This window comes from Sminthopsis crassicaudata, chromosome 2 (genome assembly GCF_048593235.1).
Source record: "Sminthopsis crassicaudata isolate SCR6 chromosome 2, ASM4859323v1, whole genome shotgun sequence".
NCBI lineage: Eukaryota > Metazoa > Chordata > Mammalia > Dasyuromorphia > Dasyuridae > Sminthopsis > Sminthopsis crassicaudata.
In genome coordinates, this window is record NC_133618.1 from 608,143,074 (window position 1) to 608,719,789 (window position 576,716).

At 36.7% G+C, this 576,716-nt stretch overlaps 4 protein-coding genes and 1 long non-coding RNA gene across 13 annotated transcripts; all 5 read right to left on the minus strand.

Moving 5' to 3' along the window:
• Positions 1-4,335: 4,335 nt before the first annotated feature.
• Positions 4,336-52,997, minus strand: PDLIM1 (PDZ and LIM domain 1). The gene is made up of 7 exons (XM_074295927.1): positions 52,720-52,997; positions 44,320-44,471; positions 40,657-40,741; positions 23,535-23,731; positions 11,488-11,639; positions 5,356-5,473; positions 4,336-4,845 (listed from the first exon to the last, which is right to left on the minus strand). Exons 1-7 carry the CDS (start codon positions 52,813-52,815, stop codon positions 4,659-4,661), a joined length of 987 nt encoding a protein of 328 aa, XP_074152028.1. The 5' UTR covers positions 52,816-52,997; the 3' UTR covers positions 4,336-4,658.
• Positions 52,998-66,466: 13,469 nt separating this feature from the next.
• Positions 66,467-357,956, minus strand: SORBS1 (sorbin and SH3 domain containing 1). 4 transcript variants are annotated; one of them, XM_074295928.1, is made up of 37 exons: positions 357,575-357,821; positions 282,321-282,400; positions 243,620-243,669; positions 214,249-214,301; positions 209,839-209,907; positions 205,705-205,800; positions 203,526-203,654; positions 188,775-188,801; positions 188,551-188,663; positions 181,425-182,153; positions 180,427-180,801; positions 174,382-174,526; positions 156,962-156,991; positions 153,128-153,303; positions 151,554-151,617; positions 149,001-149,075; positions 148,575-148,637; positions 137,287-137,334; positions 137,033-137,162; positions 131,188-131,244; positions 128,464-128,578; positions 123,021-123,104; positions 117,023-117,088; positions 111,175-111,224; positions 103,741-103,913; positions 101,794-103,263; positions 100,943-101,028; positions 97,153-97,320; positions 94,125-94,171; positions 90,594-90,708; positions 90,335-90,460; positions 88,010-88,201; positions 85,217-85,984; positions 74,027-74,086; positions 73,286-73,476; positions 71,914-72,026; positions 66,467-69,398 (listed from the first exon to the last, which is right to left on the minus strand). In XM_074295928.1, exons 1-37 carry the CDS (start codon positions 357,582-357,584, stop codon positions 69,331-69,333), a joined length of 6,411 nt encoding a protein of 2,136 aa, XP_074152029.1. In that variant the 5' UTR covers positions 357,585-357,821; the 3' UTR covers positions 66,467-69,330. The 4 variants fall into 4 exon arrangements, with proteins under 4 accessions (XP_074152029.1, XP_074152030.1, XP_074152031.1 ...); XM_074295929.1 differs by lacking the exons at positions 74,027-74,086; positions 85,217-85,984; positions 101,794-103,263; ... (8 more) ...; positions 243,620-243,669; positions 357,575-357,821 and adding exons at positions 258,684-258,744; positions 357,832-357,956 and having other exon boundaries at positions 73,286-73,344; XM_074295930.1 differs by lacking the exons at positions 74,027-74,086; positions 85,217-85,984; positions 101,794-103,263; ... (8 more) ...; positions 243,620-243,669; positions 357,575-357,821 and adding exons at positions 258,684-258,744; positions 357,832-357,956 and having other exon boundaries at positions 73,286-73,344.
• Positions 272,765-278,037, minus strand: LOC141558551 (uncharacterized). Its single transcript, XR_012487093.1, has 2 exons — positions 277,872-278,037; positions 272,765-274,321 (listed from the first exon to the last, which is right to left on the minus strand). It is a non-coding gene; the product is annotated as an uncharacterized LOC141558551 (long non-coding RNA).
• A 95,408-nt stretch (positions 357,957-453,364) lies between the features above and the next one.
• ALDH18A1 (aldehyde dehydrogenase 18 family member A1) lies at positions 453,365-500,369 on the minus strand. 5 transcript variants are annotated; one of them, XM_074295937.1, is made up of 20 exons: positions 500,228-500,299; positions 497,302-497,417; positions 495,594-495,753; positions 491,755-491,888; positions 487,086-487,309; positions 482,566-482,715; positions 482,379-482,483; positions 478,875-479,027; positions 478,223-478,313; positions 476,111-476,235; positions 473,962-474,106; positions 473,083-473,156; positions 471,045-471,138; positions 465,368-465,588; positions 462,008-462,145; positions 460,372-460,567; positions 460,158-460,279; positions 458,487-458,673; positions 457,183-457,278; positions 453,365-454,384 (listed from the first exon to the last, which is right to left on the minus strand). In XM_074295937.1, exons 4-20 carry the CDS (start codon positions 491,843-491,845, stop codon positions 454,203-454,205), a joined length of 2,394 nt encoding a protein of 797 aa, XP_074152038.1. In that variant the 5' UTR covers positions 491,846-491,888; positions 495,594-495,753; positions 497,302-497,417; positions 500,228-500,299; the 3' UTR covers positions 453,365-454,202. The 5 variants fall into 5 exon arrangements, with proteins under 5 accessions (XP_074152038.1, XP_074152034.1, XP_074152037.1 ...); XM_074295933.1 differs by having other exon boundaries at positions 478,869-479,027; XM_074295936.1 differs by lacking the exons at positions 495,594-495,753; positions 497,302-497,417 and having other exon boundaries at positions 500,228-500,369.
• Positions 500,370-506,079: 5,710 nt separating this feature from the next.
• Positions 506,080-537,274, minus strand: TCTN3 (tectonic family member 3). 2 transcript variants are annotated; one of them, XM_074295938.1, is made up of 13 exons: positions 536,775-537,274; positions 534,607-534,725; positions 532,537-532,667; positions 532,121-532,229; positions 531,919-532,034; positions 530,853-530,888; positions 530,481-530,555; positions 529,587-529,712; positions 527,214-527,318; positions 526,656-526,750; positions 526,158-526,311; positions 520,529-520,666; positions 506,080-506,930 (listed from the first exon to the last, which is right to left on the minus strand). In XM_074295938.1, exons 1-13 carry the CDS (start codon positions 537,257-537,259, stop codon positions 506,700-506,702), a joined length of 1,920 nt encoding a protein of 639 aa, XP_074152039.1. In that variant the 5' UTR covers positions 537,260-537,274; the 3' UTR covers positions 506,080-506,699. The 2 variants fall into 2 exon arrangements, with proteins under 2 accessions (XP_074152039.1, XP_074152040.1); XM_074295939.1 differs by lacking the exons at positions 506,080-506,930; positions 520,529-520,666 and adding an exon at positions 524,429-524,529.
• Positions 537,275-576,716: the final 39,442 nt, after the last annotated feature.

A 576,716-nucleotide genomic window follows, 5' to 3' on the forward strand; every position in this document is an offset into this window, starting at 1 on the left:
CTTTCAATCATTTATGATGAAAACATCACAATTGAATAGAATCTCTGAATATAAATGTAATGCTTTCATTTAATAATTCTATACCCCAGAAAAACAAAGAAAAGGACCCATAATTAACAAAAAACTTATTAATTTTGTGTGTTAGCAAACTACTGGAGGTATCTGTCAATTGGTAAATGGCTAAACAAATAATACTATATGAATGTAATAAAATACTATTATGCCATAAAAATGACAAAAGGCATGTGTTTATAGAAACATGGGAATATTAGTATTAACTGTTATAAGATGAAGAATCAGAACAATTTGTACAAGGATAAACCCAGGAGATACTGCTCTGGTATTTTAAGAAGCCTTGAAGGAGTAGGACTAGAAAGTCACCTTTTTAATTAGCCTCTGGTACAGATAGGATGATCATTTGACCATCCAACTACTATCTCAAGGCCTAGTTTTTAGATTGAGATTGGGTCACCTATTTTTGTGACTGACTTAGGTTGGATATACTTTGTCGAAGATCTCATCCCAGTCTTTCCTCTTCTTCCTGATATGATTGAATATGATCAATCTGGATGTGGAGATTCTCTGCTGAGCCAGTTGTTAGCAGTGCCCACCAAGGCTTGCATGGTACAGTTTGTCTGATATGGGGTATTATACCACTTAGTATGGATTTGTTTGTTTTTGGACTGAACCTATAATTTCACTGGTGTAGAGAATTGCCAGTAAGGAAACTCCCTCAATTACTACAGATGGAATGTATAATCCATCTACAAATTGTCCTACCACTAATAATCTTAAGTTACATGAAAACACTGAAAGGTTAAATGAATGCCCCAGTGTCATACAATATCAGAAGCCAGATCTGTACCCAGATATTCTTGGATTTAGGTCAGTTCCTTGTATACTACAATGCCTGGCAGTATGGACATTCTTGATTGCATTTACAGAAATTGTCCTCCTTAGTTTGGAAGAGAAACAAATAATTCTTGTCATGATCCTGGAACTCGATTAAGAGATGGAATTCCCCCTTCCACACCCCAACCAAGAGCTGTTTACTTCCAACCAGTCAAAGGGTATAATCTATAACTCATTTTCATAGGGACCAAATATAAAATTAGTGAGAAGATAAAGGTAAACAGAGGATTCAAAATAAGCTTGTTTACAGAATTAAACATTTAAGATTTGAAAGAAATTGTAGAGGTCTTTTAATCTGAGGTGTCAAACTTTATAGCCCTGGGCTACAACTTCTAAGCGGAAGCCCCTATTAAAATGTAATTGGGTAATATTTAACCAAACAAATAAAAATGCAATAAAATATAATGCTAATTTGTGGTTTCCTAAATCAAAAGGCAGCCGCAGGGAGTTTTATATTTGAGTCTGACACCATTGTTGGAGTCCAACTACCTCTATAGACAGAAAAACCAGATCCTGAGCATTAAGAGACTTTATAAGATAATAAGTAGAAGAGATGATTTTTAAAATTCAAGTCCTTTTGTCTCCAAAGCTTTCCTTTGTACTAGGCAGGTTCAAATGTAGTAATGAAAAACATTAGAGATATCATTGTCTGAGGAGTAAGTAAATTAAGTTGAACATGTTTAAGGGATGTTTGTTTGATCTAAGGTTAAGATTGGGGAGGGTAACTATATTCTCTTGCACATAATCCCTTGGTCAGCTAAAAATATCTAGATGGATGGAAAATACCAAGATCACTTATTCTATAGTTACATATCTATGTTGCTGATATGATCATAGGGTCATACATAGATGTAGGGGATGAGAGGGATCTTAAAGATCATCGAGTCTAATGTTCTCCTTTTACAGATGCTACAACTGAGTATCAGAGAGGTGGAGGTCACAGAGGTAGGGGCAGAGCCAGGTTTTCTGACTCCAAATCCAGTGTTTTGGCCATTGGGCTATGTTGTTTCCTAGTGTAACAAAGTCAAATGTATGTTGTATCAGCTTTGAGCTCAGTCACAGGATAGCAATCCTTGGTGTGAGAATATCTATCGTATAATTGTGTAAATGCACTCTGTATCTATGCTGGACTTGTACCCCTTATCTGGAATGCATTCCCTCCTAACCTCAGAATTCCTACTTTCCTTCAATGCTCAGCTCAAGAGTCATTTTCTGCATGAAAATGTCTTTACTCCTATATGCTACTATATCTAGTACCTTATTCCTATACCTAATCCTTCAAAGATTATTTTTATTTTGAACATTTTTGTATATATTTATATATACATACACATACTGTTGAGGGCGGTAACCCCTTGATATGCCTTGTTTGATCTCCAAATTCTTTTGGGACTTGGACCTTTGATATAAGATCTGGTCAAACTAGTTTGGGCTATCTGAGCTGCCCAGGGTTTTACAGCCCCCCATTCTAATCTACTCAGATAGACCAAATGCCATCAGGAAATTCCTTTTTGGGAAGAGACTTCTGTCTGTCCCCAAAAGATAATAAGAGAGTCCTTATCTTATTTCATCACTCTCAGGTTGAATGATTGTGCTCTGGTATAAAAGAGAGAACTCAAAAATCTACTCTTTGCAAAAATGGGCCTTGTACCTTGCAGCCATTTTGCCCACCCGCTCTCCAGTGTTTCCATTCTAATCAATAAAGACTATGTTTCCATACAGCATTAAGTAGCAAATTCCTTTGCTGCCGAACCCACCATTGGTTACTTTGGGGAAGGAAGGAGAGAGAAAAAGGAACTGACCCATCTCTGTTTAGACCACAGTTTACTCCTCATCATTTACTCCTCATCAATACTAGAAACTGAGCTCATTGTGGACAAATTGTAGATACGTAATAAATGCTTGCTAATTGATAGATGGTACCAGAATGGTGCCTAAAAAGGAATAGGATGCATTCAGATGGCAGGTGTAAGGACTCGTAGACCAATAAACTAGAATAGCCTAGCTCATTGTCTTTGAGCAAAGTCACACTATGTTGGGATAGACAGACCCATGAGAGCAAATGCTAACAGCAAAACCCACTCTAATGACATTAACATGGTTGTATCAGCTATTATCATGATGATCACCAGAAAAAGTAGGACTCAATTCTCTTCTAGGGTCTATGATGAGATCATTTTCAGTTCTTTTCTGGAGGTCCAGAACAAAGACATTCCTCCTTCAGCAACCCACATGAGCTCTGGTACTTTTCATATATCAAGTAGAGAAAGGCCGGCCAGCTGTGAGCAGGACAGGTGTCCCCAGTGAATGGTTTGGGAAGAGTAGGGCTCCCAAGGAGACCCCTGCCCTGGCAGGACTCATTCCCATATCCCCCAAAGTCCAGGGGTTAAATGGAAACACTTACCAGGAGCAGTAGAGATGGGGGAAGGGGAAAGGTCTCAGTCTCCTTTGGCAGGTCAATAAAATAAATTTATTACAAAATGTTGGAAAAGGAGCTATTTGAAGTAAGAAAAAGGCAAAACCTCTTATTTGAATAACATGGGATAAGGAATAAAGTTCTGTTGCACATATTTAACATATATCACATTGCTGCTTAGGGAGGGGGAAGATAAAGGAGAGAGGGAGAAAAATGTTGAAGACAAACTTTTACAAAAATAAATGTTGAAAACTTTACATGTATTTGGAAAAAAATAAAATATTGAAAATTTCTTAAAAAAGGAATAAGATTCTGTTTTCTGCTTGGATCAGGAAGTGAAACTGTTTAAATCAATTCTAATCCTTCTCTCATGCCCTAACATGGGTATCTAGGAGTGAAAAGACCAGGGAGGAATTTAAAATTAAAAGAAGCCTTGGGTCTTTTTAAGTAAAGCTCAAGAAAATTCACACCTCTTGAAAACCTGAAAAAGACCTCTCAAATAATCTATGTAGATGGTCCTCATTTCTACAGTGATGTAATGAAAATTAATTAGGTCATTGAAAAATCATATAGTCTGTGAAGTCTTTGGACTCTTTCCTTTAGATATGTCCAGGTATTCAATGTATTTTTAATTTGGGGGTGAGGGAAAGAAAGAAATCTCACCTCCTGGAGTCTCTAGTGAATACCTGCCTCGGGGCAGCTAGGTGGCACAGTGGATAGAACACCAGCCCTGAATTCAGGAGGACCGGAGTTCAAATGTGGTCTCAGACACTTAACACTTCCTAGCTGTGTGACCCTGGGCAAGTCACTTAACCCCAGCCTCAGAAAAAAAGGGAAAAAAAAAAAAAAGAGTGAATACCTGCCTCACTGGGGTCATTCTCCTTTCTGATTTTTCTCTGAGGTGCTGCTGAAACACCAAAGGGAACCCTAAAGTGAAGGTAGATGAGCCAAAAGAAGCAGTTATAGCCATAAGGAATATGATTTAGGTAATAATGACACAAAGCATACTCTCAATAAAATTCTTCACATTTATTGACTATAAAACAAATTCAAAGTCCAATAGATTTTGTTTTGTTTCTATTTTGAATTTCTATCTGATGCTGTTGGAGATAGTAGTAGAGTATCGCAAGGAGACATGATGAGAGGACTCGTGGCCAAAGCTGTCGCTATTTAAAAAGCGAGGGTCATGGGATGAGTGAGATCCCATTAGCTGAGGCAAAGAGAAAGGTGATATCACAGTGTTATAAAACTGTGTCAATTCCTTGAGACAGACAGAGAGGAGATAAAGGCAAAAGGAACTTGAGAGGAAAATATAGTGAAGACTGCTAGTCTACTTGGGAAATACAGTGACCACATCGTAGCCTTCTGGGGGGGTCACTCGCTCCCGGGCGTGCTTTTCACAATAGATGCAGTCCTCCACAAAGAAATGGCCTTTCTGCTTCAGGTTGATTCCACAGTCACTGCACACGTAGCACTCTGGGTGGCGATGCTTGTCTCGAAGTTTCACAAACATACCACTATGAAAAGAAGAACAGTGTTAGTCTAGACATCCATGTGGCTGCCATCCCAGCTGTGCCATCCCAGGAGGGTCATGGGAACATGAATTCAGAGCCACAAGGGACCATGGGGATCATTAAGTTCAACCCACTTGTTTTAAAGACATAGAGTCTCAGAGAAAGGAAGGAACTTGCCCATGATCCCTTAGCTTGGAGACAAGACTCCTATCTTCAAAAATAGTCTTTTACCATATTGGCTTATGGGCTTTGCCTGATTCTTGTTCCCTGGCAAGGTGATGGAAGCCACCTTTTCCCACAGCCAAAAATGATGGAAAATATAGGTGGAAAGAAAAAAGTAGGATCACAGATTATACCAGGAGAAGGGACCTTAAAGGTCATCCAAAGGCAGGGAAGAGGAAAGGGCATTCATCCATCCTTGATGTATTACTATGGCATTATCTCTGCGTAAGTGAGTAACCCATTCTGGATTTCATTACAGATGAAAGAGGAGAAGTGGGAATCAGTACTTACACGATGCCAGTGCCACATTTGTCACACATGGGCAGCTTTTGGGCATTTCCAATTGATGCAGCAACTTTGGTAACAGGTGCCTTTACACTTCTGAATCCAGAAGGTTTATTGGGGTCCCCTTAAATTTGAAGAACACAGGTAAGAAGGAAAGTGAAACAATATTCATATGGGAAATTATGTTTACAAAGTACTTTTACACATTTTCTCATCTGAGCCCCAACAACCCTGTGAGCTAGGTACTGCCACAAAACCTATCATCTCCCTTTTATAGGAAGGAAACTGAAGATTCAAGAAGTGCTATCTCAAGGTTATACAGCAGGTAAATAGCAGAGGTGGGTTCTGACCCCAGGTTTTCCAGACTTACAAGTCCAGCTCTCTTTTATCTAACTCATTATTTAGCACTTGGCAGTAGTTGGCCAGTAGAGAGAGGTAGAATTGGGATTTACAGATGGAGGTAAACCAAAGCAATGAAAGACAGTCTTTTTTAGGCTAAAAGTTCAATACCTGGTCGTTGGTTTGGCCCATAAAGGCCAACTGAAAGTCAATCTTGAGGCAATATGATATAGTCTTAGGGCCCTCGTGACAAACAAATGAAGAAAAAATTGGAACGATTCCTACTGTTTCTAGTTGGTGTTTATTGATGTACTAAAGAAGGTACTTATCTAGCATAGGCAATATTGATTGAAACTGGACTAGTTCATACATCACCAGAATAAATGCATGATGGGTTTATGCTAATTAAGGAAAGTAGAGAAGCAATACTTGTAGCTGGCCAAGGGAACCTCAAAGATCTTTTAATATTTACTTTTTATTATTAATGATTTGTAACATTTTTATAGTATTGAGATTTGTTTTCTGAAAGCTGTTCATATGCTTGAGGCACTTGTCAATTGGTACATGGTGGCCCCTAATGTATATGTCAATTCTCTATATAGTTCATGGATATCACTTTTATAAAAGATATCTGATGTAAAGACTTCTCTCCTCCTAATGTCCATTGACAAGATTTTGTTTTAAAATCATGTTCCCATTTTGTTCATGCAAAAGCTTTTTTCTATTTTACATAACAAAAATTGTCTATTTTGTCTTTTGTGGTACTCTCAGTCCCTTGATTCTAGAGTTATGGTTATGGAGTTTCCCCCCAATCACAAATCTAAAAGATAGCAAGTTTTAAAAAATGATATTTTGTGTTAAGATCAATTAAACATTTGGAGCATATTGTATGCAGTATCAGATCACTCCAGTTTTGTTTTTTGTTTTTTTTAAGCTTTGAATAGGTAGTCCTTCCCCTAGCAACTGTATTCTTGAGTTTATCAAATTTGGGGTTATTGTGTTCAATTATTTCTGAATTTTAGCTATCTGATCTGTTCCACTTATCTACTTTGATCAATCAGTCAATAAACATTTATTAAATACCTACTATATGTCACGCACTGTGCTAAGTGCTGTCTGGTCAAAACTTGGAAACACACACACGGAACATTGTTAGACATAATGCTTTTTCAAGTCCTGGGAGTTCATCCAGAAAACATTCCCCTTTTTCCCTGACGTTAGCACATCAGGATATCGCTGGCCAACCTTAGTATGAAAAGGAGGAAACTGTAACAATTTCCTCTACCTGGACAACTCTAAAGCACAAACCAGCTGTTGAAACAAAGTCTTATTGAGTACAAACACTAGAGTCAGGGAGTTTCTTGGGATTGAGAGAATGGTATTGATTCATCAGTGAGCAAAGAAACATTTACTTCTCATTGGTAGCCAATGCAGGATATTAGGCTCGTAAAAAGAACCAAAATTCTCAGCGATTTGTTGTCTGATGACACATGCTTGAGCTGATTATATTGCTTGTGGAATGCATAAACTAACATCTAAAATCACAGGAAAGGGGAGGGATAGGAATTACAATAACCAGATTCTACATTTAGTCATGTATCTCCTGTTCCCATCACAAATATGCTACTTACTGGAATGGGAAATATAATTCAGTATAGCTAGGAGAGTCCTTAAGATGATCTAGTCTATCAACTCCTACCTCCTTCACTGGCAAGAAATAAAGAAAGGGAGAGACAGAGACAGAGAGACAGAAACAGAGACAAAGAGAGAAAGAGAGAGAAGAAAGGATAAAGGTGCAGAGAGTTAAAATTATTTTTCCCTGGTCACATGGCTAGTTAAAAGCAGAACAAGGAATATAACCCAGCTTTCTTGACTTCTAATCTACTGTTCTTTGATTCAATATTTATTATTAAAGGCTTAATAAATGGGGTTATTGCTCAAAGGGGTTATATTTTATTGAGTAGTAGGGTTAAGATTTGGTGGGGTAGGGAATAGCATGTATACAGAGAAAGTAATACAAAATATCTACAAAATAACTTTAGGTTACTGGTTTAGGGGTATGTATTATAGATCAAGAAAGTCATCATGTGGGGGAGTTGGCCCTGGAACTAGAAGGTGACTAAGGCTTCTAAGAGGTAGAAATAAGGGGGGAATAAATGGCAGCATGGGGACAGCATGGAGGGGAAAGCAAATGGATTATAGACTACATAGAGTAGAGGCAGGGAAACTAATTGGGAAGTTTATTAACGACTGAGGTGAGAAGTGATGAGTGCCATGTGAGTGGAGAGAAGGGGGAGGATGTCTTAGAAATCAGTAGAACTTGGTACCAACTCTCTATTATGTTTCACATAACAGAGAGTTCAAGCTTCTCTGTGGTGTCAAACCATAACATTTAAATTCAATTGAAATCTAGTATCTCTGAAAAGCCCTTTGGCCTGGACAGCCTCAGGCCTTCAAATGAAGTCAACAGCTGGTTATTTTTTCCCCTCTAGGTGGCACTTTGGGTGGCTTAATTAAGCTTATTTTAAAAGACATTCCCTAATTGCATGGACTTTGTCTGCTAAGGTGGACAGAACAGAGTTATATAAGAAATTCAACAATCTTGGGAAATACAGAAACTCAAGAAACCAGGTTGTATGGAGATTTTGTATATGTGGATTACAGCAGCCTGGGAGTGATATAAGATCTATTTGCTTTAAAGTGAGATTTAGATTTTGCAAGGCTCAGTGTTGGAAAAATTACCCATGCATATGCTTTGTAAATAAAACAAACAAATAAATAAATAAACAGATAAATGATTTTTTTAAAAGAAAAGGGTGAGATTTACTTCACTGGGGTATCATTCCTAACCAAAACACAATTTTTCATAGACTCCATACAGTCCCAGGCCAATCAACTATGCTTTTGAAGTGGGTAGCTGGTTAAGCTAAATGATTTCTAAGAATTTTCCTAACTCTCCCATGCTAGGACCAACCATCTCTGCCTTCTCCTACCTGGATGGTAGGAGGAAAGAGGCTGTGGTCAATTATGTATCTCAGTCAGCCCTGCATGAGCTGCATGTCTGTATGACAGTCAGTTCCAATTGAAAGGTTGTTCAGTAACCCTCACTTTTTTTTTTCTACTTTTACTCCTTTCGTGAGTCTAGCTACATTACATGCAAGGTTTTCCCTTCCAGATGAGCCTTCCGTGGTCCTGAGTTTCTCAACATTTTGTAATCATGGATCCCTTTGGCAGTCTAATGAACTCTTTTCAGAATGTTTTTAAATTAATAAAATAAAATGCATAAGATTACAAAGGAAACCAATGATAGTGAAATACTATTGTTAAAAAAAATTTTTTTTTTTTTTTTTTTAAATTTTAGAGAGAAGACTGCTTGTCTTGGGAAGTGTTTTTTTTTTTTTTTTACATTGTTCTGGATTTAGGCTGACCTAATCAAAAGTCCTCAAAATAATTTCTAAAAAAACCCATCTAAAATGTATTTCCCTGAGTGCTATTCTCATCCCTTCCTAGAACAAAAGACAACAAGCCTGTTACTCAGAAAACAGTTTATCCTTAATAGCTGCCATATCATACATTTTTTCCACAAGGACTATCCAAAAGGGAAAAACAAGGGAACAAACTAGGAAATAGGTGACAGCTGAGGCAGAGCCAACATTACACTATTTTCTGGGTTTAGGAAAAAGAGAGAAAGCTTAAATACTGAGTGCCACAGTCAGGATCCAAAAAGACCCCAATAGGCTAGAATGTTCAATCAATCAAGTATTTATTAAACACTTACTATGTGCCAGGCACTGTGTTGATGTCAGGAACCACTGTGGTCAGGAATTTTACATGATTGTAAATAGAAATTTCTTGAGATCGTTTAAGGGAAGGGGGAACAGGTATATTTTAGATTTTTATCAGTAGGGCTTGAGGTTCCCTGAGTATGAACTAGAGAGTAGAGCCTGGGCATGACAATGAAGCTAGAAGGAGATAATTTCTTCCAAAGACAACACAAAAAAGGTGAAGAATCTCTATTTTGGTGTCTCTAATAAGTAATGATATCACAGAAAAGATCGATGAGATCCTCTCTTAGTGTACTTTCCCAAGATTTACTACCTCCCTTCTTCAGAGTGTACCCTTTGAAAAAGGTAGATATTCAAAAAAGATGATGGAGCTGAAGGAGGAGAAGAAAGAGACAGAAGGATCTACAATGCATAAGAGCACAGATTTGGAACTGGAAAGGTTCTTAGAATTCATTTTGTAGATAAGAAAAATAAGCACCATAAAAGTTAAGTGCTTTTGTCAAGACCACATGAGTAGTATCAGAACCAGTATATAAATTCAGCTCCTCTGACTCCAAATAAAGTGCTCTCTTCATTATAATTCCTCTGCCTTGTTAGAAGAAAAACAGCATCTCCAAGGAGGCCAGAGAGGTCCACTTCAGCCCTGAATATTGAAAAGATGCTAGGAAAATGATTTGAATCCATCCCAAAGGCCTTAGAGGACTGGTCCATCACTGTGGATCCGAGATTTTGGAGCAAGCAAGTCCTCAGCTCTAGCATTCTGATGATGTCTGAAACAGCTCCTGATGCTCTTTAGCTCTGACTGTCCAAGAATGACTATAGAACCATAGTCACCTCCTGGGGCAGGACTCATTGTCCCCTCTCCTTTTGTTGCTTTAAGAACTAAAGATGACACATCCCTTCTCTTTCTTAGGGGGGCAGCAAATAGTTTGTTCTTCCTCAACTCCAAAGGAAAGCGATGACTGGTTTTTGTTTCTGAGTCATTTTAACCATATCTGTCATCGTCCCTTGCCCTCAGACCTTCATATCCTTTCCAAGTCCAACAGGAAGGCTGCCTTTGGGCTTCCAGAAAACCAAAGGGGTGGAGAGAGGAACTTTATAATTGGAAACAACTCATGAGAGGAAAAGCTTCACAAAATTTAGGAGTGAGGGAGTGCTGGCTCCCTTATTTCCTAACAGCATGATGGTGGGCAAGTCCCTTTACCAATTTAAGCCACAGTGTCCTCCTCTATAAGATGGGATGCTATACTTAAGAATTTCTAAAGTCCTTTTAAGCATCAGCATTCTGGAACCCTACGACATATATAGAGCACAAAGGAAGTATCTAGCTTAAGATACAGTTTTTAAAAGTAGGAAATAATACTTTGGGGTGATTGTGTCCAAAAACTAAATCTTTTTCAAATCTTTAGAAAAACTCCTCTGTATTCAGTGACTCCTAATCTGAAAAGAAGGTAAGGAAATAATGCAAAACAAAAGAAGTAAAACTAGACAACTAAATTGCAACAAACCAAGAGGAAAATTGAATAGACAAAGACTTCTGATGGGGATCCAAGAGAATGAGTGCAAAATTAGGAGATTCTATGGGTTGAGATATTTGGGTTTTGTTTTTGTTTTGCACCGGGTCTGCAATTGCATGTACATGGAGACTTGCCAGTAGGAAACTTTCTCCTTACCAATGAAGATCAGTCAGTGTTCCACAATTTGGTCTTAGTGAACTCCCATTGGACATTGAGTGGGTAAGTGACTTATCTAGGATCACTCAACCTGCATGTGTCAGTGGAAGGACTGGAACCAAAGTTGACTCTGTGGCTGGCACTCTATCCCTTGCAATAGTTATAGATGAATGAATGGTTATAACTATTCAATTACATTGAAGAGTTTTAGAAAACACAAATGGCTTCCAAATATGTTTAATTCATAGTGAAACAAAATATTATATTCAGAATCATTAAAAAAAATGATAAATGACCCCCAAGCCCTTGGATATCCAGCTCAAATGACAAACATTACTTACCTTTCTCCTCAGATTCTAGAATTTCCTGCAAAACCAGGAATGAGGTGGATTGTTTTGGTGGCTCATTTAGCTCCTGCTTCTCCTGTAGCATCTTGTAAACTTCTGAATCTTTAGCTATGCCAATGTTACTTGAAGGCTGGCTGTGTTCTAAGCTATAAAAAAAATTTTTTTTGGAAATCCATAATGAGTAATCACGAGTTTAAAAAAGTTATCTTCTTCCCTCCCTTCAAAAGCAAGAAACAAAATGCCAAACAAAAACCATCTCCCGAGACGAAAGCTGAAACTCTCAATCCAACAGTGTGCAATTTCAGCTGGCTAGGTTATGAACCAAGAAAAATAACTTCTTCCAAATGACTAGAGTAATTCAGTTTTGAAAGAAAGTTTGGGACAGACCTTTTTTGATAAAAGAAAAAAAAATTCAGCAATATCCAGAGCAAGGGTTCTTAATTATTTTTGTGTCATGGATTTGTTTGCCAGTCTGGAGAGAACAATGGCCTTCATCTCAGAATAATGTTTTAAATGCAGAAGGATGCTAAAGGAAATAAATAGTTCTATTGATCTACAGTTTTTTTTTTTTAATTTTTTTTATTATATATATATATATATTTTATAATATTATCCCTTGTATTCATTTTTCCAAATTACCCCCCCTCCCTTATTCCCTCCCCCCGACGACAGGCAATACCATACATTTTACATGTGTTACAATATAGTCTAAGTACAATACTTGTGTGAATATCATTTTCTTGTTGCACAATAAACATTAGAATCCGAAGGTACATGCAACCTGGGCAGACAGATATTAGTGCTAACAATTTACATTCCCCTCCCAGTGTTTCTTCTCTGGGTGTATCTACCTCTGTCCATCATTGATCAACTGGAAGTGAGTTGGATCTTCTTTATGTTGAAGATTTCCACTTCCTTGATCTACAGTTTTAAAAATACTTTCGAAAAACAAGTTCATGGAACCCAGTTAAGAACCCCTGATTTAGAGACAGATTTTTATATATCATTTAAATCCAGTTGCATGAACTGTGGGATCCTTATGTAAGCAAATGTATGGATGTGTGTGTTGTTCATGGACTTGTAATTCATAGGCAGTACAGAACTCTCAGTGAAAAAATTTCCTTTGTCAATGAAGATCTACAGAGGTTCTGAATTGATAATGTTAGATAGTTGCATGGGGCACCCATAGAAAGTGATTTGTCTAGAGTCATCCTGACTTAGATATCAGTTCTTTATCCACTGCACCACCAATATATATGTATAATGATGTTAACCATGATGGGAAAAAATTAATCCTGTCTCAAGAACAGCCTAAGAAGAACTATGTGGGACTAATCTGTTCTTCATAGCAGCACAATACACAAGGAAAAAGCTGTTTACTACAAATGAGCTCAAAGTAATCAGAGATTACCAGGCACTCTGGCTTCTGAGGAAAGAGAACATGTCTATAATGCCTCATACACAGTAGGCACTTAATAATTGCTTGCTGACTTAAGCTAAATCTTATTATTCCCAGAGTTATAATTCTGGATATTTGGAAAGAAGGATTAAAACTAAGATTATCTTTATGCAGTTTATGAATGAAAGAGAGAAATCTCTTTAGTAAACTAATATAGTTGGATAATCTCTTCCTATTAGACCAAATAGCATTACAATGTTTCAGATAAGATGACTTCTGCTGGAGTAAATGTCACACCTCTAGTCTTCAACCTTCTTCTCTCCCCTATCAAAGCTCCAATATCTAATCTGATTATCTAACTCAAGCAATCCGCAAGAAGATGTGAATGACAGATTGTCTTTCATTGCATTTTAAAAGAGGACTTAATTTGTCATTCAAATATTTTAGTCATGTCCAACTCTTCAAGGGTTTTCTTGGCAGAGATACTAGAGTGGTCTGTTATTTCCTTCTCTACTCATTTTACACATAAGGAAACTGAGGCAAATAGGGTAAAGTGACTTGGCCAGGGTCACACAGCTAGGAAGTCTCTGAGGCCAGATCTGAACACATGAAGATGAGTATTCCTGACTATGTCCAGCACTCTATCCATTGCTCCAAGTTACTCCTCCCCTAATCAATCATTAGTGGAAAGTGTAGGGAAGGCTTGATATTGGAACACTGAGGGATGGCTGGCCCTACGCAAGTTCTCAAAGCTAGCAGCTCTCCCTAAGTACCCAGGAAATGCTACTGTTCTCTTTATGACTCATAAACCTTAAAATCCAATGTCTCCCACCTCATTCTTGCAGTTTGAAAGGCTAACTCTGGGTCTGTTCCTAGAAAACTGCCTGAAGAGACAGCTTCCAATAGCAAGTGACAGGAGAAGGAAGGGAGCTTCTCCATTGGGATGATGTGGGGTAGGAGACCGTCCAATAAAGGGTCTAAGAGGATTTTAGGGAATAAGTTCCTGTCCTAAACTCCTGCAAAATAGATTATACCCTCAGCCTGCTACTGTACTGTAGATTTGCAAAGGCAAAGTGGGATAGGATATAGGATTACTTTTCTTCCAACTTCCATTTTCCTGAGGGAGAATATGCTTCCTACTTGGTCTCTGGAAGGAAGAGAAAACTATAAAATCATCTGCTGTCCTCCCATTTCCCACCTCTCTGCTATCTCTTTTCCCATGCACATAAGATATATTTTTTGGCTAATAGAGACCTTATGGGTATCTTGATAGAAAAATGGGCTGACACAAGTCTCTATATCCCTATGCAAGTTTAGAGATTAATTGCATTCATGCCTCAGCTTGCTTTTTCAGCTGTGGTCAGCCTTTTTAGGAGTAGGATAACCAGTATATAAACTATCAAAACAAAATGACCACCTACCAGGTCTTCCTGATAACTTAAAAATATAAAATGTGCTCTGTGATTTAAAAATAGGAAAAGATATATTAACTTAATGTTTATCAAGTTGTAATCTATAAGCAAAGTTGCTCTTTTTTTAATATGAATATTAATCTTGACTGATGGAATCTGAATGTAGATCAAAACATACTATTGTGTATGTGTGTGTGTGTGTGTGTGTGTGTGTGTGTGTGTGTGTGTGTGTGTGTATGTGTGTATTCTCCTTGGTCTGTGTTGTCTTTCACAACATGACTAATATGGAAATGTTTTGCATGATAGCACATGCATAACTTATATCAAATTACTTATTGCCTCAGGAAGGAGGGAGAAAAGGATGGAGGGAGAAAATTGAAACTTAAGATTTAAAAAAATGAATATTAAAAATTTTTATATGCAATTGGAGAAAATATTATTGAAACCTTATAAGTGTTAAAGTCCTAAAAAAAAAACAACGAAAACCCTACAATATTAACTCTATTAATATTAAGAGTATTTTATATTTATCATTCTTTTTCTGGGAAAGGAGGTCATTCAATTTTTGCCACAGTTCTCTAGTCATAGAATCATCACAAAATCTCAGAACTGGAAGAGTTCTTGGTGACCATTCAAGCCTCTAATCAGCACACAGTAAAGAATTTATAACCTATTTGAGAAAATGATCCAGGTCTTTGCTTATTGAGGGGAGTATCTGTTTCCTCCTCAAACATCCCATTCCACTTTTGGATAGCTCTAGTAAGGAATTGTATGGAATTGTGTATGAGGAATTGGTTGTTTTTTTCTTAAATCAAAACTAAATTAGTCTCTTTGCACCTCCTAACTTCAATCTTGCTTATTCCCACTGGGACCATGCAAAATAAGTCTTCTTTTCTACATACAAGCCCTTTATGTCAAGATAGCTATAATGTGCTCCAAGTCTTGTCTTCTTCAGGATAAACATCCCTATATCCCTCAACTAGCATGTTCTTGAGGCTTTTTGCCACCCTGATCCCCATTCTGAATTCTCTTGAACTTTTCAGTCTTTTTTAAAATGTGGTACCCAGAACTGAATATAGTATTCATATGTGGTCTGTCCAGAACAGAAAACAGAACTAATTCTTGATATCACTCCACTCTCAGAGAAATTTAAAACTGTATACGTTCATTTTTCATTTTTAAAGTACTATGTCACATTATTCCTCAATTTGTCATAGATTGACTGTTGCCAGCTATATCATGTCAAGTTACATGGTGTCTGTTGGAAACAAAAACTATGATTTTTTTTTTACCATAATTACAGAGCTTTAAACAAAAATAGAAAATGACTGATGCCTTCTCTTTGCTTACTACTATTTACAAAACCTTAAATCATTTAGTCCAATCCTCTGCCTATTGCAACAATCTCATTTTTAACCTACAGGGGATATTTAGCTTCTCCTTAAACACTTCAGGTGACCAAGAACTCATTTTATCATATGATAGCTATTTAATTATTGGACAATTCTAATGTCTAGGTCATTCTTCTTAGAATTAACCCCAAATTTATTTCTCTGAAATTTTAGCTCCAGTGGTCCCAATTCTATCATTTAGAAACAAATACAATAAGATCTGTTCATCTTTCATGGCTCTTCAAATACTTGAGGTTGGTTGTGAGTCTTTTTGGCACATATAGCTATGGGTTCAAGAGCAGGGAAGAGGCTGCAGGAGGAGGGATATCCTGGACTCAGAATCAGTTACTGCCCAATATGCTGGAAGTTTAAACTGAAGCCTTGGAAAACTGTCTGTCATCAACCCATTTATTTATTTTTTTAACCAACTTCCCAAATGAACACAGAGTCCCTATTCCTATTCTTAGAATAGGATGTTTGCTTTCTTTCCCCAGCTGTTGAATCTTAATCATTCCCTATAACATTAATAAGAAGGTTATTTATAAACTCTTCTCTCCAACCCCTTCACTTTTAGTTATCTTCAACTACAGAACAGCATGTATGGCACTTCAAGGATCACAGACTTTGAACTGAAATAGACCTCAAAGGTCATTTAGCCCAAATTCTTCATTTTATAGATGGGTAAACTGAAGCCCAGGACATAAGTAATTGGCCCAAGACACACAGGTAAATAGTAAAGTTGGGATTTGAATACAGGTCTTCTGATACCAACCAAATCCTGCACTTTTTCCAGTGACCTGTGAGAACCCATCATTCCTTGTTACTAATGTCTTATTTTCAAGTTGTCTCAAGTAACCATCCAAGAGTTGCTAAAACTGGTATTTAGAAATGTAAACTATAGAGTTATGAAACATTGTTTCCTGAAACGATATCATAAGAAAAATGGCCAATTCCAGCCATTAGAGAATCACAAAACAACTATGCAATAGACGTATGAATACATGGACGAATCGGACCATAATCAACTGATGGTGATTCTAGAGAAAATGCAAATCACCAGAAACATGCATTAGTAAAATGTGGCCAAAAATAAAAGCACAAAAGTCTTAGGTGTTTACACAATTTTTGCATAGTGTAAATAGTGTGTGAGGGGAGAGAAAGCTACATTGAGATGGCCTCAGTAAACACATCATGCATTAATTAACTACATAGGAGTGGGCTGCATGAGTCAAAACAATTACAGTATTGGTCCAATTGCAAGCTACACTTCTTCCCCACTTTTCCTTCTTCCTTCCCACAAAAAAAAAAAAAAAAAGGCTTATAATAAAGATGAAGACAGCATATAATTATCATAATTTTTCAATTTGTAATTAGATATATGCATTTTTTTCCTTTCAAAGCGACTTCATTTTATGAGCCTAGCCCATATTAACTGGACCAGTAGAAGACATCACACTTAACAGTTTCTTATCAGCCCCCAAACTGTGAAGTTCTTAGAAAAGACAAGCTTTGGTAGGGGAAGGTTATAGCTTTCTTTGTTGCTCTTTAAGAACAGAAAGGGTTGGTATAACACTACATCACTGGGAAGAGGATAACCTGTATTGGTATTTTCTTCATCAATATTTTCTGTCTCTCTAAAAGACAAGCTTAGGATCCTATTATAACACAGATCACTTAAAAATTTAAATCATTTAAAGAACTTATGTCCTCCCAAAAGCTGCTCAGATGTGAAAGACTACCTTCAGTTCACTGAAGACCCTATCTTAGCTTAACTAATGTGAAAAGAAACAGGAGTGAAAAGATTAAATCTTAAAAAATAAAATAAAATGAAGATTATGCTCCCAGCTGTGAGAGAGATTATTTAGGAAGTTAGCCCATAGGATTTGTAAGAGTTAGCTATATTCCTACAAAGAGAGGAGGCAGGGCTGATGCTCAGTCTGCTAAGAGATATTACAAAAGTCAGCACTTAGATTTTAAGGAACCTTATTGCAATCCATCCATAAAGCCAAGAAGGGGAGAGAAGCTGGGTAAGATACAATGCCAATTGTTTATAATAGTAAGCACCATCATCCCCTTCTCCCAATCAGGGATTTTGGTGAAACTCTAGGCCAGACACAGGAGTAGAGATGGCTAGAAGAGGAAAAAGGAAAAAAAATTCAAGGAAAGGAACTAGAAAAGAATTTGCGGAACAAAACAAAGAGGGAAAACTAATAGACACCTTTATGACTTTAAATTTTGATAATCCTTTGATACTTTCAAAAAGACAGTAAAGGAGGCATGAAAAATAAAGGCAAGAGAAAGAATAGGAAAGAGAAAAGAAAAAAGGGAAGGGAAGGAGAAGTCACTTTATCTCTTGTGATCTCCAAGTAACTATAGTCTCTAAGACTATACATTCTGGAGGGGTGGACCATTTGTATTGATAGAGGGAGCCTTAATTAGAGGTTCTTAACACTGATGAAATCTGGATAATTAATCTAGATAAATAATTTGAGATATCTAAGGAAATCATTTTTAAAAAGTTAAAATGGATTATAATGGAATTATTATAAGGCAGTAGGATCTCATCCAGGCTGAATTGAGAAACAGAAATTGTTAGCTATAGAAAAGCAAAAGAGAACTATGGATTTGATGTAAGGTGGCTTCAGAATCACAGAAATGTTTGATGGACAGATGCCAAGTTAGAGGGAATTCTTTGGTGGTAAGCAACATAGTTTTGTGAACAGCCCTTTTGACACTGACATGAATAAAATCCTTGAATATTCTATTTAATTTGCAGATAATACAGAGAGGGAAACTAGTAGAGGTTTTATGATGCTGAAAATAATTTTGATAGGCTAGAATGACCAATAAGAATTAAAAAGATGGACTTTCCTAAAGATAACCTTTGTGAGTGATAGACCAGGATCAGTTTAGAACCATTCAGTTTTTAAAACTTAATGAGTCAACTCAACTAACTATGTGGTAGTTCATGTGAACCAGACCTGGTGTTTAATTTATTAAAATTTAGTATCAGTCAATAATGTGAATTAGCTGCCTTAAAAATCCAGTTCAATTTCAGGCTACACAAATAGTGTAACACTAATATGGCATCCAGAATAAATTATGTAATAGCCCTTTATAGTTGGACCTGGTCAAACCACATCTTCGAGTTTCTTCTGTCCTGACAAACTGGAGCAAGTCCAATAGAAGACAACCAAGGTCTACATCCTGGATTATTTGATAAGCTGAGGGGGTTTTAAAGCTAGAACTCAAGCTAGTTTTCTTTAAGGATCTTAAATCCTTAAGGATCTGGAATATTGGAATAGTTCTGAACAATTCCATCAAACAAGGTAAAACAATATCTTCTTATCAAGTCTAATTACTGCACCACAAAAAAAAAAAAAAAAAAAAAGACATGAAAATTCTTTCATAATATCAATTTTTCAGAGGTGACAGGATCTGCCTGGGCTAACCTGTCCAATTCCTTAAGGATCAGGAAGCTGAATATGGAACAGAGACCCAGTAGGGGGAGAGGGAAGAATAATTAAAGGAACTGGAAGGAAAAAAGGCAAAATGGCAATATTATTTTCTGCTTAAGTTAAAGGGGAGGAAATGAACATTAGAAACCAAAACTATGAAGTTCTCTTAAGGTCTCCCTGAGGTCAGATGAATACATGAAGATACACTCAGGCAAAAACTGCTTGAAGAAGAGAAATGTCTGTTTTCTAACTAGGAGTCAGAGGAACTGGATACTAGTCCTGACAATGGTCCTTATTGACTATGTGACTCCAAATGAATCATTTAATTTCTTTTACATGGAATTTTTATTATTAATCTCTTCCGTTTTTCATATCCCTTTCATTTCTCTCCTTCCTTCTTCCCAGTGTGATTTAACTTCTAATTAAGAGTTAGGCATATGTATTAGAGAATAAAAAAGAGAGCTTAAAGCACTGATGTTGTAATTCCTCAGGAATCTGCCTAATCACCATCTTTGCATTATGCACAGGAACAAGGCAGGGATGTGCTTTTGTGGACATTCTTATTACATGAGGAGATGAATTTATGCAGAAACTACCTTCCAGTTTGTTAGATCCTAAATCCAAAATTTTAAGGGACCTCTGAGTTTTGTTTTGTTTTGTTTTTTTTTACAGACAAGGCAACTGAGCCTCCAGAGAAATCAAATGTCTTGCCTGAGATCACACATCCAACAAATGTCAGTTAGAAAACTGCTGTTGCCTGGTGTTACCATCACATATTCACTAAAAATTTACTGGCTCTCTCTCAATGTATAGGATCTATAAGAACACAGAAGAGTTCCTAGTTTAGGATTCATATGGAGCTGGTCATTATTGGATACACCAAAACTGATTTATCTTTATTGTTGGAACTCAAACATCAAGCCAGGAGAAGAGAGTTGAACAAATTCTGCAAGAGAGCAGGCTTATCTACCCAAATTTATTAATATTTCTATCCTCTCAAGGAAGGACCCTGTTAGGAGATAGGGGAGTATAAGTTCCCAAAAGACAAGGAAGGCAAGATCTCTATATTTACTTAGCAAAGTATCCTCCAATATAATATTGTTGTTCAGTTGTGCCTGACTCTTTGGGACCTTATTTGACAAAGATACTAACTAGAGTGGTTTGCCATTTCCTTCTCAGCTCATTTTGCAAATGAGGAAGTTGAGACAAGCAGGGTTAAGTAATTTGTGCAGGGTCACACAGCTAATATCTGAGGCCAGATTTTTTTCCTGACTCCAGATTTGATACTATCCACCATTTTGCTAGGTGTCCACAAAATATAACACTTGATATTTACTGTGTAGTTTGGGATTTGGTGATTTCTCTCTCCTCAAATTATCTTGGATTATTTTCTTATCTGTGTATTTTTCTCCCCTCAGTAGAAAATAAGCTTCTTGGGAGCAGGGACTGTTCAATGTTCTTTGTAACCCCAGCACTAGCAAAGCACCTTGTGGACAACAGAGACTTGAATTCTTTACATCTATCACTTCATTTGATTCTCACAAGCCTAGGAACAGGTTAGGAATAAAAGTTGGTCCTATTTTCCAAATGAGGAAATGGGAGATTGAAAAAACTAAATGAGGGGCAGCTAGTTGACACAGTGGATAGAGCACCAGCCCTGAAGTCAGGACCAGAGTTCAAATCTAGTCTCAGACACTTAACACTTCCTGGCTGTGTGACCCTGGGCAAGTCACTTAACCCCCAATTGCCTCAGTCCTCCTTCCCCCTCCCAAAAAAAAAGAAAGAAAGAAAAAATTAAATGACTTGATGTAAGTCACACAGCTTGTGGGTAGAAGTACCTGGACTCCAATCAGACGCTATGACTCCTAGTCCAAAAAAGATATTTCCCTGTTTCACTAATCTAACTTGAGTTCATATCCCTTATTATATTCACTCACTACTGCATAACTGCCTTCACAGAGATTACTAGAATGGGGGAAGGGAGAATAGGGTATTGTTTGTGAACAAATGAGCTTTTTGGATGTTTCAAGTTCCACGACTGTTTTCAGAGTTGGAAGCAGAGGAAAATAACTAAGGTGTCTCAACTGGATCATCAGAGACCTCCACCAGTGGCTTCAGACCATGCAGAGCCCCAGTGAGAAAACAGGCTCTGAAACCCACACCTGGCTGCCGAGTCCAATGTTCGTTCCTGCCTGCCCTTCCTCATTCCATTGCACAATGCCTCCCATTTTCAAACTGTCTGGACGGGATTCACCATAGTGACCTCATACAGAATGGACAATGACATGCATTCACAGGCTTGGAACTACACGTGACGGAAGACAAACATCACCTGGGGAAGGACTCGTGCATTATCTTAGAAACAAAGGATTCTGGGCTAATAGTAAAAAAAAGAATGAACCAGGCTATGGATTATCTCACAGATCCCGAGGGAAGTGACTGAAGCATGCTGGTGGCAGTGCCAGAGTGACCGAAGCTCGGGCTGGATTACCTTGTCAGAGCAGGGGTACTGGGAGAAAATGTGTCTCTGAGAAATATCCAGGCTTTTCTTCATCAAGAGAACCAGGTGAGAGAGGAAAACGCATGGGAAGTGCCACATGTTCTGCTAACTCCGTTCCCATGGAGAGGGAGAGCAGATGAGCTCTCCGGGAATCATCCAAGATGGACAGGGAGGAGGAGCCTCCTTATCCAGGGTCATTTACCAGGAAGGCTATTATGGAAGGTTGCTGCAGGGAAGCGTAGGGGAAAAAGAAGGAGGGTTTGGAGACAGCATAAGACTTTGTCATTTCAAAGAAGAAAAGATATGGTGTGAGGGAGAAGAAGGAAGACATTAGTGAAGGGGAAAAAAATCCAAGGAATAATAAAACCATGGCAAGATCCCTTATTTGTTCTAATTCTTCAGATTTCTTTATTAGACCATTGATATAAAACTGGGAGGGACTTCATCTAATCAACCCCCTTCATTTTTCAGATGAGGAAGAGGGCCATGCGATTTGGTGATTTGCCTAAGATCACACAAGTAAAGTTGCCAGAGGCAGAACTTGGACCTAGGTTCCTCCAGAGCCAATACTGTTCACATCATACCACGTATGACTTATTAAGTAATAACTTAATGTTTTGATCATAAATATTTTGATATTTGACAGTGTAAAACAGGCTTATTTCCTTTTTTTCCTCCCCATATTAAAATAGAAAAGGCCTGAAGGCAAAGCCAACCAAGACTAATTTGGCTTCCAACATGAGCCACTTCAATTATTTTTGTGACAAGACTTTTCTTTCCGAACTTAGGGAAATAAGAGTCTAATACTTGGGCGATACTTGGTATATTAAATGTCTGAACTCCCAATAATATATTAAATCCCCAAAAGGTATCCCAATCCCAATCTACCATGTGGAGCTCCAGGATTTCTCACCTGCTCTTGTTTTCAGCAAGTGTTGACTTTCTATAAGAAATTCTTAACCTGAAGTTCACAAACTTGTTTTGTTAATATTTTTATAACTGTATTTAATACAGTTGGTCTCATTTGTATTTTATGCATTTAAAATGTTATTCCATAGGCCTCAACAGGCTGCCAAAACACCAGGATATTCCCTTCAGGCGTTATAAAAACCTCTACTCTATAATTTCCTACTAATGAAATTAAGAGTAAACATGTAAACTAGCTCTCCCCCAACTGCTCCAGTGTTCATAACTCATCTTGTAGTGGTATCTAATTCAGATAGAAATAGGAGCGACTAAACTATACATATTGGCTTAGAAATAATGAATTAACATCATCTATCTTTTGTTGCAATTTTATTTATCTTGTTAAATATTTTCCAAATAGATATTTATATGGTTCAGGCTATATTCTGGAGTGCTATGTGTTTGAGACCTCTGATGAGTAGCTAAGGCCCTATATTCTAATCCTAATCCGGATGGGGTTATGTGACTTCCACTGATCAACCTGGCTTCCTTTAGGTGCTAACTAAAATTTCACCTTCTACAGGAAGTCTTTCCCAACCTCTCTTAATTCTAGTGCCCTTCCTCTGTTAATTATTTTCTACTGTACTTAATAAATGCTTATTGATTGATCGGACCTCAATTATATCAAATATGCAGTTGGATTACAAGGTCTCTAAAGTCCATTCCAGCTCTGAATTAATGACCTTCTGATCTCTAGCATTATCTCAGACAATACGGTAACATTAAGACCATACCAGTTTGAAAAACACAAAGATTATTACAGACTCAGAGAGGGAAAAAACCAAAAGGTCATTGAGAATATAGAATCCTCCTATAGATCTAAACCCAGTATAAAGTATCAATTCACTCTGGTCCTGCCTCAGGGAGCTCAAAAGCCAACAGAAGGGATACAGGAGAAAGCATGAACATACTCACATTCCATTGTTTTGCTCTACAGTGGCTGCTGTCTTTGACTCCAAGGCATTATTGAAGTTAGAGATGTTTTCTGAAGAGTACAGGTTGGCTGGGTTGTTGTACTGGGCAGTGATGATGCGAGGGGAAGCACTGGATGCTGGGCTGGCTGAAAAAGGCATGGCACTTCGGTTGTGGGCGCTTCCTATGTGCAAGACTTCCTGGACACAGGGACAAAGGACAAGTCAGTTATGGAAACATAAAGGTATGTGATGGAAAATAACATCCACATCTAGAGAATTCGGATCAAAGCATACCACTGCCACTTTTTAAAAATTTTGTTGTTTGTTTTTTCTTTCCCTGGGTTTTTCCCTTTTGTTCTGATTCTTTTTTGCAACATGACTAATGTAGCAATATGTTTAACATGATTGTACATGCATAGTCTATATCAGATTACTCACTGTTCTTGGGGAGGAGGGAGGAGAAAGGGAAAAGAGAGAGGGAGAAAAATTTAGAATTCAAAATCTTACAAAAATGAATGTTGATGTATTGGACTACCTATCATCTGGGGGTAGGGGAAAGGAGGGGAAAATTTGGAACAGAAGGTTTTGCAAAGTTCAATATTGAAAAATTACCCATGCATATGTTTTGTAAATAAAAAACTTTAATAAAAAAATGAATGTTGAAAACTATCTTTACATGTAATTGAGGAAAAAATAAAATACTATCAAGAAGCTCCTAAAAAAAAGAAAGAAACATAAAGGAATGGGAAGAGAAAGACTGGAGGTGATTTTCCAGGGGTACTTAGAACTAAATAAAAATTTCTACATGAACAGTCAATCACTCTGTACTTTTCTAGGGATTTGGCTATACACAGAGAAAATTCTCTTGCTGTGAGTCCTCATGGTGGTCAGGTAACCTTGGGTTCTTGAAGAGTATGATAGCTGAAAGGCAGCTGGGGGCTACCATAGTAGATAGAGCATGTGCCTTGAAATTGGGAGGGCCATCATCAAATTTAGCTTCAGATAGCTGAGTAAAAGTTCTGGCAGCTTCTTCTAAGCTGAGGTCCAGAGACCTATGCAGACTGTGGCTATTGTCTGAGGATTAGTCTGCTGAGTACAAAAAGGTGGGTCACTTACTAGGTGACCTGTGAAACAGGGAGAAACACAATAAAGGAACATTGGGAAAAATAAATGAACATAAAGAAATAGAGTAGAGAGGTTAAGGAATGAAGGTGTGATTTCATTCGTACAGGAAAGTCCCCAATGCAGAGTCCTTCTTCAATGTGCAAATAGAACTTTCTCTATAGTGTAGAGTCTCTGTGAATTATTTAAGTCATTGAGTCAAAGTCACAGAATCAAAATATGTCAAAGATGGGGCTTGGACTTAGGTCTTCTGGCTCCAAATCCATCTCTATCTACCATAGCACACTACCTCCCAAAGTAGAAATAAAGGTCATCTGCTGCAATTTCTCCCCTACTTAATGCTACAATATCTCTCTTCACCATCCCCAATTCTATCCTGCTTTTCTGTTCTAAGAGGAACCAACGGCCCTTTTTTTTTTTTTTTTTTTTTTTTTTGACAAGGTCTACCCTTACTATCCACTTAAGACCAAGGTTAATCAATCAACATTTACTAAGTAACTATAATTCTGTACCGGTCATGGAGTAGTGGAAAGAAACCAGAATTTGGAATCGAGGAGCCTGGGTTTATATCCCCGAGTCTTCAATTTAGCACATGGGTAACCTTAGGCAGATTATTTTACCTGTTTGGGCCTCAATTCCCTCACCTATAAAATAAGCTGGAGAAGGAAATGACAAAGCACTCCAATATCTTTGCCAAGAAAACCCTCCAAAAGGTCACAGAATCAGAAAAATGACTAAATAACTCCCACCATCCTAATCCCCTGAAAGAGGCACTGGACAAAATATGAATATGTGACAGTTTTTAGATGTGACCAAAATGAGAATTTGTTTTGCTTAACTATGTATATTTGTTACAAAGGTTTCATTGATCTTTTTTTTTTTTTAAGTGAAGGAGAGAAAATAGATATTCATTGATAAAACATGATTTAATGTTAAAAAAAAAGAGTGGAAATATACAAAGGAGCAAGATGTAAAGAACTTTAAATGCCAAACAGAGGAGTCTGTATTTAATCTTAAGAGATGATAGGAAGCCAGTGGAATTTGAGAGTAGTGTTTTACAAGCTAGAGTGAAGGAAGGAAAAAATTCCCAGAGAACATTAGAGAAATAATGGCTTCAGATCTCATCCCAAGAAATTCTGGAGAGCCTGGAAGGGAAATCCACACTGCCTACAAAGAGAACTTATCTTTCTAAAGGAATGAGGAGAATGTTTCCAGAACTCAAAAGCCTGGAAAAAAAAAAATTCCATAGCTTCAAAGTATCACAGAGCCTAAAGAAAATGAAAGACACAGGAAACACAGAAGTATTTTTGAAGATTACAAAGCACCTCTCCTCACCCAGACAGAAAATTGTACGTACACACACACACACACACACACACACACTTTTATATATAAATATATATGTATATATTTATATATAGCCAAAGGCTTGGCTCTTTTCAACAATGAGGCAATTCAGGCCAATTCCAAAAGAATGGAGAGAGCTATCTGCATCCAGAGGGGACTAGAGATTGAATATGGATTACAATACAGTATTTTCACCTTTGTTGTTGTTTCCTTGCTTTTTTATTTAATTTTTTTCCTTTTTTTATCTGATTTTTCTTGTGCAACATGATAAATATGCAAATATGTGTAGAAAAACTACATATTTAACCTATATTGGATTACTTGCTGTCTAGGGGAGAAGGAATAGAGAAAAGGGAGGGAGAAATTTAGAACATAAAGTTTTGTAAGGATGGATGTTGAAAACTATCTTTGCATGCATTTTGAAAATAAACAGCTATTATTTTAAAAAAAAATTTAAAAGATAGCTGAGGAGAAGATATATTAATTCCCTAATATTTAAAACTTTAAATGTAAATGGGCTGAACTCTATTAAAAGAAGACATCATTGGCTGAATATAAAAACAAAAATCCAACAATCCACATCTCCAAGAGATGCACTTAAAATCAAAAGATATGTGACTAAAAAATTAGGGACTAGTCTAAAGTCTAACTTGTCTTTGAGATGGCCATTGTAGTAATCAGTCAAAGCAGATCTTACCAAAAAAAAAAAAAAAAGAAAGAAAAAGAAATGAAGCAAGAGTCCTTAATAATTGGAAAAAACACATCAAACAGTGAAACCTAACAATATTGAAAGAGCTATGAAAACCTAAAAGAAAAAGTGCCAGAAAAGCAAAAATAAGCAGAGAAATATCATTGAAATCAAAGATCTCACTTATCAGAATACCTCAAATGGAGTAGTCAAACTTGTTCATTTAAAAATTATAGTCCTCCCAACCCTGCAATCTTATTTTTCTATTAAAATAAAATATGACAAAAATTGTTTACCAATCTCAGCTACCATAATTCTACATCTTCATTCTACTTCAGCTAGACATAGAGAGATGGTCACATTTCAGATTTCACCATTGCCCATGACTGGGCTCCTTCTAGGATCCTAAAATCTGGAATCTCTCTAAGAGCCTTTTACTCTCCCTCTGTTTTTATTTACCAGATATATGCATGAGTAATTTTACAGCATTGACAATTGCCAAACCTTTTGTTCTAATTTTTCCCCTCCTTTCCCCCCCCCCAAGATGTCAGGTTGACCAATACATATTAAATATGTTAAAGAATAAATTAAATACAATATATGTATACATGTCCAAACAGTTGTTTTGCTGTACAAAAAGAATTAGACTTTGAAATAGTGTACAATTAGCCTGTGAAGGAAATCCAAAATGCAGGCAGACAAAAATAGTACCCTTAAACTTTTTGATCCTCACTGTGACCATCAGCCTCCCTCCTTTTTCTCTGTTCTTCCAATCTAGCAAAACTGCTTTTGGCCTTTTTTCCCCATGATCCTATGGTGGAAGAGATGAGTCTCCTGACTGCAGTCCAGGAACTATCCACTGTTTGCTATCCACTCTACTTGACTTCTCTACTATTGTTGATGTAAATTATCCTCCCCTCACAAATACCCTTTTCTCCCTCGGTTTCCATGATACTCTTAAGTTCTGGTTCTTTTCCTCTCTGCCTCACCAGTTTTAATGGTTTCTTTTTACAGGTTCATTGTCCATTTCTCTCCCTCTAAGCAAGAGTCCCAACTTGGTTCTCTCTTGGAGTTCCTTTTCTTCTTTCCTCTGATTTCATCAGCTCCTATGGATTCATTGATCTCTGGCTTTCAAATTTATATATTATACCCTAAAATCTTTCTCTTGAACTCTAGTCCTGCTCTGCCAGCTTTCTCCTGGATGTCTCTACCTAGATGGCAAATCAACACCTCAAATTCAACATATCCAAAATTAATCTTTTTGCCCTGTTTCTTTTGAGGTCAACACCATTTTTCCAGGCACCAACTTTCTGACTTGATACCTCCTCTTTTCTCTTAATGTCTACAGCATCTTTCTAATTCCTCCCCTTTTTTTCTGCTCATACTGTAGTTATTCTAATTCAGGTGTTATCACTCATCATATATACTATTACAGTAGTCTCCTCATTTGATCTTTCAGTTTCCAATCTCTTTCTAAGCCAACCTCCAATGCACTATTAAAGTGATACTCCTAAAATACAGATCTGATCATGTTGCTATCTTGCTCAAATACCCTCAGTGGCTCCCTATTGTCTCTGAGAAAGAATACAGACTGAGCAGGCTGGCATTTAAGGCCTTCCACAACCTATTAAAATTTAACAACAAATTGGCCATCTCCAAATTATTGAACAGGCTGTTTTCTATGCTTATAATGACTCCCTCCTCACTTCTGCTTCTTAGAATTTTAAGCTTCCTGGATATCTTCAACATAGAGAAGAGCTAATCCAATTCCAATTGATCAATGATGGACAGAATCAGCTACATCCAGAAAAAGAACACTGGGAAATGAGTGTAAACTGTGAGCATTGTTTTTTTTGTTTTTTTTTTGTTTTGTTTCTTTTCCCAGATTATTTTTACCTTCCGAATACAATCCTTCCTTTGCAACAGCAACAACAACAAAATTCGGTTCTGCACATATATATTGTACCTAGGATATACTATAAGATATTTAATATGTATGGGAATGCCTGCCATCTAGGGGAGGGGGTGGAGGGAAGGAGGAGAAAAACTCGGAACAGAAGGGAGTACAACGGATAATGTTGTAAAAAAAAAAAAATTTACCTATGCATATGTACTGTCAAAGAAAATGTTATAATTATAAAAATTAATAAAAAAGAAAAAAAAAGAATTTTAAGCTTCCTTCCAGGAGCTTCAAGAACCATGCCATTGTTTTTTCTTTCCTCAGATGATCTTATACTTGCCTATCTGTGTCCATGTTATATTCCTTAAGTAGAATGGAAGCACCTTGAGGGCAGGGGCTATTTGATTTTTGTCTTTGTATCCTCAGCTCCTAGCATACTATAGGTCACACAACAGGCAATTGTTAAATGTTTGCCAAATTGGACTGCAGTTAATTGGATAGAATATCAGCCCTAGTATCAGGAAGATCCAAACGCAAAACTGAAATCAAACACTTGACTAACTCAGATACTATCAAGACTGGACAAGTTACTTAACTCCCCCCAAAATTCTGTTAAGTTGAATTAAACCCATAGAATTTCTCCCAAAATGTACCTAGCCCTGATGGATTAACTATAAGACTTATACAAACTTAAAAAACAAAAAACAAAAAACAAACAAAAAAAACATTCATTTCAATTCCACATAAACTTCCTCCCCAAAAATATATAGGAAAATATGATAGGTTACCTAGCTTATTTCATGAGAAAAATTTTATTTTTATCTTTAAACCTGAAAATATCCTCACTACAGCAGTAAAGATCAATCCACTGTTGAACACCAATGGAAAAACAAACATACCCTAAATAAAATCTGAGTAAATACGATAAGGCACTGTTTTCTACTATGATCACATAGAGTTAATCTGCAGAATACAGAGTTAGTAAAAGAAAACTATAAACATAATTCATCCTATCAAAACATACTATTTTTTTTCATTTTATTTTTCTTAGTTTTTTTTACATGTCTAATATAGGAAAAAAGCATAATTCATCCTATTAATAGGAAATGAAAGTCCACATCTAAAATCTTAATGGAGATGGTGACTCAGGGTAGCCCCTAACAGAAAGCAGTTGTTCACTTTTGCTGTCAGGCTAATTTTCTATTCCTATCAATTAGTCAATAAACTTGGATTGGGGAAGGAGACTGGATTGTGATTTCATTTCTACCAAGAATTCCCAGGGAAAAAATTCCCTCTACCAAGATTAATACCTGCTACACAACTTAGTTTTGCCTGGGCCACTGAGAAATTCAGTACTTTCCTTAACCAAATCATAACCAAAGAATTTGAACTCAGAACTTCCTGGCTCAGAGATCAGCTCATTCCCCTCTCCAGGAAGATCTGTGGCCATCAAGTAAGCTTCTCTTATATGCTAAACACCAAAATAAGGAGGATGCAAAATCAAAATAAAAGTCTCTTCCTCCATTAGATTACATTCTATGAGGAAATACCTGAGGGAATTTAACAGAAGTACAAGGGAGAGGCAAAGATAAATTCTCCATTTAATTTGACACAAATTCACTGAGCATCAAGAAGGACAATTGGGGATCGAGTTATGGCAGTGGATGGAGCACTGAACACTCCCGAAGTCAGGAGGACCTGAGTTCAAATGTGACCTCAGACACTTAATACTTACTAGCTGTGTGTCTAAGGGCAAGTCACTTAACCCCAGCTACTTTACTAAAAATAAAATATACATGTGTATATATTTTAATATTGTATATATAATTATATTTATATATGCACATGAATTTTATATTTATATACACATATTTTATATTTATATATAAACACATATATTTATATATATATATACACACCTATTTTAAAACATTTAAATATTTAAAAATAAAATATATGTGCATATATGCATATATGTATATATACATATACATATAATACATAGACTTTTTTAAAGAAAAGGGGCAATCAGAGATTTTACATAGAGTTTGAAGCAGGTTGAAAGGATGGCAAGGTAAGGATTCTACAAGGGAAAAGGAAAGACCATTCTAGAGACAGAAAACAGCATGAACAAAGATTAGAAAACAAGGGAGTATTAAAAGGACAGAAGGTAGTCCCATTTGGCTACAACACAGGCCAAGGTAAAAATAGGTAAAGTTGGAAAGGTAGGTATTAACAGTTAATGGAGGGTCTTTGAGACCATGCAAAGAGTCTGAGCATTAGGTAGCCACTGAAAGGTTTTGAAAATTGATACAAGTCCCCACTCCGGGATTTATTAGCTGAGTAATCCATTTAACTTCACTAGACTGGAGTTTCTTCTTCTAAAAAGAAGGAGTTGGAGTAGGGGAACTTCCTTGCAGCTCTAAATTAATGATTCTATGACCAAATACCTAACTAATGTCTGGGAATTAGTAGGTCACTGTTGATTAACTGATTAGAATTAAGCAATAAGGAAGATAAGATGTGTGAAGGATAGACTGGAAATCCAAGAGTTTAGAGATGGGAAAACCAGTGAGGAGGCTTCATTAAAATGATGACAGTAAAAATAGAAAGAAAGAGACAAATTTGAGATATTGGTCATATCTTCTAAAACGGGTCTTGTATTTCTTTCTATAATTCTTTACAGTACCATCTAATTAACAATAAAAACTAGTTAATAAAAAAAAGTTGCTTTGATGGCAGGGATGACTATAATTTGAAGGAAAACTCATGACAAAATCTAAGTTCATTGAGAGCAGAGATTGTCTCTCTTTTGTATTTGTATATACCCAGTGCCTAACCTGCTTTCTGCCTTTAATCATTGCTTAAATAAATGATAGTTGATTGAGTGAAACTCAAAAAACACACCGCATGGCTGGGTACAAATCATCTTAAGTGTAGGAAACTATAAATACAGTTGTTCCCAAGAAGCTATTCATAGAATTGTGAACCGTTAGTGCTGGGAGATCATCCAGGACCACCTCTTCTTCCTCTAGGAACTTGACACAGTTTCACATAATAATTAGGCTTTTACACTCCTCTCTAATTTCATTTCTCTTTTATTTCTTCCCCCAGGGTCCTAGTAAAATCCTTCTACTGGGTAGTAAATATCAAGAAAGTACTTTGGGCTGTTAGAATTAAATATGTTGGTTTGAAATACAACAGCATTGTCTACTAGTGCATTCCATGGGGATTTAGGGTGCCAGGAGGAGTGTAAGACTTGAAATTCCAGCAGTCCATTCAGAACAAGGTATGATAAAAGGCTAAGATAAATTAGCTGGGAGGAGATAAGCTAAAAAAGTTGGGTTAGATAACAAAGAAAGAAGCAACTTCAGAATACCCAAGGAAGCCGGGTAGTACAAAGGGAAGAATGCTAGATCTGAAATCAGATGATCTGTAATCAAATCCTGGCGGCCTTCTCTCTTCTTATCTGTATAAACTGAGACACATTACTGGGTCTGTTTCTTTGGTTGTAAATTGAAGTGCTAGGTTTGATCTGATTTTTCTTGTGCAGCACGATAATTGTGGAAATATGTATAGAAGAATTGCACATGCTTAACATGTTTTGCATTACTTGCCATCCAAGGGAAGGGAGGGGGAGGAAGAGGGGGGAGAGGAGGGAGAAGGGAAAGAAAAAAAGATTTGGAACACAAGGTTCTCTGCACGGGTGAATGTTGAAAATTATCTATGCATATGTTTTGAAAATGAAAAGTTTTAATAAAGGATCCTTAAGGTTCTAAATTTAAGATTCATATTCTTCCAGCAAATATAGTGATTCTATAATCCTAAAACTTGGATACTTATTGAGAAAGCCAAGAGGATAATTAGATGGAAATTAAAGGGGTAAGTATTACAGAAGAGGAATATAGGATGATGAAATCATAGGGACCAAGAAATATAGTCACTTTGTGTCTGGCACTGTGCTACATTTAAGTTTATAAAGAACGTCTTTCACTTCTACTGGCAGGATATAAAATGTATACAGATAAATAAATGTAAGGCAGCTTTAAGGAGAGAGGAAATACTAACTGCTGAGGGTGGGGAGTGAAGGTGTGAAGAAAGGAAAAAAGCATTTATTACACTGTATCTAGCACTGAGGATTCAAATACAAAGGAAGTCCTTACCCTCAAGGGGCTTATATTCTAATAGAAGAAAAAATAAAAACTATACATAAAATATATACAAAATAAAAATAATTTTATATATAAAATATAATATAAACATATAAAGTGTATATATATACATATATACATATATATATATATACATATATATATATATATATATATATATATATATATATATATATATATATATATATATATATATGGAATGGGTGGCTAGGCAAGGGAGTTTTGGTCTAAGAAGTCACAGGTATGATGAAAGGAACCAGAGGACAATCAAATGCATGCTTTTTCCAGAAGCAATGGCAATGCTTACCCAATACCATTTCTAATGCAAGAGATGAGGGGAACCAACCAGCCAACACAGACAGTCTGGTTGTACAGCAGTGGCAGCAGGGCAAGAAGTAGGAAGTGGCACCTGAACTAAACCTTGAGGGAACCATGGATCCCAGGAGGCAGAAGTGGGAGGGGCTATGTTCAAGACATGTGGAAGCAGCTAAGTGGTACAGTGAAAAGAACACTGGACCTGGAATTAAGGAGTTCTAATCCTGCCTTGGACAATTACAAGCTGTATGATTCTAGGCAAGTCATTTAACGTGTCTCAGTTCCCTTATCTGTAAAATGGGAGGAATAATAGTACCTACCTTAAAGACATGTTGTGATCATTAGCCTGATATATAATTAATAAATGTTACTTATTGATTGGCAGTTTCTATCCAGCTGGACAGTCCCAGTGGTGGGCTGCTACCATGGCATAATTTTGGGTTTTCTTGCCAAAGATTCTGGATTAGTTTCCCTTTCCTTTTTCAGGTCATTTTACAGATGATGAGGAAACTAAGACAAACAGGGATAAGTGACTTGCCTAAGATCGCATAGCTAGTAAGTATCTTGAGGCCAGATTTGAACTCACAAAGATGAGTCTCCCTGACTTCATGTCTAGCACTCTGTCCACTGTGACACCTGGCCACTTGGGAATACAAAAAGCTAGGGTCAAACCCCAATTATATTATTTACTATCTAGATGAGCCCAAAGGAGAGTCACTTCAATTTGGGCTTCAGTTTCTTCTAAAAAAAATAAGGTTAAATCAACAAATCTCTCTAGCTGAAAATTCTATGATTCTGACTATTAACAATCTTTCATTTTGAAATATTTCATAGAGAGAATGAGAAAATTTATAAAGTATAAATAAAGTATGAATAAAATAAAATAATAAAATAAAAAGCACCTATAAAGTGTTTATGTATGTATTTGTATATCTTAAAGTGCTAAATAAATGTTGGCTATTATTATTTAGATTGTTTATATTTATGCAAATGTATATTTCTTATTGCAATGAAGACTACATTTTCCTAGAAAGAAACTAAGCAAGCACTTAGACTATATCCTATGTGTTCTAAGAAAGGGCCTCAAATTCAAGTCATGTGTTTGTTATAAAGGCATCACATCATAGCAAAAACTAGGCATGGACCCACATTTAACACCACATACTAAGATAAGATCAAAATGGGTCTAAGATTTAGGCATAAAGAACGAGATCATAAATAAATTAGAGGAACATAGGATAATTTACCTCTCAGACTTGTGGAGGAGGAAGGAATTTGTGTCCAAAGGAGAACTAGAGATCATTATTGATCACAAAATAGAAAATTTTGATTACATCAAATTAAAAAGCTTTTGTACCAGCAAAACTAATGCAAACAAGATTAGAAGAGAAGTAACAAATTGGGAAAACATTTTTACAGTTAAAGGTTCTGATAAAGGCCTCATCTCCATAATATACAGAGAATTGACTTTAATTTATAAGAAATCAAGCCATTCTCCAATTGATAAATGGTCAAAGGATATGAACAGACAATTTTCAGATGATAAAATTAAAACTATTTCCACTCATATGAAAGAGTGTTCCAAATCACTATTGATCAGAGAAATGCAAATTAAGACAACTCTGAGATATCATTACACACCTGTCAGATTGGCTAAGATGACAGGAACAAATAACGATGAATGTTGGAGGGGCTGTGGGAAAACTGGGACACTGATGCATTGTTGGTGGAGTTGTGAAAGAATCCAACCATTCTGGAGAGCAATCTGGAATTATGCCCAAAAAGTTATCAAAAATGTGCATATCCTTTGACCCAGCAGTGCTACTCCTGGGCTTTATATCCCAAGGAAATACTAAAGAAGGGAAAGGGACCTGTATGTGCCAAAATGTTTGTGGCAGCCCTTTTTGTAGTGGCTAGAAACTGGAAAATGAATGGATGCCCATCAATTGGAGAATGGTTGGGTAAATTATGGTATATGAATGTTATGGAATATTATTGTTCTGTAAGAAATGACCAACAGGAGGAATACAGAGAAGCTTGAAGAGACTTACATCAACTGATGCTGAGTGAAACGAGCAGAACCAGAAGATCACTGTACACTTCAACAATGATACTGTATGAGGATGTATTCTGATGGAAGTGGATATCTTCGACATAGAGAAGAGCTAATCTAATTCCAATTGATCAATAATGAACAGAATCAGCTACACCCAGAAAAGGAACACTGGGAAATGAGTGTAAACTGTGAGTATTTTGTTGTTGTTGTTGTTGTTTTTGTTTTTCTTCCCAGATTATTTTTACCTTCCGAATACAATTCTTCCTTTGCAACAACAACAACAACAAAATTCAGTTCTGCCCATATATACTATAAGATATTTAATATGTATGGGAATGTCTGCCATCTAGGGGAGGGGGTGGAGGGAAGGAGGGGAAAAATTCGGAACAGAAGGGAGTACAAGGGATAATGTTGTAAAAAAAAAAAAAATTACCTATGCATATGTACTGTCAAAAAAAAGTTATAATTATAAAATTAATAAAAAAAATTAAAATAAAATAAAATTAAAAAAAAGAATAAAGGTATCACATCAGTCTATTTTTACTATCTAAATTAGTTTCTTTTCTATAAAGACTTGCCTACCTACTTACTCATTTTCATAAAGTGTTTATAATATTCTTTGGGGAATTAAGGGGAGGAATTGTAGCTAGCCTAACACTCTGAGAGTTTGAGATTCCTGTTTTAAATCACCAATCCACTTACACCTGGATTATAATTATCTACTATATCTAAACTGCCTTAGAGGCACTACTATCCACCTAAAGGCAAGCATAGTGCCCAGAAAAAAATGACCAGGAGCTAATCCACATTCACCCATTCATTGAGCACCTAGATAAACAACAAACATTGCAACCACCACTATCTTTTCTGAGCCTACTGCCTTCTTCTCAGTAACTAAAAAAGCCTCATTATACATCAAACTAGGCAGAGATGATTCAAGAGTGTCATCAGATCAGTGCAGAAGCAACAGCTGCTAACTTTGCCCTACTCCCCCTAAAAAGCACTTTTGGAAATGGCCCACATCTGGATTAGACTTTGAAGAAATAGTATTGAGGTGAGGTTAGTGCTGTTGGAGAACTGTCTGAGCTAACCCTCTTTTAGGAGGTTCATAGGGAAAGGGAGGCAAGTTTCTGAAAAGTGGAAAGTATTTGGGCTCTGTTGGCTTCCCTACTTAGTATCTTTCCCCCTCACTGTTATCTCCCTTTCCTTCCCAGGTCTGTTTGGCTCATTGTAGCCAGGAGCTCCCTGAGCCTGTTTCTGAGAACCTGAAGACCACATCAAAGGAAGATCTGAATGATAATGACGAGTCCCACCGTGCTAGTCTAGAATTAGATTGTGTGGGATCTGGTGCTCTGAAACATGGATCAAATCCCCTAATCCTAAAGAAAAAGATTCCTTCTTAACATACCTAAAACCTAATTTCATTTTGATTACTATATTAATATATATATATATATATATATATATATATATATATATATATATACTCAGCCAGAAAAGTACTTCATCAGCCTACCTGTTTTAGGGGAATGGGACCTTCCCTATTTAAATAAATGCAAAAGACCTCTCTTTGGCAAAAAACAACAAAAAAGCATTTTGACCTAGTTTAGTTTTGTCGATGTTCCTATGAAAGTAACAAAACTCCTTTTCTTTAATATAAAATTTAAACCTTTCATTATTCAGATTTGTGTGAAAGCTCCTTGAGGACAAAAATTCATTACTTTTCTTTAAATTGCCCCATGCTTAGCAGTGTCTAGCACATAGTAAGCACTTATTAAATACTTGTGTATTGACTGAAATCCTACTGGGTTGTGGATCCGGTGATTGATAAGAGCATTTGTGCTCATTTCTAGCAGCACTAGGGGCCCTACAGCTCTGCCTTCCCCTCATTCTTTACACTAGCATTTATTTACAAAGCTGCAGCCAGGTGAGTGGAGAGTTTTGTTTATTTCTTACACAGAATGCAATTCCAATCCCTCCATGGCAAACCTCCTTTCCCCTTTAATTTTTCCTTCCTTCCCCTTTTCATCTTGACCCCCAACAGCACAGCAGGATGCATGGGGTTGAAGGACAGCTCTCATTTGTCCTAGAGCCAACATTTCCCCCCTAGGAACACACTCACAATCATAATGGAAGTCAGTGGGATATAGAGGCTGATGTCTCAAATTTCACATTGTGAAATTAGTCCAGTATGGCAGGAATGTGTCTGTTTCACATATAAAAGGAGTATCTGTCTACTGATGTGTGCATTGCCCTTCCCAGAATTCAGGAACATCCCAGGGCTAACTTTTACATCAGGGATGATGTAATTGTTTGGGCTTTCTATTTATAAGTCTCCAAGGAAACTCAACAATGACAAGGAAATAAAACGACTCTCATTTCAGATAAGCTGGGGTGTTGGTTAGAAATATATAAAATAACAGGTCCCTATCCAGACTACTTTATTATGTATAGACTCTGATCTCACTTAAACTTTTTTTTTAATAGTTGGAAGGGGATTTTGTAAAGTTAAGAACTAAGGGAAGTATAGCATGACAAGTAAGTACTTGAATTAAAAGAAATTCTTTAAGTTAGAAAATAGCATATAGAATATCTTTTGTCTGTTGTGGATACTCATTGGTTCATAGATTTAGAGATGGAAGAATCATGTATCCTACCTCCCTCATTTAACAAATGAAGAAGTATAATAATAATTTAAAGTACTGAAACTTACATCATTGAGTTGTTTAAGCAGAAGATTTTAGGGGTGCTAAATAAATAGCATAGAATACTTCCATGTTATATGATCTAGTAAGGCTTTCTATTTGATTAGAGAAAGGCAGTGTGGTCCTAAGGTGGAGAAAGCGAGCCATGAGGTCAGCACTGGGATTCCCAGTGCTGCTCCTGTTCCATACTAGCTGTGGGGCCATATATAAGCTCTTAGTCTCTCAGGCAACTCTGGAGTTGATCATCCTCAGAGGCCATGGAAATTCCCCACACTAATAAAATCAGAGATCTGGATTGTATGATATTAGCCAGAATCCCTAAACTCCAGTATGCTTTAAAGACTAGGCAGTCTTGGCTAGCTAGCATGCACATAATAACTACGTATAATATTTTAGAATTTGCAAAATATTTTACAAATACATTATAATTGGACACAGTTCCATGAAGTGATTATCCCCATTTTATAGATGAAGAAACTGAGGCTTGAGCATTTGTAGCAGCAGAGAGCTAAAGGAGATCTCAGACATCATCAAGTCCAATCATTGTATAGATTAGAGGTGAAGTGATTACCTGAAAGTTTTAAGTTTCAGAATCAGGTGTTTTGACTCCAGAAAGAGCGCTCTATCTACTGAGCCATAGTAATGAGCTGACTTGCTCAAAATCACACAATCTATGTGAGTTGGAGATACCAAATCCCTTATGCACTAGCCCAGAAAGCCCCTAATTTTTCTTATAGCATTTGTGTCAGAGAAGGAAATTAAAGAAGTAGAATGACCCTTAAATTGAATTTGGCAAATGCAATATTTATTACTTGCTGGAGCTAATTTTTGTTCTTGTAGGAAATCATTTCCTAAAGAATGCAAATCAAAGGGAAAATCTGATACTGAATAATATTCATTTTCCTCAAGGTGCCTTTCAGGAATGAATTTAGTGCTTAAAGCAAGGTTAACATGACTAATAAGGACCTGATTAAGAAAAGAGAATGGCATCTTGCTTCTCATTAATACTTTGACTCACTGCTAAGAACTAGATGAGATATTTACCACCATTAAACAAAATTTTATAATCTTTAAAATTAGACCTAACAAATTTGCAAATTAGCTTTCACAAATCCTCCCTGAAGAACAGAGCACTTTCTTCAAAAAGTCTGTAATAACCTTGTTGACATTTGCCAATATTAACTATGGCTCTTTCCAGATATTACCTAAGACTTTTAGTGGCTCACCAGAAAGACAAATATTTGCCCATAACAAATATATGGGTTCTTCATTCAAGATTCTCATGAACAAAAAAAAAAAAAAATTAGGAATAATAATTAGAAATGTGATTAAAGATAGATGGCATGATCATTATCCCAGACATCTCCACTGTCCTGAGCTGACATCTGCTCTAAAAGACAGGAGAACCAAGCCAAACAACAAATAATCTCCAAGAGAAAGGAATGGAGGCTGTAAAAATGTACAAGATATTATAAGGTCTTATAAGATGAAACACAAGTTTTGGTGTTTACCTATAGAATATGGACATAACAGGCTACTAGCTTTTAAATGGATTCATTTTAAGGTCTGTTTTCTTTTCTTTTTTTTTTTTATTTCATTTTTACTAAGGGATTAATTAAGCCATAATGAAACAGATGGCCCAGGAAAAAGAGGTAGGGTTCAGAGCCAAAGGAGGTAGTTCAAGGCCCTGAACCGTCACTTACCACCCATGTGACCTTACAAAGGGCTATTAAATGAAGGGGTGGGACCAGATGACTCACTCTAAGGTCCCTTCCAGTTCAAATATATAAAATAATGAGATATTTAGAAATCTACCCTTATGACTTTTGTAAAAGTCCTGAGCCTTTGGCCCATGGTATGGAACAAGCACTGAATCAGGACTTAGGAAATAAATGTTTGAGAAAATGTAATATTATATGAAAGTTACTTAATTTTTCTTAGCCTCAATTTCCCACTTGCCTCAGTTTGTTTCAGCTGAAATCTCTTTGAAAAACCTTTAAATGCTATATAAATGTAAGCCATTCCCCCCCCCCCCCCCCGAATCATTTACCTGAAATCTAGTTCATATTGAACTGTCCTTTAATGGGGCTATGTTCATTAACCTCCCTAGGAAACAATGAATAAAGTTTCTATGTAACCTATACTTAAACCTCTCCATGTTTTGCATGTGTCGGTCATTTCTGTCATACACATACACACACACACACACACACACACACACACACACATAGATATAGATATGTATCTCTCTAATTTTTTTCCATTCTTATTTCTACTTATTTCTAGTCAGTCCCACAGTCACTTTTGCTACTTTCCATGCATTACTAACACAGGGGTTACAAAGGCAAAAATTCTGAAGCTGAGGTCTATTCTCTGCTCTGATACTACCTTGCTGTGGGACTTCTGCCAACTTCCTTGCTTTTTCTGGGCTTCTGATTCTGTATCTATAAAATGAGCTGGTTGTAAAAATGAGATACTTTTTTCCTTGGTCTTTTACAGGTTTAACAAATCTATGAGTCCTCAGTTTCCAAAATGGAAGAACAAGACAAAACACCAGATTGCCCCTGGGTGATATTCTTATAAGAAAAAGTCTAGGAACATCACTTATCTCAGTATCCCTGCAGAACCAGAATGTAGTCAGATTGTAAACAATAGGATATAAATTCCTTAAAGATGGGGACAATTTTGATTTCACCTTTGTATTCTTCATTCATAAGTGAACTGTGTACTTGGTAGATACCTAATAAATATTTATTGCATTGAATTGCTTTGAAAATATGGAAAAGAGACTGGGGAGTGATGAAGAATTGCTACTTACTTGGGGTTCAGAAGCTAAATTCATTTTGTATGGATGGCGTTTCCCTTCCTCCGTCACGAGGGGAGACCAGATTTTATGTTCACTCCTGCAATAAACAATAATTTTAACCACAGGGTGAATAAAAAGCGGGGACTAAAAATAGTAAAGAGAAATAAATTTATAAGTGAGAGACAGAAACAGATAAGGGACAGGTAATAAGTATTTATCTAGCACCTACTACCAAGTACTGTGCTAAATGCTTTACAAACATCATCTCATTTGATCCTCACAACAATTCTGCAATGTGGCTACTGTTATTATCCCCATTTTACAGAAGTAAAGTGACTTGTCCAAGGTCACACAGAGAGGTTAAATTTTAATCATGGCAAAAACAAAGCATCAATTCCAAAGCTGGCCTTTAAAACACGTAACTAATTATTGTAAGGACAATTTATCAAGAAGTATTTGACCTAAGGCGCTTCATAATATATGCTTATTAGATGAATGCATGAGTAAATATTTTCTGTCTAGTGCTACATAGTTAATACTATTTATAAGAAGGAACACTATGGTTTATGGATCAGATTGACTCAGCCTAATCTCATTTAACTTTTGAAACAAGTAGCAGGAGGTAATAAACAGTTTATTAATGCCTGTAGTTGCAAAAATGTAACACTGTTGTAGAATTTTGAGTGGGCAGATGCTTATTTGTCTAAATGGTAGCCTTAGAAATCTTAAAAGTATCGATATCCTTAAAAAAAAAAAAAAAGGCCAAAATGATGATGGGCTATGAAAACAAACCATCTACATAAAGCATTAATCTCCCAGCAACAGAACTTTATTTTTATTCAATTTAAATTAAATTAAATTTATTTTATTATATTTATTATTTAATTTATTTTATTTTATTAGCATTTATTACCAAAGAGAATGTGAAGATTTCCTAAATACTTATGGTCTTGTACTTTATGTAGGAATTAAATTATTTGGCAGTGACTTAAAATTTTTAAAAATTAAATAAACTTTAAAAAATTTGTTTCCAAAGATCTCTTCATCTGTTTTGTTTGTATCTGCCTATCTAACCACAACTTCTTAGTGGTGTCCACCTTATCTTATGTTTTCCATTTCACTCTGCTTCTCTCTTAAGTTTAACACAAGAGATAGCTGTTGTATGGTAGAAAGAGTTATAGACTTGAAGTCAGAAAAAGCTTCCATTCAAACACCAATCTCTGACAATCACTAGTTGGTTGACTTGAACCTTTACTCTCTCTGTGGACTGATTTCCTAATCTGCAAAATGGAGATAATAATATTTCTAGTACTTATCTCATAGGACTATTGTGAAGACCAGTCATATAATAATGTATAAAATGCTTTGCAAACTCTAAAGCACTTTATAAAATCAACTTACATAGAATTGAATTATATTTTTATTATTTATATCATCAGCTGAATTGGCTTTATATTCCTTGGTCTTCATTTTTTAAATTAAAAAATTTTTTTTCAAATGAAGATCTATCTTTTCCTGTCTCACCTCCATTCCCCAAAACCCTATTGATAAAGAAAGAAAATAACAATAACCACAAAATCTATTACAAATATGCATAGTCAAGAGAAACAAAATTCTGAATTAGTCATATTCAAAAACAAAGTCTCAATGTGCACTTTGAGTCTTTCACCTCTCTAGCTGGAGGTGAGTATTATGTTCTATCTTGAAAATCTTAAATCAGGGTTGGTTATTGTGCGGACCTGAGTTGCTAGATCTTTCAAAGTTTTTTGTCTTTTTATTATCAAGTTGTTCTATTTCTGCTTACTTTACTCTATATCAGTTCATACAAGTCTGCTTAGATTTCTCTGAAAGTCCCCGTCATTTTTTATAGCCCAATAACATTCCTGAACATTCATAGCCTATAACTTGTTCAGCTATTCCCTAATTGATGGGCACTTCCTTGATTTCCATTGCTTCACCATTATAAAAATAGCACCTATGGGTTACTTTTTTCTTTCTTTATCACTTTAGAATATGCCTGATCTTAATTTTAGAAACTGGTAAAATCAGGGCAGCTAGGTAACACAATGGATAAAGCACAGACCCTAGAGTTAGGAGGACCTGAGTTCAAATCCAGCCTCACTTACTAGCTGTGTAACCCTGGGCACAAACCCAATGAAGGAAAGAAGGAAGGAAGGAAGGAACGAAGGAAGGAAGGAAGGAAGGAAAGAAGAAAGGAAGGAAGGAAGGAAGGAATTGGTGAAATCCATTTCCCTCTCTCTTCTTAGACAAATTTTCTTTCTCTCATCTCCACAATTAAATTAAGTTGTTCTTTACATTTGTGATTTTAAACTGATTTTTTTCTTTCTTTCTCCATCAGTGGTCTCCAATAAGAGAAAAGTTTTCCCATTTCTATTGTAGAAAATATAGGAAATCTTTTCTCAAAAACCTTCCAATCTAGCTGAAAGGGACAATACTAATATGAGACACATGAGACAACCAGAGGCAGTTTCAAGTTAATATTAATGATATAAGACTTCAGAGTATGGAAAAACATGTCATAATTGTATGAACTTGAGCAGGATACTTCTGTTGAGACTTGGAGAGGAGAATGGACCATTTAGTCTCTAAGGTCCTTTCCAGCTCTTACAGCTTGTGATTCTATCAGCAACTAAAATTCCACATGGAAAAAAATCTTTCCCAGAAAAAATGGAACAAACTACTCTCCCAAACGCAACTCCCATGAGTCTCTTCTCACTCTCTACCTTATAAGTATATTTACCACCATGCCTGAATTTAATGAAAATGCTAAAAGTAATGGGCAATATTTATTCCATGTTATAATTTATTGTCCCTATCCCAGGGTAAGCTTCTGGCCTTACTAGTAACCCTGATAAGCCAAGAACAATTAGTGGTTTTTAGGATCACAAGGGTCAAGGGCAGTAAGGTATAGTGAGAATATCCCTGAATTTGGTCTCAAGCTACCTGGCTTTGAGTCTTTGTTTTCTTTGGTCTCAAGCTACCTGGCTTTGAGTCTTTGTTTTCTCCTAAAAGGGGAATTTTTTGTTTTGCCCTAAAAAGGCAAGTTACTTAATCTTTCTAAAATTCTGATCTATTCTCTGTTCAAAGAGGACAAGTTATATTAACTACCTAACTACTCTTTAAAACTTATAAAATTATAAAGCAGAATTACAAGTTTACTATAATTATACAAAAAAAGTGACAAAGGACTCTGAATTCTGTCAATTTTACTTCCAAGGACAAGTTCTATAAACGTGCAAAATGCAAGTATCACAGATGGAAAGAATGAAGGAAGTTCAGTTAGAAGGGCATTTGAAGGCCATGTTGATCAAAGTGAGGTTTGATTCCTATGCCATAATGGCTTCTCATTCTCTTCTATTTCTTGTCTTCCCAGAGCACTTTGGCTCTCTGCTTTGTCCCCATCACACGGGACCTTGTATAATTCAGATGTATGCACTTGGATCATCCTCTATTCTCCAATAAGAGACACTTTTAGTTAGGACATAAGTTCTCTGAAAGCAAATGCCGAGTAACTAAAAATAATCTTTGTATTAGGTTTTATCACAATACCTGGCACATAGTAGGAGATAAAATTGTGTTGAAGGAATATTGGCATTAAAATTTACAAAACTGCTGTGAAATGCATGGAAAATTCTACTTGTTTCCAGGATTTACCTGCCAACTGTGAGGGTTATGTCATCTACGCAGCTCTTGATTTTATTCTGGGCTTCCAAGTGAGTCATGTTGCTGGCATTTTCTCCATCAATGGCCAAGATAACGTCTCCAATACATACATTAGCCAATGCCGCTTTGCTGCCTGGAGTAACCTGAAGAAGAGGGAAAAGGATGTCAGTCACTTAAGAGCTATTTATACTCAAATTATCTTCCCTTCTGATTGATTTGGAGCAGGTGGTCACTTGTCCTAAAATAGAAGACAATTAAAAAAAAAAAAAGATGCTTAATTCCTTAAAAATTATAAGTTTAAGTCATTGAAAAACTAAAATTAAAATTAATATGCTCATTTGGCCCTAATAAGGCAGGATTGCAAAAAGAACACTTGGTTTTCAAGCAAGACTGGGAGTTTAAATTTGAGATTTATCACCCATGGTTTTGTGACTCGAGGCAAGTTGGTGAATTTCTCTGAGCACTGATTTTCTTGTTTGTAAAATGGGGATAATACTTACATAAAACTGAGCTAGGATGGAATGGCAGTACTATCTCTACTAACTTTGCTCTGCCACTTTGGGCTGTGTAACATATCTAAACCTTGGCTTTTCACTCTGTAAAATGGGACAATGTCATTGCAACCTACCTTACAAAGTTGTATGGGACATGCTTTGTAAACTATGACTATAGTACAGGATCAAATAAGAAGTATATCAAAGCAGTTTGAAGCCATAATACTCGCTATTAATAGCTCTTTAATCATCTAGCCGTCTGTTGTTGAAACGGAATCAACCAGCTGATCTCACCTTTCCTTTTCTATAGCAAATGGCCCAAGTTGGGGATGGGCCATATGACAGGACAGATTAGCAGCTGGATCCACTATATTTTCTCTCAACTTATGCTCTCACAAGAGAATGTTATGGAAATATGCCCAAGTAAACAAGGCTTTAAAAAAAAAAAAAGGTATCATCTTCTTGCAGTCTTTGGTGTCTCCATTTTCACTCTTGGTCTTTTCATTTATTCTTTCTGGGTACAATAAAGCTCAATTAGTATTTACAAAAACTGGCTTTTGTTCTGACTCTGGTGGCAAATGTGGAACAGGGAAAAATCCATGGCGTATGTAAGAAAAGTTCACTATCCAATGTGAGGCAAGATGGTCTAGTGTCACCTAGCTTAGTCACCCTACTTCCCTTTGCCTTAGTTTCTTTATCTATAAAATAGGCATACAAGTGTCCTCCTCACAGGCATGAGCCTAACTTCATCAAAATAAAATAAATGCAAATTGTTTTGCAAACCCTAAGGGGCTACATATAATCAGCTGTCATTTTCATTTCAGATGACAACTCACTATTGTTCTACTTCCAAAAATCCAATAATCTAAGAGAGCTGATACTCATCTAATTCTTTAGGCTTTACAAAGTGCTTTCCTTAAAAATAGCTTCTAGAAATTGTTATAAACATTCTACAGGTGAGAAAACTGACCAGGAAGTGGACTTGCTAACCATCATCACAGGATCAGGTGAAACCTGAGGGAACCTTTTGTCTGACCAGAGGACCTAATTAAGTGTCACAGGGGGCAATGTTATTGATATTTATGTAAAATCAAAGACATAAATCTGTGCCTTGGGAATTCACAGTTTAGTTGAATTAACTCCATATACTCAAATACAATGGAAACACAGCAGAAAACACCTTGACTTGACTTGAGAGATGTCCTAGAAGAGTAATCAGCCATGTTCAAAGAAAAAGAAGGAATAGTAGTGCTGTTTCTACTAAATTCCATGACAAAGAAGTGGACATTGAGTATGAAGATCTAGGTCCAAATCCTGGCTCTGAAAATTATGGCTGGGTAACTCTTAGAACCTTTGTTTCCCAATCTGTAAAATGGAGTAACAACCTACCTCACAGGGTGGCTATATGGGAAACACTTTGTAAACTATTAATTGAAGAAATGTGAGCAATTATTACATTAGTCAAGAAAAGGGAAAATCTGTTCCTGGAATTATCCTGTCTACAAGCAGTGACCCAGGCTAAAGACTTGTAGCAGATGCAATCACCTCTACCAGCATCTTGGTGTAGTCATTCACATGAAGGGCAGGCAATCTAACAAGCTTATCAAGTACCTAATCTGTACAAATTGTTCCTCAAGTGCTGTGGGGAATAAGGCAATGGCTCCTTCCTGCCCTCAGCAGGTTTCTTTTATTGAAGGTCAGACTTATGAGGACTCCCATGATTTTTCAGACAAATCACAAGAAATTCCTGAAGATCATCTAGCTCAAACTCCTTGTTTTATAGAGAAGGTCTCTAGGGGTTAAGAGACTTGTTAGCTTATGGCATGGTGACCAATAGAGAGCTAAACTTGAGAAAGAAAAATCCAGGTTTGAATCCTCAACTACAAAACCTTAGACAAATTATGTGATGTCTCTGGACCTCACCTTTCTTATTTATAAAGTGAAAAATATTTGCAATACCTAACTTGTAGGGTTTTTATTAGAAGGCTTTAAAAGCTTTTAAAAGGCTATCTAAACATGCGGTTTTTATTAATGTTTGTCAATTTAGACACTCTAAGCTCTGCATTAACATCCTTCTCAAAGGCAAGTCAGCCCATATTGGGTATGCTAGTGACAGGTACCCAAGATTTTTTCTTGGGAAGTTAAAAGTTCCACCCATTTAAGAAAACAGTGGTTGGGTAATTATTCAAAAAGTAATCTCTGGACACAATCATCTGGGTTAACTTTATCTGGTATTTGTCATCCCTTTTCAAGGAAGTTGTCAAGAAGAGGTTGTCACTGAAAAATTTTGTAAATTCAAGTCAATTACTTAACCCAGGGTGGACTTTAGTTCCTCCATTTGTAAAGTACAGGAAATATCTGCTTTCACTCCTCCCTTTTTCAGCAAATGACATTAACTCCATGGCAAGGCATGGTCTTAAAGAATCTGAAGAGTGTAGAAAACAATACTTCTACAGCCTTGTATTAATTCCTTGGTGGTTTTCCCATCCATGATTAAGAAGGAGATCATGACCTCTTCAGTCAGATGCAAAGCTCATCTTCCCATCATCCTCTAGACCAAAATACTATAAAGTCATTCTTCTTGGTTCGAACTTTGAATGGAGACTCGCTAGACCCCCCTTTCTTTCAGAAGAAGGGCCAGGCTACTGGAAGAATCACCACAAAAATGTCCTGATGAATTTCATTCCAGTAAATGTTGGGATTCACTGAATAAATGCTATTCTGATGGGTTCTTTCTTCTCTTTCATTCTATTCCAGTCCTTTTTATTTTATCCCCTTGTGGCAGCTGAGATCAGCTATTGCTGTTAATATTTCCCAGATGACCAATTTCACTGGATGAGAGAACGAAGCATTTTCAAAATACAATCCATTTCCCTCCAAATACTTCTTTTTCATGTTCAGAGAAGGGCCCTGCTCTATTGACCTCTGAGGAAATGTTATACAAAGCTCACTTATTTCAAGATAGTGATGGTCTTTTTTAAAAGTCAGAAACTGCCTAATAATCTCTGAGTCCATTTTTAAGCATGTCCTCAGGGTTCCAGAGCAAAGAGCACATACCATAAACACAAATTACTATATTGCTGTATTTCCAAACTGTCAAGCAACATATTGCTCTTGCCAAAGTCATTCCTACATCTCTTGCCCCTCCTCTTCCTGTCTTTTTTTTTGTCAGTTGCTGGGAGAAGAAAAAAACAGTCAACATAAACTAAACAACCACTTGGGGTGGGGTGTGGACAGGATCAGGGCTTCTGGTAACAAGGATGGGAAAATGAAAGATTGAAATGGAAAAAGGAATTCACCAAGATAGACATCTTAGAGATTTGGAAAGCAAACAGTAATCAAAGAAAAATGATTACTAGATGCTCTGAAAAGGATCAATGGGAAAATATGTGCAAAAATTGCACAAGATGAGATGGTATGAAGGAGTTACAGGTCAGCCCAATAAAAGAATCACAAAGATATTATGTGGGTCTAACTCCAAAGGGTCCAAGGCAAGACATTTGAAGGAAGAACTGGAAATTGGCGAGAGACAGAAAAAAGAGCCTCCAAACTTGCCAATTTAAAACTAAGCATCTCTATTTAAACTTCAAATCCCTATGTCTACAGGCTAACTTGATCTGGATCCAAGCAGCCAAAAGCAAAAGGAGAAATTGAGGTCATTAACTCAACAATTCAAAAAAGGGTCCATTTAAATTACATGAAAAGAGCCAATCTCTCCATTGGCAATGACAGCCAATGCAAATGCCCAATTTTTTCTTCTTTGTTTTGGCTGTAGAGACTCAGCCACTGATGAAAAATGTATGAAAATTTAGACAATAGCCCAATGGTAAATTGCATTCATATATGTGTGTCACTGAGAAAATAAATATTCATAGATCAGAAAGTGCTAATGAAAAGAAAATCATGCATTTATAGGGTACTTTTACCTCTATTATTTCATTTGATTCTCACATCACTATTAAAAGGTGGGTGATTGCAAACATTATTTATTACACCCATTTTACAGATTTCAGAAGGGGAAAAGTGATGCACTAAATTATTTAGCAGAGAGATAAGCTCTGATCCAGAACTACCTGGCTTCTAGTCCTGGTTCCACTATTAATGAGTTGTATGAGTTTGGACAAGTTATTTCCTCTTATTTGTAACCTTGTAGTTCTATTATTTTGCAGATCTGTAAAATGAAGGGGATGGGCTAACTCTCTAAGATTTTGACTCTATAGCTGTAGTTGTAGTTTTAGTGGATGTCATTATATTAGTAGTAGTGGGAGGAGGAAGAAAAAGAGCAACTAGAATCTATAGTGAATATTATACACATATTATCTCATTTGATCCTCACAATAACCCCTAGTTTGTTGTTCAGTTGTTTTTCAGTCAAGTCCAATTCTTTGTGATCCTATTTCTGGTTTTCTTGGCAAGGAACTGGAGTGGCCCAACATGTCCTTTTCCAACTCCTTTTACATTTTACAGATGATGAAACTGAGGCAAATAGGATCACACAACTAGCAAGTATCTGAGATGAGATTTGAACTCAGGGAAGATGAGGCACTCTTATCTCCTGGGCCACCTCACTGCCCCATATATCCCTGGGAAATAAGTGTTATTATCTTTATTTTTCAGGAGACTAATGATTCAGGAGTTATGTGACTTGCCAGGGTCACCCAACCTGTATATATCTGAAGCAAGATTCAAACTTATGTTTTCCTGCTTTCAGGTCTATCATTCTATCTACTGTTTCACTGAACTGTCTGACGTTGTCTATTGGATGACTCTGAGATCCCTTCTGGCTTTAATACTCAAGAGAATACAAGATATTTACAGTTTCTTTCAGCTCTAACAGTTTGATCTTAAGACTTCAACTAGGCTCCTTCCCCTGCCCTGGCTTATTCCTGTATATGTAATGGGGGACCATCTATTCACATGCTTTGTGATGGGGCTATAATTAGAGGACACATGATCTTTCTAACTGAACTCTCTATTTAAAAGATGTTTTGTGTGTCACATATAAATCACAGGGCTAGGAAGGGGTGGCAGGTAATTCCATATATGAGTAACGGGAATAGACTATGATGCAAATGGTATTTCAATACATGGAAATAATTCATTCACTCAACAAGCATTTATTTATCCATTAACCAACTAGTATGTATTTACTGAATATGAACTATAGATTCTACTCTGTGGAAATCACAGATATGATATAGAATAATCTCTAAGGTGGAAGACTCTAGGTATGGAATGGTACATACATATATTGCCAGATGAAGCCGAAGTGTAGGTTGGTTTTGCTGAACTTTTTTTTTTCTTTCTCTTTTTATTCTTTGTTCTAAGAGATGGCTTTCTGGGAAGGAGAGGAGGAAAAGATATGTTTGTAAATGAAGATTATGGAAAAACAAAGAGAAAAAAATAAAACCACAGGGGATCTATCATTGGAGATCTAATAGTATAGCTGAGTCGATATCTTTTTTATACTGAATCAATATCTTCTTTCACCTAAAGCAGTTATTAAGTGCGTTAGATACTAATGGAGATATAGATTAGATTAGTTTTAGATACTAATGGAGATATAAAGATTAAATAGAGCAGCATTCCTATTGCCACACTCTAGCAAGAAGTACAACATATTAAAAAAATGGAAATGAAATATTAAGTGCATACCAGTGTAAAACTAGATAATCAACCATCAATCTTTAAGGTGGGAAACATCAGGCCTGAGGGTTCTATCATTTGTTAAGGCAAGGACCGGGGATAATGAGCTAAAAGCTATGTACCACAACCTCCCACTGCTTGGGTTCTTTAAGTTGATAATTTTGTATGGCCTCCTTGTTGCTACAAATATCCAAATGGCCCTTAGCAGAAAAAAAAGTTCCCTACTCCTCATACTCTCAGCACTTAAGTGCAAGATTCTTTTCGGGCTCTGGTGCTACAAACAAACAAACAAACAAAATAGATCCCATACAAAGAAGTTTACATTCTGCTGAAGAATATAGAAGATGATCTTTGAAATGTGAGATTTCATTGTATTGATCACCGAGTGTTCAAAATTAAAGGAGTATGAAAAAATCATAGGCCTTGGACCTGGAAGAGACATGAAAAATCATCTGGGCCAAGCCCCTGATTTTACAAATGAAGAAACTGAAGCCCAAAGAGTGGGAGTGATTTGCCATTGCTCATGCAAGGAAGTAATAGGGTCAAGATCTTCTAATCTTCTAAATTCAAATTCCCAGTTGATGTGATTTTGCAAAAAAAAAAAAAAAAAAAATTTGTAAAAAATAATGTATTATGGAAAAGTGAGTGGTTCTCCACTGGGGCTGGAAGGAAATGTAGGATTTATCCTGGTGGAAGAATTATTATTCTGTTTTATCCTTCACCCCCCCCCATTTAGTATTCACCCCTCCCCCTACATCAGACATCCAATTGCATGCCAGGAAAATCATTGGGCATTTATAACTGCCATCTGTGACAACTAATGCCAGCTGCTATATGCCTCCTCCCTCATAGAGCCCCAGTGTGAGGGGCATTCGAGCTTTTTTGGGCCAGAGATCTGTAATGTGTTACTGGGGGTTCAAAAATATTTGGAGTGAGAATGGTTCTTGGAGTTCCAGACTAAAGATGAAACTCCGGGATGAATCACTAAGAAGCATTTAAAAACCCAGAAACAACCACCCTCATCCCCCACCCTCAATTAGTATGGAGATGGGGGTGGGGTGGGAAGTATTGGCAAAAAGTCAACAGATGGCCTGGAAGATCATAGTAGGAATGACTAGAGTTAAAAGGGGTCAGGGAGGTCATCTAGTTCAACCCTCCATTTCACAGACAAGGAAACTGAGGACCCAGGGAAATTAAGTGACTACCTCAAGGATATAATAATAGGATTTAGAGCTAAAAGTATCCTCATGGTTCAGCTAGTCCACCCCCACTCTCTCATCTTTATTTTACAGATAAGGAAACTGAGACCAGAGGGAATAATAAGAAGTGACTTGCTCAGAGGTACCTACTAATCATCAGTGATGCCATTTAATTCAGGAGAGAGCCAGGGGTGGTCTTTCTCCTGGAGCCCGAAGTCTCCCTTTGGAAAGCAGAAGATAAGCTAGTTTTGCCATTTTGGGGAAGATGACTTTCCCACTTGGGGACAATGCCTGGGGTAGAAAGGATGGAAGACAGTAATAAATAAACGAACAAACCCAAACAAAAACCAGTTGGGGGAGGAGTGTGAAGAGAAAACACACATTCTATTATTCAGCCTTAAAACGCAGGTGTGCGAGCTTCGGCCACTTCAGTCAACTCGCTCCATCTAACAAAGTTGGGAAGGAAATTAACGTTCCGCTCCGAGGAGCTGGGAACAGCACCCCTACCCCACCCCAATCTCCCGCTCGGTAAATAGTGGTGATTGATGGACCGAGCAGATAAGACAGTCACTCACAGCCGCCCTCCCAAGCCACTCACTTGTCAGGAAGGACAACTAGTTTACTTAGTCTTTCCCCCGAGGGTATGAGCCCCGACTCTCCCCAACCCGGCCCAACCCCATTCGGGGGACATTATTCGAAGAGAAAGTCGGGACGAACAGCAGCGCACTTCCTCGCCCAGGGCGCGCTCGTCCCCTGCCCCAGGTCCGATTGCAACAGCCGCACCTGGAGCGCAGGAATCTGGCTCGGGGACAGGGGGAGGAGCCGGGAGCCCCGGGTCGCCGCGGCCAGGGGCTAAGGGGACAATGCTGTCGGCTCCCAGCCCCGGGGATCAGACCTTTTGATTGCTCCGGGAGCTCCCAAGTTTCCCGGGAGAGTGCCCGGGTCTTCCCCTATCTCCACACTATCCTCTCCGCTCAGCCCCAGCACTGTCCTCCACCCCGGTGCCTCTGCGCGGCCCCAGGGCAGGCACCGCAGCCCGGTCGGGACCTTACCCGGGAAATGGCGAGGGGCTGCTCGAAGTCCTTTCCTCCTACGAGGCGGAAACCCCAGGGTCCCGGTCCCTGGATGACAATCTTCTCCGTGTTCATGTTTCCCAGCCCAAGTGAGAAGTCCAACAAGGAAAGGACTAGGACTGCTCTGGGAGCTAGCTACCGGGGAGCGGACGGGAGCTAGCGAACTAGAGAGCAGCGCAGCTCAGTCCCGGGTCCGCTTAGCAGGGGCTGGGGCCACCGCAGCTGCGGCTCCGCCCAGCCCCAGCTTGTCTGCTCCCGCCCCCGTCCCCGCCCTCGCCTTTGCCCTCGCCCCAGCCCAGACCCAGTGCCCCCGCTCTTCCTGGCCCTAACCAGGTCTTCGTCGTCGGGGTCAAACCGGGGCACCTCGCCACGTGGGTTCATATTGGGGAAGAAAACGGAGCGCTTTCCAGGACCGGGGTAATTTAGGAACGCACAGGGTAAAGACCCAGGAGAATCCCGTGGGCTGCCCCCTCCCAGCCCCGCATCCCCCCTCCACCCCGGCCAGGGAGCCCCAGGCTCTAAGCGGGAGGTTCGGGCAGGCTGAGACCCGCCACCCTCCTGGTCCGCAAGGTGAGGAAGGGTGGGGAGAGGAAGGGTGGAGTTGCACCGGTATTTGCGTTTTAACCCTTGAAGAATCAGTTCTATTAAGCATAGTAATAGTTGATTTTTTCCCCGAAACCCAGACTATCTAACTAAACTTCAATACTTCTTCAGTTGAAGACAATTAAATTTAGCGATCCTGACTGGCATAAACAGTTCAGAAGTCGGGGAGAAGAGGCCTCTGCTGAGTGAGTTAAAACTCCACCAACCGAAAAATGAAATAAAAGGACCTTCAGTTTGGGGATTTAGAATTTTTAGTGACGGGAAGAACGCTGGACAGGGCCTTGATTCTTCTCTAATTCTCTACGTGTTTTTAAGCAAGCCACCATCTGTCCAGGCTTCGATTTCCTTATCTGTGAAGTAAAGGGGAAGATGGGCAGCGTGTTGTAAGGACTAACCACAGAGCTGGCCAGTCTAGACAGCCTGGATTCAAATCCTTCCTGATACTGCCTGGGAGACTTGGAGCTAGACACTTAACTTGTCAGTGCCTCAGGCTACTCTGTAAAGATTTTTTAAAAGAACGAGAACAGATCTACTTTGAGAAAGGGAGTTCCCTCCGCAGACCTTGACTAAATCAATCAAATTGAGGCTCACCTTTCACTAAATAAATAAAATGAAGGAGCTTGGGCTAGGAAGGCGGGTCCCTTCTAGATCTTTAAAAAAAAAGTCACTTTCGATTGTTTAGTTTTTCGAGATGAGGGCAGTGATCTTGTTTGAAGTGTGTGTATCACAGCCTTGGGCTGGTAGTGATACTCAGTGAATACACCCTTAGTGCCCCGACCGCAATCTTTGCACATGCATAGTTTAGAAAATTGCCACTGGCTCCCACCCACTTATGCCCTATTTCTTCCGCCTCAGATATGTAACTGACAATCTGAACCACTATCTAAGGTCTGGGACCATGGGGACAGGGTTCTGGGGAAGCTAAGAGGAAAGGGGCAAACCTGGTAAGAGGTGATCTAGAGAGCTGCAACTCAAACCTGGCGTCAGATATCTCCAGATTCATCTTCTGGCAATGTTTCACAAAATCAAAAACCGCTTTAGAACCAATTCACCCCCCAGCTGTTGCCTCTGTAAACCCCAGAGTTAATGTGGTTGCACTCATCTTGAAATTCTCAGTTCTGAGGGATGTGAGACTGCATCTTCTCCACACCTCCTCCTCTCCACCCCCAGAGGAAGCAACAGACCTCTTAGTTCCAAAGCAGAGTTGATAAATTGGGGGGCCTGGGATAACAGAAGAGGGGGACCTCTTAGGAGATTTCCACTCCAGGATAATAATAATTACTCTGTTCTCTAACTGCACCATTAGATCTGCTCTCTTTATGTAAAACGAACTAAATGAATATGAGAAAACCAGTATCAGTGGCACTCAAAGCATGACTTACACTTCCTGTCACTTTCTGTCCCTCTCTCTTTTCTAATCTGCCCATTCCTTCCTGATCTCCTTTTCCTTTACTATTTCTCCCCTTTTGCTGACCTCACTCTCCCCCCCCCCCACTTCCCCCTGCAGCCTAGCCACAGAGCCCAACCCAGCGCCCAAAGGTTCTTTGTAATCAGCCTCAGTTTCTCACAGCAGTGAGTAAAAGACAGACAAGAGAAGCTCATTAGGCACTGAGCCACAAACTCTATTCTCCCTAATCCCTCCCTTCTCCAACTTCCTGTTCTAGCTCCTGTTAAAACCCGAAGTGGCCTCTGGATTGGATCCCTCTGATTCTAGGCAACTCACTGAGCATGCTTAGCCACAAGTTTCTACTGGGAAAATTTTGCTCAGAGAGTTGCCTTTATTTCTAGAAATCATGAGTGCACAGTCAGGCATCATAAATAACAGAATATGTAAACAGAATACAAAAAAATAGCACTTAAGAGAGATAGCACGATGTGGTGGAAAAAGTGCTGAACTTGGTGGTGAGACCTGGCTTCAAATTCTCCTAGCACCTGGGAGACTATGGATGTGTCACTTCTGATCCCTGGAGCTCAGTTACACGTTACACGCTTTCCAAAATCTCTCGAAGATCTGACTTTATGATACTGGACAAGGTGCTGGGTGAAAAGGGGCATTATGATGATGACTGAATGTTGTCCACTTCTATCTCAGCTCCCCCTCACAGCCAATCCTGCCAGGCCTGGGTACCAAGATAACCTAGCCAATTATTCCAAGATAAAGGAGGGAGAGTGAAGAACCGAATAGGAGGAGTGGAAATCATTGAACCAGACTTAATGCTTGGGAGATTTCGAGCCATATACTGAGTAGAGGGCACTTTAACAGAAGGTTAGTGGAACATGGGGAAATACAAATCAGATGAAGGAATTGGACGTTTCCCCTAATACCTATTTCCTTCAGCCAATAATTCCCAATCCAGCATTCTTCATCCAACTCCTTCAACTATGTTTGTTTTCCCATCAGTCTGGGCTGCTTCTTCTGGGATGCTATTCTAATAAGGATTTATAGCCTGCACCTGAATTCTGGGCGAGGGACCTTTCTAGTTATTTACCTCCAAACAATTCAGTGACACTGATCATCTTGCTGCTTCTCAAAGAGGACACTCCATCTCCCAAGTGTGTTGTGGATACTAAGAGAGAGAGGGAATACTTTGGATTGTACATTAGAGTTGGCAGCTAGGAAACATAGTAGATAGAGTGCTAAATATGGAGTCAGGAAGATGATAATTCAAATCCTGCTTCAGTCATGGTAGCCATGTGATAGCAGGTAAGTCTCTATTCTTTGAGTCTCAGTTTCCTCATCTGTGAAAGTGGGACAATGTTAGCATGGAATCATGGGAATCAACTGAATTAACACAAGCAGCTAGATGATGGGCTGGATAGAGCATTGGATAGAGAGATCAGTTGAAATTCATCTACAGACACTATTAGCTGTGTGATTCTAGGTAAGTTATTCAATCTCTGTCTATCTCACTCTCCTGTTTAAAAAAAAAGATAATAAAAGCACCCCATCTCAAGATTGCTGTGAGAATCAAATGAGATATTTGCAAAATGCTTTGCAAACATTAAAGCACTATGTAAAGTCTAGCTAGTATTAAATGCACTTTGCAAACTTTAAAATTATTTACCAATGCCAGCTATTTATTAACATTATTATTATAGCATTACAGGAATGAGAGACAGCATGTATAAAAGAAAGAATACTAGGCTCAGTCAAGAGAGACCTGAGTGTGAATTCGGACTAACACTGTGGCCCCTGAATACCTTTTCAATGCCTCTATTTCCATCTCTATAATTAATACAATAAGACAGGCGGTACCTAAGTCATGGGACTGTCATGAAGATCAAATGAGAAAATATGTGTGAACCCTCAAGTGCTATAGAAATATCAGTTTTATTATTACTAATTGTCTAAACCTGTCATTTCATTAAGGTAGGGAGGAAACTCTTTTTACCAAAGCTGACTAGCAACTATATTATAATTTATAGACAGAGGCTCTGCTTGAGGCAACTGACTTGCCTAAGACCACACAGTCGGTAAATGTCAGAAGTGGCACTAGATCTCCAGGTCACTGCCAACTTGGAGTCTAATGTATTATCACTGCTCTTTTATGGTTCTAAGATCCAGAACTTTATTGGCCTAAATTAGGCGTTCTTAAATTTTTTTTAGTCTCAGGACCTTTTCACATGCTTAAAAATAAAGAGCTTTTGATTCTAGGGATTCTATATATTGATATTTACTCTATTTGGAATTAAAATGGCTGATTTAAAAAATATTGATTAAATAAATTCATAATTAGTAAAGAATTTGAAAATAATAATTAAAATTCTTACATGTCAACATAAAATTTTTTATGGAAAAAAATTGTTTTCCAAACAAAAAAAAAACCAGAGAGGAGTGGCATAGTTTTATATGTCTTGGCAAATCCCTTTAATGTCGGTTTAATAGAACACATCTGGATTCTCTTATATGCTTCTGCATTTAATATTCTTCAATATGTTGTTTTGATTGAAGTATATGAAGGAAATCTGGCCTCATGCAGATATGCAGTAGGAAATGGGAGGAGTATTTTAATAGGCAAATGACATCTTAGTATTATTATGGAAAAAAAAAGTTTTGATTTTAAAGACCTCCCAAAAGGGTCTCAGGGACCTCGAAGTCCACATAGAATCACTGGTGTACTAATCCACTGACAGAGATCACAAGCTTCTCACTCTGCTCCAGGACATGATAGATGTAGCTTAGGTCAAAGCATTCTTTACATTATGGCAACCTTGTGAAGATGGGCTTCTTGTAAATAATTTAACTTTTGAACCCTGAGTCACTTTACACAGAGGTAGATTATAGGGCTTCATGGGAAATTTATTCTTCAGAATTTTGTAGTCATTTATATCTTGGGTTACACCAGGACCCATTCACCTTTTCCTTCATCTCTCTTAAGTCTCCTTTCAATCTTGCCCCAGACAAGTAGGGATTGAGGTCCAGAGCTGGTCCTGATATTTGCACTCTCCTCCCACTATGGTTGCAGCAGAGTAGTAGGTTACACCTACTAACCACACCTTGCCAGACCTCCTTTATCCCAGCCACGGTCACAAAATTTGGGTTGTAGAACTTCAAACACTGTCTAGTCCAATATGTGTCTGAATAGAAATAACTTCTGGCAAATGGTTTAGTACAGTAGAACTGAATTGGACCTTGGAGATATCTGATCCCCTCCCACCTACCCATTTCACACACCAGAAAACTGACATTTAGAGAAGCTGTGGGACTTGTCATAGTGCTATAAAGCTGGGTGTTTACATGGAACAAGACTGAGATTTCTCCAACAGGAACCTTTCCAATGGAACTGGAAGAAGAGAAAGAAATCAATTTAGCCAGCTTCTTAAAATGTGGTTCGTAATCCCATAAGGGATCTCGTAACTGAATGTGGAAGTTGTGAAATTATGATTTATTATCAATAAATGTTTGATATGTATACCTATATATCATATCTATACCCAGGGTATTGTTAAAAATTTCTCGGGTGAAAAGGGATTGTGAGTGGGAAAAGTTTAAAAAGTCCAGGTATAGGTGATAGAGTACTTGGACTCAAAAAGATGACTTAAAATCCCTATCTCAAGCACTCATTGCCTGTGACTGTGGGGAAGGCCTGTAACCTGTTTCAGCCTTAATTTGCTGATCTGTAAAATGGGGATAATAACAGCAGCTACCCAATGGTAGAGTTGTGAGAATCAAATGTACTAACATCTGTAAAGCGCTTTGTAAAACATAAAGCACAAAAGAAATTCTAATTATTATTTTTGTTTATGTTTGTTCATGGAGTAAAGATTAAAAATCTTATCTTGGGTGCTATGAGTTATATGTCAAACAGACTCCTTATAAAGCCCCAAATTCCTGATTTTCATAACTGGGGTAGTACCTATGCCTATGGTCACCTTCGTAACTCATGTTTATCTGGTGCTTCAAAGTTTGCAAAAGGCTTCACATATATTATTTTATCCTGTGAGTTGTAGATGCTTTTATTGTTCCCATGTAATCCAGGCATATGTGGACATTCCCAATTCACCTAACCTGGAGGCTCCCTTGAGGGTGCTTTAGAGTCTAAGTTGCCAAAAAAAGATGTTTCTTTATCTCCAACCACATGTGTTAGTGTGGCCTCCTTTGATTGATTACTTATATCTTTAAAACTGAAAAGACTGAGCTATTCTTTCTCTCCATGATGCTCTCTTTTCAGCCATTCTTATCTGCTGCATTTAAAGGGTGATGATCACCCACAACAAAGATGTCATGAACTTTCCTTCCCCTGCTCCTCTCTGTAGCACCCCTTTCCCATTCCAAGAAATTGGCCTGAGGGTTTTTGTGTCTGCACAATGCTGTTTAATTCCCTGGATTTCACATGTTGGAGGAGATCTCCATTCCCCAGGATGACCATGGAGCCAGAATTAAAGACTGAATGGTACAACCAGCTATTATGGAAGCACTGAAAAGTCAGGACACCTTGAGCTCCAGAGAGGTTTTGACTTTAGAACTGAGACTTTGCTCTATAGCAAAGCTTCTTCATCTGTGGATCAACATCCCACTGGGGTTATGTAACTGAATGTGAGGGAAGGGGGTTGCAAAAAATTTGACTGCAGTAAAAGATATCAAATATTTCTGCCAAGATTTAATTATTTATGTAAAAATAAATAAGCACGTCCATCTCATTAGTATGCAAATTTGCTTTCATCTTTAATAAATGGTAAAATTATATGTATACCAAAGAATTGTTTTAAAATATTTTTTATGATTTATTATCGATAAATATTTGATTTGCATATCTATTTTATATACCTATATACTTGGATTGTGTAAAACTCCCTGGTGAAAAGGGGAAGCTAGTGAAAAAAGTTTTAAGAAGCTGTGTTTTATGGGAGCTAAGTTATGACTCTCTTTTCCTCCCTAAAGATTGGAGTGGTACAAAGAAGGAAACAGAAATTATATTTCCCCCCCTATTGGGAGAGTAAGTTTGTACATTTGTAAATATTCTAGGGTAAAAACTAATGAGTTAAATAGAACTGGGATACAAGATATCATCCCTTTACACTTGGGGGGAATATTATCAATGGGGGAATGGAGCCATTTGCAGAGACCTTAGACATTCTAAAATCTCTTTAAAGATACTAGAGAATTCTATGGGTGAAGTAAAATCTAGCACACCTGGCCTTCAGGTGGTGGGAGCCTGAGTAATCTGTAATACCCATTTTATAGATGAGGAAATTGAAGGCAGAGATTGAATGGTTTTTTTCCCAGGCCACACATCTAGTGTCTGAGATTCAAGTTCAGGTACTGCTAACTCCAAGTTCAGCATTCTCTCCACCAGACCATATTACCTTTTATCAGATAGGGACTATTAGTAGCTGTAGCCAACTTAGTGCATCACTTCAGGTACAAGAGATAAAACCATGTCACCTTAGAGAGATACTCAACAAATTGGCACAACTTTCAGAGATCAAAAAACGTTATGGGAGCTAAGAGTTGAGTTTTGCCCCTTTAAGCACCAGGAATATCAGACAAATCAATCAAATTTCACTCTACCCTCAAGGTTCTCAGGTGTGATTTTGAGGGTGTCTAAGCTAGGTGACAGTGGAGAGAGCTCTGAGCTTCCTCAGTCCAAATCCGGCATCCTATACTTCCTAGCTGTGTGATCTTGAGTAAGTCACTTAACCCTGTTTACCTCAGTTTCCTCATCTGTAAAATTAGCTGGAGAAGGAAATGGCTCCAATATCTTTGCCAAGAAAAAACCAAATAGAGTCACCAAGAGTTGGACACAATTGAAATGACTAAACAACAACAGTTATCCACCGATATTTATTAAGCACTTACTTACTACGTGCCAGGCACTGGGCCAAGTTCTGGGGACCTAAAAAGAGGCAAATCCAGTCCCTATGCGGGAGGAGCTTTCAATCTACTGGAGGAAAACTCTGTAAAGAGCCAGCTTTCCTTTTCTGTCTCCCTCATGGTCATAAGGTGGCTGCAGCGGACAAAGATCAGCTTTAATTGTGTTTGAACTTTTGCCCAAGCGGCCTCTCTTCTCAACTCTGAGCTCCTCCTGGTAGCTCAGGTTTCCCAATTGCAAAGAAAAGGTAGCTTGGTCCCTGACCTGTTCCTTCCTACAACTGATTAGAGCCTTCTTGTGGCCTTGGCAGAAGAAAGGCTTTTCCACTTATGTCTCTCTGCTGCCTTTTATGGGGGCCTGGGCTCCTACATGATATCTCAAACGTTTGGAGACCCTCTCCTACATCTGCTCCCACACCATTTAACCCATTAGACTCCCTTGTTGGTCAGCTGTTTTAATGTTCCGCTTTTTTGTGACCCTATTTGAGTTTTTTGGGCAGAGATATTGGAGCATTTTGACATTCCTTCTCCAGCTCACTTTACAGATGAGAAAACTAAGGTAAATAAGGCTAAGTGCCTTGCCCAGGGTCACACAATTAATAAGTGTCTGAGGTCAGTTTGAACTCTGTTCTTCCAGAATCCATCCATCCACTGCTCCACCTAGCTGTCCTAGACTCCCCTAGGATATGGACATGGAATGCCCAGGTGCTTGAGAAGGATAAAGGATTATTTTCCCATAGTCCTCCACTATTTCATTCCTTCCATTGTCTCCTTTCTATAAGCTCCCTTCCTCCCCCCCAGTTCTATTTCCTCACTTGTGGTTTGCCTTCCCTATGTGTCTGCCAAGTGTTGATACCATGGCTGGCCTATTTATAACTCTCATGGAGGGAGGGCAGTCCCACCCTTAAAGCAGAGCCAGACTCCCCTGGAGCTGCCAAAATGGGGGGGGGGTTCAGGACTTCCCACAGACAAGGCTGCTTCCATGCCCCTCACCCACTTGTCTCACCTTCTCTCTGCATTCATCTTCCTGTCCATGTACCCTACTTACCTTTCAGGTCCAGCCACTTCCCTTCCCACATAACCAGGATATCATGTGTGATGGACCTAGTGGGACCAAGCAGCAGGACTGGTGTTTTTTAGGCTCCAAACCCCTTTGGTGTCCCCAGTCTGGCAGCTCCCTTCCTTTGCAGTAATCTCACATTCTCCTCTTTTATATGTGCTCTAAGTTAGCCATCCTGCAGGCCAGGTGGGCCTAAGTGACCCTTATATTATTAGGTTCTGCTGCTTCCAGACCTTTAAATCAGCTTCTTAATCATCTCTTACTTGATCTCATGAATATGAATCTCAATAAAACTCATGGTGTTCCCAGTATTTTTTACATTGACACTAAAAGAAAGAACAGAACAGAAGACAGGATTTTGGATATGAGTCCCTAGTAAAATAGCATCTTGTACATAGTAGACTCAATAAGTATTGGATTAAATCAGTGAATCTTGGGAATAATGATCTAGTACTAGATTTATCAAGGGTGTGATACAGGGTGCAGGACCCCGAACTGAGATTCAGTAGACCTGAATTCGAATTACAGTCATACTATTTATTTTATCCCTGTATCCTTGTGTATATGCCTTAATTCTCCCCTCTTATCACTTCCTCCCATTATAAATTCCATATATATTCTTTTTTTTTGGGGGGGAGGAGTGTTCTTTTTATTATTGTTATGAAAGCTTTTTATTTTCAAAATATATGCATGGACAATTGTTCAACATTGATCCTTGCATAGCCTTGTGTTCTAAATTTTCCCCTCCTTCCCCCAGTCCCTTCTCTAGATGGCAAGTAATCCAATATATGTTATACATATTAAAATATCCATATGTCTTCTTAATCACTTCACCTCCCTAGAATGTAGTTTTTATATCTGTAAGGGAAAGATGTTCAGTTCAGTGACCTCCAAGGCCCTTTCTCCCTCCTTGTTCTTTCACTCCCCTTGTTCATCTCTAGAGGATGAAGGTCCTATCTATCCTGATGACATAGCTCTAAACTCATAAAACTAAATTTAACAATAAATTCCAGCCAGTGAATGTCCCTTAAGAGCAATGTTCTGTCTCTGACAATGGCCCAGAGAAACATTCCATGGAAGAAAAAACATGATTCACTAATTCCTCATTCATTCAACAACTACTTAACAAGATGCAATTGTGCAAAACACTGTTCTGGATTTTGGAAAAGATTCAGAGGGAATTAAGGCCCTGAACCTTCTGGAGTTCATAATGAGAGGGGAAAATTATGACATATACTAAATATTCAATAGAATCAAATAGTTATTATGCAGAATAGAATGTATTGTAATCGAAGCACAAAATTGAAATTTAATGTACAATCAACTGGCACTTTTAAAAGCATTGAGTAGAGGCAGTTCAATGGATAGAATGCTGGATCCTGACTCAAGTAATCCTGAGTTCTGATTTGGCCTAATATTCACTAGGGCAGGTCACCTAAATGTATGCCTCAGTTTCCTCAATTGTAAAATGGGATAATAATAGCACCCAGGGTTGTTGTGAAGATCAAATGAACTATCTCTAGAACACTTATCAGAATGCCTGACATAAAGCAATTAAATCCTTGTTCTCCCCCACCCTACCAAATGTAAGGCACAGTGCTAGACAATAGTGATAGAAAGAAAATGGGCATGAGCTTTTAGTCCATTGGGTGGAATTTACGTAAACCACTAAGTACAGACATGGTTGTTTAGGGAAGGAGAAAATATTACTCACTATGGGGAAAAAAAAAAGCTTCACCTAGGCAGTGGCACATAAATGAGCCTTCAACAAGAAAAGGATTTTAAAATTGCATGCATTCCAGGCATGGGGGCAAGGATGGGACATAGGGGTGGGGAGGGGGGAGTAGCAGGGACAGTCTGCAAGCTCAAGGAGACAAAAGATGGAATGCCAAGGTCAGGGAACCACCAGTAGGCTAGAGAAAGGAACGACTATTTCTAACTCAGGGAATCAATAAAGTACTTCATTGTCTGAGTTCCCACCCTACTTCTCCGATCATACCTTCTTTAATTCCATTTCCTGTCCTCTTAGGGTGGTTATTTCCCAAGATCCATTCTTGAGTTTAATTTTTTAAAAATATTTTCTTCTTAGTAATCTCATTCACTTCCCCAAATTCAATTATTACCTTGATGTCTTGAGTCAAAATCGCTAATCCTGAATTCTACTTTACTTCCACAGATTCAATTATTATTTTGATCTCTCAAGTTAAAACCGCTAATCCTGAATTTTAGAACTAGAACACTTTGAACTAACCACTATCTCCTGGATATGCCAGTAGAATCTCCAATTTAACATATCCAATAAAGAATTTAACCCCAAATCTGCTCCTTCTTCTTGTCAATGACCCTAACATATATCTAATTATCTCTGTTTGATGCTTCATTTTTTTTTTTTTAACTTCTATTCCCAACTCTCATATTATCAAGTCTTTTCAATTATATTTCCTAAATCTTTTGGATGGATTTCTTCCCTTTTTGTAACTTTCCCATTTGTAACTATATGGATTACAGATGCAGGTCTCCTTGCTTCCAGTCTTGCCCACCTTCAATCCTCTATTCATGATATCACTGCCCCAATTTTTTTCGCCCATATATGATAGGGTTACTGTTTTAATCAAAACCCTTGAATGGTTCTCTATTGACTACTGGACAAAGTTCAAATTTCTTAGCCTGGCACTTAAGAGATTCTACAGGGTAGACCACCATATGCTCCCAGCCTAATCTCATATTTCCCCCTTTTATAGGGACTTCAGCTACCATACTGCTTGATTTCCTTTATCTGGGTATCCTCCTTTCCTGTACAGGACCCAATCTTGGATTATGACATGTAGATTTCATCTTCTTTTTGAGAGAATATAGGCCCTTTGAGGGCAAGGACTATATTTTTTCTCTTCTTTATATCCCCAGTACCTACCACAGTGCTTTGTACATAATTAGTATTTAATAAATGTTTGTTGTTGAATTAAATTGTACCTATTCAGCTGCTTCCTCACTGTGGCCTTTGCTTATTTCATTGTCTTCTCCTCCCCACCCATTCTAGAATTTTCCCCATCCTACTTTTTTTGCCTTTGAAATGACATAGAACCTTGAACCTTCTTTTATTTTTGTTTTCTATAAGATCTATGATTTTACTCAATTTCATCCAACTCTGATATGGAAATTCTAGTCTCCAGTCTTTGGCAATTCAATTGTAGTCAGGCAGAAGCCAGCCCTCCATCCAGCTTACAAATCCACTTAACTTCTCTTAAATAACTCCTTAGGGATTTAATTTAATTTAATTTAATCTTTCTCAAATATTTATTTTCCACCAAGATCACCTTGTAGCTTAATGAGCTCAAGTTTACCACCATGATAAAAAGTACATTTAAAAATTTGTTTTTAAATGGCCTCATTAAAACTTTATGTGGTAGTCTCCATTACTGGTGCAGATTGGGAGCTTCTCGAGGCAAGGATTCTCTTACCTCTTTTTACCTAGCACTTTGCACAATATCTAGCACATAATTGGCAATTAATCTTGATTGACTGGTATTCTAGGAATTGGTGGTCAAATCCATACTTAATCCTTTTATAGTCTCTATTGACTTTGATAATATCTTGTTACTCCTTGACATTGTCATCTTATTAGTTTATCCATATAAAATAGTGTTCCTCAAGGTTTTGCAAGGGTCAATGTTAAAAAATTAATCTTGCATATGTTTTGAAAATAAAAAGCTTCAATAAAAATGATTTTTAAAAAATAGAACAGTGTCCATCCTTCCCTCAACTATTTTAGTTGTCTTTTTCTGGTCCTGAATGATTTTTATTTTTATTTTATTTTTTATTTTTATTTTATTTTTTATTTTTATTTTTTTCCTGAGGCTGGGGTTAAGTGACTTGTTCAGGGTCACACAGCTAAGAAGTGTTAAGTGTCTGAGTCACATTTGAACTCAGGTCCTCCTGAATTCAAGGCTGGTGCTCTATCCACTTCGCCACCTAGCTGCCCCTCCTGAATGATTTTTAAAGATCACCAATCTTGTTTAACCAATACAGATTTCAAATCTACTGTTTTTCTTGATAAGTCAGCCATGGCTTCCTAAAGGATGTGGGTCATTGGAAGGTGAAGATAATTACTATTGTTTCAGTACTCTTCATAAGAGTGCTTCAAATTTGCTTGATCTATTTGATCACAGAAGCATAGTCCACATAAAGAAAGAATAGAGAGAGAAAGGAATAGAGGTAGAGACAGAATCCTGGGGGAAATCCATAGGTAAGGGACTGAGAAAAGAGAGTAGGAACAAACCCAGAAATAGAAAAGATGGTTAGAGAAGCAGAAAGAAAACAACAACAACAACAAAATGCATCATTATAAAAAGCAAGGGAGAAGATGAACTTTTTTATAATATAATTCTGTTAGTCATAAATTACATATTGTGATTAACTAGTGTATTTAGCTAGAAATAGATGGTCTAGATGTCATAAACCCTAAAGAAGTTGAGATGGATAAGGCTTTAGAAAAGCCTCACTAGATTGCATTAAGAACTCATCAGTGGTAATCTTGGAGACAAAATAAGCCAACAAACCACATTCATTAAGCACTTACTACTTTCCAGGAATTGTGCTAAGTCATATGTCACTACAGTGACATAAGCAGAAACCCAGTTATAAGGAATTAAAATTAGAATAGGATTTAAGAAGCTAGAATAGCTAACATTTATCTCAGGAGATCAGCAATGAAGGGGAAGAGAAAAACCATAAGAAGTAAGAACAAACGTGTACCACGCAAATTGGAATAAGGTTTATTAAATAGTCTGTACAGGAAATGTAGCAGTAATTCAACACGTCTATTTATTATCAAATAAACCATAGTCCACTGCAATAAAGAAAAATAAATGAACACAAGATCTGTGTCTGTATAGTACATGCTCTCTGTGTTTGTTTCAGTGGCAATCCTTTAAATTAACTGGTTACATAGAAAGTCAGTTATTTTTTTCTTTCATGATATAATTTGCATATTAATCTAGTCTAGCAACAGGACTAAATATTACTGCGGGGAAACAAGACTGCAAAGGAAAAAAAAATTAAACCATAAATGAGGATCAGAGTTATTGCCCTTCCCCCCATAATGATGATTTTTTTAAAAGCTGTAACATTTTACAAGTGTCTTCTTGTGCTAAAAAAAAAAAAAAAAAATTCATAGGGGTTAACTTGGAATTCCTTCATTTAAATAAAAATGCAAAAAAACTTTAATGACTTCCTTACTGTCTTCCTTTCATTCAAATTGTTAAAATTATTTTTTCTATACAAGGTAAGTACATGGTCTATACAAATATACATATGTACAGTCCCACTTCTTGAGGATGTGATTTCTTTCTTTTTTTTTTTTTTTTTAAACTGATCCCAGAGAGACTGCAAAAGATAAGTGTTTTTTAGTTGATATTGGTTTTAGACCCCAAAGCATGGGGAAGATATCAAAATGTATTGCAAGTCATGCTATCAATTAGATGTACTTGCTGTTAATAAATCTGTATAAACATTGTAAGCATAAAAATAAGGATTTTATATTCCTAAATGTCTCAAGACAAAGTAGCCACTAGAAATTTTGGCCACTTGTTCTGTGATATGTAGGAAGCAGAAATTTGATGCAAATTTTTGGATTTTTTTCCTTATTATTAAACATATGGGAAAATATGGGAGTTAAACTGGAGATTTCAGAGATGTACAAATATATGTCACTGGCATTATGTGTAAAATGTAGCTTTATAAATTGGTTTGATTCTCTAGCTGTATTCCTAGAGGTGTTTGAAGTTAGCTATCTAATGGAGAAGCACCCACCCCCCATAAAAGCTATGGTCTAATATTTTATCAGCAACAGTCTGTATCCAAAACAGACCAGGAAATAGTTATTTAATGCAAGACTTCCACTTCAAAGTGAATTCTAATGCCATAGTGCTGAAATGAATGGACATGCGGGTACTTGTGCACATGTACACACATATGCTTTTACTAAATTCCCTGCAGAGAGCAAGATGCCAAAAAAAGTAGTCCTACTATCTGGTGGCAGTGGCTGCCTGTGTGATATGACTTCTGAGGCATCAAAAGGGCTCCCCTTGCCCAGTAATTTCTCCTCTACCAATTCTGGTTTCCCTATGAGAGCTTCATTCCTTTGCTTAAGGCTTTGTGCCTTCTTAAAGTGCAAATTTCCTTGGAAGGGGCAATAGATTGAACCTTAACTAGTCACTTATATGTCATTGGGAATAAGTCTGTCGGATTCATTTCTGAGAACAGGTTCTGTTAAGGTGAAAGATAGAGGAGGTGTACTAGGGTGGGTGAGACATCACTGAGATATGGAATAGGGTACAAAATGGGTAATATTTATCTCCTCCCAGTTTTACCCTAGACATTTTCTGTCTGAGGATATGGGGCAAAAACCAAAACTGTGGAGCAACAGAGTGCACACAGGGCTAGTGTAATGAAGAAGTGACTATGTACTCAGAGAGTTGAAGCTTACTCTAGATCAAAATAACTTGGAAAGTTTCCTTTGAATGCAATTCTTTGTTTTCTGTAAGACATTCTTGCACATTTCAGTGATTGATATATGGTGTGGTTGGAAACGTCGGTGATGGTCATGAAACAAATTAAAACTTGGTCTCTCTGAAGGTAATCTAGTAAAAATTCCAAGAATATATACACATGTGTATGTATATATAGATAGTGACTGGTTGCATGTTCTCCCAATAAGCTATAGATCAACTTTACAATAACCAGATGCAAAATCCAACTTGTTCCTCTGATCTACTTCTTCCAACTCTTACAAGCAAATGTAACATGCTTTATTGTCAGAACACTGGGATATATGGTGGTGATTGGGGTGAAAGAGTAGAGTCCCACATCAAATGGTATCTTATTTCCACTATCCCTCCCCTTACCACTAAAGTCCCAAAAGTGTGGATCCATGTTGGGGCAGTCTAAGAATGTTACTGTAGTCCAGAATAGCCCCGGAAAGTCCAGTCTGATGAGTTTGGACAGCCTTCTAAACCAACTCTTTGGCAGATTAGAGAGGCATAGGTTGGGGGAAGTTAGCAGTTTCTGATCAAACCAGTTTCCCAAACCCAATAAAGATTGGACCTTTCCCCTCCCCCCCCAAACTGGATCAGATCTGGCTTTCTTGGGGCTTCTCTGATCAGATCAAATGGGTTCCCACAATTTAGATCAACACTCCCAGGACTGGGCTAGAACTGAATTGTCCTCCAAACACAGAGGATGAGGGGCTACTTGCTTCTTTCCTTCAGTTCCATGTCAACTCACCACAGGAGAGTGAGAAGGAGGACTGGTAGGGCTTAACAAGGCAGTTATGTAAACTTGAAGTCTGGCTTGCTTCTAGTTACCCAGCAAACAACTGGGTCATAGCTCATTCGTACACACATACATTCATTCATTCAAAAAACATTTGCTGAAGCCTGTTAATGAGCCAAAGCCCTAGGAGGCTCACACTTTAAACCCAACACTTCCCCAAGTCGCTCTAAGACTTCTTACTTCATCCTTGCACTAACCGACTTATTGATTCAACATTGAGATAAAGAGATTGCTTTGTGTTCTGTTTCATCCACCAATAAAAAACAATCACAGGTTCTCAGGCTTCTTATAAATATAAAGGTTTTACATAGTTGCCTGGAAAAGTACCAAACTGTCTTGTTCTTCTGGAAGTACCTATAAACAAACAAACAAACAAACAAACAGAAAATAAGAATGTGAGTGAGGAGTTAGGACTTTCTTGCTTTGGGAAGGGCAGGTTTTTTGGTTTTAGAAATTCTGGGAAGAGTTCCAAGCTCAATTTAATTAACTCCAGGACAGCTGAGACAGGACTAGAATAATCTTTCAGCTAGTTAAGCAGCAGAGGTGATTTAATTTAATTTAGATACCTAGTCTTCTGGATTCCAAGGATGGTGCTTTATCCATATCATACACAAATGTCGATACTTCTTAATATTTGTTTAGTTTTATGTTTTAATTTTATGAAATAAAAAAGCATTTCCATAACACAGTACAATAAAAAAGATGATTATACATGAAACGGCAAATCTATGCACTTTCAAATACACAACAAAATCACAATGTAAATTTCTAGAGTTTGTAAGGTCTTTTCACATTCATGATCTCATTTGAGCTTTATACTAACCCTATAATGCAGGTAGTATATGCATAATCATTCCCACTTTGCAGGTGTGGAAGCTAAGTCACTTTTCTCCTAATAGTAACTTGACTTCAGATTTGACTCTTATTTCCATACCCTTCCTATTACATACCATAGGACCACTTCTGTTAGATTTTAAATAGCCAAGAGTATCATCCTAATAAAAGTACCATTTTAAAGCCCATTAGCTCAGTACCCTTCCTCAAGGAAGGGGAATAAATCACTCTGAGAAATATTAAGCCCAGAATTGCTTCCTCTATTCTATTGATTAGTCTTGATTCTTGTCATCATTTCCATAGGCCATAAAAGGTCTAGCTCATTGAGTTGCCTCCATTTGAATTTGAATTGCTTCCCTTTCCTCTGGGATTGGAATGGATATTTCTTATGCTTCTGAATAAAAGTGCTCCTCTGGCTAATTTCAGCTTCAGAGGTTGTCTTAGGTATATAAAATGGTGACTAAGAGGGGCTGGAAAAACCATTTCCTTGAAAATGTCTCAGATTCAAAAACTTTTGTCCCAATAATGTTTCAAATTTTTCTTGAATCTAGAGTTTTTGGAGAAAGGGAAAACCTCTAGCAATTGTGGGTGAAAACATGAGAAATGACATTGTCAAGCCATTGTTTATCTTAAAGGAATTAAAAAATAATACTTGAATTTTTCCTTAATGAAACTTTATGGAGAAAATATTGCTAAATCCTACTTTATATTCAAGCAAGCAGGAAAGGCCTCAACTACTTAGTGGCTGAATGATTGACTTCCAATTATATATTTTTGATTCTCTTAAGATATATAGTGTGATCCAAAGGACTTGGTACAGTTTTAAACTTTACCAGTTTATTTAAAAGCATATTTCATTTATTAAAGCTAAAAAAATGCAATAAACATTTTTGGACATTGCACTCATACATTTACAGCCAAAGTACGTGTGCATACACACACACACACACACACACACACACACACACACACACATATTGCACAAAAAAATAGTGCCAGGCAACACATTAATTAGCTTTAGGTTCTAGTCTGCATTTCTATTACAAAAACTAATCATTAGTTTGTTTAAACTAAGGTGTTTGCTTTAATTAAATCTATTAGTGATCAGGAATAAATGATCATGTGTTTGCCTGGTAAAAATCCATACATACCAGGCCAACACTTCTTGCGCTCTTATCTGTAACACTACTAATATGGTGAACAATGGAAGTTTTTTGAAAAGAAATGAAAATGGACACAAGGTCAATAAATCTTTTATTTGGAATTGGAGAAGTGATAGTTCCACTGACTTCTTCTTTGCTGAGATAATTCATGGGCCACTGTGTTCAGTTTTGTATGCTATGGTTTAAGGACAGAGTACTATGATAATTAGTTGGTGCAATGCACTAGCTCCGGAGTTAAGAGGACCTGAGTTCAAAGCTGATCTTAGACACTAAGCTGTGTGATCCTGAGCCAGTCACTTAACTTTGATTTCCTCAAAGAAAGAAAGGAAGGAAGGAAGGAAGGAAGAAAAAAAGAAAGAAAAAAGAAAAAAGAAAGAAAAGAAAGATAGAGGAAATAAAAAAGGACATGACTAAGCCAGAGCTTATCCACAGGAAGATGGACATATAAACCTATCTCATATAGCAAATGGTTGAAGCCATTGTTTTATTCTGTGGAAAAGGTGACTTCCCTGGGTCATGGCAGCCATTTTCAAATATTTGAAGAGAACCACATAGAAAAGAGATTAAATTTATTCCATGTGGCTATAGGAGGCAGAACTAAAATCAGTGAGCACAAGTTACAGGAAGCCTATTTAGGATCAACTTCAACAAAAGAAAGAACTTTCTAACAATCAGAGATGCCCCACTGGCTGCCTTGGGAAGTGATGAATTTTCCATCACTGGATGTGTTCAAGTAAGTTCTAGATGTTTAATAATATAGATTCTCCAAAGAAGATTTATGCATAGGGTAGAAGGTTGAATAAGATAACATCTAGGGTTCTTACCTCTAAGATTCTATGAAAAAGAGAATAAAAGATGATAAATTTACTTACCAACAAACCAACCATCATCACATTTTTCCAAGACATCCACAATATCTCCATCTCGGAGTTCCAACTCATCATCATTCTGTGGTTTATAGCTATATAATGCTTGGTAGCTATATCTAAAAGAGAAAGAGATTTAAAATATACCTTGTGACTTGAACCCCACTGAGATGACTCAAAGATGAAGGTCCTTTCAAAAACCATCCTAGAAAAAAAAAAAATGTTTTGGACTATCTATGTTCTTGGCTCCATGGCTTCTGGTAGTTGAGATAAACTGAATTAATGCATTGTTTTGTGAATTTGTTTTTTCTCTGTAGGAGAGAAGAAAGAAAAAATGCAAGAAAGAGGAGGGAGGAATGACATGTAATTTCATTAGTACAAGGAACACCCCATAAAGAAATTCTTTTGATCAATACAGAGCAACACCCACTCTACCACTTACAGTCTTAGGTAGTTATTTGGCTCTCTAAGAGGTTCAGAAATTCCCCTAGAGTCAATTGGTCACTGGAAGTTAGAAATGGGATTTGAACCCAAGAATTATTTGCTCCATGGTCAACTCTATCTACTATGCCATTTTACCTAATTTTACAATATAAATCCCTATATATAAAATATGTGATTAATTATAAGGTAAGTTACTATGCCAAGCAATCTGTTCATATCTTGCCATTCTAATTATGGGGGTGTGGGGAGCAATCTCTAGCTGAGATGCCAGGGAAAATTCTAAATTAAAGAGGTTTCCTTATCTGTGACTTTCATTATAACTCTTTCCCAAAAACACTGCCCTAGAGCCCAGCTTCTTAAACTGTTGTTTGAGATCCCATGTGGGGTCTTGTAATTGAATTTATGATTTATTATTGTTAAATATTTAATTTGTGTAATTATATACCCAGGATCATATAAAAATTTCTTGGGTGAAAAGGATCTCAAGTGGAAAAAGGTTTAAAAAGCCCTGACCAGCTTTGTCTTGGGACCAGAAGAAAGGTAAGAAATAAGAGTCATATCCTCTCTTCCTCTCTGCCTAGGGGTTGTGAAGTTAGGATACAGGATGACTTCTCATTTTTTTGGAAATGGAATTATTCAAAATTCTCAGGAATGTCCCTGTGGCTGCTGGTCCCACATACACTGGCTAATCTATCTTTTTTTTTTTTTTTTCATTCTTCCTCTTTATCTTCTCTCACTCTGTCTTTGTCTCTCTGTATTTCTCTCTGTCTCTCTGTGTGTGTCTGTCTCTATCTCTCTCACTTTCACTATTACTGTGTTTCTCTTCCTTCTCCCCTCTCTCTCTCAATACTAGGGTCTTGCAAGTATATAAGGAAGCCAGTTCTTGTACTATTAACCAGATAAAGTAATGATATAGAGGGCTTAAGTGACTTACAAATCCTGTAGGTTCTGACTTCTGTCAGAGGTGGTTCTGCGCTGCTGGGCTTGAGGTTGCTGAGAAATGATGAGAGATGATTTATTGTCAGTAGGAGACACCTTGTGACGAAAGTCAAGAGGATGAGAAACAGTACTGCAGTAATGAACAGACTTTTCGGCAATGTTTATGATCTCATTGCAAACTGCTTCCTGTGAGGTGGCCCCAGGAAATCCAGCAACCCCCATAAAATGGTCAACAAGGGGAAAAAAAGAGAGAGAGATAGGAAGAGATGTGACATTCCAGATGAAGTCCAGGAAAACAACAGAGTTGAAGATCCAGGCAACAACATATCCAGAAGTGAAGAGCAGGAGGGATCCAGGCGTAAGCATGAAAAAACAGGTGAGATACAGAAAAAGGGTGGATTTAGTACAAATATTCAAATAAGCAGCAGAAGCAGCAGCAGAGTCTGTAAGCAGGGAGTAGCTGTTATAAACAGGATAACTTCAGGAGGGGGAGGTGAGGAGAGATACCCAGTCATGCACTAGAAAATTTAATCCAATCCCACTCTTACTTATAGTGACCACGTTATTGCGGCTAAGTTCCTCTCTTTTGTTTGCAACCCTAAAACCTGCATTTTTTTTTTAAACCACAGTACTATCATTCCTGTAGCTAGTAGCTTTATAGGCTGACAAACCATCACTTGATAGAATAAATATTCTCTTTAAACAAGCTACAATCTTATTCAACAGGCAATCTTACCACGTAGCTCTTTTCAGACTCTGTGAGATCTGGTCCTGTGCTCAATGAATGATGTGAAAGCTGTGATCACCAAGCAAATTATAAGGGAGACATTTTTAGCAGATGTCATATTGGTCAGAATTCAAAATAAAGAGCACGGTGCAGAAACACACAGACCAAACCCCATCCCATTCAGAAGACCATGAGGGTCCATGGTCATGGACTGGACACTGCACACACCACCAGCTGTTGTTGCAGAAACACAAAGCAATGGTTGGAAGAATTAGGAAGCAAGCAACTAGGCGATGGAATGGAAAACGGGAGAAACAGCTGTGGATACCATGAATGAACAACACTGCCCTACAAGACTCAGAGAACAGAGATGGAAGGATTGGGTTTAACCTGTCTTGCTAATGGCCACATGGCCACTCACTAAGGGCAAGACTGGGATTGGTACATGGGGAGGAATAGAGAAACAAAGTAGGGGTCCTTGTCTTACTATTTGTCTTTCCTTTGGGGAAGAGGGTGCTATTTTATATCTTTTTTTCAAAAATAAGGAGAGGGTGACTTTTATAGAAACTTTGAGTAATATCTGGAACATTCAATAAGGGGATCTGTCTCCAGAAACATTTTTATATACATTTGAAAATGTTATAACAACACATCTTGTTATAGCATAACTTTAGATATACTTTGTGTCTTTTTGCACTCTGTGAAACATTCTTGCATTCAAGCCCCAGGAGAGCACAATGACATCATTAGTAGAAGTATTAGTCATAAATATTACACTGACTAAAAATGGAGCTTAGGTCATAACTTTTAGAGCTGGAAGGTTTCTCAGAAATGATTTATGACAATTTTTCTCCAATCTATAGTCTCTACTATTTTACAATGAAAGAAAATGAGGATCAAAAAGGCAAAATAACTTGGCCAAGATTATAAAAGTAGTTATTCAAGATTCAAATCCACATCTTCTTGACTGCAAATTCAGTATTTTATATATTAACCTGTGATACCTAAAAGGGCAGTAGTACTATATTCTAGGAAGATTATCCAAAACAGTTTTTTTTTCCTTTCTAAAAGGATTTCATCTGAGTCTCTAGGAAGTCTTACTCAATAAGAAAACTGTCTCTGTTTTCAGATTTTGATTGAATGACTCAGTGAGGGGATACTGGAGTAGTATGGCAAAGTCATTGAAAATGGATTTGGAATTATTTGCTAAAAGTCAATTAGACCAATAAAAATGCTAAATATTGCTATTTATAGAAGGCTTTAAAGTTTACAAAGCACTTTGCATACATTTCCCTCCAAACTGGGCTTCATGGCAACTGTGAGATAGTTATGATAGTTAAAAGCAAAGATTCTGATACACTTAAACTCCAGCAAACTTCTACTCTAAACCTGAAAATCTTGTGTTCTATGAGTTTGTTTTTAAAGAATTAATTCTCTTTGCCCCCTTCAGAGAGTGATTTCAGACTTTAATTCGAGGAACATATGGTCAGAATTTTTGAGTTGATGGGAAATTTACCGGTCCTCTCATCTATTGTTCCACCCTCCCCATCCACCAAATCCTTGTTTTACAGATGAGAAAAATTAGATCTAGGAAGATTAAATAATTTGTGGAAGGTCAGAGAGGTAAGTAACAGAAGAGTGTAGATTTGAACCCAAGTCTTCCAATGGGAAAACACTTATCTTTACTCCATGGAAACAATGTAGAATAACAAAACCCAAGCGATAACAAAACCACTATTGCTGACAACAAAGCACCCACAGATCCTCAAGACAAAGCAAACAAAAACAGGAAGCATGGCGTGTCTGTTAAAGGACTGATTCCAGGGTTATTCCTGATGTAGTACAAAGCTTCAAAGTGACTACAAAATTGTATATCAATCGAATAAGTTTTTTATACCTACCATGCCTGGTTCTTGGATATTTTTATTCAAACTCTGCCACAAGCACATTTACACAACCAAAGGTGCTATGTCTACATTTAGTCATATATGTGTATAGACTTTGCTATAAAACATTTCCATTCCACCCTATTCCCTTATATTCCCAGATACATGCAGTTAGAGACTTCCAGGCAAAACAGGGGATTCATTTTTATATCAGTAACACAAAATTATGAGAGAGCCCAAGAACTCATTTGGTCTAAGACCTTGCCTTCAAGCACATGGATGTTTAAACTGTTCTCAACTTGGTGGCTGTCAATGGCTTTAAGAACCTCAGGATGGAAAGCTTCCTACTCTCTGCCTCTGAAACTCTTTCCAATGATGGTCAATGATGTATTATTACCCTGGTGGTCAATTGTGGCTACCTAACAACCAATGGGAATCTCTCCTGCTTTTATCTCTGTCTGTCTGTCTTTCTGTCCATAACTGTGCATAAGAAGTAAAGACATTGAGAGGCTCTTGATCTGGAGTGATCATATGCTTAAATAATAAGATCAATGTCTTCATGAAGATATATGGGTAGACCATTCAAGTTGGCTTAAAAGTTGAATGTCCTTCTTTGGAGGCTGAACTGATCCTTTCTCCAAGTCTGGGGCTTAACTTTGAATGTCACTTCTATGCAAAATCAAAAAGAGCGAGGAAAGACAGACGCAGAGAAATAAGGTTCCATGAAAGGGCAACATGGAGTTATAACCTCACAAAATAGAAAACAGAAATGTTTAGTGATATATGGAACATCCAATAAGGGGATCTGTCCTGGGGAACATTTTTAACTTCATCAGAGAACATTGTACTAACACATATCACTGCCACAATTTTAGAATCGACCACAGGCAGCTACAAGTCCTCCATCATTTCTTGCCGCTACTATATCCAGTAAAAGCAATTTATCACATTTTATTTGACACTTTTATTCATTTCAACAAACATTCATTAAATATCCATATATGTAAAATACTAAGATCAGGAGAAACATAAATTTTAGAGTAGATACTGGTCACCACTCCAATTTATAAAGCAGTTAAGGTTATGACATACATACAAATAACAATGATACAGAGACATAGTGCATAGATTGCACAAGCCTAAAATTAAATATAACTGACAATTAAGGAAACCCCTAAGAAGTATAGGTGAGGCAGGCAAGCATTGATCTTCTATTAAAATTATTATTATATAGCTGAAATGTAAGTAGAAATTCTAATGCCTAGTTTAAGCAACACGAAACAAGTCAACTTTGTAATTTATGATTTTTTTTCAATGGGAGGGATGGGAGAGAAAAAAATGGATTTTTATTCATTGAAAAATTTTTAAATAGTTAAAAACAAATCCTAACTCTGCAATTAAGAAATAATATAAGAAATAATTAAGAGGTAGCTAGGTTGCCCAGTGAACAGAACACTAGCCCTGAAGTCAGGAGGAACTGAGTTCAAATGTGACCTCAGACACTTAACACTTACTTCCTAGCTGTGTGATCCTGGGCAAGTCACTTAATCCCAATTGCCTGAGCAAAAAAGAAAGGAAAAAAAAAAAGTAAGACTCATTCAGTTGGGCAGTCTCAGTCAACCTGTGCCCATAACTGATTAGTATCAGTATCAGCATAATTATCTTCATTAATGTGATGGAATGTAATGGACTTAGCAGGAGTCAAAAGATGGGAATTCTAGTATAAGCAGCAGATGACCTCAAACAAGAGCCATTCGGAGCTTCAAGTTTGTCATGTAATAAGGTAATATCCATCTTGCCTTTCTCATAGGCTCTTTATCAGGATCAAATAAAGTAATGTACATGAAAATGCTTTCTAAGTGTCCTGTGGGACCAAGGGTGGGACCTGAGATTTCACTGTCCGAGGAACTCCCAGAAGAGGAAATTCCCACTATCATTGCAGATTGGCACCTCCTTTGCAACATGTAGTCTTAGATAATTGCTTAGAGCATTTATTTGCTCACGGCCACAGGATCTGGTGTCATATACAAATGTAAGGTATTACTTATTTGGAAGGACCAGAGACATAAAACAGGTTTTATTAAAATGCATGTAAAAACAAAGACTGGGTTAGTTCCTCATCTGATTAGCATTGGTGCAATAATACCAACCTACCAGGGAAGACAATGCTCCACTCCTAGTCAGGGATTCAGACACACAGTCTCTGTAATGACCTTAGCACCCTCTCAAGAAATCCCTGCCTTGTGCTCGTTTTGCCTTCATAGATCTGTGAAGAGACCTGATGCTGCTTCTTTACTGGGGCAACTGCTTCTTTCACTCAGTTCTACTGCCATTAACCCAATGGCTGGAGACTCGTACGTACCACATGTTTTTACATATGGTTTCACTGCTCTATAAGATGGTGAATCACCATCTTATAGAAAATCATGATGATCTCCATGTCTAAGAATAAATCTGTGAGATGGTGAAATGGATAGAGTCCTGGATCAGGCATCAGGAAATTCAAATCCAGTCTCCAAAGCTTATTAGCTGTGTGATCCTGGGCAAGGGACTTAACCTCTGTACTGCTAGGTTTCCTCATCTGTAAAATGGGAATAATAATAGCACTTACCACTTAGAATTGTGGTGAGGTTCAAATGAGATATTTGCAAAATACTCTGCAAACCTTAAAGTGCTATATAAGTGTTCGTCGTTATTATTATTATTACCAGTTTTTTTTTTTTTGTAAGAAACCCCTGTGAGATATGAATATTTCCTTTCCCTCCCACCCATGTAAACTACCCTGCCCTAGTAAGTACTTTGTTCTCTCTGCTTCTTATGACTTCTTCAAGTTACCAAGGTCATTTTGAAATCTGATCATGTTCGTTAAAGGGTTGCTCATTCCTCCTCCCCTTGGTGCCCCAATAGGGTGTTCCAAGCCTGATGAGCATGCTTTCTATTCTACATATTTCTGGATGTGTTCCAGTGACTCAAAGCCAAAAAATACAATGCAAACAGCAGGGAGTCATGAGAAGGCATGAAGGAGAAACTTTGAAACTTGCCTTTTCCTTGGCTCTAGAATTACTCTAGAAACAGCATTCTTTTCTTGCTTGGGGATCACCCTGTCCTTCCTCTTTAGATTTCTTTTTCTCTCTCCCTGTTTCTTTTTCTCCTCTTCCCTCTAAATGTCCTTTGCCCTTAAGCCTTCTCAACACACATTCTTCCTGATAATTTCTCCTCTCTGGTTCTGTTTGTTCATCTGTTAAAAAAGAGTGAATTGGGGTATTTCAAAGTTTCTTAAATTGTGGGTCACAGCCCCATATAGGGTCTATAACTGAATGTGGGGGTTGTGAAATTATGATTTATTATCAGTAAAAATTTGGTTTATATACCTGTTTTATAGACTATATACCTTGAGTTGTATAAAAAATTTTTAGGTAAAAAAGGGTCTTGAGTGGAAAAAGTTTAAGGACCCCAGGCTTTAAGATCTCTAGACTGACTACAGTGAGGTGGTATTTGGTAATTAGTTATAATCTCAAGACTGATCTAGTTCTAGCTAGATCCCTTCGGATTTATGTCAATATGAATTGGAACAAAGACTCAGCCCTGTCCCTTCTGAGAATCTTCATGGACCATTGAAGTAGAGGATCATAAGCTCAAAGAGACACTACAGGTGAATTTATTCAAGCACCTCATTTTAAATGTGAGGAACCAGGCCCCAAAGTGAAATGACTTGCTTGCATCACATAAATAGTAAACTTCTATGCCATTCTCAGTCATAAGTCTTTTTAGAACTCCTGCCAACAAGTGAAAAACTCTATAGATTAGTTTGAGTTCTAAACAGAAGCTCAATGGTTACTGGATGATGATAAAGTGACTCTTTCCAAAACTTTGCTTTCCTTCAACTACTTAATTAATTTATTCTTCACTATTCTGAATGAAACTGCTCTAAAAAAGGATCTAAAGTCCTCGGCCAGAATCTATCTGTTCTTAGGATGGTGAAAGGTCAAATCACTGACCATCTTGCTGCATTTGGTTTATAACCTCAACCTATAGAATTTTCCATTTTAAACCCTGGAATCCTTCTTAAGCTAAAAGGGAAAAATAATGCTTACTTGTCTGTAATTCATCATATTTTAATCTATGATTCATTCAACCAGACTTATTTCTACTACCCTCCTTCAGTCACCTAGGTATGTAATATCTGCAATTCTGCCATCTTCCTCACTCACTCTATTCAATTGGTTGCCAATTATACTGCCATGACTGCTCTCATACTTGCCTCTTTATTATCTTTTGTCATTCAATTGCATTGGCCTCTCAATTGGATTTCTAATTTTTCCTCTGCAATTTATGCCTCAAACAGGTGCCAAACAAAGCACCTGAAACTTCCCAGCTCTCAAAGAAGCTCTTTATTGCCCTTAGGATAAAATATAAACTCCTCAGTTTAATACAGAAAGCCCTTCATGACTGGCTCTAGAATATCTTTCCCAATATTTCACAATCATTCCTTTCATGTACTCCACATTCCAGTCAAACTGGTTGACTTATTGTCCCCGGTCTCAACATCCCATGTCCCATTTTAATACATTTGACTAGGTTCTCCTGTACTCCAGGGATTCAGGCTCCTCTCAAAGAAGCAACTCCAACAGCGAGGCTTTCCTGATTGCTCTTATTTGTATAATCTCGTCCCTAAAATTATCTTATAGTTGTCCATCTCTATAAATGTTACATTGCTTGCAGAGGGCAAAGTTTCTGAGGGTAGGAGCTGTTTTTCATGTCTTTGTTTCTTTAGCATCCAGCACTGTGTCTAATATAATAGGTATTCTTCATAAATGCACGCCAAATTGAAATTTATTTAAATTCCATTTAAATTAATTAAATTAAATTAAAAATCTATGTGTAAATTCTTAGGCTAGATAAATATAGGGTTGGGACAGAGAGGATAAAATTCAGTCCCTGTCCTCATACAACACATGGTTTGGAGAGAACATTTTTAGTCTCCCATCCTCTTTGCTTTAAAATACTTAGACTTTTTCTTTTTAGTGTGAAAACTCCAACAAAAGTATTCTAAATACTTCATACTTTTGTGTGTCATCTATTCATCATTCCCACTGGGTGAGAAGAAAATGTTTTCTTCTGCTATTTGTGGTTTAATGATATTTTCCCATGTGCCTTTGCTCCCAATTTGCATCCTATTGTTCTCCTCTCTTTTCCCAATTTCACACTTCAGTGCATGCAGTGTTCATTGAAACTCATCTTTTTGTGGGATAACCTTGCTTCCAAAGGTGGGGGGATTCTTATTTACACTATCTCTGTTGAGTTTTTTGTTCAGTCAATTCACTTGCTGATTTCCTACCCTTCTTAAGCCCAGAAAGAGGTTTGTTTCTTTGAAGAATATCCAGTTTTTCTGGATTCTTTCACTGCTTAAACTTCCTTCCCTCAGGCCCCTGGCTAAAGATTCCCCAAAGCTTACAGAAGCTGGTTTTCTGGAGATTAATGCTCTTTGTTTGGCTGGCTTCCCTCCTTCCTTTAGAATCCTAAGTGCCTTCTATTTCTTTTCTCCTCTCATGCTCTTTCTGTGTTTATTTGTTTTGTCTTTCGTATAGAGACTCCTAAAGAGTGGAAGCTATGAGTCTCACTAACGTTCTGTAATTGCATAGTGCCTTACATTCAATGGAAGCTAGGTGGTCATTGGATGATAATGATGTAACTGTTTCCAAGGCTGCCCTTCCCTTTAACTTCCTAATTAATTTATTCCTTTCCCTTTTGCAGCCAGAATGGCTCCTTACTTCTTTCTAAGAACTCATTTGCTAGTTCTAACCTGCTATATTACTTTTTTTGAGCTGATGCAAAAGTTGGGTAATCAAAACTTCCCTTCAGAGAAGACATCTACCCCCTACCTTGGAAGTCTATAATATACTCCACCTCTTCTTCCCAACCATACAATCATATTTCTTGTTCCCTCTTAATCACATTGTTTTTAGTTAATAGAATGTTAGAGCTAGAAAGGGTTTTAGAAATTTTTCTTACAGGTGAGGAAAATAAGGCTCAAAAAGGGGAAAAATCTTGTATAAGTCATATTAATAGTGCCAGAACCAGAAGTGTAACCCACATCTTCTTGCCATTCTTTCCATCTATTACTATCTTGTTGAAGAACTAGATCTGTTGTTAAAGGAAAATATAGCTCTCAAAACAAAAAGAAATGTAATTTAAACATTATATAACTAATTTACCAAGCTAACTAGAGAGGGAGACTAGGTGATAGAGTAGATAGAGTACTAGCATCGGAGTGCAGATCCAGCTTCTGACACTTATAAGCCCTGTGCCACAGAACAAGTCACTTAAATGCTTTTGTTTTCATCCATTCACTCAGCCAGTCAGCAATGATCCTGTGAGGTGGGTGTTATTATTATTCCCATCTTCCAGATGAACGATTTGAGGCCTAAAGAGTTTGAGTGATTTGCCTAGAGTTACACATTTAAAAAGTATCTGAGGTAGGACTGAAGTCTAAGTCTCTTAGGCTCCAAGTTATCTCCCTGCTCTACCCACTGCAGCAAGCAACTTTTCTATGAATAAGTCAAAGACTCATGTTTCAATAAGTTTTGTCAAAGAAATGAATGAGTAAAGAAGTATAATTTTATGGACTTTTTTCTTTCCTTGCTTATGACTTGCCAAACCAAAAGGGTTCCATTTACGTCACAAATATTCAACTTAAAGCAAAATGGCTTGTTTCAGCTCTATTGAAAAAAGAGGTTGAGTTAGAGATTTGATTGTTATATAAACTGTGAGAGAACAAAAGGGGAGAGTGAACCATAACTAGCAATTTTGGTGCCTTGGGCAGACAACCAAAATCTGATTTGTAACCTGTGATGTGAGAATAACATAAGAAGACCCCAAGACTATGACATGGTAAAAGAGATTGAGATGCTAGAATATGTCAAGGCAGCTACCGAGAAGGATATTGTCAGGGGAAAACAGATGAGAATGGGTCTAGGCTGGATAGTAAAGAGTCCACTGTCTCCTAGTATAAATTATTCTCACTAGCTTAGTGTTAATCTTCACTCGTTATGTTATAAAAGGAGTGCATATGCTATCATATACATATATATATATATATAAATGTAACAAAATTTTAAATTGCATATTTAAAAAATCATTATTAAAATATTTTGGATCCTATAAATTTCAAGGCCCCAAGACAATCTCTAGTTGCCCTGCCCTAGTTTTGGCCCTGGGTCACTTATGTCCTAGAATCTGAACAGTAGAATTTATGGGTCATTTCCATTGAAGGTCTTTAGGATTTGAGTTTTGAGTGCTCTTAAGTGCACCAGAAAGGCAAGAAAAGTTATTTTGAAAGAACTTAATTGCCCTTGTTCTAGGTTCTAGCTGATCCCTAGTAGAGTTTATAGTTACATGTAGTGAGGAAATGTCTGGAACATTGAAAAGCCATCACAATCTGGCTCCCTTCTATCTTTCCAGGCTGATTACATGTTGCTGCGCTTGACAAATGTTATGCAGCCAAAATGGTCTGCATACAGTTCCCTGTACCTGGTATTCCATCTCCAGCTTCCATGCCTTTGCACATGCAGAACTCATGCCTAAAACATCCTACTTCTTGGCACCCCTTTGAGACTCATCTTGAACACTCTTTCTTTTCAAAGGCTCTTTCTGATTCCCCCTGTTATATTCTGAATTTCTTTGGCTGTGAAGACTATGAATTGATGACCTCCCCTACCCAGTAGAACATAAACTTGCTGGATATGTTTTCATATTCCATTGCCTAGGACAGTGCCTGGCACAGAACAGGTGCTTAATTAATGATTGATAGATGATTAATTGATATAAGAACTTAATGCACTTTTCCACCTGTCTGCTCTTATCATGGTCTAATGTTTGCCACAAGGATGGGTCCTAATCTTGGGCTGGAAATACTACTGCTTGTCCCAGGGATTTCTCAGGGCTCCAGTGGATTGGCTTGGAGGGGGCTTCCTCCAGAGAGCTTTCCATCAGCTCTGGACAATGCTCTAAATCCCCCAGTGGGAAATTAAAAGGAGGATTTGATAAGAGTCGTTCATTTCCTCGATACTCTTCCAACCTAGAAGAGACGTCCCATCAGCCCAAGGCTCTGGCGGGGCTGCCTCCGAGTGCGGTTGGGCTGGGATGATGAGATGGCAAGTGGTACCAGCTGCCCAAGTAGAAATCCTGAGGCCAGCCGCCACCTGGCGGGGGCTCCCCCGGCTCCCCATGGACATCAAGGGTTCTCCAGACCACTTCTCCCTCACCCATGCTAAAGCCAGCCAGGATCCGGGTTAATATTATCCCCAACCCTGAGATGAGTAAAAAGAGCATCTTAAGGGACTTGCCCAGATTCCACCGCTATTAGCTATCCAAGGCAGGACCTGATCTCAATTCCAATGCTTGGGGACAGGGAGCTGGGTGTCCTTGGGAGAGGAAGTGCCTCCTGTAGGAGCACCGAGTAAAGGAAATGTAACTGTCCGGAAGGGATAGTAGAAGCATTATAGTTGAGGATACTGAGACTCTAGTTCCTGAGTTCAAATCCAGCCTCAGACATTTCCTAGCTATGTGATCCTGGACAAGTCACTTAACCTGGATTGCCTCAGCTTCCTCATTTGTAAAATGGGTCGGCAGAAGGAAATGGTAAAACATCCCAGTATTTCTGCCCAAATGGTGTCACACAGTATCAGACAGACTGAAACAAGTAAACCACAACCATAATGAGTCATTAAGAAATCAAGTGACTTGTCCATAGTTGCACAAACATGAAAAAGCAGAGGGAGGATTTGAATCCAGTCCCCTTTTTTCCCCACTTACCCATCCATCAAATATTATGGAGTTATGTAAACAAAGTATCTATATATTTTCAAACTAAAAGAAATAACTGGTGTCTTCAGCACCATTAATTAGACACAGGAATGAGCTATATCTAGGGAGACCTCCTCTTGTGCTTTGCTTCTCAGAACAAATACACAGCCACACAAACAGAGAGAAAGCTTTCCTCCCGGCCTTTCCTATTATGTTTAAAAGGCACCCTGGAGGGGAGGGTTCCATCTCCTGAAAGACTCACCAGAGACAAAAACATAAAGCGCTCTCCAACTCACACCACTCTCATGCCCTACAATCTAACCATGCTGGGGCACACAGGGCTGCCCTTCCTGGCTAGGGGCTCTCGATGCCAAGAACTAGCTGGTTGCTCACTCTCCCCTTGCTGGATACCCCACCCTTCCAGATCTGGGAGTCAGGCAGGACGGCCACATGGGACAGATGGTAAGTTCAGGTTTCCACACCACACAAAACCATGCTGCTGGCCTACCTGTCTCACACCATTCTGATTCTCTCTCGTATCAGCGCGCTTGGCCCCTGCACTGGTATCTCTTTGCCCAGACTCACTTCTGTGAGGGGGGCTGAGAAGATGTTGGCAGGAGTGACTTTCCCCAAGGGTGTTATCACAGAGTCTCTGTTCTGGGCTCATACATTTGACCAGGTCGGATGGCTTCAAGCAGCTCTTCTTAGAAATCCTGGATCCATCAGGGCAGTGCTCACTTGCCTCTTGATGAGGCTTCCTGGAACACTGTCTGTTTTCTTCTTGCCACTGTTGGAACTTGGCTTGATTGCTAATGGCGTCGCTAAGCTCAGAGATAATACTATTGGAGTTCCCAAGCTGCGGCTGGGAGAAGGCATCCCATTTAACCCCAGGGGATGGCGAGGACATAATATTCTCTTCGTTGGACTGAAGACTAGTACTGACATTATGAATGGTGGAAGACGGTCTGTGAGGGTTAGGGGGGAATGGAGAAACCCAAGGGCTTGGACTAGAGCGATCGGAGATACTAGAATGGGGAAGGCTTACTGAAAGAGTGGGGCTAGCCCTGGCTGAGGAAGTAAAGTATTCAGTGTTATAAAGAGAGGTCTCTGGCAGAGGGGGCAATGGTGGGGTCACAGCTGGAGTACTTCTGCCTGGAACCCCTACAGTCAGGGAGATCCACTCAGAGGTGATGGCCTGCATCTCAGGAGACAACACCTGACGTGAGTAAGGCAGAGATTGGGGTGCTGGGGAGTGGCACTTGCCACGACTTGGAAACTTAAGAGGAAACAAAAAGAGAAAAAGAAAGAGAAAGGAAGAAATAAGCATAACAAAAGAAAAAAGGTATCAGATTTTAGAACATAAAAAAACCCTAAATAATTCCCAAGAGTTTTAAAAAAAAAGAGAGAGAAATGAAATGGAAAGACAATCAGAACTCACACCATTTTTCAAAAAGGAAATTCTATTTGGAGCAAGGATAGATACAATAAAGACAAAGGGACTATAATACTTGCCTTGGTGTATAATCGTAAAAGAAATGTCATGGCTAATGTCCACCAAGGGTTCTGTGTGTATGTGTCTGTGTTAGGGGTGGATTAGAGTTATTAGAGCATTAGAGTGGTTCGGGAGAAATACTATGGGGTATAGAAAAATGTTCTTAAGACCAGTGTAAAAACTCATAATTCTAGTCCCTTAGTTTGGAGAGTTTCAATAGCATAGTGAAAACCTCTTTCCCACTCAAAATTCACTTCTGTGAATGAGACTCTGAGATTAGGATAACAATGTTATTTTCTACCTTATTGTTATAGGCCAATGATCTAGAATTTTAAGCTCATAGAGCTGAATTCTAAGAAACTTGACCTTTATCAACCCATTATTTTTAAGCATATCTCAAAACTTCTCACCTGAGCCTCCATATCCATAAAGGAGTTCTTTCTTTGTTTTGGTACATCCTTGGGGAGAAAGGTATAATGGAAATGATACTGAATTTAAGAACACATGGGCTCGATTTTAGCTTTGCCACTTATTGGCCATGTTATTGTAGGTCCTCATTGAGATTCATTTTCCTCATCTGTACAATGGGGATAATAATACTTGCTTAGCCTACCTCACACATTGGTTATCAGCATTAAATGAATAAATGTATGCAAAGTGATTTGTAAACCTTGAAGCACCATGGACATGTATGATATTAATACTGTTAATATCATTTATTTATTTATTATTGGATTTTTATTTCCCTAATAGAAAGAGTCCTAAATGAATATTCCAGAGAGTTATTTGAATAGTCATCTTATCCTCTAAGAGTTTCTCACTGAGGTTTATGCAATAGTGGAATCTCACAGAATCACATGAATGATTACAAAGCTTCTTAAAAGACTTTCCAACTAACCAGGAGGTGGCAGGGGCCCCTCTGTGAAGACCGATCTGAATTATTCCCTTGAGCTTATTAGTAAGTCCATGGGTAAGGGAAGGCTTTTAAAGCATATCTGAGGAAATGAGAATAAAAGCAAGAATATCCTCAGATAATTCAGATAGCCTGAATCCTTTTAAAAGTCCCTTCTCTCATCTGTTTAATATGTACATTATAATCTAATTTATGACAGTAAATTTCACTAACTCTCAATCTTTTTTGGACTCAAGGTCATGGGTTATAGCTCTGATTTGGAATATCACAGTTTGTATTTCAAGTGAATTAGTGTGATCAGTAAGCAGAGATTTAAGATAATCCCAGACAATGAATTCCTCCTCCAAAGAGGCAAAGCTGGCCAAGTAGAGCTTCTCCAAATTCCTATAGATAAAAATTATCCCTATAATAGATCTCAGAGAATTCTTCATAGATGCATTCCTCCAACTAATCTCACTCAGGCCTATAAGAAAAGAAGCCACATTCGAGAATGATATCTGTGACAGTGATGATTAGAAAGGTGACCCAAGCTTTTATACAGAATACTTAAGTTTCAGAGATCTGGCTTAAGGAATGGGCTGCACTGATTCAGCTTACTGATCTGTCTCTTGCAGACCCCTTAAAAATTTCCAAGGTTTATCTCATCCCCTAGCTGTGCAGTCCTGGGTATTCATTCACAAGGAAACCATCCCATCTCTCCTGGCAATTCTAAAGCTTTTTGTAGAGGACTTGAAAAAGAATAATCATGCATAAAAGTAAACACCAAGGTTCACAATGAATTTCTTCAGACAAGCTTGCTGATAGCACTCAGGGACTGGCCCCAAGGTAACTGTGTGAACCATAATGGAAGTCTTGTCCTGCAAAATGCAGAAACTGATCAGGAGAAGCGTAGATACCTGGGGAGAAGCAGTTGTACTGCGGTTTGGAGAAGAGAATGGCAGATCGATGTAATCTACTGGGTTTTTCAACAGTGGTCGCTTGATCACCTCCACATACGTGATGGGAAAGATGCCTTGTCGAGTAGTCCCACAGATTCGCCCTTCATACCAGTTTTCATCAACCTGTCGAATTAGCGTGATCCTTTCTCCCTGGGAACAAACAGTAACATAAAAGCTCTAGTTTCAAAATTCCACTGACCTTTAGGACTGTAGTCTGTAGCAAGACCCTCTCCCACAGGCTCAGATAGCTGTCTCCCTTCTAGAGAAAAACAAAACAGTCCCCAATTAAGGGAGTGCTGATCTCAAACCCAAGGCTTCATGGAAGAAGACAGATGTCTAGACTATCTTTTTAAACATCATATAAGAGTGAAGAGATGATACTACCAACTAACTCTACTCCCCTTAATTACCTCCAAAAGGAATTTACTAGTTCCACCGTGCAAATTTACAGGCTTAAGGTTTCAAGGAATGTATCCTTAGGGACAATAGCTAACATTTAAGGATCTTAAGGTTTGCAAAGCACTTTGCCTATTTTTATTTCTTTGAACTTAATATAATGCATATACATATATATCTGGTATATATAATTCATATAACTTCTGGTATATAATTGATATTGTTGCCATTTTACAGATGAGGAAGCTGAGGCTGAATGTTTAAGTGACTTGCCCAGGGTCATACTGGCAGTATCTAAGGCAGAATTTGTACTCAAATGTTCTTTACTTCAAATCCCTTGGGCAACCTTACAAGGAGAGGAGAGAAGAGGAGAGGAAATGAGAAAAGAAGTAAGAAGAAGATAATAGAAAAGAGGAGAGGAAATGAGAAAAGAGATGAGAAGAGAGAAAAAGAGAGGAAAGGATAAGAGAAGAGAAGAGAGAAAAGAAGAAGAGAAAGGGGAAGAGAGGAAAAGGAGAAGAGAACAAAAGAAGAGAGAAGAGAGGGGAAGATATTACTATTGTTCATTTTTCTATTTCAGAGAAGACCAATGACATCACAGTGATGATGTCTTGACTTGCATATGAATTGGATTTAAGCGAGACAGTGTTGTACAAAATCATCAGTCTCACTCAGAGGAGAGAAGACAGGATAAGAGGAAGAGAAGAGAGAGAGAAAAAGAGAAGAAAAGGGAAGAGAAGAGAAAAAAGAAGGAAGAGTTGGGAAGAAAAGGGAAGAGAAAAGACCCTTCTTTGGTAGCCAAGACCTGTGGAAATGATCATTTATGAACTTAGATAAGGTAGTCCTTAGACTGTAGACATCCAATTTGTCAACAGGTCTACATTTATAACCTTTCCAAATTATAGGACCTATTGGAATTAAAGCAAGAAGGTTTGGCCCTAAGATAAGAAAATACAGCTCCCTCTCTTAGATAGGTAGGTGATATAGTGGATAGAGCTCTGGACTTGGGGGTCAGGGAACTCATAAATTCAGATCTTTCCTCAGATATTTGTTAGCTGTGGGACTTAACCTTTCAGCCTCAGTCTCTTCATTTGTAAAATGGAGATGACAATAATAGCAGCCATGTCACAGGATTATCATGCGGACCAAATGAGCTAACACATATAAAACACTTTGCAAACTTACAGAATTATATAAATGCTAGCTTTTGATGTCTTTTATTATTTGCAGAGGGGAGGGGACTAGGGATGTGAAACATTACATATACTGTCAGATGGTCGATGTGTTATATAATTTTGCTCAATTGCTTTCCTCCTTCTTTGTTACAAGGGATAGTTTGCTGTGTACAGGAAGTAGAAGAAACGAATTTGTAAAAATGAAAGGCGGCAATTTTTAGAAAGGAAATTGAGTTCCTTGAAAAAGAAGAGTTTACAAATGTATAAGTTCCACTGAGGGTTATTTAAGATTCCCAGGCCCCCAAAATATGACATTAATTTTCTTTTTTTTATTATAGCTTTTTCTTTACAAGATATATGCATGGGTAATTTTTCAGCATTGACAATTGGAAAACCTTTTGTTACAATTTTTCCCCTCCTTTCCCCCACTCCCTCCCCCAGATGGCAGATAGACCAATACATGTTAAATATGTTAAAACATATGTTAAATACAATATATGTATACATGTATGACAATTTTCAAATAATGACCCTGCCATAGAGTTTATCTCAAGGTTTGAGAAACACTCATAATTCAATCTATACAAGTATAATGTGTTTAGGAAGCTCCAAAGATCTCTGCTACCCTTGTCCAGAAGAGCAATGCTAGTTTCTTCACTAATATAGCACTATCCAAGAGAGCCTAAAGTCTCCTGGGGAAGGACTGCCTTACCTTTCTGAAGGACATCTCCACTTGGGTGTCTCCATTGAAGTTAAACTTAGCCACAGCATCTCCATATTCCAAAACTTGTATTGGTGCCATCTTTTTGGGTTGTGCCTTCTCTGCTGGTGGAAGAAGCTGAGAGAAAGGAAAGAAAAACCAGGAAAAACAAGGAAGGATGGAGGGAGGGGAGATCCATAATGCAGGCTGTCAAGAAAGATTGTTTTCAGAATGAGTATTTTATCTCAGAAAGAGGAAGTAGGGGAAATACCTCTATGTACGTCCGTGGAAAGATCCCCACGCGGCCATGATGTTCTCCTTCATACCAGTTCTGATCAATCTGCTTATAAATGTAAACAATATCTCCTTTCTGCAGAGGAAGCTCTCTGTCAATAGAGCATGATAAGGGAGTTACTATAAGAGTTTTGAGACATTCAAAAATGAAGAAGCATTATTACTTTAGACAGGGAGATATTGGAAAGAATGTAAAACAGCAGTCCAGCATCTATTTCATGTGAAGAACTCCATTGCAGAGAATGAGCACCATTCTTTGGATTTTTCAAAGGGTCACTCAGTATAAGATGATTATTAAAAGTTCACATTTATTTAGCTATTTTGAGCTGGAAAGATCTTTATATACATTATCCCATTTGAGTGTCTCAACAACCTTATAAAGGAAGTGCTATGATTATCCTTACTTTACAGAGAAGAATATGAAGCTCAAAGAGGTTACTTAAGCTCTTGTCCTGGATCATACAGCTACTTAGTATTTAGGATGGGATTTGAAACCAGGTTTTTTGTTTTTTTTTAGTTCCAAGGTCCATACTCTGTTCAAAAATCCAAGATTTTACTCTTGATGCACTCACAGATCAGAAGTGATTTGCATTTTTAGAGGCAATGAATTATCAATTATGACCAGTACTTTTGGGTGTACATTGTTTCCCTAACCTATTTCATTTGATTTCACAGGATACACAGAAGGGAAGAATGTTAGTGCTCGAAAGAATTTAGGGCTAATCATTAAGTCCAGCCATTTCAACTGACAGGAAATAAGGTTGAGGGTCAGAGATACAAAATGATTTGCTTAAATTCTTATAGTATTAATGGCAAAGCTGGAACTAGACTACATTTCCTGATTCCTGGTATTCTTTCCTCTGTGTATCCATTAAATCTTTCAGCAGTATCTGAACTTAATGATGAAAAACTCTCTTTTGGGAATTTTGAAGAGGAGGTTATGGGATTAAGAGGTGATTATCATTATTCCTGAGATCTGGATAGCTTGTTCCTTCACTCTTTTAAAGGCTGAAGGAGAAACCCAGTCCAGGCAGAGGGGAGTCAGTGACTGGGGCTTCCACCCACTTGGCTATGGTGGCATTTTACAAATGACTTGATATAAGGACCTAGAGGTAGAACCTGAGGACTAGGGGCTGTGGATCTTAAATTCCATTCCCAACTAATCAGTTGTATGGAACAAGTCTCCTTTGAACTTCTCTAGGTTTCCCTTTCTACTTTTCTCAAAGGGTGAGAGATATAAAGGCAGACGAGGAAGTCTCTGAATCCAAGATTTAAGTTGAATATATTGTATTTATGCTGTTAGAGGTGGTATGGTATGGTGAAAAGAGAATTTTCTTAGGAATTGGGAGACTGCTCTTTTCCCACCCTCTCCAATAATGTGTACTATGATCTTTGGGAAATCACTTAAGGATTTACAGATTGTTATATCTGGAGCTATAGAATATAGTCAATCAATCAACAAAGATTTATTAAGCATCTACTGCATAACACACACTGTGCTAGGTATATATACAAAGACAAAAATAAATCTCCTGCCCTCAAGGAGCAAGCTTACAGTTTAATGGGGGAGACAACATGCAAACAAGGTTCTTTTTTTGTCTTTTTTGTTTTTGTGTATGTGTGTGTGTGTGTGTGTGTGTGTGTGTGTGTGTGTATTTGGCATAGTGCTTGGCACATAATAAATGCTTGTTGATCATTTGATTGATTTGGACCAATTACATTATTTTGTAGATCAGAAAATCAGAGATTTAGAAGTGGGTGGAAACTTAGAACTTAGTGAATCAAACTTCTTCATTTTGGCCCAGTGAATTTAGGAAACCAGTCCAAGATCCCACAGTTGGTGGGTGAGAAAAACAGGCTTGAATTGAAGTCTCCTAACTCCTGGCTTTCTTTTTTTAATGCCCCATGCAGTCTTAACTGTCTCATGTCTCGGCTTCCTCTTCTAAAAAATGTGTATTACAAATATCACATAGGGATATTCTATGCAAGAAAGCATTTTAAAAGTGGGAAAAAAAACCTTATAGCTTTAAGCCCAAAGGAGACATCAGACGGTATTAGTGTGATATAAATGCAAGATTAATATTTTGTTAATCCTTCATGAATTTCATAATATATATGATGAAGCTTGAATATTTATGTCATCTTTGTCTTGGCCATCCTCATTAGCAATGAAATTCTATAACAAATTTCATAAACATTTTTGGCATAAACATATATGCCAAAACTCTCATTTTTAAAATGAGAAAACTGAGGCACAGGGAAGTTGAGTTATTCAAAATCACCTGACCATTAATGGCAAACTGTGCATTTCTCCCACTTCTTAAGTCCATACCCTTTCCATTACTTTATAATTCAGGCAGTGAGAAAAGGCAAGTTTCTATTCTTCATATTTTTTCTTTCCCATTTCTATGATTTTTCTCTGAGCAGGAAAGAGCAGATTGACAGTAGAATTCAATACACTTCCAGATCTATTGAGATTTAAAGTTACAAGTACATGGGGGTTTCTGTGAGGGGGCTGGGAACATAGCTCCCTTTATTTCATTTAACATTCTTTGGGACTAATAAGGGAGCCATACAGGAAAGCTCTTGATCTCAGAGAAGTAACTAGGGTAGGGAGACTAGAGCTTTGCTGCAGGATGCTGAAATTTGGAGGCTCCTGACAACGCCTTTATATAGTTACCAAGAATCATTAGTTAAATCACTAGTTAAATACAAAGATGGCACCTTTCCTCTCCTGTCATGGCTGGACTCCAAGATGAATTTTCCTATGGTCTTTTTGCTCTGTTCCGTCATTCCCAAGTGAATTGTTCTGAATGCCAAGATTGAAAGTTAATAGCACTAGGAGGATTTCCTGCAATTTGCCAAATCTGGACTAACATTAGTGTAGGTAGAGCAAAAAGTATGTATTTCATCTTTAGAGACCATCCCAAAACTTATGCTCTAAATCTGTCATCAGAAATAAAATGATTGAAGTCAGTCTTTCCAAAGTTCTCTTTATGGCAGAGATCTTAGGATCATATGTTCAAAGACTCTAGAAAAAAGTACTAAATTTAATTCAGAAGAACTGGATTCAAAACTCAAGACTCAGGTTGTACATTTACTAACTCTGTGACTGTGGGCATCATTTTCCAACTTTGAACTTGTTTTCTTCTTTGTAAAATGAGGATGATCTTTGCACTATATACCTTGCAGAGTTGTGAAAAAAGTGAGATTTTGTAAAGTGCTTTGTAACTAAAAATAATATATAGGACTGAGCTATAATGATAATTATTACAATTACTACTATTATCACTAATTGTAGTTGTAAGAGTGTAATATGAATACAATCCCTAGTAGATTAGATTGTAGATCTGTAGTTCTTATATTCTTGATTACATTGTCCAGTCAATCCATCAGGTCATCCAATATATCCTCATTTCTCCCAGGATGGGGAAGTACGCCTTACAGACAACGTGCTACCTGGAGCAGGGAGATGGAACAGTTGACAGCCATGTCCAGTTAAACTTACTTTAGCGTCTGAGCTTTAAAGTCAAATTTGGCTCTGGCAGGTCTCATCTAGACATAAGAGACAATAACAAATTAAAATGGTGGTTTTCTTAAAGAGAAGAAAAGCTGAAATGTTTGTGACTTTCCTGAAAGCAAAGCAGAAAAAAATTGCACCCTAGCTATTTCCTTAAAAAGCAGAAATCTGGGCAACATTCCAGCCATCTGACCCCCTGAGCAGATGTTTGCTTCTATGGTCAGTGATGTTGTACATGCATGAAACATTCCAAGTGGGAGCACCATATTTGGAGAAAACGGATTATGCAAGTTTAAAGATAAATATGGTAACCTGAAAACCGATTTATGACTTGAATATTTGTAGTTGATGCTCTTAGACCCAAGCTATTCAGGAGTCTTGGGTCTTCTTCATTCTTAACATTTCCTTTCTTGGGTCTCTCATCAAATTGTCTAACTTTTATCATGATATACAAATGGGTAAAATTCCCCCCACCATCTTTATCTCCAGCCCCTTTTGAACATTTCTATAGGATCAATCTACAGGATCCCCTATCTTCATTCAATAAACATTTATTAAGGCCCTAGTCACAGATCAGACACCATGGCTGTCTCCATGTCATACCCTATAATATTTCTGCATGCATCTCTCTCATTGTAATCAAAAACCATGTTCTGTCAAAAGCAGAACTCATCATCTCCCTCCCAACCCATCACTGGTAATAATGACATAATCTTGAGGTGATCCTCTATTTTCTCTCACCTGTACCTTGTTCATTTAATCCTGCCATCAAATCATACTAATATTTCCACCAAAATGGTTTTTGTCATAGTTTGGTAGAGTCAGAAAGAGTTGGAAAGAACTTTAGAAGCCATTTAATTAAACCCCCTTGTTTTACAGATGAGAAATGGGAGACCAAAGGGAGTTAAATCGCTTTCCTATAGTCACACAGTGAATCTGTAGCAGGATCAGGTCAAGAACTCAAGGTTTCTTAATTCCTGGTTGAATGTCATTTCTACTACATGGAAATATCAGAAGAGGCATTTTAAGCCAGGGCTCCTGATTCTGGAGCCAGCATTCTATCTACTTTCCCATACTGCATCTCAGAGCTGGCCCTCTTCATTTCCATAATTACAACCTTCTTTGCAACCTGATTCCTGCCTTTCTTCATTTCATTCTACCCTCAACATAAGAAGAGAACCATTTCAATCAAATTATTTTTCTTCTTAGAACTGGGCATGGACTCTATTCCAGCTCTCATTTTAAATCAACTCTTTGACTGTGGGTTTAAAGCTGTTCTGTAATACACCTTACATTTCCCATGAACTAACTTCATCTCTTACTATACCTGCCAACTTCTGGAACCTCAGAACACTAGAGCTGGAAGAGACCTCTTCATTTTATAAACCAAGAAATTGAGGTCCAGGCAAATGAAACAGCTCACCTAAGATTACACAATGAATTAATGGCAGAGTCAAGAACTAAAACCAGATCTTTTAACTCTTTACTGAGTATTATCTCTCAAGCAAGCAAATCTATTCACTTCCCAATATGACTGATGCTAATGTATCTTTAAAGGTGGCTTCATTAAAAAAGCTCACACATATTAATTTCTCTGTCCAAGCCCTCAGATTGTCTCCTGCAGGTAAGAACAACTTAAGAAACTTGCCAGGAGAGAATTAGTGCTTATATGAGGAACTGAGTATATCCCCCTCCAAAATATAGGGGCAGCTGATATTCGAGTCAGAAGACAAATGAGAGTTGAAAAGTTTGCTCAAAACAAGCCTACAGAAAACCTTTTTGGTTATGTGAATATATGGATACTGTCATTAGGATAGGCTTGTAGACTGAAATATCCTCATGACACAAAGATAGATTTTTAAAAATCTCTCACTAGGACATTCAGAAACCTGGAGGCCAAAACTGGTTCTTCTGCACCTGGGTAGGATGATAGCCATCCCCTCTTTTGCCTCCAGGTATGGAGCCATTAATGAGTCAGCCACATTTTCTACATTAGTCATCTTTCATTTCATTTTATACTCATGATTCTGACATCCTCTTCCTTGGTGTTCTTTTCAAATTTCCCTTCCCATCATTCTTACCTTCCTATCCCTTTATTTCCTTTATCCTTTATCCTTCATTCATATTATTTCATATCTTCATAATAATGTATCTGTTCCTAATAGATGCCATCAATACTTCCAAATACATGAATACATAACTCACCTTGAAGTGGAAAAATTCTTCCCCTCCCCCATCAAATCAAACTTTTAGAGTCACTTCTGCCATCAATATACACATATATTTTTAATGAAAACCAGTCATCTTTGGCAGGGCTATTGAGATATAGTACAACACAAATGAATCACTTAGTGCTTCAAAGGATATGAGATCTTCAAAAAAATCACCTTAAAGAGACTTTCCTCCTCTGTCTCTTCTGAAAGGATTAAATCTTGCTGCCTTTGAAATTTTAAGTATTTTAGGAACAAATCAACCATGTGCAAACACATTTCCAGAGTTCTTAACTACTCTCTGGACCTGTCCCAACTACAGTTGGGCAACTTAAATACAAGCAAATATTTGGGGCAATTCTTGAATTCTCCAGATAATTTTCTGTAGCATAGCCCTGCCCAAGTTTCACTGGCCTGTCTGATCAAAGGCAAAAGTTACGAATGGCTAAACTAGAAGATATTCACATATCGGGATCAACGAGACATACAAATTCTAAGCAGAATGCAGAGACAAAACAATACCGTAGCAATATGATGCAGGACTGGACTCATAAAATAGCTGATGCTTAAAAGCATGCATTGAAGGATGCACCAGCAGATCTCAGCAAGACATGCTTTAACATACACAGCCTCTGACGTCATAGATATTGCTTCCATTGACCAGCCATGAAAAGAGCCAAAGCAAGCCTAAATAAAGCCAGTATGAAAGATGCTGCTTGAAGAACTAATGTTGGCCTATAGGGCAACATGGTGGGAGGCAAATACGGCTTTGGGTCAAGCAGCAAACAGAGGTAACTCCAACAGACCTCTAACCCAGATTTCCTCTTTGCTGTATCGTCTACATTTAGGAGGTCCCCAAACCGCTCATTAGTGATAAACTGATGGTGGGTTGGAATAACACCCGTGTGCCGTCTAGCTGCAATATCAGCTTCTTCTTGTTCACGCTTAAGCCGTCTCTGGTCCGCTAAAAGTTTCTGCCATGAAATTGCATAAAATGGACAATGAATTATCTGGTCCTGGGAATTTGAAAACTGCCAACAAAAACAACTGAATAAAAAGAGGCTGTGGAAATCTATCTGGCTAATATAGCATATTAAACTTAGATGATCAATACTCGTCTTGAAGAAAACCCAATAAAGCTCATCGCTTAATGAGATCTAATTTATTTGTACTGGAGAAGAAAATGAAATCACACCAACAAAAGCAAAATTGCTTGGAGGTTTTGCTCTCCATCAAGACCAGAGGTGTCAAACACTCATAAGTGACACTGGAACACTCCTGACTGCAGTTGGAGCCATATTAAAATATAATTGGGAAATATTTAAGAAAACAAATGAAAAGTATAATAGAACACAGATAATGTTGATATGTAGTTTTCTAAGTCAAGGTGCAGCCCACAGGGATCCTTACGTATGGTTTGGTGGCCCCTGTTTCTCAATTTCAGTTTGACACCACTGATCTAGACACAAAAAAGGGGACTAAATGAGACCAAATATTCTACAAGTACAATTAATGGTAACAACAATATTGTTTTTGCTTATTCAGTAGCATTCCTGACCCACCATTAACATGAGGTTTGAGTCATTTTCTAGAAGTAGGAATGGATTTATATCATGAAATCCAAATTCTTCATATTCTTTATGACTAATTAATATGCATCTGCAAGATCATCAACCAGAGCTTATCAGAAGATCTGAGGTCATATAACAACTGAGTAGCTTACCAGCCCATAGTGGGATTAAAAAACTCTTGACCTTGGTCTTATAAGCTTTGTGTTTCCCCAGGCAACCAACTAGTCAAAGACTAAAACATGACACCATCATGATTTGGTTTGTACAGTGGCCATGCTAATACTGTGAATATCACTTTTAGTACTTTCTTTCCCTTTATCAAAGCCAGCCCTATAACATCAGTCAGAAATCAAACTTGAGCCTGATAAAAGGCAGGTAAGATGTTACCCACTGAACGTCTCATCTCCAAACTTCACTACTTCAAGACTCTTTGACTTCCTGGTTGTGGAGACTTTCTTCCCTGGTACAGAGTTCAACCTTTCAAGGTCTTAGTAGATGGTCTTTGAGAGTTTTTAAGGATGAAAAAATTTGTCACCTAGAAGTTGACCAGGTGATTAACAAGACTCTTTAGACCGAGTTAGGTTAGTATTCAGAGCCAGGTAGACAGTCTATTACTGGACTCGGGCCAATAGCCTTTCCCACTTGGACCAATCTTCCAGGGCTTTGAAAGTCCAGAGTTAACTTGTTGCTATGGGGCAGCACTGAGGGAGGACTGATCTCAGTATCACATAGCATCAGACTGGTGCCAATTAATGCTCTTCATATTTTTCATAATTATAAAAACAACCACTTCATGGTATTCACCATTTGCACTATTCAGGACCTAACTATCATTACTACTTAGATAGGAAGAGATTTAATTTATTATAGCAGTATGGGGCCTGTTGGTCTCATATTTCAATGCTCTGAAACTAAAATCTAATGATAAAGATGAAATCTTGGTTAGAGTAAGTAAAATTCAAGAGAAATAAAGCTATTGTTCTATAAAGGAAGGAATACTGGATCTGGACTCAGGAGATAATAGTATTAGTATTATTGTTTCTGTGTATCTCCATGGTTTAGCATAGTAGGTGCTTAAGAATTATTTATCAATCAACTGATTATTATTGTTCTTATTATTCTGTATTCTGATGGATTGTCCATTATAACATCAATTTACAAATCAGCTTACTACACATTCTCTAATGCAGGTAATATTATACAAAAAAATACAATTTCATGGTCTCTATTCATGTAGCTATTACACACTATAAGTCCCTCTTTATTATGAATCTTTTGTACTGTACCTGGAAAAAGGAAGAAGAGAACCAAGTTGTAATTGAATTCTTTACATTTCTTATTTTCTATCCTCAATTACTAATGACTTCTCCCCCAAAACATTCACTTATACTTAGCCTTTTAAAAATGTCATACTTAAATTTCCAAACCACCATCAAAATAAAATAATATTTTTTAAAGTTTCAGGTTTTTTTTTTTGAAAGAAGAAAGGTTTAGTAATTAATTATAAGCACATAGGAATCTATTTGTCTTACTGGATTAAAAGCAATTCTTTTACTTAAGGTACTATTGTGGTATACTTTCAGTTCTATTTGAACAAAATTCCTTGAAGATTCTACATAATTCATGATCATGGGATGAGACCAGTTTCACATGTATAGAAATACTTTCAGTTATACTTTCCCCAAAGTAAAAAACCCTACTCCTGTGAGACACCTAATTAACAAGAGTCTTAATTACTGATCAAACTGGTTTTTCCTCCACGTTCCTGAATATTATAGACTAGTTTTTTGTGTGTCAAATTTTCTGACACTCTTGCTAAGTGAAGGTGGCTCAATCAGTCTGCTTGTCTTCAATCCATTAATTTATAAAACTGTAAAATATCCAGTCTGTTATTGTGGCCCTATTCTAGCACCTCTTGAAGACTGGAAGGGACCTATGAAATCATCCACTTCTTTCAATTCAGGTCATGCCATCCTCTGTAAGCTGACCTTAAAATTGCTGCTTGAGGCTCTGAGAGTTTAAGTGAGTTGCTCAAAATCACAAGGCTGGGACGTGTCATAGACAGATTTTGAAACTAGGTCTTCTTGGCACCAAGACTATTCACTAAGCTACACCATCTCTTACCTCCTAATTTACAATTAGGAATACTGAGGCTCAGGGAGGTCAGGTGCTACTCTCAACACATTTTTAAATGTTTTGTACAAATCCTTTCATCATCTTTGTGGGTCAGGCACTGTTATGATGGCAATTAAGTCCAGAGCAACCACAGCAGCATACCATTTGACTGGTGGTGAGCACAGATGAGATCACCTATACCTCTCACCCAATAATTTTCCCTTTATTAGACAGCTGCAGTAATTTTACCTGGCAGTCATCTTATGCTGAATCACCACTATGAACCACTTAGCAATCATTTGCTTTCGAAAACCCTTTGCCTAATTCTCAGCAGTAATGTTATTTACAAACTCTTAGATGGGCCAAAGGCTTCTCTTTTCTACCTCCCTTATTTAAGTTTGCTGTAATCTATGTATAGATTTTTCTGCTGGGTTACAAGTTATTTTCCTGAGCTATTTTTTATATAGACCGTTATTGTTATTATTGCTTCCTCTACTTTTACATGCCAGTCCTTTAAATATAGAAGTGGGAAAGATAAAGACAACCCAGAGTGTTTCTCTCACTTTCCACCAGGATAGGGAAACCATGGAGAAGAAAGCTCTAAAAGGACTCTTCTTCATAATTTTCTATACACTAGATCTGTATTTAGGATCGAATGGCAAGATTTTCTATTCTATCACAGCTAGGAAGAGAACCATCTTTTAAGAGAGGGGAAATAATTTACCCCAAGTCATATAGGGTTTGGAGGTAGGGTTAACTGGGAACATCTAAATCCCATCTGCATTTTGAAATGAAACTCCTTTTGTAGACAAAGATAGGCTGGCACAGAATATGTCAAGGGCTTGGTATCTTCCTCTTCACTCCCCATTTTTACTTTGGAAAATCTACAAGACTTTAGGATGAGACTAACCTCTTTGTCATCATGACGCCTTCGAATAAAATCTTCAGTAGTTTCCAAGTATTCAGCTGGGGTGAAGTGCCGAGGTGACTCTGAATCTTCAAAACAACATAGCGGACAGAGTTAAAACACATAGAGATTATTTTCCAAAACCCAGGCAGGGGCAAACATTTCTGGCAATCCACATGGACTGTTTCCCAAAAACCCAAGCGGGGACAAACATTTCTGGCAATCCACACACTCTCCCACTATAGAAGTTTCAAGACATTTTCATGAATATCCAACTGATTGAATATCAAAATATGGAAAAGATCAAATATCAAACTGATTGAATATTAGTTCTTCCCTCCACTTCTCCCTCCCACCCCTTTTGGGATCCACTTGTGGAGTTATTTAATAATAGAGGAAACCAGTGAATTAAGAAAGGAGATAAAAACAGAGCATCTCCTTTCATGAGCATCCCCACTAAGACCTTTATGATCTTATTGGGACAAAGTATACATTCACACACATGGGCCAACATGAGAGGCTGCTCCTCATTCAAGTGGGTTTAGACAGAAGCAAATAACAGGAATCTCCAGAATTCCCCTGTTAATGGTGTTCATATAATCTAAGTGGCCAATTTTTCTTTCAATGGAAGGTTTGGTGATAATTCTATGGACAATAGATGCATTTTCTTCTTCTTATCTAATTTTTGGTTCAGAAGGGGCAGCCACTATTAGCCATGATTAAATGCCAAGCAACACACAGAGGTATTGACAAACTAGGAGACGAGCATCAAGGAACAAGGAAGGAGGGGGACATGGCAAGCAAGGTGGGAAAGACGGATGAGGTCACACCGGCAAAGGACACAAAAAAGCCACCTCGGGGGGGTGTTCCAAGGTCATTTTGCGGGTTGTTGTTTCTATCCAGGCCGGGACCTAAACACGGGCCCAAGCTGCTGGCTTTAAGCGTGCCCAGATAGTCTCTTTTTGGAGAGGGTTCTGAGACCTGGCCCAGTCTCTCCAGGACCCGGAGCGATGACTGGCGCTTGGGGACGAAGGGCTTTCCTTCCCCCTCGGGGCTCAGTTCGTTCCCAAGGGGCTGAGTTTGGGATGCTGCTCTCTGTCCCATTACTGGGCTTGAAGTGTCCCTGTTTGGAGGCTTTCGGGAATGGTACTGGAGGGGCTTTTTCAACCTGAAAGGCAGGGGGCCCATGAGGTAGATGTTCCTAAGGACAGCGTTCTTATCGGCTCCTGTGTCCACTCTCCAGCCGGGGCTCCGGGAAGCCTGTTGCTGCTCGTGCTTCCGGATGGTGGTGAAGCGGGTGTAGGAGGCCGGACAGCTGCCCTTGCACTTGCTGTGCCGATGCTTCTGGGAGTCACTGTGGACACTGCTGGCGCTCCCCTCTCGACTGTCACTGGACACGGTGGAAAGCCGGTCCAGCTCATCCAGGCAGGCTGAGGGGGGCTCAGCAGGGAGAAGGGCTCTCAGACTCAAAGCTGGCTCTGCCACGTTGCCACAGGAGGATGAGCCGAAGGCCACTGTGGGGCGGTCTGGGATCTCCTTCTCCCTGTGGTGGAGCTTGGGAGACTCCAGGAGGGATTCGGCGGAGCGAGCTGCACTCAGACCACCATGGGGCAGCAATGGCACAGGAGACTTGCTCAGGCGGCCCGATAAATCCAGGGATGGCATGGAACGGGACCGCTGGATCAGCTGCTCAAAGGCTGTGACCCGCGACGAGACCGTGTGTTTCGGGATGTGCTCAGAGCTCTCCTGGCTGAGGTTCAGCTCTCCTCTGGCCTCTGCCAGGTTGCTGGATTCAAAATGGGAAGCCAGGTCCCGGACGCTGGAGGAGGAGATGGAGCCCAGGTGGAGCCCGGTTCGGTTGATGTGGTGCATGTTTTTGTAAAGCATTGTGAATTCGCTGCCCCCCTTCCTGGAGAGGGGGCAATACTTCCTGGAACTGGCCCCATAGTCCTGCAGGCTCTGAGTGCTGCCAGACTTGGTGCCATACTCCCGCTTCACCCGCATGAGAAGGTTTTCAATGCTTCCTCCTCCATGCAAGGGGAGTGTTCTTTTGGGATCATCTAAAGCAGGAGAGCTAGAGAGGTTTTCGTAGCTTTGAGCCTTCTCTGGAGGCAACAGGATACTCTTCTTTTCCTGCAAGAGAGCACTTGGAGCTGACAGCCTGGGTTTGAATTTGGAAGGGAGGATCTCAGAAATGCAGGCTTTCGCTGCTGACAGGGGCTTCTTATGTTTACACATAGGCCCTAACACGTCACTAGCATGAAAGGTTCGGCTACTAACTGAAGAAGAGGAAATCATATGAGCATTCCCACCTTTACGATCCACTGGTAAGCATGCAGAATAAAATAAACACAACCCGTTAGGTTAAAAGCTGGAAGCAGGGAAGAAAGGAGAGGTCACATGCTCATTTTTTATCAATGCATCTCTTTCACTTGGTGTCAGAAAGCAACATAAAAATAACTGAGCTGCAAAGCAGGTGCAAATGGGATAACTAAAAAAAAAAAAATCCCCTACCCCTATCCCACACCCACTAGGTATTTCTGGAAAAAAAAGGGCACTCAGCTGGTTTCAAAGAGAGAGAGGTTTGATTTTTTTTTTTCTTTTAAAGAGAGAATGGTAAAGCTAGGGGACTGAGAAGGAAAAATTGCTACCATCAGAAAGTATATCGGGGGATGTGACACAAGAGGTCTCAAAAGGTTTGGATAAGCATCTGGACCAGTCAGAACTTATCCCAACTACTCAACCACAACTGTCATTTCCATTACAGAAGAAATAAAAACTGACCATCCTCACCCAATTACCTTTAGTGGAAGCAGTGCTAGAGGGTCGCTTGAGACCACTTAATCCCTGGAGAGGAATGTCTCCGCCTTCCAAAACGCTTTTATAAATCTGCCTTTCATTCTCCAAACCAGTGGAATCCCCTGGAGCCATCTCTGACTCTCTCTTCACTGCATGGATATTGGGTGAATATGAGCTACAAAGATTGTAATTTTTAAAAAGACAGATTTAGAGGATTTTAATTTGTAAAAATTCATATCTAGTATCAGTTTTTTTTTTTAAATTAAGAGAGGTACCAGTTGCAGAATAAATGCATCCTTTTGTTCTATAAAACTTCATACAAGAACATGAAATGTCTATCAGATAAAATAGTTATTTTCATTTGGAAATACTTATAGACTCATTTTATAGAGAAGGGAGCCTCATGAGCAGCTAAAGTTCATTTGAACTCAACTCCAGCATTTAAGTTCCTATTATATATAAGCCACTGTGCTAGATGCTGGGAATGAGGCAAGGAAAGAAACCTGCCAAAACCCATGCTCTATTTTCTCCATAAAACTAGGAGATTTTAAACTATCCCTGTCAGGGATAGGTTATTGGCGATTTTTGTGATATTATTCTTACTTTTGTTCTTGTGGAACTTTTTCCTTCAGGAAATACTTTAAAAATGAATCCCTAAAAATCTTTAAAATGATGCTGCCTCCAGCATTGATTTTTCTGTATTCATTTACCATGTCTAGCTGCTTTTCCCAATTATAGCTTCTTCTTCTTCTTCTTCTTCTTCTTCTTCTTCTTCTTCTTCTTCTTCTTCTTCTTCTTCTTCTTCTTCTTCTTCTTCTTCTTCTTCTTCTTCTTCTTCTTCTTCTTCTTCTTCTTCTTCTTCTTCTTCTTCTTCTTCTTCTTCTTCTTCTTCTTCTTCTTCTTCTTCTTCTTCTTCTTCTTCTTCGTCTTCGTCTTCTTCGTCTTCGTCTTCTTCGTCTTCTTCTTTTCCTTCGTCTTGTTCTTGTTCTTTCTTTTTCTTTTTCTTCTCCTTCTCCTTCTCCTTCTCCTTCTTCTTCTTCTTCTCCTTGTTCTTGTTCTTTCTTTTTCTTTTTCTTCTCCTTCTTTTTCTTCTCCTTCTCCTTCTTCTTCTTCTTCTCCTTCTTCTTCTCCTTCTTCTTGTTCTTTCTTTTTCTTTTTCTTCTCCTTCTTCTTTTTCTTCTCCTTCTCCTTCTCCTTCTTCTTCTTCTCCTTCTTCTTCTTCTTTCTTCTTTCTTCTTTTTTTCCCCCTGAGGCAATTAGGGTTAAATGACTTGCCCAGGGTCACACAGCCAAGAAGTGTTAAGTGTTTGAGGCCAGATTTGAACTCAGTTCCTCCTGACTTCAAAGCTAGTGTTCTATCTACTAACCCAATTATAGCTTTTTACATGCAACTTTATGTCCTTGCATAGTACAACAGAAACCAAGGAGGTGGAATTCAAATGTTATCTCTACATATATAATTGATGAGAAGAGCTCACTCTAGAAAAGTTGGCAGATCTGATCTATTTCAAGTCTGTGTCTTCTTCTGTTTAGTTAGGTCTCATGGCAAGTTCTCTAATGGCTCATGTTCTCAGTCACCTTTCTTTTGCTATCATATTGCTCGTAAGCATCTGCCATTTTTCTTGGTAATGAGTTTAGACTAAACTTATATGGCAGTTTTCTGTATTGTCTTTCCACTTAAGAAGGGAACCAGATATAAATCAATCCTCAACTTCTGCAGGGGTAACATTCCTAGAAAGTGATGTAAAAGTCAAAAATGTGAATACTGATACATTGAACCTATAGGAAATAGGTTCCCATAATCACCACAAATTATAATGTTTTGCCAGAGATTGTTGAAAGTGTACTTTTTCTGCATGCAATTCTTTATAATGACACATTAATTTTGATAACATGTACTTTTCCTAACATACATAATAACTGTGAAATAACCCATAAAATGCAGTACACAAAATAGAATTGGTTTTTTCTTGATAATAGCTCCCTAAAATTCTATGACCCCTTGTGCTAACATCTCAAAAAAAAACCCCCAAAACCCCAATCCCAAAGCCCAACCACAAAATAACCAACAATCCATTGAATTCTGACAATATTCACTTTTAATAACATGAAATCTATAATACTATAAAGACTTCATTCTTTTTGTCAGATACAACAATTATTGATTTGTTAATACCAAACTTGGGGCCAAAAGAGGCTGACAGCAGCTGCAGACATTCCAGCATGATGTTTATTTAACTTTTTTTTTTTTTTTTTTTTTTTTTAATTAAGCCACATCCCTGATTTTGTCCAAAGGACTCGTACTACACGTTGGGACCATAATTGCAAGACAAAACTTGATTTGTAAAAGCAAACAATGAAAATATGTAATGAATGCATGGGGTAATCTTTACAACAGTAAGGTGAACAAGACCAGTGAAGTATCTAGTGGATCTGTGTATCACATTTCTCATTTTTTTCCTCTACTGTATGTAGTTGAGAATGTGTAGAATTGTCAATGCAGAAGTGAAAATGGAATACTTGAAGTGGTGAAAGTTAAATCTACAAATGTTGAGGATTGACTATATATTGGCATTTTTTTGATTTTGTCTTCTAGTGGCCATTTATATTCAGATTTAGTCTAAGAAATGATGGTTATTTTGAGCCAATTTCTTCCCTTTTGTCTATCCATTTTAAAAATGTGTAGCTCTTCTAAATGAATCATCTTAAACCTGTTCTTCTTCCTGATTTTACTACTTCCATTAAAGATACAATTACTGACCATTCACCTAGCATTCATCTACAAAATCTTGATATTATCTTTTACTCTTCCCTCTCTTTCATCTCATTTCTGATTAAAAAATGCAGTCCTGTTGATTTTATCTCTATGATATCTCTTGTATTCATCCTTCCCCTTCTATTGCCACTACAGCTGTCCCAGATAAGGCCGTGTGATGATTCTATGCATCAAATCCTTCCAAGCTCCCTAACTCTTCCTTGTGTTCCTCCCTATCTAATATCACCTTTTCCAAAGAACTTTCTTTTATTTGTCTTTTATCATTTATTATTTGCCTTTTCCCCTAGGACCTCACAGAGAACTCTCTGAATTTCTTATAAGGTATGTATTATGCAGATTCATTAAACTAAATTGCATACATATCATATACTTCTTCTAGTACTGAGATTCTTAAACTTTTTTTTTGTTTCAAGAAATACTTTAGTTATTGATAAAATACATGGACCCCTTCTCAGAATGAAGTTTTTAATGTTTAAAATAAAATATATATAAACATAAGGAAAACCAATTATACTTTGATACTTATCAAAACATTTTAAAAAACAATTATGGATTCTTGCTTAAGTACCTCTATTATGGCAATTGTTCGGCTGTGTCCACCTCTTTGTGACTCCATTTTGGGGTTTTCTTAGCAGAGATATTGGAATGGTTTGCCATTTTCTTCTCTGGCACATTTTTCAGATGAGGAAACTAAAGCAAATGGGGTTAAGTGACTTGCCCCCAGCCATACAGCCAGTCTGAGGTCAAATTTGATCTCAGATCCTCCTGATTCCAGACCTGGTGTTCTATCTATCTACCACTCCTCTTGGCTGCCCCAAAAGAATCTTGTATTAGACTATAAGTTCTATGAAGGCAAGTTTTCTGTCTTAGATACTGAATTTCTCCCTCCCCTCATTCAATGCCTGAACTATGTATTGTTCATCAATCTTTGATATTAGAGTATTAAGTTTTAATAGAAACCAAATGTGAAGGAAAAAAGCAAAATCCATCTTAGCTTCATAAAATGAAAGTTGGTGGCTAGGAAGCAGTGATTTTGACTGAATACTGAAACTCTGAATTCTAGTTCAATTCAACAAAGAATTTAAATGTTGTAAGGCAAGCTTGTGCATTCAAAACAGCAATATTTCCAAGATCACATATAGTCTTAGGAAAAAAAAATGGCTTAATGCCTCAAAAAGTCTGTTAAAAGACATGGTCATGGGGGAAGAGGTAAAGAGACAAAATGTATCAAGTACCTATTAGGTGTCAGCACTAAATAAAATACTTTATAAATCTTATTTCATTTGTGATCACAGAGTCTGTATATTATCAGTGGAAAGACTCAGGAGCTCCTTGTTCTAAGGTTAGAATCCATGTTAGCCCCATTTAAGAATATTCCTCTTCAAGGAAGAGCCAGTCTTTTCCATTGTGACCAGTGGAAAAGAGGAAAAAATGGGTAGGGAATGCAAGAAAGAAGTGTAATAAAGTGTTCTTTCCTATTTATTCCTATTCAGTTAGTCAAATAACAATTGCCTATTTTTATCTGTTGTTGAGCCCTTTTTCAGTTGTGTCTGACTCTTTTTGACTCCACAAACTGAGTTAAATGACTTGCCCAGGAAGTATTGGAGGCCAGATTTGAATTCAGGAAGATAGGCATGTCTCCAGGCCTGGAACATTATCCACTTTACCACACAGCTGCCCTTATGCTTATCTAGCAGATGACAAAACAATTACATCAACTGATTTCGCCCTAGTCTACCATTTTGTGAAGTAAGTCTTAAGAGCTGAAAGAACTGCCCTGAGTTATTTAGTCCTGATCTATGCCCTGAGGAGTATAAGTTAGTTTCCTCATTTTATAGATGATATAACTGAGGCCCTGGGAAGCTCAGATAGCATCAGAAACAGAACTAGAATTCAGGTATCTCAGTTTCTAGGTCCATAATCTGAGTTTCTTTCTCTTTTGTAATCTTGCTAGAAAAGGGCTTATAAAATCATTGTTCCCATTAGCATCTGAGCTTTATAGGATACCTAGATTATAAAAAAAAAAAAGAACTAGGGAGTTCAATTAGGTTATTCAATGGATAGAATACTGGGCCAGGAGTCAGAAAGACACATCTCCTTAAGTTAAAATCTGATCTTGGACATTTACCGCCTTGAAACCCCAGGCAAATTACTTAACTCTGCCTCAGGTTCCTCATCTGTAAAATGAGCTGCAGAAGGAAATGAAAAGGATTCCAATATCTTCACCAACAAAACCCCAAGTAGAGTCAGAAAGTGGGGGATAAGCTTTAAAACAAACAAAAATTGATTTTTTAAACAAAAAACCAAAAAAGTGAAGAATAGATCAAAACAGGGTCCTGAGTGCCATCTAGTGATGAAGATGAATAAATCTACTCTTGAGCAAGATTTCTGCCTCCTAAGAACTCAAGATGGTGACAATTATATTAAATAAATATTATCAAAATATTTTTTAGAAAAAGTTCTTAGAACCCCATGTTAAAAGCCTCAAGGTAGAGGGATTAGTAGGAAAAACTCCTCTTCTGTGATCATTGAAGGAGGAAAGAGTGGGTGTGCAGACTGCAAAAAGGGGGAACGCCTATCAGATGGCCTCAATCTTCCCTGTGAAGTAGGAGGCCAAGCGAGATGTTGCCAACATCACAAATTCCCACATGTAGCATTGGAGGCAACATAGAAGTTATCTCATCCAAGTCTTTTATTTTATAGGTTAAGGAAGTGAGCACCAGGAAGTTGACTTGCTCTAGCTCACAAGTCATGATGGAACCGGGGGCCATGTGACTACAAATCCAGCACTCTTTGGTTTGGAATAATCACCATGAACAATAGATGGGATAGAACAGAGAATTGCCCAATGCCTCTGAGCTCAGCTCAAATGTTAACTTTGTGTAGAGAATATATCATGGTCTTCTCTTTTGAGATTATCTTCTAGCTATATCTTATCTGCACTCATTTAGGATGCAAATTCCTGCAGGATAAGGTCTGCTTTTGCTTTTTCTCTCAGGGCTAAGGCACACAAATGTTTATTGACTGACTGAAGGATGGTACCTTAGGAGTTGTATATCATGATTTAGTGGGGAAATCACTTTGCTGCCAGTTTGAACAATTTAGGACATACTGACCATGAAGAACAATACACAGGTTCTGAACAAAGAGACAATTTCTATTTGGGGAATTTGGGGTGAGATAGATTGAAGGAGTAGGAGACTGGAGACAAGGAAACCCTTGAGGAGACTATTAAAGAACTGCTAAAGGGCCATTCTAAATCCTGTGTCCTATCTATGAAAGTAGGATTATGCACTTCTTGGTTCCTACATTACTTATTTGGGATTTGGGGGTGGGGGATTCAATTTGAGAGAAATATACAAGGTGTCTCAAAAATATTAGATTTTTGGGACATTCTATATAAAAACATAATCCATCAATTTAAAGAAAAAACAAAAATATGAAGTCATAATAATTTTATAATCCTTCAATTCCATATTATGGATAATGAAGAAGTAAAGACATATAAGGTAAAGAGAGGGAGAAGGAGAGACAGCTAGGACAAGGTAAGGAAGTTAACATTAGGAAATTGATATTCAATTTCATTAGTCTTTCTCTCTGAGTCTCTCCTCACAACAACTCTCTGACAGTCTCACCAATTCCATGATACTTATCTCAGGCTGCTCTAGGACCTGCCAGTCCTCAGTTAGGGAAGTTCTGGCTTTATGATTCTAAATTTTAAAGGAGCAGACAAGAAACGCATGGAACCTTAGAATGTTACAATTAGGAAGAACTTTGGGGACCATGTTATTGCAAGCTCACAAGAGTTTCAGAGATATGAAAAGAGACTTCCTCAAGTTCATATGCATGAGGCAAAGCTTAAAGATGCTTTTGAGAATCACAGAGCTAGGTCCCTTAAAAATTATCCAGTCCAGCCCTTTCATTTTATCATTTTACAAGGTCTAGATATAGGGAATTACTTGTCTTGGAATTAGATATGATCCTGGACTCTTTTCACTAACCTATGCTATCAAGTAGCATTTAAAAGATTAAAGTAGATAAAAGGATATTAAAGTAACAACTTTTAAGTATCCTCATCATGTAGAAAATGTAGCTGTCATATTTGTGCATGTATACAATGTATTTTACATATATATGTGTGTGTTTGAGTATGTATATATGTATATATGTGTATATACACACATATAATTATTATTATCACTACTAGAGAGGCTAAAGGCAAGCTTGCCATAGGGTAATACCATAGTGTAATATATCATGGATCTTCAATTTTATCAGCATTAGAGTTCCCTTCACCAATCAGATAGCAACTAACTCAGATAGTAGATCAACTAGTAAATGCAGATAAATCTTAAGCATGTGTTTAAGACTTAGAAAGTTTAAATGACTTGTCCATGGTCACATAGTAAGAAACAGAGGCAGAACCTAGACCTTCTTCACTCCACTCCAAGTCCAATACTCCGTTCCAGGACCGAAAGGTTCTACCACCATAGAACATTAAACTATAATAGATGATAAAGCATATGATATTGGGATTGGTTTAGCCAATTATGAGCAAGAATCCTAGCCAATGAATGAATAAAGTTACTGGGATGAACTCATACTTTTCCCTACTTTTTACATTCATGAAACAAAAACATGCAGTGGATCTTTAACTTACTAGGCAGAACGCTCAGCAGTTGTTTCTGGAGTGGGGCTGACTCTTGTACTCTGTAAATGTACAAAAAGAAAGGTCAACACAAAGGAAAAAACAGCAGCCAAGTCATTTTTTTTCTGTTAACAATTTTAAAAAATGACCTTTAGGAGCCAAGATGAATGGAGAGTATGAAAGGGATTGTGTTTGCAAAGAGGGCAATATTTTCTTTCCTTCCTGTCAGGGAAGGGCAGATTTTTAGCCAAGTTGCTCTTTTTCCCTATTCTTGAATAACTGCATCAAGCCCAAAGCAATAACATGCTACTTGTTGAGTGAGGAGATATAATGGGAGCTCTCTCCCCTGCCCATTCCCCTTTTTCTCCATGGCAAAGACAGACTGATGTGCTGGGATATTTAACAAGGTCAATTAGAGAATGCTACAAAGTGGGACCCAGGGCCATCTTTATCAGGATACTTTTGTACAGATGGAAGAGCCCCAATTCCTTGGCCAGAGCTAGAATGATCTAATGCTTCTTTGAAGTTCAGCAGAGGTGAAACAATGAGTTACACTATCCTGTCCTTAAGCAGTCATTTGCTTCTACTAGATTTGTTAATGTAGAAATAGGGAGAAACATGGTTTTATAATTATAATTTTTATAATTACAAACACTTTTAATAGAGGTAGGAAACTCTTTGGCAGGGGGAGATATAGCATTACAATCTCATAAGCAAAAAACAAAAATAAAGAAGAGAAACCACTATGAGCCATAGCTAAATAAAAAGCAACTACATTACTTATTTGGGATTTGGGGGTGGAGGATTCAATTTGAGAGAAATATATAAGGTGTCTCAAAAATATTAGACTTTTGGGACATCCTATATAAAAGCATAATTCATCTATTTAAAGAAAAAAATAAAAGTATGAAGTCAGTAATTTTATAATCCTTCAATTCCATATTATGGATAATGAAAAAGTAAAGACATATAAGGTAAAGAGAGGGAGAAGGAGAGGCAGCTAGGACAAGAGAGAAAGAAGGACTAGTAAGGGAGAGGCTGAAAGTAAGACATTTGTAGGAAATGGAGGAGATTGGGGAAGGAGGAATAAAGGGAGATAGTGAAAGAGAAAAGATACAGGGAAAGAGGGAGAAGTAAAGATTCTCACTGAAATTTCTCTGCAAATAATCAGATTATTTCTCCTTCCCTTACTATGTGTCATAATTAGCTGCTGTCCTCTCCTATAGTGTCTTACAAGGACATAGTCACTACTTCTCTGTGGCCGACTCCCAAAATTTATCTTCAGTCTTTTCCTTTATCTTTATATGTCCCTCATTTTCATCTGCCTGCTAGATACATCCATGTGGATATCCTGCTTATGTCAACTTAACCTTACCAGGCTTAAACTGACATTTTCATTTTTCACCTGGTCCCAACAGATTTTTTTCTGTAGGTTTCCTATTTTGTATCAGTATTCTGACATATTTTAGTCCCCCATATTCAAATAATCATTAATCCAGATGATTCTTCCTATGGAACATCTATTATATCCATTCTTTCTTTTTCACTGCATTATGGCTATTAAAGTAGCTTCTAATTGTTTCCATGGCCTGTAGTCCATTTCCCCTTCAAATCACCCTACTCATCTTTGCCAGAAATGTCTAAAAGATTGCTTTGACAATAACATTCTCTTTCTCAGAAATCATCAATGGCTCCCTGTCACCGACAGGACAAAGTATTAACTTTAGTCTGACTTTTGTCAAATTTCTCTGCAATCTAGACTTACTTTTCCATCCTTAATTCCCATTACTCATTTATACAATCTCTAATACTGACCTTTAGTAGCCAAGACAAATGGGGAATATGAAAGGAATCATGTTTATAAAGAAGACAATATTTTTCTTCCTTCCTATTAGGAAAGTACAGATTTTTAGCCAAGTTTCTCTTCTCCCCTTTTCTTAAATAACTAAATTGAGCCTAAAGCAGGAGTGCTACTAATTACATCAAAAGGCATCTCTAGTTGAAATCCAAATAGACTGCCCAGAAACACAGCTTGTACCTTTCTATCACTGTATCTATCTGGACTTATACCATGATCCATCCTGGAATGTCCTCCTTCTACCTGCTAAAATCCTATTCCATCATTCAAGACACATCTCAAGTGTTACTTCCTTCATGAAGCCCACCCTGGCTATTCTACATCAGAGTGGTACTTTTCTTCCAGGAACTCTAAGCCCTAAATGCCTCATTAAACATGGACCAAAAACTGCCCCTGTTACCTTTCCATCTCTCTCTATCTACAGTCCTAATAGACTGTAGATTTCTTGCTTCAGGACCCACCTCATTATTTATAGAATTCCAAGATTTAGAGGGAGGCAGGACTTTAGAAATTAATTGTTTAGAAAACCAAGGTTCTGAAAGGTTAAAGCTTTTTATCTCAAATCCAGAGCCAGGAGATAGCAGAGCTGCTCATCAAATCCAGGTCATGTAATTCTAGAGGCGTCTGGGGCAGTGGAAAGAAAATATGATGAGTCTACAGAGGACCTGGGCTCCAGTTACTGTTCTCCCTAGGTGATTTGGGGCAAGCTACTTCCTAACTCTGAGTTCTTCAACCACATAATGAGGGAATTAAAGTGGTTACCTCTGAAGTTTCTTCCATCTCTAAATCTAGGCTTCAGTGAAGCTTTTATACCAAATCCAAGGCTTCTTCTACTTGCTATTTCCCAAAATACCTAATTTAAAGCCTTGGAGTTAGATAGTTAACAAGTATTTATTAAGAATTAACTGTGTGCCAGGAGCAGCTACATGACACGGTGGATAGAATGCTGGTCCTGGAGTCAGGAAAGTTTATGTTTCTGAGTTCAAATCTGCTCTCAAAAATTTCCCAGCTGCATGGTCCTGAACAAGTCACTTAACTCTTATTTCAGTTTTCTTATATGTAGAATGAGGTGAAGAAGAAAATGGCAAAACCAAGTATTTTTGCCAAGAAAACATCAAATGGAGCCATGAAGAGTTGGACATGATGGAAACAACTGAATAAAAACTATGTGGCCTGAGAGATGGGGACAGAAAAGTTAATTTAGTCTCTGCCCTTAAGAAGCTTTTAGAAAACACAAAATTTACTTGCTTATTGGCTGATAACAATCATCATATTGATTCTAGATCTGCCTTCTTCCCTTTTTAAGTATCTAAAAAACCTCTTACTAAAGGAGCTTCTCAAATTTTTACGGAGAAGGAAGAACACATCAATCAGGACTCTCTTACAGTGCCAGCTCATTAACCTTTTCCTCTAATTAGACTCACCTGTAGCCACAATAATTCTCTCTCAGCCAGTTTTATCATTTACCTGCTAAAATCTATGGGTTTTACGTTGTCCACATCTAGACCTCAGTTCCTTCCTGAGCAGAAGCATAGGAGCTCATAGAGCACATCTTCCTCCTCTTGTCTAGATGGTTAGCACCTTATCCACCTCTTCTGATTCTCTGAATATTGACTTAATTGTCAGTTCCTGACCTCATTACTTGATAATTTTTTGCCCTTGGCTAAAACGTGCCCAGACTTCTGATTCCTTGACCTTGGGATGGATTTTGACAAGTGATTACTCCCTTGAGGTCTAACCCAGAACATCAAGATGCTTGACCCCTTGAATAGTTGGTCACTAATGGCTAAATGTCCCTAAAGCCCCACCTCACCTAGAAACTGGTCAACATCTTGTTTCTCCTGCTTTTAGCAGAATCTAATTAGTGTGGCAAATCCTTATCCCTCCTTTGTACCTGACCTGCCATATTCCTAATCTCAGTTAGTATTCCTCCTTTGCAAAGACACCATTTTGTGTGTAATATCTGCTATGGTTTGCTAGTAAGCCATGGGGCAGTTTTTAAAAATCACCTTTTTTATATACCTTTGTTCTCAGCTTCTAATAAAAGGCTTAAAAGAAACCTCCATTGGGAATCCTATGAATTACTGAATTTTAAATTTCACCTTTCAATTAGCTAAGTTTCATATAGCACTTAGAGAATTCACGAGCTACTTCAAGCTTATCTTACTCTCTCCAAGCTTATCTTACTCCCTAAAGTAAAAAGTATTTTAAAATTCCAAAGTGATCTGGCTTCATTTTGCTCAAATTAAAAGTACCACTACCTCAGAACAGCTGATCTTAGCCTGGAAAACAATCTATAAACATAAAAGACAAATAGTCTCATCAACTTCCTCCTTCTTCCTCCTACTCAAGGTATATTTTTAAAGTGGATCTGGTTTTCCCTAATTCAGCTCTAACTGGTAGACTTGAGATTGTATGAAGGGAAAAGCTTTCATCATTATGAGATAAGAGGTTTTTTGTTTTTTTGTTTTCTTCCTTCTGGACAATGGTAGCTACTACAAAAGTAGGTTAATTTTACTTAGAGTCTGTAGTTTTGATCCAAACTTCTATGCTAATTTTATTCTCACAGTTTTCCCCTCCCTTTACTGCAGAAATTTTAGCTAAAATAAAAGGAACCAGGTTTTCACAAAAACTCCCATGACATTGGTACATAGGGTATTGAAAAGTTGGACTTGGCCTATATTTGCTGGGTGGCATCTTTTGTTTTTTCTTTCCCCATTACTCATTTTTAAAAATTATATATGTTATGAAAATGTTTATTTCATATCATAAATTAAAATTAAATAAAAAAATTTAAAAAGATGCTGAATATTCTGAGATGATTATACCACAGGCTGGCAGAAGATGGGCCAGCTCCTATGTAAAGACCTTTTTTTTAAAAAAGAGATAAATGCACTCATCACAATTCCCATATTGCTTTGCACATTGGCAGGCATTCCATAAAGATTTTTGATTTAATATAAAAGTAAGGACTGAGTAAGGGGACACCCAAAACTGTAAGAGGACCAGCTGCCCAATAATGGAATTTTGAAAGTTCATATATAGGTTATCCAAGAAAATCAGACATGAGAAAGGGGCTCATGGAAAGGTAGCAGCACATCTGGAAGCTTTAGGATGAGCAACTAAGAGGCAGAGAAGGACAAAAAATGAAAAAGTTTAAGCCTGCTTTCTTTTCCTTGTCTGATAATTTTTAAGAAAATCTAAAAGGATGCCAGAAAGCCATGCAATCTCTGCAAAGAGCAGAAAGATTCACTCAAACCACATTAAAAAGCCATTCCACAATGAAAAGAGCAGAGTTTGAAAAAGAACTGATAGAATGGAAAGGTCAGGAGATGCCTTCCACAATCTTTCGCTGGTGGCTTTAGTAAGCTTTTCCATTCTTTCCTAAATGAACCTCTAACTCTGTCTGATAGCAACTGTGATCTCTTTTTAGATAAGTCAGGTTGAAGAAGAAAAAAAGAATGGAAAAGTTAGCTTTAGTTTAACACAGGGGAAGAAAGAATGGAAAGCTAAGTCCGAAGAATGAAATTATTCTTTGGAGGATGGAGAAAGCAAGAGATGTAGGGATGACAACACGAAACTGCTCAAGGAATTGGCTATAGAGTATATGACAATAGAGGATGCTGCATTTGGAGGGAATGATTTAAATCCCAATACCCAGTTTTTCAAAATGTATCTGTTTTATTGGAAAATACAACTGCTCATGTCCATGAACCTACCTTTTAAGAAATAGCTATTTTATTTTGTTTCAGAGTAGTGTCAAAGGGAGTAATTACTATATATTAAAAGAAGAAGCAACTGCTAAAAATCTCTCTAAAGGTTAGTGCACCTCATAGACACATTATTGGATGGCAACTTGATTGATCACCAAGCAAATGAATTTTTTAAAAAAGACAGAAAAGAAAAATGAAAGCAAACACTAAACCACCACACACTCCCACTAACCAATGAATGCTAACACACACGTTAGTACAACAACATAGGTAGATAGCACAGAATTACCTTTCTATCCTCTCTAGGAAGGATAGAGCAGTCTCCAGGAGTATAATCCCATATCTTTTTTGGAGGCTGATGGGAAGCAGAGGAGGAAATGAAGAAATGAGAATAAAGACAACACAAAAAACGTGGAGACTGGTTTAAAACAGAAAAGTTCACAGGAAGGGAATCATATCAACACAGAAAAGGGGAAGATTTAAAAAAACAACAAAAAAAACAAAACAAAATGGGGCAGTCTGTTATTATACTGCTATCAAGGAGGAAAGACTAAGGAGAGGACTGTGTTACGTTAAAGTTTTGAATTAAGAACTTACAAGGAAGTCTGTTTTATTCTGTAATCCCCAGGAGTAAATACTACTGATTTTTAAATGTAAAATTTAAAATTAAAAAAAAAATCAAAGGAGACTTTTTGACTACTGGTTTTCCTTTAAAAAAAGAAGGCATTGACAAAGCCTCCAAATTTTTTTTTAATAATTTCTTTCCATAGTAATTATATACTTCATTAATGAATAAAGGCTAGAGATGTAAGGTAATTGGAACTTTCTTGGCAGTGAAATTTAATATACCTTAACGTGTATGATGGTAAATATGTTGCATATATTTCTTGCTAAGGTTTTTTTTTTTAAAAATCCTTTTACAATTTATGCTAAATAGCTTATTGCAGGATTATTAGGAGCATGGAACATTTCCTCAATACACTTACAGATTCATTTTTAACAAAAAGTGAAAGTTGTTTTTTATTTTCTTTTTTTGTTTTTCTGTGACTTAAAGTCCTGGTCCAATTTTCTATTTGATTTTCTGTTACAATGTTAGAGAAATATTACCTGAATTCCCCTGCTTCCCCCAAAGATTGCTTTAAACCTTGGCCATGAGGGGGGTTAAATTGGGGTATAGCTTTTGACTCTTAGATACCAATGACCACCAGCACTGCTCTCCTGGCTAGAAGCTCTCATTTCTAGTGGCTGCTTCTTTTTTTTTTTTTTTTTTTTTTTGCACTTCTTTCTCAACTCCATGATTTCTCCTGAATGTCTATTCACTCCCTTTCCAATCTTTTCCTTCCTTGATCCAACTAACTCTTCTTTAAGAAAGGGGTAAAAAAGGTTTTGGAATTATGATTTCAATTTTTTGAGTATTTTTTTCTCCTTCAATAAAAACATATATTAAAGAGCCATACTTCTAGGATTGGCCATTTGTTAGGATTCTGACTCTCCAACTAAAGAAATAATTTTGGGCAGAAAGTGATTAGCACTTATAGGCAAACTTTAAATCTATCACTTTCCTCTCACTGTATTAAAGTTTGCATCTCCTCTGGCTTCATTGACACTAGTGTTTGTCTTAAAATCAGGTCTCCTATTCATTTTTTTAATAGAAAAAAATCAGTATAGTTATATAAAACTTGATTATCTTAAGCTGACATGTCATCTTATTTATTGTTGCTTTCCCTCTTTACTTCCTAATAAATGTATGATTGGGTGAAAGATCTGGGCCAATCATGCAATAAGAACAAGAGATAATAGCTCAAGAGACAAAAGGTTGTACTCTTTACCATAGAATTTGTTTTTCTTTAAAAAAGAAAAAAAAGTTAAGAGGAAGGTCTCTAGTGTGTTGGCTCCCATTTTATTTCCTATGGCAACCCCCTACACGTTGAAATGGTGATGGGGAAAAGTCATTATGTGGAAGGGATAATTGTATAAGAAACCCCACCAAGAGCATTTGGGTGTTTCATTTTTCTGCCTCAAGATTTATCAAGTGGCAATATGATATAGTGGACTTGAAATCAGGAAGACCGACTTAAATCCTGGGTGAATCACTTGGTGCCTCAGTGTTTTTTTTATCTCTAAAATTGGGTTGGACTTGATGCCTCCTAAGGTTTCTTCTACCTCTAAATCTACATACAATCCTAAGTATGTATTTTTCTCCTTTGTTCAATAATATAGGAGATATATGCTGCCCCTTATCTTGCACAATTATTATCTGTTTTTCAGATTAATCTGTCCATAATTTGTGATAGAGAGTCAATAGTGGCAGGAAAATCTAGGTTCGAGTCGTGTTCTGACCTTTGCCAAGTTACAACCTCTCAATGGCCCAAGTAGATATCTATTATTGTAAATGACAAAATTGTTCATCTGCATCTATAGAGAGAATCTGTAAACTGGGAGTCTCTCTCAAGCCTCATCCCAAACAAAACCCCAGGCACAGCCCAAAACCACGAAATCAAATAAATGAAGCTCAAATGCTAACAATATGGACAATTAATTACAATAATTTTTCTTGAGGGTGATATTTCCTGATTATAGAAATATTAGGATTTCATGGAAAATTAGAAATAGAAGATGCTTAGAGATCATCTAGTTCAATTCCTCCATTTTACTTTTGCTAAAACAAAGGTTCAGTGACATGCCCATAGATGTGGCAGAAATTTAGTTGCAAAGCCAGGATTAAAGTGTGCAAGGAATGAATTTCACCGAAACAACAAGACTTCACTGTATCTCCTAAAATAATACCAAAGTAAAAATGAATCCTCTTAAAAATGTTTCCCTGATCCTTATTAGGGTACAGATCCACATGGATCCTAAAGGTTACTTTCCCTAAAGGTCACTTCCATTTTTAGGGGTATATATGGATGGGAAAAATGGGAAAAAATTAATGTTTTGTATCAGGACTGCTTACAGCATGGGGGAAAACTGGCATTTCTGGAGAGCATTTCTTAGACTTATAAAAAAGACTAGGGATAGAAAGACAGAAAATCTCCAATTTAAAAATATATTCTAAAATAACAATAAATGATAGCTACCTTTGATAAAATGATTCTAGAATAGTTATGAGAATAAAAATGAGATAATATTTGTAAAGTACTTTGCAAACTTTAAAGGCATGTGTGTACATGATACCATCCCAAAATATTTATAGAAGAATTTTTTGTGATAGCCAAGAATTAGAAACAAAGTAGATATTCTCTGATGGGAAACTGTTAAACAAAGTATGATACATGAAAATTTAATAGAATACAAAGAAGCATGGAATGATCTATATGAATTGATGCAGAATGAGATGAACAGAGCCAAGAAAACAATATTCAAAATTATTATAACAATGAAAATGGTAAGAACAACCACATAGTAAAAATAAAAAAAATGAGTTGTACGTATTTTCAGACTTTTTCAATATATTGATCTTTTTTGTTTTTAGAAAGTATTATTTGTTATGAATTGTTTTTCTGGAAGGGGAAAAGGGAATAAATAATATTGGATACTAAGGAAAATTATGATGATATAAAAACAAAAGATATCAAAAAAAACTTTTTGTTTCTGTCAATGTTCAGCTGTTTTCAGTTATATCTGACTCTTTGTGACTCTGTTTAGGGTTTTCTTGGCAAAGACACTGGAGAGGTTTACCATTTCTTTATCCAGGTCATTTTATAGATAAGGTCAAACAAGGTTAAGTGTCTTGTCCAAACTCATACAGCTAGTAAGTGCCTGAGGTTGGATTTGAACTCAAGAAGATGAATCTACCTGTTCCAGGCATAGTGCTATATTCTCTGCATCACCTAGCTGTCTTACCTAAATGTTAACTATTATTATAATTATTAAACTTTTTAAAAAAGGTTTACAAAGTACTTAAAAATATTATTTCCTAAATTCCCACTATAAACTTTAAGGTTGGTACTATTATTCCCATTTTACAAATGAGAAAAATGATGTTAAAAGAGATTATGTAACTTACTCAGGTTCAACACAAGTGTCTGAGGCAGGAATTGAAGTTGGATATTCTTGAATCCAAGTCCAGAGCTCTATTCACTGCACACCCTAGCCTCATGTAAGTTATATTCTAAAATTTATTTTTTATATCTTTTGGAATTTAGACCTAATTTTCAAAAAGAAATAATGGCAAAACTAAAATTTCAGTTTTCAGGCTAGCTTGCAAAATCGTGTTTAATTCTAAATATAGCTAAAATGCTGCTATATGTTTACTCTTAAAATAGTAGAAAAAAAACCTAATGCTAATAATCAAAATATGAAGGTAAAAAAATTGAATAAGAAATAGTTTATCTAGAATTGCATTAAGAAAGTAACTTTACATAATGAAAGAAGGGCTATGGAGAAATTTTTGTAAAGATTTTGATTTCTAACTTTCAAGTTTAATAGCCCTCATTCCTATATGATTATACATATTATCATATTGTTATCATATTACATATGATTATATGTAATTAATTAAAATACTAAGGCATTCTTTTTCCTTGTTAAAGATATATTATCAGCATTATTCCTATACTTATTAGCTTTATTAGAGAGTTTTGTTTTTGTTTTTTGTCTTGAAAATAGACTGAAAAAAAATATATAAGCTAAAGAGTTATTCTTATAGTGTGTAGACAAGATTCAAAAGGAAAAGGGAAGAATATAAAGAGAAAATATAAGTAAAAAAAGAAATTGTTCAAGTTACAATTAATTGAGTTGTTAGATTAAAAGACAAAGGCAGAGAGGAGAGTATATAATGTATGTACAAGCCTGTAGAGGATGAAGAAAGGAGATGGTAGGGGATTTGAGACATATAGTTCTCCAATTTGACCACCAGATGGAGATGTCACTCCAGTATAATTTGGTCTATTTGGAAGCGGAATTGGGAGTAGTGGATGTTTATAAGATTTTCACAAACTGGTGCTAGTAATTGTAGAAGTCTGAATAGTCAAACCATTTTGGGCGTTGGCAACTCAAATGAGTTTTTAAAATCTTAGTGAATGACAAAGATCATAGGATTTAATATTTTAAAAAACTATCAACTCTCAATTACAATAAAAATTCTACCCCCAATCACAATAACTGAAATGATAGACTATTAAATTCTCATATAGATGTTCATTAATGCAAGGGGTGTGTTGAATCTAGCTCCAAATTTTTAGGATTGACATCATATCTTGAAATGCAACAAATATTATAGATCAGGGCTTGCTTTATTGTTTTGTTGATTGTCTAGGCTTATGGGAAAAATATTAATAATGCAAATTAAATTTAAAAGTGTGCTCTGTGCACATTCCTTCTCCTCCACCCCCAAGGCTAGTTGTTAAACATTTACTAGTATGCCCCTAGATAAAGCCCTTGATTTTTTTTTCAGACTAAATTTCCTACTCTACAAATTCTCTTTTGTAGCTGAAATACTGACAAGTATTTTAAAGTTAATTTTTAGCCATCAAGAGTAAAAAGAAAGGGAACATATATTTTAAGGTTGATTCTCAGCTTCTGGTTTATGCAGACCAAAACTGAGAGAGGAAACTTCTTTTTAGTATTCCTTCTGTGCAACAAATAAAAAGCCTTTTTTTTTTTTTTTTTTTTTTTTTTTTAAACAGACTGAAAATAAATCTGTGGAAATTCCTAATTACCAATCTCATTCTCTGATTTATGGGCGCCATCTCATTAAATTTGCCTACAACTATGTTACATTCTTGGACAAAGCCTACATGAGTTCCATTAAACTTTCTGTACATAGAGTACTTCATTCAATCTGCTCTAATATTATTTCATGTAACTTTAAAACAACCAAAAAAAAAAAAAAAACCCAAACCCAAACAAACCCCACACAATCCAACCCCAAATAACCTTTAAAGAAAAATAAAGCAGCAACTTTATCATTATTTTCATCATATATAATGTGTTTTGCTGACTATCTTAAAAAATGTAAGGGATGCTGGGATGTGGTTAACCAATGGATGGGAGAAGAAATATCTAAAATTGTGCTTGTGGTTATATTGTGGACCATCTTGTGGCATTGACTTGGGAATTCCTTCCTAGGAGATCCTAGGTAGATAGGAGAAAGATATTAATGACAATAAACATCGGATGGACCTAACATATAACAGTAATGATTGATTGATTTCTCCCTGGATGTCAGATGCTGCTGCTCTACCCTTACTGTGTTCTTTGACAGTAAATCTGAGACTTCAGGGCAAATGAGCACCTACAGCATCATTTTAAAAGGAGGCTAGGTCCACGGAAGCTCTTAAACTTACCGGTCTCCCAAACTCCAATTCCGAAAAGAATTTATACCAAGGTTCATTCTTTAAATCTATCTCTTCTGGGCTTATATCCCGAGTCTACAGGAGTTGGTGATAGGCGAATGGAAGAAAGAGAAGGATACCATTATGCAAAGATTACATAGGAAAAAGGACCATTAGAGATGCAGTACTTTCCACGTTGATATATGTCTGTCATATCCAACTCTAGCATTGTTCTATTATTGTTGATATCTACTAGAAATGAAGAGTGGAGGAGAGAATGGGTTAGAAGATGTAAAGGAAGGTGTAAAGTTTACAAAAAAGTGGGGAGTTGAGGCTAGTCAAGGAAAATGATTCAATTCACAGTCACAAAGTAAATGCACAAGATAGATAGATAGCCCTGTATTAATGTACTGGACTAGGCTCTCTCTCATCCAGAGCTGATTTTTATTGTTATTTGTTATTTTGATAATTTTTTTTTTTTTGCTTTTTAAAATTTGAAAAAGCCCAAACTGTTTTTATAAAGTAAAGAACTAAGCTACAGCTACCAAATACTTTTTTTTTTTTTTAAACATTTGGTCAATTTCTGGGAGATGACTGCAAAACTTGTTCATTTGACAGGAAATAAGTATACAGGTAACACTGTATACAAGCCCACCTTTTCATACTGCATCTTTAATGGCACATGAATATGCAAGAAACCACGTTCTATAAACAGTAAAGTGAAAGATGACCTTCCAAGTAGGAACAGAGAACACGAGTAGAAAGAACCCACTTCAAAACAGGTATTTAGGGATGAAGCAGACTATATCTTTTGTATTCTAACAAGGACTAAAGAATTAATTTTTTAAAAAATTAAAGTTAAAGAAAAGCTGGATAGGACAGATAACAATGCAATAGAAAGAAGAGTCACTTCTGGGTAATATTAAAATAGTATGGGTTAGATTTTTTCATCCTCTAGAATTCTATAGGAGGACAATTTTCCTCAGTATGGTTTCATAATTTATCTCTCTGTGTAAAATTCAAATGTCTTATTCTGAGGAACAAAGATGCTCCTGAAAAATTATCTATGGAGTAAATTTCTGCAACTCTAGTCATCTTTTCCTGTTTTCTACCAACAAAATGAAGATGCATTACCATGGAAAAAGCTTTGGCCTCAAGATATAGTTAAATTCACATATAAAAAAAGTCACAGATATTTCAAAAACAGAAAAGAAATGAGAATTTTTGATAAAATATGAATAACAAGGAAAATAATCAATCTACTAAAATGTAAAACATTTCAATAGAAATTGTGTTCCTTTGGGGTTCTCTGCACATGAATTTCCTCACCCTTTGAAATGGCTCTGTTTCTATCCCAAGTTTTACATTATTCCTTTTGTTGTATTTTGTTATGAGGTGACATCTCTTAATTTTAGTTTTGTTAATAGCTTTTTTTACAATGGTTAGCAAACACTGATGGGTTTATTTAGCACTTTTAAAAAGCTCTTTATGTCTCTGGCTAGCTCCTTTTTACATATGACATATATCACCCTCATCTCTTACAATTATTCTTTCAGTCTATAGATTTAGATTTCTATATACTCTATTTCCTTGAGGCAGCTATCTGGAGTCGAGCTAATCTTTAACCAATGTAGGGATAGAATACATCCAGTAGAAAAGTCAGTGGTAATGGGTACTAATGACCAAGTTTTGTGCTCTTAATCAAATACCTCAAAATTTTGACCCCTTTTTAAAAAGCCAGAGGCAATTTTCTATCATTTCACTAAGGCCTGACTCTGAAGTCCTGAGGAAGAAAATATCTGAAATAACTTAATCTAAGTATTTCTTTCGAGTAAATAAAGGCAAAAAAACCATCAAAATTTAAATAATACTTGCCTAATACTTAGGAGAAATAGGTGTTCAGAAGGGAATTAGCTTAGATCCTGGGAAAATCTGGTTCGTTGTGGAATAGAGTCTTGTGAAGTACTATTATGTAGTTTATTCATATCAAAATGTTATTTATAAACTGTTCCCTGGGAGCAAACAAGGTATTTCTGGAAGCTATGTTAACTCTTTCAGGACAACGATTGCAAGTATTGGTCCCTACCATCTTAACAAAACTAACCCAAGAATTCCTTTTTGCTAAGGTTTCTCTTGCCAGGAATGATTAAGGCTATGCTCAGTTAGTCTGTCAATACAGGGCTATGATAGCTTGTCTTTTCTCTCACAATAGGAACAAAATTTCAGCAAATTCTGATGCTAAATGTTAACTGAAACTCTCCATATGGCAGTAACATCTGCATTTCATTTTGTGATTTGTAATTTAGTTTTTGATCAAATTACATATAAGATAAATACTTCAAAATGGCCCCAAACTCCTGCCTGCTTGCCCAGCCTACTTTGGAGTTAGGTCTCCCAGTCCAAAGCAGGGTTTTTTATGTTATTCACACTCATCCCTTTTACACCTTGACGCAGTCCCTAAAGTGATACTTCTCCTTTGTACAAACAGTCCAGATCTCCTCTAAGATGAAGTCCAAACCTGTCTGCTGGGCACAGGTGCTTATGCACGAGCCGGAGTTTATCATTTTAATAATGAAACTGGATGATGGAGTGGAGAACATGGTTCATTCAGTTTCAAGATGGTACTAAGCTAGGATAGGGGGGATGACAAATAAGGAGAAGAAAGGAAAAACATTCGAAATAATTTCCATATAGAAGGAAAAAAATAGCTCACAGGAATGAGTTTCAGTAAAGGATTTTTTTTTTTGGGGGGGGGGTTGAGAAGAAGGATTGCCACATACCAAATACATATAGGATTATGACAAAGAAGATGATAACTAACTATAGCCAATCTCTGAAGGTTGGAAGAGAAGGGTAAAGGCTTTAGGAATTGGGTCAGATATAGGGGAGAACTTCCTGACAGTGAAGATTATTATTCTTGAGAGAAGTTCATCATGGGAGGCTAGAAGACTTTCTATGAAGGCGTTCTAAGATGGACACAAATCTCATCAATCTAAGACTGTTTAGGTGTGTATCTACTTATGGGAAGATGAATCAGAACTTAGGAATATTCTTCAGTCCCATGACATTTTTCTGTCTCCCCTTCTGACAGATGGTTTACAGAAACCTACCCAGACATAATTTAAATGTCATTCTTAGTAGGAATAATGACTTAGAATATCAAGGAAAAACTGACCTTTAAACTTCTCTCTTATATCATTCATAGATGTATATATAAAACAATGTGTCAGTCCATTTTTTTTTTAAAGGTAGAAGGATCACCAATGAATGGCAAACTCTGATGATGAACACAAAAGTAGCATTTGGACAAATTACACCCTAACTTCTCTATTCATTTTGTATTTTGAACTGTCCCAAACAAAACAAAACAAAACAGAACAAAACAAAACCAAAAAAAAAAAAAAACACAAGCAGGATCAAATACTACAAAAATATAGGAATGGTTAAAATGTCACAAAAGGTGGCATAGCCATCCAAAGACCAAGACTTGGAATAAAATTTCTCCTTTCAAATCATGATATTCCATTCTTTCCAAGGATTTTCTCTTAAAAAGCAGTGTTCAACTTGGAATGTTGCTTTTTCTTTGAGTCTCGGTCAAGTAACCAACTTCTACAGGAGACCTTATCCAGTCCTCCTTAATCTTAGCATCTCTCCTCTGGGACTTATGATTGAATTATTGAAATGAATTGCTAGCTTTTAGGGAATAGTCACTTAGTTCTCATTTTTCTTGAAGATCTTTTTTTCTAGTCTATTCTCCTCATCATTGGTGCAGCTAGAGATTAAAGGAACTCCTGCTTTCCCAAAAAGATACGTATGGAGTATAATAGCAAACCTACAACAGTCATGTATAAGAGGTAAAGACAACATTGATTGATTCTTGGTGTTTCCTATAATACCACTAATAAATCCCTTAGAAAGCAAGGTAAAGGAATTTCTATATAGCTTATACAGAAGTATTGTCATTTGTGGAACACTGAGAAAATAACACCTAAGGAACCCTCCCCTGTTTCCTCCATTCTGAAAGAAATTCCATAAATTACTATCAACTGGAGGAGAAAATTAAAAAAAAAAATGAGCCACAATCATCAAGAAAAGAAATAGGACAAACTGGGAACAAATAATACCACTTTAAAATTATTTAACCCTGCTAATATATTTTGGTGAGGGCCAGGAATAGCATTAAAGTGTACCATCATTGGATTGTATTATTTATTTTTTAAGGAACATATGCCCCAAAGCATGCTGGTCCCACTGGAAGAGGCAATATGATTGATATAGAACTTCCAACTACAAAAAGGAATAGTGGTGATGTAAACTGTTCTTCTGGACTTTCTGCGTACAATAACCATTTTATATATAAAAGCTCAGTTTTAGCAGTTATGATCATTTTGGTGAAATTTTGGCTATTTTCTGAAATCAAAGCCATTCATTTTAATTTTTTTATCTCTCACATGATGATTCTAGTAAAAGATAAATAATATGTTACTTGAAAATATATGAACTGAAAAAATTTCAAGAAAACATGTATGATGAGAAGTCTATTTTTATTGTCTATTTGTGTTATATGTGGTCTGGTCAGTTTCCCTAAAAATATATTCCCAGCATGAATTTCATAATGGAATTCCAGCAGTAGAAATCAACTGCTGTGTTTGGTGGGGATAGAAATGTTTGGCTGGCTTTTGAATTCTTTTATCTACACAATTCAGTATACAAATCAATTGATTCTAAGGTTTAATTACCAAGGGGTGGGGCAGGGGAGGTTTGCCACTTGCAAAATTCTTCAGTATTTCACAAACCCAATGAATGGATTTTTTTTTTAATGGCATTATGTATGCCATTTTTACTTATAGATATGAAAATATATAAAGAAGTCACAGTGCCTGAAGAAAACTGGATTTATGCCCTTTCCTCTTCCCTCTAGGCCACTCATAGTATCAAAGCAAGATAGCTTCATAGAGAAGCATTTAAAGTTCATCCTCAGAGTATTTTCTTATCCACAACATCATTTTAAATACTGAATTTCTAACTCACTAGTAACTTTCTGTGAAATAGATACATGATTAAAAACAAGGAGCCATACTTTTAAACTATTTAGAGGCCAGAATGAAAACCTAACAAATTAACTAAGGATTAAAAAACAATGACACTGACAAAGACAAGTAGTAAATTAGCATTTTCTTAAAAATTAGAATTAGTAAACTCATGCATAGGAAGAACAATAAATCTATGCTGTTTCCTTCCCTCCCTCCAAATAAAATTCTTTAAAAATAATTTTCAAATTATTATTTCAATAATTATTCATGAATCGCTAAAAAGGTGAAATATGCAAAAATATTTAATGTAAGCATTGTTTTCCTGAATAACACAATTCTATCATAAGCAGAAAAATATAAATCTGCTTTATAATGCAGTCAAATCCAAGAAATTAGGGAAAAGGAGACAGTGGATTAGTTACCATCTTTTCATTTGTCAGAACTGAAGATTTGCCGGGCTGATACTCGTAAATACTTTTAGGTTCTGCACGGTATTTTCTAGTGTCCACTTTCTTATCTGGGGGCTCCCAGTCGTTTCTGTGGAAGAAAAACCAATTCTATTTGTTATCAAGAAAAATGGCATTTCCTTTGGATGTAACATATAGGCAACCTGCATCTCCAAAATAAGATCACTTTGAAAGAAATATATGTACATATAATACATATTTAAATAGGAACTGAAAAAATAACACATTATAGTCTACTTATTCAGGTCTCATACAAGCCAGATTGGAGAAAAAAGGATGGGTCATATTTGGACCATTATGTAGTCTGCCTGTGATTATTTTTTTGTTTAACTGGACAATTTTTGAATGAAAAAACTTAAGAAAGAATAATTTAGTTTTGTCTTTTTTCCTTCTATTAACACATTTACAACTTATTATATGCTTGTGTTGCTCTTAGAATGTGCAATTTTCTCTGGTTAACCAGCTATAAACATGGAGCTCCCATCATCTTATATCTCTTATAGTGCTGAAAATACTCTGTGTACTCTGGCTTTAGCTGTTGTGAAAAAGAATTAGGCTGCTCTGCTTGGCTCCACTGGCAGGGAACAAGAGCAATGAATGGAAGCTTTAGAGAGGAATATTTTGGCTTCTCAGGAACAATAAATTTTCTGACAATTAGTCTAATTAGAATGAGTTGCCTAGGATGATGAATCCTCTCATTAGACAGAAATCTTCAAGCAAAGGCAGGATGACCACTTGTCTGTCTTCCTTCCTGTCTTCCTTCCTTCCTTCCTTCCTTCCTTCCTTCCTTCCTTCCTTCCTTCCTTCCCTTCCTTCCTTTCTTCTTTCTTTTTTTCTGAGGCTGGGGTTAAGTGACTTACCCAGGGTCACACAGCTAGGAAGTGTTAAGTGTCTGAGACCAGATTTGAACTCAGGTCCTCCTGAATTCAAGGGTGGTGCTCTATTGCTCTATCCACTGTGCCACCTAGCTGCCCCAGGATGACCACTTGTCAGGGACAATAATAATAACTGGCAATAGCTAGTATTTCTTTCTATCTATCTATCTATCTAGCACTTTATGATTTGTAAAGTGCTTTACAAATCTCATTTGGTCCTTACCACCGCTCTGGAAGGTAGCTACTATTATTATCACTGTTTTACAGATGAGGAAACTGAGGCAAACAGGAGCGAAGTAATCTGCTCAAGGTCACACAATTAGTGTGTATTTGTAGCTGGTTAGAACTCCAGTCTTCCTGATTGCAGGCTGTATCATTGTTAAGGGGATTCTGGGTTTGTTTAGCTTCTAGGGCGAGATTCTATGATTTGGTGCCTATATCTCCCAGATAAGATTTTAAACTCTTTGAGAGAGAAGAAACACAGGAATCAGTGAATAACTAAAGACTGAGCATTTCCCAAAGTTCCTAGTATGGATTCTTGTGTACAGTAGGTGTCATGAAAATATTGAAGGAATAAATACCAAGAAATAATTTGTATTTCATAGATATGTGGGCAAAAGAAATGTATTACCCTGTGTTCTTAATGAGTGATCAATTAAATGTATATAATTTATATCTATGCATGTCATATGATTGTATACTTATACATGAAGATATACAATGTCTACATGTCAAATTTTCATATGTAGATTTATATCAATACGTAAAACATATCATTTGTTTGTAGATTTAAATGTGTGTGTGCTTATCTCCATCTGAATGTAAGTATTTTAAGACCAGATCAGAGAATTTATGGATATAAGGAATTCCCTTTACTAGTATAGACTGGTACCTGCTGTCCAATTCATAGAGAGTTGCATGTAGTATTGAGACCCAAACAAACAGCATGTATTAGAGTCTTCCAGACTTCTAGGCTCATTATCCACTACATCATATTGCCTCTCCTATGTAATATATGAACTGATAAACTCATAGGTCTACCTAGACACAAAACAATAAAATGTATGAAGCTATATATGAGATATGAGCCATTGCTCATATTTCTATAATGCTTTACATAGCTCTTTCTTCACAACAACCCTCTGAGGTCAGTAGTGTATTATTATGCCCACTTTACAGAAAAGAGGCTGATTTTGAGAAGGGAATAAAAAAATATCCTTTAGTCAATAAATACCAATGAAATATCTACTTTATTAAATATTAAGGGTTAAGTATAATGTGGTAAACAAAGCTATACATAACATGGCTTCTGCTCTACACCAATCTGTAGGTGAATAAATTTAAATAACTATATGTATAATAATACAAGGTAGGTTGTGATCATGTTCATATGAGGAGTCAAACTAGGGGCTGCTGATGGGAAGGAAAGAAGGATCTTTCAACTGGAATGATCAGGGAAGGCAGCTAAAGGAGATGACCCATTAAAAATGGGTAGAATTTTATTAGGGGAGGTGATGACTATAGACTGGAGAGGGAGAAAAGTTTGGAGGTGGGAAAACTAGTTAGCTGTAATGGATGTCAGAGATATTACAAAGACAAAACTGATAGGATTTGCTGATTGGTTATGAAGCACAAAGAGGGTAAAAGGAACCACAAATCATTCTTTAGTTTTGAGCTTGGGTGATTAGAAGAATAGTGGGCTCAAAATAGAAATGTCAGGAGAAACTATTTTTAGAGAAAGATTAGTTTTAGACATAATGAGTTTAAGGTAATGGTAGAATAACTACTTGGAAGTGTTTCTCACCTGGGAAGCATCCATTGTCTGTGATCACTCAAACCCTTCGAAGTGATCTCCCTTCTACTATAGAATTAGGAGAAATCACAGAAAAGTCTTTTATTGAGGGTATAGTATATGTAATGTACACAAGGTAACATCCTAGAAGACACTAAGAAGTATAAGACCATAAGATGATAGTTTGAGAGTTGGATGGGATCTTAAAGGTCATTGAGTCCAATCTTTTTATTTTACAAAAGAATTACAAAACACCAAGGAAGGTATTTCTCCAAGGTAATACAGTCAATAGCTGAGGCAGAATTCAAATCTAGGTCTTTCTGACTCCAAATCTAACATTCTATCCACTACAATATACTCTTAAAGAACTGATCTTTAAAGATTCATAAAGCTAAAAAGTAGGCATTTCAGGCTAAGGGAATAGCATAAACAAAAGCATGGAGGTGTATAAATGTGGAAAAGCTTGATCTACTTTTGGTTGGGTGGGATATAGCACTTCATTCATTTACACTCAAAAAAAAAGTGTGACCTGTATATCACTTTCCCTTCCTGAAAAGGGAAGTATGTTTGGGGTCATCAGCGGATAAAATATCCAGTTTGACAATGGATGAAGGAGTTATGTAGTTAGAAGAGATCATGTAAACTGAGAATTCACAAAGTCAGAGAAGTTCAGAGTTGGCAGTGGCCATCTAATTCAATCCTTACCTTAAAAAGAATTCTCCTGCCTTCCATTCTCTGTCTCAAGACCTCCAAGGTGGAGGGAAAAAAACTGTTTCTCGAAGCAGACAATTCTACTGTGGGACAGTTCTGATTTTTAGGAAATTCTTCCTTTTCTCAAACTGTAAATCTCATATCAAACATGTGGTGTGAGAGAGTGTGGGGATATTTCTTAATTTTCCCTTTATCCAAAGCAGTAGATTCAGGATTCACCTAACAGGGACCTAGATCAGTGGTCTGACTTTTAAGCTACTTCCCTTGCTGGGCCTCAGTTTTCCCATCTATAAAATGAGGAAGTTAGACTGGGTGATCTCTAAAAGCCATTCCACTTCTAACCTAATGGAAGGAAATATCAAAAGCCTATAGAGTCTATTTAATATAATTCCTTTAAATTCAATTTTCTGAGCAGGAATAGAATGTACCTTTTTTTTTTTTTTTTTTTTTGGATTGGAGTAAAACCAAGATACTAAGAAAGGATTGGATTTGTAGCAGGCCTATGATTTGCCCTTTCCAGTCAACTATTTCATTATGGCAAAACCTATGGACATTTGTCAATCATACTAATAGAGTAAAACATCCCAGGAAGACTCTGGGGCCAGAGGGAAAAAAAAGACCCAGTTTGTTCCTAGAAATTAAATTATAAAGAAAATTACATTTCTCAAAAGAACAATAAGTAAACGTCATCTTTTCATCAAAAAAAGACTTGAAATCAAACAAATCATAGACATGACCAAGTGATAGGTAATAAAAAGCAAATAAACAATAATTACACACATCTAGAATCATTTAAATAGGTGTGAGCCAAGTCCCATAAAATGGATTGTACATGTGGATCATACAGGGCCCCCAATGTACTATGAATACAGTAGCTAAAAAAAGTAGAACTTTGCTATATGATAAATTTGTCTCAAAACGAGTATGCTAGCTATTAAACATTGATTACACATTTAATTAACAATAATTTTGCTTGCCTTCTTAGGATTTAGAAGGGCTTTGGGGGGATGATTTAGATGGCCCAGGTCTCTTAAAAAAGCTGTCCAAGGAAGTCTGAACTGATGCCTTCTTTTCTCTTGATAAATTTCCCTGTAGCAAGCAAAGGCATTCAAAATCATTCCATTGACCTTAGAGCTAAGCTGAAAGTAGTAGGTACTCAATAAATGTTCACTGTTGACGATGAGAGTAATGATGATGGTGGTGATACTGTTTCTCCCACTGAAAAGTATTTTTTAAAGTATTGATAATTCCCTCCTGCATTCTCCTCTGCCTCCCCAGTTTCTTCAACATTAAAAGAATAGCTGCTTAGTATCAGGTGCAAATAATACCACTGGAAAGTAAGAAGGGCTGCTACGTGACCAGTTCTTTACTGCTACAGGACCTACTTGGAATTTAACTGGCATTGTATTAGAACACTTAACATTTTACTGGAAAACAATATTAATAATTTAATCACTAGACTGAAATTTTTTTTTCTACAAGAGAATGTCAAATTACTTCTCAGAGAATTATAAAGAGGAATAAGAGGGGATTTTGACTCCTTGTGTTCAAATATTAATAGAAATTGCCAGCAGCCTTAGAAAATAGATGTGAATTCATGTGGAGTTTTGAATGAATAGGGGATAGAGGCTAGGTGTGATTGTATTGCTTTATGGAAGTTAACAGGAGAGGAAACTCTCTCTACCAAAGCAGATTGGCACCTTCTCTCCAACTAAAAAGTTGCCCAGAGCCCTGGGAAGCTTGCTTATGGTCAGATTGTCACTATGTTTTAGAAGCAGGGTTTAAACTCAGTTCTTCCCAGCTTTCTAGAGTATCTCTCAATTCATTATATCCTACTGTCTTTTTCTTAAACAACTAGGAATAGAAAATATTGCACAAGGGAAAAGAGTCTACCTTCCAGATCTATGGAAGTGAATCAGGTTGTTTGATGGATGACCATCTTATTTTTTTTCCCAGATGGCTCTGTATTCTGTTCTCTTAGCTTCAGGATTTGCCCTCAGATCTGTTCTTTTTGGACACCACTTAACAAATGGAGTTAAATGTCTCATGGATTTGGGAAGTTGGCTTCCACATCCTTCCCAATGGTTTGAAGGCTTTTTTGTGAACGGTCTGTGTAAAGTCTAAGAAAGGTACCCAAACTGAATTATGTAATCTACTTGAAATGAAGACCCAAGACTCCAATGTAATTTTTTATCACTGTTCTAGAATGAGGCGTTCCTGTAGGGACGGTGTACTTGGCTGTGGAAGGTTATGGTACAGCGTCTTGCTAGATTAAGTCTTATGTGTAATGATAGTCAGGGATGCTTATCTCCTTCTGGAGTGGGAATGGCATGACTTGAAAAGCTCTTGGATCTGACATTCTTTCTAGATCAGGGATCATTAAGAGGGACACTTTGTCCAAGAGAATGGGTCTCAAGGGGATGTAATAATGTCTAGGAAACAGGCTATCTGTGGGCATCTTTTGAACTTTATAGTTAAACTATGGATGGCATAAAGAATGAATCACAGAATCATAGACTTAGACTGGAAGGGATCTCAGAGGATTGGATTCACCCTTTCATTTGACAGATAAGGAAGGTGAGGTCAAAAGAAATTAAATTCCCCATCCAGGGTCATAGAACTAGTAACGATCTGAAGCAGTATTGAAATCTAGATCTCTCTGACTCCAAGACCAGTGCCCCATCCACTCCATGTTGCCTCTCAGAATCATAAGCTGTTAAATTTGGAAAGGCTTAGAGATAAAATCCAGCTCTCTTACTTTACAGAATTTGCCCGACATCATACAAATGGTCTAATGTCTAATGTCTAGACATTAGACATTAGAAATGAACTTGGAGTTAAAATAAAAACCAAAGTTCAAATCTTATTTTATGAATGCAATATAAGCACATTTCAGTTTCCCTGTCTTTAAAATCAGTATTGGAATAATACAGAGGTGATGAGCCCAATGGTCCCTTCTAAGTCTATATCCATGATGTTATATCAGATCAATGTCCCCTCTATATGGTCCTTTCTATGACTCTTAGTTTGGTGGGGGTTTTTGTTTGTTTTTTACTAAATCATGGTGGTTTTAATTCTCTGTAGGTAAATGGGTTTGTTATGCAGAAAATAAAACAAAATTGTCCTCACCATAGAATCTTGAATTCTATGAGTGAAAACATGGTATAGGGGAATCTTAAGCTACCTCCATACAAAACATGCTAATAGAGAAAATGTAAAGAAGGAAGAGCAGGAAACTGAGCTCTCAAATGCTGGATAGAGAAGAGAAAAAATCCTCTAGGTCTAGCTAGAGTTGGAAACATTTCAGATGTGGTTAACCAAGTTTTCATTTACCTACGGCTTCACTACAAAGTAACACTGACTTCCCAGCTACTGTGGTTTGTGACATTGTGAATATAGAATAAGACCAAGGGAGAAAAGACATAAGACTAAAAGGTTATAATCTCTGGGCTCAAGGAAAGTCGCTCTAATACAATTTTTTTCTAGAAAAAAATGGGAATAGTTTTAACTAAAATAAGTTATGGGATTTTAATTTTACTTGTCAGTATAAATTAGCTCTTTTATTTCTTTGTATAAGTTTAGGGTTTGATGCATAAAACAAATTTTGGGAAAGGAGACTCGTGTCCATGGATGCCAGACTAAAGCATATGGCCCATACGCTATTCTGTGAGACAGTTAAAAACTTCAACTACTCAGCAGTAAAGCAAGCAAAGAGTATACTAATCGCTGACATTAAAGTCACTTTGCTCTTAAGGAATGAATGTCTGTGAGAGGGAGTATGTTACCAAAATCGTGAACAAAAAGCAACTGAACTGGGAAAGCAGGAAAGCAGCAGCTAATATCACTAGGCCTAATGAAGCACCATGCTTTCTAATATTCTAGAGTTGACTGTAAAAGCAACACATGGGCAAAAAGGCAGCCAGGGACATACCAAGTCTCCTGTTGTTCCTTAAACCAACTATTACAGCATGCCAAATGTCTAAATGTCTTGCTAGGAAGGAGAGAGCACAAGAGCCACATGAAATGGCAAAATAATGCAATTCTAGGGTATTCTTAGCTGCAAGATTTTTTCTGTGTATGTTTTTGGGGAACCTTTCTTTGTTCACGGGCTGGGATGAAAACTGCCTAGGATCTTGGTCAATGGGTACACCAAAAGTGATGACTCTATGTCACAAGGTCTGAAATAATTGTGTCTTTGACACTTCCTGAGAAGTTCCTTCTTATATGTAGCTATATGAAATCTGGGGGGAAAAGTGGGAGAGAGACAGAGAGACAGAGACAGAGACACAAACACTGACATAGAGACAAAGAGACAGAGAAAGACATAGAAGAGAAAGAGACAGACAGACAGAAACAGAGAGAGATAGAGGCAGAGAGAGACACAGAGAGAGATTTTATTTTTTTGTGGTTTGGAAGACTTTGGAATAGAGAATCTGTGATCTGTGAGATGGAAGAAACTGTACTGCAACCCTCATATGTTTTAACATCTTCACAGCTATGTTCAGAATTGAAAAGGTCCAAAAATATGGTACAGGACATGACACAGAAAAAGTAGTTTCCTCATTTCATAAATTAACAATCAGCTGACATCAGCATTGGAGCAAAAGTCAAGCCTTTAGCTAAAGGTGCCATTTCCTTTAAAATTTTAAATTCAATCTGGGCCCTCAGTCCTGCCAGTCCACAACTAAATGTTAAAATCCACAAGACTTCTCTTGGGGAAAAAGGGAGAGGAATCCTCATGGGTTTCAGCTCTCAAAGACTGAAGTTACTCCATGATCTGAAAATGAGCAAAAGGTTCATTTTGGCCTAAATGGAACAGAGGGTTGAGTAAGTCTATTATATCTTTCCCTGTCATAAATTTACAAAGTCTTTCATCGCTATACTACCAGAACTTGTCAGTATTCTAGAACTTGGAAAGAGAGGATGATTTCTTTGCTGTTACCTTCTACCCTCATGGCTCAGACTCAAGAAACTGGCATGGATCTGGTAAGAGGTTTGCAAAAGGATTAGAAGGCTCTTCTACCAGAAATGGCCAGGAAGTTTTCCTGGCTGACCAGTTCCTAACATGCAGCATATTCTCAATAAACATTTGATGATGATGATGGCAATGGCAATGAAACTGGTGAGTAAAACAATGAAGAAATACCTTTCGGGGCTCGATTTCAAAGACGTAGAGCGAGAGGGTAGGGGCAGCGTGGCAGACCTCTTGACCACCTTCTCCGCTTCGATGTATTCCATCTCACTTTTTGAGCGAGGCACCGAAAAGGGGATTCTTGCTATTGAGGGAGGGGGAAAGAGAAGGGTGAGAAGACTCAGTTTTTTCTCTTAAGTCTCCCAGCAAATCTGAGAAAGGATGACATCCTTCCTCCACCCTCCACTAAGTAATTCTAGGTCACTTACAGTCTTCAGAATATGAGTATCGAGGGGAGTAGAGCTCTGAATCATCATCTGGTAAACAAAACAAAGCATAATTAGGTTAAAAGCTAGTAAGGTAAAAGAATCCATTTGATTAAAAAAAATAAATAAAGTCAGCTTGTTATTCAATTGCATCCGGACATGCCAGAAAAATCAAAGCAAAGGGAAAGGGGGTTTAATATCGAAAGCTTCACTATGGGAACAAATGAGATATTTGTAGTGTGGACATACAAGACTGGACCCACTCCATTCCACCCCCAAAAAAAACAGTCACTCTGAAGCCTTGAGGGTCTGTGGCATAAGCTAAGAGACAATCTGCAACCAGTACCTGAAGGCTGTACTGTGAGAGCCCCTTCTACTAATTCAGTCAAGCTTCTTGGCCTAGCTATAATTCCAGGGTCAAGAAATGGGAAGCCACTGGGGCGGGGGAAGACTTAAAAGGTGCCCGCTTTTCCTTGGCTCTGCTCCCCTGTCTGGCACAAGCTTAGTGAGATCTTCCACCTGCCCCAATGTGCCCGTGGTATGCTGGTTCTACTCCAGGCTATTTTTATAGGAGCCCCAGTACCAGCTCGTGGTTCTTGCTAGACTTCTGACTAATATGCTTCTAAACCAACATTAGAGAAAAGCTGTTAAGAGGGAAAACTGAGCAACCAGGAGAAATGATTACAATTTCTATTAGCATTTTTCTGAGCTACAACTAGTCCATTGGGATGTTTGGTATTTGTGAGCTTCAAATCCTACTAAATGTACTAATACTTCACAGAAATGTTATTGTGAGGAAAATGCCAAACCTGAACATAGAGTTTTTATCTGAAATGCCTACAAACCTCCCTTCTTCCCTGACAAACTGTCTATCAAAATCCCACTCCTCAAAGACTCAAATAGAAATTCTCCATGATTTCTCCTCAGTACAAAAATATAAATGCATAAAAAATCCATGATCTCTCATGAGCATGAAAGAATTTCTTGTTCCATCAACATAAATAGAAGACTGTTCATAATAGAAGTTGCTGTTTAATTATATCTAACTCTCATTTGAGGTTTTCTTGACAAAGATACTTAAAGGGTTTGATATTTCCTTTTCTAGCTCATTTTACAGATGAGGAAACTGAGGCAAACAGGATTAAGTGATTTGCCCAGAGTCACCCAGCTAGGGACTAAAGTCGGATTTGAACCCAGAAAGATAAGTCTATCTGACTCTAAGCTATTCTACTGTGCCAATTAGCTGCTCTTGTAGTACAAGTACAAAAGTTCTATTGAGTTGCCTGAGGTTTAAACAGGCTGAATAATTTGACCAAGGTCAAAGAGCTCAGTAAATATCAAAAGCAGTATTTGAACCCAAGCCTTTTGTCACCCCAAGTCGAGCTTCCTATCCAGACTACTACACTTCCAGGTATCAAACTCAAATACCACTCTCAAATGGAATTTCTTATGCCAACAATTTACCAAAAAAATTAATATTGATCCTGGTTATATGTTAAGTATTTGATTGGTTCCGCTGTCCACCAAGTAACCTTCTATACTAACAATTCTTTAGTTTGTATGGGGTGACAGCTTCATATTCTAATCTCATTTGATGTGGGATGAACTACTCTTCTTGAAAAGGCTATAAGGATATATATTTATTTTTCTAATTAAAGTGCCATAAAAACATTACTTATTTATTGAGGATTTTATGAGTCTCTTTGGAATAACCAGAGCCGCTATGTGGCTATTACAAAAACCAGAATTAAGAATGAATGGCCTATAAAAAAGCATGAAGTTATCAGAAATGAGGAATGGGGTAAGTGTCAAGAGAATATATTTGCATAATCATTCCAAGCATTACTTAAAATGATTATGCACGTAATGATTACATTTGTCTTGAGCCTTTAAATTTATTAATTTTTTTTTTTTTTTTTTTTTTTTTTTACTGTTGCAACAATGGTGTTTTCCTGGTATTTTTTCTCAAGTTCTAATCTTACTACCACAACTACCGATAGTATAAACCAGGAGAAGTAAGGTTAGAGACAAAGAAATAAAGGCTTCGGGATGGACAGATGGATATACAGACAGACACACAAAAATTAGGAAAATAGAGACAGATACATGTAGGGAGAGAAACAGTGACACACAGAGGGAGAAGATAGGAAGGAGGCCTGTAGGAGGAAAGAGGCTTTAGAGGCAAAGAGGAGTCCTGAGAATTGTTTAATATTCACTTAGAGATGATGGGATTGGACTGAAAGTAGGGAGATTCCTAGAAATGGAAGACTTCAGAGGATAGCAAAAATAAAGGATTTTTTTATATAGAGATGGCTAGGGATTTTTTCCCCTAAAGGAGTAAAAGAAGATGAACATAAGTAAAAGAACATTGACTAAGACAAACAGATTCCCAGATCCCAACAGGGTAAGGAAGAGACTTACCATCCCCGTCCTCTCTCCTTTCCTCCTCCTGTTTCTCCACTCAAAAGTAGGGAAAAGATTCTAACTCTCACCTCTGCCCAGCAGAACAGACTAAGCCTCTTCCGCTTCCCTTGCAAAGAGCTCCTAAGGGAATTTTTGTGAGGAGGGCAAAGGTGGAAAAGTTCTAAGCAACTGAGCACCTCCTCTGGGCAGCATTTTCTGTAGTTTGGGGGCAGGAGACCCGGATCTTGCCCAGTATATTACAACAGTCCTTTGTCTGATCACCAGGCAGATAGAAATTCTATTATTAGAAATCCTGTAGAGCTGTCAGGGGCTTATTTTAATTTGAATCTGGATATTCCTGGGAAAAATCAATTACTGATAATCCATTAAAGTGCACTGTCCATCTAGGAACAGAAGAGAAACATTTTCTAACCCTCTTCATAATAAAACAACCTTGTAATTAGCAATAATCTCAGTTGGCCCCAGTTTACCTTCATTCCCTATAATTATACTCCTGGTTGTTAAGCTGGGAAAAAATGAGGTGGAGGGAGATGTTGGGGAGGAGAAACAACACAAAAGAATGTAAACAGACTTTCTAGGTCATAGCTCACTTGGCAAGGCTCCCATAAGAGCCAAGGGCTACATGAGGAAGGACAATGAATGAGAACTTGCCTTGACTAATAGACAACAGGATAAGAACAATGCTCTTAAAATGCCAAGTACACCCTCTATTTAGCAACCTGTCCTAAGCTCTCATATCATGGAAGTGACTATATTCTTAAAGGATGAGGAAATTTCAGTGAATGAATGAATGAATGAATGAGTGAGAGGATGATTCCATGGAAAAGACTCTAGATTTGGAATTAGAGGACCTGGGGTTGCAAACAGGTCAACCATGTGACTTTTGGAAAATCACTTGGTCTCATTAGGACTCAGTTTCCTCATCAGTGAAATGGGTTGGCAGACCTATATGATCTCAGAAGTCTTTTCCAGCTCCAGTTCCTAGTTTCTATGATCTTGATTATGGGTCTTGAGGCTATAAACTGACAACCAAGTTTAGAGGAGCTTATCTTCATGCTGACTTCCAGGGGATGAACTGCTTCTGGACTCGTGGAACTCTGAAAGGTTTGGAGGAGCCAGGCTTAATATTAGTGGGTGTGTCCAGGTGGAGGATATTCTAGTTCGAAAGAATGGAAAGAGTATTGACAGAAGATCTCTGCAAGTCACTTGATCCATTTATTCATAGAATTTCAATGTTCCCAAAGTCATTGATTTGGCTTTGTTGTTTTTTAATAACTTAGCTGTTTATGTGTGGGAAGATGGCATGGAAATCAGAAAGACAAGAGTCCAGATCCTCGCTCAGACTTAATAATCTCATTTTTTAAAAAAATCTATAAACTGGATATAGTAATAGCATCAATGCTGATAGATTGTTATAGAGATCAAATGGGATAATATATGTCAAACACTTTGTAATCTGTAATTTAGCTCACTAAATTAATGTATTAAAATAATGTCTCAAGAAAAGCCATTTATGAATGCAAATATAGGCCTCACATAATATAATCAATTGTAGTAAAATTATAATAGTAATTTGTTATAATATTACACTATTTTATAATGTTTAATAATAATAATAATAGCTCACATTCATGTAGCTCTTTAAAGGCTTTCCAAGTGCTTTAGGACAGGCATTGGAGTAGTAGATTAGAAGGCTGGCCAGACTCTAAGCAAATCATTTAACATCTCAGTGTTATGACTGAAGAGCAGATGCCCATCAGCATTGATCAAGGAAGTTGCTTTCCAAAATTCTCCATGCCAGAAAAAAAATCACAAGTTCCCTCAAACGTGCCATGTATACAAAATTCTCACAGAAACCCTTGTGAGGTACATATATTATTGTTCCTATATTATAGATGAGGAAACTGAGGCAACTGACCCTTAGGGAAGCTAAATTATAATTGGTCCACAATCACAAAGCTAGTAAATATCCAAGGTGGGATAATCCTAAATGTTTCCGATTTGGAGTCTTCATATTTTTATTAAGCATATGCTGCTTTTACACTGACTTTCTTAACAAAAGAAATGCATCCCATTGACAAAAATGCTATCTGCTAGAAGCAATAAATGCTCATTCAGCAAATAATTCAGCACCTAATTTAACGATGAGTTAATGCAACCACATTAATGCAACATTAGAGATGAATTAATACAACAAGAAAAACGAGGCTTGATGAAATTTAGTGCCTTGATCAAATTCACACTGATACTAAGAACCAGGATTTAAACCCAGTTCTCTATGAAATCTGTCTATTATACTACTTAGTGTTCAGTCATTTCAGTCATGTCCAGCTCTATGTCCTATTTGGGGTTTTCTTGGCCTAAATAATGGAGTGGTTTACCTTTATCTTCTCCAGCTTATTTTTACAGCTGGGGAAAGTGAGACAGAGTTAAGTGTCATGGTCCATTGCCCAAGGTCACAGTGTCTGAAGTCAGCTGTGGATTTACGAGGCTGAGTCTTCCTATGTCCAGGTTCAGTACTCTGCACGATGACGCCAACTAACTGCACTATGTCTTGATAATGAGCTACACTTAAGAACTAGTTAAGAATCCATTCCACTTTGGTTATAGAATGATTTTTTTCACTATTTCCATCTTCTCATAAACCAGATTATCTCTGAGATTGTGGGTTCTTGGACCTTTTCTCAATTTCCATCCTTCCTGACTGCTTTATAGCCCTTAATTCTATTGATTCTTGGATATTTACTCAGGTCATGCTATTAGCTGTAGGTAGTCCTACAGTTGTCTTGGGCCCTTTCCCCTTCTCCTTTTGTACTCTTTCATTTCATTTCATCTTCTATGGCTTCAAGTATCAACTCCATGCTAACGATTTTCAAATCTGCTTATGCAGCTTTAATCTTTCCACTGACCTCCACTATTGCACCTTTAAATGCCTTTGATACATCTCAAACAGCACAAAGCCATTGGAAAAAAAATAGACATTTTAAACTCAATCCATCCAAAACCGAACCCTTATCTTCCCCTACAGTCCTCCCCTTTTTCAAACTTCTTTTACTGGTGAAAGGATCAGCACATCCTCTCAGTCACTCAATCTTGCAAACTAGGGGTCATCCTTGACTCCCCACTCTCTCACTTTCTACTAGCCAGTCTCTTGTCAAGGATTTTACTTTTATAATATTTCTCATATACTTCCTCTTCTCTCTTCAATACTATCAGTACCTGGTGTAGGCCCTTATCACCTTGACCTGTTCTCCTGGTCCCAAGTTTTTCCACATTTCAATCCTCACTCCAGTCAGCTGCCAAAGTAATCTTCTAGTGTGCAATACTGATGATGTCACCTCCTTATCAATAAACTCTAGTGTCTCCCTATCAACTCCATAATTAAATTTAAAATTCAATTTGTACCCCTCTCTATCCTCCAGCCTTGTTACACTTTATACCTCCTCTAGGTACTTTGTGATCCAGTGACTGAATCCATGGCTATTCCTTGCACAAGACCCCCATCTCTAGTCAGGTATTTTCCTGAATGTCCTACAGACCTGCAAAGCTCTCCCTTCTCATCTCTTCCTCTGGCTTCCTTCAAATCCCCTTTCTCAATACCCTTTAATCCTAATGCCTTCCATCTGTTAATTATCTCCAATTTAATCCTGTACAGAGCTTGTCTGTATATAGTTTGCATGTTGTACCATTATTTGAGAGTAGGAACTGTAATATTCTTCTCTAAAATATAATATTCTCTGTTGAGGTTTTCTTGGGGTCTCTGGAGGCAGCCTTAGTTTCAGTTCAGTAATCATCCTAAATGCAGCCAGGTATTAAAGTCCAAATCCTTTATTGTCTCTTTCCAAGTCTTGTCTCCTTTCCCGCAGCTTGGTTAGCTTTCTTAGAGGCGTTCTGTAGTCTTGGTTCCAAGAGCTTGAGCCTGGCTTCTGAATGTCCCGGACTGAATCTTGGTTGAGGCTCCTACTATGCTCTCTTAAAGGTGTGAATCTTGTAGAACTCTAGTAAGTACTAAGTACATTGGTACTGAACTTGAGAACTGTTAAGCAAGATGCTAAATAATCATTGTCTCTATCAATTCCACTGACTTAGCACCTTGTTTCAAGCTCTGGCCCATAACAAGGAACAATTCTTTGCCTTTCTGCACAGTGATCTACACAATGTTGTTGTTTTGCCTCGGATACTTACTTCCTGTGTGGCTCTAGATAAATCTGTTTAAATCAAAAACCCTATTTGCCCATTTTCTCATATGTAAAATGAGCAGGAGATGGAAATGGCAAACCACTCCATTATCTTTGCCTCTTGCCCAATGGTCTGCATGTAGTAGGCACTTTAATGAATATTGAATGAGCAAGCTTCTCAGCCTCAGTTTATTCATCTGTAAAATGAATATGTTAGACTAGATGAGACTGAAAGTCAGTTCCAACTCTACTTCCTATAAACTGAGACTGTGGCTTGAGGGGGGATCACACAAGATACACTCTAACATTTTCTGAATCTCTGAATAAAATCTGTCAGCTACAGATAACCAGCAATGTGTAAGAACCACAAGAAGTAGTTGAGTAGATCTCAAGATGAAAGTAAAATGAATTGTAAAATGGTATTTAAGAGCTCTATAGTAAAAAAAAAAAAAAAGAAAAAAGAAAAAAAAGAAAAGAAAAAAAAAGAAAAAAAAAAGGATTTTTTCCTCTTTTATTAAGTACTATTTTTTCAAGTACTTCTCCTCCCATGCTTTTTACACTGCATCAGGGTTCTTAGGACCAATGGATCATTTTTGGGGAGGGATTGGAGGAGAGGACTGTTTTCATTCTACTAACAAGGAGGAGACTAGAACACCATCCCCGTCAAAATACTTCATCACCAAATAGATGCCAAGAATTGGCAGGTGACAGACTCAAAAGATTGTTCCAATCTATTCTTCCAGAAAGAAAAAGAGATTTAAATCTCATTAACTCAGGCTTCCCTAAACCTAATTAGACTCCACCTACGCTAGGCTGACGTCTACTTTTGTGCACAGGAAAAATAGAACCAAGATTATTCCCTCTTTAGAATAAACTTTTCAAGCTATTGTGGAGTAAAAAGGTTATTTACAAGCAGCACCATTATCATGTAAATTTAGGCCAGCCTTGGGCTGTTGGGGCTTTGACATGCTAATCAAAAATAATTCTGATCTACTCATTCAAGAGTGCCCTCCAGTTCTAGTTTCTGCTTATAAAATACCTTCTATATTCCAGGGAGATAGGTTCTAGAGTTTTCTCACAGGACTTTTGTTTCCAGGCCTAAATTTCTTTGACCCTAGATTAACAGTAACAGAAGTAGAAAAACATGTTCACCAGAGCTCGGGAAGCCATCTGTGCTTGGTGGATTTGCCACAACTCCTAGATAATGCCTGAAACTGCAGATCATTAATACAGAAACCCAGAGATGGGATCCTGAATATCTGGAAATAATAAGATAATATTTCTTAAAACCAGCCTGTAATATAAATAAGAAGGAAAATTAGGTGGCAACAGTGGCTAGAGCATCCAGCATGAAATCAGAAAGACTCATTTTCCCAAGAGACTTCTGAGTTGTGTGACTGGGCAAATCACCTGTTTTCCTCAGTTTCCTCAACTGTAAAATAAACTGGAGAAAGAAAGGGCAAATCACTCCTGTATCTCTGCCAAGAAAAACCCAAAGGGGTCATGGACATGACTCAATTGTCCAAACAACAAACAATTCAAACTAGCCTTTCTCCAGTTTATCCAAAATAAGGAGGTTTCATTGGACATTTTTTAGCAAGTCTAGACTCCTAGAGAAGTGGTTGTCTGTCTTGTGCAGAGAGAATTCTTCAGGGCGGTATATTTCCCAATAACTTATTTTAAAGGCCAATGATTATCATTGGTGAATATTTTAATATCTAAATCCTCATTTCTCACCTGGCTTCAGTACTTGACTTCTCTGCCATGCCCCAGAAAGACCATTATTGCGAAAACCTCACCCTCCTGCAAAATCCCATTAGTCTGGTGACACCATTTCATCATTACCCTTTTTCTGGAAGAGGGCCACAAATGCCCAAACCCACATATCAGGAGGGAATGCAGCTCAGAATATCTTCTCATTTCTTACTTGGCTGTCTTGCTCTGGGACCTCTCAGATTTCTCTGTTATGCCCTTGAGTTGTAAGTTCCTTAAGAAAAGGTACTATCTTTTTCATTATTTCTACCTCATGTGCTTTACCAAGGTGGCTAGCACACATTAGGCATTTAATGAATGTTTATTGATTATCATATGATTATGACTGAATGGGATAAATTGAGTGAAGATCTCTCATAAGGACATGGCCTTGACCTATGTCCTAATTGTGACTTTAAACTTTACAGTAATAAGTTGAGCTATAGCTAAAAACTACAGGTGTTTATCTTAGATAAATAAACATTTCCCTCCGGTTCCCCCTCCTCCTTTTCATTATCATTAAGTACCTACTACAGTAAAGAGTGTATTATTGATTAGTATTCTTTGTTTCTGAGGTACGTATTTAGTCTCTGAGTAACTTAGAACTCTCCAGCCAATGGGAGAAAAGGTCAGAAAGGGGGAAGGGGTTAGGGTCTCTATAATCTTGTGTTTGCACTTTGCACTTTGCACTCCTCTGCTGACACTTTGTTGGGAGTTGCCCTTTCTCATGAGATCATAATAAATCCTTTTTTGCTTTTTTACTTTGAGAGTCCGATTTTAATTTGAGTAAGGGTTGCTGTCCCATACAATGACTAAATCCTTTCTGCTGTGATATAACCTACTTTTTCCTGTTTAATTTTCAGGGAAAATGACATTTTATCTTTAGAAAATAACCTACATTTATATGTAAGAAGTTCTCCCCTTCCTTAAATTAAGTGCCTCCAGTTGCCTTCTAAAGCCTATTTCAGGCTTGTTCCCGAGGTTTTCTGGAGATGGTGTCTGATATCAGAAAACTTTTTGAATGAATACTTTAGACTCTGAAACACTGTTTTCAGGCAAACTGGGCTGACATTGGAGAGGATGAGTTGGATCAGCTACAGATTGCAATGTGACCTTCAAGGCCCCTAGCCAACATCCTTTCTTATTTAATCTTTTAATCTTTTTTTTGTTGTTATTCTCACTGTATTCTCCCAGATTCTCTATAACTTGCTCAAACTGTGGAGTCCCAAAGTGAGCATCCAGCTTTAACAAAAACTAACAACTTTTATCAAGATACCTAGCACAAAGCATGGATGGGCTAGAGTGGCGGGTGTGTGAATGAATGGATAAATTTGATCCTTTTAGTTAAGAGTATAGACAGAGGATTATCTGGGTTGGTCAGCTCAGCTGAATCAAGCATAATACTGAAGCTGAAATGATGGGATCCATGTCCATAAGGGGCAGTGAACATTAAAAACAAAACAAAACAAAAAGAACCCTGTTCTTTGATGATCTACATCTTAACCTAAGCCACCTGGACATGCCTCTGGATGTTTGACTCCTCATGCTAGAATGAACATTCCTCACCCTGACATTTTACTCCTATATACAAGGTACCTTCCCAATAGAAGAACATCTTTTCCTGGTATATGCCTTTTTGTAATCCTTCCTTTAAAAAACAGGGCTCTCTAGGATGCAATGGTCACCACAAAAGTGGTTAAATTCTTACATATATTTAAAAACTCTCAGAAGTGGATGTCACAAGTTCAAGAATTGGTTTTTTAGAAACAAACATGTTCTCCTCATCACTTTTTGTCTCATCCAACAAAATTACACACAAATCTGTCGAATAATAAGCAGTAAATATTCCTTTCTTCTTTTCCCTCCTTCTTTATCTATCCATCCACTTATCTGTCTATCTATCTTCCATGCTAGTGGAAATCATACTCAAGGAATACCATCTCTCAACATAATTGACTCTTTATCCCTTGACAGATTTCTTTACTACTCAATCAAGTATACATCTCTCTAGAACATCCCTTCTAGCATGTCTCCTACTTCCCAGCACTGGTTCTTTGGAATTCCACACTCAATTTTTTCCTTTTTTAATCTAAGTGAAATCAGGTTAAGATAAACACCAAAGAAAACCTAGGAATAGAAAGAATGCCTGAGGGATTATTTTCAAGGATGGGAAGAGACTTTGGTGCTGATAAACTACAATATCCTCAAGTCTTCTTCAAAGTCATGGCTGGCTACACTTTTCTATTTCCTTAGATGTTGATTCCATCTTATGGTGAAAAATGCTATCCAGCTCCAAAGAGAGAACTGATAAGAGTCAATGCAGATTGAAGCATGTTTTTCCGTTGTTTTTTTTTTTTTTTTTTTTAGTTTTAGTTTTTGATCTGCATTTCTGTTCAAATATTTTGCATGACTGCACACGTTTAATCTCTGTTAAATAGCTTGCCTTCTTGATGAGCGAAGAGGGAAAGGAGAGAAAAAGAGAATTTGAAACTCAAAGTTTTAAGAAATGAATGTTAAAAATTGTTTTGATGTGTAATTGGGGGAAAAATATCAAAAAAAAAAAAAAAAAAAAAAAGATGCTACCTCCATGACTCACTGCCCAGCCATTCCCAAAATACCTGGGTTGATGGCTCCAATTTATTATCCCCCAGTAATAACTCTATCATCCCAGATGTTTCAGGCATTCTTTGTTAGACTACACAGCCTACCACATTAAAAAAAAAAAAAAAAAAAAAAAAAAAAAGATTAAAAACACAATCTAACAAAGTGCTCGGTTACATAGTCAGAGAGCAAGGAGAAAATGCTACAAAAACAAAAGATTAAAAGAGAAGCAAATTATTAGGATAGAGTCCCTTAGCAACTAGGAAAAGCCCAGAGGAAAAAAAATAAAGGCACGCCACTGGCACAAAAAGAATCACAAGATTTTCCTTTAATTACCTTCCGATTTAGGACTAGGAGTAGATGCAGGAAACTGGTAGGTAGGAGAATAAGGATTGTCTTCTGTAGCAGAGAAAAGCAGTGGATTTTTGAGACTATCCACAAGGAGGGAGAGATACTGACAATTCTGCTGTTGGCTATGTCAAGTAATTTTGTTATCTCTTTTAGTGTTATTAGAACACATGGGTAACACACTTAAAAATAGATTAATGAATTAGAAAGGATTCAGTCATCTTAGAGATCACATCATGCAGATCAGTGAAATAAATTTTTTTGTCAACAGAAAAACACTAAAAAAAAAAATCAAATCTAAATGCCAAATCTTATTCCTAAAAATAAAAAAAAAATAAATAAACAAAGCCCAGAACTATAAGAATTAATATAATGAGCAGCAAACAGATAAGCTTATGTCTAAGCTTATGGTACCTTCAGATTTTTGCTGGATTTCTGGAAGTTCTGGGAATTTGTAGGTGGGGAAATAAGGGTTTTCTTCAGGAGTATCTACACAGAGGCGTGAATTTTAGAAAAAGAATAGAAGAAGATATAAATGGAGAAAATGAGTGGCTGAGAATCCATCCATATACAGTTCAGAAAGATTCCTGGAATTGAGGAACATACTATATTTCAGTTAGTAAGAGCCAAAGAATCCTAAGTGCTCTTGGGGGAAAAGTATTCAGTCCATTTGTCTGAATTATAGATATGCCCAAAGAGGTGGTGAGAGAAGTTCCAACTTCCATTAATAGCCAAGAATAGTTTCAAGCTTTTGCTACTTTCATAGATTCCAAAATACAACCCCAAATAAATGATAGGTAATAAAAGTATTTAACTACAAATATACTTACATCATAACATGTTTCATAAAGACATTCATTTTATAAATAAGGCAAATGACCAGATTCCCAATTTGCCAAATCCTAGAGAGATCCCTAGTGGCTGGGGCAGAAGGACCACATTGTTCAGAGCCTCTCATTTTGGATTGAGTTAATAGCACAGGGACTCAAAGAGTCCCATTGGGATGGGTGTGCCGCCATCCAACACTCCATGTAGTTTATGCACCTGCGATTCTGCATCTGAGAAGTGGCAGTGCCAAGCTATAAGCCAACAGGTCAGGACAGAAGTCAAGAGACCATGACCACACCCAATAGTCTGCCTAACAGCCACAGGACTGGAAGTCCAGGGAACAAAAAGTGTTCTAATTCTCAAGGGACCTCTGGTTGATCACAGAAGAACAAAGGGATAAAAACAGTTAGTTGCACCAAGGCTATCTTAAAATACAAGAATATAGTACCTATTTACTTACAGGAAGAATTCTCATACATGGACATCCTGGTAAGTGGAAATAGAAGGTATCCCAAAAATTTTTAATGCAGTTTAAAACTAATTTTATTGAAGCTTAAAACTGCAATAAGACTTTGGGAGCACCCTATATCGCAAAATCAACATTCTTAATTTTTTGTTTGCAGTTATTAATGACATTGGTTCTTATAAGCAGACTATTTCAGTGCTGTAGAGGCAATATGAATTGAGATCCAATTCTGATATACATTATTTATAAAACAGCTTTTATGATGTCTCATCAATATCTGGGATGTAGACTTGATTTTAGCTATGTGGAGGAAGGATAGAGAATGGCCAACATTTGGAAGACCCCACTGGGAAAGAAGGTGCATTCCTGCCTGTCATCTTTTTAACAACACATGAGAAAATATGGCAAAGATTTGGAAAGGTTCTGCATATGGCACCATGCTGGGGCTCTCTCAGCAGGCTGGCTATCAGACAGCATTTCAGGGTCTTATTGGACTTGGAAGCGAATCTTTTCCAAATGGAGTGTGTTCACTGGGTATTCTGGTTCACACACCAGTCTGGTTCCTGAGGCAATTTGCCAAGAACCATTTCTCAGCTTGAGATAATTATAATTAAGAATACAGGTGATAATTATACTAACTTCCATGCTTTCTGAAGCTCTTGGTCACAAATTCAAACATAGGTCCCCAAGAGGGATTCTGGATTGGAGTAAATAAGAATGGGGATTCAAAATCTCTAACTGTGGGAATCCAGACAACTCACTTAACTGAGTTTCAGTTTCGCCATCTGAAAAAAATAGGGGTATAATCCTGGGTATGGCAAAAATCTTACTGCAGTTTTAAGGTATTAAGACTTAAAATTACATTCAGGTTTTGGGGAGGTCCAGTGCTTGTAGTACTTACCTCCCAGTGCTAGTGTGAAGCTCAAACAAGATAAAGTAATCAAACCACTTTGCATGGAATAGGGATAGGGACAGGACCTATGATTTCATTAATATAAGGAATTTCCAGATATGGAAAATTTCTATATCAAAGCAGTTTGGTAGTTTTTCTGCCATCTACACTCATCACTGAATGGCCAAAGAACATCAATAAATGTCTAACAGTCACACAGCCAGTATTTGTTTGCATCAAGGCAAGACTAAATCTTTTATTATTATTATTATACTGCCTCATACTATAGAAAAATGGTTACTATTATTATTGTTGTTTTGACTAAGTAAGAGAGGAAAGCGAGAAGTTAAAAAACTCCTCTTCAGTGACTGAGGCAGGACAAAACCCAATGTATTTTGTCTACAAGACCAATGCTCTTTCGCCACTTCTATACCCCATGGCTATCTCTAGCTGACATACAGGAGGAACATACAAGAAAAGGACCCAGAGCTTAGCTTTCCACCAGTAGGTTTGTGTTGGGGGTTGCTGTGCAAGCTTAGCCTTGCAAACACAACCTGTACCCCACAAGTGACTGAGAAAGTGGACTTTATAGAAGAATTCCAACTCCAAATCTGAGGCAGTTACAAAAACAACCCTTCTCTCCAGCTCCAGAAATGTGTGGATGCATCAAGGCAAATAAATGCTTAATAGTTAAATGCTTAATTTATAGCCTCTAAACCAATGGAAAGGATCATTACAATCAAAATATCACTAGAGGGATTAACCAAATTAAAATCAATACCTCTATTAAGCTTGTGGATCTGTTTGAACATCGTCTTATACCAGTCTTTGGATCTCTCAGTGTTCTAGATGAAAAAGAAAGAAAGAAATGTAATCAAAATCTTATGGTTTAGAATTTTTATTGCATAAATAAAATCACATAAGATACTGTAAGTAAGCTGGAATATGTGATAAACAAAGTCAGATCCATCTAAATAGCTTTTCTTAGGTTGATGATTTACATTTAGACCTCTATCTTGATTTATTTCTTTATATTTTGGATTTTCAATATAAACAAAATATCTTTCACAAAAAGATATATCTAAAGTCTTTCTTTGTCAAAGCTTATACTTTTAATTTTTTCTTGTCTTATTGCTATAGAAAGCATTTCTAGATCTATAATTGTTAAGGAATGTCATGGGTCCCCTGAACTTGTCCTTTTGATGCCATATTTTCCAAAAGCCCTGGATCCAGAGTATACAGAAGGCCCTGATGTATCAAGGAAGAAGGTCCTTGTTAATAATAATAATGATGATGATGATAACCCATCTTTATACAGTGCTTTAAGGTTATTCAAAGGACTTCACAAATATGATCTCATTTTATCCTTCCAACAACCCTGGGAGGTAGATGTTATTATTACTCATATTTTACAATTAAGAAGACTAAGGCAGACAGAGGCTAAATGAATTTCCTAGAATTACACAGTAAATATCTAAAATCTAGAGTGGAACTTAAGCCTTCCTGACTCCAAATCTAATAGTCTATTTACTGAACCACAGTTAATATCAACACTACCTCCTCCAAACCAAACTATAGCAAGATATCGTGTTCCAAAAAGGAAGAAAAGAAGAACAGGGTCAGCATGATAGTTGTCTTCTTGAAAAGCTTAAAGTGGAAGAGCAGTGAATTTATTCTATTGGGCACAAGAGGGAGGAACTAGGAACAATCAGATTGAAGTTGCGCAAAGCTACATTTAAACCTAGTAGCAAGAAAAACTTCCTAATGACTTGGTACCACTGTAGATATACATCAATCTGAAAAATTCTTCCAATTCCAAGAATCTTTCCATGAATGCCCCAGTCAGAAATTATCTTTTTCTTCCTTAGAACTTTCAGAATACCTTTTATATATCTCCTTGTCTCAAAATATCCTGTTTTTGTCTTATGATTTACTATTTTTTATCTACTCCATGAGATTATTAATAACTTAAGATAGGAACTAATTCTTATTTATCTTTTTCTCTATATTATCACCTAGCAAAAAGATGCTATGTTGTACACAGAACGAATGCTGTTAAATAAAGAAATTCAGAAGATAAAAGGATTCTAGATGTATTCTGTGTTTATGATTGGATTATAATAATTTATAAGCAAGAAGACATGGAAATAATCATGCTGGACCACTTTGTAGTCAGCCATGAAACCATATTGTAGGTCTTCTTAATTATTTTTCCTATCATACATACATATAAACAGATAAATGCAAAATACACATGAAATATGTGTATATGTATGTAAAACTGGTGCTATACATGTTGTACTAAGTTTCTTTTAAGCCTTGGCTTAATGGTGGTTCTTAGAGTGGTACTCATACCCTTAGTGGAATGCCCACTTCATCCATGGAACCATCACTTAGGCACTGAGGGGTCTTAACCAGTTTTCTACTTTCATCCTTTACTGTTTTGTCTGTTCGTGTGTTAAGCTGAACACCTTTCTCCCACGTAGGTGCTGAGTCTACTTTCTCTTCATTCCTTCTCTCTGGTACAGGATCTAGAATTAAAGGAGAATTGTATTATTTTCTTCATTATGAATACTTCACAATACCTGATCTTAATCATAAATGAAATATAGGGAAGTTGAACCATTTGTTCCAGATCTTTTGAAATGAGACAGTACATGGTGTAACATTGATGTCTGAATATTTATATTCTTTAAGCAATTTACTTCCTCCTCTGTTAATCTGGAAAGCCTATATTTTTGGAGGTAGTCATCCATTTCACTTAGGTTATCAAATTTATTGGCATAAAGTTGGGCAAAGTAATTCATTATTTCTCTAATTTCCTCCTAATATTTATATTCTTGTATTTCTTAGTTTAACTTATTTTATATAAAGGTTGAAGAATTAGACACTTACAGTAACTAGGTTACTTACAGTAACAGTTACAGTAGCTAGAGACAGAAACATTTCCACTACTTATAGTCATATCTAATTTCCTTGTGATCTTCAATAAACTGATTAACTGATTGGTTCTCAACCATCCTCTTAGTCACTAACATTTTTACTAATAGTAAAAGCCTATTGCAAAGATGTCTAAGGTTTGGGACAATTATTTAATCTGACTCATGTCAACAAAGAGAGTTGTTTCTGGTCCATGGATTATGGTAAATGTCAAAACAGCTTAAAAATTAGGGTATCATACAAATGTGAAGTATTAATGTGAGATTTGAAATGAGAGGACTTGGGTTCTAATTCTGACTTGAACATTTATATAACTGATAACCAAGCTTTCTAGCCCTTATTTGGAATTGAAGGCAGAAATAGAAACAATAGAGATGGATGCTACAAGGTGACAAATTTAGGCTTTATCTAAGAAATATTACTAGCAGACTGAGCTGTCTAAAGTACAATCAGTTGCCATAGGAGAGAATGTGTTCTTTCTATTGGAGGTCATGGTGCAGAGCCTGAATTACTGCTTCTCAGTAAAAAATCTAGACATTTTTATTCAGATATATGTTGGACCATAAATCTTCTGAGGTTTTTTCCCAACACTGTGATACTTTGGGGAACTTGAAGTGCTGGCAAAATACTTATCTCTTCTCTGAATGTTGCAATAATGAGCGTTCTCTTCTTCCAAGGTAGGGCTCTTTAAAAATGCACACCTAGAAACATGTGGCTTTTTTTATAATTTTAAATTATGTCTCATCAAATAACCTGCTTGTAAAAGTCTTAGTCTAATAGGAAAACATTTTGAGAAATGAATAAAAAATATAGTCATGTATGGGCAGAGGTAATGCTGGTGATTCTAGAACCCAAGAAAAGCTTTACAAAACATGTCAGTGGCAAGCAGCATGAAACAAATAAAATGTCATGAACCATGTGCTCAAATCAGCTTTTTAAGATAGAAAATGACAATTGAGAGTATATGACTAGGAGAAGGAATCATTTTGGAGAGAGCTACTTTCTTATTTCTTATCTTCTTAATTATTCTTGCTAATGGTGATGAGGTCAGTCATTTCTACTATGGAAAAAAATGTCAGTTTTTTCTAAATTTTTGTGCCCTGGGACAAAGCCTTAGTTGCCCTACAGTAGTGATGACCATGCATACATGTAACTCAGTAATCCCTCATAAATCTCAGCTTGAAGAAATTTAGAACTCCTAAAAATGAATAGAAAGGCAGCCTTGGTCTGAAAGCCCTCTGGCAAATTTGTTATTATGTTTCAGAGGGTCTTTCTACCCTTTAAAATCAGTTTAGAATAATTTCTAGTAGATGCTCCATTAAAATTTTACATGTTTTAGAACAGAGTAAGATAAACTGAAGGTCAAATTTTACTCTCCACCAACACACAGTGAAAATCAAACACAACACCCTTTGTTTGCAATTCAGGAGTTTAATTATAATGTGTATTTTTTTGTATTTATGATAGAAATCCTTCAAAGTATCCAAAAGATTCATCCCTGGCTTTATCCAGCACTCTTTGTATTCATTAGAAAAAAAGTCAGTTTAAAAAAATTTTTTTTAAAGTGAGTTTGTTTCCATATTTACTTTCTTGATCCTGGGAAAGGACTACAAATGCAAATGCCATAGGGCAAAGGTTGGCAATGTTTTATTCCAGGAGGGCCTACTGTAACCATTTTCAGCTTGATCTTTCCCCTTAGAGATGGCCTTCTAAGGCAGCATAATTCATTCTCTTGGCCCATACAGACTGGAGAAGCCTCTTTTTCCCTTGATACCAGATTCTCTTACATATCTAGGAAGACAGTTGCCTTAGAGAATGAGAAAGTTATCCCCTAAATCCATATGGCCCCTGTACATTTCTGGCAATGGATGATAAATGACTCTCTGATTCTTTTCCTACATAAAAGATGATCACAGCAAGTACACACTAGGGAAGTACAAATATACTTTTCAGGCCTTCTCCTGATATGTTTCTCCATATCCACTCTCAAAATTTAGGAATATTAACCATGGTTTCTTTCAAAAGCTCTGCCACTACATGTGGGCTCAATGACCAAGCATGGAAGGCTGAGAAAGACACCAGAGACAAACCATTTTCTCACAACTTTCTGATACCTCTGAGCTGTATGCTAGTCTTTATTTCCTAGTTTGGAGCCAGGAAATAGGTTGGGCTTTGGATAGTAATATGAAGATGAGCAAAGCCAAAGTCAAATTAAGTATGATTATAGCTCAGAATGTGGAACAGATGTGGGGCAAGGTCTATAATATTAAGAGAACTGTTGTTTCTTTGTTCAACACATCATTTTATTGGTAGGGTAGTAGTAGAGTGGGGTTAAAAATAAGTGGAGATAACCCTTATGGAAATCAGCATAAAAAAATTCAGAGCTAGAAGCTTTGGGGACTATTTAGTCCAATTCTCTAATCTGCGAAGATGATTTAAAAGTTAATCCTTCCAAATGTAGCATAATCTGGTCCTACATTTTCATTGGTACCTCTATAACTCTACTGATCTTTTTTACTTTGACCTTGATTCTCTGTGATATGGGTTTCATTGCCAATAGTCAAAAGACCAACTGAACATTTTTGATACCTGAAGAAGGCACTTAATTCTTAAACCAATGGTCAGGGAGTACACTTTGTCATGATGGTTTACTGTAATTACAATGATTGTTGTGACTATTAGATTGTGTTAGAGTCTGGAGAATTACTTTACCAGCAGGTAGCTAGGCACTAAAAATGAAGGAAGCTTACAACTGCCCCTAAAAAGACTGATTATAAGAGAGCATCAGGTTCTTTAAGTGATGTCAATAATTGATAAATAGTAATAATTAGTAGTCAATGTTTGCAGCAGTTGATTTTTATAAATGGAGTTAAGTGTGGACCATACAGTAAGTTTGCAAAAGCAAAAATAAAGGATGGTAAGTTTCAGGCTGAGAGAGATATGGGTACTAGAAAACTCAGAGTGTGTAAAGTTAGAGAATGTGAAGAAGGACTCCAGTAAAGATCTCACTAGTCAACAGCAAGATGATCTGCTAGGAAAAAAATGGCCCATCTATACATATTAATACAATTTAATTTTTTATAAGTAGATGAAAAGATACAAAGGAATATTTTAAGAATAGTTCAGTGTAGTCTGGGCAGTGTACTGGGTTGCCAATGGCACTGTTTGAGAGCTGAAAGAGAATGGAATGCTTTGCCCTAGCAGAAGGAGCATTTGAAAGAAAAGAGGGCAAAGGGGATTACTACTTACCTGTTAGATTATTAAGGCGCTTTTGCTGCTCTGTAATAAAAGAAGAAAAAAGGAAAAAGTGAGTGAAACATATGATACATGAAAGGCAAAGATCTGGTGTCAAGCTATTCTGTTCCAAAATTCTGTTCCATCCTTTATTTTCAGATGCCAAAATGAAAAACAATCCAAAATGACAAAGTACATTTTAAAGGAGGTAATGTTAAAATTCTGACAACTATCTCTAATATGTTCTTATAAGTACTACTATGTGCTAGGCATTGTGCTAAATGTTTGAAGAACAAAGACAAAATGAAAAACAATTCCTGCTCTCAAGAAGCCTGCATTTTATTGGGTGGATACTTCTATAAATGGAATTGTTCAGGAGATTCACTCATGAATTTGTCGAGTCTTTCCTCAAATGAATGTGACAAGATTACAGAGCATGGATCTTGCTGTTGTCCCTTGAAGAGTATTTACTGTGAAGGTGAATTTGGACCATTGACACTTTACAGTTTAGACTTCAGAAACTGAGGCTGCCTCCTGATGACTAGATGATGGAGGTCCAGGACTATGGATTGTTACTGGAGGACAATGTCTGACACATAGTAGGTGCTTGGTAAATGTGTCTTGACACTACTTGAATGAGGAACTGTTCTCTTTATAGTCCATACAAAGCTGAGATTACTGTTTGCTGTACTTTTCCTTTGGATGGCCAGATCATACTGTCCTTCCTGTGAGCAGAAAAGGATGATTTTCAGGAGATGCACATAGTGGCAGTCACATTCTTGCCAAAGAAAGTCTGAGAGGGGAGTTCCTGGACATCCACTTCCTAATTAGCTTTTTCTATTCTTTCTGTTTCCTTTTATGAAGTCATAGATAAATAATTCCAAGACTGGATATCACCAGCCTTGGAGATTACTTTGTGGATAATCCCTAAGTTCATAAATTTCTGTTTGGAGAACTTGGCCTTTCAGAAGAAAAGGGTTTCCTTAACAGCATGTTTTTCTGAAAAAGAAGGTTCACCCAAGAATGTTCCTCTAGTGGATATTTCATGAAAGGTCAGAAGCTATGCATCATTCTAGCCCTCCATAGTATTGCTAAAAATTGCTTAGATGTGGCAAGTCAGAGAAGAAAGGGAATGGTTGCCCACTAGTCCCCCAAAGTCCCGTCACCTTCTAGAAGTACTTAAGTCTAGAGTACTTAAGAATTCTTGGAGTCTTATGCAATTTCTTTAGTAAGGGAAGTAAAAAGTAGACCCCCCTACTCAATTCCTGAAAGTGTTAAGTGAATATACAATACCTACATTTGGAAAATCTAGACATGAGTCTAGATGTATTTTACATCTAGATGTAAATGATTTTAATGGAGAAATCCAGATAGGAGCATAAGAAACTAAGGAAGCAAACCCTCTCAGTTCAGGTCTTCAGGAATGAAACTCATCTATAGGAACCCAGAATTCTTTGGAGGACCCTAGAACACAATTGATACTCCTGTGGAGTATTCTAGGTACACATACAAGTAAATGAACACAGAAATGGTGGATATCTTAAAAATTGTTAAATCATAAAATAAATATAAAGCACACATGAGACTGTAGATACTTTATGAACATTAAAAAAGCTTTCTACTCGTCTCTGCTTTTATCCTGATCATCAACTAACCTAAAAAGCAATAATTTTAGGAAGCACACAATTGAGGAGACTACTAATTGACAGCTATATTCAAAATTCAACAAACATTATGTTCTAGAGAGTCAACATCTTATAGTAGAAAAGATACTAGATTTAGATTTTTTTTTTCTGATGTAATTGGGATTAAGTGACTTGCCCAGGGTCACACTTAGATTTAGATTTCTTAAAAAATAAAACCTGAGTTTGAATGTCAAGTGTCACTAACCTGTGTAATAATGAAGCAAATCATTTGAGCTCCTTGAGACTTAGTTTACCAAACTTTTAAAATGGAAAAACATGTCTTTTCCCTACTCAGAGCTCTTCCCAGGACTATTGGGAAGAACTAATAAGAAAGTGTTGATAAAATGCCTTGTGGATAAAAACATTGTTGTTATTATTGAGATAGAGATAGAAAGTAGGTTAGCCAGCCAGCTAGGCAAATATCGTTCTGTTTTTTGTGAAATGCCTCCAGAATATCTGGATGGTGTACAGTATTTAAAACTGTAATTCAGAAGCCTTGGATTCCAATCCCAGATCTGTCACTGTTGTATAAACTTGGGAAAGTTCCCTCCTTTCTCTGAACCTCAGCTGAATAAAGGTTGAATTGGAATTAAGGTCCAGTCCAGATAAAATATTTTTTAATTCTATGATTATGAGAAAGAGCAAACATTCCATGTGGCTATTTCTGTTCACTGGAAGCTTAGAACTATTTTGTGAAATTCAAACAAAGGAAAGTTTAGTGAACATGGCCAAAATATTCATAGATTATACACCAACAGAATTGAATTAAAAGGAACTCTTTCTTTTTAAGGGTGGGAAGAGGAGACATCTCATTTAGAATAATTAAACTAGGTTTCAGAAAGTGGGATAAAGATATAATTGCTTCAAGGGACACTGAAGAAATTGTTAAGAATTTATGTCTATGAGTAGGGTATGTGTGGCAGAATACAGCTGCCAAGCTGGGCAGATTCCAAAGCAAAGCTAAGGACATCCTACTGACACAATCCCCATTTATAATTCTTTTCTTTTTTAAAAGGCCTAGAGATAGTGGTTCTCAAAATGGTTAATAATATAAATTTGGGTCCCAAATATTCTTTTATTTTATTAGATTGTGAGCTCCTTGAGGACAGAGACTGTCTTTTGCATTTTTTTGTAGCTCCAGGACAAAGCACAATGACTGGCTGATAGTAGGCACTTAAAAAATATTGATTGACTGATTAGCTAATATTCATCTCAACACTTTCTGTAAAGTGAGTGTATGACTTGAAGCAGCTAAATGGCCACATGGATAGAGTTTCAGACTTTGATAATGGACATGTGAATTAAAATCTTCCCTCAGCTACTAGCTGTGTGACTCTAGGCAAATCACTGAATCTCTGCCTGCCTCAGTTTCCTTATCTATAAAAATGGAGATAACAATAAGCTCCTACATCACAGAGTTATTGGAAGGATCAAATGAGATAACAAATATAAAATATTTTTTCAAATCTTAAAAATGCTATATAAATATTAGTTATTATTATTTTTCTAGTGTTTAAAACAGTGCCTGACACATGCTATTATTATGTGGCACAATGGATAGAGTGCCAGGTCTGGAACCAGGAAAACTCATGTTCAAATATGGCCTCCAACACTTACTAGCTGTGTGATCCTAGGCAAGTCACTTAACTGTTTACTCAGTTTCCTCATCTGTAAAAATGAGTTGGGGAAGGAAATGGTAAAACACTCTAGTCTCTTTGCCAAGAAAACCCCAAATGGAGTCAGAAAGAGTTGGACGTGACTGAAAATGGATAAACAACAGCAACAAACCACCAATAGATTTTGAAGAAACAGACTGGGCTATTTCCATTTTTCTTGAGTTTTACATCTAAGCTCCAGGAGTAGGTCTCAAGCTATAACAAAAATCTGCTTTCATAACCCTAAATGGTCTCTCCTCGAATCCTAGCTTTGAGATGGAGACTGGAATCAAAGAAAACCTATGTGAGGAAGTTGAAAGGTTTCATATATTCAAGGCAGAGACAGCAAATATCACAAGGAATTCTGCCATGATGGAATGGCTTCCTAACATAAGTGAGGGTGAGAAAGCTGGTATTTCTGACTCATGAGTCAGTCTGCTACATGAAAACATTCCTGAAGAAAGTGCTTCCCCCTTTGGGCATTAACTTACTTCTCCCACTTGAGTTAGTTTAGATAAAGAAGAAAGAATGACTCAGAAAAATTACAGGAAACTGCTTGTTTCCTTTTTTTCTTCAATAGTAACAATTTTTTTTTTTGAAAGGGAATGTGCTTTTACAAGTGCCTACTATGTGCCAAACACTGTGCTAAGTCCTTTACAAATATTATTTTATTTGGTTATCCTGACTTCTAGTCCTAACACTGTTCACTGTGCCATTTAGCTACCTAAAGCAACTTTGCAAATTTTTTTCACTTAATGTTATTTTATTTTTGCCTAATTATCTGTAAAGATAGTTTCCAACACTCATTTTTGTAAGATTTTGAATTCCACATTTTTTCTGCCTCCCTTCCTTCCTTCCCCCTTCCCCAAGACAGCAAGCATTCTGATATAGATTAGACATGTACGATGATTTTAAACATATATCCCTATTCGTCATGTTGAGAAAGAAGAATCAGAACCAAAGGGGAAAAAAAAAACATGAGGGGAAAAAAGTGAAAACAGTGTGCTTTGATTTGCATTCAGTCTCCATAGCTCTCTCTGGATGTGGATGACATTTTCCATCCCAAGTCTATTAGACTGTCTTGGATCATTGCATTGCTAAGAAGAGCTAAGTCTATCATAGTTGATCATCACACAATCTTGCTCTAACTGTGTACAACGATCTCCTGGTTCTTCTCACTTCACTCAGCATCAGTTCATGCAAGTCTCTCTAGGTTTTTTTTCCTGAAATCAGCCTGCTCATTATTTGTTACAGAACAATTACATTCATATGCTACAACTTATCCAACCATTCTCCAACTGAGGACATCCCCTTAATTTCCAATTCTTTGTTGCCACAAAAAAAGCAATAGCAACATACTCAACATAGAAGAAAGTTGTATTAGTGTCAGCAGAACTTCTGGGAAGAGACTGGTTTATTAGATACTTTACAGTAGGGGTAATGGTCCTGTTTTTTGTTTTGAAAGTACCTGATAAACGAGAGGGGGGAAATCAGCTTAGGGCCACCCTTAAGTAAAAAGCAGTCTAATTTAAGGCTTTGTTATTTCCTGTTTGATGATAGGTAGATAGATAGATAGAAATAGATATACATGTAGATATATACATAGATAGATAGACAGAGACAGAGACAGACATAGTGAGACAGAGAGATAAAGACAGAGACAGAGAACATTTCACTCAAGTTATTTTTAAAAATAACTTCTTTTAATTTTTAAGTTTAACTTTTCTTCTCTCATAAAATGCTAGCCAATAAGTATGTGATACTGATGGATTTCTGCCTCACCTGTTAATAGATTAAGAGCTAGAAAGGATCTTAGAGGCAACTGAATATGGCTCAGAGGATAGAATATTGGGTGTGGAATCAGGAAGACCTGAGATCCAATCCAGCCTCAGATGCTTCTTTCTAGCTGTCATTTAATCCTGTTTAGCTTAGTTTCTTCTTCTGTAAAATTAACTAGAGAAGGAAATGGCAAATCATCCCAGCTTCTTTGTCAAGAAGACCCCAAATGAGGTCACAAAAGGCCAGACAACTGAACAATAACTCCTCATTTTAAAGACATTGAGAGATTTGATGACTTGCTCAGAATCACCATCTCTGAGAGAGAGGCAAAGGAGAGGGAGAGCAAGGCCAGCCTCATACATAAAGGTCCTGAATATTTGACACCAGAGGAAATCATTATGGTCATCAAAATCCTGGTGAAACATACTTTTTTCACTGGCAAATAGCTACTTTACCTTTCTTTTCAAATTCCAAGTTATAATTTAGGAAGAATAGTTTATTTTCCAAGGGCATTCTGAAGGGATGTCTTAGAAATATACTTTGGAATCTTGGGGTTTCTTGGATCAACATGTCAAATTATTGCTTCAGAGTTCCTTGGACATGCAAGAATAGTCAAGGGCATGGAAGGCTCTAGTTTAAGTGAAAATATTATAAATTGCACCATTAAATATGTCCAGAAGGATTGCTTCATATTGTCTAGATGCTGATCAAATGGAAGAAAGGGCACTGAGAGCAAGCTTCTGACCTCTCCACAAAGATCTAAGATTTAAATTAGATTTTTTTCTTTCTTTGTTTTACCTATGAACAAGTTGTCAGTGTGTAAGTTCTCCTACACAGTGGTTGAAAAGGAAGTAGAGAGAAGAAATAAACAATTATTAAGGATCTATTATGTGTCAGACATTATGATAAGCCATTTATAAATATAATATTTGATTCTAACAACAAATCCTAGGAGGTGAGTGCTATTATCATTATCTGTATTTTAGAGTGGAGAGAAATTGAAGGAGACAGCAATTAAATGACTTACCCAAGGTTAAACAGCTAAGTCAGTATCTGAGGTAGGATTTGAACTCTTGTCTTCCTAACTAACTCCAGGTAAGCATTCTGTCAACTTTTCACTGAGTCACCTAGAAATTATTATTTTAATATCTTTTTCTTTAAATAAACATAATTACAGTTCTCAGTACCTCTTTTCCTCAAATATCTCCCTTAAAATTGAGTCTGCCCTGTATATCCTGTATCATATTACTTGCCTTTTCAATTTGAGGAGGAAAGGAGAGAATTTGACATTCAAAGTTTTAAAAATGAATGTTAAAAAATTTTACATATAACTGGGGAAAATAAAATACTAAATACATTTTTTAAAAACTTCCCCCAAAAAAAGTTTTAAAAAAATTGCATCTGAAGCTTTATGAAGTTTTTCAGGCCTCTTGCTTGGAATCTTTTTGATCTTCTTTTAGAAATAATTTGATCAAACTTAGTGATCTGGTTTCTCTGCCTACAGTAGATTAGAAGGAGGATTTTTTAAGGATTGGGGAAGCAGGAACAAACATATGCACAAGGACAATAACAATAAATAGCAACTAACAGCATGACCTCAAGAAAGGAGAAAGGAAAAACTATAGACACATTAATTCAAAAAGAAAATTAGCTTATGGCCCAATAGTACAAACAAAACCTTCTCTACCCAGAAGCACAAGCCAATCATCTCTGGGCATACTGATGAAACACAGCAAGAAGTTATTTATACTGACAGCTCCAAGTATCCAAAAAAAGAGTAAAATTTTCCCTATATGCTGTTTTCATGTTCTATTTGAGAAGCCTTGAAATTAAAATTATAAAAAGGTTTTTACCCCAAATGGTTAAAGTAAAAACAAAACTTTCAGTAGAATTTTTCAAATTGTCAAATTCACTCAGAACATTTTATTCTCCAACAATAGAGCATTCGTTTTCTTAGATAGTCAAAGCATAGCCCGACAATAAGCTTATTTAAGGATTAAAGGGTGGGAAGTGGATCCATTTGGGCAGTTCAGGATCTCAGGCAGTGCTCCATCTACTGTCCAACCTGTCTGCTCTATTACTGCTGCTCCTGCTGTTGCTGTTTCTGCTGCCACCATCACTACTGCTACTACTATTATTAGTATTACTACTACTACTACTACTACTACTACTACCATTACTACTACTACCACCACCTAATTAATACTACTTCTACTACTACAGTTATTATTATTACAACTACCACTGCTACTATTACTACTGCTATTACTACTACTAGTATTACTGCAACTATTACTACTGTAACTACTATTATTGCTAGTAATAATCATATTAATATTAATAAAATAGCTAGCATTTCTATACGGCTTTAAAGTTTACAAAACAAATACTATCTCATTTTACCCTCATAACAACTGTAGGAGATAGGTACTATTATTATGCCCATTTTATAGATTTACAGATAAGGAAATTCAGGTGAAAAAAGGTTTTTCACCATTTTTGTTCCATTCTTCTGTTTTATCTTCTGCTTATTAGTATCCCTTTTAAGATGTGGTGACCAGAACTGAACACAATCCTCCATATGTAGTCCAACTAAAACAAAGAGTGAGATTGTCACTTCCCCAATACTGCAGGATAAGTCTCTCTTAATGTAGCCTAAGGCTGCATTATTTATTTATTTATTTATTTATTTGGCTGTCACATCATACCCTTGACTCTTCGGTCAATCACTAAAATCTTCAGAACTTTGGATGAACTGCTGTCTACCATATCTTTCCTCACTGTATGCTTGCACAGTTGATTCTGAACCAGTGAAACAATGTATTTCTTCCTATCAAGCTTCATCTTTATGGATTTAACCTAAAGTTCTAATCTGTCAAGATCTCCTTGAATACTGACTCTGACATCTCAATGGCAACACATCCTGTCTATGATATGTTGGGCTCCAGTTTTTCACTTGGAACCCTTCTTGAATCCTGGAAACCGGTTGAAGAAAACTTCCTGAACTCTTGCATGTATCTCAAAGGATAAAAAAGGGGGATTGGAGGATATTAAAAATAAACATATAAATAAATGATAACAATAATAATAAATGACAGCTGATGATATGGCCTTGAGAAAGGAGAAAGGGGGAAAAAACTACAGACACAATAACTGCAAAAGAAAATTAGACTATGATCTATTGAGATATGAAACAATACACTGGGAAAAGACTTTCCAAGCAATTTCCCTTTGTCCCCCACAGAGAACTTCATCTGATAATGTTTTCATTCATCACTCTTCCCAATCTACCTGCTCTGATCATTCCTCTTCTGAGTCTGTGTCCAATCAGGATCTTTCCCCATTTGCCCCTAGTTATCTGTGGATTCTAACCTAACACAACAGAGAGAAGAGTTGGGGCTGATCATTGGCAGACCTGGGTGTACAGCCCACCCTTTCCTTCCTACCTTGGCCGCTTTGCCAGTGACTGAGCCTCTGTTTCTGCAAAAGGTCGAGATTGGAGTGGATATGCTCTGGTGTTTCTTTCAACTCTAAATCTATAATTGGAAGGAAACCTATAAATACTGATAATCTAATCTGGTGTAATGAAAGGAAATGAGCATTTATAGAGTACCTACTGTGTGCCAGGCACTATGCTAAGAACTTTGCAATTTCTTCAATTGATTATCATCTTACAGAATAATCATTTCAAATGTTACCTCAAATTATCACCTTTTGGGAGGTATGTGCTGTTATTATTCCCATTTTACAGCTTTGCTTTCCAAACCTTTTCTTTCAGTTGATGACTCAGCAACTCAAGTTGACTTTTACCCTCACTTAATGTTCTTTCTGGCTACAAACATTAGAAAGAGCCATGATAATTGCTGGCATTTATATAGTGCCTAAAGGTTTGAAAAGAGTGTTACAAATACACACACACACACACACACACACACACACACAAACTTTAGGAAATAGGGGGGCTTATTATTCCCCCTTTGACAGATTAGGAAACTGTGGTTATGTGGCTTGACCACAGTCACACATCTATAAGTGCTGAGTCTGGATTTGGATTAAGAACTTCTTGATTCTATACATATTATATACCACCTCACTGTTTCTAATTTGCTCCCTGGGAGCCATTTCTGTAAGAATAACTGACTGAATTAAAAAAAAAAAAAGGAAAAGTCTGGTCGAAATAATTTAGCATTGAAATTAAACAGTGCTAAAGAGCATCTTCTGGAATAAATCTAGGGGAAATGCCACTTCAATACTTAACCAAGAGACCAGTAATATCAACTATTTAAAAGTCAGTTCTTGAGATAAAATCTCTTAACTGGGTCAAAAGCTGCTATTCCTTCCTTAAACTTATTCTGCTATTCAATTTTGCTTTTACTAATTCTATCTATATATAGAACTGGAATGCAGAGATTATGACATTAAGAAAATTAAGAAATAGCAAGGGTTTCTTCAATGCAATGATTAATATTCTTAGGCCTAAAGAATTTTTAACACTCTATTCATGCTATCCTTGGGGAGAAGTTTTTCCTTAAACTAAATTAAGAGATTACAGAGAGGCTAAAAACAATCTTTGCTGCCTCCATGCTGGCATGGAGAATAGGCCATCCCCTTTCTTGATTTGACCAAAATTTCTGGGAATTAGAAATAAAAAATCCTGGTTTATGAAAATAGTACCATAAATAGAGCTCAGAAGAAGCCACTCATGAACCTATTAAGTTTGCATCTTTTCCCAAAAGATTTTTTAAAAACTATATTATAAGAGAGATGCCAATGGATACCTTTGAGCCTAACTATCCAAAATATAGATTACAATTATCTAAACAATTGCCCATGATTCAAAAATCACAGATTACAAAATGTTAGATCTGCAAAGGACTTCATAGCTCACCCAATCTTGTCTTTTCATTTTGTGGAAGATGAAACCATGGGTCAATGTTATGAAGACACTTTCCCAAAATTATAAAGTTAGTAAATGTCAGAATTGAGACTCAAATCCAGGTCTTCTGAGTCCCAAGTTTATTTTTCTTTCTATTGCTCTGAATAGGTATATATCTTTGGGCAGTGTGGATCAGTGGAAAGAATTATGGATATGGAATTGGGAAATTTGAATTTGAAGCCTCACTCTGGTGTTCACTACCAGAATGACTATGTGTAAGGGTCCTTTAAATGGGCGGGCACAGAGCAACAGGAGATTGAGTGGCCTAGGATATAGGACTTCCCTGTGGGTGGGATCCTGGCCATATTGAGATAGCTTTGTAATGGGTGACGGCTCTCTCGCTGGTTGGCTGTGCGTGTGACCTCACAGGCCCTTTATAAGCCCACTGCAGACAGCAGTCACTCTCTTTAACCTGGCTCCCTAGCCTGGGGTAGCCAAGCCAACCCGATAGATAGCTGAGAGAGGTAAGAAGTTTGGTAGTGAACATGTGGGTCTTCAGACCAGGTGTTCACTAGGGAACTAACAAGTCAGGGCATCAAGTCAGGGCATTACGTGAGTAGGTATAATAAAGGCTTTTAAGATTACACGTGGCTGTTCTTGAGCGCGCTACCGGTTATTAAACTACTATTCAAGAAATTGTAGCCAGAGACCTTTGAAGGCCTCAGAGGAGGCGAGCCAGATAGAGTTGACACTGCAAAGGTCAGCTGGGTCAAAGGTACTCTGTTGGGCCTAGGGCAGACTAGTAATTGTTACTGCCCTGTTACTGTTACTACTGTTTAGTAGTAACTACTGTTCTAGGAGGGCATGTTACAACCATGGGCCAGTCACAAATTCTCTGGGAACTAGTTTTTTCATCTGTTAAAATCAAGAGGTTAGACCAATGTCTTTTCCAGCTCTAAATTAAATTAAATAATATTTGTAAATTATAATAGTATAGTGCTTGACACAGTCATAATAAATATTTATGACTTTCCCATTCCACTAAATCTATGATTTTTTTATCCATTGATCCATATAGACATGGTATTTATTTTAACAATATAATTGAATGATCTTCCCAATTACTTGTATCCTGTAATTTATAGGGTTCTGTCTGCATAGCCCCAGTAATTCCATTCCCTCTAAAACATCTGTTTAAATCATTAGAGGCTAAAAAAGAGCCCAAATTGATGATCTCAACAGTAAAGAAACCCTTCCCCCAAGATGCTTATGCCACAGTTTCATGATTTCAAATTGGAACAGATCTGATGACTAGTTATTATCAGGAAAGGGCATTAATATTCTTCAATATATTAAAGATGAGTGATTTTGTCCATGTGAATCCCCTTCCCCTGAAACAATAGACCTATAACCCCTTGTGATATCATAGACACCCTTCAAGAATATCTGTGAATTCAAAAGATTTTGGAGGTGGGGGTGGGAAGCCATCACCTATAGCCAACCTGGTGGCTGATTCTCTCCAAAGTTAATTAAGCTGATTCTTAGGTCAGCTGACTTAGAATCTATCAAGGGACTCATCCTCAAAGCCTTCTCACTTGACAGGACCTGGCAGATCTTATGCTCTACTAAGCCTCTGAGATCCCAATAGCACATTCATACTACAATAAAGCACTCAAGTAGAACTTTGGAAGAACATCAGTTATACAAAAATGATTACGTTTGGTAGATATATCCTTTCATGCAGATGGACTGTACAAATAACCCCATCCAACAAGTCAATTCCTTCTATTACCAAGGGAAGCATTGTATAGTAAATTCATCCTGGAGGGATCATTTAGTATGCAGTTCTCAAAACAAGATGATTTATCAGAATCATTCAGACACTCTTTTACAGATGAGGTGACTGATGAATAATTTCTGCTTGAAATGTTAAGATCTGATATTGAAAACTTCCACCAGTCTAGCTGAAGATCTCAAGGTACAGAAACTGAACCCCACATTGGATGATGTAGATTGAGAGTAGTTACACTTATTCAGTGCACAAAAGATACATATGCCCTATTTTATTCCACTCAGGTGAGTTCTCAATCTAGCAGATTTTAATAGATGAAGCAATATATACCTTAGGCAATCAGTCCTGTTAAGAACTTGCAGTTTGGATTCTAGTGAGATGAGGATGCTAGGCCTTTTGTATTTAGGCAGACAAGACTAGTGGAGCCTATTGTTAATGTGCCAGAACAAATATTCATCTATGTTTTGGAGCCTATTCCAAGCTCCTTTTATGAGCCTCCTCCACAAGGAAGTGGGTTGGTCCTCCATCTGGACGGGAAACCAAGCCAGGCTCCTCAGCTTTTTTCAACAGAATGCTAACTCTGCTTCCCATTCATCTAGTATATAAAACATGTGGATTCTTATCACAGAATATCCACACTCAGAGTACTCCTCAGAGAGATTGACTATGATCCAACATCTACCAAAAGTTCATTTTAGACTTCTGAGATTTGAAACACCCTCATATACATGGTATTCCTTCATTGAGAGGAAGGTAAATGGCAATAGTATCTGATAATTGGTGTACTGGAAAGCCATGACTAAAAAAAAAAAAAAAGATTCTGAATGCAATAATACAAGAAATAATTAAAGAAAATTATCCTGAGGTATTAGAACAAGAGGAAAAAATAGAAATAGAAAAAAAATCTTCCAATCACCACCTGAAAGAAATCCTGTGGGGGAAACTTACAGGAATATCACAACCAAATTCTAAAACCCTCAGATCGAGAAGAAAATATTACATGAAAAAAAGAAAAAAGTTAAAACATGGCAGAGCCACAGTTAAAATCATACAAGACCTAGCAGGGACTACATTAAAAAACTGCCAGGTATTAGAATATTGAAGAACAAAAGAACTAGGATTGCAGGTGAAAATATACCAGCAAAGTCAAGCATAAGCCCGAATTTTAAAAAATGGACATTCAATGAATTGTCATACTTTCAGGATTTTGTTACAAAAAGATCTGAAATTAATAGAAAATTTGACAAATAAGATCCAAGAGAAATATGAGGTAAATATCAAAGACTAATTTCAAGGGACTCAATAAGGATGAACTCTTTATGTTTTATATGTGAAAATGTAAATCACAAGTCTAAGACTGTCATTAATAATTGGATACTTCAAAAGAAATATTGGGGTAGAGCTGAGTTTTTAAAAAGCAAAACCTTTCAGGAAAAGATAAAAAAGGGTAATTATGTTATATAAATGAGGTACAAGAAGAAGATCTGACACAGAGGAATTAGATGGAGAGGAGGGCTGGTACTTCTGGAATCTTACTCACATTGGGAATGGGTAAAGAGGGAACAATATATGTTTGTGTGTGTGTGTGTGTGTGTGTGTGTGTGTGTGTGTGTGTGTGTGTGTGTGTGTGTATCCATAAGGGTATAAAAGTCTTCTAAATTTATAAAGAAATAAGGGAATAGAATGGAGGTATAGAAAGGTGTTTAGATAGAAGGGTGTAAGATAAGTGTAAAGATTAATGAGAATGAAATAAAGAGGGAAGGAAAGGATAGAGGGAGAAGGTAAGTGAGGGATCCTTAGAGAAGAAGGATATGTTAAGAAACAATAAGGCAGGGTAGTGGGTAGAAATAAATCAGAAGAGCTATCAGGGAAAAGAAATGAGATATATACATAAGAATAATCAGGAATAGAATTATTAGAAAAAAACAAAGATAGTAATCCTTGATCTCAAAGTTAAAACTAAAATAGATTTAATCAAAAGAGAAAAAATAGGGAAACTATACTGTATGTTAGTCATATTAATTAATGTTCTTTTAGATAATTTAAAATAACTAGATAGTATAAGGTTGGAATATTGCTGTGATATAAAAACAATGAGTTGGTGGATTTAGAAAAATATGGAAAGACTTGGATTTATGAAAGATGATGCTATCCATTTTCAGGGAAACAGAATAAACAAGCATAGTATGGCCTTATATAGATGCATTTGAATGTATATATGTATCTGATTATAGATATCTATGTATATGTGTAGGTGTATATATATGTATGTGTGTGTATATGGATATAGATATAAATGTTGATATAGAGATCTGATTAATTGTAGCCCTTTTGGGGGAGGTAAGGGAGATGAAAGAGGAAAAGAATAAAGTAAAAAGTGCACAGCAGAGAATAAAAGAAAACCTACAAGAAAGCAAAGATGGAGAATGCTGAACACAATATGTAATATTTATTATATAGGCTTTCTTTGCTTAAAACCTTTTTAACTTAATATAATCAAAATTATCTATTTGGTGTTCAATAATGAGTTCCAGTTTTTTGTTTTTGTTTCTGTTTTAATTTTTGTTTTTACCATAAATTCCTTCCTTCTCCATAGATCTGAGAGGTAAATTATCCTATGTTCTTCTAATTGCTTCTAATATCACTCTTTATGTCTAAATCATTAACTTATTTTGACCTTATCTTGGTATGTGGTGTTAGGTATGGGCCAATGACTAGTTTCTGATATAGGTTGTCTTGAAATGGAAATATTTTTATCCTATATTTTGAATCCTCTCTTATGTTCTGCTGTGCACATGGCAATGTTTTTTTTTTTTTCTTTTTCTTTTTAACCTTGTATTACTTAGATCATCAGTAAACAACTTAGCAAAAATACTCAGAGACCCATAAAAGAGCCTTTACTGAATGTTAATATTAAGTTTTAAGCTATTGTAGAAAACCTATATGAAGTGTTCATTGAAAAAATGTGTATTTGATTTCCACATAGCCATACTTGAAGAATGGTCCCCCAGACATCCCCAGTGCCTTGTCATTGGGTCCAGAAATGTCCAGAATATTTAATCTTTTTACATATTGAATTCCATCTCTGATTACCCACTGCCCCAATCTTGTAGTTGCCTCAATCATCTATTACATTCTTCTTCTAATTATTATTATACATTAATACCCTTTTACATCCTGAATCCAGCTCTGCTCACTCATTGTCCCAATCAGTAGTTGCCTTAGTCACTTATTACATCCTCCCCTTCCTCCTTCTCCTGTTCCTTTTCCTCCTCTTCCTCCTCCTTCTATTATACATCAATACCCCTTTACATTCTGAATCCAGCTCTGATCATCCATTATCCCAATCAGTAGCTTCCTCAGTGACCTATCACATTATTCTTATTATAATACTATTATTACATTAATATTATTACTATTAATATTACATGAAATCTATTCCAGGCCTACCTCCAGCCATGTTTCATTTTATTCTCCTAGAATCTCTTCATCAACTTCATGATTATGCACATGTAACCTCCTTCCTCACCATTACCATTATCACACCCCCTTTCCCCGTCCAATCAATATTGACATTGCTTCTGTTGATTTCCTTGCCTCCCTAACTCTCCCCTCAGCCTTACTTGTAGACTATCGCTACTAGGATATAAGTCTTTGAGGACAAGGATGGTCCTTACTTTTGTATTTGCATCACCAGTGTTGTCTAATAAATGCTTTTTCACTCATTCATTGATTCACTCCTTATATAACTTTGTTATATAAGGTAACATGATTAATTCTTGCTTAAATTTAGTGCCAAGAAAAACTCCTACCCAATGAATTTGTACGTTTTATTTTTTCAGAAAACAAGAACTATATATAACCCAGGGTGTTCCCATTTCTTTTTTTTTTTTTTTTTTGTTTTAGCTGCCAACTAAATTCAAAGGCGTATAGAATTCAGAATTGGAAGCGATATTAATGCTTATCTAGTTCAACCTACTCATTTTTCAGTGGCCTGCTTTACCAATTAACTCTTCCTAGGAGTATGGCAACATCCCACCTTCCTACTTGTTCTAACTGATTTTCAACTTTTTTATGTCTAATTGTATAATTTTATATGGGATTGATGTTTATAGAACTACTTGTGATTCTTTTTTTTTTTTTTTTAATGCTTTATTGCTGCCTTTTGTCATTGTATCATAGCCATTTCTAAAGGAGAAAAAAAAAAAACAAAAAAAAACCCATTCCTTTTACCCAACTGAATCTTCCTTTATAACAAAGGAAGCAAACAAAAATCCCTAATTAAGTGACAATAACCTGAAATGAATTGGACTTTCTGTTTTACCATTGCCCCATTCCTTTGCCATGGAAGACAGTAGCAGGCTTTATTATCTATTCCTCCACAACAATCATTGGCTTCATAATCACTCAACATTCAGGTTCCTTTTGGGGATCTCTTCTTTTATATTAGACCTTGTTTATTATTTTCTCTTGGTTTTGCTTCTTTATTTTTTTAAATATGTACCTCACATAATACTTTTTTATGCTTCTCTGAATTTCTCATATCTGTTATTTCTTAAAAACAATGTTCTATTATAATCATATACCACAGTTTATTTGTTTTCAGTCATTCCCCAACTGATGGGCAACTTCTTGTTTCCTGTTCTTTGCTGCCACAAAATGTGGTTAAGATGCTCTCGGTATATGCTAGATCACTGCTTTTGTCTTTGATCTCCTTGAAGATATGTGGCCAGTAAATGAGGTCAAAAGGCATGAACAGTTTAATCGCTTTCTTACATAAATCTAAACTGGTATATAAGTAAGGGACATAGAAGCGAGGCTTTCAGGTGAGTTCTGAAGGAAACCCAGAAAACTCAAAAATAGAAGTAAGCAGGCAGAACATTCCAGGTGTAGGGGACAGGTGGTACAAAAAACATAGAGATAAGATATGGAGTTATGTGTGAGGAACAGGAAACAGCTCGGGGTTTGAATTGTAGGATGGTAGAATCCATGGAAAGCAGTACAGTGTAAGAGGTCTGGAAAAGTTAAAAGGGGCCAGGTTATGAAGAACTTCCAATGCCAAAGAAAGAAGCTTATAATTGATTATAAATAATATGTATTATATATAACGTTATTATATATAATATAGATATATTGCATTAGATATTAATATATACTACATAATGCATATAATATATAATACACATAATATAAATATGTAATATAATTAATAAAATAATAATGTAAATAAATAGAGTTTACTGGGGGTGAATGTATCATATCTACCCTTTTTAAAACTCCCTTTGACACCTGAGTGGAAGATGGCCCCGAATAGGGAATGATTTGAAGCAGGAAGACCAGTGAGAAAGCTTTTGCAACAGCCCTGATGATGGGGGACCGAACCAGGATGGCAGCTCTGTGAGCAGACAGAAGTCCACTTTGCCATCATTTCAAGAAGCTAGGTAGGAGCCTCTTTGTTGTAAATGCTCCATTCTTCCAAGAAGGACATGGGAGCAGATGGTGTCAGAGGAGAAGGCAAGAGGGAAATGGGACTCACGGACAATATCATGGCAAGCAAGGAAGCCTTCTGGAAATCATTGCAAGACCAAAAATACCCATTAAATCAGCTGTAATTTAAAATGAAGAGAGACAATGTCACGCTTTCTTACCTCGATTGTGTTGCAGAAGCACAATAGTGGGATTAACGATGGTAGTGGAAGGGTAAGCAGATGAAGGCTTGCTGACTGGTGGGAAAATCTGGGAATCAGTCCCAATGCGGGGTGAAGAAATTTCATTTACCAGAGAATCTGCACCCTGTAAAGAAGAATGCATTTTAACTGCTGATAAAAGCATAAAATTGGGGCTGATTCAAACAGAAATTTAAAGCCAGGAGTACCGTAATTATAAAAAGAAATGCAGTAGCTGAAATAAGGAAAGAGAGCCTCTTGATCACACATACTGTTCACAGTTAATTTCAATCAGAAATGGACTAACATGATATGATTGTTTTCCTTTTGTTTTATTAGTATGAAAAAGGTGATGACAGACCTATAAGTTTCAGGTTTAGCAGACACATTTTTTACCTGGAAACAAGCCATGAATCCATCTAATTATTGGAAAGGATATCCAAATTCAGAGCAATATAACATGCAAAACTCATGCACTTCTAAGTGGATAAACCGAGGGGCAAGAGCCGGCTTAGTGAGGAAAACCAGGAAAAGTTTAGTATTATCATGGAGAGAAACATGAGACACAATGACATCAAAACAACATCAACCCACGAACAGGTGGCATATAACCAATAGTACCCCTTAGAAGGATACCCCTCCTGCCACCTCATCCCTGAGAGACTTCACTAGGGCTGTGTTCCAAGTTTTGGAAATTATCCAAGCCTGCTGTCTCCTTTTATTGGCCCCAGAATTGCAAGGAATGGATCTTGTTGATAAGAATCACATGAAAAAAAATACATGAGCCATCCTGACCCAAATCTAGGCATGGACACTGACCTGCCCAGACTCTGGCAGAAATAACTATTAAGTTAGTTTCCATCCAAGAATTGATGTAGTGATAATAATGGCTGAATTTGGTCTTTTAGAAAAAGAAATAGAAAATAAACCCTTTCAAAATGACTTTAAAAGGATTTAGCTGCACTTCCCAGTAAATAAATGTATAAATCTAAATGGCTCTATAAAAAAAAATCTAGAATATACTTCTCTGAATATTGATCTTAAGGTAGTTTCAAAATAAAAATTTCAAAATAAATAAATTTAAAACAGGCCTCATTAAGCTTTTGAGTAGACTGTAAGCTTGAGGATGCAGGCTATATTTTATGTCTCTTTGTATTCCCCACAGTGTCTGGCACAGGGCTTATGTTTAATATTGGTACATAATAAATGTAAACTGACTGAAAAAATCCAGACCCATAGTGGGTTTTTCCCTACTAAAAAAGACGTTTCATCTTTATCCAGTGTTTTGGGCAGAGAACAATTGCCCATGATTTAAAAAATACCAGAACCTGGCTAAATCATATTAGTTTGGAAAATTTGGAAAGTCCAAGGGATAGACCCTAAACTGATCCCATGAGGCTGTCTCCTAATCACTAGTCCTGATTTGTAATCTCTTGGCGCCTCAGTTTTTCCATTTGTAAAATGGGGATCTTGATACCCATCTATCTCTATTTCCAAAAAAGGCAGAATGGAATGGATGATAGAGATATAGCCTTAGTGTTGGGAAGTCAAGTCTTGCCTACAATATATACTAGTTGTGTGACCGTGAGAAAATCCCAGAAAATTATTACAGAGGAGTTGTAGATTTGCTTCTGTGAAAAAAAGCTTTCACACAAGGAGAAATCTATACCCATGAAATCATCTTCTAAACCTGGCTCACTCCCAAATTATTTTTCTTCCAAAAAGATAGTGTGAATAGAAATAATATCTATAAAAACCCTTTAACTCCCTAGCAGGACCTTCACATTCTGAATTAATATAATAGAAAAAGTTCCCACAGCTAGAAGTCCTAAGTTCTTGGCCCACTTGCAGCCACCTATTAGCATTTTTCTCTCTCTGAATCTCTGTTTCCTTACCTACAAAATGAGGAGGTTGGGGAAAAGGTTTTAAGAGGCACCATGTATCTATTTATAAAAGTTAATGTATAAAAAATTAAAGGCATTTAGGTGACACAGTAAATGGAGTGCTGGCCCTAGAGTCAGGAGGACCTGATTCAAATCCAGCCACAGACACTCACTGTGTGATCCTGGGCAAATCATTTAACCCTGTTTACCTCAGTTTCCTCCCCTGTAAAATGAGCTGGAGAAGGAAATGGCAAATTACTCCAGTGTCTTTACCAAGAAAACCTCTAAGAGAGTCATGAAGAGTTGGATATGACTAAAACAACTGAACAATAGCAACAAAGCTATTGTCTATGGCATATGAATCCATTCAGCATTTTATCGTTTTTCAAACATTATTATGATTATTATTAGGTTCTTGTCCTTTAAAAGCTATACAAGTGACTACAAGATATCAGAGTAACAATATGTGAGTTTATTCCTTCCTTCCTACTAGAAAGTAATGAGAACCAAAACTTCACTGGATGTCCTGGAAACTACACATTTAGGGGAGTATCCACTTTAATCAGGTCTAAGACCCATAGAATTATTGAAGGAAAAGAAGACAAAAGTGGGTCTCTACTTACTTAGTGAAAAGAATTACATTGTTTTCCATTAAACTTTCTGCCTATAGCAGAACCCAAAAAAACCTCAGAAATGTGCTGCTGCCAATTCAAAGTACAATTGCATCCAGGTGGTATAGATAAATTTTTGAATCAAGACCTTCTCATTCTGGCAATACTCTACAACCACCATAATTCTCACTTTAAATAAACTGAATAGGAAAATTCAGACTTACACATAAATAAGTCATAGTATAGCTAGCAAAAGGATTTGTGGCGGGAATCTATTCTATATCAAGCTCCCCCGGTGCATTTAAAAGATGATACCATGGCCAAAAACTAAACTCAGACATAGCTAATGCTTCAAAAGTAAAAATTGTTGTGAAAAGTGAATTGTCTTTGTGGTTTTCAAGTTTCTCCAAAAATTATTCCCATGTAAGATTGGGGAGATAGATTGGCACAGACCCCTCCATACCACAATGACACCATACTATGTGTGGTCATATTGATCCTGCCCATATTTCTCAATGCAACTGACAAAGGACACTATGTGGGCAGGGTAGATTCAGTTCATGAGCATTCTTTGGCCTAATCATTATACTGTATCAGAGGATTTGAAAGACTTCTCTGTTAGTAGAGGAATCTATATACTGGCCATATTGACCTTTTTTGCTTTAATGAGTTTTTGTTTTGTTTTGTTTTGTTTTAAATTGGGAAATCACTACAATTTCCCTGATACTCTAAAATTTTTAAAAGTTTCCTTCCTGCCTTCTGCTAAAAAAAAAAAAAAAAAAAAAAAAAAAAAAAAAAAAAAAAAAGGAAATGGCATGAGTAAACTTTAATTACTAGGCTAATGTTATCACATAAAGCTTTTTCATTTGAAAGCCTTGTCAGTATTGAAGCTAATTTTTGTGACTGCTTAATCTGGTGATTATATGACAGAAGGGACCTCTGACTTCAAGCTTCATTTTCTCCTGGGATCATAGAATATTAGAGCTGAAAGAGACTCTAGAAGCAATGTCCTCCAGCCTTCTAATTTTACAGAAGAGGAATTTAAGACCCACAGGTTAAGTGACTTGCCTGAAGTCACACAGGCAGTAAGTGGCCAATGTAACTACAGTTTGCTAACAGCCAAGGGGACCCAGGATAAAGAATTTTGAATCTCATTTAGCCAGAGGAAGGGGGACACCCCAGCTCTGTCTTCATTCAAATGTTTCTTACATTTATATTATGGGAACTGACTCTAACACTCCAGTCCCATCTTTCTTGTAGGAAAAGGGTGTTTGGAGATATAAAGGTGAAAGATCCCTGTCTCTGAACTCATAAACAATATGTGATGAGCACTGATGTATGTTAACTTTGCTAGTTAGATTTACGTGGGAGGACCAAAGTTATTCTGTAGCCCTCAAGGGGCTCACAATTCCCTGGAGCTCTGGGGATCCAGCAGGCCCTTGGACTTTCTTCTCTGAAGGATACAACAGGAGGTGTAAAGCTAGAAGGGACCTAAAAAGTGATTGAGTTCAAGTCCCCTTCCCCTAATTTTTGCAAATGAAGAAACTGAGGTTCATAGTCTTGTATCTCCAGTGGGATTTGAACCCAGGCTCCCTAATTCTAAGTCCAACTGACTCTACCATGCTGTCTCTGCAGTTGTTTTCTTGGCCATGAAAAGGACAGGGTCCTTCATGTATTTCCCAATGGATAAGACCAAAGGTTCCCCAACTCTCTACCTTAACCACTGGTCAATTTGCTTATGCAAAAAGAACTCTAGAAAACTGGGCCTTAGCTAGTTCCTGCCTTTCTAGAGAGCATATCCCTAAGATTTGTTCATTGCTTTCATATTCTTCTACTGAATTGAATTCAATGATCTAGTTAAATCCCTCCATTTTCCCTTATCTTCCTTACTCAACAGCTGCCATTTTTAAGTATCAACTTTATTGGCTAAGTTGAGACAAAAATGAACCTATCTGTTGTCTTGGTCATCCCAAAGTATTGGTCTACATACATTGTAATGTTTTCAAACCTTGGGCGAAAAATACTACTAACATGCCTCCTTTCTACCTTTAATAGGAATTGGCTCATCTCCGCTCAAATTCTCACTCCAACCTCAATAATAATACTTTTGTCTGACCTTCCATAGAGCAGCTAGGTGATGTAGGGATAGAGTGCCAGGCTGAGAGTCGGGAAGGTTCATCCTCTTGAGCTCAAATCTGGCCTCAGACACTTACTAGCTATATGACTAGGGAAAATCACTTAATGCTCCTTGCCTCAGTTTCCTCATCTGTAAAATGAGCTGAAGAAGAAAATGATAAACCATTCCAGCGTCTTTGCCAAGAAAACCCCAAATGGGAATGTGAAGAGTTGAACATGGCTGATAAATGACTGAAAAACAATTCTTTCCTTGAACACAATTAATCTCAATTAAAACAAGAGACAGCAGCAGGGAATGGTGGAAAGAGCCATGGACTTTGGAGTAAAGAAAGTAAAGGTTCAGATCCTTCCTGCTTTGTAAGCCTGAACAAGGTAGCTTAGTACTTGGGACTGAGTTTCCTCACCCAAAAAGTGAGGATGGTAATTAGAAAAGCACTCGCTTCTCACACGGCTGCTGTGAAGCTCAAGTGAGATAATGTCAGGAAAACATTTTGTCAACTTTGAAGCATTAAAGAGTTGCCATTTATTATTAGTTATTATATATCATATGTGATATATTATTATTATTAGCTCCATCCGAGGCTCTTTGAGCTTTGGTTTCCTCATCATTTTTCCACCCTGAGACAATTGGGGACTTGCCCAGAGTCTCACAGCTAGGAAATGTTTAATGCCTAAAGCCAGATTTGAACTCAGGTCCTCCTGACTTCAGGGCCCGTGCTCTATCAACTGCCCCACGTAGCTAACCCTGTTTTCTCATTTTTAAAATCTTGTACCTATGTGTAGAGCTGGGCCTGGAGTTAGAAAACTTAGACACTTATTAGCTATGTGACCCTATCCAAGTCATTTCATCTGTTTGTCTTTGTCTCTTCAACTGTAAAATAGGGCTAATAATAGCACCTACCTCCCAAGGCTATTGTGAGGATCAAAAAAGACATCATTTGTAAAAGCACTCAGTAAAATGCCTGGCCCTTAGTAGGCACTATATAAATCCCCTTTCTCTTTTTTCCCTTCCTTCTTGTGAGGATGTAAAGTGCTTTATAAAGCTTAACCTGCTCTCTAAGTGTTGGCTAGCTTTTTTTTTTTTTTTTAATTTTACAGGAAATCAGGGTTCTTTGAACTATAAATTTGGCTCCGGAAACAAAGGTTAAGAACATTTGATTCTGAACACGACAAAGGAGAGAGACTTCAGGAGATGATCAGCAGCTCAACGTTCCAACTGAACAAACACAGAAGACATGCACTCTAGGAAAAGCAACAGGGCTTCAGTTGCCGGGTGAGCAGCAAGAGCCAAGACCTCCCCTTCAGAACGCAGCAGACCAGACCAGGAGAGAGAGTTGTCTTACTGTGGGGAGGATAAACTTAGGAAAGCCGTGAGGGGGGAGTTTCGGCAAGCTTACTGTACTTGAGACAGCTCCAGGGAGGTCGGGCTTCGAGATTCTGTGCAGAGCCTCAGGGACTGGAGGGACCAGTGGAGGAGGAGGTGGAGAGAGTGATGGTGCTGTTTGGCTAACGGGGGGCCCTGAGCCAGAAGGGCTGACTGGCTGGTTATGGTGGGATCGCCTCTGCAGATGAGGGGGAATGAAATCATCTAAAGTCGGAAAGGTCAGAGGCGCGCCAGCAGAGGCGGTCACAGGGAAGGTGGCAATTTGGTCCAAGGCCACCAGAGGAGGTGGAGGTGTTCTGGAAGCGCCTTCTTGCCCTTGGTCTGTGTGAACCAGGTACAGAGGGACTACTATAATCCCTGGCTGGGCTGTGTTGGAGGAAGAAGCATCCTGTGGAAATAAGGGTGTCATTATGCAGAGGGGTAAGGCATGGGAGGAGGAATTCCACATTTACACAGTTGTGAAGTGACATGCAATGACGAGCCATGAGAAATATTTTCTCGGTGCCCTTCAGCCGGGGTTCATAAGACAGTCAGTGCAAGCCAGTAACTTTTGTTGGCATCCTCACACTGCATGACACAGAGAAAACTCCATCCAAGGTTACTTTCCATCCATCTATTTTTAATTTCCCTTAAGTCAAAATGAGAAAGCAAGAGAGCAACAACAAATGGGCTGCACTTCACGCCACCACCAAGTGCAGTTTCTGAGTGTCCCCCAGCCCCCCATCGAGCAGGGTTCCTTCAGTGGAGCGGCGGTTTCCTCCGTCCCCTGGGAAAGCCTTGGTCCCTTCGGTCTCCCCACAGTGGTGTTAGACCGTGGATCAAACACCACAGGCGCACATTCACAGGGGTGAGATACTGTGCTGGGGTTTGGTAGAGAGAAAATGCGTTCTTCAAATGTTAACAGTGAGAAGGGAAGCGTGAGTCAGTTAGAGAGCTGCTTGCATCAGTTAGAAAGAAATCAAGAACAGATGTGGGGGGAGAGGGGAAGCACAAACATTCCCATTTCCTTGCCTTGGCTGGATACCACCGTCGGGGAAAGCAGGGTTCTGTTTTCTTCAGGGTCTCTCGGCCCAAAGGAATCTGGGCACTTAGCACAGGTGGTCTCACTGCTTCTGGGAGAGGAGACTCAGTCCCCAGAGAAGGACTTTCCCCCTGGCTAAGTCCATCTCTACTGTTAAAGGACAGCTGGGGAGGAGTGGGAAGGGGAGCAAGGCGTGATGGTCCAGCGCTGGTCAAGGAGGACCCAACGCCAAAAGCCGGGGCTCGGGTGACCTGCTCTTCCACCAGGCTGCTTCGGGGTTGGTCACATGCGAGCCTGAGGGATTTCTCAGATGCAACAGGGCCGGTGTTGTGGGATAAACAAGCGACATATAAGCTGCTGACCTTTTTTTTATCCCTTCCTGCCTCGTGACCAGGATTAGAGCTCACATTAGGGCTATCTTCTGCCCTGGAAGCCTCCCAGGAGCTCTGGTATCGGGATGACGTGTCAGGGAATCTGGAGCTACTAGGCAAGAATGCCTGGCCAGTGTCGGCTGTGACTCTGGCTACCTGGGAGGAAGGCACAGCTGGGGGGAAGGGGGCATGCTGCTGGAGAGAAGCACTCTGGGCCTGGTAAGGCTTCGGTGAGCTCAGGTACACACAGTCCTTGAAGGGCACTGGTGAAGAGCAAACCTTAGCTTCAGTGTGTGGTCGCCATGCAAAGCTTTGCTCTTTTGGAAGAGGACACGAAGAGGAGGAAACCTTTAGGATCAGGTTCAAAATTAAATACAAAAATAAAAAAAATAAAGAGGGAGGGGTGGAAAGAATGAGGATGGTCATTAGAAAGAGTAAAGAGTTATTTTCTATTTTTTTTCCAGCTTGACATTAGGAAAGCAAAGAGCATGGTATCTTGGAGGAAAAAAAAATACAACACAATTGCTCTCTTTTCTGGCCCTCCAATCCTAGTCTTCCCATAAGTCAGATTCCTCAGTTCTTAGTCATACTCACCCAGCCATATTTGGGATGGTCTCTTCTTGACCTTCACACAAAGTGGATTCTCAGAGGACTATCCCCAAGGATTGACACACTCAGTTAAGTTTCTGAGTCCCTCACCAGATGGAGCCTGAAAGGCCTACAGTTTTCCTCAAGATATTCTTCACAACCAAAGGCCCAAAGGGCCTATAAATGGGATTAAAGGTCAATATAAATATTTGTTTTTTTCCTTATTTCTTTCCCCCCTACAGCTACTCAATAAATACTATGAATTCTTTTTTTTCCTTGTGATACAAGGAGAATAGAAATAAGAGGTCTCAATCCAATTCACAGAAGATAGCTATCAATTTCTCCCCTTATACCCCACCACCATAATTAAAGTCTACCAAAACATATAATAAAATGATTTTGTCAAAGATATCCCTACAGCAATGCAAATAGTATCTTTACCTGTAACTTTGCAGAAAAGAAGAAGAAAGGGAGAAGGAAGGATAAAAGGAAAGAAAGAAACAAACATTTATTAAGTGCCTACTATATGCAAATATAGTAGGCTATATGCAATACTATATAGTATTTGCATATAGTAATGCTATATGCAAATATTGCTAAGGTCTTCATAAATATTATCTCATTTGATCTTAGAACAGCTTGGGGAGGTAGATGCTATGCTATTATTATTCCCATTTTACAGCTGAGGAAACTAAGGCAGATGACAGATGATTTGCTCAGGGTCACACAACTAGTGTGTGAGTCCCTTTGCTGCCTTAGAAAGCAGAGGGGCAGCTAGGTGGCGCAGTGCATAGAGCACCAGTCTTGGAGTCAGGAGGACCTGAGTTCAAATCTGTACTCAGACACTTAACACTTCCTAGTTGTGTGACCCTGGGTAAGTCACTTAACCCCAATTGCCTCACCAAAAGAAAATAAAAAAGATTAAAAAGAGAGTTTATGTTAATAAACTCCATCTCAGAGACATTTGCTCATACTCATACAGTGTCATGAATCCCATAACTGTATAAATATGTATACATGTATTGTATTTAACATATACTTTAACATATTTAACATGTATTGGTCTACCTGCCATCTGGGGAGGGGGTAGGGAAGGAGGGGAAAAGTTGGAACTGAAGATTTTGCAAGGGTCAATGCTAAAAAATTACCCATGCATATATCTTGCAAATAAAAAAAAAAAACTATAATAAAAAAAAGAAGAGGAAAAAAAAAGAATTATGAATGCAGGTTTTTCTAACTCCAAGTCCAGCAAGCTAGGCAATATTTCCTGTAGCACAATCTTATAACGTTATAAATACGTCACAATTAGTACTTGTGGAAGGAGAAGCTGGAAAATGTTAAAGGAACTCCTGGCAAGAAGAAAAGGTTTGACTCATTTTTGTTGGGTTTGGGTACACATAACTAACTATATAAATAGTTCTCTCTAGGACGGTGTAATGACAGCTGTGGTCACTGACTCATGGACACACAACAGGTATCACAAAACAAGCAGTAAGAATGGAGAGTCCTCAGCATAGCACTATAGGCTCCATAAAATCAGAATGAAGTCTGAGGGAAGGTTTCCACGCTGAATATTAAATCTCCAGGAATATAAAGCTGGACTCCCACATAAAAAAGAATCCCTTTCTGCTCTCGGGGCTGGCCTAGGAAGGCTTCAGTGAGTTAGGGAGCAGGCAATTTCTCTTCCTGGCCTCGGTTTACTTTCATTTTAAGCTTGTTTCTCTCCATATGTGATTCCTTCTTGTCCAAAGATAGAAATCAGTTTCAGTGAGTGTTTAACTTAATTTGACTGTGCCCATATATGGGCCTCGGGGATGCATTACATCAAGCAATAAGCTCTTTGCCCCTTTAGAAACACCCTCCCCAGAGACCTGGATATGGCTGTCAGTGACTATTAAAGCCAATGGTCCTATTTTATTGCTCTTTCTTATAGCATTAAAGAAGGGGGGGGAAAGGGAGGAAGGGGAGGGGGTAAAGTAAAGCAGGAGAGTGCAATTCAACAATTCTCAAGAAGAACCCCAGACTGGGAATAAGAAGACTTCTGCTTCATTTCTGCTTCAGGATTAGCTGTTGTGACAGCAAATTTGGGCAAATTATTTAACACCCCAAGCCTCAATTTGGGAAGGAGAGAAAATAAATTATTGTTTAAAAATTAATTAAAATAAAAACAAACTTGGAAATAATTTCATTGCTCATATTTCTCAAGTCTGAATTTCAGGAATCACTGAACCTTTTGGCAGCATGTCTATTAATAACAGCATTGACCAACCCAAATAATTAGCTATTAATTTCCGATTATTACCAATATATCTGTTAATAAAATAAATGATTTCTTTATAGATGTGCAGATAGCAAAAATAAATCTAGAATAGTAAAATCAAGTGACAAAATTAGTGGAAGAACTACCCAATATGCAAATGAATCAAGCATTATTAACTCTCATAATTAACTCTCCATTTCCTGAGCAGATCTGTGTTAGACCAACCATTCACTTTTGGTCCCTTGAGATAACTTGTCTAGTGTAGCTGCTTATGAAGCCAAAAGGCAATTAGCATTCATAAGCTGACTTTTCGGGTATGAAGGTAATTATTAGGATTTATGTATGTGTGTGTGTATGTGTATGTGTGTGTGCAAGTACATATGAGACATGTAAATTCTATGAGAATTTCTAATATTATTTCCCTAACGTAGATCTGATCATTGTGAGCTGACTGAAATGAAACAGCACTTTCAGGGCAGATAGGAATCTATTCACTTTAGCCCAAATCCCCTCTTTTTGGATGAGAAAATAAAAGTCCAAAAAAAGGAGTTGATTGTATCTGATTACATACTGAGAATTTTACCTACTGGGTAAACTACATATTTGGGAAAGATTTAAAAGTGTTTTCATGGACAATAAGTTGTCATACCACTTCAACTGTCTGAGACTCAGTTTGTTCATTTGTACAATATGGCAGTTGTATTAAATTATCTCTCAGAGCCTTTCAAATCCCAATAGTGCATGAATCGCTCATTATTAACACAATATACCTGGGGAGATTCAGTAGTAAGTCTATGTTTCTTAACAACGGCATGCCAGCAAGGAATTTTCTACATCCCAATGGTATAAACTGATAGCACCCAGTGGCAAGCAATTGTAAGAATTCTAGGGCATGTTGCATGCATTGTCCAGCACTGAGTGGGCACTCAATAAATACTCATTGATTGGTTAATCTCAACAGCTAATCTGTGTAGACAGAAAGGAAGAAGGAGAGGGTTTCTTTGCCTGTTTTAATTCAGAGAATTCCAGAAAATGGCCAAGTTCCTATCACGATAAAAGGAGAGAATGACATCCCAGATTTTTCCTACTGGATGTGGAAAAAGGCTAAATTTCATTTCCCTCAGAAGCAAGGTAAAGAACAAAAATACTGACTTACTTAGGATGCTCAGGATTACTTGGCAGGGATAGGGGAGACTATTCTGGCTAAGAAATATTTTCATTTTTCTAAAGCTCTTAGGCAGCATGATTCAGTGAAAGGAAGGCTTGACTTTGAGTCAGGAAGACCTAAGATGAACTTCTACTGACTGACTAAGGAAAAGCCACTTAACTCTTCAGTGTTCCTTGAAAATATCTAAAGCCAAAAGTTACAGATAGGTTTCCTCTCTGTATTGGTAAAGGGAACTTCCATACATTCCAGAAGTTCTCCCAAACTAATGAAATCTGAGATTCAGAATCCCCCAATATATCTATTATTATTGTATAAGTACAGTATCTGTATAAGCATCTTACCTTCTTACTAGATTGGTGTTTACCTTGAAGGTAGGTCTCCTATAATCGTCATTATACCATTATCACCTAAAATGGTACTCTACTCACTGCAGACATTTAATAAATATATTATTTGCAGATTATCTCTGAGTTGCTATAATTTTACAAATCTTAAGCAGGACCTCTGACCAACCATGAATTCTGAGAAGCAGGCTTTTTAATTACCCCATCTCACTCAAATTTACAGAATTAGAACAACTCCCCACAAGAGATAAACTTAAGAAAAAAACCTGCTAAGTTTCTAGTTAGTGAAAAATATATATTGAGCAACCCCCTATGTGAACTTGTCTACATCCTAGAAGGGAAAGAAAAGAAACAGAAAGCATGAGCCTGCCTTCAAGGAGCTTGCAGAAGGATATATTGTTATTCAGAAAAAGGGGTGAAATGAGGGCAGAACAAGAGACATCTAGGTGGTATAATAAAGAAAGAGAGATGGAATTGCATTCAGGAAAACCTAAGTTCAAATTGTATTCAAATATTTACTAGTTGTGGGATCCTGGCCAAATTATTTAATTTCCCTCAGTCTCAGTTAACTCATTTATAAAATGGGAGTATTATAATAGTATCTACGTCTCAGGGTTATTATAAAGATTAAATGAAATATTGTAAATAAAGTGCTTCATTCTTAATAACATATCACAAATGCAGGGTTCTACTCAGAAATGAGTTCTGCTTTTTTTTGTCAAGAACTGCTCATATGTTCATTCGATCAATGAACACTTACTAAGTGCTTAATATGAGCCAGGTATTGTGCTAAATTCTGAGGATACAAAAAGAGACAGTCCCTGACCTCAAGGAGATTACAATTTAAAGGGGAGATAATATGCAGAGAATTATATACAAAGCAAGCTATATACAGGATAAATAGGAAGTTATAACAGAGGGAAGGCACTGGAATTAAGAGAGGGTAGGGAAAGTTTCCTGTCAAAGGTGGGATTTTTCAGCTGGCAAAGATGGGGAGGAAAAGAATAGAAGAAGCTTGAGGGAGCCAAATCTCTGCTTGATTATTACAATTTCATTTTAATTAAAGTGTAAAGTTTTCAAACATTATCATTTTGTAGATCAAATGAGACAATATTTGTAAAGTGCTTAGCACAGTGTTTGGTACCTAATAGATAAAATAGAATGCTTATCCTCTTCCTCTTCTCATCGTAGACAGAAACTATAGCTGTGATTGTTTACTATAGTGCTAATTCTGACCCCATTCATTGAGCAGTGAGAGGGCAGGAAGATTCTACAGAGAAAGCCAGCGGAAGCCCAAACTCTCATCTGAGGAAGTAGAGTTGGAAGATAGGGTAGAATCCATAGGAACTCCAACTGCATCTTTTACCTAGCTCCAGTCTTTCATAAGACACATTGATTTTAACCTCTCTTTCCAGATTTATTAACTCTTCTTCACATAGTCCTTATTCTGGTCAAACTATCTGTCTACTATTTTTCCTTGGACATAACATTCCACCCCTTTGCCTTTCTCTACTCCCTTACCTCTCTGTGTCCCCCATCTCCATTCCTTATCCTGTTCCCCATGCTTAGAACACTCTCCCTCCTCTCTTTTCCCTTGTAGAAATTCTAATTTTCTTTTAAGATAGCTCATGGTATTTCCTACATGAGGCCTTTGCTGATGACCCAATTGTTAATACTTCCCATTCTGACAATTCCTTTGCATTTATTTTGTAAGTGGATCATAATTATTTAGTTGTGCACAGGTTGTTTTCCCCAAGAAGAATGTAAGCTCTTTGAAGGCAGGAACTATTTCTTTTCTTTTCTTTCTGTCTCTCTCTTTTCTTTCTTTTTTTTCTTTTTTTCTCTTTCTTCTTTCTTCCTTCCTTTCTTTCCCTTCTTCCTTCCTTTTTCTTTCTTTTTTTCTCTCTCTCCTTCTTTTCTTTCTTCCTTTCCCTTTCTGTGTATCTCTAGCACTAAGCATAGTGCCTAATATATAATAAATAATTGTCACAAATAATTGAGTGATCACAGGACTAACCATCATAAATATAGGCAGGATAAAATTTAAAATGAGCTTGAATTATTTTCCATTTGTTTTTAAACAGTTCTAAACATGTTCTCTTCAAGAACTTTTTTCCTAGCATCAAAGAAACTTTGGGAGATCAAAGAAACTAAGGTGGATCCCCATGTATACACAAGTGAACCTGACCATTATATAATTGTTCAAGGCTCATTCTTCTTTGGCCCCTAATTCTTTTGTACTCTGTTTCTTGGAGAGAGTTTCCATTGGTCCAGAAGATTACACTAGGATCTGTCCAGTTGAGGTAGCTGTGCCTTTAAATCCAAGGCACAAAACAGTGTCCATTGCCCACTCTGCACCCAGCCCACAGACAAATGCCTGCCTACCTGTGACTTGTCAGAAGGAAGATTGGGATGGACACTTCGGTAGCCCTTGGCTGCCAGGGAGGAGGGCTGGGCGTTTCCGTTTGTATCCGCACTTGAGGACAGTCTCCACTCATCTGCAACATGAAAGAGTACGACAAGTCACCAAGAATTCTCCCTGATTCCAGGGTCTTTTCCACAAGCACAAATAAAAGGCAATGAGACAGATTATTCAAAAACAAACTTACCTGTAGGGAAATTTTCTGGCTCCAGACCTAAGGGTATCACAGAGAAGGATGAAAGAAGAAGAACAAGAAGAAAAGAAAACAAAAAACAAAAACAAAAAGACAAATGCTTATGTTTGCAAGAAACCAGCAAACCCTGAGACCAAGCAAGAAACCCCAGTTTCCTGATTTCAAACACAAAATGCCTTCAGTCAGGATGGCCTAATTACCATAGGAACGAGCTCTAGCCATGATGTGCTCAGTGTCTCTGACCTTTGAAAACACAAGGCTCACATTCATAGCAATGAAGAAACAATTGTCCCTTGACATTCCTCTTTTGCAGACAAAAAAGCAACCCAACTCTCTTCTCCCAAGTCACAATTCACTCACTCACATTTTCCCTCTTGAAGCCTGATGTTAGTAAAAGAAAGAAGCCTCCTAATTCTAATTAACACTACTCAGCTAACATTTCAGACTCACAGAATTGTATTAAACAGACATGGTTTTTTCGTTTTTTGTTTTTTTTTAGTTTTGTATGTTTGTTTGTTTGTTTGTTATGAAGAGAGAGTGGCAAGTAGTTTAGGAGGGAGAAATAAAAAAATTGAAACCCAGTAAAAGCAATGTGTTAAAGAACATCTTTTTCCACCTGATTTTTCCTCACTTTTAACTAGTCTTAAAAATAGATTCCCCAAATCTGGCTAGTGTATTACTATTGTTTCCAGCACACTTTAAGTCATCCTATCTCTCTGTGATAAGATACTACTACATGAAGCTTTCTTATCCACTCCCCCTCCCCATCTCTTCTTATAAATCCTGAGCTTTTATACCATCTAGTTAACTCTTTTCTAAGTGCCAATGATACTCATAAGGTCAAATTTGTGGCAAAGAAAGATAGCTAATTCAATGGGTATCAGAAAAGAGATCGAAAAAGATCTGATCAGTCAAAACTTTACAAGGATGGACTAAATTTAATAAAGAAAAAATTGATTAGAATTAATGCAAAGTCTCCACTTGGATTCAAAAAAATCAAATACATAAGTATAGAATAAGGGTGATATTGTTAGATAATAACTGATGTAAAACAAGTCTAGGGGGCTTAGTGGAATGGAAACCCAATAAGTTAAGAGAGTAACAAGGCAAGTCAAGGAACCAATATCACCTAAGCCCATATTAATAGAAATACAAATGAGGTTATATAGTTCCATTGTATTCTATTCTAGTCAGACTGTACTTGGAATATTGTATTCAATTTTGGACACCATATTTGAAAAATGACACAGTCACTACTGGAGTGCACGAAAGGATGATCAGTCTATTGAAGTAATTAAAAATATAACCTATGAAAACTGATTGAAAGGACTAGGTTATGAAGGGTTTTAAATGCTAAATAAAGGATTTTTATCATGGGACTGATAAAGAGCTACTGGAGTTTGAGGGGCGGGAATGTTGGATTCTTGGAGGGATGGGTAGGTTAAGGAACAGAAAGGCAAGGTAAGGAATAGAAGCAAAGAAGAAGAGCAAGGAGGGAAAGGAGAAGAATAGTGAGGAAAAATAGGAAGGCAGAAAATACACAATCAGTAATTATAGCCCAGAAGGTAAATGGGATGAATTTACCCATAAAATGAAAACAGCAAGTTAAAAATTTGAATTCAGCAAGATGTTGCTTTCAGGCAATTCTTTGAAGGTGAGAAATGCACACAAAGATAAAAGTAAAGTCAGGAACAGAATTTATTATGTAAAAAAAGCAGGGATAGTAATCATAATCTCAAGTTAAAGTTAAAATAGATTTAATCAAAAGAGGAAAAATAAGGAAATTACATATCATAATTATTATTCAATATTGTTTTGGACTATTTAAAATAATTAGACAGTATAAAATACTTGAGAATATGCTGGCAGAAAGTATACAGATATAGGAATTATATAAACATAAATATAAAACACTTTTTATATAAAGTCAGATCTAAATAATTGAAGTAATATTCACTATTCATGGGTAGGTAAAGCCAATATCTGAAAAAATGGGGGCAGCTAGGTGGCTCATGGGTAGAGCACCAGCCCTGAAGTCAGGAGGACCTGAATTCAAATCTGGCCTCAGACACTTAACACTTCCTAGCTGTGTGACCCTGGGCAAGTCACTTAACCCTGATTGCCTCAGCCAAAAAAAAAAAAAAAAATGACAGTTTCATCTAATTGATTTATTTATTCAATGTCATTCCAATTAAATGATTAAAAGCTTATCTTATTGAATTAGGAACAATAATATCAGGAACTTCAGAGAAACTGGGCAAAAAGATATAAAGGAAGCAATTTAGCTGTATCAAACCTTAAACAATATAAGTTGAGAACACTAATGGATAATTTTGATTATTTTAAATTAAGATTTTCTTGTATAAAAACCAATGTAACCAAGAATAGAAGGAATACAAAAAATTGAGGGGAAAAATGATATCCAGTTTAAAATAAACAATATATAGTGATGCTCAAGAAAGAGACAAATGCTAGATTAAAAGATATAGGATAATAATTGAACCCATGGAAGCTGATAAGATTACCAGGTAAGAGAATATATATAGAAAAAAAAAGAGGGCCTAGGGTGGACCCTTTAAAAGACAACCACAGGTAGTAGGTGTAGCAGAAAGAGAAAGACGAAGAAGAATCAGTCAGACAGATAAAAGGAAAACAAGGAGAGAACAGAGAGGAGAGAGGCCCAAGAAAAGGTGATCACTGGATACTGCAAAGGGATAAAGAAGCATGAGAAAAGGAAGAAGGAATTAATTTATTTTATTTAGTTCCAGAAAAAATAGAAGGAAAGCAATAGGTACAAGCTGTAGAAAAGAAGATTTTGGCTAGATCTTTAAGTAGTGTTTTTTTAAGCTTATAACAATTAAAATAGCTTAAAAGTTAAGTAGACAGTCTTGGGAGTTCAGAAGCTTTCCATTTTTGATAAAGTCCAAATGGAGATTAAAAGATCACATTTAGGATATGTTGTAAAGGTAAGGTCTGGCTAATTGTGGGATGGATAAGGTGATCTCAGAGATTCTGTTACAATGAGAATATATGTCCTCTCTACCTCAAATGAGGTCATTTATGTGAAATTGCTCTGCATGGCCCAAGGTATTAGAGAAACAACAGGCTACTATTATCAGTCCCTTGTTTGTCCATCCTTATAACTACAATGTTTTGCTTTATAACTTCTATCCATTTCCCAAATGGATGAAAAGAAAATAGATAATTGTTGCTGGTACTCTATATTTCTTCTATGTGTTGGAACCCAAAGGGGCTAAAACATACCTGAGAATGGATCTCTAGAGTTGGAATATATTGGAAATTAAGCAATAAATAAACATACAGGGAAGGTAAAAAGATTCCATCTTGTTAGGACAAGAAGGGAATAGAAGTATGGGGAGAAAGGAATGATACATGGAGTAATGGAAAAAGATGAGTCCATATTTTATTAAATATAAGTAAGGTATATTAGAAAGTCAAAATTAGTCTTCAGTATTAGGAGGGATCCCAAAAGTCTATGAATATTAACTTATTTACTCCTTTCTGAAGTCAATTATGTTAATTACTTAATTATCAAATGTGTTTTATATCTGATTGATTTCTCAATATGAGAAACGCCTACAGCAAAACCTTAGGTATCCAAAACTTTGGAGAAGGTACCTTCTGAATAACAATATTCTGGATAATGGATTTTTTTGAAAACTTAAACACCAGATTTTATTTGCACTTAAATAATTTTGAATGAAAATCTTTCTAAAATGCAACCCAGATACCATCAAAGAATCTCAGTTAGATGAGACCTAATCTAGCTCTATCTGTCCCCTCACAAGAATCCCATCTTCAACAACAAACTCAACAAGTAGTCATCTAACCATTGTCTGAAAACTTCTAGTAAGAGGAAAATCATGAGCCCATGACCACATCAGAATTGTTCTCATTGTTAGGTTTTTCCTTATATTGAACCATCTGCCTCTCTCCAATTTCCACCCATTGTTCCTAATTTTATCATCCGCCTCCTTCAACTAAGCATGCTAAATGCAATATAACCTTTTCCGGATGACTCAGGATTACCATGTTGAATATCAATTATTCACAAGAAGGGCTTTAGGGTGCTTGCCCCATATCTTAAGTAACTCCAAAAGGCTGGACTTTTAAAAAGTTTTATGTTAGATTTTACGAGGAAAGAGGTTGATCAAAATTATCATCGCTATTTGCAACTGTTGTTTTTTGGCTTTTTTGGGAGGGTCACTTTTAACCTTCAGGTAACCATATTTTTGAAGACTTAGCTACTAAATTAAAGATGAATCACTGTAATCTGTTTCAGTCAATGTGCAATTTTTAAGCATCCAATATATGGTAGGCATGGTGAAGTTTCAATAACAATTACAAATGTTTTATCTATTGATACAATGATGTATGATTTGTATCATGGATCATCTCTCAAAAATAGCTTGCTATTTCTGTGAGGTGGGTAATTCACTTCAATTCTCTGGGTCGCACACTTCGTTATTTATGAAATGGAGATTATATTACATGTAGCACTTACCACCCCTCCCTGGACTCTTGAAGTTCAAATGAGATAGAGGTAAAGCATGTTGCAAACCTTAAAGCATTTTGTAAATATGAGTTGTTGTGGTTACCATGATAAAAACTAGAAGGTGAAGATAGAGAAGAAATCTTGATCACAAGGATTTTTTCAAATAGAAAAAAAATATGAAATTGATTATTTCTGTAGTTTCCAAATAGCATCTTCCTTATAAATTATTTTTAAGACCATAAAAATCTGAAGATCTCTTTAAATTTTCTCCCCACTCTTACTCTTCAAGGTAAGCATATGGTACCAACTTATAAGCTCTTCTATTGTTTGCTTAAGATTTCATTGTTTCCAGATGTTTTATGTCCTTCATCTCTTTGATATTCTTTTCCATTTTACTAAGGGCCAGGTGACATTCTGAGGTAATTTGTGACTAAGTTCTACAAACACAAAATACAAATGAAGATGTCTTACTCCTGGAGAGTACTTTGTATTGTACTAAGTGCCTCTTCATACATTTTGTCATTTGATCCTTAGGATAATTTAGTTTCCTTGACTTCCTTCAAATGCCAATTAAAATTTTAAGCTTCTATAAAATTTTCTTCAGCCTTCTTAATGTTACTGTCTTCCTTGTGTTGATTATTCCCCAATTTATCCTATATACATCCTCTTTGTATATTGCATATACAAGATTGTTTGCATATTAACTCTACCATTATTCTGTGAACTCTTCAAGAACTGGTATTGTCTTTTGATTTTCTTTATAACCCAATACTTAGCACAATGCCTAAACCATGGAAGCTGCTTAATAAATATTTATTGACTAAGATTTTCCAACCAGTTGTTGTACTCACTCCTTTTACAAATCAGAAAACTGAAGTTCACAGTTAGCAAGTTGGGACTAGAGCACAAGGTCCAACTCTTGGTCCAGTGGTCTTTTTAGTATATTATAATGTTCATTTCTTTATAGAATCTTTAATCCATTTAATCTTTAATCTATAAAGTTTTAAAAAATAATCTAATTGCTGCTCTGTCATTTTTCAGTCACGTCCAACTCTTTGTAACCTTATTTGAGGCTTTTTTTTTGGCAAAGATACTGAAGTAGTTTGCCATTTATTTCCTTTTCCAGGTCTTTCCAATAACCATTAGTAACTCTAATTAGAACTTGCTCTATCTTTTTCATATAAATAATTATCTAATTATCTATTAATTATCTAAATAATGTAATCATCTAACTTTAGAACAAGAAGAGATCTTAGAAGTCATCTGAGTTAAGGGGTTTTGGGGTATTTTAACTTATTAATTTTAATACTTTGATAACTGCATCCTAATATAATTTGTTTCTTTTGTAATCCTTTATATTTTATCTTATGCATTTAAAACATTATCCTGAAAAGGATCCTTCATCTCCATAAGACTTCTAGAGGGGTTCATGATCCAAAACAAAAAGGGTAAATCTGAAAAGATGTTAGCAAGATGCTTAGTTCCTTTTGCCTTATCTTTCCACCACCTGGTTTTCATATCACAACCCTTTTTTGGGCCTCATCCTAGGTCTGTTGATAATTCCTTTTTTTTTTTTTTTTTGTCTTGAGCCAATGCCATTTTTTTTTCAATGTTCAAAAGATTTTGTGTGGATCAATTCTTGGATGTACTGATAATTCCCTTTGAACTAATCTTGCTGCTTTTTGGTCAAGGATCCAAGGTTTCTAAATGAGCCATAATAGGGGGAGTTCTGAGCATTCCAAATCTTATTTATATCCTCCTGCTGGCTTTGATTAATTGCCTTCTATTTTTTTCTTATGCATTGATCAAAATGAATGATTTGTTTGAATCTTTAAACCCTTTAGTGTTAATTTTCTGAGGGCATTCTCTTGTTTCCAAGCTAATTTGAGGAAATAAGTCAACAACAAATCCAAGAATCTTTACTTGCACACAGAGGTTGTTGGGCAAGACATTTAAGATGAGTGTACATTAGCATGGAATCAGGAAAGTAAACTTAATTGAACTAGAATCAGAATATGTTTAGAAGGCAGATGATAGAATATAGGAATGAGAATCAGGTAATTGGGTATTAACCAGATAGGAAGGCTGGTTTTAGCCTGGTATGGGGCAGGGGAGGAGTCAATTTAGAAAAGTTGGTCTTCAAGGACCCACATCTGGGCAGGAAATGAGATTTTAAAAATCAGAAGCCAGACAGACAACATTCCCTTTATTCTAGGGTGGAGTCATAGACATGCTTCTGGAGAGACCAGGAACAGATGTTACTAGAGTTTTCTCAGAATGAAGGGAAGGACATGGGTTCTGAATAGAAAACCAAGGTCTCTACAACCATCTAGTAGTACGGTGGAGTGGAAATGACACTGAGACTTTCCATCTTTTTATATAAATAAGCTATTGGGGTCTAGATGATCTTGGGCAAGTAAGTGATTTACATTCTCTGACGCTCTATAGCCTCACCTATAAAATAAAGGGGTTAGATGATCCAAGAAATTTTCAAACTCATCATCCACAATTCTTTGATTACTTTGGAGAACTCAGTAATAAATAGTCTGGAATCGAGCTATCAGTTTGAGGCAAAAGTCGAAAGGTTCAAGTTAATTTCAAAGCAAAATGTTTTTCTCTCTATTCTCCCCTCCCCAACCCCTTCCCCAAGTCACAAAACTGTTGTTGGAAAGATCAAATGAGATAACTTACATGCTTTGTAAGCCTTAAAGCTCAGTATAAATGTAAGCTGATGTTATTTCTCAGAAATACCAACCATGCTAACTCTAAATAAACTAAAATTTATTTGTCAATGAATCAACAATTCTAGTTTTCTAGTCCCAGATGCTTAGATATCGGAGATAATCTAATCCATCTTCATTTTACATAATAGGAAAACGAAGACCAGAGATGAAGTGAATTGTCATAAAATCACAGGCTTATACATTAGAGCATTGTAACTCTATAGCTGAAAGGGACTTCAGACACTATCTGATTTAATACCTCCATTTTATAGCTGAGGAAATGGAGGCTCTAGCTCAGTGGTCCTCAAACTTTTTAAATAGGGGGCCAGTTCACTATCCTTCAGACTGTTGGAGGGCTGGACTATAGTAAAAACAAAAGCTCACACTCTGTCTCCGCCCCTCAGCCCATTTGCCATAACCTGGCAGGCTGTGGGCCGTAGTTTGAGAACCCCTGCAGTCTAGCTGGTTAAGTGTCTTGGCTAAGATAACACAACTAGCAAGTAGGACCACTGGGATTTGCCCCCATGTTTTCTGGCATTTTTTTTTTTTTTTTTATCATTCTCTTTTTGTTGCAACATACCAAGTAGCTCATTCACTAAGGTCACTACTGGTAAGTGTCAAGTCCAAGTATTCTAGGATTTGAACCCAGGACTTCTAAATCTAAGACCAGTGCTTTTTCTACTATGCAGCTTCTGTGTATTCCCATAAATCCTTTAGAGGGGACTGATCTAAAGAATTTACTAGTGTTCCTTTCTTTGATTCAAGAGTTATTATTGGAAGTTCATGGGCTTTTAAAAACAAATTTTGAAAACTATACTTCAACATAAGTGATTTCCTTTGTAAACCTGTGTATTTATATTTGATGTTTTTCAAAGCATTATTCTAAAAAATAGGTTTTAGCAAACTGCCAGATGACTGCTAAGAACTCTTATTCTAATACTATAATACTGCTTGAATAGCAATGTCCATCTGGTGCTTTTTATTCTCTTTAAATGAACAAACATCTTATTTTCTAGGTATTCATAAGATCAGTGGTTTTCTTCATGACACTTCTCATGGGCAAGCAATCATTGGCAATGTGTTATAGTCTATGGAGACCCACCATATGCCTTTCTATTGCCCTTTGGTTGCTTGTCATTTTGATTTTCTTAAGATCATGATATCCCATAATTTGCAGCCATATGGCATAGATAGGAGAACATTGTTAGTTAAAAAGATCAAGGCAATAAAATTTGGGAGCACTGAAACTACTGTAAAATTTCTCAAATAAGATATAGTTTAATCTTTCCTGCTACTTATTTCTAGGCCAAGTTCCCTGTCTTTCTACAATGTCTAATTGACAGACTGTAATAAAATATTGACACAGCAAGCTTCCCATAAAGCTGAATGTCATACTATCATATACACTATACTCATTTTTTAAAAACTTACTCTGTTTTTCAAGTATGGATGAGTAAGCCAGTTTTCCCCCTTTATAATAAATATTCATGTGCACAATCAAGCAAGATAAATTTCCACACTAGCCATGTCTGAAAATGTATACCTTGACTTTCTCACTACTGTGTCAAGAGGTGGGTAACATTCTTCATAATCAGTCCTCTGTAATAATAGTTGCTTATTCAATTTATCAGAATTTCTCACTCAAAAACTCATCTTTCTTTTAAATTTTTATGGTTTCTTTATAAATGTTTATAAATTGTTTTCCTATTTCTAATCACTTCACTCTGTATCAGTTCACACAAATCTTCCCACATTTCTCTAAAACTGTCCCTTCATTGTTTCTTACAGCCAATACTATTCCATGACATTCCTATCCCATGATTTGTTTAGCTATTGTGTTATTGGTGGGTACTTTCTCAATATCTAGATCTTTACCACTATAAAAGGAGCTGTTAGAAATATTTGTGTACATACAGATCCCTTTCTGCTTTTTTGGATTTCTTCAGAACATTAGTCCTATCTTTTCCAGAGTACTACAAATTTTACTGATGAGACTGTGGTGTAATGAATAACACATCATCAAAAAATAGAAGCACATGAATAACAGAGAATCTTTGTATCTGGACTTCCATCCAGAACACCTTTCAAAACATGGGTGAATACCTTAGGTAAACATAATTCTCTCTGCTTTATATCTCACTTGTCATCAATACTTAGTAAGATTTCCAAACACAGTTATTTGATTCAGTAGATGGAATGCTAGGTCTGGAGTCATCCATCTGGGTTCTAATCCAGGCTCAGATACTTACTAGCTATGTAACCCTGGATGAGTCATTTAATCCTATTTTCCTCAGTTTTCTCATCTGTAAAATGAGTTGAGAAGGAAAAGGCAAACCACTTTAGTGTCTTTACCAAGAAATCCCAAATGGGGACATGAAGAGTTGTGTATACTGGAAAATGAATGAATAACAATATCTCTATGGTCACAGTGAGAGTCATACTGTATAACTATAATTTGTTCAAGGATGAACAAATTGGATCTCTTGGACTTCATTTTGTTCTCCTGAAGCAAATGATTTTCATAGCAATTTAAATAACTAAATAAATTGGAGCACATAGATATATGTAATGGAATAATCCTGTGCTGTAACAAAGGACATACATAATAAATAATTATGGAATTGATAAAAATGGAGAAAACTAAACCAAGAAAAGAATATGCACAATGAATATAAAAATATAAATAGAAAGAACAATCACTAAACAATGGAAACTGAATATTTCAAAATTATAAAGAATAAACTTGTCTCCAAAGAAGTCCTAAAACACCTTTGCAAAATTGTAGAGTTTGTTGAATTTCTCCTTTTCTTTTTCATTTACAAATTCTTTTTTATGATGTATAACTGTCTGGAAATAAAAGGAAATGGGGAAAGTCTAGACAATGTTAAAAATTTTTTTTGAAAACAAAGAGGCATCAATAAACAATACTAGCAGGATTTAATGCTCTTTATACCACTTGTACAACCATGAGGGTGTGATTTGCTGTTGAAAATCATTTGCAAATGTGCTTGCTTCTTCCCTTCAAATCATCTTTATTTATTTATTTATTTTGATTGATTAATTAATTAATCTATCTCTTTTTAATTTGGGGAGAGGGGGTAAATCAAAGATACCTTCCATGAATGCAGGGTTCATTTTACAGAAGGAAAAGTGTTAGAGAAGAGAAGAGGCCTATGAGTCGGTAAAAAGGGATTTTTTTCTTGGTCATCTGTATTTTGAGAGTGGAAATACCATTTATATTCTTTTGCATTTTTTTGGAATTCTTTCTCTTTAAGATCCCTTGAGGATTGCGCCACCTTCAGGACAGATTTTGTCTGGGTATATATTTCAATCAATTGAAGATATTCTCAGTTGTATCTTCTGAAGTCTCACTGACCCTCCCTCAGTGTTGCATCAGGTCTGAGGGTTCCTGATTGTCACTAATAAAAAAATAGCTAATAATAAAAACTACGAGGTGTAGCGAGCTGTCGTCTCCAGAAGCTGCTGGATCGCTCTCTGGGAAGAGATCTGCTGTGTCTACTCAAATCTCTCAGACAGATTCTTCTTCCTGTAACGAACCTTTGTCTCCAGGCAGTTGCTGTTAACTCTTGTCCTTAGAAGTGACTTCCCTTCCTGCAGAGAGCCCCGTCAGGCCTGATGTAATGCAGAGAGTCTTCCTCTTGAATCCTGGCTCTGAATCTCCTCCAGCTCCTATCCTTCTCCAGGCCGATCTGCTCTGCGCCCAGTGCTGTCCTCTCTTTTATTCTCCCAGAGAATGGGCGTGGGATAATGCAAGGGCTTCTGGGAAGAACCACCTCAGCCAATGAGCTTGCCCCCTCTATCAAGTCAACCTGAGTTCTCACCTTGTAACTATCCAGACAACCTCAGTTCTCACTTAGTAATCCTAACAACGAGGACCATGCAATTTCATGCCTATTTGCAGCTGTCCTTCCAGTTTAATCTACAAATGCTCTCAGCTTGATCTGGCTTAGCTGAATCTCATCTGGTTTTGTTTTCCAGTGATTTATGAGTCAAAACTACTTATGATTTTCTACCATCCTCCTCCCCTCTTCTGGTTTGCACATGATATAATCTAAAGTGCTGTTGTTCTTGACCATCATATTTCTCTGTTTGATAAGAATAAGTATTGCTGGCTGAACTGATTTTGGACTCTTTCAGTCTCTTCAATTGGAGCCATTAATTTGCTTTGGTCAAATTTCTCTGAAAAAAATGGGGATGGGGATAGTGAGAATCAATGTCTTCACTTTTAACCATTTTTTTTTCCCCTTGGGGATGGCTGTTAATTAACGGGGCTGGCTGTTGTCAAAAAAAATGCAACACATTCTTCCCTTAACTCAGGATTATCCCAGAATTTAGAGCAGGAACAAACCTTAGAAGTCATCCTCTTCATTTTGGAAAAGAACAAGCTGAAGCCCCTAAAGGTTACCTGTCTTGATCAAAGTCAGAAAAATACTAACAGAGGTAAAAATTACCTCCAAATTCCTCCAAATTCAACCCATCATTCTTTCCACTATATCACACTAATTTAGTATTTACTTAACCAGTCAATGATCTTATTATACACCAGATTAGATCTGAAGTATGTGGATTATTACAAAAGATAAAATTGATACTTAAGCAGGGTCATTCATGGAAATGTGTTAAGGAATCCTGATGAAAGAAGAGCAAGAATTAAGGAATTAGAGCAAATAGAAAATTTAAAAAGTCAGGTGATAGAGGCTAGATGAGAAAAAATAGATATTGGGGGCAGAGCAAAGAGAAGTTCAGTGCCAATAAAAACCTGGGAGAATTTTAGGAGTTGAGAATTATAGCTTAAGATGGGTTAGATAATTGGGAGATAATCACAAAGTAAGAAAATCCCAGTAAGACTAGGGCATGGCAGGCAGACAGCCTGGTAGAACTGAAGTGTGACAATAGCAATCATGAAAGAACCGATTTTGAGGAAGCTGCACTTCTCAGCCCGAGATAACTTTATTCTTCTTTTACTCTAAGAAGATCCAAACCCAAGCAAGCTCAGCCTGAAGTTCCTTACATCATGCTAAATAAAAGCATCTGGCTAAGCAAGGAGGGCAAAAAGTGTATGTCACATAAGGTTCTTTCCTAAGATGATTCCCTGATACTCAGTCTTCCCAGACATTGCTGCCAGATTAATTACCCACAATGTTTCACCCTATCACTGACCATTCCATCTATGTGTATGCAAGGCAAGTGTGGACCAACAAACTACTGCAATCCCACAAGTGGTCAAGGAGTCTGGATTTAAGACCAAGAAGACAGCAGCCCTCTTGTGTCATTAACTGCTCACCAATTTCAAGCATGGTCAAGGACAAAGTCAAGATGCAGGAAGGGTGGGAGCAGGAGGTAGGTATATTAAGAGAACAACCTCACTCTTCCCCAATGTTCCCCACCTATTTTTGTTCCTTAGTATCATTACTTACTATTTTAATGACTGGACTACCTTGCTGGTTCACTTCAGCACATGATGTTCTATTACTCATACGTCTTAATCTGTTGTTCCCCATTTTGTATTTGAGTAGTTTGGTGCTTCCCCTTAAGCACTGGCCCCGTATCTGCTTTACTGAAAGTTTGTTTTTGCTCCCTCCTACCCATTGCTGAGTTATTTTGTATTTATGTGTTTATTTTTTATGTAATTATATATATATATTATAAACCTATATGCAGCCTTCCTCACTAGAATATAAGCTATTTGAAGACAGAGAATGTTTCTTTTTTATCTTTTCATCCACAGTTCTTTAGGATAGTAGCTGTCACAGAATACCCAGCTTCTTAAAATACTTAAAATACCCTATATAGGGTCTTGTTAACTCAGTCTGGAGGTTGAAAAATTATGATTTATTACCAATAAATATTTGATTTGTATATCTATTTTATATATCTATATCCTATATAAAAACGGGAGTTTCCAGTGGAAAAAGTTTAAGAAGTCTTAATGTAGAAGATGCTTAATAAATACTTATTTCATTTTAACTAGACTGCGACTTCCATTGTTATTTCAAGTCCCTAATTCCCTACTGAGAAATAGGAAGTGACCATGTGTGCATATGACATAGCAAACTGGGAAGTGTGTTGTTTCCTTCAAGTACACGTTTTAGATGTGACAGAGCTTGCCAAGAGTCATCAATCATTATTGATGGTGCTGGAAAGAATCTGAAAGCATTTCAGAGACTGGGAACTTTTGGGTTGGAAAGTGAAGACTTTTGAGCTACATAAAGGTAGTCTTGTTGAGTAAGAAAAAGTAGGATACAGAAGATGAATAGATATTCATAGGCATGATATTATGGAAATATATTGTACTTGTATAAAATTGCCTGCTGTCTCAGAGAGGGGAGAAAAAAGGAAGAGGAAGAAAGAATTTGAAATCCAATTTAAGAAAAAAAGAACTAATGTTAAAAATTGCTATTACATGTAATCAGAAAAAATATTGTTTTAAAAAACTCAAAAAGAACTCAATTCTAGATATAGATGTATAATGATAGAGGAATAGAAGAGTACCCATAAAGACTGAGACAATGGAAGTAGACTTGTCAAATATCAAAAATATTTTAAACTCAATATTGCACAAAGTAGAAAAAAATTGTAGTATGGTCCAGAGGAGGGCAATTAAGATGATGGAATGTCTAGAAGTCGTAGCCTTTGAGAAACAATTGAAAGATTAAAACAAAGATTATTAACTCAGAATCTATGACTACATTTCAATATAATTTCCTTTGTAATGTTATGTATTCTATTTAAAGTTTTAAAAATATTCTTCTGAGAACGGTCCATGATAGAAAGAAGGGTAAAGACAACTTTCATTAGAGGAATTTTAGCCTTGTCATTCCCACTGCCCCACCCATCCTGGCCAAGTTCTGTTCCAGAATAAGGGTCCATATTGTTCCTGATCTTTAAATATCTGGACCCTAAGGACTCTTGGCTGGAGAACAGGGGAGGTCCCCTTAAATAACAGAGCTGGCCATCTTCCAGAGAAGATTCAAGTTTCCCGACTCATCCAGTTCCTTTCTTCCTGCCTCCAAAGCTGGCCCTAGAATTGATCTGTGGTCCCCAGATGTCTCTCCCAGGCCCAGTGTTTTTACCCTACTATTCTCCTGAGGGCCTCAAGACCAAGCCCTGGCAAAGCAATTCTCTTCCACTCCCAGCTGTATCCTAAATAGATCCCATTTGGGGGGAGTTTGGGTAGGATCAGAGACACTGGGGTCCTCAATAGATATGTACCCCGCCTCCCCTAAGCCACAAATAATAACAAAGAACAACTCCAGAATGCCAGCTGGCATTCACACTGAGGCACACAAGTACCTACTGATCTAAGGCTGTGTAGTCGTAGCAGCCAAGCTCAAGGAAAAGCACCTGGAGATGTAGGTGCTTCTTAGGAACACTAAGTGGTAACCAGATAATGTATTTCAGATCCCTTTGAAAAGTAGCAAGATGGCATCCTACATCATCCAATTTCACTTTAAGAACTACTTCTATCTGGTGAGAAAAATGCACCTGGTTTACTTTCGGATTGCACGGTCTCCTGGGGGCTCACAGGACTGGCACTCGGTGATTCCCTGTGCGTGGAAGAGGCCCGTAGGGTCACCATTCCTTTTCCAGTGCAAATCTTGGTAGGGTCCATGTCTGGAAAGAAAGGACCCAAAGGAGAATGCTGAAAAATGCAAAACAGCAGCAGGATAGAGTTGGCTAAGAAAACAGTAACAGATTGGAAGTCAGTAGAACAAACTTACACCCTGTGAATCCTCCAAACAATTTTTACTGATGCAAATTAACCTTTGTCTACAAATCTTTCTCTGGGAAGCATCCACAATTTATTTTGTTGAAGCTGGGGGTTGGGTAGGGAATATCAAGACAAACTGTAAAATACAAATAAATGTAGGACCCCTATAGAGAGCTAAATCAGTTTTTAAAATGTAAACATGTTTTTTTCCCTTGATGAAATTCATTATCGGTCTGTTTTCTCTATTGAGATTGAGAAAGGACTGAATAAGATTCTTCATGCTTAATAACCATCCTTTTAATTTGGTACAGCAGGTCATGCATGAATTGTTTAGTCCTAGAGAAACCCATCACCTTTTTTTTTTTTTTTTTTTTTTTTAAAGAAATACCTCTCAGGATCAGATCAAGATCCTGGAGACAACTAAACAGAAAAAGTCTCACCTGTGGAAAAAAAAAAGTATTGGGTTTCAAGGGTATTAATAGTTCCTCCAGATGAAGGGAATTAGTGGAATAATGTAACCTAAGAGAAAATATCTAGAAAGCCTAAGCTTTCCAAACCTGTTTGAGCTCAAGCCTGAAGCACTATGATCTCTTATCTTTATTTTCATAAATCCTTAAACAGTCCCCAAATACCTTTAAGAACCATCTGATTTGGAAAGATTTAAAAATAAGCCACAATAAATTTGGTCTAAACTGATCAAGACCTGAGGCAGACAAGTGTAGAAGGTTAGGTTGATTCTGTTCAACAAGACTGAATTATGGTCATTTTAGTAACCATGGAAGCCTTATTTTCTGCTTTGCTTCTATCCCCTTTTTTGACTAAGAATACAGGGGATTGAGATTCATTTCAGGGAGTTTCCATTGAGTTGGAGTGAGGGGACATTGATCCATCCAATTCCCTTCCTACTCCCAGGTCAGAGAAAAGTGAGACATTTTTATTCTGCTTTTGACTCAGAAGGGTCCATTTTCTGATTTGCAATGAGAAGCTCATTGGTACCATGTGTCACGACAGATCTGCACAATAGATACCCCATCCAAATGCAAATAAAACATCACTGGTTCTTTCTCATTTGAAAAAAAAATCTGGAGGAGGATGTAAAAATTTGATCAATTCATAAAGTTAACTAATTAGGAAATCTACTTGCTCTGCCCATTTGGAATAATATAACTTACAGCAAATGTCTATGGCCTGTCTTTTTTCTACATAAAGGTAAAATGTAAGATTGATGGATATTTTACTTTGAGTATGTTTCCTGGAACTCATAACTTGGACATCAGAGACAGGAAATCATGGTAGCCTTAAGAGTAAGCCAGTCAAATGTGCTTTGGGAAATATCCTAATGAGCATGGTGATGACTTGGTTCCTACAAGAGATAATTACTAAGGCAGGCCTGGGGTGGGAGATGCAGGTTGGGATTGGAGAAGGGTGTGCGTGGAGAGCCAGAATAACCCCTTCAGACTCAGCCCAATGCAGAAGATCACTACAAGACCCCATCAGTTTTGCCCCCAGACTGGAGTTCTAGGAAAAATGAGAGACATTGGGTAGTATTAAGTGTCTCAGACCATCAGACCCTTCCTAGAGTAGAGTTCATTTTGAATATTTGACCCAACACCCAAACTGAGCCATCTTCTCAAGGGCAAAGAATTTTTTATTCTCTTCGTTACTATCAGAAATTTGCTAGTTCATGGAAATACATACACATACACATACATACACATATACTACATATTCCCTTATATGGAGAACACAATTGAAGGGGATAAGAGGCAGAATGACAGAGAAAGGAAGGAAAAGGAGAAAACATCTTTAACATGAAAAGAAGGAAGTAAGATTAAGCCTAAAGGTGTCTTTTAGAATAGATTAAGAAATAAAAATATCCACAATCTGGAGGAAAGGTTAAGGGGAGGGGAGTGGAGAAGAAACCAAACCACCGTACCCAAAGAGGAGAGATACCTGTAGGGAGGACTAGGCCAGAAGAGTTTGTCACTTTCTTCACAGGAATTATTTTAACAGCAGAAATAGAGCGTGCACGTAAAGGGTCGTCAGTAGCTGAAAACACAAAAGGGCAAATGGTGCACCCAAAAGACCATTTGGGAAACATTCAGGCACTTGAGGAAACCAGCAAGGACAATAGCAGGAAGCTGCATACACATACACGAGAACACTCCTAAGAGCAGGAGATGCAACAAGTAAAAATAACTCCCTTTCCCTGGTGATCCATGCACCAAATCGGGGGACGGCCACCCAGCTGCAGGCAGGTACCAGAGCAATGAACGGATCTTAGGAATACAGTCCGTTTAGTCAATGGGAGGGGAGTGCATTCCTGCCTTGAAATATGGCGTCCCACTGGAAAAGACCTGGTGGTACTCCATCTGAGCAATCCACACCCACCAGAACCACCCATGTGGATCCCATCCCATCTTGCCTCAGTTGCTTCAATATTGTATTGGGTTTCCTCCAAATAGCCCTTTCCTTTTCCTATCCACCCTCCATGTAACTATCAACTTGATATTGCTAAAGTATTCACTTGAACATGCTACTTCTCTGCTCAGGAAGCTTTAATGACTCCCTATTGCCTCTGGGTAAAAGTAACTTTCCAGGCTGAGTAGACATTACTTCCTATACATTAGCAGATCTGGCCCATTTGTTGCTCCTGATACACAAATCCCCATTTCCTATCTCCATGCCTTTGTCCAGAATATATTTCTTCCTCTTCCCTGATTTTTGGAACCTCTTATCTCCTTTTCAGTTCAACTCCTACAAGAGGGCTTTACTGATTCCCTCCAGTGGTTATGGTTTTTCTCTGAAATGAATTTGAATTTATTTTGTATATGTTGACACATATCACTACCTGATCTCTACAAAATGTATTTTTTTGAAGGTGAGAGTAATTTTTTCTCGAGTTTTTATATCCCTAAAACCAAGCTGAGTGCCTGGTACACAGTAAGTGTTTAGCAAATGCTTGATGAATCCAGTTGTAGAGGCCCAGAAGGAAATACTTTGGACAAGTATACCTGGGACAACTGGAAGGAGAAAGACAGACTGGGGCCCATCTATCTACTGTAGCTGCAACCACCCCACCCCCAACCCCCCCTGACCCAGGTAAGTTTTCCCTAGTGAGCTCTCTGCTCTGACATTTTATATTCTGGCCTCATAATACTCACACCCTACATCTTCTGCATTTTTTGAATCTACTCTTTTTTATCCAAGGATTTTCAAGGACGCAATCCCTGATTCCTAATATATATAGACTAGAAGAAACCCAAAAATAGATAGACCAAAACACCTGAAATGAAAGCCTTTATGAACAATTGGGACACAAATGGGGGGTAGGTACATTTGAAATACCACTGACCCTAGTCTTAAAATCCTCATATGCAAGAAGCTATGGGTTTATCGTATTTTTGAATCTGTTCCCTGCTACCTACTGTCACCTCATTAGAGATAGCTCTCACTCTTAAATATTTCATTCAGTTCTAAGCGTGGTAAGGGGCATCCCAGCTTCTTCTGTATCTTTGGCATTTGACAGAGAGATTTAGAAATAAATCCCTTTATGCTCCCAACCCTGCATCCAAACAGGGGAGTTCAATTTTCTTACCACACTACTCAGCACCAATGGGTAGAGGGCAATCAGTGGGAAAAAGGTGGAGAGAGGCAAAGACTCAGAATCAAGGGGAGGAATTGTCTCTTGTCTTCCTCTATACCCCCAGAACTTAGCACGCTGCCTGGGACATAATAAGTGCTTAACAAATGTGTGCTGGTTGATTAATAACTAATAATTAACAATAATTTGTTAACCATCATAAGTTATTATACCTTAATAATTATTATCTAATGTGTTACTCTTTAATAAGATGATGATGATTTTGCTAAATTGGAAGCTTGGATCCTTTTAAATTAGCCCCCGCAGGTGATACATTTTGAGCATCAGTATCTTACCTGTGCATTTTCATCCCCAGCCTCCCAATCAGGGACTGCTTTGATCTGGTAATTCCTTTCCTAACCCTGTTCCTGCCTCAACTGATCTAGTCCCAAGGCTCCCAACTGAGCTCAAATGGGAAGATGAACCCCTTTTTCTTTCCTTTCCTTCCTAGCCTCTGGCTCTACTGGAAATGATCTGGCAAAATCTTCAATGTACTCCTCTCCTTCTACCCTCCTCCCCCAAGTTATTGTCATCACTGCTCCCTGTAGGCTTCTTCCTCTACTTTGAGACATCATTCCCCTGGCTCCTCCTACCATCTCCCTAAGAATTTCCCAGCTCCATCCTCCTCCACCTTGGCTTAAAGCCCTGGGGACTAACACTCGTAATACTGAGTAGTAAATGAAAGCAACAGCCAGGCCAAGTTTTAGCAGCAAACACCTTTTATAGCCACAGAAATCTCCCCCAGCCCTGTGCTAGCCCTTCCCTGGTGCATCTCCTTCCTATACCCCCTTTCCTCAGGCCAAATTACCTCCTTGCCCCACAAGGAAAATTAATATGAATAATAGCAATCACAATAAAAAACAGCCCATGTCAAACTTTCCAGCACCCTTTTTAAATGTCTGCTATCTGCATTTTGGTTATTTATTTATTTTAAAGAGGGCATACACCTACTTTCACGTATGTAGTTCTTACTACTTCTGTGCTAGTCTTATTTGACATCTGTGGTTCACTCTTGCGGATTTTTATCACAAAGAAACACAAGTAATGGATGCAGGGATCATCCTGATAAACAGCATTCTTATATGTGATTAGCTTACTTTTCAAAGAATCAAAAAAGGGTGTAATATGTTTCATGATAAAACTATATTGAATGTTATTTAATTTTGTTTAATGAGTTAGGATTCTAACAATTTATTACAAACTCCAATCATCATTTATCATGTTACTAAATCATTATATGCCTTTCTGGTCTCAGTTTCCTTACCCGTTAATAAGGAAAATGAGCCACCTAAATTAGATGATCTCTTTCAACTGTCATATTTTATTATTCTACTGTAAATGTAATAATAAATTATAATTTATAATTATATATTTATAATTTATAATAAATAATTTATAATAAATAATAAATGTAGAATTAAATGCATTTAATAATTTGTGGCTGGAAACTTTTTTTTAATGACCAAAATACCACATATGCTTTATTTAGCCACAGTTCAGTAATATATATTAATACTTTCATTTTAAAGTTGAAGAAAATGAGACTTAGAGATACACTGTTAGATAATCTGCCCAAAATCTTGCTCACTCAATGATGGAACTGGGTCTTTTGACTTCTAATCTGTCTGGGCAATACTTCTTTTAAATCACTGGGCAGGAAAGGTTAGATGAGGTGGGAAACTTCAACACTGTGGATACATTGAACTGGAAGCTTCAAGACTACACAATACTTCTGTGATCTTGGGACTACTCCAGTCTTCAACTTTCTCACCTGTAAAATGGGAGTTGGACAAGATGACATCAAAAGTCCCTTCCAACATTAACTCTATAGTCCTATAAATCATTAGTTGGGATGATATGAGGAGGTGGTTGGACTATATTACCTTTAGTTTCTTTGTCAGATGCAATATTCTACAACTCATGGTAGAATAATTAATGGCATAGTAGGAAAAAAAAACCCTATAGACTTGGAAGTTGGAAATCTGTGTTTAAATGCAGGTTTAGTCACTTCTAAGGTGTATAATACATAGCAAGTCACTTCATTTCTCTAGGTTCAGTGTTCTCATTTGTAAAATAAACAGGGTAGATTTGATGCCCTCTAAGATCACTTCTAGCTCTACTATTTAGGGTTTGGATAAGACAATTAGAACTCCAAGGAAAATGTTAAGCCAGGCTCTTGGGGGACCACTTACTAAACTGAGAATCAGAAAACCTGAATTTATTCCCCTCTTTGCCATTAGTTTACTGTATGACTTTGAAGACAAGTCACTTTCTCTTTTCTGTGCCTCAGTTTCTTTAGCTGTAAAATAAAGCAATTTGCTTAGATTCCCTTCAAAATTCCAAGGTTCCTTCTAGTCTTAACCATAAGTTAAACATATCCTTTGCTAAGTATTTTCCTATACCATGTCTAGAATGGTGGGTCTTAGTTTTCCAAGTCTCCCTACCTTTTTCTTGACCATTACTGGTTGAAGTCAGCCCATTTACCACTGTTTTGGAAATATCAACTTCACATTCTGAAAAAAAGAACAAAAGATAAAACAAGGGAGTGCAGAAAAGATGATTAACAGCACATTCAGTTCAATCTACAAACTGCTCCTGTGTTGCCCCAGACTATGTTTATCAAGCTTGGATTTACTATCCCTAGAGTACTGAGAAAAACATTTGATGAGATTGTGTAACCTGGAACTGTGAATAACCCAGTGACAACCTGATGGAGGTGAGTGTGCATGAAATAAGCCAATCTCTCTTCCATCAAGAACCTCCTCTTTCTGCAATCTCCTTCCCACCCTTAAAAAAAATCTGTTGAAATATTACATGTGAAAAGCTACTAGAAATAATTCAAAATTTCAGCAAAGTGGCAGGATACAAAATAAATCCACATAAATCCTCGGCATTTTTATATATCACTAACAAAATGCAACAGCAAGAGATACAAAGAGAAATTCCATTCCAAACAAATGTTGAGAGTATAAAATATTTGGGAATCCATCTACCAAAGAAAAGTCAGGAATTATATGAGAAAAATTACAAAACACTTGCCACAAAAATAAAATCAGATTTAAATAATTGGAAAGACATTCAGTGCTCTTAGATAGGCCGCGCGAATATAATAAAGATGACAATACTCCCCAAACTAATCTATTTATTTAGTGCTATACCAATCAGACTCCCAAGAAACTATTTTAATGACCTAGAAAAAATAACAACAAAATTCATATGGAAGAATAAAAGGTCAAGAATTGCAAGGGAACTAATGAAAAAAAACTCAGAGGAAGGTGGTCTAAGTGTACCTGATCTAAAGCTATATTATATAGCAGCAGTCACCAAAACCATTTGGTATTGGCTACGAAATAGACCGGTAGATCAGTGGAACAGATTAGATACAAAGGACAAAAAAGGGTACATCTATAGCAATCTAATCTTTGACAAACCCAAAGATTCCAACATTAGGGATAAAAATTCATTATTCGGAAAAAACTGTTGGGAAAACTGGAAATTAGTATGGCAGAAATTAGATATGGATCCACACTTAACACCATATACCAAGATAAGATCAAAATGGGTCCATGATTTAGGCATAAAGAGGGAGATAATAAATAGATTAGAGGAACAGAGGATAATCTACCTCTCAGACTTGTGGAGGAGGAAGGAATTTATGACCAGAGGAGAACTAGAGATCATTATTGATCACAAAATAGAAGATTTTGATTACATCAAACTAAAAAGTTTCTGTACAAATAATACTAATGCAAACAAGATTAGAAGGGAAGTAACAAATTGGGAAAATATTTTTAAAAACAAAGGTTCTGACAAAGGTCTCATTTCCAAAATATATAGAGAACTGACCATAATTTATAAGAAACCGAACCATTCTCCAATTGATAAATGGTCAAAGGATATGAACAGACAATTCTCAGAGGAAGAAATTGAAACTATATCCACTCACATGAAAGAGTGTTCCAAATCACTACTGATCAGAGAAATGCAAATTAAGACCACTCTGAGATACCACTACACACCTGTCAGATTGGCTAAGATGACAGGAACAAATAATGACAAATGTTGGAGGGGATGTGGGGAAATTGGGACACTAATACATTGCTGGTGGAGTTGTGAAAGAATCCAGCCATTCTGGAGAGCAATCTGGAATTATGCCCAAAAAGTTATCAAACTGTGCATACCCTTTGACCCAGCAGCGCTACTACTGGGATTATATCCCAAAGAAATACTAAAGAGCGGAAAGAGACATATATGTGCCAAAATGTTTGTGGCAGCTCTTTTTGTTGTAGCTAGAAACTGGAAGATGAATGGATGTCCATCAGTTGGAGAATGGTTGGGTAGATTGTGGTATATGAAGGTTATGGAATATTATTGCTCTGTAAGAAATGACCAGCAGGAGGAATACAGAGAGGCCTGGAGAGACTTAAATCAACTGATGCTGAGTGAAATGAGCAGAACCAGAAGATCACTGTACACTTCAACAACAACACTGTATGAGGATGTATTCTGATGGAAGTGGAAATCTTCAACATAAAGAAGATCCAACTCACTTCCAGCTGATCAATGATGGACAGAGGTAGCTACACCCAGAGAAGAAACACTGGGAGGGGAATGAAAATTGTTAGCACTAATATCTGTCTGCCCAGGTTGCATGTACCTTCGGATTCTAATGTTTATTGTGCAACAAGAAAATGATATTCGCACACATGTATTGTACCTAGACTATATTGTAACACATGTAAAATGTATGGTATTGCCTGTCGTCGGGGGGAGGGAATAGAGGGAGGGGGGGTAATTTGGAAAAATGAATACAAGGGATAATATTATAAAATATATATATATATAATTAAAAAAAAAAAGAAATATTACATGTGATATTAAAACAGCTTTTTTGGTGACATCGACTCTTAAGACCAACTCATAGCATTTTGGAGTGAGGAAGGTAGATCATCCAATATAGAAATAATAATAGTTTATATTTACATAGAATTTCCCACTTTACAAAGTCCTTTCCTCACAATAATGCTACAGGGTACTTTGAAAATAACTTGCTGAATTTATTATGTAGTTTTTGAAAATCACGCTGTGTAGTTTTCTATACAATCCTCTTTTTTTTTCTGTTCAACTTTGTATATAGAAATGCTTCTCTTTTTATGTGTATTTGAGAGAAGAACAAATTTAAACAATAACCCAGGGAGGGAAATATATAAATAATAATCTAATTTTAAAGAGAGGTTCTGACCCACCCTTTCCTCCAGCTTGGTCCATGACTAGTATAGAGAGGAACTAGCTATCAAACTTTTGTCACCAGACATCCAATGTTCTTTCCAATAGAATGTAAACTATTTGAGAGGAGAATCTGTTGTATTTCAGTTTTTAAGTTTGCCTCTCTATCCTCATCTAGCACAAAACACATAGTAATTGCCACTAGAATCAGAAGGCCCAAGTTCAAATCCAGCCTCTGACACTTAGCGGTGTAATGTCAAATCTATTACCGTCCAGGGCCCCATTATACCACTTATAAATCAAAGCTATTCATATAATTCATATATGCATATTCATATAAATCAAAGGACTCTTCAGATCTAGGATCCCCAAATCCTCCTGGAGCAAAATGAAGCAGAAAATAGAGAACAAGGCCTTGGGGTGAAAATAATTTGAGTTGAAGTCCTCCTGCCTCTTATACAAACTGATTTGGAGAAGTTACTTCTCAGTGGTCCAAACAAGTCACCAGGACTGTAATTACAGGCAAATATGGAGCTTCCTTGGTAGAGAAAATGTTTTATAGCAGTTAAGTTATAGACCCAGACATATATAAATACTGACTTGCACTGAAGTTCACTATACTACAGTCAACTAGGGCCATAAATACCCTCCCACCTTTGGGGGGAAGGGATGAGAAATTAGGGAGGGGGGTATGGAGCTTTAAGAAGAAAAATTTTGAGAACTATTGTCTCAGAGTAGAAATACAGCCTATCCTACCTAGATCTCCAATGATAATGTTCCTAGCTTTCTCCCCTCCCCACCTCCATATTCATCCTTTTTCCCTTCTCTTACTGGCTATGCTATACTGTGATGACTACTATTAAATTAACCCAAGCCCACCAATCTCTGGATGTTCTTCCAGGACCAAGATAACACTTTTTCTATTGTCAATTCTCCATTTCTCAGATTTCCTATTGCCATTACCCTCCCCTATGGCACACTTACCCTGGAAAACTCCCAACTTTGTAATAAAGCTAATAGTCTGGAGCTAAGATGGCTGAATCTAATGATTTCAAACCAAATAGGCTGCAGCCAGACAAAACATGTATCACACACCATCCTCTAACATTTCTGACTGGAGCCCTTCTTGTAACCATTGATATTTTGTACCATTCTCCTCTTTCACTCTGCATATTAGGAAGATGTGCAAACTGGGACTATATCCAAGGCATATTCCATCACTGAGAAGAAAGGACTGGAAGATACACTTTTCTTTAAGCATCCCTTAAATATACTCTGAACAATTATGGGAACCATCTACTTGGGTCAGCTAATTTCACTGGAAATAAGAAATAGCTTCATGGGCCTCAGAGGAGTATGATGGCAATAACTGACATTTATATAGCACTTCCAAATATTTTACACACATTATTGCCCTAGAGTCCTAAATACTTATGAGATAAGTATTATGGATATTATAATATAGAAAAGGTCAATGAGACTGTGAAAAGTTAACCATTGCTGAGGAAAACACAACTAGTAAGTAAATGAGGTAGAATTCAAATTCAGGTCTTCCTGACTGTACATTTGCAATACTGTGTAGCCACCCTACTTTGCAAGAAGAATCAGAAGATCCCAAACAGACTTACCAGAGCTCATTGTGGTAGAAGGGATGGTTTTCAGCCAGGAACTGGTTTTCTCTCTGTAAAAACAAACAACCTTTTTGACTTCAATGAATAAAACAGATTTCAGGGAGATTTTAGAGAATATGAAATCTTAAAATTTAGAAGAGACCTCACAGATTATTTTTTAAGTAAATTGTCTGTTGTCCTTCAATCTCAGAGAATGAAAATGAAATCACTACATTGGGATCAAGGTACAATGTATTTTATTGTAGCTGATCAGACCAATATGAGCTCAGAAGGCTTTACAAGTCAAGCACAAACAGACTTCATGGAGAACTTAAAGAATATGGAATCTTGAAAATTTAGAAGGGACCTCATAGATTATTTTTTAAGTAAATTGGTTGTTGTCTTTCAAATAGACTTCATGAAATCTTAAAATTTAGAATATAGAATCTTATAATTTAGAATCTTAAATTTAGAAGAGAACTCACAGATTTTCATGTAAATACAATCTTTATGTAAATACAAAAATAACCAATCTAGCTATCCCCTTTTACTTTATGAGTAAGTTCACCCCATTTACATTCCCAGTTATGATGGCTGTGGGTATTTTCCTATCACATTCTCTCTTATACTTTTCCTTCTCTTTGTTTTTCATCTTTTCTTTAATTTAAGGATTTGTTTAAAATAAATGCTTCCATTAATGTGCCCTTTTTCTAATTTCTTTTCTCTTTTCCTTTCTAATTTTTTTAAATAAAATGTATTTCTACATATGTATACTTCCCTCCTTTGACAAGTTTTTACAAGAGTACATTTCAAAGATCACCTCTTTCTTCCACCTTTCCACCTTCCACCTTTCTTCCTTCTATTTTGTAAAGGCTTTTAGGTGCACACCTCAATTTCATAAAATCATTTTCCCTTCCCTATACCCATTGTATTCTTCTTACCTTCCTATTCTGTTCTTATTTTAAGATAATCAAAACACAATAAAACCATTTCCCAGCCCTTGTAATTAATTAGTTGACCTAATATGTGAAAATGATAAAGTTTTGAGGAAATGTACATCACAATCCCATATTAGAATGTAAATAGTTTATCTTGTTTAAATCCCTTTCAATGGTTCTCTTGACTACTGAGTTTACATGCTAAATATTATACTCATTCCTGTATACCTAGGGAGAATATGAAATCTTAAAATTTAGAAGAGACCTCACAAATTATCTTTCAAGTGAATTGGTTGTTGTCTTTCAATCTCAAAGGAACCAAAATGACATCACTATATTGTGGTCAAGGTACAATATATTTGATTTTGGCTATGTTATTCTTGAGAATTTTCATTTTGTGATTTCTTTCAGGAGGAGATTGGTACATACTAGTTCTACTTTTCTTTTTAGTTCTAAGATCTGGGCAATTTTCTTTTAGGATTGTTTTTGAAATATGATGTCTCTGAAGTATTTTGACTTTAATGAAATATTTGTAAAATACTTGGTACTTAGTAAGCCTTGACACCAAGTAGGTACTTAATAAATGCTTATTCTCTTTATCTTTCTCTTTTTTCCTATTTAAAAAAAGTCTTTTCACTTTGTTTTAAGATTTCTTGCTATCTAATGGGGCCATTAGCTTCAATTTGGTCAATATTAATTTTCAGGGAGTTGTTTTTTGTTTATTTGGTCTTAGATAAAGTTTTATATCTTTTTTTTTTTTTTTTTTTTTTTTGCAAGCTACTAAGTTTCTTTTCAAATCTTTCTTCCATAACTCATTTATTTTCCCATTTTTCTTCTAAGGCTTTCATTTGGTTTTAAAAATTATTTTTAGCTCTTTTATATAATCTCTCAACATCATCTTTTCCAGAAATTCTGATTAGACCTGGTTTTCTTTGAGATTTTGTAGATATTTTTGGAGCTTTTCTCCTCTCATTTTGTTTCTTGGGCATCTCTGTCACCATAATAGTTTTTTTGTGGTGGGATTCTTTATTTGATCATTCTTCCAGCTTACTTCCTCATGTTAGAATATCTGATATTAGGGATGGACTCTGTACACTTCTGGAGAAATGTATGGGCTGGAGGCTGACACAGTGGTCTAACCCCTGAACACAAGTCCCCTCTTGGATCTGCCCTGGATCTGTGACCCAAAACTAGGAATGATAGAGCTTCCCAGTTGGATTAGTTCCTATACTCTGCACAAGGCTAGGGTATTCTGACATGGGTCTGAGACCTTGTTTTGTCCCAGCACATAACTTCATCCTCTTTCAGTCAGTCCCTGAACACAAGAATGAGTGAGACATATTCTGGCCAGACTCAATGCCTAGTGTCCAAAGACTTCTGTCTCCCTATGGTGACCTGCACTGGGAAAAAGTGATTCATTCTGATTTTTTTCTTGGATTTCCTGATTGGGGCTTGATCTGATCTTCTGATTTTTTTTCTTGGATTTCCTGATTGGGGTTTTTTCTAGATCTTTGTAAAGATGTGTCAGAAGAGCTGGGCTATACTTCTTCCTCCTACCCTATCATCTTGGCTCTGCTACAATGGCTCAGTTTACTAGCAAATCCAATTAACCCAAATACATTACTGCCTGAGCATCTCGGTTAATCACACTTTTATTGTGCCCAAGTCAGTCTTGCATTTCTGATTCAGATTTCTCTGCAAGTTATTTCAACTCTATAGGTCTCATTTTTCTTCATCGACATAAAGGGAGCATCAGACTAAATAATCTCTAAGGTCTCTTTAATCTCTAAATTCTAAGACCTCATGAGCAGATCAGTTTCTGTAAAAAGGAATAAGGTGAATAACCAGATGGAGAGAATACCCTGCCCACCTCAGCTGTACCAGTCAAATGTCCTTGAACAGTTAACAGAAGATGACTCCTACTCCTAATGCTCTCTATCTTCCAATGTTACTCACTATCTGAGATCGCTCTGACCTGTGAGATGGCTAGCCTGTGATTTCTGTGGCAGGCAATTTGGTATGCCTCACAGATACTATTTATCCAGTGGCTGTGATATTGTAGCTTCCTGGAAAGCAATCATTTCTGCTAAATTCACAAGCATGAAGCATTAGAGTAGTATGAGATACAGTATCTTAAAAATGAGGGTAGCCTTGCTGATAGAACAGGCTATTTACTAAGAGAAAGTCACGGAGCGATTAGATAGTATGCCATTTGTGTTTTTAAAAATAATAATCTGGGCTAGACTTGAAATGTGAATCACTTGAAATAGACAAAATCTTGGTATTCATAAATCTGTCAGCTCTCTAGTTAATAGCTAACTAATACCTAAAGAACAGAAAAGGAAAAAAAACACGGATATTAAAAATTTCTGGGAACTATTCTGCCAGCTTTTAAAACGTGTGTGTGTATGTGCATGCATGTATGTGTATGTATTTATGTGTACGTATGTGCACGGCAATGAGGAAAGTGCCTGTAAATGGAATTCTTGCATATCAAAATTTATTTGTTCATTGAATCATCCTGGAAAATTTTAACTACGATACTCTATATTTTTTTGAAATTACATAAAATTACACAAATCTCTAAAATTACATAAAATCACACTCAAAGCAGCAACAAACCTTTTAATAATTTCAATTTTAAAGGGAAAATGAGAATTTTTGTAAAATGGCAATTACCCAAAGGAGCTGAGATTTTATCAGTGTGGGGAGTTCCTAGCAGGAGAACTCTTCCATAAATATTTCTATGACTGCCTAGAAAAATCTAAATTGAGGGACAAATTAAGTTACTTACTCAGGGTCATGCAGCCAGTAAGTGTCAAGAGTTATGGAAGCAGCAGGGCTTTATGATATTCTCCACTCTACTATAGCAGCCTCTCCAAATAGTAATTACCATACTCCAATTAAGTCACACACCATGGCTGCAGCATATTAGGTAGGGTTATTTTTATACAGGGAACAATAGCAGAGTGGTCTATGGGAAAACAATCACTTATCTGAAGGGAACACTATAGACTGGAAAGCCACTCACTATTCGGGAGCAAGATAACATGCAACAACACTCCAGCTTAAAAACTCTTCTCCCCTCCTCTTCCCTCATTATATAGATGAAAAAACAGAAACCTGCCAAAGTTGGACTTGCAAAATCAATTTGTGATCAAGCTTGAAATAAGGTTCAGGTGCCCTGACCTCGTGACCAATGCTCTTTCCTCCTCTTGATGCTGACTGCTTAGAAGCTTTTTCCTAGCCTGTCTCTAGAATAAACAAAATTATCTAGGCTGAAGGGAGGAAGAGATACACAAATCTAGACACACAGATAAATACAAATGGGGCCAGGATTCAAACTGCAGCAGCAGAAGAATAAACATGAGATCACATTAATTATCATCCATGAGGAGTTTCTGTGAAGAAGTATCCTATTCATAGGATAGAGTTAGAAGAGATTTTAGAGATTATCTAGTTTAAAGGTTCTTAACCTTTATATGGCAGTCTATGGAACCCCTACATATTGTTGGATCCCAAAGATTCTAAATCTTCAAGCTATCACTGTACCCATAAAGAAGGCTTAGATTTGAGATATATCATGATAGAAGGATAGAACTTGAAAAATGATGTGCAAATATTTATTTTTGTTTGTTTGTTTTTATCCAGTCATCAACAATTTTAAAAACTCCAAGAACAGGAAAGACAACTGTACAATAATGAATTTCTACCACATATCATGAGTTCTTAAATATATATATATGCATATACACATAAATGTACAAATAATATATGCATAACTAGATAGTAACAAATACCTTTATTTGACCCCTTATGCACCCCCATTCTCTTTTCTTTATGCAACTTTTAAAATATTTTAATTAATTGATCATAATAACATTCTATATTTATATGACATAACTTGTTCAACTATTCTCCATAACTTATTCAACTATTCTCAATCAACAGGCTTCCATTTTGTTTCCAGATTTTTTTGTTATAAAAATGAATATTTACATATGCACATGTATATTTATGTGTATATATGTTTATGTACATCTGTATGTGTACATGTACACACACATATACAGCCAGGAAGCCAATATTACTGGATCTATGAGTATGTGGAAGGAAATAAGGCATAACAAGACTGGAAAGGTAGGAGGGGCTAGATAATGAAGGGCTTTGAATGGTGAAAAGAACATTTTGTTTTTGGTCTTGGAGGCAATAGGGAGCCAATGGAGTTACTGAATGGAGATAAGGAGGGAAGGGGGATGTACTTAGATCTGCGCTTTAGGAAAATTATTTTAGTGGCTTAATGGAGGATGGATTACAGTGGGGAGAGACTGAGGCTGGCAGACCTACTAGCAGCAATGAGGTGATGAAGATCTGCACTATTGCATGGTATTGTCGGAGGAGACATGGAAGCATATTTTAAAAATATTACAGAGGGGAATCAACATCTTCATTCTTCTAAAATCATTCTCTTGAAGGTCACCAGGTACCAAGGATATATTTTAGGCAGACAATAAAGCTGGCAAATCCCTCTCTCCTGCTGCTTTGCAACTATCTTCATGCTGTGTTTCTTCCTCTAAATTTTCTCTAACAAAGCTTCTTAAACTGTGAGTTGTGACCCTAAAGGGTGTCTTGTAATCGAATGTGGGGGTCACAAAAGTATGATTTATTATCCATAAATGTTTAATTTGTATACTTATTTATATATTGATATATCTGGGGTGACATAAAAATGTCTTGGGTTTAAAGGCATGCATGAATGAAAAAAGTTTAAGAAGCCCTGGTCTATGATTAGCCTGACTTATACACCATCCAGCTTAATGACCTACCTCTCAATCCTCCCCCCCCCCCCAACTCCTTTCCACCTCTAGATCTGGGAATAGTAATTAAACCAACACTACCATTCCAGGAAAGGGCATGCATATCAATCAGTGCCCTAAGGTTTCATTCACCATGGACTTGTCAGTCCAATTCATCCTTCCTGGGCCACTACTATCCTATTAAAGCCCAAGTTCCTTGAGGGCAAAGACTGTCTTGGTTTTCATATTTGCATCTGTTCTATAGTTCATGAATTTTTTTTAATGATCTCACAGTGTCCTATTTACAGATGGGGAACTGAAGCTCAGCCATATGAAGTTACTTGTCCAAGATCCCAGAGCTGATTGGTGTGAGGACTAAGATCTGACCCAGTTTACTGACTCCAAACTCAATTTTTCCACCTCATCATGTTGTTGTTGAGTCATTCAGCCCTATCTTACTCTTTGTGATCCCATTTGGGGCTTTCTTGAGTATCTGACATTTGTTTCTGCAGCACATTTTACAGATGAATAAATTGAAAGAGTAGTGTGACCTGCCCAAGATGACATAGCTAGTAAGCGTCTAAGGCTGGATTTGAACTCACAAAGATAAGTTACTATACCATACTGCCACCGTCAGGAATCTGTATGAAGACCTCTTGTGGGAAAATGTTATTTTTTCAGTCTACATTGTATGGCTTTATGTTGTCGGTTGTGGTTACTCATGTTGGGGATTGTAAGAATACCACATGGGGTTCAGGCATCTAATTTGCTTCCAAAAGGGAGTTGAACCATCTAAGGAAAATATTGTTTAAAGAATAACAGCTGAGGCATGCCTAAACAAGCCCCAACAAATCATTATGGACTCCAGTTCTGGTAGTTAGTGGCAAACGTGGTCATTGTTGGAAAACTCCTAATTGGACCCAACGGGCAGGTGGACAAAGAAGGAAAAAAAGAAATGACCACATTTGACAGGTCACTGGAGCTGAAAGAGTGGGGAGAAGCCTTTTGCTGAAGAATTATAACAGACTAATTCAGAGGAGAAAATACTAATTTGCAAAAGAATAGTTCAAATGTCTACTGCTAGGGGAGGCTTCTTTTTATCTCTTCCCTCCTGGTGTCTTCCCCCTCCAAAATTACTTTGTGTTTGCTCTGAATTCATTTTTTCATTTACTTATTTGTGCTTCTGTTATTTCCTCATCAATAGAATATAATCTATTTGAGACTATTTTATCCTTGTCCTAAACAGCTTAGGGGGAATGGTGAATAGAAAGCTGGCCTCAGAAGTTAGGAAGACAAGTTCAAATCCTTCCTTACATACTTACTACTAGCTAGGTGACCCTGGACAAGTTAGTTAAGCTCTGTTTGCCTTAGATAACAACTATGTCATAAAGTTGTAAGAATAAAATAAGATAAAATTTGTAAGGTATTTGTTAAATCTTAAAGCATTATATAAAATTCAGCTATCATTATTATAATTGGACAGCTAGGTTATGAAGTAGATAGAGCACCAAGCCTGGAATCAGGAGATCATCTCTTCCTTAGTTCAAATCATTCCTCAAATCATACTTATTAGCTATATAATTGTGAACAAGTCTCAAACCTATTTGCCTCAGTTTCTTCATCTACCAAATGAGCTGCAGAAGAGCAAACTACTCCAATATCGTTGCCAAGAAAAAACCCAAATGGGGTCACACAGAGTCAGAAATTACTGAAAACTAAATTATTATTACTGTTTTTGTAGCCTTAGTGCCTGGTACACAATAGGTGCTTAATAAATGTTGTGTATATAAGGAAGTAATATCCAGAAGGTAGTAGCTAGGGAAGTAGGCTTGGGTGGGTGGGAAAATAGATCTCTTAAAAAATATTGAAACAAAGCTTGTATGTAAAAGGTAGAAGGGAGTTTTAAGTTCATCTAGCACACAAATATGTTTATATTCATTGCTCTGAAGGATATCAAATGATTTCACTGATCAGATCTTACTGTAAATTTTTCATTTTTTAAATAATAAAATTTTATAAATTGTTAATAATTAAATCTTGATCAAGAAAATGATTGTCTTTTGAATTTTTCTCACAAGCTATTATGAGAGTCAAATCTATGAAAAAGGCACAATAGCACTGGCCATTTAGTGACTCAGTGGGCTGGATACAGAGGTACTGTTATTCTGCCAGAGTTTTCTGTAGGCATAATTCATAGTGTCAGAAATAGATCACATCTCCTAATGGACAGTAAATAGGGGAGAGCTGGGAAGAAAGGGAGAATTGCATTTGGAGGATCAAGATTAATCTCCAGCTCTTACTATCTGTGTAATCCTGGCCAAATCATCTAAACTCTGTGGTCTTCAGTTTCCTCATCTAAAAAAAAAAAAAAAAAAAAAATCAAACATTTGGACTAGAATCTCTTCCAAATCTCAGCTTATGATCCTATTACCCCAGTGCATTGGGTCTGAAAGAGCATGACCTCATTTTACACATTCCACTCCATTGGCACCCTAGTAAAAGGGAAGCATTGAACTAAATGCTGTCTAAGGTCTCTCTGGACTCTAAACAGTGGTTTCTAACTAGACATAAAATAACCACAGTCCTCCAGAAGGAGATAAGATAAAGGGGTTTGAAAACAAAGGATAAAGTAACTCAATAGCAAGAACTACTCACATTCCCTGAGCAAAAATGGATTAAAGTAATTAAGAGTTGATTGTTGACTTGGGCTCCAGGCTCTCTCCCCAAAGTGTCTGGGCTAAGGACAGTCAGCTCTCCCCCAACAGCACCCTTTCTTCCAAAAAGGATCAAGGCCAGAAGGTAAATGCAACAAGTTCACCTGGAGGTTCAGGTTTTAAGTTTCCATGGGTCTGTGGGATCTCTCTCTAGCAACAGCTCTTTTGTTTATTTATTTATTTAGGTCTTTCTTTATTTATTTATTTTAAACTTAAATAAGGAATAGGAAAAAAAAAATGTCATGTGCACAGCAGAACATGAGAAAATTCAAAGTATAAGGCAATAAACGTCTATTTCAAGAAAGCCTATATAATATTATGCATTGTGTTCAGAACTGTCCTCCTTTATTTCTAGCAATGGTTCTTAAAGGGACTGTGAATTTTTATTTTAACAATAACCGTATTTTAATATAATTGTTTTCCTTTGTCATCCTATGAATTTTATCTTGTGCATTTAAAAACATTCTGGTCTACATAGAGAATCTAAGACACTGATTGCTTCAGATAAAACAGCAATATATATCTACAACGGCAATTGTTATTTTGGATAGAAACCCTTAGGGTCTGTTTCTCCCAGATTGATTTCTTATTTATTTGTCTGTTATTTGTTGTTTTACTAGGTTAAAAAAAAAAAAAAAGCTATTTTCTGACTCACTTCTAGCCTTCATCACTGAAAGTATGTTGCTTTACTCAAATTGTTGTTGCTAGGCCAAGCCCTCAGTCAAACTGAGACCAGTTAAAGACCTGGTTTAAGGGGCAGCTAGGTGGCTCAGTGGATATGGCGCCAACCCTGAGGTCAGAAGGATCTGAGTTCAAATTTGAACTCAGACTCTTACACCTTCTAGCTGGGCAAGTCACAACCCCAATTGTCTCAGCAAAAAAATAAATAAATAAATAAATAAAAAGACCTAGTTTAAAATGGCCAAGGTCTTCTCGGCATTCAATTTCCTCTCCGGAGGAGAAAGCAAAGGGAAATGGAGTGATTAGATAAAAAGTCTGGGAGCACTTATTCTTAAAACAGGGGTGAAGTAATTTGTGGAGAAGGACTTCCTAAACAATTAAAAACTAGGAAAAAATTCTTTGCATTATTCATTCGGACAGATGTCTTTTGTTTATATTAACAACTTCTACTCTACAAAAATCAGGCTGCTTTTGAAGAAGCATATTTTGGAGCAGCTTTCTCTCTCTTTTTTTTTTTTCTTTTCATTTTTCTTTTTTTTTTTTTGAGGGGCTAGGCAATGAGGTTAACTTTCCTAGGGTTCCATAGCCAGTAAGTATTAAGTGTCTGAGGCTAACTTTCACAGCATCATCTAGCTATCCCTGGAGCTGCCTTCTAGGCTGCAGAAGTGCTGAAATGAAAAGGAAATACATCCCTGAAAGGCAGCATATTGACTTAAAAAACCACAAATTAGCATTATCTATGTTGTTTAACAAAATAAATAAAAATACATTTCCCAATTATATTTTAATCTGGCCACTTTGGAGAGTGGTGCCCTACATTTGGCTGCAGGCTGAAAGTCTGATAATTCTGCGCTAGGGCCAGTTTCAAGGCAAGCAAGTCCCTTCCCCCTCCCCATCCCCCCCCCAATCTTCCAGCTTCCAGCTACACCCCAAGTGAGGTCCTCCTCCCAGGTCCCACTTTTTGGGAAGGATGCCCTTTCTTGGTCAGGCAGATCCTCCTTTAGCAGCAAAGAAACTCAGCTCAATCCTGGGATTACTTCCTCCCTCTAGGGATCTCAGCCTAGGTAAACTCCCATCAACTTTCACCCTCTCACCCCAGTCCATAGTAACAGCTTCTACCACCTTTCTAAAGAAGGAATGCAAATTGAGATTAGTCAAATTGGGAGATTTAGGACGTCATCAAAAGACATTTAGTGGTTTGGGAGTAAAGCCATAAATTATTGGAAAATGTGAATGGTAATAATGTAAACATGGGCTTTCATCATATTCCTGAGTTGGTAAGATTGAACAATTTGATATATAGGGGTTATGGCAAATGGACTGAGGGGCGGAGACAGTGTGAGTTTTTGTTTTTACTATAGTCCGGCCCTCCAACAATCTGAGGGACAGTGAACTGGCCCCCATTTAAAAAGTTTGAGGACCACTGATGGACCCTTGAAACTTTCTTCCTCTTCTTCTATGGGTTTAAAGCTGTCCTTTTTAATCTGACCTTGACTTCCTTTAATTTTTGTCTTTTTTCACTTAGAATTATAAATCCTTAACATAATAGACTTCATTTTTAATACTGATCTGGACCCTTATTAATTGCCCCTATAATTGCACTGGGGTCACAATATTATAAGAGGTTTGATAACGATTATCATAACTAGTCACAACAGTTTGAAAAAAATATTAATAAGTAAATAGCCAAGCAGAATTAGCTGCCCTAATTTTCACTGTGGGAACCCCAAGTACCTTCCTCAGAATTCATTGCCTGAGGGCAAAGCCCAGATCATCCCACCCTAGTTATGGCTGCTACAAAAGACCAAGTAAGGTAGATCCAACAAAAATTGAGAGAGTGATTGCTTTTATTATACTTTTCTGACCATGAAGCACATTACTCCCTTTTCCCATGATTCCCCATCACTTCGGAGCCAACTTTTATTGCTGTGCCTTTGAAGAAATATAAAAGAGACATTTCTAGATACATAATTGAACAGGCCTCAAAATCAATTCAGGGAACAAGAGCACTAATGCTAAATTGAAAGCTGGAAGGATAAACACAAAGAAAGCCACTGACATTTACTTTAATGGGCAGCTCAGATAAACTGAGAGCTTCATTGACTGCATTTGGAATCAGATTACTCAACTAAGGAGACAAATAAAGAGCTTATAACCCTCCACAAAGCAACAGGTTGTGAAAGGGCTGATTTTTTCTTGGGAAGGCAACACAGGAAAACACATCCAAAAGGGTCATCCTCTGCTTCCTCCCTTCTGGATTTCCTCCAATCTGGTTTCCTTTGTAACCAATTAACTCACATCTTTCTCAGAAAGGTTTCCAATGCACGTGGCCAAGTTCTTTCGTTTCTTCACTGCCCTAATCCTTTTTGACCTGTCTGTTGAAAACAAGCCCACTAACTTGTCCCTTTTCTTCCCCAAACATTCTCAGAGCCTGGCACTTTAGTGGAATGGACAGAGTGTGAGATATGATATCAGGGAGACCTGAATTCAAATTATGCCTCAAATACTTTAGTAACCTTGGGCAAACTGCAATATGCTCAGCATTGGAGACACAAAGACCCAGCCCCATCCCTCCCTTCCCCTTTCCCCAAAATACATGCACACTAAGAGTCCCTGCCCTCAAGTAGCTTTCTTCTCTGTATTAAGCTAGCTAGTATATGAGTGCTATGTCCTGGTTCCTCATTCTTGATTTCTCTGATTCTCCATGACTCTTCTTATTTCTACAAATCTTTTAACAATTCTTTTCAAAGCCAAAAAAAGCTACTTCTACTGGAAAGTCTCCTCAGCACCTACCCTTGTAGGTAGATAAGAATAAATGTCACTTTCCCCTCAAAGTTATTGATCATTTTTCTTTCTCAATGAACAATATCATTACTTTTCTCATCCCACCAGCACATAATTTAGGAGTTGTTTTGAAATGTCACTATTTCAAGGATCTGCAATTTTATTCATCTATGGACTTACTCCCTCTACTGAAACAAGAATAGGAACGAAGAAAATGGTCTTCAAATATTGCTTCCAGAAAAAGTTCACTAGCCAGTCCACTTGGTATTGATGCTCTCTGAACTTAGCCCACCTGATCCTCTGCTCAAATATATTCTACTCTTAGCCTATATTCAAAGCCTTTACAGTTTGATGGGAACCGTCAGAACATTCCCTCAGACATCATGGTTCACAGCAATGAAGACTAGATTTGGAGTTGTAATAATTGCATTTGAATCTTGGATCTACTATTTACTAGCTTGTATAACCCCCTAACCTTTCTGTGTCTCAGTTTACTCACCTGTAAAATAAACTATATGTCAATTAAAACTGTCTAAAAGCAAAATGGAGACCCTCAAGAAATGGCAGGACCCCCCTACTTGGAGGGGGTCTTCAAGCAGACACTGGATGACCACTTGCCAGTGATGTTAATAGAGAAGATTTTTTGGGAGGTATGCGTTGAACTGGATAGTTGGTAAGTTCCCTTCTAGTTCTTAAATTCTATAATTCTGTGACCTCGATGATCTAAATTTTTACTTAAGTTTAGACCTTCAGTTCCAAATCTATGATTCTTTAATCTATTGATATGGCTTTGGGGATCCCAAGTGCCCTCCATACTATGATTAGACATTAGAATAGGATTACCATCCACTCTTGTTCTGATAATGGCTAATTAACAAGAACTCATACTTATGTTTTAAGCCTTACAAATCAATTTCCTCACATAAATAGTATAGATATTACCATTTCCATCTTGTAGATTAAGAAACCAGAGCCTGGAAAGGTACCATGACTTCTATAAATTCATACAGGTTTTCTGACTCAAAAGTTCTGTGTTCTTTTCATTACAAAACATGACCTCCTGATTCAAGGCAATTCCAATAGATCTGTGATGGAAAGACATCTGCATCCAGAAAGATGGAAACTAAATATAGATCACAGCATAGTATTTTTCACCTTTTTTGTTGGTGTTTGTTTTTGTTTGTTTGTTTGTTTGTTTTTCCTCATTTTTTCCCCTTTTTGATCTGGCTTTTCTTGTACAGCATGATAAATGTGGAAATATATTTAGAAGAATTGCACATGTATAACCCATACTGGATTGTTTGCTCTCTAGGGGAGGGGGAAGGAAGGGAGAGAGGGAGGGAGAAAAATCTGTAATACAAGGTTTTACAAGGATGAATGTTGAAAACTACTTTGCATGTATTTTGAAAAATAAAAAGCTATTACTATTTATTTTAAAAAATCACACTACCTCTTATCTTCAACCTTGATTATCTTTGGCTTAGAATCCTGTATTGCTTTTGCTAACCACTAGAGCTTCAGGACTTTGCCTCTTGAGCCTATCCTAGATGCAAACATTAGATTCATTCCATACATTAATGCATTACTGTTATTGTTAATGTTAATATTACTAGGCTTTTTTGTAGCATTTAAAGGCTTGACCCTTATCATACCTAAAATGTTTATTATGTGATGTTGGGCAATTCATTCAACCTTATTGAGTCTGTTTCTTCATCTGAAAAATGAACCTATTCAATTAGATATATTCTAGAGTTGCTTTTAGTCCTGTTCTGAGAGCCTTTAAGCCTTATGATAAACCTGTGATATAGGCACCAAAGGCAGCATTGTTACTATTTGACAGATGAGGAAACTGAGGATTAAAAAAATTTCAGGGAATCTACCCATCAAACAATTTTAAATGTCAGAGATCATATTCAACCCAGGCCTTCCTAATGCAAAATACAGGATCCACTAGAACAACTTGCCCCTAAAAACTTTTAACAATTCACAAGGAATCTCCAACTCCTGGTTGCCGGCTTTTATATGACCCTAGAATTAAACATTAGAATTAAAGTAGGATTAAACCTTTACAAAGAAGGTGAGGGTGAGAAGATAGGTAGACAGATTTTACATTTTAAAATAAGTTTTGTTGTATTAAAAAAATGTAAAAATCATTCTTATTAAAAAAAAAAAAGGCTAAAGGGTGAATTTTATATTTTCCTAAACCCTTCACTACCTAAGCTGACTTTCTAAAACCTTAATAATGGAATTTCCAGGCTTACATTAATCTCTCTCAACTTTCTCTACTGCTTTAAACTTTAATCAGGTTAACTTAGCTGAGGGACCTTAGACAAGCTACTTAACCTTTCTCAGCCTGTTTCCTCATTTTTAATATAGGGATAATCATATTTATGGTATCTGCCTTATAGGCTCATTGTGAGGCTCAAAAAAGTTTGAAAAGTGATTTGTAACTGTAAAGAATTATGTAGGTACTGATATTATTACATTATCCTGTGATTATAGAAGCAAATTGGCATAATGGATAAAGTTCTGGGCATAGAGTCAGGAAGGTCCAGGTTCAAATCCTGTTTTTCTCATCTACTAACCATATGACTCCTGGACAAGTCATTAGACCACTATGTGCTTCAGGATACTCCATGAGATTTATGTATTGTGTCCTGGATAAATTCATGTTCTGACTACAGTTAAGAAGGTTGATAATTGAACAGAGGATCAGGAAGCAAGTGGTTATCACCAAGAGCCCTGGGGGGGGGGGGGCTGCCTTTATAAATTACTCTGAGTTGATTTTTCCCTAAGTAGTGTTTCAGGAGTGGCCCTCAAACTGCTTAAGCTGGCTGTGTCATTCAGAGGAAGAAAATGGAAATATAGGAGGCCTTTGTGTGGCAGAGCAATGGACCTCTAGAAAAATTGGTCATCCAGGTGATCTATGCCCATATTCACCTGGATCATATTTGTTCATGAAGAAGGTCTCATGCCTTTGGATTATAAGAATCCAAATAAACACTGGCCTTAGGACAGGGGAGAAAGAAAGAAGGTAAAGAGGAGGGAGAGGATAGATGGATGGATGGGGGGATGGAAGGAGGGATGGATGGATAGGAAGAGGGAAGGAAGAAAAAAGAGAAAATATAAATGGATGGAGAAAAAAGAGAGGAGAGCTAGCTGGCTAGATGATAGAGAAGGAGAAGGAGAGAAAGAAGATGAGAAAGATAAATATGGAGGATGAAGAGGTAGGAGAACATGCATATATTATACATATGTATGTGTATATATACACACACACACAGAGGAAGGGAGGTAAGTAGGAGGACAGAGAAGGAGAGAGAGAGAAAAAAAAGAGATGAGAGGGAGGAGAGAGACAGAACAGAGGGAGAGAGATAGACAGAAAGACAGGCAGAGACAGAGAGAGAGAGAGAGAGACAGACAGAGAGAGAGAGAGATAGACAGACAGAGACAGAGAGAGACAGAGAGACAGAGAGAGACAGAGAGACAGAGAGAGAGAGAGACAGAGAGAGAGAGAGAGAGAAACAGAGAGACAGAGACAGAGAGAGAGAGAGAGAGAGAGAGAGAGAGAGAGAGAGAGAGAGAGAGAGAGAGAGAGAGAGAGAGAGAGAGAGAAGGGGAGGGAGAAAGAGAGACAGAAAAACAGAGACAGAGGGAGAGGAAGAGGAGAGAGAATTTTGTAATCAAAAGGCTACATTCCTTATCTATATTGGTGCAGTCTTTTTAAAACTTTAAAAGGAAATTCCCAGAGATTGGTAGGAACATAACTAGGATTCACTATCAGCTCTGTCATTTATATCATGGCAGCCCCAGGCAGAATGTCAACCAGTAAGGGGCAAAACATTCTAGGCTCCCGGGTCAAAGACTCCAAGAGTGGAATTCTTACATTAGTCATTATTAATGGCTCTTGTTTAATGAAGCCAAACTACTCCAGTTCAGGTCCTTATAAGGAGGAAGGAAGAAAAAAACCCCAAAAATCCTCCAAGGGAGGGGAAAAAAAAACCTCACAGCTTCAATGTTGAGCCAGATTTCCAAAAGGAGAGCAAGTTCTTACTTGCTTTCAATTCAATTAAAGTATAATTTATACTAAAAATAGTCTAGTGTGGGATGCCAGGTGACAATATTATCACTTCTTTTTCTATCTTGCCCTGCAGAATTATTTCACTTGTGATCACTAATTTCTCAGGAAGCAAAATCTTCAAGTTTTCTTTAAAATTCATTAACTGATGATAGACTTAAATGTAGTTGTTTGATTTTTTTAAAAAAAATGTTTGTATGTAGATATATGTGTGTTAATATTATATAAACATATTTGTATTTATTTATGTTTTCATTGACAAAATAAAGCAGAGAATCATATAATAAATCTCCACAGTTTAGAAGCGTCCACACAGATAACCTAGTAAATTTAGGAAAACATAAACAGTTTTAGATTTACTTGAGAATGTTAGGGTGAAGAAGGGAAAGATTTTACTTTTACACATATAGTAAGTTCAAGAAATACCACCTTAAATTTATATATAGCCTCTATTCTGAAGGGTGGATGGGAGTAGGAAGAGGGAAAGAAAAGGGAACAAATATTTATTAAATGCCCACTATGTGCCAGGTGTTTATCATGCTAAGCACTTTACAAACATGATCTTGTTTGAGATAATTAATGCATCATCATCATCACTGTAGCATATGTATCACATTATATATATATCACATATATATGCATTGTATATGTATTGTATATGTATATACATGTGTATATATACATACCATATCACTTTACAGTCTGCAAAGTACTTTATAATTATCTCACTTGAACTTCATAATAACCTTAAGAAGTGAATGTTATTATTATCTCCATTTTACAGATGAGGAAATTGAGGCAGACAGCCGTTACTTGTTCAAGGTCATTAAAATGGGGATACAAATATCTTAGAATCTTCACAGGGTTGTTATGAAGATCAAATGTAAGAAGACACATGATGCATTTTGTTAATATTTAAGTGCTACATAAATACCAGCTACTATCATTATAATTTCTCAACCTTTTCTCCATCCCTAGCACTGAGAAACATATATTTTTTTCCATTCTCACTCTCTACTTTTCACTGTGTCCTAGCTTCTTGCAGGTCTTAGTTCTTGGTCCCATTCAAAGGATGGATCCAGTTAATACTTTATACCTGTCCTGGCCCAGATATTCTACCTTTGATAGAGAGAAATGGAATCATCCAATTCTCCCCACTGAGAAGTGATTTACAATTTTTACTGTAAAGTGACAACTTTACAACATTCAGTCACAATTCCAAGATTTTGAATCACGGTAATTATTATTAAAATTATAACTATGTAACCAGGTACCTCAGGAATGAATTATACAAGTTAAATATTCAAAGGTGTATTAAATTGTCTTAAAATGAAAAAAAAATTATGTTGACTTTGGCCCCAAGAACTGAAAGAAAGGTAGCAGGAACTAGGAGACTTCTAAGATCATATAGAAAGGGATTCTGGTGGGGAGAGGGAAATATCAGTTTCCTAAATTCCAGCAAGAGAAATGAAGTGTATGAATCAAGTTGAAAAGGCCCTAAATCACCCTCTAGAATCTCGTCTTATTTTCCTATCTTCTTCACCTTTCACACCTACCTGATCTGCTGATGCTCCAGTAGCTGATCTCAGCTTGTATTTGGATCTTTGGCTCACATGGTCCACATCCCTCAATTCTATTTAGCCTTTTGGTTTGGTTTTGGTATCTCCAATTGAGTTCTTCAGCCTGGCACTTAGCACATCCACATTCCTTTTTGATACATCAGCACAAGAAACTCAGTATCTTCTTGGTATGCTATGCTTGGCTTCTGTTACTCTCTTTTCTGGAGTGAGCCATAGGTTTCCACCCTCCAATTCCCAGGCTAGAAAGCCATGTCTTGCTGCCATCTACTTCTGGGACGTGACAGAAAAGACATTTGCCCTTACCCATAGTACATGGTTCCCTCTTTTATTTAACCACAAAATTGCTGAGTCTGCTTATTTGCCATGTCTTGTACTGCTTAAAGATCCAACACATTCAGAAAAGAAGGAACAGAGGCTCCATTCAAGAAAAGGTCCCATTTGCTCTTTTGCAAATATATAGACTAAACACATCCAACTGACAACTATCATCTAATCATGAATCAACTTCCCCCTCCCCCCAAGGTTAGTGTCAAGACATTTTGCTGAAAAATGAAATAACTTCCAAAGGACAGTGTGAAAGACATTAATTGCCTTCTTGTTCAAAACAGATCTCTTTTCTTGTCTGCATTCAATGAACACCCATAAGAAAAGAACCAAGACATGAACTTGATGTAAAGAGAAAATATGCCAGGGAATGGCCCCAACTTGGCTGTTACCTCAGTGTCCTTCAGAGTCTGGTCTCTAAATGTTTCTGGCCCAGAAATACAGCTCTAGATTTATAAAAAATGCATTCAACTTCTCTTATTTGCCCAAGGGACATGTCTTCTCTCTAGTAGGACCAGTTCAGGGATTCCTCCAATGCTATAGAGCTGTCCACTCAAGTCTCTATGGCTTCCAACTTGGTCTTGGAGCTGCTCACAGAGCAGCCTTTGTTGTGAATCATCTCAGAGGCTACCCAGTTTCCTGATGCCCTTATTTTTCCAAAGAGAACTATAAGATTCCCTCGAGCAGACCCTCTCTAGTTTTTATTTGGCCATCTTAATTCTGGCTGATGAATACACCTGGGATCACAGGACCAGAGACTTGATCATCGATTTCAAACCCTTTCATTATAGAGCTGAAGAAAATTAGAACCGGAGAAATGGAACTACTTATTCAAAGTAGTTAATTAACTATCCCAGAGATAGTTAATTTATCTATCTCTAGGTTTCCTCAGGTTTTTTTTCTTGTTTATTACAAAATCAGTCATCAGCAAACACAAACATTTCAATGTACAAAAAAAAAAAAAAAAAAGAACACAAGGTTTGTATAAGAAACTTTTGACCTTTAATACGTACAATATGTTTTTAAGTACCTATATTTAATTTAATAGGGTAATAAAACTGTTCTATTTGTTTGTGTTCTCTTTTGTACTAGGACATGAGACATTTTTAATATGTCTTGAAATAATTGTTGAGGCAAAGGTTTTTGAAAAGGTCTTGCTTATTTTTAATTTGGATGGTGTGAAATAGAGTGCTATCTGAGCAAAAGGAGACAGAGAAATTTCAAGGATAACCTAGATTGGTCTTTACTTCAGGGTCTCTGAATCTTTGGATCATAAATGATTACTTTAGTGAGCCCTCTGAATTTCTTATACCCTGTGGCAATTATGAGGAATCCTAACAACAAAAATTGTATTTGATAATGTATAATACATATGTATAATAATAGCAAACATTTATACAGCACTTATAGGTCAGGAATTGTGCAATTATTATATCTTTTGATCCTCATAATGGCTTGGGAGGTAGGTGCTATTATTAGCCCTATTTTACAGGGTCACACAGCTAGTTAGTGTCAGGGGCAGCATTTAAACTCAAGTCCTCCTGACTCTATGTTTAGCACTAGTGGACTAAATGACTGCTCCAAATATAACAATGAATAACCTGTGCTACTGACCTGCCTTAAGTGATTTTATTTTCAATTTTTTCATGCATTTTAAAATGTTTTATTAATGTTCTCTCTTATTATTATTTTTTGGGGGGTGGGTAACTACTACTAGCCATTTTCCTACCATCCTTGCCCCAGAAGCTGGCCTATGTAACAAATTTTATACATCCCAACAAAGCAAATCAACACATTGGCCATGTGTGAGGTTGTATCTCATTCTGTTCCTAGAATCTGTTACTTCTGTGGCACTAGGTGGGAAGCATCTTTCATTATCATCTAGCTTTTCTTTCCAAGACTGAATACAAGGGCAGAGCTTGGTCAATCATTCTTGTGTGTCACGAGTACCCTGGACAAGGCCACTTTATACCTCATCAAGGAGATATCAAGTCCCAACTGCTATTTTTGTTAACAAGGAATTAACCTTGACAAGAAGTAAACCTTGTTAAGGGATATTTAGAGAAAGGCTTTGTCTCTGTGCGTGCACTTGCGCGCGCACACACACACACATACACACACACAGTATGTGGTATATACATACAAATATATGTGTAAGTGTATATATAAACATATATGTATATAGTATGTGTGTGTGTTTTTCCCTAGTTAATACTCCTCCAGGCACAATGGTCTATAGTCCCAGTTCTGAGTATTTTTCTGGGGACCTGGGAAGGCAAAATCCCATCAAAAAGCTCACTTACTCAAAGAAGCAACTTCTTGTATTCTTTCTTATAGACCTTGCCTAATATCTTAGAGTCTACAATGAAATTCTTTTAATGACATCCCTTGTATATTCTTTATTAACTGCCCAAAACAGCAGACCTTTGTAAAAATCCATCTCTCTCCTAAGTGGGTAGCCCTAGAATTTACACCCTTAACCAATACATAATTGGACAATGTTTTTTTAGCCTTACACTTTGCCTTGGTGCTTATCTTAAAGAACAGTTATCTAAAAAGCAAAATTAACAAAGAAATGCCAGGCTCAAGAAAAAAAATATTGAGGGCTACTAAATTTCCTTCCCCCCCCACTATAAGCATTAGTAAATGTTAGCAGCCCAAACTGGAACAGGCAAGCCCCCAAAATGTGCAGAGCTATGGCTCAGAAACTCTGGCTCTCCCAAGTACCTCAGGTTGAGATGAAAACTCATTGTCGAGGAAAATGAAGTATTTTCATTATTTGTAAATTCAAATATGAGCCTTTTCAATTTTTGGTCAAATGAAACAATTCCTGTCCTATATTCTATGTGTTGTGATTACATAGGAAATCAATGTAAGTGTGTGTGTGTGTGTGTGTGTATGTGTGTATGTGTGTGTGTGTGTGTGTGTGTATGATAAAGATCTAGATATAAAATAAATTTTGGTTAGGAGAATGAGTCAAAAGAAAGAATAAATGAGAAATACCCAAGATTAAACTTGGACCATATAAATGCCAATCTGCAAACCTATACCCCAAATTATGATATAAAGAGAAGCAATGTAGGGTTCTGACTCATTAAGTCAATGAATTGAATTCATTCTCTTGGATCAGAATAAAGGTGGAGAATCTTGGTGGTTATTCTTTCAGCATTTCATATGTACCTCATATAGAATTTAATGTAAATTATAATACAAATACCTTCAATAAGTCTCCAATTACAACCCTGAAAGCCCCTCGAGGTCAAGAATCATGTAGCTTGATATCCTGTCAAATACCTCTTCCAGGGTCTTCCCCATAGCAGGCGCTTAGTGAATGACTGTAGGATTGAATTTAATACTTTCATAACTATCTGTTAGCCAAATGAATCAAATCCACTATCAGTATTTACTATCTGAGGGTTACAAGTATAAGACGTAGTTTTCTGCTTCAAGGAGCTTATCTAACTAATTGGAGAGACAAATTAAACAATGATGAACCATACTAAGGGCTTTGAAATAAACAATGAAAAGGCTATGGCTGCTAGGACACAGTTAAAGAAAGCAGATGAAAAACACATTGAAGGGTCTTACTAGGGAAGTTCTAGAAATGGCTTAGAGAGCCTGGAGAACCAGTACCAGCCAGAGAAATCCCCTTTCTTATTGAAGATCACAGTTAAGAGAGATATTAGAGGTTATCTCATTAAAATTCTACCTAAAATACAAAATCTCTCTACAACATCTCCAACAACTAATTCTCCAATTGATTTTTTAAAGACTTTCAATGTCAGGGAACTTACTACTTATCAACCCCTTTTTATAATAGCTCCAAATACCAGGAATTTCTTACATTGAAATAAAAAGTCCTTTAGTAATGTCCACTTATCAATCCTACTTCTGCCTTCAGGGATAAATCAGAATAAATCTAATGCCTGCTTCATAGGAGGAAGTTAATTTGATTGATAATAAATTCAGACAAGGAGCATGCTACTCACATTTGGAGAATCCTTTAAGGTATATGAAATTCTGTTCCACAAAAGCTGTTGGAGTGTGTTAAATTATTCCTAGGAAGCCATGCTATCAGACAGCTCAAAAGTACAAAGATATATAACCATGAATTTTTCTCACCTCCTTAAAATATTCTTTAAAGGTTTTCTTAAAAATAACTGTTCTTTATTAGAATAACTAATCTTAAACGGTCAGCAGGCATTTCTTAAACATATACTATATGTCAAAATGACAAATAAGTTCATAAATTAGTGATTACAATGATGCTGATATTCTTTCTACTATATAACACATCACAACCACCCATGACTTCTCGTTCTGAATAATTTTTGTACATGTCTTTCCATAAATCCTAGATGGAGAAGAAACAAAACACACTTTAGACTTTCTCTGGTTCTTTTACACTTTGTGGATTCCAGCACTTGGGTTTTTGCTACCCTACCATCACTATCATAGGCACAGAGGCAAGATATACCAGCAGTCCCTCAGGAAGGAGAAATGGAAATGTTTCCTTAAGGTGTGCTGGTATACCTGGTCCATGCTCTATGAATACCTATTTACTTTTCTGGTCACACTTGTTGATTATTATGCCTTTTACACTACTTCTCTTGTGAAAGCTCTTGAGGATAATGCATTTCAACCTAATTCTAATGACTGGGATTTTTCCCCCATTATCCATACAACCACCACAGGAAAATATTATTAAATATATACATATATATATGCATATACCCACTGGGATCAGTTTTTCCAAATATGATGTAAACAAATCTTTTCCTCTTACTCAATTTAAAGACCAGTTCACTGTTCACATTCAGAGCCTGTCTTTAGGCACTGGCGAATTACCCAAGTGGATGGCCAATATAACTTTTTGTCATACCAAATTCTTCATTCATTTTGTTTTCCTATATTGATTATATGGCTAGTCTCTTGAGCAACTATAGATCTCATTGCAGAGGCCCAGTGAAATTCTGGTACTCCACAAAATGAAAAAAATGACATTCCCAAATAGGAATTTCAATACTTTTTCCACTTACCCTTCACTTTTCCTTTATTACCTTGTCCTAAATCCTTAACTTCAAGTTACATGTTCCTCCTGGGAATCTGCCCCCAACTTTCAGGTTCCAAACACCCCCAGGATGATAATTTGTTAGCAGCCAGCAATCTTCTCTCAGGCTGAAGACACAAGCTATCTATTCATTCTAGTCTTTTCAAGCTAATTAAAGGAATGGCCATAATTTTCTTTACTAGTATTTAGACTGTCCGCTTCCTTTCTCTACATGCAGCAGAAGTGAAAAGCAGAAGAAAATAGCTAAATAAAGGTTTCCATAGAAACATAACTACTGGAAGGGAACCAGATGAGGGAGCTCCAGGAAGCAAAGCTAAGGAAGGAAAGAAACTAGTTAGATTTGCCAGGGAAATCCACCCCCTCCCCCACTTATGGGAAATTATAGCAATGTTAAATAGACTCAAAAAACTATCTAATGCAACCTCCTCATTTTACATATGATAAAAATAAGATTGAAGACTATTAAAGAACTTGGTCCAAATCATATAGTTAGAAAATGAGCCAGGATTAGAACTCAGTTCTTTTGACTTTTTAAAAATAAATTTTTATCTAGGCTTTTTGCTTTTATATGATCTATATTTTGGTTTTTCCTCTAAAGATATTCTCTTTTATGCTTATTTTGAATTTATTTGGTCACCTAATTTTAAATTGCATATTCAATTTATTTATCCTCTCTTTTTCTGTCTTGCTAAGCTAAGCTTTTAGTAATATCCTTTAATTTGGAAACTGTTTAGCTGCATCCCAGAAATGCTACAATGTTTTATTATCATTATATCTTTTGCATACTTAATAATTATTTCTATAATCTGTTATTTAGCTCACTAATTTAGGATTTCATTATTAAATCTCCATTTAGGCATGTGTCTTTTGCTTGTGCTATATATAAATTACTATTTCTTCTATATTATAGTCATAAAAATGTGTTTAGTATATTTTTACATGTGTTTGTAATTTCTCTGTCTCTAATAAATGGTTTATTTTTGTAAAGATATCATGTGTGATAAGAAACATACATTCTTTACCACTCAGAAGATGTTCTAAATATTTTAGCTTTAAATTCTTCAATGGTTTGCTCAGTTCTATATTTTCTCTTTTGTCTAACTTTTGGTGAGATTTGTAAATGTCTGAGAAAGTAATATTTATTTAAGTAAAATTAATTGAAAGGACAAAATATTGACTTAAAAAAGATGAAAATAATAAACAAAAAGGTAAATAGATATAATTACCAAAGAAAGATTAAGAAGTAAAAATAAATTCCCTTGTATATAGTAGATATTTTACTTTATTTTACAAGACAATCAGGGTTAAGTGACTTATCCAGGATCACACAGTTAATAAGTGTCAAGTTTCTTAGGCCACATTTGAACTCAGGTCCTCCTGATTCCAGGGCTATCCATTGGGTCACCCAGATGTCCCTTTTAATGGTTACTTTAAAGAAAGAAAAAGACTGAGCTATAGGATTAAAACAACAAATAGAGACCCTGAAAAAGAAAGGAAAGAAGGGAAGAAAGTTAAAAAAAAAAAAAAGAAAAAGAGAGAGGGAGAGAGAGAGAAAGAAAGAAAAAAAATTACCATAGATGGGGGTAAGGATGTATGCAGAAATAGGAGAGATGAAGATAGAAGATCAGAACTTAATTAATTGCCATAGACTAAACCCCTCAACCCACTTATAGAGGAATCATTGTATTTAGTGGATAGAAATGTAAAGTGGGAAAGTCTATAAATAGGAAGAGAGAGTAAGAACTGTGCCATTATCAAGTCTATGGATAAACAATCAAGGAATGATTATTATAGTTTTCTCTCAGAAAGAAGAAATACTGCAGGAAAATAGTGAAAATGACAGAAGAGATGGATTGAAACTGGGGAATTGAATGGAGAAATTCTCAAATTAAGCCAAGGGAAAGTAAAAACCCCTATGATGGAAGAGCTGTATGTCTTGAATGAAAAACGGGAACATCACAATAGGTTTAATCAGAAGTAGGAGTGAGGAGTTGGTACCTTAGGAAACTACCTTTTCTGAGAAAATGTTGTGCCTCCATGGACAATCATTTTGTTCCAGGAAATTATCCTAGTTCCTAAAGGCAGATGGCAATCAAAAGGGTGGAGGGGATATGAGCCCAGGGATTAGGTATGCTGAGGGCAAGGGCTAGAATTGGACTTCAAAGTTTGAGATAATGGTAATGTCAACCATAGAACCCTGCTTCTATCTAAATCACTTCCTTTTTAAATTGCCTCTTCTAAGAATGAACACTAGTAGAAGCAAAGGAAAATGCATCAAGACCTATAAAGGCAATAACAAATTGGAGGAGGGATTGAAAATGTACTACTTTAGAAATTTTAAAGCCACACGGAATGAAAAGAGAAATTTCTTTGGAAAAAAAAGAGACTAGCAAACACAAGTAGTTGGAGGAGGAAGAAAGGAATGAAAAGTTTTGGACTAGACACATAAGTGACATAAAGGGGAAGAAGAGAAAAGAACAAGAAATAAATAAGCTAAATAAAAGAAAGAGAATTCAATAATTCAAATACAACTCAAAATTAGGGAAAAGTTTAACAAATGGGAGTAGGCAGAGAGGGGGTATCTATAGGTAAGATTGCATAAAAATATTTAAAGCAAAATCACTAGAGTGGGTTGCCATATCCTTCTCCAGTGAGTTCTCATTTTACAAATGAAGAACTGAGACAAAGAAGGGTTAAATAGCTTGTCCAGGATTACATAGTTATTAAGTGTCTAAGGTTGGATTTGAACCCAGATCTTCCTGACTCCAGGACCAGTTCTTATTATACCATTTATGTGCCCCATACATATGTAGCATTCATTACATATATCTTTAATATTTACTTATATTATTGTATTGCTTATTGTTTTTGAATATAATTTCCTTGCTTATTTTTATTGATAATATAATTTTTTTTTTGCTTTATGTAATAACAACATTGTAATTCCTGGCTTGTTTGTTTTTGTATAAATATGCAAAATATATGCTATTCTAGCATCTCATTTTGATTCTCTGATGTTAATTATAAACAATAGATTGTAGGATTTTGTTTTCTTACTCATTTTCATATTCTTTTGCTCCACTGTATTGTTTAAGTTATTTACCTTTCAAGTTATAAGAATTACATTTGTATTTTCCTCCATTTTCCCTTTAGTATTGCTTTTCATTTTTGCATGTGTATGCACACACACACATACATATATATATATATACATATGTGTATATGTATATATATACACACAAAAACAATCTGTATATATACATTTCATTCTATTAAAAGAGGAAATGTCAGAGTACCAAGTTTGTTGTGGAAGAAGAAATCAGAAGGCCTCTCATCTCAAAGAATGAGTGAATCTAAAGTTAATCCATCACTCTCACCCCCCCCTCCCCAAACAAAGCAAAACAAGAAAAGCTTAGCAGGCATTAACAGGGAAATCTCAGAAGAAGAATTTCCATTTTTCCTTCCTGACAAAGCCCTGACCTGCTGCTCTTAACGCAAGTGACCATCTATCTCTTAAAAATATAACAAGTACTCATTGAAGAAGTGTTTAGTTCCTGACTTCAAGATGAATATTTATCTTGAACAATAAACTGAATGGTTATATCAAATATTTTTAAATAAGTATTAGTTTCATGATCTGGTAACAATAAAGAATTGATTGTTAGAAAAGCAAAGGACTTTCTTGATCTTCTCATAGCATCCTTTTACCAGATGAAGATCATAGGCTGCCTGAGCAGTGAAAAGGGCATAAGTTTCATTGAGTATTAGTTCTAGTGATCATGCTGGGTAAATAAATACAGTTGGGATAAAGAAGAAGTGCTCAGGGGCACCCATTCATACTTCCTCATTACTCATTTAGAGTGATAGAATCACAGAACCTTAAGAGCTGAGAGAGGATCTGGCTATCATCTAATCTAGTCCAGGAAGTTTAGCATCTGGGAACTTTTTTTGAAAAAATATTTTGGTAACTTCATTTCAATATAATTGGTTTCATTTGTAATCCTATTTATTTTGTATTACACTTTTAAAGACCTTGCTCTGTATAGGCTGTAGCAGATGGCTGCCAAAGGGGTCCAGGGCACCAAAAATACTCCTGATCAGTCCAATTTTCTTCTTTTTCTTAGATGAGAAAATGGACATCCAGAGAAGGGACATGTCCTACCTAAACACAAGTAGCTAGTGACAGGTCTGGGTTTGGAAACCAATTGTATTTGATTTTTAGGTCAGTGTTTCTTCTCCTTATATTATGCTTCCTTTCTACAAAAATTTGCAAAATAGATATTAGGAGAGGGAGAGAGGGAGGGAGGGAAAAGAAGAGAGAGAAGGGGGAGAGGGAGGAGGGGGTGGGAGAAGGGGAGGGAAAGGGAGAGGGGGGAAGGGGACGGAAAGGGAGAGGGGGGAGGGGAGGAGGGGGGAAGGGGAGGGAAAGGGAGAGGGGGGAAGGGGAGGGAGGGGGAGAAGGAGAGACATGGCAAGAAAGCAAAAATAATCTACTTTTCATCTTTCACCTGAAGCTAGGTATCTCATGTTAAAGAAGCCTCAACAATGACAAACCTTTGCAATTAAAGGAAAGAATAAATCAAACTTCTTAATGGATTATTATGATGATAATTATCTAACTCTATATGAGATCCTCAGAAAATCTCAGCTCCCCAGAGTCAAAGATTACATGTGAAGACTATCAAAGAAGTAAAAGTATTCCTTATTCCAATATACATTTTTTATATAGCAGAGAAGCCTGACATCTGACTAAAAAGTTCTTGAAAACCAGAAAAGTAGTTTAAATAGAAAGAAATAAAGGCTAGGATTTTACATCAATCCAAGTTCAAAAAGCATTGAACCAAAGACCCAGATTCAAATCCCAACTTTGCCAAACAAGCTATGTGACTTTGGCTGTCATTTCTGTCTTAATCTCCTCATCTGTTAAAACAATAACAAATAAGGGTAGTGAATGTGATAATCCCTTCTAAGACTGACCCAGAAAGCTTTGCTCCTAAATCAGGAATTTTTGACCTTTTCTGTATCATGGCTATTGTAAATAGTTTGGTGAAGTCTATAGAGCCTTTCTCCAAATCATGTTTTTAAATGCACAAAATAGAATATATAGAATTACAAAGGAAACCGCTTACAGCATACAGGTAAAAATATTTTTTTAAAAATTCATAGACCCCAAGTTAACAGCTGCTCTAAACTCTAAACTATTTCATAGCTGAGCACAGAGAGATGAGGAGGGATATGATTTCATTGGTTTACAAACTCTTAATTAAGGGAACAGAGTAGCTCAGCAGCTTCTTTGAAATGCAAATTCTCATAGAGGTGCTCTGAAATGACTTGTCCAGGATCACACAGCCTGTAAGTGTTTGTCACAGGTGATACTCAAACCCAGGTCTTTTCAGTTTCAAAGCTGCCCCTCATGAGTAATCAGTTTGAAAAGTACAAATTTTCCCTCTAATTAGAATATGATTAATTGATGCTTTTTGTCAAGATCCATGGCACCCCTAAACATTCATTCAATCACCCACAAATCTATTGAACACCTGCCATACTTGAGGTATTGTTCAAATCTTTTGTTAGAGCTAAAATTCAGAATTACAGAAATTCTGAACAGAAACTGTTTCAAGCTGTCCAAGAAAAGGGTGGTAAGAACAGGGATGGATACAAAAGGAAGGAGAATGTGGGTGAGGGAGGGGGAGAGGGGTGTGTGTGTGTGTGTGTGTGTGTGTGTGTGTGTGTGTGTGTGTGTATGGGGAGGAGTATGTTTTTGGAAGGAGTTTGTATGTGTGTAAGCACATGGGCTTCTTTTTAAAACATATGCAACAATTACAAGATTCCTTCACAAAAAATAACTTTATAGCTCTTCATCTGGCTTTTTATATTCTACAGAGAGCTTTGCTATTTTGTTGGGTTCCACAAACGTGCTTTCTTTCTGAAGCAAAACCAGGTTTAAAAGCACATAATTATAAACATTTTCCTCTTTTCATTTAATAGTAGAAATACAAAGAGTAAAGACTTCCTCTGAAGCAATTGCTTTCTAATGCAGAAGGTACATTACCCACTAGAAATAAAGGTGATTGAGAGATAAAAATGAAAATCAACCCTTCCCGGAGTCTGAAATGTAAAAACCTTCATCTCAGAGTCTGGCTAACCCTTAGCCAACAATAAAATATCAGAGGTCAGCATTCAATTTAATATCTCCCACAGTGCCTGACCAAAACATGCTCATTCATTCATTCATTCATCCATCTCATGGATGCTACCTGCAAAAAGTACCTGGCAAATTCTGAAAGGCCCCACACTTCTGTGATTGAATATATTAAAGAAAGGTGATGGAGAGCCTTGGTGCAGTAACTTCAATTACTGGAACCTGAAATAATATCATTTAACTACAAAAGATACACAATACTTGCGATGGAAAATACTCACTTTCCTAATCCAAGGTTTATTAGACTGGAATCCAGCAAGCTGAGGAAGGTCTGGAGGGAACAGGAATGTAGAGACTAAATAAGTAAGCCATCAAACAGAAGAGAGCTCTTTCTTCAGAGCCCTCAGCAGTAGGCATTTACTCATTTAACACAGAGAGGCAGAAAAAGCTTTTCCTGAGGGGTGCCAGAGGGGGAAACCCTGCCCTGGTGATTTTAACTGAGCACAGCCTTTAACAGTCAGAGTGAAACCAGCTGCTGAAGAAGGCAAAGGCTGACCAAGTCAGAGTCCCATAAATTCTTTGGCAAGGAAAAATAAATTTAGTGGCAGCAGCGGAGCAGATCACAGAAGGTTAGCACTGAGGGGGGAGCCTTAGACATTATCCGTTTCATCCCTTTCATCGTAGGAGATCACAGAAGGTGAGAGCTGATGGGAGCCTTTAAGAAATCATTGCTCCATCTACCTCATTATACACCTGGAGAAACTGAGGCCCAAAGAGAAGTAACTGGTTGAAGCATATATGGCTTGTAAGGGTAAGATCTGGGCCGGGGACAGGGTTCTTTTCACTGTACTGATGTCCAGACAGAACAATCATCCTTGCTTACAATTACCTCCTGGTGGTTAATCCAGTGCTCTTTCTGCTAAATCACATTTGTGGTTGTTCAATTATATCCAACTCTTCATGACTCCTTATGGGATTTTCTTAGCAAAGAGTGATTTGCTGTTTCTTTCTCCAGCTCATCTTTGCAATTGAGAAAACTGAGGTAAACAGGGTTAAATGACTTGTTCTGAGTCACACAACTAGTAAGTACCTAAGGCTGAATATGAATTCTGGTAAAATCTTATAGAAAGGACAACTATAACAATTATGAAACTATTCTAAGTCACCACCTGAGCCCAACCTACCTTTCATAGATACTTCATACAAATATACTTCAATTGCACATTACTCCCTTCCTACACATTGCAGTCCAGCCAAACTGTTCTTACTGTTAGTCTATATGTACAGCACTCCATTTCCCACTTCTATGATTTTGCAGTGGTTGCCTCCTATGTCCTTAGCCCTCTCATTCCCAATCCCCATTTTCTTTGAAGGATTAGATTAAGTATCACTTTCTACCAGAAGCCTTTCCTGAGCCTCCCAGCTGCTGGACCCATCCCTCCAAAATCACCTTGCATCAAGTTTGTACATATGTTGCACATGCCTCTGTAGATAAATAAATGACAGATAATTAGGTAAAAGGTAGATGATGGAAGATAGAGGACAAAAAGATGAATAGAAGAGGAAAAGGGAGCTAGCTAGCTAGCTGATGATAGATGATAGAAGACAGAGGACAGATGAATGAATAGATGACAGAATTTAAGAGAAATAGGGAGGTAGATGATAGGAGATAGATAATAGATGATAGAAAGATATAGAAATAGGGAGCTGGCTAGCTAGCTGGGGGGTAGATGATAGAAGATAGAGGACAGATAGATAAATAGATGATAGAATGATAAGAGAAATAGGGAGTTAGGGAGATAGGGAAGTAGATGATAGAAGATAGAGGGCCAAAATAGACAATAGAATGATAGAGAAATAGGGAGCTGGCTAACTAGTTGGGGGGTCAATGATAGAAAATAGAGGACAGATAGATGAATAGATGTTAGAATGATAAGAGAAATAGGGATATAGGGAGGTAAATGATAGAAGACAGAAGAACAAAATAGACAACAGAATGATAGAGAAATAGAGAGTGGCTAGCTGTAGGATAGATGATAGAAGACAGAGGATAGATAGATGAATAGATGATAGGGAGCTAGCTAGCTAGCTGTAGAAGTAGATAAGGAGGTAGATGACAGAAGATAGAAAAATAAATAGGTAGCTAGATAGGGCAGTTAGGTGGTATAGTACATAGAACGCCAGGTTTAGAGTCAGGCAGACTCTTGTTCTTGAATTCAAATCTGGCCTCAAACATTTACTAGCTGTGTGACCCTAGATGAAACACTTAAATCTGTTTGCTTCAGTTTTCTCATTTGTAAAATAAGCTGGAAAAGGAAATGGCAAAACACTCCATTATCTTTGTCAAGAAAACCTCAAATGGGGTCATGAAATCGGGTACAATTAAATAAAAAGACAACAACAATAACTGGTAAATAGATGAAGAAAAATAGAAAATGAATAGATGAAAGAAAGAGAGAGAGAAAGAAAGAAAGAAAGAGAGAGAGGGAGGGAAGGAAGGAGGAAAGTCAGGAGAGAGAGAGAGAGAGAGAGAGAGAGAGAGAGAGAGAGAGAGAGAGAGAGAGAGAGAGAGAGAGAGAGAGAGAGAAAGAGAGAGAGAGAGAGAGAGAGAGATTGATTGTCTAGAATATAAGCTCCTTGAGGGCATGGGATATTTCACTTTTGTCTTTGTCTTCTCCTGCACAGAGCCAGTGCATGGCGCAGAGTAGTCATTTAATAAATGCTTGTTGATTTGATGACTTTGTCATTTGTCTCTCTTTCATGAAAGCATAGATTATGGAAAACGCATCCTGCAACAAACTCTGTGGGAACATGCAGATAAATGGCATCCCTTGGTTGTGAGGGATATGTGAGGGAAAAAGTGCCAGCAAGTCTTGGTTACAAGCAATTCCTGCCCTACTTTTTCACAGCTGCAGAAGCATCCATACTCCTTCCAAGCCAGGCAGAAGGCCCTCCCTTCAGTTGGGCCATGCACACGGTGATCTGGTTCCCCTGACTAGTCTTCTAGGTTGATTCAATTGGGAAAAACTTTGAATGGTTTTCCCAGGCTGCTTACAAACATTCCATGTCTTATATGATTTTTTTTCTGCATCTAGGATCCATTTATGCTATACTCTACATCAGTGGCCCTCAAACTTTTTAAATAAGGGACCAGTTCACTGTTCCTCAGACTATTGGAGAGCCGGACTATAGTAAAAACAAAAACTCACACTCTGTCTCCGCCCCTCAGCCCATTTGCCATAACCCAGTGGGCAGAATAAAAGTCCTCAGCGGGCCACATCTGGTCCGCAGGCCGTAGTTTGAGAACCCCTGCTCTATATAATAAAGATGTTAGATGACAACTGATCAAGGAATGAATTGGCAAGGTATTTTTTTTTTTTTTTGCATGAAATACAGGGCCTGTGAAAAGGGCCTGGCAGGGTGAGCTTGCATATAAGAACTAAGCTACTGGATGATAGACTGAGGGATATAACAATGGCAGTCTAAATTAGACAATGGAGGGTTCGTTCCATGTCAGTTTATAAATGGTTATTCTACCATAGTGAATCATCCATGTTTTATAATTTTCATTAACCCTCCCTAAGTTCTATAATTCATTTTAGATCTTACACAGAATAGTGAAAATGGACAATAGATGGAGGAAACCAAAGGGGAGATATGCAGGTCGAACCCAAAGTTTGCCAAGAATGAACTTTGTCAGATAGCATGTGGTGTGCTAAGTGTAAGTGAACTTGACCATGGGGAGGAAGAGCTGTCTGCAGTGGCTTATCAGGTTATATAAAAAACAGGAATGATATTGTTCAAGAATCTGGTTCCTGTGTTTCTTCTCAGGGGTAGGTGAAGAAAAGGGAGACAATATACCCAAGAGCTCAAGGAATGTCTACAGGAACAAAGTGAATTAGGTTCCTTAGCTACAGGATTGAGAAGTGGAAGATACATTAAAATAATTTTATTATTTTTTAGTCTTGGTTTATAATGCATCAGAGCAGTCAATGTGCTGTCCAAAGATAAGGGATTGATTATACTTTTTTCAGAAGCCATCTAGTCCAATGCCTTCTTTATCAAACCCCAGAAAGGTCAGGCACTTGTCTAAGCTTATATGGATAATAAGAATCGAGGGTGAGATCTGAATACTTTATTTCCACACCTTCTGACTTCAAAGCTAGTGATTCCCCATGCCAATAACAATGGTAGAAATAGTAATAACAGTAGCTGAAATTTAGATAACACTTTATGGTGGCCAAAGTGTACTTTACTACATGAATCTCATCAAGGTTTCAGAACAATTTTGTGAAGTAGATAGGACAGGTATATTTATTTCCATTTTACAGATTAAAAAACTGAGGTTGATCGCTCATGACTTGCCCAAGATCAGATGCTAGCAAATATGGGAGGCAAGATTCAAAACCAGATGTGTTCAAGCCTCTAGTCTGGTGCTCTCCACCAGCTACCCTCACCTTTAGAGACAAGTAGATAGGCTGGGTAGGTCCAGTTCATCCTCCATTCAACCACCCAAAGTGTAGATCTGACCAGGCCAGCCCCTCCTTCATATCTCTAATTTATCCCATATGTACTTTGTACAGAGTTGTTTGCAAATTGTTCCCTCCCTCTAGACCATGTACTCCTTGAAAGTAGGGATGATTTTTTTTGCTTTTCTTTGTATATTCCCAGTGAAATTCTGGGCACATAGTAGGTACTTAATAAATGTTTTGTTCACTGAACTTGACAGTTAAAGGAGGGATTCTATCTCCTCCTGAGCACAGAGATCCATTCCTATAAGAAAGTGAAAAAAAGGCTGAGATATCAATGATAATAATTATAAATTGGTCAATTGAATGTGGTTGATAACCCTGGAAGTAGCATTTGTGCTTTATAATCAGATATTTGAGTTGTGCTTTCTGTACATGAAAAACTATGTCTTCTTCCTTTCCTAAGTAAATTTACACTGAGTTATTTCTTAAAAAATAAGTTTTGTAAATAAAATCGAAAAGGCTTACTTAGAGGTCATTTGGTCTGATTCTTGAATTTTACTTAAAAATGGCCCAGAGAAAGATGGTCACTTGTCCAAGGTCACATGACTAGAAATATTAAAAACTAAATTAAGGTTTTAAAAGTGGGACAGAAAATCTTTATGGTAACTTAAATGGAGCTCTGCCCCCATTTTTCTAGCCTGATGGAAAAAATAATTTAAAGATCACTATTTGCCTCACTGAATTTAGTGGCTACCAGGATAGTTGTAAAGATAACCTATATACTCATCTCAGACTACTGGGATTGGAAAGAACTTTAGAGATCACTAAGGTTAATTGGATTACTTTGCAGGGGAGGAGAGGAAGGCTGAGAGATGAAAAGTTTTGCTCAGGGTCACCCAAAGAAGCAAAGAGACACGTCTTCTCCTCTCCAGCCCATGCTCTTTACACTATGCCGTGATTCTTTTCATTAGCATTAGTCCATTTAGGGGACCCTTTGTCCATTCAAAATAACATTCAAAAAGGACTCTTTAGAGTTCTGAGAATTCTAGGCTAGCCCAGCAATCCTGAATTGCTGCTAGGCAATTGCAAGAATGTACATGGTTCTCAAGGGCCAAGAAAATGACAGAAGCACAGGGATCAATGGCAGGGTTTCCTGGTGTGGTGAGTCTGTTAAACACTGAACAGCTGGCAGAAGCTGATAAGAAGCTTCCCTCCAGGTGGAAGAGTGCTTAGTATGTATCTTTTGCTGTCCAAGTAAAGCATCCCCTTTGATCATGTACTAAAGGCCCTGAGTGCTTCATTGAGTCAAATAGAACAGATTTTGAGTCTCAGCTAGAAACAAATTGGCTTAATTGATCAAGGTCTAGCCTAAAGACTTCCTAATTGAGAAAAGGCCTACAGAGATAGGGAACTATAGGCTTTGGCCAACCGACAGTAAAATGGTTAGTTCCAGAGGGCAAAATTGAATATCAGGCCAGTACAGAACAGGCACAGAACAGTTAGCAGGCAGGCAAATTCATTGGATTGCTTGGTTTATTTATTGTTTGTAAACTAGAACTGAGGAAGCTCTTCCATTTTGTGTCAGGACAGTCCCCTATGACTAAAGTTTTCTTGTGTGATCTGTGAGAGTTGTAAGGATTGGAGGGTGGAAGAGGGAGGACCCTAGTAATACCAGCCCTGATGAAATTAGAGACCATGAGGCTCAAGAACTGCTCTTCCATGGGTTTGATGTTTTCCATCCTATTTGCTGAGCCCCATCTTGGAATCTCACAGCCATTCATTATCTAGGTCAGGGAGTGGATTGTGATAGACTACAACTTAATATAAGCACAGTGCAGCTGGCCACTGCTGATAAGGAACTTCCCCTGAGGTGGATGATCTGGGAAACAGACAGAAACTTTCAGAAAGGAAGCCATCTGGAAGGGAAAGATCTGTCCAAGAAGCAGATGATCCCAAGACTTGTCAGAAAAAACCTCCATTCCTGTGTAGGTTACTTTTGACCAGAATTACTGACCATGTCTTAGTAAACAATGGACCACCATAGGGAGCTGGGCTTATCCTATACCTTTGTGCCACTGTTTAATCTAAGCAATCATTTTCTCATACATTCGTGATCTAGAATGCTTTATTATATCAGAATAAGTCTGGGCCCAAGGAAACTTATTCTGATGAAAGAGGGAGCCATTGGAGACTATTAGTGCAATTTGTTGTTCAATCATTTTTCAATTGTGTCTGTCTGTGACCTCATTTGGGGTTTTCTTATTAAAGATACTGGAGTAGTTTGTCATTTCTTTCTCCAGCTCATTTTATAATGAATAACTGAGGCAAACAGGATTAAATGACTTGCCCAGAGTCACACAGTAAGTATCTAAGGCCAGATTTGAATTTAGAAAGATGAATCTTCCTAACTCCAGGTCTGGCATTCTATCCATGCTGCTACCTAGCTGCCCTTCTAATGTAATTAAGAGGGTTTTATGACCCACAATGAGATTATGAATTCAATACAGTAATAGATTTAGAAATGATAAATAGAGCAGCAACTCTGAGTTCTATTTCAGATGAGGAATGTGGAAATATAAAAGATAGCTGTTATATTTCCTTAATAATAAGATCTTTATTGATAGAATTTGAAATTTGTTTGTTACACTTACTAATATGTTGAATTCAATCTGAGGCTCCAAAATACAAAAAAGAATTTGGAAAATATGAAGAGAAGGAACAAGAAAAACAGATTAAAAGCTTGAAAATAAAATCATTAGCAAGATTAAATAACTTGGAGCCTAGTGAAAAGAAAGTCAAGGGCACACAACTGCTTTTGAATGTACAAATAATTATTTATAAAACATAGCAATCAACTGTAGTTGCAATCCCAGATTATTAGAGCTAGAAAGGACTTTGGAAATCAATGCCTTGATGAGTTCCCCCTAAGATAATAGAGCAAAACCTCAAATCTAGGCTCAAATTCTAGCTTTGATGCAACTATGGATATGTCACTTAATCACCCTGGGCCTCAGTTTCCTAATCTGTAAAATGAAGAGTTTGCATTAGATGCTCTGAGATTTTTGATCTGTAGATATATGTTTCTATGACTAGATTTCAATTAGGTAGAATCCAAAATTTTCAGTTCTCAATCAGAAATCAGAGAATCAGAATCTCAATGAGAATTTCTTTTCTAGGTTTCTGGCTTTGTTCTAAGAATAAAAAACAACACAACAAACTAATTTCAAGGATTTGTTACTCTAATAAAACCATGTCTAGGATAAAGTCTGTGTAGATTCAGTCTAGCCCTTAACTCAATTTTTATCTAGCTTCTAAAAGTACAGCTAAGGTGAAATCCCATGTGGAATTACTGGAAATAAGGACTATTGTTGCATGTCTTTTTCTGTTGATTTTTAAAACCAAGGTGATACTTTCTCTCTGGAAGTATCTTATTTAGTCATGTAAAAAATGTGATAATTAATGGTTCCTAGGGCATATAGCAGAGACACTAATTAATAAAAAATTATTTTATAATCATCAACAAACTGTTTCTTAGGAACTCTGCATTCTGGCACTCTGAGTTAGTTCTCTCCAAAGGTAGTTAAAAAGCCTTAGAAGTTGTCTAACTATAAAAACTAAAATAGGGATAAAAATTTAACCCCCATGATTATTCCCTCCAACTCTGTACTCTAACATGAATTTGTTTTCTATCCAAAAATATCCTCACCTTCATCACATATTCTAGTGGTTTTGTGAATTGTAAACCTCATTCAGTATAATTACAATCCATGTGAAACTTTCATTGACTGCCATTTTTTTAGAGGTCATGGGCTGAACCACTAAATGAATTAATGGTCTCTTTTAATATCTTTGAGAAGTAGACCAAGATGTATTTTTTTTTTTCAAATCTACTCCTTTAAAGAGACAAAGGCATGGAACATGTAACAATAAAATGTTGAATCCCCTAGTAGAAATGGATTCCTCCCTTTGTTCACTTAGTGATCTGAATGTTAACATATATGTCTTCCTTGGTCAAAGACTCTGTCATCTGCACATATGCTCTTTTTATTAACTGTCTTAGATGGCTAGATCTTCAATGGCAATGAATACTCTGTGTAATTTTCTGTGTATAGTGTCTAGCATTTTTCACCCCAGACCTACTTTAGATAAATCAATCAGGTAAAGTCATATAGTGTATTATTGGAAGAAATTCCAGTTCAGGCAGCACAGCCCCATTTTATCCAGTCTTTCAGGGCCAACCCCATGATTCTTCTATAGGTAAGTATAACTGAGCACACAAAGAGCCAGAGAGAGATTATTGTCTAAGACTAAGGTTTCTGCTGGCTCTAGGTCCAATTATAAAAACCAGCACCTCTTCTGGAACTGATATTAGAGACTAAAGCTTGCCAACTGAAAATGTCATTTTCCATTTTCAGGGCACAGAAAGCAAGTTCACTTTCAATTTTATCAGTTTTCACAGCTTAAATTCTACCAGTACCCAACCATTGTAATAATATCTACAAACTCTTAAAACTAGAGAGAATTCTCCAATGAATTGGAAAAAAACTTCAGAGGAAACTTTACTTTGGGATATAGATTTACCTGAAAAAGAACTATACAGAAACATTTTCCTAGGTTACAATCTACTGGAATGCAAAATGACCATTAATCTATTTTATCAAGCAGATAACTGTAACTAGTAATTCTGGGAACCAGGGAAAGCAGTATATTTTCTAATCAACTTTTTAAGATGATTTCAATGAGTATGAAGAGAGAAGCTGGGACACAAGAACACACTTTGGGAGAGATTCTCCCTCCCTCCCCCAAGGCTGCTCTCTAGGAGGCTAGGATGAGAAAAGGGATCCTACACCAGTAAGGGGACAAGGATTGAAAGATACCATGAAGCCATTGTTGTGGAGGTCAAACCAGGAGGAGAAAGCAGAGGGGATCTAGGAGGCAGAGAGAAAGCATGACAATTTTAACTAATAATAATTCTTGCTAACTCAGGCCTACGTTAAGTTCAATTGTTTCTATCTGCTGAAGGTGGATAAATGCTATTAGAATCCTGTAAATGTTGGTGCCTTAAGACAAATCCCAGTATTTCTATATTAGTTATGGCTCTAAAAAATGAATAAAACTGCATCATATACATTTTCCTATAATAGCAGCAAGCTTTATAAAGACAGAATATTTTACAAGCATTATTTCATATAAAATTAAAGCTGGAGAGGACACAGCTATCATCTAGCTTATCCCCATTTTATAAGAAAGCAAATACCAGGTAATTTGCCCACATTCACCTATAGAGAGGGAAATATGCATAAGTAGACATTTCAGCTTATCTAAAAGGATATAAAGCAGAAATATCAAGTCTGTGGTTTTTACAAAGAACTTCAAGTGATTGATGTATAGCAAAACCTTAATCTAAACGAGACTCACCAGAACTTTTAATTTATTTTTTTTCAACCCAAAATCAGAATGTAAGAATATAAGCTCTGATCATTCAACAATAAGATCTGTGATATCAGCAATGTGGAGAACACCTCCAATGATATAGATTAAATCTATCCATGATGGTCTATTTTAAAACATTCTTTTCATTATCTTCCCATAAACCTTTCACAGGAGCATCTCCTGCACATATGGTGAATTGATGCATCCAGTAATAACTATAAGGTCCTTAATTATGAAGAGAAGGTTAAATGTGTTCTCTTTACTATGTTTATTAAGGCAGAAAAGTATATTAATATATTTTAGAATGAGTTTTTAATAATAAAGGCTTGACAAATCAGAAAATTCAATGAAATAGAATACCCTATTCTGTGGGCTTTCCAATAGTTAAGGTTTAATATTGTATATAGTAACAGTAGTATTGTTTTAAGAATCAATTTGAGCAAATAAATTATTATGACAATTATAAACATGGAAAATAAACTATAAAGAACATATAAAGATGCTATCTGCATCCAAAGAAAAAACTAATAAATAGAAATATGTATAGAATTAGATAGATGATAGATGATAGATAGAAAAAAATAGATACCAAGGGGGAAGGAAAGAAAAAAAAATTTTCATGATAACTTTGTATATTTGAAAGGAATAACAAGTTATACATAGTAAATTTATAGTTTTACATGCAATCATCTTTTTATTATACTATGTTATGGAAATACTTGCTTTATTTCATAAATTAAAAATAAAAATTTAAAAGCTTTAGTACAAATTAATATCTCTGGGACAAGTTTTTGTTTTGTTTTGCTTTAAAAAAAATCAACCTGAAAGGCATTCAATGCTATTCTGAAATAAATTACTTTGTGGGATAGTGCCTATAATGTGACAAGTATTGACTTTGCTAATGGAAAATAGGGGTTTGCAGGGAGGGTTTAGGTATTATTGGTTCAGGTGTTTTTTAGTGGGCTTCAGAGAGGGAGCAAAGAACTAGTTCTATCACAAGCTAAAAAGGAATGAGACCCAGGCCAGAATACCATAAATATCCTGGGATGATACTGGATAAATAATTCAAAGCAACCCTATCTCCCCCAAACTCAGGTTGTTGGCCTTCATGTATGCTTTAAGTCTCCCTTCAGGTTTCAGAAACCATGCAAAACATTTCAGTTAAGGATCTCTATGTGTCAGCAGCAGGAAATAAAGGTTTACTTTTGGGACTCCCTGCTAATAAAGAGGTAGGGGGTCATCTCTGAGAACCATAGTTATTCAAGCATTCTTTATTCTTACCAGATGTTTCCAGAGACAGGTCTTGTGCACAATTTTTTAAAAATATGTGCTTATTTTATGGTACAAAATGTCCCTTGCTATAAAAAATACCATAGTATAGAATGAAAAGCTCGAAACTCAAACCAAAATTGGCAGGGGAGGAGAAAAGGAAACAGCTTGGAAACACATAATTTAGGGAGGGATGTTTAAAAAATGATGCTAGGAGTGTCTAATTATCTAGGTACATCAAAATTTCTTTGAGAAATGAAATTTGTTCTCAGCAAATTCTGTCCTGAAGACATATGGTCTTCAAATGTAAGCAGTCTGTTAAAGGAGAATTCATATATTATACTGACCCAAACGTAAGTAGTACCAAAACCTAAATTATATTCTCACTATTGCCACTAATGACCTGTATGACCTTGGGCAAAATATTTTACTTCTCCAGGCCTTAGGGTTACCCCAAAAATGATAGCACCAGATTAGATCATATCAAAGGGTCCTTTTATGCTCAAAAATTCTATGATTCTGTCATCTTCTCTCTACCTATCCAGCTTATGACCATTCATTCATCTTGGGTTACACATGCTTAGAGTCTCCTTCATTAACATGTCTTATTCCCAAATCCAAGTTGAGTCATAATGTCTGAAATGTTCATTTCCTCTTTTGTTCTCCTTCTATTCCCATCAAACAACTGGCTTTCTGCATGTTCAATGGCTCTTAATATTCCACCTCTTCCAGAGAGCTTTCCCAGATTAATGAGAAGGAAAGTAACTGCTTCTTTCAGTACTCTACATGGACATAGGGTTTGTATACTTATACTCTTTGTATGCTTGTCTCCCAAATTTATTAACCCTTACAACAATATAGATAATTTTATCCCCAGAGGTTTAGCTACTAAAGTCGTTAGAGGCTACCTTAGACTCACCTTCTACCTGATATATAAATAGACTTTCTACAACATCCCCAATAAGGGTTTATCCAGCCACTGAATAAATAGCTTAGGAATTAGGAGGATGATTCAGCAATAGCAATAGGATATGGAGAAGTTTTTACATATTACTATGTCCAATTTGGAAATAATTGAAATTAAAACAAATTTGTCAGGAGTTCAAACTCTTGATTTTTATTGAACTTGACTCAAGATATCAATGATTTATCAGGAAAAAAGATCCCCAAAGTAGGGCCCTGGCAGTGTGTGTTATCAGTGGCTAAGACTAAAGAATGGAAATAGTTTTGGCTAAGATTTGCGCATCGGTTTTTTCTGATCACTGACTAAATCTACTTTTCCTTTCTTTCTTTCTTTCTTTCTTTCTTTCTTTCTTTCTTTCTTTCTTTCTTTCTTTCTTTCTTTCTTTCTTTCTTTCTTTCTTTCTTTCTTTCTTTCTTTCTTTCTTTCTTTCTTTCTTTCTTTCTTTCTTCTTCCTTCCTTCCTTCCTTCCTTCCTTCCTTCCTTCCTTCCTTCCTTCCTTCCTTCCTTCCTTCCTTCCTTCCTTCCTTCCTTCCTTCCTTCTTTCTTTCTTTCTTTCTTTTTTTTTTTACAAAACCTGAAATTGGTTGCAACTATTTGTTTAAGATTCATAATCAAATAGATTTCTATAGAATAAAAGATCATTTAGTAGGTGGAAGTGGTAATTGCCATCTACAATACCAGTTGCAATTCATCAAGTAGAATAGGAAAGCATGACCAGTGCCAAACTCCTGAGCTCAAAAAGGTAGAATTAACATTTCCATAGATTCATAAGCTTGTTAGAGTTGAAATGTACCCTATCATGGTCAACCTCATATTTGTTTTTTTTTTCACTTAATATATTTTATTTTTTTCAATTACATGTAAAGATAGTTTTCGACATTCATTTTTGTAAGATTTTGAGTTTCATTTTTTTTCTCCCTTCTTCCTTCCTTTCTCCCTTGCCAAGATAGCAAGAAATCTGATACAGATTATACATTCAACCTCATGTTAATGAATGAAGAAATTAAGGTTAAATAACTTGTCTAAGATCATAAAGCTGTTATTATTAGTCTAGCTCCCTTGTGTTATAGCTGATGAAACTTTTTGTGACTTTGAAGTCAAGCAACCTAAGCTCATAGAGTTAGTAAATAATTGTAGAGGTAGGACTAAGACCAAGATCATCTGATTTCTATTCCAGTAAAACTTCAACTATGCCATATAAGTTGGAAATAACTGTTTGAAGAGAAAGATACTTATTTGTTCTTGAGAAGTAAAATAGAAAGATAACTGATTAAAGAAAATCAGTCACGAGAATTCAAGGATGAGGGTTCAAATAGAATGGGACAGTATGGAGCTGTAGAAATAGTACTGGGTTTCAGTGGAATGAGTTGGAACACTGCCTCTGATGTTTTTCTACAGGGAAAGTAATTTTTATCCCTTCTGGCTTCAATTTTCTCATCTGAAAAATGAAAAGGGCATCTTAAGTTCTATATCCTATAATCCTAAATTATGATAATAGTTACATGTAGTCTGTTTCTTCTACTACATGAAACAAAAGGCTTTAAAATATTAAACTTATCAAATATCAAACTTAAAAAATGCCAAATTACTTTATCAGGAAGCAGTTACAGAATAAGGTCATAAACTCAAGTTTACATATCTAGCCACTGTGAGAAATAACTTGTTAATGAGCTACCAAAAAGCTGAAGAAAAAGGAACTGAGACGAGTTTTTGAAACCAAGTTGGCCTGAATTTCCAGAATCACCTACCAGAAGCAGAAAGGATTCAATTCCAACATATAATTTAGAACAAGTTAAAAGTAATATAATGAAAGTCTGCAAATAAAGCCAAAAACAAATCATGCTATGGTTGAAAATATTTAAGGATTAATGAGAAAGGTACTAAGTTATACCTATGCATATTTTGTTGTTGTTCAGTTGTTTCAGTCATATTCCCATTTGAGTTTTCTTGGCAAAGATACTGGCAAAGGAGGAAGCATTTCCTTCTCCAGTTCATTTTACAGATGATGGCTTGTCCAGGGTCACACAGACACTTGAACTGAGCTTACTGACTCCTGACCCAGTGCTCTATCCATTGTACCACCTGGCTATTCACATAACTATCGAAAAAGCTAGCACTTTTTACGAGTTGTCTATTTTATTGTTTATGATTAAATTCAACCCTTTAAGTATTTTAATTATTTTAAGAAGAAAAAGCATGTTTATGACTTAAGTATAGAAGTAATTATGATATCACCCGGTGCCAATATCACTAAATTGCAAATCTGCAAACCCAGTCCTATATGTCCTAGCCAAAGGTGATTCTATATATGCCACCCTTTTGTACAGATTTCTTTGTTATTATTGTACTGGACCTGTGACCTCATTGGCATAGGGCACTCCCCATGTAGAAACCCTCAAATACAGACCAGTAATATATAATCTTAAAGAAACAATTTATGGAAGGGAGGAAAGGATATAATTTGAAACTGAAAACTTTAAATAAAAATGTTAAAAAATAAATCATTAAATCTTATTTGATCCCCCTCTCCCCCAAAATAGAATAGCTTTAAATGAGCCATTGAAATGAAATGACAGATTATCTGAAATCAATCCAAGGGACTGCAGACTATTTGAGTCCTACCTATGGTAGAGCCTTCAGAGCTTTCACTGGTCTGATCAGCCACAGGTGGACACACTGGACTTTGACCTCCCAAGAAAGTAATATTAATTTGGTCTTCTTAGAGAATGAAGGACAACAAGGAAACAAAAGTTGCCCTTTAGCTAAGACATCATCTAGTCTCTCAACGATTCCATTAGCATTATAAAAGATTGACAAAATATTTTGGATATTCATTCTAGAAGTAATTGGTTTTTTTTATGTTCCATGTCACATACTGGAGTCATTAGGGAAAGAACAATTCTCTGACTATATGCAGTATCTATAATAGCAAGTAGTCTGGGAGCTGTTATTGAGTCATGTAGAATCACACCCCCCACAAAAATAAAATATGTCTAGAAATACTACTAGCCAAACTCCTAAAAACTTTAGGGAAAATGGGCACACCAAGATTTATACAATGAAATATCTTTGAATCATTACGTTTTTAGAAAAGTTTTACCATTCACCATTCATCTTTCTTCAACTCAGAAAAAAAAGAAAGAAAATCACAGATACAAAGGTCTGATGGAAAAATAGTGCGGAATCTATCTGTGATAGCCAGCATACCTTGGGGAAAATATCTGCAGCAGAGGACTCTGGAGGCTATAGGAGGATGGGTTTCAGTTGCCTATAAGAGAATAAAAAAAATTATATAAAGAACTCATAATTATCTAGGCTTTGGGAGTTGCCAAATGCTTCTGGTACATTAATCTCATTCTACTCTCATAAGCACCCTGTAAGTTAGGGAGCCATTTACTACCTATAGTAGGAAAACTCCTATTGTTAGACCATGAAAAGAAATATAATATGGGTTAAGTGTGGTAGAATTGAAGTCAGCAGACCTGAATTCAAATTCCAGTTCTTGAAGTTACTGTATGATCTTAGGCAAATCATTTAACAATATCTGAATCTCAGTTGAAATGGGAATAATTGCAATTTTCATTCTTGTCTCACAGAATTATTGTAAGAGAAGTATGTTGTGAACCTTAAAGGACTGTGGACATTTCCATTGTAATGAAGATTAAAAAATGTTATCCACATCTGGATAAGAAACATTTTTTTGGGACATAGCTGATGTGGGAATTTGTTTAGCTTGACTATGAATACTTGTGCAAGGTTTTTGTTTTTTTTCCCCCAGTGAGGGGTAGTAGAAATAAAGAGAAAATAAATGCTTGTTAAATGGAAAAAATAAAATTCAATTTTCAAAACAGTACTATGAAAATATGATGATCTAGCAAAGAGATGGAAATATATATACAAAAATATAATGTGTCCCCAAAGTCTCAGAGTAGTTTAGAGCTAAGAAATCTGCACCAAAACTTTTGTGACCAGCAAATTTATAGCAGCTCTTTTTGTAAATGCAAAAAAATAAAAATAAACTAAAATCTGATACTAAGGAGGTACTTTCATTTAGAAAATGATTTCCAAAGTATGTTATATCAATACAATGAAATACTGCTTTACTGTCAGAAATGATTAAAGAGACAGTGAAGGAGCAACCTGAGATTTGTATGAACTAATGCAAAGTAAAGTGAGTAGAACCAGGAAAACATTTTATATAATAACCACAATACTGTCAGTACCAATGCTTCTGAAAGACTTAAGAGAGATGATAGACTCAGGGAACAGAATGAGACAAATGATTTGGACATAGACAATTTATAAATTTGGACATAGACCATTTGTTTTGCTTGACTATGTGTATTTATTACAATAATTTTATTTTTATTTTCTTTCTTTCTTTTTATTTAAGTGGGAGAAGCAGAAGGGAGAGAAAGATTTGTTCATCAAAATTTTTTTAAAGAAATATCTATTATAAAGCCAATTTTACAAATGAGCAAACTTAAGATATTCAGTCAGTGATTAGCATAATCAAAACTTGAATTTAAAGCTCTGAGTTCCAAGTCTCGGGTTTATCTGATAAATCATATAGCTTATGAATCATATATAGCCAAGCTATAGCATAAGTATAATGAAATATAATGAAAAATTCATATATATAGGACATCCTCAAAATCTCAGTACAATTTAAAAGTGAAACTTTGGGGATACCCTCTATATACTTCATGGTTTATAAATGCTTTGCTACATTATAATTTCATTTGAGCCTCATGACAACCCTGTGAGGTAGATACCACTATTATTATGATAACAATTCCCATTTTTTCAGATGAGGAAACTGAGATTATTATTATTGTTATTATACCCATTTTTACAGATGAGAAACTGAGATTATTATTATTATTATGCCCATTTTTACAATTGAGGAAACTGAGACTATCATTATCATTATTATTATGACAATTTTTACATCTGAGAAACAGACTATTATTATACACATTTTCATAAATGAGGAAAAAAAGACTTGTCCGTCACTCAGCTAATCAATACCAGATGCAAGATTATTATTCTTGTTATTATGCACATTTTTACATATGAAAACTGAGACTATTATTATTATGTCCATTTTTACAGATGAAGAAACTGAGGCTTTTATTATTATGTCCATTTTTACATATGAGGAAACTCAGACTATTATTATACCCATTTTCATAAATGAGGAAACAAAGACTTGTCCGTCACTCAGCTAATCAATACCAGATGCAAGATTATTATTCTTGTTATTAAGCCCATTTTTACATATGAGAAACTGAGACTATTGTTATTATGTCCATTTTTACAGATGAAGAAACTGAGGCTTTTATTATTATGCCCATTTTTATAGATGAGGAAACTGAGCCTATTATTATTATGTCCATTTTTATAGATGAAGAAACTGAGGCTATTATTATTATGCCCATTTTTACAGATGAGGAAACAAGACTTGTCCATCACTTCACTAATCAATGCCAGGTGCAAGATTTAACCTTGCATCTTCCTGATCCCAAGTCCAAGCTCTACTCACTCTAACACTCTGACTTTCATGGAATAAAGGCAAGAGGTAACACAGCTCAGCCTAATCTTGCCAAGCCTGAAATAGAAATTAGTATGTCATTACAGTGCCATCAAAGGAACACATTCCCTCGTGTCCTGCAAAACATGACAGGAATCTTGCCTTGACAAATTTAAACAGGGGAATAATTTTTTTTAACTTACTATTTTTAGTTCCCATTTGCCTATGAATCAGCCTTCATGATACAGGAGCATCTAAGCCCCATCAGATGAAACCCAAGGCGACATCTCTGTTTATTATTTTGAAAAGAAAGCCCTGGTGCCAAGTTTCCTGCAACACCCAACTCAAACTATGAAATCTGGAGGACAGAACGTCCTGTTGCCAGGATTTAAAGACAGGAATATATTCTGATCTAATAGATCAGCCGTATTTTCTTTTGGCAACAGGAAGGAATTGAATTCCAAAGAGCAAATGGGACTAAACCAACACACCTTTTGAGCTTCATGTGACATAATTTATATTTAACCCCTTACATCTTTGCCACCTTTTAAAACGGCTGAGAGTAAAGACATTTTATCCAGAGATACATTAATAAGTAGCACTTCATTGGTACGTGCAAGTGTTAACAAGATATTGCTACATTCCCTTCGATGCTACTCCAGAAATGAAATCACCCAAATGGGAATAAAAGCTTCAATATTTCAATGGATCTGGGAGATCATTGGTATGTGCACATGCTCCAGCAGGATTAGTCCCCTTTTTCTCTGCTTTTCTCCATAATCTTCCCAAAATCCTTCATGGACTACCTAACACACTGGAGGACTTCTGAATGTTTTAATAATCACTATGACATTTCAGCTCTCCACTTGTCTTGTTATCTAATCGACTGTTCTACTTTCTCCTCAGCTACAGCAAACTTTTCCTGGCACATCTTGTATACACATCATCATTAGTATTATTCTGTAATATTCCGCTGCCTACACAATGCCTACATTCAGTAAGGTGATATTTGAGTCACCAGCAATTTTGAGTCTTTCTTTGGAGATCATGGTATTCCTTGATATATCATCGCCAAGAAAGCACTGGAATTTTTTAAATGGGCATTAGTCTGGGATTCTGCAGAGCCATTTGGTACAACCACTGCAACCTCAGATGACTCCAGTATCTTGCATCTTTCCTTGAGAATGCAACGCAAAACCACAGAATGTTAGAAGTGGAAAGGACCATGGAGTGATAGATTTGGAGGATTAGTTCAAATGTCACTTTCCCACCTAATAATGAATTTAGGCAAATCCTTGAGACTCAGTTCCCTCATCTGCAAAATGAGAATGTGGATAATATGATCTCAAAAATCCCTTCCAGATTTAAATCTATAATCCTGTGATCATTATTTTCATTGGAAAATGAGCTCTGTGAGCAAAGTGACTTGCAGCAAGCCATCCACAGACCTGGACCCAGAACCTACCCAGTGTTCATTCTAACACTATAAGGCATATTCCAGGACATCATGTACTCTTCCAGAGATGATGACAGAGCCATAATGGAATACAAGCTCATTCAGACTCCTCTAATTTTGATTGATTTATATGTAATAGTGTATTAGTTGTTACAAGGGAGCTAAGCTGAGAACTAGTAATAGGAAGAATGTTGGAGTATCAGAAGTCTGAGGTTTAAATTCACAAATGTCAAATTTCTATGAATCCCAGTTTTCCGTAATTGTAAAAAACCATTTGCCCTGCCTTCTACCCAGGAATTTGTGAGGATCAAAAGAGAGAGTGAATAAAAAAGTACTTTGTAAACTGTACATTGATTTAAAAATATAAGGAATTAGGTAAAGTCACTGCCCTTCCATATTCACACAGTTATTAATGCTCTCCCCTCCCCCTCCATTACCATTGATACCCAACCCAGATACTATTAATAATGATAATCATAATAATGAAGATGATCACAATAGCAACTAGCATTTAAATGGTGCTTTAAAGTTTTCAAAGCACTTGAAAAATACTTTCTCATTTGATCCTTAAAACAAGTCTGGGAGGTAGGTACTATTATTATCACCATTTTATAGATGAGGAAACAGGAAGGCTAAGGTTAAATGACTAATCCAGGGATCACACAACTAGTAAATATCTGAGGCTGAATTTGAACTCAGATCTTCCTAATATCGAGTCCAATACCTATCCATTGTGCCACCTACCTTTACTTTAAAAATCATTTGTAAAAAAATCTACTCATGTACTGAAACCCTGGCTTGATCTGCCAGCCCTGGAGGAAGGAAGGTCTTCTCTCTTTCACAATTGCCCAACCCCATCCCATGATCCCAACACGCCAAGCCCAGAGACCTAACGCACAGCAGGTGCTCCAGGATAGCTGATGAGGAGGAGAGGAACAGAGGTCATTAAAGGGCTGGGCTGGAACACTAATGGGGAATTCAGATTGTGCAACCTGGAAGAAAGAAGCCCTGAAGGGAAAAATTTCCTAATGATTTTCAAGTAAAACAACAGGGAATAATTGCAAAGAAAGGCATTCTCACCCAGTGAAACATCTGAGTTGATAGTCTGAAAGAAATGCAATTTTAGTCTTCCCAACTAGACTCAGCAACTCCATCAGCTTCCAAACGAGCCTCAGTAAAATGAGGATCTGCTATTAATGAAGACTTCAGAAGAATTTTTAATTAGCACATTCATTGTTTGTATGCAAATGACTGTTGCCGAAGTAGTTATGAAAGTGCTAGAAGACAGCTTTTCTGAAGTAAACAGCCTCTGGCAATCTTATTTATACTTTATTTGCTGAGTCAATCTTTCTTTCCAAAATGGTGAAGACCTGAAATGGCTCATTAGAAAGGAAAATGTTTTAGCCACTAAGATTGGGAGACCAATTGCAATTTCTAGTCCCAGGTCTATCGTGCAGTAACAAGAACCTATCCTTGGAACCTCAGTTTCCCCATCAGTAAAATGAGAAGTTTGAACTAAATGACTCAATGATTTCTTCTAACTCTAACATCTGTGATTCTTTGTGTGAATGTCTGATTCATGAACTGGAGCATGCATTAATTAGTTTTTTCTGTTTATTCTATAGAGAAACCCATAAACCAGATTTGGACATTAAGATGACTTAATTTCATCTCAACACAGCCGGGGGACTCCATTCCTGGAGCTCACCGGGTGGTCCCAGCCAGAGAAACAGAAATTATCAGTCTTGTTCTGGGTTATAAATCTGGGAATTATCAGAAAAATCTTAAGGAAGCTTTCTTCAGACCCTTCCTTTAAATGATACCTCTCAAATGTTTCCTTCTTACAACCACTCAAGCCCCTCTACTCCCCTACTTTAGACTCAACTGTTGTTCTGTTCCTTTATCCTACTTATGAGAGAGAACTCATTAAGTAATGTTGACCCCAAAGTCCTGTTTTCCAGCGACCTAGAAAAGACCCAGCCTTCATCCTCCAATGAAGTTCATTCATAAAATCAGTCTTGGAATGTGATGGGACCCTGACAGGGGGCATTCCAATCTTGCCACCACTTCCAAAACTGTCCAGTTCCTAATGATTTTCCAAATTAGTGAAACATTTGAGTTGATGACCTATGTGAACAATTCATTGTTCACTTAAAATCACTTAAAATGAGTGTTTCTTTTCATTCCTCTGCTGACTTCTGCCTCCATGTTCTCTGAATCAGAATTCCAGACATTTACATCTAGAACTCAGATATCATATAGCTTCCTCAGAACTCTAAGATCAGAAAAAGCCCACAGCATCCAAACTTCCCATGCTGACTGGAGACATGTCATAGAGCCACTTAGTCACGGAATTTCAGTGATGACAAAAAGGGACCCCAAGGGCCATTTATTCTAACACCAACAATTTATACAAGAAAGATTCTTTTTTTTTCTCCTGAGGCAGTTGGGGTTAAGTGACTTGCCAAGGGTCACACAGCTTGTTAGTATTAAGTGTCTCAGGCCAGATTTGAACTCAGGTCCTCCTGATTTCAGGGCTGGTGCTCTATCCACTTCACCACCTAGCTGCCCCAGACCTACTGATTCTAAATAGATAGTGAGTAGATGGCAGTCAGAATTAGAACTCGGCACAGACTTTGAGAGTTGGAAGACATCTCAGAGGTTCTCTAATCCAACCCATGGAGGAATCCTCACTAGAACACACTGGACATGCAGTTGTTTGCCTGGCTTCTGCTCCAAAGAGACACCATTCTCTCTCTCAAAGTAGCCCAGCCCATTTAGGGACAGCTCCAACTGTTAGGATGTTTTTTCCTATCATTATGTCTATATTAACCTTTCTGTGACTTTTACACATTCCTCCTGTGTAAAGTCTGGGCTATCTCCCTGGAGGCCTCAGGAACAGCCTGAGTCAAGATAAGTAAAAGTCCTTGATCTTTAAGGGGAGAAGTGAAGGAGACAAACTGCTACAAGCTCACCACCAACCTCCCTTTTCCTGGTCCTGCTGCAAAGTGAAGTTCTCTCACTTGTCTCACCCCACCCCTTAATCCTTACCTACAATTATCTCTATACACCAAACTTGGAGCCAGCATTAACTGTGACAAAGGCTATTTTCTCAAACATATACTAATAGAATCATTGTCCAAGAGGTAATTAACCTTAAGTGCTCAGTTGTCTGATTCAAGCACATCTTTTTAAGACTTTCAGCTCTTTACACTCCTGGTTTTGCCATTTGGGACTAAAAAGAACATATCGAATCTCTCCTCCCCAAGGCAATCCTGAAAAGGCTTGAAGGCAGCTATCATCTCTCTCTCACCCTTCTCTCTAAGCAAATTTGCTCATTTGAGCTCTTTGAGGGCAGGAGTTGCCTTTCTTTGTTTCCATAGAATTTAGTACCTTGCCTGGCATACAGTAAGTAATGTGTATCAGTGGACTGGTTCCTTCAGATGTCATGGGTCTAAGGCAATTTACCATTCTGGTTGTATTCCTTTGGATATTCTCCACTAGGGGTGTCAAATTCAAATGGAAATTGGGAACCACTAAACCCTACACAAGGATGAAGCCATATTTGACAGAATATTTTTCTGTTTGTTAAATTTACATGTTTGTTAAATATTTCCAGTTACACTTTAAACTGATTCCACAGGCACAAAGGAGGAGTGATACAAGCAGTCAGCCATGAGTTTGAAACCTTTTCTCTCCACTTTATTGATATCTTTAAAGTGGGGTGCCCAGAACTGAAACCAATACTCCATATGAAGATGGATAATAGCAAATTACCATGGGATTATCACCTTCTATTGCCATAAGCATTGCCTGTCTTATTATGGTCCGAGATGTTTTGGCTGCCAAATCATACTGCTGGCTCAAGTTAAGCAGACAGTCCATTAAAATCCAAGGGTCTTTTTCAGAAGTAATCAAGCTTCCCCCATCTTGTATTTATGAAGTTAATTTTTCTTCTACTCAGGCACAAGACTTTACTTTTATCCCTATTGAATTTACATTATTAAATGAGCCATCTTGTCAAAAATCCTTTGAGATTCTGACTGTCATCTATTCCATTAGCTACATCATTCCTCTCTGTTTTGGGTTCTCCATAAATCTGATAATCAAACCTGACTATGCCTTCATCCAAGACATTGAGAGAAATACCAAGAGCACAAGATTCCTACTCCACTGATACTTAACCCTCACATTAGCAACAGGCTCTGAATCCGAGCACTCTATCAACTGTAAATCCCTACCCCTGTTGTTAGCACCGAATCCATTGTCTTCATCTTCCCCACAAAACTCTTTGCCAAAACCTGAAGGTTCCCCCTTGTCCTTATCTACCAGATCCTCCAATTCCAAATCTGGGACTCTTTCAACTGTACCTCTGTGTTACCAAGGACACACCATTTAACCCTTATGGTTGGAGGAAGCTTTCTTAGAGTTCTTACACCAATAAAATTATAAGGCTAGAGAATTCAAATCCAGCCTCAAACATTTGACACTTACTAGCTGTGTGAAGCTGGGCAAATCACTTAACCCCAATTGCCTAACCAAAAAATAATGATATATATTATATATATTAATAAATTAATGAGATATTATAATATATTATATATATAAGATATAATTTATATATTACATATATTATTTATTATATGTAATATTTAATTCATATATTTATAATATATAATTATATAAAATAATATATATATAACATTGTATAATGATATATTAATAATATTAATAATTACCTGTTTCACCTAAGTGGTGAGCATCCAAATCAGAACCTGTTCCAACTGAGTAGCCATACTCAGTCCAATGTCAGCATCTCATGCCCATAGGTTTGTACTTCCTCTGCCATGTTTTCTGGTACTTCTTCAGCATTCTGCCCTCAGAGCAGTGGCAGATAGTGACTATAGTTCTCCCAGTGATATGTGAAGACTTATGGGGGTGACATGCTGTAAGTAAGGAATTCCAGTGTCCACACAGTGGAATCTCATGCTGAAACTTTTAAGGCCCCAGGGCTGATGCTACAAATCAAGTCTGATCCCATCTCTACCCTTCTCAAATACTGGTAGTGTCTCCACACTGTCTCATAGATAAAATAAAGATACCTTATCCTTTCTGGCATTCATGACTCTTAACAGTCTGTCTCTAATTTGCTTTTCCAGCCGTATTTTACACTCCTCTCCTTCAGGCATTCCAGACTCACTGGACCACATGCTGCTCTCCATTTTCAACCTGTCAACTTCTGTTTCACAGCATTTGTGTACAAAATCCTTTTCATTTGTAAAAACGAGGAGCTTAGAATAGAGAATTCTAAAGAAAATTTCAGCTCATATTTGCTTTAGAGATCTCCTCCCCTTCCTTGAAAAAAAAAAAAGATTCCTAATAATACATACATAGTTCTCAGATCCACAAAATTCTTCCCACAAAACAACCTGGGAGTTAGGTCAAGCAAGGGCTGTTATCCCAGCATGGTGTCGTGATCAGAGCTTTGGCCCCGGACTCAGGAGAGCATGGCACTTCAGTCTTAGTTCTGACCTTTACTAATTTTACAATCAAGTACAAATCATTTCGCTATGCTGGTGTTCGGGTTCCACATCTAAAAAAATAGTGATTCGACTTCCACAGAACCTACTTCACGTGACTGATGATGAAATGAAATTAAAGAACTATAAATGTCAGTTACTGTCATTATGTTTTTCATTTTAACAATGAGGAACCCGGTGGCCATGTTCTGGGTCTCTAACCAAGGTGATTATTAAGTGGGAGATCTTCCCTCTGGAGAGAAAAGACCAGAGCCAGGAGCTAGGAGACTCTAAGGAGCTGGTGCAGAAGCAGCATAAGGAGAGACTACTTCAGACTGCCCAGCATTGACCTGGGATTTAGTTGGAAATCAAAGTGCCCCGTCCCCCCCAAAGTCTGGATGCTGCATAGCAGATGTAGAGATTGGGAGACAGGTCTCTAAAAGGGGGCTCCTTCCATCTGATGAGGAACAGTGGAGGCACCATATCTCCCCCCTCAATCCCTGGCTCTGCTGTGTACCTGGCCTTGAGATCTCTCCCACCCTGGACAAGCTTGCCAGACACATCACCCCAACACACATTAACCCTGTACCCTTCCCCACTTTGGTCCCCGCCTTTCAGGGTTCTAGCTAAGAGCCATCAGGAAAACCATCCAAGGATAGTTGAGAGAACTACCATGATTCTTTAATACAACAACAATAACAACTCAGTCTGACCCCTAAAAAAGCTCATGAGGGAAACTGAGGAACAGAGAAGCTAAGGTTCAAGACGTGAATCAGTGTCAGAATCTGGTTTCAAATCCAGGTCCTCTGACTCCAAAATCCCCTGGTCATCCCACAATGCCTCTCATAGACGTTTCAATTTGACCATAATTATGTCATAATTCTAGATTCTCCCTTTTTTGGTTTTTTTTTCCCATTTTCCTGATCAGATCACAGTCTGAAGGAGAGATTTTTCTGGTTTTGCTCTTCTTTAATTCCTAGTAATCTGTCTCTTAACAAGTAGGGTGTGCCAAGGCGCTGGGAAGTCTTTAGATAGTCTAGAGGAGGAGGGGGAAAGGTTGAGGCTCCCTGAGACCTTTAGCAAATCAAAATGTCTAATCTGGGATTAGCTAATCCAAAAACCTTTCCATATTTACTTAGCAACGGTTGGATACTCATCCCACAAAAGATACACTGGGACAAACCAGGAAAAGGAAAAGGAAACAGTGAGATAAGGGTAGTTGCATTCTTGGCACTGAGCTAAGGAAAGATGCTTGAGTGGCCAGGATATATTCTTCCTTCTGAGAGAGGAATGAGATAACATGTCGTTGTAACTTTAAGCTATAACTGGCTGCTAAGAGGAGCATTAACAGGACCCATCTTTTCTTTCCACTCATTTTCTTGTGGTTAATAGTCGATCAATTGGCAGCCTGTTGGCAGCAGACCTCCTGTTTCATGTTGTAATCAGGGTGTAGGTAAGGGAGCTCCTACCTTTAAATCCCAGCTTTCCTCACAAAGAGGGGAAATTAAACCAATCATTCACTGCCTCAGACAAAGTGTTTATTAAACAGAAAGACAAGCTACAAGAACAATGAAAGACATGGTGCTTGTCCCCTTGAGCAATTCAAAATTCAATGCACACACAGGGAAATGACCTAAAAGGAAGGTAATATATCTAAAGTCCAAAATGACTTACAGTTAACTGAGTCTACAAGAGCAGAGGAAATGCTGTACAGAATGGGAGTTAATGTAAACAATCAGAAAAAGCTAAAGATATGACTCTATGTAACACAAATTCAAAAAGATTCATTGAGAGAACTTTTTATTTAAATAAAAGTTTCATATATATTATATATAAAATATAAATATAAATTTATTAGATTTATTATGCATTTATTATGTACCTACTATGTTCTAGTCACTGTGCCAAATATTGGAAATACAAAGACAGTCCCAAACCCTACCTTTATGGAGCTCCAATCGAATGAGGGAAACGATGTACAGACAATTATATAAGGGGGAGATAGAGACCAGAATAAATTGAGGGCACACTCAAAGGGAAGACACTAAAGGTGAGGACTGGAAAAAACTTCATGCAGAAGGAAGGATGTTAGCTGAGACGAGAAGGAAGCCAGGGAGAGATGAGGGGCAAGAAAGTTCCAGATATGGAGGATAGCCAATGAAAATGCTCCAGGCTGGGAGATAAAATATCTAGTGGGACTAAGAGCAAGAGCACCAGTGCTACTGGATCTGAATATGTGGAGGTGTAAAAAGATGAACAAAGCAGGAAGGAGCCAAGTGATGAAGAGTTTTAAAAGTCAAATAGAGGACTTTAAATTGGATCCAGGGAGCCATGGAGTCCCAATGGAGTTTACTTAATGGAGGGTGTGTGCTGTATGATAGGGTCCGACTTGTATTTTAGGAAGACCAATTTGATGTTTAGGGGAAGGATGGGTTGGGAAGAGATTTGAGGAACCAACAGACTAGTTTTGAAAGAGACCAGGCCTGAGATAATGAGATCCTATACCAGAGTAGTTGCAATGACAGAAGACAGATGTTACAAAGGCAAAAACATCAAGACTTGATGATTAGATATGGCCTAAAAGAGAGTAAGTAGTCAGGGAAATGATGATAGATAACTCTCCGAAATAATAGGAAAGCTAAAAAGAGAGAATTTTGGGGAAAAGATAACAAATTTGGTTTTGAAGAGATTGGATTTAAGATATCCAAGGGACATCTAGTTTGGAATGTCCAAAAGGCAATTTAATTGCAAATACAACACTTGAGGTCACCAGAGAGTTTAGGACTGGCAAGTAGATCAGAGAATCATCTACATAAAGGTGACCATTAAAACCATAGGAGCCTATATGATTACCAAGTAAAATACAATAGAGGGAGAAGTGAAGAGGGTCCAGGACAGAGTATTAGGAGACCCTCCACAGTTAACAAGAATGACTCAGATAAAGATTTAGGAAGGAGACAGAAGTCAAACAAGTAAGAAAACACAGACAAAGAAGGAGAGATAAGTGTCATTAAAATCTAGAAAAAGAGAGTATCCAGAAGAAAAAGATAATTTGGTGATTGAGGTTCTAGAAAAGGCCTTTAGAGTTGGCAATTGAGAGATCACTGGTAGCTTTGAGAATGAGGTCAGAAGTTACACTACTGAGAAGTATGTTATCTCTTGAAATGTAAATCTCTTATCTGAGTCCTTAAACTAAGCATCTAGGACTTTTAAATGGTATCTTCTAAACTAAATCAACCCTGACCTCCACCTCTCCAAGGGGTAAAGTTATCTATTTTGCTTAAAATGTTGTTGTCTTTTTTTTTTTTTAAATAAAGATGTAATATATGGCCTACTTCAGAGGTTCCTGTAAGGAAAATACTCTATAAACCTTAAAATGCTTTAGAAATAAGTAATTTTTGTTTCAGGCAATTATTATTCAGGTTAAATAAAGAGAAGGAGGTGGCAAGTTTTTTCTTGAAGGAATAATAAGAGAAATAGTATTTCCCAATACATTGCATCTTACCCCTTCCACTAAGACATACCCTGTAACAAAGAAAATTCATAAACCTACTGGCTCATGTCTGACAAACTAGATAACAACCTTCTCCCAAAAGCTTCTTTCTCAAGAATTGAGGAATGGGCTTCATCTTTCAGCTTCCAGGACTATAATTAAAGGTCACATTGAACATGATTTTTTCTGCTTTTTTAATGTTGTTTACATTATGTTGTTATGGCAATTTTTTCCCTAATGTTTCCTGTTTTCTTAATTTTTGCATTTATTTTTGATGATCTTAAATGAAATTCAAGGATCTTCTGGGAATTCAATAAGATCATATGGACAGATATGACAGACATTAGAAGAAAAAAAAATCTCAAAAAGGCCTATCACATTATCACAAATACTCAAATTTAGAAGTTGGAATCCCTATTATTGATCCTTAACATATCTTAAATTAAAACTCTAAGTTTTGTATGTAATTAAAACTATGCATTTCAGTGAAATTTGATTTTTTAAAAATTTCAATGACTATTTAGATGGTCATGAGTAGTAATAAAATTGAGAAACAATCTATGAAAATTAAAGAATCACATCTACATCAACAGTATCATGGAATAAAAAAATGAATGGAAAAGGGTAGCAGGATGGAAAAATTGCAAAAGAAATGAAGTCATACAAGTTTTCTTAAGAGTTAAGAACTTCAAAGGTAAAAATTTTAAATTTCCAGATATTCCAAAAGAACAGAAAATACCAAAATACTCAAATGAATTTAAGTGAACCCCTTCTTAAAATATCTTATCCAGATTTCAAGTTCATTTTTACATACACGAAAAATGTTATGTGTATTTTATTCATAAGTAAATTACTACACTTACTGGACATTGCCTGTACTTAAAATGGTTTGATCATCTGAGTCTTTTAATATGGAATCATAATAAAGACTGACAAGTAATTCCTTAAATTTTGCAAAGAGCTTTACATATATAATCTCCTTTTCACTTCACAACAGCCCAGTAAGGGAGATACCATAAAATAACAGTCTAAATGGACAGAACTCTTACTTTACAGTAGATTTACCCAATACTTTTTTTTTGTCTATAGTTCACAGGTCAAATTTTCTTAATTAGTTGAACATAAAGTACATTATAAAATTTTTAAATTGAGAGGTAATTCAGGCCAATTCCAAGTGATTAATGATAGAGAGAGCCATCTTCCCCAGAGAAAGGACTGTGGGGATTGAGTGGGGATCACAACCTAGTATTTCACCTTTTTGTTGTTGTTGTTGTTGTTTGCTTGATGTTTGTTTTCTTTCTCATTTTTTTTTCCTTTTTGATCTGATTTTTCTTGTGCAGCAATTATGGAATTAATATATAGAAGAATTGCACATGTTTAACACAGATTGGATGATTTACTGTCTGGGGGAGAGGATAAAAGGAAGGGAGGGAGAAAGGTTTGGAACACATGGTTTTGTGAAGTTGAATGGTTGAAAATTATCTTTGCATATATTTTGAAAATAAAAAAAACTATTTAAAAAATTAAAAAATTAAATTGCTGCCTTCCTCTTGTGGTGGTCTTTACAAAGCAACAATATTGATCTGGGTTTTCAGAGATTTCCTTTTTTGGGAAATCATCTAAAACTATCAACCTGTTATAATTCATTGGACGCTGCCTCTGAAGTTAAAGGACCTGGGTTCAAATTTTACTTTTGTCTGTATGATCTTGGGGAAGGAAAAGAAAAAGAATAAAAATTTGTTAAGTGCCTACTGTGTGCTAGGTCCTGTGCTAAGCACTTCACAAATATTACCTCCTTTAGTTCTCACAAAAATCCTAGAAAGTAACTGCTGTTACTGTCCCCATTTTCCAATTGAGGAAACTGAGGCAGATAGCTTACCTGCTATTGGCTTGTTAGTAAGTTTTTGAGGCTGAATTTGAAATCAGACGTTCCTGTTTCCAGGCCCAATGTTCTGTTTGCTGTGCTACCTAATTGCCAATATGGCTTACTTTAGGAGAGTTACTTAATCCCTTTGTGCCTCAGTTTCCCAACTAGAAAACAAAGTGGGGTTAAACTGAATGCAAGTCAGTCAATCATTATTTATTAAGTGCCTGCAATGTGCCGGGTTCATGGTTAAGTACTAGGGATACAAAGAACGGTAAAAGACAGTCCCTGCTCTCAAGAAAGTCTCAGAGCCTTCAACTCCTTATCTATGAATTTTCTCTCACTTTTATTCTTTGTTATTCAGTTCGAGGAACACATATTGAAGAAAAAAATAACCAGGTTGTCGATCCCTGTTAGGCAGAATCTATAAATCAGTATTTTTAGTAAAATTGATATGTAGAAAACAACAAATGTATAAAAACAAACAAAACAAAATATTACCTGGTCCTATGCAGACCAGGGAAGACAAAGGAGGAAATCCTCTCCTTGTCCATGCTATCAACATGAGTTTCTATTATAAAAAGGTTGCAAGCCAGAACAGCAGCCCTCCCAATGCTATGTGAGACATGTTAACATTCAGAAATTCAGAGGTGCTTTAATGCATTATGAACCTTGGCGGTCACTCTGAAAGTGCGACTGACACGAGTGTTTCTCTGAGCCTACCTCGGCAGAAAATGCTATTTGATGAAAGCGTGGCTGCACTCTTTAGACAAGAGAAATTCTTGTGGCAGAAGATAAACAAAGAATGACTCATCTCTGTGCTGATGAAGGGATTTCATGATGAGAGCATGGCTGCAAAGCAGTCTCTAATGATGCTGATGCCAGATTCATCAACCATGACTATTGAGATGTCTTCTTCCTGTGAATGTGCTGTAATTGCTGGAGAGGATATTGAAATAGCCCCTTGTTGTGGAGACAGCCTACGGTGGAACCAGGAAATTAAGTTGGGTGGAGGGGAAGAAAAATGTACTTTTCCCTCCCTAAATTACAGTCGCTCGAAGGAATAAAATATCTTATTTTTATATGCAATCAGTGGCTGTGATACAACAGCCTGCTTGTTCAAAAAAGCCTTGGAGAAACGCCAAGACCTAGGAGAGGTCATTGCTGTACTGAATGATTTCGATTTGCCGTGTGATTCAGTTGCTTTGGCAGGAGAGCATTACCCCTTGGCCCCTAACCGTGCCTTGGGAAAGGAAACCTTTATTTACAGTCATCAATGCAACAGCTTCATAAGACCTGTCACAAGAGAAACTACACTGAGTTGCCACTTACTGAAACTGTCCTGGCAGAATCCCTTTCAAGGGTCTCAATGAATTCATCACTCATGAGACGTCCAAAAAGCCCTACAGATCGTGGCATTTTGTTTTGGAAGCCATCAATACCCACTCTCACTCCCATTCTGACATTCAATTTACTTCACTGGAAAGGCTCTGTTCTCTCGCAGTTTATTAACAGGTAGGGGTGGGATGCAGCTGCAGAAAAAAGGGTTTGAGATTTTCCACAGTGGCAGACAAAGGCAAGGACTCAACTCCTCGATCCTCAGAGTTAGAGCTAGGTTGAGCAATGGATAGAGCATTGTCCCTGGACTCAGGGAGAGTTCAAATAGACTTCAGACACTTCATGCTTATGAGCTGTGTGATCCTGGGCAAGTCACTTAATCCCAACTGCCTCACAAAAAAAATGGAGAGGGGACTTGAGGACATTTATTCCCCACCTCAATAAGAATCCCCTGTTCAGAAGATCTCTAGTATAAACCCACTACCCCTAAGGCAGCCCATCCACTTTTCATTGGCTCTAACTGTTAGGAATTTTTTTCCATCTCAAAGCAGGTTTTTGTCTCTTGGCTGCTGCTACTCAGAGTTCCTAGTTTTGTTCTCCAGGATCGAGCAAGACAAATCTAATTCTTACTCTTAGAGACAGCCCTTAAAGATAGCTATCTTGTCCCCCTTAAATATTCTGTTTTCCAGGGTAAACATTTTTGTGTCTTTCAAGCACTCTTCACATGGCACAGTCTCAGTTTCCTAAGATTCGTCACCAATATGGCTAGCTTCTTCAGCTTATCAATGTGTTCCTAAAATATGGCACCCAGAACTGAAAATAATGCCAGAGATGTGGTTTTAAATGGGGAGAGTACAATGTAACTGACATCTTTCTTGTAGACACTATTCCTCTCAATGTAGTCAGTTTTTGCCTTTTTTTGGCTCTCATGATTTCCTACTGACTCATGTTGCATTTACCATCCACTTAAACCCCTTGATTTTTCTCACAAAGAACACTATCAAACCCATTTTTCTGATCAACTTTATTCTGATAAAGTCATATATTAGCATCTCAGTGATCCCTTTTCCCTTTCTAAATTAATCTTTGTAAATGATTCCTTTTAAAAATATGTTCTAGAATGTTTCTAGGAATTGATGACAAGTTACCTAACAGCCTCTAGTTTGCAAGCATTATATTCTTCTTAAAAAAAAAATTAACTGGCAGCAACTAATTCTTTCTTCTTTAAATCATATATCTTCATCAATTTTACATTTTGAAAAATGAAATTATTATGTTAATACCATAATCTATCAGCAACTTTGCTTTTAATAAATATCTTACATAATTGAAATGTAGCATAATTGAGATGTATGTTTCTGTGTTAGGTTTGTGATCTATTTTCTGAAAAGCTCATCTATTTTTCTTCTTCTGGTTAGATGTACAGCCATGAATATGTTTCTTTTCAGCAACTGACCTACTGCTTTACCCTGGGACAAGAGATCATTCCTACCCTGGGGGGCTTAGCCCTTTCAGTTTCGGATTTCCCATTCTGGGTCTCTTGCTATCTTGATTGATAAGAAATCCATATGGCCCACTCCATTTAACTGGTTCTAGTCATGTTTCACTTCACATTTTTGCCTTGATGTCACCATCTGCCCTAACACCTCCATCATACTTTCCATTCCTCATCTCTTCTTCCCACTCTGGAAATACAATCAAATCAATACTGCCATTTTTACTACAGAGGGATGTCGCTCTCCTTCCAAAACCCATAATAATTATTACTAGTGATTTTTTCCCAATCAAAATACTCTTCCCTGGTCTGTACTTCCCTATAAGTATAGGAAGTTCCTTGAGGATGAAGCTTGTCTCACTTTTTTTTAATTAATAATTTTATATTTAAATCCCCACAATTGAACACACAGAAAGAATTTAAGTTTTTTTTTATCCATTCATTCATACCCTTCTCTGGTTTGTGGATTTTTTCACATGAATGCATTTTCTTCCATTTTAATATTATCCAACCACTCCTTTTATATAAATAAAATTTTCCTTTTGAATAAGGTATTTATTAACAGAAGCATATTCCAGTCAAGAAGCCCCATCCCACACAGTCTCAGTAGTTAAATTTTCCTCCCTACATTAAGATCTTTAATTCACTTTCTTTAGAAGACATTTGTGGCTTTTTGGCCATTTTTCAGCCATGTCTGTTTCTTTGTGACCACATTTGGGGTTTCCTTGGCAAAGATACTGGAATGGTTTGAAATTTACTTCTGCAGGAAATTAAATATGGATCCACACTTAACACCATATACCATGATAAGATCAAAATGGGTCCATGATTTAGGCATAAAGAATGAGATCATAAATAGATCAGAGGAACAGAGGATAGTCTACCTCTCAGACTTGTGGAGGAGGAAGGAATTTATGACCAGAGGAGAACTAGAGATCATTATTGATCACAAAATAGAAGATTTTGATTACATCAAACTAAAAAGTTTCTGTACAAATAATACTAAGGCAAACAAGATTAGAAGGGAAGTAACAAATTGGGAAAATATTTTTACAGTTAAAGTTCTGACAAAGGTCTCATTTCCAAAATATATAGAGAACTGACCCTAATTTATAAGAAATCAAACCATTCTCCAATTGATAAATGGTCAAAGGATATGAACAGACAATTCTCAGATGATGAAATTGAAACTATATCCACTCATGTGAAAGAGTGTTCCAAATCACTACTGATCAGAGAAATGCAAATTAAGACCACTCTGAGATACCACTACACACCTGTCAGATTGGCTAAGGTGACAGGAACAAATAATGATGAATGTTGGAGGGGATGTGGGAAAACTGGGACACTAATACATTGTTGGTGGAGTTGTGAAAGAATCCAGCCATTCTGGAGAGCAATTTGGAACTATGCCCAAAAAGTTATCAAACTGTGCATACCGTTTGATCTAGCATTGCTGTTATTGGGCTTACATCCCAAAGAAATACTGAGGAGGGGAAAGGGACCTGTATGTGCCAAAATGTTTGTGGCAGCTCTTTTCGTAGTGGCTAGAAACTGGAAGTTGAATGGATGTCCATCAATTGGAGAATGGTTGGGTAAATTATGGTATATGAAGGTTATGGAATATTATTGCTCTGTAAGAAATGACCATCAGGATGAATTCAGAAAGGTTTGGAGAGACTTACATCAACTGATGCTGAACTGATGCTGAGTGAAATGAATAGAACCAGAAGATCGGTGTACACTTCAATGCTGTATGAAGATGTATTCTGATGGAAGTGGAAATCTTCAACATAAAGAAGATCTAACTCACTCCCAGTTGATCAATGATGGACAGAAATAACTGCACCCAGAGAAGGAACACTGGGAAGTGAATGTAAAATATTAGCACTACTGTCTATCTACCCAGGTTACTTATACCTTTGGAATCCAATACTTAATGTGCAACAAGAAAATTGGAGTTACACACATATATTGTATCTAAGTTATACTGTAACACATGTGAAATGTATGAGATTGCCTGTCACCTAGGGGAGGGAGTAGAGGGAGGAAGGGGATAATTTGGAAAAATGAATACAAGGGATAATGTCATAAAAAATTACTCATGCATACATACTGTCAAAAAATTTATAATTGTAAAATAAAAAAAAAGAGAGAGAAAAAAAAGAAATTTATTTCTGCAGGTTATTTTACAGATGAGACTGATGAAAACACGGTTAAGTGACTTGCCCAAGGTCACATAGCCCATATGAATGGATTTAAATTCAGGAAGATATCTTTCTGACTTCAGGGCTGGCACTCTATCAATTGCACCACCCAGTTTGTATATTTGCACATAGATATTTGAGAGCACAGAGATATTACCTCCAATAAATTATGATTCCTGTGGACTGTTATTCTTTTCTGTGGTATTTGGCTCAAAAGATACATGTAAATAATTAGTCTCTCACTTTTCGTTTACAATTAAAAACCTTGATTCACATTCATAGGACTCTAGGCAATTTTTTTTTTTTACTTTGATTTTGATGTACTTCATTCCTAGCCAAGAACTCATCATTCCTTTATCTTAAATGGTGATCCAGAAATATAAATCTCACTCTCAGATACCATCTTCTTAACCTGTTATTGACTTCCCAAATCAGTTTTTCTCTTCTGAAGCCCTCTTCAATAAATTAACCTCCCCACCAAAGAATTACCAGTTATCACTGTTTCTGCTTTCTAATATTGGATATTCTGTCTTTCAATGTCCCCTGTGGGTCTGCGTGGTCATTTTTTGCATTATCATTAAGTTGTCTCCTGTGATTGCATCTATAACCACCTTTGGGAAGAATTTCAAATTTATTATGTAGTTCTGACCATCCACTAGTCCTTTTCTTTCCTTTTCTGTCTCACATTTTTCTATCCTGAAGATTCTTAAAAGAGGTCAGGATCTCCCTCTACCTTTTCAGCTTCATAATCTTCTGAAGCACCCTTTAATTTTTTACTAGAACATTTTATTCTCCTCAATATACTGGAAAATAGAGACAAATTCCTCTGGTCACTTTCTCCTCTCATGATGAGACCAATCTGTACTTTGTGCATCCATTACTAAGACTTGTCACTGACAGAAGCCACAATTCACCCTCTGTAGGTAATTACAAAATCCTGCTCATCCTCCATACTTGCTAACAGTGAGATCCTCAATCTTCTGTCATTCTTGTTGGTAACCCTCATGGCAAAATGTTTATCACATATATTCACCTTATTAGGGACTCTTGAGAAATACTACCCATTTATTTATTAATTACTTTTTCTCATCACACAACCCTAGCCCATGACAAATGATCTTACCCAGCTACTCAAAAATCATTTTTTCCCCTGATAATCAGGAACCCTAAAGCATCTAATGATTCTTTTAGTGCTCTGGATAACTGAAGCAAATACAAAGTTTGTCCAGTTTCTAGAGACAAATATCCTCACATAAAAGGAGCCATCATAAGTGGAGGTGTCCTAGAACACTGTATTGGAACCTAGGGGGACAAAAACCCATAGTGAAGGTCATCAAGTGAGAGACGAATCAGGGAGAAAACTTTGGGAGGATTGTAGAATGGGGAGAGGAAGTCCGACAGAGGACACCAAGGTCCGAGAGAAGATCAGAGGTATTGATGACATGCAGAGGACCACATAGCCCAGGTATTCTGGGGTCAGACTCTCCCAGCTAACAGGGATCCAAGGTCAGATTTCAGTTATTTGGAGGGAAGTTAGAATAAAGTTAGAATTGTGTGCTGGTCCATAAGACATGACCAAGTTCTGACCTAGTCCCAGAACATCTAAGTAATATACAATGACCTCAGGGGAGGAAACCAAAACAAGACAGATGCTATGATCAAACAGTCAAGAGTTTTACTCCAGTAGCTAACTAGAGAAAGATGGTGGTGTTGTCTCTCTCAACTCTCCCAAACACCTTCCCCTAAATTAAAAGTGCAAATTTCTCAGAAGAAGCCTACAATCCATCAAACAGTTATAAATTCCTTTACACATTCTAATTTTGGCTTCTGAGTACATCATGATTAGAGGAGTATTTTTTTACTTCTGTAAACTGTCAGAGAAACAGCAATGATCCTTTGCTGCGAAGAACAATTAAGTAGCTCTCTTGGGAGGAGGAGCATTTCTTAATTGTGAACTTACCTAATCTCAAATAAAAGGGGAAGGTAATTGTGAAGTGTAGTTTAATTAATCTTTCAAGAGAAAAATCTCTCCTTTGAAATAACAGCCAGCGTGGGCTGGAGAAAAGAGAAAATGAAGGGAAACAGTAGCTACCATTTACATTATATTTGAAGTCTTCAAAGTGCTTTCCATTTTGATTCTCACAAGTAATTACAATAATAATAATAGTTACATAGCACTTAGTTTGGATGAGGCACAATTATTATTATATCTGATCCTCTCAATATTCATGTGATGTTGATATTATTTTTATTTCCATTTTACAGATAAGAAAAGTGAAGATGATGGACTTGGCTCAGAATCACAGAGCAAGTAAGCAGCTGAGGCAGAATTTAAACTCAGTTCTTCTCAATTTCAAATCCAATCTGAAACTTAAGAAGCAGAAGACCTGAATAATACTCTGAGTTGTCTTGTACTAGCTGTATAATCTTGCATATCATTTTATTTTTTTAAGATTTCTTTTTCTCACTGGGAAATGTGTGTAAACTGTGAGCATTGTTTTTGTTTGTTTTTTTTTTTTTGTTTGTTTGTTTGTTTGGTTTGTTTTGTTTTGTTTTTCTTTCCAGATTATTTTTACCTTGCGAATACAATCCTTCCTTTGCAACAACAACATCAACAAAATTCGGTTCTGCACACATATATTGTACCTAGGATATACTATAAGATATTTAATATGTATGGGAATGCCTGCCATCTAGGGGAGGGGGTGGAGGGAAGAAGGGGAAAAATTCGGAACTGAAGGGAGTACAAGGGATAAGTTGTAAAAAAAAAAAAAAAAAAAATTACCTATGCATATGTACTGTCAAAGAAAATGTTATAATTATAAAAATTAATAAAAAAAGAAAAAAAAAAAAGATTTCTTTTTCTAATCTGAAGAATAGGGACAATGATTATATTTCTTGCTTCCTAGAACTGTTTTAAGGAAAACATTTTAACAAACCTAAAATCTCTACACAGAATGAGTCAGTTATAATGGTACTCTAGAAAAAAAGCTTCTTAAACTGTGGGTCAGAACTCCATACAGGGTGGTGTATCTCAATACCAAGATTGGAAAAAACTTGGCAATAGTAAAAAGTTTCTGAATCCTCTACATCTGCAGTATCAATTATTCCACCAAAATTTAATTCTTTGTGTAAAAATAAATAAGCACATCTATTTCATTAATGTGTACATTTGCTTTTGTCTTTAATTAATAGTAAAATTACATGTATACCAAACAATTATTTTAAAAATAAATTTCTTTATGATGCATTAACAGTAAATGTTTCATTTGCATGCCTATTTGATAAATCTATATACCCGGGGTCAAGTAAAAATTTCTCCAGCAAAAAGGGGTTGTGAGAGGAAAACATTTAAGAAGCCCAATTCTAGAGATTTGCAAGGGTTGATAGTGAGTAACAGAGGCCTTCTTGAATTGATAAAGTCCTGGGCTCAACCCATAATGGTTGTATAGTCCCTGGTAACTCTTCACTTTGAAAAGAAAGCGCTGACTTCTATTGGTCAAGAGAATTCCTTTACCTGGGAGTTCCCTGTACCAAAGACAGCCCAATTTTATCCTCTTGATAATTTTAGCTCAATTCTCCCTCCTGTCTTAGAGTTAAATATTAACATTTTATATTCTTATAGCACTTCATACTTTTCAAAATACTTTCCCATATTTCATCTCTGTTCAAGCTCAAAATAAGCCTGTGAAATAAGCAGGGTAGGTACTATTTTCAGTTTACAGATGAGGAAGCTGTGACACTGAGGGTTTAAGTGATTCATTAGTCAGTGTTCACACACCAAGCAGTGGTAAAGCAGAGTCCCCATCCACCAATACCTCATGCAATGCTGTTTCTATTGTACTAGGTGACTCAAACTGTACAGAGATAGCCTAGAGAAAAATAATCAGAGAAAAATTGGGCTACATAAGAATAATTAAAAAAATAAATAAAACCTACCAATGGGTAGAGGTGATGATGAGAGACATTGGGGCTGAAATCCTGAGCAGAGCGGGTGCAAACTTCTTTGGACTCAACTTCTAAAATTAAAAAACAAAAATATGGAATAAGTCATATAACACTTGCTATTTTTACTAGACATAATTCAGATCCCACATTCTGTTTTAAGTCTTTAAAAAAAGAATTACTGCCCGAGTTTGACAACAAAGAAAGCTGATTATGATAGCAAAAGTCTTTTACAAACCACATTTTGATTAAGAATTTGTATTTACATACAGAAGTCACTGGTACAAGTGGAAATAAGCAACTTAGCACACACTCAGGGAGGTTTCCCATTCACACAAACTTAAATACCAGATTAATACAAGAAATATCTTGTTATATCCCTTAGAATGCAAAACTCCTTAAAGGTGTAGTCTTTAATATTTTTTGCTACATCCCCAGCACATAACATATAGTAAGCACTTTAAAAATTCTTGTTGATTAAAGATCTTTGCAGGAGGTATACTGAAAATGGAATCCTCCTTGATCTAGTAATTTGAAAATTACATTAATCTCACAAATCATTTAATAGAAAAGAACCAACATAGAAGGATTCACCTTGATTCACTCAATTTGGATGCTTAGGACCAAAGATTATAGGAATTACATCATTTCCCTACTAACTTCTCCTGGGTCCCAACTCTTTTCCTTTTTTGCCTTTCTCTTATAGATGGTACTGTCTGTTTCTTTAGAAGAAAAAAACATTGATTTAGCAAGACCAAGGAACAAAAATAGCAAAAACTGTAGGATAGAGGAAAGAGTCAGAGAATCCTACCTCTAATATTGCTAACCCATGGGGTCTTGGCAAATAACTCAACTTCCCTGAGCTTCAGTTTCCAAGTGTGGAAAATAAGGCTATAAGACTACATGCCCTCTTCCAATATATTGGCATGGACCCATGTTGTTATAGCAGAGAGAGGGCATTTGAAAAGACATATTTATTTCTTCATCAATTATCTGCATCCCTGAGACTCACAACTAATCCCGTTCATGGATTACAAAGGATCTTTAAAGATTATCTAATCCAATACCTTCATTTTAGAAGTGAGAAAATCCTGGCCCCAAATACCCAAGAGTTTACCCAAGATCAAATAGCTATAGAGCACAGTATTCTTTCTCCAATACCTGATACTAATCTGGATACTGTGGAAAACTGACATGACCACATTAAACTTCATAAAGTCTTTTATTAAAAAAAATATAATACTCTTGAGGTGTCCAAGCCACTTTCTCATACATATTCTATAATATTTTCTTTAAGTGGAAAACCAGATCCCCATTGGAAAAGTAAAATAGTTACGCGTTTCCCTAAAGGTTTGCTTCTTAACAAGAAACTTTCCATGAATCCCTCAATTTAAGTATAGTAATGGCTCAAATATCTTCCAAACCTGAAACTGGATTAATATACTTTGGTCAAATTCTCACTTTTTTTCCATATTCTTTGCTGTAATCTGGTCTATGGAATTCAAGTGTTAAATCAATTACGAAGTCCCCAAACTCTTATCCCAAAAGGAAAAAGGGTTGGACATGGTATATACATCACAGCAAATAAAATTACTGATCATTTTGAGCTAGAAGGAACCTTAGAGGTCATCTACACCAATACCTCTCATTTCATAGAATGAAATGAAATGGGAAAGTTATTGAGGGCCACATATAGTAAGAGGAGTTTTTATTGTTGTTTAGTAGAATATTGTGACCCCATTTGGAGTTTCTTGGCAAAGAGACTTGGAATGGTTTACCATTTTCTTCTCCGGCTTATTTGACTGATGAGGAAACTGAGGTAAATAGGATTTAGTGACTTATGCAGGATCACAAAGCTAGTAGATGTCTGAAACTGGATTTGAATTCAAGTCCTCATAACTTTAGGACCAGAACTCTATTCACTGTGGCATCTAGTTGTCCAAGAAATGTTAGAGCTAGATTTGAATCCAGATCCTCTGATCCAGAATAGCATTATTTCTACTGTACCAATGATGAAGCTACCATCCAAAGTCCTGGGTCATACATAGATTGGACCTAAGAAGGACTGAGAAATCATCTATTCTTTCCCCCTCACACCTTTAATAACCCCCCAATTATGGCTGAGGAAACATGTTAAGGTTACTTTCCAAGGTTACATAAACCATGTGATTATATAGCAACAACATTTGTTCCATTGCATCCCATTGAAATGACTTGTAAGGAACTTCAGGTTTTGCAAACCAATGTAGTTATGTTTTAGGCAAAGATATGGATCTTCATTTCAGTGATCTCAGCCCTCCTACCACTTACAGCCCTTCCATTACTCCAACAGACCTACCCGGACCCATGATTTCTCTAAGAGTACTTTGACAATAGGCTGGACAAATGGCAATGATTATTGAATCAGGGATAGTTCCTTTTTTCCCCAGACTTATCCCCAAAGGACCCCTCAGAGCCTATTCAGGTAAATTTCTCACTAAGATTCTGCATGAGGTTTTTCCTGACCTCAGCCAAAGAGCCACACAGTTGGAAACTGATCATCCAATGAAAACATTACTAAAAGGAAGCCAAATTCTGAGTTATTGAAAAAATCTGTCCCAGAGAACAGATAATGCAGTATGATTCCCTTTCTTGGCAGAAAATTGGGAGAAAGGCACAGTGATTAGAGCAGAATGTCTCATACCTTGTCATTGTTTTTCCTTAGTTGTTTTGTTATTATTGTTTTTTTAAGTAAGGATTAAGGAGAAAGGGGGAGAGAAATAAAATATGTATTCATAAAGAAGGAAGGAAGGAAGGAAGGAAGGAAGGAAGGAAGGAAGGAAGGAAGGAAGGAAGGAAGGAAGGAAGGAAGGAAGGAAGGAAGGAAGGAAGGAAGGGAGGGAGGGAGAGAGGAAGGAAAAAGGAAGGGAGGAAGGAAGGAAGGGAGGAAGGAAGGGAGGAGGGAAGAACAGAAAGGAGGATGAAAGAAGGGACAGAGGAAGGGAGAACCCTGAAGTCTCAATGTTGAGGTGGCATGAACCTGGTAACCCCTGTCATGACCCATGTATTGGAGGACCCACCACAGATTCACACCTCCAAAGTGGTACTGTAGTCACTGGGGAATGTGGTCAATGGTGATCCTGAACTCTGTAACTGACTGTCAAGAACTGAATGGGATGAAACAAGGCAATGGTTTCAAATTAGATGGTGGCCAAGCTCTGATTACAAAAGATGAGCTCATCCTGATGGACACACTGGACTTTGCTTATACTGAGAAATCAGGACATGTTGCTGCTATTTTTCCAGCAGAACAGGTCAGGAAAATGGGACAAGCTCTACCCCACTGAACTAACAGAAATTCAATCAAGATCATCAAGGCATACCTTCTTCCTTCTTGCCAAGGGGTGAAACCCAAGATCAACCATGATAGATTCTAGGGCCTCATTCAATTTCATGAACCTCAGTTGGGCCCCAAACTCCTACATATTCTAAAACTCTCTCCAACTCCCCACCCCTTGTAGAAACAATTGAAGCTTCCTTCCCACATCCGTTTTGGTTATTCATGAGACTTTGCTATTGGTCATGCTATAGCCCTCACAACTCATTGAAAATAGAACTGAGAGACAGGTTGATATAATAAAAGAAGCTCTGGGTTTCAATTCCAAGGTAATAGGTTCTTTACAGGATCACCCACAGATCTAGAGTTAAAAGGGAACTCAAAGTACATCTAATTCAATTCCTCCCCTCATTTTACAAATGAAAAAACTAAGGTCAAAGTTCAAATTCTGGTTCTGCCATCGGATTCCCCATATGTCCTTGCTCAAGCTGTCAATCTCTTTGAACCTCACTTTGCTCATGTGTAAAAAGGCAAGATTGATGACATCCCCATTAATTCGGATGGATGATGCAGATGATGATATACTATAGTCAGTAGAGGACCAAATTTCTCTTGCTTCTCTGCTGAACAGCCTTTTTTTCCTAACAGCAGTTCAATGGATGAAACTCAGATAATTATACCAGATTAGCACCAGCTGACACTCAGCAGTGCTTCTCCTTTGATCCTTCTAAAGACAAGCACAGAGCCAAACAAAGCCCTGCAGTTGCCTATAAGACACTATAGTCTTCAGGATGTCTTCCAAAAAAAAGAGGGGGAACCAAGACTATTACCTGAACAGGCCATATGACTGCCTAGACTGTCCATATGGTATTCAGAGTTTTCTTAGCTAGATCTACTGTCTCTTAGCCTTTAGTTTGAAAGTGTCAGGAATTTTTACTCTGTAAAAACACAACTTTAATTTTAATCTGTTTCTTGGAATCCCTAATTGGGGTTCTCATTTTCTTTTGCTGATTAAAAAAAATAAGATAGAGGACAATACCATTGCATAAATTCTAGAGTCCCGTCTGCAGCAAATGATAACGGCCTTTTGGATCTCATCCTAGAACAATTTAAGCTGTTTCAGAGTATACAAGGTTCACAAAATTTGATTTGTAAAGAATTTCTAACCCAATGAAGATTGGAGAGGGGTGGGGGACTGTTTGTCTATCATACCACACTGTTGTTATTGAATCATTTTTCAGTCTTCTCTGACTCTTCATGACCTGGTTTGGGGTTTACTTGGCAGGAATACTGGAGTGGTTTGCCATTTCCTTTTCCAGCTTATTTTTACAAATAAGGAATTGAGGCAAACAGGGTTAAGTAATTTACCTAGGGTCACATAGCTAATTAATGTCTAAAGCCAGATCTGAACTCAGGAAGAGGAGTTTTCTTGACTCCAATCCCAGCACTCCATTCACTACACCATCCAGCTGTCTCATGCCAAAAATCTTCAGGGTTAGAACATTTATAGGGAAATTTTTTTTTCAGGTTATCTTTTATTTGTTTAAAATTTCAACATTTTTAAAAATTCTGAGTTTCAAATTTTCTCCTTCCTTAACCTCTTTAATATGGCAAGCAATTTGATATAGACTATACATGTGTAGTTCTGCAAAATATATTTCTATTTTAACCATGTTACAAAAGAAAACAAGACAAGAAGGAAGGAATGAATGAAGGAAGGAAGGAAGAAAAAAATTTAAAAGCGTGCTTCATTCTATTTTCCAACTCCATCAGCTCCCTCTCTGAATGTGGATTACATTTTTTCTTACTCTAAGTCTTGAGAATTGTCCTGAATCATTCTATTGCTGGGAATAGGTAAGTAATTCGCTCTATCATTGTATAATGCTGCTGTTATTTTGTACAATGTTCTCCTGGTTCTACTCACTTAATTTTGCATTACTTCATATAAGTCTTTTCAGGTTTTTCTGAAAACATCCAACTCATCATTTCTTAAAGTACAATTGTATCCCATCACAATTATATATCACAATTTGTTCAGCCATTCCCCAACTGATGGGCATCCCCTCAATTTCCAATTTTTTGATAGCAAAAAAAGAGCTGCTATAAATATTTTTTGTAAATATATGTCTTCTTCTTTTTCCTTTGATTGAATACAGACCTAGTGCTGGTATTGCTGGGCCAAAGAAAATGTAAATTTAATGGCCCTCTGGGAATAGTTCCAAATTACTCTCCAGAAAGTTTAGATCAGTTTACAATTCTTCTAATAGTGCATTAAAGTCCTAATTTTTTCACATTCCCATCAACATTTGTTATTTTCCTTTTCCACCATATTAGCCAATCTGATTGGTATGAAGTGGTACATCAGAATTGTTTTAATTTGCATTTCTTTAATCATTAGTGATTTGGAGCATTTTTTTCATAGACTATAGAAAGTTTTGATTTCTTCTTCTGAAAATTCCCTATTCATATTTTTTGATCATTTATTAATTGGGGAATAACTCTCCTTATATATTTGAGTCAATTTTCTATAAAGGCCAAATCAGACCTTATCAGAGAAATGTGCTATAAATATGTTTTCCCAGTTTCCTGCTTTCCTTTTAATCTTTGTTATGTTAGTTTTGTTTGTGCAAACTTTTCAATTTGATGAATCAAAATGATCCACTCTACATATGATGATGTTATCTCTCTCCTCTTTGGCCATGACTTCTTTTCCTATCCAAATATGTGACAGGTAAAATTTTCCACGATTCCAAGATTTGCTTATAATATCACTCTTCATGTCTAAATCACATATCCATTTTGACTTTATCTTTGTATATGGTGGGAGATGCTGGTCTATGCCTAGTTTCTGCCAAACTACTTTCTAGTTTTCACAGCAATTCTTGTCTCCAAAAGCTTGAGTTTTTGGGTTAATTTTACACTGATTGCCATAGTCATTTACTACTATGTATTGTGTACCTAATCTATTCTACTGATCCACAACTCTATTTCTTAGCCAGTACCAAATTGTTTTAATAATTACCACTTTGCAATATAGTTTGAGATCTGGTATTCCTAGACTTTCTTCCTTCTTCAGGTTATATTATTAATCAAAGAAAACAGATAAGTGATGATGAATAAATATTACCAACGGTGACAGCCTTGTGACATGGACAAATGACTTTGGAGTCGGACTACCTAAACTCAAATCTTGCCTCTTCTATTGGTTATCTACATGATCTAAATCAAGTCATTCAACCTCACTGAATCTCTATTTCTTGAGGAAATTGGGCTAAATGACCACTAAGGTACTTTTCTACTCTAAATCAATTTCTCGATTTGATCCTTTAATAATGAAGAAATTTTAACTTTCATTTGTGCTTAATTAAAAAAAAAATCAATGTCAAACCATAAGACGTATAGTACTTAAGATCTCATGCTAAACATTGTTCATGGAACTTATACTTTGAAATATTATTTGGCATTTCTTTACAAAATATTTTTAATTAGCTTAAAGGATAAGCAGAAAATACTCTTTTACATGAAATATTAGGATTTTGAGAAAACACTCATATTTTGCAACACTCTAGCCATGTCAATATTTTGTCAAAGATGACATAGAGCAGAGTGATTATTTTTTTTAACTATATCATATTTATTTTTAATACATTTTAAACATTCTGGTAAATCCTATATAGTGGTATAATCCTTCAGTTTCTTATTCAATAGCATCATAAGTCTGACTTTTATGCATCAGGGCAGGTCATAAAAGGCTCTATGGTATAAGATTTGCCTGGAGGATCAGGACCAAGCATCAAATTGGACTAGTTGAGAAGGAGTATACCAATGTGCAAATTTACTTTTGGAAATTCCAATCAGTCCTCACAACCAGGACAAAGGTTCAGAAACCAAGTATATGGACTGATGTTGGTGCTCAAGGATCCCAGCCAGGCAGGATGCATGAGGAAAGAAGAAAGAGTCTTAGGATTCAAGCATTGATATGGAATTTGAGTTTCAGGCTAGTGTTAAAGAAAGACACAAGGAATGGAAGTTATAGTCAAATATATAGAAGATTGTTTCAGGTATATAAAAAAGAAGCTATTTAGAATGCTTTTTGATCTGGAAACAAGGCTGTATTCCCCCCCCCCCTCCTTGGTTTTAAGCATTACTCCTGTTATGAATGTCTAAAGCCAAGTGAACCTGTACTATTCCCAAGAGAGAAGAAAGGCTCTGTAGGTACTAGTGATTAAGTGGAAATCTGGGCATCCTAGAGAGTTCTCGTAACCCTTGGAGTATTCCATATTGAGTAAATATATAGACTCAAACAAGAAGAAATGGAATTCCTTGCAGCTCTCCCACCATGAAAAGATAATGATTATCATTAATATGACAGTCCCAACAGAGAGCCAAAGGAAATCAATGATTTTTAGGCATTTTCGACTTTTCACTATTACTCTTCTTTCATTATGGCTCCTAGAATGTACCTAACATACATCCTAGCTCCCTCATCTGTAAAATAAAAGAGGCTTTCAGCAGTCTCCACAACGATTCAGCTTGAGCAAATGAAGAGCGTCTTTCAAGCAGCTTGGTTTCTGCCAAGACCCTTGTCTACCCAGACTCAACCCAATATCTTGTAGAAACCAATGTTCTCTTCTAAAGAAATAGGACCATCCTGCCTCAGTGCCAAGGGTCCAACCACTTATGGCACCAACAAAACTTCTATTCATGGCAGTTAATCCTAGCAAAACAAAGCTATAATATTTGGGACCAGGAATGTTTAACCATCAAAGTAGCCTTCAAGGAATAGTTCAAAAGCAGCCGACACCCTGTCTACCACAAACTGGAACACTTCAGATCAATATTATGCCTGAAACTGGTCCAAGCTCTGCTGGCTACTTTTTTTCTTCTTCCATTTCCTTCTTGGAGTTACTTATCTCCTGGGGAGTGGGGGTGGGCAAGAAGGCACAAAGTAACTATATTGTTTCAAGAAGATCGGCAAACATACTATTGACAAACCAGAACTTGCCCCTGGCCAGTCTTGTACTATTTCCTACCCAGAAAAATCAGTAACATGTCATTTTCTCCCACCAAACCTTCCCTTGTTGAAACCTATTAGACATAGCAACATTTGACAGATCTATAGGGATCAGAGCTTGAAATGTCTGAGTTTGCAGTCTAACAGAGAGCTAGCCTGCCAGAGCCCATCAGCCCAGATGGCCATTATGGCTACAGCTCCACATTGTCACAACAGCTCAGTGGTGGGATACTGGGGATTTGAAGAAATACTAACTCATCCTTCTGGCCCCTCTTAATTCATCAGGATATTGACTATACATGTAGTTCTGTGCTAACTGAGCTTGAAACCAGACCCCTGAAAAATACCATAAAGGCTGCTTGTATCACTACAAAAAGGTCTCGGCCATCAACTTTAACTTGAACTTTATTAGATTAAACAATCCCTCATCCCCTCCACCCCATAATCCTCATTGTAATAAATCAGCACTTCTTAAACTTTTTTCACTGGCAACCCTTTTTTGTCAGAAAAATTTTATATGGCCCCATACAGATATATAAAATAGTTATTCAAATTAAACACTTTTTGATAATAAATCATAATTTCATGACCCCTATATTCAGTTATGAGACCCCATTTGGGGTTGCAAACCACAGTTTTAAGAAGCTAGATAATAGATAACCTGGATTCAAAGAATTTCTTTATTCCCAGGAAGTCTTTTCTTTTTACAATTCAGATTTCTCAAATAAGTCCTAGATCATTATTAATACTTCTAGAAACTAATCAGGGACCCAATTAGACATATAATTCACCCTAGGCTTGGCTAGTGTCCCTGTACATTGAACTTCATCTTTCCTCGGCAAACCATCCAATCAAATGACCAAACTAAACCTGTCAATCAAATCTTGGAACTGTAACTTCAAATGTCTCCTAAAGAAATCAAAACAGGGCTAGCTAGGTGGCACAGTGGATAGAGCACCAGCCCTAAAGTCAGGAGAACTTGAGTTCAAATCTGGCCTCAGACACTTAACACTTCCTAGCTGTGTGACCCTGGGCAAGTCACTTAACCCCAATTGTCTCAGGGGAAAAAATCAAAACAAATATTTGTTGTTTATCTACTGTGTACAAAGTGTTGTGTTAGTCACTGAGAGATTTTTAAAAGTATTAGATGTGGTATAGGCAGCTAGATGGCATAGAGGATAGAGAACTCATCTTCCTGAGTTCAAATCTGGCCTCATACTCTTACAAGCTTATGAACATGTCTACCAAATGAGCTGGCAAAGGGAATGGCAAACTACTTCAATATCTTTGCCACAAAAACCTCAGATGGGTTCACAAAGAGTTGGCAAGACTGAGCAACAAAGACATGGTCTTCAAGGACCTTACAATCAAAATGAAGAGTTCTTCACCTATTTGGTATCATGGAACCCTACAGCAGACTGGTGTAGCCTATGGACCCCTTCTCAGGATAACTTTTTAACTGCATAAAATAAAATGCCTCGAATTACAAAATAAACCAAATATTTTGAAATTCAATTATCAAAATATTTTAAAACATAAGTTAAAATCCCCAGGTTAAAGTAGATGATCCCTGATAATCTATAATTTTATGGCCAAAGCAAATGTGCAGGTGCTCATGAGACATTCCAGCCCTCAGGAAAATGGATCAGAATAACAAGAAGTGTTTTTGTTTTAACTTTTCTCATTTTTAAATTCTTGTATTTTCCCCAGGTTTCAAGAAAGGATGCATCTTTTACATTCTGATGTGCAAAATGATCCTTTGAAAAACAAAACTCCCCAGATTCCCAAAACAAATTCCAATTTAAAGCTTTCCCCAGACACACCATTGTGTGACCATGAAACCACATCCACCATGACCTGATGTAGTCTTTACTGTTCAAGTATGGCTTTAGTTCCCTGTGCAACTTTATTTCCAAAAAATATCACTTGCTACCTCTCTGGACTTTAATCTACCAGCCCTGCTACTCTTACATCAATAGATAGGCAACCTAAATTGAGTGTACCATGAAAGATTGTTATAGACCTATTGCACTTATAGGCTACACAGCTGATACAAAGCACTTGTTAACCCTAAGTTTGAAAATTGTTTGCGCTCTGAATTTGAAAATTCTTCCTTATTTGTGACATTGAACACAAGTGGCTTTTTTTCCTACCATCCCTGCCTCTAGTCCTGCTCTGCCCCCAGTGCAACAACTTTACAAATTAAAGTCATCTCCTCCAATAGCTCTCTGTAGATACTTCAAAATGACCCCGACTTTTGTTATTATTGTTGTTTTTGTTATTACCATCTTTACAAATATCAATCCTGGTTTTAGGGGTCCAAACCAGGGAAAGTGAGACATCCACAACTACAAATCTGTGTAGCATTTTTGTACTAGAGTTCACTTATTTGAAATAAGTCATTTTCTCATTCGGCACCACATGATGGATGCAGTTGGCACACTGGATGATGCACCACTGAACCACATCCACAATGGAAAGCATTAGGTATCTAGCCCAAAGAGTTACAGCTATTCTGCTCGTCAGTTCTATAATTCATCGTTGTAACAACCTGTCTCCATCTTAGACTCAAAGAGAGAATCTGGACGGAGAAAATGAAAATCTCTTCCAGAATAGTAAGATCCTCGCCTTGATACACATTTAAGAACACATTCTCTTTCTTTGAGTCACAAAATGTTTTGATCTCAAAGGGAATTAAGAAGTCATATAGGTCAACCTCTTTCACTTTTCAGAGGAGGAAATTAAGGCCCAGAAAGTCCAAATGATTTCCTGAAGCTGATATCTTTTCCATCAGTGGAAAACTTCCACTGCATCTTTCCATTAAATCTGAGAACACCCTTTAATTTAAAAAAAAAGTATTCAAAGTCCCATGAAGCAGGACATATTGAGGTCAAAATACAGGCACCTGCAACACATCCTAGTTCTGCTCCGATTGGTTTATCCCTCAGTCATCTCCCCCAACTCTCTATCTTCCTGGATTTAATTCTCCATTATGGGCAGGTCTTTCTCCTAGAAAAGACCAAGCTTATTGGATAAGCATAGCATCAGGGATGGAGCAGGCACAGGTGCTTGATGGGCTTAGGTTCCATTTTCTCCAAGAAACCCTCCCTGATTCACTTTAATACAATTATTGCCTTTCCTTTGAAATTACCTTCAAGTTTTCATGTTTTCATTTCATTGTTTTCATGTTTTTTCCTCCATTACATTGTGACCACCTTGAAAGCAGAATACTGCAGAAACAGTATTTGCCTTTCTTTGCATCCCCAGCACAATGTCTGGTACATAGTAAGCACTTGATAAAGGCAAGTTGATTTGACTTGTCTCAGTGCTAGACCCTGCCTCTGGATGGCACTGAGGTGTCCATCATTTGTACCTGGCAAGTATGACCTTTGTTTTGATTGAGACATACATGATCCTAGATAACTTCTTAAGAAATAATATTGTCAAGCTACTTCCCATTCCAACCCAAGAGTATATAACTAGCTCACATATTGACTGGGAAAATTCATCCCAAGGTCTATATCTCCTTCTGCAAATCAGGACTAAAGTGTAAGAGGAGAGGCATTCCCCAAGTCCCAAGATGCACCAAAATTTCAATTTGGTACTTCATTCTTGGAATGTGGGGATATGGGAGCTCCAGGGATTAGGAAAATCTAACCTAGTCTCAATGAGCTCTCCTCTGCCCAGATCAGATGAATTTCCTACTACTATGGACATGTCCAACTATAATCTCTTCTACCAAGAGAAGACAGGTAATCAAGTTTGCTTGACATTGTGAACAACAGAGGTCAGAATTCTAGGCCAAAAGAGAAATCCCAGGTATTAGGGCTGGAAAAATCCTTAGAGACAGATCATCTAGTTCAAGTCCTTCACTTTATCTAATAAGGAAAAAGGCTCAGAAAGGGGAATATTTGCCAGAGGTCACAGAGGAAATGAGTCCCATGGCAAGGTCCATAGCAGTTCTGCTGATGAGCAATCCTTTGTTCTTTTCAACACCTGCACTTCTGAGAATGATTTCAGAAAAGCCTGCTAAGACCTACATGAACTGATGCTGAGTGAAGTCAATAGAATCAAACAAAACATTGTACACAGCAACAACAAGATTATGTAATGATCAACTATGATAGACTTGGCTCTTCTCAAATATGCAGTGATTTAAGGCAAGTCCAGTAGACTTGAGGTGGAGAGAGCCATCTGTATCCAGAGAGAGAATGGAAACTAAATGTATATCAAAACAAAATACTTTCACCTTGTTATCATTGTCAGTTATTTGCTTGTGTTTTTTTTTCTTTCTCATGTTTTTTCCCCTTTTGATTTCATTTTTCTTGTGCAGCATAATGGATATAAAAATATGTTTAGAAGAATTGCACATGCTTAGCCTATATCGAATTGCTTGCTGTCTTGGGAAGGAGAAAGTGGGGAAGAAAGAGAAGGAAATTTGAAACACAAGGTTTTGCAAAGGTAAATGTTGAAAACTATCTTTGCATATATTCAGAAAAATAAAATACTATTAAAATGGAGGGGGAAAGAGTTTATTAGGCTCTAAGCCTAGTGCTAAGAATACATTTACAAAAAATGAAGCAAATCTACTTATCAAAGAGAATGCCTTTTACTTTTTTAAAATTAATTTTATAATTATAAATTTTTTGACAGTATATATGCATGAGTAATTTTTTTATAACATTATCCCTTGTAATCATTTTTCCAAATTATCCCCTCCCTCTCTCTACTCCCTCCCCAAGATGACAGGCAATCTCATACATTTTACATGTGTTACAGTATAACCTAGATATAATATATGTGTGTAAATTCAATTTTCTTGTTGCACATTAAGTATTGGATTCCGAAGGTATAAGTAACCTGGGTAGATAGACAGTAGTGCTAATATTTTACATTCAATTCCCAGTGTTCTTTCTCTGGTTGTAGTTGTTTCTGTCCATCATTGATCAGCTGGAAGTGAGTTGGATCTTCTTTATGTTGAAGATTTCTACTTCCATCAGATTACATCCTCATACAGTGTTGTTGTTGAAGTGTATAGTGATCTTCTGGTTCTGTTCATTTCACTCATCATCAGTTCATGTAAGTCTCTCCAAGCCTTTCTGAATTCATCCTGCTGGTCATTTCTTACAGAGCAATAATATTCCATAGCCTTCATATACCATAATTTATCCAACCGAGAATGCCTTTACTTAATTCACTACTAATTCTTAGAGATAGATATTAGTTATTTGTGGGTCAAGATAACTTTAAGTAAGAGAATACCTAAAGAGTCAGGGTTCTGGGAGGAACTAGTAGATGAGAGCTAATGGCCTGGCATGTAGCAGGCCATGCCCATAGTCATGTTGGAAGTAAGCTGGAAGTTGAACTCAGCTTTTATGATTCTAAGTATACAACTCCTTCCACTCTACACTGAAAACAGCAGATAAATTAGACATATCTGTAGATTTCACTAGAGGAGATCTGATGACTTCTGCCAGGATCTCTGCTTCCCACACCACTCAAAGTGGAGCTATTCAATGTCCTTACCTTACCTTGGAGCCTCTAACGCCCTGGAACTACTCATTGTCATCAACCAAGAAAGTTCCAAAGCTAAGGTTTTATTTCTGCCCTTGCTGCTATTGCTGTTAAAACATTAGCTGGAGGAATTGCTATTTAGAAATGACCCATTCTTATATGAATATTATGGAATATTACTGTTCTGTAAGAAATGACCAGCAGGATGATTTCAGAAAGGCCTGGAGAGACTTACATGAACTGATGCTGAGTGAAATGAGCAGGACCAGGAGATCATTATATATTTCAACAATAATACTATATGATGATCAATTCTGATGGAAGTGGCCCTCTCCAACAATGAGATGAACCAAGTCAGTTCCAATAGAGCAGTAATGAACTGAACCAGCTACACTGGGAAAGACCTCCGGGAGATGATTATGAACCACTACATAGAATTCCCAATCCCTATATTTTTGTCCACCTGCATTTTGGGTTTCCTTCACAGGCTGTACAATTATACACTATTTCAAAGTCCGATTCTTTTTGTACAGCAAAATAACTGTATGGACATGTATACATATGTTGTATTTAACTTACACTTTAATATATTTGACATGTATTGGTCAACCTGTCATCTGGGGGAGGGGGGAAGGGGAAGGAGGGGAAAAATTGGAACAAAAGGTTTTGCAGTTCTCAATGCTGAAAAATTACTCATGCATATATCTTGTAAATAAAAAGCTATAAAAAATGATCCATTCTTTTGCTATTGGTAGCAAACTATATTTAATTGTCACTTAGGTGGAATCCTAAATTGCATGGGGGATGATGGGAAATGTAGTTTTTCCCAGCTAGGAGGGATTGAAGGAGCATCAGAAATAGAAATTGTCAGGGACTGGGAACTTTTGTCTCACAAAATTTATTAAAGGTATGTCAGTGGTCAGCTAATTCCAAGGGAAAGTCACTGCTACCCTTAATTGAATATCATCACTAGCAATTAGAGCCTTGTCAGCTCACTGACCTACTTAAGGAACGATCTGCCTGGAAAAAACTTTGCAATTTTCCTGACTATTGCTACTACTGGGACCTGATGAATTCATCCATCTCCATTTCCTCCTTCTCCCCTAACCCATCACTGTCTAATAAACCAGCATCACTTACACTCAGGCAGAAATCTCTTGTTCTCTTTAAACTTTTTAAAAAATTTGCAATATATGCTTTTATAATATGTTCTGCCCCCAAATAAAGATAAGCATTCTAAAGTAGTGTTTCCTTTAAAGAATGGACCATAGAAAGACAAAAATGAATCCATAATTCTAGATTTAACTATGAGGCTGAAATGAATCTAAATTGAGGGTCATGGTCAAACTACTGAGACAGTTGGCACAGTAGATAGAGCACTGGGCTTGAGGTCAAGAAGACCTGAGTTCAAATTCAGCCTCAGACATTAACTAGCTCTATTACCCTGGGCAGATCCTCTGCCTTTATTGTCTCAACTGTAAAATGAAGACAATGGGGAAAAAAGCCTCAAGGCTCAAATGAGTTAATATTTGTAAAAAGCACTTAGCAGACTGCTTGGGCCATATTAAGTGCTATATAAATGCTAGCTCTTAGTATTAAAGCATTCTGTCACTGTTTCTGCTTCTCTATCTGATTAAAGCATTCTTTCTGTCACTGTTTCTGCCTCTCTATCTCTTGCTTCTGTCTGCCTCTTTCTGTGTCTACCTCATTTTGCCTCTCTGCCTTTCTGTGTATTTCTTTCTGTCTTTCTCTTCATCCTTTCACAAAAGGAAACGTTAGCAATATGTCCTATAACTTCAACTTAGATGTTTTTCTAGTGAGGGAGAGAGGAAGGATACTTTAAATTCATTTTTGAGAAGTAGGTGGAGCTACATGAATATGGAAGACTCATGTGGAATAGATAAGATAGCCCACACAAGCTTGGAGCCCAGATGCACAGGAAATACCAGTTGCTTCCCTGTGGCCTGATGGGAGATGGGGAAAAGTCATGTAGGGACTACCTAGTCGGGTGATCACATGCCCAGGGATGGCTGCAGATCTATGGGAACCAGGCCAAAGGCCAAAGAAACAGGAGGATGCTCACTTAGTCTCTGGAGTTTCATACTATTCAATCTATATCCAGATTCAGAGATTTTAGGATAGGGTTCCTGGGTTCTGTAATCCAATCGTTCTAAAACTCTTTGTAAGTCTGTTGTTATACTTCTTTACCCCTTTTCCTTAAATAATAATAAAAGCCTTTTGAAAGTTTACTGCTGCCTCTGGGTGAGCTAAGGGAATCCAGAGACTGTCCATACAGAGAAGATACAGACTGGTCTCAGCAGTTGGGGAGACACGGAGGAGGAGTAACTAGTATTGAATCTGATGGAATTTAGCTTGGGCCATGTCTCTTTCCTGCCCAAAGAAGAAATCTCTTTCTTTTTAGTCAGAGATTTAGATTTACAACTAAGATTTTTACAGGTGTTGGACTTATATAACTTATGCTAGTCACACAGCTAATGGCAGAGCAGAATTTTAATTCAGATCTTCTGACACCAGTCATTCCTCCTTCCATTGTATCACATTCTCTGAGGGCTCACCATATTAATGTCAGGTTTTATAAGGACTTGTTTCTGGGCAGCTCAGAACTTCCCCAACTCAAGAGAATCACCAGTCTCAGCTTCCCCAGTATTTGGAGCTATAGAAATTCATTATTATGCCTAGCATCCAACATCTTCACTTTAGAGATGAGAAACTGAGGCAGAGAGATGAAATTATTTGTCCAAAGTCACATAGGAATAGGTCACTGCATCCGAATTTGAACTCGTGTCCAAATGACTCCCTAGCCAATGCTCTTTCCATTATATCATAATAACCTTCACATTGGTTCATTTGGAAGTTCTAATAAGAGGTTAAAAGGAATCAAAGCCAGACTCCCAGAATGGTAAATGCTTTTCTGAGAACATAAAAGCATGGAATGTCAGAGCTGGAAGGAATTATGAAAGGTGCTCAAGTTCTAAACCTGAGACTAGAAAAGGAGAAATCCAAATATAAACCTCTCCTTTCAAATTGTAAATCCATCTCCTCAGTGTGTCCTCAGAACCTCCAGGGCAGGCATCAAGGGTGGGCAAACAACCATCAAAAATACAAGTTCAAATAGGCAGGTCTCTGGCTCTCAAAGTTCCAAAGAAGAGGAAGGATTGGATGGTCACCCAAGTTTGGCCACCCTTGAGCTAAGAAGTTTAGACTGAGATGATCAAAAAAAGTACTCCACCCACTTAAACAATGCTCACTCTCTCAGTATCAAAAAAAGTCTAGCATTTCAAACAAGTATTTAAAAAACAACATGAAGAAAACAGCTCTAATGTGTTTTTTGGCACCAAGCTGTAACTGGTCCCTGGTGTGTTTCCAGGATAGAATTTCAAGAAAGACTGTAATTATTTCTCCTGATACTGATACTATTCTAGTGGATTCCAATAAATCAAAATCATAATTAAAAGAAAAACAAAGATTAATTTTACTGGCAATATGCTCAGTGCTCTAAACAATATAGTGAGCTTTTTCCATGTCCAGGTATAGGTGTCCCCAAAAACATTTTAAGCCCCCTTTTCCCAGAACAATTAAGAGAAGCAATTAGTTGATGAAAATCCACAAATGCACCTGTTTCTTGAGAGGGAGGTGGAGTGAATGGTTGAAAGATAGAAGAAAAGCATTATTTTAGAGCAAGTACAATAGGTAGCAAGATGAACAGAAAAGTAAACATGGATATGTTTGTCAATCTTTCAAAGGTTTCTTCCTCAACCAAGGGAAGTGTATTGTCATATTGTTATAAAATTTTTTCAACAATTAAAATTATATAAAAGTGGTGATTGGATGTGCTATAGAGAGGATCCTTGTTCAGGTATAAGTTAGATTAGATGGATTGCAGGGTATCTTCTCAACTTTATGATTCTGTCCTTTATAAGTACTACTTACTGGAAAATAACAAAGCTATGAGACAATGGAAAGAGCTTCAACAGAACTTAACATAGGTTCTAGCAGCAGATCTGTCGCTCACTCATCTTTGCTAAGTCACCTTATCTCTCTGAGGCTCAGTTTCCTCATTTGTAAAATAAGAGTTGGAATATAAGCTCTTTAAAGAACCTCCCAAATCAAACATCCAGAGACACACAAAGGATGGGAGAAGTCTATTTCCATGGTTTAGCTTTCCAATTCTATGGTCTTTTAAGATCTGTCTCCAATTGCATGTCATATTTTCCTATATCTAGGCATAATGGGGACATCTTACCAGACCTTTGGTTTTCTCCAGAAACATAGATTATGGTCTGCAACATAGTATTAGAGAATTGCCTAAGACTCAAAGAATCTGAGTGACATGGCCAATGTTGCCTAATTAGTTTGCACATGCAAGAAAGCCAGCCCTCTATCCTCTACATGCTACTTCTCATTAGTTCTGTGGATAGAAAAAATAATAATTAACTTAAGGGTCAAGCCAAATCTATATTAATTCTAGATCTCTTAAACAGGGGGAAAGGGAGGTTATAAATATGAATGGGAAAAATACATAATTATTTTCACCAACTTCCAACTAAAATTTTTTGTTTCCTAAAATTATGAATGTAAGCAAAAAATTATGGATAAATAGTTCAAAGATTCCACCAGATGCTCAAATGGATCTCTCTCTCTGTCTCTCTGTCTCTGTCTCTGTCTCTGTCTCTCTCAGTCTCTCTCTGTCTCTCTCTGTCTCTCTCTGTCTCTCTCTCTCTGTCTCTCTGTCTGTCTGTCTGTCTGTCTGTCTGTCTGTCTCTCTCTCTCTCTCTCTCTCTCTCTCTCATACACACACACACACACACACACACACACACACACGCACACACACACACATACCCACACACACAAAGGTTAAGAACTCTTGTTCTAGAAGCATTTTCCCCCCAACAAATCCCTTCTATTCATGTTTTTCTCTTTTTATACTTTGTCCCCCATAATAAAAGTTAAGTATAGAAAAAAGAAGTTGTGGTTATATGAGGGCTGAATTCTTGTTCACTGAAATTTTAACTCAGAACATTCAGGAAGGTATGGGTCCTGGTTGTTGATGACTATAAGCAAGATTCTGAAAGGAGACTGCTTCTGCTTATTTTTAATTGGAGACCCCAAAGACTGGAAACTTAAATAGTTCATGTCTCTCTCCCAGATGGTTTAAACAAACTACTTAGCTAGTAAGCCCATAGCTTTACCCTGAGCATGCCCACTGTGCTGTGTCCTCTTCACTTAGTTCCCCAAGGCTTGTTCACTCCCCAAAATGTTCTCAGATTCCTTGTTTAGTTTCAGAACATTCCTCTGAGCTTATCCTCTTGTCTCTGACATGTGACTGCCACCTCTACCACTTTGGTCTCTATTTATGGCCTTTGTTATCTGTACTCTTCTAGAAATGCCTTTTGGGGACCATGTGAATGACTTCATCTTCTCTTCTTCAGTGGTGATGAGGGAAGATCAGTAGTCCCTTCCGTGATATGCTGGCTCATGATGACTTCTATCATAAGAAACATAAGTGGGCTCTCTTCCTTATCTCACAACTTGTGTCTAGGCTCTCTACCAATGGACTCCTTGTGATCTGACCTCGATGGGATGTATCTGTTGCCACTAATACCAAGAGAAGGTCATAACTACATGTCCTTAGACTACTTCTGGTCAGATGCACAGAAGTGGGGTGACACCTTTAGAATCAACAACTGTTATCACTACTTCTCTTATCTCATTCCTGACTTTCCTCTTCCCTAAGGCATCTGCCTATGCTGATGAGTATCTTCTCCTTGAGAGTATTTTGTTGAGCCCGTGATTTAATTATCACCTATGTCTATGACCTGGTTCTTCCTTCTTGGTGAGAAAAGTAGTAGGAAGAAGTATTTAATCATTTCCTTATTTTTAAGAGAGCCTTAGAACTGAATGAGATCATTTATAATTCTCTCACTTTACAGAGGAGGAAACTGAGGCCCAGAGAGAAATGGACAGAATGAAAACTAAAACCAGTGCTAGTTCAGTCCAATGTTCTTTCCATTATGCAATAACTACTTTTCTTTCCAGTTTCTAACACATAGTAAGAATGATGGTAAGACCCTTATTTTTAGTGCAACTAAACCATTTCAAGTACAATTACAAGAGAAACATGATATGTTGTCTAGTTTTTTCACTTCCCTATCTCTTTTCCTCATTCTAAAATATTCCTAGAGAAGTGATGTCAGATACTAATGCATTGTTGGTAGAGTTGTGAACTAATTCAACCATTCTGGAAAACAATTTGGAATTATACCCAAAAGGCTATCAAATTGTGCATACTCTTTGATCCAGAAGTGTCTCTACTGGGTCTGTATCCCAACTGGCATAGGACTGCCCAGCATGGCAATTCTTATCAGAGAAGGAGCTGTGCTCTATGAGCAAAGCAGAATTGAATTAGCCCAGAAGAAACACAAGATACACAAAATTAGAGAAGCCACCCCAAATGTTCATATGGACTATTTGTGTCCTACTTGTAGCAGAACACTCCAAGCTTGTATTGGTCTGATCAACCACAGTCAGACACAATGTAACTCAACTCTTAACATGGTGATGTCATTTTGGTCCTCTGCGAGAACAAAGGACAACAACTAACCAACTAACCAATCCCAAAGAGATTACAAAAGAGGGGAAAGGACCCACATGTGCAAAAATGTTTGTAGCAGATTTTTTTGTAGTGGCAAGGAACTGGAAACTGAATGGATACCCATCAATTGGAGATGAGAGTGTGATTTCAGAAAAGCCTGGAAAAACTTATATGAACTGATGTTGAATGAAGTGAGCACAATCAGGAGAACACTGTAAACAGTAATAAGACTATGTTATGATCAGCTGTGATGGACTTGGCTCTTCTTAGCAATTCAGTGATTTGACACAATTTCAATAGATTTGGGAAGGAAAGAGCCATCTGCATCTAGATAGAGAACTATGGAGACTGCATGTGGATTAAAGTATATTTTCACCCTTTTGTTTGTTTATTTGCCTTTTCTATCTCATGGGTTTTTTCCATTTTGTTCTGATTTTTTTTACATAACATGACAAAGATGAAAATAACTTTTTAAAAAAGAAAGTGGTGTCAGAAATAAAAAAGAAAGACACAGAAAACTAAGAAGGAACAAAAAGGACATTTTTAAGGTCCTTGGGGACAAAGGCAAGATAGAACAAAGGATGGGAAGATCCACAATTTTGACTTTTATCTCATTTCTCTCTTCTCTATCTCCATCATAGCAACTGATCGTCAGATTGGGAGGTACAAAACAAATTTACTTAACAGTAAAGGAGTTAAAAAACAAAATAAGTTAAGAAATGTAAAGAAAATATGTAACAGCTTTCAGTGAGTTCAGATCACCAAGCATGGATAAACTACATCCCAAGCTGCAGATATGATTGCCAAGCAGCTATCTGGAAATCTTTTTAAAATCACAGAGAAAGGAATATTTGCTATAGGACTGGAGATAAGCAAATGTCTCTGTTTTAAAAATGGGAAAGAATATACATTTTTCAGACTATAGGACAATGATCTTAACTTTGATTCTTGGTGAAATTGTGATAAAGATGTCTTGTAAGCAGTTAAAAAGGAACAAAAGCGATTACAATGAACCAAGAACAAGTCACATGGAATCTATTTCAAAATGGCACAGTGGAAGGTTTGGAAGGAGCTAAACTCTTCAAATTTTCTTTTAAAAAAAAGTTTGATACACAAAGATAATGAGAATATCTTTTAAAATTATACAAGATAAAACTTTACAAAAGAAAAGATGTCAAGTGAAAAAGAACATCACAAATTCATAGATACATAAATACATATATACACATATTATGAAGTAACTGAAACAGTTAAATAGCATAGATGGAAAAAAGTAAGATATTCCAAGATGTCATCAAATGGACAAATTAACCATTTAAAGAATTTTAGCAAAAATAAGCAATTCTAAGGATTTTAAGAAAAAACTTTAAATGGTGCAAGTAAAAACTTTAAATCACAGGAGGAACTGAAGCTAGAATTATGAGATGCTACAAAAAAAGATCAGAGGAACTATTATTTCAAATAAATGAGACAAGTAAAATTTTAAAATCTAAAAAAAATCAATATTAACAATAAACTTATAACAACTGAAACCAAATTTCTAACAATATGGAAAGGAATACTTGCTATAGAACTGGAGATGAGCAAATGTCTCTGTTTCGAATATGGTTATATCTTTACAGAAAACATATTTAATCAGAAAAATTTACATAGATTCAAACTGACTAAGTAGTCTTCCCTCACTCACAAAAAGCCAGGAATAACTAGATGGTTTTAAGAAAAAAAAAATGAACCAAAATGAGAAAACATTAGAAAAATTATAAACAGCGTCCTAAAATAATAACACCAAAAGAGAGGAAGCTTAGAGATGCAGCTAGGGTATTAGATTTGGAGTTAGGAAGACTTAAGTTAATTTGAATCCCTACCTCAGATACTGTCTGAGTAACCAAGGACAAATTACTTCATTTTTCTATGATTCAATTTTTAATCACTCATCCCCCTTAAATTAGGGGTTTAGACTCAATTCTTCTAAGGCCTCTTAAAACTCTACATTTTTATCCCATCATATGCAAAATTGAACAACCTGCTATCAGAATATGATAAATCCAACAAATCGATTTAAAAATAACTAGGGCTGAATATAGTATTTAAAAGAAAAATAAAACAGATCTAATATACCCACATGCCCACACACTCACATCCATACAATCCTCCCCCACCTCTAACATATACTACATAGGAAAAGTTCTAGGACACAGGTCTCAGAGGCAAATTTATAGTCCTAAATGCTTTGTGTCAGTAAGGAAAAACAAAAATGAGACTTTAAATTTTCAGTAAAGAATCAAAATAATACATCAAAGAGATATGAAATAAATAGCCAAGACTAAAGATGAATCAGAACACAAACAAGAAAGTAAAACTGAAATGACAAATAAATCAAAGAGTTACTTTTTGGAAAGACCAACAAAGTTGATAAACAATTAAGATGTAATCAAAGAAGAAGCGGGGTGGGGTAAAGGGAAGAACTAGTTACCAAAATTGGAAATATGAAAGGAGAGCTCATGAGGGCAGAGAAAACTTTTTCAAATCATCAGAGACCATTTACACACAGTTCTATGCTAATAGATCTAAGAAATAAAATAAATAATTATAAAAATAAGTAATAACCAAATTAACTAAAGAAACAATAAATTACCTAAATAATTCAATCTCAAAAGGAAAAATGAGAGATCTTTCAGGAGCTGCCCTGAAAAAAAAAGCACCAGAATCAGACTGTTTTTGCAGTGAATTCTATCAGGTTTTTACAAACTAAATTGTTCCAATGCCATATAAATAGATTCTAAATGTAGTTAGCACCCAATTCCATCTGAAGCAAATATAGTTCTGATCCTTAAAACCGACAAAGAGAAAGCCTAAAAAGAAAACCAAAAGGCAATATCATTAAATATAGTAAAATACCTTAAAACTTATCCATTGTAGCCAAGTAGTATTTTAAATCAGAATTTAAACATAGTAATGTATTAAATTATATCAAGGATGAAATTAAAAACAATGATTATATCATTACATATAGAGAAAACCCTTCAATAAAATACAACATCCAGTTAGTTAAAAAGTGAAAAAAATACAGTAAAAGAAAGACTCCCAATTTTGATAAAAATCTGATATAGGAATAACAATATATTATATACAGTAGAGAAATAGAATTTTCCTTTAAAATTATAAAACAGAGCTGACCATTTCTATTTGACAGTTTTAGAAATTTAGCTATGTAATAAGGCATCAAAGAGAAATGAAAGAAAAAAATCTATGACAAAGAAAAAGTTTTAATATCTCTGTCTTGCAGGCAACATGATTGTATATCTAGAAAACCCAACACAACAAAAAGATTGAAGCAATAACTTTAGCAAAGTAACAGAGTGTTATAAAATAAACACAAAAAATAATTCTTATCATACTCCCCTTCCCCATTCAATTCTAGACAGCAAAAATTTATTAATCTCTTACTAAGTATAAGAAATACAGCTAGGAACTGGAAGTACCATGACAGACTCAAAATAATCCTTGCCCTCAAGGAGATTATTAATGGATAAAGTGCACCAAGGAAACTGAGAAGGGAGAGTACCATTTCATGGGAAGATCAGAAAAAGCTTCCTCAAGGATAATAATGATGCGAAGATGTGGAAAGGTGAAAGAAGTGCATTCTGGGCACAGAGAGTTAGAATGTCAATTTTGTGGAACCCAGGATTTACAGAGTGTAGAATATAAACACAATAATACAAAGTAGGGCTGAAAAAGAAAGCAGACAACACTATATGAAGATGCTAGGTTAAAGAGAATAAATTTTATCCTAGAGGCAGCAGGGAACCATTGAAAATTAAAGCACAGGTTTGTATCTTATAAAGATTATTTTGGCAGTTATGAAAAGGATAGAAAGAGTAGACACTGGAAATTGGGAGAGCATTCTGGAAGCCACAGAATGAATTAATGAATGAGTGAATCAAAAAGCATTTTGTAAATACTTAGCATGTGTTAGACATTTTGCTGTACACTGCAGATTTAAATTTTTTTTAAAAAGTCCCTGTTCCCAGGGAACTTACTTTCTAATGGGAAAAGACAATTTAGTAGGGGAGCAATGACCAAGGAGGCTATTTGGGGTTGGAAAGTGACTGGGATGGTGTAAGTGAACCCACAGGGCAATCTATTAACATTTCCTTTCTAGGCATAAAGGTACTGCCTGAACAATAGTCTCAAATCAATGCAAGCAAAAATGTGATAAGGACATAGGTTGTATTAATGACAAAAAAAGACAAATGAGAGAAATATGGTGAGGGGAAGAAGGAGGAGGAGGAAGAGGAAAAAGAGGAAAAAGAAAAAAAAGGGAAGACGACTCAGAAGGAGGGAAAGGAGGAGGAAGGCAAGGGGGAGAAAGAGAAGGAACAAGAAGAGGGAAAGTAGGAAAAGGAGGAAAGGAAAGAGGAGAAGGAGGGGGAACAGGAAAAGGAGGAGGAGAAAGAACAGGACTATATATAGAGAGAGATTATAAATGAACATATGAAAGTTCCTTAGATTTCCAAGGAAAAGAAGTTACAGAAAAGAGAAGAGGGCCTGGAACACAGCCTATAAGGACATCCATGCTAAGGAGAGAGGAGATACAAGACAATTTAACAAAGGCAAGAAAAAAACCTAGAACAAGTAGAGAAGAGCAGCACACAAGCCAAGAGAAGAGAAGAACAGTGACCAACAGAAGAGAGTGCTCAACTATATCAAAAGTTGCAGAGAGACCAACAAGGACAAATACTGAAGAAATGTCATTGGATTTGGTGGTTCAGAGATCACTGGTAACCTTGGAGAGAACAGTTTCAGTACCATGTTGTGGTCAGAAGCAAGCTTCTAAAGGATTGAGAATTGAGTGGGTGGTAAGGAAGTGAAAGCAGTGAGCTTCCAGGGTTCTCCCTAGGAGTCTAGCAATGAAAGGAGGAAGATATTGAGGAGAAGCCAGACTCAAATGGAGGGGTTTTGTTTTTGTATTTTAGGGATGAGTTCAAATTGAGTATATCTGTGAAAAATAAGAAAAATGAACATAGAGTGAGTGAAAAAGAAACTAATTAAAAGGATCAGTTCCTAGAGAAAATTGGAGTTAATAGAATCAAGGGCATAAGAAGAGGGAATGACTTTGGTGAAGAAAAGAGCCACCTTATCTTTAGAAAAAAAAATAGAGAATGGTTGAAGATTGTGTAGAGTATTCAAGTATGAAATAAGGGAGCAGAGGAAATTCAATACGAATGGCTTCACAGACCACACACATAACCAGAAGCAGATAAGACAACCTGCTTCTGACAAAGATCTGCTGCCTTGAGGGGATGAGGGAAGGAAAAGGTAGTTTCTTAATTGTTAGAATGGAATGGGCTGCCCTAGGAGCTAGCTGTTGCATTTCCACTCACAAAAGGTCTTCCATGCAAACACTGGATCATCGCTTGTATAAGCAGTAAAAAATAAATAAAGACTGAACTATATGGTTTTAAAATCTTAGATCATTATCCTGTAGAAATCAGCATAGCCCTTTTTCATGTTCGGTAAATGAAGTCATAGTTTGATCTCCCTCTTTGGTTTCATTTGGAGAAGCATTAAGGCTCCAGAAGAGAGCAAGTTTAAACCAACTAGTGAAAGGAGTAGGAGAAAGATCCAATCAAGCAAAAACAAAAAAGTTTTGTTATGAAATAATGAGGTTTCAATTGGGATTAGAAAATATGAATTTGTGATAGAGCTATTTGTTACTGTCCATTCAGCAATTCAGTGTTATGATTAAAGAAGATCTAGAGTTAAAGACTGACCAATTATAGTCAGACAAGAAAGTCAAGATTGGAGAACGATGTATAGTTGAATTGGTTAACAATAGAGTCAAACTGTTAAAGGAAGACAGTGGGGTCAGAGAAGGAATAATATTGACAGAGAACAGGGAGGAATTAAAGGGACTAGAAGTTTCAATGAGGATAAAAAATTGGTTAAGGAAGAGCAAAATGGACAGATGGAAGGACTGGAGAATTGAATGTTAAACACTTCTGCCTGGATGTCCCTCAGGCTTCTCAAACTTCACATGTCCAAAATGGAATTCATTAATTGCCCCCTACTCCAACCTGACCCTCCAAGCTGGAAATATTATTTATGAAAATAAATTTTAAAACAAAAAATCATGCCAGATTAATTAAATTCTATTTTGACAGGATTACTAAATTACAAGTATACTAGAGCAGTAATATATCTGGATTTAAGCTAAATATGACAATTATTCATAATATCCTTGTGAATAAGATAAATTCTATCCAGTCAATAATAGAGTTAAGGAGAATAAGACACAGAGAAACAGCATAGTATAATGGGAAGATCAGCGGATTTTGAGTCCAAGACCCCTAATTTAAATCCTATCTCAATCACTTACTCTTCCTGCAAAATGAAGAGGTGAGATTAAATCATCTCTAAAGTTCTTCAAGCTCTGAATCTATGATTCTATGAACAAGACTAAAAGAGCAGTGATTAATGTCTGAATCTCAAAATGCAGGGCAAAGATCAAGCAACAGTGTGTTCTGACCTAGACTCAGTCCCATTTGACATCTTAACAATAACTTGAAAGAAGACATAAATTTAGTCTGATTAGTTTCAGATGATCAAACCCTCAGAGGGACAGTTCATGCTTTGTGTGACAGAATCAAGCTTCAACAAAACCTTAATAGGCTAGAACAAGGAATAAAATCTAAGAAAATGAAATTTAATAGGTATAGAGATGGGGACAGACTCAGTTAAATCACCCCACTTCACTTCAGATAAGTTACAAGGAGGACTAAAGGATTTAGATTTTTTTCATCAGCATCTAATAGTGCCCTCAAAACAGCAATGACTAATGACAGTGTACAAGGCTTTATAAGGAGACCTACAAAAAAGACATCATAATTAATTGAAATATTTTGAGGATTCTAACAAAAGTACTTGTAAGACATACAAATTACCCCTTTGTCACATGGTCTTTAAGCTTGAGCCCACTTTCCCCTGGATTCTTTCTGTACTAGTGGAAGTATGTTACAAATTTTAGAAAGAGATACTTTATATCAACTCAATCACTATAGTGATAGTTAACTTTGGATCAAAGTTAACTAACTTTGGCTACCTGTTTTAACAAATAATCATAGGAAGGAAGCACAATAGTGGGGGTTCATGAGATTACAGCATTAGATAACTATCCTCAACCCCACAGGACTATTACTAGACATTGAAAGTAAAAGAAGTAACCTTAAAAGTTGTGGAGACTAAATGTTTCAGTTCTAGTAAGGGTTGGGAGAATAGCCTCAATGTCTATATGTGCTATGTAAAGATAAATGTAAAGTCATATACTAGTGTTTGAGAAAAAAAATCAACTCCACAAATTTTGGTTGGTGATAATGCTGCTGGACAAAAAAGCATCATGAAAACCTAGAGGTTTTGGTGAATTTCAAATCCCTTCAGTTAACAGTGGCATGGCAGTTCAAAAATTATTTTTAAATATTATTTGGATATGTTGCTCAACCAGCTACAAAATGTCCTTAATAATCAAGACTATACTCAATATCTTAACCTACAAAGAAGTAATCATAGGAGACTTGGGAAAATGCTTCACCAAATCCAAAAAGCATTTCCAATGATCTACCAACCTACCAATTCTATTATGGATTACCAATATGGATTCCATATCCTAATATGTAAAACAACTGATTGTTATGTGTTTTAATGAGTCCATACTGGCTTCGAGTGATCAATGCATATTTTCTAGATTTACAAAAACTCATCCACAAATAAGCATAAAAGCCATCAAGGCCAACAGAGAAGGGATGCCTACTCTCTTCGAGTTTATCATTAAGAAATAACAGAATCACCTGTCCTCAAATGTGGCCAGCAATTTACAAGAAATGCATCTTGTACATGTGGCCAGAAGCACATTAAGTGAAAAAGGGGAAGAGATAGACTATTACTGATTAAAAATGAGGGGGAAAAGTAGTCTTTTGATAGTTTTTAAATAGAGGCAAGGGTTCCATCTGGAACTGCTTCAAACCTGTGTGTGGGCTATTTTTTTTTAATAAACAAAACTCTCTTCTTGTATAACAAAGATTATCGCTAAAATGGAGGTGATTAAGAAAAAAACTATCCTCATCACCTGAACCTACAAAGATCAGCAGCAGCATTTTTTTTTCACTCTTATCAGTTTTTGGCTGCACCAAAATTAAGCATTTGTGCCCATGGACACATCTGCTCAAGTTAAAATTCAATGCAAACCTGAACTAGGGACTTTTTCTTCCAAACTCCACCACAGCACACAAAATTCTGGACCCCAGGATTCAATGAGCACCCACAGGTGGCTCTGGGAACCAGAATGTTCCTGAACAACAATCAATCAGACACAAATCATGGGTGGTGCAGCTGCTCAGCCCTCCAAGATAACAATGTTGACTTTGCCAATTTTGGACAAATGTTTTCACAGCCAGTATTATTCCTGGAGCATTTTGAAATGTAAGCTGAATACTAATGCTATTGTGCAGATTTTTAATTTAATACAACCTACCTCAATTTTTACCAGCCAACTCATCCACACATGACATTTCTGGCTGCTTCACTATTCAAAATCCCTCTGCCCCACTTAGTTCCTCTCTCACCCTCCCCCCCCCCATTTAGTCCATCCACCAGGGTTAAGTTGGCAGGGTACTGAAATTAAGTCAAACAAGGGTACTGGATGGGGGATGGGGGTGGAGAAGAAGAGAAGAGGGAGAGGGAGGAAGAAGCAGCAGAAAACCAAACCAGTAAGTTTGAAAAACTAAAACCACCATTGTAGAAACAGTCCTGAACAGGGTATCAGAGGACTTGGCTTCTCATCTCAACTCTGTCCTTCTATGGTCTTAAGCTCCTCTAGACCTCTGTGTTTCATATTTTAAATGACCAGATGACCTCTAATATCCCTCCTACTAGAATAATCTATGATTCTATTTGATCAGAAAATCTCTCTGAGCTGAAAGAGAATAAGGCAATGAAACGCCTTAATCATGTTATAAGGGACCTGGCATTCCATCTCAGTAGTGAGCCAGGCTAGAAAAAGCCATTTAAGAAAAATACTGGTAGCTCACCTAAGATCATTTGAAATCTAGATTCTTGAATTGTTTCCTGAGCTTTCCCCCAATCTTCAACTTTTAAAAAAATTGAATCTAATATAATCAAAGAAAGAGAGGAAGGAATATAAAGGGAAGAAATATCCCAGGAAACAAAAAGAAAAATTCATTGTGAAGTTTAAAGTGTCTGTCTCTGTTTCTTTCTGTCTCTTTGTGTGTCTCTCACACTCTCATATATTTTCCCTCTGTCTTCCTGTCAATCAATCTGTTTCTCTGACTCTGTCTCTCTCTGTCTCTCTCTCTCTGTCTGTCTCTCTCTCTCTGTGTCTGTCTCTCTCTGTCTCTGTCTCTCTCTCTCTCTCTCTCTCTCTCTCTCTCTCTCTCTCTCTCTCTCTCTCTCTCTTTCTCTCTCTCTCTCTCAGCTCCATGACTAAGCTGTTGGCAAGATAACTGTTACCAGCTATCTCCATGATAGCCACCAACCTTTGCCAACCATTGATGCAAGGAATAAGATTGTTGTTTAACTTTCTCCATTCCTCAAAGCTAGTATAATTAAAACTAAAACATTTGGATTCTGATTAGGCCTACTCTTACCTTGGGCTCCCCCCAAGGGTTGTGCTTTATCTAGGAACCCATTGGCGAAGAACCAGAACTAAAGGTCCTATGATGCAGAAGACTTTGTAATAAATTAAGTCAATAATAGAATCAATCTATGAACATACACATAAAGAGATACTCATACACATACACATACACTCAGATACATGCCATTGTTAGGAGTCATTGGTTTACGGGTCTAATGAGAGACATCCTAAGTCAGAAGACTTATGCTCAATCTATTAAATAACAAATATTTTTCAAATATTCTTTTAGTCCACCACTATTTGAGGCCCCTGCAACTGGAGATAAAGAAGCATAAGATATAATCTGTACTTTCAAGAATTTCACAATCTAGTTGGAGAGGTAATATTCACTTCCAGGAAACAAGATCATTCAAAGTAAAATAGAAAAAAGTGCCAAATTCCATTTGTCTTATTAGAGTTCTGAGTATGAAGACCAGTATGAATTGCAGAAGGTACCTGAAGTACGTCTTCAAGTCTGGAAGGGCCACTTAAAACATTACATAGACATAAGACATTATCATTTTGACTTGTTATGTATAATTAATTTTATGATTCAAGAACATGGGGCGTAGGGCAATGAAAAAACAGAGACATGTAGAGTTACATTGAGACTAATTTTTTAAATGAAACCTAACTTCAAATTGATTGGAATTCACAGCTTGTTTTCCTCATAAACAGTGAAACTGGAGAAGTACTAAGAAGTGGTACGGATGAGTTGAGGAGATTCCCTGGTCTTGGCAAGTCAAAAAAAATCAGAAAGGAACAATTCTGTAGGAATTATGAGAATAGGTAAAATCCAGGATTTGGCACCTTTTGTGAAGTATAATATGGGGGAAAGAAAAGGAGGGGAAGAGGGAGAGAGAGAGACAAACACAGAAATAGAGAGAGACAGAGAGACAGAGACACAGAGAGATAGAGAGACAGAGGTGGGGGAAAAGTGGGTGAGTTTAGGCTTAGAAAAAAGAAGACCTGCATTTGAATCTTGTCTCAGAAACCCCTACTAAGTAACCTTGTACAAATTCCTCACACACAGTGAGCCTTAATTTTCTCCACTTTGTAAAGTAGAGTGTATTGTGTCAAGATTATACCTGTAAAGTGCTTTGTAAATCTTAAAGAGCTAAATAGTTAACATCTCTTATTAATATTATGGGAGAAGGGCTTCAATTTAGCTCCATCTCATGAGGAAATGGGTGACCCTTGCCACTTGTTTCCTGACAGTGAAGGAAACAGCAGGTCACTCCAACTCCTACCCAACAGAAACTAGAACAAGATGGATTCACTATGGAAATAAGAAAGAAAGAGGGAAGTTGTAAGAAAAGATCAGCCCCCAAATCTCCTCTCAGCTTATCCAAATCAGCCTTCTATGGACTGTGCTTAGGAAGAATGATTTTAATATCTGAAACAAAATGAGTAACAGTAACAGCTTTCTGAAACAACAGAAGGCTGTTTATCAGCTTGTGACAGTCTCCTTATCCTTGGCTCCTACATCATTGTAACTAAGCGATCCTACATCATTGTAACTAAGTAAGGCATTTACTACACAGCCTTCTACAGACAAAGCCATACAAGGTTAAAAATGACTAAGATGATGTAATTCCTGATGGCAAGAAGACCAACCACTGAATATGTACAGACTAAGTGACCAACTCCAGTTATACTGCAGTAGGAAAAATCAATTAACTAAAAGCAAAGTTCAGATTGAGGCTCAGGAGAGGGGGAAACTTCCTAATAATAATTATAACTATCCAAAATGGGAATTGGCCTTCCTTAAAAGTTAAGGGTTCCTCACTAATTTGAGGGAATTGTTTTAATTTAATTTTATTTTTTTTATAAACTAAATCTTTCTATTTAACCCAGCCTGGAAATGCAACAGCATCTTATCAGCCCAATCCTATTGCTGACTGGCAGAGGAGCTTTGATTTGCTCCATTTCCCATCTGGGCCAGTTCATCCCCTCCTTAGGTCCCCTACTCCCGAGGGGTTCACCATATTAGCATATCCACCCAACTAGCCTAGCCTATTACAGTTCAGAACGCCAAGCCTGATTAATCCAACAGCCTCAGCCTCCCCTTAATGGGAGGCCCCACATCAAACCCCTTGGGGTCTAAAAATAAAGACTGGATGACTACTTGTAGAGTATGTTATAGAAAGCCCAAATATTTAAGTACAAAAGCTAGACTATTTGATGTTTCTGGTCCCTTTCAGCTCTAGAGCTCTGTGTTTTTGCAAACTCTGTGGCATTGGGATATAGCATTGAGTCAGAGGGCATGAATTTGAATCCTGCCCTGGCAGGTTGAGAATAATTTCATTTTTCTGAACCTATCTGAACCTGAAGCCTGTCTGACCATCCCCTTTCCTTTTCCTCTGTATCTATTTCTTTTTGTCTATATGTGCATCTCTTTTTACCTATTTCTTTTTGTCTATATGTCACCCATGACCAACTTGGGATGTTATGATTTTTAGTAGATTGTGGATCCTGTTGTCAATTGCTCTTTGCATTATTAATTAGCTGATTAATCATTATTTACAGCTTTTCAACTCTTCCTGCCTTAATACCTTCAAAGACTCTACATTAAATGTCAAACATGCAACATGTCACTAAGAAAAAAATTATTTTCTAGACTATAATTTCAATAGCTAGAGTAATAATATCAACCTTAGCCTCTACAAGACCCGGGCCAAGATCATATCCAGCAGAGAGTTCCTCACTTCCACAGAGAATCATCTTATGATATAAGCTGACACTACACTCTTTCGCCTTTCTTACAACATGTCTGAGGCAGATATCTTTTGGAATACAAACACATGAAACAAAGGCAAACTACTGTTCAAAGCAGTTAAGAGAGCCAATGTACTAAGGAGCTAGGTATAAGGTAATCAAGAATGTATCAAGAAAGAATGGCTTAAAGGAAAACCCCCTAAACTGCTTAAACTTTACAGTTTTTTTTAATTCTACGTATGCAGCAAATTATAGGACAAAATTTCCACATGCTGCTTTGCAAAATGTTTCTGTAAATCATCCCTAGAGTTTAAAGGAAGAATGCCTATCACATGACCAGATGACTTCTATACTCATTTACTCAGAGGTTGTTGTTGTTTGTCCTTCATTTTCAAAGAGGACTATGACTTCAAGGAAGTGAAGTTATAGAATGAAAGTGAATCGGATTTAAGTGGGAAAGGGCTGTGCAAAGTCACCAGCGTCATTTTTCTCCCACAGAGCTATCTGGGTCCGATATAGGGCCAGATATAGGTCAGGACTACTGGAGATGATCCTGGAGGCAGAAGGAGATTTTACGCTAATGTCTTTAACAGGTCTCAGTTTGATTGAAGCAATAACCATTCGGTGATTAAGGCTAGATGAGAAATGAAGCAGAAAATGGCCTCTTTTCCCTAGTAAAAAAAATGTCAATCTAGGAGGGGAAGACTAGCCAAAATGAAACAATGCTATTTATGTTCACTCTGAGCCAGTCAGGGCCCAAACAATAACCAAATGGGGCATGGCCTCAGATCTATTGCTGGTTTTGGTTTAGCATGATTTTTTTTTTCTTTGCTGAGGCCATTGGAGCTATATGACTTGCCCAGGGTCTCACAAGTAGGAAGTATTAAGAGTCTGAAACTATATTTGAACTCAGGTCCTCCTGACTTCAGGACTGATGCTCTATCCACTGAGCCACCTAGCTGCTCTGGCATGGTCTTTAAGAAAGAAATATAGCCTGAAAAATGTAGCTTTACATTGCTTTGGGTAAAACATTTTTAAACATCTCTTATGTAGACAGAAGGAAGGAAAAAAGGCTAAAGGGGCCAGAAGACCTAGAGGTTAAGATGATAAGGGAAAACAGAAAAGGTAGAGAAAAATGGTAATAAGAATTAAAGGAGAAAGGAAAGAAAAAAATCAGTTGTCACACTTTGAAACTGACTTGGAATTGCCAAGCTTGTATCCCATTCCCACCAGGGGCAACCACTTAAAGCATAGTATTTTCTTTGGGAAAAGTTTTCATAATAATGAAATAAATGATACTGTCAAAAGCAACCTTCAGGAATTTAAAAGGACTAAAATGCTAAAGTATCTCATCCCATGGTGTTTTGTTCTCCTGCTTCACATAGAAAATCAGGCATGACTAAACCAACCTCGCTTAGCCAGCAGCTGCTCAATCTCCCAAAGAACAAAAATAAAAAAAACTGATATCTTTCAAATGTTCAGGGACCAATCATCTCCTCAATTCAGAGGTATGTAAATTGAAGACATCTCCAAGTTAAAATAAATTAAAATAAATTCCTAAAAGTCCAATCTTATCTAGGCAGGTACGTTAGAATTTAGTTGGAAATCAACTTCAAAGTTTATTTTTTAAATCAAAATTTGAGATACAAGAAGAGTGTCCACAAACTTTCCAAAAGAGTTTAAAAAGAAAAAAAAAAAAAGAAGAAAAGAAGAAGAAAAAAAAAAAGCAAGTAGGAGGAAAAGAAGGAGGAGGAGAAGGAAAAAAAAAGAGGAGGAACAGCAGATACTTTGAAAAGTAAGTCATAATAGAGTGGAAAGGGAGTTGGATTTAGAATCAAAACACCTAGTTATGTAAACCTGAACAAGTTGTTTAGTGTCTTTGAACCTTAGTTTCTACAGCTGTTAAAAAAAAAAAAAAAAAAAAAGAGGGTTGGATTGGTAGCATCTAAAATCCCTTCCAACTCTAAATCCATACTCCTATGAAAAAAACTGACAAGCTCATCAGAATTTGAAAAGGCTAGACCACACACAAAGATCTGGTCCACAGCATTATGTAAAAGGGTTTGAAGCAGTTCAACTGAAAATAATCTACATTCACCTTTTAGAGATTTTTGGAAGAGGAGGAAAGGAGGGAGCATTTTTCAGAACTCAGAAAGACCCCTTGATCCTGTTTTTTTGTTTTTGTTTTTGTTTTTGTTTTTTTGCTTTATCCTCAGAAATACAATAAAGGAACATATGGAGTACTTCATTTATACCATTTCTAAGAATTCAGTGTCACAATATCTCAGATGATTCCAACACAGTGGTGCCCATTCCCTCCCAGGACTAAAAAAAAATAGCCAACTTAAATTAATCAGACTATTCACTGGAAAATCAAAAACTAAAATGAAAGCTTAAATACTTTGGCCACATAATGAGAAGACCAGGACTCACTGGAAAAGACCCCGAAGTTGAGAAAGTCTGAAAGGAAAAGGGAAAAGACAAAAGGAAAAAAGGAAATCAAAGGATGAGATGAATGATGTCATGGAAGCAATGAACATGAAATTGAACAAACTTCCAGAGATGGTAGAGGATTGGCGTGCGATGGTCCATGAGGTCACAGAGTTACATGACTGAATGATTGAAATACAAATAGTTAACTAAAAGGGGAGAAAACAATACCAAATTTACCTTGTTCTCCCCAAATGGTAAACTATATAGTCGTATATAGGTTAAGCAGCAATAGAAGGAAATAAAAAGCCACTGTTATTCTATTGCAAGTTAACATTGGAACTCTAGAGCAGCAGAAAGAAGTGAGGAGTGAGATTTCCTTCAACGGTATCATTGGAGTTCAGTTTGTGAAATTTTAAACTTTAACAATCTATGTGCATACAGATATATACACACATTATACATACACACACATACCTATACATACATGTATATGTATTTGTTAACTAATTTCTTAACCTTCTTTCCCCGGTGTCAGGTCAATCTCTTGCTCTCTTCCTTTCATGCTCAAGATTACACTTTCTTTCCTTAAGTTTTTACTTCTGGGTTCCTCCCAGAACCTTGGTCAACTGCACAAATCAGCACTTGGAATGACTTGAGTCCTATTCTTCAATGACCTTTTATGCCTATTGTATAAAATAAATATTTGCTGTTAAAAGCAAATATTATTTTATAATTTAGGTTGTTTGTTGAGCTACAATGGAACTTTGTTTTCCTTTATCATAATAGTATAGAGAATAGTAGTGGGGAATGCATTTTTTTTCATAAAATATGAAACTTAGGATGGAAAAAGATCTTTATAAGTTACCTAATCCAATGTTCTCCTCTGTCACATTCCTGACAAATGGTCACCCAACTTGGAGATGTCTAGTGACAGGGAACTCCCTATCTTTCGAGGCAACTTAATCTATTTTCAGAGAATTCTAAAGTTTTCCTTCTACTGGACCAGCATCTGCTTTCCTATAACTTCATAGTGCTTTCTTTTGAGGTTATGCTAAGTCTATTTAATCCTTTTACTCTAAAACACGCCTTCAAATATTTGATGAGCATGAAAATATTTTAATGGGCTTATAAGGAGCCTATTTGCATGATCATGGTTAATTGTATACACAGCATTATAAACTCCATTTGTGTAAATGTGGAGCAAGAGCTGGCTCATTCTGCCATTCTGCCTAGGCTTCATAATGGCAGGCTGACCCAGGACTTATGCTGATTGATGGGCAGAGTGGGAGAGGCTGGGAATGAATGGGCCAATATGGCACCTGTGCTACAATGCCAGGACTAGCACACATGTCTATATATGGGTACTAGCCTAATTTTCCCACTCCTCTCTCAGCTCTGGTTGGAGAGAAGCCAAATGAGCTTTACAAAAACAGTGATGATGGAGATACGACATAGGAGCATAGATTGAGCATTTATATCACAGTTGAATTCCATAATCCAGTGTACAATCATCAATATTCCCATTTTACAAATGAGGAAACTGAGGCTCAGAACACTTAAGTGATATGTCTAAGGTCCCAAAGCTACTAAATGGCAAAGCACAAACCAGAAAGGAGGTCTTCAGTTTGCAAGTCCAATATCCTTTCCATTAATTACAAGTGGCCTCAAAATCCAGTTTTATTTAGAAATTTATATAACTTGTTAATGGATATTTTTTCTTGCTCTACAGATGAAATAACATTTTTCCCTAAAATTCAAATACCTAAAAGTAAGCATTTTATATACGAGTGTCCTTTATTTTTTTGAAAAACAAATTATTGATAACAAAACCCAAAATAGTTTTACTTCATTCTTTGGACTTTGCCATCATATCCTCACACATCTCACCATCTGCTTTTTATTTTCCTTTTATATGTTGTCTTCTCCCCATTAAAAATTATACCCCTTGAGGGCAGGGCCATTTTTGTCTTTCTTTGTATTCCAGCACTAAATACAGAGTCTGGCTAATCATCATCATCATAGCTAGTATTTATATGGTCCTTTAAGGTGAGCAAATTGTTTTACAAAAATATTTCATATGATCCTCATATGAGATGAGTAGCTTGGAAGTAGATATTATTATTATTGTCATTTTACAGATGAGAAAACTGGGGCCAAAAAGAATTTAAGTGACTTGCGCACTAGAAAGTATCTGAGGCTACATTTGAACTCAGGTCTTCCTAACTTCGAGTCCAGTATACTTTCCACTGCACCACCTAACTTGGTGACAAGCACTTAATAAATGTTTGTTGACTTGACAATACCCTTTCTTTCTATGATATTTTATGTGTCTAATGTGCTTTCTCAGATCTTTCTCATTTGACCTCCTCAGGTCCTAATTAGGACAGACATTATGGTCCCTTCTTTTACAAGTGAAGAAGCTCTGGCAAGAATTTATGTGACCTGTCCACGTTTGACCAGTTAATAATTAGCAGGGCCAAGCACTCAAACTCAAGCCTTTTGCATCCAAGTTCATGCTCTGCTTTCTTAGTAAATCTACCTATTCTCGCTTACTTTATATATTTTTACATGTTACACATTTGTAACTACTTTGCTGAATTTGCAGCCCTCCCTTTTTTCCCCCTATATCCTTTGAATTTTCAATTTGTTTTATTTCCTTTTCATTTCGGTATTCTAGTCACTTTCAATGTCCTCCAATTTTCATGCAGAAAAGTGAATGATCCCCTTTCCCATCACATTTTCATGACAGGTCTTCGGGTGGCTAGAACTTGATTCTTTCAAGTTAAAGCTGGGTGGTATGGAAAACACTGTCACCCCTTGACTGTTCAGTTTATATTCCCAGAGCTAAGAAATAGACCTTGAGAGAGAATGAATAGGAATGAAGGTTATCAGATAATTCTCCCTATAAAGGGCTTAACAGTATAGTAATATAGTTTCAAATGGGAAAATATGAACAGAGAAAAGACTGCAGAAATGCTTTCAAGAAGCTGGCACCACTCAATTATACACAAAATATAGTAAATTTAATGAATTATTATTATTAGCTTCCAGAAGACCAATTTCTTCCTTGGTAAATATGATAGAAATATGAAATGAAAGCAAAGGTCTCATTAGAGAAATTATCATGAAGCCAGTTGGTCTACTTCCATACTATACCACTTCATCTTCTCTGATAACTTCAACCATCACTGACCTCTCTCTTTCCCAGAAACTTTGGTTTCTATTATGAGACATCATTAAATGTTCTATATTATACACACATGATCTTAATCACTATTTGATGTCTGCGGGCATTCTTTTCAATGAGATTATAAATTTCTTGGGGCCAGAGACCATCTTATACTTTAAGATCTTACTCAGAATTCTGAGACCCTTAGCTAATTGTTACTTATATAATATAAGCCTGAAATAAACCCCCCAATCCAAACCCAATAAGACTAAACTGTGATAAAAGAAGTTGCAAAGAATCAAAATATGAAATTCAGACAATCCTAACGATCACTCATTTGTTTAAGTATCTAAGTATCTAGAACTACATTCAACAAATAGACCATAAATTCTGATGATAAGTAACTAGTGATTATAGTACAATCAAAACTCAATAGCAGAAGCATTTAGAAAGAGTGAGACCATAACAGAAAAAGAGGAGGTAATAAAAAAAGAGGAGAAAATGAGAGACATCAGAAAAGTGGAAAACAAAGTTAGCAGAAATGCCAGCTTGCATGAGAAATCAAACTGATAATGGACAGATGTGATAAGGAACAAAGGTAGACATGGGGAGTATCATCAGGATGGCAATACAGCTGATGGAATATTTGTGGTCAGTATCCCTGAAGACTACAACAGCCTCTTTCTTATGGCCAACATATAACCTAGAAGAAACTGAAAAGAGTTGAATGAGAAGCTTCAGCACTAGTTGGTAGGGCAACTCTTTCCAAATTAACTCATCAGATCTGATGGAAATGACAGTGAAGTTAAATGACAACTTTGAATACAAGAAGGGGAGGCAGGCTCATGATCAGGATACATCAGATACAGATGAGTCATGAATTAAATTTATTATATATATCATATATGTGATATATTTAATACATAATGCTGTTATAGAGTATACAAATATATTATAATATATTGATATAAAATATGATTGATAATAATGTTATAATATATTGGTATAATATGCACTAGCAAAATATCATATTAAAAAGAAAAGGAACTCTGTATAACAAAGAAATGTGCAATTTCCTGTACAATTCTTTCTATCCTACAATGGATAAGGAAATTCCTCTTTTTATTTGGTATCTTTCAAATCAGAATAAAAACAACTTTTTAAATAATTAATACACTGAACCCTGGTTACTCTTCTCTTGCGCAAGGGTTATTAATCTGGAATCCACAGTTAAGATATGTCAGGTTAATGGCTAGATTTCAGAGAGTCCATGAACTTGGGTGAGGAAAAAACATCTTTATTTTCACTAAAACAAGTTTTCTCTGCTGACCAACAATGGATTTCCCCACTCAACACACACATGAGCGCTAGTACTTCCACTCCTGCCTTTAAGTTAGGCTAGGCTTTTTGTTTCATTTTTTTCCTTAATACTTGTTTGGCTCAGGGGACTAATGCCTTAAGCTGTTGACCTCACTTCCTAGTTATCTGTATGCAAAAACTTCCATCTGCTTAGATGGAAGACAAGCTAGACAATTCTGAGGCAGGGGAATCTTAGAAAGCTCAATCTTACTCAATGCTTACACTTACTGAGTATTATTCCCCTGCTGTGGCTAAGTAAATCTTCTGTTAACTGGTGAATAACCTACTTATGAGTATCTCATTTCATTCCAATATTGAACATAAACTACCAGGGCACTGGCCTGAGTCAAGCCCAGCCAGAATATTAATTAAATGCTTTTTTCTAGTGTATCTGCCTTTCCACATACACACACACACACACACACACACACACACACACACACACACACACACACACACATTCTGCCCCACTGGAGATCTTTAAGTAAAGAGTGGAAGATTATTTTTCAGGTGGACTAGATATATGCTGAGGATCCCTTCCAATTCTAAAACTCTTTGATTCTAAAAAATCATATCAAAATAAAATTATTTTATTATTGTATATTACACATATATATTTATTTATATTATATATATATATAATTATATTATATTATTGCCAATTATTAAGTTGGCAACTCAGTAAATACAGCATACCTTGATGTCAGCAAAACATTTGATGAAGACTTCCAAGATATTCTGGTAGATAAAATGGCAAAATATAGGAATAATCCCAAAGAAGATTGATGAATGGATCAAAGCCAGACCAAAGAGCACTCAGGTAGGTCCTGTCCTGGGTCATTTCATCCAAATTCCAAATACAACATAACTGGGAAGAATATCTAATGCTACGGTCGATAGGATGAAGTTTAAAATGATTTTGACAGTCTAGAATGCCAGGCCAAAACCTAAAAAATTAAATTTGATGGGGAATAATATAAAGGCCAACATTTAATTTTTGAAAAAAAAATCAATGGCATAAATACAAACTAGGGGACAGCTCTGAAACTCTCTATGTTGGAGACCTGGCTTGGCAACGGTTCACATGAAATAGATTGGAGCGTTTTAGCCAACCACAGGCTTAACATGAGACAGCAGTGCCAAAGGGTAATGCAATCTTAGACTGAATTAATAGTGGTATAATATCCAGATCATGGAAAGTAATAGTCCTACTATACTTGGGTCTATTCAGACCACATTTTAAGTATTCAGTTCTGGACATCATATTTTAAGAGAGTTATCAAGGACAAATTATAGTATATTCATCAGGGAGGAAGAGAGTTCTGAACATTGGGTCATAAAGAATGGTCGAACTTCCATGAAGTATTGTGGGAAAAATATTGGATTTGAAATCATTTGAAATGAGTTCCAATCCTGGTTCTGACACTTAGAACTTATTTTACTTGAGCCTCTGTTTTCTTATCTGTAAAATGGGATTATTACTATTTGTACTGTCAGCCACACAAAGCTATGTAAGGAAGCCTTTCACAAATCTTAAAGGGCATAAAAGTGTGCTTTTATAGTAGCAAAAAGCACTTTGAGATTTGTAAAACATACTAAGTTCTCTCATTTGGTCTTCACAATAACCCTAAAAAGGTAGGTGATGTTATAATTCTCATTTTACAGATGAGGAAACTGAGGCTCACAGAGAGTGTGACTTACCAATATTCACACAATTAAAAAGTATATGAAAGAGGATTTGAATCCAGATCTGGTATATTGTACCACTTAGGTACCTCCTAACTTCCTCAATATTTTCCCAAACCCTCATTTCACATCAGAGGATTCCAAGGCCTATGAAAATAGAAGGGATTTGCCATTTAAGAGGGTTTTAGATCCACAGGATAAGAAATTTTAGGAACTTTTCAGAGCCATCTACAGCATTTATTTACTTACTTTGCTAAATTGTACCTCAAGACACAATATAAACATGAGGACATATAAACCACAACAGCTATTAAAACATTGTGAACCTCCCTTCTGACCTTATAAACAAGGTCTGGTGGGAACCAAAGGGGAAATTCATCCTGTCAAAGATGAGCTGAAAGATTCTGTTCATAAATTGGACAATGGAAACACCTCCTCCCAAGTATGAGATTATAAGAAGAATGATTCAGAAAAGAAAGGTCAGAGCTATGCTGAAAATCCAGGAATGAAAAGCTATGAACAGTGTTTGCTCTAACCCAGAAAGTGTTTCTGGCAGGCTCATACCTGAGTTGCATGTTTAAAAAGGTTTTTTCTTCCTTAAGGAATATCAATAGCAACCCAAGGAATGGACTGAGTGAGTCTCATGCTTATGTGAAGACACTGCCAAGAAATGCTCTTGGCAAAGTCATGGAAGGCCCCGTTGCAGAGTCTAACCCTGGGAAAGAAATGAACAATTGGGTATCTCCAGTTCAGGTAAGGATAGGGAGTTCACTTGCAGAAGTTAGACCTTGGGATTTATGTTTCTGTAACTGACTGCTGGATACCCCCAGGCAATTCTTCTTTGAACTTTTTAACCATATATAGTCAAGACTGAGCTTTCAGAAGGTCTCAGCTCCTCTCATTTAATATTTTAGAATATTTCGCCAATGTTAGATTGGCTACTTCAATGGGATCACAGCCAATATTAGACAAACTGGGATTAGGAAATATGAAGGAAACAGAAACATGGCTATACTTTCCTGACTGGTGAGAGTTCAGCATGTCTACTGAGATCAACAAGCAGTTAGATGGCTCAGTGAATAGAGTACCAAGCTTGAAGTAGGGAAGACTAGCTTGCTTACTAGCTGTGTGACTTAATCCTGTTTGCCAGTCACTTGCACCATGGTCATCTTCCCCCTACAGCCACCTCACTGTATATATCTCCGTATTACCTTACTTTGCACTGCTGGTTCTAAGATTAACAACCAATTTCTAAAAACAATAATCAATCAACATTAGCAATACTAAAAAAGGATGTCAATCAACTGCCCTAAAATTCCACTCACTATCCCTTAGACTTCATATCAAAACACTCATCCCTGTTCCCCACTCCTCCATATATGTTGTCTTCTCCCAATGAAATGTAAGCTCCTTGAGAACAGGGTCAACACTTAGCACAGTGTTTAAAACATTAGGAGCTTAATAAAAAATATTTATTCTTTTATTCCTTCACATTTAACCAGTGGAATGGCAGAGGAGTGTCCCAATAATAATGGGGCTTCCATTTACAGTTTACTCCCAACAACCATGAGGGGTAGATGAGACAGTAGTATTCTTCCATTTTTATAGATGAGCAAGTTTGGGGTTATTGAAATAGATTGCTAGGAAATGGTACAGTAAGACTAGAACCCAGCTGCACTAGAGTGTGAACCTCCAAGCTAGACCTAGAATAGATTTGGAATTGGACAGATAGGGTTTCAAAGTTAATTTTAAATGATATGGGAAGAAATTAGTCCTACTGAAGTCTCAAATGACTTTACCAACTTCACAGTTGGTAGGTGATGTGAATATTCTTTACTTTGGTGAGCTAAATTCACTTCAATTAGGTTAAACTAGTCAAAGAGAAGGAATTCTATGTCCATGGTTACATGTATCACATTTCTACTCATCATTCAAAGCCCAAAGATGCCTTTTTCTTCATGGTCTTCGCAAATATAACCCCTCTCTTCTCTGTTGTCCCTGGCAAAATGGACCTCTGTTGGACTCAATATTCCAACTCAATGTCTCCTCTATGCATTTCCAGAAATTGAGCCCCAATCATGGAATGAACCCAACCAATCAGAATTTCTCTAGGGTTTAATTCAGGGGTTATCTCCACCAGAATACCAGCTCAGACAGCCCCCTTTTGACTCCATTTTTCTTACATTGTGTGTTTGTATTATATCTCCACAATAAAACATAAGCTCCCAAAAGGCAAGAAATTGTATTATACTTCATTTTTTGCGTTCACAGACTTACCACTCATGCTTTGTAAATGCCTATTGATTTGAACTACATTTAAAATTATGTTTTGTTATAAACAAAACCAAAATCTGACATTAAAATAAGTAAAATTTCCCCAAAAATCAGATCTAAAACTATAAATTTTAACTATCAAAAACTTTATTTTTCAAATAAAAGAAACACATTAACACATCAATTTTCTCATTATAATTTCACAGTCTGTCTTGCATGTCTTATCTTAAGAAGTAACATGGTACATGCAAAGAATATTAGAGAGGATTCAATTCTCAACTCCACCCCTTCTTCCAAACTGGAAAATGAACATCCAAAGCATCTAATTATATAAACTTCTGTTTCCTCTTCTATAAAGTGGAGAAAATATTTGTATTATCTACCTCAGAAAGCTACTGTGAGGATCAAATGAGGTAATGTATGTAAATGTGATTTGTGAGCAAAAGGGCTATAAGCCATTTTTGTTATGTCCTCTGCTGGAGGGTAGGATTGGGTACTGTTCATCTTTATATATAAAGAACATGTTGTAATGATGAAAGAACCTGAGAAGTTCTGAATGGATGCTAGCAACATCAGGTATGAAGCAAAAGGATTCATGTCAAAGTGCTTGAGCAGCTTCTTCCCTTCCCTTCTAAGGACAGTAATGGTATATAGGATATGGTTGCTTCCCTGAGTGACCAAATCACTTCATCTGTAAAATGAGGGGGTTGTACTGGATTATCTCTAAATTCCTTTATAGTTTGAGCTTATGAACTACTTGGGGCACAGTTCAAAGCATTGTAGGAACAGCAAGGCTTTGCTGAGAGACAAGAACACACAGCAGAAAATCCCAGGACTGAGAGCAAAGTTCCAGACATCAGAGCAAGTGAATTCGAAGAAGCCAATGGAAGCCAGGCAAGAAGGAAAATGAAACTGCTGTTGATTCACCTCGACCAGCAATTTTATTCATATAGCTGCAGCTCTATTAGGTGCTCTACTCTTGAGTTTTTACTAAACTGAGAGGGAAAGGAAAAGAACTCACCTGAAAAAGTATAATGGAGATTGTCTATAATTATTGTCTTGATAAAAGAGGCTCATTAGAGTCTCTTCCCCAGGCCACAATCAAGTATTTAGGAAGAGCTTAATATATATCAGGCACTGTTCTTTGAATAATGCTTTTGTCATCCTCAGTGCTTGCAGGGGACGCTGAGCCTCAGAAACATGAGGCATATTCTGATGCTTTCAGAGGAGTCAGGGAGAGAGCCTAATGAGCCATAGAAGTTATTAAGGAGAAACTCCCAAGATTGAACCCAAGGGATCTGTGGGAAGTCAGGGTCAGTAACTTGGGGCACATTTGTTGGCCCTGTCTAGCATGCTAGAATCTTGTACGTGGTGGGTGTTCAATAAATATTTCTCAGATGAATGAATAGAGAAGGCAGGAAAATGATTGCCAACAGAAAAGTCTTTCTGATGCCCTCTTAAAAGAGATGCTGACAAGGGAATCGAGAAACTCAGGTTCTAGCACAGCCAGCAGAAAGTAAGCTCGATTAAAACGGAGAAACTAACCCCTGGAGAGGATAAGAAGGCAGCCACCCAAATTAGAAAAGCTTTTAGGCAATCATTTACCTGACAAACTGGGTTCCCAACATTCACTAGGAAAAAGTCAATGAGACAAAAAAAAAAAAAAAAAAAAAAAGAAAAGAAAAAAGAAAAGAAAAAGACTTTTTAACATCTTGCTAATGGTCACAACTTGTATAAAGTTTATGGGTTTGCTTTTCCTGTGTGGATGCTATTTTTCTCCTGTTCCTGTGCATTTCCTCTTTAAATATCCAGGCTCATTCACAGCAAGACTTTGTCATCAAAACTCAATCTTTTTCATGCACTGACTAGAAATAAGGATGGTAAAGGATGGCCATTCATCCAGTATGGTGCCACTAGGATGCTTCTTCAGGTACCAGTTGCACTAATTGGCCTCTGAGGTACCTCTCAACTGAAGTCCTATGATTCAAGTTCCAGCTCAAATCTCAATGATCTTTAAGTCAATTTAATTTTTAAAAAACCCCATTTGTTAAGCACTAGGAAGTCATCCAGGTTAAAAAGATGAAAAGTAACACAGACTCAAATATAATACCCACAATTCCACACAGTGGAATGAATATTGGCTCTAAGACAAGAGTATTTATAATTTGAAGAGGGTCAATGAACTTGTTTTTAAGAGTTTGGTTCAATATAAAGACAGTTCTTGCTTTACATAAATTCACATTATTCAAATTCAACTTTATGTAAAAAATTCCAAAAATATATGTCTGTTAACTTTATTGTACCACATTTTAAAATTTCTTTGCAGCCTTGATACTTAGCCCAAGTGCTAAAATAAATATTTATTGGCTGGTTCACCAAATTTCCAAAGAGGTCTACAACACAAGGTCAAGTACCTCTGCTTCAAAGTCAATCCACCTGGATTCAGGTCCCACCTTTTATTCTTACTACGTGAGTCTTTAATCAAGTCCCCAAACTTCTCCCAGACATAGTTTTTTCATCGATAAAATAAGGAAATAGAACTACATAGTCTGAGGTCCCATCTACCCTTAGATTTATGACCCTAGCCTATGAAATAAGTGTGATGCAAGGTAGAATGTGATGGTGGCTCTTAATGTTGGCACTACAAGCACTAAGAGAATTTGCACCACTCTCTTGGCACCTATTTACTACTTCAGTATTGGCCATTATTTTTCCTCTGTATGGATGTGTGACTTTTCCTCCTGTTCAATTATCAAAGTACATTCCCAGGATCATTTCAGACAAGCAACTTAGCCACAGGGTAGAAGGGCAGACACTAAATGTGTTCCCCATCCATCAGCACAAGAGGTATTTTAGGATCATTCTTTTCCTTTGTGTTAGAGTCTAAACCCAATGCTTTCCCTTTCATACTTTTAGGAAGATCTTCCATCCTCAGTACTTTGACTACAAATCAGAGCTGGTGACCCATGAAAGATGGAAGATTATTTTAACCCATTCTTTAACTCCTTTTAGAGGAAAATTGTGGGTCTAAATAGTTTCTGCTCATTGAAGGAAGATAAGCACTTGATTCTTCCACAGTAGCTTTCATCCCTGGTATCCCATTACTTTCTGGGGGACTACAACTGACTTTGTGGTATTCGCATAACCTTTACAATACATTGGGTTTACCATTTAGCAAATCATAGAAAAAAAATTTTACTGAAAAGAAAAGCTTAAAGATCATTTAATCTTACTTTTTTTTTTTTTTAACAAATGAAGAGTCCAACTACATACTAGTTAAATCAGTTTTGTGAGTTTTGTGTATTATCTTCCCCCATTAGAAGGCAAACCCTGAAGAGGACAGGGACTATCTTTTTGCTTTTATTAGCAACCTTAGCACTTGGCCTAAACCCTAAGACATAGTAATTGCTGAATAAGTGCCTAGCCTTTCTTTAATAGTTCTTAATAGCCCACTAAATGGAGAATAAATTTCTGATTCTGAGTCACTTCTTTCACCTAATTCTATCTAGAATAATTTTCTAGCTTTATCTTCAACTACTCCCCATCACCTATTCTGTGTTCCAACCAAATTGGATTAGGCTCTATACTCTATTTTATGCTTCCCTTTACTGTCTCCCCTCTTTGGAACATAATGTCATCTGTTCCTGGAATGACCCTTCTCCTTCATTACCTTTTACTACTCCTTTCTTTTAAGGTTCCAAACAAGCACCTCTTCCTTCTCTTAATTCTATTTCCTGAAATCTCTCAAAGCACTTTAAGAAAGTGAAAAAGTTCAGATATTCTTTCTTGTATTAGTTATTTTTATACATTCCCCGACCTTTATATTTTAAGTTCTTGAAGAAAACTATGTTATATTCCCAATACCTAGCAAAGTGTCTTTTATACAGTAAGTACTTAATAAATGTTTATTAGATAAATGAATGTATCTTAGAGTTGAGAGAAACCTCAGGAGTGCTACCATGTGCTCTATGATATTCCTGACTCATATTATTTTTTAAAAGTCCATTTCTGGAAATTTTTTTCCTTTCAACATCACAAACTTAGAATTTCTGAATCCTAAATTCTATCCCCTGGATGCCATGACTAAAATAAAAAGGTTTTAAGGTGTGAAGTGGTGAATTTTAGGGGCTAAGGAAGAAATCTCAAATCCTGTAACATGAGCAGTTGCTGTCAATGTCTTTAATAATTCAGGGTTCTCTACTCCCTCCACTAATACGGATCCCAGTTCACCTCTGGCTCAGTAAGTACTCAATCTAGCCAGCTTCTCTAAAAAATCTGGTGATGGACATGGTTGAGAAATTCATCCCTCTGAAACCACCCTGATGATGAGACTCTCTGAATTCAGCTAGACTGGGCCTTGGAACACAAGCAAAAACAGTTTAAAACCGATGCTGTCCTGTAGGACCTGCTAGAGCTCATTCTCCAATAGCATAAGCTTTAAAAATCCCAAAACCAGAATCCATTGAGCACTGGGAGGAAGACTATAACAGAAAATCTAGCTTATTAATCAAATATTAAGTACCAAGAGCACTTTCCTGTAACCTGCCCAAGAGCAGGGGTCCAAATAGAATAAGAAGCTCGTTCCTATTTAAATATGCATATCTCTGAGGAAAAGGGGTCTTCAGGAGACACTTTTAAAGATAAGAAATAGTGTGTATAGTAGATGGGAGAGAGAGCCTCAAAATCAGGAAGAACTAAGCATAATCCTGTCTCCAATACTTACTAGCTTTATGACCCTGGACAAGTACTAATCTTCTATGTCACAGTTTACTCATCTGTAAAATGGATTCAATAGTCCCTTACATCTGTCTGGCTTTGTAAGAAGAGGGTACAGGATATTATCTTACTGTTCCTATGCGACTAATAGAATTTATAAAATTAAACCACGAGCACAGCTAGTTAGTAGCAGAAACAAGAGAAGAATTCATTTCTTCTGAAGCAGAAATCAAATGAACCAAGAGCCTACTAAGAAAAATATATACTATAAGTCAAGGATTCTTAAAGTGAGGTTTAAAAACTTGATAACTATATTTCAAAATGATTGATTTTCTTTATAGTTCTGTTTTATTTTACGCACTTAAATGTATTATTCTGAGAAATGGTCCATAGGGTAAGAACTTCTGCTATTAAGGAATAATTGTCTAAGATGTAATATTGGGTAAAAACAATTAGAAAATCTGATCACTGGAACAGAACTTATAATATCAAAATAGATAAAAATTATGTAGGATGATAAATTTTATATTAACCTAATATTATAAAACATTGGAAAAAAGACTCTTAATATTTGAAAAGGGGACAAAATTGTTAATATCACCTACAAAACTGTCCTAACTACCTAATGAAAAGTTTGTCCCAAAAAATGCAAAGTAAAAAATATGTCAACTTATATTTATCAAATAGGAAAAGGTAATTTAAAATTAATAAAATTTCATAATGACAAAACTATAAGGAAGCAAGTTGTTTTACTAGTAAAATTGTAAGTCGATAGAACCTTTTTGGAAAGTTATATAAAATAAGAGATATAAAAGTAATCATATAATCTAATATGGTAGTCCTAATACTAGACTATTTTAAAAGACATTACTAAGAGGAAAATAGACCTATCACTTCAAAAATCCTCATAGTTTTTTTGTCCTATTAGAAGGTTTTTATTCTGTACCAAAAGCAGCAGTTTCTGACCTATAACCATTCCTAATTTGTTCTTCTAAGAATTTTACTTCACTTTTGAAACATTATGGAGTTTTCCATTGTTGTTCCAATATTCTGTCTTTTATCAGCCACTGCTTATTCACTTTCTTTCAAAGTATATAAATTTTTAAAGGAAAGTTTTATATTTTCTTTGAGGTTTCACTCATTATTCTTTCTATTTTTAGTATCTTTTCTGTTGGTACCTATTTTAGTGTTAGATTTTTACTTGTGATATTTGGGGTATTTCAGCCTTCTCCCCCCCCCATCTAATTACTTTCTGATTTTTCTACTTTTGCTGGTAAGCAGACTCCCAAAACTGAGGTTGGAAGGCAGATATCGAGTTCACTGGCATGGGTCACTGTACTGAGTAATCTCTAGGGGATAAGCACTGGTCCCAGATGATTTCAGTTCCCTTTCCTTCAAAAACCAACATAGCTTCCCACACTGACTAAATCCCCACCCATCCTCCTCCTTTCCCTGACTGGCTGCACATCATGGATCTCTAGAACTGGGTCCCAGGCACAGTCCTAAAAAGTTTACTTATGTTCCTCTTCCAATATATAGAGGATGCCAATGGAGGGACAATGAGTGAAGTATTCTAGGTACTAAAGATCCCCAAGGTTCATTTATAAAGATTTTACCTTGTAGGAGGACATTTTCTTCTCATGTGATTTTAACTGTAATAACTACAAATATAATAATAATATAACTAAATATTATATAGTACTTACTATGTGATAAGCACTTTTGACCTTCACAAAAATCCTGGAATTTAGGTGCTATTATTCTGTTGTTGAAAAGGTGAAATTTACAAAATGATTGATAATAGTAATAATAATAGCTACCTTTACAAATATCATCTCATTTAATCCTTACAAAAACACTCACTCTCTCTCTCTCTCTCTCTCTCTCTCTCTCTCTCTCTCTCTCTCTCTCTCTTTCTTTCTCTCTTGCTCTCTCTCTCTCTCTCTCTCTCTCTCTCTCTCTCTCTCTCTCTCTTTTATGATTTTCCCTTTTGTTCTGATTTTTCTCTCCCAAAATGATTCATAAAGAAATGTATATTTTAAAGGTTAATATAGAAGCATCTAGATGACTTACTGAATAGAGCACTAATCCTGAAATTAGGAGGATCTGAATTCAAATTTGGCTTCAGACACTTAATATATGTATGTATAAACAGAAAGAAACTTTTTTTTAAAAGAAGTGCTATTATTATCCCCATTTTACAAATGAATAAATTGAGACAGATAGATGTTAAGTGACTTGCTCAGGTTCACACTGATTTTTGCTCACTCTTTGCTGAAGTTCTATCCACTTTATCACTTAGTTGCCAACTAGATAAAATCTGGCTGATTATAAGAAAAATTTCCCATCCATTAGAGATGTTCAAAAACGGAATAAGCTGTCTATCTCATGTACCTCCTTCACAGGAGATCTTTAATGTTGGTGTCTACTTGTCTGGTACAATATGGAGGAAGAAGTCTTGGAGAGATTTCAAAGGTCTCTCTTCCAATGTTGTTCTTTTCAATGATTCTATGAATTCAATGGAAGGTATTTCCAATGCTGAGATTCAATAACTCTCTAAAGTGGCAAAGCTGGCACTCAAGCCCAGCTTCCAGCCTCTCAGTTCCACTCTGTTAACTAACCCTGCTCATATTGGTGTTATTTCTGTGCTTGTTTATAATTTTAATATAAGTAAATGGCTTTCATTAAAAAAATATTACAGGACAAGATCAGATCATTTTTATAGCCATAGCTAGAAGGCAGATTCTCATCCAAAGGATAGGGCAATCACAAAAAATAAAATGAATAATATCATTTACATATAACTGAAAAGCCTTTAGATGGATACAATCAGTGTGATTAGGAAAAGAAGAAAAGCTGCAAATAGATAAATCCTTTCATCAAAGATCTCTAATACATAAGACCAAAAACCATTTATCAATAGAAGGATATGAACAGTTCTCAGAACTATAAACTATTAATAACCATAAAAAAGACTGTTACAAATAACAAATAATATGAGAAATGCAAATCAGAACAATTGTGCTGTTTTACCTGACCTACAAAAGTAGAAGGATGATGAAAAGATGGAAATGGTCAGTGATGGAAGAATATAGAAAAATAGACCCACTGATATACTATTGGTGAAGCTTTTAATTGGTAACAACCATTCTTGAAAGTAATTTAGAATCAAGCTTTCAAAAAATTACTAAAATATTCATGTCATTGATCCATAGATCCCACTACTCAGCATATATCCCAAGGAGGTCAAAAACAGAAAGAGCCAACATATACCAAAATATTCAGAGCAGTACTTTTCTTTTCTGTAACAGAAAACTAAATATCAAAGAGATACCTATTGATCAGCTAAACAAAGTGTGGTACATGACTTTAATTGACTATTATTAAGTCATAAGAAATGATGAATGGGAAGATTTTAGAGAATTACAGGAAGAGATATGAAATGATTCAGAGTTGAATAAGCAAAGGCAAAAAAATTTATGTAGTACTAAAAATATTCTTTCCCCCCTTTATTGGAAAATTTTTGTTACAAGGAAAAGCTTTCTAGGTAGGAACAATGGAAATACAGATTCAGAAAATAATATTATATAAAACAATATATCAATAAAATAAGATTGTTTTCAAAGAAAATAAATGAAAGTTTTTCACTTCACTACTGAGAAAAATCAAGGTAAATTTAAACTCAAGGTCACAATTATGCTTCTTATAAGGGAAAGACAAGCGATAGTGAATGGGAAGGGTCACTGAATGGGAGACTCACTGATTCCCATCAACAAACTGTAGTGGCAGGAAGGAAGAACTTGAGATAGGGCACTCACTAGGGTCATATAATTACATATGTGGCTGCTTGAATAAATTTGAAAAGGATAGAGGTAGAAACTATCTACCTACCATTTGGGGGCTGGGAGGGATTTGTTTTATTTTAGTGTAACATAGTATTTTAGAGCTGGACCTTTGAACCTCCTCACCGAAGAACAGAAAAGATAAATGAATTGTCCAAGAATAATCAGAGACAGGATACAATAACTGAACCCCAATATTTTGCTTTCTAATCTTCTTTTGTATTCTCCCCAATTTTTAAAAGAATATCCCACCACCCAAAGTGACTTCCTAGTCCAGTGAGCATGTATCTGAAAATCTGAGAGGTCCATCTTGAAGTGTGGCTAAACAAATTGTGAAATATGAATGTAACAGAATATTATTAGGCTTTAAAAACAACAAATATGAAACATTCAGAGAAATTTAATAAGATGCATAAAGTGATACATAGTGAACCAAGAGAACAATTTGCCCAATGATGTCATATAAAGCAACAATGAACAATATCAGAATTCTGATTAATGCAATGACCAAGCTTCCAGAGACTTAGTGAAATGCACCACCCTCTTAATGGACATGATAACTATAGCTATGGAATGAGACACATGTTGACAGACATAGTAAATGTATTGTTTGCTTTTGCTTAACTAGAGTACTTTATTCTCCAAGAGGAGCCTACAAGGAAGAGACAGAGGTATTACAAAGTGGTATCAATGTGTTTTTTCAATCATTGATCAAAACTTTATTTTAAAAACTTTGAAAAAATAAACGCGCAAGAAAATATGATAGAGTGAAGACAGATCAACAAAGTCTCTTAACTAACCATGTCTGTCATTTGAGGTGCTTAATCAATCCTCTCATAATGAAAACACTTCCTGGGTGAGTTTATTATTTAAGAGCAGCCATGTGCACATGTTTTCCCATATTTTTACCAAGGACCTTTCTCACCCCAAATTCCTATGCAAATACATGGAACCACTTAAAATAATCACACAGAGTAAATAAAAGAAGGAAGCAAAGTTCTCTACAAACAACTCCCACTAAAGAAAGTTTAGTCTCTCAGGAAATAAAACATTTTATCATAAGAATCATTTTATCATAAGATATTGAATGTAAAGAAAAACTAAAACTTCTGCAGTACTTTACAGTTACAAAACACTTCATGGACATTCTCTCACATGGTTATCTTTCCAACAATACTGAGAGACTCAAGCAAATCGCCTTCAAAAGTTTGACAGGGGAGACATAGTTTTTCTGAAGATCTAGTTGTTATATTGGACCCACTCAATATGATTAAAATGTGTGATATAAAAGGGCAAAAAAAATTCATCTTGGGTAGCATTAAGAGAGAGACATACCTTCCAGAAATAAGTAAATAATAAAACTATGTACTCTTCCCTGGTCAGAATATATGTGGAATATTCTGTTTAGTTCCTGGAACCACATTTTAGAAAGGAAATTGATAAGCTAGAGGACAGCCAGAGAAGAGCAAACAGAACAGTGGATGGAAAAAATCACTTCAAGGAACTGAGAGATGGCTTCTGGGGAAGATAATAATTGACTTCAAACATAAGAAAGACCCTCATGGAGAAGAGTAATTAGAACTGTTCTGTTCTGGTCCCAGAGGACCAAATTAGAAGTAGTTGGTAGAAATTTCTTTCTTCTTTTTTTTATTTTATTTTGATTTTTATTAATTTTTATAATTATAACATTTTTTGACAGTACATATGCATAGGTAAATCTTTTTTTTTACAACATTATCCCTTGTACTCCCTTCTGTTCTGAGTTTTTCCCTTCCTTCCCTCCACCCCCTCTCCTAAATGGCAGGCATTCCCATATATATTAAATATCTTATAGTATATCCTAGGTACAATATATATATATGTGCAGAACCAAATTTTGTTGTTGTTGCAAAGGAAGGATTGTATTCGCAAGGTAAAAATAATCTGGGAAGAGAAACAAAACAAAACAAAACAAAACAAAACAAAAACAATGCTCACAGTTTACACTCATTTCCCAGTGGGTAGAAATTTCAAAGAGACAGAGCTAAACTTAATGTCAAGGAAAATGTCTCAAAAATCAGAGCTATCCCAAAGTGGTGCAAGCAACACTGAGAGGTACTGGAGTTCAATATCTTGCTTGGGAGGTTTTCAAGCAAAGAGTAAATGATCACCTGTCACACTCAGAAAATCCATGATTCTGTGATTTGCCTAAGGTCACAAAACAAATACACTGTGCTAGGAAGTCAAACTCCCATCCCCAATAAGGATCTAAAAATAATTTCATGTATGATCTGGAATAAATCAGTTTACCTTTCCAAGTCTCAGATTTCTCACTTTTAAAATATAAGTAGTTAGAGAGATGATCTATAAAAGAATACTTCCAGAATCCGTGATTCTGATCAGGGTAATAATGAGTGAGCCATTTTTCCTATAAACCTAGAAAACATTCCTAGATCTAAAAATGAAATCACCACTCACAATGAAAAACTTTCTAGCTCTGAAAGAATAGAGCCATACATGGAATAAAATGGCTTTCCTTTCAGCACTCAGCCAGGGAGAGTTCTGGAATCACATTTGGGGAATATAAACAGTTAGGGGCAAACATAAGGCAGTTCAGGTTTTACACAATCATGGCAACAAAAGTGAGATTTATTCAGTGCTGAATTAAGCTCTTTATATTGTTTCTACTTAAAAAGGAAATGTATTGACTACAGTTCTTCTTACAGATTTATCTTTCCTGACATCAAGCACATTCATAGCCTATTTTAAATTCCAGGGAACAATGTCGGTCTCAGGAAAGCGAATACCAGAATGTTTCATCAGACCATTTGGAAAGTAAGGAAAAGCAGCGCCATTTTTGATGCTCATAAAACATAGACAAGGTTGATTATCCTACCAGTCTTAACTTCAAGTTAGAGAAATGCTTGTTTGTGAGAGCTGAAGTCTGGTCCAAGTTAACCTTTTAAAAATCCATTTCAGAGACATGTTATTAAACAGACAGAAGGATTCTTGGCTGCATTTTAGGGATGCATACTTACTTGGCCTGAATGTAGTTTTATATCACACTGAAAAACAGTGAGAAGGATTAAGGTTAGATGAAGCAGTGATAATAACAATTAAAGATAAGTGAACATAGCAAATAACAGAATATTTGAGCCAGAAAGGATTTTAAGGAAAATATAGTCCAGATTCTTCATTTTACAAAGATCCAGAGAAGTAACAAAATGCCAATGTCACATAGCAAGTTGCAAGAGAGAAGTCTCTTGATTTTAATTTGTATAATCTTTCCAATACAGCATAGACTTGTCCTGAAATACTTATATTTCTTTAAATTTTACCTTGTTTTATCACCATTTTAAACATTTCTTACATAAGTGTGCAAATATTTATATTGTTATTTCAAAATATAGTTTTATGGAAAAAGCATAATCAGTTAGATCTGATTATATTGCTTCTTTTGGGGGGGTTCTTTTTGGGAAAACAAAATCAGTTGGTCCACCCATGTCAAACCAAGGTATACTATTTATGTAGTGGAAACTATCCAAATAGCAATCACTGTGTGACTGGGTTAGGGAGGAATATTAACTCTTACAAATACAAACCTATCCCAAAAAATGGCAAATAACAGTTATAAGCAAAAAAAATTTCCTTGGCTTCACCAACCATGTATTTGGTAAATCCTATTATGCTGTTACAGAGTGACTGACTGGAAATATATTCAACTACTCAGCCTAATTTTTGGTGGTAAATAAAAATTCCCTACAAGCCCTGAAGAATTCCATGGTGTGCCATTTCCTAAAGGGGTTATGATATATTTGAGAAATCAATCAGTATTTCTGGGCAAGAATTCCCTATCCCAATAAAATGCAAAGCCTTCTGCACAATGCCCAGGAGTTTAAGATTCATTCTGCAGTTTTTGTTATTCTTCCCCCCTCCCCATTTCCTTTCTACCCTGTTACATGCCTTTGGTCTTAACCTTTGGTCTTAAGGAATCTTTCCTCCTTGTTCAAAAGCATTTCAAAAGGTTAAAATGAAGGGGGAAGGGGAGTACATGCCATACATAAAGAGCAAACCCTTTTCAGAATTAATCATGCCCAGACTGTATTTCCCGACAAAGGTTTCCATTGTTAACTTAAAACAAAACTATGCAACTGGAATCAGCCCAGTATGGTGGGAAATGTCGCAGACAGGAAGTCAGGAAAGAGTCCCAGGTGTCAATCCTGACTCTGACACTCAATAGTTGTATGATCTTGGGCAAGTCAGTGATCTTTCTCTATGTCTGTTTTGTTATTATTATTATTATAATAATAAAATAATAGAACTGGGCTTGGTGTTTTGTATGTTCAGAAGCTCTTCCAGTGAAAGTTCCTCCACCTCTAAAATTTAATGAATCTGTTAGTTATGCTAGGAAGCAACAGAAAATATAGAGCTTTGGGCCCATTGGGTCATGAGATTCTTCTAAGAATCATTTGTGTTTTCACAATCTCCTCTTGAATGATATTAGGAGCCTTCTTTCTCCCACCTGGCCTTGCTAACTAGATACTTTTCTTGCTCTCTCCTCTTCAGTCTCTCCTAATTACCAACCCTACCCATCACTCTGAAAACCTTGGGGGAGCTTTATTTCCCCTAGTTATTCAAATGGAAGTTGTTTCATGCCCAACAAGAATCTTCACGCATTAGGTTTAATATAGAAATTCAAACGTGAGCACATAGATAGATAAGGAGGAACAGGGAGGGGAAAATACTTGCCACACGCAGGTTTGAGGATTCTTGTCGGGCATCCAACAAATAGAGGCCCAGGGTGGGGTGGCTCACATTTCTCACTCTCCTGCCACTAAATGATAGGAGCTCTGGGAGCCAGGGACATTGGGACTCTCTCCACCCAGCCTGCTGGCTTCTCCCCCAGGGCCTGGGGCCGAGCGATGACAGGGATGTAAGAAGTATACTTCTCCCCTGAGAATAGACTCCAGCAGAGTCTATTACAAAGCCCACCTACTTTCCCCTTCTAAACCCAAGATTTCCAGAACTCTCAATACCATTTTTGTTATTATCTCTTAGTCTTTTTCCTAAAACCAAAAACCACTGTTTTACTCTGTAGAGTAGGGTTTTTTTTTGCCTTAAGGATCTTACCTTGTTTGGAAATATTTGGGAAGGAAAAATTTCTTTTATAGTAGGAGAAAAACCTCAGGTTTTCCTCCTCCCAGCCTCTAGGCTGTGAGCATGGAGGAACCAAATACATCTGACACTCAGAAAGCACTTTTTCATGAGCTTTACTTAATAAATTCATCTGGACCCTGATTTGGGGCATTGCTGCCTAGATCCAAAGGAAATGTTTTGAACTCTAACTTAGAGTATTTCTATCACTCTTCTTGCACAAACTATTTAAACAGTATGTACTCATGTACATAACAATTATTAGAATAGCATTTGTTAAGTTCTTGGGTCAAGGCTAAATGTAGGCAAACAGGTAAGGAGGCAAGTTTGCTTCATCTTAAGTTTCCCCTTTCTTCTTGTTAGTCAGACAACAAGTATTTATTGAACACCAACTAGTTGTAGCATAGAGCTAAGTGCCAGGGATACAAAAAAAAAAGGCAAAACAAAGAAATAAACAAAAATCTAACAATAACAATAACAACAACAGCAACAACAACAACCCAGTCCCTATTCCCAAGGAGCTCACATATAAGAGAATAGGGGGAGACAGGAGCAATGTTCTTACCCTTCCTACTTTTCCCTGCCTTAGTGGGGCTCCTTCCCTTCCCTTCTCTGGTATCAAAGCCTTAGGTGAGGGTTCTTAATTTGAAGCCCATAAACTTTTTTAAAAACAATATTTTGGCAACTATATTTTAATATAATGGGTTTCCTTTAAAATCCTATGCCGGTTGTTGTGTCTATTTAGAAGCATTATTCTGAGAAGATCTATAGTCTTCAACAGTCTAGCAAAGATGTTCAATATAAAAAAAGATAAAGAACTGCCTTAAACTCTTCCCTTACCCACCATCAAAACCTGCTCACAGAGGTCTTTTAGTCTTAATTCTGCTACTAACTCATTATGAAACTTTAGGCAAGTTGGAACTTTATGTATCATTTTCCTTGCCTGTAAAATAAAGGAAGGGGGGGAAGATCTATTTTGTTATCTCACAGTAGAAGTGCCCCTGGATTCTCCTGGTCTATAATAGCAGAACTTAAGCTTTGACAAAGAGTACAGTTCCTTCAGCAAACTATAATTACATTCCAAGGATCTGCCCAGGTAAGTGAAGAATCTCAGTACTACTAGATTGGATATTTGTTGATGCATTCTTTGGTTTTGACATCATTTGACACAAAGGAAAATGGCTTTTACTCCTATGTAATCCCCTTCCACTTCTACAGTGACAGTGAAAGAATAGAGGAAAAGAGAGTCAACATTTGTCCATGCCTTCAACCAATTATAAACAGTAACTTAACTAATGATACTCTACATGTGAAATCCTCATCCAGTGACCAGGGAGTGGTCATAATTCCAATCTCAAATTTGTTATGATTAAATTCCTCTAGTAATTTATCCATTTTCACTATTAACAAGAGAGATGGAAAGACAAATAACAAGTTCTTCTTGGAGAAGCAAATCAAGGAATTAATTGAGTCAATTTTATCATGCATCCAAAGGCAATAAGTCATATAATTTAATGGGACATTTGGCCATCTTATGTTGCAGTGTTCATGTTATTTATCTGCAAGAAGATCATCATGAAGGAATTGTACTGAAGTAGCAACATATCAAGAAAGAATGAAAAGTTAGAAAAATTCTAGAAAGAACTCAAAAAACCCTCCAAATTAAATCAACATATACTTTGAATACCTTTATGGCAAAGGTGATCATAGGGAATGAAAGTACAAAATATGCTGAAAAACATAGATCAGTAATAAAAAACCAGAGAGACCAAATGCCTGTAACCTATCACAAAGTCTCATGCCTATATATCATATTTTCTTCAGGTAATAAGATAGCATCAAACTGTACATATCAACTTCCTGAAATAATATTTTAAATTGACTATGTTCTAAAAAAAATAGGAAACAACTGATTACTGATGTGAAAGTCATTACCAAATCTGCTGTCAAAATCATCATCTAATCAGAGGAAAAAACAATAATGAGAAAAACTATGGTGGAGCATTTGGGGTAACTTAAGCTTTAAAATGAAGAGGTGACACTAAAAAACAAGAAGTCAATAAAAGAACAGACATTTTCACGGACTGCTACCATTTTCCAAGAAAGTTAGATCAATGTAAGTAAAACATAATAGTAAGGAGACCAAAAGGGCCTAAAAATTACCTCAAATAGCAAACATTTGATCTGCTCGCTAAATGGAAAGATATGGCAGCCAAGGTCAAAACCAATTTAGAAACTCATTTGTAAATCTTTTGGAAGAGGATGACAGGAGATTATGAGATACACTGCCTCATAAAATAGTGAGAAGCAGAATAAATTTACAGAAATTTTGGGAAGAGATCTAATGAACAAGATCCCAAGGTAGTTAGGCATGAAAATAGAAGGATACTAAGCATTTAAAAATTAAAAAAAAAAATCTGTCAACCAAACTCTTTTATTCATCAGTGTTTGTCCTTTGGACTGTGACGTCAGGAAGGAGATGCCATGACATGCAAATGAATTGGATTTAAATGAGGGAAGACTGTAAAAGGTCACCTGCCTTACTTTCCCCTCCACAGCCATTTGAGTCCAGTGGCAAGATATAGATCAAGAAGACTGGAGATGGTCCTGAATTAAATGGGAGACCTTGGCCTTTTTAAGCCACTTTTGAAGACTTTTAAAATCTTCAATAGGTCTCAGTTTGAAGGAGGCCACATCCAGTCAGTGATACAATGGAGCAACTATATTTAAACTCAAATACCCCAAATTGCTACCTGAGGAAGTAGCAATGAAACTAAGGAAAACCAAGATGAGAGAGTTGTTGGATTTTACAAAGAGAAAATCATGGATAGCAGGAAGCAATACAATTTGGAAGATTTTGAAAAATCAATTATTAAAAATCTTAAAAGGAAGATGCCAATTGCTTAGGGGAAAAAATTCACAGACCTCATTATTAGTACCAAAATAATTAACCCAGAAAATATTTTAAAACTGTTGAATTATAGAGATTTTTTTAAACCTCTATAAAGACATGATGATAATAACTATGTATACATCAAGGACATCTTTGAAGAAGATATAAGAAAGAATCAGTTTAGGCTTTCACAAATTTTATTTTATAAGTGGAAACATCTTTACTGTTATACATTGACTGGCTGGAATACAGAGAACACATTGTGATTTATTGGGCTTTTTAAAATTTTGCTTCAAAAAAGCAAAACATAACCTTAAAGGCTCTCTTCTCACAAGGCATATCCCATACATATGTCAAAATCATACAAAAATCTTTGGAAAAGTAGCAAAGATAACTTCCTTCAACATGATTATTAGTATCAAGCAAGTCATAAAACATGTCCAAAAGAACTAATCTTCTTCCTACCAAAATCTGTTTGTTCCTGCTAACTTTTCTCAGTCACCTTTATCTCTTCCTCCATACAACGGCTATGCCCCTGCATAATAGTATCTCTTGCATCTATACTTTCCTCTCAATTTCCACTGGAAGCATTCTGAGTCTATTCTCTTCTCCCTTAGAATAACAGTCTTTTCTTTGGTCTTCTCGCCTCTATTCTCTCCCTCCTTACAATACAACAGCACTTAGTCTTCCTAATGTACCACTCATATGTCACTCCTCTCTTCAAAATCACCTTCAGTGGCTCCCTTTTACTAGCTAAATAAATTGACTTCTGATTCAAGGCATAAAAGCCAATTCCAAGGTGATAAACCTGAGGGATCAAGAGAACAGTGATGCTATTCCCAGTCACGGTGAAGTTGAAAAAGGATGTCAGAGGCTAAAATGATAAAATTCTGTTTTTAACATGTTGAGTTTAAAGTGGGAGTGGGGTGTGAAAGTGGTAATGCCCTGTGGGGTGAGAAGCATAGGAAATATGTGAGAGGTCAGTGCTAGACATGAAGATTTGGATGTCACCAGAGCTGACAGGTGAAACTATGAAAATGGATTAGAGCCAATAAAATGGTAGAGTAAATATAGAAGAGCAGGCTATGCTTTGGAGACCCACATAAGTGACTGCAAGAGGGGAGGAGAAGAGAGAGGGAAAGACAGAGTCAGAGACATAGAGGGAGACAGAGACAAAGGGAAGGAGGGAGGAAGGAAAAGAAAGATAGAAAGAAAAAAAGAGAGAGAGTGAGAGAGAGGAGAGGGAGAGAAAGGAGAGAGAGAGAGAGAGAGAGAGAGAGAGAGAGAGAGAGAGAGAGAGAGAGAGAGAGAGAGAGAGAGAGAGAGAGAGAGAGAGAGAACGAGTGAGGAGGGGGACAGAGGGAGAGATTTGAAGAATGGGGAAGAGTCCAGTGTCATAAGGAATTAAGTAGGAAATTAATTCAAAAAGTCATTCTTTTATCTAGCACTTCCCAAACCATGACAAGCCACCCACTTCTTCCCCCACTTTGTGCTCTTTTTCTTTGTCCTCCCCTTGACTACACCAAAGTTAGCTGCTGTTGAATACAGTAAACCTAGTAACTGCTCCCAAAGTGTTTCTGTTAATGAACTGTGATGAACTTGCAATAACAGCCTCCTGGTTTTCCTCCCTGAACCAAAGATTCTTAGCCTCTAAACCCAAGATCTAGAAATGAAAATAAATCCTAAATGTAAATACCCTCTTCAATTGCTTTGCAAATTACTTTGTATTCTGTTCTTCCTGGACTTCCTTTTACAAATGGCTTGGCATGCTGACACAACCTATTTTGTTATTGCACTAATACTTTCAGCCAAGGGTAATAGTGGATCAGAACCCACATCATTTCCTCTCTCCTTTTAAAGGAGAATCTGAGAATTTTATCTGAAGAGCTTACGATTCATCTACAATCATTGAAAGAATCACAAAAGTTCTGAAATGGAAAGAACTTTCAAAGATTAACCCACTTCCCATCTTTACAAATCTGAAAACTGAGGACCAATGAACAAAACAAATTATCTAAGGTGAAAAAAGCAGTAAGTAACTACAATCTCTATCACTAATTAGATGCCCAAATAGCCTTTAATAACTTGGACACTTCAAAGTAATCATTCAAAGTGTTCTTCCCAACTTCTTCCATGTAAATAACAGTGACAGAGAAGAGGGAAAGATCCCCAAGAAATATTAAAAAAAAAAAAAAACCTAATAACTAGAGTGGCTATATATGCTGTTTAAATTCCTCATTGTTTTGCTTGATTTCTTAATTTTAAGGCGTGAAGGATTAATCACCTCTAGAAACACTGCTGTTAGAAGACGTAAAATATTTAACAAGCTGTTTTAAAAATTAAACCGCCCAAGAGTTCTTGGTCTGTGCTCATGGCAACATGTGAGTCTTAAAAATAACACCAAGAGTAGTGCTAGAGTATAAGAAGTTAGAGTGAGCCTGTTTCAACTAGGTCTAGATTGAAATCAATGGGCTGAATCATGGCACCAGGATTAGATTTTTTTTGTTTTGTTTTGTTTTGTTTTTTTTACCTCTACAAAGACATATACCATAAATACTAATAAATTTGAGAAGGAAAAGAACATTGACAACTGTGGGGATCCAGAAAGATCTCAAAAAGAGCTGAGCCTAGAAGGAAGATAGGGATTCTGTAGAGAATGGGTTTGAAAGGAATAAGTATAAGGACCTGGGCTCAAATCTAGATTTTTCTACTTGCTATTTTAGGAAAGTCACTGAACCAGTCTTGACCTCAGTTTTAACTGTGAAATGAAGAGGCTGGTCTAGATGACCCCTAAAGTGGCTTCTCTTTATAAGATTCCATGATCTTCTAGGATTTTTTTTCAAGCTCTTAGCAGACTATGATTGAGAGCTCCAGAGGGAAGAGCAAGTCATTGTCTGTTGGTAGAGGAGTTGGAGAGGGAAGGAGGACTTTTTTCCTTTCTCTCCCACCTTCTGAAGAAAAGAATGGGACTAGCTTTAATGGGTTTATCTAATCCTAGGCTTCCAGACTTAAGAACTAGAAAAAAATCATAATTTACAATACTTACCCTCATTAATAATTGTACTGGAGACATCAAAATTAATTTATTTTGAAATATTTTCCCATTTCCTTCTACCATGAATATTGTGACAAAAGAAATAAGCAAAGATAAAAAATAAGCAGACTTATGAAGCAGTCCTTCAATTCTGTTCTTTTTCAGCCTGGTATTTCCTTAAAGGTTAACTGACTTGCCTACAGTCACACAGATAATATCTGAGACTGAATTTGAACTCAGATCCTTTTCCTGCAGCACTGGTGTTCTATCCATCCAGATGCCCCAAACCTATTTTTTCTACAAGGTACTGTGCTTGGTGATGGAGATAAAAATATTAAAACAGAAATCTCTTCTACAGCTTGAGGATTTATCCCAAAGTGTCTTTTCAGTAAGTATTTAAAAGGTCCATGGGTCTAAAGATGAAAAATAAAATTAAAGAGCTGAAAATGAAAAATATACTGGCCTTAGAACCCCTTTCCTCCACCCCACCCTGCTCCACCCCCACTGCTCCTAAGGACAGCTGTCTTAGAGGCAAGCAGTATCTTCTATCAATGCTCAGGCATGACTAGTATTTCCAAGTTCCTGAGGAGCCTCACCCCCTCACACCTGCCAATTTTAGCTCATTAATTTACCCAGTAGATTACCATCCAGGCTCCAAGAATATCAGAGAAAAAAAGTGCAAAATCAACCACAAGTCTAAAATGGCCTTGTGCAAACTCCGAGAGTTTTTCCAGATTTCAAGCTACAATTTTTTCAATATCATTATTTCAAAGGTTTTCCACCTCTTCTTTGCCAAGCACTGGCTTATTTTATTCCAGGGACCTTGTTATCTGTATATATAGGAAAGGGGACACCTTGTTCTTTGTACATTCCTAAGTTCTTTTTTTGTTTGTTTTCTTTCCTTATTTCTTTTAAGACTTTTAGGATTATGCCACATAATTGCAGGGTCACATAGCTAGTAAACTTCTGAGAGCGGATTTGAACTCAGGCCCTCCTGATTCCAAATGTACTATCCACTACCCCATCAAGCTGGCCCATATATCTAAGCTCTACTGCCCACTTCTGACCCTTTTTATCCCTATGTTATTTTAGAGAGAACATGTTGTCTTAGAACTAAACCTCCATGAATCAAGGGACCCCAGTCCTAGGGCTTATTAAGTTTCTGTAACCTTTCTCAAGTTTGGACCTCAGTTTCAAAGGATCATGGATCTAAAGCTGAAAGCAAATCTGAGAGAGCAGCAAGATGGTACAAAGTGCTGATAGATCAAAAAGAATTGAGTTCAAATCCTACTTGAGACTGGCTGTGTGATCCTAAAATTTCTACCTCAGTTTCCTGGTCAGTAAAATAGGGTAATAATAATAAATAATTTTCAGGGTTATTGTACAGATCAAATCAGATACATAAAAATGTGAGTTCTTAGTCCAGGGTAAAATGACTTGTCCAAAGCCACTCAGAGGTGTCAGAGGTCAGCTTTGAAACTAACCAGAGTTCCTCCCCCTATACCATCTCATTTCTTCAATTGCCAAATAAAGAAATGTCTAGATATCTTAAAGTCCTTTCATATTAGCCTTTGTTTAGGAGAACACTGAGGGTGGAGGGACCAACTCAGCTCATCACTGGGGGATAATTGTGTCTACTCTGACACCCTGTTATTTGTCTGGTTCTCAGTTGTGACAAGTAAAGTCCAATCTTAACCTCTCACTAACCTTTCTTAGACCCTGACTTTGAATCTACTTCAACAGTGCCTCCTACTCCAAAAACTTCTCTTAGTCTTAAGTCTTAGCCAGTTCATGGCTCTAAGAATAGAGTGCTGGCCCTAAAATCAGGAGAACCTGGGTTCAAATGTAGTTTCAGCTTCTTTCTAGCTATGTGACTTTGGGCAAAATCATACAAATTTCTATTTGCTTCAGTTTTCTGAATTGTGAAGTGAATATAATAACAGCACATATGTTACAGGGGTGTTATGAGGATCAGAGATAACACTCATTGCTTAAAAAAAGCATAGTTTTAAAAGCACTTAAGATTAGTGTACACTATACGGAGGGTGCTATATAAATGCTTATTCTCTTCCCATAATAGATTTCAAGCTAGAAAGTTATTAATAATCAAGTCCAAACTCTCATTTTAAGAAGATGCAATTGAGGTACAAAGGTTAAAATGACTCACTCAGGAATGTTTAGATAGAGGACATTTGAGGCAAGATTTGAGTTCTGAGTTCCAGTTCAGTGCTCCATTCACCATTCCATGCTGTCCGTCTCTCTTGTTGTTGACCTGTACTTTAGTCCTTACTCTTACCCTATGTTGGAACCTTTCCCCACCTCCACCAACAAACCCAAACAACACCATCACTCACATTCAGAAAGCCTGACAGCACAACCCTGGCCCACACAGGGGTGTGAAGAGAGAATTCAGTTAAGACTGTAGGCTTATAGGTCATTCCTGTGTTTTCCTTACCCAACTTATCCTATAACCAAGGAACAGGCATATAATAATATGTGTGTCCCAGCCAAAAATCAAATCTAACCAGGAAAGAACAATTAGCAAATCAACTCACCTTCTGTTTATATTAAAAACAAAGTAATTATTGACTTGTAAAGTCAACAGGTTCTGCTTGATGACACATTACCAAATGAAACTACCGTATGAGGATTTCACTTGTGACTTTTGTAGTGAAGTTTCCCATACACTTAGATTTTTGGAGTCAAAGCAGAAGGCTTTGGTTAAACTGATTAAATGATTACATTAATCATCAATTTTTCAACTTGAAGTCTAAAGAGAAGTATAATTGCTAGGTATACTCACTATTCTACCTGGAGACAAATCAGCAAGAATTCACTAAGTGGGGGGTAGCCAGATTGTCATCTAGATATTTCTCTAACATTGTCTCCTCTCCTCCCCAGGGAAAAGTGAAGGACATCCATCAACAAATGTACTGGCCAATAGCCCATGATTTCTTCTTCCAGAAGGAATGATTCTGTTTTGCTAGAAGGGACCTCCAAAACATGGGAGCTTCGAAGATTCCTGGAGAACACCTGGAAGAATTTTCAGATCTGGATTTTCGAAGTTTCTCTAGTCTGCCCCTTGCTGGTCTCAGTAACCCTCTCTCACCACCACTTCTCCTCCTTCCTGTTAAGGAGGTGATAGTAATGGGCTCTGGATTTCTCCTCATTTCTCTAACTAGCCTAGGTTGGGAGTATAGGAAAGAATGTCTCTTCCCTTATCTACTCTTGACCTGGGCACCACTGGAAACTCTGAATCCCAGAAAGAACTCCCCCCACCCCCATCCCAGAAAAGAAAAGGTATAAGAAAAAGGTGACTGTGGGGAAAGATTGGTAAGGGGTAAAGGTTCTTATGGAAATGCCCATTTGCCCCAGAGAAGGATCCTGGGTACAAGTAACCACAGCCAGAGAATCATGAGCACTTACTGCGAAGGCATTTTAAAATTGTAGAAGGAACCCCTGGCTTTGGAACACTTTGTTACTATTGCCTCTGTAGGTGGTCAGTTCTATAAACACTGTCTGATTTGCCAACAATTTTTTTTCCACTCTGTGGTTGCCTATTAAAAAAACAACAACTCCAAAGAGCTACAAGTAAATTCTACCCTCTAACTAGCAAAGCTCCGGGAGAGGAAGATGCTAGCCTGGAAGTCAACCCAGATTCAAATTATCTATCTAGTTACTCCAGCCCATGAAACTTTGGAGAGTTATGTAACAAGTAACTCAGTTTCCTTATAAACTCAGTTTATAAGTTACAATATATATATATATACAAGTTATAAAATGAGATTAATACCTATCCTTTTTTGAATCTAACATTCTTGAAATTAGAAGGGGCTGTAGACATCATCTTGTTCAACCACTCAACCAATACAGAAATCCTTTATCTGGCATCCCTTTCTTTTCTTTTCTTTTGTTCTTTCTTTTCTTTTCTTTTTTTTTTTTTTTTTTTTGTGAAGACAATCTGAGTTAAATGACTTTCCCAGATTCACACAACTAGTAACTGTCAAGTATCTGGGATTAGATTTGAATTCAGGTCTGTCCATTGCACTACCTAGCTACCTTTTTTCTTTCTTTTCTTTCTTTCTTCCTTTCTTTTTTTTTCTTTCCTTCTTTTTTTCTTCATTTCCTTTTTTCTTTCTTTTTCTTCCTTCCTTCTTTTCTTCTTTTCCTTTTTTCTTCCCCTCCTTCCTTCTTCTTTCTTCCCTTTCCCTTTTCCCCCTTCATTCCTTCCTTTTTTTCTCTTCCTTCCTTCTTTTCTTCTTTCCTTCCTTCCTTTTTTCCTTTCTTTCTTCCTTTCTTTTTTCCTTCCTTCCTTTCTTTTATTTTTCCAGAATCCTTGATGTTCTTCCTGCCTTTGGTTGCATACTTCCATGCTTAGAGCGCTCATTATTTATGAGACAACCTATTTTACATCTAGCCAGAGGAGGATGCATGCTATATGATGGGAGTTCCAAATGTGAATGAAAAAGACAGTGTGTGAATCCCATGTCTGTAACTTACTAGCACTATAACCTTGGACAAGTCACTTCTCCCTAGATTTTGATTTTCTCAACTGTAAAATGAAATGGTTGGGCTGAATGGCTTCTAAGGTCCCCTCTAGCTCCATTGTGATCTGTGATTCTATGAATTCTAGAAAATTCCTCCTTATATATAGGACAGGAATCAGACTCTCTCTAACTTCTATCCATTGGTTCTCCTTTTTTTTCTATTGTAACACAGTAGACCATGAAGATGAAGGCACAGACACCCTTTCAAACTGTAAAAAGCCATTCCCAAATATAAGATTGTTATTCATTTGTTCCTAGCTCAGATGAATCAGATCTGAACCCATAACAACAGAGGCACTATAAATAAAGTACATTATATACCATATGGGGATGGCAATCTCCTTAGTGCTGTGGTCACCATTTTGTAGTATTTTCTGAATTGATGCCAAAGCATAAAAGATCCCCAGTCTCATAAGACATAAGACATCTAGCATCTGAGCACTCTAACCACCAATAAAGGCTTTTGCTTTGATGTTCCTCAATTTCTACATCTGTGTTGGTTCTTCTGCCAGAGTCACAAACTTTTTAATTTTCTCTCTCTTTTTTTTTTTTTTTTTTTTTTACTAAGCACACTTATATCAACAAAAGCATAGAATATGGCTAGAAAGAAACTAAGAGATTATATAATTCAATTCTCTTGTTCTATAGACCGAGAAACTAAAACTCAGAGATGAAAATGATTTTCTCAAAGCAACTCAGCTTTGAGTTGCACACTTGGGTTGCATACCCAGGACAGCATTTAGCAAAGCCTGCATGCCACAGTAGACAATTAATAAATACTTGTTGACTTGACAAGAACCCAGGTGCCTCCTGGATTTAGCCTCTAGTGCTCTTCCCACTATTCTACACTGCTGCTCTTTATTAAACTATCTACTGTTTGTTGGTCAGGATTTCATCAGCATATCATCCACATTGGATGATGTCACATTGTTAGGATTTCATCAAATGAAATGATAATGTATATAAAACACTGCAAATATTAAAGTCATAATAATAATAACAACTTTATATAGCACTTCATAAGCACTTTACAAATATTATCTGATTTGATCCTCACAACAAACAATCTTAAATGATATTGTGAGTCTATTTTGCATATGAGTAAACAAAGACAAATAGAAGTTAAATGACTTGCCCAGGATCACACAACCCAGAAAAACTGCACTATCATCATTATTATATTCTTATATTTTTAAAAACTCTGTGAGCATATTATATTTATCCCCTCATCAAGATAATATAAGCTTCTTCAAGGCTGTTCAAGAAACTATTTTCTTTTCTTTTTTTTTGGTCTTTGTATCCCTGATACCTAGCACAGTAGCTGACCTGAGGTTCAATTTTCAGAACTGAACTGAACTGAATCGTCTTAGGGTGATTCTATCCTAATAGAACTTGTGATCATTCTTATTTTTTCCTAAAATAGTCTTAGGTTCAAGTTTCTGATTCCATAAATAGATTTATCAATTCACATTTGAATGTTGAATGCTGGCTTTTATACTCACTATTCAATATCTTTTTATTCATGTCTTCTGTGACTATAGTTAGAAATACCATGGCAAGGTCAAAAAGAAAATAAGTCTTGGATGGTTGCTGCCCACAGGGAGTTTACAATCTGGTCTGGGGGTAGAGGGTAAGGTTAGGAAGTCTACAAAATAAAGTGTGGTAAGTATAGAAAATTTATGAGTCAAGAACAGGGAGAGTACAGAGGAGGAGGTAAAGATCACTTCCAGCCATAGCAACTGAGAAGATTTATCTGTCCATTTCTCATTGAGGTTATTCTCTGCTTAGCCCCATCTATATCTCTAAACAAACGAAATCATGGCTAACAAAAGCTCTGTATCAGAAACCCACTCCCTTGAAACAATCAGATGATGGTCCATTCTATACAACAACTATCTATCTTTTCTGATCCCTGCTTGCAAACTATAACACACTCCATGGGACTAATTGTTTCTTGTTAGAAATATTCTCTCCTGTCAGAATGCCCTAGAGGACACAGTATTGGTGATCCTTTCTCACAGGAATCATAGTAATGGAGTTCCCACATCTACATACTCACAATAATTTATGCCCAGCTTCCATCTTAGGCTAGGTAGAAGCTGGCAACCCAAGCTTCTAGCTCCTTTAGTAAGATGAATGATTAGCCATTATCCCGGGGTTGGGGGTGGGCACAAATGCAGGCTAGGGGAGAAAATAAAACAAAACAAAAATCTGCCTTCTTGGGCCCTCCCTAAATGAAGAACCGACTGTCTCCCTCCTACCTCAGTCTCCTCTCAGCTCTCCCTCAACCCAACAGCTTCAATTGTCCTGACCTGCATGAGTGATGTTGTACTACAGGAAGTGATTTTTTAAAATCATAACCAGATTTCTATGAAGTTCAGGGACTCACAGGGAAAAGAAAGATTAGAAAGAAAAACAATTTTTTTAGGCATTTGGTTTGGTAAATTTGGAACAAGAAACATAGAATATAATTCAATAAATGTCAAATACTTCAGAACATACTTTAATTTTATATGATGGCTAGTTAAGAAGAAGAAGGGAGGAGAAAGGAAGCCCACAGAGGGAAGAACAAGAGGCTGCTAAGGAAGAGAAGGTTGGGGTCTGAAGGTCTGGAGTTAAATCTTCCACCGTCCACTTTCTAGAGGTGGAATCTTGGCCAAGTAGATTCATCTTTCTGTCCCTCAGTTTCGTTAGCTATAAAAGGACCATGATGATAGACAAAGACATACTGTGTGTGATATCAACAAGTAGGATAAGTGGGGCATTAACATGCAGCCTAAGCTGCTATTATTACTCCTGTTAATAGAGGATAGGGGAAAGAAGCAGAGTAAAGATCCAGGCTCAGGGAAAGGGAGACATGCAGAGAAGGTGGCAGAGTGTCCCTGCAGGTTCCCCAAGCTCAGGCAGGCTTCAGAAGTTAATTAGGGGATCTGGAAAGATCAGTGAAATCATGAAAGCCGGGAAAAGGCCAAAGCAAGAGGAGAATTCAGTACACACTAAATCTAACCATGGAAGAGGAAACAGGAAGGCAAATAAATGGACAAAGAAAGATTCCTGATGGGCACTTAAAGGAAGTCATGAAAGGATAATTATGCTATTTCATATGTGAAATTTATTTATTTAAATGTAAATGAATACTAAGCAAGTTTAGTAGGTTGTTTTCATGTTTCATGTGGATTTCATCAAAACATTTAAAAAATGTTTAAAAATAGGTAGCTGATTAAGCAGTCATAGTTCTTCAATTATCTTTTATTATTATCAAGCCTCCCAAAATCCATGGGGAGAAATTTTTCTCTGGGCTATCTGAAGCAGTTACCAGAGGAAAAGCAGATCAAATCAAACTGGTTTAAGCCATAGGTTAGAGGACTTTTTAGTACTAGGACTTGACTAATAAGGAAGACAGCATGATATAGCCAAGTGTCAAATACGGACTCCAAAGTCCTGAGTTTGTATCTACTACTACCATATGATCTCTCTAGGATTTAGGTTCCTAATCTGCAAAAAAAAAAAAAAAAAAAAAAAAAAAAAAAAGGAAGTTAAACTACATGATCTCTTACAGATGGAGGGAGAAAAGAGAGTATTGTCAGTTGTCTTGACCTATGTCTTGCCACTGGACTCTGATGACACTGGAAAAGAGAGGTTAATGACTACATAGCTTAAATCCAATTCACTTGCAAGTCAAGACATCACCATCTGGATGTCCTCTTCCAGAATGAAGGATGAACAACAATGATTTCACAGATCATCTAAACCCCTGATTTCATATTAGAGGAAACTGAGCCACAGGGAAGCAAAGACTATGTAACTCATAAATGGTCTAGACTAGTCCAAGGCTAATTTGAGATAAGTCAAAGGTGACTGCAAACTCATTCAAACCTTCAGTGAATTCAAATCCAAATGGACCCATCCTTCAGTTTGTCCTTAATCTCTCTGTCTCTTCCTCCCCCTCCAATCGTAACCCAAGTAAGTCCATCCTAACACAAACTCTATAATCTTATCATAAAGAAAATATCATATAGGAAAAACTTATTTAATATTGTTATTTTTATCTTCTAATAGAAGCATATTATTAGCATCTTATTTAGCTGTTCATGCTCTTTTCCTCCTCTCTTTCCTTAGTCCTCAAGATCCAGTTATTGACTTTCTTTTACCAGTAACAAGGAGTCCATACAATCAGAGGAAAAATCAGTGAAAAGTGAAATATCAGGCTATTGTATGTCAATGAAGCAGCATAGTGTAAGGTAAAAAACCCTGGATGCAGGGGAAGGAAGCATTGGTCTTTGTCAAGGAGAATTTCAGCCAAAGGCATCCCAGAGATCATCTGGTCTAAAGCCTTCAATTTACACATGAGGAAAGTGAGGGTCAGAGAAAGGAAGGGATTCACCCAGCACAACAACCACCACCACAACAACAGTAAATCATCTCAGCTATCAAGAGATAGGATTGAAACTTGGATCTTCGGATTCTTTGTCCTTGGCTGTGACCTTTGGCCAACTCATTTCACCTTCCTAATTTATATCAAATCTACAACATGGGAGAGGATGGATATAATGTATATATTACCTATGCCACAGAGTTGCTGTGAGGATAAAATAACATAATGTAAAATGCTTTGTAACAGTAAAAATTGGCATATGAATGTGAGCTGTTGTATTAGCTTTGAGAACATAAAATCACCTTGCTGACCAGACCCAGAATGGGGGATGAAAGCTACGTATTCAGAGAATCCTTTCATATTATAAGCTCCTACTTCTCAGACTTCAGTGGGCTAATATTTCCTGTCTTTGGACTATTCATTCACGGAGCCAACCTGCACTTTTTTTACAGACAGAGGAAGGATGACAAAAGACTCAGCTGAACAGATGAATACCCTAAATAAGGGTACTGTTGCAGAGCTCTTGTCACCTGGGGTGTTACCTTCTTAGGCCTATGAAAGTCTCTAAACAAATAACATCCTGGCTAACAAGAGCTCTGTATCTGAAACTCACTTCCATGCAACAGTCAATCAGATGACAGCCCATTCTGCACAACAAATACCCATTTTTTCTTGATCCCTACTTGCAAACTGTAACAACACATAGGACTAACTGTGCCTGGTCTGTATGATAGTGTATTGTAGTTAGAAGATAGGGCAAGGAGAGAAGAAAGGAGAGCTGAAAAGTTTTGTTTTGTTCTGACCCTTAAAATAATAATAGCAGCTCACATTTCCATAATATCTCTTTTCAATAATGCCATTAATCAATATTATTACATCCCACCTCTTCCTTTTACAGCTATAAGAATCTGGACTGGAGAAGTTAAATGATTTTCCCTGGGTCACAGGGTTAAACAGTAAGTGTCAAGAATGGAAAACCTGAATTTGGGTCTTTAAACTAAAAGATCAACACTCTTTCCAGCTGCTCCACTCCCAAAATGCTTTCTCTCCCCACGCCCCAATAAAACATCCCAATCACCACCCTGAAAACCTTAGTTGAACTATATAACCTCCAAGATCCCTTCTAGATCAAAATCTATAGCATTCTGGTTTTGGGAAGTAGAGTGTACCAGGGAGGGAAGATTCAAAGAGGTTTTTTTTTTTTTTTCTTTTTTTTGCCAAGGAGTAACTGCTTGGGTTTTGTGTCACTTCCAAGTCCTCCAGACTAGGAATGAGGTTTCTGCTCTCCCCTTGAAGACTAACTTTCCCTTAACCCTGACTCCCAAGCAGAAGCCTCCCTGCTACACCAGGTGTTCAAAGAGGAGAGAAGGCACAGGATCTGCCCTTTCAACCAGAAGACAACTCCTTTCTCACCAGTTATGGCACACACACACACACACACACACACACACACACACACACACACACACTCACAGAGAGAGAGAGTTCTGTAAACAGAATCTTAAAATCTAAAGAACCCTGAAAAAATCTTAGAATTCTAAAAATATTTTAAAGGTCATCTAGTTCAACCCCACTTTACAGATAAGGACACTGAGGACCAGAAAATGATGTGAAATCTAGGTCAGAGACATGTGAAAATCTAACATATGATCTTTTACAACTGGGGTAACTGTATCTTTGTGTCTTCATTTTTTATCCTCTCCCCAAAAGAAGAAAATCCATTCAAACCATCCATCCCATTCTCTTCCCCACTGCTACCACCACCAAGCAAGGACCACCCCAGTTAAAATGGTCCTCTTGTAACACGAGAAGATCGAGCCGAAGAGAGGCAGCTTAAAATAAAAATTGTTTTCAATAAGTGCTAGGCTTGTCTTCCCGATCTTCCAGGGAAAAGAGGGAAGGGTCAGGGCCCCCTTAACACCCGCCAGGTTCCACCGTGTTCTCCAAATACATCCCTTCCCTACTGATGCAGAAATCAATTCAAGCAAGCAGGCCTTGTGACCAAAAAGAGCATAGAGAACTCACTGTTTGAAGAAATTCAAAGGCTCTGCCCAAACATGCTGAGAAAACCCCGGCTTTTGACGAAACAAGCCAGGCACAGTAGGGTCCCCTTCGGCTTTTATGTGGCAATTTAATAGTGCAATAAATTTCTCTCCCTCCTTAAAGAAAACACGCACTGGTGGATTTCAAAGACATCTAATGACAACGGCCGCATCGGGGCTGCAGAATTCCGTAGCCCATGTCAGTGGGGAGACTGGCACAATTAGATACAAGCTTTGATGGATATCTGGAACGGGGCTATCATTTAACCAGGGAGGCCACAGCAGAAAACTGCAATACTGTATCGAGAGCTGCTCTGCCAATCCACACAGTTGTATTGTTCCTTCCCCTCCATGAACACTTTTCAAAAGGACTTTCCTCCCGACAAGTGGGAAGAGAGCCTCTGGCTGGGAGGGGAGTGGGGTGCAACTAAAAGCTCTTTATGAAAGCTACGAGACGGAGGTCCAGTCATTTGTCGCTCGGTCTGTCTGTCTCACCAAAGTAACCAAGGAACGTCCAAGCCAGGAATGCATGCTTGGCTTACAGCGCCCAGGGCGGGCGGGCGACGCTGACAATCGTGTCATCAATGGAGCCGCCGATGAATGAACACCTGGGATGCTGGCCCCAGACTCTCCCACCCGCCCACCCGACCGTCCCTCCTCTCTCGGTCTCGGTAGCAGCTGGCGGGGAATTCTCTACCTATAGCTTTACCTCACAATGCAAACCCACCCCTTCGGAGCTCCGGGGCTCCCCCCACCCACCTATTTTGCAGGAGGAACATTTCCCTCTACCGCCACCTCCCCCTTCCCCAGCGCCCGGGGTGTTCGCCGGAGTCTCAGGAAGCGGACGGAGAAGAGCCCGGTCCGGGACTACCATTTTACCTTTCCACATACTACGTGCTGCTGTGGCCCCGGGAAAGGGGACCTGGAGTCCCCTCCACCAGATGGCCTTTCGAAAGCACCTCCTCCGGGCGCTCCAGACAAAGGGATTCCTAGCTGGGGGGGTGGGGGGGAAGAAGGGGGGCCGCGCCCAGGGGCTCCAGGACCCTCCGCAGTAATCGGGGGAAAGTTGCGCGCGCGCGCGCAGAGCCCTGGCAGAAGCCCGGGGCGGGAGCCGGAGCAGGAGGAGGAGGATTTACCTTGGTGATGCAAGCCCGTGCCCTTGCTCCCCTAGCACTCCATGCTGCAGCTCGCCCTGCTCTGTTTTTCTGTGACACAGGACTGACTTCACCGACACATGAGCCGCGGGCCAATGGGCGAATGCGGCCTCCCCCTCATTAACATGCATCTGGAATCCTCCACTCGGGCCGAGGCTGGCCGGCGGGAGGAGTCGGTCCTTTCCTCCGCTCGTGGCAGTGACAGGAAGGGGCGTGGATGCCAATGGGAATCGAGGAAGCCGCCGAGCCTACCCAGCCTCCCCGGCTCATTGTCAGTCCTCGAGGGCCGCCGCCGCCGCCGCCGCCGCCGAGCCTAATGCTTATTCCCCAAAGATAAAAGCGAGGGAAGGGGTGTTGCTGCTGCTCCTTCCTGGCGTGAAGGCTGCAGACGCGGGACCTCTTACAAACACTTCCCTGTCTGGCCTTGCAAGCCCGCGTGCACTTGGACGTGGACCTGCCCTTCCACTCCGGGCTAGACGGGAACGCGCTGGGGAGGATCGGCGTTCGGAGCGCCAAGGGACACCCAAGGGGCTTCTCTTTGGCAAATGAGGAAACTGAGGTTTGGGGGAGCCTCAATCCTGGGAATGAAAGAGCTGGCTTCGGCTCCTCCAACTCCACATCCAGGATTCCGTTCAGGGCAACATGGAAACCCCCTTTCCCATAGAAAATGCCATACGACAGACTAATAGTAATAATTCTGACATTTCAGTAGCGACATAAAACTATCTCCCACAACCCTTGAGGGCAAGTCTTATAAGACATCAAGCAACAAGTATTTTTCAAGCAAATCCTCAGTTTACAGATGAAGGACGCCCTTGGCTCAGAGGCTGGGGTGTGACTGGGCTATCCCAATGCACTATTATTTTTAGCTCAATCTGTACCATAAAACCTACCACTGAGGTTCCCATTCTTTTTCAATTTCCCTGAATTCTTTAGACCGTTGAGGAGAGTTCTTGGTGTGTGTGGGAGGGGTATCTGAGGCAGGATGGATAGGATGACTGGAGGGGTATTGACAGAGAAATCCCTGAGCCAGAGGCAGGTTAGTGATGGTAACGCCTCTAACCTTGTAGAAATTGACCCAGATACCAGCTGTATTCCCATAGGAAATGAACAGGCTCGGAGAGTAACAGTTTTGGAGCTGGAAAGAACCCATGAGACCATAAAGGGACTCAGAGATGAAAGCTTGTTCAAAGTCACAAAGAACCGAGAGTAGGTGGTTGACTCCACAGGCAATGTTCTTTCCAAAGTACGGTAGAAACTCCTCACCGCAGATCACAGGTGCCAAGAGTTTCTGCTGTACCAAAGTAACCCAAGGTAGAATTTGAACACAGTTCTTTTTGATTCAACCTTATAATATTCTGTCCTGCTTTAGACTGTTAAATATACAAGCAAGTGGCCAATGTGAATTGCCAAGTAAAATCATCAAGGAGTTTGGTAACATCATATAATGAAAAAAGCATTGGATTTGGAGTGAAATAACCTACTTCAAGCTCTAGTTGTGATAATTTTTACTAGTCATTTTAGGAAAGTCATTTTTGGGAACTTCAATTTCCCCATTTAGAAAATAATGGGGTTGGATTAAATTATCCCTGAAGTCTCTTCTAGCCCTAAAGCTTCTTAATCTGAGGTCTGGAAACTTGTGTTTAAAATTTTTTTTGATAACTATATTTCAATTTAATTGGTTTTCTTTGTTATTCCATGTATTTTATGTTACTGAGTATATTCTGACATGCTATTCCGAGAATAGCTCCACAGGCTTCCTTGGACTGCTAAAAGGATTCATGGTACACACACACACACACACACACACACACACACACACACACACACACCTGCTCTGAATATTTGCTGAGTCTCTGGCACCATGCTAAGATTTCTGAGGAGCCCACCAGTAGAACATATAATCCTTGGGCTCCTATAAATTTATAAATTTATATTTACCAAGAAGATAAGACCTATAAACATGAAATAGGGAGAGAATTATACAAGAGAGTATGGAACCAAGAGTTAAACCTGGGGTTCTGAACCACAAGATAAAGATCTACCGCCTAGAAACCTTACCTGATATATCTCTAAACTGGTTGTGGCTGCCACATCCCTCTTTCCACTTATGTCCTGCTCTCCTCAGGTTTCCAGAGTGCTCAGCAGGAAGAAAAATATAGCTGGCATCTGTGATCCCTGTTCTACAAGGTTAGAGGCATTACCATCACTAAGCTGTCCCTAGTTCAGGGATTTCTCTGTCAATACCCCTCCAGCCAACCTATCCCTCCCATCCCAGACATCCTCTCAGTCCCTATACACACATCAATAACTCTCTTTTCCCAATTGGAAATTGAAAGATCTTTCTTTTGTAAAGATATCAGGAACATCATAGTAGGTTTTGTGGTACAGATTGAACTAAAAATAATGTGCATTGGGATAACCAAAGAAGGTTTAAATTTGAGGGGAGCCCTGAAAAATGAAGGTTAAGGGTCCAGGACCTGCATGAATACAGATCCCAAATAGTTCATGACTTTGTCTTAAAGAGGTGCCTGGGACCCAAAGACCTTGAATAACTTGACTATGGCTACATAGCTAGGAAATATCAATACTCAAAGTCTGATTCTGACACCCAGCTATCTTTATGGACAATAAGAATTTGCATCTACATAACACTTTTGGAAGGCAAGTGTGGAAGACTAGAGAGCTGGCTTCAGAGCCTAGAAGACCTAGGTTCGTCAAACCCTCCCTCTGACACATCATGACTGTGTGATCCTAGGCAAGTCACTTAACATCTTCTCTGAGACTGTACATCACAGAGATTGGGATCAGCAAAAATTCAAATCCTTAACAGTGTTAATTAAATGGCAGACAAGAGAAATATCAACCTATATGTTAGCCAAGTATCCTCAACACTTGGCATTGTGCATAGCAAACAGTAGGCATTTAATAAACGTGTATTGACTTTATAATTTACTGACTTTAGTTAAGTATTATATGCTATTCTTGTGGAAACCATATAGAAATATGATGAAGGCCAGTGATGTCAAACTCAAATGAAAACAAAGGACAGTAAATTAACATAAAACAGACCATATATTGGATAACAAAACCATCTATTAACATTATCTGTGTTCTATTATTTATGTTGTATTTTTACTTATTTTGTTCAAAACTTCTCAATTACATTTTAATCTAATTGGATTGTATATGTGTGTATGAGTGTGTGAGAAACAGACAGAGACAAAAACAGAGACACAGAGAAAGGAGAGAGACAAAAGAGAAAGAGAAACAGAGAGCAAGACATAGACAAAGAGACAAGACAGAGAGAGAGAGAGAGAGAGAGAGAGAGAGAGAGAGAGAGAGAGAGAGAGAGAGAGAGAGAGAGAGAGATATTTTGGGGTTAAGCAATAGATTCACAATTGATCAAATGCTTTGACTCAAAGCACAATCATTAACAGCTGTGACAGCATGGCAAGTTGAAGAGAGTTAGCCAAGTAAGCCTAAGCTCAAATTCTGCCTCTGACATATCCGGTTAGACAACTTCACTTACTTCTAGATTATTCTAAGACTACAAATTGCAGAGATATTACTGACTTGGGCTATCAGAGATAGTTTCTTCATCTGGGAGTTCGTTACCTCAATAAAATCAAAACTAAAGTCAGTAAATAATAAACAAAGTCAATAAACATTTATTAAATGCCTACTGTTTGCCAAACACGATGCCAAGTGTTGAGGATACTTGGCTAACATCTAGATTGACATTTCCCTTGTCTGCCACTTAATTAACCCTGTTAAGGATTTGAACTTTTGCTGATGTGGGTCCTAATTTCTGTGATGTATAGTCTCAGAGAAAATGTTAAGTGACTTGTCTAGGATCACATAGCCATGATGTATTAGAGGCAGTCTCTATAGTATTTTTACTTTTTAAATATATTTTTATATACATTGTCACTTTTTTCTGCTTGGAGAGGACATAATTTAGATCTGCCAAGAGGAGACAGGTTGGGATTGAAGGGATGGAAAGAGTGAGAACAGTAAAAGGATTATAGACAGGTAACACCCAACAGGAGCAGAGGGTTCATATTAGGGAGCAAGCTGATTACATAGATCAATAGAGCCTTAATGTTAGGCTGACAATCTGAAAGGCAATGAATAAGGAGTTGTAAACAGGAGCCTGACAGGATCAAGAATGTGAAGATCTGAAAGGTCCTTTAGAGATTAGTCTAATCTCCCACCATATTAATGGATCCTGTCTATAACATTCCTGACAGATGGTTCAACCAGCAGCCCCTACTTAAAAATTTCCAGCCATGAGGGATAATTTGTGAGGCAGGCGGTTCCACTGTTGGACAGCTCTAATTGGTGGAAAATTCTTTCTCCTGTTGAGATAAAATCTGCTTCCTTAGGATGTTTGCTCATTGATCCTATCCCTCTCCCCTGCCTCAATATAAGATAAGTCTACTTGTTCATATCACAGCTTTTGAACATTTGAAGACAGATACTGTGTCCCTAAGCCACTTTTGCTTTTCTGAAAAGTAAACATCTCTAATTCCTTCAAATATTCTTTCTGCTACATTGTTTCAATATCTCCCATCATCCAGGTCACTCCATACCCATGCATATGTACCTAGCTGCTCTTTAGCTTGTGAATTTCCCTCTCTAAGAGTGTATAATAGTCCACATGGGGTCCAATTAAATCTAATAGGAGAACCTAAGTACCTTGAAGACAAAGATTGTTTTTTTTCTTTATATCTTGAGTGCACAGCACAGGGACTGGAACACAATAGCTACTTAATAAATGAGTTTAATAATAATGTAAATAAATAATTTAATAATAATAACATTTAAATAGCTCTTCCTAAGTACCAGGTGCTTTATTATTATTATTTGATTTGATCCTCACAATAACCCTAGAAGGATGGCGTAATTATTATCCCCATTTTTCAGATTTGAAAATTTGAGGCAAATAAAGTTTAAGTGATTTGCCCAGATAACACATCTAGTTAGCATCTTGAGGCTAGATTTGAACTCAGGTTTTTCTCCCTCCAGACCCTGTGTTCTATCCATTGCACCACCCAGCTGCCTCACATTTTGGAGTATGAAGACATCTTTATTTGTCCTGGAGATTAGGTTCCTGAATTACTTCAGAGGACATTAATTTTTTGTACCAAGTTAATTAGCAATTATTAGGAGCTTACTCTATACAAGGTACTGCGCTAAGATGCTTTTTTAATAGTCAAATCACACCTAGTTAATATTAAGCTTTTAATCAATAAAAAAAACCCAGGTCTTTTTCATGGGAATTACTGTCCAGCCAGTTTTCTGATCATCTTTTATGTCCATAATTGCTTTCTTGAACCCAGGGAATTCAGGGAAAAGGATTGTACCCTTTCCCTTGTTAAACTTTATCTTGTTGGTTAGGGTCCATTTCTCCCAGGATATTAATTTTAAAAATCAGTTCTATCATCCAACACATAAGCTTTCTCTCAGCTTTTGCCATACACAAATTTTATAAGCATTCTATCATTTTCTTTATCCAAGTAGTTGATAAATATGTTGACAAAAATAGACACAAGGACTAAAACTTTTGGAACTCCATAAAAGCATATTTATTTAATCAGATATAAATCCATCTAACTGTTAACTTGAATTTGGTAACAACTCCTATGGAGAAGGTGCCAGCCATCCCTGCCAACTTTCAAGCAATCACTCACAACCAATCAATAGGCAAACTAGCCTACATGGGGCAGAAAGCACATTGGGGAAGAGACCCCAGGCAACATACACCAAGAAAGTCAAATCACCACCACAACCTTTCCTCAAACCCCAACAGAGACATTCCAGGTCCTTGAACCTGGTAATTGCCTAAGGAATAGCAGCACCCTCCACATCACTGAACTGCTTCAAGCCTGGGTCCATCCCTGAGGGGAGAAATCACTATGGGAGAATCACCACTGTGCATAGTTAGCACAGTGACTCAAAAAGAGTTAGCACTTAATAGTGCTTGTTGATTTAAAACCAACACCAAAAGTTGACAATTAGCTCCTGCAAGTTTTGTAAGCCCAAGCAAGATCCATTGGGGGTAGTAGAACTACTTTGACCACAGACTTTTCTATCAAAGCCCTTGGTACTGTCAAATGAGTCAACATCAGAAACTGATGTGATGTTATCAGTCAAAGTGACATCTAAAAAGAAGTATTAACATCTGCTTTATGACTGTATCCTAAAGACTATGGGATCCTCATCTGTTTTACTGTTGAAATCTATATGTTTTCATCTCTCCCATTAGAATGTGGACTTCTTGAGAGCAGGGAATGTCTTACTTTTCTATTTTTATGCTCAGTACTTGGCACAGTACTTCACCCACAATAAGGGATTCATAAGTCATTCATTTACTCATTCATTCATTCATTCATCTGTTGGAACTTTCATTATACTAAACAGAAAGCAGTTAATGAAACCATGTTTTGCCTTAATGATAACTTCATTATTTAAAAGGTAAAGGAAATGAGAGGAACTACTTTTCTGGACCTAATTAAGCTGAATAAAGATGAATTTTTTTTTTGATAGAATAGAAGTGATGGAGACTGTATAAAAAATTCATGGTAGATGAGAAGAAATCTGGGCAAAGTCTGACACGGAGGGGTCATTTCATAGAATTCAGGAAAAGACAAGATTTCATGGCATAAAACCTCAGGGTAGAAATCAGAGAGGAAGGGAAATGTTCAAGGAAGAAATTTTAGGGATATAAATACAAATAATTCCAACAACACATATCAGAGGAAGAAGACTGATGGATGAATTTATTGACTATCATATTGATAACTTAAGTTTTTAATAAAAAGAAGCAAAAATAATCAATTTGAGGTGAATGCAAAAGTGTCAACTTGATCTCAGGATGAGCTGAGGCAAGCAATGAATGCTAAGAATAACAGAAAGAACTTTTTAAAAAAAAATCCATGTTAGGGACAAAAGGATAATCAAAAATGGAATAGGACTAAATTCAGGATGGACAGATTAATAATAATATATATTTTTAGAGAAAAGGTATAACAACTTTGATTTTTTATTTATGAGAGGCAATGTATTATAGTAGAGCACTGGACCTACATTCAAGGAAGAAAGATTCAAATCCTGCCTCTGACACTTCAAATTTTGTGATTATTTGCTTCACTGGGCCTCAGTTTTTCATCTGTTGTATTTAACTTACCAAGAATTGTATGGCACAGAAAAGATTATTTATATAGAGCTCTGTGCAAACCTTAATATACTACATAAATGTCAGTTATAATTTCTATGTTTGTCTATCAAAAAAAAAAAGATTTTTAAACTAGGAAAGCTTAAACACAAATTGCTAACAAGGTTTTGAAACTTAATGTCATGGAAGAGAAGGAAAGAGAGGACCTACATGCTCTCAATGAATTCAGATCACTAGACCTGAACAAACTACATCTCAAAGTACTGAAACAACTGACAGGTATAATTACTAGACATTGACACTGACCTCTGAAAAACTAGAAAGAATGAGAAATGCTTTGGAGCTGGATGTGGGTAGATATTTCCCAAAGAGAATAGGGTGGAGTTTTATAGTAAAGCACCAGTGAGGTTGACTTGAATTTTGACAACATTTTAGAATGTATTATTAAAGTGATGATTTATCTGCATTTAAATGAGGAAGCAGGGATCATTGAGCACCTAGAATGGCTTTATCAGGAGCAGACCATGCCAGACTAATCTCATTTCATTTCCTGAGAAAGTTATTTGACTGGTAGATCAAGAGAATAGTATACGCCTGTGGAATGGGGGTTGGCTTAGACTGTTAAGTATGTATGGAGCTGAGCTTAACTCCCCTGAGATGGTAAAGCATTCTCCTCATTGGTCCATGATTCAGCATGGTCCATGATCCAGCAACATGGAGTGCTTGTGTTGAAGAGAACTGGCCTCTGAACCAAGAAGAGACATCCATTCTGTAGACCTTAAAGAGAATATCTTAAATTCTTTCTCCCCCTGAGGCAATTGAGGTTAAGTGACTTGCCTAGGGTCACACAGCTAGGAAGTGTTGTGACTGAGGTTAGATTTGAACTCAGGTCCTCCTGACTTCAGGGCTGGTGCTCTATCCACTGACCTACCTAGCTGCCTCAAGATCTTAAATTTTTGATAGCCTTCTTCTTGTCTTTTGAACATGTGATAACTCTCTCATTTTTTTTCTCTCTGTGTCTCTGTCTTTCTCGCTGTGTCTGTCTATGTGTCTCTGTCTCTGTCTCTCTGTCTCTCTCTGTCTCTCTCTGTCTCTCTCTGTCTGTCTCTCTCTCTCTCTCTCTCTCTTTCTCTCTCTCTCTCTCTCTCTGGCTCTCTCTTCTTTCCTCATAAGTGAGGTAGGAAGAAGAATTTCTTCTTTGCTTCCCTTAGCCTAGAAATTATGGTGGATGGTGGCCTCCAATTCATGTGCTACTTAAATGAAGTTAGCCTTGGAACTATGGGCAATGGGAACTGAGAAAAAGAGGTCAGAGGTGGAGGAGGAAAACAGGAAAGAGTAAAGTCACAACAGCCCAGAGGGGAAATGCTGCAAAGACTTCAAGATGAAGGATCAAGAAGACACTATCAGACCTATTGCACTTTAGAGAAAGTAGTCTTAGTAAAGTGATACAATTGGAAGCCAAACTGCAAAGATCTGAGAGGAATGAGAACAAAGGAAGTGGAGGCAGTGAATGCAGATGGCTTTTTTTAGGAATTGGGCTAAAAAAGGAAGAAAAAACAGAATGATGGATTGAAACATTGTTGGAGTCTTGAAAAGGATTTTTAAGGATGCTGGTGATAGGTATGTTTATGAACAGCAGAGAAGAACCAATAAACAGGGAGACATTGGAAATAAAAAGAAAGCAATTTACTGGCAAAGATGGAGAGTATGGGATCAAGGGTTTACATAGAAGGGTTTACCTTGGCAAGGAGAAAGGCTGCCTCATTATCAAAGATGATAGAAAAGAGTAGGGGATGATTTTATTTTAGAGATTAAGAAAAGGGGAAGAAAGGGAACTCATAGCAAATGGCCTCCATTTTCTCTGTAAAATAGGAGATGATGTCCTGAGATAATAGGGGAAGAAGGAAGTGTGGAAAGCTATAGGAGAAAAGAGATTTCAAACAACTTCTGAGGTAATGGGACAAGGAATCAATTAGAGAGATAAAAGGGTTGCCTTGCTTCAGTGAAGGAACATCTGGGGTTAGATAATATAAACAGATAATAAGGTAGATTTGTAATTGGTTGAATGATTGAACCCAGTGAAAACTCACTAATGGGTCAGAGTTATCTTGGAGATAGGACTCTAATGGAATCCCCCTTAGATCTGTCTTTGGCTCTGTATTATTCAATAATTTTTTTCAGGAACTTGGATGAAGGCATATAAGAATGTTTATCAAATTTTTAGATGACATGTTTACGTCTTATTTACCAGACCAAATGACTTTTTCTTAATCCTCATCTTTTTTTACTTCTTTATAGCATTTAGATATGTTGACAACTCCCAAATCCTGGCTATTCTTTGATCTCTGGGTTTTCTTGACACTGTTCTTTCCTGACTTTTCATCTTGTTTCATCATCCATACCATTGCTCCTAATTTTGAGTGGTTTAATTAATTATTCTCTAAATACAGGTGATTCCCAAAAATCCACATATCTAGAGATTAGGACTAGATATGTGGATTTGGGAATCACCTGTATTTCTTCTAAACTTCAGTTAAGGATCTTCAACTGCCTATAGGACATTTGAAATTGTATGTTCCATAGGAATTTCAAACTTAACATAAGAGAAAATTGATTATCTTCACCCCCCCAAAAAAACAAACAAATTCTGAATTGAATTATTTCTGTCAAGGGTACCACCTTTCTTCCAGTTATGTTACCCCTGCTTACAATTCACATCCTTGAATCCTTAGTCTCCCATATCCCACTATCCTATCATTTGTCAAATCTTACTGCTTTTATTTTCACAATATTTCTCCTATCTGTTCCCTTCTTTCAAATCTTACTAGCTGCCTTCTGTGCTTAAGCCAACCTGTATCATTATGACAGCTCTTCAGCTGGCCTCCTTATCTCAAGTCTCTCTTTTTTCCCATCTGTCCTGCATAATCTGCTGACATGATTTTCCTAAAAAGTATGTCAGACCAGGTAACTCCCCTATTCAATAAATCCCAATGGCTTTCTTTAGACTTTAAGATTAAATACAAATTCCTCTGTGTGTCTTTTAAAGCACTTTGCTGCCTGGCCCAAAATTATCCCCCATCTTACCTGCTGTTCTTCACATAGAAAATTTCAGCTCTGAATGCTACATCTTGCATTGGCTGTCCTGAATGCCTTGAATGCACCCTCTTCTCATTTTTGCTTCTAAGACTCCCTTGTACCTTGTTCCTCAGCTCAAGTATCAAACATCTATATAAACCTTTAGTCACTAGTGCTCTCTTCCACCAAACTGCCTTATACATACTTGCATATTCACATGTTGTTTTCCCCAAAAAGAATATAAACTCTTTGAGTACAAGTTGTCTTTCATTGCTGTTACTGTATTCCCAGTATTTAGTATTAGTGCTTAATGTTTTGACAAATTAGAGTGGTGGATTGAATATAATAAGATGAAATTTAATAGATATAAGTGTAAAGTTCTATACTTAGATTCAAAAAATCAACACAGGAAAAAGAACAAACATTTATGTGCCAGGCACTATGCTAAGCACTTTGCCCAGAAGTACAAAGTTTGTCAAATCTCAGGTAGAATTTGAATAAAAATCATCTTGCATAATGAAATTTATTTAATGAAATAGAGGATTTTTAAGTATTGATGAAAAAATTAGAACTGAATAGAAAATTTGGCATTCAAAAACAGTAATTAAGAGAAGCAAAAACAAAATTAACAGTTTAAAATGGGTGAAGAAATCACAAGGGATTTAATACAGTTAAACAATTTATATTCCTAAATAAGAAAATAAAACATGTAATCTCTAAAACATCATTAACATCAGTGCAATTAAGATGATACTTAGAGGGCATAAATGTGAGTTTATGATTTGGGAATGATTTCTTTTTTGCTCAAGAGAATTTTATTTTTCCAAATACATGTAAAGACAGTTTTCAACATTTATTTTTGTAAGATTTGGAGTTCCAAAGTCTTCTCTCTCCCCCTGCTCCTCCCTCTCCAAGATAGCAAGCAAAAGTTAATATAGGTTAAATATGTGTAATTAAACACATTTCCATATTTGTCATGTTGTGCAAGAAAAATCAGACCAAAAGAGAAAAATAGGTTAGAATTGGTTTCTACTAGCCTTTGGAGATGGAAGGAATATCTAGTCCAATCTTCTGATTTTTATGTCCTAATATTTTCACAGCTGAATTTTATGAGTTTTCCTTGCTTCCAAGATAGTATAACATGGGGAGAGGTCTGACCATTAAAACCATCCTACTTTGCACTCTAGTCCTTAAGCAGGTGGAACCTTTACTCTTACTTACTATTGCAACTACTCCTCTCCCTCCTGGAACTGCAACTTGGACTTGGGTAATGGGCAATGGAGCTCATAAATTGTGCTTGATTCTGTGCCTAGTGCTAGTAGTCCCTTGAAATCTTTTTGGAACAGGTGTTCATTTCTTTTACTGTTATTAGGCACTGGACCTTCCTAGCATACTGCTGTCAATGCTGCTACTACCTCCAAGACCCATACCTGGAGCCATTTCTTTGGGACTATGTTCCAGCCATCTCCCAGTATCCACAGACCTCATTTTCTGTCCTCCTAAGCTTCTTAGACTGGAAAAAATGACTGACTGTGTGACCTTTCTGCTGGTTTTTCCACTTAGGATTCAGCTTGAACTATTTTGGAAAGCTAATTAGAAGGGTTTACTAGGGGAGCTCAGAAAAAATGCTCATTTCACTCTGCCATCTTGATTCTGACCCTCTTTCAACTTCCTTCCTTTTTCATAGGAACTGTTACTTAGCCACACTTCCCTCATCATTTACTTAGGTAGCTGAATACGACAGGAGATATAACACTAGACAAGGAAACAAGATGATCTAGGCTTTTCTGAAATCAGCCTGCTCATCATTTCTTACAGAACAATAATATTTCATTATTTTCATATCTCATAACTTATTTAGCCATTCCCCAATTGATGGACATCTATTCAATTTCCAATTTGGGGATTATTTCAAAAGAAAAATGGAAGAGTGGGAAAGAGGGATGCAGAGAAGAGAAAAGGGAGAGGAAGATTGAGGGAAATTATTTCACACAAAAGTGGTGCACAAGAAAGAGTTTTTACAATGGAGGAAAATATTGGGGTGGGGTGGGTAACATTTGAACCTCACTCTCATTTGTTCAAAGAGGGAAGAACATGTACACATATACATAAATACATGTATGCCTATATTATATAGCTGAATATGTATGTGTGGAGAGAGCTACACACACACACACACACACACACACACACACACACACACACACACACACAGAGTTATAGAAATTTATTATACCCAAGAGGAAAAGAGAAGAAGCTAAGTGAAGGTGGTAAGATGTTAAGAGGGAGGGTAGATTAAGGAACACAATGGTTAGGAGTTAATCATATTTCTAAGAAGGAGATAAGATTTTAAAAGACAAATATAAGAGAATAAGATGGAGGTAAATGCATAGTTAATAATCTTAACTGTGAATGTGAATGGGATGAATTCATCCATAAACCGAAGATGATAACAGAATGGATTAAAAAATCATAATCCAACAATATACTGCTTACAAGAAACAAAGTTGAAACAGAAAGATTCACACAGAGTTAAAATAAGGGGCTGGAGAAGACAATTTTTTCCTTCAGCTGAAGTTAAAAAAAAAAAAGGCAGAAGAAACAATAATGATCTCATACAAAGCAAAACCAAAAACAGATCTAGTTAAAAGAGATAATCATAGAAACTATTTGCTAAATGGTACCACAGACAATGAAAATATTAATACTAAACATATATGCACTAGATGGCATAACATTCTTTTTTTTTTTTTTTTTTTTTTGAGGCTGGGGTTAAATGACTTGCCCAGGGTCACACAGCTAGGAAGTATTAAGTGTCTGAGACCAGAGTTGAACTCTGGTCTTCCTGAATTCAAGGCTGGTGCTCTATCCACTGCGCCACCTAGCTGCCCCTGGCATAACATTCTTGCAGAAGTGACCCTGGTTAGTCTCTCTGCACCTCCTAGTCCCTCCTACAATTCTCTGTATACACCAAACAATTGGGCCAGTGGAAAGGGCCATTTTCCAAGCATATCCTTATAGAGAATTGTCCAATCATAATTAGCCTCAAGTGCTTCATTGTCCGACCCCAGTGCATTGACTCAAGAGTTTCAGACCTTCATATCTTTCACTTTCTTTTGTTTTAGAACACAGATGGTGATGCCATGCCTGACTTCTCAGGGAAGTGAGAATCCCAAAAAGGAGATGATCACGCCCTCCCTGACAACTCAGGAAGGGAGATGAAAAGCACCAAAAGGAAGTGGGGATTGCTAGCAGGTTTCTGGGCTGAAGAATCTTATTAGAAACAGGTATGCAGAAACCCATCAGCATGGGAGGTATTGCACAAGCACATAGCAATAATGCATAGGCTATTAGTGATGACTCTTCCCACAGCCAGGGCAGGCTCAATGTGGTGTAACAAACATGAATTGTGGATGCAAGTAGTAATATAACAAACAATATAAATCAATATGGTCTCGTAAAAGATTTCCAGAAGTCCTAGAGGAAGGGTATGTAAACAACAGTCACACACATACATCTTCTTCAACAGCCAAGAGAGAGTCCAAAATCAATCTATTGTCCATGCTTCATGTGTCAGGGAATCCAATGATTTGAAGTCCTGCAACAGTCTTTTTATGTTAGGGAATCCAGTGATTCCTGAGGGTTTTCAAGTCCTACAACAGTCTTATCATGTCTCAGAGAATCCAATGATTCCTGAGGGTTTTGAAGTCCTACAATAATCTTTTCATGTCTCAGGGATTCCAATGATTCCTGAGGATTTTGAAGTCCAACAATTTTTGATGTCCATGAGTCAAACGCCATGTTCCTTCAGTGGTGGACACAGTCAGAAATGGAACCACTCAATGTTTCTTGAGTGTTCTCCTTCGTTTCAAGGGTCTGCTCTGTCTCTCTCTGATGGACAAGGTGAATACTGCTCATTGGCACCCATCTGATTCCTTCTCCATCTGTAGATACAAGCAAACCTTCTCCCCCAAGCAGTTAACCTGTGTGGTCCCTTCCATTCACCACTTTCTAGGTCTCTCCACATCACCTGGCGATTATCTAAAGATAGTGGAATTGCTCGCACTGGACATTGCCCTTTGAGTGGGTTATAAAGCCTGTCTGCTGGAGCCAGTGCATCTTTGTCAAAAATCAAGAAGTTAATAGTATAAAGAGCTAGATTTAAAAGTTCTCAGGGTAACCTGTGGCTTTTTTATTTTTGGAGGAGCATCTTAATGTCTCTGTTTCTCCTCTCTATTATTGTCTGTCCTTGAGGATTAAAAGATATGCCAGTGTATGTAAAATCTTATACTGTACACAAAAGTGTACAAAATGTTTAGAAGTATATGCAGGTCCATCGGCTATTTTTATTGCTTATGGCACACCCATAATTGCAAATGCCTGTATAAGGAATTCAGTGATCACTTGGGTTGTCTCTTTTGCTTCTGGTATTGAAAAAATGAATCCTGAAAAGGTGTCTACCACAACATGGATAAAAGACAGACAACCAAAAGATTTATAATGGGTCACATCCATTTGCCAAATTTCATTGGGTCTCAAACCATGAGAGTTCTTCCCTGGAGGGAGTGTAGGAGCATAGAAAGGAATGCAAGCTGTACAGGCTTTTACTATGCTCCTAGCTTCCTCTCTTGTTACTCCAAGTTGTAAGTGTAAAACTCGAGCAGCCTGATGATGTTTAGAATGAGATTCTTGGGCTTCTTGAAATAAAGGAGTATTGGCCAACATGGTTAGAAAGCTATTTGCCTTTGAATTACCATCAAAAATAGGACTTGGAAGTCCACTATGAGAGTGGACATGCAAGATATTAATCTTACCTGGATGCTTTCTCACTTGCTCTTGAAATTCCTTAAAGAGCTGATATATATATATATATATATATATATATATATATATATATATATATATATATATATATATATATATATATATATATATATATATATGAGGCTACAAATTTTATTTGGGCTATGGCAATTCTTTGTACCATATCTACTGAAGAGGCTGAATCAGATACTATATTTATATCTCCTATACTATACTATAAATATAGTATAATAGGATAATAAGTAAGAGCTGGAATGATTGCATACAATTCATTCTGCTGAGTAGACTGAAAAGGAGTTCTGACTACTCTCTTTATAGTTAAGTCACAAGAGTATACAGCAAATATTATGTTTGGATGCATCTGTAAAGATAGTTGGTCCTTTAAGAGGAACTTTAGAAACCTTTTCTTCAAGAATCCATTGCCAATTATGTAATAATCTGGTTATCTTTAATAGAGACCCGTGTGTAAAATTTGGAGCCATGGCTAATAAAATTTGCCACTGTGGGATGATTTCACAGCATACGTCAGTTTGTGCATTGGTATAAAAGGTGTATATCTTGTCAGATTTTATCCCAGATAATTGTACTGTTTGCTTAATGGCTTTTAATAAAATTCTAGCCACAAGTACTAGGTAAGGAGTAAGGCTTTGTTCTGGTTGTGCTGGGAGGTTCATCCACTCTATCACACTGTCTCCTTGATGAAGGAATGCTGTGGGTGCCTCTTGTGTAGTAAAAATTGCTATTTCCAACAGATTTTGAGTGACTCTTTTCAACCACATTGGATAAAGCCAGTTCAACTTCTCTTAAAGCCTCTTGGGCTTCTTTTGTAAGCTGGCATGGTGAGTTTAAAGCACTGTCTCCCCTTAAAATGTCATATAATGGTTGCAATTGATAGGTAGTCAAACCTAACACTGGATGCCTCCATTGGATATCTTCTATCAATTTCTGAAAGTCATTTAAGTGGTTTAGCTTTGCTGTTCTTAAGGAAAGTTTTTGCACTGTAAGCACCTTAGGGTATACTTCATATCCTAAATATTGAAAAGGAGCATGTCTTTGATTTTTTTTCTGGAGCTATATGCAATTTGTAGTTCCTTAGTGTTTCCATGGTCTTTTGTAGACATGCTTCTAACATTTGCTCCTCAGGTGCACATCCCAATATATCATCCATGTAATGTAATAACATTACTTTTGGAAATGCTTTTCTTACTGGAGTAAGAGCAGCAACAACATACATTTGATACATAGTAGGGCTGTTTCTCATTCCCTGTGGCAAAACTGTCCATTCATATCTTTTATAAGGCTCAGCTAAGTTAACACTGGGCACTGAAAAGACAAATCTTTTCATATCCTCTTTATCTAGAGGGATAGAATAGAAACAATCTTTAATGTCTATAACCCACAGAAGCCACTCTCTAGGCAATTGAGTAGGAGATGGAAGTCCAGGTTGAAGAGTTCCCATAGTTTTCATCTGTTCATTTACCTTTCTTAAATCAGTCAACATCCTCCATTTTCCACATTTCTTTTTTATAACAATTACTGGGAAATTTCAAGGACTTAGAGAAGGTTGTAAGTGTCCTTGGCCAAGTTGCTCCTGTACTATATTTAATAAGGCCTGAATTTTATCGCTACCTAAGGGCCACTGTTCTATCCACACTGGTATATCAGTTTTCCATTGGATAGGAACAGGTGAAAGTGTTGGCAGGCCTTCAACAGAAGCCTTGCCTAAAAAACTGAAATACTCATTTTTAATCCTAATTGTAAAATGTCTCTTCCCCACAGATTAATAGGGATTTTTTCAACTATAAAAGGAGTAAAAACTCCTGTTCAAATATCCATCTCAAAGGGGTAGCACTAATTTCAGCTGCTATTGATCCTCCTACACCAGAAATGTAGGTGTCTGCCTTAATCTTTGACCAGTGACTGGGCCAGTTGGCACCTCTAATGACTGTATGATCTGCACCAGTATCTACCAATCCTTCTAATGGTATGCCATTTATATAGATAGTGAGCATAGATCAGTCAGCTGTTACAGCTGCTGTCCAATATATTCTTGGATTTTGTTGCTTGGAGTCAGAATCTGGGTGACTATCACCAGATTGCTTATTAGTTTTTTTTTATTTAATTTTTAAAAATTTTTATTATAGCTTTATAATTACAAAACATATGCATAGGTAATTTTTTTCAACATTGATGCTTGAAAAATCTTCTGTTCCAAATTTTTCCTTCCTTCCCCCCACCCCTTCCCCTAGATGGCAGGTAGCTCAATATGTGTTAAATATGTTAAAGAATATATTAAATCCAATATATGTATACATATTTATACAGTTATCTTGCTGCATAAGAAAAATCAGATCTAGAAAGAAAAAAACCTGAGAAGGAAAACAAAAATGCAAGCAAACAATAACAGAAAGAGTGAAAATGCTATGTTGTGGTCATTGTTGAAGAGAGCCATGTCTGTCAGAATTGATCTTCATAGAGTCTTCTTGTTGTTGTGTATATCCATTAGAACTTTAAAAGGAAATTTTTGCAGTCCTAAATATCTTTCAGATGAAGGAGAATATCTTCAAATCCCTTGCTGCAGAAACCCTTTTGGGTGGCACCAAGTTGGATTTCCATATGGAATAATGAATAGTTTATACTCATTTCCCAGTGTTCCTTTTCTGGATGTAACTGATTCTGTCCATCATTGATCAATTGGAATTGGATTAGCTCTTCTCTATGTTGAAGATATCCACTTCCATCAGAATACATTCTCATACAGTATCATTGTTGAAGTGTATAATGATCTCCTAGTTCTGCTCATTTCACTCAGCATCAGTTGATGTAAGTCTCTCCAAGTCTCTCTGTATTCCTCCTGTTGGTCATTTCTTACAGAACAGTAATATTCTATAACATTCATATACCATAATTTACCTAACCATTCTCCAATTGATGGACATCCATTCATTTTTCAGTTTCTAGCCACTACGAAAAGGGCTACCACAAACATTTTGGCACATACAGGTCCCTTTCCCTTCTTTAGTATTTTCTTGGGATATAAGCCCAGGAGTAGCACTGCTGGGTCAAAGGGTATGCACATTTTGATAACTTTTGGGGCATAATTTCAGATTGCTCTCCAGAATGGTTGGATTCTTTCACAACTCCACCAACAATGCATCAGTGTCCCAGTTTTCCCACAGCCCCTCCAACATTCATCATTATTTGTTCCTGTCATCTTAGCCAATCTGACAGGTGTGTAATGATATCTCAGAGTTGTCTTAATTTGCATTTCTCTGATCAATAGTGATTTAGAACAGATTGCTTATTAGGAGTCTGTATCAGTAAACCTGATGTTACTACCTCTCCTGGTTGATAAGTCACACATAGTCTATCTGGGATATTATCCACACATTCCCCAGTTTCCCACATCAGTGTATGGATGGACACTATTTTGTAAGCACACTCAGGAGGTGAAATGGTCAAGCCTATTGTGCCTGGAGGCAAGGGATCCATAGGCTGGAGAGGAACAGATTTCACCTCTTCAGGGGGCATCTCAGTTGTCCCAGCAGCATACAACTCTTTTCTCCCCAATTGTAAACCCTTTCCCCCATTATGGGGGAATTGGCTGATTAATTGTGTAATCCCTTTCTCCCATGAGATGGCTTCCTGGCTGATTGGTCATGTCTGGGTACTGAACTTCTAGGCATTCTCTGGGTGCAGCTTCAGCTGCCATCATGCCCCAAGTATTTTTTGCCTGGGGCCCTGAGACTGGGCCCCTCATCCCATTTCCCTGAATCAGTTTACATTCTGATGCCCAATGGAAGCCTCTGTTGCATTTTGGGCATGGGGTATTGAGTCTTGTTCTCCCACCCTGTTTTCTTACTTTGTCTCTATGCCAACATTGAGCTTTCAAATGCCCTACTTTACCACATTGAAAGCATTGACGAGTCTCTCTAGAAGTCCCTTGCCAAAAGGGACCCTGTCTTCCCATCTTGGGAAGTCTTGCATCATAGCCTAGCTATAAAAGGTATTTGTGCCTACTGTGACACAGCATCTTATGATCTCCTCTAAAGAAGCATCCTTGAGTAGTTCTAGTATAATCCTTCTACTAACCTCATTAGCATTTTCTTTAGCAAGTTGCCTTATCATAATGCCTGTTATTGCATTTTCACCATTAGTCTTTATTATAGCTGTCTGCAAATGTCCCACAAAATCAGCAAAAGTTTCATTTGGCCCTTGTGCAATTTTTGTGAAGGCTTTACCCTTGTCGTTTTTACTGGGGTGAAAAGCCCATACTTTGATAGCAGTAGCAGCAGTTTGCTCATATGCTGCTAAGGGGTAATTAATCTGTACTGAAATGTCTGCATAAGAACCTACACCTGTTAGTTGGTCACAGGTGATTGGAGGATTAACTCCAATATGACTATTTTGTTGGGCTTGTATCCTACAGAGATTACTATATTCAGAAAGCCACAACAAGTTTTGTCCAGGTTTTAAGCATATAGATTTCCAGTCCCTAGAGGTTAAGACTTCATAAGCCAAATTCTGTAATAACATCTTGAGATAAGCTGATGTAGCCCCATAAGGAGTGCAAGCCTTTTTCAGGTCTTTGAGGAATTCTATATCAAAAGGTGTGTATCTTCTACTTTCTTGACCTGAAGAATTAAACTGTTGAATCGTGGGATACATATTGATTTTCAAATCAGCTAAATCCTCCCCTTCTTCTGTGCCTTTAAGTAGTGCCTTTTGCAATCTAGTCATAGGAGGGGGCGATTGCTGGGGGGGAGGTGCTGGTGATATCACTGCCCCTCCCACTACTCCTCCTCCCTCCATCTGGGAAGGTGAAGTTGATGGGGGTGTGTCAAGAGCCAGTTCCAGTTTAGGTGGGGTTGAAGCTTCCTGGTCAGAGTGAGAATCACCATGTCCTTCATCCTCACTTAACTCCACATGCTCTCTGTTATATAAATTATTTTTAATAGGTAAAAAGAGTCTTGCCAAATTCTTTCTATACAAGTATGGTTTTGATACCTAAATCAGGGAAATCAAAAACAGAAGAAGGAAATTATAACTCAATTTCCCTACTGAATATTGATACAAAAATTTTAAATAAAATCTAGCAAAGAGACCACAGCAACAAAACACAAAAATACATTATGACAAGGCTAGATTTATACCAGAAATAGAGGGTTGGTTCAATAGTAGAAAAACTACAAGCATAATTACCTATATCAATAATCAAAAGAACAAAAATCATGTAATTATAGCAATCAATGCAGAAAAAGCTTTTGGCAAAAATATAGCATCCACACCTATGACAAGCATTAAAAATAATCAGAATAAAGAGATTTTCTTTAAAAAGATAAGCAATATCTTGCGAGGGAACTAATGAAAAAAAAGTCAGAGGAAGGTGGTCTAAGTGTACCTGATCTAAAGCTATATTACATAGAAGCAGTCACCAAAACCATTTGGTACTGGCTAAGAAATAGAACAGTAGATCAGTGGAACAGATTAGATACAAAGGACAAAAAAGGGTACATCTATAGCAATCTAATCTTTGACAAACCCAAAGATACCAACATTAGGGACAAAAATTCATTATTCGGAAGAAACTGTTGGGAAAACTGGAAATTAGTATGGCAGAAATTAGATATGGACCCATACTTAACACCATATACCAAGATAAGATCAAAATGGGTCCATGATTTAGGCATAAAGAGGGAGATAATAAATAGATTAGAGGAACAGAGGATAATCTACCTCTCAGACCTGTGGAGGAGGAAGGAATTTATGACCAGAGGAGAATTAGAGATCATTATTGATCACAAAATAGAAGATTTTGATTACATCAAACTAAAAAGTTTCTGTACAAACAATACTAATGCAAACAAGATTAGAAGGGAAGTAACAAATTGGGAAAATATTTTTAAAAGTAAAGGTTCTGACAAAGGTCTCATTTCCAAAATATATAGAGAACTGACCCTGATTTATAGGAAACCAAACCATTCTCCAATTGATAAATGGTCAAGGGATATGAACAGACAATTCTCAGATGATGAAATTGAAACTATTTCCACTCATATGAAAGAGTGTTCCAAATCACTACTGATCAGAGAAATGCAAATTAAGACAACTCTGAGATACCACTACACACCTGTCAGATTGGCTAAAATGACAGGAACAAATAATGATGAATGTTGGAGGGGATGTGGGGAAACTGGGACACTGATACATTGTTGGTGGAGTTGTGAAAGAATCCAGCCATTCTGGAGAGCAATTTGGAATTATGCCCAAAAAGTTGTCAAACTGTGCATACCCTTTGACCCAGCATTGCTGTTATTGGGATTATATCCCAAAGAAATACTAAAGAGTGGAAAGGGACCTGTATGTGCCAAAATGTTTGTGGCAGCTCTTTTTGTTGTAGCTAGAAACTGGAAAGTGAATGGATGTCCATCAATTGGAGAATGGTTGGGTATATTGTGGTATATGAAGGTTATGGAATATTATTGCTCTGTAAGAAATGACCAGCAGGAGGAATACAGAGAGGCCTGGAGAGACTTACATCAACTGATGCTGAGTGAAATGAGCAGAACCAGAAGATCACTATACACTTCAACAACAATACTGTATGAGGATGTATTCTGATGGAGGTGGAAATCTTCAACATAAAGAAGATCCAACTCACTTCCAGTTGATCAATGATGGACAGAAATAACTATACCCAGAGACGGAACACTGGGAAGCGAATGTAAATTGTTAGCACTACTGTCTATCTACCCAGGTTACTTATACCTTCGGAAGCTAATAATTAATGTGCAACAAGAAAATGGTATTTACACACATATATTGTATCTAGGTTATATTGTAACACATGTAAAATGTATGGGATTACCTGCCATCGAGGGGAGGGAGTGGAGGGAGGGAGGGGATAATTTGGAAAAATGAATAAAAAAAAAAAGAAAAATTAAAAAAAAAAGATAAGCAATATCTATCTAAAACTAAGAGCAAGCATTATATGTAGTGGGGATAAACTAGAAACCTTTCTAAAAAGATTAATGGTGAAGCAAAGATATCATTTATCATCATTATCATTCAATACTGGATCAAAGATGCTAACAGAAGCAATAAGACAAGAAAAAGAAATTAAAGAAATAAGCACAAGCAAGGAAGAAAGTAACTAATATTTTGCAGATGATATGATGATATACACAGAAAAAGTCAACTGAAAAATTAGTCAAAATAATTAACTACTTTAGCAAAGTTGCAGAATATAAAATAAGCCCATATAAATCATTAGCACATCCATATATTAGTAAACCCAGCAGGAAGAGGTAGAAAGAAAATTCCATTTAAAATAACTATATAACTATGCAATCCTTTGGAGTCTATTTGCCAAGAAATGCACATAAATTATATCAACACAATTACATAAAACTTTCACACAAATAAAGACAGACCTAAATAATTAAAGAAATATTAATTGTCCATGGGTACTTTGAGCCAATGTAATAAAAAATGACTACTACATACTAGCTAAAATTTATTTACTTAGGTAAAATTAGGTAAAATACTACCTAAGTTTATTTACTTATTCAATGTCATACCAATCAAATTATGAAAGAATTGCTTTATGGAATTAGAAAAAGTAATTTTAAAAAATCCATTTGGAGGAACAAAAGATCAAGATCATGAGACTGAATGAAAAAGGTACATGATGAAAGTGAGCCTAGCATACCTGAGCTCAAACTATATTACAAAGTGATATCAAAAACACTCAAAACCAAAACAAAAAAATATATAGTGATTGATCAATGGAATAGAATAGATTCACAAAATACAGAAGCAAGTGAACACAGTAGCCTTGAATTTTATAGACTTAAAGTCCTAGTTATTGGGGCAGGAATTCACCGAGAAAAACTGCTAGGGAAAGTGGAAGTAGTCTGGAACAAACTAGACATTGGTCAACATTTGACAATGATATACCAAGATAAGATCAAAATGGGCATATGATTTATACATAAAGAGTGATATAGGGGCAGCTAGGTGGCGCAGTGTATAGAGAACCAGCCCTGAATTCAGGAGGACCTGAGTTCAAATCTGGTCTCAGACACTTAACACTTCCTAGCTGTGTGACCCTGGGCAAGTCACTTAACCCCAGCCTCAGAAAAAGAAAAAAAAAAAAAGAGTGATATAAATAAATTAGAAATTTCCTGTCAGATCTATGAATAAGAAAAGAGTTCATGATAAAACAATAAAAAAGTTCCAGGAAGTAAAATGAATAATTTTGATTACATAAAATTTAAGTAATTTTACACAACAAAAACTAGAAGAGAAACAGGAAATTGTGAAGAAACATACAGAAAGTTTCTCTGATAAAGTTCTCATTTCTTAAGTATACTAAGAATTGTGCCTAATTTATAAAGTTAGGAGCCATTCTTTAATTGGTAAATGTTCAAATCATTCACTAGTCATATAAAAATGCTCTAAATTGCCAAGAATTAAAACAAGTCTGAGATACCATCTCGTACCTATCAGATTCACTAAAGTGACAGAAAGGGAAAAGGACAAATGCTGGAGAGGATGTGGGGAAATTTCTACACTGTTGTTGAAGCTGTGAAGTGGTCTATCCATATTGTAGAACAATTTGGAACTATATTCAAAAGGCTATAAAACTATATATCCTTTGACCAAGCAAGACTGCTACTAGGTCTCTACCTCCAATGAGACCAAAGGAAAAGGAAAAGGACCTAACATGTAGAAATATTTACAGCAGCTCTTTTTTATGATGGCAAAAAAATCAGAAACTGAGGGTATGTCCGTTAGTTAAGAAATGGCTGATCAAGTTATAGTACATGAGTATGATGGAATACTATTGCATTCTAAATGGCAAGAGTGATGCTTTCATAAAAAGCTGGGAAGACTTATATGAATTGATGCAAAGTGAATAGAAGCAGAACAATCTACATAGTAACAGTAATATTGTAAAGATAAGCAACTATGAAAGACCTAATAACTCTGATCAATATAATGATCCACTCTGTACATTTCCAAAGGATCCATGATATAAAAATGTTATCTGTCTCTGGATAGAGAACTGATATATTCAGAGTGTAGACTAAAGCATTTTTCTCTTTATGCTTCTTGCTTTTTTCCCTTTCAGAACATGGCTTTTGTATGGAAAACATGTTTTGTATGACTTCATATGTACATTGGGTAATATATTTTTTGCCTTCTAATGGCAACTCTGTGGCACCATGGATAGTGTGTTAGACCTAGTCATGAAGACTTGAGTTCAAATCCAGATTCACACACTTACTAGACTCTGGACAAGTAATTTAATCTCTCTTTTCCTCAGTTTTCTCACCTACAAAATGTAAATAATAATGGCACCTATCCCCCATGGATGTTGCATGAATCAAATGAGATAATATTTGTAAAGTATTTAGAACTGTGCCTGGCACATAGTATATTAACATTAACTATTATTATTATTATTGTTTTTGAGTAAGGTAGGAGCTAGAAGAAGGGAGAGAACTGAAAATAAAAATACATTAAGAAAATTTAAAAACCCCAGATAATATAAAACAATTTTGTCTGATTTTAAAATTTTAAAGAAAGGAATAGGGCTAGTGAATTGTAAGCTCACTATATATCAAAGGAGTAATATGGAAGCTAAGAAAAAGCTACTGTGACCTTGGATGCCTTTAGGGTTACCTTTCTGAAAGAGGAAGATGGGATCAATCACATCTGTTCAGTTCTGGGTATCACATTTTAAGGACATCTAAAAACTAGAGCGTATACAGAGGAATCTCCAACTAGGATAGACCAAGACTTGTGAAGTTTGTTTTGAAGAAATTAAACATGTTTAGCCTGGCAGAAAAAAGATAAGAGAGAGATCACCACTTTGTTTAAGTGTTTAAAGGACTGTCTTATGGAAGAAGAATTGGTCTGCTCTGACCCCAGAAGGAAAACCAGGAACAAAGGCCTGAGGCTGCAGAAAGGCAGATTTAGTCTCAAGGTAAGGGAGGGGAAGCTCCCTAATAACTAACAACTAATAAGTAGAGCTACATGAAAGATGAATGGGCTAACTTAGGAGGCAGTAAATTCTCCATTACTGAAAATCTTCGAATGGAGACTAGTGCTACTTATGAACAATAGAGATTTCTCTTTAAATGTGAATAGAACAAACCGGCCTCTGAGATCCAAGGCTAACAGTCTGTAATTCTGATACTATCATCTAGTATGCATATTAGCTGTCCTCCTCAGTTTTATGGCATCTGGCAATTTGCTAAACTTACTTTCTAGCTTATCACTCAAATCATTGCTAAAAATGGTGCATAAGCTATGAACATATGACCTCTGTAGCACACCCATAGAGCCCTTCTTCTTCGAGGACATTAATCCACAGATATCCAACCACCTACAAATGTACCTAATTGAGAGAGGAATAATATATCTGTCAAATGCACTTATATTCACTTCTTTTTTCATATTGCCTATTGCAGCTTTCAAAACACATTTCCACTCAAAAAGCAAGCCTTTGGATGTTTCTTTTTCTTCCATCCATAAACTTCAAAACCACTGAAATCTTAACTTAAAAAGCTAATTAACATTTGCACTACTAGTAGCTATTGACAGTCTCTCTCTAGCAGTGTTTTAGTGCAAGAACTGACTTCCCAGAATCTTTCTTCCATTACCAGAAATAAATAAAAATTTCATTCAGGAAAGTCATGCATACAAAGTAGAGCCATAAACACTCTGGACATGGGCCCCCAACCAACGTGAAATGACTGGCTAGATGAAATTTAATAAAGATAAATATAAAATCTTATACTTAGAATCAAGAAATCTACTTCTCAGATACAAAATGGGTCAAAATATTCTTAGATAGTAGATTGTCTGAAAAACATCTGGGGGCTTAAGTGGATTGAAAGCTCAACATAATTTAACAATATGTTTTATCAGTATATAGTCAAAAAAGCATCTGTAACCTTGGAATGATTTTTTAAAACCCTACCTCTCAAGTAGGGTCCTCTACTCTGCCCTTCCTAAACTATATCTGAAGTTTCATGTACAGTTCTGGGCTCCACATTTCAGGAAGAAGGGTGCTGATGAGCTAGAGAAGATTTGCAGAAGACGAGCAATCATGGTTAAAATTAGATGACAATCAATGAAAATACTAAAGATATGCCTTTGTGAAAAGAGACTGAGGTAGGCTTTTTTGAAGAAGTGAGTGGTGTGCAAGGCAGCTGTATTCAAGCATTTTAGGATCATCATGTGGAAGAGGAGGTAGAAGTCTTCTCTGTAGCTTTAAAGGATAGAATTAGGAATAGTAGGTGAAGGAGGGAGAGAGGAAAATAAAGGCTGGAGGTCAGGAAAAATCTTCTAATTTAATTGGGCAACAAAAATTTTTTTCCATCACATCCATAAAATAGAGGAAGCAGATGGCACAGTGGATAGATCACCAGACCTGGAGCCAGGAAGCCTCATCTCCCTGCATTTAAACCTGGTCTCAGAAACTTATTAGCTATGTGACCCTGGGCAAATCACTTAACCCTGTTTACCTCAGTTTCCTCATTTGCAAAGTGGGCTGGAGAAGGAAATGGCAAAACATTTTAATATCTCTGCCAATAAAACCCCAAATGGGTTCATGAAGAGTTGGACATTGAAATGAACTGACACGAGATAGACAGCTCTGACCAGATTATTCAATTTAAAGAATCATTTATTAGCCAGCCAGCAACTAACCTCACTAGACAGGCTAGTAGAGATCTGCCCCAAACCTTTAGTGAGGTACACTTTTAAGCCCATTTGCCAATCCTGGTACAGCCTTGTGGTTACAAATTTTGGGAATCACTGACACAGTTTCTCGTTTACAATGGGGAAGTGTCTGGACTAGAGTGAGCACACAACAGAACCTGTCAGTATGTTTTGCAATGATGTCCTGACTTTGTTAGACACATACTTCTGGGAAAGGCTAGGGTCTCATGAACTAGGGGATGGGGACCAGTCTAAATATAACTCTTCCCTTAATTTAGTTTAAGCAACATTTTCCTATAAGCCTGAGGCCCCTTGACCTAGGGATGAGGGGTCCAGTCTTTTGTTCATTTCAGATATGACTGAAAAATGAGTGAACAACAAATAGAATATTTTGTACTGCTTTCAAATATATCTTCAGATTTTATCTAACGCCTACCATTTTTACAGGAATCACCATTGTAGATTTCTTAAAAATCATGTTTTAGTAAACAGAAATGTGCCTGTTCAACTTATCGAAAATGTAACAATTGATGATTTCCTGTTGTATTCAGCCTGTGGAACAAACCAATTCACCATCCAACAGTAGTCAGCCAGCATACTTGCACATGATGTACCCTTGTATCACTTTTCCATTGTGAGATTTCTTGATGGAAGCATTCCCTGTTCTCATTGCTGATAGAACCTAGGTTTTCTGGGAAGAAATCCAAATGGGAATTCAAGAAATGGATCTTGGTAGCATGTTTAGTCCTATAACTTTTGAGACTTTGAGGTCATTGACAACTTTATTTTAATTTTCTGCCATGTTTCCCAAAAAGCATTTGGTTACTTTAAAAGATTATTTCCTTGACACTTTTGTAACTTTATTCAACTGCTCTTCAGAATATTAATTTTTCTTGGCCTCCTTTTTCTGAGAATCCGCAATGATCACCCCCCTCTTTGATTTTAGCCTCAAAGCCTTAGAAATTTATTTTTTGGAAAAAGAAGTCCTGTACCATTTCAATTCATCAACTCAACAAAATTTTTATTAAACCAAATTTAATAAGCAAGATTGGTTTTAAAAACCCTTTTCAAGACTGAATCAGTGGTTGACTTTTCCTGGATTCACTTCTTTACCTTGAGGCCAAAGTTTTTTAAATTTGTTTTTGCTGTCTCTAATCTCCCATTCACAAATAAAGCAATAGTACTTGTATGTCCAGTTGTAATCTTAGTAAAAGAATTATCCTTTTCAGATCCCCACAGATATGCCAAGAATGTTTCAAACTTTATGCTTCTCAAGAGATTTCATGTTTTGATCATATTTTAGTGTCCTCTTGAGCAAGAATTTCCATTCTTTTAGTTTTCAAGTCAAAAGTTTAGTTTGATTTTTAGATGTGAAGATCATGAATAATAATAATAATAATAATAATTTTAAAAAGAAATTATGTTGTAATCGTCAGAGAGCAGAACTCAGAAGACCTAAGTTCAAGTTCTATCTTTGATACTGTTTTATCTCTTTAATACTGGATAACTTCTCAGTGCTCTGGGGCTGTGGTGTCAAACATGCTGGCTACATGTGACTCACAACACTTTCAAGTATGGCAAAGACCAGATTAAAATGTTATTGGAAAATAGTTAACAAAAAATTAAAATATAATAAAACATAATGTCATATTTTAAAACTAAGTGAATATGTTTCCATAGGGATCCTTATATTTGGATTAGTGTTTCCATTTCTAGTTGAATTTGATACTACTGCTCTTAGAGACTACTTTGCAGAGAAGGTACAGACTTGAATCAATAGAGGATATTTCTTCACTGGTAGTTCTCTAGATCAATGGCCATGGGTTCAGCCCTTCTCCCTAATCCTAAAACCATAAACAAGATCACTCAAGTTTATCTGAATTATTAAATAAGGAGCTGAGGACAGAAAGATGACTTTGGTTTAGAGATCACCATATTGTTAGTTTCCTAGTTGAACTTCATCACCATCACCATCACTATTATTACCAGTATGACCAGGTTCATCTGGTTCCTCCAAATTTAAGTTTCTGATGATTAGGGTGAGATGGCTCTTCATGGTGTAAAGTAGGTTTTATAACTAATGATAGACTGGATATTGTATATAGTATGCCTAGATATGGAGATAATTTCTGATATATTAGTTAAATCAATCAATCAAGATGTGTGTATTAAGCACTTTGTCAGGCACTGTGAGAAGCTCTTTACAAGTATTATCTCATTTGATCCTTACAATGATATTGGGAGGTAGAAGTTATTATCATCATCTTTACTTAATAGTTGAGGAAACTGAGATAAACAGGGTGAAGTGATTTATCCAGGGTCATACAGCTAGCATACGGAAAATCAAAAACCTTACCTTCAAGGAGTTCTTGGGTTCATAGAGAAGATGATATTCACAGCAATATATTAAACTATCTTTGGCTTTCTCCATGCTATAGAATCTACATATGGCATTAGAAAATCCATGTATCCATGTGATTTAGCATAAGCAGGATGTCCATGATTTATCCTGACTACTTATTTTGCAACCAAAATAGAGACCACATGCTTACTTAAGTTAAGGAACAAAGTTTCACCTCTGACACTTAAAGGTTAAGCCCTCCCATACATCACAAAATGGATTTGATGACTGGCAAGCTTACAAACCATGCTGAGAGTTTAAATTCTATGTACCACCATCTATGACATACAAAAGACTAAAAATAACAGGATTAGAAGCAATAAGGAGCATTTCTGAGTGATAACCATCACACAAGTGACAAATGGTCTGCTACATATTGAGAGTTTTATTGTAGAAGATTTTCTGTGTTTGAATAAGTCCCAGCCTGCTTAGCCAAAAATACATAAACTGGGATTCCATACAGCACATAAATATATATAGACTATTGACTTCTACTCTTCCCTTCCCACTTCTTTCCAGAGGCAGCCCTAAGTCACAGTGTTATATCTGGAATTAGAAATATCTGAGTCAAGTTGAGTCTGCTTGATTCAGTTCATAGCCCCTCTGTTTCTTTTCCTGACCTTCTGGGTAGTGCTTGAATTAAACTTGGTCAGAGTTCAATTGCCATGCTTCAAGTACCACCTTTTCCAGTGGGCATAATTAAATCTTCCTCACTAAGCCAATTCCACAAGGCTCCTTTCTTATGTCTAACAACCTAATCTATCCCACAAATCATCTTGACCTTAGGCTTCTCTCCCATAACAGATCCTGCCTCTCTGGCTGGAAACTCCAGTTACCCAGGAAAGTTCTGAATAGCCAGAGGGTCAGTGATAGAATGACCACTTGGTCAGCTGATAGAAGCAAAATTTTATATTAAACACAATTTAGAGCAACTGTTCATGTAAATTAAGATGAAGCTGATAATAATAATGTTAAATATTATTTTGTAATTTGCTCTTTAAGAACGGGTATTCATGCTCAAATAATCAAAGAGATGTGGATGTTGCATGAATATAGCACTTCATCCATACCCATCACCCATCTGTGATACTTTTGTCCATGGTCTCCCATAAGTTTACTACAAGGGGGCAGAGTCATTCCAATGTGCTAAGAACCTCCCTTTTATTCCCCTGACACATGTCCAATTTCCACATTTCCTTCATGAATTACCTTTATTATTGTTTATATTTCTTTAGAGCTAGACCTAAAACATTTAATTTAAAAGGTTTTGCACAAACAAAAATAATATAGCCAAGATTAAAAGGGAAATACAAAGCTGGAAAAAAAATTTTACACCCAGTATTTCTGATAAAGGTCTCATTTTAAAAATAAAGAACTAAGTCAAGTTTATAAGAATACAAGTCATTTCCCCAAATGGTAAGTGGTTGAAAAATATGAAAAATTTTCAGATGGAGAAATTAAAACCATCCACAGCCATATGAAAAAAATGCTCTAAATCACTACTGATTAGAGAAATACAAATTAAAGTAATTCCAAGGTACCCCTTCACCCCTCTCAGATTGGTTAAGATGACAGGAAAAAATGGTAAATATTGGAGGGAATGTGAGAAAACTGGGACACTGATACATTATTGATGGAGTTGTGAAATGATCCAACCATTCTGGAGGGCAATTTGGAATTATACCCGAAGGGCTATCAAACTGTGCATATCTAGTGTTGTTACTGGGTCTGTATTCCAAGGAAATCATAAAAGAGGGAACAGGACTCACAGGTGCAAAAATGTTGTAGCAGCTCTTTTTGTAATGGCAATTGGAAAATGAGTAGATGGGGAATGGCTGAATAAGTTATGGTACATGAAAGGAATGGAACATTATTGTTCTATAAAAATGATGAACAGGTTGATTTTAGAAAGGCCTGAAAAGATTTAAATGGATGATCTCCATGTGAGCATATACCTTGTATGACTTGGAAATAAAATAATCTTAAGTAGCTCTAGTTCTTTGAACAGCCCCTTGCAGTTGTACTCTCTCAGTAGAGCTTTAATGCTTGGCAGTTCAACTTTAGAAAGGTACCTGTCTTTGGTATTTGGTACCTGTCTTGCCTTCAGAATCTTCCTAAGACAGTACAAATGGGAGAGATTCCATTTCCTGGCATGGTGCTAGTGGACTGCCCAAGTATCACAGGCAAACAATAAAAGGCAAACATTGAGCAAACTCTGGAATTGTGTACATCAACCTCATCATCTATGTGTATATCCCTGGAAAGTATATTGCCAAGGTAAGTGAATTCATGTGTAACATTCAAATTTTCTTGATTTGCTGTACCCAAATGATTCCACTTATGGATGTGAAACCTGTGTTGTCTTGATGTTGATTTTTAGGGCAAAATAGCCGAGACTTGATCCATACTTTGTTGCATCTCAGTCTCAGGAGCTGTATCTATAAATAGAAAGTCCTATACCTTTTCTTTAATTTTGGCTTGTAGTCAAGTCAAATAATTTATCACCATTCTGGTAGTTCATCTTGATGCCATTTTTTATCCTTGTTGAAGGTTTCTGATAACATTCATAAAAAAAACATGCTAAAAATATGAGCAAGCATATAGTCCTGATCCACTCCATTGGTGAATGGGAAAGCTTGCAAGCATTGTCCATTATCCAGAATTTGCACACGCATGCTATCATGACTAGTACACAATTCTGATGGACTCCTCTAGGCAACTGAATTTTTCCATGATCTTCTATAACCTCTCATAATCGACAGTATCAAAGGCCTTGGTCATATCAATGAACATTGTGTACAGACCTTTGTTCTGATCCTGGAATGTTGTTGTTAGGCAGAAAATACCATGGCAACCATTTCTTAGCCTCTTCTGAAGGCACACTAGGTCCCAGGTAGATGACCATTTTTCAGGTGAAGGACCAGCCTATGAAAGAGAATTCTGAAAGAATTTTGCCAGCAAAAACTATTGAGAGACCCTTTCTTCCCCTGTTTATTAAAGGGCAACCTATTTCCTTTACAAAGATGGGCAATGAAGGCATCCTTGAGCTCCTGGGAGATAACTTCCTCTTGCCATATAACCCACAAGATTTTAAACAGCTTTTGTATCAGCAGTAGACTCCCTGATTTGCAAATCTCAGCTAAAACTCAGGTGATTAGTTGGAAGTTCAGTTACAGATGGATTGGCTTCAATCTGAGCTATACAGTCAATGGCTTCAATATTGATTGATAATAGTCAGTTGGGAACACTATGGAAGTGTTCATCCCAGCTCTCTAGGATCATGTCCTTATCATTAATCCATGTGACTCATCATCACTGACTGAGCTGCATAAAAGGTCTTTGGCTTATAAATAGTCTTCAGGGTATCATAAAAGTCCTTTGGATTGTTATTACCAACATATGACTGTATTTCATTTGCCATTTTACTGAGCCAAGATTCTTGCCTCTCTCTAAGCCTTGCTTGCACTTTACTTTTGATGGAGTAAACATTGCCTTCTCTAGACTAATGAACTATCTTGCTGGCAAACCCTGTGGAGTTCTTGTCTTTTGCTTAGCAGCTTCTGAATTTCTCCATCACTTTATTCAAACCAATCCTGATGTTTATAAGTGTCCTGGTTCAGATAAATATAATGCTGCATATCAAGTATCTGAAAGCTCCTTTTCTGCTCCACTATTGCCAAACTTGTGTTGGCTCAACTTTCCCTCCAAATTAGAAACAAACTTTTCTGCTTGGAGAAGTGCTCTAATTCTATTAATTTGTCTAATAGTCCTCTTGCTTTGGGACTGCAATTGAATGTGAATATTTATTAGAGAGGATATCTGTGATTAGGCCAGCCACATTGCTTTTGTAACTCTCACCTTCTTTCTGTCTCTTCTCCATATAATGACATGGTCTATTAAATGCCAATGTTTGCTATGAAGGTGCATCCATAAATCTTTATTGCATTTAGGTAAAAGGAAAATAGTGTTGGTGATAAGAAGGTCACAAGTCTTCAATAGTAAGTGATCTTTGCTCTTGCTGTTTCTGACTCCATTACTCCCTGTGCCTACTCTGAAAATTAAAGTTGCCCAGAATTACAAGCTTGCTGGCTTTCAGCATGTTAATGATGGGGATTTTCAGGTCTTGACAGAATTTTTCTTTGACCTTACTAGAACTTGTCATGGTGGGAACATATCTATTCATGATGGTGGTCTGTTATTCACTTCTTCTGGGAGGCATACAAGTTTGCCGACTAGATGAATTTTTATTGTAAAATCTATACGCTCCCTTTCACCTTTTTTTTTTTTCCTTCTGGTTTTTTACCTTTCTCATGGTTTTTCCCTTTTGTTTTGATTTTTCTCTTCCAACATGATTCATATAGAAATATTTAAAAAATGAATATACATGTATAACCTAAAATAAATAAATTAATTAATTTGAAATTTTAAAATATTAAAAAAAAAATAAAAGTCTGCTCAGCAAACACATCTTTGAACTGCTGAATCCCATTATGGCTTAAGTCTATGGCCTAGGCTGCCTGTGTACAGGGTTTTGACTACAATTCCCAGTATACTCACACCTGCTTCTTTGTCACTTTCCTGTTGGCACAGGACTTTGAGATAGATAAAAATAGCAAAAATGATATAAGTGATTGCTTTTGACTTGTACATAAATTCGATATCAGTGAGGCAAAGTCGTTGACCTCACTTTCTCCTCCAGGATCATTGAAGTCTGTAACGAGCTGTCGTCTCCAGAAGCTGCCGGATCACTCTCTGGGAAGAGATCTGCTGTGTCTACTCAAATCTCTCAGACAGATTCTTCTTCCTGTAGTGAACCGTTGTCTCCAGGCAGTTGCTGTTAACTCTTGTCCTTAGAAGTGACTTCCCTTCCTGCAGAGAGCCCCGTCAAGCCTGATGCAATGCAGAGTCTTTCTCTTGAATCCTGGCTCTGAATCTCCTCCAGCTCTTATCCTTCTCCAGGCCGATCTGCTCTCTGCGCCCAGTGCTGTGTCTTTTATCCTCTCAGAGAATGGGCGTGGGATAATGCAAGGGCTTCTGGGAAGAACCACCCCAGCCAATGAGCTTGCCCCCTCTATCAAGTCAACCTGAGTTCTCACCTTGTAATTGTCCAGAAAACCTGAATTCTCACCTTGTCACTGTCCAGACAACCTGAGTTCTCACTTAGTAATCCTAACATCTCCCCCTTTCTTTTGATTTAGAACATAGGACAGTCATGACCTTGAAACATAAATCCATCAATATGGGAAGTATTACAGATAATTACATAAATTACATAAGCACATAGTAACATAGTAACATAACACATGCTAGAAGTATATAACATAATCATAAATTGAAAATTTATAAATGTCCATAAGTCCATTGTCCATTATTCTCATCTTGTGTGAGGAAGTCCAATGATTCCTGCTGGTTTTAAAGTTCTTTAACAGTCTTCTTATTATCCATGCTCTTTCAGTGTCAGATGTTTCTTAGATCTTCTCCTTTATTTTGAGGTCTTTCTCTTTTTCTGTCTCTCTCTGATGGATAAGGCGAATATGACTCGTTGGCACCCATCTGATTCCTTCTCCTGCTGAAGAAATACAAGCAAACCCTCTCTCCCAGGCAGTTAACCTATCTAATTTCCTTCTATTTACCACTTTCTAAATCTCTTCTCATCATCTGACAATTACATTGGAGTTGTTTGCACTGGGCACAGCCCTGTTGGTTTAAAAGGCCTATATTCTCCCCAAGTGTAATCCATTTTTGCAATCTGATTGCCTTTTGACTGACTTATCAGGTAATCCCTTTCTGCCATGTGATTGCTTCTCTGCTGATTGATTAAATCAGAGTCCTGGCCTTCTAAAGGTTCTTTGGGTGTAACATCAGCTGCCATCATGCCCCAAGTCTTTTTTGCCTGGGGCCCTGGATCTGGGCCCCTCATCCCGTTTCCCTGAATTATTCTACACTCTGATGCCCAATGGAGTCCTCTGTTGCATTTTGGACATGGGGTTTTAGGTCTTCTCTCACCCTGTCTTCTCACTGTATCTCCATACCTACACTGAGCTCTTAGATGTCCAATTTTTCCACATTGAAAACATCTCTGAGTTTCTCTAGAAGGCCCTTGCCAGGAGGGACCCTGTCTTTCCACATTCATCATTGTCTGGGTGTAAAAAGCATTTGTTCCCACTGTAGCACAGCGTCTTATGATCTCCTCTAAAGGAGCATCTTTGTCTAATCCCCATATAATTCTTTTGCAAATCTCATTGGCATTTTCCTTAGCCAGATGTCTGGTCATTATTTCTGTAGCTGCATTTTCTCCAATAGTTCTTTTGACAGCAGTTTGCAAACGTCCCACAAAATCTGCAAAAGGTTCACTGGGACCTTGCTGTATTTTAGTGAAAGCCTCTCCCCGATCTTTCTGTCCAGGAAGGACACCCCAAGCTTTTATTGCAGCCTTAGCAATTTGCTCATATATTGTCATGGTATAATTAATCTGTTCTGAATTCTCTCCATACTGACCTTCACCAGCTAAGTGCTCAAAAGTGAATTGTGTGTTAACTCCTATTTCCAAATTGCATCTGACTTGAATTTTACATAATTCATGAAATTCCGCAAGCCATAATAAATTTTCTCCAGGTTCCAGACATGTCCTTGCTATGGATTTCCAATCATTCGGGGTTAGGACTTCATAAGACAAACCATCTAGTAACATTTTGACATAAGCTGATGTAGCCCCATAAAGGGTACAACCTTTTTTCAAATCCTTAATTTTATTCAAATCTAAAGGTGCATATCTTCTCCTTTTTTTACCTACAGAATTAATCTCTTCAATCACAGGATATGCATGTATAAAATCACTTATATCCTGTCCTTCTCTCTTAGCTTTAACCAATGCTTTTTCTAATCTTGTCATAGGCTTAGGCTGCTTCACAGGCAATTCTGTTTGTGTTTCTGCCTCTTCCTCTCCTCCTTCTTGCTCCACCCATGAAGGGTTAATTGAGGGAGGAGATGGGAGGTGCTCCTGTTGCTGTTGCTCAGAATTGTACTTAACTTCATTGTTATCTGATTCATCCTTTTCACCTAGTTTAGTTGACACTTCCCCATTTTGCTCCTTCATCTCTTCCTTTAGAATAACATTTTTTAAAGCCATTTGGATTAAATTGTAGGTATGAATTGTATCTTTGGAAACTGAGTTTGGTCTGGAACCAAAGGGTAAAATGTCACAAAGGTAATTGTAGTGTTCTCCTAATTGCTCTCCTACTAATTTCCACTCATCTGGATCCAATTCTTCTTCCAGAGAAAAAGAAGGACATATGACCTTCACAGTTCTTAAAAGTTCAATAATCTCCTCTAAAATTATAATCAATCCTTGGCTTTTCATAACCTTGATGATGCTCTCTAAACATTTTCCTTGAACAGAAGGTGTTTGCCCCATTTCACTATAAGAGATTCCTGGTTTAGCCCTTAACAAGTTAAGTTCCTTATTTATCTATTAGCACGCTCACTTAATCTTTAACAAAGTTTCCTCGTTACTCACGGTTCTGGGTTAGAGAGACTGAGGTCTGGATGGGAGGCTTTTCCACTGGAATCAGGACCGTGTCTGTCCCTGTTCGGGCGCCAAATTGCGAAGGTCCGGTCTAGCTCCTCTTGTCAGGATAAGCAAAAGTCATTGCCCCACGTTGGGCGCCAAATGTAACGAGCTGTCGTCTCCAGAAGCTGCCGGATCACTCTCTGGGAAGAGATCTGCTGTGTCTACTCAAATCTCTCAGACAGATTCTTCTTCCTGTAGTGAACCGTTGTCTCCAGGCAGTTGCTGTTAACTCTTGTCCTTAGAAGTGACTTCCCTTCCTGCAGAGAGCCCCGTCAAGCCTGATGCAATGCAGAGTCTTTCTCTTGAATCCTGGCTCTGAATCTCCTCCAGCTCTTATCCTTCTCCAGGCCGATCTGCTCTCTGCGCCCAGTGCTGTGTCTTTTATCCTCTCAGAGAATGGGCGTGGGATAATGCAAGGGCTTCTGGGAAGAACCACCCCAGCCAATGAGCTTGCCCCCTCTATCAAGTCAACCTGAGTTCTCACCTTGTAATTGTCCAGAAAACCTGAATTCTCACCTTGTCACTGTCCAGACAACCTGAGTTCTCACTTAGTAATCCTAACAGAAGTCCAGTGTCAAGACAAGTCAAGATGACTAGTAATGATGTAGTGGATGACCTTAGCATCCTCGATATCTAAGCAATCCACAGCACTTGCTTTTACCACCTTCATGGCCCTTCAGAAGCCTTCCCTGATTCCTATACACCACAGGGATGGTAGTAGCATGTGACTTTTGCCATATGATTTTTTTTAACTTTAAAAAAATATGGCCCCTTGATTCTAGGAAAAACCTGACAGTCAATGAAGAAATTTTATAATTTCCCCAAGACTTATTAGTCCATTCTCTTCTTGCCTTTTAAAGTTAGACCCAACTCGCTCTCTGTCTGTAGTTACTGTCAAAGATGCAGATATTGATGAATGAGCTCTATAAGGCTCTATCTAGCTGTATGTCATAATCTAGATAACAATCATTCATCATCTACTTTATAAGAACAGTAAGGCCAAATTTTTTGAGTGTCTATAGATCTTATCCATGAGACTTCGCAAAGTTCCAGGACTAAGGCATACAGCATAATGTCATCTACAAATGGGAGTATTTGGAGAATCTGTTCATCTACAAGGAATTCTTTTTCACAAGGTTGAAGCACTGAATCTCCTCCATCAGAGGGGTGAACATATCTGGGTAAGCATACATCCTCTTGTTTTAAGATTTGCCTGATATTAATGATTAGAGAGTAATAATTATCTCTAATATTATGTATTTCATGGAATCTAGCACATTTTTTTCATATTTTCTTGGGAGATTGATAGCTTGTTAGATAATAGTTTTTTAGGCAGACCTTACCAGATCAAATACTTATTTTTTAAAATCAACAAACAAGAAATATTGTAGAATCTTGCCTATTTTACATTTTTACATTTTCCCGGCAATAATGGGATGATAAAGATTCAGTCTACTGTGGAATGTGTTTGCAAAAACTTTCAAAATTCCAGTGGCTTCAACACAGAGAGTTTAGGAAGAATGAGAATTTAGAAAAAATCATTAAATTTAGCAAATAAGTCACTGGTAACTTTGGAGATAGCAGTTTTAGTCCTGATGTCAAAAACCAAGTTAGGAAGATGTGAGAAATAAGGAAGTAAAGATAATGAGTGAGAATAGTTCTTTCAAAGACTGAGGGGAAGAGAAAAAAGGGAGGCGGAGGCTATCAGGCACTGATTAGGATGTTAAGATCTAATAGAGAAGTAAAGGGTAAGACTTGAGATGTTTGTAGGCAAGAAGGAAAATACTATTGGATAAGGAGAAATGGGAGAGTGAGAGTAGAACAATATTCTCAGGAAGATGGGAGATGACAAGATCAATAGTACATGTAAATGAATTATCTTTTGTCAAAGAAAAAAGTCACTCTATTACAAATTTGGGGAAAAGAGGGAAGGGGGTAGAGTTGGTGAAGAAGATGTCAAGAGATTCTAAGAGAGAAAAGAGTTTTGTACCAAATGGCCTCATTTTCTCAACAAAATACAAAGGGAGATTTCCAGCTGAGATAGAGGGAGGAAGAATGCTGTAAAAAGCATGGTGAGAGAACAGAATGCTTGAAACAGCTTCTTTGGTAAATGAGATTGAGAGTCAATTAGAGAAAGTCCACATGATCATGTGGCTTCCTCCAGCTTGGGAATAGGAGTGCAGAAGGCAAATAATGCAATAATCCAAAATCAATGCTTGACAAGCTGTGAGCAGCAAATGAATAAGATAGCAAGGGATTTGAGAGTAGACATTACTGAAGTCAAAATGTTCATTTAGAAGTCAGGATTGGGAAAGGAGGAGAGAAATAGAAAATCATAAGAAGAGATGGAATGATGGTTTTGAACAGGTAAAAGGATTTCAGAGTTCTTGAACATGGAAGTGGAATACTTGTGGGTGATGGTCAGATCAAAAATATGACCATCCCTGAGTATAGGAAAGGGAATTAGAAAGTTAGAATATTTGAAATTATTACAACTAGTATGGGACAGCTCAGGGGATAGAACACTGGATTTGAAATCAGGAAGACTCATCTTCACAAAGTCAAATTCATTCTCAGGTGCTTACTAGTTGTGTGAGCCTAAGCAAATCATTTATCCCTGTTTGCCTTGGTTCCTCATCTGTAAAATGAGCTGGAGAAGGAAATGGCAAACTACTCTAGTATCTTTGCCAAGAAAACCTCAAGTGGGATCAAAGTTGGACGTAACTAAAAAAATGGGAGAACAACAACAGCTTGTATGCTGAAACCCCATAGTATGAGAACATGAATTGAAGTAGAAAAACGAACTAAAAATCAGGCATTGAATTCATTGAAAAAGAAAGGAGGATGTCCTGCGGATCAGTAGATAAAAACCACCAGGATTCAGATTGATTGACAAATGTGGAGAGACAATCTCAAATGAAGAGAAGTTGCTGAGTAATAGCTTTAGACGGATTATGTAGAAGTAGCAATGAAAAGAAAGGAGCATTTTGATTACCTCCCCAGGACCAAAGAGAGTTTAAGAAGGTATGAGGGAAGGTGCAGCCAGTTTGGGGGTAATGGCCAGGATTTGGGGTAATGAAAGGAAGTTTGTTTGAGATTAAGAATACAATGATGAAAACATATGGCATGCAATTAAAACAAGTCTATCCTGCCTTGCTAATAACTTAAATAACTTACTGACGATTTAAAAAATGGGATATAGATGGACAGATATATAAGAAAAGACATAGACACAGACTACAATAATTTCATTCAGACGTTTAACAATGCAAATCCATGTCTATATCAAGAGGACCAAAAGAACCTAAAATCACCTAAATGAATAAACTTGACAATTTTAAAGTAGAAATTCATTTGTGATATGTTATGGAGGATGATGAAAGATTATGAGCAATTGTTGCCTTATAAAACTCAGAGAAGCAGTAGAGGATAAAATTAGTTTAAAAAAATTATGGCAAGTAGCTCAACTACAGAAAGTCATCCCTAATACAATGAAATATGAAAATGGAAGATAGCAGAAGATAAGTGGAAAAGATTTGCAGATATTTTAATGACAAACTTTCTTCACCAATAAGGACAGTGTAGTACCACACTTGCATTAATATGCTGAGAGGCTATCATGGAGCATATCTCATGGGAAGGGCTCTATTGCTTTGAATTTGTGAATTGTGGTGCATTTATAATTATTGATGCTGTGGCTCTGACTTCATGGTCCTATATGTTCTTATAGAAGAGGTAGAAATATCATGTCCTCTGAGACAGAAAAAGCATCAGAATTACATCAGGTGTATATAAAAGATATGTGATCTAGAAGAAAATAAGTTGTGAAGCTTTTAAGGTACTTATTAATGCTATTTCTAAAGGGGGAGATGACAAAGTATGGGAGAAAATATCTTAGGTTTTGCTAATGTCTCTCCCCCCAAGCCTTAACAAAAAAAGCAATAATTGAGAAAATGTAAACTACTAGCCTATATCTGTACATTCCCAGCTATATAACATTTTTATAAGAATAAAGGACATTCAAAGCTCTTCATAACTAGCCCTCCACTACCTTTCTAGTCTTCTACTTCTTACTCCCTGACACATACACTTTAATCCAGTGACAATAGTTATCTTGCCATTTAAAAAACAAAACACATCTTTCCTCTTCCAAACATTCTCTTTGACTATCCTCCATGCCTAGAATGTTCTCCCTCTTCAACTCTGTCTATTGACCTTTGTGGCTCCCTTTAAGTCCCAATAAAAATGCCATATTTCATAGCTCTACTCTCACCCTTCATAGGAAGACTTCCCCAATATCTTTAGTTCCACAGTCTTTCTACTTTTAATGTTTTCCCGTTTTCCTGAACAAAAGCTTGCTTGCATATATTGGTTTGCATATTGTCTCTTTCATTATATTGTGAGTTCCTTGAAGTCAGAGACTCCTTTGCCTCTTTTTGTATCTCTAGCACTTAGCACACTGCCTGGCACATAGTAGGTGCTTAATAACTATCAATCAATTGGTCTACAAAAGCATCAAGTGAAGATATTATTAATTACTACCCATTAATGAATGAAGACAATTTGGAAGTAGTACGATTTATGTTTAGAAACTTTAAGTTTTCTATTTCTAATTTATTTTACCATTGTGTTGGATTCACACAAATCTTGAAGTAGTCAGACTATTCAGTTATACCCAGACCTAAAATTAGCACAGAACAAGTGGGGCTTTACCACAGGATGCTGACATTGGCAGGAGTGTGGGTAAGGTGAAGCACTTCCTCTTCAAGGTGACCACTATTCTTGTGTCTTGCTTTTCAGTCTCATACAGGTCATGGCACAACCTCCAGAGCTATCACTCTCAGGGAACCATTTCTGGGATGTTTTTGTCCTGTGGTCCTCCTTCCTTTTAAATCCTATGGGAACAAGGCTCAGGCTCTTTGACAAACAAGTAGCCTTCTCCTTGCTCAGAGCCTGTACAGTAGGATGGCCCTCTGTTACAACCATTTCCTCTCTTGACCCCTACAAACAGCTGTTTTTCTCTGAGGTAAAAGCATTCCTGATCATGCTTCTAGTCACATCTTCTAAACATCTGATACTGGATAGCACTTGGTTGCAGCAAAGCCCAAAGGCATACGGCAACACCATTAGTCAGACCCAGAAAAACTTAAATAAGAATTCATACACTCACAGAATCATTGAATGTTAGAGCTCCAAGGGAACTTGGAGTTCATCGGGTCCAACCCCATCTTCCTTACAGATGAAGTAACTGATTACCACCAAATCATAATAGCAAATTTGAAAAGGGGGATGCTATAGACATTGCAGAAGAAAATGAATGTGGGTTGAAAAACCACTTATGCACCATTGATTTTCTCTTCTGGTTGTGCCCCGTTTATCTCATTTGACAGTATTGGCTCAGAGTGCTTGGACTATTTTTGCTTCATTCATTTTCAATAGATTGATTTCACTGGGATTGCTAATTGGCTATCTTGAAATGCAGCTGGCAGCAGTGGGTATAATGTTAGCTTCTGGAGCAGAGGCCTTAACAACAGCAACCATTGCTGTGAGGGTGGTGGACAAAGGGGTACCCCTAAAGCCACAGTGTCTACTGCCTTCTGTCTTCCTTCTTATTCTCCTGGCTATCACTAATCTCTTCCCAGAGTGCTCCTCCTCCTCACCTCAATCTTCCTGTAGCTGGATGTGGGGTGATGAGAATTCAAATCAGGAAGATAATGAAAGGAGGACAGAGAAAGAAAGAGGAAGAAATAGATTTGAGAAACATTTTGAAGGGAGAATTAAATGGATGGATCCAATACAGATCATCACAAGGGTAAGGGAGGTGAACAAAATATCTCTAAAATTTTAATCCTAGATGACTAGAAAATGGCAATATCCTTAAACACAAATTGGGAAGGAAGTAGGGAAGTACAGGACTGTTTTTATGGGAAGATGAACATTTTATTTTTAATATGTTAAATCTGAACTGTTATCTGGACTTTTTGTCTATTAGAAAATTGAAGATGACCCCAGGAGACAGTGGTCACTGGAAATAGGTTTGGGGTTCAGCCTGCAGGGATAATTGAGAGCTCAATTCAATCCAACAAACTAAGTACCTGCTATGTGAAATGCCAGGGAGATGAAAAAAAAAGTGAAAACTAGTAACTACTCTCAAGGAACTTACACAGAAAAAGTAAGTGCAATGCCCATGTTGAGAGAGTACTATAAGAACTGTAAGTATGAGCAGTTTTCCAACCCCAAATCTGATATATTTGGCATATTACTCTCTTTAATAAAGAGGGAGATGGAAATGCCAAAGAATTCAGAAGTTTTCTAGAAAAAGAAAAATTAGCTTTAAGATGGTTAATGAGACTGGTTGTCTATCTCCTTGGACTAAGTTTTTCTCTACTCAGGCCTCTATTTTGTCCTCTATACAATAAGAAGATTGAAGCTGATGATCTCTAAGGTCCCTTCTAGCTCTGACATCCAGGAAGACTTTATGAAGCTGATTTCTTTTTGGCCAGGGGGCTTGCTGAGTGGGATGATGAGAAGTTGGGTCTGCAGGGAGAAAAGAAACATCAGATAGATGAGTATATTTATAGAGGGGCCATGGCTATAGTGGAAAAAAAAACCTCTGGGGTTCTAAGATTTGGGTGAAAATGCTTTTGGATGACAGGGATTTGGTTTACATTGCTTCCATTGTCCAAGAAATGAGAAGAAAAATTGAGTAGAGCCTGAAGCTAGTTAGAAGTAGGGTTTTTTTTTCCTGTATCATCACTTAGCAAAGCTTCAGCACATCATCCCTAAGGATACTGAGAAAAAAGGAAGAAGGTTGTTAAGTGCTGAGAAAGTGAAAGAAGAGCCTTGTTTGCTACTAATTCAAATCTTTCCTAGACTCATTGAGCATTCAAGCTGCCTGCACCATGTTTTTCAGACCCATTATCATCATAAAATTCACCAATGTGCCAAAATTTTACTAGCCTACCCACCCACCCTATGCCTCCTTACTCTTTGAATCAATTCAATCCAAAAGCATTTATTAAGTGTTTACTATGTGGCAGCCACTGTACTAAGTGCTATGGATATATAGACAAAAATGAAAATATTCTCTAATATTAGTTACATATATAGAGCTTTAAGGTTTGCAAACTGCTTTACAAATATTATTTCCTTTTATCCTCACAATAATTCCAGGAGGCAGGTGCTATTACCATTTTATATTATTTATATTATTATATTTACATTATCATATATATATACATATACATAATATTACATTTTATAGAGAAGAAACTGAGACAAAGATTCAATGCCTTCAGTCATTCAGTCATTTAACTCTGGGCTTCTTAAATCCAAATCCAGTTGTTTTATCCTCTGTACCCTTCTTGAGTAGCTTATAGATTACTGGCATACTTTGCTTGCTTGGGTGATACAGAGAGTTATTCTCAGCCTCCTTTCCAATCCCTAAATGTTCTACCATCCCCCATCTTCTTTTCCTTTTGCCTTTTTATATTACTGTCAATCTATGTTCTTTCAAACCATTTAAGTTTTAATTAATTCTTGCCAGCCCAACCACTTGAGTCATTCCCTTTCTCCTTCATGCCCTCATAAAACTCTTTCTTTTAGCACACCCAATCTTATTCCTTTATTTTTCCACTTTTCCCCATCTTCTCTCCTTCAGTCTCTCTGTAAACAAGTCATTTCTTCTCTTTACCAGTTAGATATTTACCTATACTCCTTCCATTTGCATACCTATACATTAATTTACCTTCCCTTCCCAATTCCACCCATTCATATTTCTTATCCCATGGTCACACTCGTAGGAAAGTGCCAGAGATGTCACTTAAACTCAGATTTGTTGATTCCTAGCACAGCGTCCTTTCCACTGTGACCTACTGCCTCTCACCCACCTGTCAGTCAGCCCAGACCCAATCATATTTTGAATAAGCCAGTTCCCCTAACTAGAAAATGCTCCTTTGCTTAAAACTTCTCTTGGCTATAAGGAAGTGAGGAGGAAGCAGAAGAATTTCCCTACCATGGCACAGAATCCCCTTCATGTTGGAAATTCATCCTGCCCTTAGCCTTTTCCCCTGAAAGTTTGTTCAGCCCTGACAATCCTTGCAATCAGCATTGGAATGAAAGGATAAGCTCCATTTTTAACTCTTATATCCAGCCCTCTACCTCTTTCCAGTGTCTTTTCTTTTTTTTTCTTTCTTAATTTTTTTGCTAGGTGACTGGGGTTAAGTGACTTGCCCAGGGTCACACTAAGAAGTGTTAAATGTCTGAGATCATTTTTGAACTCAGGTCCTCAGGACTCCAGGGCTCTATTCACTGCCCCATCTAGCTGCCCCTCAGCTTCTTTTCATAGATTATCTTCCCTCATGAGAATGCAAGCCCTTTAAAAGCAGGAACTGTCTTTCTTTTTACTTCTGTTTGTATTCCCAGGACTTTGTACAGTGCCTGGCCTAAAGTAAGTGCTTAATAAATGCTTAGATCAGGAACATTGGACCCATCTGGTTCCTAAGGAAAGAGTGAGATTGGGTGACTTTGACTAGCCCTCCCTCACTTAAATGCAGTTCACTTGCAAGTCATGACATCATCTTCCTTATATCATAGTTCTCTTGGAAAATGAAGGACAAACAGCGAGCAGAGATGTTTATTGACTTGATTTGACATGACTTCTCCTCTGGTGGGAGTCTTGAATTATAACCCAAGTCATGCTGGGACAAAGCAATATCATTAATCTCATAGGAGCCCGAATCTTGTCTTTATAGCTGACAAAGTCAGCAACGGGACAGAAAAACAGGGATAGAGATATTCAAGACTAGAAAGACACAGATTTGCCAGGACTGTTAAAGCAAGGGTTTGTCCTCAATATTCAGGAAATGAGTTTAACTGTCTGAAAGAGGAAGAATTAAGGCCAATCTGGGAGCCTGGTGGAATCCTATCCTGACTGAAAGTCAAACCTCAGGCAAGCAGCTCTTCAACCTAATTCCACACAGTAATTAAACATCCACTCTATGCAAGGTGTTTCTCTTACCCTGCCTTGCTAATAAGACTCTTTGATTGCTCATCCTCTGTTTTTTTCTATTAATATAATAGCTGATGGCCTGCTTATGCAAGCCAAGTGCAAATTTTGGACCTATTTTACCTTTTTGTGCCTTCACTTATTAATTAAACAAGACAGCTCTGGGTTTTCCAGACTTTAAGAATAAATGAAAGAAAACCCATATCTCTTCCAGCAAAGCCTCCTTGTGGTGGATCTGTTCCATTCTAGGTTTTCCATTCTGGTCAGGTGCTATGAAAGCTGTTTCTTGTTCTTGTTGTGTGGGTGGATTAAGCAGTATTTTTTTCTAGCTGATGGAAATTCAGGAAGGAAACCAAGTAAGTCCCAATAGAGACAAGCACTTCCTACAGTACCATCCAAGAGAGATTTTTAAAGATTTCAATTTTGCATGTGAGAATATTGGCAACTAAAAGCGGGCTAAAAATTGTGGGATTATGGATATGACCCATTCCAGAAGGCTAGAGGAAAGAAGGCAGTCCTGACATTTTGCAATGGAAATCTTTTGGATGGAGGAGTAGAATCAGAAAAACAATTTCTACTTATTACAAAATTTAGAAGTAGGGAAACAGAGATCATCTAGACCTCAACTCCTTAAACTGTGGGTCATATATCGTAACTGAATGTGGGAGTTGAGAAATTATGATTTATTATCAGTAAATGTTTGATTTGTATACTCATTCCATTCACCTATACACCTGGGGTCTAATAAAATTTTCTCAGGCAAAAATAGGAGTGGAAAAAGTTTAAGTCTAACCCTTTATAGATGAGGAAACTGAGACCGAAAGAAGGAAATTATCATATCCAGAGCCACAGTGAAAGTAAGTATACAAGTCAGGGTTCAAATCTAGGTGCTCTGACTATAAATTCAATGTTTTTCTTTTATATGAGACTTTTAAACACATGACTTAAGGTGGCCCATAGCATACTGCACCCCCACCTGCAGTGCAGCTCAAACCAGATTAAAACATAATTGAGAAATATTTAATAAAATTAAATACAATACAAAATATTGCTTTAATATAATAACAATAATTAAACACATGATATAAAATAAAACATTGTTGACACTGTTTTATAAAGCTCAGTATATGACCTGCAGGGCCCATATTAGGGGTGCTTCTTCTATTTGATTTTGATATCCCTGCCTTACATTATGCACAAGGTTTTTCAAGGATGATTATTGAAAACCATCTTATTATGCATTTTGAAAATTAAAAAAACTCTATTATTTAAAAAAAAACAATGCTGAGAAACTTTAGTAAAGCATTGGTAACCAACACCAAAAGAAGGCCATTTCTTTTCATTCCCTCAAGCCCTTTTTTTCCTTTCATGGTAACTTTGGGTTTTTAAAATATCTTTTTATTTTTTCCAAAAACATGCAAAGATAGTTTTCAGCCTTTTCAGCCTTCACCTTTGCAAAACCTTATGTTCACAATTTTTCTCCCTCCCATAGACAGTAAGCAATTCAATATAAATAAACATGTGCAGTTCTTCTAAAGATATTTCCATATTCATCATGCAACAAGAAAAATCAGATCAAAAGGTGAAAGAAAAAAAAATAACACAAGAAAAACAAACAAACAAGGAAGCAACAACAAAAAAGGTGAAAAAATACTATGCTTTGATCCACATTCAGTCTCCATAGTTCTCTTTCTCAATGCAGATGACTTTTCCATCACAAGGCTATTGGAATTAACTTGGGTAATCTCACTGGTGAAAAGAGCATCAGTTCATGTAAGTATTTCCAGGCTTTTCAGAAATCAGCCTACTCATCACTTCTTATAGAACAATAATATTACATTTCATTCATAGACCATAACTTATTCAACCATTCTCCAACTGATGGGCATCCATTCAGTGTCCAGTTCCTTTGTCACTACAAAAAGAATTCCTAAAAACATTTCTGCACATGTGGGTCTTTTCCACTCTTTAACAATCTTTTTGGGATATAGACCCAGTAGAGACATTGCAGAAACAAAGGTTATACACACTTTTATAGGCCTTTGGGCATAGTTCCAAATTTCTTTCTAGGAAAGTTGGATGAGTTCACAGCTCCCACCAACAATGCATTAGTGTCCCAGTTTTTCTACCTCCCTTCTAACATTTATTATTATCTTTTCCTGTCATCTTAGCCAATTTGAGAGGTAAAAAAATGGTACCTCAGAGATATCTTAATTTGCATTTCTCTCTCTAATTAATTGTGATTTAGAGCATTTTTCATAAGTTATAGCAACTTTAAAGGGGAGGTGGAAAATGAACACTGTGTCTATACAATCCCCAAACAGCCAGTTGAAAAATGAAAAATTCAGTCAAATAAACTACCAAGACAGTCAACTTTAGAGAAACTACAAACAATAAAAGGAAATACATTTATAGGATCATAGACTTAGAACCACAGGAGACCTTAGAAGTGATCTATTCCAATACTTTTATACATGAGGAAACCAGGAAACAAAAAAATTGAGTGATTTGGCCATGATAACACAGGGAATAAGATCTAATCAGATCTTCTTATTTACAAAGTGATGTTCTTTGAACTCTGCCTCCCACCTCTTATAAATCAACACAGTTTGAGTCATATTTCAAATGACTAATACAGTAACTTCTAAGAAAGGCAGCTTTTAGTCACCTGTGCATACCACAAGTGCCTTCTGTGTTCAATTAGGAATGTAATGAGAGGACACTGGTCCAAGAATTACAATATCTCAGTTCTGCTCCAGGAGTGTGTGTGTATATATATATATATATATATATATATATGTATATATATTAGTATATGCTATGTAACCTTGAACAGAGGAAAGAGCCAGGAAAGAGCAAGGGCAGAACCAGGAAGATTGGATAGAAGCTTCACAGAGAAAACCTTTGATATCAGGAAAACTTCCCAACAAAAAAGACTTCTCAACAATCAGAGCCTTCTAAAAGCATAATGGGGCTTGTTTCAAGAGGCGGCAGGTTCTCTGCATTTGTTGCAGATGTTGAAGGAGAGGTTTTGCTCAGGTGTTTATTAGATTGAGCTCTTAGATTCCATGAAGATCTGTCATGGGGTGGGCTAAGTAGACAATCACCTGAAAGATATGATGTGGTGGTGAGAGAGGATACTACAAACAGCACCTACATCTACCCTCTGTGTTATAATGGAACAGTGAGGCAAGGAATGATCACTGTTGTGAGTTGAAAGATTGAAAAAAGAAAATTACCAGGAAGTTAGAGAAGAAAATCATTAAGCTTTGGTTCCCTGAAACATCATAAGGATACCCAGCTCAGGGAGAATGAGGAAAGGTTAGGTCCCCAAGAGAGAAATCATATTCCTAGACAACAGAGTCTGAAAAAAGTGATTAGATATCTTATAGAATCACAAAATCACAGACTTGGAATTAGTAAAAATCTTGTAAGTCATCTAGTCCATTTTCCAGCCAGGTTAGATCACTTCTAAGGTCCCCTTTACAAAGTCCCTAACAGATGGTTATCCATCCTATGCCAAATACCCCCAGTCATGGACAGCTCCAGCCTTCAGATTGTTCTTTCTCACATGGAGCTGAAATCTGCCTCTTTAGAATTTTCAAGTACTGGTCCTTCCTTAGTTGTGACTTCCGGAGTAATACAGAAGTAGACTTCTTTGTTCTACATGACAGCCTATCAAATATTTGATTAATAACTATATTATATTTCCTGATTTTCTTTTCTCTGGGCTAAACATAATCAGTTTTTTCAATTATTCTTATGAATCACAGAATCACAGGAGCTGAAAGCTAAAAAGACCTCAGAGGACTCCCTTAAAAAATAGACATCCAGCCTTTGCAGATTTCTACTGAGAGGGAACTTACTACTTTCCAGATCAAGTCATTTAAATAACTTGAATTGTTTATATTTATATCAAGTTTATATCTGCCTCTCTGCAATTTTCATTGCTTCTACATATGCCTTCTAGAGCCAAGCAGGATGCCTCCAGTCTTCCAGATGAAAGGCATTTAAATACTTAAAACTCACACACACACACACACACACACACACACACACACACACACACACACACACACAGACACAAACGCGTCTTATCTTTTCTGTAATCTAAATATCCCAGGATTTTCAACTGATTCTCATACAGCTTAACCATTAAAACATAATGGGAATGAATAAGGGTTGTTTAATATATTGTATTTGCATTCCCAACACTTCACAAAGAAGATGGCATATAGCCTGTACTTGATAAATATATATTGATAATAGTGAAGATAATCTTGATGTCCTTTACTACTTTACTTGCCCTCCCAGACACACTCTGATTTATCAATGTTCTTTTTAAAATTTGGCTCTGAATACAGTGCCCTAAATATTGTCTGAGAAGGACAGAAAGTGTTGGAATTATCCAGCATTTAGTATTGGGATTGACATATTGTAGGCACCCAATAAATGTTAGTTGAGTGACTTCTATGTTCTGGATGATCTATGCCTCTCTGAAGGGAAGCTAAGCCTATTTTGAGTTTAGGAATGACCATATTGCACTGCAGACTCAATTAGTTTGTAGCTCCTAAAAATCCTTAGTTTCTAGTCATGAGTAACACACTTTATGCTTAGGAAAATAATTTTTAAAAATCCAACTATTATTACTCATCCTATGAGATCTATATATTATTCATTCTATAATAAAATAGGAAAGTCCTTTTTCATTCAGCTGAAATTATTTTTTTAAAAAAATTATGCAGTCAAAAACCCTTTCTAGAATTTTTTTCCTTTAGAAAAATGGGTAGAATAAAAGCTAAAGCCTTATTTATGGAAATGGATTAAGAATGATAACCAAACTTAACTCTTATTCAGATATGATCTGTTCTTTTTATCCTATGACCTACCTTGTGGCAGTGAGTACCCTCTTTTGCATTCAGCTTAAGATATCAATCCAAGAGAAGAAACCTGTTTCATGCATTGAGAGAAGTGGTCCAAGAAAGCACTGAGTAGTAACTACTGTTTTGAATTTTAACCTCAAATTATCTTTTAACATATTAATTTGTTCAAAATCCCTATAAATATTATTTCAGATCTTCTTAAGTTTGGAGAGTCATGTCCTAGGGCATGAGAGAACTATGCCATTTTGAGCAGCTTTCTCTCTCTAAGATAAAAATGCTTAGGCATTAAAATAATGTTAAATTAAATAAAATTATTTCTGGTAGACTTGTGCCTAAAGCACAGCATACAGAATTAATTTTTTTTGTTTGACAATTCCTTGTAAAATTCATCTCATTTAATCTAAAGTCCTATTCTAGCCCATGAACATTTTTTTGAATGCTGATTCTGTTATCTATTATATTAGTTATCCCTCCTAGTTTTGTGTCATTTAGGTATTTGACAAGTATGCTTCTTATTTCCTGACCCAAGTCACTGATAAGAATGTTAAACTCAGATTCCTGGGCACTCCACTAGAGACCTTTGTTGTTATTGAGACATTAATGGCTTCTTTGCGGGGTCTTGATATATGTGGTTTTCTTCTTTCCCTTTTCTTTTTACTTTAAAGCCTTTTTATTAGATTTGCAAATCTTCAGGGAAATACATTTATATCAGTCTTGGATAAGCATATTTATAGCAAAAAGTTCATTATTTTTGTATTTTAAGCTATGGTTAAAAATTAATGACATGGGGCTTTTAAATACCCTCATCATCTTGATTGTCCTCTGCATGCATTCCAGTTTTTTTTTCTAGTGTTCTTCTTACAATATGGTGCACACAAAAGATCATACTGTTCCAGACATTACTTTATTACAGAGGATGGTAGGAATGTTATATTCCATGATTTGAACAATTAATACACCCTTAGATTGCATTAATGTTTTTTTTTGTTGAGTCATACAGCTAGAGAGTGTTAAGTGTCTGAGGCCAGATTTGGACTCAGGTCCTCCTGACTTCAGGATAAATGCTTTATCCACTGCACCCCCTAGATGCCCCAGCATTAGTTTTCTTAACAACTATATCATATTTACAGGGATTATAATAGTGTTCCACTAAAAAAATTTCAGATGTTTTCACATTTACTGCTACTAAGGCAGGTTACTGCCATCCTATACTTGAAGAACTGATTGTTTTTATCCTAATGCAGAATTTCTTAATTATCCCTGTAAAATTTCTTCTAATTAGTTTTTGGCATAATTGGCTTGGACCAGTGTACTGAGATCATTTGGAAACGTCAAGGATATTTTCTCTGACATTAAGTATTCCTCCCAGGTAGGAGTTATCTACAGATTTGATTCCTGTTTCTTTTACATCTTCATTCTAAGTCAATGATAAAATTGTCAAACACTACTCACCTTGAAAAAATCCAAAATAGAGCCCTCAGATACTCTACTCTAGATTTCTTCCAGGTTAGTGCTAAGCTATTATTAGAAATTCTGGAGGCAGTAGTTCCCAAAGGCAATTATTCTACCTAACTTACTATTTGCCACTTTTTCCAAAAAATATATCATGAGAGATTTTATCAAATATTTTGCTAAAATGAAGGATATTTATTACATTCTTCTGTTATATCTACCCATCCTGTAAATAAGAAAATAAGATTAGTGTAGTTCTATTTTTAACCCATGTTGGCTTTTAGTGATCACCTCTTTCTTTGGTAAGTGTTGAAAAAACATTTACTTAAACCATCTACTTTGTGCAAAGGGAATTTCTAGTGACTTGATCAGTCTGTGCTTTCACAACTTAATTGAAAACTGGAGACTTTTGTTTATCTTCCATTTTATGACACTTCTCTCATGATTTCTCATCAAACATTATCAATTGTGGCCTTAAGGTCACACCAGCTATTTTCATCAGTCAGTACTCTGGCATCTGACCAAAGTGAGCATTGAGTCATGAACCATTGTGCTCCCTGACTGCATCCTCAGCTATTTTGAGCTTCAATTCCTTCTTTGCCATATTTATCCTGCTCTTTCCAGTGTAATGATCTTTCCCCTTTGGGGTATAAAAGGAAACAAAGAAGGAACAAGGTGACTCTACTTTCTTTGGCCTCTGGGAACATTGCATTATTTTCTCCAAATGGCTCATCTGCCCTTTCCTTGACTTCATGTTCCACCCCTAGACTTAAGAAGCCTGTTTTTATTATCATAAGCATTTATTATACTTTCAGCTCATTCAGCATGTCAATCTTCCTTGTCTACTTCTTACCAATCTGTTATTATTCTTTTGTAATAATAGCTAGTACTTTAAATTATTATGTGTTTTGCACATCTTATCTCAATTTATCTTCACATCAACTCTGGAAAGTGCATTCTATTATTATTCCCATTTTGAAGATGAAGAACTTGAGGCAACTTGACTTGCCTAGGATCACATAGCAACTAAATGTCTGAAGCTGGAATTCAGGACTTTCTGACTCTATTTCCTCTATTTCAAGCCTTCTACTCACTGTGTCATCTAGATGGTTTATACTACAATTCTCAAAGATTATAGTAATCTTTGATTTTCCACTTCTTGTCTTTTATATGAATATTTATAAAAATGCCGTATTTTTCAGCTTCATATATGAGAACTTCTGGTATTTGCTAGGGATAGATTTTAGAAATCTCCTGGAGTAGAAGAATTCTCAAGTATCCATTACTATGACAGAAAGAGTGGGAGTGGACACAGTCAAGGGAAAGAGATTCATATCAGAACAAGGATCTGACATCTTTTTGCCCAAGAGTGAGTTATCCACACATATCTACTTCTCTTTATTCTCCCTATTCCATTTCCCTTCTTCCTAATTACTCCACAGTAGGCATCAGTCAGAATAAAAATAACCTAAAATGGAAAGGATAAATTAGAAAAGATAAGATTGACCTTATTTACAAGCAAGGAAGTGGTAAAAATTGATCCAAAATCGCATAGCTAAGAAGTTATTTCTACTCTATCCCAACTCAGGAATCACAACCTGCAATGGGAATAGACAAGATCATTTCCAGTGCACATCAACTGTCACCAGAGCCTTGTTCACAATTATAAATTTTCCAGTCCTTCTTCCATCCCTCCTGTGCCTTTTCTTTCTCCGGGGCCCTCTTGCTATTGCTATAATTCAAATCCCACTCCAATCATTGCATTCCCTTCCTAAATGTTCCATGTTCTAAAATAACTCCTTCTTGTGTTACCCTTTCTCTTTCAATAGACAGAGTATGTACTAAGGAAGATAGTTATGCATTGATCTCATTAAGGGAACTGAAATTTAAACTTCTCCATTTCTGGGAATGTTCTCATTCCAGAAAAACAAGCTACTTAAACCAGATAATTTTAAATTGGTGGAATAACTGAAGTGATTTTTAGCTTTTTTTGGGAGTAGAGTATACTTTGCTAATCTGAGTAATGTACCCCCTTTTCTAGATCAATCAATCAATCTGCCAACAAGCATTTATTAAGTGTTAGTCCTCCAAGGAATAAATTAACTGGAATTGGATTTGTTTAATAGCCTGCAGATGAGCATCCACAATCTTCCTTTGCACATGGCCCCTATATCCATCCCTTAGAGACCAAGTATGGATTGACACAGGAGAATTTTCAAAACCAGGGACTTACTTCCTGAATGTCAAGGGTCTCCTACATTCTCTTAAATCATTTGCTTGAGTGGTATAATATCTGTGCTTCTGGATTATCAGGCCAGAACTTTGTTCCATCATCCTGAATTATCTAAAGCTCATCCATCATACCCCTGGCCAAGAAGTTTGGCAATTGCTATATCTAAAAAACATCAGAGCTGGGAATCCTTCACAAAGGACATCCAGCTGGAAAGGGGGAGACAAGTGTCAGGAGCAGGAACATCTCACCCCCTCCTGGCACTTGCCATTTGCAGATGACTCAGAAGTTTACACCAGAGGATACACAAGATAGCTTCTTGGACATCACACACTACTTTGCCAGTTTCCGTCATCTTCAATTATTCACCGCCTAACTGTCTGCTGCTGAAATAGAATCTGAAGACTCAGTCAGAGATGGAGGTCTGCTACAAATAACAAAGGAAGACCCAAGTTTCGGCAAAGTTCTCAGGGACAGGAACAACCTAGTTCTCTCTGAGATGTTGTAGCACCACACTATATATTTAATTTTCCTCAAGTACAAAAAATGGCCATGGGAAAATTATTTTCAGTTACCTAACCAGAAACTTTTCATACACTTTGTCGAGTTCCTTCATAATTTCATCTTAGAGAATTCACTGGAAAAGAAATGATTAGAAATATCATTTTTATCTTAAAATTCAAGAGTTTTAAAGGACATTAGATATCCAGTTTCTTATCAAATAAAAATCTAACCGTTGCTCAGATGAAGATTTTTGAGTCATTCACAACAAACCCAATACAATGATTGGATATAAAGGAAAAGTGTATAATTCATATCATTCCTTCATCTTCAGAAGAATGGATTCACATTATAAATCAAAGAAACATATGCACACAAAGAGGACCAGGGCAAGGAAGAATGTAGATGTAATGTAGTAAATCTATTCCAGGGTAATGGCTAATCATGGGCTAATGTTTATAAAGAGAACAGTTATTAAGATGTGTATGGTGTAGAGACTAGACTCATAATTTCACTGATATGGACAACTCTTAGATAGGGAACCTACCAATGCCAAGTCCATACCCTCTCTGTTATTTTGTGAGTTGCCTAGAACATCAAGAGGTTAAGTAACTTGGCCAGGTTTTCTTGACTTCAAGGCAAGCTCTCAGTGTCTTATGCTAAACTGCTTCTCAAAATTTAAAAATAATCCTAACTGATTATTTTACTAATGATTAACAAATTAAACAGTGCAACAAAGTCTGATAAATGCTAAAACACACACACACACACACACACACACACACACACACACACACACACCCCAAAGCACATATTGCATGCATTTATATAGTGCCAGGAAGAACAATTATTTTATTCTTTAGTAAGTTTTCATTTATTCTTTAATTTTCAACTCAAGAAAATATGAATTTTATAATTCCATAATAAAAACACCAAAAGAATTTCATAAGAGGCCATGCTGTATAGGGGCTAAAAGATTGAATTTGACTGTGGATGAACAGTGCCTCTAACCCATTTTAGCTCTATGAACTTAGACAAGTCATTTAATGTCTCAGCACCTGAGACAGCTCCAAAGATTATAAGATAAAAGATTGGTTGCAGTAGAAGTTTCCACTGTGATGATCCAGACCAAAAAAACAAAATGTTATGCAAAAAAGAAGGAGGAAGGAAGGAAAGAAAGAAGGAAGCAATGAAGAAAGAAAGAAAGAAAGAAAGAAAGAAAGAAAGAAGAAAGAAAGAAAGAAAGAAAGAAAGAAGAAGAAGGAAAGGAAAGAAAGAAAGAAAGAAAGAAAGAAAGAAAGAAAGAAAGAAAGAAAGAAAGAAAGAAAGAAAGAAAGAAAGAAAGAAGAAAGAAAGAAAGAAAGAAAGAAAGAAAGAAGAAAGAAAGAAAGAAAGGAAGGAAGAAAGGAAGGAAGGAAGGAAGGAAGGAAGGAAGGAAGGAAGGAAGGAAGGAAGGAAGGAAGGAAGGAAGGAAGGAAGGAAGGAAGGAAGGAAGGAAGGAAGGAAGGAAGGAAGGAAGATCCATTCCTAATATCATAGAAGGAGGAATCTTCAAGATCATATATATACAACTCTTATCAATTTACAAATGAAGAAGCTGAGACCCAAAGTCATGTAGCTGGCCAACAGGCAAAGCTAGAACTGGAATCCAGCTGCCATATTCTTTGCAATCTCCCATGCTGCCTTCTCTGGAAGGAAGAGGTAGAATGAAGGGGGAAAAATGAAAAAGACACATTTTTCTTACCCTAACAAGAAGCATGAAATTTGCCTGCTAATAAGGAAACTGGGAAAGGGAGAGAGGTAAGGAAAAGATGCCTTAGGGATAGATAGTTAGAAAACCAAATGCACCTGTTATTTGTATCAAGTATCTCCAGTGGATCTTTAAATAATTAAAAGTCATCAGCTCCCTGAAGGGGTGGGAGGATAAGGGAGTTGCCAAGCAATCTTCTCCCCTTGCAAAATTGGAGTGTACCAAGGATCTGATTACTTGAAAATGGGTCCAGCCAGTGGCTAAGATGAACTTCCTTCTTGTGTCCTATATCTTTCTTTAGGATTAAGACACTGAAGACCTTTAAAATATAGAAGTGTCCAGGAGCAGGATAGGGCATTAAATCTTGAAGAATTCAACTTGAATTAGTCTATCACATTATTAGTGTCACATAGTAGGTCCCTGGAAGAAAGAGGAGACAGGGCAGGAAATTTTTTATGGGAGATGCTGGGGGAGGAGGCAAAATACATAATAGAGAGTATTTATCTAGAGCTTTAGTATTTGTAAAGCACTTTAAATATTACTTGTTTTGATCCTGATGACCGCCCCAAAAGCAGTAGATACTGTTATTATTTGCATTTTACAAGTGAGGAAATGGATTTAAATGACTTGGAGGGGAGGATTAGACAACTAATAAGTGTCTTGAGGAAGAGTAGAACTGAGAGCCTTCCTGATTTCAAGTCCAATATTCAACACACTGCACTAACATGAAAAACACAGGCTACCTAAGAGGGAAAGCATTGGAAGAGAATGTGTAAGGACCTGCCCTGGCTCCCTGATCCGCCAAACCTTCAAGTCCCATAAGTAAATTCATTTAACCTCAAGTTGAAGAGTTAAAGTCTGGGACTAATCCAGTAAGAGAGATGTTAAAGACTGTGGGCCAAATACCTCAGTATGGTTGCCAGGTTGGTCCAGTTCTAGCTGGATCTAACTCTGCCCCCACTCCACTCCCAATATATCATATATACATATGTGTGTATGTGTGTATATAAATACACATGCACATACACATACACCTTAGATGTAGTAACTGTCTTTTCTCCAGGGATCATGTCCCCTTTATACAGTTTCCTCCAGGATTAGAATGCCTGCTTTCTTCCAGATGGTCCCAACAAGGACTCTCTTGAAGCCACAATGTTTATTACTGGGTCTTGATTCTTTCTAGGCTTGTCTGATGCCTGGACTTCCACCTGTTGAAGGCTTGCAGACTGTCTTGACATGGTATTCCATCAGCCTACTGAAAGCTGAGATCATTCTGTCACTCACTCATAGAAGACTACAAAGTCATAGGCAGTTGAGTTTAATGGGAACTGTTCATGTTTTCAAAAAGCTTTTGACTATAAATGTAACTATAGACCTGCTTCTCTCCCTGTTCCACCCCCATTCATATTGCACTGGAAAGTAAAGTTCACAAACTATGTATGTTTTAGCTACTTGTTCAGACTTCTCATAATGCTACTTGGAACTTAAGCTGTTATATTTCCATTTTTATTATATAACAAATAGCTCCTTTTTATTTATATAGAGCTTTATAATTTACAAAGTATTTTCATCACATCAGTCCTAGGTCTTTATTACTACTTAGCACAGTCCTTTGTCAATGAAAGGAAGTTAATAAATGATTAGTTTAGTAAAAACATTATACCCATTTTACAGAAGAGAAAACTAAAATTCTGAGAGAATAAGTGAATTGGCCAAGATCATATGAGGAATGACCATAAGAAACAAGACTCAAAAACAGGTCTTCTGGCTCTAAGTCTAGTTCTACTTTTGCTACAGCATTCATTCATTCAACAAGTGTTTATTAAATGCCTATTATATACATACAAGGCTCTATAGTATAGAGCAGAGATGTACTTGCTACACTAGAAGAATTCCTGAGTGATACTGAACATGATTAAGATATAATTAAACAATAATTACCAAAATAAATAAAATATAATACAACATAGATAATGTAAATTTGTGGTTTTCTAAATTAATGTAACACCCACAGGGATCTGTAGCTATTAATACTGCTGGAGTAGAAGATAAAGAATACCTTAAAAAAAAACTTGGGTTTAAATCTCACATAGGCCATGGGCCTATATATGGATAATTTACTTAGCACTGTGCTTTAGAGAACAGTTGCTAGACTTTGATGGAGGGAGGTTTTTTTTAAGAAAGTAAGAATAAATTTTTTACTTTATCATTTTATTTATTTTTGTATCTTTTCATTTTTTAAAAGCTATAAAAGTATAGCTTTTTATTTTCAAATTATATACATGGATAATTTTCAACATTTGTCCTTATAAAATCCTGTGTTCTAATTTTTTCCCTCTCTTTCCCCCATCTGCTCCCTCAGTCAGCAAGTGATCCAATATATATTAAATATGTGCAATTCCTGTATATATATTTCCACAAATATCATGCTGCACAAGAAAAATAAGATCAAAAGAGGGAAATGAGAAAGAAAACAAAATGCAAGCAAGCAACAACAAAAAGAATGAAAATATTATGTTGTGATCCATACTTAGCTCCCACAGTCCTCTCTCTGGGTATAGATGGCTCTCTTTGTCACAAGACCATTGGAAGTGGTCTGAATCATCTCATTGTTGAAGAGAGCCACGTTCATCAAAATTGATCATCATATAGTCTTATTGCTGCTGTGTACAATGATCTCCTTATTCTGCTCATTTCACTCAGCATCAGTTCATGTAAGTCTCTCCAGGCCTTTCTATCATCCTGTTTGTCATTTCTTACAGAACAATAATATTCCCTATAATTCATATACATAACTTATTCAGCCATTCTCCAATTGATGGGCATCCATTCAATTTCCAATTCCTTTGCACTACAAAAAGGGCTGCCACAAACATTTTGGCACACGGGCACCATTGTTTACTTGACAATTTTGTTTTCAGAATTTAGTCAAAAAAAAAGTCTTGCGGATTTGATTTACAAAGCCCTTTAGTGGAGAGATGTAATTTTCCCCAAGTCTCTGTGACTAGCTTGCCCCCTAGTGGTAAGGGTTAAAATGATCAGGGCTGTTGCATAATTGGATTTTTCTCTCCTATTATGGTGGCTTCTGTTGTAGATGGGAAGACAAAAACAGGAAGGAAGGAAGGAAGGAAGGAAGGAAGGAAGGAAGGAAGGAAGGAAGGAAGGAAGGAAGGAAGGAAGGAAGGAAGGAAGGAAGGAAGGAAGGAAGGAAGGAAGGAAGGAAGGAAGGAAGGAAGGAAGGAAGGAAGGAAGGAAGGAAGGAAGGAAGGAAGGAAGGAAAAAAAAGTAAGAAAGAAAGAGAAAGAAGGAAGGAAAGACAGTGATACAGAGAAAGAAAAAAGAAAGGAAGGAAGAAGAGTGGGAGGGAGGAGGAAGGGAGGAAGGGAAAGAAAAGAAAGAGAGAGAGAAAGGGAGAAAGAAAAAAAGAAAGAGAGAAGAAAGAAAATGACTGGTTTATTGTCAGCTTGTATCCAAGTTGTAGAAATAAAGCTTATCTTTCCAGACTTCAACTCACATATGCTATGCTTTAGCCAGACTGGCATGAGTTTTGTATATGCCATCTTCAAGACTGGAACGCTCTCTCTTTCTACTTCAGCCTGTGTTACCCTAATATCTTTCAAGGTTCAGCTCAACTGTTCCTGTCTCCGTGACTCTTCCAGCTGTTAGTTACCTCCACATCTGTTTGTATCTATTTTATGGGCAGCTTATATTTATTTATTTGTGTACTTGTAATGGCCTTTAGTAGGATGTCAGTTTCTTAATGGCAGTTACTCTTTGTTCATCTTTGCAAATGTCTCCAGTCTTCAAACTCAATTTGTCCCAAAGCTACACTCTATACCCTGTGCCTTCTAGAGTTCATCATAGTCTTCCCGCACTTTCCTCTCTTACCCTATTTCCTTTCAGACTTTCTTGGACCATGTTGGATAATTTAGAATGTGTGCAATTCATTAATATGCAAGGGAAGTATTGCAAAAGTGGAGTGGAGAATATTGCAGCTTTCAATGAGAAGAATGGTTTCTTGTCTTCCCAATAAATCCCATACCTGCACCACTATTTTATGCTGCTCTTCCAAGAAATAATTATTTTTCTTGCTTTTATTGTGTTCTTATTTCCTTAGCCTTTTTGGTTCACATATAATAGTAATGCCAACATTAATCTCAGTTTTGTCCAGACCAGTGTCATATGTGACTATCAAGCCTATTGTTTGGCAGCTACATATATCCCGACAATTTTTGCCAAAATTCAAAGCATCCTGGCTCTGCCATTTCCTATCTGTGTGATGTTGGGCAAGTCACAGTCTAAGTTTGTTCTGAACTTCTGATCTTATGCTCAGCCATTGTTCAGCCTGATAAAAGAGATGTGCCAGTCATCGGCTAGCATTTTTGTTAGGTGGTACAGAATCTTGCACTAAGACACTAAGGTTGCTGGCCCTCTTCTGCTATTGCTGTCTCTTCTTCCCCTTAGACAATTTACCTGGAGGATGGGTAGATAGGCTCCCATTTCCTTTGGGAGATAGGTCAGCACCTTCTCAATTTAGGATCCTTTCAGAGTATGTTTGTGTTTCTCTGCCAAGTTCAGTTCATGAATAGGTGACTAGAAGGGAGGAAGGCTTTTGTGGGCAAAGAAAGGAGTAAATAGAGAAAGCTTAATCATTAATTCATTTATCAACTCCAAGGTCATTGATTCACTGGAATTTGACATAGTGCTAAATGTTTTTCAAAAAATTTGAATCAATCTGCTATACATCAATTTGTTGGCAGATGTGAATGGGGTTTATAGGAAAGAAAACATTCTAATCTTTATATGGGATAGTCAGGAAAGATGTGCAAAGGCAGCACAACCTTTCTCTGAAATTATTTATGTGGTAGGGAGATCAATTTGATTGGATTAAAAAGGAGCTAAGCCTTTGTTTTTAGCACTTTGATCCCTTCTCCCTGTGAGAATCTGAATGGATCTACAATTCCTGGGTCTAGACCTGGGTACTAGTTTACCCATTTACACTGTCTCCCCCTGAGAATGAATAGATTCAGTTTGTGACTGAGGGCGATTTGATTGGATCAGGCTATTACTGAATGGAATTATACTTTTAGAATGGACCAATAAGAGAGAACCTCTGGAAAGATCCAGGAAGACTTGAACTTGCACAGTTAGAAAAAACTATGCAGAGACAAAATAGCTAATAATAGCTAAAATGTATATTGTGGTTTAAAGTTTATAAAGTGCTTTATATAAATTATTTCATTATATTCTCACAGCAACCCTGAGAGATAGATCCTTTTGATTATTTTCATTTTTTTAGCTTAGGAAACTGAGGCAGACAGGAGTTAAATGACATTCAAAGTCACACAGTTAGTAAGTAATGGAGGAAGGATTCATCTCAAGTCTTCCTAGCTCCAAGTCTAGCATTCATTCGACTATTCCTGAAGTTGCTCAAGAGAAAGAAGGATTGGAGAGAGGAAGGGGAAAGTTATGCAGTCACAGTCTCCTTACCATCCCCTCTGGAAGAAGTCCCTAATAGTAACCTAGGAGGGGAAGGAGCAGAGGTGTACTGTAATTAATTACATGTGTACTAACCCATTCAGTCCAAGATGTGGAAAATCCTATTGACTCTTTGTGGGATTCTGTGAGTACCTAATGGTTTTTGGTTTGTTTGTTTGTTTGGGGCATTCTGACTGTGGAATAAAATAAGGCCAGTACATTATTACCTTATATGCATTTGTGGATGCTTAGACACAAATTATATTTTATGGTACCCAAAAAGTCTGGTACAGGAAAATAAGCCAAAGAAATATGATTTTTGAAGTAGAATCTCAAGATTAAATACAGGCTGTGTAAACCCATATCTTAAGGCAGTGGATTAATTCTTTTTGAGCAACTAATAATGCAAGTCATGTAGCACCTTAGGATGTGTGAAGCACTTCCTTCACAGCAATGCTGTATGATAGGTAGTGTTACTATTGTTATCCCTAATTTACAGGTGAGGAAAATGATACTCAAAGGAGTGTCCTAGCTAATAGGCCTGTACTCTATCCACTATACTCTCTTTCAAATACCAGTAGCACTTTTCAGGAAGCTAGTTTAAGTAATTGGAAGTAGAATAATTGGAGGTAGCTGGCACATAAGCTTTCTGGATATGACTACATGAAACTTAATGAAGATTCCCATAGGTCTATAATGCAGAAAGGCGTGGCTACAAAAAATAATCATTTCCAACTGGATTTGACATGAATAGCTCAAAAATGACATGAATATACAACAAATACTTGTATCTAAGTATTTAAAGGTATCTAAGTAACAGGGAAATCCAGGAAGTATATACTGAAGAACAGAATTACGTTTGGAGGAAATGTAGTGGAACAAGAAAGTCAGCCTGAGTGAGCTATGGCCTTTAAAAACATTCCTGCTGGATGTGCAAATATTCAAAGCAAAAAAGAAAACAATTCAGTTGCACCATTCTTTCCATGATGCACAGTCTGCTGGTCAGCAGGAGAACACGTTAATAACGACAACAAAATAAATAAAGTGAAAGAAAAAGACATTGGCTCTTGATTCATTTATGTATGCATTTATTTATTCAACAAATATTATGTCTCTTTTTTGTGCTGTCCACTGTATTAGATTTGGAGGGACATATAAATCTAAATAAGACAGAGAACTTACATTCTAAAAGTTGTTAAGTGATTATTGCCTTTATATCCTCACAACCCATTCACTTTTCAATCATTGCAATTTCATTACCCCACTGTACAAATGACACCTTGGCTTTGTCCAAGCCCAACAATAATCTCTTATCTGCTCTCAGAGAGGTCAAGATCACATTATTGTAAGTAGCACACTGAACACTTGAACCCAAGCCTTTTGACTCCAAATGCAGGATTTGAGTATTTTCTCCTACCACATCAGCCTGCCTTAACCTCTGTGGAGGTCCTACAGGTTCTGCTCTGGATCCTTTTCTTTTTTCTATCAATACTAAGGTCCTTAATCTTTTTTTTGGTATATGAATCTCTTTAGCATTGTAACCGTTATATCACTGGACTTAAGTTCAAATCTAGCCATCAACACTTATTGGTTGTGTGACCCTGTTTACCTGTTTATTCTCAGTTTACCTCAGTTCTACCTGTAAAATGGTAATAATAATGGCACCTGCCTTCCTGGGTTGTTGTGAAGATAAAATGAGATAGTCATTATAAAGTACTTGGCATAGTGTCTAGCACATAGTAAGCACTAAATATTAGCTGTTGTTATTGTTACTATTCTGAGGATAATGTTTATAAATGCACAAAATAAAATTAAAAAGGAAACTAATTATATTGAAATGTAGTTATAAACACAAGCTTTTCAAAGTTCACAGATCCCAGTCTAAGAACCCCTATTATATAGCTTTTTTTTACTTTTTCAGTTTCCCTGGGTTCCCCTATTGGTGAACTCCATGAGAACAGTGACTAATTTTTGCCTCTTTGTATCCCCAATGCTTGGCACAGTGCCTGGTACACAATACATGCCAGTTCCTTTGGAATAGGAAAGTTTACAGGAGCAGTGGGTCTGAGAAGAAATTCATTCCATTTGGGACATGCTAGAGGGCAATTCTTTGCTTTCTAGGTTCATACTTTCAGTCATTCTTGACATTTTCCTTTTTCTCATCCCTCATATAAGGCAGTTGCTCAGTATTTTTTTCTATTCTATCTCAATAGTATCTTTTACATCAGTCCCCTTATACCCATTCATACAACTACCATCCTTTTTTAGGCCCTAATCATCTTTTGATTAAACTATAGTAAAAGAAGTTATTTTATTGAATATTATTAATCTATAAGAAATGATCATCAAGATTATTTTAGAGAAGCCTGGAGAGATTTACATGAACTGATGCTGAATGAAGTGAGTAGAACCAAGAGAACACTGTATACAGCAACAATAAGATTATACGATGATCAATTCTGATGCACATAGCTCTTTTCAATGTGATGTGATTCAAGTCAATTCCAATAGACTTGTGATGGAGAGAGCCAACTGCATCCAGAAAGAGGTCTGTGGGGACTGAATGTGGATGATAGCATACTATTTTCACCCTTTTTGTTATTGTAGTTTGCTTGGTTTTTTTTTTCTTTCTCATTTTTTTTCTTTTTGATCTGATTTTTCTTGTACAGCATGATAAATGTAGAAATATGTTTAGAAGAATTGCACATGTTTAACCTATATTGAATCACTTGCTGTCTAGGGGAGGAGGGTTAGGGAAAGAGAGGAAAAAATTTGGAACACAAGAGTTTGCAAGGCTGAATATTGAAAATTATGCACATATTTTGAAAATAAAAAGCCTTAAAAAGAAAAAAATGAAGGACAAACAATAACTTTTTACTCTTAAAAAGTTGATTGATAATTTATTAATATTGCTATGATCATTTTGAATTTAAAACAGTTTTGTACTTAAATCAATCCCATGATCCTAAAAAGAAAAAGAAGTAATAATATCATTCTTTTGAAAAAATAGCTAAAATAAGTGTTTTTGATGTTCTGTTTTTTTAAAAATGAAAATAAAAAGCTATTATTTTTTTAAATAAAGAAAAGGAGTTATTTCAGTCTATTACTATGTATCTACAGACCCCTATTAATGTCTCAGTCCTAGGCCTTTACCATGACCCACTGGACCCTGCCATTTTACGTATTCATCTGTTTTCATTTAGTCATCAAACTAACTAGGAGCAGAAAAATAAAGTTGATCCTATGCTGGCTGTGTGACCCCCATCTGCCATCTGCCCTTTTCCCATTGGTGAGTTCCTTCAATCATTTTCCATTTGGGGGAAAGGCTAATCATGATCCTCTCTCCACCTCCCCTCCTCCCCTCCCAGCCCTGGAGCTTCTGACACTCCATACTTCAGCACCATGATTGTGAGTGAATACCTTTTCTCTCTACCTTCCCCACAAATTATCCCTCTTATGTGATATCTTCCCCCATTAGGATATAAGAACCTTGAGGGGTAAGACCTGTATTTCTTGTTGCTTTTATTTGTATCCTCAGTACTTAGCAGAGCATCTGGCACATGGAAACTACTTGGTAAATTCGTGTTGCTGTTTGCTTGCCTGTGTAAAGGCCTAACCCTGCCTCCAAGTTCACCCTGAACAACTCACATCTACCTTTAGTTTAGCACACTGTCTTCTGGGCCACCCACTTCCAAATGTCACCTCAACCACCTTCAGAATCTGTACCTGTCTAACAAAGAACAGCAGCTCGAGAGTTTGTGAACAGAGTCCCTACCATCAGCCCCTAGATTTTGCTGATCCAAGCTTCCTACAAGGTACAGACCAACAGGCAGTACCAGCCAAGATGCCCTTCCCCCTGGGGCATGGGGGCACAATGCCAGCAATGAAAACCAACCTCTTGATTCTCCTTTCAGCCTTCAACCCTAATTCTCTGAACTCTCTGAAGTTCTAACAAATGTTCCCACTAATTTTTAAGATGACTAGTAAGACCAAGCACAGGAACAAACTTCAGCTCAATCCCATATCCTATAGGAGGTCTTGCCTGGTCTCCCTGTCCTCTCTGTCAGTTGCTAGTGCCTTCCCTTTAAGGTTCCCTCTATATATTGTATATACCCAGTTATTTATATGTTGTCTCCCCCATCAGAACTCAAATTCCTGGAGAGAAGGGAACATGTTTTTGCCTTTTTTATCCCAGTACTTGGCACAGAACCTGGCACATAATAGGTGGCTAATAAATGCTTACTGATAATGATGGTGAACAGTGATTGAGTGTTATGAACAAAGTTGTAATCAAGCACAGTATCAAATAGTGCTATCAATGGTGTTGTAATCAACTGGAACATTCAGCAAAATTGTCAGACAAAATTGTTATTGTGTAACATGGCAAATAGGCATAAGTGGGAAACAGTTCAAAGAAATGAATGTAATTTTTGTTACTTTACATAAGCCAAACTAGGTATTTGCAGGAATGAAGGGCACAGGAAGAGAAAAAAAAAACCCACAAGAAAAAAACAGAGAGATGCTCTGAAGTTCCCTGGATCTGTAACTCAGGAGGATTCATGTGTTCCACCACACCCCGGCTTCTTTGGCAGAGAATTGTTTCCCCCACCCACCCCACCAAGTGGTGGATGCTGGGACATTTTAGTTATGAATCAGCTTGATTCATATGAAGGTAACACCCGGCCCTTCTGCTATAAAGTTCTCCTGCTGCAACTTTTCCCTCAGAGTTCTGGAAGGAGGGGGAACAAGATCTTGTGAGGTTAGAAAATCTCTTTTCTAAAATTCCCAGCAGGATCTCCCACCAGTTGTTTGACAACAGTGATTCTCAGTTCCATTTAAACACATCACAAAGGGATATTACTTTGAAAGAAAAATAGCAAAAACAAAAGTACAAGCATTTCCTCTCAAACAACTTGGGAGACTATTATTTCCTAATGTCAATTTGATTTTAGAGGAAAGGAGGCACAGATGGCAGTTTCTGGATAATATTAGGTCTCCCAAAGTGCATGTTAACAAGCATCATGATTGCCAGATAACTCCTCATTTAAACTACCATTGAGTTGGATCCTGTAGTTCAAAAGTTACTCCTTGAGGCTGCAGAATAGAATGCAAAATCCAGCATGGATTTAACTTCTGGCTCCCAGAATGACTTAGACAATATGAAAACTATTTTGAAAGCATGTAAGATCATGCTTTCAAAATTCATTAGTTCATAGCCTCTAATTCTTCTGCTTAAAAGGATAAATAGTGAAGCAAAGAAAAAGCTTCATTTTCACCAGGCATGTCAGCTTCAGAGAGAAAGAATCCAGTACTGGGTGACATCAGTGAAGAAGTCAAAATCAAGAGAAAAAAGGTGGATGAAGAGAGAACAATCGAGGAGAAAGATTACATCTCTGGATTCAGAATAACTTTTGAAAGCTCTTTCCTTATTTCTAGCTGGGTGACAATTAAAAAAAAACAAAAAACAAAAACAACAAAAAAAAACTTCTCCCAAACACATAGCTAACAGAGCAGCATCAGAATGTCTACACATACCTCAAAATCTCTCCAAGGCAAGTCCATCACACATTATCACAACTTTCCTTTGGAAGAGAATCCTCAGTTTCTTACATGGAAAGTAGCATCAGTAGCATTGTCATAGTTGTCCATTCTAGTAGTAAAGAGAAGATAACTGGTTTCAAGGTAATAGCCTGAATAAAACGGGAAGAGGAACAATGACTAAAAACAACAGAAAACTATCTATCTCGGGAGAGGACTGGGGACCCCAGATTCTCATTTCTACTACAACCTCTGCAGCCAATTGGGTTATGGATTCAAAGCGGGAGTTATTTAGAATAAAAACTCCTAGGATATTAGAGCTGGAAGGACCTATAAGCATTATGTAATCTAATCCCCTATTTTGCAGAGGAGAAAATTGAGGCCCAAAGATGAGAGGAAAATAGAAGTTTTTCACTTTACCCAAACCCTTTTCTTTTAACTAGTGACTAATTCTTTTATTCCTCTTGCCTCCTGATCTGCTCTTTGCAGCACTGGTAAATCTTTTGGAATTAACCATACTCTCTTTCGCCCTTTGTGTTTCCCTCTACACTGAACACAGGAACTCATATAGTAGGCATCAGTGCAGCTGATATCAGCTAAATGTCAGCACAATTCAGTAGCAGTGTCTACCGCTCCAGAGATTCCCAGTTGTTACAGAGTACAAAGGACATCTTTTTGTTCTTTTCATTTAATCATCCAAGTTCTCATTACCCTATCCCTCTTCTATATCCTTCCTACCTCCTTAACTCCTCTTTCTCGTGAGTCCAGGGGCTTTGTGCTCTCCACTTCCCACTATTAGCATTAATATTAACATCAATTTTAGCTGATATTTATACAGGGCTTTTAAATTAGCAAAGGTTGTCACAACCATCTCATTTGATCCTCCCAATCATGTGAGGTACATGCTATTTATTATCATTCTCCTTTTACAGATAAGGAAATTGAGGCTTAAAGAAATTATGACTTCCCTATGATCATATCACTGGTAAATGTTGGAAGTAGGATTCAAATTCATGTCTCTCCTGAAATCAAATACAGACAGTCTCTTTTCATTATACCACTTAAAATCTTCTCATAGTTATTCATACTGTTTTGTGAGAAAAATGTATTGCTGACCCTAAAGACTCTGCATTTTGACAATTAAATCCTTAATAAGAATCTGATTATGAGATTTCTGACTCCCCCATGCCCCCAATAAAGGATATTTTGGGTAGATTTACTAACGCCCTGAAATCATAAATGGGCAGATGCTAAGTTTTAAAGTTGTCCATCCCAGGGCACAGAAATAGGACACTGGAAAGTAGCCAAAATGAAGGAGAGGCTCACCAAGTCTTGTGGATGTGAGTCAGACTAAAAGAAGGAGGGGGAAATAACAGGGAGAAGAGGCACTTTATTATCTAAATTTTCCTCCTTGGGATTGTAACAAAATAGAAAAGAAAGTCTATTAGTCTCTTGACTTCTATGTTTGATATTATGGGATCTTCAGCTATTTCCAAAGATATAGATGATAGAAAGGAGACCTGAATTCAGTAGCAGATGGCCAATCATCTCATCATTATCGAAGTAAAACTGAGATCACTCCCAAGTTTTAGGGAGTAAAAATGAAGGCTATCTCCCAAAGGACTGAAATGAAAAACATTAGAGGTTTTAACCTATTATAACGCAATGGGATTTGCAAAATCCACAGGTCTCACATTGGTATTTTTGTTGTTGTTGTTTTTTAACTTGGTTTTCCAAGAACAGACAAAAATCTTGGCACTTGATTAAACTGTAATCAGTCCCACTTTGGCTGTTAAAGGAAAGCAGAAACAAGATTGCTATAAAACCTCAGAGAGATACACGTAGCATCCATCTATGGGCTTACAAAAGGGAAAAAATAGTGTCATCCTCTATATTCAAACTTTGCCACTCCCAATACTGAATCTAGCATCTTTCCTTTGAGACCTTCAGTTCTTCCTCCAAACATCTCCATTTCTGTTGGTACTACTGTCATCCTAGGCAGCTATACTTGAAATTTTGACATAATTCTTCTCCCTCCCCACAGATGCAATTAGTTGCCAAGTCTTCCTATATTCTATCCCTATAACATCTCTTCCACCTGCCCCTTAACTCCACTCACATGGCCACTACTCGTTCTTTTTACTTATTTTACTTTTATTTTTATTTTATTTTTATTGTTTTTACTTATATTTAACTCTATTAATAAGCCTCCTGACTGACCTTTTGGCTTCTAGTTTCTTCCATTGTTTATCCATCCCCTCTTTTTTTGGTTAATTAGGTCTGTCTGACTTTTTGTGACCCCATTTAAGGTTTTCTAGACAAAGATGAGGAAACTGAGGCAAACGGAGTTGCAAAAGCAAGTTCTTGGACACTGATGAGATCCCATTTCTGCATGACTCCAGAGGAAAGAATGAGACTGACAATTTTGCACAGCTCTGCATCACTCAAATCCAATTTGCTCACAAGTAAACACCTTCACCTTCATGATATCATTGGTCTTCCTTGAGAATGAAGGACAAATAACAACTTTGTGAAACCTAATTTCCTTATCTATAAAGTGAGAAACTTGGACTAGAGGCCTCTGATCTAGGATTTTATGAGGTTATCTTTTAATATTCTTTTTTTTTGGGGGGGGGGGAATTTTGAATTCCAAATTCTCTCTTTCCAATCCACTGAGAAGATATAGAAATGCCATTGTGAATCTTTGGGAATTCTCTTAGATCACTGTATTTATCAAAGTAACTAAGTTTCATAGTTAATTATTATTACAATGTTGTTGGTACTGTGTACAGTGATTTCCTAGTTCTGTATACTTCACTTTACATGAATTCATATAGATCTTTCCATGTTTTTCTACAATCATCCCCCTTGTCATCATTTTTATAGCTCAGCAGTACTCTATCACGATCATGTGCCACAATTTGTTGAGTCATTCTCTAACTGATGGGCACCCCCTCAATTTCCAGTTCTTTGCCAGCACAAAAAGATTTTCTATAAATAATTTTGTACCTATAAGTCCTTTTCCTTTTTTAATATATTTCTTTGAGGTACAGAACTAATGATGCTATTGCTAGATCAAAGGGTATGCACAGTTTATAGCCCTTTGGGCATAGCTCAAAATTGTACTTCAAAATGATTAGAGTGGTTCACAACTCCATCAATAATTCATTAGTGTTCCTATTTTCCCAAATGTCTTACATCATTTGTCATTTCTGATAATTGTGAAGTGATACTTCAAAGTTGTATTAGTCTTTCTAATCAACAAATGATTTAGCACATTTTATATAATTATAGTTTTGATTTCTTTTGAAAACTCCCTGTTTATATCCTTTGACAATTTATCAGTTGGAGAATGGCTCTTATCTTTTTTTTCAATAAATTTGACTAAGGTTCCTATTGAGAAAAGAAGCCTTTTTCAGAGAAATTTGATGCAATTTTTATATGACTTTGTTATCTATGGTACCCTTTATTAAAATGTAATTTCCCTGTTCTCTTTTAATTAGATGTTTTTGCTTTTGCTTTTTTTGAAACCATGATTGAAGCATAATAGATTTTGCATCATCTCCTTATTTTAATTCTCTCTGTGTGTTTCTCTTTCAAATATATATCTCTTAAAAATAACATATTATTGGATTCTGGTCTCTAATCCATTCTTTTATGCATTTCTGTTTTGAAGGTGAGCTCATCCCATTCACATTAATTGTTATGATTACTAAATATGCACTTCCCTCTATTCTAATTTTTTTCTGTTTAAGTAAAAAGTTTTGCTTCTGACCACAGCATCCTTTAACTTGCCTTCCCTTTTATCATCCCACTTTTCCCTTTTTTCTTTTCCTGTTCCCCTGTTGAGTAAGATATATTTCTATACCCAACTGAATATATGTGTGGAAGTATGAATTTATAGTATATGACGTATGTGTGTACTTATATGTTCTTATCTTTTTGAATCAATTCCAAAGAAAGTAAAGTTCAGGTGTTGCCCACTTCCCTTCTCAAATTTTCCCCTTCATTGTAAAAAACTCTTCCTTATATATACCTCTTTTATGTGAGAATTTCCCCCATTCTACCATTCCGTTTGCCTTTCTCCCATTGCATCCCTCTTTTCTTACTCCTTCATTTTTTGAGATCATTCCAAAATAATTGACTTACACCTATATCCTCTGTCTATGTATACTCTTTTAACTGTCCTAATAATGATAAAATTATTAGAAGTTACATGTATCATCTTCCCATATAGAAATGTAAATAATAGGACTTCATTGAATCCCTTATGCTTTCTTTTTCATGTTTACTTTTTAAGCTTTTCTTGAGTCTTATTTTTCAATGTCAAATTTCTATTCAGTTCTGGTTTTTTCACTAAGAATTAAAAATTCTCCAAGTCCTTAAATATCCACTTTCTTCTCCAAAGTATTAATTCAGTTTTTCTGGATAGTTGATGCTTGCTAGTAATCTTAGCTTCTTTGTTTTCTGGGATAGCTTATTCCAAGCACTCTAATCCTTTACCCAGATGCTGCAAAGTCTTGTGTGAACCTGACTGTGGCTCTATGATATTTGAGTTATTTCTTTCTTACTGCTTGCAATATTTTCTCCTTAACATGGCTTTACTATTCTTGGGAGTTTTCATTTTGGGATCTCTTTCAGGAGGTGACCAGTGGACTCAATTTCTATTTTATCCTCTGCATCAAAGATAATGGAGTAATTTTCCTTTATAATATTTTGAAGTATAATGTCTAGGATTTTTTTTGTCATGGCTTTTAGGTAGTCCAATAAATTTTAAATTATTTTTTCTTGATCTATTTTCCAAGTCAGTTTTTTTAATGAGATATTTCACAGTTTCTCCTATTTTTGCATTCTTTTGACTTTATCATTTCTTCATGTCTTATGAGGTTATTAGTTTCCACTTGCCCAATTTTAATTTTAAAAGAATTATCTTCTTCAGGAAGTTTTGGTACTTTCCCCCCGTTTGGCCAATTCTGCTTTTTAAGGAATTTTTTTTTTCTTCAGTGAATTGTTGTTCCTCCTTTTCCATTTGGCCTGTTTTTATTTTCTTCATTATTTTCTTGTACTTCATTTACCAAGATGGTAATAGTTTTGTAATACCATTCTCAAATTATTCTCCTGTCTATTTATTATTTTCCCTCTATCACTCCTATCTCTTTCTTTGACTCATCCAGGAATTCTTGTTGGATTTGAGTCTAATTAGCATTTTTCTACCCCTGTTTTTTTTTTATACTTCAGCTGAAGTATAATAGCCTTTTACCTTTATTCTGAATGTATCACTTTGCTTTAAATGGTTTTCTTGTAAACAATATATTGTAGCATTCTGGTTAATCCAGTCAGCTATCCAATTCGGTTTTAAGGGAGAATTCATCCTATTCAGATTTACAGTTAAAATTAACTGTATTTCCCACATTTTGTTTTCCCCAAGTTATACTTTTCTGTTTCCTTTCCCCTTTCACTCCTTCCCAGTATTTTACTTCTATCAACTCCCTCAAACAGCCCTCTCCTTTTATAGCCCTTCCCTTTCTTACACCTTTCTCTTTCTACTTCTGCTTTCTCTTCTATTAGTCTCCCCCTTTTCTTTCCCCTTTCCTCTCCTACTTCTCTACAAGTTTCTCTGTGAAGCTAAACATGTCTGATATTCTCTTTGAGTCAAATCTGATGATAGTAAGGTTCATACCTTCTTTCTCTCAAATGTAATAGGTCTTTTTTGCCTTTTCATGAAATTTACCCTATTGTGTCTCAATTTTCCTCTTCTTCCAGTGGAATCCCCTTTCCTCTCTAATATATATTTTTATATTATCACAATAATATCGAATTGTACCTGTAACCTATAAGTATACCTATAACAGAGATATAGATCTCAAGAGTTAAACATATCATCTTCCCATATAAGGATGTAAGCTTTTTAATTTTTAAAAGAAAGTTATTTTTTCTTTCCTTTTTACCTTTTTATGCTTCTCTTGAGTTCTATATTTGAAGATCAAATTTTCTGTTCAGCTCTGGTATTTTCATCAGAAATAAATGAAATTCACCTGTTTCATTGAATGTCCATTCCCCCTTCCTCCCCCCCCTCCCCCCCGCCAAAGATAATGCTTAATTTTGCTGTGTAGTTGATTGTTGGATCAATCCAAGTTCCTTTGCCTTTTGGAATATCAGATTCCAAGCCCTTCGATCCTTTAAAGTGAAAGCTGCTAGGTGCTAGGTAATCCTGATTGTGGCTCCTCAATATTCGAATTGTTTCTTTCTGACTGTTTGTAATATTTTTCCATGATCTGATAATTCATTTCAATTGCTATATTCTATGGTTATAGAATATCAGGGCAGTTTTCCTTAATGATTTCCTGAAAGATGATAGGCTCTTTTTTTTTTTTTTTTCATCATGGTTTTTAGGTAGTCCAATAATTCTTAGATTGTCTTTCCTGGATTTATTTTCCAGATCAATTGTTTTTCTAATGATATGTTTTACATTTTCTTCTATTTATTCATTTTTTTTTCTTTGACTGATTCTTGAAGTCTCACTGAGTCATTCATTTCCATTTGTATACTATGTGTTCTCTAGGTCAGCCCCTACACTGTTGTCCCAGATCTTTTCTACTGATCTGCTGAGTTGTTCTAGGCTGGAAAAAATGTCTCACCCTGACTTTTTTTTTTTGCTCTGTTGCTACAAAATTTTATTTGAGGCACTATTTTAAAGTTGTTTGGAGAGCAATGTTGGGAGGGCTGTTGGGAGGGTTGGATTACTGCCTCTAATCATCTGCCATATTGGCTCCACTTTTCCCCTCATCCCCATTCCCATTAGCTTGAAGAAAAAGCCTTTTCAGAATATTTCTGACAAAGCTCAGGATCTGAGATTTTTTTTATCATTTGGAGAGCTCTCATAAAATAGCTAGTTGCCCTCCATCTCTGAAATGGGTCTATATATATCTTTAGCTGTCCAAATCCTTTCAATAAATCTTTCAAGGCCCAGCTCAGATATCCTTTTTGATATCTCCTCCAATAGCCCATGATAGATCAGGCTCCTTTTTCTCTAAATCTCTCATAGAATCATCACACCATACACTTAGATCTAGAAAAGGTCATTGAATTATTTCATTCATTGAATCCCAAAACATTTATAGATGTGGAAACTGAAGCTTAGAGAGACTAAATAATAATAGTTGCTAGCATTTATATGATGCTTTAATGTTTGCAATGCACTTTACCAATATTGTCATTTCATCAGAAAACCAAGACAATGGTAGTGGACCATAACCTCTGGTAGGCCCTACCTAGCTGGCTTAGCTTCAGTATAAGTCCATGATGGTGATAATTATGTCACAGAGATGATTCTGAATTCTTGACTTCTATAGCAGTGAATCATAAGCTCTGGCAGGTCCTACTTCATTGATAGTCTTATTAGGGGGAGAGCTTTATTACTAGGATCAATTCAATTCAACAAACATTTACTAAATGCCTACTACATGCCCTGCTTATACTAGAGGCTAGAATTTCAAAGAACCAACTCTTGAAGAGCTTATGACCTACTGCGGTAATAACATATGCATAAAAGTCAATCAAGATAAAATTATTTCAGGATGTAAAAAGCACCAACAACTAGGGAAATAAAAGAAGATTTCATGGAAGAGATGACTTCCAAATTAAGCCTTGAAATAAGTTGGGGAAATGATGATGGAAAGCCTTCTACACAGGAGGATAAGTCTATATTAATGCATTAAGTCAAAAGATAGAGTCTCAAGTTCAGAGGAACCTTAGTAAGCTAGGTTTGTTACAAGGTAAAAAATTGTACAGCTCTAGTGACCATTAGCTAAGTTATACAATGGATGTGAACTGTGCTCATAAAGGATGTGTCAACACATTTTGAAATGAGAGGTCTTAGAAGTAATGAGAACATCCCCCAAACAACACAATATCTTGCCATTGGTAGGCACTACATTGAATTGCCAAGATGTGCTTTTCTTCAATGCTCCCAGGATTGTAGACTCTCTGAGGCTATGTATGGACCTCTTCACTGGAGGATTTCAATACCAGCCCAAATCCTGATCATGAGTGAGAACTCATGAAGATGGTCAAACAGGAAGAGTTCATTTATTCAAAATTCTCTCAGCCTTATATACCCTAATACACTTACATAACTAAAGCTCACTGTGCATGCACTAATTATATACTATGCATTTGGGAACACATAAACAATTTGCTATTGTGTGCAGATGTCTCCTTGCCACTTCTGCTTTAATTACAATACAGATTGTCATGCCCCCTGACTTCTCAGGAAGGCTAAGATGCCCCTAGGAGTGATGGAAAGCCAAACCAGACACGTTAGCAGGGTTCCTTTAACTGGACTAAAGAGTCTTATACCTTGCTCAGGATTCTCCACTACCTGTGACCCTCTACAGGGCTTTGTAACACCTTGAACAGCAGAAGAATAATGAAAGTAGAGTTAGTTGTCAAGTTTGTTACCTCTTTCAGAATGAAAGCTCTTTGACAGTAGCCATTGTTCACCTTCATTGCTTGTTCACTGAACTGTATCTCCAGCACCTAGGACAGATCCTGGATCATCTGTGATCACTTAATACTTTTTTTATTGATTTTAGTCATATCCTCAGCCTCTAACACAGTGCTTAACACATTGTAGAACCTTGATAAATATGTGAGAGAGAGCTTCCTCAAATCACTACCCATCCATTCTTGCTGATTCATATTAGAGTGACTGATAGGATACAATTAAGAGAAAACTGGGATATATCTATAGCACTTTCTGAATGATTCTAAGTTTTTAAAACTGGTTTGGGTTCAATCTACTCAGATTTGATTTTCTAAGCCCTGGATCATTCAAAAGACCAAGTAGCTTTGTTATCAATTTCACACTATCATGAAATAGTAGAAGTGATGAAGTAGTGAAAATGAATAATTTAAAATAGAAAACTGGAAAGAAATCAGGGAAAAAACCTACCCATAGTTAACACACTCAATGTGTATGGCCCAAACTAAACCACCAATCTGCACTCCACCAAAATTTCTGGATATGAAAAATTAAAAATCTAGTACTGACTCAGCCCATCAGTCCTTGCTATAGGAAGCAGAATATGTAAGGTTAATATTTTTCCTTTTGGATGATTACAGAAGGTCATTTTGAGGTCTGCATCACCAGCCTATTCACCCTCTGACTAGATGAGATCAGGAATCTTCCAATGCTGCTTCCAGTTGTGTCAGGGTTGAGATCTGCAAAAACTAGAATATATGGCTCCACATCAAGTGCCAACCCAGGTATCGATGGGAGTGAGGACACCCCCCCAGAACTACATTGGAGGCCCAACATCAGATCTCAACTAGAGAAGAGGGGAAATCACAAAGTTCTCTCTACCCGTCATCTCTTTTCCAGGTGAAATATCTCCAGCGCCTTCTATTGATCCTTATATGGCATAATTTTAGTGCTTAGTAGTAGAAGGTGCTTTTTGTTGTTAAGTTATATTTGACTCTTCATGACCCATTTGGGATATTCTTGGCAGATAGTATAGTGGTTTTCTACTTCCTTCTCCAATTCATTTTCTAGATGAGGAATTAAGGCAAACAGAATCAAATTACTTAATCAGAAACATACAGCTAATAAGTGCTTGAGGCCAGATTTGGACTCAGGAAGATAATTATTTCTGCCTCCAGGCCTGACATTCTATCCACTGTATCTAAGTAAGGCTGTCCTTAATAGATGTTTAATAAACCTTAGTTTTGTCTGATCTTTCTCCAGTGGATCATTGTCCTAAAATGTGGCACTCAGAACCAAACACAATATTCCAGCAGGTGTGATTTGATCAGAGCAAAAGGCAATGGGATTGTAAACTCTAATTTTGGACACTGCCTTTCTGAATACATTCTAAGATTACTTTAACTTTCTTTACTACCATCTAGGCCTACTCAGTGAATCTAGTCTTAATACTGCAAATCATTTTCAGATGTGTTGCTCTCAAGTCACATCCTCTTCCACTTCTGCCCTTCTACTTTTTTAAATTGATTTTTTGAACCCAAGTTTAAAACTTTACATTTAAAAACAACCTGGAGTTGCACTTTTTGCTCAGATGAATTTAGAATTTGGAATAATGTTATAAAAAATTACTCATGCATATATACTGTCATAAAAAAATTTTATAATTATAAAATTAAAAAAATTAATAAAAAAAGAAAAAATAGAAAAATTTTACTATATCAAGTTAAAAAACTTTTGTACAAATAAAACTAATGTTCAGAAGATTGAAGAAGAGCATATAGCTAAGGATAGCTACATAATTTATATACTAATTCCCAGGAATCTAAGATTTCAAATGAGTGCATATGTACATACACAATCCAAAAACAAGAACTTTTTTAAAATTAATTTTAAGGTATGATCCAAAAGAAATAGCATCAGGATATTGGCCTGTTTCTTGGGGATGATGACTATTTTGCTGGAGCTGTGGGTGAGATTAAAGGAATTTTATTTTGGAAGGTTGTCATGATGAAAATTACATAACTGATGCACTTCATGGTCTAGGAATGAAATCTTGCTACATGAAGTTATGATATTCAAAAGAACAGTACTGTTAGGAATTCTGTTTGAAATTTGGGCCTTGTTCACAGGACAAAATAGTCAATAACTTTAATATTCTAGTGTTTGACAAACCCAAAGACCCCAGCTATTGGGATAAGAATTCACTGTTTGACAAAAACTGCTGGAAAAATTGGAAATTAGTATGGCAGAAACTAAACATTGACCCACACTTAACGCCATACACCAAGATAAGGTCAAAATGGCTTCATGATCTAGGCATAAAGAATGAGATCATAAATAGATTAGAGGAACAGAGAATAGTCTACCTATCAGACCTGTGGAAGAGGAAGGAATTTATGACCAGAGGAGAACTAGAGATCATTATTGATCACAAAATAGAAGATTTTGATTACATCAAACTAAAAAGTTTCTGTACAAACAATACTAATGCAAACATGATTAGAAGGGAAGTAACAAATTGGGAAAATATTTTTAAAAGTAAAGGTTCTGACAAAGGTCTCATTTCCAAAATATATAGAGAACTGACCCTGATTTATAGGAAACCAAACCATTCTCCAATTGATAAATGGTCAAGGGATATGAACAGACAATTCTCAGATGATGAAATTGAAACTATTTCCACTCATATGAAAGAGTGTTCCAAATCACTACTAATCAGAGAAATGCAAATTAAGACAACTCTGAGATACCACTACACACCTGTCAGATTGGCTAAGATGACAGGAACAAATAATGATGAATGTTGGAGGGGATGTGGGAAAACTGGGACACTGATACATTGTTGGTGGAGTTGTGAAAGAATCCAACCATTCTGGAGAGCAATTTGGAACTATGGCCAAAAAGTTATCAAACTGTGCGTACCCTTTGACCCAGCATTGCTGTTATTGGGATTATATCCCAAAGAAATACTAAAGAGTGGAAAGGGACCTGTATGTGCCAAAATGTTTGTGGCAGCTCTTTTTGTTGTAGCTAGAAACTGGAAGTTGAATGGATGTCCATCAATTGGAGAATGTTTGGGTAAATTGTGGTATATGAAGGTTATGGAATATTATTGCTCTGTAAGAAATGACCAGCAGGAGGAATACAGAGAGGCTTGGAGAGACTTAAATCAACTGTTGCTGAATGAAATGAGCAGAACCAGAAGATCACTATACACTTCAACAACAACACTGTATGAGGATGTATTCTGATGGAAGTGGAAATCTTCAACATAAAGAAGATCCAACTCACTTCCAGTTGATCAATGATGGACAGAAATAACTACACCCAGAGAAGGAACACTGGGAAGTGAATGTAAATTGTTAGCACTACTGTCTATCTACCCAGGTTACTTATACCTTTGGAATCCAATACTTAACTTGCAACAAGAAAATTGGATTTACACACATATATTATATCTAGGTTATACTGTAACACATGTAAAATGTATGGGATTGCCTGTCATCTAGGGGAGGTAGTAGAGGGAGGGAGGGGAAAATTTGGAATAATGTTATAAAAAAATTACTCATGCATATATACTGTCATAAAAATTTTATAATTATAAAATTTAAAAATTAATAAAAAAAGAAAAAAATAGAAAAATTTTACTATATCAAGTTAAAAAGCTTTTGTACAAATAAAACTAATGTAGACAAGATTAGAAGGGAAACAATAAACTGGGAAAACATTTTTACAGTCAAAGGTTCTGATAAAGCCTCACTTCCAAAATATATAGAGAATTGACTCTAATTTATAAGAAATCAAGTCATTCTCTAATTGATAAATGGTCAAAGGATATGAACAATTTTCAGATGAAGAAATTAAAATTATTTTTAGCCATATGAAAAGATGCTCCAAGTCATTATTAATCAGAGAAATGCAAATTAAGGCAACTCTGAGATATCACTATACACCTCTCAGATTGGCTAGGATGACAGGAAAAGATAATGCTGAATGTTGGAGGGGATGTGGGAAAACTGGGACACTGATACATTATTGGTGGAATTGTGAATACATCCAGCCATTCTGGAGAGCAATTTGCAACTATGCTCAAAAAGTTATCAAACTATGCATCCCCTTTGATCCAGCAATGTTACTACTGGGTTTATATCCCAAAGAGATCTTAAAGAAGGGAAAGGGACCTGTATGTGCAAGAATGTTTGTGGCAGCCCTCTTTGTAGTGGCCAGAAACTGGAAACTAAGTGGATGCCCATCAAATGGAGAATGGCTGAATAAATTGTGGTATATGAATATTATGGAGTATTATTGTTCTGTAAGAAATGACCAACAGGATGATTTCAGAAAGCCTTGGAGAGACTTACATGAACTGATGCTGAGTGAAATGAGTAGGACCAGGAGATTGTTGAATACTTCAACAACAACACTATATGATGATCAATTCTGATGGATGTGGGCATTTTCAACAATGAGATGAACCAAATCAGTTCCAATAGAGCAGTAATGAATTGAACCAGCTACACCCAGCAAAAGAACTCTGGGAGATGACTATGAACCACTACATAGAATTCTCATCCCTCTACCTTTGTCCGCCTGCATTTTGGATTTCCTTCACAGGCTAATTGTACACTATTTCAAAGTCCGATTCTTTTTGTACAGCAAAACAACTGTTTGGACATGTATACATATATTGTATTTAATTTATACTTTAACATATTTAACATGTATTGGTCAACCAGCCATCTGGGTGGGGGGAAGGAGAGGAAAAATTAGAACAAAAGGTTTGGCAATTGTCAATGTTGTAAAATTCCCCATGCATATATCTAGTAAATAAAAACTATTATTTAAAAAAAAAAAGGAGGGAAAGGGACCTGTATGTGCAAAAATGTTTGTGGCGTCCCTCTTTGTAGTGTCTAGAAACTGGAAACTTTGAGTACATGCCCATCAATTGGAAAATGGCTGAATAAATTGTTGTATTATGAATATTATGGAATATTATTGTTCTGTAAGAAATGACCAGCAAGATGATTTCAGAAATGCCTGGAGAGACTTATATGAACTGATGCTCAGTGAAATAAGCAGGACCAGGAGATTGTTATATACTCCAACAACAATAATAATAATCAATTCTGATGGACATGACTCTCTTCAACAATGTGATGAGCCAAATCAGTTCCATTTGTTTAATAATGAATAGAACCAGCTACATCCAGCAAAAGAGCTCTGGGAAATGAGTGTGAACCACTACATAGCATTTCCAATTCCTCTGTTTTTGTCTGCTGGCATCTTTTATTTCCTTCACAGGTTAATTGTATGTTATTTCAAAATCCGATTCTTCTTGTGCAGCAAAATAACTGTATGGATATGAATATGTATATATTGTCTTTAACTTATACTTAAACATATTTAATATGTATTAGTCTATTTGTCATCTGGAGGAGGAGGTGGGGAAGGAGGGGAAAAATTGGAACAAAAGATTTTGCAAGGGCTAATGCTAAAAAAATTACCCATGCATATATCATGTAAATAAACAGCTATAATAATAATTTAAAAAAAGAAATCTGGCCCTTTGTGAAAGGATTAGATATTTGGAACAAGTTCCAGAAATCCTTCTTCCTCTAGCATGTCCAGGTATAATCAAAGCAATGGCAATCTTAATATTGTAGGTTTTTAGTTTCTGATTGTTAAGGAATACACAAAAACAAAAACTACAGATTCCAGAGGCTTTCATAATCACCCAAACAATTCAAAGATAATCATGTCTCCTTTTACTTTTATTTAGGAAGGCCAAAGAACTGAACTTTAATTTTAAAAAATTGACATTAAGCCCCATGGTACTTCAGAAACTAACTACTTTCTAAAATCTTAATGAATCATTTCTTTCTTTCTTTTTTTTCCTGAGGCTGGGGTTAAGTGACTTTCCCAGGGTGTCACACAGCTAGGAAGTGTTAAGTGTCTGAGACCAGATTTGAACTCGGGTCCTCCTGAATTCAGGGCTGGTGCTCTACCTACTGGACCACCTAGCTGCTCCTTTAATGAATCATTTCAAGCAGCACAGCTTCTCTGACAGTGTGTTCAGATAAAGGCTATTGCAGCCAAGTGTTGAGATGGTGAGCAACACACCTTGCATTGAGTCACTCTTCCAGGAAATAGGCATATTGTTTTAAGCTACTAATAATGAAATATAAGACATAGGAAGAATGTGGTGTATATAGAAAGATTTGAGTTTGTAATGTTGGTCCTGATGAGGTTGGTTATTTCCAAGGCACAACAACAACCAAGTTAATAAAGGTGCCTTATTTTTGCTTTTAGAGGTCCAAGGGATCACTGAAAATTGGACAAACACACATTTCAGGCAATTATACTTTTTCTATGAAAAGAGAACCATAGAATTTTAAAACTGGAAGGAATCCTAGACATGATCTGGACCAGCCCTCTCAGCATATGAGGAAACTGAAACCCCAGAGCTTCCAGTGATGTGCCAAAAGTTATGTTGTCATTCAGTGGGTGAGTTGGGACCAGAATCCAAATGCCCTCACTCCCAGCCAAGTGTTCTTTGCTTTGCACTAAACTGCAAAGACCAGAATATTTTTCAGATCCTTTTCATGTTTCTGTCAGTGTGACTAAATCAATCATAGACTCCAAAATAGCATACAAACACTTGTTGAAAGAAAATTGTTACTCTTTGTTCCTTGACTAATGAATAGAAAGGTCAGATGTACCCCAGTGACTAGTATAGGATTGTGTTGTTTGTTTTTTTTTATTAGGATTCATAATTTCATCATGTAGGGAATTCCAGTTATGGAAACTCCCTTCACTTATGCAGATTTGCAGCTAGTTCACCTATAGTCTTGTAGTCAAAAGACACAGAGAAGTTAACACATTATTAGCTTGCTTATAGGAACTTGGTTTTTCTGACTCTGAGGCTGGCCTTCTATCCACTTGGGCCACATTGCCTTTTCATAATATATAATAGAAATAAAAGGAGAAAAGTTCCTTAAAAACATAAAGATTCTTAACCTTTTTGTGTATCATGGGATTCCTTTGGCAGCCTGGTATAGATTCTTTCTCAGAATAATGTTTTTAAATGTATAAAATAAAAGACATATGATTACTAGAAAACCAATGTTAATGAAAAGAGATGAAATTTTTCCCTTCCTATATAAGTCCACAGATCCCCTGAAATCTGTCCATGGGACCCCAGGTAAAGAATCCCTATTTTAGAAAAAGAACATCTATGATTCCTCACTTTATCTAGGACCTGTCAGGAATAGATGCTATCTAGCCAGTATCAGGGCAAGCTTATACTAAATCACTAAATCCTGATTTTATCAATCCAAAAGCATTGATTAGTGTCTACCATGGGCCAGAGACTAGGGCATGAAGACAAAAAATGAAAAAAAAAAAAAACCTGCTTTCAAGAAGCTTACATCCTACTGGAGGAGAAACCGTATTCACATATAAATATAAACAAAATAAATAAAAAATAAATACAAAGTAACTTAGGAAATTTGGATACTAAGAGCTGGGAGGGGCAGGAAAGGCTTCATATATAGGAGATAATACTTGGGGTGAGTCTTAAAGGGAGAGAGAATTCCAAGCATAAAGAATAGCCAGTGCAAATGTACAGAGATAGGAGGTGAAATGCAGTAACTAGGTGAGGAGGAAAGAAGTTAGCCAGGTTAGCCTTTGTGCTGAACCTCACACATGCAATGCTTCAATCATTGGATATCCAAAAGGTCAGAATATGAGGCCTATAACAAAGAACTAATGTGCAAGAGAGAACTAGAACAGTGACCTTTCAGTAAAGAAGTCCAAATTATTTCTAGGCTTCCTTCCAATTTTTAAATCCTGTAGCTCTCTTTTCAAAGAAAAAGAATAATTGCCTAGAATATGTGTTTGTCCAACTTTTTGTCAAATAACCAAAGGACAATCCATTCAAATGTTATACGAATTGTTAGTGAATCTAGGGGAAAACCTCCTACAAAATTCCTTTGTGACATAAATATGGTACTAATACCTAAACCATAAAGCTAAAGCAGAGAAATAAATCTGCAGATTTATAATTCTAATGAATGTCAACACAAAAATATTGAATAAAATATAGTGAAGAGATTATAACATATTTAAAAGATCATACATTGTGAATGGTTTGTATTTATGCCAAGAATCCAAGGTTGAATAAATATTAGGATGACTATAAACATAATAGACCATCTTAAATAACAAAATAAAATTACATAATTATATTAACAGATAAAGAAAAGGCTATTGAAAAATATAATACTCTTTTAAACATTAAAAAGCATATAAAAAAGACCATTCCTTTATATAATAAATAATATCCACTTAAAACCAAGAACTAGCATTACCTCTAAAAGAGAAATGTTAGAGAGGTCTTTCAAATCAGATTAGGAAGAAAGTATGTCTACTGTCACCATTGTTATTTGGTATATTCCTAGAAATGCTATTAATAACAATAAGAAAAAAATTGATGACATTAACATAAACAAAAAAATAAAAAAAACATTTTTTTGTGGATCATATGATGTTTTACTTAGAGAAGTCTAGAGAAGGAAATGCAGAATTAGTTATTTTAACTGTGAATGTGAATGGGATGAACTCTCCTATAAAATAGAAGTGGATAGCAGATTAGATTAAAAGCCAGAATCCTACAATATGTTGTTTACAAGAAACAGATTTAGAGAATAGTGATATATACAAAGTGAAGATAAAGGGCTGGAAGAGAATATATTATGCTTAAGGTGAAGAAAAAAAAAAAAGCAGGGGTAGCAATCCTGATCTCAGATCAAGCAAAAGCAAAGATAGATCTAATTAAAAGAGATAAGGAAGGAAACTATATCTTTTTTTTTTTAATTAATTAATTTATTTTTTTTATTCATTTTTCCAAATTATCCCCTCCCTCCCTCCACTCCCTCCCCCCGATGGCAGGTAATCCCATACATTTTACATGTGTTACAATATAACCTAGATACAATATATGTGTGTAAATACCATTTTCTTGTTGCACATTAATTATTAGCTTCCGAAGGTATAAGTAACCTGGGTAGATAGACAGTAGTGCTAACAATTTACATTCGCTTCCCAGTGTTCCTTCTCTGGGTGTAGTTGTTTCTGTCCATCATTGATCAACTGGAAGTGAGTTGGTTTTTCTTTATGTTGAAGATTTCCACTTCCATCAGAATACAACCTCATACAGTATTGTTGTTGAAGTGTATAGTGATCTTCTGGTTCTGCTCATTTCACTCAGCAACAGTTGATTTAAGTCTCTCCAAGCCTCTCTGTATTCCTCCTGCTGGTCACAGAGCAATAATATTCCATAACCTTCCATAACCACAATTTACCCAATCATTCTCCAATTGATGGACATCCATTCACTTTCCAGTTTCTAGCTACAACAGCTGCCACAAACATTTTGGCACATACAAGTCCCTTTCCACTCTTTAGTATTTCTTTGGGATATAATCCCAATAACAGCAATGCTGGGTCAAAGGGTATGCACAGTTTGACAACTTTTTGGGCATAGTTCCAAATTGCTCTCCAGAATGGCTGGATTCTTTCACAACTCCACCAACAATGTATCAGTGTCCCAGTTTTCTCACATCCCCTCCAACATTCATCATTATTTGTTCCTGTCATCTTAGCCAATCTGACAGGTGTGTAGTGGTATCTCAGAGCTGTCTTAATTTGCATTTCTCTGATCAGTAGTGATTTGGAACACTCTTTCATATGAGTGGAAATAGTTTCAATTTCATCATCTGAGAATTGTCTGTTCATATCCCTTGACCATTTATCAATTGGAGAATGGTTTGGTTTCCTATAAATCAGGGTCAGTTCTCTATATATTTTGGAAATGAGACTTTTGTCAGAACCTTTACTTTAAAAATATTTTCCCAATTTGTTACTTCCCTTCTAATCTTGTTTGCATTAGTATTGTTTGTACAGAAACTTTTTAGTTTGATGTAATCAAAATCTTCTATTTTGTGATCAATAATGATCTCTAATTCTCCTCTGGTCATAAATTCCTTCGTCCTCCACAGGTCTGAGAGGTAGACTATTCTCTGTTCCTCTAATCTATTTATGATCTCATTCTTTATGCCTAAATCATGGACCCATTTTGATCTTATCTTGGTATATGGTGTTAAGTGTGGATCCATATCTAATTTCTGCCATACTAATTTCCAGTTTTCCCAACAGTTTCTTCCAAATAATGAATTTTTGTCCCTAATGTTGGTATCTTTGGGTTTGTCCAAGATTAGATTGCTATAGATGTACCCTTTTTTGTCCTTTGTATCTAATCTGTTCCACTGATCTACCGTTCTATTTCTTAGCCAGTACCAAATGGTTTTGGTGACTGCTGCTATATAATATAGCTTTAGATCAGGTACACTTAGACCACCTTCCTCTGACTTTTTTTTCATTAGTTCCCTTGCAATTCTCGACCTTTTATTCTTCCATATGAATTTTGTTGTTATTTTTTCTAGGTCATTAAAATAGTTTCTTGGGAGTCTGATTGGTATAGCACTAAATAAATAGATTAGTTTGGGGAGTATTGTCATCTTTATTATATTCGCTCGGCCTATCCAAGAGCACTGAATGTCTTTCCAATTATTTAAATCTGACTTTATTTTTGTGGCAAGTGTTTTGTAATTTTGTTCATATAATTCCTGACTCTCCTTTGGTAGATATATTCCCAAATACTTTATACTCTCAACATTTGTTTGGAATGGAATTTCTCTTTGTATCTCTTGCTGTTGCATTTTGTTGGTGATATATAAGAATGCTGAGGATTTATGTGGATTTATTTTGTATCCTGCCACTTTGCTAAAATTCTGAATTATTTCTAATAGCTTTTTAGCAGAGTCTTTGGGGTTCTCTAAGTATACCATCATGTCATCTGCAAAGAGTGATAGTTTGATTTCCTCATTTCCTACTCTAATTCCTTGAATCTCTTTCTCGGCTCTTATTGCCGAGGCTAGCGTTTCTAGTACTATATTGAATAGTAATGGTGATAATGGGCAACCTTGTTTCACTCCTGATCTTACTGGGAAAGGTTGCAGTTTATTTCTATTGCATATTATGCTTACTGACGGTCTTAAATATATGCTCCTGATTATTCTAAGGAATAATCCATTTATTCCTATACTCTCAAGAGTTTTTAGTAGGAATGGATGTTGGATTTTGTCAAATGCTTTTTCTGCATCTATTGAGATGATCATATGGTTTTTATTAATTTGATTATTAATATGGTCAATTATACTAATAGTTTTCCTAATATTAAACCAGCCCTGCATTCCTGGTATGAGTCCTACTTGATCATAGTGTATTATCCTGGGGATGATTTTCTGAAGTCTTTTTGCTAATATCTTATTTAAGATTTTAGCATCAATATTCATTAAGGAAATTGGTCTATAATTTTCTTTCTCAGTTTTCGATCGACCTGGTTTAGGTATCAGTACCATGTCTGTGTCATAAAAGGAGTTTGGTAGGACTCCTTCATCCCCTATTTTTTCAAATAGTTTATATAGCATTGGGGCTAATTGTTCTTTAAATGTTTGGTAGAATTCACATGTAAATCCATCTGGTCCAGGGGATTTTTTCCTGGGGAGTTGATTAATAGCTTGTTCTATTTCTTTTTCTGAAATGGGACTATTTAAGCAATTTATTTCCTCCTCTGTTAATCTAGGAAGCCTATATTTTTGGAGGAAGTCATCCATTTCACTTAAGTTATCAAATTTATTGGCATAAAGTTGGGCAAAGTAACTCATTATTTCTCTAATTTCCTCTTCATTGATGGAAAGATCCCCCTTTTCATTTGTAAGACTAACAATTTGATTTTCCTCTTTCTTTTTTCTGATCAGATTTACCAAAGGTTTATCTATTTTATTGGCTTTTTCATAAAACCAACTCTTGGTTTTATTTATTAATTCAATAGTTTTTTTACTTTCAATATTATTGATTTCTCCTTTTAATTTTTGTATTTCAATTTTAATTTTTGGTTGGGGGTTTTTAATTTGGTCTTTTTCTAGCCTTTTAAGTTGCAAGCCCAATTCGTTAATCTTCTCTTTCTCTATTTTCTTCAAATAAGCCTCTAAAGATATAAAATTTCCCCTTATTACTGCTTTAGCTGCATCCCACAGATTTTGGTATGATGTCTCATCATTGTCATTATCTTGGGTGAAATTATTAATTGTTTCTATAATTTGCTCTTTCACCCAGTCATTCTTTAAGATGAGATTATTCAGTTTTTAATTACTTTTTGGTCTGTTTATCCCTAACTTTTTACTGAATAGCTTTAGCTTTTATTGCATTGTGGTCTGAGAAGAAGGCATTTATTATTTCTGCCTTCCTACATTTAATTTTGAGATCTTTATGTCCTAATATATGGTCAATTTTTGTATAGGATCCATGAACTGCTGAGAAGAAAGTATATTCCTTTCTATTGCCATTCAGTTTTCTCCAAAGGTCTATCATACCTAGTTTTTCTAATGTTCTATTTACTTTTTTAATTTCTTTCTTGTTTGTTTTGTGGTTTGATTTGTCTAAATCTGAGAGTGCAAGGTTGAGATCTCCCACTATTATAGTTTTACTGTCTATTTCTTCTTGCAACTTTCTTAACTTTTCCTTTAGAAAGTTAGATGCTATACCACTTGGTGCATATATGTTTAGTATTGATATGGCTTCATTATTTATGCTACCTTTCAGCAGGATATAGTTTCCTTCCTTATCTCTTTTAATTAGATCAACTTCTGCTTTTGCTTGATCTGAGATAAGGATAGCTACCCCTGCTTTTTTGGCTTTACCTGAAGCATAATAGATTCTGCTCCAACCTTTTACCTTTACTCTATATGTATCTCCCTGTTTTAGGTGTGTTTCCTGTAAACAACATATTGTAGGGTTCTGATTTTTGATCCAGTCTGCTATCCGTCTCCATTTGATGGGAGCGTTCATCCCATTCACATTTACAGTTAAAATTACTAATTCTGTATTTCCTGCCATCATATTATCCCCAGATTATGCTTTTTCCCTTGACCCCCCTGGACCCCTTCCCCAATATTCAATTTATAGACCCCCCTTGTGACGCGCAGCCCTCCCTTTTTTTTTTATTATCCCTCCCCCCTCCCTCCACGTCCCTTCCCTTATTCTCCTTTTCCTTTTCCCTTTTCCTCTCCCCCTTTTAATGAGGTGAGAGAGAATTCTCTGAAAAACAAATATGACAATTATTTACTCTTTGAGCCTCTTCTGATGAGAGTAAGATTTACACAATTATTCTCCCCCTCTCTAAATTCCCTCAGATATGGTGTATTTTCTATGCCTCTTCCTGCGATGTAGTTTCCCTCTTTTTATCACTCCCTCCCCTTTTTCTGATACTACCCCCTTCCCTTTACTACACCCCCTCCTTTTTTTTTTCTTTTATATCAGCAGCTGGAAAGTCGTGCTTCTAGTCCTTGTGGATTCTATCAGTCCAATGCTATTTCTGAGGCTGATTAAATCTAGCTGGTTGTGAGGGAAGAAAGGAGCTTACACAGTCGCGTGTATCTTCTCTGCCATCTTAGGAAACTATTTCTTACTAAAGATACCATAGATAATGAAGCAATAGCAATACTAAACATATATTCACAAAGTAGTATAGTATGGAAATTCCTAGAGCAGAAGTTAAGAGAGAGATGCAAGAAGAAATAGACAGCAAAACTATACTAGTGGAGGATCTCAACCTTGCTCTCTCAGAACTAGATAAATTGAACCACAAAATAAATAAGAAAGAAGTTAAGGAGGTTGTAATGTTCTTCTCTATAATATAATGTTCTCTGGGAGCAGGTTTCTTGGGGAGTTTCTGGAGGCAGCCTTAGTTTCAGTTCAGTTCAATAATCACCCCAAATTCAGCCAGGAGTTAAAGTCCAAATCCTTTATTGTCTCTTCCACAGTCTTATCTCTTTCACTTGGGCTTCAGCTAGTTTTATGGAGGCTTTCCAGATCTTGGTTTCAGTGTTCTCCACAGAACACTGTCTTCCTTCGTTCTGCCCAACTACCTTCTCTGGCTTGTGAATCTCCCGAAGTCAACCCTGGTTGAGGCTCCTAGCTTATATATGCTCTCTTAAAGGTGTGAATCTTGTGGAACTCTAGTAAGTACTAAGTATGTTACTGAGCTAGAGAACTGTTAAGTACCATACTAAATTAGGTAATTATTGTCTCTATCAATTCCAGTAACTTAGCACCTTGTAAGAATCTTAACAGGAGGTAAAGAAAATGTTAGAAAAGTTAAGTATGATAGATCTTTGGAGAAAATTAAATGGAGACAGAAGGAGTTTACTTTTTTCTCAGTGGTTCATGGAATTTATACAAAAATTGACCATGTGTTAGGGCACAAAAACCTCAAAATCAAATGCAGAAAGGCAGAAATAGTAAATGCATTATTTTTAGATCATGATGCAATAAAAATCACATGCAATATAAAACCAGGAGAAAATAGACCAAAAAAGTAATTGAAAACTAAACAATCTTATCCTAAACAATGAATAGATGAAACAGCAAATCATAGACACAATAATTTCATCCAAGAGAATTACAATAATGAGACAATATACCAAAAATTGTTGGATGCAGCCAAACTGGTAATAAGAGGAAGTTTTATATCTTTAGATGCTTACTTGCATAAAACGGAGAAAGAGAAGATCCATGAATTGGGCTTGCAAGTACAAAAGCTAGAAAAGGAGCAAATTAAATCCCCCAATCAAATACCAAACTTGAAATTTTAAAAATAAAAAGAGAGATTAATAAAATTGAAAGTAAAAAAAAACCCATTGAATTTTAATAAATAAAACTAAAAGTTGATGTTATGAAAAAAACCAACAAAATAGATAAACCTTTACTTAATTTGATTAGAAAAAGGGAAATAAAATTGTTAGTCTCAAAAATGAAAAGGGAGAACTTTCCACCAATGAAGAGGAAATTAGAGCAATAATTAGAAGTTACTTTGCCCAACTTGATGCCCAAAAATTTGATAACATAAGTGAAATGGAGGAATACCTACAAAAATATAGATTGCCCAGATTAATATAGGAAGAAGTAAATTGCTTAAAGAGTCCTATTTCAGAAGAAGAAGCTATTAATCAACTCCCTAAGAAAAAATCCCCAGGACCAGATGGATTTACATGTGAATTCTACCAAACATTTAAAGAACAATTAATTCCAATACTATATAAATTATTTTTAAAAATAGGGAATGAAGGACTCCTACCAAATTCCTTTTATGATACAGACATGGTACTGATACCTAAACCAGGTGGGACAAAAACAGAAAAAGAAAATTATAGACCAATCTTCCTAATGAATATTGATGCAAAATCTTAAATAAATATTAGCAAAGAGATTACAGAAAATCATCCCTTGGATAATATACCATGACCAAGTAGCATTTATACCAGGATTGCAGGGCTGGTTCAATATTAAAACTATTAGCATAATTGACTATATCGATAAACAAATTAACAAAAACATATGATTATCTCAATAGATTCAGAAAAAAGCATTTGATAAAATCCAACACCCATTTCTTTTCTTTTCTTTTTTTTTTAATCATTTTTATTTACCAGATATATGTATGGGTAATTTAACATTGACAATTGCCAAACCTTTTGTTCTAATTTTTCCCCTCCTTGTCTCCCCACACCCCCATGGCAGGTTGACCAATACATGTTAAATATGTTAAAGTATAAAGTAAATACTATATATGTATACATGTCCAAACACTTGTTTTGCTGTACAAAAAGAATTGGACTTTGAAATAGTGTACAATTAGCCTGTGAAGGAAATCCAAAATGCAGGCGGAGAAAATTAGAGGGATTGGGAATTCTATGTAGTGGTCCATAATCATCTTCTAGAGTTCTTTTGCTGAGTGTAGCTGGTTCAGTTCATTACTACTCTACTGGAACTTATTTGGTTCATCTCATTTCAATACCCATTTCTATTAAAAACACTAAAGAGTATAAGAATAAATGGACTTTTCCTTAAAATAGTCAGTAGCATCTATTTAAAACCATTAGTAAGTATCATATGTAATGGGAATAAACTGGAACCATTCCCAATAAGATCATGGGTGAAACAAGGTTGCTCACTATCATCATTTCTATTCAATATTGTATTAGAAATGCTAGCCTTGGCAATAAGAGATGGAAAAGAGATTAAAGGAATTAAGAGTAGGTAATGAGGGAACCAAATTATCACTCTTTGCAGATCATATGGTGTATACTTAGAGAACTCTAGAGAATCAACTAATAAAACTATTAGAAATAATCCACAACTTGAGCAAAGTTGTAGGATACAAAATAAATCCACATAGATCATCAGCAATTTTGTATATCACTAACAAAATCCAACAGCAAGAGATACAAAGAGAAATTCCATTTAAAATAACTATCAATAGTATAAAATATTTGGGAATCTATCTGCCAAGGAAAAGTCAAGAACTATATAAGCAAAACTACCAAACACTTTTCACACAAAGAAAGTCAGATGTAAACAATTGAAAATATATCAAATGCTCTTGGATAGATTGACCAAATATAATAAAGGTGACAATATTACCTAATCTATTTATTTAGTGCTATACCAATCAAACTCCCAAGAAATTATTTTACTGACCTAGAAAAAATAAGAAAATTAATCTGAAAAAACAAAAGGTCAAGAATTTCAAAGGAATTAATGAAAGAAAAGAAAAAAAAAAGCAAATGAAGGTGGTCTAGCTGTGCCAGATCTAAAACCATATTATAAAACAGTAGTCATCAAAACCATTTAGTGCTAGCTAAGAAATAGTTTTAGTTGATCATTGGACTAGGTTAAGTTCACAGGACAAAATAGTCAATGACTATAACAATCTAGTGTTTGAAAAACCCAAAGACCCCAGATTTTGGGATAAGAACTCACTATTTGACAAAAACTGCTGGGAAAATTAGAAACTAGTATGGCAGAAACTAGGCATTGGCCCACATGTAACACCATATACCAAGATAAAAGTCAAAATAGATTCATTATCTAGACATAAAGAATCATAAAGAATGATATTATAAACAAATTAGAAGAACATAGGATAGTTTGCCTCTCAGATTTGTGGAGGAGGAAAGAATCTGTTACCAAACAACTAGAGATCATTATTGATCACAAAATAGATAATTTTGATTATATTAAGTTAAACAATTTGGAACTATGCTCAAAAAGTTATCAAACTGTGTATACCTTTTGACCCAGCAATGCTAATATTGGGTTTATATCCCAAAGAGATCTTAAAGGAGGGAAAAGAGCCCACATTTGCAAAAATGTTTGTGGCAGCTCTCTAGTAGTAGCTAGAAACTAGAAACTGAAAGCTATGGAATATTATTGTTCTGTAAGATATGACCAGTGGGATGATTTCAGAGAGTCCTGGAGAAACTTACATGAAATGATGCTCAGTGAAGTGAGCAGAACCAGAAATCATTGTATGGCAACAAGAAGACTCCACAATGAACAATTCTAATGGATGTGGCTCTCTTCAACATTAAGATGATTCAAACCAGTTCCAATTGTTCAGTGATGAAGAGAGCCATACACACCCAGAGAGAGGACCCTGGGAACTGAATGTGGACCATAACATAGCATTTTCATGCTTTCTGGTGATGTTTGCTTGCATTTTGTTTTCCTTCTCAGGTTTTTTTTTTCTTTCTAGATCCAATTTTTCTTGTGCAGCAAGATAACTGTATAAATATGTATACATATATTGTATTTAACATATAATGGACTACCTATAATCTAGGAGAGGAGGTGGGGGGAAGGAGGGAAAATTTGGAACAGAAAGTTTTGCAAGGATCAATGTTGAAAAATTTCCCATGCATATGTTTTGTCAATAAGAATCTTTAATTAAAAAAAAAAGCTTTCCTATAAGGAGTCTTCTGCTTTTTTCCTGTTATACCTACTTCCTCTATGACAAAAATGTCAAATGCAAACAGCTGAATATTGTATTTTTATTTATTTTGTTTAATATTTCATTTTAGTTTGTTACCAGCTGCAATGACACCTCTTCTCTATGGGATCAGACTTGGTAGATCTATACAGGCCATTTTCTTCCTCCTTCTCCCTTTTTCAGTTTTGTTCCCTCTTGACAATATTTGTTAGCCTCCAGCCCAACTGGTTGTTTCAACCAGCAATTTCTAAAGTGCTTGTCACCCACCCCTTGCAAGTTAGTCACCCTCACTGTAACTATTCACTTTCTGAAGCAATTGTTCACTTCTGACTTGGTAGCCTTCAGCAGGTTGTAGCACTAAAGTCTTCATATTTTTGCCTGGGACTCTGTATTCTTTAGCAAACTTTGTTTTGGGATAAATCCCTTGTCCCTTTGTTAAGCACTACAAGTGAGTAGCATTCATCAGATTTCTCGCTTACGTCCTAGATATGTCATGAAAATGACACTAACTTGCATTTATAAAGTGCTTTCCTCAAAAGGCTGTAATGTGGTGCCATCAAATTTATATATTTGAAAATTGAAGCTATGAGGAGTCAAGCAATTTGCCCATTGCACAAAACTAAAATGTCAAAGGTAAAGCTTAAATCCAGAATTAATTGAATCCAAGGATGGTTTTCTACCCGCTAAAGATTCATTCTCATTATTTTTAGTCTGGGCAAAAAATAGCTGCTTCATTAGGGGTTCCTGCAAAATTCACAATTCTTTGCTATCTTTAGAGAAGTTCTATTTACATTTGTGGCCAGAGTTGACCACATCTATTTGTTATGTTTTTTTGTTAAACTGAATTTGACTTCTCAGCATCTAATAAATTGCCCTGAGGAATAGATATATTGATCAGAATTATTGAATTATCTCTAAAACACTTCACTTATTCACCATTTAACAATTTCCAATTAATTATGAAACATTATACTTGGTGCTGTTATCTATAAAGATTAAAAAATAGGCAAAAAAATAGGCTTTGATAATAGCACACTAGACTTTTAAAAAATATTCTTGTGGTTGTTCCTGTTGGATTAAATTTATTTTTTTATTTTTTGCTGAGGTAACTGGGGGTAAGTCACTTGCCAGGGTCATACAACTAGGAAGTGTTACGTGTCTGAGGCCAGATTTGAACTCAGGGCTCCTGATTTCAGGGCTGGTGTTCCACTATGCTACCTAGCTGCCCCTGGAACAACTTTATTTCAAATGAAAATGTAGGGTCCCTTATGACAGCCCTTATGGATAGGGCTCCCACATGATAGTAATACAAAAATGTCCAATGTATTTTCTAGTTGGATGAAAAAAAAATATGTGAGAAGAGTCCTAAGGAGGGGCTTTCCTTGAGTTGAGCACAAAAAAGCAGTGAATGAATGAAAATGAATAGGCAAGACAGAAAACTTTCATCACACAGCTATCTTTTGGTAAGAGCTTTATTTTTGAAAAAGGGAAAAAATTTAGAGTATTAAAATATTCCTTTAGTTATTTTTTTGGGGGGAGATCAGGGAATGGGAGGGATAATAAACAATTCATATAAAATTCCTGACCATAAATGGTGCAAAAAACTGCCTCCCTTCTCTATAGTGGGAATAACTACTCCCAAATGTTACAGCTTGTAGTTTCCTTATTAGAGTTAACAAAATAAATCACTTTAATGAATGTAGAGCCCTCTTAGTCAAAGGCAAATAAGCAAGTATCTGGAACATTCATTTGACAAATAAATACAAAAAATAAAATTTAACGATTCAATAATTCAGTCAATTTGTATCTGATTTTTCTAATGAAGTGCTGAAGAGAAATACATCTTTAAAGATACCAAATGTTTCCTCTTCTAGTAAAATGATAATGTCTGGAATAAAAAAAAAGCTATTAGGACCACAGGATACAGTACTGGAAAAAATGTCCAAGAGGAATCTATACCTCACTGAGGCAGTAAAAAGGTAAAAAAGAGGAAACCAACTGTCCATTTTTTTCTCTAAGAATCACCAGCACCAATTTAAATTATTTAAAGGAAATCAATTTGAGAAGGGGAAGGTACTATCTGTAGCAACTGTACTTTCTAACTGGCAAAGTAGAGTATGTGGCGTAGCAGGTACATCTTGTCTTCTACTGCACAGGCCAAAACAACCCAAAAAGCTTCTTGGTGTACCTCAAAACAGCAAAAAACTACCCAGGAATTGGAGATAGTCTTGTCTTATCACTGGACTTTAGCAGTGAAATGATCTTGGAACGCCCTTCTGTGTCTTCCTGCATGCTCTCAATTGGCATTTCTGTGAGGGATGGGAAGGTTTTCATGAAGATATTTTAAAGTTCCATTCTCTGAGAAATCAGATACAACATGGTCCCGTCCTCTAAGCAGCCACTTAGTAGTAAGTAATCCTTCAAGTCCTACTGGTCCCCGGGCATGGATTCGAGAAGTGCTGATTCCTACTTCTGCACCTGAAAGAAAAAATTAAAATTAGAATACTACTTAATGAATAAGCTTTCTAGACTCACCTCCCTCTCAACAGGTCCTCATTCACCTCAGTTTTATTACTTTTGCTGTGATTGCTCCCCCTATCTCACTTCTACACTGAACCAATTCCTCCTAACTATTCTTCCAAGTAGGACCCACTCAACTCTGGTTTGTTGACCATTTGGACTTCAGCACTTATTAAGTGACTCTTGTGTACATAGCTTTATGTTAAGCATAAGGGGAAACATAATGTTTATATATGGTACAGTCCCTGACTTCATTGGCCTTACAGAATAACAGGGAGACATGGCAGACACACTAATGTTGGGAGATGATTTCAAAATATTCTGGAGGTGGAAAGACTGGTAATTGGCTAGACAGAAAGTATGGACAGGAAATAGTCAAGAAAGGGTGAACAGTGGTGCCACAAATAGAAACAAGAGGATTGGAAAGATGAGCAAATTTACAGGGAAAGACCTTAAAATAAATTTGAGATATACAATTTGCCATGTCAGCGGGACACTCAGATTAAACAAATGTTGGGGTCAGCTAAAATTGTGAGTCTGGATTTCAGGAGGGATATTAGGGCTAGGGATACAGATTTGGAAGTCATCTGTGTAAAGGTGACAGCTGAAGCCATTAAGAGTAAATAAGATTACTAAAAGAGAAAGAGTTGAGAGAAAAAAGAACCAAAGGAAAAACTTTAGGAAACATATTTTGATGGGAAAAAAGAAAAGAACCAAAAAGATAGATATACCAAAATATTTGTAGCAGTATTTTTTTTATGGTAGAAAAGAACTACAAACAAACCCATTAACTGGGGAAATAGCTAAACATAAAATGGTACATGAATATAATGGGATATAACTGTACTGTAGGAAATGTTGAATATGAAAAGCATTGGAACAATGTATATGTGCACTAATATAAAGTGAAATTAATAAGAACAAGGAAAACAATATACACAATTTCTACAAAAAGATACAAGGAAATATTCACCAACAATTAAAAATTACAACAAAATAAAATTATAACGACTAAATCTGGCCTACAAGCAGACATTTTGCCCCACTCTTTTGTACAAGTGAGGGAACCATGACTGTGTGATAGTATATATAAAATCCTTTGTTCTCTATCCTCTTTATTTCTTCCAAATGTTAAATTCTTGGATCTTCAGGAAACAAAACCTTATTGAAAGCTTTAAATGGCAGTATTCCAAGGCACCTATCTCCTTTTTGTTCTTTTTTAGAAGAATTTCTTTAAAAATTTAAATTGAACATCCATATAGTTCATTACCTTTGCACAGTGATATGTCTGTACTTAAGTTCATATAAAAGCACAGAACAGCTGCCCTTTCCATTGCCACTTTAATTATTCTCCTTTCCTTTTCTTCCCTTCACTTTTCCTCCTTTGTGGTAGCCAGTTATTGAGTGTTTTTTCCTTAGGTTCTGCTTTTTTTTTTTTTTCATTTTATATTATTAATGTACCACAACTTATTTAACCATTTCCCCCCCCCCCCATAGAACATACAGATTGTTATTATCAGGGAGGAGATTGTAATTACAAATATACAATGTAAATATAATGTGTTTGTGTACAAATGTAAATACAAATACATAAAAATACTGCTATAAAAATCTTGGTACAGCAAGTGCTTTTTTGTTGTTTTGATAACAGTTTGACAATATTCTGTTTACATCTTTGACCATTTATTCCTTGTGAACTAGGAGTTACCTTTGGAAATTCTTACAAGTCTTAGATGTCAAGCTTCCAAACTCCTATTTTAGGGAGGAAATATCAGATCTGTGATGTAATGGTGTAGGGTACTTTTAAGGAAACTCACCATTATTATACAACTTTTATATGGCCTTGGAGGTTAAGGGATTTGCCTGGGGACTCAAAGCTAGTCTATGTTAGAAGCAGGATTTGATCCCAAGTGTTCCTGCATCCTATACAAGCTTGCTGCCCATTATGCCACGATCCCTGTTCATTTATCATACTGCCATAAAATCCCCCAAATGGAATTTTAATTATATTATTTTGCTATATAGAAAATTAATATAATGAAATAAACAACAAAGATGTCTACCTGCCATTAAATAATAATAATTCTGTTGAACAGAAAAAAAAAATCATTTGCCCTCCACAACTGAATTATATGGTTTAAAGTACAGATCTAAATACATTCCTGTTAAACTGCCAACCAATTTTCCCAAGAGCATTTGTTAAATAATGAATGCATACTTTCCCCATGTTTTATATTCTATAGATTTATCAAGTGCTGTTTTTTAATACACTGTTTCATAATTTGGCACCTACAATCTAGTCCCCTGCTCTCCTCTTATTTCTGACTCAGTTCCCAGTGACTTATGCTATATTAAAGCTTAGAAGGGGAAGACCCTTTCCCTATTTGATGATATCCAGGTCTGTTGGTTTCACTATCTGATCTAGCTTTATAGAGAAGTCCCTCAAAATTAATTGGTGTTCCATTTTTATTATATTAATCTAATCTAGCCATGAACATTTCAAATCTCTTCCAACTACTTAGGTCTTTATATTTGTTACTAAGGTTTCATAGCTGTCTTTTGTCTATTCCTGTGTATACTAATTCCAATCCCCTAAAATTTCAGACCATTCAATACCAAACCAAGTAGAAGCAGTAATCTTTCCAACCTCTTCCTCCACCAGCACATCCCCTCATAGTCAAATAGTGACTTATAATTACTAAACTATGATTATGCTCTATGCTATGCTCTCTTTCCTATAAATGCAGTTTTCCTACCAAGCCCAAAGCGGTAACCATCTGAGAAGCGGGTACTAGCATTCCAGAACACACAAGCACTGTCCACATGCTGAAGGAAGAACTCTGCTGTTTTCTCTGCAAAAGAAAGAAAAAGAATCAATCAAAAGGGGGCTTACTACAGGATCATTCAATTCAGCACAGCAGGCAATTCAGGCTTAAAGGCAACTAACTGACCCAAAGCAGAATGAACCCATGGGCTCCTAATGAATTTTTTTTTGGAGGGTGGGGCAACAAAAGGCACAGAATATGCAAGAGCAAAGAAAAGCTAGCTCTGCTGAAATGCAGGAATAGCTGCATTTCTCTGGGCCTTGTGGATCCCCAGATACACCTCAAAAAACAAATTCAAGTGTTCCCAAGAGCAGCCGGGCTCCAGCCTTCTTGATGAGTAAGGGGTGGTCTTTCAAAGAGAGAGCTGAATTGGCTTTGACAGTTAGTTCACTATGAGAAAGATTACAGCAATAGGGAGGATGAGCCAGTATGGGAGTACTACATGTATGCAAGCCTTTGGGAACCATCCCTGAGATTCTCCTTCTAGCATCATTAATATTATTTTTTATTTTTATTTATTTTTTGGTTTTTAGTTTGTGTTTTTTAAATAATAGCTTTTTTTAATTTTCAAAATATATGCAAAGATAGTTTTCAACATTCACTCTTGCAAAACCTTGTATTCCAATATTTTTCCTCCCTTCCCCTACCCCTGCTCCTAGACAGCAAGTAATCCAATACAGGTTAAACATGTGCAATTCTTCTAAACATATTTCTATATTTATCATGCTGTATAAGAAAAATCAGATCAAAAAGGAAAAAAAATGAGAAAGAAAAAAAAAAAACAACATGCAAACAACAACAACAACAACAAAAAAGGTGAAAATAGTATGCTGTGACCCACATTCAGTTCCAACAGTCCTTTTTTTGGTGCAGATGGATCTCTCCATCACAAGTCTATTGGAATTGGCCTGAATCACAATAATACTACTTTAAATCAGAAAAATTATATGCAGAGGATAAAACAAAGAATACATAAGAGAATAAGAACTGAGACTTTAAGTGTCTTTGAAAATGAAGACATTTCAGTAATAATAATAATCTGACATTCACATGGTATAATATGAAAAGTTACAAATAGAAAACCTATATCATCTACTGGCACAACCAGAAGGACTCTTTATGATAACCATGAAGGAATAAGGATGGAAGGCAACTAGCTGTAGTGAGATAAAATGGCTGCCTGTCTGGATAGTCACCCATCAACCATCTCTTCTTTAATCTGACATCATACTGACCATTCTCTGTAACAATAACATCTGTATGCGAGCTGCCATATTTGTGGATATGATCAATGGCCTCCTGTACACTGTCCACCACTTCAATACAACATTCTAGGTCTCCATATTCTATTCGAAGAGATTTAACTTCAGAAGGGCTGAAAGTCAAATAGGAAGCAAACCTGGGACCTGCATGAATTTTCACCTAAACAAAAGAAAATACAAAAATTAACAACAACAAAAAAGACCTCATTTTCTTTCTTAGATCTAAAGGTAAGATATCTCAAGACCTTTCCCTTTAAGTTAATAGTTATGACAAACTCGCCAAACTACAGCATGAAATTTTCCATTTAACAAACTTCTAAATTCCTGTTAGAGCTAACTTTGAATCTTAGAGTATATACTGGTAGAACAAAGACTAAATTATTTTTTCTTAAAGCAAAAGATTCTAAGAGAAAAGGGAACAAGAAAAATTATATTAAAGATCCAGGATTTTGAGTAGAAGTTGATAAATATTAAATTTCCACCCTATACAAAGCATTTAAAATAGGATTTCATTGTAACTTAAATTCTTCTAATCTAGCAGAATTTTGACTAAATTAGTAGTTAGCTAAAAATCACAATTCTTCCCTAATATTTTTTCTCCTTCAATTATTCTTTTTATTTTGAACTTAAATACCAAAAAAGGCACTTTCATATTCATGACAATAGGAAGACTGCATATGAAAACTAGGAATCTCTATTTTATACTGGTTATTTTTTAAAAAGCATATAGTTTCAAAATTGTCCTGCTCATCTGAGTTTCCTTCTGAAACACCTTCTATACATATAAAAAAAATGTTTCAACAGGCCACTTTTTTTTGGGGTAGTATCAGTATTGCTAACCCCTTTTCCTCATACCATGTATGTCCTAATTAAAAACTGAGAAAGAAAAAAATCTTGCAATAAAGTATAGTCAAGAAAAACATATCACATAGTGGATATATATAAAAGGATGTTTATTCCTGTATTTTGAGCCCATTATTTCTCTGTCAAGAGATGAGCAACATCACTCACCCTAAGTCCTCTGGGACATGGCTGGTTGTTGCACTGAGTTTGTTTTCTTTTGTTTCATGGTGTTTATTTATAAAATTAATTCACTTACTACGAGATAGCTCAGCTATAGTCCTGCTGGACTAAAATCACTACAGCAAAATACAGCCTCTTATTTTTGGCTGGTTTATTAAAGATTTCTGTAAATATTCAAGCACTGAAATTTATCCAAACTTCAGGAATTGTGATCCTGGCACATAAGAATGATAACCAATGTTTAGTGATTGGTTACCCTATAGAAGCAGTGTGTGTATATGTGTATGAGCTTGTGTACACATTCACTCATAGGCTTCTTTCTCTGGGGCCCATGTTATTTTGCAGAGAAGTTGCAGAGAAGAATAGCAACAGGTAAGGTACCAGCCTTTATGCCTTTGCCACAATCCCCAACCTCAAGGGATGATTGGTTCCTCCTTTTCCAGATAATCATGGGTTTTTGGTACTGTTTTCACTGCTCTTCAGAATCACACAGTAAGAAAGAGGACTTGCTATGGGGATTTGTAGGAAAAGCAATCCCAGGGACCTTCAGGCTAACAAGGGCCACAAAGGACCGCTCTGTGCTCACCATATTGCAGTGTCAGAGCATGCTGGGGACCTCACCTGCTCTACCCTCAGCATGTCGATGATCTGGTCAAACAATGGGGTTCTCAGCAGATCTCTGTGGATTAACAGAGTTTCCAGGGCATTACAAGCAGCTGGGTATTCACACTTAGAGTCTCTCACTGGAATGGAAAGAAGAGACAGATATGAACATAAAGAGTTCTGAGAGGGAAAGAAAATTCTCAATAAAATAAGTCTGGCGTCTTTGTCTTACCCAGCCTGGTGACTTTGTCAACACTGGCCTCTGCATCCACGTACATGTGGCAGATCCCCTCACTGTGGCCCATCACGGGTATTCCTTTGGCAGCTTTCTGAATGTCTCTCACCAGCTGAGAGGAGCCACGCGGAATGATCAGGTCAATCAGCTTATCCAGACGGCAAAGGTCCTCAACGTCTTCTCGAGTGTTCACCTGTGAACCAGGGAAGAAACCTGCTCAACTTCTGCCCATCCTGGCACCAAAGGCAACTAAAATACCTGACAGCCCTGGGTTCTCAGAAATCTATAGCCTTCACACTCACACTCACACACACACACACACACACACACACACACACACACACACTCTCATACATACATACTAACTGTACACAAGGGGAAATGCCGAGATGTCCACCAGCTCCCTCTCAGCAGGTTTGGAGACTGCAATGCTTCCCCTCACCCAGAGAGAGAGCTCAAGAGCCTGTGACCCAGAGAGTTCAGGGCAGTACACGCCAGAGCAGGGCCTGGGCAGAGGCTGCTTCTGGGGGACGGAGTGGGGAGAACGCCAAGGCAAGTAACACTGAGGAGGGAGGGAGGAGCAAGTAGCCTAACCAGGCAGGGCTTTCAGTGTTACCCACAATTGTAGGAGTAAGAAGTCCTAGGAACATAAGATTTATGTATAAGCAGCAGTCCTTACTCACAAGCTTGGATTTTTGGAACATTTTTATAATTATAGTTCAATATAATTGATTTCTTTTGCATTTTTACTTGTCTCATGTATTTAAAAACATCACTTTGAGACAGGGCCTGGGCCAAAGGGGAGCCAGACCCAACTCCCTCATCTGTGAGCTGAGCAATGAAGTGCAAGGTCACAAAAATGGTAATGGGGTGGACCCAAGGTTCAAACCCAGCCCTGCTGTGTCACACTGATGCTATTATTCCCACTTTAAAGATGAGGAAACTGACAGCAGGAAGGTTCAGTCCCTGCACTGCCTCTGCCCGCACTCTCCTCAGGGACCAGAACCCGGCTTCAGCTCCCCCTATCATTGTGGCCCCATCCAATAACCATCATCCCCATCTAGTCCCTCATCCTCCACAAACCTTCCTGGACTGCCCCAGTTCTCCACAACTGCCTCCTTCTCTTGCATGTTGTGACCATAGCAATGGACTAGTATAAGAGTGCTGGACATGGATTCTGGAAGACTTGAGTTCAAACCCTTCCCTAGATACTTTACTTGCTCTATGACCAGGCAAATCACTTAACTTCTCCAGTTAAGTCTAGAGTTTGACTGTCTGAGAGTTCTCATCTTTAAAATGGAGATAATGTTCATCTTGTAGACTCATCTTGTTGTAAAGATAAAGTCTGTACTGAGCTTTGCAAAACCCTAGTAAATGCTGGTTATTACATTATTTTTAGCATAGCATGTATTATTTTTATACATGTACCTCATCTACATAATTAGATTATTAACCTTTGAAGGAAAGCTCTATCTCCTTGGTTTCTACCAAAATCTTTATATCATCCCATCATGTTTGGCTTGAAGAAATCAAGCTCAGCTCCACACAGGCCCAGCTGTGCTTCCAGCCCATTCATCTCCAATACACCCGAGCCTTTCTTTTGGTTGTCCTTAATTCCAGTCTGCAAACCTACCAGCTGCACTGCATCCCTGACCCCATGGAGGGAGAGCGCCTCCTGCGTGAGATGATGCAGGATTCGGTTGCTGTGACCTGCCTCTTTTCCTCCTTTCAGAAGCAAGCCGTTGCCACTTGCAATAGCCAAGGCAGCCACCTACAGATCCAAGTGAGAGAGAAGGGACAAAAATATGTAGCTCAATATGATCTAAGTAAATGGAAACAAGAATTCCCAAAGATTGTCCTTTGTGAAAACAGTAACCTTCCTAGCACCACACCCAGGGGACCTGAGAGGAAAGCAACCAGAGGCCATATCCCTTGGTAAATGGCTGCTTCAGCAGTGTGAGCCATGCAGAACCTCCAGATGCAGGTTTTTGTGCATGTTGGAAAATGTGCCATAGTTTAAATATGCATAAGTGGAGGAGAGCGGAGGGAACCTGCCAGTCCCTAAATAGCAAGGGTGTCATTTTTAGATGAGAGACAGTCCAGCCCACATTTATGGGAATAACTAAAGTTGCCCTAGGCCAGACTTAAGATTTAACCATTCTGTTTATTATTTTAATAACACAGATCATAAATCACATTTAAGGGGAAATGGCATTGTAAGAATGTCCAAAACATCCTAAGCTGATGGTTATGAACATCTCAAGAGAAGAGTCACTTGAGGTGTTAGCTCAGTGTAAGGACAAGAATTTCACCCAAAAATTCTCGGGATGGCTTGGAGAGAATTCCTATGACTTTTTAAAAAATAATCGGTTAACTGGATACTATGCAGTGACCCAAGAAGAGAATTAGGACTGAGATCTTTGATTCACAGACAGGATTTCAAATAGCAGAAGACAGAGGATACTTGCTAGGATGAAGCAGAAAAGTAAATTTCACTGCAACAATTTAAAGAGACTAAGTAATGTAGAACAAATCTCTGGATAAACTGAGCTTTCACCAAGTGCAAAGACAAAAAGACAAAAAAGAATATATACATGATGACTACAATGTAAACATAAAGAACCACACAAAAACAAAACAGGAATGCTGCAAAATTACAAAAAAACAGGCATGACTCCAAAGAGATGAGAAGACAACCTCATTCTTTACAATTGTGGGGGGTCCATGAGAGCTTTTATTTTCAGATTTTTTCAACATACAGATCAATTTGCCTTTTTCTTTTCCTTTTTTTTTGGGGGGGTGGGGGTATATAATAGCATGGCTCTCTGGAAGGGGACAAGAAGAAGTAACTCTGAAAGAAATTTTGATGTTTTTAAAAAATCAACAAAAACTTATTTAAAAAACAAAACATAACCAGAAGTGGAAACTCAAGATATCTGAGAAATGGTAAGAGATAATATGGCTGTTCTTAATAAATATGAACCTGGAGAAGCTACATCTGAGGGTACTAAAAAGAATAACAGACACAACTGTTGAACCATTTTTGGTGACTTTTAAAGATCTTGGAGAAGAGAAGAGCTTCCAAAAATTCTCCATTGTTAAAAAGGGAAGCAAGTAAAATCTATAGGACAGAAGTTAGTGAGTCTGACTTCTATTCCTGGCAATATTTTAATGTACAGTATTAAGGGAATGGTTATTACAATATTACAATATTAAGGGACAAAAAGGGAAACAATTGCTAAAAGAGAACATAGCTTCATGAAAACTGATTATACCACATTAGTCTAATTTCCTTTTCTGACAGAACCACCAGACTGATAAATCAAGTAATGCTGTAAGAGTAGAACATTTAGCATTTATGAAATCATTTGATGAAAACTCTCAAACTATCTCTATAACATGAAGAAATCTGGGCGAGATGGTAATAAAATTAGATGGAATTAGAACCAGCTAAATGATCATCTTTAAAGAAGAGTCATTAATGTGTCGATGTCACTTTGGAGGGGTAGTCTTTAATGGAATGGCTCAGGGATTTGTGCTTGGCCCTGTGCCACAAATATTTTTAATTAGTCTTTTCAGTAAATCCAAAGGAACTGTGATTGTTGAGGAGGAAAATAGGTTAAATTGGGAGGGACAGCTAATGTGCTGGACAACAGCTAAAGATCCCAAACTAACTTGACAAGCTACAAAAATGGATCACACTTATTAAAATCAAATAAAATCATATTCTTGTATTCAAAAATTTGATTTCACAAATATAGGACAGGAAGGTGTAGCTACACAAATAAAAGCGTGGAGAAGATGTGAGAATTTTAATGAGAAATAGCAAAAAAGCTAAAGCTATCCTAGCCCCACTTGAGAGGAAGTGACCAGAACGAAGTACATTGAGTTCTCCTAGGACTTTACTTTCATTGAATCACATCTGGAGAACGAGGGCCCAGTTCTGGATATTGCATTATAAGAAGAACAAAGACTGGCTGTAGAAAATCAAGACTAATTAAAGGAACTGGAACCAGAATCTGGATAAGAAACATTCCGGAGCATAGAGTGGTAGAGACATAATACCACGCTTCATCATCTGAAGGGCAGGCTGTCATGTAGAAAAGGAATTCTGAGAAAAACTGGTATCAGTTGCAGAGGAAGATTTAGACATGACATCAAGCCAAATTTTCTAACCATCTTAAACTGTCCTAAAACAGCTCAGGTACTAGGATAGTAATGAGCTCAGTAGTAATACTTAAGAGAATACACTTAAGAGGATTTTGGTGAGATTTTACGGCTAGATTAGATGATCTCTGATATCCCTTTTGTCTCAGAAATAACATAAGGAATATCAGCTGTGGGATTCTTCCACATTTCATCTTCCAGTAACTAAACTTCCTTTTTCTCTACTGTATCTGGAATATTTATATAGGAGCAGCTATCAGTCTGCTGGGATATGTAGTAGAGTGACTTTCCCTGGAGGGGTTGAGCTAACAGAAGCAAAATAGGCTTTTAAGATCACTGTTCCCTTCTTGGGGTAAATGTCTCTACTAACTGTGCTGACAGCCAGTACAATTCTAAAATCTACTCAAGTAAACCCATATTCCATTTTCTATTCACTTCATTCATTTAACTGAAGCTCTATTAAACATAAATTCTGTCTCTACTCAGGCATTTTGTGTCATTTTAAAAGGTCCCTTTGATAGGATAGGCAACGGCAGGTCTAAAAAATCAAGGAACACTGAAATACTAAAAATTAAATGGGTCAGGAAAGTTAATCACTAAAGTGTATAACAATGGTTTGTGTTTTACTATGTGGCCTCAGGCAACCAGCCCCATTAATTAGTACAAGTAACAGGTACCAAACCAAAATTAGAGAAACATAATAGATAAAAGTGACTAAGGAAGATCTGAGAATGAAATCCTGAAAAGTCCTTTATAAAGAAATCAATGTTGAATCTTGAAAATGCTTGGACCAAATCCTGGCAAGCTGGGTATCACTCCCACATACCTGGGGAAGACAATCAGGGCGGGATTCAAAAATCACTAGGAGGACTCCAATTGGGACAGTAACTTGCTCCAGTTCCAGATCTTTTGCAATTCTTGTTCTTCGCAAGACACGCCCAACACTGTCCTGGGAGGAAGCTGCAATCTGACGTAATCCAATGGCCAAACTATTCAATTTAGATGTAGATAAACTCAAGCGTTTTAGCAGAGGGGATGCTAGTCTCCCTGAAATAAGAGGAGAGTAAGTGTGAAGGATTAACAATAAATTGGTAAACTTATAGGTAAAGTATTTCCAACTATAGACTAAAATTTATTAATAGTTAATTATGGAATGTGAAAATTTACAGCTCTCTAATTTATAATTTTAAAGTTTTGCACCTAAGTCAATTTTGTTTTCCTATGTGGTTATAGTATTGTTAAGACAGGGAATAGGTGGGCAAAGTTTAGTCTTACTACCTCATTTGCTTTTGCTTGTTTTGCATTTTTGCTCTCACAGGCTGATACACTGGCAGCAACTCACATTCAATATTCCACTGAATCCTGGGATATACCCAGGAACCCATTATCCCTTGCTTCTCAGCAGTCATCACATAAAAACAATAAAAACCCCAGCATTCTGTGAGAGTTAAGTCCCTTACACTAACAGTACAATATAAAATTTAAACCTATTGAATTCTTACAGTAATTTAGCATTTCTAGAATGTGACAGGCTTAAGAACATACTTCAGTTTAAGACACAGAAATTAAGGCTGTTACTAGGGGGCAGAACATGTTTTAAGGTATTGTAAAATTTAATGAAGATGCCATTTCTGACCTCAGGGAGATTTCAGACTCGTGAGACAATGAAACATACAATTCATAGTCAGCATGTTAGAAAGGGCAAAATCCAACACTGCAGCGTGTCAGGGGGTATTGTTGTTAGTAAAGCAGACTGAATATCAAAGAAACCTTCCTGGACAAGGTAGCTTTACCTCATCAGTGACTCGGGCTTTTTGGGACAAGTAGGAATCAAAGGGCCCGAAGGGGAGAGGGCCACATCCTAGACACGGCGAAGAGCATGAAAAGCACATTCACTGCCGCAAAACCCCAGTGTTGGAAGGAACCAGAGAGGTCACCCTACATGAGAACAAGATTCCTCTGGACAAGACCCCGGGCAGACTTCTTTCTGAAGACTGCCAGTGGGGCTGGGGGAAAAACATCCCTCCCATGGTTGCACAGTTCCAAGGGTTATAAAAACGTTCCTGACATTAAGCTTCACTCTGGCTCTTTGTAAGGTCCAACTGCTCCTAGTTCTGACCTCCAGTGGTGAATGATCAAGACACAGAGGGTGGTCTCGCTCAAGCACAGAATAAATAAATGGCTAAAACCGAGCTGGGAGAGAAAGGAGCAGGAAGTCAGATCAAGAAAGAAGATCCCTCAGACTCCTGGCTCAGCTCCAAGAAAGAAAAATCCCTACATAAAATATAGTTGATTTGGGGGCAAATAGAATCGGGAGATCAGGATGAAAGAAACCCTGAATTGCTCCGACAACATGAGAGGAGCACGGGGCTCGGCCCTTTCCTACACTGGAATCTAGAACGTTCTGCATCTGAGGTTCCTCATCCACCAGTAAAAGGAGGGCACATACTGCAAAAATCATGACACAAATGTTCCCACTGTCATGGGAGGCCGAGAGCAGACATCACTGAAAACTTCACTTCCTATGATTTTGAATATGAAATCCTACCCCTTATGTACCTTATTCTGGATCAGGACAACTGGAGGTAAAAATGCTTGTTAGAATAAACGATACCAGCAAATACACACATACATACGTATGTATGGGCCCAAGCCTCCTGGTTATTTTACAGCCAATGCTGCTTTTGCTGGACAAAAAATAAAACCTGAATAAACACACCACACACACACAAGGTTTAACAATCTCAGCTCCCTTTGCAGCTGAATTCAGCCAGCTTCCCTTCTCCGCAGCTCCATCAGGAGGTGGTATTGCAGCGACACCCGCTGGCCACTGGCAAGCGCTGCACTTTCCAACCAAACAGTAAGCCCCCCCAGAATCTGCTCCACAGAACAAGCCCACAACCTCAGTCAGCTTATGGCATGTTTTCTACTCAGTTGTGCGGCTCATCCTATACTTGTTCCCGGAGAATATTGTGGAAGTTTAATTTTGATGTGCTTTCCAAACACTTCATAAGATGAATTTTAATTAAAATCTAAGAAAATTAAAGGCAGGAAAGTGAATTAAATGCAGTAGTTGGTATGTACCTGTTACGTTTTCAAATCCAAAAAGGCAATGATTCCCCTTCACTTCAACAGCCATTAGCAACTTCATTTTGTAAAACCTCTTTAACTTCTAATCCAGAGTCTGCCCATTGCACTTATTGCTTCAACAGGAAAGATTTAGTTAATTTAAATTGCCAGAACATATACAGACCAGAAAATCTAAAGCTGATCCAAGGGCAGCGGGGCTCAGCTCCCCGGTCTGGACTCCCTAAGCCACTTTCCTGAGGAAGACTTCTGCATCCCTAGGAAGGAGAGGGCACATCCCCTTCAAGTCTGTGCTCCCGGATTTGTAACTTTTCCCCTTTCATTAGCTCAGTCCTGTTGACTGCAGAAATATATAGCAAGATACAATGCTTAATCATCTTACTACATGTTAGGAATTTTCTTCAAAATTAAAAACTGTCTTTCAAGTCGGCCCTGTTCCCTAAGAATCTGGCCAGCTTCTCCTCCAGTTCTGGTCCTTGGAGTTCCCATCCTTTCTTATAACTGTCCCCTACCATCCACTCTGGCCAAAGGTCAGTCTCTATGTCAATCAGTAATTATGTATGGCTTATTATGTGCTAAGCAATGGGCATACAAGGAAAAAGCAAAACCGATCTTTTTCCTCAAGGAATTTGCATTCTAATGGGAAGACAGCAAGTATAGAGAAGATACATCTAGACTGCATGGAAGGCAGACTTGAAGGTAAAGGCACTAGCAGCTGGGGAGAAGAGAGGTTTCCTTGAGGTTTCAGTGCTTAAGTTGAATCTTTTTTTTTTTAAATTAAAGGCTGTTCAAAGCTTATTAGTTGCTGTTGAATAAAAAGTAAACAAAATTATTGAGGCTGCTGGAAAGCACATAGGTGATTCAGATAGTTTTAAAAAAAAAACCAACAACACTGTAAGTATGGTTTGTTTTACTTGTTTTTTTTGGGGGGGTGCTTTGCTTTTGTTTTCCTTTTAAAAAAGATTAATAAAAAAGGAAAAAAAATCTAAAATATTTAAATCAGCTTTCTTTGTGGTGGCAAAGAACTGGAAATTGAAGGGGTGCCTGTTAACTGGAGAATGGCCAAACAAGTTGTGATAGGTGACTGTGATAGACTACTACTGTGCTCTAGAAAATGATGGACTTGGTGATCTTAGAAAAACATGGACAGACTTGTATGAAATAATGAAGACTGAAATGAGCAGAACCAAAAGAAATATGGTATATGGTAACAGCAATACTATTTTAAGAACACCTTTAAGTAACTAAGTCATTTTGACTAATAAAAATACTTACATGAAGGAAGTCACTTTGCATTCAGATAAAGACTTAGGTATATATAGAATGACTTTACATAATTATGCATATTTATATATGCATTGGTAGCCATGAGGAAGAAGAAGAAGAAGAGGGGGGGGAAATCAAAAGAATTCTATTATATGGTTAAAACAAATAACAAGTCATACCTAATAGATTTGTAGTTTTATGTGCAATCACCTTTTTCAAAAATTCCACTAGGTTATAGAAGTACTAGTTTTATTTCATAAATAAAAAATAAAATTAATAAATTTTTAAAAAATAACTTAACTCAGATGATTCAGTGGAAAGTCAAATACTGAATCTGAAGTTTAAATGTTTTGTCCACATAATGGGAACACAGAAGTCACTGGAAAAGACTCTGATGTTGGGAAAGATTGAAGTCAAAAAGTGAAGAGGACAGAATGAGATGGAGAGAGTGTGTCATGGAATCAACAAAGGTGAGGTAGGACAGACTTCAAGGGGCAGTAGAGTTCAGAAGGGCCTGGCAAGCTCTGGTCCACAGGGGCAGGAAGAGTTGTACACGACTTCATGACTGAACAGTAAAACAGGAAGCCACAGGTGTTTATGTCTTAGAAAAGTCACTGAAGCAGCAGTGCAGGGAAAAGAGGCAGTACAGAGATATGGCTCATGTTCAAGTGAGAGATGATGAGGGAGAAAAGGGGAATGTAGAAATGACAAGATTTGGCAACAGAGTGGAAGCATGCCATGAGCCATGAGGATGCTGAGGTTGCGGACCCACATGACCAGAAGGATGTCGATACTCTCAACATTAAGAGGGAAACCTGAGTTTGGGGGGAAAGAGGATGGCTTCTGTTTTTGGTGTGTCCAGTTTGAAATGTCTCTGGTGAGGATGTGATAATGGAGAGGTGAGGTCCAGAAAAACAGACACGGGGGACATCTGCACAAAGCCTGAGGGAAATGGCAAAGGAGAAGAGAGGAGGATGTGGCTGACACGAGGAGGAGAGAAACTCCAGAGAGATGGTCAGAAAGCTCAGGAAGCAGTGTGCACCCCTGAGAGGGTCCCATCGGGGGGAGTCTCTGCACCTTTCAAACAAGGACAACATAAGGAGCACCCCTCTGGCTCTGGTACAGTCCTCTCACATATACATTCAAGCTTCTCGTTCTCCCTGTCACTAAGTCGTGGGCTCTTTTCACAGCCAATTCTCTTTCCTTCTGGGCCCCAGGCAGCTCCACTAAGGCTCTTCCCTCAGGGAGCAGGCCTACACCTCCCTTGCCCAGATCCCATCAGATTTAGCATCCCTGGAATTGGGGGGCATCAGGCCAAATGATGGGGAAGGGCTTCTAGCTCTACACTGTGTCACTGCTAAAGAGATCTGGAAGGATGACCAAGAAATTGGATAAAAAGAAGCATCTCAGATGTGCTGAGCCGCAGATCCTTTCTCGAGTAACAAAACAGCATCCTGAAAGGGCGCAATCCTGAACTGGTTAGAGAGGTCTGATGATGCTCGCTTTTTAGACGAAGGCAGTAATTACTTCAGTCACATCTCAAGAAGACCCAGAGAGGGAATGGCAGGGAGATGCCCAGGTGGCTCTGGACAAAGCATAACCACCTATTAAGCTGAACCTAGACTGCATTAGCAGCAAAGGGGTCAGAGCTGCACAGCCTGCAACATTCCCAAGTACAGGGCAAACCACATCAAAATGTTACTAAACATTTAACAAAATTTAACAAAATAAATGAAAATATAACAGACAAGGTTAATAAGTGGTTTTCTAAGTCAGTATGTAGTCTATAGGGATTCTGATGCCCAGTTTAGTTCTGCTTGTTTCTATGCGAGTTTGGAATCCTGACATACACCACAAACCACCTTTTATAGAACTGCAAACCCTGTAGGTATTCGATGTTTATAAACTGACAAAGGGACAGGTTATAGTATCCTATGATGGTGTTCACAAATTTTACAAAGCTTGCAACCTAGATCTCTATCCAAATAGACAGAAATACTGTTTCCCTGTATTTCTCTAAAAAGTATTTTTTTTAACTTAACATGTTATCTGCCATAACAGACCTGCCTTTCTTGGAAAAAATACCATTAGGGAGAAAAAACTATCATATCTACTAAACAACACATTTTCAGAGCAGGGGTTATCTTTACCCTCTGCCTCTTCCAAATCTTTCTTGTTGGCCAACAGGATCTCTTCCCGCTGGTCAGTCAGGAGATCAGCAAGATGGTAGATAATCTCTGCTCTCTGGGGAAAAAGGCAGGAGGAGTTTGAAAGTTAGAAACAAAAGCAAAATACCTTAAGTGAGATAAAGAATATACTATTCACATTTCCAACATGAGATACATATCCCACTTCTAAAGTGATGTTTTGACAGTCTTTGGCAACAACTCCTAATGCCACTCATTTTTCCTTCTCATTTTTTAACTTCTCAATTTTTTTTCTCTTATTCCTTTCCCTATTTTCTTTGTTAAATATTTATTGAGTAATGCAACAAAATGCAACATAAATGCCATACCAGAGCATACACAACCAGCATGAAATACATCTCTTAAAATTAAAAAGGCTAGCTAGATATCTATACAAGGCCATACCAACCAAAAAAACAAAAAGCTATCTGACAGACCTAGAAAAATAACAATTCATCTGGAAGAACAATAGGTCAAGAATATCAAGGGAATTAATGGAAAACAAAGGCAAAAGAAGGTGGTTTAGCAATAATACAAATCTCAAATCATATTATAAAATGGTAATCATCAAAATCATCTAGTGATATAGAGTGGTGGATCAGTAGAGTACATTTGATACACAAGACACAGTAGACAATAAAAAAAGTAACTTAGTGTCTGATAAACCCAAAGACCCTAGTTTGTGTGATAAAAACTCACTATTGGATAAAAACTGCAGAGAATATTGGAAAACAACAGGACACAAACTAGGAATATACCAGCATCTCACACAAGATATACCAAGATAAATTCAAAATAAAATGCATGATTTTTAGATATAAAGGGTGACATCATGAGCAAATTAGGAAAATAAGGAATAGTCTGTTAGACCTTATGAGAAGGTGAAAAATTCATGAAGAAGAGCTAGAACATCATAAAACACAAATGGATAATTGTGAATATATTAAATTAAAGAAGGTTTTGTACAAACAAAACCAATGCAATCAAGATTAGAAATAAAGCAGAAAGCTGAGAAACAATCTTTGTAGCAAGTATCTCTAATGAAGGCTTCATTTCTCCAATATATAGAGAATTTTAAATCACTTGTCAGAGAAAAGGTACAATCCCCCTTTGCTTTCTCCTAATTCCATTGCTTTCCAAATCCTCATTCTCTTTCCTAGGCTATAGTGTTTCTGTTGAGTGTCTGAAAACATATCATTCCTCAAGGCATTATCTGACAGTCTCCTAGAAACCAACTAAGTCCTTCTTAGACTTTCTCTTTGCCCCTGATACCATCAAGTTACACTGTGCCAGCTTCTAGCAAGCTTGCATGGCTTTTCATAGACCATCAATAACTACTTACTGACTGACTTACTGAACTTGGGTAAAGACCAGCATGCCTTCGGCTGCACTGGAACAGACAATTTTCTATATGCTCTACAGTGAGACAATAAGTAAATATCCAAACTAAGTGGAGTATCCCAGTTTCCTAATTTCTCTTTATGCATTCATCCCCCCCAAAATGACTATATGATCAAAAGGATACTCTACTTTCATCTTTAAAGGAAAGCTTATTAAAAAAAGATAAAGACAGGACAAAGCTGAGAAAGGGCAATGACCTAGACGTGTGAAGTGTCACTAGTAGAGCAGCAATCATAGGAAGAAATTTCTTCTCCCAATGCAAGCATTTCCTCTGGTATTTGTAGTCTGAGGCGAGTTATCTCCAGCACTGAAAGGTTAAGTGACTTGCCCAGCATCACACAGTCAAAATGTGTAAGAGACAGGACTTTGATCCGGGTCTTCATGGTTCTAAGGCCCACTAAGGATGCAAACCAAGAAAGGCAAACTCAGACCAAAACTATGTAGCAGGAAACAGTGAAACAGCTGTAAGGAGAAATGTGGAGTTGGTAAGGAGCCACAAGCTAATAAGGGAAAATTGGAAAGTCCAGGCCTGCTAAAGTCCCTATTTCTCTTAAAAAAAAAAAAAAAAAAAAAAAAAAAAAAAAAAAAAAAGCTGGCTCACCTGCTCGGGCATCAAAGTAGCCAAAGTCCTTCCTCCAGATCGAGCCATGTCCCCCTGCTGTTCGACAGTTGGACCTGCAAATAATTTTTTTTTTTATAACTTTTTATTTACAAGATATATGCATGGGTAATTTTTCAGCATTGATAACTGCAAAGCCTTTTGTTCCAATTTTTCCCTTCCTTCCCCCCACCCCTTCCCCCAGATGGCAGGTTTACCAATACATGTAAAATATGTTAAAGTATAAGTTAAATATGATATATGTTATACATGTCTATACAGTTATTTCTGCAAATAAATTTAAAAGACAGGGTCATCTTTAGGTTAATATTTTTTCCATTGTCTTAATCCTTAGAAGGTGAAGGGTAACTTAGGCTTTTTTTCATTTAGCATCTTGGAATTATTCTAATATATTTTCTGGAATAAGGGAATTATAGATGAACTCGATGACTAAAATAAACTTTGCCATAAATTGCCAGGAATTAAATGCATTTGATGTGCAATTTATGCCTCTTCTATATATTCTATTTGGACTTAATCAGATGCTTTATTCTTCAAACACTTAACTGAAAAAACAGGAAGTACTGCTGAGCAGAGCAGAGCAGAGCAGAAGATGGAATTAGGAAGGACTACTGACATTTACTGTACTGGGCTGACAAAAAAGTATGTAGAATGAAAATTTGCTGAGGTATATAATTCTGCCAACAATTTTCAGAAACTGAACATAAATTGTTTAATATTTTTAAATCCAGTAAATTCACTTTCTCACCCCAAGAAACATTCAAAGCTTAAATTCTTTTTTTCTAGGCTCATGGACTATTCAGGCGGATGTCAGTTTTTTATTTACTCACAAGTTATATGATTTCACAAATTTGCACTTACCTGCAGGTTTCACCTCTGAAAAGAAAGTGCCAACTTTTTTTCCCTCTACAATGTCAGTAATGACATGGCCTGAGACCTTAGGATGGGTTCCATTAGCAATCACAACAGAGGTTCCACCTTGGAGAGCCCAAAGAGCAGCCTTCACCTAATAAAAGAAATATAACTTGTCAAGGTTTAGTAAGCCAACCAACCAGAAAATTTTGGCACTGTTTGTTCTTGGTGCCATGGAGAAACAAAAGAAATCCTTATTTAAAGAATTCACACTTCAACAGTCAGACAAACATTTTTGGAAATGCATACACAATATTGTTAAAAACACTTAACACAAAGAAATACATAAACAGCAAAACTTAATATGATACAATATATTATGAACTGAACTGAGAAAAATTTTGCCATTCAAGATTTGAAGGTAGGTTCACAACTGTGACTTTTTTTAGTGACTTTACAAATCAGTGACTTTATTAGCTAGAGAGGTAAGAAGAGGTCTTGGTTGTGAAGAGTTTTAAATGACCAACTGTTAGGATTACAAGGTGAGAACTCAGGTTGTCTGGACAGTAACAAGGTGAGAACTCAGGTTGACTTGACAGTTCTCTGGCCTTTGGTTCGGGCCTTTAAAAGGAGTTTACACCTTAGGAATTCTAAGAGGAGCAAGTCCATTGGTGGAAGTATTTCCCCACGCCCCATTGAGTTATCTCTGGGAGGATAAAAGAGGGACAGCATGGGGTCTGAGAGAATGGACTCTGGGATAGAGTTTTGATGCCAAGCAGGCTGAAAGGAAACCAGTCTGATTTGGGGAAGGACAAGAGCAGGAGGAGATTCAGAGCTCCCAAGAAACCTGCGCACAGAGGAAAAGATTTTACAGATTTCCTCCCAGAGAAGGATTATAATTGAGCAGACGGCCGAACTCTCACAATTCAAGAACTTTACAACCAACAGGCAAGTTTCATTGTAAAGGTTAAGGAACAGTCAGTAGAATTGACTGAGTGGAGTAGAAGTGGGATTGACATGGTTAGACTCTCACTTTAGGAAAGAACCACTTGGTAATTTCATGGACAACAAAGTGGAGTGAAAAGAGTCCAGAGATAGGGAGAATGAGCAAAAAATTGCAATAATTGAAGTTATGGGCTGGAAATAAGCTGGTAGCTATATAAGTGGATAAAGGGGAATGGATATGAGAGATGGTGTACTAGCAGAAACAAGAACTGGTCCACAACTAGCTGTGCAGGGTGAGAATAAGGTGTGAATGATGACATGGAGGTTGTTAGTGTGGGTATCTGAAAGGATGGTTGTGCCCCAAAGGTACACAGAAGTTTAGAGTGTGAATATAGATGAGTTAGAGGAAAAGGAAACTGAGTTTTATTATAGTCAAGCTGAGTCTAAGATGCTTATGATGAGATTCTGAATCTAAAATGTCCAAAAAGTAGGTGATAATGTAGTCCTTAAGAGAGAAACCAAAACTGCATGCACAGGTTTGAGAATCATGATCCCAGAGGGAATCACTGAATTCAAGGGAGACTATGAAGTCAAGTGAAAATATTCAGAGAAAAGAGAGCCTTAAAGTATACCTCATTAGCACACATCACAAGCTAAGAGTTAGAATCACAAAAACCCAGGGAGTAGAGAGTTTTCAGGAGATGGTGATCAATGGTGTCAAGTGCTTCAGAAAGATCAAGAAATACAAGGATTGAAAAGAAGCCAGCAGATGTGAAAATTAAGAGATCATCAGTAACTTAGGAATGAGCAGCTTCAGTGGGGTTATGAGGTTGGAACCAATACTGCAGAAGGCTTAGAAGTAGCAGTTAACAAGAATATTTTTTAATGTTTCACTTACTTGATAGGAATACTTCATAATTTTTAGATCTTTATATGCAAAATGGAATAGAGAGAGTCTCTTATTTGAATAAAATGTAGAAAATCTAAAATACTACAAATGGTGATGATCATCTCATTAACTTAATGAAATAACTCATCTTATTATGGTACATAGTAAAAACTCAAGGAGTTATCCATCTCTAAGACTCTTAAAAAGACAGCTGAAGCATTCAATATAAAGTAATCATTTTTGTAAATTAAAGACATTAAACATTTTAAAGTTTTTAAAAACAATTTTATTTTATAATTTAATAAGAGTCAGTTCTCTTCCTACCTTGGCTTCCATGCCACCCAGTCCTACTCTTGACTTGGTTCCAAATGTCACGGATTGCTGGTCTCCAGGGTAAAAAATATCAATGAGTTTGGAATCATCCGATCCTGGAGGACTATCAAAAAGACCTGAAATGAAGATTGTAAAATCCATGTGTCATATTCTATAGAAGAAAGACAGGAAAATAGGACACAAATCAATGCACTCGTGCATCTAAGAAAACTCTCGCATTGACCTCTTAACAAAGATTCACAACAATTCCAGCAATGGTGGAAGAACAGAAAAAATCAGTTCTTTGAAATCCACCCAATTAAAAAAATTTAAAAAAATCAATTTATTTTAGAATATTATCAGGGCTTACAAAGTAGGATAGTTTAATAAACTCATAGATTAAAAAAAAAAACACATTTCAGTTTTCTAACGTCACAAGATAAACTGACGGCTGCCACTAAGAAATCCTGAAGAGTTCTGCATTATTTTTACACAGTACTAAGCAGGGTAACATGCTAACATTTAGCATTAACTCATCCCAAACCTCACACTATCTCACCAAAACAGCCAAAAGGATAAAGTCCCCAACTTCACAAATGAAGCATATTATTAAGAAATTACACAGAAGAATAAGAAATTGCTGTCACTCAATGGCATAGATTACACAATATTCAGAAACAAATGAGCCCAGCAATTCTAGTGTTTGATAAACCTAAAGGTCTCAGCTATTGGGTAAAAACTCACTAGTCAACAAAATTACTGGGATAGCTGGAAAATAGCCCAGCAGAAACTGACATCTCGTACATCTCGTAAGTCAAGAAAGCCTTAAAATGGTTACATGACAAACGATGGCATAAGCAAAATGGTGGAACATGGAAGAAATTACTTATTACTTATTAGGTCTATGGCTAAAGGAAGAGTTCATGATCAAACAAGAGACAGAGAAGTTCATAGAATTAAAAAATGTATAATTTTAATTACATAAAAATAAAAAAGGGTTTGCACAAACAAAACCAATGCAGCTATGTTCAGAAGAAAAGCAGGATACTTGAAAGTATCTGTAGCAAGTTTCTCTGATAAAGATCTCATTTCTAAGATATACAGTATTGAGTGAGATTTGCTGAGTCAATCATTTTGATTATGATTCTGACCCTCTCTCCAAGCAATAAATAGACAAGGAAGTCAGAGAAAAAAAATCCAAGAAATCAATAAGCATATGAAAAAAAAATGTTCTGAAACACTAATAGAGAAATGCAAATTAAAACAATTTGAAGGTACTGCCTTATATCCGTCAGATTGGTTAGCATGACAGAAAGGGGAAAATGACAAATGCTAGAAAGGTTATAAGAAAGCAAATACACTACTGTATTGTTGGCAAAGCTGTGAACTGGTCCAACTGTTCTGGAAAGCTATTTGGAAATATGCCTCCAAAGTATTAAACTGTGCATACCCTTTGACCCAGTGATAGTATTAGGTGTTTATCCCAAAAAGATCAAAGAAAAAAGAAAAGAATCCATACATGCAAAAATATTTATAGCTGCTAAAACTAAAAGGTATTTATCCATTGGGGAATGGCTAAATAAGTATTATAGCAGAATACTATTCTCCTGTAAGAAATGATAAAGGGGATAAAGGAAAAAATCTTGAGATAATTTGTATGAACTGATATAATAACTCTGATCAACGTAATGACTAGCCAAATTCCACAGGACAAGTAAAGAAATATCCATCTCCAGAAAGAGAGTTGATGGATCCAGAGTATAGATTGAAGCATTTTTCTTCTCTTTCCTTTGTTTCCCAATCCCCCTCCCCCAGATATGGCTAATGCACAAATTAATTCTGCTTAATTAAACACACTTTAATGGCTTTTATTTTTCTTGTCTTTTCTATAGTTGGGGAAAGGAGTCAATTCAGAACAAATGATTTTTTTTTTTTTTAATAGTGAGGACTGAGCTAGAGTCAGCCAGGAAGTAGGTGTGCCAAACTCTAGGAAGAAGAAAACGGAGAAAGGCCAGTGTAGTGTGTCTGGAAGCTGACACAGCTTCCAAAATCAAGAATGGATCTTAAATAATGCTCAGAGGAGTGGATGTGGTCACAAGTGAGAGGAAAAATATCACCACATACCTTCGACATCTGAAAGCACAATCAAGAGGTCAGTTTTCATTTCCACAGCCAGACGGGCAGCCAAACTGTCATTATCTTTAACACTAATGACCTAGAATTCAGGTAAAATGCCATGAATGAATCATACTACCTAAGAATGGACTTAGATAAGCATTAAGGCTCAGATAGCATACAAAGAAAGCCAAAGTCCCTGCAGTCTCTGCTATGTGGTCTTCTCTTCCCATTCTTCCTGAGAGGAGAATCAGACCCAGAGGGAGAAGGCCTGGTCACTCCTGCCTCCACCATGCCTTGCCTGTGTATCTTTGGACAAGGCACCTCTGGGCCTTGCTTTACTCGTCTGGCAAGGGAGGGGTTGGGCTGCATGCTCCCAAATGCCCTTTCCCAACCCCCAGGCTTCCGTCCCACAACCCCATGGCCTCCCAGGTACCATGCCACATAAAAAGCCATACTCCCAGAAACCTAGGCCATTTGATCCCGCCGACATCCCTCCTCTCTCACTTGAAGAGTTCATGCCCAACTCAGCCTCGCTGAGGAGCTCCCCACCTCACGCACATCACTGCTTTCGGGGCTTGGGGTTGGTTAGTTCATGCAGCAGACAGGCATTAGTAGCTCCAACAGGCTCCACCCTCAGCAATACTTTACCCACATTTACCCCCTGCAAGTCACTATTGGGCTCAGCTGGGGGGACAACAGCATCATTTGTGTTGACAATTGGGACAATATTCATGCGTAACAGCTCATGGAGTGTCCCATTGAGATTCCGGCGTTTCTGTTCATCATGGAAATCCAGGTTGGTCACTAAAATCTAAGAACAAATAAATAATGTCAGAAGAAAGAATCAGAGAACCCATGGGCTAAATACACATGAAGAAGATGCTATACCAACCACCAAGCTGATAATCACATGGTAAATGGGGCTTCTAGTACTCCACAAAGGACAAAGAGGTTCTCAGTTCAGAGAGGGATTCTAATCTTTCCTGCATCGTAGAATCCTGTGGCCTACTTCTCAGAAATGTTATTAAATGTATAAAATAAAATTCACAGAATGACAAAGAAACTGTTTTATACTGCTATACTGAAATATAGTTATCAAAACATCTCTAAAAACAATATCATGGACCCCTGTTTTTACATGCTGGAGCACAGGATGCTACCCCTTACTTTCAGAAGCCTGTTCAATCCTAAGGTCACTTTGGGGTTTTAAGTACCTCTGACCACTTATAAACAGCAACTAAACTCCCTGAAACATCAATTGAATCTACCCTCCAAGTGGATTCTGCAAATTAAGTGCAGAAAGTGGAGAAAAGAAATACCAGTAAGTGACCAAATCAACATTTATTAAGAGCCTCCTTCATCTCTAACTCATTATGTGCCTTCCCTGGAAGATCATCCTGGTCCTATCTCTCCCATTTAACTCATCCTCTATGTCTTTGGAGTAAAACAATCATGAAGCCAAGAGAACCCTGACAGTCTGGAAGACCTGCCTGCAAGGCCAGTCTTTTACACACACTGGTTGTGTGAACCTGAGCAACGTCCCAGGAAATGCCTAAAATTGTAAGATTCCAATAGATGCTCATGCATTGCAAAAGAAGCTTTTGCCATGGACATTCTTTTCGAATAAAATCACAAGTCTAATCCCACTCCTCCAAATGGAGATACTGCCTGTGCTATGTATTCCACAGGGTTTTCTCAGGAAGATAAGAGGAAATTTTAAATTTTGTCAATACTACATTAATGTCAGCTAATTTTTTCTGATATTTAAGGAAAATGTTTCTTCCCATTGTCTACAGCGTTAAGAATGGGAAAATGTTACAGGTAGTGTGGAGTGGTCAAATGCAATATCTACCCATGTCGTGGATAAAAAGGAACAAAGCTGTTCCTGAGGCATGACTGTTCTCGGGGGTAAAACTAAAATTGAGAAGACAAAAGTTGGGATAATAAGCACAATAAAGAATCAAATTGGCAACAAATAAATAAATAAATAAATAAATGACTTTTGTGAAGCATGATGAATATGGAAATGTAGTTGGAAGAACTGTGAATGTCTAATCTATATCAGATTACTTGCTGTCTGGCAGTGGGGGGGAAGAAGGAGAGATTACAAGGTTTTGCAAAGCTGAATGTTGAAATCTTTGCATGTATTTGGAAAAATAAAATACTATTAAAAATAATTTCAAAAATCTGAAAAGAAAAAGTTAGCTGAGAAAAAATTCTACAAATCATAGAGCCCATGGAAATAGGAAAGGAACCCATGGATATAGTTTGCTTTCACAAGGAAGGCAAACTTGGAGAAGTAAATTATAGGCCAGACAATCTACATTCCATATTGGAAAAAAGTACTAAAGATTCCCAGAAAGCTAGGAACAAAGGCCTTTTATAAAGGATGATTAGAGAAGATAAGGGGCCACAAAACAAAAGTTAAAGTCCATTTGGAGATTAAAGCTTGAATAAGTAGCATGAGCAAGAAGCCCATAAACTGCTATCTAGAAGATTAGTAAATTAGGTGAAATACTCTTATTATACAATAGAAACAACAGGTAAAGTGGCAAGATATTTAATGTTTTGACAATCTTAAATGAGAAAAGGAGAGACAAAGAAGAGTATAGGACATTGGCAGAACCAAACAAAGAGAGAAACATGGAAAAATCAGAAATACAAAACAAAAAGAAACCAAAGAAAAAGAAGCGAGATAAGATACAGATACAAAAGGCAATGGAAAGGAAGATGGGCAGTTTAACAGGTTTTGTGGCAAATGTACTCCATGTTGTTCCCTGGAACTGTGGGCATCAGAAGAGAGCAATCATTGCTCTTTGAAATACTCAAAAAGTTTTCCAGCAACTTAAAATGCCTTCAGTAGCTTCCCACTGTCTCAAAGATTAACTCCTCAAACTGCTATTTGAGATTCTCCAGAATCTGGACTCAATCCATCTTTCTAATCTTAGTTCATGCACACTGTCTGGAACACTGCCCCAACAGGATTGCTAGACCTGTCCTGCCTGATCTTTAGACCTCTCTCATATATATGTGTTTGTATGTGCCATGTGACAACTCTGAAATAAACCTCAATCTACATCTTTACATGAAATCCTCCCTTCATCTCTGCCTTTCTGTTTTGACTTCTGGGCACTTCAATGGAATATTTCTATTTGTGTTCATGTGTCATGACCTTAAACTGTAAACTCTCTAAACGTAGAGAACATAGCCTTTTAAAAGCTTTTTAACCTCACCATCTAGCATATGGAAGGCATTTAAATACTTAAGTGCATTTTTCAGTTCTGCAATAAAAATCAAGTTATTTTTATTATCTAAAAATTTTTGAGCTGAAAGAGACCTCAGAAGTCCTCTAGTTCAGAGCTTCTTAAAACTTTTTCTACTTGGGACCCCTTTTTGACTGAGAAATTTTTATGTGACCCAGGTATATAGATTTATAAAATTAATATACAATCAAAAATTTACTGATAACAAATTATAACTTCATGATACCCCCATTCAATTTTGTGACCCCATATGGAGTTGCTCTCCACAGTTTAAGAAATTTTGCTCTGGTCCACTCTACTTAAAAAGTAAAAGTAGAATCTTAAAGCTCTGGTACCCTTGTGTAGGAATGATACCAGACATACTGATGAATGGGAAAAATGTGAGACTGCCTGGTTTCATTCCTAGCTCCTGAATGTGCTGGTGACCCCTGGGCAATTCTATCTGGGCCTATTCCACACTCTATAGTGCTGGACAGCTGAATGTGAGTTTAAGAACCATGGTTACAAGAGGGGCCTGAACTGAAAGGCCTATGAGGGGTCTCTGGCCAAATTTCAAGGAATAATAGCAAGAGCACCAACATAATTAGGGTGATAATTACAAGACACAAACTCTATTCTAGCATGCACTTTATCAAATTAATACTAATTAAAGAGTCTGCACAAGAGATCCCATCATTAAGAGAAGCAGAAGCACAAAGGTAAAGCAAACCCCCTTGGTTTGAGGTAGTCCCAGGACTGCTGTGAGGGTCTGATGAGGTAAAGTTTGAAAAGTGCTTAGCACAGTGCCAGGTGTTTAGTGAATGCCTACCCTTCCCCCCCTTCTACCTTAAGCTTTTGAATTTGTAGAAAAGCTGAAGATGAACTTCTAGGCTTGTTCAGTCAGTGTGACAGACACTCACCTGAGCAGCGCAGATGCTATACTGTGTAAACATCGCCTCATACAGGGCCATCAGCCCACTCTGCCCAGCAGCTGCGCAGGCTCGTGCCTCCAAGACGGGAACTGCCTGCAACAGAATCACGAGGTGATGAGTTGTTAAGAAGGAGAGGGGACATCTTTTAGCATCCTGAAGGCACTCCAGGACCCACCATCTCTTTGAGCTGATTCTGTCCTGAATGCAGGGCCTGCCGCACACTCTGAGACAAGAGGATTTCATGACGCAGTCGCTGCTTTCCAAAGGCTACAGCCCCACTGGTGACCAGCATCATCTCTCGACCCTGATTCTGCAGCACGGACACCTGCCAGGAAAGAGAAATAAGGCCAGGAGTTCTCTCCATTGTCATAAAAGGGTTGAACTAGACATAAGGCTGTGATTGAGTTAGTCATTAGCTCTAAAACAGGGGGACAAAGGCAGGCACCTTCATGCACTTCGCAAAAGCTGGTCTCACTCCTTTCATGCTTTAATCTTGATTTCAAGAGTGAAAGCATTTATCAGTTTCTACCCACCTTCAAACTCTCCTGCACTAATCATCATGAATCGATGACTAGGTATAGGGCTAGGGCTTCCTGGCTTGGCCTAGGTGCAAGAAATCCAGTCAGTGTGGGAAAGCCCAGACAATGTCTAACCTGTGCTTGTATCATTTTACTGAGAAAAACTTTATGATTCTTAAGTATCATACCAGCCGTAATCTAGTTCCTGCCATTCCCACCAGATTTTTTATAAGGGGACTTGGCAGTCTTTCAAGAGGGTGCCAGTCTCTTCTTCCAATTAATCCTACATCATCAGATTGCCAAATTCCATATTTGCAACTGTTTTATTATGTTACTTCTTCGATCAAAAAACTTTCAGTATCTGTTTCCCACTTCCTTTAACTGACCTCTAAGACCCATTATGAAAGGGTGTGTAAACTTGTTTTGCTTAAAGCTGATAAGGTTTCCTTTGGAATCCCATATACTTTACTTTATGCATTTAAGAAAACTTATTCTAAGATAATGTTCACAATGTTCACACTGTCAAAGGCATCCATGCCACAAAAAGTTAAGAATTCCTAGTCATAATGTCATCTGCCATGATGGGGTAGTGTAGTGTGCCATGCTCTAGAGATACGTGGGTTTGAATTTTGCCTTAGAGGTTGGCTAGATGTGTAGGCCACCTAACCTCAGAATTTTTCTCAGAGGATTGTAAAGGGCAGGGCAAGGAGCAGTCCAGTTGGATGAAGACATAGAATCCCTAAAGGGAAGTAATATAAAATGACGCCTGATCATGGAGGGTCCCAAGGGCCAAAAAAGAGAAGCCTGAAGGTTCCTTTCAAAATGTCCTCTGTGTACATCATAATAACCCTGATAGTAATGAAAACTCAAGGGAAAAAATGTTACTTTCCAATCTCTATGTGGCCATCACATCAGACTTAGCTTAGAAACACACTCAGAGGTCTTAATATTAATAAACTAGAAACTACTGAAGAGCTCTGAGAAGTTAACCTGACCAGATCAATGAATAATCTATTGAAATTTTTATATAATTTAACACAAGGAACATGGCATATCTGGGACACTCCATACCTGATGGCAGCTTCTTGAAGGAAGAAGGGGAAAAATATGACTGCTAGAAAGTTTCAAAGGCAACATTTTCAGAATTGTATAGAGTATGAAAACTGAAAATCCTAAAGTTGCATGACAAAGATGTCTGCAGAGATGAGAGAGGTGAGATACACACCAAGCATATGTAAAGTTCATTCAGTTTATCTACTACTCAAATAGAGAAGAAAGGCCTTTTATTTTGTAAGTTGAGCAGTCAGAGAGACTGACAGAGAGAGGACTAATAAGATATAGAGAAAGAGATGCAGTTAGGCTGAATCAATTATACAAGGATATAATATACCCTTGCTAACCATACCTAATTGGTATTGAAAGAAATCAAAGATGATACATTGTGATCAGTTGCTAGAAAGGAGAAACCCTTACATAAAATTCAACATCTATATAAGCAAAAATTAATACACCTAGAATAATATGAGAAGCTATTAATGGAGGGGAATGAATTTTCACACCATATAGCTTTGCTATCTAATATCCAAGAAATATAGAGAACTCCACAAATATATAAAACAAAGAACATTCCTTAATTGGTACATGGCCAAAAGATATAAACAGGAAATTTTCAAAGAAAGAAATGGAAGCTATCAGAAACCATAAGAAAGAATGTTTCAAATCATTAATAAAAAAATGCAAATTGAAAAACACAAAAGTTTCACCTCACATCATAAAATTGGTAAAGACAACTAAAAACAGAAAATGGCAAATATTGGAGGGATTGTGGGACTACAGGCACATTAATACTCTCTTGATACAACTATGCACTAAGCCAGCTCTTCTGGAAGATACTAGAACTATTATAAAGATCACTAATTATATATACTCTTTGTCCCAGTAAGACCACTAAAGGCATATACTCAAAGTCAAAGAAGTAGGGAGAAGTTCCACATATATAAAAGAACCTATAGAAGTACTTTTTGTGGAAAGGAAGAGATAAGGAAGGGAGATGGAGGAAAGAAGAGAGAAAGCAAGAAAGAGGAAAGGAAGGGAGAAAAGATGAACAAAAAGACAGAAAAGTAGGTGTACATCAATTGGGTAAAGGCTGAATCAATGTGGCAAATAATGCAATCAGATATATGTAAAGAAGTAACAAATATGTAGAATCCTGAGAAACTATTAAACAAATTCCATGTACCAATTCAAAAGCAAGAAAAATCTTTTATTACCTGAAAAAATTAATTTTCAAAAGAAATCATAATCAAGATGACAACTTGTACAATAACACAAAACACTTAAAAACATCACAAGTCTGATTAATACAATAAAAATATTGATGTAAGAAAACTAAAGGTAAAGCATACCTTTCATTTTCCTTCCATACAAAAGTCAGACATGGCCAAAGTGTTGTTGGCTTAACTTATACTAATTTGCAACAAAGAAGAGTTCTACTGACAGGGAAAGGAGTGGAGGAAGAACATTACTGGTAATAATATCAATGTTTAAAGATTTCAATAAGACAGTTAAGTTGCTGAAGTGATCTAGGCAGTGTGGCAACAACAAAGGCCGATGCTAAGGAGGTGGCAGTAGGAATAAAGAGGACAGCACTGATATGATAAATACTATGGCAGTAAAATCATGAAGACCTAAAAACTGATTGGATAAACAATGCACAGGCAAAGGAGAATTATGGATGATACCAAAGTTTTGAACACAGAAGATTGGGGAAATGGTATTACCCAGGATGGAAAGAGTTCATTCAGAAGAAGAAGCAGGTCCTGAAGAAAAGATACCAAGCTTGTGTTAAGACATACTGTGTTTGTGATACTAGTGGGATGTCTAAATATTCTGGATCCAGAAGATTGTCCTAGTCTGGAGATGTCATTAGTTTAGTTGGAATAAGTGAATGAATGAAGTTATATGAGTGAACAACAAGAATAGAACTGTGGGAGATGCTCAATTTAAGGGTTCAAGAAGGTGACAAGGAGGTATGGCTATAGTTGAAGAGAAAAGAAAATTATTTGAGAATAGCTACTATGTAGAATAGAACAGGGAGTCAATACAAATATAGTAGAAGGAAAAAGAAGAGCCTGGAGGGCTCTGGCGAGGTTATGTATCATACACATGCCATGGGTGAAATGAGCTGCATTTTGAGATTCTCTCCACACTGGGAACAAAAGCAGAGGAAGAAAACTCCAGAACTGGAGATGAGAAGTCCTGGGGCATCAGGGAGAAGGGACATAACTGAGATAAAGTAAAATCAAGGAACCACAAGCCATCCTGACAATACAGAACAGGTTTTATGCATGGAGGAAAGCTGGAAAATGTGGAGTCAGGGAGAGGAATTTTAAGATTTAGATACTTGAAGAAGGTACAGTTTTCATGAGATGGTAAAGATTCAAGTAAAATGGAAGGGAGGCACTGTGTCAACAACTAGTATCATGAGAGACCATGAATAGATCAACAATTGTTTTGTGAAAAAGGAAAGAACAAGAGAACAATTTCATCCTAAAAAATGTGCCCCAAAATAAGAGCCTAATGACTTTTACATAAAATTAAGAAAGGCCAATGTGGATTCTATAACCACATAATTTTTTTAAAACCACACAAATAATGATACCTTTTATTTCCATATAGTGCTTTTCTCTGAGGAATCAAAATAGGATGTGGATTGAGAGGATATAATGCCATCACTCTTGAAACCCATTTTGCTGTTGATGCCCTACAGTGTTGCTCACATTGATCCCCATTTTCTTATTTTACCACTTACCTTATCATCTACACTGATGATGGGATTCTTTAGATTTGCTTACTCTAATGTGAAGCAGAAAGTTTTCTTTCAGCTAAACTTCATTTTAACACTGATAACTGGACATGGCATTTTAAGTCAGAAAGGAAACAAAATTCCCAAGACAGGAGTGTGTGTGTGTGTGTGTGTGTGTGTGTGTGTGTGTGTGTGTGTGTGAGAGAGAGAGAGAGAGAGAGAGAGAGAGAGAGAGAGAGAGAGAGAGAGAGAGAGAGAGAGAAAGAGAGAGAGACACACATACAGAGAGAGAAAGAGAGAGACATACAGAGAGACAGAGACATACAGAGATAGACAGAGACAGACAGAGAGAGAGAGACAGAGAGAGATCACCTGCTCAACAATAGATGCCAGCCGCCCCAGGGCCAGACCACACTCATCCCCTCGGGTCACCACAGCACTTCCAAGTTTCACCACAATCCTCTTGGCATGTTTTAGCTCACTCCGGTGGGCAAAGGGCTTGCCATGTGTACGCATGAGGGGCACTGTGATGAAGGGAATGTTGCTCCAAGAACGAGAAAATTTAAGGCTGAAGGTCGGTCGTTGGATGAGACAATCTAAAGATCAGGAGAAAACAATATCTGTAACAAACAAAAGCCCCCAACAAAATCAAGCCAAATAAAACAGCTACCTCCTCCTACTGCTAAAAAAAAATGGTGGCATTCGGAGTTTTGTTATTGTGTCTGGCATTACCGAGCTGCCCCGATGTTTTTAGTGTTATTAACAAGCATGAAGTCAACCTTGTGGAAGCATAAAATCCAGACAGTATAAAAACACACAGCAGGTAGAACACAAAAGATTCACACAAAGACACAGAGACAACTCAGAACAGAGACCTTGTCTGACTTATCTTTGAATTTCCCGCATCTGCACGGTATGTCAGTGACACATGGATCCTAAATTCAAAGTTGAAAGCAGGAAAGTGGCCTTGTTGGTCTTTCATCACTTTTCTTTAATTATCTCTGACTACTGTGCAACCGAATTGCTAATGTGAAACATTTTTAATATTTGGAAAATATTTTCTTTCTATGATCTGAATATAGGTCATTGAGAATCTGAAGTTCCTATTCCTTGAGGCCACTGAGAACTAGAAAAGGCTTTCCACAGAAAGTCATGGATTTCCCGACAGTAAAGTCTTTATTTGGAAGTTAAATGCTACAGAGAAAACAAAGGTCAAAGGCTGACAACATAATATTAATATTATCTATATTGCTATTAGATGTAGGGATCCAAAGAGGGAAAAAAAGCTTTTATAATCACTGAATAAGCAAGGCCTCAGTCAAATTGAGACCTATTGAAGACCTTATCTTAAAAAGGCCAAGGTCTCCTTTAGCATACAGGGCCACCTCCTTGAGGCAGGTGATCTTGCACACCCTTCCCTCACTGAAATCCAATGCATATCATGACATCACCTCCTTGACCTCATGGTCCTCTTCAAGAATGAAGGACAAACAACAAGAAATGTAAGTGAGATACTGTCAACTTTCTAAAAACATTAAAATCATTATCTCTTCCATCTGCCTATGGTTGGTTTGTTTTTAATAGCTTTTCTTGACTCCAGACTATCAAGTCAACAAATAAGTTTATAAAACTTTAGAGAAGCATTCATTTAAAAGCCATATTGATGCTTAAAGAATAATCATTTATACTTTATTCAATAAAAAGTAATGGAACACAAAAGCAAAAGTTAAAGGAATTAAAAGTAAAATCTGTTTTTTTTTTTACAAACATAATAGATTATAATTAAATCTACTATCTATAGTTTTCTCAGACCGTTCCCCGCATCCAAAATGGATTCCACAAATATCTATTGAGAGCCTATATATAAGACATCATTAGGTGCAAGGTACCTGTATAAAGATGAAAAATTACATGGTTAAGAAGCATACATTCTACTAGGGAAGAAATGACATACAGACAGGTAAGTATAATATGATAGATATAATGGGGCCAAAGAAAGTTCCAGACACAGTGAGAAGGAAAAGAACACTTTTGAGGGTAGAAGGAAAGCAGTGCATTCCAGGTGTGAGATGGCAGTTGCCACAATGCACAGAGGTAGGAAATACCATACTGAGGTCATGGAAATGACCGTAGTTAGCTTGACTGAAATGTGGAGTGCATGAAGAAATGTAATATTTGAAATAAAGCCACGGTGATAGTTTAATGCCAAGCTTAAACAGCTGAATAGACTAGAAAAGACTGAATATGGAAAAAAGCAGGCCAATTACAAGACTCTTACAATAGTTCAGGCATGAGGTAATGATGGCCTTAACCAAAGGAGTGGTAGCATGAATCAAAATGAGGGGACAGGTTTAAGAGATGTTCTCTGGGGAGAATTTCCAGAACTTTACTATTAGATATTAGCAGTAACAGAAGAAGGGTATAAGAAGAAAACAGAGATGAATAAGTTTTCAAGCTTATGTGACTGAAAGTTGGAAGTTCAGTTATGGACATTTTGAGTTTGAAGTGTTAGCAGGACATCCATGTGTCTAGCATTGGAGATGTAGGATTGGAACTTAGGAAAAATATTAGGGTTAGAGATATACTTTTGGAGGGAATGGCTGAACAAGTTATGGTATATGAGTGTTAAGGATGATTTTCAAAAAAACCTCAGAAAGGTTTACATGAATTGTTGCAAGGTGAACAGAATCAGAAGAAAGCACACAGTGACAGCAATAATGTACAAAGAACAATTATGAATGACTTAGTTATTCTGAGCAATTCAATGATCTAAGACAATTCTAAATAACTTATAATGAAAAATGTTACCCATTTTCAGAAAAAGAATTGAAAAAGTCTGAATCCGGAAGAAAATGGAATTGTTTGACTTTGTTTTTCTTGTTGGTTTTTTTTTTCTGGTTTGTATTATCTTTTGCAACATGGCCAATATAGAAATATGTTTTATATAACTTCATAAGTATAACCTGTATCAAACTGCTTGCCTTTCCAAGAAGAGGGAAGAAGAGGAAAGGAGGGAGAGAGTTTAGATTTCAAAATCTTTAGAAATGAATGTTAATTTTTTTTTACATGTAATTGAGACGGAAGTAAAATAAAAGACAAAAAAACTTAGTTTTGGGAAATCCTATGACTGAGGTAATAACTGAACCTATTGGGAGTGAATGAGATCATTAAGGAAGAGACTAAAGATAAAGAAAAGGACCTAAAACAGAAGCCTTTCGGGGGGGGGGCGGGGGGACAGAAGGAAGATAATCAATAAAGTATGCTGAAAGAAAAGCAAAGAAGTAAAAGAAATTTTAAAAAGCAGTATCACAGAAGCCAAACCAGGAGAAAACAGCCAAACGAAGGAGGTGGTCAACAGTGCTGATACTGATAATAGATCAAGAGAAATAAAGACTAGAGAAGGCCACTAGATTTAGCAATGAAGAGCTTATTTGTGAGAGTTGTTTCACTAGAGTGGTAAAAAGGTAAAACTTTAGACAAGGAAAGAGTATAAACTACTCTTTTAGGAATTTAGCAATAAAAGGGAGAAGAGATATTTGATAGCTTGGGAGCTGATAGGGGCAAGGGAAGACATTTTTTAAGGAGGATGAAGTATAGATGATTTTCCTGTTTGCCCTTAAAAGAGAAGAGCCAATATATGAAGAGAAGCTATAGATGACAGTGGAAAAGAAAATGATCAATAGATCATTCAATGGAGTAAGCTTCCAAAACAAACAGGAGGGGATAGAGAAAAAAAATTATGTGAAGGGGTTAGCCTTTTCAAGAAGGACAACTTGATCCTCTGAGAGGGACATGACAGCCAAGAATTTGAAGTTCTGCCTATAGATGAAAGATTAATGTTGTTCAATTTCATCCCAAAGAGCCAAAGTCAAAAAGCTGCTGAGCAAATTCAGGCTAGACATGAGAAAAAACTTCTAACAATTACAACAATGAAAAAAATCAGAAGTTATGTAGATCAAAGCACTATCATCACCTCAAAAAGCTGATTGGTTCTCTTCTCTGAGGTCTGCAAGCACAGGATGGATGACCACTTATTGGGTATATTATAGAGAGATTCCTTTAATGTATGAGTTGGCCTAGATGGACAGCAAGATGCTTTTCATCTCTTAAATTCTGTGATTCAATAAATCAAAAGTGAGATGATAGCTTAAAAAAAAATGAAATCCTGAACTTCAAGAAGATAAGCATGGCAGCTTCCAGGAATGAAAGGCTTTTGGTCCCATTGGACTTGCTATGAGAGTTCTCAAGAATAGCTAGAATACTGTATTTCATTCTGAACATCAGGGTTTTTAGTAAGGCCATTGATAAGCCAGCATCAGAAAGGGAATAAAGAAGTGAAGGGGTTTAAATCTACACTATATGAGGATATGATGAAGAAGCTAGAAATATTTAGGGGGGACATGATACTTGTTAGCAAGCATTGGAAAGCTGTCACATGGAACAAGGACCTTTTTGGCCACAGAAGAAAGAGCCAGGACCAATTGTTGAAAGTCAGAAAAAAAGGTGAATTTATTTTCATATAAAGGAAAATTTTCTATTAGCACTGTTAAAAGTCAGATTAGGTTAACTTGGGAGATAGTGTATTTCCTTCACTGATGGGATCCAAGTTGAGGCCAAATTACTATTTATCATATATAATGTAAACAGGAATTCTTTTTAGGGTATAGTTTGGACTAAATGATTGGTGGAGTCCCTTCTAATTCTAATTAAATTCTATGGTTCTATAGATAACTTCAATTTTCTCAGTGAAGTGAAAGACAAGGTCATCCATTCATAGAGAGGACCCAAAACAGAGTGCTGGAGATGGGAGAAGAGTTAGAAAAAGTAATTTGAAGCAACTGTCGTAGGGAATCCAACAGGAAGTCCATCAGAAATGGGAAAAAAAAAAAAAGAAAAAAAAAGGAACAGAATTAGAGCAAGGAGGTCTTCAGAAGACACATTCAAAAGTGAAAGAATTTTTTTTCTTTTGCACCCCACCCCCCATTTCCTCAGTCCCTCTTTCCCTGAAACCTTCACCTGATTCTGAGGGTAAGATACATACGTGGTCTAGAGACAGCTGTGGATCGGATCCAGGAGAGGAGGCAATGGCTGAAGGGCCGAAAGCCAGAATTGCTAACGATGTGACTCAACATTCTGAGAGGCGTAGACTGATCAAGTTATCTGCAGGTTCTTTTTCTTTTAGACAAAGGAAAACAAAACAAAACATTTGTTACAGGTTGTCATCTCCTCCTAAGCTTCTTTATAGGACAAGGGTCTCATCCTGCTGCTTCATTCCTCTCCATCCCAGAGATCAGCCCTAAAGGTCTTGGAGATGAGAAAGAATGAATCAGACATTTCATGCCCACTCCTCCTACATATGGATACAACCCCAATAAGCAAATTCAGGTTAAAGAATGATTAAATCATAAGAGTTAAAGCAGACCTGAGAGGTTATCCGATTCAGCCCAAATCTGAAGCATGATGGTGCTATCATGAAAAAAAGATATCAATAAAAATAAGACTAAAAAGAAAAGTGTAGACAATTATAAAAATAAGAAACCAAGGATGGGCAGTAACTCAATAAGCAGGAAGAGGAAAATCATAGCAATGGGCAAGAAGAGGGAAAGTGTCAGGACACATATAGAAGACATAAATAGTCAGTGTGGATTCAACACAGAGTATCTCAAAGAGACAAAGCAGGAAAAAAGGCTAGAAGGTCTTTGGGTGGCACCAAATTGTGAATAGCTTTGAATGCTACACCACAGAATTTTAATTTTACTCTGCCACTAATATGGAAGATTTTTATTAGATGAGTAACCCTCGATAATATACAACACTGCCAAGGCAGCAACAAGAAAGGCAGATGAATGGAAGGAGAAAGTAGAGAGAGGAAGACCAAATAGAATCTCAAAATATATGCAGACAGAAGAGACTGTCACTGTTATTTCCTTACATAGAACACTGGGTATTGAGATGACAGTTGTAATGATTCCACTATTGTCAATGAAAAGAACATAGACAATCACAAAAATACCAACTGCTCTTTCACATATAAATGCTGTTCTCTATCTATGCATACTTCACAAATGCTTTCAGTGTCCTAATTTGGCTAATTTGTCTGAAGCCAGATTTGAACTCAGGTCCTCCTGACTTCAGGGCTGGTGCTCTATCCACTGCACCATCTAGCCGCCCCATAAAAATAGTTTCTTGTCTATATCTATCTTGCTACTCTGGTGTCTATTATTTTATCGACTAAACTTTCCCATTTCTTTGAGTCACCAGTTCATTAAACAGGTTAGGGTGGAGGTGCCATAATTATCATCTCTTCTCACCTTTATTCTTTCTTCTAATCCATTGGTTTTGTTATCTGCTTTACCTTGTTAATGATCTCACAGAACAGTTTACTGATGCTGACAAGACTCAGCACAATATTAACAACTTATATCTAGGAAGATACAGTCAATTTCATTTTCTATGACGTCTGTGCCTGCCACGATAAACCCTTCCAATTGTCAAGCACATATTCAGGGTACACAGCTCTAGGCTTTTGAGTAGCATATTTCTTTGTATGTGTGTGGCTAAAAATAAAGCATTTTCTTTACTTATACCTTTAAGCAAAATAATCATGACATAAATAAAGAAGTGTAAGTGAACCCAAGTGATAGTGATACCCAACAATCCCGTTGGGGCTGGGTCACGGGCTCCCCATTCTGTCTATTGCTGAGCACACAACCAAGGAAGGAAACATTGATTTTTGGCAAAGAGAAGAAGTGAGCTACAGCCTGGGAAAAGTTCACATTTTGATAATCTATGAAACCTATCAGGGTGAGGGGGGGGGGGGGTTCTGATGTGCTGTGAGAGCTAGCTGGCCAGACATGGACTTCAACTAGCTACTACATGCTCAGGTCAGCCCTTTTTCCTCCATACTCTCCTTGTCACCTCCTGGGGAAAAGAGGAGGAAGAAAGGGACAGTGAGAAGGATGGAGAAAAGGATACGTGGAAAATAGGACTCCAGTTCAAGTCCCAGAAGGCTCAGTGAGAAGGGGACCATAGTCCTGGAATGTTCTCAATCATGTGGTTATGATCTCTTGAAAAGGGTCTCCCAAGGTTAACTTCTCTTTCTTGGTTGTGGTGGGATTTGATGGGGTAGCGGAAGCTGAGGAAAATCATGGTGACATCTATGTAACACCCATTCCCCAGGAGGCAAAGGGCAGTGATTCCAACCCTTTCCACCCACCCACTCTTCTCAGTCCTATCCAAAACAGAATACAGACGATTTACTTTCAAAGATGGTACTTTTGATCAGAACATCTAAGCACACACATGAAGCATGTATACACACACTGCCTGCCAAAGTTGAGCAGCCCAATCACACAGGTCCCCATCCGAGGCAAAAGTGGCTATCCCTGATTCTGATTTTCCAGCTTACCTCAACTTTCAACAGATGGCAGGACAGATGAGCACCAACAAACCATAGGTGCTCTAATCACCTTAGGGTTCAATAGTCTCTTATTTCTGGATCCTCAAAGTCACTTTTTGACATTTTGGGGACCATTTTCCACAATGCCCACCTTTGCATTAAAGCCACATGCTGAGTTGGTTTGAGGGCTTTTTCTCTACTAATTCATATGTTGCCATACATCTTGGTACATGTACTCCTCCAATTATATTCTTTTTGATTATTTGGATTTTGTTGTTATAAACCAAGTAAAAGAGATGTCTCAGAATATTGAAAATTTGCTTCTTATTTACTTCTCAAAGAAGATACTATAAGCTCCCCCTTTTCTGTATTTTTATGTCTTCTGACTTCTCTTATAAAGAGAATGTCAATTCTGTGGGGTTGAGTTTCTCCAGGAGCACTCATTCAGATTACAAAACTTCCATACAATAGCAACAGTTTGCAGTCTGTCTACAAATTGTGGCTTTTGGTATGCCAAAAGCACCCTTCTGACTGCATATGTATAAAAAGGATAGGCAAAACTGAAGGTCATATGCATTGTGATAAAAACATTCAACACTTAAGGAGCTAACTTATTAGAAATGACATTCTCCTCAAATAACACATGGTTTATGCCAGGAGTAGATTCAAAAACTTTCCAGCTTGTTTACAAAATGTAAAATAGATAATTTTGATCATGTTAAATTAAAAATATTTTGCCCAAAGAAAGCCAATGCAACCAAAATTGGAAGGAAAGTAGAAAACTGGGGGAGAGGGAAGAGATTTATAGCAAGCAGCTCTGATAAAGGTTTCATTTCTCAAATATGTAGAGAACTGAGTCAATTTTATTTTTTAATTTTTAAAGCTTTTTATTTTTAAAACATATGCATGGATAATTTGTCAACACTGACCCTTGCATAGCCTTGTGTTTCATATCTTCCCCTTATCTCCACCTCCTCCCCTAGATGGCAAGTAATTCAATAGATGTTATATATGTTAAAATGTTAAATCCAATATGTGTAAACATATTTATACAATTCTCTTGCTGAACAAGAAAAATCAGATTAAAAAGGAAAGTAAATGAATAAGAACAACAGAAAATGGCAAGTAGTAATAGTCCTTGAATATCTCCCCTAAATAACAAATCTCCCCCCTCTTTAGTTTTTCCTTCCATAATATCCTAAAAAGTCTTTCAAATATGTAGATTCTCAGCTTAAAGGTGTGAATCACCCCATAGCTTACACATATATAATACACAATATAATACACATCTTTATTTTGATTCTCTTCAGGTTCTCTTCAACTGGCACCAATTTAACTTTTTAGTCTAATTTCTTATAATGCCCTTTCATATATTTTACTTCATAACTAAATCAAACTCCTAGTTATTACCCAATCATGTCCAGTTATTTTAAAACTTCATACATTTGTTCAGGTTTTCCTTCTGTTCCTGTAATACATACCCCTCTTCATAGTAGCTCATCACCTCTTCTTCCATTCCTTGGAAGATGTTTTTTATCAGACTGATGACATCACCTTGAAGGAACTTCAAATGAAGAAATCCCTTTTCCAAAGCAGATAAGGACATGTTTGTTCTTTAAGAGATACTCTAAAAAGAGTTCCCTGAAACAGTAAAAGGGCAAGTGACCTCCCCAGGACTACAAGTCAAAATGCAGAACTTGCCCTCAAGTCTTTTGAACAGTCTAGAGGACTGGATTCTTTTCTATACTCTACACCTTCCTAACCCTTTTCCCCGTACTGATTCTGGTTCTCCTCTGTTTAAGCTTTTCCAAGTCACTTTATTTGTTCCCTTTCATTCCCATTTATTCTTCTGTCAGGGGTCTCTTAAAAAAAAAGTTGGAAGGTCTTTTAAACATCTAGAAGTATAAGAAACAATGCACTGGGTGATAAAATCTTCTGGGAAATTGTTTATTGAGCTCCATGATAGCTCTAAAAGCAATTTATTCAGTAATCATTAAGTGAATTGGATAATATGTTTCAGTCAGATGTTCAGTGCCAATGGCACAGAGGACTCCCACCATTTGTGAGAATCTAAGTGTCTCTGTTTTTCTCATGTATATCCTTTACATTTATATCAAAACCCTATTGAATCATATGCCACCTCCTTCAGGAAGCTTTCCCTGAGCCACCTATCCCACTTCTACCAGGATCTCTCAGACTCCCACTATGATTTCTTTGTACTTTTGATACCATGTTCTGCTCTGCAGTATATTTTTATCTTATTTTCTTCCAGATAATTGAGAGTGGGGGGAACATATCTTATTCACATTCTTGTCCCCACCCCCATCTCCCAAATAGTAATTTTGTAGATAAGAAATGTACACTTAACTTTCACAGTTACAACTAAATTTTGTTGCTTTTCCATCCAAATTGATTTTGTATTTTTTTTGTTTCTGCTTTCGTTGCTCTTCATCCTCACACAAGTCTTCTTGTGTTTTTCTGAATTTTGTACATTAATTATCCTTTAAAAGGCAGCAAAGTTCTCTGCTCTTTATTCCATTTTCACATTTGACAAATTATTTAACTTCCCCAGACCTAAGAACCCTTCAAATTCTAAATCAATATTCAAATATTATGTACCTACTCTGTGTCAAGCAGTCTACTAATAGCTGCCTATTGCTTACTGTATCAAGTTTAAACTCCTATGAGACAAACTTTCAAAATCTTTCATAATTTAGTCTCACTGTAAATACACAATTTACTTCTTAACAGCAGTCCCCCATTTAAATAATTTCAACTTCTTTATTGCTCCTGGCATATTCTATATGTAAACATTCTCTCTATATGTTTAAATGTTTTTTTTCCTCCAAGGCCCAGCTCAAACCCATTCAAGGCTGACTACTTTCTTATCTTTCCAGCCTAATCTCAGACTGATCATTTTATAGGTGCTAAGCTCTAGTCAAACAGTTCTACCACCCATACACTATATATTCCCCCTCCACCCTGCCATTCCTTATGCCAAAAAAACTCTTCCCTTCCAAATTTCAGCTGCTTTTTGGAATCCTAGCTACTTTTCAAGTTCCAGTTCTAAAATCAGCTCTCCACAAACTGTCCCTGATCAACCACTCTCACACAGAAGTTCTTTCTTTCCTCAAGGCAATTTGTTAAACAGATTGTCCAAAAGTGGCATGGTACTGTATTCTTCCTTGCCTGGAAACACCAAGAGAAGATTGAGAGACCACTTCTTAGGGATGTCACAGAGCGAATCCTTATTTCCATATGAATTGGTTTAGATGACTTGTGAAGTCCTTCTCAACACAAAGTGTCTGTGATTTAAAAAAAATAAAAATTAAAAGTACTGTGCACACAAAAAGGACATCCAGAAGTCTTCAAGCCTTGAAGAGCACTTTTGACCTTTCTTCGGCTCTTCTATTCTGTACCACAATGACCGACCATTTAGTACTGTGGATTTAGAAACATACTTAATATCCCAAGTTCTTGCCAAAATATAAGCTTCCCTGAGCACAAGGAGCATGCTTTCTTCTGTATACCCCCATCTCACTTGGTGCTCTCTGCACAGCCAGCTAATAAATGGGTGCTAAATGACAAGCATTACCATAGATTTTTTGGAAGGTGGGATGGGATGAAGTCTTTTGATTTCATCAATGAAGGATTTCTTGGTAACCTCTACTAATTTTGCAGCTGCAACTGTTTATTGAAATTGAAATTTGTCATCCTGCTGGTCTATAGAACAGAGTCCTTAAAGGAATTACCTAGGTAGAGCAGACAACAGTATCTGGTTCCAAAATAAGATCTTCAAGCCACTGCCTCAGATGACACTGCTTTTTATGTCCACTTTTCAGTTAAATAAGTCATAGACAATGCCAGAACTTGTTTTGTGTGATTATACATTTTTGTTACATAGATTTTGCTTTTCTCTCTTTTTCAGGGGAAGAAGTGAAAAGTAGGAAAAGTGAATTTTCATCATTGGAACAAAAATAAAATCCCATTAATAAATAAGCCACAGGGAGGTTCACTGACCAAAGCAGTGAACCAGAACTCCAAACCAAAAAGTCAAGGCCAAATCAAAAAACCCATCTATAACTCACAGCAGCCAATATATTATGTTCTGACAGACTGAAATCCTGAACTTTTCTCAATGAAATATAGTTAGTAGACTGAGTGGCAAACTAGGAGGTTTGTTGGAACCTGAGCTTGGAGCTGACCCTTCAAGACCAGTCTTCTCCGGGTCTCAGTTCCTTCAGCAGTAAAAGGAAGACAGTATAGAGTAAACTTCCAGCTCCAGCTCTAGAAAGGAAGACAATGTTTCAATTCTAAAGCAAGTGATTGGTTCCTTAGAACAAAAGGTATTTTACTTAGAGCAAATAGTTTTTTGATATTTTGACTAAATTGGCTATTCCTCAATACTATTCTCTAGGAATTCAAAACAAAAGGTCCTTATCTCAGACATTTACCAGTGGTCCTCAAACTTTTTAAATAGGGGCCAGTTCACGGATCCCTCAGACTGTTGGAGGGCCAGACTATAGTAAAAACAAAAGCTCACACTATCTCCGCCCCTCAGCCCTTTGCCATAACCCAGCGGGCCCCATAAACGTCCTCACTCCACGCATCTGGCCCGGGAGATATAGTTTGAGAATCCCTGAAAACAGAAGTTTTTTAAACTTCACTCCCAACCTTTTCATAAAAACACTCATTAGAAGCCTCCCATAGTAGCCAAGGGTCTGTTTATCACACATGCTCAATGCCCCAAATCTTTCTCCAGCCTGCCTGCAGTTTCTGGAATAGATCTCCATGCTATCTCCCATATCTTCCCCTCCCCCCCTTTACCTCAGTTTCCTTGACTTCTCCAAGACGACTTGAATTCCACCAATTCCCAGAAGCTATTCCTTCCCTCCTTCCCTCTTTCTCTCTATTCTCCTTGGTGCCTTCCCTTCTCAGCATCCTTTCCATGTATTCTTGGAGTCTGTTCTTTTTTTTTTTTTTTTTTTTTTTTTTTTTTTTTTTTTTTTACGTGTAGAGGTATGTGTGTGTGTAGTTTGATAAATATATTTCAATTTAATTTGTTTCCTTTAGCAATCAACTACTTAAACATATATATTGATGACTATATTTCAACATAACGGTCCTTTTTCAGTCAAGATTTGTACATGTCTTTGATAACTCTATTTCAATGTAATAGGTTTCCTTTGGCGATGAGTCACTTAGCAAGCCCCTACTACGTGCCAGGCAGTATGAATGAGTCCCGATCCAGTCCGATCGGAAGACTAAGGTTGCCCAGTAACCTGGTTAGTTCTCGGATGGGAGACTGCCGGAGAGTGGCAGGTGCTGCAGGCTTTTTTAAAAAGAGGCAGACAGGTGGATCAGTGGATAGAACCCTGGTCCTGACACCAGGAAGCCCGAGTTCGAATTCGGCGTCCGACACTAGCTGTATGACTTGGGACAAGTCCCGTACCGTGTTGGCCTGACTCCTTCGAGGAGGAGGGGGCCCACCACCACCCGTACCTTAGCCCTCACAGGGGGTGCGGCACACGAGATCTCGGCCAAACAATGCGACAGCTCCTCTGGCCGGTCCGCCAGCCCTCAGTGTGCGCCGCTCCATTTAAGTATGGCTTCGTTCTAAGCGGCGAGACGGGCCAGCGTCAGCAGCGCCCATCAAGCAGCGGCTCCAGATGTCAGGCCCTTCGGCCTCGGCACCCAGCCATACTCGGACGACCCCCGGGGAGGTAACTAAGCGGGCCCCGGCCGCCGGCGGGGACTGGCCCGAGAAGCCGCAGGGGAGCCCTCCGAAGTTGACTCCTGCGCTGGGCCCAGGGCCAGGCTGCCGCAGCGCTGCAGAGGGATGGACCAGGCAGGGGCCGGCGGCCCGGCGGGCCCTGGGTACCACGACCCCAAGCCCATGCTCTCGCCCCGGCAGCCGCGAACACTCGCCCGTCCGAGCGCCGAAGTTCTCTCCGCATGCACATGGGCACCGCGGCTGAGCCCCCAGGCCTTCTGCGTCCCCCAGGACCCCTCCTCCTCCGCTCTCCCCCCACCCCGCCGCGTGCGCCTACCCACGGCCGGGTGGGAGCGTCCCGGCCCGAGCCCAGTTCCTGGTCCGCCTCAGCAGCCCGCTTACCTGGCTCCTCGGCCGCAGGCCTCCCCCAAAGAGGGATGGAAGGCTCCCTCGGGGCGCAGGCTACGTCTGCTCAGAGTCCACGTAGAGCCGCGATTCTTAGCGCGCGCCGGGCCGCCCCGCCCCCGGCCGCCGACGTCCCGCCCAAGGCTTAGCTTACGCCAGAGGCGCAGGCGAGGTGGAGATGCCGCGTGAGCGGCTGCGGCTCCGACGTAGGCCTTTTCTGAGAATGGACGACTCTCCACGTGGCGCGCTCCGCCCCGTCTCCTCCCGCCCCCGCCCTTTCGCCGTCTCTAGACTGTCTGCGCCTGGGACCCTGGGGGCACTTTCTTTTTCAGGCTGCAGACTGGACGCGTGGACCTCCGGGGGTCGGAGCCTTAATGGTCGTGGAAAGAATGCCGGGTCCCGCTCTTCTCGCGCCAGGGGAGCTGTCCCCTTTTTCTTTTCATCCGCCAACAATACCGAGCATGGCATCCTACTTGAGCGTTGAGTGCCCACTATTGGCTTTATTTCGCGAGTGGGAAAATCTTGCAACCGAGAGGCAAGGATGTCTCCCTGGGGCGACCACTCCAGAGATCGCTGCAATTCCCTACGGAAACTGAGTTTCCCAATGCACCGCTCAGAAGAGACTGTATGGACGAAATATTTGGGTCAAAAAAATGTCCTTTGCTGGGCGATTCTAACCCCTTCCCCTCAGTCCGTTCTGGCCACGTCCCTCTCCCGGAGCGTGAATCCTCCAGAGCCAGATCCGCGCGGTGCAAGGCAGGCGAAGTCCCTCAGGCTCGCCGTCCCCCCTTCCCCTCCCTACTTAGGTCCTTTCTGGATCCTTTGACTCGAACTTTGCTTTTGTGGCAAACAGGATCCTTCAAGATCCTTCGCTGCCACCTGTTTATAGTAAGTGGATAGCTCCTCCTGCCCAATCTATAAGCCAAGAAAAATGGCTCGGAAGTGTCTCGTTTGGGGCGTTTTTACATTTTATTGGTACCTATACGATATCTCCTATATAGTGGGGGTTTCACAAAGGCTGTCCAAAGTGTAATGGAAAATCCGAAAGCAGCTTTAAGGTTCTCAGATAAAACCTCAATTAATGACATGTAATTTCCCTGTCAATTCTTCCTCCCTTCTTCCAACCTCATTACTTTTGAGGACAAGACCAAACTTCCAGTATCAACACTTCGATCAGACTCCGGTAGTCTTTGTAATGCAGTTCTGAACGGAATAAAACAGTTGATAATTCTCGTTGGTTCTCTTTTTCTTTTTTTTTTCTGGTGCATTTTTAGTTTTATCGGGGTATTTATAAGGGATAGGGCCTCCTCTTGGGCCTAACACATTATCTCCTCACAACTTTTGTTTGTTCGTATCTTTTGACCCCTTATTTTTGGGGGATGAAAAAGATTTGTGCTCTTATTTCTGTTAATTTATATATCTTGGATGTTGAATCCACAGCAGTGTTATTTAAAAGAATTTCTCATGCCATATAGCATAATAAAGGCAAAAGAAATGTGACCTAAATATTGAAAAACATAAAAAAATTAAAATCATTATGCATTTAACTCTGTGTCAGGTACTGGTGCTAGAAAAGGACAATACCATGAGTAGAGGAGTTAATTTTTTCAACACTCATTTTCAAATTTTAATTTTTTTCCAATTGCATGTGAAAATTTTTAATATGCACTTCTAAAATTTTGAGTCTCCAAATTTTCTTCCTTCCTCAATGAGAAGACAATTTGAAATGGTATATATGTGAAGTCATGAAAAACATTTTCACATAAGTCCTGATGTGAAAGAAAAGGTTTTTTTTTTTTTGTTTTTTTTTGTTTTTTTAATAAGCTTTAATCTTCATTCAGATTTTCCTCCATCAGTTTTTCCTCTGGAAGTGGCTAGCATTTTTCATCTTAAGTCCTTCAGACTAGTCTTGGATCACTGTATGGCTGAGTCTTTCAGGGGCAGTTAGGTAATAAAGGAGACAAAGCACTGGCCTGGAGTCAGGAAGACTGAGTCCAAATCCAGCCTGAGACACTCAACAGCTATGTGACCCTAGGCAAGTTACTTAACTCTGCCTCAGTTTCCTTATCTGTAAAATGTGCTGGAGAAGGAAATGGTCAACTGCTCCAGCATTTTTGGCGCAAAAAAAAAAAACTCCAAAAAACAAAAATACAAACCCCAAGCCCCAAATGGGGTCACAAAGAGTGAGGCTTGACTAAAAAAACAAACAGCTAAGTCATTTAGAGTTTATCATTGTATGAATATTGATGTGACTGTATACATCATTGTTCTGGTTCTGTTATGCCAGTTCTCTTTTATTGTCCTAACTCAGTTTCCCTAATTATCTTGACCCAGTCCTAACTCAGTTTCTCTGCTTCAGTCAAAGCTCAGTCCTGCAAAACCTCCCCTCCTTCTTCATCAGAATATTTGATAAGGATAAAGGATCTTATGTTTTAGAATATCAGAATGCCTCTCCCCATTCCAAGCTATGTCAAATACAGTCTTATCAAGTTGCCTCTTCCCACTTCCCGGGTGCCTCCCCCTAATTATGTCATCTCATCTCTGGTGGCTCACCCCACCTTATCACAGTCCCCTTCCCTTCTCACTCTCAGCACCCTGACCCTGCCTCAATCTCCCCCCTCCATCTGAGCCACGTGTATATATGTCAATGAGAACTCACATTGTTTGCTGGATTCTTGGAGTTGATAATCTCATTCAGCCCTGGAACCAAACCATGGATCCATTTGGTTCCAGAAATCTCCCCATTTAATAAATTATTAAATACTCTCTAATCTCTATCTTGCTCAGTTTCTCTGGCATTACATTACTCCACTTTGCATCAATTCATGTTAAGTCATTCCAAGTTTTCCTGAAAATATCCTTAATTGTCATTTCTTATAGCACAACTTCATTCCTTCAAAACATATGTCACAATTTGTTCAGCCATTCTCCTATTGATGGACATTAGGGGATGAGTTTTTTTTGGATTATAACTTCCGGGTAGTTCAATAATTTTCAATTTCCTGGATCTTTTTTCTAGGTCAATTGGTTTCTCAAAGAGATTTCACATTTTCTTCTTTTGATTTTATTTTGTTGCTTAGGCCAAAGTTGAACTCAGGTCTTTCTGACTATACTATCCTCAATTCTTTTTAAGGAGTTCTTCAGTGAATTGTTGTAACTCTTTTTCCATTTGGCCACTTCTGCTTTTTAAGTAATCTTTTCATTGGACTTTTGTGCCTCTTGTGAATTATGTCTTTTTTACTCTTGGTACTATTCTATTTAGAATGTTATTTTCTTCAGTATTTTTTGTGTTTCTATTACCAAACTGTTGACTATTTTCCCCATGATTTCTTGTATCATTATCATTTCTCTTCCCAATTTTTCCTTTATCTCTTACTTGAATTTTTAAATCCCTTTTGAACTCTACCATGGTCTGAGACCAATTCTAATTTTTGAGGCTTTGGATATAGTAGCTTTGTTTTCTTTTGAGTTTGTGCTTTGAACTTCCCTGTCACCAAACTTTCTACAGTCAGGATCTTTTTTCCTGTTGTTTGCTCAGTTTTCTGCCTATCTCTTGACTTTTAATTCTATTAAAGTGGAGCTCTGCTTCCAGAGTGAAGAAGGAACTGCTCTAAGCTTCAGGGATTTTCTGTAGCTATTTTCAGAGATAATTCTGGGAGCCTGTAAGTTTATGGTTCTTCTGAAGTGGTATGATCTAGGGAGAGGTGTATTTACTGCTCTTCTGATCTGTGCTGTGGTCTGTTAGCAACCACCAAGCACTCTTTTCTACTTTAGAACTATGACCAAGGTTCCAGCTCCCTTGAGGCTATAAGCTCTGGTGTGTTTAGTACACCTCTGTGCCCTAGAACTGTGACCCAGATCCATGTATGGGCAATACAAGAGAGTCTGCCCCCCAGTGCCAGAAAAGGAACCTCTTTAATCCCCTTCTGACCAGTTGTCTGACTCTTTTATTGTTTTTGGGTTGAGGTCTAGAAACACAACTACTGCCACTGATTCAGTTGCCCTACTGCTGATTTACTGGGGCTCAGCCTAAACTCCACTTTTACTCCAAGGCAAAAGACTTTTCCTGCTTACCCTCTAAGTTGTGTTGGGCTGCAAAATTGTTTCATTCTGTTCTTTTGTGGTTCTGCCATGCTACATTTGCTTTGGGACATTATTTATAAAGAAGTTTGTAGAGGTTTTAGGGAAAGCTCAGAAATCTCTACTTTTTCTTCACCATCTTGACTCTATCTTTCCCATGTCATCTATTCATTGACAAATTCAGTCATTTCTTAGTCCTTATCCTTTTCAATCTTTTTAGGTGTCATTTGACACTGTTGTCATCTCTCTTCTGTGGAACTCTCTTTTCTGGGTCCCAGAATTTTGGTCCTAGTTCTCCTGTCTGATTGCTTTTGATTTCATTTGCTAATATCCCCATCACAACTTCTAACTGTGGTTATTATCTAAGGCTCTTTCTTGGGTCCTTTTTTCTGTCTGTGCTGTCTCTGTTAGTGATCTCTGTTAGGTCCCATGAATTTAATATTATCTCTATACAGATAATTCACTTTTTTATTATACACAGCACATCTCTCCTTTGAGCTTTAATTCTCTATCACCAATTATCTATCAGACATTTAAAACTGGATGTCCTAGAGATAACTTAACTCATCAGTCACAGAAGGCAGAGTACATCATATTTCCTCCAAACCCATTGTTCTTCCAAATTTCACATTTTTGCCAAGTGTACCACCATTCTCCCAAGTTCACAACTTCAGCATTTTCCTTAAAAAGCATAAAGGAAAGAGTATTTCAAGAAGGAATAAATGGTCAACAGTGTCTAACACTGAAGAAAGATCAAAGGATGAGGACTAAGGAAAGGTCAAAGGAAGAGTTCTTTGCTGACTTCACAGAAAGAAGTTTCAGTTGAATGGTGGGGTGAGACTCCAAAGGGGTTAAAACAAGTAAGTGGGAGATAAGAGAATAAAAGCAATAGATGTATGAAGCAAAGTAGGGGGAAAATGAACATTTAAATATTTTTTAAAAAAATTATTGGGCTTATAATAAATTTAAGTGTTTTAAAAAAAAGAGTATTTCTATATACACTTGTTTCTAGAAGCAATGACTTTCTGAAGGAAGCCTAAGATGGTTATTAGCTTTTTTAGAGGAAGGATATAGGCTGTGTATTGTGCAAATCATTGATTCATAGTAAGATTCGTTTCCATACATAACATTTTTTACTTGATTGCTTAATTCCTATGTATTTTATGCATTTTATAGCTATTTTGAGTGAAATTTCTCTTATTGTATCTTGTTTTTTTAAATATAAAGACATTGCTTTCTAGCAACTCAGTCATCCAGTATGTTAATTTTTCTCCAAGATTTATGCAAATTGAAAGTTTGATAAGTATGTCATCTATGATTTTTATCCAAGTAATTGACAAAAAATGCTAAATGGTCATGAATCAAGTAGTAATTCCTGGATACTTTCTCCTAGGGATGATGAATTCAACTTTAGGAATCAAAGGAACAGATTTTAAAGGTAGAGCATGAGAAGTCACCTATTTCAAAATGTTTTTTCATTTTAAAAATGTTAACTACAGCTTAAGATAGATTAAATGACTTGCCCAAAATAACAAAGGTAAATTAATTAATAATGAGTAAAATCAGGACTCAAACTTAAATTCAGTCCTTCCCCTCCAGTCTTTTAGTATTAAATACTAAAATCTATATTCCATGACCTTTGAAGAAAAAAGGTGGGCAAACAAGATGGCCTTGTTGAGATTGTGCTCCAGACAGTGAGGAAAGGGAAAGAAAATTACTTTTCCCATTTATGTATTGGCAACAAATAGTAGTCCAGAATGGAGGCAAAATGAAGTGTCAATACTTCTTTGTTTTGAGCACTGAGACCTTTTACACTTCATGACAGTTACTGTCACATTAAATAAACATTTTAACTTGTTCTTATTGATGTAACAAATGGCATGAATATGGCTTCGGGTATCTAGAAGCTGACTTTCTCCTTTAAAAGGAGATTTAACTCTTAACACTATGCCTACATAATGTTTTCCTGATCTAGGCCTATGTTCCAATACCAATAAAGATCAGCAACTATTGTGCAGCTATTAATTTCAGAGTGCTTCTCAGGGTGGAGCAAGGACACAAGAGCTGCCTGGAATCACATGGCTAATACATGGTAAGAGTTTAAAGTCCTTTCAGCCTCCCCGTCTAGCCAGGTACTATTATGACTTACTGCCACTCATCTAGAGCTTTACTAGAAAGAATTCAAGATGAGGGCACTTTTGTTATCTCTTTTCTGAAATATCATCATATGCAAAGACTCCTTCCCTCCTGCTCCTTAAATAAAGGAAGCATTTTCCCTTGGCCATAATGAACAAACAGGAATCAGTTCTATGGCATATGCAGGAAGGCCATCTGAGCCCTCACTGGGAAAAGTCAAATGTGGGAAAAGTCAAATGTGATTCTCCTTTCTTCAACTCATTTCTAAGCTAAGAAAGCCATATAATAATACACACAGAAGGACAGCAGAAGTGCTCGAGCTTCTTAGCTTCTTTTCTCCATTCAATGCTCCAAGAAAGTGAGGAGAGCTGAATATCGATGTCCATTTTGTTTCTTTTTGATTCTTTGTAAACTCCGGCCTCTTTGTGATGTCAGTGAAGGACACAAAAGTTGTCAAAAATACTTCTTTCACAGATGAGGGTAACTGCACAAAGAAAGAAATGATAGGTCAAGTAGTCTGTTGGCTCAGGCATATCATTTCAATTTGAGTCCATAAATATTTGTTAACTGCTCATGTGCTATGAGGAACTGTGGATACAAAGAGAAGCCTTGGCTTCAATAAACTTACATTGTACTTAGGATATACAACCTGTCCCAGATACATAAATACAAAGTACATACAAAGTAGAATGAAGTTATTTCAAGAATGATGGTGTGCCAACAAGGATCAGCAAAAAGCAAAGGTGGGAAGTAATACTAGAGGGATCTAGGGAGGGTACTCCAGACATAGGAAGGCATACTTATGAGAGGAAATGAAGAAGGCAGGTAGGATTCGGTGTACAAAAAGCAGCCCTAAGGCCTAAGTATCTAGAAATGGAACATGGAAGAAGTAAAATAATGAAATAAGACAGGAAAGTCCGACAATAGCCAGTATGTGTAAGCTTTTAAATGCTGGGCTAAGAAGTTTCTGTTTTATCTGTAAAGTTACTTGTTGATCAGTAGAAGAATAAGGTCTATTAGTGCCCCTTCACTTCCAGCCTCAATGAAATAGGGAGACCTACTTTTAAAAATAAATAACAAAATATCCACATTTTTGATGCAGCCATTCCACTTCTGGATATATTTTGTTGTTGAATCATTTCACTTGTGTCCAATTCTTTGTGACCCCATTTGGGGTTGTCTTTGCAAAGGTACTTCAGTGATTTGCTTTTCCTTCTCCAATTCATTTCACAGATGAGGAAATTGAGGCAAGCAGGGTTAAGGGACTTGGCCAGGGTCACATAACTAGTAAATGTTTAAGGTCATATTTGAATTCAGGAAGATTCATCTTCCTGACCCTCTTTCTACTGTGCCAACTAGTTGCCCTTTACTAGGTACATATCCCAAGGAAATAAAAACTAGAGACAAAAACCAAATGAAGACCAAAATATTTAGAGTAATATTCTGTTCCAAGAAACAAAGTTGGTATCCATTACCTGGGAAATAGCTGAAAAACAGTATGGTCAACAAACCTGATAAAATATTGTTGTACATTAAGAAATGATGAAGATGAAAAATTTAGAGAAACATTAGAAGATAATAAGTCATACATATGAAAATAATTTGATCCAAGTGAACAATTTATACAATAGCTATAATGACATAAATTTAAAACTCTACCTTGTCCTTCACACATCCCCTCCATACTGTGGCAGGGGAGGGGAATACTGAGGGGGAGGAACAAAGAAGGGAAGGAGTATTAAGGAAGAACCTTACATATACTGCCACTAATGGATCTTACATGATCTTAGGTAGGGCTCTGCTATTCCATTGTTTTTGCCTTAATGGAGGGTTTAAATGGGTAAGAAAGGGGAAGTTTTTACATCTTATATCCATAATGTAAAGACAAGATTTTAAATAACAAGTAAAAAACTAGGGAAAATAAAATGGATAATCTCTAGCCTTGTATTTTCAGTTTTGTTACAGGATCAGTAGCCAACATGCAAGGAGCAAAAAAGTGAAGATGAGGAAAGGCAAGCAAAAGATCTAAGTTCCATTAGGATTTTTAGCTGCATAGGTGCAGAATGCAGCTCATCTATACTTCTCAGTGAAGAAATACTAAAAATAAATAGCTACATTTCTATAAATTGTCCTGCCTTCAGCTTGCAGTATAACCCTAGATAGTACTTTATTTTTAAAACCCTGACATGATATCATGCTGCCAACTCAAACACACAGGCCACCAAAAAACCTGTGTATTGTCTGTGATGGCCAGACTATGAAAAGTTTTAATCCCCTTGGGAGGAACACAGCTCTTTCCCCATGGGAACTTGCTTGGGAGCACAGAAAACCACATGGCTCATTTGCTGCTCTGCAGTTACCTCAATGCTTCAGGGTCCACAAAAGCATTGCATATATGTGCTATGTTTCTGAATCTAGGGACAAATACTCTTCTTTGATTTGTAAAGGACAACCAAAGTTTCTTCAAAAATTCTTTCAAATGTTTCCTTACACGAATTGGATCATCAAATGGCATTAATATAAAATAGCTAAGGATTAGATTTGTGGGGAAAATTTTGGATGGATTATAGTAACCCAAAAATGTAAAAGCTGAATCAAAGAAATACAGGAATCTGAAATTTAATTACTCTTTTTGATAAAGCACTTGCCAAAAATATCAGTTCATTTTGTGACTTTTATAAGCTGGGTTAAATACTGATCTAGTATTAGTCTTAACATTTCTTAACATATCTTCAACAGAACTCAATCCCTCATCTGTATACTCAAGTCTGAAGAGGTTCTGATACCTCTGGAATCCATCTAATCCAGAATATGGAATATGTGAAGTTGAAATAAAAACCTACTTAAATAGGTCCTGGGAACAGAGGGGAATTCTGAGATGCAGTGGGTTCAAGGCTTATTAAGTGTATGCATTAAATCTAGCATCAAGATGGTGAGCCCCCAGGATATGCAAGTTCACCTGTCCATGACAGAAATGGAAGTCAAAACTTCTGTTTCAATTAGACAAATTGTAGGATTGGGCCAATCTGAGTAAGACAGGGAGAATGAATCTTAAAGAAAAAAAAAAAAAAGGTTGAAATAGATAAATAATCTCAAGTCCAAATGACTCCAATAGTGAATGTGGACTTAAAGGGTCTATCTTGTGGGAAAAAGAAAAAAACAAAAAAACAAAAAACTCCTCCCTCTAAAACTGTGCTAAATGGGCATCCTCCATGATAAGAGTTCCAAACAGTTCTATGGCCAAAGCTGTTTCTGGATATTGAGATTTGCTCGCTAGAAACTACTACTTCCACTATTTATGTCTGTAATTTCTGCCTTAGCTACACTATTGCCTGTTTCCATCTACAAGGACTACATTTTTAGGACTAATTTCTGCCCCACAGGACTACAGAAAAGCCCAAGGCAGGGACAAGAGACTGATTCTGTGATCCTGTCTCCTCAATATTGGCAATAAATTTCTGCTACTATTGCCTACTACTTTGACCTATTACAAACTAGCTGGTCTATTTGCCCCTGTGAATTCAAACTGCCTGTACCTAATCCCTTTATAATCTGAACACCTTTAAGGTTCTCTGATGTCTAGTCTGTCCCAGCATTTGTTATTGCTGCCTTGCTAACTCTAGATTTTGAAAGGAGCATGTAAGTCACTTCTTGACTATCTGAGGTATCTGAGGTAATCCTATAAATAATCCGATAGTTCAAAACAGGAGGATGCTGACTTTTCAATAGAAGCACTAGACTATAATATAAACTAAATTTGGATCAAAAATAATAATGTGCAACTGTAAAAATCAAGTAGTATTTAAAATGTCTACCTTATATAAGATTATATTAAGTATTCTATCCACAATGAACGAACAAGATTGGACTATTTGGGGAAAATATGAGACCCAAGTAGGATATAGAATTTTATCAGGAAAAATAGCTCTGGCTATTTAGAATTCAGCACCTCTACAGAATTTTTTGATCCTTATGTAAACAACCATAATAACAACAATCACTCTATAATTACTGTCTTCAGTGGCTGTTATTTTCCTTATGCTTTCCCAGTATTAATGAAGTTAAGTCTGTTCCCAATTATGCTAAAGTTCTGGTAGAGAAAGGATATACTCTCCCCTCTAACTCACTAGATAGAATTAGGGAAGAACAGAAACTGATTGTACATATCACAATTAAGGGAATACTTCAATACCATCTAAGAGGATGGGTTTCTTAAACCACATTTATTGTTAGATTTGAAGAGGTTGAAGGCTACAACTTTTTTTCCACTTGCTTTTTCAAAATCATTCTTTATTTTTTGTATGGGCCCAATTGGACAAGGGAAAAAATGGGTTCAAAAGAAGGAAAAGAAAAAAATTTAAACTCCTTTAAAGTCTGATCACATTTCTTTTATCAAGACAAATATTTGTCCTTACTGTTTTTAATTGCTCTGGTTGAAATCAAGTTTGTTCTTGTGGTTTTTATTCTGTTTGTCCTATCTTAAACTGAAATGGAAACAAGTTTCTTAATGATAAACATCAAATTTGGAAGTCTTTAAGTAGAGACTGAATGATCTTGTAAATAGGGGTTCATACTTTGGGTAGACAAATTTAGCAGGGATATTAGGCTAGATGAATTCTTAAGTCTCATTTCTAAAATTTTATGATCAAGTCCTTTGGCTCAAGAAACCAAAATGCCTTTCTTTTATTCAATGAATATTTTCTGCTTTATTTACTAATTTTTTTAGAGGCAAGGTGATACAGTAGAGAGTTGGCTCTGGACCCAGAAAGATCCAGGTTTAGCTTCTGTTTCTAACAGATTGGCTGTGTGACTCAGGCAACTTATTTAACCTTTCAATGACCTAAGCAGTTTGCTAAGCTTAAAACACACAGAAGCTGCCAATGTGCATGTGGAGAGAGACTTTCTTCATCAAAGGAGTTCCCTAAACCAGGAAATCAAAGGTCTAGTCCCTATCTCTGATTAGAAATGAAAAATAGTATCCCTGCTGAAGAACAAATTGTGAATATATGTGTGTATATGCCTATGTACATGTGTATAAATGTACATATGTATATATACGTTTATAAAATATATAAACATACACATATATTATTCTTCTATAATTATGCTGTTTGCAACATTTTACAGACTGTGGTATAAAAAGACTTTAGTGTTACACCCCTATGGTAGCTCCCTTTAGAGCTACTCTTAATAGCTCTATCCATCAACGGCACGGCTAGGCCACACTTATCCGTCTTCGGGCACCAACCCGGATCCCATAGAGACAGACCACCAGGAGTTAGGGGTGAAGTGAAAGAGGACTTTATTCTTAGATAGCACATATTTATAACCCCCTGATGATATGGGGTAAGGGGGGAAGTCCTCTAGGAACCTGGCATAATGGGATTGGCCCGAGAAGAAGGAGGGAGGCGTGCTAGGCTTTGAGAGCACTAAGGAGGGAGGCATGGTACCTGGAGTCAGACACCGCCTCTTGGGGCTGTGCCCTACCTCCACGAAGGACACGCCTGCAGAACCTCTCATCCCTCAGGTCCTCCCACATGTCTTGAACTGCATTCCTTGTTTCTAGAGGCTTGTTAACCCTTACATTTAGTAACTAGCCAAGGATTGTGAGCCAGTAGTTTACTGAGCCTTGTAATGAAAAAAAAACATGTATCTATTCCTGAAGCAGCAAGGAAAATGGAATCTAACTGCTAATAAATGAAACTGGGACTTCAAAGAAAGGCAAGAGTCATCAAAAATGGAAATTATCATTACAAAATAAGGAAATCAAAGAAAAATCTATGATTTAGCTATCATTTATTGATGTTAGATAAATTCTTTTCCTGTTATTCTTAATCTTTATCCTTAAATTTATCCCTAAGAATTCTTAAAATAATTCCTTGCTGCTTCAAAGAATGAACCCTTAAAGAGAAAACTTTGTTGGCAGAACCAACAAACCTTTAACTGTTGCAATGTTTTCTAACTTCTATGACTTTCTTATAAATAAATAAGTTGTTTTTTAGCAATTTGCAACTCCAACTGTTATCCTCCTTTGAGAAGTATAAATGAATTAATACTACTTGATATTATAAATTTGTGTTAATATGCATATAGACATTTGACTTTTGATTCAAAAAACCAAAAGTGTGTGTGTGTGTGTGTGTATATATATATATATATATATATATATATATATATATATATATATACACACTTATACAGACCTATAATAATAAAATCAGGCTATCTGCATTGGAAGTTGATTCTTCCACCATTACAAAATACAAGTTATCATTTTACTTGTGAAACCTAAAGGGGGGAAAAACTTCAAATACTCCTACTTCTATGAGTCCTTTGATTCTTTAAGTGAGAGAATCCCCCCCAAATTATTTATCTGGGACTTAACAGATAATTGAATGTATCTTGTAAATGTTAACTATTCCTTACTTTCAGTTTTTATCCCTAACATATACTAAGGGCTCTCCCTTGATTTCCCCAAAACACCATCCATACAATATCAATTAGGGACCAGACAGCACTCAACATTCTTAGCTGTAGCTAACCCCTTCATACTTCCACTTCCCCTAGACCAATTTCTATACTCAAAGTTCTCTAAGCACAGGTTTGAGCCAAGTTGGCAGACAGTATCTGCTGCTCTCAACTCATCACTACTCTGGAACTCTAGGAAAGAAGGGAACATTTTATTCCACAACAGAAAACAGGTTTTTTATATATAAAAATGAGGGCTGTAGGTCAATCTCTATTGCTGTCATACCATTGTTCTAACCTGGTTATAGATTTGATGGCCGATGATACTCCACATATCTCAAGCCAACTGAAAGAGCATCCTTTTATAAACCTCCTTTGGATACTTAAGCTTGTGAAAAGTATCCTTTTCCCTGTCCTACATATAAAAGGAACCTCATAATTAAAATTACCACAAAATAAATAGGAAAGACATTTGCCACCAAATGATAGAGGTGAAATGAATAGGGAAAAACTGATCAAGTCTCTTTAATTTTAAATTCTTCAAATTCTTGAAATCTCCATGCTAATTGCTAAGGTGGTCATATTAGAACCTAGTGAAACACCTTAAATTTTTCAGTTATCTGAGACAATAGCTCTTTGCTTTTTTCCTTTTTTTTAAATAAACAAAGTCAGTGATGCTATCAGAAATCACAAATAACTTATATAAAATAAAAGTAAGGAACAAAATTTAGTTTATAAGTAACTTCACCTAAAAGTCCTGAATCAAATATGGATATTTACAGCAAAAATGTTGAGTCTCATTTAAAAAAAATTTTTTTTAAAAAGAGGTAATAAAACAATAAAAGTAACCAATGACCCTGGAGTATATGGGGAGTCTTCTCTAGAGAATATTAACAATAATTACTGCAGGAGAAAGGGCAAAGTACTAGCATTGTCTAATAATTCATTAAGTGATATTGTCATCAGTCAAAAGTAAATGACCTGTAAAAGAGATAATCTTTTATAATGAAAACTTAATTGATGAGTATTTAATTTATCTTTGTCACTATTTCTAGTGATGGTGCTACCTTTTGCTCTGAGGTTGTACCAGTTAAGAGTTGGGGAACTACAGAAGACACATACTTCTTTAGGAAGTTTATGTTGCTATTTTCCTTTTGAAAGTTATTTCCTGAGGTGTAAGGACTGTTTTATTTTTGTCTTTTTCCCCCTAGTGGCTTGCAAATGGTAATGAATATTTGGTGAGTTAACACTGGTAGGTAGAAAGATACTTTCCCTAACCATCTCCTTTCAAGAAGTAGCCAAGTAGATCCTTACCGATGATTTCAACTATTTCTACCTTTTTTCTTTTTCCTTTCTCACACTGAAGGATGAATATTTAACACAATAGCTGTGGGCAATATGGCCCATAGGTGCACTGGATCCCTTTCTGTGTTGTTATGTAATATTTATATTGGATGAAAAGTTATTAGTAAAATTAAAATACCTCTGAATCTCCAGCTAGGAAAATTCCTATCATTCGAACAGAGGTTTTTCTCTGTAAAATCTTGCATACCTTTGGCTAATCCCTTTGTTGTTCTTGTTAAAGCAAGAATCATAATATAGAAAGTATTTAGGCAAAAGCAGCAAGCAGTGTGTATGTGTGTGCGAGAGAGTGAGTGTATATGTATATGTGTGTGTGTGTGAGAGAGAGAGGGGTGGGGTGGGGAGTGTTTATATGTGTGTGTGTGTGTGTGTGTGTGTGTGTGTGTGTGTGTGTGTGTGTGTTAGAATGTGTGTGTTAGTATATTCTGTTGATTCCAGGACAAGTATGGAATGGGGAAATTGAGAAAAAAAACATACTTTTTTAGTCCAGAACTTCTCTCAGTTCCTCAAGAAGTGAACATAGCCCTGTGAGCCCTCTATTTCAAGATGCTTCTCAGGTCTAATGGCTCCCCTGATTGCTCCCTCCACTGCCACAATTCAGCCCTCCTTTCATTCCTATGTTTTATTGTCTTTGTGTCACCAGTTCTTTTATCTCCTCTTCTAAGTTCAAGAAGGCTCTGGGGGCATCAGTTTTCTCTTGTAGCTGCTCAACTCCTGCAGTCCCTACTCCTTCCTCTTAGGCTTTTCCTCAAAGACTGTATTTGTCCTTTTTTAAGAACTCTGAGACATGATTTACAACCACCTTCTGACTCAAAGATTTAATGGACCCAAACAATGCTCAAAACTGAGAGGGGAATGCTTGTTCTTCTGCACTACAACTACTAGGATGGCAGTCCATTCTCAAACACTCACTCTAGTACTTTTTGGAATAACCAGTGCTACAAGAGGATTCTTCTCTATAAAGACTACATCTATCTTGAGAAACTGAAGAAGAGTTAGGCATAAATATGCATGATAAATATAAGAAGCAAAAAAGAAAGTCATAGGAACATGGATTTAGTCGAGTGATCTTATAGAGGTCTTCATTTTATAGAACTATCAATCAGTAAGCAAATAGTTATGGCTCACCTATGTGCTATCACACCTACACTGTGCAAGGTACTGTGATCACAAGTACAAAGGTTATACTGTAGTTCTTTGTACTTGTAAAAAAAATAGCAGACACTGCTAGACTTAACATATTTGTTTCTATCACCAACTCCAGATAATCTTATTTCTTAGTACTATCTGAGTCTGCCAGAAATGTATGAGAAGAAAGGGAGTTGAAGGTTCCCTATACTCAGGTTCAGCTATCAAGAAAGGCCACAAAAATAAAATCTCTTTCATTCCTAGGAAATATATGAACTTAAGACTAATATGTAAAGAACAATAAAGGATAGGCCACTCTAACGTCTCTTTTTTAGTCTGAAACATAATGCTAATAATTCAATGTTATTCAAGGGCAGCGGAGATGGTGGGGAAGGGGGAGAGAAAACAAAAGAAAAATGGAATAGTTTTCCAGTTCTTACTATAGCTGATATTCATTGTGACACTTGGTAATTAATCTTTGTTGAGTACTCACTCTAAGACACCACTACTATTCAGATATAATAAAATGCATCCAAAGTAAAATGTAAATTTTTTTGCCCATCTGCTGACTGGGATTGAGATCACTGTTCCACTCCACTGAAATAATCAAGGGGTGATTCTAATTCTTTCTTATACTTTCAACTGTATTTCTTGAGAATAAATTTCATCTGGATATTAAAATTTTTCTCTAAGTATGATTGTTCTTAGCTATATGATGAGACATTATATCTTGAAGTAATGTCTCAAAATATTTTCCTGGATATAATTATCAGAATTTTCAGAAAGCCAATAATAAGAATTCAGACAAACTGTTACCATCATAGAGTATTAATTCTATAAGTAGAAAAATATGGTCAAATTTGGTGGGTGAGTTTTAAGATAAGAAAGCGGTATTACAAAGACAGTCTTGTGGCAATGAAGAACAAGTATAAGAAAAGGAATTTTCAAATTAACAGTGTTCTTCCAAACAAAGAGAAGACTACTTAGAAAAATATAGTAATATCAATTTGAAAAAAACTACATAAATTTAAAAAATTGATTTGACTATTGATGACAAAAAAGTTAAAAGGCAATATTTATAGTAGTGGTGGTAGCTACAACAGCAGCAGCAGTACTATTAAGATTAATATTTCAATTTATTAACATATTCCAGAGTGTGGAATGTTCTAGTGCATGGTATTTTCTTTTTAACTAAGGGTGAAATCCATTTGTAATTAAACCACGGGCATTCAACTTTTCTATGAAGACTAAATGCAAATCCTCCAAGTTGGGAGAAGGAATGGTAAAAATGACATTCCTGAGATGAAACAGGGGAAGGAGCTGCTATCTATCCCTGGCAGTAAGGAACTATGGCATTGGTTACTAGCTTGACAAACTAGCAGGCAAATCCTTGAAAACACAATTTATTGATTAAGGGCCATTCTTCTAGGAACTCCTTATATTAGAGTTGGTCTCTGCTACATCACATCAATCCCTTTAAGTATTCTTAATTTTATCTCCTAGTAATCCAAATTCATTAAGAACAAAAGTTGTTGACTCATACTATTATATGTACTTCTTTGTTGATTCCCATTAATTCATGAACTCTAAGCCTGAGATTTATTTTGTTCTGCCAGAATTAATAAGCAATAATTCAGAATAGCCAGTTGAAGTCCTGGACCCTCTTCTTTCTCTCCATTCTCTTAAGTCAAACTCATCAGCTTCCCTACTGTAATAGATAACTTGAAGGTAAATTAGATTCATAGATACATTAAAATTTTTGCTTTAAATTGTGTCTTCAAAATTCATGAGACTTTAAAAATGGAGTAACATATCTAAAGAGTTTTAAGATATTTCTTTGTTAAATGAAACATCAATAACTTCTTGCTGATCTTTAAAAGGCTTCTATTGTTCTCAGACTTAGAGTTATTAACATTCTGATTCTCATTTCCATCATTCTTCCATTGTTCTTCTGCATTACAAATACCAGGATGGCAGTCCATTCTCAAACACCCCACTCTAGTACTTTTTGGACTAACCAGTGCTACAAGAGCAAATATTATAGAGATATGAGGATTCTTCTATGTAAAGACACATCTATCTTGGGAAACTGAAGAAGAGCTAGGCATAAATATGCATTATAAATATAAGAAGCAAAAAAGAAAGTCAAAGGAACATGGATTTAGAGTGCAGAGTGATCTTACAGAGCATCAAAGTACATGTAGTATGAGCCAAGAGCTATGTGGCCCCAAAGCAAGTGGAAGAGTGCTGGGGTTTGGGATCCCATTTTTATAGGGGGAATAGACTAGTTTTTATTCATGTCACTTAGTATTAGCTCAATGTCACTTTAGGGATCCCTAATTTAATAATGTCTTGATGCTCTCATCATGCTTATTTGGAGTTTAGATGCAGCTTATAGGCCAAGGGCAATTAATGCAACCAGGAGGCCATTATACTATGCTTCCCCTAATTTAGCATACAGTCTTAGAATGAGGCTTCAGTTAATTCATAAGGCATTTTCAAATGGCTATTATGCTCTGATAATTTATGAGACAGTTTGAAAGTAATTGCTATGATTCCTATTTGTAACCTTCCAATTATTGTTACCTTATATCAGCTTCTTATATACTTAATATTCTGATTAGGAAGAGAAAGTGGTCAGGGAAAGCAGAATAAGACACAATTTCAACACAGCAAGCCTCATTAAAGAAATGAAAAAGAAAACAACATACTCAACTTAAATACAGAAGTAAAAAATAATCTGGAATAAAAGCAAAAAAATTGTGATTAAAAATATGTTCACTCTGAAAGGAAAAGATGATGTTGAATACAGGATGCACAGAAAAACCAAAGGATTAAAGGTCTTCCAGAAGAACATGATAGGACAAAAAAAAATCTTAACACCATAATGAAGGAAATAGTAGAAAAAAACTGCACAGAATTTCTGAACATAGAAAATAAAATACCTATTAAAAGATTCACAGTTCACTTCCAGAAAAGAAGCCAAGGCTTCATGTGATGGTTATATTTAACAATTCAATTCACAAACAAGTTTTGCAAACAATCAGAACAAAGACCTTTGAATTCAAAGAGAATTTGAACAAGACTATTATGTACTCACTAGGAAAGATAAGAGAGAATGGAATAATGTGTTTAGAAGAACAACAGAGCTCAGGAACCCGGGGTAACCTACTCTGCAAATATGTGAAAAAAGATGGACATTAAATAATGAGACATTAAAAATATTTTTAAAAGAAAACCAAAACTGAAGAGATTATTTGCATCTCAAATATCCCAAACAACAGAAATGCAAAAGGAGGGAATAATAGTAGCATCCAAGGACAGGAACAGCAACAGAATGGCAGCAAAGAGACCAACAGGAAACATCTTTATAAACATAAAGATATTGCCTAGAGGGAAGGGACTAGAATGGATAAAGAATACAGAGATAAGAGAGACACCAGATCATTATAGGGATAATGAATCAGAGAATAGAGGTCTATAATAAATAAAGAGAAGCCAGTTAATGTAACAAATAAGAGAATTCTTTTTGGAAAGGAATGCAAAAAAAATGGAACTTTAAAAACAAATGAACAGGACAAGTTGAAATGGAAGAGAAGAAAAAGGAATCTACTTAACTAAATGAGAAGGGAGAAGGGGGTAAGAATTATCTAACCAGATAGAAGCAGCAGAGAAAATAGAACCAATAAGCAAAGGGAAAGAATTAACAAGCAAAACGAAGGGATCAAAGTAAAGGGAAGATTGCTAGGAAGAATAATTGAAGCAATAAAGTCCTACATGTACAGAAGAAGAGGGAAAAAAATCCTAACAAAATGAGCAAGAGGAAATAACGAGATTAGTATTATGTTTATCTCTCCAGACTTCCACATGGCAAACAGTTCCTTTTGCCCTCTAAACCACTCTCTATAAGGAATAGTTCACATCTTTTTTCAGTTGACCTCAGAACAATTCTATGAGCTATCCAGGAGAAATTATAACTCTATTTCCCAAAAGTAGAATCTAAGATTCAGGGATACCAAATTACTAGCTCAATGTCAGTCACCCAACTAAATGTTCTTCTCTCCTGGGGAAGAATGTACCAACCTTACACAAATATTACACAAGCATCTTGGAAGCCATGCCCCTCAGTCAATTAATAAACTAATACTTTGGTCAGTATTAATCAATTCACTAGGACTTAATATGTGTACAAATAAAATTTAATTTCTGAATCTGTAAAGCTGATGCCCAGATGATAAAGAAATCAAAATAATGAAAACAATGGCTCACATTTATGTCTTACTTTAAGTCTTATGCACTCAAGGGAATGCTGAATCTGGAATTAGAGAACATGGCTTCACATCCTTACTGTGCCACTTGCTAGCTGTGTGACATTGCGTAAGCCATAATAACCTTGGGGCTTCAATTTCCTAATCTGTCAAATGAGGCAGATGGGCAACATAACCTCAAAGGCACCTTTTAGTCTAAATCTATGATTCTATGAAGGCAATGTAATTATGAAGCACATCCTAAACAAATAATTATTTCATCTTTTTTTTATTACATACTAAAACTGTTTTTTAAAAGTTTACACTGAAAACAATACATGATGAACAAATTTAGTCTATATTCTATAGCAACACCTGACAACAAGGCCAGACAAGCAGAATATTAGAATATGCCTTGAGTTTAGGAATGATTAGAAATTGGAATAATTCCGTCACATGAGCTATTTAAATTTCAGTCAGGAAAAATGTACCTGCTGGGTGAATTCAGCACAGTAAAAACTGATATAATTAGATAATGCATAAATTGCTGTGAAAGACATTAACAAAAACTAGGAAGATTAAAAAGTGAAGCAAACGTCTATAGAGCACCTTAGCAATGGATCACTTTCAGTGAAAGGGCATTATAGGAGTAAAGAGAAACAGAGCCTAATTCCTAGGTTCAGCACAATTCCAGGCAAATAGTAGGTCTTTAACAAATATTTACTGCCTGGCTAGTGAGTAACTCCAGTGGAAGGAGAGCAAGTTCTATTCAATGGCACAAGCTGGTTTTTACTTAACATTATAGACTAGTGAATTACCTGGCTCATCACATTGACATTCACAAGACTAATCAGTCCATGGCAAAGCTATATCTTACCGTTATAAAGTTGCACTGATACAGGTATTGGCCTCCGAATACATGAGCTTGAGCATTGGCCTGGAGGCCTACATAAGCCCATAATATCTGAATCTCCAAGGAAAACGGTATGCAACAGCAAGAGGTACAATTTTCAGCCTGTTAATGAGAAAGTCAATAATTTTATCAAATGACATTGCAAAGAATTCTAGCAAATGTGGCATTATGCACAAAATCACAGCCATTATACATTTATACATTAACAACTGTTGGTATTCTAAATATGAGATCCTTATATGGTGACTAATAAGTAGACAGACAGGAATTAAGTCACATCAATCTTAACATTCTTTTAATTATCAGTGAAACCAGAAAACAAAAGAAAGATTTGGGTAAATGTAAGAATGGTTTCTAAGTTCTCTTTGGAGAAATAGAGGACTCAGTAGTAGAATATCATAATATAGCTGGCTATCTCATGTGGTGTTCACAATAAGCATATAGGTTGGAGATCTTATCAGAGGGGAGATTTCTTGTTGAAGGTAGAACTTTAGCTGGGAAGGGAAGAGGAGGGAAAGAATTCCAAGATTGGAGAGAGAAAAAAAAATGATGAGATGAGATATCTAGTGTCTTGTCTGAGGAACAACAAGGAAACCACTGTTGCTTGACCTCAGAGTACATGGAAGGAAGCTAGAAATGGGCCAGGTTATGAAGGGTTTTAAAAACCAAGCAGAGAATTTAGTACTTGATCCTGGAGGTAGTAAAAAATCACTGAGGTTTAGCGAATAGTAAGAGTGACAAAGTCAGGTCTTTGCTTAACAAAGAACAACTTAATAGCTGAGTAGAAGATGGACCAGAGTAAGAAGAGATTTGAGTGAAGGAGATCAACCGTCAGCCTAATAGTCCAACGGTGAGGTGATGCAGGCCTGCAATCTCAGAATAAAGAAGGCATATTTGAGAGATGTTATATAGGTAGAAATACTGGGGCTTAGAAACAAAAAGAGATGAATGCAACCTCGGTTGAAGACTTGGGTGACTGGGAAGATGATGATACTTTTGACAGTAAAAGAGAAGTTGGAAGATGGGAGGAGGGTTGTGGGAAGCTGGGGGAAAATGATGTTTTAAGATGTGTTCAGTTTAAGATGTTCACAGTACATCCAGGAACTTATCCCCCCACACATACATATATGTAACAAAATACTTCAAATTAAATTAACATGTATTTTAATCCTCAGCAACTTCAATGGAAAGATAGACTTTAAAAAGGAAAGGAAACATTTGTCAGAAAACATGGTTTTTGAGTGAGAAAAGAGGGGTCAAAGAAATGTAGACTACACAGAAACCTAAAAAATGAGAATAAAGATGAGAGGCCCTCTTACCTAATCTATTTAATCTACTACACAGAGAAATGGATAAATTAAATCTTAATTTTAGCTACTGACAGTCAACTTATAGTTCAAGTGTTAACAGAAAATTAATAGTTTAGAAACCCGAGTCGATCCTCTTGCCAAATGAGACCTGAATGGCAGCCAAGGTAACACAGCTATAACAACAATAATCACAATAGTACCTGGCCTTTGTGTAGAGCTATAATATTTACACAGCATTTTACATAAATTAATTTATTTGATCCTTACCACAATTTTGTGAAATAGGTGCTATTTATTTCTATTTTATAGAGGCCAAGAGAGATTCAGTAACTTGCCCAAGATCACACAGCTAGTAGTAGATTGAGGCAGGATTCAAAATCAGTCTGTCTGACTCCGTTCTATGTCCTGCAATGCCTGTCTTTCTAATTCAGAGTTAAGAATATAAATTCATTTGTAAATTCTCATAGCTGAGAATGGTGTGAAGAGGATAAGTAGTATTACCTCATAAAACAGAGAAGCAGGGCAAGGAAAAAGCAATTTACAGAAAGTTCAGTAAGAAGTCTTTCTAATCAAGATAATATTTAGGGGACTTAAAGGGGGAGCTGATGAAAAATAATGTGGGTCACACTGACTTGGGCTGGATTGGTGCTTTTGGGAACTGGAACAAAACAGACTCTTCTTAGCCCTTCCAAAAGTTAAGAAAAAGGTTTTTGTCACCTTTGCCAATTTGTGACTATGAATTAAGAATTAAGGCTGTTTTAATATACATTTAATTTATTATGAGTTATCTGAAACTATCTCATAAGATCATGGATAGTTTGCAATTATTTTGAAAAATATTTGGCCCTTCAAGACAGCGATTTCACTACTGGACATATATCCCATGTTCATCAGTGACAGAAAGACACTATCTGTGCAAAATATTCATAGCAAAAGCACAGTAGTATAAAAAAACTGGAAGTGCAGTAGTAGTCATCAATTACAGTAAGACTGAAAAATGAAGGTTCATGGGAACCTGGGATATATGAATGTAATATATACTATATAATAAAATGAATATGATAAATAATAAAATATATATAATAATACTATATAATAAAAATATAATAAAAAATGAATGTGAGGGATTCAGAATAAATAAGCAAACTTGTGAACTGATCAAAGATTTGGAAGAACTGATCAAAGCAAGAAGAGTCAGTGATTATACACAATGACTAAAATAGTGTAAAGAAAAACAATATTAAAAAACAGCTGAATTCAGATTAAATGCAAAGAGTGATCTTGGTTCCTGAGAATAAATGAGGAAACACACTTCTCTTTTGTTGAGATAGATGTGTTGAATGTGGAGAAACATGGAAAGACTTAAGACAACTGAATGAGTTAAGCAGAGCTAAGAAAACAATAGACATAAATGCCATACTATGTGCATATATGAAAAGAATGGCCTGTTAACAATATAAAGTGAATGATTTTCTTGTGTAGCATGATGAATATGAAAACATGTTAAAAAGAATTGCAAATATTTAACCCATATTAGATTACTTGTTGTCTACAAGAAGGGGGTGGGAAGGAGGGAAGGAGAAAAATTTGAAACACAAAGTTTTGCAAAAGTGAATGTTGAAAACCATCTTTGTAGTATTTTGAAAAGTAAAAAGTTGTTTAAAAAATTAAGAAAGAAAACAATGACACAAAATTGCAAAGGATAAGAATAGCCCCACAGAGCTATGAGAAGACACATCTTCCCACAGCTTTGCAGGAATGGAAGGTCCAAGGAGGTGAAATATTACATATGCATTCACATTTTGTTGATGTATGGAGAAGTAGAGATCATTATTGCTCACAAAATAGAAAATTTTGATAACATCAAATTAAGAAGCTTTTGTACAAACAAAACTGATGCAAACAAAATTAGAAGGGAAGTAACAAATTGGGGAAACATTTTTACAGTTAAAGGTTCTGATAAAGTCCTCATCTCCAAAATATACAGAGAATTGACTCTAATTTATAAGAAATCAAGCCATTCTCCAATTGATAAATGGTCAAAGGATATGAACAGACAATTTTCAGATGATGAAATTTTAACTATTTCCACTCATATGAAAGAGTGTTCCAAATCACTATTGATCAGAGAAATGCAAATTAAGACAACTCTGAGATATCATTATACACCTGTCAGATTAGCTAAGATGACAGGAACAAATAATGATGTTGGAGTGGATGTGGGAAAATTGGGACACTGATGCATTGTTGGTGGAGTTGTGAAAGAATGCAACCATTTTGGAGAGCAATCTGGAATTATGCCCCAAAAGTTATCAAACTGTGCATACCCTTTGACCCAGCAGTGTTACTACTGGGCTTATATCCCAAGGAAATACTAAAGAACGGAAAGGGACCTGTATGTGCCAAAATGTTTGGGGCAGCCCTTTTTGTAGTGGCTAGAAACTGGAAAATGAATGGATGCCCATCAATTGGAGAATGGTTGGGTAAATTGTGGTATATGAATGTTATGGAATATTATTGTTCTGTAAGAAATGACCAGCAGGAGGAATACAGAGAGGCTTGGAGAGACTTACATCAACTGATGCTGAGTGAAATGAGCAGAACTAGGAGATCATTATACACTTCAACAACAATACTACGATCATCAAGAGGTACCTGAAGCAATAAGAGATTCTTTGACTTATCCAAGATCAAATTATTATGCAGACTGTCTTTCAGCTAATCTGTCTACTTTATTTGGCTTTTACAAATAAGAAAAATAATCTCAATTAAAAAAACAAGAGTGGTGGGAGCTGCAATTGTGGGAATTGCATACTGTCTGGAATGGCTTTCATGTTTGTTATTTGTTCTTAGACATTTCTATGTTATATTATTATGCAGACTGTCTTTCAGCTAATCTGTCTACTTTATGTTACAAGGCATGGGATTTATTGGGAAGTATCTGCAGTATTAAAAAATAAATTTTACCATTTACTTAGTAACCAGAGACCTATCTGGCTGTGGCAGGAGGAAGATGCACTCTGTGTCAATGAAATCTCTTTGCTCTGTCCATCAAACAAAAGTATTCCTTGGTCCACAGAGCAGCTTTATCGAGGGGAACAAAACCAGTTGGTTCTATGTCCACTATATTAAGAATAGATTTTTGTAGTGTATTTAATTTCCTATCCTAACATTGTTTTGACGTAGGGGATTCACTGTCCTAAATTAAATGCTTTCATTGCATCACTAAAAATAAAAACCTATGCTTCTTGACTGCATTTTCCCATCAAATCTCAATGTATGCCAGACTTTCAAGGCCTTCCAAAATCTGGGTCTACCTCTTCCTACCCTAGTTCTTACTAATCCTACCTAGTCAGGCCTATCTCTCTCCACACATTTTGCTGCTCATTCTTGCCTTATGTTATTATTTTTTTCTACCTGGTTTCTTGATCCATTCTTACACCCATTAAATCAGCTTCCATTCATGCAACAATTTTGAATCTTCTGTCTTCATTTGCTTAGTTTACACTTTAATTTTTAATTTTTCTATTTCCACTTTCCCAAACAGAAGAAAAAAAGGCTTATCAAAAATTAAGGATTCAACAAAATCTCTGAAACATGTGGATCTGTGTGTATGGGTTGCCAACCAGTTTCAATGCTTTTAAGCTGGTAACTTATTTTAAATACTTTCATTTACCAGGTATTTCCCATCCTCTTTATGATAGTACCTCTGAAATTATATCTAGTCCAATCTACTCATTATAATGAAGGCTTAGAAAGGTTAAATGTGCACAAAGTCACAAAGCAAACAGTCAGTGGCAGAGCTTAGAACTTAGACTTAGAACCTGGGTCTCAATTCCTAAGTTAGAAGGTGCAGTCAAGGAGATCTATATACAAATCTAACCCCAGACATGTACTAGTTTATGTGGCCTTGGGCAAGCCATTTACTCTCTAAGTGCCTCAGTTTTCTCAACTGTACAAAGGGGATAATAATAAAAGCACTTACTTCCCAAGGTTGTTGTGAGGGTCAAATGAGATAGTTGAATTGTACTTAGTATAAGACTTACCACAGAGTAGACATTTAATAAATGCTTGTTCTCTTCCCAAGTCCAGAGCATTTTATCATGATGACACCCAAAATATTACTATCAATTCCTTTTAATGGAACTAACTCTTATACAAGAAATTTTATCTATGTAAATAGGACTGGTTTTGACATGATTCTCTCTATATATCTGCGTGGTTTATTGAAGAACTGAAAAAGTTGATATGGTTTTATGTAAACAAACTAATTCCCTCATTACCAGAGCACTGGAATTCTGGGTGAAGACCTTGACCCAGTGTCCTCTGTGTGAAGGATCTGAGTTCCCCATGATGCCAATATATACTGGACTGGATATAGCACTAAGAGTTTTGTAGATCTCATCCTGCAAATGATCACAGCTTCTGTTCTCTAGCCTGTAAAACAAGATGGGAAGAAAGTCAGAGAGGAATGTAAGATGAATGGTCTGGGAACCCTGAGGATGCCTGGGATAATTTCTTCCCCTTTCCCTTTTCTGCTATTCAGCAAAAGTCAAAGATTAAAGGATAAATAACACACAGCTGTGAAAACCTTAGCATGAGGAAATACTTCAGAAGAAGTAGTTTGCCTTGTCCAGAGGGAGTGTCCTCATTACCCAAGCCAGGTCTTTTTTCATGGTTTTCACACTTTTACACTTCTTTTCTCTGAAACTTCCAGCCGTCCAGAACATACTATTAGCTAGAATAGAAATAATCATGGAGAGCAATGCTGAGAACATTACCTGAACTTGCAACCAGTCATCATGTTCACCCCAAATTCTACTTTTCGTCTATTCACAGAACAACTTCCATCACTGTGGCTATGTAAGACAGTCATCTATGCAGACAGTCAAGGAAATAACAAGGAGGAAAATTAGACAAGAATGGAAAATGTGGCACTTGCCACAAATTATAACACAACATAACACAAATTATGCTTTATTAACATCAATCCTTTCAAAGACTTTGTCTTTCTTAATTCAGTATATTAATCAGCATATGATATTTTCAAAAAATACTAAGTAACTCACCAATATATAAATATTCTATCAAAAAAGCACTAAATGTACTTTTTCCAGCCTACAATATGCTTCAAAGCTCATGGTGGGCTCAACATATCACTGGTGATCTCTGACCAGGTAGCATCTGGTAAAATCAATGTTAAATTCCTCAAAAAAAAAAAAAAAAAGATCTGGGAATTGGAGAAACCAAAAAATTGTCAACTGTAGATTTGTAATATTTTTCCCCTTCAGAATTTCTAGATTGCCTTAATTAACCAGACTTTACTCTGAGAAGGATACTGGATCACTGGTATCACCTTTTAAAACTAGAAGGGGCATTCCAAAAATATAACCAGGATTTCCACTTCTCACCAAAGGAACAGCAGGTCTTCTATGCTGAAAAGTCTATAAGAAGAAAAACAGTAAAGTAAAACTATTTAGATGAGCAAACCTTAAAAGACAATTCCTGTGATCTTGATGCTGAATTAAATTTTAGTTAATGTCCACAGCAGAAGTATGCTGTGTCTAATTGTATGTAATTGGTACTTTCAGGTTAGCAAAGCATTTCTATATGGTATCTCATTTGATTTTCACAATAACATTGTGAGGTATATGATATTATTCCCATATACAGATAAGAAAATTGAAGGTTAGAGAGATTAAGTGACTTTCTCAGAGTCACAAAACTGCAGGTGTTTTGAGGCAAAAACTATTTGTACTATCCCACTCCTGACAATTACAATTTCTAAGAAGTCACTTCAATTTCTCTGGGCCAAGGGAAGGTGTTAGACTCAGTGGCTTTTAAATTCCCTTGTAGTCCCAATCTAATGTTTTATAATCCATCAATAGTCTTGAGGTAAGGAAAAATAAAAACTACCATCACCATAATTGGAGTTTTGCTTGGCCTCATTGATCCAAAAGACTTAAAAGATAACTGAGGTACAGGAGAGATAGCATTTTATAAATATTGTCTGCAAAGAAATAGTACTTGGAATTTGTCTTCCCAAGGTATTTCTAACAATGGCAGGAATTCTGTCCCAGTGAGATGGGAAGGTTTTACAAGGACAAGGGCAAGAGATCTAAATAATTCAAAAGTACAGCCAGCTAGCAAAAATTCAAGAGGTACAGTAGGCTGACATAAGACACCTAGTAAAAGCAAATAAATACTATGACAATTACCTGGAACTAAGGGAAAAGTTAAGACAAAACAAAACAACAAAAACTTAACACAAACCTAACAAAAGTTAAGTCCAGAAGACACTTGGTCTGAGGCAAGGAGCTGAATGCTGATGAAAAGAACCTTGGTTTTACCACTAAAACTTAGCTCAAGTATCAGAATAGAAATATTAACCAGCAAGCAAGGATTGGGAGAGCTTGGAGAAAATTCCTGCAAAGCTAACTAAAAAACATTAAGTATGAATATTTTTAAATTATCTCAACTATCTACCCTAAGATTACTTCACTAAAGTTAAAAAAAAAACCAAAAAACAAAACATTCTCCACTGGAGAAAACAAAGGACAAAATACCCATGAGAATATGAGTAAGGTCTTTAGGGAAACCATCTCTCTTTGAGGAGGAAAGCAGTATAAGTTTGCTCAAAAGAAATCTGTGGTAAGTAGCCTTATGTTTGAAGATCATTCTATAGGAGATTTGTTTCATCATAAACATTAACTAACAATCATGGATTTCTAGTGCAAATTTTATGTTTCTTTATTCTTTGGAGAAGGCACTGAAATATTATAAATTCTCTAACTATTTAGAAGTAAAGTTATATAGACCACTTTTTCCTTTATCTTTTGATTCATCTTTTCCTTAATATGCCATTGATCATTAGTAAACCTATTAAGAAGCAGAAAAAAATTAATTCTGAAAAAACAATGAATTTTTACCAATTGTTGAGTGGAGCCCCATCAGTTGGGAAGTGGTTGAATAAGTTACGGTATATTATTATTCTATGAGAAATGATGAGCAGGCTGAATTCAGAAAAACCTGGAAAGACCTATATGAACTTACAAAGCAAAGTGAGCAGAATCAGGAGAACACTGTACCCAGTAACAAGAAGATGATATGATGATCAACTGTGATAGACTTAGCAGTGATTTGAGGCAATTTCAATAAACTTGGGGTGGAAAATGACAATCACATCCAGAGAGGGAACTATGGAGACTTAATGTGGATTGAAGCACAATATTTTCATCTTTTTGGTTTTTTCCATCTTGTATTTTTTTTTCATTTTGGTCTGATTTTTTTTTCACAACACAACAAACATGGAAATATTTTTAAAAGGGTTGTAGAAATTTAACCTATATCAGGTTGCTTGTGGTTTTGAGAGGAGAGGTAAGGGAGGGAGATAGAAAAATTTGGAAGACAAAGTTTTAATGTTGAAAATTATCTTTACATGTACTTGAAAAAATAAAATACTATTGAGAAAAATTTTTATCAATTGTTAAACAATGTTAATAAAAAGGTGCATTGGATAAAAAGGTTGGAAATTTATATGGAAATCTTTGGATTTCAGTTAACTGGCTATCTCTTTCTTCTATAGCCAAAGACACTAGTAGGAAGGCTACAAAGGCAAAACTGAAATAGATATTTAAATGCTCCCTCCACATTATTTCTAACATTTTTTCTTCCCACAAAACCCCACTATTTGACAAGAAAATGTTCCTGACATGGAAACGTATAGTGAAGTGTTGCTGAAATGCTGCTCCTGGATCTCCAGATAGGTTCATCAAGATGAAAGAGAGAGAGATTTTCTGGATTCCAAGAGTTCCATTGGTTTCTATGTCATAGATAACCTAAAATGAAACAGAAAGTAAAATTTGTCAATCAAAAATATTGAAATGCTCACTGAATGCAGAGCAACCTACCAAGTGTTTTAGGGAAGTAAAAGATTTCCTGGCCTAAATAACTTTACAGTATAATGGAAAGGCAATGAAAAAATAAGTGCCAACTATATAGTACCTCAACATAAATGTTGAAGAAATGTCAAAGAAAGAATGGAACAATAAATGGAATATTGTTTCTTGAAGACAGCTGTCATGAAAGAAATGATTTGAGGGTGAGATTTTGAAAAAGGGGAATATATATGACTTTAAAAAGAGGTAATGCATTCCCAGTACAGGATAGATAGATAGATAGATAGATAGATAGATAGATAGATAGATAGATAGATAGATAGATAGATAGATAGATAGGAGTAACAGAATTATATAAGAAGCAAAATAAGCTAAGAGCTGGAGTAAAATTTGAGGTCAGACTTAGGATGGCTAAAGGTAGTTAGATGATTTAATAACTGATAATATAAATAAATATATAAAATATATAATAACTGTGGGGAAAAGGTAATAGTTTTCAAATATTTTAAGCCTGGGGAAGAAGAAAATGGGATGGAATAACAATTTTGATAAAGATAATCAATTTCCATCTGTTGACAATTTCATTGATACTGTGACATACAAGGAGGGATGCCCTGAGCTAAGAGAGGCTAGTGCATTTTTAAGAATATACATCAATACTTAATAGTTCTGGATGTAGGTAAACACACTCCACAATTTCTCTCATACCTGGGAAACAACATTGTAACAGGTGTTTCCATCTAGCTGAGGTAAAACGGGCTCCGAAGTAAGTGTTATGGGCACCTGGAAAAGAAACAAGCAAGTCCTGGTTGGTAAAGAACATAGACCTCATCTGGGTGATACATTCTGTTTCAGATTCTTATTACATATAGAAAAATTCTCTATCCATAAGATGTGGAACCTCCCTTTTCTCATGAAAGACTGAATTCTAAATCTAGAAGCATTCTACTTTCCCTGGAAGATTTATCCCTGATTGCTCATAATTTCCCTTCAAACACCATATTCTTAAATGTTTTTATTCCTCATTTCAAAGCTAAGGTTAAGATTTTCTCCTTCCCTTCTGATCCAACAGGTCCTCACCTGCATGTTCTTCAAATCAATCACACCTTTTGGAACCTAAAATAATTGAAAAGGAGAGTGATGAAGATGCTTTTTTTTGTATAGGAAACCACTAGTATCCTACAGCAACATTTACTAAAAGCAGATCTTGTAAGAAGAAAACAAAAAATAGATTCCAAATGCCTTGATTAACCACATTTTTTTCTTCATACTCCATCAACCTCACTTGGTTCAACTGATCTTTGTTTTGACAAATGATTGGAAGCAGTGTCTGAAACAGGTAATTTTAAGCTAAGTTAAAAAGTTCACAAAGAGATTCAGAAAATCTATTAATTTGGAAGGGAAAGAAAAATTACATTTATTTGCATTAATCTCTAACTGAAATTTAGCATTTTCTTCAATTATTTAAAAATATTATTCTGAAAAGGGATTCATAGCCTTACCAGACTGCCAAAGGGATCCATGAAATGAAAAAAGCTAAAAACCCAGAGCAGGTATGTATATATTTCTAATTACATTGAAAATTGAGGTTCAAATCCTTTTCAAATGAAACTGAAAATTCAAATAAATTCAATTATCCTATCTTTAGTAGATTACTTTTTGTTACAAAAAAGGATATATTTTTAAGGTTAATATCAGTTTTGTTCATTGTATTCAATATGAATCTTCCTGCTATTTGAAACTGTGTGTGTATATGCGAATAAAAAAATCAAAGATATATCAAAGAAGACAACATTTATAGAAGATGAACAGGAAATCAATAAAAGGAGGGCACTGTTCTTTTTTAAATTAAATAGCAAAGAAGAAGAAAAAACTGGGAAATTTTGTGGTTAGAAACATGGGTATAGAGTGAAGGTGAGAATTTTAGATTTGGAAAGGCCCTTAGGGAGAAGATTATTTATCAGCTCTCTTAAACTATAGACAAGAAAACTGAGGCTCAGAGAACAAGGTTAAATTAGTGAATAGAAGAGTTAGGATAAAAAAACTTGGGGGTTTTTGTATCTATATTTATATTGTCTTACACTTATCAGCAGGTAATATCTCTAGATAAAAGCAATAATGCAATGATCTAAAAAGGATTACATACCTTCAAAACCATAAAATTATGATAAGAGGTGACTGTGAGTGAAGGATCTGTGGTGCAGCTACTTGTTAGATTGCTAAAGAACCGGGTACAGGTGGTATGTCCATTTTCCAGGAATTCTTAGAATACAAAGAATTAAGAGAATAAAAGGTAATATTACTTAAATTTTGAGCAAATAAACCACAAATGCCCTTAATTTACTCACTTGCAGCATTATTGTCAGTACAAAGTCCACTAGGACCTGTTTCTGTTGGATGTTTGAGTAAACTCAGTAATGACCACTTGGGAAAGTAGATCACAATGGGATCTCCAGCCTGAAAGAAATCCAAGAGTTTTTTTGTTAGTAGTGACAAATGGCCTAAACAGGTTATAAAGAGAAACAAAAATAACAAAAAAAAAAAAAAAAAAAAAAAGAGTCAAAACAGGGTTGACTCTATAGCAGAAGAAAAACAAATGGAATACTTAGTATGCTAGACTAGGAGAAATTACATAGGGGATGAACATTGTCTTCATTCTAAACAAGTGAGCAAGATACATCTAGTCATCATAAAGCTTCCATAGTGCCACTGCCAATTGTTTACCATAAAGAAAAAAAATCATCATCCCTTCCCATAGGCATACCTTGTAAAAAGAAGAATAAGTTGGTGTTGGTGGAGGTTCTGAGAAGAATGATTTGCCTCCATATTTTTTTATCAAAGATTGTATGTTGGTATCATTCACCTTTTGAAGATGATGGAAATAGTTCAATATTGCTTTAAAATAAAAATGTTTTAGAGATAAATAAATAAATATTTAAAGACAGGGGGGAATTTTATACTACCTAATATGAATTTTAATTTATTTTAGGTCTGGAAATTGAGGAGTTTTGGGGTTTTCAGATAACGAATGCCATTTATTTCTAAGAATAATCAAGATCCATGGCAACTTGAAATATGTTCATTGTTCATTTGTGGCAAAATAAAATAAAATAAACAAGCAAGCAAACAAAGAAAGTTCATAAGGAAAAGATGTTCCCTAAACAAGATCATGCTTCAATAAAATAAAATAAAAAATTACTAATCCTAACCCCTGTAGTAAGTCAGAATTTCATAGAGTATTTATCTTCTCCCTTAAATCATGATATTATATACATCACACATATTTATGGTTTTATCATTGTTTTTACTCCTTCCACTCTAGGGCAGAATTTTAACTTTTCTTCCAGAATAGTGTACAACTGTCTTCTTTAGATTTTCTGAAACTTTCTCTTCCTTGAAATCATCATGATTAGGAGAAAGATATAAGAAAAATGATTCAATGGTGTATGAAACTACTTCCTTTTGGAGGTATTGCTAAAGAGAAATATGTTTTGTGCTGTTATAATTTCTATACTTTCTGTAAACTGATAAAAAAGCGAGTTATCAAGAGTATATTCCTCTATAACCATGAGTATCAAAAATAGAAGGGGAAAAATCTCAAGTAGTCTTTATTCTTCAGATGCTACACCTCTGAATTAGTCTATTCAAAATAGTAATATTCAAATGAATATAATACACAACCTTCATATCAAGCTGATCTGTTAGTTCTAATTCGTCTTCAGTTTATTATTATTTTTTAGTATTTTTCAAGGTCTGCAAGTTCCTTTCATACATATATTATTTACACAATACTACTATAGGTATTAGTCTTCATTTATAGAAGGAGAAACATTAACTCCCTCCTTTTTTTTTTTTTTTTTTTTTTGCTGAGGCATATGGGGTTAAGTGACTTGCCCAGAGTCATACAGTTAGGAAGTGTTAAGTGTCTAAGATCACATTTGAACTCAGGTCCTATCTGACTTCAGGGCTAGTGCTCTATCCATTGTACCACCTAGCTGCCATTTAACTTTGAACCCAGTTTTTCCTAACTCCAAGTCTAATCTCTATCTAGATTCTGGACTGGCTTTTTAATCTGGTAGAAGCCTTAACCTTTTCCCCCTATTCTTCAGGTTTTAAACTTTTAAGGAGCCACAAATTACTCTTCTATTCATTTTCTCTGAATTTTAAAAACCTTGAAGATTTATTTGAAGAAATATTTAACAAAATAAGTTGAAGAGACCAGAGAAGCTAAACCAGAAGCAATCATACATGTAGCAGACTGTTTAACAAACCCCAGACCCATATAATTGGGAGAAGGGTTCTCTGTTCAACAGGGAACTAAAGTTAGGGTGTTGGCAAAAGTCTCTAAAACTTCCCCCCTTTCCACCAAAATCTATAGATTTTAAATATGTAAAATATATATTTAAACACTTCTGTATTTTTGCTTTGTTTATTGAGAAATCTCAAAAGTTTTGTTAATTTTGTATACCGTATTAAATCTTATGACAGAATCTTGAAAAGATATGGTTTAACTATAATATTTACATATAATAAATAAATACAATTCTATATTGTCTCAGATTCAGTTACACAATTATTTTATTTTTGCATGTCTTTTTGTGGTTACATAGCTAATGGAGGATTCATTAAAACAGATGTGCTTTCAGCATTCAGTTAAAGGTCTTAAGAGTTTTAAATCATTTATTGAGTTTCATGAGCCATGAAAAATGTAGGTTAGAGCAGAGGAAGAAGGGAGAGAACAACAAAAAAGGATGGAAGGAATCCAAAAGTCAGCCAGATATAATGCCAACATCTATATATGCTATGAAGTAAGAAGAGAACGTTTCCAACTTACGGTTCTTCACTTGGATACAAAAGTTTGGACCACTATCTGGTATCATCAAAATTTCTACATGAAACGGGGTATTACTTTGGAACATTATGGAAGGATCTACACATTTCCAAGCCAATATTCTGTGAAGACATAAGTGAGTGAGAACCTTTAAAGTAGACTACTGTTTTGAAGTGGCCTAATCTTTATAATTTAGAGGAAAATTATATTCTAAGCATTTGTATAGAATTCTAAAATTTCAAAGAAAACATGTAATGAGATAAAAATTACAAATCCTATGTTTAAATGCATTTTAAGACACATTGATTTAGTACCTTTTATGTTCTTATGCTGGGAATATAAAGATAAAAAACAGAGTCATGCTTACAATCTACAAGACAGTAGGCGGAAAGAGTTGACATGCACACAAATATGAAGTAAAATATAATTTTAAAAGATTCATTTGAAATGTTCTAGGAAAATTTGAGTCAGGAGATAATGCTGTATGATCAGGTGATCATATAGATCACCAAGTAAATAAACTGTGGCATATGAATATAATGAAGCATTATTGTGCTGTAAGAAATGATGAATATGAGAAGAATGAGAAGATTTACAGAGTATAAAATGACAGAGAAAGGAAAATAATCTATACAATAATTACAACAATGTAAATATTGAGAAGTATTTTCTTAGGAAATTCCCAAATCTTAACATGAACCAAAGTTAAAATGTTTGCTGAAGTTGATATGATAAAAAAAAAATCATTTTAATTAAAAGGTCTTGAAATTTGAAATCTAGATGCTTTTGGAGGGGTCTTTTTTTGGTTGTAGGAACTCCAGTGGATCATTCAATTTATCTTGAGGTAATACTTTTTTAAAATATAAAATGAATAGAGCAAACATAGCAAAAGATCTTTAATTCCCATACAATAAACTTTCAATTTACTTTCTCAGAAATAATCACATCTACATGGCCCTATATTTTTTAATTTGGTGTTTCCCCTTAATAGAACTTAATAGACCTGAACTTTCACTGATGTGAGCTGATTCACTGCACATTTTTCATTTAACTGCTAAAATTCAAATGATAACATTTCTTTTTATTTCCTTTACATATCATATATGCCTATTTTATGCCTCCCACTTACCTAGTCAAGAACTACCTCAAGTCTACTGAAGAAACATTCTTTTCATAATCTTATAATGTCTGGGTTCCAACTAATTTAATAACTTCCATCCTATAATTCAGGGGTTCTCAAACTACGGCCCTCAGGCCAGATGCGGCCCATGAGGACATTTATGCAGCTGCTGGGTTATGGCAAATGGGCTGAGGGGCGGAGACAGAGTGAGCTTTTGTTTTTACTATAGTGGGGCCCTTCCACAGTCTGAGGGACAGTGAACTGGCCACCTATTTTAAAAAGTTTGAGGACCACTGGAGTAGATGAATGGTTGCATTTGGGTAGACTTTATAGGAAGGATAAGAATTCAAGAGTGAAAGGAATAGAAAAGATGATGAGCAGAGATGCAGCATTGGTAAAATATGAAGTATGTTCAGGAACAAATGTGGACGGATAGGATAGGTAAATGAATGATGATGAACAATTTCACATAAGTGTTTTAGAGCACTGCAGGTGAGTTCTAAGAGGATAAAGCGCATCAAGGAAGCAGCATCAGGGAATAAGGATAGCAGCTGTTGTATACAGTTTATAGAAGTCATTAAATTAGTTGGGACCAAGAAGTTAACAGATCCTGACAAGAATGTTTCTTCTCAACTAGGTGGGTGGGAGGCATAAATATACTTAGGCTAAAAGAGACCTGAAGTCACCAAGACCAAACCCCTCTTGGAAGCTGGGAAGGCTGGTGCTCAGGGAGACTGGTGGGCGCAAGGCGCAGGTCTCCCAGCAGCCTGGTCACACCCAGGCAGCTCTTTCACGGTGATCTTGGGTACCAGCAATCAAGATCTCATTACTAAGTTACCCTTTGGCTACAACTACTTTAACCGAAAGATACTTATTGTAAACAGTCAAGAAACTGTATCCATCGTCAGTTACAATGACTCACAGTGCTGGGCGCTGGAGAACGGGAAATCGAGCACGATCAGCAAAGCGGCGGCTGCAAGGAGAGCGCCCAGCGCGGCCCCCGCGGCCCTCGTCTCCCCCTTTCCGCTGGGCGGGGAGTCTCGAGGCTCACCTGTAGCTCCCTGGGAGGCAGTCCTTGAAAATCATTTGGGACTCTTTCAAGTAGCACTCCCTGTCACAGCAGCAGTTCAGATCGCACGAGTTCGGTGTCAAGTCACACGAGCAGGCGTCGGAGAACCCCCAGAACCAGAAGTGGCGCCCCCACACGCTCTCGAACCAGCTTGCCACCAGCGGCCGCAGCCGGTCAGTAGGGACGACCCCCGCCTCCTCGAGTCGCGCCACCGGGGAGTCTATTCCAGCCCAGCTGGGAGCTCCCTCAGAGGGCGAGGGTTGGGTCTGGGCCCTGGCATCCCCTGCCAGGAAGAACCAAGGGAGCACCAGCAGCTCAAGGGGCACCAGGGCCATGAGGTCGCAGCTGCCGCCCAGGCCCGAGAGTGGGCGCCCCGGCTCGTTGCTATGGCACCGGCAGGAGGGGTGGGACTTCGGGAAGGCGGAGGACGCCGTACGTGTGACCTCATCCCGGAGGCACGCGCTCATTCGCTACTTGGAATTAATGAGAAAGTTCTCACCAATAGAAACTGGAATGGTTGCCGCGCTGCGATCCAGCTTTGACAACATTGTGGGTTCTTGAGTTCTCTGAGGGAAGCCCAGGCAGCTATTCAGTCTTTCCGCTAGATGGACCTGTGTGACCAGTCAGGAAGACTGGCGCTAACCAGGATGGCTGGGAATACTGGCCATTACGAGGTTGTACCGTCCCCTGGCGTGCTGGAGGAGGAGCGGCTCCCAGAAGAAAGGGAATCCGAGGTAGAGTTGGACTTCAGAGCCTTAAGGGATGTAGGTAGAGTGAGGGAAGGAAGGAAGAAAGGAGAGAAGGAAGGAGGAAGGGAGAGAGGGAGAAAACAAAAGAGGGAGAAATGAAGAGAGGAAGGAGGGAGGAAGAAGGGAAGGAGGAAAAGAAGAGAGGAAGGGAAGAAAGAAGGAATTAAGGAAAGAATTAGGAAAGAAGGGAGGGAAGTAGGGAGAGAGGAAGGAAAGGAGGGAGGGAGGGAAGGAAATAAGGAGGGAGAGAGGGAAGGAAGGACAAAGGGAGGGAGGAAGGGAGGAAGAAAGGAAGGAAGAAGCTAAGGAAAGGAGGAAAGGAGAAGGATGAGGGAGGGAGAAAAGGGAGGGGGAGGGAAAGGGGAGGGAAAGAGGGAGGAAATTAAACAAATTGATCATCACAGACATTTGTCAGAAAAAGAAATGTAAAATATCACTTTTTAAAAATAAGAAGTAATCAGTCAATAAGCTTTTATTAAGTATTGAGTACCAGTTTGTGTGCTAGACACTAAGCATATACATTCCTAGAAAGAAGAGAGCGCTACTCCTGAGGAGCATGTTACATTCCACTAGAATGAGCAGATGGGATCCGTTTGTTTCAACTGAGCATTATAGACATGGAAGATGCCCAGGTTATCACTGCATCACAAGCCCTCACTGGTCTTGCCACTAAACTTCAGTGACTCTGAAAGAGAGAGTGAAATTGAAGACATGTACATCTCAGTCTCACTTAAATCAATTTCCCTCAAAAATCAAGTCATCACCCCTATGAAAGAAGGAACAATAACAACAACAACAACTTTCCACAGGAAAAGAAAAGATTATGAACATCTAGCTCTCCTGATGCTAAAATTAAAACATAGAACTCTACCCAATAAATAAAGGGAGCCAGTTGGAACTCTTAAACGATAGGAAAAAAAGAGATTCTGGAAGAGGGTCAGGTACTATTGGATAAGAAGGGCTGTTAGACGTAGGGAAGGAATTGAGAGATAACTAGGACAATAAAAATAGGGAGGAAGAGGGGAAAATTCCCACTATTTACTCACTATTCAGGTTCCCCTCTCTGCAACCCTTTGCACCTTTCCCCCAGTTGATTGCGATATTTTCTACTTGTAGACCCAATCGCAATTCCAACCTGCTGAACCTTTATCCTTGTCTTCCTTCCAATAGCTAGAACTATTTAAAGATGAAATGGAAATTAGGGAGCAATAAGCATGTCACCCAAGTTATCTTCAAATTTGGACTGGATGATCAGTGGAAAGGTGTTGTGTGAGAGATCAATAAAGTAGGTACTATTTAGAAGAGATGGTCTCTGAGATTGTACCCCACTCTGATTCTAGTAGCTTTTATATGGCCAATTAGGATCTACTAAAACTTAAAGTATCTTCCCAGAGTAAGTCACTTAGGCAATTGAGAACAAATGATCTATACAAATGCCTGTTATTATTATTACTCCTAATGATAGAAACCAGGAGTGATTAATGGACACTTAATTTTAGAAAATTATCCATTGGCCAAATAAATTAGGTTGAAAATTACCCACTTCTATCTTGCATAAAGTAGGTTTAATCTCTTAGAGGCAGCAATGTTGCTATTAGATAAAACTAATTGTTTATAATAGAAAAACCCTTTTTCATTACCATACTCTCTTCTCTACCCTTTGCAATCTATTTTCTATCATCACCGTACCATTAAAACAATTCTCTCATAGATTATTGAAGATTTCCTATTCACTAAACTCAGTGTCCTTTTAATCAGGATATATCCTCCTTGACCTTTTTGCAACATTTGATAGTGTTATTGTTAACCAACTCTTCCTGCTTTGTACCCTCTTCTTCCTTGACTTCAGAAATACCATATTAACTTAACTATTTACAGTAGTACTAGAGTCCCAGCTTTGGGACTATGAACTTGCCTCATTCCTTTCCAGAAAACTATTTTCAAGTGTTCAAATGGAACTCCTCTTTTTTGTCTAGCACTAAATCTAAAAATTAAACATTGACCACGATTTCTACAATAAAACATAGAAAGCATATTTTGTCCTAGGATTTTCTTTCCTCTTCAAATACCTAGTATACTACAACTTTGTAATCAGGAATGGTTTTTATACTTGCAGAATTTCTGAAATGCATTAGTATACATTTGTAAGAGAAGTGTTATATCACTATTATCATTGCCTCATTCAGCATGCAGAAAATTTATTCTCCTAGTAGCCATGTGGAAACAAAGGGGGAAAGGTGCCATATATAGTAAGATTTGGAAAATAAACTTTGCCTTTCCAGGTATTACCTTATCTTAATCTTAATCATGTTCTTTCTTAATGAAACCTTAGCTCATGATCATCACCACCATCTTTTCCCTACAAAACAAAAGGAAACAATTATAGACATGCTATCTAAATATCCAACTCTATTTGATAAATATTGCTGATCAAAAGGGTCAGAAACATATGATATTAAAACAATACAAAAGATCTGAAAACCAAGTTAATGATCACCTGGTAAGTTTGAACTTTTCTTTTCAATTTCAATAATATTAAGGTTTTAAACTAGTTGTTATTATATAGTAAATGAAGACAAAATTCAAAAGGCTGTATTTTTCCAAGATGATTTTTAATAGCTTTTTATTTACAAGATATATATGCATGGGTAATTTTTCAGCATTGACAATTGCAAAACCTTTTGTTTCAACTTTTCCCCTCCTTCCCCCCATCCCCTCCCCTAGATGATAGGTTGACCAATACATGTTTAATATGTTAAAGTATAAGTTAAATATAATATATGCATACATGTTCATACAGTTATTTTGCTGTACGAAAAGAATCGGACTTTGAAATAGTGTACAATTAGCCTGTGTTTGAAATAAAAAATGCAGGTGGACAAAAAATAGAGGGATTGGGAATTCTATGTAGTGGTTCATAGTCAACTCCCAGAGTTCTTTTGCTGAGTGTAGCTAGTTCAGTTCATTACTGCTCAATTGGAACTGATTTGGTTCATCTCATTGTTGAAGAGGACCACGCCCATCAGAATTGATCATCATATAGTATTGTTGTTGAAGTATACAATGATCTCCTGGTCCTGCTCATTTCACTAGCATCAGTTCCTGTAAGTCTCTCCAGGCCTTTCTGAAATCATCCTGTTGGTCATTTCTTACAGAACAATAATATTCCATAACATTCATATACCACAATTTATTCAGCCAATCTCCAATTGATGGGCAGCCACTCAGTTTCCAGTTTCTGGCCACTATAAAGAGGGCTGCCACAAACATTCTTGCAAGATGATTTTTAAAAATATATTTTCATATTAGTAATATCGTGAAAGAAAAATCAGAACAAAAGGGAAAACCATGAGAAAGAAAAAGCAACCCCCCACAAAAAATTGAAAATAATATGTTTCAATCTGCACTGAGTCTCTGTGGTTCTCTCTCTGGATACAGATGGCACTTTCTATCCCAAGTCTTTTAGAATTTTCTTGGATCACTGTGTTGCTGGAAAGAGCTAAGTCTATCATAGTTGATCATCACATAAACTTGCTATTACTGTGTACAATGTTCTCCTGGTTCTGCTCATTTCACTAAAACAGTTTGTATACGTCTTTTCAGGATTTTCTGAAAGCATTCTGCTTTTCATTTCTTAAAGAACAATAATGTTCCATTACATTCTTATACCATATTCCATATTATTCATATTCTGCAATTTATTCAGCCATTCCCCTATTGATGGACATCCATTTAATTTCCAATTCCTTGCCACCACAAAAAAGCTGCTACAGACATTTTGTGTACATGTGGTTCCTTTTCCTTCTTTTATCATCTCTTTGGGATACAGACCCAGTAGCAACATTACTAGATCAAAGGATATGGACAGTTTTATAGCCCTTTGGAAATAAGTAGTTCCAGATTGTTCTCTGGAATGGCTAAATCAGTTCACAGCTCCACCAATAATGCCTTACTTAGTATCCCAGTTTTACCACATCCCCTGCGACATTTATCATTTTCTTTTCCTGTCATTTTAGCCAATCTGAGAGGTGTGAGGTGGTACCTCAGATCAACTGTTTTTAAAAATGGATCAAAAAACATTCCAGTATTTCAGTGATAGAATTAAAAGATGCTTCTGGAATTCTCAGTTTATGGAACTCTAGTGAAAAGTGTTGTTAACCAAGCTACAGAAGACATTATCTCCAGGCAAAACAATGCAGACAGAATTGGTTTGATCATTATTGCCAAAGAGGGTTGATAAGCAGGTAGCACTCTGCATAGAACCTGGCACATAATAACTGCTAAATAAATGTTGTTTTAACTTGAAAAATAGGCATTCAGTGTCAATACATGAGAAAGATAGCAAGGCATGCTGATTAAGAAGCATTTCATACATGGTAAAAATAAAAATAGAAATGGCATTGTACTATACAAATCATCATAAAAATGTTATATGTAGCATAGAAGGGTGATTATACAATATCATAACACAACACTCATTACTGGTGCTGGGGCACAGATATAACTAACAATTTTGGCACTCAGGACAAGTTCTGTGAAACAAACCCTTCAATTAACTTTTTGTAAAGAGGGTTATTAGGGCTAGTGTAGTAGTATGCCTATTTTAAAATTGCGATTAAGGGGGTATGTTGGAACAAAGCAACACATAAGTTGCCACATGATTCTCCTTGGGGAAATTTTGGGGTAGAAAGCAAGTTTTAGATTGAGAAAGATAAGACAAGAGGTAGCTTCCCAATCTAACAAATTGTTCTTGAGATGTAAGTGCTAACCACATTTGTTTCTATGCTACCAAAGAAGCCCAAATATGATTAAACACTCTAAAATTTTCAGTTCCCTGGAATAAATCCATGGTCATCCTGCTTTGGCTCCGTACTGAGGGAATTTGTGCCTTAAATGATAGGATATTTGTATGTGTAAAAATTAATTGTGGTTTCTAGACTGCTAGAGCAGAGACTTTATAGAAATCCAATTAGGCCTTCATTTTTATTTTTATTTTGAAAAATCAAGCATTTCTTGTTCTTCTTCCTTCCTTCCTCACACTAATAAAAAAAGAAAAAAAAGTAACTTATAAAGATATGTATAGTCAAGCAAAACACATTTTCATATTGACCATGTCCCAAAACATATGTTTCATTCCACATATTTAATCTTGTCACCTCTCTAGTCTAGCATGCTTTATTACTGATTCTATGTAATAATGGCTGATTGCTGAATTGATCAAAGATCTTTCAAAATTGTTTATCTTTACATTATTGTTATAATAGTGTAACTTACTCTCCTGTTTCTATTTCACTCTGTATCAATTCATCCAAGTTTTTTGAGACTTCTCTGGAAAGCGTCATCATTTCTCATAACATGGTATTCCATTACATAGATATGAACTATTTTGTTCACTCATTCTCTGCCTAACAAATGCCCTCTTAGTTTCAAGTTCTTTACCAGTATATAAGAAAATGCTATAAATATTTTTGTACTTATAAGATTTTTTTTCATTCTCTTTGATATCTTTGTCAAATCTTTACATTTTGCAATAAAGAAACTGAGAATCCCACTGAATTAAAATAAATTGCTCAAAATCATACACAGAAGTATTAACCAGACTTAAGGAGCCCAAGTCCTTTCAGTCTTCCTGTATCCTTGTCATTCCACAGTATCACATATACTGCTTAAACTTCTGACTCAGAGGTAAATATAGTTGCCTTCTTGCTTTTAGAGCTACTTAGCTGAAAGCATCTGATTAAATAAAGCTTCCTGCTCTTCAATGTAACATTCTGAAATCATAAAACCCAACAATGTTAGGCATAACCATATATACATATACATACATATGTAATTATTATTAATAAAGTAATACTGATAATATTGCTCATTGGAACTGGTACCAAATGAAAGAGGATAATTTTCCATTTATGACCCTCTTTAGATATACTTTACTCTTTGGGTAATGGTCAGGGTAGATTACAAAATCAAAATTCACCAAAATTCTGGGATCCTCATAATCATCCCCATTCTCATTGTCAGAAATTAACATATGAGCTATGGGGTTCTCAGGATCCATGGTTTCTGCAGCAGGCAGCTTATTTAAATGGATACTGTCTGCAAAGAATAATTTCTGATGTACTTTAAGTCTAAGTTAGGAAGCATCAACTATATTAAAGTAAAACAAGTGGTGAAGCATGATATTAAGTGACCCATAACTGGAAATGTTCCATAATATTATCTGAATTTATTAGAAAATCCTATCAATGTATTAAGTGCCTTATGTCAGCTTTGGAAAACTAAGATTGTAATGAGATGAAACTTTCCTTTATTTTTAACATTTCAATTTATCTTGGATTCCTACTTGGTTTTCTGGATTAGAAACCAGAGTTTTCTGACAAGAATTTTACATTCAAAATGATCAATTAATACTGATAGTGAAGATAATTATAAAATTTTCTATGGTGTCTAACTATCATAGGTATTTATTAGGCTTACCATATACCTATCACTGGGCTAGGTGTTATATTAGATACTTAGCCACAAGAAAATTGTTTCAAGACTATTGGTTTTCTTTTTCAATTCACTTAACTGGAACATTTAAAGAGGGAAATTTTGTAAATTAAAAAATTTTAACATAGGCATATGGAAGAATCTTGCAATCTCAGGCAATTTACTTAACCTCTGTGTTCCTCAGGCAGAACCCTATAATTTACCTAAGTTCTAGTTGAGTTTATGATCTGTTGTTTGTGAACTGCATTGGTGATGGAAATTAGCTTGCAGAAAGTTCCCAATAAGTGTGAAGGAAATCAATGCCTTTTTCTAAGGTAGATATCAAATTCTTATATAGTGATACAAAAATACTTGTGAATTAGAAAAGTCTGTGAATTAGGAAAGTTTGAAACTTAATCTAATCTTTCATTCCAAAAATGTTTACCACATAATGTTAAGCAAAGTAATCCTCTAAATTATAACTTCCCAATAAAAATTGCATAGTACAAACTTCAAAATTCTTGTGGCAAAACAGTATGGTGATTATTACATATCATAATTGATATCTTCCTTATCCTAACATTTAGCTTTTAACAGTTTTTCCTAAGATATTTCTACTTTTGTCTTTTATTTCTCTTTTATTTGCTTTTCACTATTATTCATTTATACAACATCTTTTTTTTATTGCCACATGAAACTGATTTCTCATTGCATTCTTTCATTTTATTCCTTTAAATTTCTGCAGTAATCCCACTGTTGTCCTTATTGCCCTTTTTCTTTTCCTCTAATTCTTTTCTCATTGCTCTTTTCCTGTGAATTTCCATTCTCACAGTTGTTCATTTAATCTTTCATATTTTTTTCTTCAATGACTACCCTCTCTTAATAGTTTTTATTTTAAATAATTATGAAGAAATCTCATTTTAAAACCTTGATTATGAGTTTCCTTTTGAAGTGTCTTCCCCTCCTGTTGATGAAGGGGTTTAGTATGAAGTCTAAAGACTGCAGATGATAAGTTAGTAAGAGAAAAAATGTAGAGGTAACAAGTATAAAAAGTTCCTTCTAAGAGTTTGAGTAAGGGAGATGAAATACACGATAATAATAATAATTCCTAATAAATTAGAAATTAGTGAAGATTTTTTTAAGGTTGCTGAAGACTTTGGGATGTTTGAAGGCCATAAAAAAGGACTCAGTAGAAAGGGAGAGGTTAAAGATTATTGTATATGATTGAGATCCCAATCTGCTGGTGCAGATGGGCATAGATGGAATTAGGGAGACATATAGAGAGGTAGGCCTTAAGGCAAATTCTGCCTCATAATCAGAGACTATAGGAAGGGAGGAGAGACTGAGAGATCATGTCAACAGTTTTTGAGATGAATAAAAAAATGATAATAGAGAGCACACTGGGAATGGTTCGAATTTTGGTTAGTAAAGCAAAAATCAGAGTCCAGGAGGGTGAGAAGGAAGAAGCATGGATTATTTGAGACTAGAAAAGTTTATATGAGATAGAGAATCAATTAGGGAGTAATAAAGGGGTTTCTTTTTTGAAATGAGGGTTCAATTAAACTTAAATAACATAACTTTGTAGTGTACCCATTAGCATGATTGTTGTATGTCTTCCTCTGTCTCTGTTCAGAAGCATATGAATAGGCACAGAGAAGGTGGATGGTAGGAGTGCTTCAAGGTTAGGGTTGATTAAGGAGTGAATGGAAATATGACAAGGCAATAAGGGATTTTAGAGTGTAGTGCAGATTAAACTGATTAAATATAAAGCCAAGACATGAAAGACTGGGAAGAGGAGTCAGAAAAAGAACAATGGCCTAAGAATATACTGAAGAGTAAAAGACTAGAAATAATGATGGTGGGAAAATCATTTTAGGAAAGGACAATTTAGGAGAGGCATAGGAGAGATGGCATAATAGGAGATTAGGCTATCAGAGTTTTTGATTAAAGAAGTAGATCACTCTCCCTTGTAAAGGATATTAGTAAAATTTTGGGTTTAACCATCCCTGTGTGTGGCTCAATGAAACAGAAAGTAAGCCATGAGGAGTTTGAGGAGAGGAAAGCATCAGAATAAATAAGAGTAGGAGCTGGGGTGGACAAGAAAACATTGACCTGGTGCTGAACTTTGTGAGGAAGAATGACCCAAGGAGCAGCAGACAATAGCAAGCATGATCTGTTTAGGGTTAAAAATTTTAATAGACTGAACTTCAAAGGATTTTGTTAGTAATAACTATAGTTATAAATGTCAATTATTATTATTTAAAAAGATAATAAAATAGAGGATAAAGACTGGGGATCTAAAAACAAAGCAAGTTATATGAAGAAGAATATTAAATAAAATAAAATTTTTAGTTTTAAAATGGAAATGGATGCATTAGAGAAGGATTTTTGGAGAGATAATAAGAAGTAGTCTATCAACACTTATGAGTCTCATTTACTTCATCTTCAAAATTAGGGGGTTTGATTGGATGGTTGGACAGGCAGATCCCTTCTTCCTTTAAAGCCATGATCCTGAGACAGAACACAACAGAACACAATAAAGAGGAGACATGGAAACATTTGAGCTCTGCAAACATATAAGCAAATGACTTCGTGCCATTTGGCCAAAATAGAAGATAAAAGGTATATAGCTACAATAAGATATCATATTCAGGGCTTTGCTCAAAGCAAAGGGGGAAATGGGAAAATACCAAATGATAATCTCAAGTGTAAAGGTTTTCAGGGACACCAAAAATTCTGAGATGTATAAACTTGCAGAAGCACAAAAACCAAGCTAAAGTGGTAAGCACATTATGACAAAAGTAGCAAAAAAAAGGGAAGATAATCTCATATAACTAACTCAGCCACAAAAGCAGCACAATCATCATTATAAACAACAACCAAACCCTTATTCATTGTTGGCTTACATTAATAACAAGAACATCCAGAAAGAAGACCAATAATAATCTTATTATATTCTTCAGTTGATAGCTATCTTCAAATGTTTGAAGGGATATCACATGAAAGAGAGATGTGGTTGCCATAGAGCACAGAGTCTTAGGCTTGAAGTCAAGAAGACTACTCTTCATGAGATCAAATCTGGTCACATATACTTATTAGCTGTGTGACCTTGGGTAAGTTACTTAACTCCAATTGCTTCAGTATACTTAAATGTAAAATGAACTGGACAGAACCCATTAAACATTGTGCACAATAAGAATATTAGATGATGATCAATCAGAATATATTTGGCTCTTTTCAACAATATGATGATTCAGCCTAATTCCAATAGACTTGGAATGGAAAATGCCAATCACATCCAAAGAGAACTATGGAGACTGAATAATGGTCAAAGCATAGTATTTTCAGTTTTTGTTTTTCATTCCCTTTTGGTCTTTTTTTTTTGCATAACATAACAAATATGGAAATATGTTTAAAAGAACTGCACATTTAACCTATATTAGATTATTTGATGTCTTGGAGAGGAGGGAGATAAGGGATGAAGGAAGAATAATTTGGAACACAGTCTTACAAAAACAAATGTTGAAAACTATATATGTATTTGAAAATTAAATTCTATAGAAAATTTTTTAAAAATGAACTGCAGAAGGAAATGGCAAGTCATTTCAGTATATTTGCCAGGAAAATTCCAAATAGATTTATAAAGATTCAGACATGACTGAAAATAACTGAAGCATCTTTTACCTAACTTCTAAGACTATTGGTAGATCATCCTTGATACTTGAATATGGAAACCACAAATTACAATAAATTATCTTTGTTCACTCTATTCAAGTTAATGTTGAGAGAGAAAATGTGTGAGTAGAAAGACCAGGGGCCATGGGCCAAATCCAACCAAATGCCTATTTTTACACAATACATACAAAAGGTTATAAGAATGCCTTTATGAAATGATGCAAAGGGGAAAAAAGAAGACTAGAAGAAAGCCAGTGAAAAAGCCCAGATTTGAAAGATAGAGTATCATATGCTAGGAGCAACAAGAAGGCCAGTTACCTGGTCTGTGGAGTAAAGAAAGAAAAGTAAATGTAATTCAGTATTATTGGAAAGGTAGATTGAGGTGAGGCCATAAAGGGCTTTGAAAGTCAAACAAGAGGAGTCTATATGGATCCTAAAAATATGATTATTAAATATTATTAAATAATAAAGATTATTCAATATTGAATTAATGAATACTGAGGGGATTTCTTGCTGGAGACTCACATTTGCTTGGGACCAATTTACAAGGATGATAAGTGTTTCCTTCTTTATAATTTAGCCAGGAGCCATGTAAGCATTGACCATTTTCTTCAATAGTCCAGTGGTCCACATCCATGGCATCTCTACCAATAGCTTTTCTTTTTAATCAAGAAATATTTTATAAAAGACAGGTACCCTAATTAGGAGGGGAATGAAATGGCAGACATATGTTTTAGGGACAATAGGAGGAAAAGTTGGAAGGGAATAGAGACTGAGACATACACTAATTCAGGCAGCTTTATGATAGTTAAGAAGTAATGGGAATTTGAGCTTTATGGGAGATGTCTCCATCATTTGAGGAAAAGGAAAGGATGAAAAAAGGTGTTATAGAGGTAGAAATGTCAAGATTTGAGGTAAGGGAAAGTAAGGAGTTGAGGATGACTGAATGAAAAAGGCATTTATTAAAGCACTGACTATATGTCATACACTGTGCTAAGGATATGTTAAGCATAAAAATGCAAATATGAAGACAATCCCTGACTTCCAAAAATGTAAGAGACAATATATTTAGAGGGGTGGTAGCAAGGAAGGCATTATCTTGGCTTGGAAAGTTAGAGAGAGAGTAAATGTAGTCAGAAGGAGTAGATTACCTTCTAAGAGCAATGACAGAGCTAATGTGAATATAATTCCAGAACTGAAAAGCAAAGGTTGGGGAGGCAAAGGGTATGGTTATGATGGTAAGGTTAATTTTGAGAAAGTGGCCAGGGAGTGAAATGAAGCATGCCTGAAGTCCAGTATAGATATAACAGGCATCTGAGACAACTACAAATTAGAACATCAAAGCTCCAAGTTTGGGAGAGTTTGGGGAATGAAAGGATTAAAGGATAATACCAAGGTTTTGAACTTGTATTACTGAAAAGACAGTGATTCCCTTAACAAATTATGGAAATTTGAAGAGGTGAGAATTTGGGTGAAAGTTTATATATTCTGCTTTGAATGTCTACAAAACAAACAGTTTCAAGTGTTTAATAGGCACTTGGAATTATTTGATGAGAAGGAGAGAGAAAGAGAAAGACGAGAGAGGAGAGAGAGGGAGGGGAAAAAGAAGAGAAGAGACTAAGGCTAGATATAGAGATCTGTATATACATATAAAGATTGATGATGGTGGTGGTGGTGGTAATGATGGTAGTGATAATGATGATTATGAAACTCATGAGCTGATGATCACTAAATGTGAGAATATGGAAAGAAAAGAGAAGAGGGCTTGGGACAGAGCCTATGAGTATTCCCTTAATTAGGGAGCATGATATGTCTGAGGAACCAGCATAGAAGGATGAGGAGCAGTCATATGAGTAGAAAATAAAAAGAGAACAATGTCACACAAACTCAAAAATGAGAGGGAATTTTCATGAGGAGAGGTCCCCAACAGAGTCAAAGGTTTTTAATATATGAGGGAGTATAAAGATTGAGAAAAGACATCACATTTGACAATTGAGATCTCTGGCAACATTAAGAGAGCAATTTCAACTACTCCTTGAGGGCAGTGACAGTTGTGCTTTTTATTATATCCCTAGCCCTTAGCACAGTGTCTGGCACATAGCATTTAATAAATGCTTGTTGACTGACTGACTAGTAAGAAGAGAGAAGATAAGAGATGAGAATACAAAAAGGGTTTTCCAGGAGTCCAGTTTTGTAGGAGAGTAAACATATAGAAGTAGAAGTTGAAAAATTGGTAGAGTGTAATGAGGGTTTATATTTTTCAGGATCAGAGAAACTTGAAGTATTTGTAGACAGGTAATAGATAAAGAGACACACACATATACACACAGAGGAAGCGATTGTGGGGTGAATCTACTAAAAAATATGGGAAGGAATGGGATCAAGAATACATATATAGGTGGTATACTTTTTTTATATTAATAGTTTTTATTTATCAGATATATGCATGAGTAATTTTACAACATTGACAATTGCCAAACCTTTTGTTCTAATTTTTCCCCTCCTTCCCCCCCCCCAGATGACAGGTCGACCAATAGATGTTAAATATGTTAGAGTATAAATTAAATACGATATATGTATACATGTCCAAACAGTTGTTTTCCTGTACAAAAAAAATCGGACTTTGAAATAGTGTACAATTAGCCTATGAAGGAAATCCAAAATGGTATACAAGCCCAGTAGCAACGCTTCTGGGTCAAAGGATATGCACAGTTTGATAACTTTTTGAGCATAGTTCCAAATTGCTCTCCAGAATGGCTGGATGTATTCACAATTAGGTGGTGTACTTTTAAAGAAGATTACCTCCTGATCAGACGATGGAGGAAAGGAAGAAAAAAAGATATTTTAACACATAGAAAAGGAATTGCAATAAATGGTTTGTTTTCTCATTAAAGTATAAGAGAAGGTTCTTAGCTAATGTTAAAATTCACTTCCTTCTCTGTTGAGAAATGGTAAACCACAGATACAGCTAGTTGAAATCACGTTATCTGAATGTTTACTTAAAACGTTTCTTTTTTGTAATCAAAAATACTATGGGAAATAGGGTGGGGATAAGGATTGTTGAGAGGTAATTGTCATCTGAAAATAGAATATGTCAATAAATTATTTAAAAGAGTGCAGAGAACATTAAAAATTTTGTTTTTTAGATAGGCAGGGATATTCATTTAGTTGTTGATACTCAAGAAGCAGCTTCTGTCCAGTGCCCAGGGAACTGACACCAAATAATGTGGGGAACTGAACCACTTTCATATTGACTCATTAGAAATGAAACAAAAACTGATTAAGAAATAGAAGCTAGTCTACAGATTGTCTGCAGAAAAGTGAATAAAGTAGATGCCTTCACAGAATCAAATGTTTGTGCTGAAAGGAATCTTAAGAACCCAAGTCACTACCTTCCCGTCTCTTAAATGAAGTCTCTAGAGAGAAACTAAATTTGCTTAAGACCACATAGTTTGTAAGTATTCGATTCAGAACTTGAAGCAGGGAATTGTGTCTGAATGTTCTTTCCAAGTCAGAAGTGCCTTCCTCTTGAGACAGACATCTTTTTTTAGAAATGCCTTCAAGGGTGAAATTTTGTTCAAATGATTGTTTAAATATAGAGCTGGCATACCTAGGCATATATATGTGTATGTGTGTGTGTGTGTGTGTGTGTGTGTGTGTATATATATATATATATATATATATATATATATATATATGTCCATGTGTCTGTATAATTGAGATTATTGATATTTTTCCAGCAAATTCTGGTTTTTGATTCATCTAGTTTAGCATTTCACATGATGTACTCTGCACAGAAGTTAAATAAATAAGGTGACAATATACAGAATTGTTGTACACCTTTCCCAATCTCAAGCCAATCAGTTGTCCCATGTTTGGTTATAATTGTTGTTTCTTGACTTGCATACAGATTCCTCAGGAGATAAGTAAGATTATGCCATCTCTTTGAAGACTTAAAATATTTTGTTATGATCCACACAGTTAAAGGTTTTAGCATAGTCAGTGAAATAGAAGTGAATGTTTTTAACTCTCTTGCTTTCTCCATAATTCAGAAGGACTAGAGGATGACTCATATGTCATGGGCAGAAGAGAAGTCAAAAAAGATAAGAATTGAAAAAATGCCATTATATTTATCATTTAAAAGAATATTGGTAACTTTAGAGAGAGAAGTTTCAGTTGACCTTTGTATTATTTATTTCAATTTGGCTCCTGACCTCATCATTCCAGGAACCAAATTGAAATAAATAATACAAAGATCAATGACATTATAACTGATAGATTTAAGTAATTTGCAATATGCTATCAAGATAATTAGTATATTGTTTATATATTAGGAATCAGACAAGATTAAGCTCTAGACTGGCTGATTAAGAACTAGATTTCCCATGATGTCTCAGGCTTGAAGAATCATGTCTGGTTGCAAATGGCCTAAAACTTTTAATTGCTGCAAAGTATCATACCATTGGTTCAGGGCATGCCATGGTGAAGAACTGAAGAGGGAGAAAGTGGAAGTCAAGCTATATAATCAGGGTGGCAATAAATGCCAACTTAAGGAATCAATAAGCAATGAGATTCCCCAAAGAACTAGACCAGAAAGCTGCTTCAAAGTGTAGCAGCTTTGGAAATGCTATAGGTTGGGGGGAACAAATGCTGAATTTGTTGGGAATAGTTGGGAGCAAATGATAGCAGAAAATTAATTTTGATCCCGGGTCTTGATCCATACATATAGGAGTACCTTATATCTCCAGAGTCTTTGCCTTTCAGAAATTTGAAGGTGGGAACTCGAAGGAGAAGTGGGAACTTCTCAAATTCTGCCAGGAAAGAACCCAGTGACATGCTCTCGTTTGCGAGAAGGCTGCTGAGCATGTTGCTGCTTCTGTTTGTTTACTGATTCTTTGCTGTTTGCCTTTGTCTTCATTGATCATAAAAATGTAATAACTAAAATTGTAAAATGTTTTAACGTTTAATTTTTAATGAAGTAATAGTTTAATGCACTTATAATAGTGCCTGACACATAGTAGGAACTTAATAAATTTTGTTCTCTTGTTCCCCCTTCCCTTATTTGCTTTATTCTTACAACTGTGAGAGACAGTTGCTGTTATTAACCCCAATTTATAAATGAGGAAACTGAGCCTGACAGAAGTTAAATTACCTGCTTGAGATCACATAGTTTATAAGTGTCTGAGATATTATTTGAACTCAGGTCTTTCTGACTCTAAGTACTCAAAGATCAATTTGGTACCAAATTGTTTTTCAGAAGTTCTCAGTTTCTTGTGATGGAGAGAATCAACCACATTCAGAGAGAGGACTATGGGGACTGAATGTGGATCACAACATTGTATTTTCACCTAGTGTTTGTTGTTGTTTGCTTGCTTTTTTTCTTTCTCATTTTTTTCCTTTTTGATCTGTTTTTTCTTGTGCAATATGATAAAGGTGGAAATATGTTTTGAAGAAATGCACATGTTAAACCTATATTGGATTACTAGCTGTCTGAGAGTGGGCTAAGGAAAGGGAGGGAGAAAAAAATGGAACACAAGGTTTTGCAAAGGGTAAATATTGAAAACTATCTTTGCATGTATTTTGAAAATAAAAAGCTATTATTAAAAATTTTTAAAGAAGTTCTTATGTCTCTGACTAGGTAGAGGCACAATGAGGCAAAACAAGAGATTATCTGAAGATCCTCTTCTCCCATGCCCCAGATTAGTCCAAGTCCATGAGGGACTGGTGCTCTCTGGTCATGTGAAAAATGGTACAAAAGACATGAATATAAAAGAAGACAGACTAGCCATGTTGTGAGAATGAGAGACAATGGTGGCCAGCCTAAGTGATAACCTAGTACTTTCAAAATTTACTTTCTATCCATCATGTTAGGGATATATTTGATAGAGGATTTTTGAAAAGCATGGACAAGATATTAGGATGAGAAGGATATGGAAAAAACCATGAACTATATCAGTTAAAGGAAGACTTTTATAGGACTGAGAGATAGCTCCCTGTATGGAAATTCCTTCCACTGGTGCAGATCAACAATTTAGTTGTAATTTATAGCTGTATAGTACTTCTTGAGACACCGAGAACTCAAGTGACCTGCCAATAGTTGATAACTGGTGTGTGTCAGGAGCAGGATTTGAACATAGGTCTTAGTTCTTTTTTTATTAAAGCTTTTAATTTTTCAAAATATATGCATGGACAATTCTTTTTTTTTTATTATATATATATATATATATATATTTTATAATATTATCCCTTGTATTCATTTTTCCAAATTACCCCCCCTCCCTCTATTCCCTCCCCCCGACGACAGGCAATACCATACATTTTACATGTCTTACAATATAGTCTAAGTACAATACATGTGTGCGAATATCATTTTCTTGTTGCACAATAAACATTAGATTCCGAAGGTACATGCAACCTGGGCAGACAGATATTAGTGCTAACAATTTTCATTCCCCTCCCAGTGTTTCTTCTCTGGGTGTAGTTATTTCTGTCCATCATTGATCAACTGGAAGTGAGTTGGATCTTCTTTATGTTGAAGATTTACACTTCCATCAGAATACATCCCCATACAGTATTGTTGTTGAAGTGTACAGTGATCTTCTGGTTCTGCTCATTTCACTCAGCATCAGTTGATTTAAGTCTCTCCAGGCCTCTCTATATTCCTCCTGCTGGTCATTTCTTACCGAGCAATAATATTCCATAACCTTCATATACCACAATTTACCCAACCATTCTCCAACTGATGGACATCCATTCATCTTCCAGTTTCTAGCTACAACAAAAAGAGCTGCCACAAACATTTTGGCACATATATGTCTCTTTCCGCTCTTTAGTATTTCTTTGGGATATAATCCCAGTAGTAGCGCTGCTGGGTCAAAGGGTATGCACAGTTTGATAACTTTTTGGGCATAATTCCAGATTGCTCTCCAGAATGGCTGGATTCTTTCACAACTCCACCAGCAATGTATTAGTGGCATGGACAATTCTTTAAGCCTTTGCAAAACCTTGTGTCCCAATTTTCCCTCCCTTCCTCACACCTCCCCCCAGAGGACAAGTAGTCTAATATATGTTAAACTTTGTAGAAATATGTTAAATCCAATATATGCATACATATTTATTATAATTATTGTGCTGCACAAGACAAATCAAATCAAACTAGTTTAAAAACAAAGCAGAATAAAATACAAGCAAGCAACAAAAAGAGTGAAAATGCTATGTTGTAATAGGTCTTAGTTCTAAGTCCAGTTTTCTATCCACTATTTTTCTCTACTTCACAGAGGGTTGATAGAATCATATACCCATTAAAGTATTAAAGATGAGTGGAATTTGAATTTTTCTGCCAATTCTGAGTAGGTAAGAGCTAAAGTTTCAAAGTTTTGATTTCTTTTTTTTTCTGATCTCTTCTCTTTCATTCTACTTCTACTTTCCTTGTCATCCTATCTTCTCTAGTTCTTTCTTCCATATTTCTTTTCTTAAGGCTATCTGTAGTCATCATTCTTAGGCAACAGCTGGCGAATTTCCTAGTCTTCAGAGACAGAAGTAGGTGAATAAATTTTTGATAAGAAAGTTCAAGATCCAAAGTAAGAGAGTAGAGTTGGGTTTCTTGGACTGGGTGTTCAGTTCTTGCAACACTTCCCCGAGGTAGTCTTGGAATAGGGCTTAGGTCATAAGACAAGATAGATGGGACCAGAGCCCAGAGACATAATATAGAAGTTTGAATGGACATGATTCTCTGCTATTCTTCCAACCATTTGAAGTAGCAATAAGACAGGAGGAGACAATTTATTATAATTAAAATTAAAAGAAAGGAAATATGATCAAGAAATGGTATGGTCAAGGTTGGTGAGGAAGAGAATCTTTTCTTTCCCCCTTACTTTTTTTTGAGGCATTTGGGTTGAGTGACTTGAACAGACTCATACCACTAGTAAGTACTAAATGTCTGAGGCTGGATTTGAACTCAGATGCTCTGACTTCAGAGACAGTGCTCTATGCTACTATCTACTTACCTTTCTTCCTTACCTTCCTACTTTAAGACAGGTGTCATTACTCAATGGATAGAGAGGTGGCCATGGGCCAAGGAAAACTATGGTTCAATTGCTACACTACTACTTCAGGCAAGTCTTTTAGCCTTTAACCTTTCAAGGCTCCAGGCAACTCCCTCAAAATACAAGTTGCATATGAGTTGACTGACTTGCTTTCAGTAAAGAGTTTCTATGGTGGGAATGCCCTCTATAATTGAAATTATTGGTCCAGAAGACTTCTCCCTAACTCCAACAACACTCCCAAAAATAGTTATGACAAAAACTTAAGTGTCTGTGGTACAGTAGATAGAATACTGGCTCTGAAATCAAAAGGACCTGAGATCAAATACAGCTTCAGATGCTTGACACTTACTAGATGTGTGACCCTGAGCAAATGATATAACTAAAAAAATAGCCAAAAAAAAAAAAAGATGTCTGGAGCGCAGAAGCAGAAGAACAAAGATAAATAGAAAATTTTAATTTACACCTATTGCTTTTCAATTTGAAGATGGCCAGAGGGTCTGAACATTTATTAAACACTTACTATGTATAAAACACCATCCAAGGTGTAAACTATGTGGGATTTGTGTCATCTCCTCAACGAGTTTACAAACCAGAGGAGAATTCTTAAGACAGTAAAGTAGGTTGGAATCAGAGTGTCAAAAAGAATGTTAGAATCCAGAGGAGGGCATGTCTAGCTGGTGTAGTCAGAGTACCAAAAAGGTGGGCTTAGGCCCTGCCCTTAGAGATTAGGCAGAATACCCTGGTCCTGAAAATATAATTAATAAGATACTTATATAATAATATAATTTATAATGTGCAGCTTAATATTTCAAGGCTTCCAAGGCTGCTTCAAGGTTGTAGCTGCTTCTGTGCTATTTGTTCAGGCTGGTTCTCACTTTAGCACTGGAAAAGCAGATCTGAATTTGATTCAGCCCCAGGAGGATCAGCTCAGTCTGGCACTGGCACTGTCTGTAGTGTCATAGATTAGGACAGAACTTCCTCCTGTTAGAGGCCATACTATTTTGTTCTTAAAAATCCTATTCTGTTGTGAACATAAAGACAAGCTGGGGCCCCAGACTTTTTCAGCACTTTCAGCCTCTGAGATGCAGTAGTATTAGGGAAGTAGAAGACAGAAGTAACAATTAAGTTGCCCAACAAAGCAAGTGGCAGCTCTGGGCCAGTGTCTGCCCTGAAGAAACAGTGCTTTTCTGCTTCATGTTGGATTGCTTCCCTCTCAGCCCTACCTTGAGTTATCGGGCAGTGTTACCATATAAGGGGTGACTGTGTGTGCTGGAATTGAGTTCCTTCCTTTTTAAAGTTTTTTTTCTTCCTTTTTACTTTTGGAAGCAGTAGCAGCCCAGAACTCCTTCCTGCCCTCCCTTGTCACTGGATTTTCTGACCTTTTTCCAGTAACACTAACTGGGAAACAAGTTTTGAGCCAGCGGAGTGTCAACTCAGATATTTTTCCTAAACCAATAGGGATCATGTGTGTCATAGAAGGAAAATTTTGAACACTAACGTTAGAATATCTACTTCTACATAGAAGTTATTTCTCCATCCTGGCAGAGGGCCCAGATTAACACAGCTTTGCTGGTCTGGATACAATAGAGTCTAAAGGAAAAATCATTTGCAATAAATATTTTCACCTACTTCAACTCACACATCAGTCAATTGAATGAAAATGGACTTTTGGCACAAAATTTTAGGTACAACAATTATATTTGAACATTTGTGCATTGTTCAATGTTATTTTTGCTAATAATAGCTCATATTTCTATAGTGCTTTTGGTTTTACCAAGTGCTTTACATATAGTATCACAACCGTATGAAGAAGGTATATAAATCATATAGCAGAGGATCAGATAATGACTTATTCAAGATAAGTGACACAGCATATTGTAAATACGAGAACTAGAACTCAAAAGTTTAAGATCAAACTTCAAATCTACAGCTTGATTTGTTTGATAGGGGTCAGCTATATCTAGTCCTCAACATATCTCTTCAGGAAGCAGCTTCATTCACAGTCACATAAGATTCCCTTAATCATAACTAGCATTTATGTGGTCCTACTAAGTGCTAAGCACTGTGCTAAGAGTTTTACAAATAACATCTCATTTTATCCTCACAGCAACCCAGCAAGGCAGATCCTATTATTATCTTGATTTTACAGATGAGGAAAGTGAGGTGAATAGAATTTGAGTTGTCCAGCATCATATAACTAGCATACATCTGAAGCCAGATTTGAATTTAGGTCTTTCTAACTGCATACCCAGTACTCTATCCATGCTGTGACACCTACCTGTGAACTTTCCATCTTGGCACTTAGTACAGTGTTTGGCAAATATGAGATGCTTAATAAATGCTAGTTACCTACTTATGATCTCAGCAAATAATGAAGTTATAATAATACCTTTGGCAGAATCTTCCCAGAAAATAGCCCAGTGAGAAGTCACCAGGAAGTCAAGCTCTATGGGTCCCTGTTCAAGATAAAAATAGTAACATCTCAAAATAAAATTATCAGCAGTATTTATAAGAAAATAAAATGTCATCAAAAATTGTTTAAAAATGAAGCTCGGACAACAAAACTAAGCCAGAATAAGAGAGGCAAAAGGAAAAAGACCAGAAAAAAGGCAAATGATACAGTATTTGAAATTATTGGGAAAAGCTTGTGAAATTTTAAAATGTGCTTCAGAGAATAAGGAAAACAATATAGGAATTAGAGAAAATACAATGTTTTTAGAATGCTGAGAGGAGTTAAAAGTAAGAACTGATTGCAACCCTGAAAATCTTGGAGAGATTATGGGAAATTTTATCAAGATGGAAAAGAGCAGAAAGAACATAGGAATCTTGATGATCAAAAGCAGGATTAACACATTGTAGTATAGAACAGCAAATAAACTCAGTTGAAGTGGAAAAAGCAGCTCAGGAAATAATTCAACTGGAAAAAGATTTGGAAGCAATGCAGAAGAATGTTAAAAAGACAAATCAAAAAAGAAACTTAGGATTATTGGGATCACAGAAAACTTAATAGTAATTGACATTTATGTAATGCTTTGTTATTTTCAAACCATTTTTACATTGTTTTGATTTAAGTCTCACAACTCTATGAAGTGAGCAGGACAGGAATTTTGCCATTTTACAGATGAGGAAACTGAGGCAATGATAGGCTAAGAAAGTTATTCAAGGTCATATAGCTAGTAAGTGGCAGAGTCAGGATTCATACCTTAGTCTTCAGACTCCAAATATTCTATTATATTGTAAGTACTAATTCTTGTCCATGTCTTTTTCTACATCTTTCAAAGAAACTCTGTCCAATGCATTGGATGTCTTCCTTTAAATCTTTTAGAGTTTCATTGGCATCATTGCAGCCTTTAGACTGCCCATATATAATTCCTTGTTTCATCCACCTTTACCAAGTTTATTTATTTTGTTATGCTCAATTCATTTTTACAAATTTACTCTTATATTGTATTTTTCCATTACCCTTTGAACCATTATGACTATTCTGAGATCATGGTATTCTATAGATAGAAGACAGAGCAGCCATGTAGCATTAATAGAAGGAGTTTGGTATTTAAAAAGATATAATTTTTTTTATTCATTTTTCCAAATTATCCCCTCCCTCCCTCCACTCCCTCCCCCCGATGGCAGGTAATCCCATACATTTTACATGTGTTACAATATAACCTAGATACAATATATGTGTGTAAATACCAAAAAGATATAATTTTTCAGGACTCAGGTCAGAAAAGTGCTGCATACTTACAAACACTATTTAGCTATTTTCATTTTTCTGTTCAGGGACTCAGGATAACTCTGAAGAGTTGGGGATTCTAGGACTATTGTTCATGAGTCCCTATCCAGTGTATTTACCATGACATCATATAACAAGTTAACATCTTTCCAATGTACATCAACAAGTTGACATTAATTAGCTTTCACATAAAGATATTTATTGAAAAAGTATACCTAGGACAGAAGTTGCCAAAACATTCTCCCAAAATGGGAACACACTGTTCCTTTTGCAAACATTTGGTTTCTAGAGAGAGTAAGCTCAAATTTAAAGTGGTTGGTATAAAATATCTTCTTCCTTCACCATAGACATACTCCTTCCTGCATCTGTTAAGGTCTCTTGGTAGAATAAGTTTAAACTTGAACCCACAAAGGAACTAAATGTTCATGTGGGGAACATGTGCAAGTGAAAGGTATCTCCTAGATCCAATAGTCCTTTTTTTCCCTTTATGAAGTATCCAACGTTCACGTCTATATATGGCAAAGCCAGTGGACAAGTTGTTTTCTTGCTTATAGGACATAGTGTCTTGTTTGCTCACTTAATATTAATACACTTAATATGTATATCCTTTATTAGAATGGGTCAAAATGAAGCCAATGACTCTAGGATGCAACAAGAAATATTTAAGTCAAAAAGCTGAAAAAAATGTCATAGCAAAAACAATTGACCTGGAAAATAGATTGAGAAAAACTTTTAAAATCGACTAACATGATAAAAGACTACATATATTTCAAGAAATCTTAAAACTGCCCAGATCTTTTAGAAATAGGAGGCAAGGTCGAATTAGAAAGAATTTCCCATTGCCTTATGAAAGAAAACCCCCAAAATGAAAATGTGAACATTATAGCCAAAATCCAAAACTTTTCAAATCAAATCAAAGAAGAGGAGGAAGAGGAGGAGGAGGAGGAGGAGGAGGAGAAGGAGGAGGAGGAGGAGGAGGAGGAGGAGGAGGAGGAGGAGGAGGAGGAGGAGGAGGAGGAGGAGGAGGAGGAGGAGGAGGAGGAGGAGGAGGAGGGAAAAGAAGAAAAAGAAGGAAAAGAAGGAAAGGAAGAAGGAAAAGAAGAAGGAAAGAAAACAATTCAAGTACTTAAGAGTCACAGTGAGGATCACATATGATTTAGCAGCCACCACTATAAAGAAGCAGAAAACTTGGACTATGATATTCCACAAAGCAAAGGATATGTGCTTAGGGCACAGAAAAACTAAGGTATAAACTAGACTTTTCATAAAACATAGGATTTTCAAGCATTATTAAGGAAAAGACCAGAGTTACCAAGTAAGTCCATAATTATAACACAGGAGTAAAGAGAAACATAAAAAAGTAAACATGAATGAACAATGACAAAGGAGTAAACAAAAGTAAATTGATTATATTTAATATGGGCATGTGATATATGTTTCCCCACCATCACCCCAAACTCTCTCATTATGAAAGTACATAGAGGAAGTATAATTAGACAAGACCTAGGAGTGGTTCTGTTATGTCTTAATGATCTTAAGAAAATAATGGGAAAAGAGGGGAAAGAAGAATATACTGAGAGAAGAGGAAGGGAAAAGAAAGTTAGGGAAAATTGTCTCACATAGTTAGAGCATCCAAGTACATGTCTACATAAATAAAGAAGAAAATGAGAGAAAATAGCCGCATTCATATGTACTGGTCAAAAGGAGAAAGGATATACACGTGCACATACATATACATTAGGTACAGAAATATTTTATTCAATAGGGAAATAGAAAGGAAAGGGAAGAAGCAAGAGAAGGAATTAGAGTATACATTGAGGGAAAGATTACTCCTAAGCAAAACACAAACTAATGAAATAAAACATATAAAGAGCTTTGAAAATCTAATATATATATATATATATATATGTATATATATATGTATATATACATACATATATATATGTATGTATATATACATATATACATATATACATATATATATATATATATATTTGCTATTGGTATGATCTATCTTAGCTGGTTTCATTGCCAAACTTTTTGTAGACTCATTTGCCTCTCAACAGATACAAGAACATTTTGTGGGGAAATATTAACTAGTCGTCTTCCATAATTATTTTTAAGAAGGGATTTTTGAATGCCTTTTGTTGTTTCATCATAGTCATTTCTGCATATAGAGAATATACATTCTTCTTCAACGGGTCCTTGTCCCAGTGAGCTCTTCCTTGTAACAAAGAATAATTAACCCAAACCAATTAACACATAGTATTTGTGATATTTTGTAGCTATAGCCGCCTATTTCTCCAGGGAAAGGAGGCAGATCCATTTGTTTATCTATTCCATATGGAAAAGATTAGTCGTCATAATTCTGTAGCACTTAGTGTAATTTCTTTTCATTTACACTATTTCAGTTGTGTATTTTTTATTAGTTCTAGTATTTCTATGTTTATTTAAATACTTCAAGTTCATCATGTTTTATAATACAATAATATTCCATTACCACAATTTATTCATCCATTCCCAAATGATGGGCATCAACTTTGTTTCCAGTTTTTTTGATATCACAAAGTGCTGCTATGTATATGTTAAAAACCTTTCTGTCTTTGACCCCCCTCCTTAGAGTATAAACCTAGAAATGGAATATCTAGAACAAAGGATATGAAGTTTTCTGTGATGTTTTTCAAATAAATATGTACTTTACTATGTTGATGTTGCCATCAGCTGATACCTCTCTCTTCTTGGCAAAGAGATGTAGTTTTTGCTGATCTAAGCAGTTTCTGGGATCTTTCATCTTCCTTATTGTATTGACTGTTTCTCATTGGATAATAAATGATTGTATTTATTTACTATTTTTTCAAAGCTGATAATTCATTTAAACAATTAAGGTTAAAGTTGTAATTATCAAATATCTTTTGTCATCTTTTTCTTTTTACCTAACTTGGCATTGATTATGATTTTTGCTTCAGTCAGCCTTAAACCTGACTGCATGCAGACTTCTAATTTTTAAAATACTCCCATATCACATCAGCAAATTATCTTTCAATGTCAATTTTTTTTTGAAAACATAATTGACTTTTAATTCACTATATGTAAAGTCTCTATGGCATGGAAAAACTCTTTCAAACTTTGAGAATTCAGGTCTTCTTCATGCCATAATGATACAAGACAGAGTAGAAGAACAGAGGCAGGTTTGCTAAGGATCACAATTTTCAAACCAATTATACATTTTAATTTATTATTATTCTAAATATGAGTCCTTGAACAATGACTAGCAATTGAACAAGCTATTGAAGGAACTGAACTGTATCAATCTTTTTAAAAGTATTTTTTATTTTAGTATAGCTTTTTATTTACAAAACATATGCATGCATAATTTTTTTACATTGACCCTTGCAAAACCTTCTGTATCAAACTTCCCCTCCTTCCCCCCATCCCCTCCCCTAGATGGCAGGTAGTTCAATATATGTTAAAAATATGTTAAAATAAATGTTAAATCCAATATGTTATATATATATATATATATATATGTATATATATATATACATATATATAGATAGATATAAATATATATGTATATATCTATATCTATCTATCTATCTATCTATCTATCTATCTATATATATATATATACAGATTTATACAGATATTTTGCTGCAAAGAAAAATTGAATCTAGAAAAAAAAACCTGAGAAGGAAAAGAAAAATGCAAGCAAACAATAACAGAAACAGTGAAAATGCTATTGCTGTGGTTCACACTCAGTTCCCATAGTCCCCTCTCTGAGTGTCGATGGCTCTCTTCATTACTGAACAATTGGAATTGGTTTGAATCATCTCATTGTTGAAAAGAGCCACGTCCATCAGAATTGATCATCATATAGTCTTGTTTGAACTATATCGATCTTGACATTCTCAGTACTTGCTAAGAGAAGAGAAATAGAAGCAAAGGACAATACTGTTGTAAAATCTTACCGAGAAGAATAATGGAAGATTATTAGCATCTTTACCTCATAAAAACAGAGAGAAAGAACAATAAAACTAGATTAAAGAAAGTTTAGTGAGAGATTCAACTGAGCAAAATCAGATAAAAATGGAAAGAGGACAATGATGAAGAAAAATGGACAAAGTCCACAAAAAAAAAATACACACACACACACACACACACACACACACACACACACACACACACACATTAACCTTTTTTCACCATTGAGGAGAATAAAACTACAGCTCTTGGACTCTTGGATGTACTTATAAAAACACAGAAATAGTCTTAAAGAAAATGAAGATGTGAAAAGCAATTGATTAGACCAAGAATATGTAGAGAAGATCCATTCTGAAGACAATATAATTGTTAAGTGATCAATTCACACCTTCACCCAATTCTTACCTGTGTCTCTTAAGTATGTGCAAATATGTATCAAGTGCAAGACCAGTTATTTGTTGCTGTTGTGGAGTAACATCCAGAGCAAAATCCAAGTTGAAGTAGGATTCTTGATGGATTATGAGATCCTCCAGATGACACTGTATAGAACAAGGTTTCTTAGACTTTGAGACCTCTTTTCACCAGAGAAATTTTTACATGTCCCTAGATAAATAGGTATATAAAATAGGCATACAAATTAAACATTTGTTGATAACAAATCATAAAGTTGATAAACAGGACTCATCTTACACAAACTTAGGAAGTTTTATTATGAAGTTTTGGACATTAGTCTGATGTCTCTAATTTCTCATTTTGGTAAACTTTCCCTTTTCCCCTCTCCTTTCACCCACATATCAGCTCTTCTTCACCTACATGCATTCAAAACACCAGCTTTCAAATCTTTAATCCTTCCCCCTCAATCTAAAAGATTGTTGATAAACTTTATTAGATTGTGAATGACTTTCATTTACTCTCTCCTCCAAAAATTTCAAGACAGCAATTCAAGGAGCACCTAATATGTATAAAACATTATTTTCTGCACTGGAATACAACAAAAAAACATTTTTGTATGTGGCTGGTACATAGTAAGAACTAGATAAATGTTTACTAACTATTTTATTCACATACCATGATTTGTTTAGCAATATCCCAATGGGTGAGTATCCCCTTAGTTTCCAGGTCTTTGTCGCCAGAAAAAGCACCGTTATAAATTATTTTGTATTCATGGGTTGGTTTCCTTCTTCTTTGATCTCTTTGGAGAATGGACCTAATATCTGGTTCAAAGAGTAGGTACAGTTTAGTAACTTTTTGGTCCTAGTTACAAATTGATAAGTTAACAGTTTTAAGAAAGATTAATTTTTCAATCTTCTCAGTATGCTTCAAAAAAAGAGATGATTCTGTAATTGCAAAATGTGTAAAATTTCAAGTTACTACTTATTTAGAACTACATCCCAAATGATTTAATTGTGGTCTTTATAATGCCATGCATCAAAAGACTATGTGGTCACTAAATGGAAAAAATGGTCTCAATAATTGCCACACTGCTGACTATAGACGCCATGAACAGATGTCCATTGTAATGTGGCCTTTTGACAATGAAAAACATAGTCCATTAGAACATTTCTTGTCTGTTCAGAAACTATTAACAGTTGATGTTTAGTCTAGCTTTTGCCACTTAAATGACATCTTACACGGTCTTTAAAAAGACTGGGGATCAATGATGTCTCTCAGTTTTAATGATGTCTATTATATCTGGATGTACTACAGAAGTTAAAATGAAATGTACAGAAAGAAACAATTAAATGCTCCATATATATATACTGCTATATGCATTGTTTGAACCTAATCTTAATAGATACATGAACTTCATGCAAACAAAACTCCTTGATACATTAGATGTTTTTCACATCTTGATACTTTCATGGAAGGGAATCCTTTGCTGGACATCCAGTAATGGAGAAGATTTCACAAGAAATACAATCTCAGCTGATAATTTGTAATTCACTAGTGAGGACAAGATGGGCATTCAGAGAAGAAGCAGTGGCTGTTGTAAAACAAAACTATTCCTTTATTTTATAAGCTTTCCAAGAAATTACAAAACAACTTGCCTTCTTAAAGCTAGAATGAAAGGGGGAGGAGCATTATGCATGAATTAAATTTATTCAAGTTCATCTTTGCCCTTTACATAGTTAGCCTTTTTATCCATATGATAGTAAAAGTGAGTAAAGTGTTCCAAATTCCAGTTAACTAACTCTTAGGACCCAAGGGTGAAAGGTTGTATAACTTGTATAACTCTTTGCTATACTCTTTGCTATAATGATGAAGTAGTCCAGAATATTTTTATTTGTTTTCAGTGATGTTAAAATGTGAGAAGGGAATAATGTAATAATTTTCTGAGTTAAAAAGAGATTAATATCCCTGCCAATACCATTATTAATCCTATACCCCAAAACATCAAAAAAGAAAGGATACATATGTAAAAAATATTTGTAATAGCTCTTTTTGTAGTGGCAATGACCTGAAAACTAAGGTAATATCTTTCTATTAGAATATTTTTTATTAATTTTTATAATTATAACATTTTCTTTCACAGTACATATGCATAGGTAATTTTTTTTTACAACATTATCCCTTGTACTCCCCTCTGTTCGAGTTTTTCCCCTCCTTCCCTCCATCCCCTCCCCCAGACGGCCGGCATTCCCATACATATTAAATATCTTATAGTGTATCCTAGGTACAATATATATGTGCAGAACCGCATTTTGTTATTGTTGTTGTTGTTGCAAAAGAAAGATTGTATTCACAAGGTAAAAATAATCTGGGAAGAGAAACGAAACAAAACAAAACAAAACAAAAAAAAAAACCCAATGCTCTCAGTTTACACTCATTTCCCAGTGTTCCTTTTCTGGGTGTAGCTGATTCTGTCCATCATTGATCAAGTGGAATTGGATTAGCGCTTCTCTATGTTGAAGATAACCACTTCCATCAGAATACATCCTCATACAGTATCATTGTTGAAGTGTATAATGATCCCCTAGTTCTACTTGTTTCACTCAGCATCAGTTGATATAAATCTCTCCAAGCCTCTCTGTATTCCTCCAGTTGGTCATTTCTTACAGAATAAAAATAGGGAATATCTTTCTATTGAGCAATAGAGAATTGCTTTATTAAGCAAATTATGGTATATAAACATAACATAATACTGCTATGCTATAAGAAATGATGAGAGACGGTTTCAGAGAAACCTATGGAGGCTTGTATGAACTAAAGCAGAGTGAAGTAGGTATAACTGGGAGAAAATGTAATAATAAGACATTGTAAAGATAAATAACTTTGAAAGACTTGGAAACTTTGATCAACTCAGTGACCAATCAAGATGCCAGAGGAATGATGATGGAACATTTAACCCACATTTCTTGACAGAAAAACAATGGATGCAAAATATGGAATGAGACATGAATTTTGGACATTGTCATTGTGGAAAGTTATCTTGTAGGCATACAAAATAAGGACAAGAGTAAGAAACTTTACTTACTCTTAGATCAGTGATTATCAACATTGACTGGAGACTTATAAACTTGTGATTACAGAGGGGAGGATGAAAGGGGGAGTAGCTGAATTTACACATTTATTGGGATAATATGAGAGTCATTGCTCTCTTTAAAGTGTCCTTGGATAAGCTAGAAATTGAAATCAGATTGCATCACAGTTATGGTAAATTTTTTCCTATAGGCAGAAAGGGACTGAGGGAAGGGGGGAGAGAGGGAGGGAGGGGAAGAGAAAGAGAGATAGAGACAGAGACAGAGACAGAGACAGAGAGGCAGAGAGGTAGGTAGATGGAGTGTTTATCAAGCACTTACAATATACCAGACTCTGTGCTAAGTGCTAGAGATATTAAAACAAGAAAACAAGACCGTCTCTATAATAAAGGAGCCTATATTCTCAAGGAATGACATAATATATAAAAAGCAAATATCTACTAGACTGTTGGTGAGAAGTTGGAGCAGTCCAGAGAGTAAGCTAAACTTACAAAGTGGGCATGTCTGGACCTCCTCATGAAAAAGTAAGTAAGTTAGAAATCCTAAAAGAACTACAGAAATCAGTCTGGTCTTCCGTTTTGTAGGCCTTTCCCAAATTTATTAAATGCTTTGTAGTCTTACCTTTATAAACTATCCATATGAACGTCTTTTCTAGAGTAATACACTAAAAGCAATTGCCTAAAGAACTTCAATTTTCTTATATTTTGTGCATTGAATAAAATTTGGCTTTCACAGCTAATTACAATTATGTAATTGAAGAACTTAATGCTACAACACTGAAAAAAACAAGTTCTTATTCGCCAGGACAGGAAGATGAAGAAACAGTTGACTTTGGTCAATTTCAGTTACTTTACTATGTGGTTAAAGATTGTAATGTTCTTCTCTAAGATGTAATGTTTTTGGGGAGTTTCTGGGAGCAGCCTTAGTTTCAATTAAGTTCAATTATCACCTCAAATGCAGTCAGGAGTTTAAAAGTCCAAATCCTTTATTGTCTCCTTCAAAGTCTTGTCTCTTTTCCTGGGGCCTGGTTAGCTTTAGTAGAGGCCTCTCTCTCTCCTTGGTTCTGAGAACTCTTGCTGCAATTCTTTTGTCTCTGCCAGCTTCAGCCTCTCGTCTTCCCAATGTCTCCATCCAGCACAAAGGTGGAAGTTGGAATGAATTTGACTCCGCCTCCAAGAGAGTGGGCTTGTTGGCTTCTGACTTGTGAATCTCCTGAAGTCTAAGAGTGGGCCTGTCCTTTAGTGAGCTTGTGAACTCCTCCTTATATATGCTCTCTAAAGGTGTGAATGTGAGAACTAATGTGTGAACTCCTTTAAAGGTGTGAACTAACCCCCAACCAAAAATTAAACTCGAAATACAAAAATTAAAAGGAGAAATCAATAAAATTGAAAGTAAAAAAACTATTGAATTAATAAATAAAACCAAGAGTTGGTTTTATGAAAAAGCCAATAAAATAGATAAACCTTTGGTAAATTTGATCAAAAAAAAGAAAGAGGAAAATCAAATTGATAGTCTTACAAATGAAAAGGGGGATCTTTCCACCAATGAAGAGGAAATTAGAGAAATAATAAGGAGTTACTTTGCCCAACTTTATGCCAATAAATTTGATAACTTAAGTGAAATGGATGACTTTCTCCAAAAATATAGGCTCCCTAGATTAACAGAGGAGGAGATAAATTGCTTAAATAGTCCCATTTCAGAAAAAGAAATAGAACAAGCTATTAATCAACTCCCCAGGAAAAAATCCCCAGGGCCAGATGGATTCACATGTGAATTCTACCAAACATTTAAAGAACAATTAGCCCCAATGTTATATAAATTATTTGAAAAAATAGGGGATGAAGGAGTCCTACCAAATTCCTTTTATGACACAGACATGGTACTGATACCTAAACCTGGTAGATCGAAAACTGAGAAAGAAAATTATAGACCAATCTCCTTAATGAATATTGATGCTAAAATCTTAAATAAGATATTAGCAAAAAGACTTCAGAAAATCATCTCCAAGATAATACACTATGATCAAGTAGGATTTATTCCAGGAATGCAGGGCTGGTTTAATATTAGGAAAACTATTAATATAATTGACCATATTAATAATCAAATTAATAAGAACCATATGATCATCTCAATAGATGCAGAAAAAGCATTTGACAAAATCCAACATCCATTCCTACTAAAAACCCTTGAGAGTATAGGAATAAATGGATTATTCCTTAGAATAATCAGGAGTATATATTTAAGACCGTCAGTAAGCATAATATGCAATAGAAATAAACTGCAACCTTTCCCAGTAAGATCAGGAGTGAAACAAGGTTGCCCACTATCACCATTACTATTCAATATAGTACTAGAAACGCTAGCCTCGGCAATAAGAGCCGAGAAAGAGATTCAAGGAATTAGAGTAGGAAATGAGGAAATTAAACTATCACTTTTTGCAGATGACATGATGGTATACTTAGAGAACCCCAAAGACTCTGCTAAAAAGCTACTAGAAATAATTCAAAATTTCAGCAAAGTGGCAGGATACAAAATAAATCCACATAAATCCTCGGCATTTTTATATATCACTAACAAAATGCAACAGCAAGAGATACAAAGAGAAATTCCATTCCAAACAAATGTTGAGAGTATAAAATATTTGGGAATCCATCTACCAAAGAAAAGTCAGGAATTATATGAGAAAAATTACAAAACACTTGCCACAAAAATAAAATCAGATTTAAATAATTGGAAAGACATTCAGTGCTCTTGGATAGGCCGAGCGAATATAATAAAGATGACAATACTCCCCAAACTAATCTACTTATTTAGTGCTATACCAATCAGACTCCCAAGAAACTATTTTAATGACCTAGAAAAAATAACAACAAAATTCATATGGAAGAATAAAAGGTCAAGAATTGCAAGGGAACTAATGAAAAAAAACTCAGAGGAAGGTGGTCTAAGTGTACCTGATCTAAAGCTATATTATATAGCAGCAGTCACCAAAACCATTTGGTATTGGCTAAGAAATAGACCGGTAGATCAGTGGAACAGATTAGATACAAAGGACAAAAAAGGGTACATCTATAGCAATCTAATCTTTGACAAACCCAAAGATTCCAACATTAGGGATAAAAATTCATTATTCGGAAAAAACTGTTGGGAAAACTGGAAATTAGTATGGCAGAAATTAGATATGGATCCACACTTAACACCATATACCAAGATAAGATCAAAATGGGTCCATGATTTAGGCATAAAGAGGGAGATAATAAATAGATTAGAGGAACAGAGGATAATCTACCTCTCAGACTTGTGGAGGAGGAAGGAATTTATGACCAGAGGAGAACTAGAGATCATTATTGATCACAAAATAGAAGATTTTGATTACATCAAACTAAAAAGTTTCTGTACAAATAATACTAATGCAAACAAGATTAGAAGGGAAGTAACAAATTGGGAAAATATTTTTAAAAACAAAGGTTCTGACAAAGGTCTCATTTCCAAAATATATAGAAAACTGACCATAATTTATAAGAAACCGAACCATTCTCCAATTGATAAATGGTCAAAGGATATGAACAGACAATTCTCAGAGGAAGAAATTGAAACTATATCCACTCACATGAAAGAGTGTTCCAAATCACTACTGATCAGAGAAATGCAAATTAAGACCACTCTGAGATACCACTACACACCTGTCAGATTGGCTAAGATGACAGGAACAAATAATGACAAATGTTGGAGGGGATGTGGGGAAATTGGGACACTAATACATTGCTGGTGGAGTTGTGAAAGAATCCAGCCATTCTGGAGAGCAATCTGGAATTATGCCCAAAAAGTTATCAAACTGTGCATACCCTTTGACCCAGCAGCGCTACTACTGGGATTATATCCCAAAGAAATACTAAAGAGCGGAAAGAGACATATATGTGCCAAAATGTTTGTGGCAGCTCTTTTTGTTGTAGCTAGAAACTGGAAGATGAATGGATGTCCATCAGTTGGAGAATGGTTGGGTAAATTGTGGTATATGAAGGTTATGGAATATTATTGCTCGGTAAGAAATGACCAGCAGGAGGAATATAGAGAGGCCTGGAGAGACTTAAATCAACTGATGCTGAGTGAAATGAGCAGAACCAGAAGATCACTGTACACTTCAACAACAATACTGTATGAGGATGTATTCTGATGGAAGTGGAAATCTTCAACATAAAGAAGATCCAACTCACTTCCAGTTGATCAATGATGGACAGAGGTAGCTACACCCAGAGAAGAAACACTGGGAGGGGAATGAAAATTGTTAGCACTAATATCTGTCTGCCCAGGTTGCATGTACCTTCGGATTCTAATGTTTATTGTGCAACAAGAAAATGATATGCGCACAAAAAAAAAAAAAAAAAGGTGTGAACTAAGTACATAATCATTAGCACCTTTTAAGAATTCTAACATCTCCCACTTCCTTTTGATTTAGAACATAGGTGGTCATGAACTCCATGACTTCTCAAGGAGGTGAGAACCCCCCCCAAAAGAAGGTAATCACACTTTCCCTGACTGCTCAAAAAAGAAATGAAAACACCATAAAAAGGAGGTGATCACACCCTCCCTGACTTCTCAGGGAGATGAGAACACCAAAGGAAACGGGAAATCGAATCAGATTAGCGGGTTTCTGAAGGGGCTCACTTTTAAAACAGGTATACATAAATCCATCAATATGGGAGGTAGTACACATAATTACATAAATTACATAAGCATATAGCAATATATCACAGGCTAGAAGTGATCTAACAAATAACATGAATCAACATGAGGAATTATACATGTCCACAAGTCCTAGAAATAGTCCAAAAGAAATATATTATCCATTAGTTCATGTGCCAGGAATCCAATAATTCCTGCAAGTTTTGAAGTCCTGCAATAATCTCATTTTGCGTTAGGGAATCCAATAATTCCTGATGATTTTCAAGTCCTGCAACATTCTTTATCAACAATTTTTCATCTCAAGGAATCCAATGATTCCTGCTGGTTTTCAAGTCCTGCAACAGTGTTCTTTCAGTGTCAGATGTTTCTTAGATCTTCTCCTTTGTTTCCAGATTTTTCTCTTTTTCTGTCTCTCTCCAGGTGCTTGTTGCCACCCATCTGTTTCCTTCTCCATCTGTTTCCTTTTCCATCTGTTTCCTTTTCTGATTGCTTTTTAGCTGGTTGATCATGTAATCCCTTTCTGCCATGTGATTGCTTTTTGGCTGATTGATCACATCAGAATCCTGACCTTCTAAACCCTCACTGGGAGTAAAATCAGCTGCCATGATTCCCCACCTGTCTTTTGATTGATATCTTGGGGCTGGGCCCTACCTCTCATTTCCCTGTGTCAATTTACATTCTGAGGCCCAGTAGAAACCCTTGTGACATTTTGGACATAGGGTTTTAGGTCTTCTCTCAGCCTGTCTTCTCACTCTATCACCATATCTACACTGAGCTCTTAGATGTCCAATCTTTACACACTGAAAACATCAACAAGTTTCTCTAGAAGTCCCTTGCCAAGAGGGACCCTGTCTTCCCATATTCATCATAGTCTGGGTATAATAGGCACTTGTGCCCACTGTGGCACAGCATCTTATAATCTCCTCTAAAGGAGCATCTTAAAAAGCAAGGCCCAAAGCTTCCTTTTACACCCGGAGAAGCACGGAGGAGATTTAGCCACAGTCCTGCACAGAGCAGGCCTGGAACCGCCACTGCACGAGCGCTCCCTCACTGCAGAGCCAGTCCTGGGACAGCCAGTGCAAACGTGGGACACTAGGGCCCCTCTACCAGAGCCTGGGACCCACCCCAGAGGTGCAGGACAAGGAGCCGCTTCCTAGCCCGTTCCAGAGTGCCTGGGGGGGGGGGAGGGTAGTCTCCATATAATTCTTCTGCAAACCTCATTGGCATTTTCCTTAGCCAAATGTCTGGTCATTATTTCTGTAGCTGCATTTTCTCCAGTGGTTCTTGTGAAAGCTGTTTGCAGACATCCCACAAAATCCGCAAAGAGTTCCTTGGCACCTTGCTCTATTTTTGTGAAAGCTTCCCCTCGATCTTTTTGTCTGGAGAGGGAACCCCAAGCTTTTGTTGCAGCTTTAGAAACTTGCTCATACACTGTTAGGGGATAATTAATCTATTCTGAATTCTCTCCATACTGACCTTCACCTGCTAGTTGGTCAAAAATGACTTGTACATTAATTCCTGTTTGCCTATTACTTTGGGCTTGAATCCTACATAATTCATGATACTCTGAAAGCCACAACAAGTTTTGTCCAGGTTCTAAACATGTCCTTATTATGGATTTCCAGTCACTCTGGGTTAGGATTTCATAAGACAAATTATCTAGTAACATCTTAACATAAGATGATGTAGCCCCATAAAGAGTGCAACCTTTTTTCAAATCCTTAATTTTTTCCAGATCAAAAGGAGTGTATCTTCTCCTTTTTTGACCTGATGAGTCAAGCTCTTCAATCACAGGGTATGCATTTATAAAATCAGATACATCCTGTCCTTCATTTTTTGTCTTGGCCAGTGCTTTTTGTAATCTTGTCATAGGCTACTTCATAAGTGAAGCTGACTGTATCACTGCTCCTTCCCCTCCTCCTTCTTTCTCCACCCTTGAAGGGTTAATTGAGGGAGGAGGAGATGGGAAATACTCCTGTTGTGAAGTGACACACTCAGAATTGTACTTAACTCCATTCTTGTCTAATTCTTTATTATTTTCCCCCAATTTATTTGGCACCTCTCCCTCCTGCTCTTTCTTCTTTTTCCTTATTCTATAACTTATATAATTTCCTAAAGCCAATTGTATTAAATTGTGTGTATTAAGTGTGTCTTTGGAAAATGAGTCATATTCATTTTTGTTGTAGTATTGAAAAAGTCACTCTCCTACTAATTTCCACTCCTCTAAATTCAATTCTTTTTCCATAGAGAACCAAGGAAATATGTACTGTACAGTTTCTAAAAATTCAGTGATCTGCTCCCAAATTATAATCAAACCTTGGCTTTTCATAACCCTGACAATGCTCTCTACACATTTTCCTTGAAGAGAAACAGAAGGCTGTTTTCTAAACATCTGTCCCATTTTAACTGAGATACTAGTTTAGCCCTTTAACAAAGTTTCCTTGTTATATTCACCCTAATTTTCTGGGTCGAGGAGACTTTTCCACTGAAATTCAGGATTGTGTCTGTCCTATGTTCTGGCGCCAAAATGTAATGTTCTCTTTTCTAAATTGTAATTTTCTCTGGGAGCAGATTTCTTGGGGAGCTTCTGGAGGGCAGCCTTCATTTCAGTTCAGTTCAATAATCCCATATGCATCCAGGGATTAAAGTCTAAATCCTTTATTTTCTCTTTCCAAGTCTTGAATCTTTTTCTGGGGCCTGGTTAGCTTTAATAGAGGCCTAGCTTTCTCCTTGGTTCCAAGAACTCTTGCTTCTAGTCCTTTGTCTTTGCCAGTTTCAGCCTCTTGTCTTCCCAATGTCTCCATCCAGCACAAAGGTGGAAGTTGGAATGAATTTGATTCTGCCTCCAAGAGAGTGGACTTGTGGGCTTCTGACTTGTGAATCTCCCAAAGTCAACTCTAATTGTGAATCTCCCAAAGTCCAAGAGTGGGCTTGTCTTCTGGTGGGCTTGTGAACTCCTCCTTATATATGCTCTAGGTATGAATGTGTGAACTAATGTGTGAATTCCTTTAAAGGTGTGAACTAAGTACATAAGCATTAGCACCTTGTTTCAAATTCTGGCCCATAACAAAAGATCATATGATCAGCATAATTGGCTGGATTTTTATGTTTAATAATAACAAATACAAGCATTTGGCATTTTGTGTCATTTAAAAATTTGTATTTTTGAAGTATAGCTTTTCAAAGTTTGTCATACTTAATTTCTTTAGTTTTCTTGATGAACATAAATAAGTCCTATTATGATTTTAAGTATTCAATAAAAGTTTAGCCTTTAAAAAATAATAAACAGTGTTCTCAGGTTGAAATTTTCTTTGCATGTATATATTTTAGCTATAGGTCTATGCTGTGAGAAATTATTATATCAGTAAATACTATTAGATAACTTCTTTTAAATTTGGATGTTGTTAGATTATGAATTTTAAAATGTAATAAAAATAGATATTTGAAAATTGTCAAATATTATTAGATTATGTTTTGTTTTAAAACCAATAGTAAGTCTATTATAATGGTGCATTTTCTTTTGAAAATGTTGGCTATCAATTTGGAACTATGCCCAAAAAGTTATCAAACTGTGCATACCCTTTGATCCCGCATTGCTGCTATTGGGCTTATATCCCAAAGAAATACTAAAGAGCGGAAAGGAACCTGTATGTGCCAAAATGTTTGTGGCAGCTCTTTTCGTAGTGGCTAGAAACTGGAAGATGAATGGATGCTCATCAATTGGAGAATGGTTGGATAAATTATGGTATATGAAGGTTATGGAATATTATTGCTCTGTAAGAAATGACTAGCAGGACGAATACAGAGAGGTTTGGAAAGACTTACATCAACTGATGCTGAGTGAAATGAATAGAACCAGAAGATCGCTGTACACTTCAATGCTGTATGAAGATGTATTCTGATGGAAGTGGATATCTTCAACATAAAGAAGATCCAACTCACTTCCAGCTGATCATTGATGGACAGAAACAACTACACCAGAGAAGGAACACTGGGAAGTGAATGTAAATTGTTAGCACTACTGTCTATCTACCCAGGTTACTTATACCTTCGGAATCTAATACTTAATGTGCAACAAGAAAATTGGATATACACACATATATTGTATCTAGGTTATACTGTAACACATGTAAAATGTATGGGATTGCCTGTCATCTAGGGGAGGAAGTAGAGGGAGGGAGGGGATAATTTGGAAAAATGATTACAAGGGATAATGTTATAAAAAAAATTACTCATGCATATATACTGTGACTTTATAATAAAGTGACTTTGTTTTAAAAAAAATGTTGGCTATCACTTGTAAAAAATTATAAAAAGTAGAAGGTGGTTTAAAGATATAACTTCAGTATGTCAATATGAGTCAACTATCAGATATTTGCTGATGTCTAAAATCCAAGAATGTGGTTAGTTTTAATTTATAAGTAAGGGATAAGTGAAATATAACTGTTAGAGAAACATGAGAAATTAATATTGCATTCAAGCCCAACATTGTGATTAGTGAAATTTTGCTATTTGGGTCAAAAACTCTTGGGATTATAATTTACTAATGTTTTTGAGCTTTGATTACAGGGATCATTGCTTGAATGTTCATAAAACAAATATGCTTATTTTAAAGTTTTCTTGACTTCTTGGTGATATGTAAATCTCCCTTCTCAAACTTGAGTCTTCTAAGTAGTTTGATCTATTATCTGTAATTCTGATGACAAATTTATGAAAAAACCTTACATGAAGCAATGCTATAGTCTGAGAATTATGACAATTGAGTGTCCCTGAAAAAGAGTTGAGAGGACAACTTGGGTATTGCCTAAAGTAGGATTCTTCTGACTTAATTTCCCCATTGTATCATTTCCTTTCTGAACAGGAAATTTCCTTACCTTATTAATCCTAAGGCTGACTTTTGATATGTTGCAACTATAGGATTGATTGTCAGGTATGAATCAGAGCTAAAAGAGGTTTTCCACTGTTTTGGTATGTGTCAGATTTTAACTAGGTTTCTCTGCTTCTTTTTATAGTAAGTTTCTATAATAAGGACATCTAAGCAGAAAAGTTTTGTAAGTACAATACTAAATCTATTCTTCAATAGATTGATACTGGAATATCTGAGTTAC

Bases quoted from the DNA above. Each gene is read 5' to 3' on its own strand.
- ALDH18A1 (XM_074295932.1), bottom strand. From the start codon at position 491,845: ATGTTGAGTCACATCGTTAGCAATTCTGGCTTTCGGCCCTTCAGCCAT. The intron at 460,568-462,007 runs GTAGGTTTGCAG...CCTGGTTCACAG, and splicing joins TCAGGGATGCAGTGCAGCTG to GTGAACACTCGAGAAGACGT. The intron at 460,280-460,371 runs GTAAGACAAAGA...TTTCCATTCCAG, and splicing joins TGACAAAGTCACCAGGCTGG to TGAGAGACTCTAAGTGTGAA.
- TCTN3 (XM_074295938.1), bottom strand. From the start codon at position 537,259: ATGAGCGCGTGCCTCCGGGATGAGGTCACACGTACGGCGTCCTCCGCC. The intron at 532,230-532,536 runs GTATGCCTATGG...GATTTCTTTCAG, and splicing joins CTTATTCTTCTTTTTACAAG to GCTGGAGATCCCATTGTGAT. The intron at 526,312-526,655 runs GTAATGTTCTCA...CTTGTTTTACAG, and splicing joins ATGACTGGTTGCAAGTTCAG to GCTAGAGAACAGAAGCTGTG.
- PDLIM1 (XM_074295927.1), bottom strand. From the start codon at position 52,815: ATGAACACGGAGAAGATTGTCATCCAGGGACCGGGACCCTGGGGTTTC. The intron at 11,640-23,534 runs GTGAGTATGTTC...TTTTTTTTATAG, and splicing joins GTAGAGCAAAACAATGGAAT to CTTAGAACACAGCCAGCCTT. The intron at 5,474-11,487 runs GTAAGTAATGTT...TTCAAATTTAAG, and splicing joins TCTAGAATCTGAGGAGAAAG to GGGACCCCAATAAACCTTCT.
- SORBS1 (XM_074295928.1), bottom strand. The intron at 137,163-137,286 runs GTAAGTGACCTA...CTCCCTCAATAG, and splicing joins ATACTCATATTCTGAAGACT to CAAGAATCCCCTTTTCGGTG. The intron at 69,399-71,913 runs GTAAGTAAATTT...GTTTGTTTATAG, and splicing joins TGATGATGGTTGGTTTGTTG to GTACTTCCAGAAGAACAAGA.